The following is a 536,234-nucleotide window of genomic DNA, read 5'->3' on the forward strand; positions in this document are numbered from 1 at the left end:
AGATAGATAGATAGATAGATAGATAGATAGATAGATACATGCTGGGGTTTAATTACCCCCTTAACTCCGTATTTATCTAACTAAATATTTTGTACTTTAAATTTTGTTTCCTCTTTGAACTATACATTACTTAAGAATTTTCCAAGTATGGGTGCTTCAACATATCATACTAAGCCTTGATCTGAGATGCCAGCATCCATATGGACACCAGCTCAAGTCCTAGGTACTCCACTTCCAATCCAGCTCCCTGCTAATGTGCCTTGGAAAGCAACAGGGTCCTAAGGCTTTGGGCCATCCTCCACTGCTTTCCAAGCCACAAGCAGGGAGCTGGATGGGAAGTGGAGCAGTCAGGACATGAACCAGTGCCCGTATCGGATCTTAGCACTTGCTAGGGGAGGATTAACCAATTGAGCCATCATGCCGGGCCCTGATTAAAGCTTGCAAATAAGCAACTGTGAGGAGCTACAATTGGACACCCAGCAAGGTCTGCTGGACTCCCTGAGCAGCCTGCCCTCCTCCCAGGAATGGGCAGGGATGGGCAGGGATGCGACAGGCCCCTTTGTAAATGAAGGTCTCGTGACCCACTCTCAGACAAGGTGGGTCTGAGGCTACTTTGTGGCCAGTTCCAAGACAGAAACCTCCCAGTTTCTACAACTGGCTGAGCCAGGAATTGTAGCTGAAAACCATAACCTATAGATCATTTCACAGTTGGTTTGTGTTATTTTTACAGTATTTTAAATCACTTAAAATTGAATTACAGTGTGGCCAGGGAAAATGGTGTGTAGAATATCCATTTTTTGAAATTCATTTTAAATGATTCTTATGCTTTTGAAAATGTGCGTTCCCTTTTTGTTTGACGCAGGCTTCTAGATGTATCTGTAGGACCCAGCCCGTTGGTTTACTTGGTCATCAGTATCCAGGAGGTATGTTCAAGTCTGCCCAGACAACAAGAGTTTCACCGGTTCTTCCTTACGATTCTGTTGGTGTTTGATACATTTTGATTGTGTTGCAAGATGCATGCCATGTGAAGCTCAAACCTGTGGGCTTTTTTTGCAGTATGTGGTGTCCCTCTTACTCTGTATTAACAACACAGTATTAAAATCTACTTTGGGACTGCAGTTGTGGCATAGCCATCGCCCACAATGCCACCACCCCACATGGGTAACCTGGCTGCTCCATTTCTAATCCAGCTCCCTGCTGATGTGCCTGGGAAAGCAGTGGACAATGGACCAAGTGCTTGGAGTCCTGCTCTCACATGAGAGACCTGGAAGAAGCTCCAGTGTTCTGGCTTCGACCTGGCCCAGGTCTGGCCACTGTGGCCATTTGGAGAATGAACCAGTAGATGAAAGATCTCTCTGTGTGTCTGTCTTTCCCTGCCTGTCTCTACTGGTGGATGCAGGTGCCTGGTCAGCACTGCCTCGACTTACTTATTTGTTTTTTTAAAAAATTTATTTGATAGAGAGACACAAGCCTTCAGTGGCTGCAGCAGGGCAGGGCAAAGTCAGAAGCCAGGAATACTGCATCTGGGTTTCTTGTGTGAACTGCAGGAAAAAGCACTTGAGCCTGAGCTACTGTGTTCCAGGGCGCCTCAGCAGGAAGCTGGATGGGAGGAGGAGCGCAGTCAGGGTTTGAACCAGGGACTTCAGCATGCAAAGCGGCAGCTTAGCCTGATTCATCACAACACTTGCCCCTTCTTTACGTTGTAAATGCTCATGTTTAGCCATAAATTGTTCTGACAATGCAAAAAAAATAGTATTTGTACTCTTTCCACAAATAAATTCCTTAATTTGTTTTTAACTGCCTATTAAACAACACCCCTCATATTTCCATTATCTTGTCAGAGTTTCCATTTCAGCTTCTCTCAAGTCATAGAAACTTTCTCTTTAAAGGCAAAGAGACTGAACCTGCTAACTTCCCTGTCTGTGCTCTCTATTGGCTGTCCCATCCTACCCCCTCCTTCTGGGCCTGTGTCGCTGCTTGCTGAATGACTTTTCCTTACACTGAACATCTGGGGGTGAGAAATTCTCTTAGTCTTTGCATGTCTGAAAATACTCTCAGCTTGTCTTTGTTCCTGAGTGATCATTGAGCTACATACTCAGGGCTTGATGGATGTTACTCCATTGTGTTCTGACATCCATTGTTGCTTACAGGAGATGGGTTGACAGTCTAACAGGTGTGTCTTCAATTGGATCTTCTCTTTTCTTATGGAAGCTTTTCTGAACATCTTGTTATCTTCCATGGTCTACAGTTTCAGAACAATGTGTCTAGCTGCTGACTTTTTTCCAACTTTTCTGGGAATATTGAATGCACTTATAATAATATAATTCTCACGCTATTAATTCAGGAAATTCTCAGCTTTATTAAAAATATTACTTCTAAGAAAAAAAAATACTACTTCTCTGGCCCAGGCTAAATCCTCACCTTGCAAGCACTGAGATCCCATACACCTGCTGGTTTGTGTCCAGGCTTCTCCACTTCCCCTCCAGTTCCCTGCCTATGACCTTGGAAAGCAGTAGAGGAGGGCCCAAAGCCTTCCCTGGAAGTGGACCTAGACTCACATGGGAGACCCAGAAGAAGCTTCTGGCTTCTGACTTCTGATTAGCTCAGCTCCAGCCCTTGTGGCCACTTGGGGAGTGAACCAACAGATAGAAGATCTTTCTTTTATGCATGTATTTCTCTTTCTTAAGACTAAAAAAAAAAATGTTTTAAGGTCAAGTGACAGAGAGGGAGTGAGAGAAGGAATCTTCTATTTCCTGGCTTCTTCTTCAAATGGCTCCAAAGCCAGAGCTAGGAAAAACTGAAGCCAGAAGACAGAAACTCCATCCAGGTCTCTTCCATTGCATCCAGGGGCCCAATCACCCTGGCCATCTTTTTTTAATTTTATTTTTATTTTGTATTTTTATTAGAAATTCAGATATACAAGCAGCTACAACAGCTAGAGCTGCACCAATCCAAAGCCAGAATCCAGGAGCCAGGAGCCTCTTTCAGGTCTCCCAAGCAGATGCAGGGTCCCAAGGCTTTGGGTCGTCCTCCACTGCTTTCCCAGGCCACAAGCAAGGAGCTGGTTGAGAAGTGGAGTCGCTGGGACATGAACCAGTGCCCATATGGGATCCTGACTCATGCAAGGTGAGGACTTTAGCCGCTAGGCTACTGCACTGGGCCCCACTCTAGCCATCTTTTACTACCATTTTAGGTGCGTTAAGAGGGAGCTGAGCTGCAAGCAAGGAAGCCTGGACTCAAGTCATGTGATACTAAAAATAAAACTCTAGTACTGTAAAGCCCCCCTGGTATCTAGAGAGGATTGGTTCCAGGACCCCTCAAGATACCAAAGCATGCAGGTGCCCAACCCAGTGTCAGCATAGCTGCATAGAGCCTACGGCCATCCATCCACAGATACCTTCAACTTTTCTTTGTTGCATCACTGGGGCTTGTATCTAAAACCACTGCTCTTTTTTTGCGTCAGTGGGTCACGTGATGTCCCAATGCCAGTCCCTCACACATCTGTCTTGATTAGTCCTCATTGCAACTCCTCCATCTCCCAAGGCTGCATTCCAGGCCAATTCTTCACTATCATCAAATCTCTAATATACTCTTTGGTTCAATTTTGGGATTCTTTTCTTTATAACATTTTTTAACAGCTAATTTTTTCTTCATTTCCAAGATAGCTACTTCTAATTCATTTCTGCCTATTTGAATGTCTTGATCTTTTTTATTTAATAGAAATTATTTCCGCAGTCATCTCCTTGAGCTCCTTCAACACATTTATTTTTAAACATTTGTCAAGCTGTTTTATAAAATTAATGTCATCTGCAGCAACTTCATTCCCTGGTTGTAGATTTTGTCATCTTTCTTCATACTGGAGTCCTGTGAGGCTGCAAAGGTTTGCTCGCTATTACTGCCATGTGTAACTCTCTGTGTGGCATTTTCTGGGTTTTATGGTCTCTGCCTGTCACCCCACAGGACCCCCAAGTGTAGAAGTAGAGCTTTTAATCAGGCATTGTCGCTGCCTTTTGGAGCATAAATGCCAACAGGGCAGGCTGAGCAATTAACACATCTGTCTGGTGGGTGATAATAAATACTGCAAAGCAGAACAAGGGGACACAATGCAAAGGGGGAGGGTCCGTTGGAAGTGACAGAGCCACCTGGCCCTCGGTGGAGAGGATGGGCAGCCAGAGGGGAGGGCAAAGAACTTAGGAATTCTTGTGGCCACAGCAGTTAGCACAGGGGCGAGGGGGCAGAAGGGAGTTAAATGCCAGTTGACCAAGGAGTAATTGCTAAATCGTTAAAAGATTATAGGGAAGAAGCTTTTTAGAAACGGATTCTGAATGATGCTCATTCATGGTCAAGTTCATGGGCCGAGGGCTCACAATTCTCCAAAAGGCAGTGAAGGTCCCACCCAGAGTTGGTGCCCACCGCCCAAACAGGGGCCTGCCAACCAACTGAAAAGCAAACCATCATCCCAGCTAATCCTCCTGGGAGGCTCATGCCCCGGCCATTTGGGAGATGGCAGCTCCCAGGTGGAGCCAGGTCAAGCCAACTGCGCCTTTTCCCTCCAGAATTCTCAGGACAGACAAGATGCTCCGCCTTGGAGATGCCTCCCACCCACCCCACCCCCGCCCGTGTGTCTTCTGTTTCCAATTGTTGATCCCGCAGGACACTCCGCTGATAAGGCAAGGGTGTGTCCAGAAGCCAACTGCAAGGTGCTGGCAAGTGGGTTCCCTACCAGGGGACCAAGCCCTGTTCCCATTGCCTCCAACCCCACGCTCAGCCCTCCTACGCTGTCAGGAAACCTCCAGTGTCATGGATGTTCAGAACTCAGAGTTCAGAAAACCGGGTCTCTGAAGAATTCAAGTGCAAGGGGAGGTGGTCAGCCTGAGAATTCAAGTGGGGGTAGGAGTGGCAAAGGTCACCTGCTGGCCCCTTCTGCATGCGGCGACCCCGCAGCTGCTTGCAAACCCGTGGCATGAGAGCCTGGCGGTGGTGGAGAGGCTGCTGACAAGAGGAGGCAAGCCGGACAGCAGGAGGTGACAGAGGCCACTCCTGGGACCGCGGCTGGACACTTCGGGGGTGAACTGCAGCAGGGGAAGCTCTCGGGGCGCTCCTTCCTGTCCGCCCAGCCGGGAGGGGAAAAGCAGTCCCCCTTAGACACCAGCTGAGCCAGGCGCTGGAGGCACACGGTGTCCGCCGAGCAGACCTCTTCCTCTGTCGCCATCCGGGGCAGCCACCGGGGAGACCGCGGGTGTCCCCGTGTAACTGGACGTTGCATTCGCTCGGTGAAGACGTCTTCAGGGCTCGCTGCACTTGCAAGCGGAGGTGTGCTGGGACCCACGCGGCAGAGCCACCCGGTGCTGCACCTGCCGCCGACGCCGGCCTCGCGCGCCCCCTCGTGGCCCCTTGGGGCAGTGACCCACGCTGATCCCACCCGGGACCTCCGCCCGGTGGCCCTTGCTGCGGAAGCCTGGATCCGTGCACCTGCCGCCTTCCTTGACGCCCAGGCTCCTAGCTCACCTTCTCCCGTGCTCCTGCCGCTCCGTGGGAACCGCTCCTGGGCTGCAGTGCATGCAGGAGGGGAGGTGAAGACTGCGCCCCGCTCAGACTGTCCCCCACTTCCCCCAAGCTGAGGAAACATTTCCCAGCCTGGGATGCGGGAGGACACTTGGACTGCCACGGAAGACGGGGGGATTTTTCCACTTAGACACTAAGATGGGGCTCCTCTTCCAGGGTCTTCAATTATTTTTAGCCCCCAACCCCTTCTTCCTCCTTCTCTCTGATGGAGAGGGTAGGCTACTTCCTCAGGGCAGGAGACCTCCCAGGAAAGGCCCTTGGGGACGGTCACCTGCCGCGTTATAAATAGCTCTTCCACCCCTGCCTGTGTCCTCACTCACGCATCCACATCGATGCCGACCACGGATGGAGCTCAGGTCAGCCCCCCGCCCCCCGGAACTGGGGCTGCAGCCCCCCCCCCAGGGGCGCACCTGAGCCTTGGGCTTTTATTTGCCCTCTGGGGTGCCAGGAGCCGCCCTAACCCCAGTCCTTTCTCTGCCTCCGGACCCCCAGCAACCTCCAGTATGTTGGGGGTGTTCTCTGACACCCGAATGCTGCGGGTTCAGCCCTGACAGCCGCTGCCGAACCCTGGCATCTCCAGCAGGGCCGAGGGGACAGTGGCTGGTGTGCGACCACACAGGGCAACACCGTGGCAGAGGGCTGAGGCGGGCCCAGGAGGGGAGTGCCTGAGCCATTCAGGGGCTGTCGGTGGATGCTCATGGGCCACCCTCCCCAGCGAACACAGGGAACTCCTGCCACGCGCGAGATGGAGGTCCAAGTGACAACGTGAGCTCCTTCTGCACTGTTGGGCCCTGGAAAAGCCTCGTTGTTTAACAAGTGGAAGTGTGGGTATTGACAGCAGCTGGGCCGAGTTCAAGTCCTCACTCCGTTCCCAATCCCAGCTTCTTGCTCATGTGCAGCTGAGACGCAGCAGGGGAATGCTCACGTCCCTGGGTCCCTGCCACCTCCGTGGGAAACTCAGACGGAGTTTCAGGGTCCCCACTTGAGTCTGAACGCATCCCAGCTATTGCGCGTATGCGTGGAGTAAACTAATAGCCGAAATATCTCTCTCCGTTTCTGTCTTCTCTTTCTGTCTTTCCAATAAGTAAAAATAAAATGGGTGTCTTTAAGGAAATCAAAGCAGAAGGGAGTTTTCTTTCAATTTGGAGACTAGAGACGCTGGCTTATTCAACAAGTTCACATTAAACTATAATGCCTGTGTGGGAGATCGCCTGACCAGCTTTTTTCCTCTTTTATAATTTAAAAACGCGTTTTAACAGCCGACCAATTCTTGTTAACGCCAAGTGAATTTCCAATCCGATTAGTGAGATCTCAGCATGCATGAAGAATCGCAAGCAGTGAACAAGAGCGCTCAGTGAAGGCAGAGGCGAAGGTGAGCAGGTGCAGCCGCACCGCATTTCAGCAGCAGCCAGGCGTGAAGCCGGAGGGTGTGGACGGCGCAAGCCCTCAAGGACTGGAGACATCCTGGCAACGCCGTGCCCTGCCCAAGAAGCCCTCCCCCGCCCATCCAGCCCAGTAGACCATGTGGGTGCAGGGACCCAAGGCCTTGGACCAACCTCTACTGCTTTCCCAGACACATTAGCAGGGAGCTGCATGGGAAGTGAAGCTTGGGACCAGCCCTCATATGGGATGCTGATACTGCAGGTGGAAGGCTAGCCTAGTACACCATGGTGCTGACCCCTGAAAATGCCGTCTAATAGCTATCAACATTTGTACGTTTGTTTGTTTATTTGGTTGGTTATTATTATTATTATTTTATGTATGTCCAAGTCAGCAGGCAAGAAAATAAAGATACCTAAAGGCATGACCGAGGGTGGGAGAGGGCGTACATCAGCGTCACGGGTGTCTGCCGGAGCGTCACGGGTGTCTGCCGGAGCCCAGGAGTGAGCGGGCCCACGGAAAGCGGCAGGGCTTGGGTCCACACCCATGTTGTTGCCAGCATCCTATGTGAGTGCTAGTTCAAGTCCCTGGAGGGGAGTGCTTGAGCCATTCAGGGACTGTCGGTGGATGCTCATGGGCCACCCTCCCCAGCGAACACAGGGAACTCCTGCCACGGGTGAGATGGAGGCCCAAGTGACGACGTGAGCTCCTTCTGCACTGTTGGGTCCTGGAAAAGCCTCGTTGTCCCTGTTGCTCCACTTCCGATCCAGCTTCCTACTTATGGGATGGGAAAGCAACAGAGGATGGCTCAGGTCCTTGGGGCCTTGCATCTACATAGGAGACCTGGAAGACTCTCCTGGCTCCTGGCTTCAGATCGGCTCAGCTGTGGTCATTGTGACCACTTGTGGAGTGAACCAGCAGATGGAAGATTCTCTTTCTCTTTCTAAACCTGCTTTTCAAATAAAAAGAAATACATCTTTTTTCTTTTTTAAGTATTTATTTGTTTTTATTGGAAAGACAGATATCCAGAGAGAAACATCATCTATCCACTGGCTCACTCCCCAAGCGGCCACAATGGCCAGAGCTGAACCAATCTGAGGCCAGGAGCCAGGAGCTTCTGAGTCTCCCATAGGCTGTTCTCTACTGCTTTCCCAGGCCACAAGCAGGGAGCTAGAAGGGAAATGGAGCTGCCGGGACACAAACTGGCACCCATATGGGATCCCGGCGCATACAAGGCAAGGACTTTAGGCACTAGGCTACTGCACCAGGCCCATATTAAGTAGATCTCGTAAAAAGAAAGAGAGAAGGGACCGAAGGAAGGAAGGAAGCCAGAGAAGACCATACTCTGTATAAGAACAGTAGACTTCCTAGTGGTCACCAGGAAGCAAGAAACAAGGAAAATTGGGCATAATGAACAGGTTCGGCATTGCCTTTGGGGATAATAAAGTGCTCTGTAACTAGATACTGGTGACAGTCACATGACGCTGTGACTGTCCTCATCGCCCCTGACTTGAGCACTGGCATTTGAAGACATTAGAAAGTTCCGACCCTGTGCTGCCAGGTGGGGTTCACTGGTGACTTGCGGCAGGATGAGGTGCCACCAGCTGGCTCTCCAGTGGGAGCTGGGCAGGTGCTTCCATGGGTTTGCGTAGTTGTGGCTTTTCCTCCTGAGTACAGACCCTCCGGCTTGCCCCCAGCCTTGTGTTTCGTTTCTTACTGGCTTTTTATAAACACACTCAAAACAGCTCACTGCTGCCACCCCGAAAAGGTCGCATGTGGGACAGTCACACCGAGCTACTCTGGGCATGCATGCAGGCTGGAGATCCCTAACAGGCACTGGACGGTCATTGGAGCTGCGCCTGGATCCATGCCAGGCCCTGAGAGTTTGATTTCTACCCCAGTCTATTTCTACCATGTCTGCAGCGAGGAAGGGCCGTCTTCACAGCAACAGGGGCACTTAGAAACTCACCATCAGCGGGCGTGGATCCGGGCAAAGCGCAGGCCACAACAGACCACTTGGGGCGGATGTGTTGTGTTCATGGATTAGAGGATGCCGCGTGGCAAAAATGCCAGTTCTTCCCAAATTGATTCACAGGTTTAATGTAATTCCAGTATACATATCCCGCAGACATGGACATAAGACATACACCCTGGAATTTAACCAGAACACATGACTTAGCTGATCTACTTACATTACTTTGAAAAGAATCAAGTGCAAGGAATCCATCTCCCCCAGGAAGGCTTAGTGCACAGCCAAGGAGCTGTGTGTGGTTACCAAGGGACGGACGCCTGGATCGATGGCACAGAATACATCACTCCAAAGGAGATGCTGGACTGAATTTTTTTTGGTAAAAGCACAAAAGCAATTCAATGCAAGAAATGTGGCCTTTCCACACAGGGTGCTGGAGCAGTTGGGCATCTATCCAAAGGGGCTGGCTAAGGCCAGGCACTGCTTCCACAGCTCACTGCCCCTGTCCTCGTGGCTGCTTCCCCCTCTCTTCTCCCACCGCCACTAGCAACGCATGGTCAGTCTCACCTGGCAGATGCCCTGGTGCCACTGCTGCCTGGGAAGCATGGGCAGGAGCAAGGGAGGCTTCCACGCTGCCCCAGCCCCCTCTGCCAAGGCCCTGGCAGTGCCACAGCCTCCTCTCTGCAGAGGAGAGTGTGGTACAATAACCCCAATGCCAGTGACAGGCTGTGCTCTCTCCACCCCTCGTGCCAAACCCACATCCAAAGGAGTCCTAACTGCAGGACACTCAGACACGCCCATGTTGGGAATTTCAAATGCCTTCTCAGCTGGTTTGGGATCTGCAGCCACACCAGATTGTCGTGTCTCTTTAATCAAGGAGTTGGCGTCGTCTGGCAGCAGGGGAAGCCCCTACCTGGGAGGACCTGGTCCTGGTCCTGGCTACTTCACACTGCCCATCCAGCTTCCTGCTAACACATGCCCAGGAAGGATACAGATGGTGACTCAATTAGGTGGGCCCCTGCCCCCCACGCAGACCCGGACAGAGTTCTGATTTCTTAGCTTCAGCCTGGCTTGGCCCTGTCCAGGCTACTGTGGAAATCTGAGAATGACCAGCGGATAGACAATCCTCTCTCTATGTCTTCATCAGTCTTTAAAAACAAATATTGGGGCTGGCTCTGTAGCACAGCAAGCTAAGCCTCCAACTGAGGTGCCAGCAACCCAAACTAGTGCCAGTTCATGTCCCAGCTGCTCCACTTCTGATCCAGCTCCCTGCTTAGGGCCTGGGAAAGCAGTGGAAGGCGGCCCAAAGCCTTGGGACCCTGCACCCGTGTGGGAGACCAGAAAGAAGCTCCTGGCTTCAGAGCAGCCCAGCTCTGGCCATTTCTGTTTGAGGAGTGATTCAGGTGTGTGTTGCTATACAATGCTGTACCATCCGAGCATGCTCACATTGTGCCTTTTCTATAAATGAGGGCATTAACACTGATGCATCAGCCCCTCCATTCATTTGAACACTCCAGCCAAAGTCACCACTTGTCTCTTGGGCGTCTTTTCTGTGCAGAGGACGCAATGTAAGATCATACTGTCTCAAGTAAGTGTTCACACCTAGTCTCCTTCAGTGCAGAACAATTCCTTAGCTTTTTTTTTTAATCTCCAGAAGCTTGAAAAAAAAATTAAAGATCTTCCCAATTTATCTGTAAAGAAGAATGACAGAGAGAGGCTCTTCCATTTCCACACGGCTGTGACAGCGGGCTGGGCCAGGCTGATGCCAGGAGCCAGGACCCCACAAGGGCTCCCACACGGCTGCCACTCGGGCTCTCATCTGCTGCCTTCCCAGGCATGTTAGTAGGGGGCTGGAGCGGAAGCAGAGCAGCTGGAACTCCAATCAGTGCCTGGGATGCTGGCATCAAAATGGCGCCTGACCCAGCTGCACTGGCACGCTGGCAGTTCCCAGATCACAGCCCCGTGACCTTGTGGAGCGCCCCTCCGCCCGGGACCATCTGACATCATCATTAGATCCAGGTTATGCGTCTTCGGCAGGCATATCCCGCAGGGGAGGACATGTTCTTCCCTTTGAGTCTTGGTGGGTGGTGCAAGGTTTCAATTTGTTCCACACTGGTGATGCCAACCTTGGTTACCTGCCTCAGGCTCCGGCTGCCAGCTTTGTCCACCGAAGGTCACTCTTCTGCCCTTGGCAATCAATAAGTATTTTGAAGCTCTGGAATTTTCTCTTACTCTTCATCTTCCACTCACTGGTTTCAGCATGTATTGCTGCTTCCAAGCTGAGTTCACATTACTATGAATCTTGCTGAACTGCCTAATCCGTTGGTAATTCCCGGTCAGCATGCGATCATAAACAAAAGCTTTGCCTCTTCCTCCGTTAGCATAGGCTCATTTCCCACTTCGTTTACCTAGTTGTGATGCGCGGTTACGATCTGATGTGTGGAAGCCCATTCCGACTGGCTTGTCTTGTCCTACACTAGGCCCGTACTTTCTGGTACAAGAACTTTCAGGCTTAGCATGTCATTTCCCTGTCTCTTGGAACCAGCCAATTTTCCATGGAACCTGATTCCTTTTAGGGGAAAATGGTAGTGACAGACCATGATCTGAGAACCACAGACAACTTCATGACCAAGGAGCGAACCTGGGAGGAACAGACTCAGGGACAACTGGCTGGGACTGGCTAAAGCTGTGAAGCTATGAACTTGGGTGCAATGTCGCAAAGCTTTGGGCTGTCCTCGACTGCCTTCCCAGGCCACAGGCAGAGAGCTGGATGGGAAGCGGGGCCGCCAGGATTAGAACTGGTGCCCATATGGGATCCCGGGTGTGCTCAAGGCGAGGACTTTAACTGCTAGGCTGTTGTGCCGGGCCCAAGGCAAGGTTTTAGCCAGTGAGCCATTATGCCAGGCCAAATTTCTTTCTTTTATGAATTTGTTTATTTGTTTTGGAAATGTAGACTTACAGAGAGAAGGAAAAACAGAGAGAAAGATCTTCCATTCACTGATTTACTCCCTAAATAGCTACAACAGCCAGGGCTGAGCTGATCCAAAGCCAAGAACTTCTGGGATTCCCCAATGGACACAGGGTCCCAAGGCCTTGGGCCATTCTCCACTGCTTTCCCAGGCCACAAGCAGGGAGCTGGATGGGAAGTGGAGCTGCCGGGATTAGAACCGGCGCCCATATGGGATCCCGGGGTGCATTCAAGGTGAGGACTTAAGCCACTAGGCCACGCCGCCGGGCCCTGGCAGGAGTTTTTGATGCCAAGAGGCTGGCTTTCCAGAAACTGTGGAGGAGTAGCAAACCTGCAGGGCAGCTGTGATAAAATCAAACACCAGTCAGCCAGGACACCGGCTTGCCACAAAACTGTAACTCAAGCTCTGAGAAGGGCTGTCTTCAGCCAGGAGGCTCTGTGTTGGCTGCCTGCAAGAGAAGCCTGAGTCGGAACGGAAGCATTCCCAGGGTGAGGGTCAAAGACCAAGCCAATGGGTCCAGTGTTAGTTCTTTAAAAAGATGGTAGAGTTCTAGTTCATACGATATTACGATATTATTACGATATTATTAGGCGCAGCAAATTCCCACAACCTGGTTCTTTACCGTGAGCTGAAACACACCAGACGCAACGAGGTATCTTAGGAGGTTTATTCCAACGAGGCAGGAACAGGGTGGAGGGGAAGGGGAAGGGGAGGGGGGAAGGGAGGTCGGAGGAAGATGGGAGAGCAAAGAAAAGCAAGAGAGAGAAGAGAGAGAGCTGCACCTGGGGGAGCTTTTGTCAGCCAGGTGTAGGGGGTGGGGATTGGGAGGGATTGAGGGCAGCCCACCAGGGGATTGGCACCTGCAGGTGAATGCCTAGGGATGATTGGTAAGTGGGCGGAGTTGGGGAGGGGGCTGGAAGATTGGGAGGTGGGATTCAGGTGGAGTGCCAGGTTACATCCGATTGGTGGATAGCTAGGCCGGCGCAAACTTCACGAGCTGTGAGGAAGAAGGAATGGTGCTGGGTCCAGGGAAGGCTATTGGAATAACTCCTTACATCCAGCATGATGGCTCAATGAGTAAATCCTTGCCTTGCAAGTGCCAGAGTCCCAAATGAGCACCTGCTCATGTCCTGGTTGCGCTACTTCCCATCCAGCTTCCTGCTTGTGGCCTGGGGAACCAGTAGATGATAGTCCAAAGCCTTGGGATCCTGCACCTGTGTAGGAGACTCAGAAGTTCCTAGCTCCTGGCTTTGGATTGGCTCAGCTCTAGCCATTCAGGCCACTTGGAGAGTGAACCAGCTGATGGAAGATCTTCCTCTCTGTGTATCTGAATTTCCAATAAAAATAAATAAATCTTTAAAGCAAACAAAAAAATGACCAAGCCAACAATTCAACCTTGGAATGTAACCTAACAGGATGCTTTGCTGTGGTGTCCTAAACACCCTCACTGGCCAGAGCTAGCGGGAGTAAAGCTGTGCCTCACGCGAGTCTGCCCCCTGCAGCTCTTCTTGGAAAGAACCAACTCCTGTAGCTTTCCTGTGACCCTGCTCCCGGGAACCTGAGGACACAGGAAGCATGCGCCATCACAGAGTCACTGGGCCCCACCAGACGCAGAATCCGCAGGTGCCTGGACATTGTCAGCCTCCAGAATGTGGAGTAACAAATCCCTGTTCTCCATAAGTGGCCAAGCTTGTGGTGTTTTGTTGTATGCAGAAGGCAGCAGGCGCTCTTCCGCCCAACATTTAAATTCCCAAACAATAGCTGCTTCATCGCCACTTTCTTCCCTCAGTCTCATTTTCTGAAGATCATAAGAATAGACAAGAAGACTGCCAGCGACAGACCCCTCCCTCCAACACAGACACAAATAGACCCCCTCAACTACCCAGGAGACTTGGCCCATAAGAACATCCAAGAAGAGTTGAATCCATGGGAGCTGGAGCGTGGTCATGGGTGGGGGGTCTGCATCACAGGCCTCGGATACGCTTTATTAAATGTCCTTCAGTGTTCACCTGCTATGCCCAGCCTATCCTTGGGTCCAGGAGCATAAAAGCCACGTAGCAACACATGTAGGGGGAAAGGCCACACGTTCAGTCTCTTGTGAACACTATGGGGTCTTGGCGTTCACTTGGGATTTACTTGTCATGAAAAATGAAAATTTCAGGTGAAGTCACCTCTTGGGGCATTGCATTCTGCAGCTTCCACTGCTGGCCACTGCTGACCATTGCTGACGTGCCTGGGAAGCAGCAGGTGTCCAGGCTTTGGGACCCCATCACTCATGGGGGAGACCTGGATGGAGCTCCTGGCTTCTGGCTTCAGCATGGCCCAGCCCCGGCTGCTGTGCGCACGGGAACCCTAGCTCGCTCTCTTTTCTGTCTGCCTTTCAAGCAAATGAAAATAAATAAGCAGTTAAAAAAAGAGAAAATTACAAACCAACGTTTCTACATCTGCAAATCAACAAGAGAAAAGTGACTCAGCAGGAAGGGATAAGCAAAGTATGCAAGTGTTCAAAGAGAAAATATAAATGGTCAATAAACGTATAAAAAGATGTTCAACCCCAAGAGGCAGCAAAGAAATGCAAATCAAAGCTCCGAGGAGATCCCATTGTCATCACCAGCTTGGCAAGTCTTTTTCTTTTCTTTTTTTTTTTTTTAAATAAAGCGGGCACTGCTGAGGGCTGTGGAAACATGAGGGGACCCCCTGGCACAGCCACACTGGAGAGAGACTGACAGCATCCACCAGTGTGGGAACTGTGCGCCTGCAGTCACCTGCTACCCACGTGCCAGCACTGAACCGGGTGCGCACATGCCCAAGCCCAAGACCCAGAGACATTTTTGAAAAATCAAAATAGTAAGATAGATGAAGAAAACACCATCATTTTTTAGAAGAGTGCCACACTCTAAGAAAAAATAATACTTAAATCTATCAGTGAATGTGTGTTGTTAAAAGCATATGTCCCCAATCATTTGTGTGGATTATAGCTAGTGGATTTTAAGCTTCTTTTAACCGTACGGATTCATACCAAAGTTATAATAATGGTCCCTTCTGGAGTCGGGGAGAGTCATATTAGTTGGATTCACAGAGGAGTTTGTTGTTTTGTTTTGTTTTTTTTTTTTTTATATATATATATTTATTATTTAACTTCAGTAATTACATTGTATTATGTGACACAATTACATAGATACTTGGGTTCTCCCCACCCCTCCCCAAACCCTCCCACCATGGTGGATTCCTCCACCTTGTTGCATAACCACAGCTCAAGTTCAGTTGAGATTCCCCCATTGCAAGCGTATACCAAACATAGAGTCCAGCATCTTATTGTCCAGTCAAGTCCAACGGCTTCTGTTGTTTTGTTTTGTTTTATTTTGTTTTGAACATGTTTATTTGAAAGGCAGAGAGACAAGGAGAGCTCAAGAGGCAGATCTTCATCTGCTAATTTATTCTCCAGTGGATGCAATGGCAGGAGCTGGGAGGTCGGAAGCCAGCAGTCAGGAGCTTCTTCCTCCGTCCCCCAAGCAGTTGAAACAACCTCTGCTGTCTTCCCGGGCCATCAGCAGGAAGCTGGATGGGGACGTGGAGCAGTCAGGACCGCAGGCAGAGGTTTAACCTAAACCCCACTGCACGATGCCAGCCCCTCCGAGCTTAGACGCAGTTTTAATATTTTCAACTAGAGCAGCTTCATGCACTGACATATCGATTTGCAAGGGAAATTAATTCAAATTTCTAATCCTAGAATCTATAAGTGCTGTCAGAGCAGCTTGTGGCATCCTTGGGGTTGTTAACGCCAGGCCACCAGGAGAGCCACCGGTCGCGGTTCCCCCGGGAATCCTGCCTTCGCGAGCAGCCAGAGCCAAGCTGGGAGATCCGTTGACCAGGCCCTGAGGGCCGGCCGGAGTGGGCGCCTCGGGGGCCCAGACACACCTGCCGCCTCGGCTCACCACTTCGCAGGCTGGGGCACCGCGTGAGTCCTCACCGCCCGCCGCCCAGGTGGGTCCCAGGCAGGAGCTGAGCCGGCCCAAGTCCGGCCCAACCGCGAGGCCTCCGGCTCACCTGGCCCACAATCCCCAACCGCATCCCCGCCCCAGCTTCAAGGGAGAGTGCAAGCAGGGAGCCAGCGGTGTGGGTGGGGTGGGGGGTCGGGAAGGCGAACGGTGGGGCTGGAAGCTCTCAGGGTGTGGACCACACCGGAACTCTCCTGTATGCCCCCAGGGCTCGCACCAAGGTTAATTTGTTGGCTTAAGCCGGGGCGCGGGTGCTGGGGCGGACACGGAAAGGGGGGCTCTCCAGGTCTGCTGTGGAGGGAAGCCCGGAGCTGGGAGCCAGGCTTGGGAGCGCCTGTGGGGTGGATCTGGGCCGATCCGTGTCTCTCCCCAGCTCCTCCCAATGCGACCCGGGAGGCAGCAGGTGCTGCTCCAGAGTCCCCGCAGCTGGGTGGGAGATTCGGCTCCCCATCGTCCAGGCTTTGAGTTGCCGAGGTGGAGAGTGAGCCAGGAGAGTGAGGGTGTCATCCACTGGGCGACTGGGCTGCCCTCGAGGTCGGTTCGCTCAGGTCACAGCCCAGCAGGGTCCCCTCACAGCTGGCGTTTAAAGGAGGTGCACCCTACCCCAGCGCCTCCTTCCTCCTTCCTCCTCCTCCTCCCTCCTCCTCCTCTCCCTGCATTGAGCCCGCCCCTGGCAGGCTTAATTAACTTCCAGAGACACTAGATAGCCCTGGGTGACGGCAGTTATAACATTGCAGAGTCTGATTAAAAATAATAATGAGAATGCCTATTGCCTGCGCTGAGACCTTAACGAGGGTTAATTAATTAATCAGCCTCCTGGCAGCTTGGGCAGCGGCGGGGGATGGGCACCCTTTTTCCAAGAGGAGGAGGGGCCAGCGAGGCTGCTCCCCAGAACAGAGCTGGGGTCCTGGCCAAGACACCTGGCAGCGCCACCTCGGGTTCCTCCTCTGTGGGATGCACAGGTGGGAACTGTTAGGTTCGGAGGAGACTGAAAGAGAGGCTTTAGTTCAGACCAAGGGCTTTGCTAATCACAGCAGAGAGTCGGAGATCCCTGGCAGGAGATGGCCCGGGACCACTTCTCCGTGGCGGGGGACTGCGTGAGGGAAATGGCCGCCCAGGCTAGACGGCCCTGGGCTTCACACGCCATAGGCGCGGGGCTTGGGAGAAGGCGGCAGCGCCTTGGTTTCTCCTGGTGCGGGGCACTCATCATGGCGGTGCTGCCCTGCACAGAGACCAGGTCTTTCTGAGATTCCTGGGTGGGGGTGTCCTGTTGGCAAGCAGTGAAGTCACTTCTGCCCTGCCCTGCCCAGCCTCAGGGGAATGAGAACTCCCTGGAGCTCTGTCCAGGTGACGGGAGGACCCCAGACCAGTCTGCAATCACTCCCACATCTGCCGCATCTGCCCTGACTCCTGATGCCCTTGTTCTCATCCTGGTTATTATTATTGTTGTTTTGCTTTTAATGATTTATTTTATTTTTATTTGAAAGGCAGATTTTTACAAAGAGAAGGAGAGAAAAATAAGAGATCTTCCATCTGCTGGTTCACTCCCCAACTGGCCCCAACAGCCAGAGCTGAGCTGATTTGAGGTCCGGAGCCAGGAGCTTCTTCTGGGTCTCCCATGTGAGTGCAGGGTCCCAAGGCTTTGGGCCGTCCTCCACTGCTTTCCCAGGACGGACCAGCTGCCATATGGGATGCTGGTGCTAATAGGCAGGGGATGAACCTTTTATGCCATCATGCCAATCCCTTGTTCTGTTTTTCTTCAATTGTGATTTAAAATAATGGACAGCATGAAATTTGCCATGTTGTACTGGCAAACCAGGGTAGGGGGCGGGCCTGGTGGGGGTTATTGTGGGTCGCTCTGACTAGACTGCAGCTCCCACTGGTTTATGTGAGGGCTGAGCGTGTGCTGGGCAGAACCAGGCTGGACTGCAACACCCACTGGTTCGCATGGAAGACAGGGACGGAAACAGAACCGACCCAGCAATTACAACCACCAGCTGATCGGGGCAATGGACTGTGCCGGGCCCCATACACAAGAATCTGGTCTGGGAACACTTCAGACAAAGTCTCTTTGGGGATCTCCCCAATCGAACTGCTGGGCTCAGAACCCTAACCATGAAAAGACAGAGGACAGAACAGGTCAATCAACCACCTAAGCTATATGTTGGCAGTGAAAAATTGGGCAAACGGAGACTCTAAGATGGACTATGTCAATCAGTGGATTCTTCAACGACCTCATTGTGCTTGGAGTGGCGAGATTGGCAGCGATTCATAACTGGTGAACTATCAAAACCACTGGAGCAAGACCCTCAGAGCATGCCCCACATCCGGGACCTGGGGGGGTGGGAGACTGGGTGGGGCTTCTCCCTCAATATCCCCTTTACCTCAGATACATGAAGGAAGCAATGTGAAAATAATAGTCTTACCCACTTTCCTGTAGCCCTTGAACCTTTTTACCCTAATTAACTATGTATAGATTGTCAAAAATATAATTAAAAATGGAAAAAAAAAGAAAGAATCAGGCTCAAAATGAAGCATCTTACAGAAATAATGCTAGTCTATTGACGTGATTTGCATTTACAGGTCCTTATTTTTAATAAACACTGAATTAATTAAAAAAAAAAAAAGAAATTTGCCATGCTGACCACGGTCAAGTGCACTCAAATTTTGGCAGTGACCAGCACCATCCAGCTGCAGAACCTGTTCAGGATGCAAAAGGAAAATCTGTTTTAGGAAACCCTAGTTCCTCACTCCCTTACCACCCCAGCCCCCCAAACCCCCTTCCTGCTTCCCACAGCCATGGCTCTGAGCATCTCCTGGGAGGCTCTTCTGTGGTTGGCTTCCCCCTCTGGGCCTGATGTGTTCCCAGCACCACGGCTTTGGATTTTTGCTTCTCCCAGGCTTCTGGCGGGGAGCAGCTGGAGCGCAGGTGCAGACAGGCCACAAGGCTGCTTCTCTGGCCAGGGCTGACGGGCCTGAGGGCTCCCAGGGGATCCAGGATAAAAGGGCAGGGCCTTCAGGCGTGTCAGCTTTTCCTTGTTGGTAAACATTGTAAAACACTGCATATTTAAATAAACACAAATGCATTATAGAACAAAATGCAAAATGCACATGAATTTTTCACTCGGAACTGGGACTTGAAAGAATAGCTCTGGTGCTGTGGCACAGTGTCTTCTCCCCCAGGGCCCCAGGGGAATTTGGTGAGACGCTACAGGAGGCCTTGTTCTGCTGGTCTGCTTTGGTCTGCAGAGCAGGCACACAGCCTGGTCGCGGGGGCAGACCTGGGGGCCTGTGCCCTGCAAGGTGGCTAGGACCCCACTCCCCTCTCCCACTGAGGCCCTAGAGTTACCCTTCTCCACTCCTAGTCAAAATTATAACGCCCCTCACAGTGGTGTATGCCCTAAGGCTGCCCAATCCCTGGGACTGCCAATTGTCTGGTGGGGGTAGGGAACGTTGGAGGTGGGGTAGGATCGCAGAAGGCACAGGACAGGCCATCAGAGCCCCCTCCTCCATAGCCAGACGTGCTCCGCCATAATTTGGCCTGAGAGATGAACGCCGGAGAGTTGCCCGTTTAATTTAATTTATCTCAATTATATTTTAATTTAAACTCTTCCACGGCTATATTTTTTCACTCCTGAGATTGTTTAATGATTGCAGCTCAGGAAGATAGAGAACAGCCTGAGGGCCTAGGAGACCAACCCAGCCCCAAGTCCCCCCCACCCATGGGCTCTGTGGTGCCCCACTGGGACTCTGCAAGCTGGACTGGGGTGGCAGATGGGGACTGCCCCCTCTGGGGGGCCTGGGGCCCCTTTACCTTCCGCAGGGCAATGCCTGTGATGGGTGTCTGCTGCCTGCCAAGGTCCTACCTGCTGACCGCTTGCCCCACCAGAGCCCTGCCCTGGTCTCAACTCTCAGAAGGGCATCTGAGGCTCTCAGCTGAGGGTGAGGACAAGGGCCTTGAAAACGGACTTGAAACCTGGCATTGCCTGCGTCCGGCTCTGAGCTCCTCCAGGGCATCCCAAGGCCAGGGGCCTGTGCCAGGCAGAGGCCGGCAGGGCTGGCTGCCTGGGGCCCTGAGATCCCATCCCAGGGTGGTGGGGATCCACAGCAAAAGGACACAGGTTTGCCTAATACCAGCTTTCTGACTGTCTGACTGTGTGTCCCTGGGTGTGGGAATTGCCCCCTCTGAACCTTGGACCCCAGATTGCAAAGTGGGATATAGAAAGCTGGGAGCGGGCTTGGTGGGGGAACTTGGGGAATTTCCCTGGTGGGACATAGTTCCTGCTGGTGAGCATGTGATTCAGGCCTAGGTGTTGGTCAGGTTGGGCAAGGCAGCTCTACCCATTGGCAAGTGTGGGGTTGGTTCTGGTCAGGGGGATGGACCAGGTATGGTGGAGCTGTAGCACCCAACAGTAAGAACCAGAAAGGGTGTGGGCTGGTTGGCCAAGGCACTGTCCTGCCAGGACAGAAGGTAAACCAAGTCAGCCTGGGCCAAAGACCCACTGGTGTGCTCAGGATCTGCCACTGGGAGGAGACCTGATAGAGGAGCTTGGGGAACTCCTCTGTCAGGATGCAGTCCCTGCCAGGTGAGCACGAGAACCAAGGCTGGGAGCAGCCCAGCCCAGGCCAGGTGACACAGTACCCATGGGCTACATGTGGTTCAGGTCTGGGGACAGGCCGTGCTGGGCCAGTTCCTAACACCCACTGGCAGATCTGAGAAGCAGGACAGGCCAAGTCAGGTCTCAACACCAGTTCAGTCCACATTAGGACCGGGACTTGGGCCTGGCTGGGCCAGACTAAGCTCAAGAACCCAACAGCCTGAGCTGGAACTGGGGGCAGGCCAGACCAGGGCCAGGCTACAACACTGCCAGCAAATGCCAAGGTGAGGGAGTCCATGCCAGACTGGGCCACAGCATCCACTAGCACACGCACAACCTGGGGGGAGGGGGAGGTTATGAGCCCAGTAGGAGGGCAGTGTGGGCTCCCCTGCTGGGACACTGCTCCCACTGGCGAGCCTGAGAACCAGGGACTGGAGGCAGACCAGGCCAGGCAGGGTTACAACACCTGTTGGCTTGCAGGTGAACTGGGTTGGGGGAGATCCAGGCAGGGCTAACCCAGTGTATCCACTGGTAGGTAGGTATACGATGCTACAGCATCAGCTAGCAAGTGCTGGGACTAGGGGCAAGTCCTGTCAAGCTAGACTGTAGAACCACCTGAAAAGTGCAAGATCCAGGAATGAGAGTGAGCCCAGTAGGAAATTGTGGGCACGTCTCTGATGGGGGGCAGCTCCCACTAGTGAGCATGAAATGCAGTTGGGTGCTGGGTGCTGCTTCTCCCCTTCTCCTCCTGCTTCCCCCAGATAAAGGAAGAAGGAAAATAAAATTTGGAAACTAGGGTCTCATCAACTTTTCCCTAATTCTCAACCCTTCCCACCATAATCAGTGACCCATATGGGCATACCTCCTTCTCAACTATGTAAACATTATCAATAATAAAATTGGGGGAAAAAAAAAGAACGAAAAAGAAATCAGGGAGAGTGCCTGGGATGAGAGGGGGGGGGTCTTAGCCATCCTTGGCAGGTGCAATCCCCACCCCAGAAATGCCTTCAGAGAAGGCAGGAGACCCCCTCCTTTCATATGCAAATCATCAGGACTTCAGTCCCCAGGTTGCTACCCCAGGGACAATTGTTAGCTGCGCAGCCAGCAGTGAGTCTGCACTTGGGGGTCATTTTGAAACCAAACTCCATAATGTAGAAGCAGAACCCCACCTTTTGTCCTTCATCCTTAGCACAATGTGTGCTTGCCTGCCTTTTAGCAAATGGAATTCACTGACATTAAGGAAGCGATCCAACTGGCCATATGCCAGGATCCCATATGGATGACGGTTCTAATCCCAGTTGCTCCACTTTCCATCCAGCTCCTTGCTTATGGCCTGGAAAAGCAGTCAAGGACAGCCCAAAGCCTTGGGACCCTGCACCAGTGTGGGAGACCTGGAAGAGGCTCCTGGCTCCTGGCTTCTGGCTTCGGATTGGCTCAGCTCTGGCCATTGCGGCCATTTGTTGGAGAGAACCATAAGATGGAAGATCTTTCTCTATGTCCCTCCTGCTCTCTGTGTGACGTCTGCTGAGCATGTTAGGGTCTGGGTGTACGGAAGGCCCCCGGGATACTTGCATTCTCCAGGTTTCTTCCAGCATTCCTGCCTGTCAGTAACAGTCTCATTGTCCTGCTCCTTTTCCTCCCTGTTCAACCTGCACATGTTCTTTTTAGAAGGATGTGCTTGCTTAGAAGTCAGAGTTACCGAGTGGGATAGTGAGAGAGACCAGCCTGTCTGCCGGTTCGCTCTTCAAGTGACTGCAACAGCTAGGGCTGAGCTAGGCCCAAGCCAGGAACCAAGAGTCTCCAGATCTCTCACTGGCCTTCTGGGGGCCTGACCTCTTCGGCTGCTTTCCCAGGCACATCAGCAGGGAGTTGGGCCGGAATTACAGTAGCCAGGACTTACAGGCAACAGCTTTGCTCACCACAGCACAGCACCACCCCCTGGAGTTTAGGGTTTTGTGATAATAGACTGAGCCAACAGGAGACACCCCCGAGTGTACACAGACACACTGGGTCGTAGAAGGCACCTGGTGACCTGGCGGAGGTAGAGGGCAAGGGGTGGGCACTGGAGCTAGAGCTGCCGTGGCAGATTTGCAGGTGGTGCTGAAAGTGACACAATATGGCTCCTGAAGCCAAGTCCACCCCACTAACACACAGCCTCTGCCCAGCTGGCTGCCGTGACCTTCCACTCGGAAGCCTTTAGGACTGTCTAACCTTAGAACCATCTAACTGCTCCAAGACCACCACAGAGTGACAGAGCCACAGGCCCCCGTGTGGGAAATCCTACAAGTCCAGCTGGACGCAAGCGACAGACATGGGCATGAGTCAGCCTCAGAGGGTCTCCATCACCCCTGATATGGTCAACCCAGGTCCTCCTGGCTGCAGGCGGCAGTGGCCCTGGCTAGTCCCTGGCTGAGCCAGCACTCAGGCACGAGACTAGCAGCACACAGCCTTGGCTGACAGCCTCTCCGAGCCAGGAGTCCAGGGGGAGGCCCATGAGAGAGACCACCTTGGACAGCCTCCACTCTGGGAGCTGCTCACTCTCTAAACACTGAAACTCAAAGCCAGTGCCTGAGCTGGGTTTCCCAGCCCTGGTGGAGAAGGTGTTTGGCAGGTGTCTACAGTGAGTGATAGTTCCCCCAATACCTCAGCCCTAGCCAGCCAGCCACAGAGGACATGGTCCTTACGCTCCATCTCCCACAGGCCGCTTCAGAGTCTGGGTGGGGGCCTCCAGGGTTCTTCTCACCTCCCCATCACCGTGATGTTAAAAGGATCATTTTCTGCCACTTAGCCTGGGACTCTTGCTGCTCTTGGCTCCGCGTGCGTCTGTGGGTTTCAGTCCATTTAGTTCGCCGCAGGTGCCTCTCTCTGCATCCCTGCCCCAAGTGTTCGCCCCAAGTCCCTCGCCAGGAGGCTGCCTGTAAACGAGCACTGCACAGAGAAAACCACTTCCCAGGCACCCTCAGGACACCACTCTGTCTTCAAGGCTTGTTTTGCAGGGAGAAGTGGAGACAGCACTCCACTTCTTCACATGGCCTTTGTACCCAGGCTGCTGACCCCTCTGCGGCTGGTGACCCGCCCTGGGAGCAGGGCGTGCTGCCTCCTGCCTCACAGCACGCATTTGAGGCATGCTCAGCTTCCAATGTCTGCTGTGTGATTGCGGTGGTGCCCTGCAGGTGTCTGCGCTCCCAGCACTGGGGGTGAAGATGGAACATCTTGCCTCCCCCTGCCCAGAGGGGCTGGGGGGTCCTGCTACTCTTTCTGGTACAGGAAGGAGGTGCCCGCCTTAACTCCCACCACAACTGTCTCCCCCACTCTACCCCTTACAGTCACATCCCAGCCCCACCTTTCTCTGCCTCTCTGTCCTGGCTCCAGTTGGCTCCAAGTCAACCTTTTCTGCAGCCACAGTGGGGACAAGCGTGCAGGGAGCCAGCCCTGAGTCCACCAACTCCTGCTCGTGGCATTAGGAATGGGAGACTCCAGATCTCCATAGAGAGTTGACTCCTCCTCCTCCTCCTCCCGTTTCTGGATTTGGGATGCTGGAGTTCCGGGATATGGCAGCTGAAGGGGCACACTGACTCAAGCCTTGCAGTTGCCTGGTAGAATCTCCTCTGAGCAAGGGTTGCCCGAGAGCCAGCCAGGGGAGGAAAGCATGGGCAAGAAGAGGGCACCTGAGGCATCCTAAGTCACCTGGGCTCCTGGCTCCACCTGCCCCCGCTGGCCCACCTGCGTGGGGAGCTGAGGCTGTGGCATAGCCAGCAAGCACGACAGCAGGTGTTTTCTCACTAACTGCCCGGCAGCCCCCCAGTGTGCAAAGCTGTGACCTGCCTAGCTACTTCCTGTGTACCCCATGATCCCCACCCTGCCCCCGACAGACCAGAAGCTTCAAGAAGGCAGAACCTGTGCCTCTTCTCCCTCAGCTCCCCCACAGCGCCCACTTCCTGTGGACGTGGGGAGAAGGACCATGTGCTGATGTCAGCAGCAGGGAGGTGACTGAGGATGCTGCATGACACCTGTCTGTCTGCAGAGGAAGAAGAAGCTGTCACCATGGCTGCAGAAGGGTTTGATCAAGCCCTTCCCCTCTGCGATGTGACTCACTCTCCCTGCGCTGGAGCTCAGCGGGGGCCCAGCTCACTTCTTCTAGGGGAAAGACAGCAGCACAGGGTGCCGTCAGTGCCCCAGGAGACGTGAGAGTGGGAGAGGAACCACAGGAAGTGAACAGGGCAGGAAGCATCTGCTGACCTGGGCGGGGCAGGCAGGGGAGCAGGCGATGGCTGTGTAGGTCAGCTTTCAGGCACTACAGCTTTCTGGGAGCAGCTATCCTCCTAGGGTGACGCTCTATTTAGCTCACAGCTCTCAAAGTTCCAAGTTTGAGCTCAGGAGCCCCTTGGCACCTGCTGAGGCATCCCCTTGGGGACCTATTCACCCTGCCCCCACCGGGCCCCACCTCTTCAGCACCAAAATGTGTTCAGTTCAGTTTCCACCCTCTGAATAACATTGACACGTGACTTTGGGGATTAAAGCCCTGTCTGAGTCCAGAGCCCAGGTCAGGTCCCAGCCAGAGCAATAGCCAATTGCAATTCTCCACAGTCACCCAAAGGACGCACTGTGGCACCTTGCCCAGAGCCAGGCAAGAGTCTGGGCCCTCTCTCCCTCATTTCTCACAAGCGTCCTATGAGACAGACTTTCCAGTGATCACCCCCACTGTACAAGTGAGAACAGCAAGACCCTGAGAGACTGAGAAACGTACCCAGGAGCACATGCGCAGAGAGCAGCAAGTACAGACACAGGGCGGAAGCCTGGGCATGGCCTTGTCAGGAGCGGCTATGCTGGCACTCACACCCATGCTCTGCTGCTCGCTGCAGCCACGGAACAGCCTGCTGCCCACGCCGCTGTGCCCTCAGCCTCCACCATCCACACACCCCCGAACTACCTGTCTCAGCCAGTACTGTGCAGAAAGCCACCCTCCAAGCTCTCAGTGCAACAACCTGTGTGTCTCCAGGCTGCAGATCAGAGGCAGGGAGCTGCACATACGGGCCACCCAGGATGTGCTGGTCCCATCCAGCAGGGCAGATATTCCCAGCGCGAGAATGAGCAACACCAATGCTGGGAAGGAGCTGTCCAGAGTGCTAGGGTGGCCCGCACAGAGGCAATGGTCCAGATTTTTTTTTTCCACCTTGAGTTGGACTTTGAAAACTGCATCGGGTCCAAAGAATGAAGCTACAGAATGATGTTACAGAAAATAGGAAGCAGGGGTGCCTGCTTGAGTCCTGGGTGCTCCACTTCCGATCCAACTCCCTGCTTGTGGCCTGGAAAAGCACCAGATGGCTTAAGTCCTTGGGACCCTGCTCCCTCTTGGGAGACCTGGAGGAAGCTTCTGGCTCTGAGCTTCTGACTGGCTCAGCTCTGACTGTTGTGGCCATTTGGGAAGCGAATCAGCGAATGGAGGTTCTCTCTTCCTGTCTCTCCCTCCCTCTCTCTATGTACTCCTGACTTAAAGAAAAAGGGAACCAAGTTGGGCAAAGGCTGAGGGAATAGAGGCAAGGGGCATTCCCAGGGGCAGGCAGCTCAGTTTACTGCTGACGTGTGGGCAGGCAGAGAGGAGGCGGGATGCCACAGATTAGAAGCCCTTAAGCTTAACAGCTGAGTAGTGAATTAATTAGCTTTTCTTTTTGTTTTTCTTTTTTCAAATAAAGATTTTTTTTCTTTTTATTGAAAGATTTATATAGAGAAAAAGAGACAGAGAGAAAGATCTCCCATCTACTGGTTCATTCCCTCAATGGCTGCAATGGCTGGAGCTAAGCCAATCCGAAGCCAGGAGCCTCTTCCAGGTCTCCCCACGCGGGTGCAGGGTCCCAAGGCTCCAGGCCTTCCTTGACGTCTTCCCAGGCCACAAGCAGGGAGCTGGATGGGAAGTGGAGCAGTCAGGATACGAACCGGTGCTCATATAGGATCCTGGTGTGCGCAAGGCCAGGACTTAAGCCACTAGTCTACTGCTGGGCCCTTATTATTATTATTATTTTAAGAACCAGTCCACTCTGAGACTGTGGGAAGAGCCAGAGGCCCCGGTGCAGCCCAGAGAGTGCCATCTGTGGGTCACTGTCCAGGTTCAAAGCCAGCTCCACCAGGGAGTGGGGCTGTGTGTGCATCTGCCTGTGAGTGTGTCCCCCTCCGCCAAGGGCAGACAGATGAGTCCAGGGCGCTCAGCTCCAAGCGGTTGCCCAGTACGTCCTTCAGCAGTGACAATGCATGCTCGGCACAGCCGACAGTGAGTAGCCTGGGGCTGTGTGACCCAGCCAGCTCCCTCCGGGAGCCCCAGGAATCCGAGAGACCGCAATGCCTTTCCCCTCTTCTCCAGCCTCTATTTCCCACCCACCCCCCACACTCAGGCCACCCCAGCCAAGGCCTGAGGTGAGGCCACAGAGCACACACCTGCCTGGGCAGGAGCAGCCCCCCCGCCCCATCCCCGGAAGCGGGAGATGCCCCATGCCCGGGAAAGGAGGGCACAGGCTGGGAGCTGTGGCCTATTTTTAGCACGCTGATTGGCTGGGGCTCTGCAGGCTAGCACACCTGCCATCCTTCTCGCTGAGCTGTTCTTTCTCCCCACCGGGGTTGGGAATTGGTTTCTTGGCCAGGCAGCCCCCGGCAGGCTGCTGTGTGTCTGTTATTCTTGACTGCCCATCTACAGGGCATGAAATCGCCTGGGGTGCTAGGAGGAGCAGGCTTGGCACTGCCCTCGCTGTAACTGCAGCGGGCATGGCCAAGGGGGAGGTGGGGTGGGGAGAGGGTACCAGAGACTGGCCCTCACCAGGAATCCCCAGTACCTCACAGGAGTTTCTGCTCCAGAGCTCCCACCCCCAAAGCAGGCAGGCACCATTTCTGCCCCAGCTGGTGCTGCCCTGGGCTCAGAGCCGTGTACTCAAGCAGTGCTTAGGTGGCCCGGGGCTTTGGTTTCCCTTTTCAGCAGACATCAGCAGAGCTATGTTCCCCTCGTGTGGAAGCTGTGGGGCCATGTTCTCTGCCAGCTGCCTGTGGCCTGGTGGCAGCCGCTTCTCTGTCCCTGTTGTTCTCACCAGGCCTGTCTCAGATCTCTGTTTTCCCCCCAAGGAGACCAGCCGCTCTGGGAGGGTCTACACTGAGGCATTCCACCCCACTCCCTCGACTCCAGGTTTGGGGAGAAGTCAAAACCCTCAGAGATGCCATTATGCCCTTTTGTTTTCCCACGCTTTATCTGAGAGGCATAGAAACAGAGAGCAAGCACTCCTATTTGCAGACTCACACCCAGGTTGCCTCCATTAGCTACCCCTGGGCCGGAGGCGTCCATCGGGGGCGCCCATTGCCTGCTGCCTGCCAGGGTATGTACTGTAGCAGGGAGCGGAGACTTGAAGCCAGGTACTCAGCTTTGGGGATGGGCGTTCACCCCCAGGCTGTCAGCCACGACCCCCAACACCAGCTTCCTGCAAGTGCCCAGCCCTGAGAGTTCATGAATGCCATCTGCCCCATGAGCGTGAGGCGAGAAGGCTCCCAGTGGAGCGCAGTACAGTGGAGGCCCTGTTGCTCACAACCCCCTTGCTGGTTGGTTGGCGATATTTGGCTACGGATGCCCAGATAGACTAGGGCCAGTGCCACTTAACCCCTTTGCCCTGCTCCCAAGTCAGATCCCACTCACAGGTCCCCTGGGACAGGCACCACTTAATCCACTGTGGCCAGGTACTTGGAAAGGGACTGTTTGGCTGTCTACCTTAGTGTGACACAGCCGGAGGGTGGTAAGGCCACCGGAAGCAACTATTTTGCGCCAGGGAGTGGCCACTTCCGTGCAGGGCTGCTCACCCATCCCCAGTGCCGGGGCAGGTGGGGAGTCGGGCCAGCACCCATGCCTCAGGTGCCGGTTCAGCTTTCCCTCCAGCTCTATAATGATATGAAGAGGCAGACAGACGGCGGGGGGGGAGGGGGAGATGCAAGCCACAAAGCCCCCCGCAAGGCTGCCTGGGCTGAGAAAGCAGGGAATGAACAAGGATGGCAAGTGGAAGACCGTCTCTATCTGAACCCCCTGGGTACTCCCGTGCCCACCCCATCCCTGCCTGGCCTGGGCGGGGAGAGCTGGCTTGAGACCTCAGACAAACTCAGATGCTTTCAAACTGGAGGCTCTTCCCTGCACAGCTGGGCCCCCTTAGATTCTCTCTCTCTCTCTCCCCCTCCTCCCAGGCAGGCCCCTATCTCACTCCCTCCGGGCCTATTCTCAGCTTTCTCAGGTGGTAGCGCATCCAGCAGATCCATCCCGGCTTGCGAGTTAATGATGAAGCTGTTAATAACTGCTAACAACCCCGCGGGCTGGTGGGAGGCATATTTTGCATTTCCACGCACAAGAGGCTTCCTGCAGAAACAAGACTCCCCAATGTGGCTCCTTAGCTCCGGCGTGCAGCCACGCTTATTTTGGACTGGAGGGATCTTTGGCAGAGCTGTGACATCACCCCACAAGTGCAGGCCACACGTGCGGCTGCTGCCACCTCCATGCCCCTTACCACAGCGCAGGTGAGTCAGAGGGCTCTATGGATGCCCACGGGGACACTGGCGGCCCAGGCTCAGCACCACAGCCAGGCCTGGGTCTCATGAACACACCTTAGGGTTCCTTCATTTCAATTTCTTCCTATTTTTAAAAATGTCTTATTCATTTATTTGAAAGGCAGTGTGACATAGAGGGAGAGGAGAGAGAGAAATCTCCCATCTCCCGGTTCACTCCCCGGATACCCACAACAAACAGACCTGGGCTGCATGTGGGCCTCCCAAGTGCTTGGCCCTTCCCCGCCGCCTCTCAGGTGTTTGCAGTGGTGGAAAGATGGACCGGAAGCAGAGGCATAGGTGGGAGCCCTTACACACACTCCAGAAAGAGATGCCAGAGCGGCGGCTCAGCCCTCTGTGCCACAGAGCCTGCCTGAGGCCTCCTGTTGTGAAGATGGCACACCGAGGTGGCTGCCTGCCCAGGGCCACACACAGGAAAGCTGCTTTGCTCTAAGCCTAGGCATTCTGTGTTCCTTTTATCCCCTTTAGTGTCACCCTTTATGTACCCTCTGCTCCTAAAAGTCTACCCTTTTGGGACCAGTACAATGGCTCAATTAGCTAATCTTCCATCTGCAAGTGCTGGTATCCCATGAGGGCACTGATTCACGTTTTGGCTGCTCTACTTCCCATCCAGCTCCCTGGATAAATGGGTAAATCTGCCTTTCCAATAAAAATAAATGTTAAGGGCTCGGCGGCGTGGCCTAGTGGCTAAGGTCCTCGCCTTGATCCCATATGGCTGCTGGTTCTAATCCCGGCAGCTCCACTTCCTCTCTATCTCTCCTCCTCTCAGTATATCTGACTTTGTAATAAAAATAAAATAAATCTTTAAAAAAAAAATAAAATAAACATTAAAAAAAGGCCAGCCATTCTTGAGTGTTTGGGTTTATAAGTGTGCTTACAAAATGGTTTTGTGCACACATACACACGCATTCTCTCTCTCTCTCTCTCTCTCTCTCTCTCTCTTTTTTCTCTCAGCAATGCAGAATTGTGTATCAGCTCCCTTCTTACTCTGCTTAACCTCTTCTATTGCACTCCTGTGTCTACGTGAAGAGAACCTTCCTCCCAGACATGGAGGACCCCAGGCCGGCTGGCCCGCCATTGACCCGGCCTGTCCTGAGGGGTGATCCTATTGCCCTGGCTGTCCCCACCTGTGTGTGTTTCCTTGGGGGTAAGCACCGCGAGCAACAGTGTCACACTGCAGGTGGGTGTCCCCTAGCCAGTGTAGGCAGCCGCTGTGGGTGACACGGCCGACTGGTCCAGTCTTATAGCGTACTCTCCTGGCTCCCTGGCAGTGCCATAGAGCATGGCATCCTGTCAGGCTGGCCAGGTTGACAACAAGTGTAAGTCCTGGCGAGGCAAAACCGGGAGAAGAGAAAGTCCAGATACTGGATCATCACCAGTATCTTTTTTAAAAAAAAAAAAAAAAAAAGCTATTTGAATTTTTTTCCCAACAGATTTACGAAAAAATCCTCTCCTGGAGTGCCATGTAGTATATATATATTTATATATTTATATTTATGTGTGTATATGTTGCATGATGGCCAGTCAGGGTAGATATGTGTGTCTTCTCCCGTAGCTAAACATTTATTTATGGTGAAAATATCCAAAATTCTATCTTACAGCTTTTGTGGTTTTTTTGTTTGTTTGTTTTTCTAGAGAGGGAACTACACGGCCCAGTAACGTGATCTACGAAACCCCAGACCCCGTCACACTTGCCTGCCTTAGACCTGTTAACCAGCCTTTGCCCGCCTCTCGCCCCAGCCACCGTTCTGCTGTTAACTTCCACGCTGCTCACCTCTCCTAGACGCGACGTACGCAGGGCTGCGTCTCTCTGTGCTCGGCTTAGTCCCCTTAGGCCCCAGATGAACCAGAATCACAGATGGACTCTTCTGTTTTTCCCAAAGACCAGACAGTCCCGTGACCCCTCTGCCATGCCCCAGCCTGCATCCGTGGGGTTTTCACTCACTCCACCGTCCACCCTGCTTTCTTGCCTCAGGCTGGTTCCCTTCACCTTGGCCTTGTGGGGGGCCTTGGAGATGGAGAGGGGGTGCGAGGAGAGGGGGTGGGGAATGCCTCTCCACTCCTACCACTACTGTTCTCTCATCCAGTTGTGCCTTGTTCCCTTAGGTCTTCTGTTCTCAGCTTTTCCGGTGACACTGGGCCAAGTGTTCCCGTGACCATCCCCTGCCCCGATCCTGGCCCAGGGCTGGGACCACTCGTCTTGCAGGAGGTGGTACACCATCATTTGCTGCTTTCTCTGCCCCCTGCACATATACCTGTGTGTTGACTTCTTGCCTAACCAGCCACCCAGTGTCTGACCCATAAACAAATGGGCCAGAAGGCATAATGCTGGAGGACCATCTCAGCCCTACAGCTCTACACCTGAGGCCAAGCACCACGGCCTCTGCTTGTGTCAGGATCAGCACCTCCATGAGAAATGTCACCATGACCCAAAAGGCTAATCCTCCACCTACAAGTGCCGGCATCCCATATGGATGCCAGTTCCTATCCTGGCTATTCACTACCGATCTAGTTCCCTACTTGTGGCCTGGGAAAGCAGTCAAGGATGGCCCAAAGCCTTGGGACCCTGCACCCATGTGGGTGACCCGGAAGAAGTTCCTGGCTTGGATTGGCTCAGTTCTGGCTGTTGCAGTCATTTGGGGAGTGAACCAGTGGATGGAAGATCATCATCTCTCCTCTCTGTAAATTTGCCTGTCCAAAAGAAGAAAGAGAAGCCAGCTGGGCAGGAGCCTCCCTCTGGGACGCAGGAGTGTTTATCCTTCAGCTTTCTCACTCGCCTCCTCCCGTAAGGTCTCAAGTCAGCACCAACTTGTCCTCCACCCCATGCCATTCCAGGCCCCTCCTTTAGCTCCTTCCACATTTTTGCTGCCATCGCGCACGTTGCCCTGCCTCGGTCATGACTTCACAGGTCAGGGGCTTTGGAGAACAGGCAGTTCCTGGGTCCCTGGTGCGCTGCCTGGCCTGGAGCACACGCCTGGTGTTTGCGGGCCCTTTTCCCTGAGTCCACCAGGAACCTCTCTGGGGCCAGTAGAAACAGTGTCCAGCCTCTGCCGGCCCCTCTTCCATGTTGTGCTCTGGGAGGGAGACATGACAGGCATTGGACAATGTGACTGGGAGAGGGTGGAGGACCAGAGGCTGCCACTTTAATTTGCATCGTTATTTCCACTAGAACGATGGAGCTGTGGATGAGAAGGCCTGCTGCCCACAGGACGGTCGGCATGAGGACGGGTGAGTTATGTTTTCCCAGATAAAAGCACCGATTGCCCATAAACTCTGATTCTGCCTGATGTAAAAGCCATTTTATTGCACATCCAGAAATTACTGCCCATATAAAAGCACATTATTGTGATGTAAAAATAGATTTTTATATAATTTTTTCATGCTGCCACCTTATAATTCCTCATTTCCAAGCACCCCGAGATCGCACCAAGGTTTATTTTTGACTTCCAATTGGTGGCCACGGCATGCCAGCATATGGTGAGGTATTCTTCCGAGCAGACAGATATTAGTAATCATGTCACAGCAGGTGGGGTCCCAAGGGGGTCCCCAAATGCCGTCAAGCAGCATCAGAGCCTGGCTGAGGCCACAACTGGGGTGCGGGGGCTGTGGGTTCATATTCACCTGCCCGAGGAGAGGGCAGGAAAGGGAGGACAAGGGCTGTCTCTGCTCCTGCTCAGCTGCTGCTGTGGAGGGGAGATCTAACCCCAACTCTCTGATCCTCCCTGCCTGCCAGATTGGGAACCCAGAAGGGCTGGCTCGGGGCACCTGGGCTCGGGGCACCCGGCGCACCTGAGCCCATCCCTCGGGCTGACGGGGCCAAGCCTCCCGTGAGGGAAGTCTCTAAGCTTGCTGCCAGAACTGTGAGCTCTACCGCTTGGCACCTCTCCCTGGGTTCCTTCCCTCGCAGGCAGCGTGCAGAAGTCCCGCTTACGACACAGGAATGAGTGTTGCCCCCTGCAGACCGTGCTGCCCGCGGGGACCCACACCCAGGCAGGCTGCCATGTAGGGGTAGGGCAAGCCCCGCTGAGCGTCCTGACCGCCTCAGAGGCTCTATGCCCCCCTGAGGGAGTGCTCCCTACCCTGAGCAGCCTCTGCATCCCAGGGGGCTCTGCCTGCTGCCAAAGGCTACGGAACAAGCACCGTGCGGATGATGGTTCCTAGGACAGCTGCGGGCCACGTGCGCCGGCTGCGTCATGCGCCGAGTCAGGCTGTGGAGGAATGCCGGTGGAGTTAAGCTGCTCCGCGTGCCTCTGCTTCCGCAGATGCGCGGTGGAGTCCGGAGGATCTGCATGGGTTTGCACGTTCCCGCAGCGGTGGACCTAGGACCCCATCCTGAGAAGCCACTTGGATGGGAGAGAAGCGGGTTGCGGCTGCAGCGTGGGGCGAGCTCCCCTCCGCGGCCGGGAGACACCGGGACGGCGCAGAGGCCGGAGCCCGTGATCTTGACGCCTTGCCCTCCTCGCCTCTCCGTTGCTTCCCTTGTCCATTATGGGACCGAGGGCCATTTTTGGTTCTTGCAGATTTTCGATGTGCAAAGCCCGGGGAAGATGCTGCTGACGCCACCCATGGATCCTCACTTGGCTCGCTCAGGGCCTGGACGGCTGGCCGGCACTCAGCCCCACTCTGGTTTCCTGGGGCGCGGTCTCCCAAGCCCCATTGGGGTCCTCGACTTTGCAGCAGGGCATGACCCGGGACCTCAGCAAGGGTGTGTGTCGGGGGTGGGGGCAGCAAAGAGTAGATGTATGCTGTGCTTGTCCGCGCGTGGAGGGGGAGGTCCCATTGATAAGGAAGCTGCCACCTTTAAACTTGGCCACAGGGTTCTGCCCTGCCTACCGACAAACCTGGTATTTCAAAACAAAACAAACCAGGAAAGCATCACCCGGAAGGGATACAGGATTGGGGATTGCTCTTTTCCTGCAGATAAAGGCAGGCCTCAGAAACACCTTGTTCAGATCAGAAACGGGCCAGGAAGAGAATGGGGCGATGGAACCCTGGGGCGCTGGGATGCCCTCTGAGTTTGGTGCCACACGGTGCCCTTAGCCTTTCCTGAGCTGCCCTTTTGGCATTCACTCCTGAATTACTAGACATTCACAGCTGATGTCAGGGATACAGATGGATAAAAAAAACTTGGCCTGTCTTCCAGAGGACAGCTCTAACATGGGGACCTGTCGCTGTCACACACTATGGGCAGATCAGCAGTTCTAGTTTCAACTCCACCGAGTGTGGCTGGAGCGGTAGTAGTGCGGGAGCATAGCCAGTAAAGCCCCATGACTCCACTTAAAATCCAGCTCCCTGCTTAAGTCCCTGGGCCCCTGCACCCATGCGGGAAACCTGGAAAAAGGTCCCAGCTTGGACTGGCTCAGCTCTGGCTGCAGCCATTTGGGGAGTGAGCCAGCTGATGGAAGATTTCTTGTCTCTCCTCTCAATAAATCTGCTCTTTAAATAAAAATAATACATTTTTAAAGAAATGTGCATGTTGGGCCCAGCATGGTAGTCTAGTGGCTAAAGTCCTTGCCTTGCACATGCCAGGATCCCATATGGGCACTGGTTCTAATCCCAGTGGCCCTGTTTCCCTTCGAGCTCCCTGCTTGTGGCCTGGTAAAACAGTTGAGGATGGCTCAAAGCCTTGGGACCCTGCACCCATGTGGGAGACCTGGAAGAAGCTCCTGGCATTGGATCGGCTCAACTCTGGCCATTGCGGCCACTTGGGGAGTCTACCAGCAGACAGAAGATCTCTGTTTCTCCTTCTCTTTGTATATATGACTTTCCAATAAAAAGTAGATCTTTAAAAAAAGAAATATGGATGCTTTAGAACACGGCTTGTTAAGCCACTGTATGTGATGCGTGTATCCCATCTTGGAGCGCCAGTTCAAGTCCCAGCTACTCCGCTGCTGATCCAGCTCCCTGCTAAGACACCAGGGCAGGAAGTGGATATCGGCCAGGTCCTTAGGACTCTGCCACCATGTGCGAGACCAAAATAGAGCCCCTGGCTGTTGAAGCCCTTCCTGAAGTGGGCTAGCAGATGGAATCTCTCTTTCTACCTTAAAGTGGGGGGGGAAAAAACAGGGATACTTGGCTGTGGCCCAGGCTCGCTGAATCAGAGCCCCTGGCACCGCCAGTGTGGCCCTATGTGAGCAGTGCTGTTCCATGACTTGCTACCCTGGAAGGCCTGCCGCCACCAGAGAGCTGCGTGACCACGGCCAAGGCCACCCAGCCCTCTGCATGCTCCAGGGCCTGACCTCTTCCTGCTTCTCAACAATGCCCTGTCCCTGTCTGAAGTGGTCTTTCCCTCCCTCAGCAGCAGCCTTCCTGAGGCTGTCCCTGGGGTATCTGTGGGTGATGTCCCCCATCGAGGGCCGGAGTCCTGCCTAGCTCAGCACATGGATCCAGCACAGAGCCTGTGCTGATCGAATGCGTGTCCATGGACCTGAACGACCTTCCGTGCAGCGGAGGCACAGCAGTAGTCACAGCAGAAGCTACGGCAGGCCTGCTGGCCGGGGAACCAAGGGAGACCCCATTCTTGGAGGCTTCAGTGATGCCCGAAGGCACTGAGACCAAGCTGGCTAACAGAGGGGATGCGTGTGGCCGCCTCCCTCCCCCGGCTCCTGGCAGACATCAATAATTGATGACAGCTGGCTTGCTGGCATGACCTTAGTGTCCTTGTGTACAGCACCCCAGGGAGCCACTATCCACTGATCAGACACAGCACTGTTTGGGATCTGTGCCTGGGGCCTCCCCAGGGAGCTGCCCTCTGAGATCAGGACAACAGACACGGCCCACACACTGGTTGCCAAGGATGCTGCTGCTCCCCCTCCTGCCCACCCCGCCCCTCTCTGCTGCCCTTCAAAGAGTCCCTGTGTAAACTGCATACCCCCTCCCTGCCCGTTCACAGGTGGTAGCCTGGCTTTGGCCTCAGGGCCCCTGTCACTAGGGGTCCAAGAGTATGACCCCAGTGGCTCCCCAAGGCATACCAGTGCAGCTTGCCATGCTCATGCCCTGAAAATCGGGCACTGACCACTCCTGGTGTCTGCCAGTCTGCCAGATGCTGCCCCTAGCTGTGCCCTGTGGCACCTGCCCCAGTGCACCTGAGTACTAGCATTTCCTGCCCGGTGCAGTACCCTCAAGTTGAACCTGGAGGATCCTGGTTTTACTCACAGGAGCCCAGCACCCTGGTTCTCCCCACTTCAGAAGGCCAGCCAGCCTAGAGTGCTGGAGTCCCGTGGGTGGGACTGCAGGGTCCCTCATGCATGCATACTTCCCATGGCAGCACTGAAGCAGGAGTGCAGCCCGATGCTGATGGCTTCCACCGCAGAAGTTCTGCTGACCTCCAGTTTGGGCTTGGGGTGGCACAGATACACCACTGCCTGCTTCTTGGCTGTGGGCCCTCTCCCCCACCTTCTCCTGCCCTATCAGCGGCAGGTTACCGGGTCTGTTCATCAGATCAGCTGCTGCAATCTGCACCCACACAGCCGAGCCCCACTCTTTTCCTCCTGCCTGCTAGGTTGGCCTCTGGGGCCGAGTGAGCTGAGGGAGCACCTACACTCACTGGGCATGTTCAGGACCCTGGCCTTGTCTGCTGCTGTCTCCAGTAGCCAAGCCATGCCTGGCATGACAGGTGCTTGGTACACATGGGCTGATTCCCTCAGCCGCGGGGCTGGTCCTAGGCCAGGTGGGTGGAGGAGACCAGTCCCTGCTCTGGGTGTGCGGGACTCCCAGCTGTCACCACTTCTCAGCTGGGGGCAGCCAGGGACTCAGCCAAGTGACCTCAGCGCCGCTTCCTTCTTCACCCAACATTCTGGCTCCAAGAAGCAACCCTAATCCCGGGATCCATCCAGTCTCATTAGTATTAAGGGAGCTGGCATCTAATCAACTCGGTCTGGGACCAGAGCTGAAGGTTTGCCAATCTTCCCCCATGGCTAAAGGGAGGCTGGAGAGAGGCAGCCTTCGGTGGGAGGATGGGGTTTAGAGGGAGGCTCTGCACCCTGCCCCCTTCCCCATCCCACCACTGCATGGAAGCATCACTCCTTTCCTATGGCCATGGTGAGCTGAAGGTGTGCATCTCCTGGAGCCGGACGCTAAGTCTCACCAGGATTAACGGGAGCAATCGAGAACAGGCAATGTTAGTGCCTGGCATCTGTCCCCAGGCTGTGCTCATCTGGCCTGGATCTGTGGCCTTCGGATTGGTGTGGGAGAAGTCAGCACCTGTCCAAGTGGAGAGGCTGCACAGCTGTGTTCCTGGCCCAGGAAAGTCGGGAAACTCCTACAGATGGTATGAGGCTGCCCCAAACGGAACTGCCTGAGCAGCACCCAGGAGACAGTGCCCAGTGCTCCAGCCCCAGCCCTGGGAAAGTGCCCCAGTCCAGTACCTCCTGGTAGATATGTAGTCCTTTCCCTGCCCTCTTCTTTATTGGAAAAAAAAAATCTTCACAGGCCCTGGCACTGCGGTGGATGATTGGCCCAGCAGTTATGGCACCCTCAGCCCATCTTGGAGTACCTGGGTACAACGTCTCACTGACGCTGGGCTCTGGCTCCCGGCTGCCACTTCCTGCCAAGGCAGACCTTAGGAAGCAGCAGGTGGTGGCTCAAGTACTTGGGTTCCTGCCACCCCATGGGAGGAAGCCTGGATGGAGTTCCTAGCTACTGGCTTCAGCTCCCTGGCTGGTACAGGAATTTGGGGAGTGAACTAGCAGACAGAAGAGTGCTCTGTCTCCAGCTAACCCTCAAATGTTTAATTTTTACTTGGGAGCTTTACAGAGAGCAGGAAAGACAAAGATCTTCCATTTGCTGGTTTACTCCTCAAATGGCCACAAAATGCCAGAGTTGAGCTGATCTGAAGCCAGGAGGCAGGAGCCTCCTCCAGGTCTTCCATGTAGGTACAGAGGCCCAAGGACTTGAGCCATCCTCTGCTGCTTTCCCAGGCCACAAGCCAGATGAGTGCAAGTGGCGGCCCGCAGGTAGCACCCCTGCAGAGGAGGTCTGCCCTGGATATTGCCTTATGTGCTGCCTTCAGCTTCATCCCATGGGAACTCGTGGTCCAGGTCTTGAGATCCGGGACCTCAGTAAGCTCCGAGGGTGATTGTGGTGAGCTCTTAAGTTCACAACGTAGCCACCACTGCCCAGACCCCTTCTGCCAGATGAGAAGGAACACCAGGTGACTTGCTCAAGATCACCTGCTTGAGGATCCATCTTGGTGGGCCTGTCCCATGGGTCCTGCAAAGGAGCTGGGGTCCTAGGCTCAGCTGAGGAAAGCCAAAGTGTCCTTGCCCAGGCACAGGAGATGTGGTGCCACCTGCCACAGGCCCACATCCTGTCTCAGTGCCCTCGAGTTGGGCAGAATCACTGCAGGAGCTGGCGTGTGTCAAAGGGCAGCTGTTCCCACTGCCCTGACAGCAGCAGCAGCAACTTCCCTTAAGTTTGCACTGCTTTTCCCTCCAAGAATAGGAGTGGGTCAGCCCTGCACCAGCCAGCCTGTCCTTCCAAACGTTCGGCCCTTAAGCACTTCCTAAGCAGCTGGGAAAGGGGACAAAGAATCCCGAACCTCCTCAGGAGGCTCACAGGCTACTGAGGACAGAGACTGGCAGCCAAACACCTGCTTAATGGAGTGGGTGGATGTACGGATGCTGTGCCAACAGCTTGGCCAGATGTATGTTCCCTGCTCCAGCAAATCCCTTCTGGTTCTGTGGCCAAGGGCTGCTTGCACACATGTGAGGACACAGCCAGCAGGCGCCATCCAAGCACGGACATTGCGGCTTTATTCCTTCTGCTAAACTAGGAACAGCAGGTGGCTAGGACAGCCACCCAATAGAGAGAACACTGCTCAGCAGTGGATGTGAGATAGAGACATCTTAGGAATCCTGTTGAGTGGGTCAGATGCAGCTCAGAGGACTTCTTGCTTAATACCTTGCTTGTGATGTTCAAGGCCAAGTACTAGATTGCTTAGATACAGTTTTGTGATTCATTGTGTAGATTGGGGTGTGTTTGAGAGCGAAGGAAAGCTGAAGTCCTTACATTTGCACCACCAACCTCAACTGGCACAACCTTGAGTAAGGTGGAACACACACATGCTCTACAGATACAACACAAAGGCATGGAGGCTGGCAGCCACCACACCAGCATCTCATCGTCGGTGCTGCTTTGAGTCCTGGCTGTGCTGCTTCTGATGTGGCTTCCTGCTGAGGTGCAGGTGCTCATGCAGGCACTGCCCACTGCCTTTCTGTTCGACAGGGGAGGATTTGGCTGCCCCACCGTCCCACATAGTTCTGGTGCTATTCCTGGAAGGTATAGTTCGTCAGCATCCCCAGGTGATGCTGATGGAGCGGATCTGAAAGCCACACTTGGAGAAGCCAGTCTTGCTGGCCTGGGGAGACTGCTTGGAACATCTCCTAAGCCCTGGCTCTTCCGTTGGGCTGCTGTCATGCTGGCAACCATGCAGCCCTTGGGTCTGCTGGGCGTGGAAGTGCTCAGCCCTGTCACCTGGCCACCACTTCTCAGAGTCACATTCTGTCCTCCAGCTCCATGATTAGGACGTGTAGATTCCTCTGTTAGGGACTGGCATAGTGCCAGCTCTAGCAGACAATTAAGCACCCCACTGCTTTCTAGCAGGCAGGTGTGGTGTAGCCACACGCTGGGACACCCAGCAGAGAGCAGATGGCCACCAATGGAACCACGTGGGCGAAGTCCACACCCATGCTGACTGCTGGGGGTAGCCACATCAAGTGTGTTGCATTTGCCCTCTCTGTGCAAAACAGAAAGACAAAAGTAAACACATACAAGCCCAAAAAACAAGACCGATCTGCTGGGACAGAGGTCAAGGGAAGCTGATGTGCGGGTGACAGCAGTGGTGTAGCGCACGGGTGTGTGCATGTGTAGGTTGAATTTACATGGCTAAGCTCGCCAAGCAGACCCGAGCCAGGCGCTTCCTCACTGTCCATCTCCTCATGGACGTTGCCTCTCTCCCTTCCCACCAAAGGCAATGAGAAACCACACAGCTCTCCTTCCCTCCGAGAGGCCACTTCAACAAGCCTTGCCTGAACCCAGCTGCGCAGGCCATGACAGAATTACAGCCCTGCTCCGGCCTGTGCTGGAAGCATCTCCCAGCCCCAGCCTGGCACCCCACAGACCCACGTGGTCTGCTGGGTGAGGCAAGTAGCTGGAAATGAGGCCTGGGCCATGTTTCTCAGGAAGGAGGACAAGATCCAAGCACAGAAGACTCAAGCGCTATCTTCCCCACCTGCCAGCAGCCAAGCTGCCTGGGGTGGGGAGGGTGGCATGTGCGCCCCCAGCCCGCCTCCCCAGGCTGCTGGCCAACCTAGTGTAAATATTATTACACTCCCACGCATCTGAAGGACGTTAATTATTAAAACACGTGCCACCCAGGGTAGTGCACTGTAATTAGGTTCAAATTAAATTAGCATCTTCTTGTAATTAGGACATCAATAACCACTCTTGAGGCCCCGATCTTCCAGCCCCTCCCTATTACTTCTCAACATGGACTAATGCAAGGAAAGGGGTCCATCGACTCACTCTGCAGGACGTGCAGATAATCAAACCAATGAATAAAGCATAGGCAGCCTAGAAGCCCTTTCCTCCACTGCCACTCTCCCTGCTGGCCTGGTCTGTGAGCTGAGGGCTGCTGCGGGGACGGGGAGGTTCTTGGGCATCGCAACTTTCCTGTGGTTTGCCCCACGGACTATGCTCAGATGCCCTGGCCCTCAGAGACCTGGAAACTCCCAAATTCTGCCTCGAGATGAGCAATGCTTTCCTGCTCTTCCTAAAGCTGCTAGGCCCAGCCTTTCCCTCTTCCCTTGGGAAACCTCCACACCGGCTAGGCCAGGGCTTCAGCCCCCGTTCACGTTCAAGGGCACTGCCACCAACGCTGCAGCATCTGCTGTTGCCTCTGCAGCAGACCCAAGGCTGCACTCCAGTGTCCCATGGCTCTGAATCCCTTCCTTGCCCTTTTGCGGCAGGGCGGTGCACAGCCAGGGGATAACCGGTGCTGGGGAGATCCTGATGTTCCACTGGGAAGGTGGATGAGGACGCGAAGCCCCAAGTCTTGAGGTCAAGGAGCAAGTTTCATGCCTCAGCGGGGAAGGGGGCTAGTGAAGAGCTCACTGGCTCCATGGGCTGGTGCTGACTGGCCAATGCATGCACTTGCTCTGTGAGTGCCTTACTTCTGCATAGCAGGTGTGTGGTTTGCCCAATGCTGGGTCCGGCCCTGCTCAGGACAAACCATAGGAACTCAAAAACGAAGGCAGGATCAGCATGCTGGAGCCACCATTGCACAAGCAGCAGTGGTGCCCTCCTGCCTGATGAGTTCTCTGACCTTTGTCTAAGCCAGTCTTGGAAGAGAAGGAAAACAAGAAGTGGGGAGACTTGGGCGTGATTTCCATTGGAAAAACTAAGGAGGGTTTATCCTTGGGCACAGATGTAACCAAGGCAACTGGGAAGACAGTGAGATGATTTCAGGCCCTTTTGACAAAAGAGTGAGCTGGCATCTTGCCCCTGTGCTGTGTGCACTTGCTGGGAATACACATCCACCTGCCTCACGGCCTTAGCAAGGAACACGCTGGAGGTAAAGGAATGGGGCACATGGGTGCTCCAGTCTCCACGGATAAAACCACAGTGAGCCCGTGGACACAGTGTGCTGCTCCGGGAGGTGGGATGAAGGAGGGACTCATACCATGTCACTGTCCACATTCCTGCCGCCTTCCGGGCCCTGCTAGCAGCTGCAGCCGCAGACTCCACAGGGGCGGGGGCTGGAGGCAAAGGCTGCAGGCACTGGCTCTGAGCAGTGTAGAGGGGCTGCGGGGAGAAACTGTGAGGCCCCAAAGGAAACAATACACACTGGTTTGTGGAGCTAATGCAACCAGTTCTCCCCATTGTCCCTCCACGGTTCCCTCCCCAACGCCTAAACTAGTGCAACCCGATGCTAAGAAGCACACACCTCACCTGGGCTGAGGCCTAGCTGAAAACTGGCCAGAATCAGCGCGGGGGGGTGGGGGGGGTAGGGCCTAGGTGCTCAGGGACGAGAATGGGAAGCCTCACCCACTTCCTCATGGTCAAGGCCCAAGGGCCAGTCCTGCAGTAGACAGCTTAGGGCTGCCAGGTAGCAGGGCCTGCGGGTCTTAGAGCACATGTCTGGCAGGGACAGCACCATAGGCGGGCAGCTATAGGGGATGTGAGGGGCTGGACACCGTGGTGACCTCCTCATCACACACATGCCCACTCCCCGACACTCCTCCTGTGTGACAGGGCCCCTGCACACCACAGTGGCTCGGCTGGGGTCTCTCTCCTTCCTTGGGAGCTAGGGAGCATTGGCAGAGAGCATGCATTACGACTCTGCTCGCCGGGGATGTGGCTTGCTCTCTGAGCAGCTCGACTCACCAGCCCCGAGCTCCAGCAGAGGACATCCCACGTCTTAGTCCACTTGACGCCAGCCACCAGCAGCTTGAGGGCACTCATCTCCTTTCCCTCAGCGGGTTCCTGCTGGGGAACTGCTGGCCCTCGGGGAGCCCCTTGCAAGGCAGGAGGCGTGCACACACTCAGGGCAGGGCAATGGACCTGGGCACTGCGGGTTTGGCTGATCTCAACCTCCAAGGTCCTCGAGGGCAGCTGTGTGCCACGGGACACCTACCGGACCCTGGAGTTGTTTGGCATTCTGCAGAAGTGCCTGGCTGGCAGTCATTCCAGTGGCCAGGTCTCCTGGCACAAAGGGGTTGCCAAGACCCCAGGTGTGGGCTATACCATAAGCATGAGCAGCAAGGGTTGCAGACAGCATGTGCTACTTTATTGGGCCTTAAAAGCTTTAAATACACAATGGGCTGGTGAGGGGGTAGGAGTGGACACACTGACAGCTGAGAACGGGTATATATCCAAGAAGTCACGAAACCAACAGTTGACAGAGCTGGGAAAGAAGGGGAGCTGGGATAGAGGCAGGGAACGGGACTGGCCCTCACCTAGGACCAAGTCTTCCAGGGTTCTTCCTGATTTGAGGACAATTAAAAAAACAACAACAACAAAAAACCCTACAAGCCCCCAGATAAAAATATGAATCAATTGGGAGGAGGCTGTGCATGACAGTGCACAGAGGACGATGGCCTGTCCTCCAAATGCAGAGGGTCACATCCCTCCCCTGCCAGCCCTGATGCCACCGTAGAAGAAGCAAAGCTAGGACCCATTCTATACCCCCTGGCCCTGGGGTCTGCAGGTACACCCCTCTCCCAGCACAGGAAGAGGGACTGGCGTGGGCAGGGCTGGGGGCCGGCCGTGCCGCCTCGCTCAGCGGCTGTAGCCAAACTCGTCAGCATCGTCAGCTCGGAAGTCCCCGTAGCGCCACAGGTTCAGCTGTGGGACAGAACAGAACATGCACCTTCAGGGATGGGGGGCCACCCACCAGCACCCAGAGGGCCGAGCCCCCTCAACTTGGCAGGCTCTAGGGGCTCCCAAGGCAAAAACTCACCCGGGCGCTCTTGGCCGACTCCTGGGCGTTTAAGTATTCTGTGATCTGAAGGATGAGAGGAGAAAGATTCACATGGGGTTCTGAGACGGCAGCCAGAACCACAGCCTGTGGGAACATGGGCCAGCTTGGCCACACTCACAGGGTGTCCTGGGTGCTCAGAGTCAAGTTCAAGGGATGTAGCTATACCGGCCTCCTTGAGATGCTGTTACCTGCCTCGTGTTGCCCTGGCTACCTTGCCCATCGCCCTAAAGTCTCTGATTAACCTTCACCTCCCAAACAAGGCCTCACCCATGGCCCCTATGTGAAGTTGTAACCACCATCTCCCACACTCCTGCCTCCGTTCACAGCCTGGAAGGCACCCAGGGGTTGGCGCTGGCTGTGTCCTGCCCAAACAGTTGTTGAGTCTTTGGATGCCAGAGTCCCTTCTCAGGGAGTCAGAAAACCTGTTCAAATGGATGATCACACAGGCCAAAACCTGGGAGACGTGCCCTGCTCCACTTCCACTGCGCTTATCTGCGTTCTCTCTACTGGGTCTACAGTCACTTGCATCGTCTGTCTCAGTGTTCGGGCGCAAGCTCCATCGAGATGGATACAGTCTCTTACTGATGGATGTGTGGCAGTTCCTCAATAAATGAGAATGAAGACATGAATCAACATGCTGGGAGTATTTCAGGCAGTGGGGCAAAAGGAATTTTCTAGATGCCAAAGACATTAGGGCACCCTTATCCAAGGGACACCAATATCTCCCTTTCTTCGTGGAGCTTCTAGTCTCTTGGAGCCATCTTGAGACACAGGGGTTCCTCAGCAACGGACAAGGGCTTGGTTCTCCCTAGGACTCAGCAATTCCCATGGAATCATCTCTGTGTATTCACAACCAGGCCACGCATCCACAAAGCAGCCACACATTTTGTGGGGCTGTGGTGTAGCGGGAGGAGCATTTGGCTTTCCCAGACTGCCTTGTCCAGCCCTGTCTAGGAAGAGGAGAGCAGAGAGGAGTAGGGTGCTGCCTTGAAGTAGGCAGTGCAGTGGGGGGCCCGAGCTTCTTGCCAGCCGGTCTGGGGAGGGCTCATGGACGTGGCAAGTGGGGCTGGCTGGTGCTCACTCAAGGGCTAGGCAGGGAGGGGGGTCTGTACGCGGCTGAGCCAGTGGTTGCCTTGACTCCATCGTCCAGCCTGAGCCGTGGATAGCAGAGCAGTGGGGGTGTCTCCTTGGCTCTGGCCGGCACCAATCCTTCAGGAAGAGCAGCAAGGTGAGAAGGGAGAGTCTGGCTTCTGAAGGCTCCACTGGCTGTGGGTTTTCCAGGCAGGGGCATTGTGGCACAGGGCTGTCTGACCCTTTGGTGTGCACGTGTGGCTCCAGGTGGCACTGGAAGTTGGGAGGTGGGTCTGGACGTGGGATGTGTGTGTCAGCATGGGATGAGAGTGGGCAAGGCAAGAAGCCAAGCACTGACCCTCTCCTCAAGCCTGTCACGTGGGGGCACGGGTACTGGGAAACTTTCTGCTCTAGTTTTCAGCTACACTCTTAGCCAAACCTGCAGCCAATTAATTTGGGATGTAATTAGTTTTTTTGTTTGTTTTTCTTTTTTTTAAAAAACAGCAAACCCAAGCTGTTATCTTTCCCCAGCAGGAGCAGCAGGATGATGGGTCCGACTCCCCTCCTCGGTCATGGTGGGGAGTGGAGGTGGCCTGCACCGTACCCCACCTACCACTTTCTGGAACTGCTTCTCCTTGCGCACTTCCACCATGACCAGCCCCTCCTTCACCAGGCCCAGTCCCACGTCGCCCTTGGAGTCAGCAAACTGCAGTGTGACGTGGGGGCAGCTGGCGCTCAGGTGTTCCACGTTGAGCAGGCACTGAGTGTTCTGGATGTCCCGCACCACGCTGTCCACGGCGTCCGTGCGCGCATCCTCCTGGCAGGGGGACATGCCCAGGTCAGGGGGAGGGATGATGCGAACTAAGCAATAGCTACTTGGGCCGGGGTCTGTGGAAACCCAGAAAGTTGGCCCAGTGCTGGGGGAGGGGGATCTGCAACTCTCCTCCTTGGGATCCTCCTGAGGGGAAAAGCTGGGTCCTGGGTGTGAAGGACACTCCCTTCCCTCATTCCAAATCTACTGCATCAGAACAGCTCTCCCCCCTTTCTCTGGCTTCCACGCCCACCTGCCCATCCTGCCAATGGAAAGTGGTTGTTCCTGTCCAGAATAAACCTGCACTTGCTGTCCTGGCCCATCTCGCCTCCTGCCTTTCCCTGGGACTTTGGTTTCTGCCTGTTAACCGGGCCCATCCCCCCAGACTTCTTGGCCCACCGTGTGGTCCTTGCTATCATCATCTCCTGGGCTTCCCCTTCCGCAGCAGGCCCAGTGCTGAGCCCTGCTCCCCCACTGCTGCCTAGCCCCTGCATCTGGGGACAGGCCCCAGGGCATCAGGCACCTCCTCTAAGCTGAAACTCCGGGCGGCTCTACCGGGCCCAGCCTGAGTTCCTGTGGAGCTGGGACCTTGCAAAAGGGCTCTCTCCCTCCTGCTGGCTGAGGAATACCAACAGCCCTGGGCACGGACCCCTTCATTGTGGCTGCTTCCAGGTCTCGGCCTTCTCCTCCCCCTGCATGGTGTGGCACACACTGCACAGTTGGAACGCTCCATGGCTTTAGTCCCTCCTGCTCATCATTCTAGGTCTTACCTCACTTTCAAGCTGGAAACGGGCCTCCCAGCTGGAATCCATCCTCCCCTATCCTGCCTTGGCCAACAGTGCCGTAAGCACACACAGGAAGGCCAGGCTGAGTCCTGTTTCTCTCACTCCGTCCCATGCTGCTGCCACCTGCTTCTGGGAGCTGTGCCTTTCGCCCCATCCCCACGTGGACAGCCCTGCTGTGGCTGCCACAGTTCCTCACTCACACTGCTTCAATCACTCCCAGCCATTCCCGGTCTTCCCCACCTTGCTACCCGGTGCACACGCAGCCAGGTCATGACTTGGGATGGAATTCTGACAGTGTCTTGGGGGCTGGGGCAGATGAAACCGTCCTCCTGGGGTCCTGACATCCCCTTGCCTTGGCATCCTCAGGAGGAGCCTCTGGGCCAGTGGCGGGGGCTTAGCTCTCCTTTTTGCATGAGCACACTTGCTGAGATGTCCTGAAGTTGTACCTGTCTGTGCCCCTGCCCTTAGACTGGCAGGATCCAGGCTTATGTCTCCTGCTGCTGAGTTCATTATCAACAGAACCCTAGGTACTGGCCTCACAGTCACCCAGTGTAGACAGAGGCAGGGGCGTGACAGCTCTACTCACATCCTGGGGCACCTGGATGAAGGCAAAGGCATACTCCGTGGCTTGAGCTGGCAGCGCGCGGGTGCTGAAGGCGGGCGGCAGGGTCCCCAGACGGGAGGGTGGCAGGATCTCTCTCTGTACAGACAACAATGGGTTAGCAGTGTCCTGAGAGGTGGTGAGCTCCCCTCCTTGCCCTAGGACTAGGCTCCACATAGTTAACTGGACTGGATGTCCTTCTCCTGCACATCTGAAACACATGTCTATCCAGGGGCATGCGTCACCCCAACCTGGCAGGGCCTTTGGGTATCCCCAGGTGGCTGACTGGGAGCATGCCCCAGCCCCTGAGGATGAAACAGGATGAAAGCAGATGGCTACAGGCCCAACCCAGGGCATCATCTTCCCAAAGGATACTTCTCTCTCCTCCCGCTGCTCTGTCTACAGAGATTTCCCAGGCCCAGCCTGAGGGACTGTCCTCTGCCAGCAGCGTGGGCTTAGGGGACAAACAGCTGGTGATCATCAGTCACTAGGATATAAAAGCTGTTACAGGAGCCCTCGGCCCATTATTCAGAGATGCTGGGTGGAAAAGGAACCATGGTGTGCTTAAGTGCTCATCCTCCAAGTCCCAGATGCAGGTAGAGTTCACAGACACCTATTCTGTCTGCTCACCCAGGGGTGCAGGCCTGTTTCACAGTATAAATAGCAGAGGTGCCCGGATGCTCATGGTTGTCATGTCAGCTTTGACCTAGGACTTGACCTAGGGACTACTGTGCCCACTGCTCCCACCCTGCGCCCCGACACTCACATTGCCGTAGTCAATGTAGAAGACGTGCACTTTGGTTGGAGACTCGACCTTCTCCACTCGGGCACGGTACCTGTAGGGCCATCACGGGAAGAGCTCAGGTTTCTGGTCTCCCTGGAGCCTTGGCAGTGGTGGGGCAGGGGGCACACTGCTTTACCACCCAGGCTATCAAGCAGCCCTGATTCCATCAAGGCCTGCTTAGGGCGCTGTGGCCACTGTCCAATGGAGTCAGTGCCTCACTGGGAGAGAGGGGTAGAGGAGGAGTAGAGAGCATGTGGAGCAGATTAATGCACCCTTGGGGCATAAAGCAACAAGACTAATGACTAGACTGATGTCTGCTATTTGAACCCAGCACGTTGAGCAGCAGCTGTAATTAGCCAGCAGTTCTGCCTGGGAGGCCGTAGTAGGGACACATCCAAGTCACTTCGTCACCCTGGGAAGCGCCACAGGCCCTACCCGTGATAGACCCCACGGAAGTGACCAGCCTGTGAAGGCTGCTGCTCATGTCCCAGACAACTGGGGCAGAGGGCCAGGCAGCTGGTCTGGGCTTGCTGTGTCCCAGCCACCACTTCACCCACTCAAACAACATCCCTCCTGTGTTGGAGCAGCCCGGTGCAGCCCCTTGGAGTTCCTTAGGGTGGGATGCCACTTTCATACTCTGGAGGTTGCTGAACTGTAAGGGAGGCTCAGGGGCCAATGCATGGACCCCAGACTGCCTGTGTAGAGTGACAAGGGACACCCGAGATCTGGAGCGCTGGGAGGCCACCACCCAGAGGGAAGCAAGGGGAGATGGAGCTGATGGCAGCTTTGTAGGCCTGGACTCCGGTGATGGGGCCTGCTAACCCTTCCCCTTTATGACCCTGACCCCACTGGCCCAAGGGATTTACCATTCTCCATCCACAAACTTGGCAATGCAGAAGTCCCCCCGGCGGGGGGTGTAGGAGCCCTCCACAGGTGGGTGGCTGCTGATGTCACTGCGCATGTTCTCCATCAGCTTCTCCAGCTGGGTGCCTGTCAGGGAGGAGGGCAATGAGACGTGATGGCCTGTGGCCTTGTGTCCACGCAGTTAAGTCCACCCTGGTCCTTCTGAACAGGTTTCCTGCCATCTCTCTGGGTGAGTGGGGCTGGTGGCACCTGCAGGGCTGTGGCGCCCTGGAGAGCATGCCCAAGGCTCTGCTTGTGGTTCAGGAGGTAGAGAACATGGGCTGATGCAGAGCAAGGTCAAGGCCATGTGGCCTGCTCTGGGGGGGAAGCAGTGCCAGCATGTGCCCCAGTCCTACCCAGGCCAAAGAGGATTGACCAAATGGATTCACCACCCAAAGTGTACCAGGAGTGATGGTGGGGGTGAAGGATGAGCCTACTGTGGCCCTGGATGAGGAAAGGGGCCTTAGAACCAGAGCCAGGAGGGCCGCGGTGGGGGCGGGGGGATTCCAGAAGCAAAGCCCACAGGCTTCAGATGTTCCACCTTCGCCACTCTGGCCCTTGCTGCCCTGCAAGATTCGTGCTGACCCTTGGATCGTGACACCTCTACTGTCCCACCCCCTGGTCTAGCACGTCTACCCACCCTTCTCCCTACCTTACCTTTCCCTCATCACTCAGACTTTTGTTCGGCTGGGTTCTTCCTCTGCTTTGGCAACACCTGAGATCTCCCCGGTTCCTCCCCTACCCCCTTCCACCACATCCTCCCTACTCGGCTTGGCAGACTCCTCATTGCGTGGTTTCTTGGGTCCTTTTGGTCCCTTCCCCGCTCAGTGGCGAGGGGGTGAATGTGAACGTGTGCATTCAGAATGGGACTTGTCTATCCTCAGGGATCAATGCCACGAGGTTGTAACAGGTGCAAAACACATGTTTCTTGTCATCCTGGCCACAATCGGCATTTCCATTCCTGGTCTGTGCTTGTTTCTGCCACTACACTGTGGGATCCTCAGGGCACACACGGTGGCCCACTAGCTTCTGCTGAAGAGTGCACAGTCTAGCAGAATCCTGAGTGTGTAAAGCATGCTTAATAATTTAGCCACCCTGAGAATTATCGCTGGGTATGCACACAGGCTGTGTGCCTACTGTCAGGCCACCATGCCAGCATCCAGACTGGGTCGTACAACAGCTGCCCTTGCCCTTGCCCAGTGGTCAACCCTCTGGGATCCTCTTTAGACTCTCTGCCCATGGACGGTGACCTTCAAGGACTAAGCAGCCCTCGACTCCAAGATGGCGTGAGATGATGGAAGCAGGATTTAGTCTCCCATCAGCGACAAGGGCCCAAGGAAGGTCCCTACTGCAGAGTAGGCTTGGACTTTGATCCGAGGTTCCCAAGGGCGGCTTGGACAGGGCCAAGAGAGGACGGCAGGCTTCAGGAGAGCTGTGGCACAGAAGCTCCTCCGGGCAGGGCGCTCTCTCTGAAGCTGACCACCACCCGCTGGGAAGCCTGCCAAAAGTCTCACTCCCCTCTCATCCACCAAGCTCAGAACCAGGTGGCTGTCCCTGTTTCTGCTTTCTCAGCTTCTGCTCTAGATGCCACTCACTCAAGTGCCCTCATTTCCCAGAGTTGCCAGGACAGCATGCTAAGGCACGGCAGTCACCAGAAGTCTGGTGCCCCGAAGCATTGCCTTTGGGGACCCCAGGGCTCTGCTGTTGCTCAAGGCGGAACCCAGTGGCCAGGTGGTGCCTGCCTGGCATTTGCTGTGCTCCGGGCAGGGTCTGTGTTAAAGGGTCATTCTGCTCAAAGAGAAGTTTCATTTTTACCTAGGTCACCACCCACTGAAGGACTGCTTTCTGGGTCACACCATGCAGACCTGGTGGCTGGCTGCCCCCTTTTCTGGGTTCATTTCCACAGCAGTTCCCACTGGGACTGCGGCTGACCTCAAGCGACCCACTCCCACAGCTCCAGCTCTGCAGCTTGCCTTCTTAGGCACAGCCAGCCCAGGGCCACGAACGGTCAAGTTCTTCCTGGTGAGATGACATTGCCACAGGAGCAGCTGCCTGGGAAATATCATTAGAGGGGAAATAGCAGAGACTAGGCTGTCGGCGATCCGGAGTGCAGCTGGGCAGAGCCGCATCCTGCCATTCCTGGGCTGCCGGCCACAGCTTCAGCACTGTAGCCTCCTAACCCACCGCAGCCTCTATAAACACTTTGCACCTCGCACCCAGAGGCGGCTCTAAGAGCGCTCTCCTCTGTTGCCAGCTAAACTGTTTCCCTTAACAGGATAGCAGTGAGCTGAGGAGGGTCACGAAGCAGAGCACGCAGAGGGTGCAGGTGGGAAATTGGGCAGATGCTGCCAAAGCTATCTCACCATCCAGCGGGCCTCAGATGCCTGCCTGGGGGACCTGAGCCTCTGCAGGTTCACAACCCCAAGGGCAGCAGGCAAGAAAGGCTCCTCTAGAAAGACTGCTGGGGACGAATTCCCCTAGAGGGCTGCCTGTTGCCATGGCAACTGGCTACCACTCTGGGCCACGTTAACCTCCAGAGGCGGAGAAGCCCAGGCTCCTGGCTTGGCCTTCCCAGGAAGCTGGGAGGAAGGGGGATGCATTGCAGCTGGCTGCTCTGCCGTCCCATAGTCGGGCTTGTTGGCAGACTGAGGGCTAGGCAGCCCAGTCCCACACAGGTGTCTGGAAGCAAAGCCATTACCTAAGGATGCTGGGGCACAGCCCAGACAAAACATGCTGCCTTTCTGGGCCTCGCAGCTTTGCCTACTAGGCTACACCCGCTCCCATGGGTGTGAGTTGGAGGGAGGAGGGCACAGAGAGCAGGACAGGGGGTGGGCAACAGTATGAGCTCTGCAGACAAAGTTCCCTCACCCCTGGCTAAGAGATGAGCTGGACCACTTGTGGTGACACTCACCAGTCTCCACGTCCTGCACGTAGAAGTGCAGGTCGTCCGTGATCTCGGTGACAAACACGGGCTTGTAGCTGGCGGAACGCTCCTTCTCCTCCAGCACGGGCACCACCTCCTCCGCAGGCTGTTCCTCGTAGTGTGCCCAGACCTGCAGAGCGAGGAGGGAACAAGGAAGGGAAGTCGCAAGGGAGCCTTGGGGGACAGTTAGCCACAGGGTTGCCTCCAGGAGAGTGAGCGAGCACAAGGTGCCCACTGAGTACCTCTGAGTGGGTTCGAGCCCTCCCTGCAGTGCTTCTGATCCAGGGGTTCTCAAAGGCCATGGGTATACAAAGCAATTGGGCCATTCATTTATAATGCAGGTCCCACCCCAGGACCACCAACTTAAGACTCCTTATGAGGGTGCCAGAGACAACAAATAAGACCCCAGCAGGCCCCAGGAATCCTCACACACACCTGGGCATGAGGACCCCACTCTAAAGAACTGCCCTGGCTTTGGACTCCCCGCTCAGGCATCTGCGGTGTCCTAGTTCCCCCCTGTCCTTCCTCACGGTGCCTCGTAGGTTTTCTTGTCAACTCCTCAGGCCACTGGCACTCCTAAGGCACTCGGGGCTGAGGTTCCAGACTGGGGGGTTGGTCAGGACCCAGCTTAGAAGTGGGGTGAGCCCCTCTCCATCCTGTTCTCTCCTTGCCTTCCCAGGCCCTGCACTGTGAGGCTTGCAGTGGCTTGGAAGCTGATGCAACGTGACAGCGCGTCAAGTCCAATCCCGCAGCCAGGAGATTATCCAAGTAGTGAGGCCTGGCAGAGCACGGGGAGGAGGTGGCTCTCCGGCTGAGCAGGCGGAAGTGGAGGGGGTGCAGGCCACCAGATCACACATGGGTCCCACAGACACACACACACGTGCACAAGGAATATGGGGGGTGATAACAGTAGAGCCGGAAACTTACATGCATACTGGTGCCAGATGCTGTTCTAAACATTTTTAAAGCTTAATCCACTTTATGCTCACAACAATCTTTGACTAGCCATTGGCACGATCCCTGACTTACAAACGGCCTTCTAGAATGGACTGGGCTGTGCTGGACAGCGGGAAAGGCTATATGTGGAGAGTTGAGGTGGTCTCTGGTCACTACTGCCCTTCAACTTGCCAACTGCCTTTGGCCAACTGTCTGGGGCTCTGCATGGTTGACCATGGGATGACTATGACGCTACCTCTGAGCTAGCTGGTGGCCTGTACTGTGGGCCGGTCTTGGTCACACTCAGGCTGCACTTCTGCCTTTGTTCTATGGGAACAAGAGGCAAGGCCCGAGAACTGAAAGGAATGCCAACCCAAGGACTCCCTGCGCGCAGGGCGGGCTGCAGGTGCAGGGTTGAGACATCCCTATTAGCCCACTTAGCTCCCAAATTTCTACTCTTCTACCTCCCAGCATCCAGACATTCCACCAGCTGTGCCCATCACCCAGAGACCTCTGAACACACAGCTGCTTCCGCCACCCCCAGGCCTCCTGCCAATAGACTGTGCCCCGATCCCCCCTACGGGAGAGGGCTCTCTAGTTATGATCTCCCCATGAAGGGACAGACGCTTCCAACCCCAAGGCGTGCGTCCCCAGCAGGCTGCGGCTTCCCTCCTGGGCCTGCCCTGCTTGCTGGAAGCTCCCAAGATGAGGGTCTTACTCAGCCAGCCATTCCAGTAAACATCTGGGCTCCAGGCCCTCGGGACTCCTGCCGCTCGGACGATCGATTGATGGGACTTGCCTTGCCTCCGAGAGCCCAAGAGGTCAGAACCACCCAGAGGAGCTGGAGCTGAGCCCAGCACCCTGCTCTGGCAGCCTCCACAAGGCCTCTGTCTCAGAGCTCTGGGAGCCCCGGACCACTGTAGGCCCTTCCGCTGTACCTCACTGTTCCTGCCAGCTCCCCTCCCTGCCAGCACTGGGCTGAGGGCTCCCATCCCATCCTGCTTCCTGTGGCTGTGGGGGAGGGCATCCCCTGTGCTGTGTTGATGAACTGGGAAGGCACTGACAGGGTGCAAGCAGAAACTGCTACCTAGGATGTGATGCCTCAAGTCATCCCCTCGGGCGACAGCGCAGGTTTCCTCCCGGGGGAGGGGCTGAAGCTTCTTTCCTGGCAGGCTCAGGTGGGCAGCTGGCCTGAGGTCAGGGATGCTGCCAATCAAGGCCACTGGGATGGTTCCCCAGCAATAGGGCCAGCTGCTGTCCTCTACAAAGCCCCCCAGCTCCCTGGGCAGGAAGGAGGTAAAGCGTCACCCACAGTGACAAGATGCAGCAAGGTGTCCCGCAGAGGAGCTGTGGAGGAAGTGCCTGTGGGAGGAGGGGGAGCCTCTTGCATCACCAGGCTCTGTCTCAGAACCAGGGATGAAGGGAGAGCCAGAAAGGTCCCTCTTTTCTCACAGGGGATGGCGGTGACCAGCTCTTACTGTGGCTTGGCAGCCAGGCTGACAGGGAGATGTATCCCAGCTGGGTGGCTGCTGGGTGACAGAGGGCCAATGAACTGCGAAGGGTGGGTTGGTCACTGTACTCCCCCAACCCCACAGAACCAGGTCTGTGTTCTGCCTGTGTTGACAGGGCCAGTCCAGGCTCCGAGGAGACAGACATCCACTACCTTTCTACGCCAATCCCAACCTAGGCCCCTCCCAGCTCCTATCCTGGCAAGAAGCTGGTCCTGGGGAATGCCTATGATGGATGCTCCCCTTCGTAAGCTCCTGGGGAGAAGATGAGAGACCCCAAAGCACAGGACCTGAAGAATAGGGACTGCATCCAGATACACAGAGGCAGGCCTGGGGGAAAGCCCTTGCAGCCAAGGTGAGGGCAGAGGCCAGGGGCAGAAGGAGGTGAGCTAGCCTAGGTAGCAGGGCCAGGGCTGCACTGCTGCAGGCCCACCTGGATAGCCACAAGGGGGCTGCTCAGGCCGACTGTGGCAGGGTTTGGGGAGCAGCTGTGGATGAGCATTGCTTTTGTATACAAGCAGAGGCCTGGAGGAAGTGCTGTCCTGAGGCAGGGACATGTCTCCATGAGCCTTCCAAGGCCCTGCCTACTGACCAGGGTCGTGAATGGGCAAGGGAATGGTGTTTGTCCTTGAGGCTGCTGCTGGCTGCCCTGCCAGGCACGCACCAGGCTCGCTCAGGGCCCCCTCTCCATCTGGGCACTCCTTCTGGTCCCCTGCAGCTGCCTCTAGGCCAGGCACAGCACACTTGTCAGGAGTAGGGCCTTCTCTTCTCCTGGCCTTTTCCCTTTTCTCTTTTTCTTCCCTGGGGAGTCCCAGGGCCTCCTCCTGGCAGGAGCTGGGTAGTGTGGGCTGAGGAGACATTGTCTGGAAGCCTTTCTCGCTCCTATTTAATATTGCTGCTCACAAGGCTCCAGAGGCAGGACTGGCATGGGGCCATGGTGGCGGAGGCCTGCAAGGCCACAGCAGGGAAGCCCAGCTCAATAAAAGCTATCAATGGCCGCCAATCCAGCCCTGTCCCTGCTGCACAGAAGTGTGTGTGAGAGAGAGAGAGACAGAGAGAGAGAAGGTCTAGGTGTCTGCCATCTGAGGCTCCCTGCATGGTCCTCTTCAGGGTGCCCAGGCCCCTGAGGAGCAGGTGAGGGGTGCCCCCCATCAGTCTCCTGCAGAGAAAGTGGAGGGCCCTGTCAGAGTACACAGGGCACAGAGAGCAATCAAACCCAGTGGAAAGACAGCTAAGTCCTCCAAGCTGGGAAATCAGCCTTGTCAGGACCCCCAGACACGCAGGCATCATCACCTTCCCCACAAACGTCCACATCCCCCTGGCCTCTCCACCTCTCAGTGTCACGTCTCCTTGGTTAGTGGGTGGGTGTGCTTCCTGTTGCTAACACCACCACTTGCCCTGCTCTAGCGACAGCTAAGGCAGCCTTCGTGGGGCCAGGCTGGGGACCCCTCAGGTCCTCGGGGGACACCTGTCCTGCAGCTGTTGCCACCCCTGAATCCAGCTGACTCTGTGGGCTGCTACAGAGCTCTGCCAGTGCCACTCCCAGAGCACCCCTGCCACCTTTCTTTCCAGGAGAAGCAAATCTAGCTCAGGTCCCCCACGACCACTGAGGAAGATAGGGATTTGCAGGAGAGGGACCCTGGAGGTGGGCAAGTCTTGCCTTGAGAGGTGTGCACTGCATTTTAATTGCAATGGCATAAAAACATGCAGCCTGGGTAAGCAATTAATCTCTCGTAATTACTCCTCAGCATCATCAACTGGCATCAGTGAAAGGATGAGCTGAGTTCCCCATCAAACCCACACTGGAGTACTAATGCCAGGAATACAGTGCACTCTCTCTGGCCAGACTCCCCTCCTTGCCCTAGTGGGGACCCTTCTGGCAGTTTCTGAACTCAGCAGAGCAAAGGAGACAGCTTCAAGCCTCACTTGCTGGGTGGCAGCACAAAGACCAGCAAAGAATTTTCCGGAAAGGCGGTCTCGCATTTTGGTGCTGCCACACTGACCCCAGCGGCCAGCTGATCTGTGAAGCTTCAGCCCTTTCACAGGAAGCCCCGGTATGGCCTCTCCCTCAGCTCCCAGCAGCAGCAGGGGACACAGTGGCAGTAGTCTTAAGTTCAGCTGTCATTAGCAGGAAATCCAAGAGGAAGCACATGACCCCTTCCCGCAGGAGCGGAGGGAAGCCAGGGTGTGACATGAGCAGGTCCAGGGTCAGAACCGGCTTCCCCAGAGTTTAGGCCACATCTCCCTGGAGTCCTTCCAACCTGATGGGATGGCCACCTGCCCTAGCCCCCAGGCCACTCCCAGGGCTCAGCCCTTGGGGGAGAAGAGCTTAGGGAGGGGATAGTGTGGCTTCTCTGGGCTGGGGAGAAGGTTCCAGCAGGTGTCTGGGCCTCGGCTCTGGGAGCAGAGCTTCAAGCCAGATGGCTGCCTCATGGGAAAGGCAACGCTTATTCCTGGAACAAATTTATAGCTCAGCAAGGCTGTCCCACAAAATCCCCCTCAAGCTCAGAGAAGCCCTGACAAATTGGTGGCCGGCTGATTTATCCCCATTATCAGGCTGGGCCATAAGTCAATGGAGACAGGCCAGTGTCGGGGGTGCTGAGCCCAGCTCCCACCCCAAACCACCGGGTTCCTTAATCGTCAATTTGTTTCCCAAAGCTGCTTCTGGCCCACCCCCCTTGTTGCTTCCATGCAGTGTCTGTGGAGACGGATGGCCTATAAATCTGCCGGCCTAACAGCTTTACGCATCTCCTGGGGCTACTTCCCTGCAGGGCCATGGGAGGAAAATTCCACCCAGGGCTCTTGGCGGCATCGATGGAGAAGGGTCTGGCTTGGGGGAGACATGCTAAGGGCCCCCTTACTGGACCCCCAGCTACTGCTGCCACTGCTCCAAGGTCACCTTCTGGGTGGCTTCCTGCTCCAGGTCCACTTGAGCAGGCCTGACAGTCAGGGCACCTGGGCTGGCAGTCCTGCCCTTGTCCCTACTCTGGTGTGGGATTTGAGCTCCCTGGCATGAGGTCTGAGAGCAACACCACCCAGAGCAGCACACGGGCAGTGCTGGAGAGCGTGCTGCAGGGCCTGAGCCTGCACACTCCTTCCTACCTTTTCTCTCTTCTGTTTGGCGGCCTCCTCAGCAGACAGCAGCGACTTGTAGTAGGAGCTGCGCTCAGCAGTGAAATGGACCTTGGACAGCGCATGCTCCACCAGCAAGACGGACAGGTTCGCGCCGTCCATGTGCAGCCACCCGATGAAGTTGCCCGCCTTGTCCATGCTCTCCACCTCCACCTCCACCTGGAGACAGAGACAGGCTGTCAGCTGGGGAGCGGCAGGCCTGTGTGTGCAGACGCTCAGTGTTGCCAGGGAGGAAGAGTGGCACCGAGGGCTCCCGGGCCATGGGCGGCTGCTGCCACTGAATCGGGTGTGCAGTACAAGCTGGAACTCAGCAACTTCACTTCCTTCTAGATCTCTTCATGTGAGCACTGTAAGGAAGCCAAACTGTTCGGAGCCTCTTACATTCAGAAGTAGGCAGGTTTAAAAAAAATTTTTTTAATGTGTGTTTAGAAAGCAGAGCCACAGGGAGTGCATGAAAAAGTTTGATATCTTCCATCCACTGGTTCCCTGCCAGTATGCAACAGCTGCTGTTGATGCCATCCAGGCTGCCCATGTGGTGGCAGGACCCATTATCTGCCACCTGCCAGCATGCATTAGCAGGAAGCTGGATTATGAGTGGAGTGGAGACTTGAATTTGTACTTTGGAAATAGGATGCTGTTGTGCCAAGCAGTGGTTTAACCTGCTGTACCACAAGCCTGCCCCCAGAATCCTCCTTGATAGATAATGCCACTGACAAAGCAATTTGAAACTCTCTACTCTTCTCAGCTCCTCTTCCCTTCACTTGAATAGAACTGCTGGAGGTAATACACCTGACTCTGGCGAGGAGCCTACGCCACTTGAGGCTATCTGTGCGCATGTGTGCACAGGTGCGGTGGGGTTTGGGTGACAGAAGAAGCAGCCAGAATGGTGGGTGCATCCCACCCTCCTTCAGCACCCATCTCCAACTCCACTCTGAGAAATCAGGCATGCCTTTGGGCAGCAAGACAATCCCCGGGGAGAAGGGAGACTATTCTCTTCATGAAGAGCCGGATGAATGAATGTTTAATGAAGGCAATTAAAGCAGCAGTGTGAAAGTTGGGAGGGGAGGAAAGTTGAGGTGAGGGAGACCAAGGTGGGCGGGGACTGCACTGACGCTGAGGGGCATGGGGGTGACCCTGGCAGGAAGCAGCACCTGAGGGGTCTGATCGACCCAGGGACCATGGGCTGCAGCTGGATCCCAGAACCTGCTGGCATGCCCACCGTGCACCCCGGCTCCGGGGTCACCCCTGCTTAGGACCTCAGCCCCAGACCCGGTATGACCAGGCCTCTGCCAGGCCAGCTTTAGGGCCGAGGCTCTAGTCGGGCTGGATCTCTCCTGCAACACAAGGCAACGGCCCAAGCTAAGTCCTTTGGTTTTCTCCTGACTGTCTCCTTCCCCTGCTAAAGGGGCCTGTATTAGCCTTTGCTGCCAAATGTAAAAATGTGTATTAATTTAAATGGCTTCAAGCTCGATTAAGCAATAAAATGAATGTCTAAATACGTGGGAATTCTTGAAGCCTTGGGGTGGAGCCTGTGTGAAGGTTAGAAGGGATGAGGGTGGGGTATGTCACACAACTCCCCAGATCTACAGAGATGCCAGAGTGGCAAAGGAAGTAGTGAGCAAGGAGAAAGTGGCCGACCACAGCTTCTTCCCACCTTATTCCTAACCTTTCAAGTGGAAACACAAGCTCAATGACATCTGAAGGTGAAGTATGGACCAGAGGGAGTATGCGAAGTCCAAAGAGGTTAGAAGAAAGATGCTCAGGGCTGCTGCCAAGGTTTGATGGGCTAATTTTCCAACTGCATCCCATGTGGTCGCAGGTTTGTGTCCCGGCTGCTCCCACTACCCTTCTAGCTCCCTGCTTGTGATCTGAGAAATGGCCTAAAACATTTGGACCCTGCACCTGGGTGGGAGCTCTGGTGGGAACCCCTGGCTCCTGGCTTTGGATCAGCTCAGCCCTGGCTGTTGTGGTCACTTAGGAGAGATGGAAGATCATTCTCTCTTTCTCTCCTCCTCTCTGTATATCTGCCTTTCCAGTAAAAATACATAAATCTTAAAAAAAAAAAAAAAAAAAAAAGAGGCACCAGCAGCCAGTGCTAGTAGATAATAACACAAGCCTCTCCTTCCTTCTCTTGACAACAAGCTGAACACCTCCACGAATTGGAGGAGTAAGTCGGACAGAGCACAGTGTCTGTATCCCCCAGTTTGGATGCACCTGGCTAAGGCCCAGGATGTAGGTAAAGCAGGGGAAGGGGCTCCAGAGCCTGCAGTGGATGGACAAGAACTGCCACAGGCAACATGATCCAAGGAAAGATCATCTTATGTGTGTCTAATTGTCCAAGGTTTCTGTAACATGCAAAGGCTAAGCAACAGCAGGTCCCCGCGGGATTCTGGAGGCAGCAGGAAGAAGACGGGCTGCTGGCCCAGTGCTGGGAGGTCATGAGACCTGGATGCAGACAAAAGCCAATGAGTTCACAGCCCAGGCCCAGATCAGTCTCCCTATCCTGTGACCTCTCACCTTCCCCAGCTTCAAGTTGCCAAGTGTCCCTCCTCACAGGCTGAGGAGCTGGCCAATCCTAGGGGTGCCACTGGTGGGTCAGCCTGGCTCTTGGCCACGGGTTGTTGAGACTAATGTAGGAACTTTCCAGCGGGGTTTCAGAGTCAAGCAGGCAGCACACTCTTTCGGCCTGTAGGATGCTCAAACTCAGACCTCACAGCACGCATCAAATCCCTAGTTCGCTCCTCTCTCTAGAAGGCCTGAATCCAGATGCTCCCCATATCTCCAGGGCTCACCTTAAAGACTGCGCAGTCACGAGCGGCCACACCTGTGGCCAGCACGGCCAGGGAGCCGCCAGGCTCCTACTGCCAGCTAAGCCTGCGATCGATGCGCTAACTTGGGCTTGACAAGTCCCTGGGCCTGGCCAGCAACAGAAGGAAGACATCTCTGGCCTTGGGCTCTGTGCTGCCACCGAATCCATCCATCGCAGGTTGTAGAGGGAGACAAAGCCATTGCCTGTGGGGCTCTGCTTTCCCTTTATTAGAGCTGCCGCAGCCACGGCAACTTCTCAAACAGAGGTTCTCAGGGGGAGGTGGGCTGCGCCGCTGGGCCTGTGGGCTCCTGGCAGGCAGCCTAAACCAAACCCCTTCAGGAAACACCTCAGCCTGGGGGTGGGGGTACAGAGCGGCCCTCCGGCGCACAGTGAGAACGGTGGGAGCTGTAGGCTGAGTGTTCAAGCAGGGAGCCGAGGCTGGCTGGGAGTGCAGCCCTCCTCATGGTTCTTTCCCACAGAGGCTGCAGGGATATATGGCTCAAAGATAAGGTGACGTGGGCTCATATCTGCATGAGCTCTAGTCTGCTGTTGAAGACACACACGGGGATATAATCTGCTCTTCATGTTCGCAGTAGTTACAAAATGACCATGAACACTTGAATTACTGGAACACTGAATCACTGGGAAAGAGTCTGGCGCTGTGTAAGCCTGTGGTCATAATATTTTTGGACAAGTAACCAGCATACACCTATGTTTCTGTATAAAGATACCTTATTTCACACTTTTTAAAAATTCATCAGCACGGAACTCACTGCCAGTAACATGGGAACTCCGGCTGAGTGCACACATGCACTTCCTCCATGAGGCACATCCAGTCTTCCCGAGTTTGGAACACTAGACAGCTGGGCCTGCAGCAGTGGCCTAGCGGCTAAAGTTCTTACCTTGAACGCGCCGGGATCCCATATGGGCGCCGGTTCTAATCCCAGCAGCTCCACTTCCCATCCAGCTCCCTGCTTGTGGCCTGGGAAAGTAGTCAGGGACGGCCCAAAGCCTTGGGACCCTGCACCCGTGTGGGAGACCTGGAGGAAGTTCCTGGCTCCTGGCTCTGGATTGGCACAGCACTGGCCGTTGCAGTCACCTCTGTCTCTCCTCTCTGTAGATCTGACTTTGTAATAAAATAAATAAATCTTTTAAAAAAACCAGACAGTCCCTTAGGATGTCTGCATAGGAACCATTTTAAATTCCAGAACCTCTAACAAGAAGTGTGTGCGTATAATGCAAAAACACAAAACAACAAAACCAAACCCATGGCCACGAATGGACTGCATGCAGGACACTGGTTCATAGTCAGAGGAGAACTGGGAGGACATCGTTTCCTCATTCGTGTGAAGATGGGACATGCTAACCAGTTCATCTGGGCACATCTGAAATCAACTGAAAGCACTATGGATGTTGGTTCCAGAGTTACAAATTTCAGCAAGTGAATTTGCAAATGAGAAGTGTGACTAATGAGAACTGACAATCTACAGAGAGCCTATTTCCCAGTCGCTGCCTGTCTCCAAGTGAAGATGGAAGGGGTTCTTTCCTGCCAAACACACAAGATACCGCCTATCCTATTAGCAATTGTCAGCATTAACTGAGATACTATTGTGACGGGGGTGGTGAGGGGAATAGGGGGACAGTGTTGTGGTGCAGTGGGTTAACCTGTGGTTTGTGACACACACCCCAAGTGGGTAGAAGCTCAAGTTCAGGCTACACCACTTCCCGTACAGCTCTCTGCAGGTACACCTGGGAAAATAGCGGAGGATGGTCTGAGCTTTTGGACCCTGGCCATTCCCATGGGAGGCCCCGATGGAATTCCCCACTTGTGGCCATTTGAGGAGTGATAAGCTATATTTAAAAAAAGAAAAAAACATGAGATACTATCGATGGGATGTACTGTAAATTGCAAAGTACTATACACAGGAAGAGACTGGGACTGCTCAGCTTCCATAGAGATCTCCCAAAACAGCAGGTGGCACCAGGAGTTTGGACCTTGGGTGATGAGCACAGGCTGCCAGAAGGTTGAGAGCAGACTTCAACCTGTGCACAGGAATTTGCTGTGTACGCATGTTTGGGTAGATATGGCCTGGAGGGTACCAGAGGATGTGTGTGCCTGAACACAGGCAGCATCACCAAGGGCCAGGGCACAAACTGAGAGCAGAAGGCAGAAGGCACTGGGGGATAGGAGTGACTCCCACGAGGCTGGGGGAAGGAGCAGAATGGTGTTGGTTAAGATGGGGGTGGGCACTCTGGGGGCTTATAGGTCAGCCACGGGTCTCAGGTGCTGAAGGACATTGTGGTGCTTGCCTGCCAGCCACTCTTGCCTCATGCTCTTGAAGCTGCCTGAGCAGGTAGGACTTCTGCAGTTCTCAACACTTAGGCTATACTAGTCTGAGCTGTGCCCTCCTGGCTTTGAGGCCACTCTTAATGAAGCCTTCCATGACTGTGAACCTGCAGTGGAAACCACTTTCTCTTGGCACTTAGGGGGCAGTGGGCAGCAGACAGCACCAAAGAGCATGGAGCCACATGGTCAGAGTTCAGATCCAGCTATATTCTCCTGACCTTCTGGAATACAACCTTGAGGGACTTGGTAAGATGGCTGAAGGAGCTTACCGCTTGACAGATGAATGCTACATCATGGCAAGCATTAGCAGCAGCAGCAGCCATTATTGCCATTCTTGTAGCGGTAGCGATTTTACTGCCATTATCTCCCTGGAGGAAGAAGCTTGTTTTGTCCTCCATTTCTCACACTGACTCGGGTCCAGCCCCAGCTGAGAACCCTGGGGCGGCTCTGCCACACCGTATCCTTGGCTGTCAAATGGAGAAGGTCCTATGCCCCAGATGAAGTAGCAGAAAGTGTCTTCCTTGACCCTTTGACCAATGCCTGCAGCTTGCAGGATGGCCTTAGGTCCATGGGACACCATGTCCAGCAGCGGTCCAGCAGCCGTCCAGCATGGCTGTGCCCCATAAACTTCTCATCAGAACCCAACAATCCCTGCTTACTGAGCCCTTTACTCTTCCCCCACCTCAAGACTTATTTACTTGAAAGGCAGGGTTACAGAGAGAAAGACACACAGGGAAAAAGTGTGAGGGAGAAAGGTAAAGAAAGAGATCTTCTATCTGTTGGTTTACACCCCCAAAGGTTCCAATAACTATGGTTTTAGCAGGGCCAGGTCAAAGCCAGAGCTGGAAGCTTCATCCAGACATCCCCCATGGGTGCAGGAACCAAGGACTTGGGCCATCCTCCACCGTTTTCCCAGGTATATTACTGGAGAGCTGGGTTGGGAGTGGAACTAGAACTAGCACCCCAATGGGATACCAGAGCTGCAGGTACCAGCTTAACCCGTCGCCTCTCAAAGCAACAGCCCCATAACTGCCTTCAATCTGTCACACCAGGAAAAGCTTAACTTGAAGTGCTCACACAAACTTCAAGGAGCAGAGGTAAGGCAAGGCATGGCAGCTGCCAGGAAGACAAGCTCAGGTGTGTGGCTGGTGCCCACACCCACGGGAACAGAAAGACATGTCTGCTCAATGCTGGGGTCATTCCTCACCACAGACTCAGGAGAGTAAGTGCCACTGGGTGGCCATGCCCAGGAGAATGACTGCTGGCCCGTCTATGGGCCCTTCCACTGCATGGTGGGATGTGTCCTCTTGCTCCCAAGCACATTCATGTGCCACTAATGAAATTGTTCTGGCTTATTTACCAAATTAATACAAATGGCACAGACTGTTAATTTGCATGTCTCCTAATTACTGAGGCCCTGTGCCCAGACTGCATACACCTCAGTGCCCACTTAGCCGGGAGGGAGAAGGAGAGAAGGCAGGAGCAAAAAGGAAGGGCAGCAGCCCTCAGCTCCATGCTGGGAGCAGGAGGGGAGAGGGGGGCCAGGAACCTGGTGACCTCAGAACCCCAACCTCAGCCCCTGTCTCACTTCCACCTCTCACCTAGACTTGGTCCCATTCCTGACAAAGGAACAGAGAGGCTGTTCACGGTCCTCCTGCAGACTAGCAGGTAGGTGGGCAGGCCGGCCTGGAGTGTTCTGCAGGGTTGGGGGCTGTGGAGCAGTGATGAGAAAGCAGGAGTGACTGTGCAAGGGCTGATGGCTTTACAAATGCTGAGGCACTCGAGGCTTCCCCAGGCTCACCACTGCCAATTAGCCTCGCCATTCTGAAATCTGAGGGAGGGGAAGAAAGGGAGGGAGAAGAGAGAGAGAGAGAGGGAATGACACAGAGAGAGAGAGAGAGTGTCAGTCTGCCTGTGTGTTTAGAGAGCTTGTGAGTATTTAAAACCACAGCTATCAAATGCGCTGGGAATTCCCACTGCCCTGGGGGGAGGGGGAGGGTCATTTCCTCACTGCTCCTCCCAGGAGCCCAGGTGAATGCTCCAGGAATCTGAATAAACGGATTACCCACATCCCAGAGCCTTCTCAGATCCCGGTAAGCTGGTGAGGACAGAGCGAGAACCTGCACTAAAGCTGCCTCCACTCAAAGCCTGGTGTATTTAAGGCAGCCAGGGGCACAGAGAACAAACAAATGAAAGACATGCTGAACAAGGGAACACACCGTGGGAATGTGCACAGGCAGGTCCTCCTCATGCCCCCCAGCCGCAGCCTTTCCCTTGGATTTGCAAGGACGGAGAAGAGGCGGCTGTGTCCTCTCCTGCCAAACATGCTGGTCTCCATGCGCAGTGCCTGAGGCAGCACAGCAAATTACTGAGCCTCGACCAGTCTCAGCCCCAGGGACTGGGAGGCTGCAGAGAGCCTGGAGAGCTGCGGCGCGGGGAATGAGCCCTGCCCAAGGGGGCTGGCCACCACAGGCAGGGCAGGCAAGGCGGAAGCAGCCCAGGACCCTGGAGCGTCAGCTTGAAGCAGGGGTACTGCCTACAGGTTTCTCCTGCGGGCAGAGTGGGAGTACTTGGGCCCACCACTGGGGAGGTGACCTTAGCTGCCCCATGGGATTTCACAGGGAGAGGGCTGAATGCTTAACTCAGGGCTGTCTGGCCATATTCCTGTTTCCAAAACCCCCAAAGGCGTTGGCAGCAAGCAGGAGGCCCAGAGGAACAGAGAACTACGACCAGGCCCTCAATCCACCTCTTACACAAGTGTGTGTGTTTCACACCCGTCCCCCCATGCCAGGTTCCTAAGTCTCCTGAGGGGGAGGCAGGGAGCTGTAGGTGTCAGCACTGCGCCTGGGGCTGAGAGTTAAGACAGGACAAGTCCCAAGGGGCAGAAGGGTAAGCAGGGGTAGTTTCCTTGTTAATCAGCTCCACTGGAACCTGGGCAGAGGGCAAGGTAGCAAATGCAGAACACAGGAAATGACTCAAGCCAGTCCACGCCCCTTTGCAACACGCCCATCCCACCCACAGCTTTTTTTCAAGGTTTTGAGTAGGGGATCCTGAGCGCACACTGAGGCTATGGTGACGCCTGAGCAGTGAACTTGCGGAGACAGTCCGCCTTAACAAAGCAGCAGTTTAACACCATCAATTTGTCCCCTCCAGTCCTGGCCATGCACAGACAGACCAACTTCCTTCAGGGCCAATGAACATTAACACAAAGCAATTAATAATGCAATGCCAGGGAGCTGAAGAGCAGTGTCTACGAAATGCCTCCTGGGTCTCTTTCCCATCAGGAGTGGGGTGGGGAGTGAGCAGGCAGCAGCATCTGGAGCGACAGGGATGCCAGCGCCGCCAGCGCCCCCGCTGCGAATTCCCCATCACCTCCAGACCAGATGACTCTTTCAGCTCCAGCCCATGGAGCGACAAGCTTTCCAGAAAATCTATGTTTCTCACATCTGAGCACCAGTCCATGGCCCGGAAGTCAGGCCCAGGTTGGAGCAGGTAAGAGGCGCCAAGAAGCTCCTGGAAAAGGAGGAAAGGTGGACCATAGGCAGGGTGGCTTGGATAGGAATTCAGGGCTTCTCTCTCTCTGGTTCTGGCTCTCCTGGAATGCCTTCTCTCTACCTTAGGGATGCAGGGTGGGATAACGGGCGTGGGGCCGAGGGGTGGCTTCTGGTCCTGCACGAGGCATCAGCCAAGGCGATTGGCAGTGTTGAAGTCTGCCGGGAAACACAAACCTGCTGACTCTAGGCCTTTGCAAGCGGTAACACAGTTTACAAACTGACGCAATCTGTTCCTTTGGTGCAGACAATAAGGAAGGCAGACTGTTCATCTTCCCAGGAAAACCCCAGGCTGGAGGTTGGAGAGAGAGTTAACTCTCTCTTCCCTGAGGTTGGCAGGGCATTGAGGGCCCGTGTTCTGCCCCAGTCCTTGTCTAGGGCACAGCTCTTGGAACCCTTTCCCAAAGGTTTGCTAGGCATCTCAGGCAGGTGCTGGAAGAACTCCTGAAAGCGAGGTACACCTAAGTGGCCCAACACCTCTGCAGGCTCCTTGGCTGATGTGGCAATCAGTCCTAGACAAAACAGGCGTCTGCATCCCACAACCCTTCCCCAGCCCTGGGCATGTGCCAGGATCTCTGTCAAGGTGGTGTTCTCCCAAGCCCTGCAGGGCCTCCGTCAACCTCAGTGCTACCCTTAGGCTGCAGGGGACTGTGGGGTGATCAGTGGGTGGAGGAGCTGCAAGGTAACTGGACGAGGTTATTAATTCACAGGCCAGGTCTGCAAGTAACCAAATCACTCTCCAGCTGAGACGAGTTCAAATGCCACTTCCCCTTGCAAGTACCTGTCCCTCTAATAAAGACCCCAAGGCCTGCCCTGAAAACCAGAGCAGATCCTTTTCTGTGCGCTCTGCTTACCTGACCCCCAATTCTCAGGCTTGTTTACCTGACTCACTGTGGGGTACCCACACTTTGCTGTTGGTAAGCATTTACTTAGCACCACGATTGCCTCTTTCTTTTCCCGCCATCATGGTGAGGAAAAAAAACAACAAACTGGCTCCAGCTCTGCCCATGTGCTTCCTCGGGCACCTGTGGCAGTGACTTCCATCCCTACCTTCCCAATTCCCTTTCCTATCAGTGCTCAGCGCTCAGCCTACAAACATCTTTGCTATCCTAGAAAATCTTGCCAAGATACTCCGTGTCGTTAAGCCCACCTCTGTCCTTCACCTGAAGAGCATTTTGCACTTGTCCAGCCCTCCTCCGTCCTCCAGCAACACCACGGTCACCACACTCAGGGCTCCAAGGTCACTACACGGCAAAAGTCACTCGGGAGCTCTTAACTGCCATTTTGATGATTTCCTCACAGATTTCATCATTTTTGACTTTTTTGACCTTTCAAATGATCTCACAAAGCTAAGCACCCTTTTACTTTTTTCCCCCTAAAATTTTTCTTTTCTGAGACCAGTTTTGGCTTTGTTTTCCCCCTGCTTTTCTGTAGTCTCAGTTGTTAATTCTTCCCCCACAGTGTGGCTTTGACTAGGGATAAGCCAGGATGTAATTTTCAGCTCCAAGACAGCCCCTGCACGCTGCCACGGACTCACAGGACACTGGACTGACTCCAGGCCCGACCTCCCTTCTAGATTCAACACCATCAGCTAAGTCTCAGCCGTGGCCAGCCCTGTGCTAAATCTCTTCCCGTGCTTTCTACCTGCCAGGTTTCCACTGCAAGGCAGCCACATGGGAATGATCCGGGCTCCTGGGCGTTGAGTCACAGCCAATCCCCAGCTCAGAGATGCCGCTTCAGAAACCGCTTTTGGATTCTTCCTCCTCCTTCTCTCCTTAATGCTACTCCTTCAATTTAGGACCTAGCTTTGGATAACAGGCCCCACTGGTATCCCAGGTACCTTGCCTCTTTCTAATGCCTCTGCACCATCCTGGAGGGTGTGGCTTACCCAAGGGCAGTGCAGCACAGTGGTTAGAGGCAGGCACAAGCTAGAATACCTGCTTCTGGTCTTCTTCCATTTATCGTGTGACCAAAAATGCATTATCTAACCTCTCTGGGTTTAGGTTATCCCTATATTTTCCCAATGGGTACAATACTGAATGGTGCCCACACCTCAAAGGGCACAGAAGAAGTAACTGAATGGATTCAAATTCAGCACTTAAGAAGAGACAGGCAGATAGCAAGTTCTCAATAAATTAAATAACAATGAATCCCAATCAGACTACTCTTCTGCTGAAATCCTTTGTTGTCTGACAAAGGTCAAACTGCCTTCTAACTGCTTCTACTGGTCTCAACTTCTGTCAACCTGGATCTTAGTCATCCCAACGCCCTCCAGCTCCACACATGATGTACTGTCCCAGTCTTGCTACATGCTCTTCCCTTTGGCTAGATGGAAGGTCCATTCCTGTGGCTTCCCTGCTTCCAGTCCGCTGGAGACATGGGGTGGCGTGAGCTGGAGCCATTCTACCTGGGCAGGCAAGGTTCTTCCCATAACACCACTTGCTGCCAGGAGCAGTCACTTATGCCAGCTGACTGGCACTCACTGTACAGACAATGGCAACTGCAATCTCTTTGCTTCTCCAGATCACGTGCTGTGGCCTTGCTGCAGGAGGAGTTCCTGAGACAGAACTCAGACTGTGGGCTCATGGAGGAACAGCAGCTCCCTGAGGTGAGAGGACTGTCCCACTCTGCCCCTGTTGCTGCAGGCCTGCTCGTAGGAGCCCTGAGGGACAGGAACTGGCTTTGGTCAGTGCAGCCAGCACTGATGACTCAGAGAGGCAGCCCAGACATGGTGAGCAGAAGGGGCTGTTTTGCACTTGGCTTTGCCTTACTGACTATAACTGGGCGAGGGTAGATTCCTCTAGTTATTGAGGCATGAGTGCAGGCAACAGCTGTGGCTGCCTCTCTCAGGTCTCCTACACACCTACTGCCTCCTGGGCACTGATCCCTTGACAAGGAAGGGGTGAAGAATGAGAGCTGATGAGAGACAGCAAGAGAAGGACAGGAGGCCAGGCCTGTGGCCAGCAGGACTGATCAGAGATGCCTTAAGGCCTGCATCTCCAGAGAGTGGACCACTGGACAGGCCATAGGGGTCTCGTGTAATATCCGAACACAAAGCCTGAGAAAGCCTAAAGGTGTAAGTCATTTGCTAGGTGTTGGATGGTCTTAGGCCTTCTAAAAGAACCTGGACACCTGGAGGCAAAGGCAATGCTATTGGGTTCCCCTGATTCCAGGCCTTGCTTTGGGAAGTCAAGCCCGGGGCTGGTTTACTTTATGGAGCTTTCAAGACTGGATGTGGCCACGGAGACCACAGATGCTGTTAGGATAGGCGAGGAGGGTCCCATGTAGGAAGAAAAGGGATATAGAGCTTCCAAGAAGGAAGAAAACAAGAAGTTTTCTGACCATCGGGTTGACTTCTTGACAAAAGGGACAGAATCCCTCTTGCAGGCCAGAAAAAGGTATCAGAGAGAAAAGCATCAACAAACATTTGACACGTGCGATTAACTTCTTTTGCTGAATCAAACTAAGAAAAGGCAAACTAGGCAAAATGCTGCAACACAAATTCATGAGAGCAGGACAGCTGGAGGCACTGAGGGGAGGGTGGGCTGTCCCCACAGCAGACCCCCTCACCCCTTCCTTCCAGCCTTCTTGTGCCTCCCTCACCACATGCCCACAAAGGTGCCATCCTACGGGGAAGGCCCTGCCTCTGCTGTGCACTCCTTCCTGCCCTTCCTTAAGTCCATCTTGCCTCCACATGCCCAGTGGGCAGCCTGACACAGGCCTGCTCACCTCACCAAGCCCTGGATGGAGTAGACAGGTTATAACTGACCAGAGAAGGCAGCCTGTACTGATCTGCACAAGGGCACTATGATGGGTTTAGACAGCTGGGCAAACTGTATCTCAGGACAGGAAACAGGGCCAGAGAGAACAGCCTCTTGTCTACTCTCACTAATGATTTGTTCTCAGACACAGGAGAAGAGACCTGAGCATTCTGGAGGACCAGGCCCATGTCTGATGCATGTGCCCAAACAGTTGTAAACCCATTAAAACACAGCACAAAGCACAAGAAATCTACTGAGATGACACTGGGTCTGAGACTTTCGGGGGGCTGGGCAGTGCCAGGGCATCCTGTCTGCTGCACACAGAACAGTCACAGTCTGGCTCTGTGTGGCCTGGAGGGCCCATCTGTGATCTCCCTGGCCTCTCAGTAATGCAGAGAGCAGCCCATGGGAAAAAGCCATCCATTATAAGGCTTGAGCATGTACACACGAAATAAGGATCAATGCAGCCTGCCAGAGCACAGCCTGGCCCCTGCCCAATACTGTGTGGACAGGCTGGGCTTCCTTTCGGCTGATAGATATTTTTAAATTGCTAATGACAATTAAAACATGGCCTCGCCTACATTCTTGGAGTGGTACTCTCATAGGCCATAAACCCTTCCTAATGTCCCAGTGCCTGGCTGGAGTTGGCACCCAGAGGCTTCTGGGTTACAGCTAGCAGCCCTGCCCAAGGGGTCCTCACTGGCAGGGAGAGGAACAGTGAGCAGAACACTGCACTCCTGCCTCCTCCGCTGTACCCTCTGCTCTGCAGAGTCACCTGTGCCTCTCTTGGGGGCCTTGGGACAAGCTCTGGAACCCTCACAAAGCACCTCCATGGGGTCAGAGGCAAGCCTGGAAGAAATAGTAGTGACAGGAGAGCACCGAAGGTAAGATGGGTCAGCATACTGGATGCCAGTGGCTGTGATGGCAATATCCCAGAAGTCGCAATTAAACTTTCGGAGAGAGCCCCTTCGACTCTATAGAGGAAGAACGGTGACCTACCTTAGTGCAAGCCTTACTCACTTCTTCCCAGACAGGTCACACGGCTACGGCTATGGCTACTGCTGTCAGTGCAGCGTCTCCCACTGGGAACTTGCTGCCACTGTGCCCTTGGCAAAGGCTCTGACACTCCTGCCCCCACCCCACCTCGCAGTGTAAATACCATTTAAGCAACCTGATTTCTTTTAATGCTGCCTGGGGGTGTTCTCAATTGCTCACTGCTCCTGAGCTGCTGCCTGGAGCTAGAGGGGAATAAAACAAAAACAAAACAAAAATGCAGCATGGGAAAGCTGGAGTCACCAGTGGGAAGGGAAAGGCCAGTCCCGACCAGGACCCTGAGCAGGTGCTCACAGAGATGTCACAGGGAGCATAGGGCAGGAAGGGACAGGGACATCATTTCCAAGGGGAAGCGCACCAGGGGGTACTTGCATTGGCCCCACCCTATTACCCCATTCCACCGAGGCTCTGGCCTGGCTCTGCTCAATTGCAAGCTGTGTGTTCCGCCCAAACCAGCCCCTACAGGCCTGTCAGTCCGATACCCTGAACCTTGCTGTTGAAGCCAGACCAGCAGCAGTTTCCTTGTGTTGCTGAGGGAGGAAGCAGTGCTCAGAGATTTGTCCATGTTCAATAAAGGCACACAAAGGCAAGGCTAAACGGGAGCACAGAGCAGGCGCAGCTGTCGGCAAAGGGCACCCCACACCGGGTCTATGTTCCAAGAAGCCTTCCCGATGCACTCTTTCTAACCAGTAACTTGCGTGCTGTCCCCAGCAGCTTCCTTTATAATTTACCTGCTAAGCCCCCCTCAGTGAGGCTGTTGGACTCTTTCTGGTAAACCCATGCCCAGTTCCCACACCCTGGGTACATGATATAGCAGGTGCATGATGGAGGGGGTCTTGGTAAGGTTCCTTTGCTTCTGGACAGCACCTTCCTCACTGCTGTCCAGAGTTCCCTAGCAAAGCCTGCTGCCAAGGCCAGGCAAGTGGCAGAAAATGCAGGCTCAAGTTGGAAGAGTGCAGTGCACATTGTGAGGAAAGATGGCTAGGGTTTAGTGTTACACATCTCTAGAAAGATACAGCAGGGCTGCAGATGGGTCGGGGATGCCCAGTTGAGCTAAGGAAAGAGATGAAAACATTCAAAAATGATTAGGATTCTTCAAAATGGGAAGAGCAATGCTGAGGCAACTGAAATGTATAAAAATCATTAAGGGTCTGTAAAGAGACCAAGGACTCATTGTACTCAACCAACCAAGAAATGGTTATGTGGCATCCACTAAGTAAAAAACCATTGCGTTCGGGCCCGGCGGCGTGGCCTAGCGGCTTAAGTCCTCGCCTTGAACGCCCCGGGATCCCATATGGGCACCGGTTCTAATCCCGGCAGCTCCACTTCCCATCCAGCTCCCTGCTTGTGGCCTGGGAAGGCAGTCGAGGACGGCCCAAGGCTTTGAGACCCGGCACCCGTGTGGGAGACCCGGAGGAGGTTCCTGGTTCCCGGCTTCGGATCGGCGCGCACCGGCCCGTTGCGGCTCACTTGGGGAATGAATCATCGGACGAAGGATCTTCCTCTCTGTCTCTCCGCCTCTGTATATCTGACTTCGCAATAAAATAAATAAATCTTTAAAAAAAAAAAAAAACATTGCGTTCTAGGCACTACAGTGGATCTAAAAGCAGGAAAAAACAAAAACAAAACTCAACTCTTGTCTGCAGAGAGTCCAAGATTTACTAGAGAAAACACGATGAAACTACATCATGTCAATCGTGTCTTCTCTGAATCATCTTAGGAAGGCAGGGCAGGGACGTGGACCAGACTCCCTGCCATCCTGGTCCAGTCTTGGCTGGGGGAGAGGGATGGGAAGAAGACACACAGTGACAGCCTGAACTCTTTCTGTGTCTCTCCCTTTGTCTGTCTGCCCTTTAAATAAAGGAAACGTTTCACAAAAAAGAAAGAGAAAGGGGGTGGAAGGGGAAATTCTTGGAAGAGGGACCAGGCCTGGGAAAGGTAGAGCAGCAGGGTGGCCCTATTTCTGCTGGCCTTCCTGCCCTGCAGCCCCCAGGGCCCCTACTGGGTATCTTTTTGTATTTGTGGACCAGAACTAGATCTGGTTTCCCCTACTGAAAGAGACAATGGAAAAGGCAGCAGAATCTATTGCCAAGGAGATGTGGAAATTTAAACTTCATAAGCAGCCTGCAGGCAGCTGGACAAGGCAGATATCCATCCGACTGGAGTCACTCTGTAAGGCGATATCCATCTTACTACACTAAACGGTTAAGAAAGGCCCCACACCACAGAGCAGCTGCCCGTGGCTTTCTGCTCACCTTCCTGAGCACATTCATCAGCCCATTTTGTTTCCTCTGTAGAGATCAGCCCCAGAATTACAAACTGCTGAGAGGCAGCAGAAGTTTTAAATTAAGCATTCATGGGCGTAGGTGAGCTCGGGAAATGATGGTGGGTCGCAAGGCAGGCAGACAAGATTTAGTGCTTCATGTGCAGGAGGGAAAGCTGAGCCTCATCAACAAGTCTGGATCAAGCCTGAGGCCAGGCAGAAAGAGGGACTAAGGGGGGGGGGGGATATGGAGGGAGGGAGGGAGGGAGAGAGACAGAGAGACAGAGAGAGAGAGCGAACGCGCGCGCCAGGGAGGAGAATTTAAAAGCTCTTTGGTCAAGGGGTCAGGCATTCTGCATGAAAAAGCGAAAATGATTGGAGACTTTGAACCAGTGCTAATGCCAACCTCCGTGCAAGGCATAACTATGTGCTGCGCAGAACGTGTGTGGGAGGCGGGGACCTGGGCAGGGCCAGGAGCCGGGGCTCCTGCTTCCCTCCAGGCACATCCCGACCTGCCAGGGAGCCCTAGGTCACCAACACTCTCAGAGAACATTGCCCTGCTGCCCTGCATCCCTGTTCCTCCACTAGCAGGACTTTCTCTGCCACTCTGGCTTGCACTTGGAGGGTGAGGTCCCAGCCTTTCTGGGGACTGGAGGGATTGCCCTGAGTAAGGCATTAATTAAGGCTGAGGTCAGAGGAGGAGCTCAGCTTGAGCCTGCCTGTGCCCTGGCTGCTGCAGCTACTCCTGGCCACAGCCTGGGAGCCTCTGGGTACTGAGACAGCTGCCTTAGTGCTGACTGGCGGCATGGGAAGGTAGACAAGAGCATGGCCAGTGCTCGGGGTGCTGGAGATGCTGCCCTTTGTACCAGCAGTTCCCATGACCATGTTTTACTTTCTCTCCTTGTACAGACATTCTGGGATGGGGGCAATAAAGTTCTGACTGCTGTAGGAGACCTCAGCTCGCTCAAGCAGGGCATTGTGCAGTGCTGGGGAGGGTCTGACCCCAAGCATGGGCACTGCTGGAGGACCAGCGGAGGAGGAGCCACTGTGCACCCAGAACCCTCCCAGGGAGAGCAAACCTCGCTTCTCTTGCTCCTGGCTGGACCTCTTTCCCCACTGCGCCGGCATCTGACCTTCGTCTTTAGAACAACAATGTTTTCTATACTCCTTTAGGTACTGGGGGAGAAAACCTTCTAACAGATCTGGTTTCCTAGAACAGTCTCCTATGAACCTTGGGTGTTGTTCAGGGCCCTGGTGGGAAGGCAGGCAAGAGACGGCAGTCACCTGCCCAGGCTGACAGGCGGGAGCAGGGCAGAGCTCCTTGCTTTGGAGCCGGCAGCCTTGGGGCACACAGGGCTGCAGTGGCTGCTGGCTGCCGAGTGGGTTCTTGAAGGTCAGGTAAGGGCTTGTATAGGATAAAAGAGACTTTTGGGAGAGGAAAGAGAGGCAGTGAACTGGCTTCCTGCCAAGACACGGGGTGAGAGTTTCATACAGCCCAGCGGTTTACAAACATGGAACCTCTGCCAACGTATCTCCTTGTCAGTTATGGAAGCCTTAAAACTCCCTAACAAAACCTTCCAAGCCCACCGGATTGTCTACAACACTCTCACTCCAGCTGCTACGCTCGACTCACTGTCCACTGCAGACAGTTTTATTAAATCCATCTTATTTGTGCTTAATTTTAAAGCAATCAACTCCAGGAAATTAGTTGTCAGTTCTGAATGCTTTAGGCAGCACCGGCTACACAACAGGCATGTGCACAATGTTGGAAGAAGCCTCAAAGGTCAGGGCTGCCTGTTGACCTCTTCAGATAATGTTATAGACTGTAGCTCTGTCCCAAGGGATCCATTCATGCTATGGACTCCCCAGGGCAATGATGTACAGGGCATGGAAGGAGGGTGGGACACAAGACTGGCATTCCAGGCGCAGCCCACGGAGCCAGGCTGTGGACAAGGAGATGGATACGGTCTGATCTCCCTTGACGGACGAGCTGTGTTCAGCAAACAGCACGGCATGCAGCTGTCACTCCGATGCTGTGCTCTGACAGGCATCGATCAGGCTGCGGTGTGAGCATGCAGATCCACTCGCGGGCCTCGGCAACATCGCTGGCGCGGAGGCCAGTGCTGGCTGCATGCCCCCAGCGGAGGCTGCTGAGCGCAAGACAGCACCGACGGGGAACGTGAGGCCTTTTCAAGAGACCCATTCCTGGGTGGAATTCAAAGCTGGGGCCTGAAGTGGATTCAAACAGCAGAGATAGACAGGCCCAGCAGCCTTGACAGGACAAGCTGCCAGGATGGGAGATGGTTCAGACAGCTCAGTTGTACACACAGGGCGCCGGGCTAAAGCCCAGCATAAGTGGCCTGTAATTTGTAAGCCCGAGTGGAAGACACAGCCTGCCGGCAGCTCAGCTCTGTTTTCCCAGTCTCATAGCCCGCTGTGCTTCCTGCTGCCCTCAGAAAGCCCCAGGGAATTCCATAACACTTTCCCCACCAGCCAAGGTCGTCTGCCTCTCCTTCCCCACTGTGGATGTCCTCCCTGACACCTGCCAGAAGAGCTTCAGGCAGCTTCTCTTCCGGGAGGAGCCTGTTCTGCTGCTGGGGGGCGTCTAGTGGAAACCTCCTCACCTAAGCCATCTCCTGCCTGGCCCAAGACTGGGGCTCTGGAGCAATTTGGAAACAACACGATCTCCGTTTTTCTCATTAACCAGAATGTAACTCAGGGGGCTGCTTCAAACACTAAATGAGAAAAGACTCCCTCATCAAATGAGCAGTCCCAGCGTTCAGCAGAGGCGAGGACACGGGAAGGTTCCCCGTCTGCCTTCTTCCACCTAACGGGGACCCCACTTTCTGCACCAGTCTCCCAGCAGTACACCTCCATTCATCCAGAGCCCACATGAGGGGATGTCACCCCAGGGGCTGCTCACGCAGTGAACACTGTTTACCTGCTCCCATGAATCCTGCTCTTTGCTAACACAGTCTCTGCCAGCTGCTCCACCCTGCTGGCGGCACCATGTGCAGTAAGCCCCGGCCTCCGGGCGCCATCTTGCGATGAGATGCCCTTGAGTTGGGTCACTTCCATCTTGTGATGGCACGGCTGGTTTCTGAACATGGGCCTTGGGATTTTCTGGGATGGGGGAAATGGTTTTCTGCGTTGTGAGCGACAGGCATTTCTCCCCTTGCTTGGGAGCCGGTGACAAGCCGACTATTCATAGTAATAGGCAGTGGGTGCGTTCTGCTCAGAGGACCTCCCTGGCAGAAGGCAGCCCAAGGGAAGACACATAAATCTGCCTTGCCAGGAGGGACTAGGTATGTTTTGTGGAGATGAGACAGCTCCCCATGCCAGGGCTAAGGGAGCCCTATAGGCACAGCACACAGGTAGGTCCCCAAAAGAGCAGGCCTGGCGCTACCCCTGCAAACTCTGATCTGTATCTCCACTGACCTTAGGCACACATGCCTTGAAATGAGCACAGTTCAAACAGGTCCAGACAGGGACACGCAAAATGGAGAGGAGGCAGAGCAGAAGGCGGAAGGACCCAGGACAGGATGTTCTTCCTCAGCCTGGAAATGCAGAGAAGGAGTTGGGCCGAAGCCCCGCGAGTGAATCAACAGGCCACAAGCACCACGGAAGAGGAATCTGAGCCCAAAGACCAGGGGAAGAGGGTGTGAGGGATCACGGACATGACAGCCTGCAACTTGAGGCTAAAGACTGTCTTCTTTGGATTGTTCCAGGGACAAAACTGTGGGACTGTGGGGCTGTGAGGCTGCTGAGGGACAGACACGCGCGTCTCACTGGAGATCCGGCTCCCATGGCTTCACACTCCCATGGAATACGAGGGCCTTTCTGGATGGTTTGCCAGCCAAGAAATTTCAAGTGAGTTGCTGAGAGCAGTGAAGGCAAGGCTTGCAAAGCTGTTCTTTTGTTCATGTGTCCAAGTGTAAGTGTAAGGTGGGCTATCTGGGAAAAAGGGTGAGTGAAGGAATCAAGGGAGATGGAACTCTACAGATCCTATTGGAAGAACTCAATTTTCTATCAAGGATATAAAAACGAAGGTAAAATTGTCAGAGAACAATGGTCTTGTAAATATCCTGTCTTGGGGCCAGTGACGTGGCATACCAAGTTAAGCCTGATACCTGTGGCACCAGCATTCCATATGAGCGCTGTTCTGTTCATGCGCTCCACTTCCAACCCAGCTCCCTGCAAATGCACCCGGGAAGACAGTGGAGCCTGGCCTGAGTGTTTGGGCTCCTGCACCTGAGAAACATCTGGCTCTTGCCTTTGGCCTGGCCCAGCCCTAGCCACTCAGCCTTTTGGGGAGTAAACAGCAAGCAGAAAATGCTCCCCTCTCTGTTTCAATTAAATAAAACAAATCTTACTCCCCCCACAAAAAAACGCAAAATAACAACAACAAAACCAAAACAAAAAAGGCACTTTGTCCGTTGTTGATTATGGAAACTTCAGAAAAGAAGGTGGTAAGCTGAGTACTCTCCCTTGTTCTATTAACTCCTTTCCTCTAAACACACACACACACTACACATGCCCTAGCATGAGGTCTGCAGGTCTGCTCCTATAAGGGGGTCAAAGAAAGAGGGGCGCAAGGCAAGAGTGGGGAGCGAGCGGACTTGGAAGGGTAGCGGCTCTGGTTGCAGCTCCCAGCAATGCCTAACAGGGCCAGCACACCTGAGGTTGGTTATTTGGAGTTTGGCTAGGCTTGTATGCCTGCTGCCAACTCCGCCCTCCCACCCCACAAGGATCTGCTCTTTTGCAAGATGGACAGCCTGGGGAACAGCTGGAAGGGGCCGCACATCAGGGACGGTGTTCTCTTGACTGTCACTATGCGGTTCTGAGGCAAAAAGGCAGAGGAGGGTGGGCAGGGACGAGGGGCACAGGCAGCCCGGGCCCCCACCTCACGCCTCCCACACCTTCCCCAAGGCACACACTGCTCCTGGCAGTGTTCATGCTCCGCCATGCAGCTGGCCAGGCCACAGCCGAGCAGCTGTCTTCCGGGGACCCCCTTCGGTTCCCTCCCTGCCTCATTCCCTAGGCTCCTACCATACCGGCTGTGCCCCCCCGCCCCCGTTCATCCCCCTCTTTTACAATCAGTGCTAATTGAAGCACTTAACCTACAGACAACAACATTTGTCTTTGGAAACCATTAAGGAAAGTGTCTCAGCTGAGGCGGCAGGCAGGAGGCCTGCTCTGGGACAGTGCGGTAGGCTCTCACACACAGGCAGCACCACGCAACACAGAAACACGCATACCACAGAGAGCTCCAGGAGCTCGGCAGAAGCCTCCAGCAAGTGTCACAGACTCTCCTCAACAGAGCTTCCTGAGTTAAGGGCAGAAAGTGCTGCCAATCCTACCTTGGGGCCTGGAAATTGCAGCTGTGGTCCACCCTTTCTGAGCTTCTGCCGCACATTCCCCCGGGTCCAGAGAGAATGGGGAAGAGAGCCCACAGCACTGGTGAGAGCATCTTCAGGACAGAAGGAAGCGTTTGCTGCATCCCATTCCCCGTCCCGACTCTACAGGGCTGTGCTTTTTCTCATCCCTGGTGCTGTAAGCAAAAGCGCCACTACCAAAATGGGCATCTCCCCTTCTACCACGAGTTGGGACACAAAGGTTCTACAAGGGCCAGGAAGCAGGGGTGAGGACTCAGTCTCCTCTAACAGGGGGCTAGAAATGTGCAGCTGCTCTGGCCCGGCCAGCTCTGGAGAGGTGAAATGAGATGAAGAACAGGAAGGCGAGGAGAAAGAAGGATCAGAAGGGTGTGCCGGAAGGGAGCCTGGATGTTCTGGCGGGCAGCAGGAGAGAAGGCTGCGAACGAACGAACGTCCGAGGCCCATGCCATACAGGGGAGAGGAGACAAGCTGCGGGCTTCTTTGGCTTTGCGTCCTCATCTCGCCACGGGGATGGGCTAAGATCTCTACGCCTCAGCTCTCAGAACCCTCATTCTAATCCTTGGCTCTGCGGTGCTAGTTACACACTCAGGTCCTCTCCCCCCACAGGGTATGTTCCTCGCCTCCCAGCAAGGAGCAAGGCCAGATGAATACCGGAACAGGTCTCTGGGAAACTAGGAAACTTACCTAATTTCCATCCTTTTGAGCTCTGAGGCTGTGTCAGGGGCTTCTCCTGACCAATGCCTGGGCACGTTCAGGGATCAGAGATCAACTGATGGTCATAGGATGGAGACAGGCCAAGGCAAGTCTACCCTTTCTAAAAGTGGACTTGAAAGGGGGTTGGGGGAGAGAGAAGGCAGAAAGCCCGCAGCCTGCCCCAGCCCAACGTGCTGTATGAAGCACAGGAGCTGTTCCAGGCTAAGTGTTAATAACAAATGCAAGGCACCCTGACCTCACGTCCTCTGTGGGCAGGGCCACCAGCGTACAGAAGGAGTCGACCGTGAAGCTGTTTCCCTATAGGAATGGAATTATTTCCGTGATGGTGCAAAATAAAAACAAAACTCTGAGGAGTTATTCCCTTTTCAATGACCTCTCCACTCCGATTTTACTAAAGACAGTCCCAGTTTGGTGCTAATCTGTCTTCACTATCTCTTTAACCAGAGACAGGGTCTTGCTGGCAAGTGAGATTTAGCCAGAATTCAGCGACACCCCTCTGAATTCTATGCATTCATTTTTAAGGGTTCCTTTCCTTTACTGCAAGAGGTACTTTTCCATTCAAGGTGGTCTCTCAAACACTTTGTATCTGAAAAGCCAGGGTGAAAGACATAATGACGTGACAGGCCAGGTGGTACCTGCACTGGTAAAAGCGCACAGGCTGGTGAGGAGAACTGGGCAGAGCAGGGATGGCACTGTGCGGCAGCACTCCGGCTGCCTCCGTCTCTGGTGCTCGCTGCGGCAAGGGGCACAGGTCGCCCTTCGAGCGCCACTTCCGCCTCTCCTTGCTAGCAGGACCCCATCGTTTCCCCTTGTTTGTGACTCAAGAAAACGCTGCCTGGCAGGAGTTACTTTATGTGCCATTCATAAGACAGTATCTTCAAATACATTAAGTAAAATATGTAAGATTGCAGAGGGAAACTAATTATACTAAAACACAGCTAGGAAAAGGAAAATACTTCTTAAAGCCTACTAGAATCAAAATATAGTATATACATGTGCTTTTTATATTAATATACTACATAACAAGATCTAGCAGATCTCAAAATTACTATAATTTTCAAGCACTGATAAGAATAAAGAGTATTCTGAGGTTCCTGCAATTATTGTGATGTAAAAATATCTGACTTTTCTGGGAGATAAAAATCACAGACATATGACTTTTTCCAGGATCTGCTCCCTACCTTCATACTCAAAGGAAATGTTAATGTTGTTAGAGGCTAACAAACACCAAGGTGTTACTGTTCCTTTCCAAACTCACAGGCCCTACCAATCTTTGGTATACAGTCAATCATCTCGGTGGCAGTGGTGGTGTTGTGGTCTTAAGCAGGTAGTTCAGGGTCAGGAGCTTGGAAGCCACGCCTCCCCCACCCACATACTCCTTTCTGCCCACCTGTGAGTCAGGAACTCACCTATCACCTGGAACCCGAGAGGGGCCGGTATTGCCTTGCTGTGTAACCACGCCCCCCTCCACCCCCTCCTGCAAACCCCCATAGAGGCCCATGACAGGGAGGGGCTCGCTCTCTTGGCTTCCGTCACTCTGGCACTCCAATTTGGCCTCCCCAGTACCCGCTTGCTCTCTGACTTCCTGCAGACAGACTCCAAGGACAGGTAGCCCCTGAGCATGGTCCTGGTGTGTCTGTATTCCTCACCCTCTGTTCACTGCTTGGGTGGGACAGTGAGGAGGCAAATGCTAAGACACCCAGGAAAGGTGAGGCCTAGCAGCAATGGAGTGTGGACAGAGAAGCCAGGAAAAGGTGAGTATCTGTAGCATTGTAAGTGTGTCTAGGTTATTCACTGCATGTCTCTTAGGAAAACTTACATTGCTAGGGAAGCTGGAAGATAGGTCTTCAGTTTAATGGATGGGCATTATGGTAAATGACCATTTATTTCTCAGGGTTTTAATTCAGACTGGATTGCTACATGAACTTGTCATTTGCTAATTTCTAGTGGGCACTGCCATCACCAAGCTTAGTTCAGAAAGACTCCTTAGTACATGCTAGACCTGTCCAGCATCAGCTCTCTTGCACCCCACAACAAAGCGGTGATGAGGCTCCTGCGTCATGATCCCAAGTCACTAGTTTAGGAGCGGTCACAACATCTATATACAGATAAAGTCAGCTGACAGCCCTGCAGGGGAAAATTCTTTGGTTGTGAAAAGGCCATAAAGTAAGAGTTGTTGTGAAAAAGCCGTAAAATATCACGTATGAGCACATGATACCTGGAGCTCCAGCAGCCGTCTTGTAACCACCAAAGGCAGGTGTGGCAGCAGGCAGACAATGGCAGAGAACCTGGGGCCACATTTCAGTTAAACCAACCCCCTGCAGCTTGCCCTACTTTTGCATAGACAATTTGTGGAGATGACACATCTTCTCATTATTTAAGCTGCTTGGATGTTCTACACTTGCAGAGCATAAAACACCTAGGGTCTAAAGTGACCCACGACTCTTTACCACAGTGCAAAACAAAACAAGGTGTCTGGATCCATTAATACAAGGCGCGGCAGGGGTTGCTCTGGCCCCAAGCCCATCGCCGTCCCCTTTGGCAGCCTCTTGGGCCCCTCACTGTACAACAGGAGAGCTCTGTGATGAGAAGTGACAAGATGGGGACCACAGGACTGCTGATGGCAGGAGAGCGCTCCTGGCAAAGCGTGCCATCGGGAGGGCGGGAGCCTGGCCCAGGGCTTCCTTCTGGGTGCAGCTGTCAGGGTGGCAGAAGGGCAGGCTCTGTGGGAAGCTGATCTGGCAGAGAGAGGGCAGGCAGTTCACAGCTGGAGAGTCCACAGACAGAGTCAAGGTTTGTAGGTTCTTAACTGGTTCTGAGTCAGACATCAAAGCTGACAGTGTGATGTTTCACCAGCACTCCTTTTCCCACTTTGTCCAGCAGCCTACACCTCCAGTCTCCATTCTATCAGTATACACATTTCTCAATTCATAGCTGTAAATCTGATACAAAGCTTGGAGAAGACATCAGACAGGGCCCTATAATCTTTGCTAATCCTGTAATCGGGAGCTAAACCTACGACACAAATGGATTTACAAAATAAGGATTTTAGGCACTCAAATGGCATTAACAGGCAACAGAGACAAATGTATACACCAGCCGGACAAGATCCATCAATAGGACCACAGTTCATTTCCTCTGCTTGATCCACACTATCTGGAAAAATACAGGACCTGAAGAAGTAAGCTTGCTCTGCCTCTGAGCAAGAGGGTGATGTCATCTCCACAAGCCCCTTCTGGAAGCTTCTCTTTAATTATTTGGGAGCATGAAGGAGGGGAGGGATAAATGGGGAAAGGGAAGACGGAAAGAATAACAGCTTTCCTTTTATCCTGAACTTTTTATTATTTGGTGTTTAAAAAAGAAAAAAGAATGGCTTCAGCAAAGTAAAAGCATGGGAGAACAAGAAGGAAAACAAAAATAAAACCAAGGGCCTGGTACAATGGTTAAGTGGCTAAATCCTCGCCTTGCTTGTGCTGGGATCCCACATGAGCATCAGTTCTTGTCCTGGATGCTCCACTTCCCATCCAGCTCCCTGTGGCCTGGGACCCTGTGCCTGCAAAACTAGCGCTCTAGTCTGCGATGCTGGTGACCCAAACACCATCACACTTGTTATAATAGCAACAGCCTGATAATGTTTGAAAAGATGTATTTGTACTTGAAATGCAGATTTAATGAAGAGAGAATAAAAGCCAGAGAGAGAGAGGTGTTCCATCTGAGGCTCAACTCCCTAAATGGCTGCAACTACAACAGCTGACCCAATCCAAAATCATGAGCCAGGAGCCCCCCCTGTATCTTCCACATGTGTGTAGGGGCCCAAGGACTTGAGCCAGCCTCTAGCCAGCCTCTGTTTTTTTCCAAGTCACAAAGAGTGTGGAGCAGCCGGGGCACAAATGCCATGGCACCCACCTGGGATGGCAGAGCCACATGCGGAGAACTAGCCTGCTATGCCACTGCGCTGGTGCTGATAAACAATATCTTTAAAGAGACAGACACAGGAATGAGCATTCTGGCAGACTGGGTTAAGCCCTGCTTGGAACACTCACACCCCCTATCACAGTACCAGTGTGCATCCCAGCTCCTCCACTTGCGGTCCAGTTTCCCATCAGCACATCCTGGGAGGCAGCAGGGGATGGGCAGGTGACTGAGCCATCCATGTAGCACACAGGTGGGAGACGCAGAGGGAGCTCCTGGAGATCGGCTGCGGCCTGGCCCAGCCCTGGCTGTTGCAGCCATCTTGAGACTAAACCTGCAGATAAGATCTCTCTCTTTCTGCCTTTTAGGCAAACACACCTTAGAAGAAAGAGACAGAACAGACTAAGATAACAGCAGCAGAAGCCAGCTCCTGAAGCGGCATTACCAATGATGAGGCAGGGGTGGTGGTGCTACCCAGGGCCAGAGGTGGGTTGCCAGGCCTCCTATCACAGAGGACATGCCTCTTGGCCTCAACTGGATCAAGAATTTCACACTGAAGCTGCCAACTGCACAGGAGGAGAGGGACTCATTTCTGTCTCTTTTCAGACAACAGGAGCCCAAGATGACTTTAATTGGTTAGGAAATCAGAACAGCTCAGGCCCACCCAGGTCCTGGTGGGTGACCGAGATGGGGTGCTCCAGCAGGATGGGCAGCATGGCAGACGCCAGACTGCATCCTGCTGACTAGGGCTCCGAGAGGTGGATGGGCTGGCCTTACTCACATTCTTTCTTCCTCTCTGCGGTGCACACATGCAGCCTGGGAGGATCCCACTGACCGGCATCTAAAGGCAGACTGCCAGCGGCCAGGGCAGGAAGGACAGCGCTCAAGCTGCCCCACGTGCCCAGGATCCCAAGATGGTGATCTCTTGGGGCGGGATCCCCAAGGGCATGGTGCCAGCAGGAAGGCACCACTGAGTTGCTGGGCCGGAGCGGACACTGGCTGGTGGGGGAGGGGGGACCTTGTGGGACGCAGGCACTGCTCACTTACACAAAAGATCCTTTCAGAGGTAATGGCTGGCAGGGCTCCTCACGGGCTTTTCTTGCGGCTTGTGCATGGAATACCAATGAAGCAGCCTTGCTGGGCTGCCACACAAACTGGCCACAGTCACTGCAAACATGATCCGGAACCAGGACCTCCCCCTAGCCAGGGACCCCCAAGTCCCGGGCTGGCTGCCCACGATGGCTGGGGCCTCAGCAGCTTGCTTGGAGAAAGTCATCTCAATCTAGGGTCTGTTAAGACCTGGTTTACAGGAGCCCAGGATGAAAGCTTCCCAGCAGTGCCCTGCAAGCACCTGCGAGCCACAGTGAGGCAGAAACTCAAAGATGGAGGCTGCTGGGCTATGGGAGGAGAGGCTCACAGTGGCTGTGTCACCCGTGTTACCCGTGGTTGAAAAGAAATAAACGTGTCCATTCTGGCTACATTCTGACCTCCATGTGAGAAAGACAGCAAGTAAAAGACAGAGGAAATGCATAGCAAGAAGCCAACTAACCAATCAATGAATTAGGGACATTCTAATTCTTCTTTCTAAATCTGACAGAGGAGTCCAAGGCCCTAGATTCTTTATTTCACACATACTCGGCCCCCAATCCTCTAGATACCTGGCGATTCCCACTGGAGTCAGAGTTGCAGCTGAGAGCACGAAGCCAGAGCAGGGTAGCGGCTGGCAGATCCAACTCCTGAAGAAACTCCTCTATCATAATGAACAAGGAATGCAGCATCCAGGAAGCTGGGTGCCAGCCAACCCAGCCAGCGGCTCTTTGATGACTCACGGGGAAGCCCAGAGAGTGAGCTCAGGGCCGGTCTCCTGGTGTCCCAATGCTGCATCCCACCACTGGGGTAAAGAATTTTCTGTTTGTCCTTTGGCTTACGACACCAGATGGGATGGGACGGTCATACTAGCACAACTGAGACAAAATCTGAGCCCACCTTTCTATCTTGGATTCTTAAGAACTCTCCCCCTAAAATGCTTCAGAAAGACCAATGAATCCAAGGAGGAACCCAGTTACTTGGATGGTAAACTGAGGTCATACCAGCGGGAACCAGGAATACTCCACTCAGAGCTGGAGCTGCAGCACAAAATGGAAAACAATCAACTAATTATGCAAGGCAGCTTGATGGCCACAGATGCTGATCCAGAAGGCAAATGACCACACGGAGAAGGCTGAGGAATTGACACAGCACTGCGCTATAAACTGACACCTTCCAACAGTGAGGGGACCATGGGAAAGATGTGAGGAGAACTCACAGCAAAGAGCACACATATCCCAATCTAAGGTTAACAGCAAAAACACAAAGAAAATTCTATATGAAGGACAGGACTTAAATCCAGTTAGAAATTCTGTTGGGTGCACATGTTTTGGTTACACTTTTTGGATGCTTAGCTTTCTCTTTGGAAGCATTGAGTTGGTCAGTCAAGACCCTAGAATAGTACTAAACAGTGACTTTTTCTTTTAAAACAGAAAAAAAATCACTAAGACACACTCATGTGGGAGAAAACTGAGTTACAGCATGAAAAACCATGTCATGGGGCAGTGCTGGTGCACAGCGGGTTAGGCTGCTGTGGGTTTGGGGTGTCTTCATCCCCTCTGAGTGTCTGGATCAAGTCCAGCATGATCCGGCTTCCTGCTGATGCACCTGGGAGGCAGCAGGTGATGGCCCACGTACGTGGGTCCCTGCCACCCACCTGGACTTTGTTCCTAGGTCTTGCTGGGACTTAAGAAGTAAACAGCAGGGCTCGGCAGCGTGGCCTAGTGGCTGAGGTCTTCGCCTTGATCCCATATGGCCGCTGGTTCTGGTCCTGGCAGCTCCACTTCCTCTCTGTCTCTCCTCCTCTCAGTATATCTGACTTTGTAATAAAAATAAAATAAATCTTAAAAAAAAAAAAAAAAGGAAGTGAACAGCAAATGGAAGCCCCCTTTCTGTCTCTCCCATCTATTCTTTCTTTCTTTTTTTTTTTTTTTAAAGATTTTATTATTATTGGAAAGCCGGATATACAGAGAGGAGGAGAGACAGAGAGGAAGATCTTCCGTCCGATGATTCACTCCCCAAGTGAGCCGCAACGGACAGGTACGCGCCAATCCGATGCCGGGACCAGGAACCTCTTCCGGGTCTCCCACGCGGGTGCAGGGTCCCAAAGCTTTGGGCCGTCCTCTCCTGCTTTCCCAGGCCACAAGCAGGGAGCTGGATGGGAAGTGGAGCTGCCAGGATTAGAACCGGCGCCCATATGGGATCCCGGGGCTTTCAAGGCGAGGACTTTAGCCGCTAGGCCACGCCGCCGGGCCCCCATCTATTCTTTCAAATGAATAAATCAACTTAAAAAAAGAAGAATGTGGAAGGCAAAAGGACAAGGACGTGAGTGTCAGTCTGGAGAAGCAAGCCCAGTGAGAGTCACACGTGGCTCCTTGTCTCTCACTTTCAATGGAGAGTTTGGATGGAAGTGTTCATTATCCAGTTACTGTGATGAGGACCCAGGCCAGAGAGGTGGACTGAAGCTGTGGCCTGCCCACCTACTCCAGCTGAGGGCTGCAGCTCAGGCTCTCAGGGGGACATTAATAGTCGCCTTTAAATTCACCCAGGTCTCCGTGAGGCAAGGGAATGGGGCATCTTTAACTGCTGCTAGTGGTGACTGGTCTAGCATTCTTTAATTAGCAAAAAGCATTGGTGCAGTCATGTTTAAAGCATTTGATCGCACTGTCCTGGTGTTCCCTACTTCAGGCTCAACAGTCTCCACTCCCTTTGGAGAAAGTGCACTTTAGCAAAATTAAACAAGTTGCAAGACATGGATAGGGGCAGGCCCAGGTGTGTGCCCCCAAATAGCTAAGCTTCTCCTCCATCCACAGGCTTTGTGACTCTACCCAGTGGCAGCATGGGAGTGATTCTAAGGCACGGAGGGCCACGAAAATACCAAGATCTACCTTTCCATTTCCTAGTTTCTTTTCCTTCTTCCCTCCCTCATTTCTTTAATACTTATTATTTTTTTTAATTTGAAGGGCATATTGTTAGAGAGATTGACCTTCCATCTGCTGGTTTGTTCCCCTACTGGCCGCAATGGCTGATTCAAAGAGCAAGCAGCTTCTTCCGGGTCTCTGACATGGATGGGTACAGGGACCCAAGGACCTGAGTTTATCCTCCACTGTTTCCCCAGGCCACAAGTGGGGAGCTGGACTGAAAGTGAAATAATTGGGACTAGAACAGGCACCCATATGGGATAGCAGTGCTACAAGGCAGAGGATCAGCCTGTTGAGCCTTTGCACTGGTTCCTCCCAGTATCTTTTCAAACAACATAAACAGAGAAGGTCCAGGTCCAAGCACATGTCATCAGGGAGATCTGAGCTCCTGTCAAGAATGAACTCATTCCTGTCACCCTGGTGTTGGAAACAAGGCAGGATGGAGGCTCTGTCTTTATGACATGTGAAATAAACGTGCAAACAAGTATGAGCTTAAACATGGTAACTTCAGATAATGTTGAATGCTGCCAGGTGATGTGATCACACTTGCTGGGGCTGCTTGAGAACACGTAGTCATGGAAAGTCTCTCTGTAAAAGCTGCTCAAGAAGAAGCTAGCTGGGTAAAGCCCGAAGGGATGTGGGGGAATATTCGAGGTAGAGGGATCAAAAGGCCTCATGAGAAGAATCAGCTTAAGAGTACCCTGCAAGGGCCCGGCACAGTAGACTGGTGGCTAAAGTCCTCACTTTGCATGTGCCAGGATCCCATATGGGCACCGGTTCCAATCCTGGTGGCCCCACTTCCCATCCAGCTCCCTGCTTGTGGCCTGGGAAAGCAGTGGAAGACGGCCCAAAGCCTTGGGACCCTGCACCTGTGTGGGAGACCTAGAGGAGGCTCCTGGCTCCTGATCAGCTCAGCACCAGCCATTGCAGCTACTTGGGGAGTGAATCAATGGATGGAAGATCTTCCTCTCTGTATATCTGACTTTCCATAAAGAAATAAAACCTTAAAAAAAGAAAGAAAGAAAGAGCATCCTGCGAAGAGAAAGCTGATTAGTACAGCTGATGTGCCAAAGCCAAAAGGAGGATGATGATGCTTCACAGGCCGGGGAGGAAGGCTTAGCCTGTGGGCAATGTCAAGCCGTCGTCGGGTGTTGCTGCAACCATACAGGCAAGGATGGAGCATTTCAAGCAGACCAGTCACATAATCTGATATAACGTCATCAAGAATCCCTCGGTTGCTATGGAGAAAAGCCTGGAGGGGGCAAGAGTAAAAACTTGTCTCCTGAATAGATTTGGTTTTGAATAAATGTTCAATGGTTAGCAGGAGGCTAGCGTCAGCCGGAGCTGGGTGAGGGACAATGCATGACACCTGGGTACTATTTCAGACCTGTCTGCAAGCCTAAAAATTGCCGCCCAATTTTTAAAAAATGAAAAACAGTAACTCCTTATGAAGGACTATACTACTGTAACAGTATGGAGAAATTCAGTCAGGGGGGTGGGAATTTAGCGGAGAGGGAATCACAGACTTTACGGAATTGTGCCATAAAACTCAAAATCCAAAATAAAAATTAAAGAAATGAAAAACAATGACGAAAAACATCTTCTGCCTAAATGAAGAACTAGAGGTTCTCTTGCTCTGTCACTCTTTCAAATAAACAAATCTTTAAAGAGATCTTTAGAGTTAGGCGAAGTGTCAAGATCAAGTGGGCTTAGGGCACGATTGGTAGGGAGATTCTACGACTGAGCAAAACAGCCCCTGCTCTCCTTCACACGCTGCAAAGGCAAAGGTGCTGCTACTCTAACGACTTGTGGAGATTGACTGTGGTTTCTCTTTCTTGCTTTAACTCTAGTAACACTCTGATACAAGCCGAGTTCTTTCTGAATCCTAGTTTTCTGAGCTCTAAAGAACTAACCTGTAAAACAGAGTCTGCAAACAGGTGGAGCTGTGATGTGGACCTTTTTGTCTTGATGCCTCATACTTGCCAATATGTGTGTGCACACACACACTCAAATACCACGGCATACTCATGCATTCTATAAAACTCAATTTTGGGAAGCTTAAGTATTGTTCACAAACGAAACACGAATAAATTTATGTACACATTGTATGTGTCCGTGAAAACACTAATTACAACTGTAGGCATGGATTCTTGATTAACACTATTAGTTTATGTTTGAGATACTGAAAAGCTATGTTATTCAAAACGCTCAGTTGTACACCTCTACCTGCTGGCTCTGAACACAAAGCTCAACATTTCCGCGCTTAGTTACACAATAGTCATTGGTCACAACGCCAAAACGCACTTGGGTATTACTGGCAAAAGCTTCCATGTTCAAGATCTCCTTGGGCTCCAATCCTAGAGATCATGTAAAGAGAGAGACATGAAATCAAGAAAAACAGAAAATAACGGGAAGCCAACTTCCTCAGTTTCTCTTGTCAGTCAGAGCAAGAGAGAGAGGCAGAGGGAAACAAAGAGAAATCTTCTTCCATCTGCTGCTTCACTCCCCAGATGGCCACAGTGGCCAGTGCTGGGCCAGCTCAGAGCCAGGAGTCAGGAGCTTCATCGGAGTCCAGCACACGGGGGCAGGGAACTTCAGCCAGCTTCTGTCGCTTCCTCAGGCCTCTAGCAGGGAGCCAGATCGGAAGTGGAGTGGTTGGGACATGAACCAGCCCCTAAGTGGGATGCTGGCATCTAATGTGCTGTACTACAACACCTGCACCAGGCGAGCGGTGCAGGTGTGTGAGCACCACCTTCTATGGACATCAACCCTCCGTGCTGCAATGCCAGCCCCTGCCCGCTTTTTTTGAGTCACTCAAAGTGTCTCCTCCCCTCGCCCACTGTTACTATTAATTCACCTGTGAGGTGGAAATGGAGGTAACTGCCTTAATGCCTAGGATGAAACTAGGAGTCAGGAACTTCACTTAGGTCTTCCACTTGGGACACAAGAACTTTGATCTGCTTTCCAGGGTCTGCATAAGCAAGACTCAGGAGTCCAGGGGGGAGTTCAACAGAGGAACCAGGTACTGCAGGGAAAAGCAGGAGCAAGGACACTCTTCCCCTCCCAGCCGAAGAGCTGTGTGGTCACACGGTTCACACTTGGCTCTTCTGCCCTTCCTAAGTATAGGTGTGTGAAGAGCTATCTGCTGCTTGGCAGACACACCCTCTCGTTTCTCTTATGTGCTTCTAGATACTCAAGACTAGAACCTTGGTCTGTCACAGTAACCATGTGTGAGCACCAGCCTCTGTGACAAACCCCTATTTGGAAAATGAGTCTTTGAAGACATAAAGAACAGCTAAGCTAAAGATATTGAAAAAGCTTTCTATGTGTCCTAGTAGATTGGGCTTCCACCTGCAACACATGTATTCCATCAGGTGCTAGTTTGTGCTCTGACTGCTCTACTTTTAGTTCAGCTCTCTGATTATGGTCTGGAAAAGCGGCAGAGGATGGTTCAGGTCCTTGGGTCTCTGCACCCACATGGGACAAATGAAGAAGCTCCTGGCTTTGGATGGACCCAGCTCTGGCTGTTGTGGCCATTTAGGGAGTGAACAGGCAGTGGATGGAAGCTATCTGTTTCCACTCCTTTCTCTCCTTCAACCGTGCCCTTCAAATAAAAATAAATCTTTTTTTAAAAAAGATTTATTTATTTTTATTGCAAAGTCAGATATACAGAGATGAGGAGAGACAGAGAGGAAGATCTTCCATCCAATGATGCACTCCCCAAGTGACTGCAACGGCTGGTGCTGATCCGATCCAAAGCCAGGAGCCTTGAACTTCCTCCGGGTCTCCCACATGGGCGCAGGGTCCCAAGGCTTTGGGTTGTCTCCGACTGCTTTCCCAGGCCACAAGCAGGGAGCTAGATGGGAAGTGGAGCTGCCGGGATTAGAACCGGAGCCCATATGGGATCCCAGAGCATGCAAGGTGAGGACTTTAGCTGCTAGGCCACCTCGCCAGGCCCCAAAATAGTTTTTTTTTTAAAAGGTACTGAAATGAGGTAATCGTGCTGGATTATACCAGGAGGACATAGCCCAAATGATGAGTGAATGTCTATGTCTCAAAGAGGAAAGAGTTGGAAGAGAACCACGGAGGCTGAGCTTGAAATGGTGTGGCTGTGAGTCCAAGGGCGCCACCAGCAGCTGGGACGGAAGAGAGGGAAGGCTGGTCCTCCCCAGAGGGGCCCTGGGTACGACACACACCCTCTGACATCTTTCCTTCTCTTTGAGTACACTTTCCCGACTCTTGTTTTTCTTTCCTCTTGTTTGTCAAATCTCCCTTTTGTTGTTTTGGCTCGGGTTCTGTTCCTGCCATTGACAGACCTCACTTTAGGGACCCTAAAACCTACCGGAGGCAAGATGGTACCCTGCTACTTGCATGGAGCCCTGTGAGACGTTACGGACATCTAGTGGATGTTTGGGATAATGCCTCAGGGACAGAAAACTGATTCAACGGGGAGTGGTCCAGCCCAAGGTCCCCAGTGGTCCAGGCTGGGGGTGCAGACCCCATCCTCCAGCAGTCTCTCAGAGGGCCATTTCTTCCATTTCCTAGTAGGGCTGGGAACAGCCAACCAGCTCTACCCATTAACTCCACCCAGCACTGGTACGTTAGACCAGAGAAGACAGGCATTTGGAATTATCTTCATGAAAGCCCCAAGGTTTAAATGCCAATTACTCATACGATGTCATGTTGACGGAGGGGCGGGGCTCAGAGGGACAAACTCTGATTTTAATTAGCCATGTGTCTGTAGGTAACTCCTTTCACCTCTCGGAGCTTCATTAATGACATCTGTGAGATACGAAGTTAAGCCCTGATCATCTCCGAGGCCTCTGAGTTTTAACCTTCTGTGATGTAGGCGGCTTTTCAGCGGCTGGGAAAACAGCTTGATCTGCTTTGGGCTGGCACTGTGGATCCCTAGACTCAACTGAAAGAAGCATTCGCTCCTCAACTTCGTGGCCAGTTTCCAAGACTTGGCTCCAATCCAGAAGTATCAACTTTCATCACCAAGCCTTGTGTCTGAGGGGCAGAAATCGGGTTCCATGAGAGCTGCGACTCTGGAGGCCATTTCCTTGATCTTTTAAACCTGGAACCCAGGTTTAAGGGTATCTTAGGGTCTATCATATGGCTAATCTGTGGCAGGAACAGGACTGGGACTCAGCAATCCCAATCCCGAAACAGGGCTGGATCTCTTCCCCTGTACCCCTGATGCAAACCTGACCCCAGTCTGGCTGCTCTCAGCTTCATCTGAGGCACACGGAAAGCCTTCATCTTCCCATCTTATAGGCGGGACGATACATGGAAACAGTTGAAATGAAGAAGTGGTCAGATCCAGGGGCTGTGGGAATCAGCAGGGCCCAGCTAGCTAGGACTTGGGTTACCACGCACAGAGATGGCAACTCACAGCCTCCCATGGAGTGCATGTTTCCAGGTGCCTCCCTGACCCAGTTGGCTTACACAGGGCAAAGCAGTTGCATCCACAGACTGGGCATATCCGCCCTCATTAACAGAGATCTCAAGAATGTGCTGTGAGGTCACCTGATCGCTAAAGTGCTGGTTTGATTCACATCGGCCCAAACTTCCTGCACCTGGTGGGTTGTGCAGCTGATGGAGCTGCCCAGAGCCCAAGCTCCACAGCGGCTGTGGTGAGCAGGGGAGCTGCTCCCTAGCAGGTGCCGTCAACCTGGCTGGGGTCTCCAGGAGTGCGGTTGTGAGCAGCCGGAGCTGGAGTGTGGAGCACACAGCGCTGCCGGCAGCCTCCTGGCCCCAGGGCCCCACGCACCTCCATTCCTTTTCCCTGCCCACTCCTCAGAAAAGAACAGACGCACTTTCTCAGCCCTTCTTACACCTTGCAACGCTCCTCACCTTGCTTCCACCATTTATGCTAAGCAGACGCAGCAGATATTCTTGTCGACAGAAAAAAAAATACTGGGTTCAGGACTTGAAATGAAGACTGGATTGAAACTCTGGCTCCAAGACCTTCTGGTTGCATGACCTTCAGCAAGCAACCAGCCTGCCTCAGTTAAGGACCTTCATCTGTGAAATGGAGACAATCCTGGCACGCCAGCCCCTGAGTGGACTACAGATGGACGACTGCAAATCCTCAGGAAGTTCTCCCTGAAGTGGATGGATGAAATCCAAGTTCTTGACTTTTGGGGGGGAATTCCTTAAGGGATCGCTTCCATATACAAGCTGCTTGATAAATGAGACCTGCCAGGACTCACTCTTCCATTTACAATGGTACCAGCCTGCAGCCTATCTGACCCATTCATGAACCAGGTGACAGCTTGGGCTCCATAAACGTTAATGACTGGTCTACAGATACAAGCAGCCAAGATCTTAGAAAAAAACAAACAAAACAGGGAATCCACTGCCCACAATGGCACGGTTTTATGACTGTGAGAACCCCATACACGTTGAATGAGGCTCAGGTGACTGGGCAGTGCAGGGTACTGAGGGTTGGGTGTGGTAGAATCCAGAGAATTGGGGAAGCCAAGACCTCCTTCTACACAGGCAAGTGTGTCAGAACTACTCCACCCCAGGGGAGAGGGTTCGGGACAGAGGAGTCTGGAGGCAGACTTCCGAAGAAGGCACGGTGAGCCATGCGGTCCCACCCCACTCAGCGGAGAAAGGTGGGGAAAGGCGGCCCCAATTCCTTCTCAGATGCCCTGGGCTCTGCCATGGCTAGAAGCATGGGCAAGAACCCTAATCTTAGGCTGCGACCTGGCTCTGCTCAGGCAGTCCCAGGAAGAGAGGGGCTGGTGAAGCTTGCGGGCGCCCCCTCCCCCCTCCATCGGGAGAGAGTCAAAGCGCCACACAGAAAGCCAGGATGCGGCTCCGTGAATGAACAGGTCGCGCCACAGGTTCTGGGACTTCACCCAATCCTTCCCAGGCTGTCATCCCCTCCCTCAGCTCCTTGCATTTGGGTCTTTCCTGTCACTGTTTCCCGCCTCCGCAACCCTCATTAAGAAAACTATCAGTAAAAGCCCTAGCTAGAGCCTGGGAGGTGAGGAAGAGCGCGAGGGAGGCAGGCAGGGAGCAGTACAGCAGCCAAGCCCTGGCGCTCCGTCTCCGCCCCCGAGGTCCGAGTTGGAGCGCCTCGCCCGCGCCGCGAGGCCACGCGCCCCGACAGCATTCGGCGGGGTGAGGATGCTGCGGTTCCAACAGCAAGCAGGGCAAGTGCCGCAGCTCCGCCACGGGCTGGCCAGCCGACCCGAGCCCACCGCCCCGGAGCCAGGGGGCGCTGGGCGGCCGGGAGCCGGCCCGAGGGCGCGCTCTCTCGCCGCAGCCCCACGCCCGCCCAGCCTATCAGCGGCCGCTCAGCCGCTCGCTCCGGCTGGCCCAAAATAGCTGCGAACGCCTGCAACTCGCGCGGGCCCGCACTTGACGCTCACTCCGACTCGCCCGCTCGCCCAGCCCGCTCCGTGCGTCCAGCGGGGGTGGGGAGGCAGCGGACCCGGGCTGGGGGAGGGAAAGGGAGCGGGAGGAGGGGAGAACGGAGGCAGCGGGCAGCGCGAGCGGGCGCGGGGCGCAGTGCTGGAAGGCGTCGCGTTAACCCCTCGCGGGCAGGCGGCGGCGGAGGGAGCGGTGTTCATGCACAGAGCTCCGCATCACGCTGATCCTCTCCCCAGAACAGTATGCGTCAGCAGTACATTCACGTTCTGACTGAAGGACAAAAGGATGAGAGAGCAGTCTGCGTGGCTGCCGCCTGCGACACCGCGAGCCCGGCGCGAGGAGAAGACGGTGGGCGCCCAGCGCGGGGATCCCGCTGCCGCCGCCGCTAGCCAGCGGGGACCATGTTCCCGGGCCCGGGAGCGCTTCCCGCAGCCGCGACCCCCGCTGCTCACGCCGCCGCAGCAGAGCGCGGACGGCGCAGCCACTGAAGGCGCCGGGAGCCCGCGCCGCCAACTCGTCCCCTCTGCACAAAGCCCGAGCCGGCGGCGCGCCGGGGGCTCGGCAGCGGCGGGCGTTTGCGCGCCGCCGGGGGCTGCGGCGGCCGTCGCCGCCGCCGGACTCGCGCCCGCCCCCGGACTCTCCGAAGGGGCCTGCAGAGCGGGCACGACCGCGGGCGCCCAGCTCTTCGCCGGCCCGCGGACCTGGTCCCAGCGCAGCCTCCTCGCCGCTGCCCCTCGGGTGCTGGACGGATTACTGCTCCTCGCGCCAGCAGACGGCGGACTGGAGAACTCAGCCCAGTTTTTGTCTTTTTAACCCTTCGCAGAAGGCCAGGAGAAAGGGGGTGTGTGTCTGGGGAGAGAGAAGGCGCCGCGAACACCTCCTCTTAACTCTCGCCGCCCCGCGAGCTCACGACTGCAATCAGCTGCCGCCGACCTGGGCGGCCGCCGACGAAGAGCGGAGCGCAGCAGCAGCAGCAGTGCTAGCGGTAGCGGCGGCGGCGGCAGCAGCGAGCGCGGCCTGGGCGGCGTTGGGCGCCCCCGCACCCCTCCGGCGGCGGCCCACGGCGCGGGCTGGGGGCGCTGGAGGCATACTTTGGCGATGAAGCGTCTTTCCCCGTGGATGGAGAGAGCTGGTGCCAGGGTCCAAGGACAAAGCAGGGAAGTGCTAGCGGCGCCGCTTCCCCGGCCGAAGGGGGGGCATGCACCTGCATAGCCCGCCGGGCCTGGGTTCTCCCTGGCGCGCCTCAACTCCGCAGCTTTGCCGTCTCTGGCTCTGGATTTACTAGAAGCCATTTTGTCTCCCCCACCCCTCCCTTCCCCTCCCCTGTGCCCTCCCCGCCCCCACTACTTCCCCCTTTTGTTAATTAAAACTAAGAAGTCGGAATGGGAACCAGGTGCCCGGCTCCCGTGGAGAAAGCTTAAGGACTGCACGCCACTTCTCTCCTGCCTTCCGAGGTAGGTTGCCGGCGTTCAGGGTGGGGATGGTGGCAATGTGGGGGACAAAGTCTTAGCGTCTAGCGGGCTGGCCTCGAGGGTGGGCTGCCCGAGGAGGGGCCGCTCTTCAGTTTTGGCAGGGTTTTGCCGCCGCCGATCCGCTCCATCTCTAATCGCCCCCTCCCCACCTCCTTCTCCAGATGGAAAGAGGAGCTCCTAGCTCACTTAAGCCGGGGTAGGGCTGGTTCTCCTTTCCGAGCCAAAATCCCAGGCGATGGTGAATTATGAACGTGCCACACCATGAAGCTCTTGTGGCAGGTAACTGTGCACCACACCTGGAATGCCGTCCTGCTCCCCGTCTACCTCACGGCGCAAGTGTGGATTCTGTGTGCAGCCAGCGCTGCTGCCGCCTCGGCTGGGCCCCAGAACTGCCCCTCCGTCTGCTCGTGCAGTAACCAGTTCAGCAAGGTGGTGTGCACCCGCCGGGGCCTCTCCGAGGTCCCTCAGGGCATCCCCTCCAACACCCGGTACCTCAACCTCATGGAAAACAACATCCAGATGATCCAGGCCGACACCTTCCGGCACCTGCACCACCTGGAGGTCCTGCAGCTGGGCAGGAACTCCATCCGGCAGATCGAGGTGGGGGCCTTCAACGGCCTGGCCAGCCTCAACACCTTGGAGCTGTTTGACAACTGGCTGACAGTGATCCCAAGTGGGGCCTTCGAATACCTGTCCAAACTGCGGGAGCTCTGGCTTCGCAACAACCCTATAGAGAGTATCCCCTCCTATGCCTTCAACCGAGTGCCCTCCCTCATGCGCCTGGACCTGGGGGAGCTGAAGAAGCTGGAGTATATCTCCGAGGGCGCCTTCGAGGGGCTCTTCAACCTCAAGTACCTGAACTTGGGGATGTGTAACATTAAGGCTATGCCCAACCTCGCCCCGCTCGTGGGGCTGGAGGAGCTGGAGATGTCGGGGAACCACTTTCCTGAGATCAGGCCGGGGTCCTTCCATGGCCTCAGCTCCCTCAAGAAGCTGTGGGTCATGAACTCGCAGGTGAGCCTGATTGAGCGGAATGCTTTCGATGGGCTGGCCTCGCTCGTGGAACTCAACCTGGCCCACAACAACCTCTCGTCTTTGCCCCACGACCTCTTCAGTCCCCTGAGGTACTTGGTGGAGTTGCACTTGCACCACAATCCTTGGAACTGTGATTGTGACATTCTGTGGCTGGCCTGGTGGCTCCGGGAGTACATACCCACCAACTCCACCTGCTGTGGCCGCTGCCACGCTCCCATGCACATGCGAGGCCGCTACCTGGTGGAGGTGGACCAGGCCTCCTTCCAGTGCTCCGCCCCTTTCATCATGGATGCGCCTCGGGACCTCAACATCTCTGAGAGTCGGATGGCGGAACTCAAGTGTCGGACTCCCCCTATGTCCTCAGTCAAGTGGTTGCTGCCCAACGGGACAGTGCTCAGCCACGCCTCCCGCCACCCGCGGATCTCTGTCCTCAACGATGGCACCTTGAACTTCTCCCATGTGCTGCTCTCAGACACCGGGGTCTACACGTGCATGGTGACCAACGTGGCGGGCAACTCCAATGCCTCGGCCTACCTCAACGTGAGCACGGCCGAGCTCAACACGTCCAACTACAGCTTCTTCACCACGGTGACAGTGGAGACGACGGAGATCTCACCTGAGGACACCACGCGGAAGTACAAGCCTGTCCCCACCACCTCCACTGGTTACCAGCCAGCATATACCACCTCTACCACGGTGCTCATTCAGACCACCCGTGTGCCCAAGCAGGTGGTGGTACCCGCGACAGACACCACTGACAAGATGCAGACGAGCCTGGATGAAGTCATGAAGACCACCAAGATCATCATTGGTTGCTTTGTGGCCGTGACGCTGCTGGCCGCCGCCATGTTGATTGTCTTTTATAAGCTTCGGAAGCGGCACCAGCAGCGGAGTACAGTCAGTGCCGCCCGGACAGTGGAGATTATCCAGGTGGACGAAGACATCCCCGCGGCGACGGCAGCGCCAGCCAGTGCATCAGGTGAGGGGGCGGTAGTGCTGCCCGCAATTCATGACCATATTAACTACAACACCTACAAACCAGCACATGGGGCTCACTGGACAGAAAACAGCTTGGGGAACTCTCTGCACCCCACAGTCACCACCATCTCTGAACCTTATATAATTCAGACCCATACCAAGGACAAGGTACAGGAAACTCAGATTTGACGCCCCTCCCCTCAAAAACTTAAACGCAATAGAATGCACACACAGACACACACACACGACAGCAACTTTTGTACAGAGTGGGGAGAGACTTTTTCTTGTATATGCTTATATATTAAATCTATGGGCTGGTAAAAAAAAACAGATTATATTAAAATTTAAAAAGAAAAATCAAAACAAAACTATTTTCTAACTTGTAAGTTCTATTTAAAGGGGGAGGGTGGGGAATCTTGGGAATGTGGTGGGGTTCAAGCCAAAAGTAACTTTGCTATACTGTCAGAGGGGATTCTGGTATGAGGGCTGAAACTGCTAAGCCACAAGCGTCCCTACAGAGACCGCGGGAGAGCAGGCTGCGGAGGGGCGGGCAGGAGAGATGGAGTCTGTTGTTTAGAAGATGCTCCATAGGATACAGGAATACCCATTTCTACAGACATCTTTCTTAAGCCAAGAGCTGTCTTTGCAGATTATATTAAAAAAAAAAAAAAGACAAAAAAAATTCTGGGGTGGGGGAAGCACCATGAATTTGCACTCTGCCAAAATGTTGAGAGGCAATAATACTTTTTCCCCCCTTCAGAGGCAAAGGGGTAGATAGATCTGCAGATGAATTTTAAACCAGAAAACCACCAAATTTTTCCAATGAATCCGTTGAGGGACTGGGCTCTGGGCCGTGTGCACGCCAGGTGTCCAGGGGCCATGCACTGGGACACAGGTGCCTGACGGCGTGCTGCCTGCCTGGCAGAGGCCGAAGGGAGCTGGCCGAGCTTTCACACTGCACCAGATTCCCGCAGTTGGGCTGAAAGCGGCTCTGCCAGGCTGGTATCTATTCAGGGTTCCCCAGGAGGCGGCCCCTGCGGGGGAGTGGGGGCGGTGGTGGTGGTGGTGGTGGTGGTGGTGGTGGTGGTGTGTTCAGCGCCAGGGGGTGGGGAAGAGGTTGGGGAAGGGGAACAGCAGGGAGAAGGGACTCACCGAGGCTCTGAGTGAGCACCGTGCTCTGTCCACCTGTTGTTCCAGCTATCTCTGACAGACGACAGTGGACACTGATGGCATTGACGATTTTTTCCAATAGATTTTGTTTGAAGATGGTGAGGGAGGAGAGAGGCTGGAAGTGGGGAGCCTGGGGGACTGCAAGCTCTTCTCATGCTTGGGATTTGGTAACTATTCTAAATGCTGATTCATTAGGGATTATTACAGCTGACGCCAACCGGCAGTGGTGATGGGCTGGGGGCAGAACATGAATAGAACAGGAAAAGGCAAGAGAAGAAGGGCAAGGCTGATTATAGGAGGGGGAAGCCCTGTCCAACCAGGATGGGTCATACACACACAAATACATGCAATCCACAGTTGAAACACAAGTGATGCTGGTGCAGTTGTGTGTGAATTCTGCATGGACCCCTGTTGCAAGGGGCCCCTGGGGGAAGCTTCCGTCCCCCAGGCCCAGCTGAGGAGGCTGTGGGCGGGGAAGGCAAAGATCTTTGTTATTCTGGTCCATGTAATGTTAACTTCTGTCAGTCATTCTAGCTTTAAAAGGAGTTCAAGGGTTCAGATTTGAAAGGGGGTGGCGGGGCTTGAGGGGAATGCCAACAAAAAGAACGCTGATTGTAATGTGAGAAAAGTGTATTTTTGTATTTTAATAAATATTGTTCGATTTTTAATTCCATGTCCCCAAAGGGTTAAACTTAATCAGACCCCGAGTCTATAGATGCTTAGGCACATTAACCAAGTTATTTCTACTTAAGAGGAAAAAAGAGAGGGGGTGTTGGGATGGGGTGAGATATGATGTGGGGGTGGGCGGAAGACACAAATGTTTTATATTTTTTAAAAGTATGAGGAAATGCAGCTGTCACCAATCTTTCCTGAGTTGATGAATGTACCCTGACTCCAGTGTACCCTCCACAAGCTAAGCGTGTTAGTGGCTGGCATTGTTGGGGTATAACCAAATTCCTCATGCCCCGGGCCAAGCGGGGGAAATGGGTCAGCCTCGGCTCTGGAGACCTGGCCACAGGGCAAGTGCCGCCTCAGACAGGCAGCTCACACGGCTGCTTGGGCTGTTGGGGTTTCAAGGAGCCCAACACACCTCTGTGTGCTAGGCGTCTGTTGGCTGCTGCTTGCCGAGTAATGCCGTTCAGGGAGGCTGCGTGGACTGCCCTCCCACCCCTGCCAGCCTCATGTTTCTTCCGTGCTAGTACTTGTACTAATGCAGGGAGCGAGCTGAGTGGGTGTGATTTGCTCTGGCACCGCAAAGAAAGAGAGGCAGGCAGCACTTTGCAGCAGCTGGCAAAGAAATGGCCAATCCGAATCCTCCCGGGCATACAGATCCTTTCTGGGTATCAGTGTGTGTGTGTTGGGGGGTGGGAACACAAGCAAGCATGGGCATATTCTTCGCAACAGTCACACCCCAAATATGTTCCCTTAGCCTTTCCTTTACCATTCCACTCCCAAAGAGAAATGAACTGCAGCAGTGCAAAGGGTGGAACTTGGCAAGCACCAGCTGAAAGAGCAAGAACTTGCTGCCTCTTCTCGAGCCAGAAGACAGACAGGCTCTTTAGAACAGCTTCCTGGGGACATACTCATAAGACTGTGGAACAAGCCGCTACCCTCAAAACAGGAGAGGCAGGAACCCCGGTGTGTGGGACAGCAAGCCTAGAGAGAGAGGGCTCAGGAGCCTGAAACAGCCCTGGACAAGGTCCTCAGAGCAGGTGCCTTCGGTTTGGGGATGGACGTGTTCAGCTCTGGAAATCTGAAAGAGAAGCACTTTCTAGAAGGAAACATGGGGAGGTGGGCAGGCAGAAAAAAGGGTTCCTGGGTGTAAGGTTCTTTGCCACTCCAAGGGTAACTCCTTGGATCTGGGCCCCGCCTTGGATCTGGGCATGGTTGCAGCTCTGACAAGCAGTTAACCTTTCTCAACCGTGATGCTGGGTATCTCCTCCTGTGAGAGGAGTCCAGGGAGTACCCAGTCCAGCCTTGCCTGCCATGCTAGAGACTCATTCCTCAGGCCTGGCCAAGCTGGAAGGGAGGACACCCGCCCATGGAACATGGCTTGGTGGCTCTTCAGGGGGTTCCACAGAGGTAAAGACCGCTGCTGATTCTATGGAGGCGGGGAATTTCCATTGTCAGATTGTTTTACGGCCAGGGAAAATCACTTGCTCTGATCCCTTCACAGGCTGTGGCCAAGGAACTTGAACCTCAGAGAAACAGAAATACATATCCAAGGTCATGCTGCTAGTTAGTGGAGGAGGTGGGCCCAGAGCCCAGGCCGCCTGACGTCCAAGTCAAATGTGCTTTCTTGCTTAGGACCTTATTGGTTATCCAGAATGCATTTCTTTCCTTCCCTGCCAATGCTCAGTAAGCATGGAACCTTCCTACAGATAGCTCTGTGTTCTCTTCTTCCCGTCAGAGCAGGCTGTTCAGTCTCTCTCAGCACCAGCTCTACTGGCCCGCAAGGCCAGCTGGCCCGAGAGCGCCCTGCACTCACGGGGGCCTGCAACCCCTCAGCTGCAGGATTTTTTTTTTTTTTTTTTTTTTTTTTGGTGCAATGGCAGACAAGCTGCAGGATCTATATGAGGGGGAAGGACCGGGGAGGAAGGGGGACGTGGTTAAGATGGGGTGTTTGCAGTGAGGAAGCTCTTTTGGCTTCCTCCCAAATCAGCCCTGGCAGCTCTGCAGAGTGAGGCTGACGGACTCTCAGAGTACACACGGAAGTCCCCGCGTGCAATGGTTCTGCTGCTTTGGTTCAACAATAGATGAGGGTGGTGGCAGTAAGGTCCCTCACCGCTCCCCTCTATTGCGTCTGCCCTCGCCCTTGGCTCTCTAAGCTACTCAGTAGGTGCTGCCTCCACAGTCTGCACCGGAGCTTCTGAGCACTGTGCGGTACAACACTATACTCTCTTACTAGTGAAGGGAGAAGCAGACAGGCTAGTTTGAGTTTCTAAGACCTAGTGACATTTAACTTTTTCATGGCTATTTAACATGGACCAAGGTCAGCTACCAGGTAGAGCAACATGCATGAGTTCCTTGCAAGACAGTTCCTACTGTTGGCAGGGGCAAGGGTCAAGCCCAGAGCCCCTGGCTTCCTTCTGTGGTGATGGGGTAGGGACTGGGAGGACACGGAGCTGGCGATCCTCACGCCAAGCTTCTACATTGGGGGGGCACGGCCCACAGTGAAAGCACCACTTCACTGCAACAACACAGCAGGGGCTAAAAATTAGAGGAAAGAAAAGACAGAGGCAGAGAAAGAACATTTATATCCAAACATGTCTAATTTTATCTCCTCCACCAGCATTCAGCACTCCATGCCATCGGCTAATGCAACCACTGTTCACACCATTTGTAAATCCCACCTCAGATAAACTGCAAGGAGGCTCTGGCTTAAAGCAGCTCTCTAGGTCTTCATCCATTCAGAAAGTACCCTTTTCCCTCCGGGGAAAGAAGAGTTTGGGCAGTGGATTAACACTGTTTTCATCTCTGCTTTAAATTAAAATGAAGCAAATGACTTCTTGGAGCAGGGATAAGGGGTTCAGGAATTAGATCAGTGGAACGTGTATAATATATACAAAGCAACATAGAACAGTGCTTGCAAGCATGGGCCACGGAGCCAGTCCTGGGCTGAACTGCAGCTCCACTCCACTATTTGCTAGTTGTGTTGTTCTGGGCACATACTCAGTTTTTGTTGGCCTTTTTTTTTTTTAATCTGTAAAATGCAAAAATTAGCATCTAAATTCACATGCTCTAACTTACACTCAGAATGATGCTGGGCGTCAAATAACAGATACTGTGTTAATAGTAGTCATTTGATCATGTGCACTAGCAGCCTCAGCATGCCTATTCTTGAAACTTACCCTTGTCTAAAGAAAGAACCGGTCCGCTGAGCTGACCCAGAGGAGAAGGCTGTTCTGTCTGCAAGGTGGGGACAGCGTCACCTGGAGATCCAAGCATTGTGGGCGAGATGCTGGCAGACCTTTGTGGAGAAACTGTCCCGTGCTCAATTCCCGAATCGACTCTATGGCTGGCCTAAGGCACTGTCAGTTCAGGATTGCATTACCCTTCACTGTGTTGGGCCGCAGAAAGGAAACATCTGCCTGGGAAGCTCTGGTCCTTTCCCAGGTTATCTACCCACCCAGCTTCTCAGCCAGGGTAGCAGTATTATCCAGAGGTTAAAGATAAAATTTTCCTAGACCAGGACTATAGGGGTCTGGCAGTTGTGGGGAGGGGTGTAGCAGAAGAAAGTGGCAGAGGGAGGATTGCTGCGGCTTCCCAGCAGGACTGGGGGATTTGGAAAAAAGAAACGGGGGAAAAAAAGGAAAGAAGCCAGCACAATCATCTGAGCAAGTGAGAGGAGGAGGAAGAGCTATACAGCAGATGCCCAGGCCAGGGTCTGGATGCAGCCAAGGAGCAAAGCCAGGGAGACTCCTGTGTCTTAGCAAGCACGAGGCTGGCCAGACCCCGGGTGGGGGAGGACTGTTAGTGGCACGGCATTCATGGCACAGAATGGAGAGGAAAAGCATGGGGATGAACTTTCCAAGAGAGCCCAAGAAAACAATGCATTCTGGTTTCCTAATGAGAGGCTAGAATTAGATTTTAGGATGATCACAGGTTTTTATCCTCTGCTCCATGCCAACTCCGCTGTCAAGTACTTGGGCCAAACCAGCTATGCCTAACAGTCCTGTTCTACAACCTGGCGGATGTCCACTGGGTGGAGAAGCAACCAGCCCTCAGGCTGTAATCGAATCCTGACCCTGGGCAGGCTCTCAGGGGCCTGCTCTGAGCCTCCTCCTTCATTTCTATTAATGCATTGTCATGGGGCAGGGGGAGAGGCGAGGCGAGCAGAGACTCACCATTTATCCAGAGTCTCGTTCCAGAAGCTGGCTGTTACATAAACTGCATTTCCCCTAACAGTAATGGCTTTGAGTTAGTGCGCATGGACACTTGCAGTGACTCAGAGATTAGGCCTAGGACCGTGAGGGCAAGATTCCTGAGAAAGGAAGTTGGCATTAAAGAGGACGGCTTATGCCATGAAGAAGTCTGATCCTATGTCAGGGGAGTGTAGAGGGTAGAGGCAGCTCCAATGCCAAGTATGGGAGCTGGATGAACCAAAGTAGGACTCAGACTTGAGGTTCATCCATTCTGTGCACCAGAAGACAATCTTAGAGCAGTTACTAAAGTTGAGATCACCTGTAGGAAACCCAAGAACAGTCCATGATATACTTGTCTTTGTTCACATCCACCTGTCCTGTTACAGCCCCACTGATAAATGTGACAGAGCCCAGGAAACCCTGCATGATTTCTCTGTCCTTGTAACAGTTCTGCTGTTTCCTCTCTGAGCCAGCTCCCTAAGCTGTGGTCGCAGTTTTTACAGTCCCTTTATGGTCACCAGCTTGGCCCCCGTGTCTGAGCTGGTGCTGACTTAGTCACTACCTGCTCGGTGAGTCAGCAAGGATGGCTGAGAGGTGCTGTCGCACACTGTTCCCTGAGCAAAGTTCTGTTTACTGGCTTCAGGCTACTTCTTTGGGGTCTGCAAGGCCCTTGCTTCTCTTTACCCTACTCTCATCCAGATTCATTAAGACCAACCAGACAGTGTCTCCCCCTAAGGCCCTCTTCCAGAGATGTGCTTATGGAGCACGGGCAGCCATCTATAGAGCCAGTTCCAGCCAGAAACCAAGAGCCTGCCAGCCAGCCAGCCCCAGGAATGGCGCTAAGGCCTCAGCCACTGACACTTGCCACAGTGGTTACAAGTTATGGTCTATTACAATTGCAATTAAGTCCGATAATACTTTCTCCTATTAGTGTCTGCCTATGTGACTTGACAATGGCTTCCTTCTGACATGACAGCTCACCTTCCAATTCATCCCCTTGTGGCTGGGGAGGGGGAGTCTGGAGTAAGAAAGGAGGGAGGAAGAGAGAAACAAGCCTGAAGAGGGGACTGATGAAGACCCCAAGCCAAGGGGAAGGCTGTGCTTTCTCTTGGGGAGTGAGCTCAGAGACAAGGTAGGGCTGGGCTGCAGTCTGTTGTGGGTTTGGTTTTCTCTCCGTGAGGAAGGGGTCGGAAGCACCAGGGGCACAGTGTTCTTGTGTGTCATACGGGCTGGGTAGCTGTCCCTTTGCTGAATCCGGCTCCTTCCCGGCCTGACATGTGATGCCATCACAGCCAGCTGGCCCTGGGGTGGCAACAGACAGACACAGCATCCCTGGCTTCTACCATCAGTATGTGGAGTTGGGGAAGAGAACTTCTAAGTTAGCTCAGAAAATTGAGTTGAGCCCTGGCATTTTATTTATGAAGTCCAGATGTGACTAGTCCAATAGCACAGAGCCGGTGGAGCACACAGCTGATCCCTGGGTCTCAGCCCAGCGCTGTTAGGGACACCAGGAGGGCTGTTATGACTCACAACCCTAGGGGGCGCCATTTACAGAAATGGAAAAGTGATTGGTGCCCCCTGGAGCTTGTAATTCAGTGCAATCCCTCCCAGCTCCCTTCCATCAGGGAGGGAAGAAAGGGGCCTTCCCCACTAGTGCATTCTCTGTGCTTAATGCTCTGAGACAGATGGTGCCCACTCATGATTTCATTCAAACAGCGAGAGCGGAGAAATCAGGCAACCTTTCCTTTTTCTTCAACCATAACTGTTCCAGGACATGTGGATTTGACGGCAGCTTAAAGAGCTAATCAATCAAAAGGGGCCTTTATTGCTTGCGTGGCCTTCTCCTGCCTGGGAGAGGTTGGGGCCTTCAGGTGAAGAGCACGCATCCTCACGTACGGAATGTGCACAGTGCTCTGGCACCTCAGAGGTCTGGTCAAGGAAGGACCACTGGGGAAGAGGCAGATCTGGAGCGCCCCTGTCCCTGGGGAGGGACCAGGAGGCTAGCCAGTTGCCTTCCCTTCCTCATATCTCAACTAAGCCTTCCGTTGTAATGGAGTAGCCCTTGCTATTGTTTTATCACTTGTATTTAATTAGAATCTGGGGGAGTCCAAGACAGTTTCGGGTAGAGTCCCAATAGGACTATTCTAAAAGCAGAGCCGCTTTCAGCCAAGGATCTCTTTTAACCAAGGTAACAGCAGAGATCTGCCCTCTTGGATTGGGTGGCAGTACACCTTGCTTTTCAATTTCAAAGCTGGAAGAGAAGGGAGGTGGGGGAATGCAGACATAAAGAGGTGGCAGGGGCTTTGAGCAAATGAGTTTGCACCTGTTAATCTCTGTGGGTGCCCCTGGAGACCTGCCCCCCCAAAAACAGCCTGACTCTAAGGATTCCTGGGCCTAAGCAACAGCCTGTGTTATGCTGGTGTTGAGATGAGCTGTGCCAGAGAATTCCCTTTCTCTCTGAGGACATGCTATTGGGTGCAGGAGAGTGGAGCCAGCCGGGAGGATGTGCTACCCCTGGGGGCAGAGCAAGAGAAGCAAGCCAAGGTTCTTCTCAGGCAGGCTGGGTAGAACTGCCCCAGGACAGCAGAGGCTGAGCACGCTGAGGTTTGCAAGGAGGAAGGACTACCTACTGTGGGAAGATCTTCAGGGCAAGGAGGAGACAAGAAAAGGAGGTCTGGGTACCTCCTGATGAGCTAACAGGACTGGCTGGGAGATGGGCTCAGGGTGTGGATGAAGTTGATGCTTCATGGGCAAGGACCTGTAGAGAGCCAGAATTCTGACATGCGGTCAGCATAAACTCAATGAAAAGCATGGGGAGGGAAATCCTTTTCAGGTCCTTAAATACCAGCACTTCCGGGGCAGAAATCTGGGGATGCAGCCCAACGTCTCCTAACTTAGGGTGTGAGCTATTACTGGAGCTACGGCATCGGTGGCGGGCTGTGGGCTCGTCCCATGCTGCCCCTCTTGATTCTCACACGCTGAACTCCAGGGTGAGAGCCAGTGCTGTGACTCATTGCTGAAGCTGATGCCAGCAGGTCTTGAGCCGGGGGTAGGTAGGGATTCTCTTCTTTTGCCATCGGTGGCTTCACTGTAGTGGAGACGGACTGCTTCCAGAGTGTGTCTGGCCAGATGTGCCAGCAGGCAGCCTGGCCAGAGAGCGTGTGGTGCAGACAGATGCCCTGGGCTGTACTCAGGGTGGCAAGACCCTTTATGGTAATGCAGCTCAGCTCTGGGGCTGTGCCAGAGCGGCAGGGTTATGTAGCTCAGCCAGATTCATTTTCCCCCAAACCTTTTCAGATATGTGGGCCATGGAGGGAGGCAAATTTAATTAAATTACTAAGTTGTGAACTGCCTGTCCTGGGCGAAGGCTAAAAGTGGGCTCATGCTGACATGCCAGCCCATCTGTGTACACAAAGCATGTGTTACTTTGTGCTGGGCCATCCGCAACTGGATGGAAATGGCAATGCCCAGGGCATTTGCCATGGCAAGCCACAGCCAAATATAATCCAACCTGGTCCCCGCATGGCTCCAATGACCTTTCCCTTTCCACTTAAGAGATGATGGAGTGGCCTCATCCTGTTCCGACACTTGTCTGTTTATTCTCAAATGTCTCTCTGGTTGCTGCCCAGTGCTTTCCCACAAGGAGGGGAAGGAGAAATGAAGTTGCAGTGAAGGTTGCAAGCAGGGTTGGTGTTGCCTGGCTGGAAAGGGAGGGATCTCCCTGGGCCTCACAAGGTGTTACTTTCAGAGATCCTTGCTGGCAGTGCCATGCTGGGTAGGGGTGCCCGTGCAATGTGAGAGTAGAGCAGGAGCCTACATGAACTGCCACAAGTGGATATAGGTCCTCGCCAACAAACAGGTGCAGGGAAGGTCAGGGCAAGCAGGAGCACTGAACAGCAATCAGAGTCAATGCTGCCTGTGCTGCAGCTGTCAGCCCCACAAGGTCAATGTGTCCTCCTGGAACAGCAGGCCTCCCTGGCTCCCTCTGACAAATACCACAAGGGTAAAGACTTTGCCCCCAAGTAGTGCTGCTGCTGGGGCTGGAAGACAGCTTTCTTCCACTGGGGTAACATGGGCTGGCATCACGTGTGGAACAGGGCACTGCAGACACTGAGGGTCCCACAGTGAGCTTTTCCATTAGAAAATGAGACAGGGAGTCAGTTGGGGGAATCTTTTCCAACCTTTTACCTAGAAACAGTAAGGCTGTTTTTCATGTCTAAAACTTGAGTGGAGCTGTGGGCCTTGTGACATGGTGGCTTAAGTTCTGGCTGCGGGCCTCTGCATCCCACATGCAAGTGACTGGAATGGAGTCCTGCGTTTGCTTCTGACACAACTTTTGGCTCACCCTTGGAGGCAGCAGGTGGCGGTTCAAGCACTTGGATCCCTACCTCATGGGGGTGACCTGGGTGGAGTTGAAAGCTCCTGCTTTAGCCTCACCCAACCCAAGCTGTGTTGAGAATTTGGGGAATGAACCCATAATTGGATAACCAATTTATCTTCCCTTCTGTTGCTCTGCCTTTCAGAAACATACTTACACACACACACACACCCTTTGGTAGATACACCAGAAGGAGCCAGAGAGCAACCACGTACGGGACACTAGGGCCTATCTTTCTGGATGATGGGTAGTTGTGCTTGCAAGCCCCTCAATGTCTAGATTTCATGGTAGGAAGCAGACACCTAGGTCACTTAGGAAGGGATTCTGGGAATGATGGCAGTGGCCTGTAAGGCAGGCTTTACCTAGGCTAGTGTACAAGCAGTGCTACATGAGAAGAGAAGGGATAACGGCCTGAATCCCACCCCCAAGCCTCTCGCTGCTCTGGGCTAGAGCTCTACCTTACTGCTGACCTCACGGAGCAGCTCCAGGGCTCGTCTAACACAGAACGGACTGGGGTGACAGGGAGCATTCTGCCACATGCTACTGCCAGCGGAAGGTCCTGCCTAGAAATTCCATGGTTACTTTACAGACAAAGAGGAACATTGTCAGTTCAGGCCCTGGGGACCCAGGTCAAGAGCCTGGCCTGTGCCTGCAAGTCACTCAGTCTAGCACTTCCAAATGACTACAATGTCTGAATGAAAAACAGGAGCAGGCAAGTTACTAATGCAAGAGAATTTCTGGTGAAGGGGCAAGGTCCCTTTGCGATGGGAAGATAACATACTAACTACATACAGAGAGCAGGGAATGCCATGAGCACGACACTGTCCGTATGGCTGAGAACTGCCTTCCTGGGCTCAGGGCAGGATGGCACGGGAGCCCTAGTCTAATGAAGGATGTTTCTTCCTTACCCAATCACATAGCAGAGAGCACACCTGGGCTCTTGGCTGTTGGTGCGCGATTGTTTCAAGCTAAGGTCTGTGCCCACTCAGACCTGGGGAAAGCTCACCAAGTAACCTATTTCAAACTCAATCCTCTGTTTTCTTCAGGAGGTTATTGGACCTTGAGTGATAACATTTTATCATTACCGATCATTAGAAACATCCTTATCCCAAAGAAAACAAATCAAGTTGTGTAGAGAGTGGATAACATATCTGATTCCTGATAATCCCTCTATTAAAAAAGGGGGACATTTGTTTTGGGGATTTATGTCTTCTTTATGTAAGCAGCCTAGGACTACAAGAGTTTTCTCCATAAGAGGTGGCAAGGCTTGAAATAATTCTTAATAGCTAAGTGAGCATCAGGGTGAACGATGTAAATGTTTGTAATGCTGCACAGATGAACCAAACAGGCCAGTGTACGATGTTGTGTGGTCCATACTGATAGTGTGTTTGACTGCTAGCTTTGGTCCACCCCCTCCTGTCCAGCTGTGGCAACTGGATGGCTGTTCCTTAGGAGGCTCTGCAGGGAGCCAGCCTGGGGTGGGGAGGGAAGCCGAGGGTGCCCTAGGGTTGCTGTGGCCAGTCATTCTGTTGTAAAAGGTCACCCTTGGCCTCTGCTCACACATTTGTTATCAGTCACTTCATTTCTGTTGGATAACAATGGTGTATTATAGTACCCTGAACTGGTCTGGAAAAAAAAAAATGAGGGCAGCGCTTTGAGAAGTCTGTGTTAAAAGGAGGGAAGGGAAGGGAAGCAAGGTGATTTCTGATACCTGTGCCTTCCTCCGATTCAGCTCGCAGGAATGCTTATGTAGCAAACTGGGCAGTACTACAGCCATTTGCAAAAACGAATTAGCTCTGATGCCAGCTGGAAATTGTTTTCTACACAATATGACCTTAAACCTTACATTAGCCTTCTCTCATAATTTTCACATAACAAAAAAATGTAAAAGCTTAAACATGCCAAAACATGAGAGTTAGCCCCAGGTTGACCTGCAGGCCAGCACTGGTCTAGCCCCTTCATCTTGGCAAAGCAGGGCAAGAGAGAGGTGGGAGTGGCAGACGTCGCTGGGTACAACTGGGGCCATCTGCACTACTGTGAATCAAGGTTAGCTTTGACAGAAGGCGCGAGGGAGGAGGTGCAGCTGCTGATGGCTCCGACAGCTTGGACCTGTCCAGGCAAACAAGCCTCTCAAGTGCAAGAACAGTCAACCAAGTAAGCAGAGCACAGATAAGGACTTTAAAGCTTGGAATATCAGATGGGCTATAGAGGGAGGGCAGGGGAAGGCTAAGGGTGACAGTTCCCTGGGTTTACACTGCAGGGGCAGCTTTGGAGTATTGTCCCTCTCTAATGCTCTCCAAATGCCAAATGAACCTGTCTCCTGTCTCTACAGGGCTCAGCGTCTCCCTGCATTTATGTGTGTGTGTGTGTGTGTGTGTGTGTTGGGAGACATACCACAAACAACACAGTCTGGGAGCTGACTCAGAACCAGCTAAGGAGGGTGACCCAGCATGTGCTGTGTTTTCTAGCCCTCCTTGGAGAACAGCAGTGGGCTGCTCAGAGATGACAAGTACCACTCCAGCTCCTTGGGGGAGCCCCCTGAGACAGGCTTGTCTGGCCCTAGCTGTAACTAGCTGGCGGGCTGTTACAGAGTGCCAGTGTTCACCTCAGGTGCATCCCAGGGCTGATGGGTGCTGAGAGGCGCCTCGAGCATACACCGGGGGGAGGTGTTCTCTGCTGTAAACCCGAGAGGCAGGCAGGGAAAAGCTGCTTGTTAGTCTGTTTTTGTCATGGCTAGGACAGTCCTGTAACCAATTCCAGAAACATTGTCTGCACTTGGTTTTGGGTTGAATTCCCCAGAGTTGGCCAGGGGCCACCTTCCTCAGAGCCACAGACAATGTGGGAGGGGGCATGGACTGTCAGAGACTGCTGAACATCAAATGGGAGAAACTGAGGCAGACAGCGATGACCCTTTATTCCAAAGGCAAAAAGAGGAAGTGGACCAATGGCATATTTGATGCTACCCCATTACCAGCCATAAAAACTCCCTTCCCAAATTAGCCAGAGGTTGTTCTACAAGCTCAGCTGAGCAGAGCTCTGGATTGTCACACAGGCTCAGGTTTGTAAGCCCAAACAAATGAGACACTAACATGAGATTTACATGTTACATGTGCCATGATGACTCTGCCAGCCACAGCTCTTCCTTGGTTCATGCATTCATGTGAGCCAGTAAGGGGACCAGAGATCAGTGCTCTGCCAGGTCCTGGGTCAGGGGTTCCCTGTTCTTGGCACTCAGCACTGTCAGGGCAGCAGCACCATGACTGCCTAGGAGTAGTGTAGGTCAGGTTCAGGAATAGTGCCCTGGGGGAGCAAGGCAGAGCCAGGGCAAGTCTTTGCCTCCTCCTGTACAGCGTCCCTGAAGAAACGCAGAGAATGGGCCATGAACTTGGAATTTGACATCGTGTTGTCTCAGAGCCTACTTGAACATAGCAGTGGGCTAAGTCTGGATTACTTTCCTATAGATATGTGCCCCCCCAAAGTGAGAAAGAGGGCAGCTGTGCTCCCAGGGAATGCAAGGGTATCCCACCTTTGGGCTGCTTGAGGGACCTGGGCAACTGATTCGGCACAGTGTCCATAGTGATACTTAGCTAGCTGAATGTCTAGATAGAGATCACAAAGCCCTGCGAAGGAAGAAAAGCTAACACTTTGCCCCTGAAGAAAGAAGTGCTAAGCCAGGCTGTGCTGTGGGACTGCGGCACAGAAGCTTCTAGCCTTAGCTCAAAGCTCCATTTAGTTTGGCTGCAGCAAGGTGCTGTTTATGCCACCTGCTGAGCAACCAGAACAGAACAGTGCCTGGAAGATGGACTAGGCCCTGAGGATGCAACACAGCCCTCACACACAGGCACATAACCTGAGAGCTCCTAGACATGAGGGCATGCGGAGAGGTACAACTTCCAGCCACCTTGCGCTAGACTTAGCTGGATCTTATTTGGCGGAATGCTGAACAATCTGAGGCGATGAAGGCTCTTGTGTGTGTCACATGCTCTGTGCCAGGTACGTGTGACAAGGCAAGCAAACCCCAGGAATTCACACGTCAGGGTCAGCCATAATTAAGTCATTTAGCAGAAGAGAAAGCATCTAGTTCCTGAAATATGAGTTTCGATGGAGGTCAAATTTGTTGTGCTGTGTTCTTCGTCTCCCACCTATAACAGTTGGGATTGCTCATGGGAACTTACCCCGAATGATAAAGCTTAGGTTACACAGAGTTTTAAGTCAAAACAGATCTTTCTGAGGTGTGGGGATCTAAGTTTAATCTCCTGAATCAATGGTTCACAGCCTCAAGTGCACACTGGACTCTTGGGAAACAAACATATTTCAAGGAATGAAAATTTTGAAACCCTGAAAACAGATTAGTAGTAATGAGTTCCCATATACCTGTCATCCACAGTCAACATTATGTGAGTTTTTAAACTTACTATTTTTATTTATTTTTAAAGATTGATTTTATTTAAGGATTTATTTTATTTGAGAGGCAGAGTTATAAAAACATATATAGAGGGAGACACACACACACAGAAATATCCGCTGGTTCACTCCCCAAATGCCATATCAGCTGGACTGGGCCTGGTTGAAGGCAGGAGCCTGGGACTCCATCTGGGTCTCCCATGCGGGTAGCAGAGCCCAAGTACGTGGGCCACCTTCCATGACCTTCCTGGGCACAGTGGCAGGGAGCTGGATTAGAGGTGGAGCACTCAGGACTCAAACTTGGACCTACATGGGATGTCAGCATCATAGGTGGTAACCCAACCACTGAGTCACAACAATGGACATGAAATGAAGTAGCTTTAAATTCTAAAAACATATTGGAAAGACAGAGGGACAGAAAGAGAGAGATCAAGCTTCTGTAATATGGCTCACTTCTCAACTGTTTGCAACAGCAGGGACTGGGTCAGGCAGAAGCTAGGAGTCAAGAATTTGATGTGGGTTTTCCTTGTGGGTGTCAAGGAGTCAAGTCTTTGAGCTATCACCTGCTCACTCATTCAGTGCACATGGGCAGGAAGTGGAAATGGGAAGAAGGCGGGAGACTTCCAACACAGGCACTTGGATATGGGATATGGGCTTTCCAAGCAGCAGCATCAACCACGTACCAAGTGCCAACTCATCTTTGCTGAAGCATTTTCAAGTCTATCCCAGAAATAATGCCATCTCAGCCTTATACACTTCAGTAGGTAGCTCTAAAATATATGGCCATTTTCTTACATAAGCACAAGGCCATTATTATCACACCTAACCAAAATTAACAAAGTTATTTCTTGGTATCAGCTAATATACTGAGGGAGCTTAAAATAAAAAGCTGGTGCTTGATGAAGCCAAAAACCTTGGAGAGAGGCCCAGGCATTAGTTAGCTTCCTAAGCCTCCCCACCTGGTGATTCCAATGTGCAGCCAGGGCCGAGAACCCATTCAGGATCAGCTTCGAGACCTGGAGCCAGTTCTGTGAAATATTGTCTGGCGCCAGAGCACAAGAGACTTGATTGGGGTAGGGTGGGGAAAAGCGCCACAAAAAAGTATGAAAAGGACAAGGCGACATGACAAAGTGAGGCACAGGGCTGGCCCCCCTGTGTGTGTCAAGGCTGCTCAGTTCAGGAGTGAGGCCTTGCCCTGGCACAGCCGCAGAATCTTCAGTGCCTCACCACGAGCCTGCACTTTCCTTCCTGGTACCTCTTCTGAACACGCTGCTTCTCTGGCCTAATCTTCTGGCACTCACAGCCTTGGCACCTGGGTCTTGTAGAGGACTAACTCCACAGGCTTGTGTGAGGGGCATGCATCTCAAAATCTCTTGGGTGTAGATGCTGTGGTATGTAAGTACTTCAGTATTTATTTTACTTGAAAAACGAAAACAAACTGAACAGAACATCCTGCAGGAAGATGAGGCTGTATCACAGCAGAGGGTGTCCGCTCGCCAGCTCCTCAAGTGGAGAAGCTCCAGGGCCCTTTGTGAGCGGTGTGCAATGTTGGCAGCTCTGCAGAGGCTCTGGGCAACTGGGGACAATCCCTGGAGCAGGGATTAGCCGGGTGGAGGAGGGCACTGACCCAAACCAAGAAGCTTTGTGCCTTCTTCTACAGCAGGCCACATGGCATCCATGAAGCTAACCTACAGTAGTCAGGTACCGTGCTTGACTTCCCCAGGGCTCACCTGCTGTGGCTCAAGGTGTGTGGTTGTGTGCTGCACAGTTTAAGGTGTGGGATACTGGCCAGCAGGTGGGTGGAGTCCAACTGGTCTCAAGACAGGACTGCTTGCCATCCAGGCTGACTGCTGAATGCGGAGATGGCAGGGAGGCCCAGAACCTGAGAACTGGAATGACTCCTTCTCTGGACCGTGCGTTCCCCAGCCTCTGAAGCTATCACATCTAGCACACTCATTTTAACTGGAAAGAGTGAACTATCTACGAAGGGAAGAGATTTTGGGTCAAGATCACAGTAAACAGACGAGTTGGGATATACACACAAGCTTTCCTTGTGCTTTGTTCCGCTCCACTAGGCCATCTAGACAAACGGCATTATTCTGAGCATTCAACAATTGTTGAAAGAGCTATGGTAAACAATATTTTCATCTCAGGTGTCAAAGACAGCCAAGAATGTTAGGAAAGTGTTGCGGGCATGACCTGGGGATTTTGCAGTGCCTGCAGCTTTCTCAGGAACTCAGGGGTCAGACTTGGCAACTGAATCAGAGGTTCAGTAGGAACAGTGATGGCTTTGCAGATCTGTGATCTCTGGCAGAGACCTCAAGCCATCCCCTTCTGATGTCTGGTGGAGCAGGCAACCTGGTATTAGAACTATCGAGAGAAGTCAGGGCCAGTATAATGTCAAGGCACTGACATCCTTTCCCATACACAGATAAAGCACAGTGAGCTGGGGAAGGGTGCAGAGCTTTCAGGAAAAAGCAGGTAATGTAAACCTATTTCCAGAGTGGTGAATATGACAGCTTATGATCTTTGTTCAAAATGGTGGCCACCAGCCACATGTACCCATCTAAACTAAAGTTATGTAATTTGTACCGAAGATTTTATTCCGCAGTAATAATAACTACATTTCATGGCTCCATAACTGTATGTGGCTAGTGGAAAACAAGGAAAAAAACACACTCAACTACACAGAAAGTTCCATTCCACAGTACTCATCCTGTGTGGCTGTAACAAGTACTTTCTGCAACCCTAGGAAGAACTGACCTGGGGAAAGCTACAATATAGCAGAATTCACATTTCTAAAAAAGCGTACTTATTTATTTGAAAGGCAGAGTGAGACAGAATCAGAGACAGAGATATCCTCCTTTTGCTGGTCTACTCTTGAAATGGCTGCAATGGTAAGGTTGAGCCAGGCCTAGAATTTCTTCCAGGTTTCACCCATAGGTGTCAGGAACCCAAGAACTTTCTGCTGCCTTCCCAGATGCATAGCGAGGGGCTGGATTGGAAGTGGAGCAGCACGGACTCACATTAGCACCCATAAGGAATGCTGGGGTTGCAGGAGCTTGCCTAAGGTGTGGCACTGCAACATGAGGCCCCATACTCCACGAGAAGCCAGAGGCACTGATCCACATTAATCTACCTTGGAGAGGCTCACAAGGTCCCAGCTGATCTGTCCCTAACACCATCTATGCATGTTTACAGCCACTGTGACCTTTGCATATTTTATTCAGATTCTATTTTACATGTTTTAATTGATGTTTAATATAGCTTAATGCTGTGTGCTGTTCCAAGCCCCTCACCAGGGGGCCGCTCATAGGCAGAAGCACAATTAATAGCAATCCCCAGAAAATTATGCCCTGTATCGAAGTTGTCACTGCACCATATAAATGCTTATTATTACTATTGAATTCTCCAGCCCTGACACCTCCCTATGTTTACTAGGTAGCAGATAAACCTCTATTTGTGCCGACCCTACTCTACCACACCATCAGAACTAAATATAGCCCTTGTGTGTGTTTAGCTCCATTTAGCTGTGCCTTAAGAAAGGGGGGAAATGTGGGCAGAGTCCAGGTAAGTCTGCTCAGAGGTGCGGGTGTCTGAATCTCCAGCCATGTGGCTGTGCCTGGGAGAACCCATGCAGGGTGAGGCTTCCTGCTGGGGATCCTAGCTCCCGGTCCACAACTGCCAAGGGGTAGCAAATCCTGGGCTTGTGGGCGGCCAGAGCGACAACAAAGCTGGATTTCACCTGCTGACTGCCCAGCAAGCTCTGGGGTCTTGGGGGTCTGGAATTACTGTCTAGGGACATCCATGGATAAGGCCACAGTACATGTAGGTGAGGTCTGAGGGACAATGACAGGGCCACTGTACTTACAGGTTAAGTGAGGGGACTGAGACCTGGAAGATCCATATGGGTCAGACTCATACACCAGCCCACATGGGAATCCGGAGTTGGGTTTGTTAGCATGGAACATTGCTGTCCACCATATGCCAGGCCATGTGAAAGCTAAGGCTGGGGGCCTGTCTAGCAGGACTATATTCCAGTACCTAACTGAATGTGGGAACAGGGGACGGGTCACATTAGGCAGGGTCATGATACTAACCAGCATGCATGAGAACCAGATCCGGGCATAGATTCTGTAGGGGATATGTGGGCCAAACCCTGTAGAAATTCAAGTCCCACTGATTAGCTCAAGAGCTGGGGTGGTGAACATGGAACCTGCCAACACACTCATGGGTACAGGGACAGAGGATAATCTGAGCAGGTCCAGGCTACAGCACCCGCATGTGCATCCTAACAGGATATGGGGCGGACCAGCTCACACTAGGCCAAGATGGAGGAGCAGACTAGCTGGGCAAGGGCTTAGCACCTCCTGGCATGCGTGAGATCTGGGTCTGGTAGTGGGCTGAGTGGGAGAACTTGGGAAACTCCCCTAGTGGGTCATAGCTCCGGCTGATTCAGTCCTGGGAGTTGGGCATGCTGGGCAAGGTAGCTCCAACTATCGGCTAATGTGTGGGTTGGTTTTAGAAGGGGGTGGACCGGGAAGGGTCAAGAAAACCTTAGCTCACTGGCAAGTACAGAAACCAGGCTGGAGCACAGGTGTGCTGGGCTTGGATGCCACACCTACAGGTTTACATGAGCCAGGAATAGGAGCAGACTGAGCAGGGACAAGTTCCAGCACCTGCCAGTGAGAGTTGGGACTTGGATCAGGCTGAGTCAGGTCAAGCTACAGCATCCAAAGGCAAAGACCAAGACATGTGAGGGGCTATGCCAAGCTCAGTCAGAGCAACCACTGGCACATGTGAGATCTGTGGCTGGGAACAGGCCTGGTTGGGGAGCAAAGGCAATGCTCTGGCTCGGTTCTGGTTCTCAATGGTGAGTGCAAAGGCCAGAGGGGACGCTGCTGTCCAGTCTAGGCATGGCTGCAATGTCCCTTGGCAAAAGTGTGGACTGGGTCTGGGGTGTGCCAGTCTGGGTTAGACTCCAGCACACACTGGTGTAGGATGGACTATGCTCTGCCCCTGCTGAGCCATGTGTGTGCTGTGTCTGGGTGTGGACCTGGCTTGGCTAGGTGAAGGCCAGTCAGGAAAGGCCACTGTTCCTGCTAGGACAGGAGGTGAACTAAATAGGACTGGCCCATGGACCTACCGATGTGCTTGAGATCTGGCATTGGGAGAGCTTCTGATGGAGGAGTTGGGGAACTCCTCTGTTGGGACACAGTCCCTGCTGGTGAGCACAAGAACCAAGATAGGGAGCAGCCCAGACCAGATCAGGGAACGGTACCCACCAGCCTACATTTGGCGCAAATTGGGGGCAAACTAGGCTGGGCCAGTTCATGTCAGCTGCTGGGGAATCCGAGCACCAAAATGGTGTGTGGGTCGGGCCGAGTTGGGTTCACAACACAAGCCAGTTCACATGAGGGTCAGGACTGGGGACCGGCCGGGCTGGGCTAGGCTGTAGCCTCCAACAGCATGAGTTGGAATTGGGAGTGAGCTGGGCCCAGTCAGGGTACAGCACCCACCGGCAAATGTTGAGGAGAGGTGGGCCATGCCAGACTGGGCCTCAAAATCCAACCAGCAGGGGAGGGGGTAAAGCCAGTAGCGGGGATGTGGAGGGCTCTCCTGCTGGACCACCACAGCCACTGGAGAGCATGAGTTGGGATGGGGGCAGACCAGGCCAGGCAGAGCTACACCACCTGTGGGCTTCATATGGGCTGAAACGGGGGAAAGTCAGGCTGCGTTGACTGTTCCTACTGGTGCATGTGTAAGTCAGAGTGAGTGTGGGTTGGCTGGGTTTTGCCGTAGCATTAGCTGGCAGATGCTGGCACTGGTGGCTAATTCTGTCAAGTTAAACTGCAGAACCACCTGGAGGGTGCAAGATCCAGGGGTGGGAGTGGACACAATAGGGAAACAGCGGGCGCCTCTTTCATGGGTTGCCACTCCCACTGGTGAGCAGGAGAAGCAGGATTGGGGCAGGCTAGACTAGAGAGAGATTGGCACCTGCCAGCACATGTGTGGACTGGATAGTGGGGCTGGTTGGGTAGAACTGGGCTTCAATGCCCACTGACATGTATGAGAGCTGAAAGGGATGTGTGGGACAGACTGGGCCAGTCTGCTGCTGTACACACTGGCAAGCATGGGAGCCAGGGCAAGGGGTGGGCCTGCTGGGGGTTACTGTGGGTCGCCCTGACGAGGCTGCTGCTCCCACTAGTGTACGTGCAGGCTGAGTGTGTAGTGGGCAGCATCAGGCTGAACTGCAACACCCATTGGTTTGTGTAAAAGACAGGGATGGAGACAGAACTGACCCAGCAATTGCAACCACCAGCATGTGCATAAGTTGATTGGGATGACGGGCTGTGCTGGACCCTGTATTGGCATGCACACAGAAGAATCAAGTCTGGGATCACCTCAGATGAAGTTTCTATGGGGATCACCCCAGCTGAATTGCTGGACTCAGAACTCCAACCATGAAGAGAAGTGCAGGTTCCATGGTCTGACCTAGGCCTCCTCAGTGGCTTGGACGGAGCAGTGAATAGCATATCCTGGTGCACATGCAGGATATGGCAGTCCATTGGAACCTACACAGGACACCTGGTACTATAACAGAAGACGGAGGACAGAACAATTCATTCATCAAGCACAGCCATGTGTTCGCAGTGAATAGCTGGGCATTCAGAGACTCTAAGGTGGACTATGTCAACCACTGGATTCTGGAGAGATTGCATTGTGCTTGGGGTGGCGAGACTGGCAGTAATTTCGAACTACTGAATTACTGAAACCTCATGAACAGGACCCTCGGAGCATGCCCCACATCAGGTGGCTGTTCTGCATCCCAGGGTGCAGAGGCATTTGGGAGGCTGGGTGTGGCTTCTGCCCTTATCTCCTCCCTTCCTCCAAATACAGGAAGGAAAAAAAGAGAATGTGGAAATGGTGATCTCACCCACCTTCCTGTGCCCTTGACCCTAATCAACTATGTAAAAATCATAAATAAAAATAATTAATAATTTTTTAAAAGGGGGAATCAGTCTGAATTAATAAAATTCAACTGCTGGAAAAATATGCCCTCCCTCCCCCACTTCAGAGCCCCTGAAAAGACAGACATCACCTCTAGAAAGACAGGTGTTCTGTCTTGGCTAAGGTGTGGGAGACACCCCTACACCCCGAGGACAGAGCCTGACTCTGAGTATATAGGACACAGGTGGAAAGAGATGGCGGTGCGGGTCCACCTGTGTCCCGCTGGGATCTCAGCCGACCAGGGATCTGCAGCTGGATTCCTGCCCAGGGCGGGGGAGGGCACTCCAGGCCATGCAATATGACAACACCCCAGCTCCGACTCTCAATAAAGCTCCTAAACCAAGCATTGTAACAGCTGTCCAAAAGAGAAGAAAAGAAAAGAAAAACCGTTAAACTAAATCGCAGTTTAGCACTCATTTGGTTGTACTCTTTGTCTGAAGGCTTGATTTTGGCATGAACAGGCAGCAGGCTTCCCACAACTGCTCACCAGGAAGAGCAATGGAAAATTCCAGGTCTTTCAGCTGCCTGTACTCACCCCGTGCCTTCTCATCCGGGCGCAGTCATCCCTGTCCCCGTCCGTCACCCTTCCTCCCTGTCCCCGTCCACCACCCTTCCTCCCTGTCCCCGTCCACCACCCTTCCTCCCTGTCCCCGTCCGTCACCCTTCCTCCCTGTCCCCGTCCGTCACCCTTCCTCCCTGTCCCCGTCCGTCACCCTTCCTCCCTGCTCCCCGTCCGTCACCCTTCCCTACAGAATGCTGGGGTTCCGGGCAACAACCTCTGATTCCTCTCCTGGCCTTCACTGAGCAAAGTGTTCACTTGTTTCTGTCTGCCTCAGTCACACACACCTACTCCTTTTTTATATGCCACCGTAATATTTCCAAATTATTGTTTCTCCTTCAAGTGGATGAGGCGGTGGTGGTACTGTTGTCTGGTGACCACTGTGGGAAGGCGAAGACAGGGCTACGAGGAGTTTCCGGTGTCAGGGTGCCCGAGGAGCAGCACCTTCATGCCTCAGTTTTCCCAACCACTGTGAGACGTTTGCCTCCAACTACGTTAGGCTCCAGACCCCCTGCGGCTGTGAAATGCTCTAATCCAGAATTAGGAAGCCACAGAGGCTCAAGTCCTTGCAAACTGAATGGGTCATACTTATTGCTATTTATAATCTTTTTTTTTTTCTAACTCAGTGCTCTAAGGAGAAATGCAGATTTCTAAATTCTCTGGCCAACGAAAGCAAGGCTCTATTTTGGTACGACAGGGAAATGTTTATAACTGGATTGGTTATAACTATAGCCATTTTATATTTGCTTTGCCTTCTTCCATTTTTGCCTTAAAAAAGGAGTTGGTAAAAAACCAGAACTGCTTGCTGAATTCAGGCATAGCAGGAATGAGGCTGCCTTGGCTAAAGGAGGAAGATGGTGCGGATCTTGAGCCCCAGTGGAGCAGGACTATTTGCCATCTGCTGCGCTAGTTGCCTTGTCTCCAGCAGGCCCAGTCTATAGTCTGCTGCAAATAGTACAGGCTGAGCCACCAGCACTTCCCCCATGGCAAGCCTTGAACCCCTTGTCCTCTGTGGCCAATACGATCTATGAGCAGGGGGTTGTTTGCTGTTGCACTCCCATCATCCACAGCTACTTTCAAAGCTTTAGGCTAAAATGGAGAAGACCTATTGGACCAGGCTGAGGGAAGATGATGGAATTGTCAGAGCCACCCTCTGTCCCACCTAGCAGGGCAGCAGTTTGTTAATGATCCATGGGAAAAGAACAATCATCCTGTTGGCAACATCACATGTAATTAACCCACGTCACAGAGAGCTGGCTGCCTTCTCCAGGTCTGGCAGCTGCAGACCACAGAGCTACCTGACACAGTGAAACTGGGTTGCTGCTGAAGTCACCCTACTGGGAAAGGGACATCCAAAAACGTGGCTTCACCTTCCTGGCCATACGGCAAAGAGGACCAGCATTGCAGTGCTCCTCGGGAGAAGCCTGGATGGATGCTTGGCTTGACTTGAGCAACTAGGAGCTCTGTGATGGCAGCAACCAGAGGTGGAGGACCACCTTTCCCAAAGGCCCCACAGGTAAGGCCAAGCAGGGTTACCCTCCAAGTAACTCTACAAATTCTCTGCTAGACTCTGCACCAGCAGAGCTTCCTGGGAATTGGCTTACTTGGCACCACAGCAGCAAACCTCAGTGCTGATGGAGGGTGGTGAAAGCTTAAGGATCACGCTGGGCAAGGGCGGCAACAGTGGCTTCTGTGTAAGACACACCAAATCCAAAATATGATGCAAAAAAGACCAGCAGCACCTGGCTTAGCCACGCTGTGGTTTTGAAGAGTCCCGGGACTCAAAGAACCTTGTTCTTCCCCACCAGGTGACAAACGAAGAAGTATTTGGCATTTGTAATGCAAAACTTTAAAGGCAAGCACTTTGGCGTGTGGTGGCACAGATGGTATATTCTGGGGGCTCTCTGGCATCACCTTTTTCAAGTGAGAACCAAGGGGGAACAAAACACAACACACATCCTTCCTGTGTGTGTTTCTAAAGTTGAGAGGGAAACTGGTAGGAACTCTCTTCAGTCTCTGAGTGGGTAAAAGAACCCTCTACGCACAGGAAGCCGGCTGCCCAGCCTAGCCCCAGCCAGGCTTGGCCATGGGCATTACACTACACACTTCCTCGGGGACAGCTGCATCTTTCACTCGAAAGCTTGGGAGAGATGGACAAAGCTTTGCATCTTCAGCAAAAACAGAACTGGCTCACCGGGGTCATGGGCCTCTTACCTGCCCAGCTCACATTCTCTGGGGATCAAGCAGGCAACCAAGGGCAGGCAATGCCCACTGACTGATGGGGTATTGTCTGCTCTGGAAATAAAGCACAGAACCAAAGTGTGGGCTCCATTGCCATTTGCTTGTTCGCTTCCTGCAGTCTCCTGCTTCACCCAGCTTTCACTACAGGAGCCGAAGCCAGTGCTCTCTCATTTCAATGGAAGCAGCCTGGACGCGGGACTCATTCTAACTGCAGATCGGCAACCTAACCAGCAGAGGGAGAGGCCATGGCAGTGTGGTAGGAAATGGATAGCTCATGATAAATGAATGGGCATTGTCTGCCATTTTTCCTTGCTGTCACTTTAATCGATAAGGGAAAAGGTGAATTGCTATTGATCTCTTCAACACCTCTCAACGATACTGTACAAATTATAGAAACACAGGGGGTGGGTGAAAGAGAGGAAGAGGAAGGACGGAAGAAGGTCTGGGAGCTCGAGCCTTCTGTGCGAGGGAGGTGTGTAGTCGTTGGGGGCTCTGTGTGCTTGGGTTGGTGTGTGAATAGATCAGCCAGAGCCTGTCAAGCTGCCTCGGTGACTCCCCCTGCAGCTCACGCACTGGCAAAGCTTTCACTGGCCCAAGGTGAGGCACATATATATCAAGAGCAGCCAGAGGTTTGAAGGCCTCTTGGGTACCTGAATTTGCCATACTTTGTGTGTTGGGCTGGGTCATCTCAAGCACTGACTGTAAGACATGATGAGCAAGTGAAAATTGTAACCTAGGGCCATGTCCAGTGACACTACTCTTGGTTACATGCCAAGAAAAGAAAAACAGGAGCAAACGGTAATGTTGTCTTGCAACATACTTAATCATAAGTGTCATGGCTTCCAGTCTCAGGCCTCTTCTTTGAAATACTCTAGGCTGAAAGACATGGTCTGGCAATTGCAGGCCTGGGTTGAAATGTTATTAGTTGAAACTTATTAGTCTGCTCTTAATCTAAGCACACACAGACGGGCAAGAGGAAGACTGCATATGTAAATCCAGTATTGCCCAGATGAGCAGGAAACAGGACACAGCATTACCAGAGATGGACATAACCACCATGAACAGGAAGACAAAACGTTTAGGTCCGATTTTTATTGCAGAGCTGAATCCCAACCAAAGAAGACTGAGAGGACACCCTGAATTCTCTGGGACCGATTCTGTTTAAAAAATCCTGCTTCCCAGAAAGCAAAGTCAGCACTCTGTTAATGTCAAGAAAGAAACAATGCCAAAGTCAGACTTTATGGCAGAGAGAAGGAGACGTGCCTGAAGCTCAGGCCCCGGACCTCCACGTTTCTTTGTCCATCAGTTGCATCTACTTATTTAGATGATGGTGAGAAACAAAACAAACTATGACCAGAGTTCCCTGTTCCTGTCCCACAGTCCTCTCCCCATATCAGCCAGGGTCTGGAACCCCAGGCACAGCCCCATCATGCCTAAATGCTCCCCTGCCACATACGCAAGGCAGAAGAGGGCTTGGTAGTCCTCGCTCTGCAAATGGTGACACCAAAGTGAACACACACAGACCAAGTAAGAAACAAAATCCACTCTGAAAAACTGAAAATGGCAAGAGCCCTTCAGGATTCCCCTGGCACCATTACTGCTTAAATGATTCTCCAGAGACGGTGACTCAGGCTGAATTGTGTAATTGTGAAGTCAGTGATAGCACAGTTCCCTGTGGTCTCCTCACCTTCCTCCCACAAATATCCAAAGGGCCAAACCGAGAGCAAAATAAAAGGCAAGTTACAAAGCTGCTGATGTGCCATGAGTGGAAGTGCTGAGATTAGAAGGAGGAAGTGGTTAAGTGCACCCTGGGCAATTGGAAATGGCCGAGTCTGCAGCCCTGGAGGCAGCTGGAGAAGCTTGGCCCTCCTCTGGCTCTGAGAGTGCATGATGATAAGACAACAACTATTTCACACACCCCCAGTCTCCTCCTGTAAGGAATCTTCTAATTCCAAAAGTGACCCTATTCTAAAAATTACCAAGTGGCAGGTAGCCAGGCCAAAAATCCATACACAATCAGTGCTAATGGAATAGTTGTTGCATTTCCTTGCATGAGGTTGCAGCATTGCTATAAAAACTTTGGGTCAGTGGTTCTAGATGTATTTAACTGGTGAAGCAGCGGCACCCACTTTACAAAAGACTTATGGGTGATTCGGCACACACTGACTTCTGGTAGGGGCTAGAGGAAACTATGGTCTTATCTGAATGATCTTCTTCCTCTATTAGCACTTCCAATGCCAAGATCCTTTGTGGGTAAATATGCATAACTGCTGATAAATATGTACAATTTGTTATGTGCCAGTTTTAAAAAAAAGATTTCATTGCATAAATAGAAGGGAAAGAGATAAAGGCGGCAATATGCTAACATGGGAAGAAACCTGAACTGTGACAAAGATCCGCCTAGTCATTCCCAGCTCAACAGTTGCCTGTTACACTACACTGACATGACTCGCTCTGCCTGTCCCCTGACTAGTTAATGTTTGTAAACTTCTCCATTGAGCTCCCTTGGGCACTCTGCTACCTTCCACATCTCTAGTTTAATCCAGGTCAAGGAGAAAACTATTGCACTCTTAGATTGCTGTGGTCATGCTAGCAGGGGACGTAAAAGCAGTACTGTACTCTGTCACAGGATAAGGATATCTGGGCCAGCCAGGAGCAAGACTGACGGATCCTGCGTAAAATGAGAACAAGCACAGTGGGCCCTCTACGGTGGCAGGTCATCCTCCAGTGCATGGCTAGGAGATTCAAGCTCTGACTTCCTAGACACCCATGAGGCATTGGTAGAGCACAGCTTCTCACTTCTCTGGGTGTTAGTTGACCTTATCAGTCTACGGTCAAATCTAGAAAAGGTTTCTTGCAAAGGTCAGGACTCCCTGGCATCACCTCCAGCCCTCTGCTTTTCCAGAGAACGTGATGCTGCATGGGTGGATGGGATTCCAACGTGGGGCACCAGGTAGAACAAGAGGCAGAGACCCCGTCTCGTCTTACATAGTTAAAAAAAAAAAGATTGGCTGATCACAGAAGGCACTTAAAGAGATGCTCTTTTGAGAATTAAGGCCAAGGATGGCAAACAGGTTTCCACTCAAGTACCAAATCTCTAACTGGTGGTAGCTCTGAGGAAGGTCTGAGCCCCAAGCTAGCAAAGTGGATGATTCACTGACTGCTGATGTCTACCCTGGGCACAAGATTTCTAAGAGTCTCAAACATGATCTGCTTTCATGGGCTCTTGGAAAGGGCTAAGTACTGATCTCTGTTGGCATTTATTGGTAAGAAAACTGGTCAGGACACACCTAACTACAGGCAGCCTTCCACCCTACTCTGGATATAGGGCCATGTCCATGATGAGAGGTTCAATTTCAAGATTTTAGTAAAACCTGAAAGCATTTCGGTTAATAACAATGATGCTGCAAGTTACTGTTCACAAGTGCTTACCAGATTCTGTGATCTGTGTTTGACACATATGTATGATTTTCACCATATACTCACAGAGAGGGGACCACCACCTTGTACACAGGCGAAGAGCTTAGGTTCAGCAGTAGAGTTGCATTGTACTGCACAATGCTACAGACATCAAAGTGAAATTCCAGAATATGCCAAGATGCCTTTAGGTTTAGAGATATAAGGTAAAGCCCAAGGTCACACAGAAAGTAATAAAGCTGGAATGGGAATCCAGAATTGACATTTCATGTTACTAACATCTTTTGTTAAGCAACCAAGAAGGGAAAGATGCCCTTAAATGTTATAAAGACGAGTCCACAAATGAGCTCTTCCTGACTATGGGACACATGTTGTTTGGGCCAGGGCAGAGTATCTCTGCTGTTAATTCTCAAGCTTGCTCATAATCTTATTTCATGCACCACAGCATTTCATAACAGACCACTGGTCACTTTCATTTTCAAAATCCACTTAACTTCAGCTGGCCAGAAACTGTCACGGGTGGAGCAGCAAGTAGGAAGTTCATTAATAATGCCAGGTTTGGAACACAGGTTTTTTCTCAAGTGCTTGACAACAGACACATGAAGCGGGCACAGGAATGGTAAGAAGCAGGCAGGGTTAAGGTCAGCTCATTCCAGTGTCCTTGGGAGATTCATGTTTGAAACACCAGAATGCTGATATTACCTGGAGAGCAAATGCAATCTCCAATCTGCTTATTCGGCTCAGGCAACCTTGCTATTGTGTAAGAACTGTGCTGCAGAAAGCTATCAGCTGAATGCTGTAATTCCAAGGGGGAATTCAGACCATGGGCGTGGCCAGGAAGAGACCATCTCCCTTATTTTGGCATGCAAGCATGAAAGCTCGTATCCACGTCTACATGGGCATTGGCCCAGGTGGTGGGCTCCTGTGTGGAGCTCTTCTAAAAGCACATAGCGTGAGCCCGGCGGCGTGGCCTAGCGGCTAAAGTCCTCGCCTTGAACGCCCCGGGATCCCATATGGACGCCGGTTCTAATCCCGGCAGCTCCACTTCCCATCCAGCTCCCTGCTTGTGGCCTGGGAGGGCAGTCGAGGATGGCCCAAAGCCTTGGGACCCTGCACTCATGTGGGAGACCCGGAAGAGGTTCCTGGTTCCTCCTTCGGATCAGCGCAGCACCGGCCGTTGCGGCTCACTTGGGGAGTGAACCATCGGACAGAAGATCTTCCTCTCTGTCTCTCCTCCTCTCTGTATATCTGACTTTGTAATAAAATAAATAAATCTTAAAAAAAAAAAAAGAATTCTAAAAGCACATAGCGGACAGGTGAGTGTGAGGTCATCTTCTGCCTCCTGAGGACCTGACATGAATGAAAGGTATTCATTCCAAATAAGGCTTCTCAGAAGCAACAGACACATAGTACAATCAGGGGTTTTCATTTGAAAATCAAACATTCTGCGTTCTTTCTCTTCAATGCTTTAAGGATGTTATGTACCATTTTTTTTTTTCTTAAAGAGAACCCTTAGCCAAAGCCCAAGAATATCCAGAATGATCAAAGAGGTAAGAAACACCAGGAATTGTGACTAGGGACACCTGTTGCATCTAGATGGACATCATCGTTGTTCAGCTCTTCCCTACTCATCATGGGTCGTAAGTCCTCCCTGACTCTAAGAGTTGCCAACCAGGACACTGGATGGGCCCGAAAACAGCTATCTTCAACAGAACTGGCTCAGAAAGAACACTATTTCGCATCAGATAGGTAGACAATATCCAATTCTGCGAGTGGCAGTGAGCCAGAATGCATTCCTCAATGGCAAACACTGCACCCTGCCCTTACCCCAGGCCTCAACTTAGGCATGCCTAAGCCTTTCCCAGCTTTACTCTGGGGCTGAGCTGGGTCAGAAGTAAAGATGGAGAGGAAAAATAAGTGCAGGACTGTTTCAGCACTGCTAAGATTTCTACTGCTTCTACTTGGAGGAAGAAAGGGAAACTGTTGGGTCCAAATAATAGATTTCTGATTTTCTGTCTGTTTTTGATAGAAAGAACAGTGAGGAAAACAAGTGTGACCTGGCAGAGAACGCAACAGTAGGGACCAGTACACTAGGGGCAGGAAGAAATGCTTCTGCTGAAAAGAGCTTGCCTACCAGGGACAGAATGACATGCTCGATGTCATCTGAAGAAAACAAACTCCCCCAAGGTCCCCTATACCCCACCTCATTCTGCTCCCCATCCCAGAAGCCAGCCTGGAAGGTCAACACTGGTTTCCAGAGGGTTAGTGAGGCATCTCAGAGCTACAGCAGTCAGCCTGTATGACATGACTACAGGTAACAGGATCATGGCCAAGTCAATGATAATCAGGCCCAGCAGCTATTTCAGAAGAATGGCCGCAATTCCATGCTTGACTGGCTATGAAAGTTCTAAGCAGAACAGGGAAACAGCGAAGCTGAGCCAGCTTCTTTGCAGACAGGAATCCCACTGGAGCCAGCACACTGTTGGCACCCATCAGCACGTGCTGCTGAGCTTGCATGGGGAGGGCGACTGTGGACTGGAGCCAGCGCCATCCTGTGGATTGAAAAGCTGACAGAAGAGCCCTAGTAGCCGAAGAAGGGCTGAAAAGGCAGTGCGACAGCATCCCCTCCTAATCTTCAAGCCCACCTCTACTTGTTCTAAAGTCATTTTCACTTACTGCTGGAGAGGGATTTGAGGGCCCTGCTTCCAGGTACTTGGAGCCAAGGTCTGAAGGGCTGTGAGAGGAAAGATAATAGCCTGGTAGCCAAAGAGTATTTACAAACCAGCTCAGAATGGAAATCTGTTGGTCCAAACTTCAAAACAAATTCCTTAGTTCATTTAATAGTCTAATTCATGAACGCAGAGGATGGAAACCAGAGCTGGGGCAGGGGGGATATGAGTTACCTCTATGAGCAAAGTGATGGGACACCAACTGCTTCTGTTTCAACACCGAATCTTTGAAAACACACACCTATTTCACTACTACTAAGGATAATGGTTGGACAGCCAGGAAGACCCGGTTCCCATAGAAAGTACACAATCCAGTGTTGGTTATGGAGTTGTTCAGTGACAAATTCTTGAATCAGCAGGAACAAGTCCAGCTTCCAGACTCCAAAGACTTCCCTGCGCCCCTGCCCCCACACTGACGCTGAGCTTCGAGAGATTTGCCAAAGAACTATAACATACAATAACAACAAAGAGCTTCTCCACAGTCTCCAGAATTAGGTCACAGGGAACCAACTGGTAGACTTAACAAAGGCCTCCCATTATGACAAAGCATGGTTTCTGTCCTTGTAGAGCTTACAATCTGCTGGGGAAGAAAACCACAAAGACAGATCCCTTCTATAAAGTTGGTGAGTTCATGACAGATATTTGCAAGGGCAGCCATGGGGGCTCAGGGAAAGACATCTTACCCAGCTGAGGCAAGCAGGGCAAGGCTACCCACCAAAGTGTGTATACCTTAAAAGACAGGTAGAACAGAACAGCATGGGAAGGCGGTAACTCATATACCAAGTGAGCCGCATAAGACTACCTAACTGTTGAGAGAAAGAAATATGATATGTAAGGTAACTGACTATAATGGGTCTCCTCTGATAAAGAGACAAATGACGAAGGGAGTGGTGGTAACAAATGAGGCTCAAAGTCATGAAGGACATGTATAGACTAAAGAATCGGGGAGGCCTTTTCAAGGTCTGCATGACAAATCCTAGCAAAGCAATCTGTGAGAACTGTGACAACGGCGGGGCAGACATTTAGGAATGGTCACAGCAGATCCCTTCACACCACTCAGCATTTTGTAAGTACCCAGAATTGGAATCTGTAGTTGGTTCCTCACAGAACACTGACCCTTCTCAGTCAACGATGGACAAGTCGGAGTCCTTTAGCCAGTCTCTAGTATCCCAGGGCTGAAAGATAAAATATGACCTGACCACAACAATGAGCATTTCCCAAAACTGAAAAAGCCTAGGGAGAAAAGTTGTGTGGTTTGGAGTGTAAAACTGAGTTTTGGCATTTGTCTCATAAGCCTTCTGTAAATACAGGCAGGTTACTGTGAAGCGCAATGACATTGTTATAGGTTAATTTTGAGATTAAAATGTTGGACACAGAAGCACTTTCAAGTTAAAAACAAAACAAAACAAAACAAACATGGCCATGTAAAATTAAATTCTGATCAGTAAATACTGAGACAGTATTAAATATATATACCATTATTATATATCATTAAATACTGAGACAGTATTCTTTAACCAATCTGTCTAAACTTAAATGTCAACTGGTGGGTGGTGAACTGCAAAGGGTGTGTAGAGAAGTAAAAAAGCCTTAATCCTACACCCTCTAATTCTTCAGAAATCCTGTGGCATGAGAAAGCTGTTTAGGAAGCTGACCACAATGATGAGGTTTTGTCCTGGGCAGTAGTTGACATTGTCAAGAATGGAGTGTCTGTGCAAATATGTGCCAACCCTGCTGGAGGGCCCACTTGCTCCCCAGCAGGTAGCTGTGATGGCTCCGGCCAGATTCCCAGAGGACACAACAATCAGGGAGTACCAGAGAGCAGCTTTCGCTGGTGTCCCCTCTCATGTTAGCATTCACCGTGGACTTCCTTGTGGCTGGAATGGTCTCCAGCACTTTGATCCAGGAGGAGCATGTTGTTGACTGCCCTCATCCCACCAGGGGCTAATCCTGACTGCAGGAAGGGAAGGGCTGGAAGCAAATCTTCCTAAGCCAGGGTGGCAAGAAGACAGACCTAGGTCAACTTTCACCTGCTGACACCAGGTTATTCTGTTCAGACAAGATCCAGCACACCAGGAGAGGAAATGAAGGAGATGGAACCACCTTTTCTTCCAGGCTAAGTTGCTCTCCCGGACATAGAGCTCTCCATAAATATATACTGATCTTGATGGTGGGCCCTCTTTACCCAGAAATGTAAATACATTTTCTTCAAATAACAACAATTGCCTTGTGGTGCTTTTATGGATCTTTGTATTTAAAAAACAAAACCAGAAATGAGTAGAGGAGGAAGAGGAAAGCCAAGGCTGCTCTGGGCCACTGCATCCTGCAGAGTGAACTCCCCAGGGGGACGTCTTCCCTTGGATGCCAGTGGGAGAAAGGGAAATAGGCCAGGGCAGCGGCCAGCGTTTTCAGCTGGGACTGGCCAGCGTAGAGCTGTCATCTTCCAGACAGCAGCAAAGGGCAATTGCGAAGGTCTCAGAGAGGCAAAAGGGGTTATCGAGTAAGACCTTGGAAATGATCACCAAATGCCTATACAGCCTTTACTGCCAGCAAGCTGCCTCTTCTCTGGCCTGGAAATATCAAACAGTAGACTGGGACATGGATCTGTTCAATAATACCCAAAAGCCCATTCTCAGACTGTTCAGGCTTCCCTAACACAGCAGCAACCACAGAGCCGTACGTGTGGCTGACTGGTCAGTAACTGTGCCTAAATGGGAAACTTTTTTTGGATAGGTGACCTTCTGGGAGAAGGTCAAGAGATCGCAAATGATTGTTATTCGCAGTGAGGGTCCAAAGAGAGAAGCACGGCTAGGTCAATGTCTGAGCAGCACCAAGGCTGAAGAGTCGTGTACCGCAGAGCACAAGCTAAGCGGCGTGTGAAAAGCTAGGAGTCTGCACTTCTTGGCTAGTTATCTACCCTTGAGCTCCTGCTGTCTCCCATCAGTACTTGTGGGAAGATGCTAGCAATGGGCACAATTCCCCATCTGGGGAATTACACCAGATATTCCTGTCATGGCAGTGTGGCAGGGCATTGCCTTCAAGAGGCAGCTATGTTGGGGGATGGGGTGGAGGCAGACCCATGCTGTCCAAGCGGACATAGCACTCATGGCTCAAAATCATGGCTACCGTGACACACACTACTGTCTCGTGTTGTGCGGTCCAGATGCAGCCTGGCCTCAACGGCCCAGGACAAAAGAGCCAATTTACACTTGTAGGATTATAAGAAGCCATCGAAACCCCAAAGAACTAGTATGGTTGCTGCTTAACAAAACTTGATTTGTAAAAATGGGCAGTGGGCCAGATATCTGCCCAATGCTGCTACGTATCAACAGAGGACAGTAAGGCTGGGCAGCAGAAGTCCTTGGCTGCTTTGGGCTTCAAGGTCAAACACAAAATCAGGTGTCTAATTTACTATTCTCTCTGTCCTGGGGCTGGCAGCACTATCAGAATGCCCAGACCACTGAAGGAGAACACTCCTTTCAGATCTTCACGTGAGGGACAAGAACAAAAGCCAATGGGAACCACTGCCAAGGATAACCACCACATAGAAAGAGAGAAAGCAATGCAGTGAAAGGTAGCAAGACAGACATTAAGGAAAATAAAGCTGATCGGGGGCTACAAGTGTGGGAAGTTCCGGGCCGAGCAACATCACTGTCTAACGGTTCAGGGAAAGCACGATTATTGGGCCTTAACATAATGGGGGCCATTTCAGAATGTACAGGACTGGTCTGACACCTGAAGCTTCACACAAAGATATGGGAAGGAAAGACCACACTCCATTAACTCAAAATCAAAGGAAAGGGCAGGAATTCCTGTCATGTCCAGACTAATCCGGAACAATGTGCTTAATAAACATGGGACTGTTTTTGCCGTCCCAGGTACTTTGCATGCCAGTTGAATGAACTCTCCTTGGCTTGGGGATGGGATGGCTTCATGGTTCCATAGATGGGAGTCCAACTTCACACCCAATAGACCTGGTGTTTCAAAATCAAGCAAGCTGTGTGCGCCAACATTCCTATAGTAACTCAGACTGCCAGGAGCTGGGGACAGCCTGATGGGGATGGGGAAACCCTGGCCAAAAATAAGACAAAGAAAATATTTACAAGGAAGGGATGGGTCAAGGCCAAGGACATTTACATCTGTAAAATATCTAGCTCTCTAAGCTAGATATGACTATCAAGGGCATAGGAACAAGTTCAAAAGCAACCAGTTCAACTGTGACCATCACAACACTGCCTCAACGCCAGAGGAGCTCCTGGAGCAAAACTTGGCACAAAGGAGACTGCGTGACAGGTAAGAGATACGTTAGTTGGTGGCTGTGCCACCACATGCAGTAAGTGCCAATGCAACAGACATCTCTCCTTCAGGAAAGCCTGCACAGTGTGGGGGACGAGAGCAGAGAAAAATGCTCCCCAAGACAATTTATGGGATCAAAAAGGTGTTATTACACAGATGAAAGCAATTTAATAAATCTGTAACAAAGTGAAAGCCTCTTCATTCCTGGGTTGTTCAGAAAACAATTTTCACACATTAGATGAGAACTGCCGAGGGAAGCAGTCGACAACTCGTGCTTTCAGCTGAAATCTTGAATTCTGGATAGTTTAAGCCATACTCGTATTTTCTCAGGGAAAAAACCTTCCAGGAGCTGGCACTGTGGTGTAGCAGTGAAGCCACACGGAATGCCGGCAGCGCTTGGGAGCGAGGCTGGCATCCCCGCTGCTCCATCTCCGATCCAGCTTCCTGTTACTGTGCCTGGGAAGAATGCCCAAGTGCTGGGGCCCTTGCTGCCCACGTGGGAGACCCAGATGGAGTTCTAGGCTCCTACCTTTGTTTTGGCCCAGCCTCAGCTGATACAGCCAATTGGGGAATAAACCAGCAATTTCTCCCTTGGTCTGCAATTATTAAAAAAAATTTTTTTAAAAAAGAAAAAAATATAAAGACCTTTCCAAAGGCTAGATCAGGTCATTGTATGAACTGCTCAAAAAGACAGAAAGGTTTATTATCATGAGCTATCTTCCCATTGTTGAAGCCTCAGCAGAGGTCACAATCAGTGTGAGACACTAAGGCTCTGTCACTGCTTTTAGTCAGTTTTCTTTTTGACCTACAACATTCTGGGATCTCATCACTGCATCAAAATCATGATCAGGAATTGCCTGAGAAAGCAAGGGCTGAGACAGAAGGGGAAAGAAACTGAAGGAAACATGGAACAAAAAGACGACTGCAGCGAGATACGTGATTCAGACAGTAACGGAGAACACTCCCGCCGCAAGCCAGCAAATACCCGCCGAAATCCAACAGTGAGAGCTCCTCCCTCACGCTGCTTCTGTCACGGTGGGAGCTGTAGTGGACTCACCTGCCTTGCCATTACAGAGCCTCTGTGTGCTGCACAGCCAGAAAGTCCCGAGCCAGGGGAAAGTGTGCACCATTTGCCTTTTCCACATATCCCTGCATCACTTGAAAAGCTGCACAGGGTACTGACAGACACTGAGTGTAGAGACTCCAGAAACACTTCTATGACACAGGGCTATCTGAAGCAACAGAAATTCAAGTGACATTGTAGACTCACAAAACAGAAGGAGGGGGAGGGGAAAGGGCACCCTGTATGCCAATACAAGGATTTCTCCTTGACAAAGCAAACAGGCACCTTCATAAAACCCAAAATGCAGGCAAAGTGATCTGATGTTACAATCAAGTCATACAGCCACCGACTGATGTTCAAGGCCAAGGGAGCAGATAGCATTTGCAGCTGGTATTTAGGAACCGAACCCCTAGCTCCCAAATTGAGAAAATAGTATTTGTTTCACCACATTTGTTTCTTTCACAAAATGAGAAGGCAAATGTGAGGGAATCCCACAGAGAAAGCAACCAGAGTAATACTACCACTAAGGCGGAAGAAAAAACGGTGATTATCTCAAGGCCCCGGAAGTGCAAAGTGAGCATCATGGGCTGCATTGTTCTCCTGTGCCTCTCTCCCACACAATGCACTGGCTGGTGATTCACATCAAACACAGACAAGGTGGACCCCATACCTGAAGCCTGAACCCACTTCCCCACTGTTCCTTTCTTGTGCCCACCTAGCAGGATGAATCGCCGGCATGCTCCTAAAAAGAAGATGGAGCTGCTGACCAAGACTTGCCTCAAATTAGCAGGTAGAAGGGTACACCATAGCAGCTGAGAGTCTAACTCTCGCCTACAAAGCCAGCTCAACAGGCAGAACCAGAAATACAATTAAATTAAGTCAGAAAACCCGCTACAGAAAATGCAATTACTCAAAGATACAAATAAACGTTCAAAGAAAATTGGCCCCTGACAGGGTTAGTCAAGCTTCTAAATCCAGCTGGAGGCAGGCCGCTCAGGCTAATTCACCAAGGACTGCAGAGCTATCCACTTTCTGCATTAGGACCCTGGCTGGGCTGGCCTGGGCTTCATGCATTCCAGTCACCAGGAGGGGCTGCAACAGTTTGCAGGTGAGTGGCCAACAATAAAGGGTCCGCGCAAATATGACGCAGGTAAATACAACACGGCAGTCGGGATGTGCAAGGCCAGGCAGTGGACGAAGAACCTGACACACAGCGCACAACAGAAAGGTGTCAGACGAAGAGACAATTATTTCCTTCTGCTTCCCCACAGAAGAAGCTCCTGGAAGATGTTCCTACCTCTCGTTGCAACACCAGCTCCTTGGTGAACAGTGTGGCTTCCTCACTGAAGGGTTCTCCTTCTTGCACCAGGCCTGGCAGGTTGCGGGCTCCCCTGGGGCACTCGATCCCTGTGACAGGACAAAACAACTCACAGTGAGAAGGGGCCCTTGCCTGGGACTCCGAGTCAGCTGCCACTTGTCAGCCCAAAATTCCATTCTGACACTGGAGGGGCCAGGAAAAGTGGAGGGAGGGATTCACTTTCTCCCCAGATGCAAAAATGCAACAGCGTTACAAGAGGAACAACAGAGCAGGGCTCTCTTGCACAGCACGTGGGAATAGGAAGAAAGCTGCCAAAAGGAATGTCCTGAAAGAGCTGTGCAGGTTGGGAGAATCAGCATCCTGTACTCTGCTCCCTACCTGACTGCGGCCTCACAGCTTTACTACCTAAACTACGCTTTCACCTAACTGCTCTGCTGGCCCAGCCACGTGGTCCTGAGAGCATTCCCGCGGCCTCCTTGATGCTTCCTCCTTACCCTCTAGCTGTCACAGCGCATTCAGAAGTGTTAATTCAGTGTCATTTTCCTCTTCAAGTAAGTTTCCCCCACTGTCCTTGGCTGTATGTTGGACAACAGTGCCATCCGATTTGCATTCAGAATAAGATATAGGAATAAACAAGACTGATGAAGGAGAAGATATCCAGAATTGGAGGAACCTGAATTTATATCCAAATTCTATCACTTAATTAGCAACGTGGCCTTGGCCAAATTAACGAACAAACCTCAATTTTCCTGTTTGTAAAACAAAACAGTAATACATATCTTCTTCATAAGGTTGCTATGTGAATTAGCAGAAATTATGTATTTAAAATATTTTGCTGTGAGGGGGGCCTGGTATGGTGGCTCAACTGATTAATCCCCCACCTCTAAGGGGCAGCATCCCGTACAGGTGTCAGTTTGTGCCCAGCTGCTCCAGTTCCAGTCCAGCTTCCTGCTTGTGGACTGAGGAAGCAGTGAAGGATGGCCCAAGTCCTTGGGTCTCTGCGCCCATGTAGAAGACCCAGAAGAAGCTCCTAGATTTTGTTTTTTGATTGGCTCAGTTCTGGCATTGTGGCCATTTGGGGAGAGAACCAACAGGTTGAAGAAGATCTTTCTGTCTCTCTTTTTCTCTGTAAATATACCTTTCCAATAAAAATAATAATAATGCTAATAACAAATAAATAAATCTAAAAAAATACTTTGTTTGGGCCCGGCACAGTAGCCTAATGGCTAAAGTCCTTGCCTTGCATGTGCTGGGATCCCATATGGTCACCGGTTCTAATCCCGGCGACCCCACTTTCCATCCAGCTCCCTGCTTGTGGCCAGGGAAAGCAGTCAAGGGACAGCTGAAAGTCTTGGGACCCTGCACCCACATGGGAGACCAGGAAGAGTTTCCTGGCTCCTGGGTTTGGACTGATGCAGCTCCGGCCATTGTGGCCACTTGGGGAGTGAATCATCGCACGGAAGCTCTTCCTCTCTGTCTCCTCTCATTTCTATATATCTGCCTTTCCAATACAAATAAATAAATCTTAAAAAAAGAAAAGAAAAGAAAAACAACAACAAAAAACCCACACCTGTGGTATGGCGGGTGGGGCCTGGCACTGCCGCCTGGTGGCTTAGGCTGCTGCCTGTGGCTCCAGGGTTACATACAAGCATTGGTTTTAGCACAAGCTGCTCCACTGTCATGCCAGCATCCTGCCACTTTGCCTGGGAACGTGGTGTAAGATGACCAAGCAAGCAGTGGCGTCCCTGCCACGTGTGGGCGATGCTGAGGGAGATGTAGGGTCCTGGCTGCAAGCTAGTCCAGTTCCACCTCTAGCCTCTGCCAACATCTGGGGAGCAAACCAGTGGATGGAAGATCTTTTTCTCTCCTCTGTTAACTCTTTCAAATAAGCAAAATGAATCTTAGAAAAAAATTATTATGCTTTGCTTAAAGATCTTTCCATCTATCTGTTCTTTCTCCAAAAGGCCAGGCCACACTGGGAGCTGGAAACCTACCCTGATTCTTCCTGTGGGTGGCAGGGACCAAGTACCTGGACCACAAATGGGCAGGTTGGGAATTTCATCAGAACTCAGAGATGCGGTGTTGGCAGGGCATGTGACAGTTTAAGCTGCTTCACTACACTGTTGGCCCCTCGAACAACCATCTTATGACGAAACCCGCCTCATGGAAAAGCAGAAGACACGTCAGATGCTACTAACAATCCCATCTCCGTTTTCAGCGGTATCATCACTGCTAGGTTCAAACATCTCTGTTTCCTTCGACCATAACAGGCCTGTGAGATCCCTGAGGACAGAATGTCATGCTTCAGAGCTCTCTGAATCCAATGACCCTATTCCACTGCTAAAGAACTACTCAAGACTAAACAGGCAGGTTCTCTCTTTGCAAGTAACAGTAGACATTTGTGACAGACCATGAAAAATGTTACATTTTTTTTTTGTATATAGTGAAGACCAAGATGGTACAAGTAACCAAAAAAATTCTTGCTGGGGCTGTAATTATGAAGCAGACAGTTGAACTAGAGCAGAGACAAGGAAATTCAGGACAGGATGCATGAATCAACGTCTTAAGGACTGGGAGGTGCTGCCCAGTGCACGAGAGGCCTGGAATGAAGGCACAGGGCATTTGCCATGGCACGTCGGAAGGCATCTGGGCTCCACTTAGACACCAGCCCCACTTAGGCCCCACCGCTGCCCATGCAAGCAGCACCTCTCAGTACGGATAAATGCTGAGTGTCTGCTCCTGTTCCTGGCCAGGCGGCCTGCACTTGGAATTTAAGGCCTCTGGGAGTCAAGGCCTCATAGGTGGACTACGTGACAGGAAGTGAAGTGACAGGTGGGGCAGGGCTGCAGCAGGAGGGTGGAGAGAGCTGGAGGCAGTGCCCACCTCCCACCCTCACGATGACCAGGCGGCTGAAGGGTCCCCCACAAGTGTCAACTGGGGAAGAAGGCCACAAGGAATGTAAAGGAGGGTGAGAAGTTACTTTTGCAAAAGACAGCTTTAAGTCAAAGAGCCTGAAATGAACGATGGAGGGAGAGATGAGATAGGAGCAAAATGGAAACAAAGACAGCCTGTGTTTCCCACAATCTCAATAGCCAAAAAGCACTTTCCATTTTATATCTGCAAACTAAGCAAAAGTGGAATTGCCAGACAGAAAAATAAACAATTCCATTGAACTATTTTGCCATATACCAAGAGATGACGCATGGCTGCAGAAACAAGAATAAAGCTGAAACAAGCACTCAGTTTGTTTCTGACCCTTGGCAGCCATTTGGGTGGGGCAGACTGGGGTGCTTCTGGTGGCACATTCTGAGCGAGAGGCCAGAGGGACGGAGTTTTCAAGCTCTGTGGGTCTCCTCCGCAGGGTCCTCCACTCCGTCCGTGACTTTCTTGGTGTTCTCAAAGAGCCCAGCAGCTTGCTCCGCGTCCTGCAGAGCAGCAGGTGACTGAGTGGAGAAAGCAGGATGGTTCAACAGGCCTGGGGAGTTAAGCAAGTAATGCAGCAATGCATTCCAAACATTTTTCAGCAGAGTCCTGTGGACTGGTGGAAACCAGCTCTAAGTAGATGAAAAGGTGAAGGAAAGCCTTTGTTCCAAGGCTGCTCCTCTTTGGCAGCTGGGGCAAAGCGGGTCAAGATCAGACACTGAAGCAGGCTCCTTCCCCACCCACTTTCACATGCTGTGGGGCAGGTGGGGTAGTCCTAGCCGCAGTACCTGTCCTTCCCAGGAATGGGGTGAGGAGGCTAGGCAGGATGCCAACCCAGGGACGGGGAGAGGCAGCATCTGTCACAGGAGCAGGTTTAAAGGTACCGTAAGGAGAGCAGGAAGGGGCTTGCTATCGCTGAATGCCTGAGCCACACTAGAGCTAGCGTAGATGAGCCGTTTTTGAACTTTGCAAAAATTTTTGCCAAAATTAAAAAGCAAGTTTATCTGTGGCCTCAAATTTTGAAATCCAAACCTATTTTTCATAATACCTAAAATATACTTTATATACATTATATAGTATTTTTCACAAGACTTCATGTTTAACAAAACTTCCAAATTTTTTTTATCATCTGTGTGATGCACACAGTAGCTTTCTGCATTTAATTGTAAAAAAGAGAAAAGCACAATGACTTTGATCCTGAGTCAATTTAAGATTTCCAGCAGGGCACAACACAGTGTATAGACTGAGCTGTAAGGAGGGGGCAGGCGGCACATGTAATCTGCTTCAGACTCAGCTTCCTGCTAACATGCCTTGGAAAGCAACAGAGGGTGGTCCACGTGCGTGGGATCCTGAAATGCCTGTGGGTGACAAGACAGAGCCCCTGGGCTCGTGGCATCTGGCTGCAGCAGCTCTGGCCTTGGTGGGCACTAGGGAGTCAATCAGTGGAGGGCAGATCAAGAGATCAACTTCAAACAAATAAGTAAATCATTAAAAAAGAGAAAATGTGTCCAGTGACGGGGAGGACATAAGAATGTTAACAGCTGAAACCCAAGACAGCTGCGCTTGCTGATGACAACCCAGTGGCAACATCAGGGTGACCTCGCCTCTCAGGAGACAGAAGTAAGGGCACCCAGTTCCTGTGGCACCTTCACTCAAGCAAAGCCTGCCATCTAAGGCTCCTGTGCCTGCCCTGCTGCCTTCCTCAAACACACACAGAAGGGCAAGAAAAACAAAACTGGGCTCTCAGGCAACGGCTCAGGTGCTGCAGGCAGCCATGGAGGGCTCTGTAGTCAGGGAGAGCCGGAAGGGCAGTGCTGGAGGGAGAGGTCCCCCGTGCTCCAGACGCTCTCCCCAGCCCCGCAGGAGGGTCTGTAACTTGGGATCCTGTACATGACCACGGATAGCTGTCATTTTTCACAGTGCAATAGTGCAGTGCTGCCTGCTAAGGCCACATTAACTCAGCTGGGCTTTGCACAACACAGGTGCAAGTTAACAGCCAAATTTATCCTGGACACCCACAAGCCAAACAAGAAATAAAATATTCTCTGTTCATTTTAGACAAAATTACATCTTTATAAATCTCAGATATTCTAGGGACCCGTGCAATGGCTGGTATGATGGCTCAATGGGCTAAGCATCAGCCTGCAAGGACCAGGATCCCATATGGGCACCAGTTCATGTCCTGGCTGCTCCACTTCCCATCCAGCTCCCTGCTTGTGGCCTGGGAACAGTGGAGGATGGCCCAAATCCTTGGAACCCTGCACAGAGATCCTGAAGAAGCTCCTGGCTCCTGGCTCCTGATTAGCTCAGCTCTGGCCACGTGGCCACCTTGGGAGTAAATCAGTAGATAGAAGATCTTTCTGTCTCATCTCCGTAAACCTACCTTTCACATTAAAATAAATCTTAAAAAAAAAATTCCCAGATAGTCTAGAGAGCATTTTCTATCCTACACAGAAAGTGCCAGAATGAAGAGATTTCCCGAAGAGCAGTCACAGGGAGCAAAGGCAAGGCCCATGCCCTGCCAGCAAGCTCTAGACACATCCTCTCCAGCCCCAACTGCTGCTGGTAAAAAAGCGTCATTCATCACACCTTGTCTAGCCTTAATGGGATGAGAGTGACTGACCAGGATTATTCAAAACAAATAAAAAATAAACCTTTTTAAAAGGATTTTTGCCTTATTATGTACAGTTTAGGAAGAGAAATTTTATGAGTGCTGTCAGCACACTGTGGCGTAGGGTCCGGCTGTGCTGTTGAGAAAGGGCTGCACTCTCCAGGCTCGCTCAGCCTGGGTCTCGGCCATGGAAGCTCTGCCGAGTCTCATCTGGCTGAAAAGTCCTGCCATTTGGTTAGGACCTTTTGTGAGTCTCACCCAAGGCTTACTCACGGCATGTGAGGTGCCTCTTTAGTAGGAGCAATCATCATATTAAAAGAAATTATACTTAGAGACATTGACTAACTAGGTCAATTAACACAAACATTTGGCCAGTCAGCTTCGGAACAAGAAGTAAGAAGTACAAATTCTTGTTAATGACAAGACATATAAGAGATTCTATTGATGGCTATGTGAGAATAATAAATTGTTCTGAATATTTTATACTGTATATTGAGTCTTATGATAATTAAGTCTCAGGACTCAAAGTGTGTTTGCTTTCTCCACGACTGGGCAGTGCAGCAACTCTGCCAAGGCTGCAAGTGACAGCTTCCCAGGAGCACCTGGTCCAGTTCACAGATCAGGCCTTCTCCTAAGGAAGGAAATCAAACTAGTTGGGGCGGGGTGGGGGAAAACAACGCGCAGGGATAGCCAGTGGCGTTCCCAGACCTCATCAAGGGAAAGGCGTGCAAGGCACGCAAAGGCACTTGGCCTTCTTCACGTGTAAGAATCTCAAAGCTCTCCAAGGACCTGCTCTCCCTCCAAGCCAGTGTCCTTGTGCTAGGCATTGTGTCGGAAGGTAAGGATCCAATGATGAAAAATAAAGATTTTGTGTTCATGCAGCTTAATTATCAGTTTAAATTTTTTTTCCTCTACCACTGTATAAAGTGTTTTACTGGTGGCCTATTCTTGCCTATAAGTTGCAGAACGTTAGGAACTACTGAAATGTGTGAGGCAAGTGGTTTCTGCTCTATGTTGGGAACTGCTGAAAGAATGCAGACTGAGGAGACAACCTTGGTTTCCAGCACATGACCCTGGCCTCTGTTCTATCCTCTAACACCTGCAAGCTGGGAACAGGAAGTCAGAGCAGAAGTACAAAATGGCAGGAAGGGGAGGGAGAGGTGCTACAGCACGGGATGCAGAAGAAGAGACCTGTCCAAACACAGGAGGCCAATGTCGGGGAGCCAATCAGATATACAGAGAGAAGGAGAGACAGAGAGGAATATCTTCTGTCCAACGATGCACTCCCCAAGTGGCTGCAACGGCCAGAGCTGAGCTGATCTGAAGCCAGGAGACTCTTCCTGGTCTCCCACGTGGGTGGCAGGGTCCCAAGGTTTTGGGCTGTCCTTGACTACCTTCCCAGGCCACAAGCAGGGACCTGGATGGGAAGCAGGGCCGCTTGGATTAGAACTGGCATCCATATGGGATGAGGATTTTAGCCATTAGGCTACTGTGTCAGGCTCAAGATACCCTTTTTAAAATGTGAACCACACAGGAGCCCAGTGCAATGGCTCAGTGGCTCAATCCTCGCCTTGTAAGCATCAGCTGATTCCTATCCCAGCTCCATTTCCCATCCAACTCACTGCTTGTGACCTGGGAAGGCAGTGCAGAGTGCCCCAAGTGCCTGGCTCCTGGCTTCGGATCGGTTCTGTTCTGGCCAATGTGGCCACTTGAGCAGTGAACTAGCAAACGGAGCTTTCTCTCTGTATATCTGCTTTTCCAATTTAAAAATCAAAAACAGTGAAGTGTACAGTGTGCACACATCAGCCCTCGAAGGCGCGGGGGCGGAGAGCGCAGAGGGGACTGCGTGCATTAGCACTGGGGTTCCTAGCAGCAATCTCAGGAAGAACCATGCTTGTGGTCCAAATCTGTGAAACACGAACTGACCTGGGATCCTGCAAGCTTTTCTTAAATGTTTCCAGAAATATGCATTTCCCCCTCATATTTTCAAGCAAAACAAAATTAAAATATTAACTGCTTCTAAGAGTGGGTTCTGGGTAATGACCACATCTTATTCCTTCCAGTATTCAATTCCCTCTCCAGCATTTTTCATTCTCAGTACATCCTGAATGAAGAACATCTGTGAAAAATACTTTTAACAGGGAAAGACACAAAAACCAGGTTACTGAGTCTCTAGGCTGCACAACAGTCTGATCCACTTGCAAAACAGAGAAGTTTACTGCAAATACCTAGAGGGGGCAGTCTGAATCCCTAACTATATACATCCAGCTTTTCCATGGTTATGTAGCACTTTAAAGATAAAAAAAAAAAAAACAGTAGGCCTAAACCCATTTACCCCAGTGGTGCTGAAATCGGCACGCCTGGATGGCAAGGTCTAAGTCCCGAACGAGGCAGCCATGCACAGCATGTCACAGAGCCCGGATGTTGGCCACGGGCAGGGAGGTTCAGTTTCCAACACACCAGAGGACAAAAACAATTCTGCTGGTGGCCCATGTTCCACTTCAGGAACCTGGGTGCCAACATGGAAACCCCAAAAATTGGAGCACACTCAAAGACAGCAACAGAAAGTGACTTGGGTGGGTAGGTCTCCCTCCAAGGGGGAGATAAAAGGTGCTAATTGGTGTAGCTCAGCCAGGCAGTGACTAAGAGGGCATCATGATAACAATCTGCAAATGTCTGAGAGGTGTCAGTGCAGGAAGGGAGGGGAAGCGCCTGGAAACAAGGGATGTAATAGGGGCAGGAGACTCTGGACAAACTACTGAAAACACTTGAGCCCGTGCATGACAACTGGGCTAAAGGCAAGAAGACATTGTTCCTCAGTCCCAGATCTGCAAAGCAGTTACTAAGCCTGCCCCTCTGCTTATAGAGACAACAGCCCAGGCTGGGGCCTGGGGCTGCTCTATGTATGCAAAGAACTTGTTAATAATTCAAATCTAAACACTTTGATTTTAACTACTTCCTGGGGAAATGCTAACAGAACTCTGGCTAAGCAAGTCATCAAGGACACACATGACAGTCGAAGTAGGACCTTCAGAACAGAAGCGCCTGGCTAGCAGGTCAAAGTGGGGCACAGTGTAAATGCTGTGGGCGCTGAGAGCTGAGAAACGGCCAGGAAGGAGACCAGTAGCGGGGCTCTCCAGGCTAGGCAGGAATCTGGGGGAAAGTTTCCAGATGGGAAGCCAGGTATGTCTGTGCCTTCCCCCTGATGTCATTGTCAAGGACATGGGAAGGTACAGAAACAACACCAAAATAAACTTCCTGTCACAATGACTGCACTCCAATACCTTTGCCTGAGTTCCTGCTGTTGCAGCCTTCTCAATTTATAATCCACAAGCTCTCAGTTGTTTTTTTTTAAGCCAACACTGAGGCATAGCAGATAAAGCCATTGCCTGTGATGCTGGCATCCCATATGGCTGCCAGTTTGTGTCCTGGTTGCTTCACTTCTGATCCCATTCAGTCTCCTGCTACCCGCACGGGAGATCCAGCAGCAGCACCTGACTCCTAGCTTTAGCTTGGCTCAGATCCAGCCATTTCAGCCATCTGGGGAGCGAACCGGTGGATGAAGATCTCTCGGCCCCATCCCTCTCTGTAACTCTGACTTTCAAGTAAGTAGATAAACAAGTAAATCTTTATTTTTCAAAAAGCCCTATACATACACAGAATGCAATATGTTAACAATCTGTCCTAGTCAATTTCCTTGTTGTTGATATAGTTGTTCTCTCCCCAAGGGTCAAAAACAAACACTTTTTTGTTGCTTTATTTCTTTTTTTTAATTAAAAAAAATGTATCTGCAAGATAGAGAGAGCTCTTACTTGCTGGATCTCTCCCCAAGCCTGGCAAAATAATCCAGCCTTCAATGTGAGTGGCAGGAACCCAGTTACTTGAGCCATCACTGCACTCTCCCAGGTCTGCAGTAACAGGAAGCTGAACAGAAGAGCCCAGAGTTGAACCTAGGCACCGTGGATGTGGAATGGGGGTTCTTAACATGAACAAAAACTCAGTCATCAAGCTGGAATGAGACGCCCAGGGCTGGGGCTGAGGTGCCGGCTTGGGGAGTGCTGACTCAAGTCCTGGCAGCTCCGCTTACAGTCTAGCTCACTGCTACTGCACCAGGGAAAGCAGTACTCGGGTCCCTTGGAGAATGGGATGGAGTTCCTGGCTCCTGGCTCCAGCCTTGCCTAGCTTGACTCCTGCAGCCCTGTGAGGAGTAAAGATCCCATGCTCTATTTGTTACCTTCTTTCTGTCTTGGCTTTACAGATCTATAAAAAAATCAATTTGCAATTTTTGTTTTTTTAAAAAAAGGCAGGGGCAGCTAATTTTAAGTGATATGGTTATCAACTGTTCAAAGGTTTTAAGAAAGAAAAAAAATTTGAAAGTCTCCATTTACAAATATTGTTAATGAAAACAGTGAACATAATTTTGATCCTTTCACTGTTCCTGTGCCACTCTGATTTAGGTTAAACTCAAAAACATGTTAGCTTGGGAGGGAAAAAAAAAAGGTTTATAGCAACCAGTTGTGTATATACCAAAATTGAATTGTCAAGGAAGTAGTTACAGGTGTGGTTAAGAACTTTCATTTTCTAACATATTGGTCACTCAATACCGTGTTAATTAGCTTCATAATGTTGTAAATTTCCATGTTTCGTCTTGTTGAAGTTGTATAGTGGCTTTTCATTGGAGAAGATGATATTCTGCCAGGTCTACTTTCAGACCAAGGATGGTCTCCCAATGAAACTATTCAATTTATCTGGACAATAAGATGCTGGACTCTCTGCATGGCCCATGCCCACAATGAAGGAATCATGACTGGTTATGAACTGTAGTACTGTAACAATATGGAGGAATTCAATATGGGGGGAGGGGCTGGGGGAATGCCAGAGCATATGAAACTGTGTCATAAAATGATATAAAAATAAATAAATAAACAAATAAAACAGTGAACAACTGACTCCCCAAATGGTCACACCAGTAGGGTCTGAAATGGGAACCAAGGTAGGAAGGACAAACATCTGGGCCAACAGTCACTGCTTTCCAGGTGACTTAGCAGGGAGGCTTCTCAAAAGCAGAGGAGCAGCTAGGACTTGACTGGACATTCCAACATGGGATGCTGGAGCTGAAAGAGGTGGCTTAACCGATGGTGCCACCACACCAGCCTCCAATAAATTATTAAGAATTAGTTCTACAAATCGATCAACTACCCCAGCCAAGTGTTGGCAGTGAAAATTGGGCAATCAGAAACACTAAGGTAGACTATGTCAACCAATGGATTCTGGAGAGATTTCATCGTGCTTGGAATGGCGAGATTAGCAGCAATTCATAACTGTTGAACTATCAAAACCACTTGAGCAGGGTTCTTGGAGCATGCCCCATGTAGGGGACCCTGCGTGGAACTTCTCCTGTTTTCTTCCCCCTTACCCCAGATACAGAAAGATAGATAACAGAGAGAGAGAGAAAGAGAGACAGACAATGTGGAAAAAAGATCATAAAAAAAAAAATCCTGGAAAAAAAAAAGAGTTAGTTCTACATGGTATGAGACCTTAGTTTGTTACTGAAAGGTGCAGAACTAAACTAAAGATTCAGCATTGCTCAAATTTTTGGTTCTTTAAACCTCTACTTTGTTATCTCGGGGGAGGTAGCATCTTGAGGGCCAATTTTGGAACATGTCGCTACTAAAGCTCTTTCAATGATCAGAAAAAAGGGGATAAAAGAATGAAGGGATCCTAATTAAAGGGATCAAGCATTTCAGGTAATTATAGTCAGGGGAGTCAGACTGGGTAGACGCTGAGACCAGAGCTGTTTTGAGTTCACAGAAGCCTGTTTCTTTAGGATAGACCTTTATTAGGTTGCTCTGATTTTGTCCAGTTTGATGCATTTGCTGAAGGCCCAGGAACTGAAGTTAATTGGTGAGAGGAACAATAACAGGGAGTCTTCCCATTGCAATGGGAACAGCAGCTCCCTTCGACAAAAGGGGGTAAAGGACTGGGCTGGAGAGGGGGCAGTTACAGAAAGGAAAGGCAGAGATTCCTAATAAACATGCGCTGAGCGGCTGGTACAAGTCGTTAACAGCTGTCAATATAGATGCCCGTTAGCAGTTGTTTCAGGGAAGGGCGGCGCCAGCTCCTCGGTTCCCCAGTACCTGGCACAAGGCAGACGCTTCAGAACTGTTTGCTACATGAATGTCAGGGAGGAGAAAACCTAGCAAAAACAGACAAAATGATCCTGTTATGACAATCTCCTGTCCCAATTCTATGCATCTAAGTCAACACTTTGATGATTGGAGGAGTTCTAGGAACGCTTACTTCCAGCGGTTTACAGTGAGTGTTCGTCAAATGTTAAATTACTGACCCTGCTAAGTGGAAGGGACAAGCAAAGGATGGTTTAGAAGTCCTATGCTGGATTTCCTGCTCAGGATCAAGCTGGGAAATGCACAGAAATGGCTTAATCAAACTTGATTTAGTGTTAGCTTCAGAAACCAAACAATCATTCCCAGTGAAGGGTAGCTTTGCAGCTACACTGGAAAAACCTCTTACAATTCTCCTCATTGCAAAGCAATCTGAAAACAACGATACTTCTAGAAAACTCTCATTGACTAATGAGGCCTTCCTCTTTCTGTGGCAACCCTAGAGCATGGCAATAAACCGCCCAGCCAGGCTGTTTCGGGGATGAGCTGGGCAAGGGGCCTGGGGAAGTTCACCTCCCGATGTACTTGCCTGCTTTGGGGAGTTGCTACAAGCAGCAGCTGCAATACGAGCACCATCAACCAGCACACGAGCAAAAACAAGTACGCGCAGGAATCTCTCTGCCCTCCGACCATTTTCCCCTTGGAGTTTCTTCATGATACGCATCAAAATGGCAATATCATGTCATTATTAATGCAATGACAGGAAGCCAAGAATTTGAGGTCAAAAGCTGGGACTGTAATGGCTTTTCCAATGACAAGAAGTCTCCTACATGGCGTAAGCTTTTATGTAATGCAGAGGCAGTGCAGAGACGGTGCCTGCCGAGCACAAACTCCGTGTCTGAGCGAGGAGGGGGAGTTGGTTTCTATGAGAACCTCATGTCTTGCATTTTCTGACTTATTTTAAACGTGGAACTTTATCTCTGAATAAAATAAAACTTAGATGTATCCCCCACGCCCTTCATTTTTGGCACTTAATCTTTGTCCTTTATTTTCCACAGTTTAATAAAGAGAAAAACTTAAATCTAGTGTCCAAGCTTGTGGAGAAGTGAGGAAGAGGCTGGCAGGGAGAAAGCCGCAGGAAGTGATCCTGCGGACCTTGTAAGCACAAGCTTCCAGAAGGTGTTCTGGCACACACCTGGCAGCCAAATGTAAAATCCACTAACTTGCATAAATTTAGAGTGACTTTTCTCAACCAAGCTGTGTTGTGTTATTGGAACAGAATGGTTTCAGCATGTGTGGAGGGTATTTATTCCGAACTAATGCCTTGAGCTTTCACTCCACGATAATTGCTCTGAGCTGCTTGTGAGGCAAGTTCCAAAGGCAGAGAGAGAGAGTATTGGACGGAACTGGGTAAGACAGCAACAGCGTCAGGAAGATCCAGAGACAGTCAGAGAGCGCAGAATCTTCCAGTTAGAACTCCTTGCTTCATTAACTTTACTTGGGTGGGGGCGGGGGGAGGGTGGAGGAAAAAGATGGAAGAGAAGCAAAAAGGGAAAGAGGTTCTAGAAACCCAAGGTTCCTAAGAGCACAGGCTGAGGCTGAGAGAGAGAGACACCCTTTCCTGGAGAGTCTGGACTCTGGACCACAGTAGAATAATGGAGTTCCTTTATTCTTTCGGTTGCTAGACCCTCAAGCACGAACCTCACAACTTCCTGCGGACTAAATTTGTCTGCTAAGTCTGTACAACCCAGGAGCTAGGAGTTTTTACATTTCTGAAAGGTTGAAAAAAAATCAAAACAAGATTACTATTTTATGGCATGTGACAACTGCATGAAATTCAATCTTCAGTCTACGAATGAAACTTTATGGGAACACAGCTGCACTTATATGCTGTGTATGGCTGCTTTCAATGTACAAGGGCATAACTGATTACTTGTGACAGAGAACCTCAGACCCACAAAACCTGAAGAATCTGGCCTCTTAGTGAAAAAGTTGGTCAATTTTTGTTCTAAACTTCTAAAGGATGCTGTTTAATGGATTAAATACAAACAAAAACGGTAGACACAGCAACTGATTTCTAAGAACTAGAGTATCACTACAGATGACAACACATGGCTGAAAAAACAACAACAAAATACTAAGAAAGCTTACATTCGGATAACCTGGAAAATAAAAGGAAAGGAAATATGGCTCACGGGAAACTGAGGCAGTCATGTTAACTGTAGTAATGTCTCCTCTGTCTTTCTCTCCTGGGACTCTACTATCAATGTCTTGATTATTTCGTTCTCACCACTGACTCATTTTGCTTTGGAAACACCAGAGAGAGGCGCAAACTTATCTCACATTCTCTGACACTGTCCACTCACTTCTTGTGGCGAGGTCCTTTGCTGCCAAAATTTTGCAGCCACACACTTTATCTTTCCACTAAGTAAGAATACTCCTAAGTTGCAGTAAATTGCTCCATGGCATGCAACACTGTGCACCAATGCCCAACAAGACATCCCCACGTGATCTCCATCACATCTGCCACTGCACTCCGGGAGGTTCCCTGGCTCTTCAGCATCGTGCCCTCTCTTCTGAAAGGCCCAGCCATCCTCACACCTCCATCAGTGTGCTCACCATCTGTCTACAGACTTGCAACTCTCCGCTACCTTCAAAACCCAATTTCCAAATGTTTGACAAAGATCTTCCCTCTGATGCCCTGCCGACACTGCAAATTCAACGTCTCTCAGACACTCAGGGTCGGAGTGATGCGGCAAGCTGGGCTGCCCAATGCAACGCTGCTTCAGGACCCGGCTGCTCTGCTTCTGAAGCAGCCCCCTGCTGATGCACCGGGAAAGCAGAGGAAGGCAGCTACCGTCCATGCAGGGGACCTAGATGGAGTCCAGCCTGGCTAGCACCGACCACTGCGGTCACCTGGACAGTGAACCAGCAGTTGGCAGATCTTTCTGTCTCTTCCTCTTTCATCCTTTTAAAAACTTTCAAAGACATTTACAAAATAATTTTCTTCTTCCTGTATCTGTTCCTCCTCCTCTTCCTTGTCCCCCTTTCTGGAATTGACACCATTATCTTTTAAAGCAGAAAATCTCGATCTTTGAATCTACCTGATTCTACAGCCACTGAGACCCTTGTCACTTGTGACCAACACTCTTCTGACATACACGCTTGCCATCTTTCCACCCCCAACAATTCTGCAAAGACACACAGCCCCAGGCTGTTCTTCCGACAGGAGCACAAGGTTGCAAACAACAGCAGCTTACGAAATGAAATCAAAACCGTGTTCTAGGCCCTTGAAGATCTAGTCCAATTCCTTGGCAACAAATAAAACATCAATTGCCCACCTGACAGCCTTTCAACTATCCTAAGACAGTTACAACATCTATTTCTGCCTCATCCTCATGTCCTCTTTTCCCTAGGCTAAACATTCCCACAGTCCTCAGGAGACAGGAGTTTGATTTCCTACAACTCCACTCCTTTTCTCCTGAAATCTAGAAAACATGAAGGGAATCCTAACACTGGAAATAACTTTCTAGTTGATTTAATTAAAATGTCTGCTGAGGGTGGTGGAGTGAGCGATGGGGAGCGTCTCTGCGTGAGAGCTGCACCAACAAGCTTCCGAGACCCGGGCAGTGAGACCTGCCCCCTTTGTGGGGTGACTGGGGCAGGGTGGAGAGCAATCGCACATCCATCCAGTTCCTGGAACTGGGCGCAGTCGGGCTGAGACTGCAGTACCAGCTCCAGGGCAGGAGGATCCTCATGTGGGGACTGAAAGAAGTCTTCAGAGACTGTAGGAAGGTGGGCCCACTCTGCCACAGGCTTCGCGCTTCCACGGGCCTTGGCAGCCCCTTTCCTTTTCTGTCACTCAGCAGCAGTCCCAAACGCCGTGGAGACCCTGGGGGGTGTTGTGACAATCTATTCATTTCCTTCTCTCAGTGGCAGGGCTCGTGGGATAAAAGGGAAGAGAAGAGCAAAGCACTGCCCGGGATGCATGGTGCAGGACCCAGGGTGAAATGCTGCTACTGAAATGAGTGCGCCCTGCTGGGAAGAACGGGGCGGGGGAGGCTCGGGGCAACTGTACTTTGCACACACGTGACAATGCAGAAGCAGAAACAGCTCTTTCAAGTCATCCTAGTGGGCAAGGGAAGGCACAGTGCAGAGCAGCGAGCACCAAAAGCACCAGGACAGGAAAAGAGCCCTGGGACACAGCGTCACGGGAGGGGAGGCCAGCCCAGGGAAAGGGAAGTGCCTGACAGAGCAGCTCCCAGGTTTGCTCTGCAGCTGCAGGGAGAGACTGACCTCCTCCTGGCACAGGAAGGCTGTTCTTACAGAACACCAGGATGGGGAGCCTGCCCCAGCTGTGATTCCCTCTAAGGGTGGGGCAGGGAAGGACATGATGATGGAGGGAGGGACGAACTTCTTGCACACATATCTCACTCAGGTACCACCAGCAAGACGAGTCCAGGGCTTGTGACAAGCACAGGGTGTCGGGGGAACTGAGGAAAGGAGGAGGACAGAGCTTGTCCAGGGAAAAGGATCTGGGGGCAAAGTGGAAAGGCATGGCACAGGCAGCCTGCATTTCCAATGGCCAAATGGGACAGGAGACAGCAGTTGCCAGTTAGGAAAAGACCCTGGGAAACAATGTAGGTAGAGTGATCCTGGGGCCATGATTCTAGGCACACACTAGGTCAGCAGGGGCACGTGCTGCGCAGTGTGTGTGACTCAGCCAGCAGCCGCACCAAGAACGGATGTACTCAGTGCAGCTGGCGGGAGAAGGAATGCCACCTTCTGCGAGGGACCCTTCCACCTGACACCGCTCCCATCTGTTCCGCGCCTGCTCCCTGCTCCCACCCTGTACATGCGCTTGCTTGCGATTTCTCCCTGATCGTCTGTAGCTCCTTGTCCTCTTGCCAACATGCCTAAGCTCTGCTTGCTGCCAGGCCTTTCTTGCCCAGCCATTAGACTGGGGTCACTGGCAATTTCTCTTTCTCTGTGTCTCACATGCACAACTGAGCAGTGCTCTTCCTGAAGTGTGCCCTCTTTCACACTCAGTGTCAGGGTCAGGGGAGACCGGGCCGTGACAGGCACATAATCTAAAAGAAAAGTGCAGGGAACTTTAGGCAATCAGGGAAGCTGTAAGCCTTGTGGGTGCTTATCTGATGGAGTGATGTATTTGTTTCGGAAACCGCAGCCGGTTTCCGAGGTGCTTCTTCCCTTCTGAGCTCTCCCTCTACAACCCCTCAAGTGCCTGGACACCCTCTGGCTCAGAAGGCAGTTAGATGCCCGACACAAGACACTGTTGGACCACCCACCTGGGACCCACGATGCGGCTGCAGGGGTGGGAGGGGGACTCTCCCCCGAGCAGCCATCCTCCGAAGACGGCAGCTCCTGAATGGCAAAGAGGACAGCTGTCAGCAATCAGCAAGAGGGCGGGGGAGCGCGAGGCAAATTTCATAGCATAACAGCCAAGAGGAAAACAGAAACAAGAGAGAAACATTTCATATGGCGCCTGTCTGCCTTAATGTCACTAAAGGAGAAATTCCTCTCTCCTGGAACTCTCCCGCTCCCCGAGGACCGGGCGTTGGGTCAGGAGGGAAAGGTGAGCACATTGCAAGTGCATTTCTGTTAGCCAGCCTGAGATTTCCAGGCGCGCAAGCACTTAAAAAAGGTCAACATTTTGGGCTGCTACAAGCAGTGGGTTCCTGCCAGGAAAGCTCCTTGCTCCCAAGCGAGTGCACGAGAGGGGAGGGCAGGCAAATGACACCGCCAGAGGGAGCCTAGGGGAGACGGGGGTCCCAGGAGGCACCCTCAGGGCACACAGGTGCAGGACAAGGGTTGGGGAGCATCCTAAAGTGCCAAGTGTGATGCACCCCACTGAAGTGACCTTGTGGGGGTCGAGGCAGCTGGCATTCATCATTTGCTGGGGTGCTACCATTCTTATTTTCCTTTTCCCTGTGTTCTGGCTGTGATGCTGAAACATATTCATCTTTGTAGATGAGTGATGCGGTTTAAAATACTGCAGGGTTTGGCTCCCATTCCCTCCCCTGGGGTCTCAAAATAACTCCACACAAATCATTTTTGCTAAGCACTCAGGCAGGCGGCTCTTCACTGCCAGAACACACGCATCTTATGTAAGCGAGGACGCCATCTAGCTTGCAAGGAGCCACTGGCCATCCTGGAGAGGTGCTGTGGCTGGTCCCCCGGACGCTGCATCCCATCCCTGACTCCTGCTGAAAGGCAGGCGCACGGCCTGATGCACCTGCACAGCATCCTTGGCAAGAGTGCCCCCGAGAAGGCAGCAAAGTCAGCCAATTCAGGGCTGCCCCAGAAAACAACTGCACATGGGACACGATGTGACCACTTCCTGTGGAAAAGGTCCACCCTGCTAGCTTTCTGAAGCTGAAGGGGAGAGAAAATAACTGAGCCTCTCTAAGAGTTCAGTGTGGGAGACAGGTACATAAATAGACAGACACAGCCCAGAGAATCCCGTCGGAACCAGGGGCAGCGTGTGGGGTGGGAGGAGGGAGCCTTCGTGACAGTCCGCACCTCAGGAGCTCTGGCACACTGCCCCGCCCCTGGATCCTCAGGTCTCTGCTTGTTTATTCCCAGTGCGAACTCCACGTCTAGGCAATGCTAATCGCTCCTTGTGCTTCACACTGGACTCTCAGCTGATGCTTTTCACAGTTTTAATCTGTGGCATGCCTGCAAACATCTACAAGGAATCTAGCATTGAAAGCATCACAACTGACCTCACCAATTCTGGCACTGTTTACAAGAGAAATCTGACTTCCTCTTTATGATTCCCTACTGTCAAATGAACAACAAATTTCCTCAGATTCAAACTCCCCCAAGCCCAATTCCCAGGACTGTTCTTTCTTCTCCATTCTCAAGTCAGTGTCAACTACCGCCTGGCTATACTTCTGCACAAGAATTTGGGCCTGCCAAATCTAATCCCACCTTGTGATCAAAGTGTCCTTTTAAAAATATACCAATGCAATAGAACAGGAGTATTTTCCCGCTATACCCAATAACATCATGAACCTCACAGATGAAAAGTTGGATAATAAACCGATTTCATGATTTGATTTTAAGGGTTCAAAAATAGGCAAAAATAACATATGGTGACAAAGGACAGAACACTGGTTTGCTCTGCAGGGAGGATCCTAGGGTGCTAGATACACTTTACACACCCACATGGGTGGGGACCTTACGGGGGAGGTACACACAAAAGTTCATGCAGGTGTATGTGTCATTCGGAAATCTTACCTGATTTAGAAAAAAACAATCTATTAAGCTAGGTCATTGCTTGTAAAATTTTACATTAGGAGTACCTAATCTAGATTGGGACAGGGCTTGGTACAATATATAACTGTGTGTGTGTTCGGAAGAAGAGGCAGCTGGCTTCTGCCTTCAGATTCACCCGCCAAAGACAATGTCCACGGCACTAGCCTCCACACGCACCAGGCCCTGACAGAGAGAAGGCAGTAACAACCTACTTATTGTACACATCTCACATGCCAGTAAACACAGAAAGACTCAAAAGTAAATATTACAGTTTATAAAGGGTTAACAGCAAATGTTCAATAGAATGGTTGCTGACAGGAATCGATGCAAGTTCATGTATAAGGACCTGGAAAATACACATCATTGATTATAACTGTCATGCACAAAATCTAACAAAGCTGGATTGCTGATCTCCCCTAGATTGCTCATTCACAAATCACAAAATTTCCCAAAGGTAGAACTTTAAAAATCACTGAACCCCAACACAGAACATCTGCAGAGGCAACTAGACGTCACAGCTGTTCAGTGGCCTCTACGAGCACTGGCACCTGGAAACAAGGTACCCATCACAGGACCTATCCTTGGGGTCGGCGCAGGTTACACCTCCGCCCAGGCGCTAACATGCCATATAGGTGGTTAAAACCCTGCCTGCTCTACTCCTGCTCCAGCTTCTTGCTAATGTGCCTGAGAAAGCTGTAGAAAGTGGCTTAAGTGGCCCCTGCATCCACATGGGAGACATGGAAGAAGTTCCTGACTTCAGACTGGTCCAGCTTGGGCCACTGTGGCCATGTGGGGAGTGAATCAGCACACAGATTTCTCCCTCCCTCCCTTCCTCCCTCCCTCTCTCGCTCTCTAACTCTGCCTTTTGAATAAAACAAAAAACCAAAAACCTCTCTTGACAAACAGGTATTTTCCACTGTCAGTTCAGGGTGAACGCAGTTCAACTCGCTAGGTTCCCAGAGTACTGATTTGGCCTATGGCACTCTAGTTTTGGATGTCTTTTCCTAATAAACTTGCAAGAAGGGTTATAAAACTAGGCTCAATGTGATACAAAAGATATATAAAAGAAAGTTCTTTGCTTTTGTTTCTTGCCATTTTTTTTTGAAAGGGCTACAGAAAGATCCTCTATCCACTGGTTCATCTCCAGATGGCTCCAACAGCCAATACTGAGCCATCCCGAAGCCAGGAACTAGGAGTTTCATTTAGGTTTCTCACTTGGGTGGCAGTGACCCAAATATTTGGGTCATATTCCACTGCTTTTTTAGGCTATTTGCAGCCAGGATTCAAACTGGAGCCTCTATGAGATTGCTGGCATTAGTCAATGGCTTTGCTTGCTAAACCACATCAGCCTTGGTCAAAAGATGTTTGAAGTGTTTCAAGAAACTAAACAATGACCGTCTCCAAGCTGCAAAAGTGCCAATGTGATATGCACTCAGTAGAAAACATACTCTGAGTCTGGACCTTCCAGTGAGCTAGCAGAGCGGCAGGATGCTGGGCAGCTGAGCAGTATGGCTCCCAGTCAGTCCTGTGTTCCCAAGGGAAAAACCACCAAGACTGGTGTGTGGGCTGCCTCGGTGCCTGGTAGGTTAGGAGGATTCAATGCATTTTTCACTCATGATATTTTCAAATTCTGGTAATTTCTGTAACGAATATACTAAAGTGCTTTCTTCCAAAGCAGATGCATTGACTGACTTAGTAATCCCTGATTACCTTTGTGCAACTGTCTTACTTTACAAATGAGGGAGTAGGGCCTGCATGAGAACCCAAGCTTCAACTCTTCAATCACTTACTTCTCCCTTTAAAACAGATAAAGGGGATGCAAAGCAAGTTAGCTGGTGCTGCATGATTTTGAGGAGAAAAACTCAACTCGGCACATCTTTCTGCTAAGGCACTGCCAGTGTTGGACTAGAGAACGTCTTGGTAGTCGGGTAGGCTGATCAACAAATGGATCAGCAACTCACTGATCCAGTTTGTCATTAAAAAGTCTATGCCATGTCTCAGGTGCCAGTCCCAAACCAGTGGGTTTATGCATGAGAGGTGGCGAAGGCAGGCACCACATGAACACACGGAGGCAGAGACCAGCTCGGTGGCGGCTCATCAAGGAGGGAGCAGAGGCCAGGGCAACATGCCTCGGGCACAGCTGTGGATGGCTGACTGATCCGGAGAGGATGTGATGGCATTTCAGAGGAGGAGGAGCAAAGGCAAGGCACCCTGCAGTGCCCTGGCAGGACAGACCTGGGCAGGACTGAGATTGTGAGGGCAGGAGGCCAAGCCTTTCCTTCACTCTCTCACTTCCAATCCAGCACACACCTGCATCTTTCCCCTGAAATTTTTATTATAATTTCATAGTCATTAAAAAGGTACTGTTTAATAGAGCTATCTGAACATAGCTTTTCATGGTATCACTGATATGGGAGTAGCTTTAATTAAAACTGTAATCGATCGGGAACTATTATCACAGTTTTCTTCTTTATATCAATGTCTAATCATCAGACATTTTGAGTGGGAAACTTAAAGGAGCCAAATCAGCCCAAAGTGGACTATTTCATGATTCACCCCCCACTTTACAAAAATCTAACCCTCCAGGTATGACCAAAAGGGTTTTTCTCAGCATTTCATGATTCTTCTCTCAGAAAGCATAGACTGCAGGTTTTTCTATTACAGAGACAACTTTCACGTTCAAGAGTAGAGTGAATTAAAGGGGAAAAGAAATATTTGATTGACAAGAGGTCACAATTCGCTGGCAGAAGAATAAAGAGTGCGTTTCAAAGCAAGATTGGAATTGAAAACTTAAAATATTCCTTTAAAAAAAGAAACATTGTTCTGACACCCAAAGAGGACAAATCAAATTGGTCTCCTCCTCCCTGAGTCCCTGAAAGAAGAGGGAGGAAACGCTGAGTACTTAGTGCCAGTTGCATCCTGAGCGGAGCTCAGTGACCTAGGCCAAGTAACCATTTTGCTGAGCCTCACTGTTTCCACTGACAATCGCCATCCCTAACTCACAGCATCATAACAAGCAGGTAGAAGGAAAAACACACAAGGAAACACCCTCAGAAGGGTATTCTCTTGGAGAAGGAAAGGGCCCAAGCTCCCAGATCCCAGCATGCGGCTCGAGCTGAGGTTTGGGAAGCATGAAGAAGACAACAGCTGGGAATCAGAAAGAGAGTAAATCAAGTTGCTCATGCTTCCGGAAAGATACAGCCCGATGTCAACAAGAGATTGTCACGTGAAAGCAGAAACAACACTCCTTGCTGACTTTCTCCTCCACGACTTCAGCATCGTCCTCCCCGCCACTAACGTGTGCATGAGGTATCAGTGTGGCCTGGGAGGCCACTGCCACCAGACAGAGCCTGCTGACAAGGGGACTGCGACCTCCTAAATAAGATCTACTTTCCAGGGTTGCCTGGCTTTCTACCTACTTCCTTCTCAAACACTCCTAACCAAGAGAAAAACCCAGCTGTGCAAGGCTGCCTGGGGGAGGGGGTACAGCTGGAAAACATGTCAGGTACATTGAGGCCCCAGAGGTTTCTGATGGCAGAACGGTGCCATGGCACCCAGGAAGGCGATATAAGATGTTAGCTATTCAGCAACTCATGAGACCATCCCCAGAAGGTGGGAATGTTCTGTTCAAAATGCCACGAGGAGAGCCTGGTGAGAAATACGCAACCCCACTCTTATACTTAGCTACCATCTGCACTCCTCCAGAGTGAACAACTTGCTGCACACTGGCCACGAGGAGAGCCTGGTGAGAAATACGCAACTCCACTCTTCTACTTGGCTACCGTCTGCACTCCTCCAGAGTGAACAACTTGCACACCGGCCACGTTTTGCATTTTCACGCAGCCTGGAATCGCGCTGCTCCGATCTCGTCATTGAGGTCAGCATATAATGATTTTGGTCTCAAATTGTTTAACAAGTTAGAGAAAAACAGATCAAATAGAACGCAATAATCAGAATGAACTAAAAGGTAATTGCTAGTTTGACTTCAGGTTCTAAGAAGGAAGAAAATATGTTTCATTCCTAAGTTTTCTATATCTGCGAGATATAACAGAGTTCTCTGAACTGATACTTAGAGCCACCTGCTTTAAGCAGACAAGTGAAGGGGCAGCATTGCTACACAGTGGGTTAAGCCACAGCCTGCAATACTGTCACCCCACTTAGGTGCTGGCTGCTCCATAGACGATCTAGCTCCCTGTTGAAAGCCTTGGAAAGCACTGGACAAACAGTCCATGTGCCTGGACACCCATCATCCGTATGTCAGACCCACAGGAAGCTTCTGGCTCTTGGCTTTGGCCCGATGGTTGCGGCCACTTGGGGAGGGAATCAGTGAAGAGAGAAATCTCTGTGAGTGTGTCTCTCCCTCTTGCTCCTTGACTCAGACTTACAAATCCTCACCTACAATACAAGATGGTTTCAAAGCTTTCAACATTTGCTACATAGAGGCCAACAGAGCTCCCTGTGGGGTAGGGCTGGAGTGAAAGGAGACAGAATACTTAGAAAACTACCAGACCCAAACCAGGACAATGTGAACAAACAAAATTCAAGCAAATAAATAAGTAAAACGGAACAAGAAATATGGTGATGCTTAAAGACAGAAAACAGTACGCACCAAGCCTTCTGATGAAAAATGCTCGTCTCCACTTGACAAGCGCCCCCTATGGCCACGCTGCGGAAATGGGCCTGTCTGCCCTCTTACCCTTGGATAATGATACTTTTTACTAAAGTCTGAGATCATGACACAGGAAGTGGACAACTCTGTTCCTGGCAAGGAAAATGCACACTTATATACATAGAATCTGCTTTTGCTCAGCTTCCACTAAGATCATGTATTCTTCAGCAAACACTTCTCTGTTTGGCTTGTAGTCGGCTCGCTTACACAGGGCTATCTGGGTTTCATGGCTTAATTTATTTGACTATATTCATTCTCCTTCCCCAACTTCCTTCCAGTACAGCAATTCCAAGTAGCTAGAGAATCTACCATACTTCCTAATACAAAGAGTTCTGTATTAGAAGTTTTTGGAAGAACTATTTCTTTTTAGTTGATGCTACCGGTAAATGCTTTCCCTCATTCTGTAACTCACGCAATAGGATGGTGATAGGCTTACAGGATCAGTTCCTCACAACTGAAAGCCTAGGGGTCGAGAAGGATCAGACTGATCGGCACTCGATCAACTGGGAAGCTCAAAGAAGCCTCCATTCCCCTTTGCATCCAAAGAGGTCTAATTGCTTACATTTAAGTTGATTTATTCTGCTTGAAAAAGGACACAAAGGAAATGGCAGAGAAGCTTGTTTCAACCCAGGCAATCTTCTTGCTTTCATAAGCGCAAGAAGATACTAAAAATGAATCACAGAACAAGCAGAAGCTGATGATGACAACAGAAGAAAAGGAGGCTGATTAGACAATTTCACATGGCAAAAGTAGTACTTACATTTTGGTTGTTTTGGTTTTAGGTTTTGCTTTCCTTTCTTCTTTTGCACGTGTTTTTTTTTAAAGTGGCAAACACTCAATCAAAGTGTTTAATCTTGTTTGTTTTGCCATCCTCCAGTGATTTTTCTGATCTCAAGTTTCAGCTACCTGGTCAAATAGCTCACAATGAGGATGCCTGAACCTAGACCTCCCTCAGCGGCCATAAGGCTCCAAGTGTGAGGAACAAGAAAGACAGCTGTAAACAAACATCACTGCTACTCACCACGCAGCACACAGGGAGCGTCCAGGACGGGCTCCCCTCTCCCACACACTGGGAGCGTCCAGGACGGGCTCCCCTCTCCCACACACTGGGAGCGTCCAGGAGGGACTCCCCTCTCCCACAGCACACAGGGAGCGTCCAGGAGGGACTCCCCTCTCCCACACATAGGGAGCGTCCAGGAGGGACTCCCCTCTCCCACTGCACACAGGGAGCGTCCAGGACGGACTCCCCTCTCCCACTGCACAGGGAGCGTCCAGGAGGGACTCCCCTCTCCCACTGCACACAGGGAGCGTCCAGGAGGGACTCCCCTCTCCCACTGCACACAGGGAGCGTCCAGGAGGGACTCCCCTCTCCCACTGCACACAGGGAGCGTCCAGGAGGGACTCCCCTCTCCCACTGCACACAGGGAGCGTCCAGGAGGGACTCCCCTCTCCCACTACACACAGGGAGCGTCCAGGACGGGCTCCCCTCTCCCACACACAGGGAGCGTCCAGGACGGGCTCCCCTCTTGCACATCTTCACTTCTGTGGCCTCCATGACTCATGGTCATCTCTGCTCTGAAAAGATTAAATGGAGAAGTTGAAGCATACATCTACTGGGAGAGGGAAGCTTGTACCGGTCGCCCAACTTTGCTGGCCACATACATCCTGCCTGCGTCCAGCACGTGCATGTCATGAATCCTCGCTGCCTGCAGGTCACTCTGCAGTCACCTCAGCAGTCAGACTGACTCACAGTCCCGCACTGCATGGGCTCAAACACTCAGTGTAACTAATAATTGCCCCAAAGCACAAAAATAGTGATGCTGACCATCTGTATTTGCGAAAGAGAAGCTGTGAAGTGCTTCCTTTAAGTGAAAGCACTAAGATATTCTGGGAGAGAGATGTCACATGCACATAGCTTGCATTGCAGCATATTGTAAGAATTCATTAAATGGTACACATTCTATTTTAATACTAATTATGGCAGTTACTGGGCCTAATTTATAACTGGAAATGGACAAAGGTGTGCATATATGTATACATGGGCACAACTAGGTTTGGAACAATCCACACTTTCAGGCATTTAGGGGCCTTGGAATATATCCCACGCACATGAGGGGCACTGCCCACTTAGCCTTCCTAAGTCAAGCATGTAGTTATGTATGTATCGCCTATAGCTACAGCTGGAGGACAGGCACGCACTTCATTAACATTCTCTCTTGCAGGAGAAATCAAAGTTGACTTCCTGCGGTTTGGGGAACCATCTGCCAAAAACCTGTCCCTGCCTCTTAAGCTCATCTGGTAAGGAAAGGACATGCGAGACACTAGCAAACTCTTCTCCCAAAACTTAGCTTCTTTTGGGATTCCCCTAAGCTTCATCCAGGGATGTTCCAGGGCAGCTGGTAGGCCAGGATTGAATCTCAAAGAGGTGAAGTTCTCTTTCCAATTTCACTGTAACACTGTAGCATCTGATAGAATCCCTTCTAGGCTCTCAGAGCCTGGCCCTAATCTCCCTCCTAAAATGTAAGTCAGAGCAGATGTGAATATAGATGACAATCCTATCCACTTTCTTCTTCAGAGATCAACACAGAAGGATCACGGTACATACAGATTTAATGTCTATTTTGCAGCAATCATAACCCAACTGATCCCCTGGGGCCGCAGGTCACAGCTGAATGGGCAAAGGCATACAAACAGGCTCACTGGGCTTCATCACTAATTTGTCTTTATTTGGATTCAGTTGGGAGCCTCAATGCACCTCTGCAAAATTTCCACATCCAACTCTTGTGGCCAGTGGTGAGTGCAGGAGGACAAGGATCTAGACTGCAAAACTCACCGATGACAAACTGTAACCAATCGTGACCTTGTACAAAAGCTCCAGGGACTCAGGGCAAAAGTCCCGAAGCACGGGTCTAGGGAAACCGCCGGAAGACACTGATGAGGAGAGGGTAAAGGGTGGTGGTGGGGTCTGTAAACCAGCTGAAAGCCTGTGAGAAAGCGCCAGGGACTCAGGGCAAAGGTGCTAAGGCAGCTGGAATGCAAGAGCATAGGCACTGGATGCCCTAATCCTCAAGCTCTGAGAACACATGAGAGATGCTGCTTCTCCCTGTGCTGCTAGAACACATCGTTTAGTGACCGACTCCCCTCTGCATGCTTGCACGTAGACCAGATCCTCCTTCCTTGCCTACCTGACCTTCAGCCTTAACAAAACCTCGCTACTGACCATCACTCAGTAGTACACGTGTGTGACTGTCAGTTCCATGGACCCTTTGCTGCTGGACAGCAAACAGGTGATAAAAGGTTTCATTCCTTCATCTTCAGTTCAGTGGCTAGGAAGGAGGAACAGTATCAGTAGGCGAAGGGTGTCATCAGTTCTCTGGGTTGAAATAACTGACCCCGAAGTGGGGCCAGGCTACATCTGACAGCACTCGGTGAACAACCTAGCTGTGTGCACCCTAAGTACAACCAGAAAAACAGTAACAAGAATCCATTCCAGAAGCCTGAGAAATGCAGGGTGTTTACAAAAACAGCTACAATCTTGGCCCACATGTTGTCAAGTGGATCTGGCAAACAAGTGACAAGAGTGCAGACTAGCTGTCCCTTAGCTTTCTAGTTAGTTCCGGAGGATCAAGGGAAACACCTGAGAGAGATCTCTTTCAACTTCCTCCCAAGCTGACTGAGAAGAGATGGACTAGGGAGTGGCAGCTGAGACTGGCGATCTGATGGGGAAGGACGGAGAACGTGAACCAAGCACCTACTAACTGCAGAGTATTTACACACAGAGAAGGAAAGATCGTTTGCTGGTTCACTCCCCAAGTGGCTGCAATGGCCAGAGCTGAGCCAATCTGAAACTAGGAGCCAGGAGTTTCATCCAAGTCTCCCACGCAGGTGCAGGGTCCCAAGGCCTCCCTCTACTGCTTTCCCAGCCCACAAGCAAGGAGCTGGATAGAAGTGGAGCAGCCAGGATACAAACCAGTGCTTATATGGGGTCCCGGAGAATGCAAGGTGATGATTTAGGCACTAGGCTACTGCACCAGGCTCTTTAATTATACTTTGAAATGAATTGTTTATTTACTTGGAAGGTAGTTACACACACACACACACACACACACACACAGAAAGTGATTTTCTACCCACTAGGCCAGCCAACTCCACGAGTCTAAACCTCCATCATTTGCTTGCTTCCCAGGCTCAAAAGCAGCAAGCTGAATCAGACAGAAGTGGAACAGCTGGGACTCAAACTGACATTTATTTGGATGCAGTGTTGTGGGTAGTGACTTCACGTGCAGCATCACACTGGCCCTGGTGTCATGTCAGTAAAGGACTGGAGAAGCAGAATGAGCCATGGGGTGACGGGAGAGAATGCACAGAGTCTGACAGGAGAAGAACCGGCGCTGGGGCAGGAGGAGGGCTGTTCAGACTGAGCAATCACTGGCCAACAGGCTGTGGGGAAAGGCCTTCCTAGCAACCAGGAGAGGGCTTTGAGGGACATGGAAAAAACCGTCATCAGAGTGGCACCCAGGGATGAATACACACACCAAGAGCCCCATGGGTGGGTAAGTAGACAGAAAACTGACTGCAATGTGGTCTGCAGAGAAAACTCGAAGAGAGTAGCCCCAGGCTCCATGCAGAGCTGAGGCGGCCACTGCAGGCTCCAGAGAGCTGCTGTGGGTGGATGTCCACCCATCGTCTACCTGTGCCTGCTTCCTCACAGAGTAAAGACACAGGGCTGCCAGTGATGCCTGACGAGGTGCCGCCGAAGGACTCACCCCCCTTTCCCCTGGGCCCGTGGGCGGATGCTATTACAATACATCACTACCATTGTAGGATGGTGTTAAATTAGCCAATTTAACACAACAACAACAAGCTCACACAAATATAGCTTCCAGTGGCATATTCGTTTTTATTAATTGGCTGATTTAACACTGCCTCTTAGAACTGTAATAAGAGCCACCATCGGTGACCATGCCGGGGCGCCGCATGCTCTCTCACCACCCGTCTCCGTACTTCTCACCTCTCTGCTTCATTTACCAAGCGTGCAAAGACATCAGGAAGAGAAACCACTGCTTCACAGCCCTATTGCCTCTATCACGGTGCCTTCCTTTCGGGCAGAGAGCTCTTCCTGTTGAGGCACTGAAGCCAGAGGGAAGGGGTCAGAGGCAGCTGCTGGCACCGGGAGGGCCCCACCACAAGTCTTTGCAATTGGAGGAAGCTGATTTCCAGAGGGAAGGGGTCAGAGGCAACTGCTGGCACCGGGAGGGCCCCACCACAAGTCTTTGCAATTGGAGGAAGCCGATTTCCAGAGGGGAAAAGAACAGGCACTTGGAATACATTAGCACGGATGAAAAAGTGTTAACCAAAGGCAACATGTCACATTAATCCAGGGCCTTCATGTAATTCACATGGAACTTTGAACTTTTAGGGGAGGGGTGGGGAACATCTTGGCCCTCGGGCTGTGTGAGGCCCCTGAAATCATTTGGTCTGGTCTTGACAAGGCAATAGCAGGTGGAATTAAAGAGTCAGGAAATCCACATCCAGAGATTAATTTTTAAGCTAATTTTGTGAGGTTCACAAACGTTGTAAACATCCAACATGGCCTTAGGCAGACACAAGGCCCCACCCCTGCTCTGTGGTGAGTGTGCACACCACTTTCCAGGGTGCTTCTCCACATTCCTGCCCAGCCTGACATTCAAAGACGCAGGCAAGTGTGTCAGGGTCAGTCCTAGCCCTGCATCCCGGGGCCGCGGGGTCCAGGGCCATGTACACAGACAGCTGGGCTCATTCAGTCACTATGAAACACAGGACAAGGTAATTCAGAGATGTTTGTTCTAAATTGCTGGGCCAATATAACTTCATAAGGAACAAAGAAGCATCAACTAGGTGACCTGGATTGCAGATCTGTGTCGACCTCGGAGTACTGGTCATACAGCAGTACGACTGCTGAGGCCTCTATGGAAATACTAGCTCACCTTGTAGCATGATGCCCTCAGCTTTCAACACAACACCACACAAACCAGTTGAGGAAAAACTTGCTGATCACAACACACTTAACTGCAGCCAACATCTTCACCATCACGCTCCTGCTCTGGAAGACCAGAATAGCTAATGCTGGCAAGGGGCAGGTGGAACAGAAATACTGCCCTCTCCCCCCCAGGCGAGTCAATGGTCACAAGCCAACATGCCATATTCTCAGCCCTTACACAGGACGGCAGTTGTGGCATCAGAAGGACAAGATAAGGGAACAAGCTACCATTCACCCAAGGCCTCCTTAAGACAAAATGCTCCGCCTATCTTTTTTTTTTTTTTTAGATTTATTCATTTTATTACAGCCAGATATACAGAGAGGAGGAGAGACAGAGAGGAACATCTTCCATCCGATGTTTCACTCCCCAAGTGAGCCGCAACGGGCCGATGCGTGCCGATCCGAAGCCGGGAACCTGGAACCTCTTCTGGGTCTCCCACGCGGGTGCAGTGTCCCAATGCATTGGGCCGTCCTCAACTGCTTTCCCAGGCCACAAGCAGGGAGCTGGATGGGAAGTGGAGCTGCTGGGACTAGAACCGGCGCCCATATGGGATCCCGGGGCTTTCAAGGCGAGGACTTTAGCCGCTAGGCCACGCCACCGGGCCCAGCTCCGCCTATCTTGCTTGGACTATCATACAGTCAGATTTGCATCAGGTTCCCAGGACAGGCTGGTGACTCCTTTAGCAGGTTGCTTTGATGCTTCCCAATGAGGCCAACACTGCCATGCCTCTGTTGCCAGGGTCAGAAGCAGCAGGGAAAACATGGCTAGGTATTGCTGGAGAAAAACTGTACTTGTGTTTATTTTCATGAGGACTATAGAATCATGTGGCCAGCTGTCTGCTGTCCCACACTGAATTGGCCTGAGAACACACAACAGTAGACATAAATGCTAGGTTTCTATGAGCTCTATCCAGATTTCTTTGTTTAGGGAAATGGTCATTATGGATAAAAAGCTCACTATAAATAACGTGATGGTCTAGGTGCTGAACACAAGCCTAGGAATGAAGCAGACCCGAATCTCTGCCTCCAGGGACCTTCACTCTCAGGCAATAAAATAAACAAGCAAATCACAGAATGTGATAAGAGGTGCATGAGTGATATGCAAGGAAGGGAGGGAGATACTGTCAGGAGGAGGCCAGGAGGCGTGCACATGCATGTGTGTTACGCACCGAGGCGCTCATGTCTGGATGATAAGGAGATAATTTGCACTAAATTGTGTCCTGCTCCTTTCCTGGGCACTCAGCAGTAGGCCTGCAACAGCTTACCAGAGCAGAAAACAGTCCTCAGGGCTCTGCTGTGGCCGTAGACCTCTGGCAGCTGGGTTACCAATGCCGCATAACTATCTCTCACATTAACTTGCAGAGTCCTTCTGGAACCTCCCCCTCTCCTTCACTGAGAGGCTCACAGCCTTGACTGGTGAACATGAGCTAACCAGCACACCACCCTCCCCAACATGGACCTGTGTCTTCTGATAAGGTTTGCATTCAATCCATCTGATGCATCCTCCACCATCAATCAGAGCCAAGCAGGTGCTGGGCCTGAGGGAGCACATGAAGTCTCTAAGGGGAGAGAAAGGAAACCCCCTACCAAGTCTGAAAATCCTGGTTTGTTCTGAATTCATGTTAGGGACAAGGAATCCAGAGAGGACAGAAGGAACACCGGACTCTGCAGACAGACAGCACATGCGCAAGAAATGGAACACCAGAATGGGGAGTGGAAACGGTCACAGTGTAAGGAAGCAGACCCAGTGGGGGGGACACAAGAATTTAAACGATGAAAAGGGGGTCAAAGCCCGAGGCGGGGGTGGAGGGAACCCACAAATGGCTTATTTTGAAGGCAGATGAGTCACTGAGAGGTTCTCAGCAGGGCAACATGAGCAGTTGTGCTTTCTGAAATGATCTCCGTTTTACCCGAGGGGTCACAGGAGTAAAAGCAGGAAGACTGCTCAGGAGGCAGAATTCCGTCTCAAAGGGAGACTGTAATAAGCCGACTCTAAACACAACAGATTCCTAACAATATGCCAGAGAAGGGTGGAGTGGTGGGGGATGCCAGGAAACAGGTCAAAATATTGTCTCCCTTGTATGTGTAACCATGTGTCAGCACCTCCCCACGCCGCTCCTCGGGATACAGTGTGAAGTGCCTTCCCACACTGCAAGTGCCTGTGCCGCTGCAAGATGAGTTACGGGACCGCTCTCATCACGCCCTCTCGAGATAAGGTGCAGCTCTCCACTGGCGTTGCAGGCAGATATATATCAGTGTCCTAACCAACACAGATAAATGTCATAACTCCAGCCCCTGTCCATAAATACACAGCAGTGGGAACAACCTGAAACAACCCACTGTGCCCAGAAGAGCAGGATTTAGTGGGCTTGGATCCTCGCGCATGTGCTGCAAAGCACTTTTAGGAGGTAAGTGTTAAATAGGCATATTACGCAAGCTCATGGACCCAAAATAAATAAGGCATTCTCCTTATGTGCTTGTCGCCCACACGGAGAGGCTACATGTGCCTGGCTCAGCAAGAAGGGAGAGGGAGAGACCTTCCAGAGCTTCCAGCTTCTGCTCTAAAGCCAGGATCCTTCACACAGCTCGAGTGCTGGCAGCCAGAGAGCAGGGCAGCGGAGTTCCTGAGGGAGCCACGGCGAAGAGGCATGTACTAGGAGCACGGAGCCCCTCTAACCCTGCTGCCCGTTACCTCCTAGAGATCTGCCACTTTGTCATGCGCATCCAGAGCGATCCTTCGGGGCAGCCCTGTGATGATGGCAGCTCTGCATTTACTTCCTATCACCTGCTCTCTGCCTTGCCCACAAGGCTCTGCTCTGAAGCATGCAACTGGCTCATGTCTCCAAATCCATGAGGCACCCGAGCTCCCTGGAGAGGGATATGTAAGCATCAATCACATATACTATTTTACAATAAAATTGCTTTGACAATTAATTCACAGGAAATATCGCTCTTCAGACCCTAACCTCCAACACCAATAGGATGTTCATACAGAGTGGTCACAAGGCTGCCCTATGTGAGACACTGTATGACAACCCACCCAGAGCCATCTCCAACCCCACATCAACGGACCAGCAGAGTCAACCTTTCAACAGAGAGACACAAGGTTGAGAAGGCAGTTGGCCATGGGATCTAAGCAGGTCAGCAAGGACTTCTGCTCTGAAAGGAGCCAGCTTACATGTCCAGCCAGGACAGTACTACACAAAAACCCACCATGCCTTTGGTAGTGTACGTTCCATAAAACCTGCGGAAGGAAGTAAAAGCAGCCCAGCCAGACTCATGAAGAAATCCTCACCAGGAGCCCTAGGTGGCTCCTAGTTCACATTAACCAGGCAGTTCATCTCGGACCACAACAGCAGGAGGGAGTCACAACGGCAGGGGATTAAAAAAAGGGAAAAGTCAATTCCATTTCCCTAATCTAAGCCTTGTCCATTCCAAATCTATATTTCCTCACAGTAACCGCATGGTCAACTGAAAAATTAAGTAGCAAAATGTATGGTTTAAATGTTGTTGCCTTCCCTGTGGTGGAGGAGGAACAGTGAAAAGGCTAAAAGATAAGAGTAGCAGCAGGAGAGACCAGAGAAGGAAGTGGTAACTGCCAAATTGGATAAGCAGCCGCTGAATACATGAAAATTAACAAGGCATGTTTTCCAATAGCTTCCAAGCTTAGTGAAAAGGATCCACTGATGGAATATACAAGGAGAAAAACCCACGTTGCCAGAGCTCTTTCCTTTTTCCTGACATTTCTCTCGCTGCCCCTAACAGTATCATTATGCCAATAAATTAAATAAAAGGCAGAATGTGGGAGTTAAGGGGATGAATGAGTAAGGTCCGTCCACAGTCCGCGCCCCTGCTACCTGCCCTCCTCTAGCCGGAGGGTACAGGAGCAGGAGCACGAACAAGCGGGGCAGGGGAACAGGCTTGGAAGAATAAACAGAAGTGGGTTGAAATGAAGAAAAGATTAGCAGTAAGCTATGAAAAACCAGCCTGGATGGGTCTGAGGGGAGGGGAGCAAAAGGCAGGAAGCAGCCAGGGCCCTGCTCTCCTGGCTGAACAGGGTGGAACACTTCATCACAGACTCTTTTTCTTCGATTTGTGCTATACTCACCCATACATGAAAAACGATCAACATTACTGCTGAAGAATATGTTTACAACCATCTGTATAAGTACAAATGTTCTAGTTAATTACTGGCCTCCAAATACTGGGTATCTGACACTTTCAATTTTGATAAACAACGTCAGAAAAAAAGTTGAGAGTGTTGTGAGCTGTCATGTCACAAATGAGTTAGTAGCACCGAGAGCTGAAGCAAACAGCCAGAAAATGTAACCAAGCAGTCGTCCTCGTGGGCTGATGGCACCCACTCGGGAATCTCCAGGCTGCCGAGGCCACCGCCATGACAATATGCAAGAAAGCAAAGAATCATGACTTTGCACCCTCTTACTGCTGCTGCCTGCCAATTGGGAGCAAAAGATGATCTCTTGGGCCCGGAGGCGTGGCCTAGTGGCGAAAGTCCTCGCCTTGAACGCCCCGGGATCCCATATGGGCGCCGGTTCTAATCCCGGCAGCTCCACTTCCCATCCAGCTCCCTGCTTGTGGCCTGGGAAAGCAGTCCAGGACGGCCCAAAGCCTTGGGACCCTGCACCCGCGTGGGAGACCCGGAAGAGGTTCCTGGTTCCCAGCTTCGGATCGGCACGCGCCGGCCCGTTGCGGCTCACTTGGGGAGTGAATCATCGGATGGAAGATCTTCCTCTCTGTCTCTCCTCCTCTCTGTATATCCAGCTTTCCAATAATAATGAAAATCTTTTTTTTTTTTTTTTTAAAAAGATGATCTCTATTTGGGGACAGTCTTCATTCCTAGAGGTAGAAGAATGTCTCCAAGGACTGAGCAATGCCTGTTGGTGGGTGGGGCCAGGGCTAAGCTGTCCATATGAACTCTCTACTTTCTACCTTTCTACTAATAATGTGCTGGGGCCACAGCCACTCATGTGGGAGACCTTGATGGACACTCCATGCTTCTGGCCAGCCCAGTCCTAGGCCCCGTTGTGTCCTTCTAGGGAGTGAACCATTTGGGGATGGAACGTTTCTGGTTTCTTTCTCTAGTTCAGTCTTTACATTAAATAAACCTTCAAAAATAAATTGTGTGTTGATGTCACTAGTATATTTACTGAAAAAAAAAAAACCCTTGAGCATCTTGGAAATGATATACAACAGAAATCTAGAGCATAAGTACCGAACTTGCAGCTAATAAGATATGTAACTTTCACAGCCCCTATTTGTACCAAAGCATGCCCAACTTCAAAGGCTAATGAAACTCCAATGTATTTTGACAGACATTTAATTTAACGTGCCTACTATGTACTACGTGCTGTGGGCTCAAGAGAGGCAAACGACAAAAAGATCTCAGCGAGTTTAAATTCAATGAGAGAAGGCAGATGTTCAGTAAGAACTCAAAATAAAGTAGGGGGCCTCTAGAGAAATGTGGGATCACATACACTCAGAGGAGGGATCACGAGGCCCAAGGGCCAGCAAAATTCCACAAGGCAAAGTGTTTAAGCAGTGAGGAGCAAGCAGGAGCCAGTTCATTTAATGTCCAAATGGGGCGCTTCCAACCTGCAATCATTTCCCTTGTGCAAAAGTGAACCCAGGACCAGTGAGCACCTCTGCCTGCTTCCTCCTCCTACACCCCAGCCCTTGGCAACCACCATGCTTCTAGTGACCCACCTGCTCCCATGAACCACAACTTCAGCCAACTCAAAAGCAGACTCATGCAGAATTGGATCAGGGTCGCCCATGCTGTCGCAATAACAGGATTTTCTTTTTCAAAGCTAAATAACAATCAAATCTATAACATATTTTCTTTCTCCATCACTGAATGGATGTTTTCACTTACTTCTTCTATAGCCTGGTTACTGGAAATGGTGAGAATGCAGCTTTCTTGTATGCTGACTTCACTTCCTTTGGATGGATACCCAGCAGCAGAATTGCTGGATCATATGGCAATTCTATTTTAAAGCTCGAGGACCCTCCGTGCTGTTTTCCATAGCAGCTGCACTATTTTATAATCCTGTCAACAGTGCATAAGAGTTCCAGTTTCTCTATATCCTTGCCAACATTTGCTATCTTTTTTCATCTCTCTTTTATTTTTTTGGAGGGGAAAGAGGATAATGTCCATTCCAACAGTGGTGACATTCACAAATATTTTACGGGTCTATAATCTTACATATGCATCTGACATGTAGTCAATAACAACACTGGAAATGCAGCCTGTTCCTCGTCTCAGTGTCAGGATAACTGGCCCATTCTGCTATGCCCCACCAGGGACACGATTATAGAACTGGATGCAGCAAGTGTGAATCACAGCAGACTAGCCTGGCATGTTCCAGCAACAGCCCAGCACCTCGGAACAACAAGGGCTAGCTACCCTGGGCACGAGGATGTGAAACGTTAACACAAAGGCCATACTTGATCTCACAGATGGCAGGGACAGTCAAGGACAATACTGGGTCAAGGATATACTCTAAAACATCTTAATAGAGGCTCTTTCAGACAACACCATTGATATGGACAGGATTCAAGTCACGCCTGAAGTTTTGGCTCAGGAAGGCCAATACAGGTTTTTGCCTGTATCAAACCAATGCCCTGATGCCAAGTAAGAGGCACCTCACGGCGATGATTTGCGGCTCACAATTACACCATCTCATCTTCACTTGTGTAATTAGCAAACTAAGAGTTTCCCATAGCTAGCAACTGGGGGAAGCCTAATCATAGAGTAAGAGGGGGTGGGGGGTGGAACCTGGCTCCAAAACCTGCTCTATTAACCATTAAGGCATTGTGGGTGCAACGGACATTTCAAAATTTCAGAACCTATTAACCAAACAGAAAATGGTTTGTATTTGCTGGTGGTGGAAGAGGGGATAGCGGAGTCCTTCTTGTTATTAACCCGAACATCTCTGGCCCTATTCTAGCCTAACTAGACAAGTTTTAGGAGAGAAGACTTCCTTGAGCAGTGTAGGATCCTCGTGGCCACAGTTCTACTCCAGAACACAAGGAGATTCAGAATGGACGATGCAATTACCCTTCAAACACAGCAGCAGCAGGGTGGCGGGGTGAGGAGCAAGGTCACTGACAGGGAGGGAAGGGAACTAGCGCTCTTCTCGCACTATTTTTCATAAAGCTTGGCCACTCTACAGTTAGAAAGATAAAAACACAGTGCCTGTACACTCTCACTCTTAGCCCAGACAGCCAGGCTGATAAAGGCTGAAGGAAGGACCAAGCTCACAATTAACCCTGCACTGGGGCCACAGCTTGAGAGATACACAGAAAGATAAGCCTTCTGAGATGCTGAGCGAAAGGTAATTTTGGAAATTCAAGATATACACGTACGCACTGTGGATGCATTTTGCCCCCAAAACTGAAACCACACAAATGAAACCCACGCACAAATGAAACCCCGCCACAAATGAAACCCACGCACTGTTTGGTTGTTCTTACGTGCCACTGGGCAATTTTATTTTGAATATAATCATGAAGGCCATAAACCTAGCCTCCCACTATGTATGCACATCTCATCTCCCAAACATTAAGAGATTAAAATCCAGCTCCTCTAAACTTGGCTCATTAAAGGCAATCTTCCTGCTAAGTATTGAACTTGAACTGCTTTTAAATTTGTTGCAAATAAAGGTCAAGCTATTTCACTCCCTACTTACAATGTGGGGCAAACAAACTTGCATGAGGGCATGAAGTAGAAAAACTGAATGAGCAGAGAACCTACCATTCAAAGCGATCTGAGAGGGAACTGGGTGAGTTTCATTTCATGCAGGCACCCAGTTTTTGTGCCCCTCCTCTCCCAATCCCTTCACATTTGCAACGCTGGTTTTTGGAAAATGAGTCAGAGAATGCAAAAGTTAAGCTTCTCCTAGCAACTGCCAGCAATTCCAGCACACACAGAGGAATATTGGCAATTACTAATTGGGCTGGTGCTAAAGGTGAACCTTTAATATGCCTTACGTGTGAAGTGGGTGAACCAGCATTCCAACAGAAATTCAAACTTCAGGATTTCTAGGCTTATGTGCCTGAATCCGGACCCTGAAAAATGGATCCATGACAAAGAAAAAAAAAATTCAAATCCTAGACAACACCAAAAATTTAGTGCAAGCAATCTATTATCTCAAAAAGAAACAACAATATGTGTTTGTGTAGGGGGGCCCAAGTTCTGCACAAATGTTTGGTAGAAACTTGGAGAAAAAAAAAAAGCGTGCCCACAAAAAGCAGCTTGCCTCAAAGATGCTGCCCTAACTGTGAAGTGCAGCTGCCCCTTTCCCTGGGGTGCAGTTCAGGATCCAAGGGCCTCATCCCACCAGGACCCTAACTGCTCTTCTAGTAACTGCATCGATGGCCTTACCATCAGCTCTCAGCTAGCTCACTTCTGGGCTCAGGACCCTTTAAAACTGACTCTGCCATCTCGTTAGTCTGTTTACCTGCTGACCTGAGGGAAGATTCAGGACTGCTCTTCAATGGCCACTGCCCCTGCACACAGATTCCATTTATAACTTTCATCAACTCAACTTACTGATCAGCTGACTTGATTTGAAACTCAAAATGTAAGAGAAGAGGTTAGGAGATCACGGCGAGTCCGTGAAAGAAGGTCAGCTGCCCTTAAGTATAATCCAAGGCCACACAACTCAGTGACCCGCAGTTCTCCACAGTGGGGAAGAGCCAGCAGGACAGAGAATGAGAAGCAGAAGAGTGGGGACAGACACTTGGGAGCGGTGTCCAAGGACATACAGAAAGCAGCCAAGTCTGGATGAGAAACAAGATCTTCCAATTTCCTGGCCAATGAACTGAGCCCCAGCGCTGGGATCTTGTTCATTCCTGTGGTGTCCCATCAGCTTTAGCAGGTTAGAATTCAGCCAATATGTATAACTCACCAAGGAGTCACTGATATTCTCAGAGCGCTGTTGAGTAACAGAATTCAAACACGCTTGGAAGTAAACAAACCACTGGTCATACTACAAGCCACTATTTGCTGATATCTGAAACATAATTAAAACTATGACACTCCTAACCAATGGAGGAAAAGTTGGCCAGCAAACATGCAGATAATCTAGCAAACATGTGAACGCTTCCAGGAGCTTCCAGAAGAGGCTTTAATCTACTCACTTCTAGGTTCTCTCAGCTCAAAATATCTGGTTCTGACTAAAGCAACGAAGTGGTGAAACACACACACACGGTGGCCTCAACACGGGCAAAAAGGTGAACACCCAGCCAAGGGACCTTGGAAGTATGTCCTTATCGTCAATAGCATTGCAGAACTATCACAACCACTTGAGCAGAACCCTCACTTTCTAGGCTCACAGTTAGCAATTATTCTTTCATACGTTGTTATGTCATCCAAGTTATGTAATAAATTATTAATCCTTTCTAACCTATAAAGGTTGTCCTATATGGGACGGACAAAATATTTGCTTTCTCTATGAGAGGCAACTAAATTGAAATCTCCTGAATCTAAAAAGGATCAATTAGAATATGTTACTAGGGCAATAGAAGGGCAAATGGAAGGCCTTTGTACAACTCTTTTGTAAATCTCTTCTGTAAATCTAAAATTACCTCAAAATAAGACGCATGGTAATGTGTAAAGTATCAAAAGTCTTCAGATGTTTAACTGTTGGATCTCCTGGAACACATCATGCATTCTGCAAAAGATACACTTGCTACAGATGCAGAAGCCCTCAGCAGGCATCTCCTGAGGGAAGCCCAGATGGGTAACATTCACACACTCCTTCTCAACAACTCCGCACACCCAAGGAAGCACAGTTAACCCACTCAGCTCCACCAGGAGGGCGGTAGATAATCTGTCCCCCTGACCTGTTCGCCTTAGCTCTGAGGCAAGCTGCTTGGCCTTTTATTCGTAAAGAATCTGAATAATTTATAGGGTTGCATAGGGACCATTAGGCGTGCCAGAGCAGTAATAACTGACTTAGGACTTTGCTTACTCAGGGCTAAACTTTAATTTGTCCAAAACTGCCCAGCTCATAAACCCATCCCACAGGTCTGACCCACTGTCTCCCAGCACCGCATGTCTTAGCCATGACTGCATCTGAGATGTGCTCCTGCTGGCATCACTTCTGAGGCAATAAACAGATATGAACCCTGAAACAGTGAGTAGAAATTCATAACTCTCTCACTAAATTTCCTGAACAGAGACTTTGCCTTTAGCCATCTCTTCAAGGCAGTGGCAGCTGAGTTCCCAGCCAATAGGAATACAGGTAGATGCAGTGAATGAAAAGCTTGGGAAGGCCCGTGCCATCAGGCAAAGCCTTGCTCATGGCAGAGTCACATTCTAAATGACAGCAAACACCACACAAGCTAATTAACTTTGCCAAGTCTCAGTTTTCTCATCAGCAAAATGGGAATTATAACATTACCAAATTTGTAAGGCTCTGCTACAGATGGCATTCACAGCATAGAGTAAGTTTTCAGTGTTAATATTCAGACTAGGAATAAATCCTACAAAAACCCAACCCCACTCTGTCATTTTAGAAAACCCAGGTCCCAGAGACGATGTGACTTTCTGAAGGCAGACCCTGACACTGTCCCCGTCCACAGAGACACCCAGGCCGGTGCTGCCCTGTGGTTTCTGTGGCTCTAGGACACTTCCTTTCTGGGAACAGAGGGCTTATTCTAGTTCCTGAGTCCTCTACAATAAGGAACACAGGACCATGCAGTCATGCTCCTTTTCACCCATGGCTGTATCAGCACTGTTATGGCGGGTTCAGGGGGACAGGATGGAGAGGCCCCTGCCCTTTGACATCTTCCACACTAGAGACAGACGCAGTGAAGGAAGGTGGGGGGGCTGCTAACTCCTGCCTTTCTGCACTTTATTTGGTAGGAAGATGCCATTGTGAAACTGGCTTTGGCAGATGCACATATGCGCCGTAAATGTAATTAGAAAAAATTACACCCACTGGGAGCATCATCTTAAATATTTCACTTGAGGGCAACCGTATCACAAATAAACAACTATTCCTAACGACTGGGCTGGAGCAGGCCTTTCTGGGTCTTTTGATCTTCCCTCGGTGGCTATTCTGGGGCAGAGAGGGCAGGGTAGGGCAGAGAGGGCAGGGTAGGGCAGAGAGGGCAGGTTAAGGCAGAAGGGCAGCAGAAGAATCAAAGCGTTCATTTCACTCTCTTTCAGGTGAAGTTCATTTCTCTGCCCTTTCAAGGTTGGATTCTTCTCCCCTGGCATCTGTGCTACGTGTCATGCAATTCCTGCCCCCCGAAACCGGTTCAGGGGATCAAAGAGCTATTATTGAAGTCGCGGTGTAGGCCAGTCGAGGGAGGGAATGGCAGGAGAGCCAGGCCACTCAGCCCTCCTCCACAACAGGGCCATTGAGCAGGCGCCACAGTGGAGGGCTGAGAAGAAAAGGCCGAGGGAGAGCGCCCGGAGAGCGGCGCACAGACTCGGCCATTCATTGCCGGGCAAGTGCCCGTATCTGAGAACAGCAATCTCAATTTCTGCAAATCCTCCAACCTGCAACAGCTGCTAGTGACTCCGGTGGGCGGCTTTGCGGCTTATGTGAGTTTCCAATACCAAGCCCTGGCCTGAGGCCAAGTAGACATTGCTTAGGTTAGAGACACCGGCTGCTGAGAGTGGCAACAATGGACTTCACTGCTTATAAAGCGGCTTACAAAGGGCTCCCCATGTATTTCAAAAAGCACTTCAGATAGCCGGTGAGAGAAGCTATCTGCACAAACCCATTGAAGCAGTTTATTCCAACACACTTAATTCAAAGTTTCTGTTCAGGAGCCAATCATATAGTGGATGGGGTGCAAAGAACAGCAGGAGGGTTGGATGTCTCAGCAGCCGGAGGATGGAACTGAGGTATCCTCCCCTTCTTGGGGGGACTGGCCAAGGGACATACAGCAGTTGGCCCTTGCCTGGATGGTCCGTGCAGCTCTAGTTTTGTGTGAGCTGTTGGCCTCACTCATGCTGGTTGGTGTCAGCAAGCACCATTTAGAGGTTACTGAAAGAACAGGGCATCTAGGCGCCTGCTGCCACACCCACCCCAGGTGAGATCTGCCAAGCGCGGCCTGACAGACGCCGTTACCAGTTTCAGGGGAATAGGTTCACCAGATAACAGGCACGAAGCCCTGCAGATTTGGGAGTTAATGAAGGCATGACAAACACGGCTCCAGAGAAGAAGCAAGCACGGGGCAAGTGACAACTATGAATCGTTTTGGCAGTCCATCCATTTTCTTCCAGAGGAGCACGACTGCTAAGAAACCCGAGTATGTGAAGTGGGAACCGGCACTGCCAACATGCTCATTTCTCTTCCATTTTTCCCCATCCTCAGAGAGCAGCGGCCCTGACTTGAGGATTTAGGTCCACACTCTAGTTGAGTGGCTGATATGAAGTTCTTGGAGAACTCCACACCGAGAGATTCTACGACAAGGAATTAGTGCAAGAATAATAACATAAAACAAAAATTCCGAGTGCGAAGGAGCACACGCAAGAGCTTCTATGATGAGTGCCACCCATCCTGACAGCTAAGTCCCCCCGTGCAGAGGCCCAAGAGATGGGCATGATACAGCCAGCAGGGGTGCCAGAGTATACAACAGGCTCTGCGAGTTACTATCCTGTATCTGTAAATTACCCTTATTAGATATGGCATGTGCAGCTGAGCTACCCAAAGTGGATCAGATTATGGATGAAGACCGCATCTGTGCGCAGAGCATCGGCAAACCCTCATGCCTTGGGTGTCCCAGCAGCTATTCAGCAGAAAGAGGATAACAGGGAGAAAAATCTTCAAGGGCGGGTGGGGAAGCAAATAGTTCCTATCAAATTTTTTTTTTAAAGATTTATTCAGTTTATTACAGCCAGATATACACAGAGGAGGAGAGACAGAGAGGAAGATCTTCCATCCGATGATTCACTCCCCAAGTGAGCCGCAACGGGCCGATCCGAAGCCAGGAATCTGGAACCTCCTCCGGGTCTCCCACACAGGTGCAGGGTCCCAATGCATTGGGCCGTCCTCAACTGCTTTCCCAGGCCACAAGCAGGGAGCTGGATGGGAAGTGGAGCTGCCAGGATTAGAACTGGCGCCCAAATGGGATGCCGGGGCTTTCAAGGCGAGGACTTTCGCCGCTAGGCCACACCTCCGGGCCCAGTTCCTATCAAATTGTAGAATTTCTGTCTGCCTACCTATTTCTAGTGTGATTTCTTTGGATTTTTCACATTAGCCCCAAAGTAAAAAACTGTGAAAACGGCATATCACCAACGGTAAGAATGCCAGCCCACCCACCTGGGCTTGCCTCCTGCCCTCCACCCCATCTGGTACCTGCCAAAGATGAGGGGAGGTGGCGTCTGGGCAGCGCAGAGACTCTGACCCTCACAGGCCTACCATCCAGAACTGCACAGACACGGTTCACTCCTGGTGATGAAGCTACTGAAGATGCCATCTGCCAAGAGCAGCTGTTACTCCAAGAGGACTTGCCACTTAAAAAAGCTTACTGTTGACCTGTACTTTGTACTGGAATCTTTAAGTATACACTATACTACAGAACAATCTAAACACGGCTGATAAAAAAAAAACCCTCACTGGAGGCATTTTCCACAAGCTTTCTGATGTCCACTTGTATGCATGGATGTTAAAACTGCTTTTGTCCCCAAATGAGCTGCTTTTAATCTCATGCTTCTCCAATTTTTTGAGGATTTTACAAATTTCCCTTTTTCCTCCGTATATACTAAGCAGTAACAGGTATTAATAAATAACTAGTGACTAATCAAATATAAAAAGGAAATCATGGGAGCCAGGATTGTGGTACAGTGGGTTAAGCTACGACTCGGAATGCCTGCATTCCACATCCCAGTGACCGATCGAGTCCTGCTCCTTTGCTTCTGACCCAGTTCCCCTTCGCCAGCAGCAGTTGATGGCCCAAGCACGTGGGTCCCTGACAGTCACCCGGGGGACTGAGACAGAGTGCCAATTTCCTGTGTTCAGACAGGCCCGACCCTGGCCGTTGTAGGCCTTTGTGGAGGAAACACACATACAGAAGACCTGTCATTCTTTCAAGAAAGAAAAAAAATTTGCTTTTGTCTTTTTTTTTTTTTTTTTAGATTTATTTATTATCATTGGAAAGCCGGATATACAGAAAGGAGGAGAGACAGAGAGGAAGATCCTCCATCCGATGATTCACTCCCCAAGTGAGCTGCAACAGGCCAGTGCGCGCCGATCCGAAGCTGGGAACCAGGAACCTCTTCCGGGTCTCCCACGCGGGCGCAGGGTCCCAAAGCATTGGGCCGTCCTCGACTGCTTTCCCAGGCCACAAGCAGGGAGCTGGATGGGAAGTGGAGCTGCCGGGATTAGAACTGGCGCCCATATGGGATGCCGGGGCTTTTAAGGCGAGGACTTTCGCCACTAGGCCACGTCGCCGGGCACTTTTGTGCTGGTTTTAAGGGATGTGCGCATGATTACAAGCAAGATTAAGTAGCCATTCCCAAGTCTTCCTATCCATGAAACTGTAGAGGAGAAAGAATTCTCAAGTCAACGCAGGCTGCCTACAAGGAGCAGCACGTGAAAAGGCAGCATGGCACGCTACACAACAGGCCTATTTTGATATGAAGGCTCAGTCTGTTGCTAGCACTTCCCAATCAGTAGCACTCAGAAATAGGTCTAAACTTAGAAAAGAATTAAAAAAAAACCCTATCAAACAATAAGACTCAAGAGTAAAGAAGAAATAGCAGTTTGCTGAAAAGGAGACCAAAATACATCCAGGCCTTAGAAGAGTTATTTCTGCATTCCCTGCACATACGACATCATTCATGAAGAAGGCAACAGTACAAATATAGCATAAATGTTGTCTGCTCTAGCTGGTAATTTAAAATGCAAATGCTAATGAGTGAACTGGTATATCAGAGGAGTTAATAACCGCAGGCCTAGCACAGGGGCTGCATCCAAAACACACAGAAGAGACAGACACCATGTTCCAATTTAAAAATAAAAACACCCAAATTAACCCTCAAAAACTCACTAGCAGATGCACGCACGAGCTCAGGAAAAGGAGGCACCCAAGGGCAGGGAACCGGGAGCTTCTCTACCAGTTGCACACGATGTGGTCCTTTTAAATATCCTCCCACATACAGTAAAGGTAGGTATGGGAATTAGGATTTATCCAAGAATGCGACCAGAAAGCATTACCAAACATAATAAGCATAACAAGCAAAAATTCCAAGAACCCAGGACCCCAGAACAGAAAGTGATCTTCAAAACTCAATGCAGAAGCCCATCAGGCACCCTTGCAGGAAGCCTTGGATACAGATTTCATTCATTTTTATCACAGGCCAAGCATGAACAAAGTTCGGGTTTTAAAAACCCTAAAAGTTACAAGCTCTGGATTGGATTAAATGGGTAATTCAAACAAATGGGCTACAGTTCTCGTGACCAAACAACACAGCTGAGAGCATGTAGCTGTGCTCAGAACCTCTCTGAATGCAAAAGAAACCTCTGTGAACTGTCCTGGCCCCTTCGTGTGTGAGTTTGGGCAGGTGCATACTGTGACCCTGCCTGGCAAGAGCAGTGACTTGGTGACACCCTCTCAAGACCACCAGGAAGATGTTCTTGGACTCACGGTCCAGACGAGGCGTGCAGAGTGCACCAATCCCAGGGGAAGCACTACTCACCCAAACTGCACACAGTGGCCAAGCACACACTACAGCCTATTCAGGCCCATGGGTGGAATTCTCAGAAAAAACCCTTTAAAGAGAAATTCAAAGTGAAAGCCAGTGTGCTTCAAGGGAAGGGGACCAATGGCTTTCCCCATGATGAGGCCTGGTTTTAACAAGAAAGGGGTGAGAGATAGTTCCCATAGCAACCACTGTCTAGGAAGCAGTGTGCACATTTCACCCTGAAACTGTCCATTACCAGATTTTAAAGCCTTTGCCTTTCTCCCCTTCATCCAGGTTCTGCCACTGTAACGGTTGGTTTGCCCAATGACATGCACCCACAAGGCTGGCAGGTGGCATAGTAGGGTCCGGCCAGGATACTGCCTCGTTAGCATTACTACCAAGGAGATGGCGAGAGCTGAGAAATGTCCAGAAGTTGACAAGATGGTGCTGAAAAGCCCACACTGAGGTGAACTATTGGAAAACCACAAGAATGAAGAAAGAACGGGAATGGTGCTAACCGAAACACACTCCAGTGGAGAAGAGCTAGCAAACTTATCTAACTTTCCCTCTCCATTGCTTCACACCCAGCCACAGGAAGGAAGCCCAGACAACCCTGAGATTCAGAAGGAACCTTCGAGTAGGAGAGAGGGGACTCCTATCTAGGGTGATTTTGCTTTGTTTTCTCCTGTGTATCACATACATTAAAACTCAAAACTGGTGACAGCAAAAGATATTGGTAAAGCAAATTAGACTACAAGAGGAAAAGCACTAGGCAGAAATTCTCAAGGAGCTTTCTCACGGACGTGTTCATCCAGACATCACGCCTGTCAAGACATCACGGAGGGTTAAGTCTGCTCCTAACTTCCCTGACACACAACACCTGAGGTGGCTTTGGATGGATACTCCAGTCACGAAGTAGTCAGCCGGACTCTACAGCAGCTGATACTGCTAGGACTAGCTTCCTCTGGACAAGCTGGCAAAGAGGTGCCATCCAGGGTACCAACAATGCATCAAAGAAAGCAGGAGACCAAAAATTTGTCTTTAAGCAAACAGCCACTGAACCAACCTTAGTTTTTTTGGCTACCATAATTATTACTCTGCCCCAAGACAAAACAAACAACAACCCTGAAACAAGTTTAGTCCCTATCTGTGGTAGCTACAAACAATACACTCTGTCCTGAAGCCCCCACCACTGGTCTTCATCCACGGCCCTTTTTAGGCTCTTGCTAAGCTGATAGTCATTCTCTGTTCTGATCAATCTGCATTTGTTGATACCCTTGCTAAGGATGCGCCCCAGATGGAGTCCTCTACACATGCACCTGCCTGGGCCACACCAGGGCTCATCCACACCTGCCTGGATCCCATATTTCTGAATCATGGACTGACAGGTTTCATATATTCCTGTTCCATGGTTTCTGGATTTTCTTCCTATCTTTGCATCCTTTACTTCAGTAGACACAACTACTTGGCTTGAAGGTTGCACGGATCAGGGATTTCTCTATTTCCAGCATTGTGCCCATGGATAGAAATGAAATAAAATATTTCATTTCAATGGAATGACTGACAAGTTTGATGAGGCTCATTCTGGAGATGATTCATGGTCTAAAGATGGAAGATAATGATGCTGTAATAGGAGGTCTGCTCTTTTATCCACATGACCAGTGCGTAATGGGATGCGGAGATTGGGATCTGATGGCAGAAGAGTGAACACTCCATGGAGAGAGCGCCTAGGAAGATTTACATACAAACACAAAAGCAAGGAGAAACATGACTGATGGGTACAGCCATTTCTCGTAGGAAACTCCTCCTGAGAGCTGATAGAGACAAAAAGTATTCTGCTTAGATGAATCACACCCAGCCTGCCAAAAGAAAATGTCCCAGATCTTCACAGATGTTGAAATGCCATCTCCCTTGGGAAGGTGTTCGAGTTGTTATTTTCTCTGCCCTTTTCCTGAGGCTTGCTCTCCTCAGAAACTCCTATTGAAATCTGATAGCCACTGTGGAAGGGTGGGCAGGAAAGGCCTTTAAGAAGTAATTAGGTTCTTACAAGGGATGAATGTCTTTTGGGGACTGGATTAGCTACCAAGAGTGGGCAGTCCTCTAGTTTCATCTCCTGAGTAGGTCGTGTCATTCCACACTTCTGCCACGAGATGAGCAGGAGGAGGAACCCCCACTAGAGACCATGCTCTTGGCCTTTCCAAGAACTTGTGATCCCTTCCCCAAATTCCTTGCTTTCTACATTACTCAATCTCAGGAATTTGATTAGAACAACACAGATGGGCTCAGACAACTACCTCCTCTCCTATTTCTTACTGCTTACATTTCTCATGATGACAAGTCCAGAAGAGATCTTGTCCACTTATAGGTCACTTACAATCTATGTAGTAAATTCCACCTTTCTCATGGTGTGCTACTGCAAATGCTGGACTCCATACAAAGAATCTAATCACTGTGCTAATTATGTCCTATACATGAAACTTCATGGTCCCCTGGCAAGAAGGTAAGTCTTACAATTCCTGTGTTATCTTTAAAAGTAAAACAGCCCCTGGAGAGTCTCATGTCGAGCTGCCCATTTCCAATAATGGGACCACAGTGAAAGCAAGTAGGCAGCGGAGGCAGGAGCAAACTGGGAAGTCCCAAGAGAGAGAATACCCCACTTCACAAATATCCATTAAGTTGCAATTCAATTAAAGCATCTGAAAGGAATTCATAAGTATCAGCAGACCCTGTAATTGCTTAATTAAGGATAGAGGCCCAGCAATCACCACCACAATAACGGCCTGATTCATTAGCACCTCTCTGATAGCAGAATGGGATTTCTCACTTTAACATACACTGGCTTTAATTGTGTAATTTGGTTAGGCACTGGTAATCAGTTGGGGATCCGCCACTCCTGGGCCCATAGAGGAGGATACTCCGGCTCACCTTCCTTCCCCTTCTCTCACCGGAAGTCTTTTCTCTACTGAAACAGGAAGTTGATATTCCAATTAGGACTGACTAGAGAAGAGACAATAAAGCAGAAAAAAGGAAATGCTAACACTTGTTCCACCCTGTCCATGCAGGGTAGAGGACACACAGTCAAGCCAGGCCAGGTTCACCAACACAAATGTACCACCATTTCATGAATCCCAGACACCCAGAACCCTGCTTGCCGCTGGCAGTAAAAAAGGATTGGGAATGTTGCTGTTTCAGCAAAAGAGTATTCTGTGCTCTGAGGGTGGCCTTTGGGATAGGCTCCTCCACCCCCAAAAGAATACAGTAGCATAGGCCTGGTGCAGTAGCACAGTGGCTAAAGTCCTCACCTTGCACGTACTGGGATCCCATATGAGTGTCAGCTCATGTTCCAGCCACTCTGCTTCCCATCCAGCTCCCTGTTTGTGGCCTGGGAAAGCAGTCGAGGACGGCCCAAAGCCTTGGGACCCGTGTGGAAGACAGGGAGGAAGCCCCTGGTTTTCTACCTTCAGATCGGCACAGCTCCAGCCGTTGCGGTCACTTGGGGAGTGAACTATCTGACGGAAGATCTTCCTATCTGTCTCTCCTCTTCTCTGCGTATCTGCCTTCCCATAAAAAATAAATAAATCTTGAAAAAAAAAAAAAAAGAGAAGATGACTCTAGCAGGGAGGACCAATGTCAGCCTGATACAGCTTGCACAACACTGGTGAATGTGCATGGCTCTCTTGACCGTGAACCGATTGTGCTTCTACTGCTCGTGTGCTGTTGAATACTGCACACTTTGTCCTGGGAGTGTGGATGACTGATGGACTGGATGCCATCAGTCAGTCCTGGATCAGATTCTGCGGATTCTTTGGAATATAATGAATGCCCTCTGACCTTGGGGTCCCCTGAGTGTGACACCTGACCTGGGGGAGTATTGCTCCCAGTCATCACAGAGAAAGGAAGAAAGGGAGGGAGGGGGAGAGAGGGAAAGAGAGAGAGAAAGAAAGGAAGGTAGAAAGAAAGCAAAAGAAAGAAGGAAGGAAGGAAGGAAGGCGACAAATTCGGAAGGCCACAGGGAAGTCAATTTTTCCAGTCATGCGTCATGTGACTAGGTAACTGGTTAACTGTAAGTGACCTGCTGGGATCCAAGTGGGAAACTCCTGCTAAGTGGCTGCCACACTCAGGCAGTCTGAACCTTAAGTTCCACACCAGCTGTCTGACACGCCTATGTACCACCTGACCTGCAAGAACACACAAGTAAAGGCAGAGTGAGCTTGCTCAGGTAGCTGCCAGAAAACTCTAAGCCCCGACTATGACTCTCAATGAAGCCTCAGTCTTCCTCTCCTGTTTGGAAGAAAGCCTCTGGCTTACAGGTGCCACCCTGACAGCTGCACTGCCCGGCCAACGGGACACATACACAGCCGAGCCCTCAGCACGACTCCAACACTCCAGAGCAGGTGAACGTGAAACTCCACACACAACATCAAGGTCACTCTACAGGAACACTAGGCCCACTCCTGCTGGTAAACACAAATACAAACGAAGGCCAAGGGATCTGCAGGGCAGTGCCTCTGTCTCCCTTTAGATAAAGCCCCCCAAGAAGCTGTGACACATGTGACCAAGTAGAAATAAATTAAAAACAAACACTGAGCTAAATTGCTTTTGTGCTAACAGGAGGCAATGTATAGGGCTCAGCAGACACAGCAGGGGAAGAAAGGATGCTTTCAAACACATGTAGGCTGCCTGGGGATCTTGGCTTCCTCACTACCTCAGGACAAGAAGTGGCTATGACTGCCTCCGAGACCTCAGTGAGTATGCATGGGAGGCCGCCACAGCAGGGACCTTGAACAGTCTCCGCGTGCTGCTGGAAGGTCACCTCCCGGTGACCAAACCCAAACAGGGCGTTCCAAGACTGCAGTGCAAGAGCTTGCAGGAGGCGCTGACCTGTTGGCTGCAGCTGACTGCCCAGCCCCACCTGCCAGCCCATCTGATCAGGCGATCACTCCACATACAGGGGTGCAGGAACCGTGACAGAGAAGCCAGCTGGCTCAGGCCAAATGCCACTCCCTATCAAGCTGTGGGGCCGTCTGCCCAAAAACAGGCCACACAAAAATGGAAAGTGTCCACCCCACCTTGAACACGCACGGCTCCAAAAGGCGAGGATTAATGAGAGCAGCACACAGCTACTGCTCTCACAATTTTGATTTTCCCCTTGAGAATCACAACCCAAACTCGCACTCCGCCACACAGACATTCCCAGCGGAGTGCCGGGCTCCAGGGCGGGCAGGGCGAAGCACTCCCGCAGCAGGAATATCGGAATATCGGGTCTGCTGCTCTCACTGCTCCGCTCCCAGGTTCTCATTCCTCGCCTGCCCAGGTCACTGCTCCGTGAACTATCTGCCCACAGCCACTCTGCATTTTTCCCATCAGAACTGACACACACGCGCTGTAGCATTTTAAAACGCATGTTCCTTGTAACACTCTCTTGCTCCTCCTTTTTTCATCTCCTCACTTGCCAAGGAGATTTTGTTGAGTTTTACATTCTGCCGCTGGTATGATGACAACAGCGGGTACACCAAATAGCTCTCTCAAGTGTCCATGCCCTCTTCTCGAGTCTTGGGTGAGTTTCACAGCTCTACAAAGAGACAAGACACTGACATTCGGAGTGTTAACTTGACCCTTCAGCCTTCACTGTCCACTGCTCTCCTGGCTCTCTGCTACATTCTGTGACAAATAATGTATATTTCATAAGCCTGTTCCTTTCCTCCTACGTCGACACTCATATCACCTTAATCTGCCTTTATTTCACTCAACTCTAAATGAAACTGGACTGAAAAAGGTCACTCGTGGTTTGCTAATTGATAGTAAAGTAATGTCACAATGCAGGTTTGATGAATTTGCTCTTTTATATACAAGCAGAGGTGGTTGACACAGTCTTTGCTTGCTTGGTTCTGACCACTTCCTTCTCTTCCTCTGACCACTGCCTTCCCAGCCCATATTAACCCTTAGCATCATCCTCACAGTGGCATTTGCACGGTGCTCACTCTTCCTAACCCCGTACCTCACGTCCTGACGTCCTTCAACTACGCACTATCTTCCGGTGACTCCCTTGCTGAGCCTCACCATGCCCACATACCCAATGACTGAAGCCCAGGGAGTGTCACTGTGGCCTCATTGTGCAACATCATTTCCAGATCCCAACGAGGGCACACCTGGCAGCCCCGCAATCCTGCAGGGACGGACCTGAATCCTCTGCCTTGCTGGCTCTGAACTGTGCTCCCTGGCGCTTGCTCCTTCATTCCAACACTGTCACCAAAAGGAACTCTGAGAATGTCACCACTTGCCTCCAGACCTCTTGATGACCCGAGTGTCCAGAGTGTAGCCCAAAGGACAGACAGGTAGTTTCTTCGCCTCATCCTCTACCTCTAATCCCCACCAATATCAAACAGGTGTGTGTGGGTTGGTCCCTCCCGCCCCTGCAAAAGCAGACACCTCATCCCTCCACAATCCAACCATAGACTATAACTCTCAACCTAGTCCTTTCCTGAACAATAGCAAACTCTTACTTGTCCTTCAAAACACAGCTCAGACAGCAGTTCCTCGGAGAGGCATTTCCTGATTTTCACCTCGAGAATGAATCATCCCCTCCTCAGAGCCAGTTTCCTACCACGCCTCTATTCTCTCATCCAGCATTCATGTTTGGCTTCCAGAGACCAACTGTCCTGCCAGTTTATTCTTTGTGACAAGGTTTTAGGATTTCACAGTTCTTTGTCCTAAAGCCTCAGAGGGAAAAGCCAGGGACATTTCTTTCAGAGTCTGGCAGGACAAGGCCAACATAGCTCCTTTTTCTTAGTTTATTTCTCTTAAGCACTAGATGAGAGTCACCTCAGTACAGTCACAGCTGTGGGCACACACACTGAACAGCAGGGTACCTATTCCATGAGAGTTAAGGCAGGATCTAGTTACAACCACGGTTCTCTGCAAGGGGACAGAAACACATCCCCCTATGACCTGGTTTATGATGAGCTTGTTCTAGACTCACTTTGTTAAGCCCTCCCAGCAATCCTAAGGAGCAGGAAGCAATCTTTAGCTATCACGAATATTCAAACACAGGTGTGAAGAGGAAAAACAGCTCTTCAAAGTCACCTGTTTCTGCACTATGGAGCCAGAATTCAAACTGCTATCTGCTTTCTCTTCACACAATGCTCTGTTTCCTTGCCAGGTTTCAGAAGAAATGGAAAAACGCAGAATATAGTAGAATATACCATGACAGCAGAAAAATGGGAAAGCTTATAATTTTATCATGTACTTGCTTCTGTGTAATTTATCTTACGGAATGTAAGTTAGCCCAGGCAATGCCCTTTGAATTGCTAACATCAGAACAATGTCAAGTACACAAAGAAGCTGGCTGATGCAATAGCTGAGTGATCAGATTCCTAGTGGCTAGGCTAGGGAAAACCAGGCCTCCACAGGATGACAACAGCCACACAGGTTTGTGATCTGAGCTTGATCCATTCAGAGTATTTTGCGCTTGGAAGCCAGAACGTCATTGTTTTTACGTCCCTGTGGCCAAATATCCCAGAAGGAATAATGCAGTTTCTCTCCTTGCGGGTAAAGCTTTATGCTACCCAAAGGGATGCTTTTCGCTTTTCAAGTAGACAGCGGAGGATGAGAAGATAACATGTCAAACTAAAGCAAAGAGTGGCAGAGCTAAGCACCTGTTGAGGGACAGGAATATGAAGGACGTGACACTGCTTTGTCAAGCTTCAGACTGTGACAAGTCACCTTTGCAGGAACGAGAACAGAGCCCTCTAGTCACTGGACTGCCTGTGGCCCTGCCTTCCCACAGAGGTCCCTGAGCCTGCTGTCCTCAGTTCCATAAGAAAGGCTGAGAGGTGATCATCTGGTGTCCCGGAGCATGGGCGTGACAATCACATGTGCAGGACTGAGTCTTCTCCCCTGACTCACTCCTCCCAGCCAGACAGGGACGCACATCTGCACAGGAATCCCTGCTCCATCAAGGAAGGACAGCTGTGAAAATCAGGTGGAACGGAGCGAGCCAGGGGACCCCTGCCTCTCTGGCCACAGACCCCCGCAGGTGACAGCATGCACTGGGGAGCACCCTGCCATCTCTCCTTTGTGATTTTACGTATGCTTCTCTGTGGAAGGGTAGCTGTTGGAGGCAATAAAAGGACATCTTTCCCCCAAGAACTGTAGCGTCTGAGGAGGGATATGAGGAAGTAAAGAACTGTAATATCCCAAGTCTCAGGAAGAGCACCGGCTGGCCAACAAGGCCTATGCACATCACAGAGGAAAGAGGGAATGTGACTTGTGAGGCTGGCCACTGTACGCTAGGCAGAACGGGCAAACAAGCCCACCGCCAGGACTTACCCGCAAGCAAGAATGTGATAAGGCACGTTTCCTTTGGCAAGTAGAGTTTGAGACGGGAACCACTGAAGACGTACTCCACCACGGCTTCAGAGCGGCCTGCTCGCTGCAGGAAGGGCAGGAACTGCCTTGCTTTTTGCGTATCCTGAAGAAGAACACAGAAAACAATTTATTGGAAAGCAATAAAGCCCAGATAACAGTTTCTATCTTTTCCAGTATAAAAAAACTTGCCAGCGCATACAGTAAGTTCAGCACTAAACCAATGATATCAGACACCTCTGAAAGTCAGACATACACAAGATAACCTTGGAAATGCAACAGGAGAGAGAGATTAAACAGGTTGCAGGATATTCTCATTGACTCGATGCTTCCTTCTGTTCAGACACTGAGCATTGGGCAGCTAGATAAGCTAGGAAGGTGCTTGGAAAATGAGACTCACTGCACTGGGACAGGAAGAGTCTATCTTCCTTTAAGATAAAATTGAGGTCAAAGGTCAAATAGTTACCCACCAGGGAGGTGAATTCAGTCTTTAATTTCTATTTAAAAAAGAGTGATGTCTGGACTGCATTATATCATACAGAGCCATAAAACCCTTCCGCAGGAAACAAATGTAGTTCATCTCCAATCTTAAATAGGTTATGTAAGATTCCAGGCTCATGGTGTCTTAACCTTGAGAAAAGCACAGCCTTCCTTGGGCACCAGCGTAGCAACCCCTGCTCTGCATGCATGCTCAGGCAGGGCTGGTACCTGGGGCATGCTCTGGCTACCTGGAGACACCTGTAACAGCAGGACATGCTCCAAGGAAACAAACACCACATCATGTCAGCAAAATCAACTATAGACAATGCAAACACATTAGTCGCGCAGCACTCTTTAAAGCCTTTTCCATGCATCGATACGAAAGGCATGAATTCCCCCTTCAGGAGGACCACGCTGGGGGCTCTGAAAGCACAAGGTCCTGACCCTGTCCACATGAGAGCTGAGGGTCGCAAACCTTCCCCTTCTCTCTGGCTAACTCAACAGACGACTGAGAATGCTAGCATCAAAGGAGCACCCGGCACAGCATGCCAGGGTGTCCGAACTGCAGAGGGTCCAGGCCCACCAGGAGAACAGGAAACTAACACTGAAGATGACATGTCCTGAACACCTTCCTGACACAAGCAGTGGGCACCCAGCTAAGCTCTTCTTTCTGACATTTCTCCTAGCAACAGAGCTATTGTATTGAAGTTTAATGCACATTAGATAACAAAAACCTAACAACCCATCGAGCATCTCAGAGTTGTCACAGCAACCAATGGGGATCCTCTCATTCAGGAACAGTAACGTATGCTGGGATGAAGACAGTATCGAGATTCCCTTTTTCCTTAAAGTAGACGCTCACCGAAGAGCAGTGATCCATTCTCAGCGCTGCTAATGGTGTGATGGCAAAGGGCGCGGCAACCATGAGACACAGGGGGCTGGAAACTCCCCCACCGAACACTGGAGCAACACATCTTCTACACAAACGCAAGAGGAAGGAGGATTTTCAGGTAGCTGGCTGCAGTCCAGAACAGTCAGGCAAGACAAATGCTCCAAGGGGATGAAAGCACTACCTGATGAAAATCCTTTTGCCACACTGGTCCAAATCTGGGACATTATTCATGAGCTGAGCCAGGAAGTCAACAACAATTATCAAATTGATTATCACAAATCATGAAGCAGCCTAATGGGGCTGAAGACAGGACCACTTCCCTCAAGAATAGAAGGAAATGCAGATACAAGGCTTTTGCTCATCCTTGTAGTTTGGATGTGTTTATTTGGGGGAAAAGAGATGTCTGTAGGAATGACACTGTAGGCAGCCACAGGAAGAAGCAAGTGGCAAGCGCTCCTCCTTTAACTACTGTATGCAAAGAGACTGCAACAGAACCAACATGGCCAAGCAAAGGGGTTTTACTACAGCATAAAATCAGCAGATGCTCCTCATTTCGAAGCCTCAACTCCTAGCCCAGTGAATCTATCTCAGAAGACAACTAATATGACAATCTGCCATTGACTACGGCACAGATAAGAAGTGACGGCAAACTAAGAAAATTGAAGGCATGAAAGCAAGTTTTTTAAAGCCTACATGAGATTGTCTGCATTTATTTCAAGACACAAAATTACAGGATTCAACACGGATGGCTCAATCTTCTGGAGGAAGCATTCAAAGGCTTAGATGAGACGACTCGCGTATGCACTCGCCCTGGAAAGACGGCATTTAATCCAAGCTCTTAAAAAGTCAACTAAATTGACTGTAATAACCACGAGAGATGCCATATCTATCAAACCTCAACTTGTCTCAAGTACTTTGTTCTGGGCATGTTTCAAAGCAAAAATTCATCAGAACTTTGGCATTTGTTTCAGTGGCTTAAGTGAAAAGAAAGGCAGAGCAAAGGGTATGTTTTACCGAGTGATTTAACAAGTCATTCTCTACAAATTCAGTACAGAAATTATTTTTGAAATTCGGATAATATTACCATATAATGATCAGCATATAATTAAGTAGTTATACCATCAAAAGAGCTGTGCAAGGCACAAGAGACATGATGGTCAGCTCATCTAGGCTAGCAGGGGACAACTGCCTCATCAGAGGTTGGACAGTTCTCCTGGCCAAGCTGGCAGCATGGGTCTGTGGATATACTAAGGTGGACTTTGTCAGCTAATAAACCTTGGAAAGATCTTCTCAAGTTGGGTACAATAAAACCAGAAAGTTTTCAGAACTATCAAAACCACTCAAGTTAACACTCTTGGAACGCTCTTGCCCACACTGGGGTCTTTAGAGCGTCATCAAAGGACTGTCCCTTATCTCAGAGAGCTGCTATAGTTTGACAAGCAAGGAGTAGTGCCCTTCCACTTCTCCCTTGTGGATACAGGAGAAAAAAAATCGAAATATTTGTCCCACCTACCTTCCTCCACACTTGACCCTCCTCACCCTAATCAGAGAACCACATGAGGGTGCATAACTCTCAATTATGTAAAAAATATTAAAAATTAAAACAAATTTAATTTTAAGAGCTGTGCAAGCGCTAGTGTGATGGCTAAATTGGTTCATCTTCCATTAGCAGGCTTCAGTATCTCACATGCTTACTGGGTTGTGTTCTGGCTGCTCCATTTCTCGTCTAGCTCCTTGCTTATGGCCTAAGAAAGCAAAGGAGGATGGCCCAAAGTCTTGGGACCCTGAACTTGCATGGAAACATGGAAGAAGTTCTTGGCTTGTGGCTTTGGATAGACTCGGCTTTGGCTATTGTGGTCATCTGGGGAATGAACCTGTGGATGGAAGATCTGTCTTTGCTTCTCTCTGTAAATTTGTCTTTCCAATAAGAAAAATAAACCTACATATACATAAAAAGCTGTGCAAGTATAGTTCTGTACATTAGTCTTTTATATTCATGTCTAGGGTTATTAAGTAAAAGGTAAGTAAGTTGGGGACTGTTATCTCATATGGATACAAGTTTAAGTCTTGTGGCTTCACTTTTGAGCCAGCTGCCTTCTAAAGGCCCACACCAAATGAGGAGGTTCCTGGATCCCAGCTTTGGATCAGCCCAGTTCTGGATCCTTGTGGCAACTTGGGGAGTGAAGCAAAGAATGGAAGATTTCTCCTCTAAGTAACTCTCTCAAATAAAAATACATTTTAAAAGACAAAAAGGTAGAAAAAAGTTAAGTAAAGGGTAAGGACGAGAAAACTTACTATGGGGAACAAAGCATAACAGATCAGTTTAGTGTGAAGATGGATCTGAAGAGAAGGTCCAGCGATTAACTTCAAAAGATGGCATTAACACAACATTTCAATACTCCTCCAATCATCCTGAAGTTTTAGCGAAATGTTAAAGAACATATAACCCCAATATGTATTCTTATCAATAAAGATTAAAGACCTCCTCTACTGAGTTCACAATATTGGAATTTGTTGCAACAAATCTTGTTTTAAGGAAACAGCAATTTTTCTGCTTGGGAATCTCTCTGCAGACCCTCACCCTGGGGTTTTCTGCACTGCAGCTTATTGAAGAACTGGCAATCTAGGAGATTCCTGCTAGTGTAGAAGTTCACAGCGCTGCAAAACCTAAACAGATAATTTAGGGATGCATTTCTGGCACATATGTATATTCCCCTTTCAATCAAGAAACAAATATATTTCTGAATAGAGAAGTCTTCCTATTATTGCACTAGTAGTTTTTACATTACCCATGCTCTATAACAAACCACACTGGTACTTAAGTATTTTCTTGTACATTCTTAGAAAAGGTAATTTAAAGTTGTATTAGCTACATTTAACCTGCTATTGTGGATGGCATCTCTTTAAGAAATGTTTCTGCCTCCTCAATGCACCTTGAAATTGAGAAAGTAATGATGCAACAAATGTGCCCGGGGTGACTTCATTTCAAAGGATGTTAATATCTATATTTCAAACTTAGAGAACAGGGTTTTGAATGACCACCCTCAAGAAAGGCAGGATAATCCTTACAGAGAAGCAAAGGTTATAAAGATATCTTAATTATAAACTCCCACTCAAACCATACTTCTGGCTTGTCAGGCCAAAACGATTCCAAATGGGAATACATATATCTATGGCTATAAAAATGCCCCTTAGGCCTGGGTCTCCACGTGATGGTCAAGGAGCCCACCTGTGTCGTGGGTGCCAGGTCCATGAGCCCCAGGGGTGAGGGATCCAGCAGGTCCTGGGTCACATGGTCTGGGACCATGGGCCTGCCTGTGAGGTGGTTGCTGGATGCGTGAGCCCCGGGGTTGAGGGGTCCAGCTTGGCCCAGGTCCGTGAGTCCACCTAGGAAATTTTCCTCCTCGTTGTAGAGGATGGAGTGCTGCATAACAGACCATGATGAACATGGAGGACATGGTAGCTCATTGGGACCTGCAGAGGACATCTGGTAACAGCAGAGAATGGAGAACAGAACATATGGACAACTGCCCAAGCCAAACGATGACAGCAAATATCTGGGTGATTAGAGAGTATAAGGTTGACTGTGTCAGCCAACGGACATTGGAAGGGATTCTTCATCCACTGATCATTGGGATTGACAAACTTTTCAAATTATCACATCTTCCTGGGGCAGAACCTTCTGAACATGTGCCACATTGTGAACCTAGGTTGATATCTGGAGGCCTTTCCCCATCCTCAGGCACTCAGATGGCTGGGAGGCTGGCTATGGCCAAAGCCCCTATTTCCCCACTTCCCCCATAAATGGGAAGATGAAATAGAAAGCTTGGAAACAATGATCACACCTACTTCTCCCTAGATCGTTCCCACCCTGATCAACTATGTCAACATCACCATCCACTTATCTCTTACTAAATATACAAAAGCGTGTTTAAAATAATTTAATGAATTACCAGCTTTGGGAAAGTATGGGAATTTGGCAGTTCAGAAAAGAGTATCACAGCACCAGTGGCCGTGTCTGCTGCACAAGTCCAACGTCTGTGAAGCACCAGTGGCCGTGTCTGCTGCACAAGTCCAATGTCTGTGAAGCCATCACAGAGTTTCAGACTATCACCAATCCCCATGGAATGAAATGCAGGGTTTATATTAACATGGACGTCTTACTTAGAGGTCCTGTGGGAGCTGTCCCCAGTGCTCCTGCAGCCCTTCCGCTGACCTTGATACACTCCCTGGCTCATACCTCCCCCCACCCCTGCCACAGCCACTGGGATCACCTCCCAGACAATCCCTGCCACTCACTCTCTACTTTGCTCTGCTTTGCGTGTTTAAAAAAAAAAAATCATCCTACTCTTAATTCATAGAGAAAATGTTTTATCTCTTTGAGGTCAGGTACACAGATATAGAACTGCTTTTGTGGTTTTATGCTACCCATGAGGACTTGGATTCAACAGATAAATTCTTATTATTCATTAGCATAGCAATATACTCCTTTTGATAACAAATAATGCTTAAGTATAATATAAAGAAAACTTATGAAAAGTAATTGCAACTGCTAAAGGTTATACACCTAAGAGATTCTGGTGCCAAAATAGCAACTTGTAAGGACAAAATGTTTATAATGAGGTTAACTAATTTGTCCTATCATCTTACATATAGGAGCCCATACCAGCATAAATTTAGCAACAAATACACCACTTATACTCAGTCTGCATCTGTCACCTATGTCAGTTTCGTTGACATACTCAGAATTTAAAGTTGTGGACTTGATGGCTAAACATACTGGGAGTATAGATACTTTCCAATTACCTGGAAATGAACTATAGTTTAAAACCATATGCTTTATTCAAGCTGTAAGCATCCAGCTTACACTGAATAAGTTTATAAGAAAGCTGTTAAAAAGAACTCTGAAATTCTGTTAGAGAAGATGTCAGAAAAAGGTAATTTTGACTCTTCAAAAACCCTACTTTTTCAATAATCCATGACTGTATTTATATAAATACAATAACAACATTTTCAGTATCAAGACATGAAGATATCTCAAAACCAATTTACATGTGACTGTGGCATTGAGACTAGAATCTATATGATGGATGTCAATTACCAGGCAAGGATTAACTTTCAGGTTTGATATACTAAACTTTCTTTAAAAATGCTAGATCAATTCTTAATACTTCCAAAGTCTATATAGGCACAAGACAAGATTTTATTATAGAACCAGAAAATGGTTTGAGATGTAATTAAAATGAAATGTGTGGAGTAGCGAATTTAAATGACGAAGCACAAATTTTCATTTCATGGGCAAATCAAGAACTCAGGGGCAAGAAAACTGATGTCATGCAAAACTGCCCACCTCAGACAAGAATACAACTGCAAGAAAGGACAGAAAACCGCTAGCAGTAAACTGTGGTATTAATAGGGAAAAAGAAAATAAAAGCCAACAGCAGAGGAGATCCAAGAAACGTCAAGTTAAAAGTTATTATGCCTTACTCTTTTTAAAGCTGTACATTTTAAAAACTACTGAGAGAAACAGAAATGGACAGAGCACCTATTCAATCATTCACTTTTCGAATGCCAAAATGACTTGGAGCAATGCTAGGAGACAGGAAATCCATCTAGGTGTCCCAGATCCAACGTCTTGCCTCTCAGGGTTCACCTCAAAGGAAGCTGGAACCTGGAGGCAGAGACAGGATTGGAACCCAGGGACTCACACACAGCATTCAGGTGCTTTACCTGGTGTCAACAATGCTACACCAAATGCCTGCATTTGTTAAGTGTTACCAAAAAAAAGATACTTCAACAACTTGGAAGGGAAAGTTCTAGTTTTGCCACATAGAGAAAAATAATAACCTTTACAACAGAAAACGATTATTAATAAAATTAAAGGCAGTGTTTTGAAAGACAACAAATAAATAAAATGAAAAAAACAAACAAACAATAATTTCACCCACTGAGGATTTATTAAAATGATGCTACCCCAAAACCCAGGCCAGGGCACCACTGCGTGCTCGTGACTCCGACACCCGGTGCTGGAGGGCCAGTTCGAGTCTCAACTGCTCTGCATCAATGCAGCTATCTGCCTACATGCCTGGGAAGGCAAGTGGGTGATGGGACAACCCCTCTGCGGACCTATCGATCATTTGGGAAACCTGTCTTTGGTTTCTGGCTTCGGTTTCGGTGTGGAAATTGTGGCCATTTGGGGAATGATCAGTGGACAGATTTCTTTCTTTTCCACTCTGTCAAATATGTAAATAAACAAATCACTAAAAGACAAAGACTGTGGGACCTAGCTGCTTGGGAAGGCCAATGTTGTGCAGCCCACTGACATTCTGAGCCCTGGTTCCTCTGTGTTCTGATTCAGCTTGTTGCTACTCCTGGTCCCAGCACCTGGTTTCCTGTCACTGAGGTGGGAGACCTGTCGGCGCTTCAGGATGCTCTGGGCATTGGAGGAGTAAACTACCAGAGGGAAGATAGAGCACTCGCCCTTCCTCCTACGTGTCTTTCAAATAAATATTTAAAAATTACTCTATATATGAAAATGCTATCTAAATTTGCCATACAAATAACCATGCTGCAACCCAACAACTCCAATAGCCAAAAAAAGTTGGATAAGGCAATTAAAAAAATATTTACTTGTTTTGAAAGCCTAAGTAAAAGAGAAAGAGGCAGAGTAAATGAGAAAAGGGCAGAAAGAAGGAGAGAGAGAGAGAGAGATACTCCAGCCACCCGTTCACTCCAAGAGCCTGGAACTCCATCAGGGTCTCCATGTGGGAGGCAGTAGACCAAGTACCCAGCCCTTTGTCACTTAACTACGCATGAGCAAGGCAGGAAGCTTAACTGAGAGTGGCACAGCCAGGATAGGAGCCAAACTGGTACTCTGAGGCAGAATGCCACATAGAAAGCCAGTGCTTAATCTACTCTGCACCAAAAGTCAACCTTGGGCAAAGTGATTTTAACATTGCACCTGATTTTTTAAAAAGATTTATTTTTATTTTTATAATTCACTTTTATTAGAAAGTCAGATATACAGAGAAGAGGAGAGACAGAGATGAATGTCTTTCTTCTGATGATTCACTCCCCAAGTGGCCACAACGGCCAGAGCTGAGCCAATCTGAAGCCAGGAGCCAGGAGCTTCTTCCAGTTCTCCCATGTGGTTGCATCCTCCACTGCTTTCCAAGGCCACAGGCAGGGAGCTGGATGGGAAGCGGGGCAGCTGGGATTAGGACCAGCGCCCATATGGGATCCTGGCACATTCAGCGTTCAAGTTGAGGACTTCAGCTGCTAGGCCATCACACCGGGCCCGGGAAATCTTTTTTTTTTTTTTTTTTTTAATTGGAAAGTAAGGTATACAGAGAGGAGGAGAGACAAAGAGGGAGATCTTCTGTCTATTGATTCACTCCTCAAGTGGCGGCAATGGCCAGTGCTGCACCGATCTGAAGCCGGGAACCAGGAATCTCCTCCAGGTCTCCCACGCAGGTGCAGAGTCCCAAGGCTTTGGGCCGTCCTCCACTGTTTTCCCAGGCCACAAGCAGGGAGCTGGAATGGGAAGCGGGGCTGCTGGGATTAGAACCGGGACTCAACAGGATCTGTTGTGTGCAATGCAAGGACCTTAGGTGCTAGGCTACCACTCTGGACCCCATAGCAGTTGATTGTATTCATCAAATATTGGATAAGCATTTCCCACCTCCCAGACACTGTCCTGGGCACTAACTGAAAAGTTAGGAATAAAATACAGAAGATTCTTACACTGAAAAGAGCTTAAAATACTTTACAAAAAGAAGAAAAACAGAAAGACATAAAAAGGAAAAAAGGTTGTCAAATACTTGTGAACAAATGCATGAGATCAGTACAGAAATATTTCTAGTAACAGTAAAATGCATTGTTTTCTTCTGATACATTTAATAACACAAATGAAAATTTATGTCCGTGAACTATTAAATTGCTGTTTTTAGTAAAATACATGAACATATTATTAGGCTGAGTCAGCTTTGCCAACGTTGACTGTTATTTAGGTAAAACTGCTCCTTCCATGTTGAGAGTCAGCTTCTAACACCCTCTACACTGAATTAGCTCTTCATAATTCTTCCATATATTTTGCGACAAATAAACATTATCAACACTGTAATGGTGTCTGAACACTGACGTGGAAAATACCCTGAATCAGAGCTCTATCTGAAAAGGCCCCAGGATTCCACTGAAAATCCATCTAACCACGGAGTTTTTTAAAGGTGTTTCTGACACCACACTAAGTAGCCCTTTAGAATAACTAGCAGATCACTGCAATTCAGAAGCCCAAGTGTGTAGACAATAGGGAGAAAACAAACCAACCAAAACTCACATTAGCATGATAATAGGCTTAAGCAATAATAAAACTACTCTAAAGATACTTTTTTTCAGTAAGAGTATTCAGAAATACAGTGTGTTGGATACACTGGAAATTCTAATTCTTCCTAGAGCAAAGCACAAACTTACACCGAAGTCTCTCCTTGACTATATAATGTTGTAGGATACAACCAAGAATGGCTGTTGTACTGGGGTGTTAGGACAAGATAATGTGAATGTGGGGAAGGCCACAGTCAGCAGGCAATGGGAACAATCTCAGCACCATGATTGTGCCCGTGTTAATATAACTGCTGTGTGTGTAAGTTATTGAATACTATGCTCAGTGCTTTTCTATGCTAGTTCCTACACTCCAAAGACTCTTTAAAAACAAACTGTTGGGGCAGACATCTTAGAACAACCAGTTCAGCTTCTGCCTGGGGTGCACGCATTCCCATGGGGTGCCAGCAAGCCCACCGGCTTCTACTTCTGCCCCAGCTACCTCCTGACGGCCAAAGAAAGCAGCAGAGGGTGGCTCGTGCCCGTAGGCACGCACCCACGGGAGACACCAAAGGATGCAAACATGGCGTTTTGCAGCCATCTGGGGGAGGAAACCAGGGAATGGAAGATTCTCTTTCCTTCCTCCCTTCCTTCCTTTCTCTGTACCTCTGCCTTTCAAATAAACTAAATCTTACAACAACAACAACAACAACAAAACCACCCTCTAACCACAGTGTCTAGTTCAGGCATGATCTGTCTAGCTGAGACAAATAGGGCCTGATGCCTAGAAAAACACAGGCTAGATGTAGTGGAAGGCTTTGTCAAGAAAGGAGATGATGGCTTTCAAACTGCTAACTAACAAAGGCATGAGAAGTTACTTTTCTGTGAAAATACTTGAATGGATGAGTATGATAAAAAGAAAATAAATAGGTTGCATTAATGCATAATCAACAAAAACAAATCTTTAGGGCCTGGCGCAGTAGCCTAGCGACTAAAGTTCTAGCCTTGCATGCTCTAGGTGCCATTTCTAGTCCCGGCAGCTCCTCTTCCCATCCAGCTCCCTGCTTGTGGCCTGGGAAAGCAGTGCAGGACGGCCCAAAGCCTTCTGACCTTGTACCCACTTGGGAACCCAGAAGAGGCTCCTGGCTTTGGATCAGCTCAGTTCTGGCTGTTGCGGCTGCTTGGATAGAAGATCTTCCTCTCTGTCTTTCCTCCTCTCTGTATACATGACTTTCCAATAAAAATACATAAATCTTTAAAAATAAGTGAATGAATAAACAAGTAAACAAATAGATAAATAAATCTTCCTCCCAAATAAAAATACTGGTAATATTCTTGGGCACTTACAAATCCTATATGTTCATCAAAAATTTTTGAAATTTTGGGCTTGGTGTAATAGCCTTGCGGCTGAAGTCCTCGCTTTGCACACATGAGGATCCCATGTGGGCACTGGTTCTAATCCTGGCGGCATCTTTTCCCATCCAGCTCCCTGCTTTGGCTTGGGAAAGTAGTCAAGGATGGTCCTAAGCTTTGGGACCCTGCACCTGCGTGAGAGACCCAGAGGAGGCTCCTGGCTCCTGGCTTCGGATTGGTGCAGCTTCGGCCATTGTGGCCTCTTAGAGAGTGAATCATTGGATGGAAGATCTTCCTTTCCCGCTTTCTTCCTCTCTGTAAATCTGACTTTCAAAAAAAAAAAAACTAAATACATGCAATAAATCTAAAAAAAATGTTTTTTAAGATCTTGCTAAGAACATAACTTCCCAAAGTGCTTAGGGCTTTCAAAGCAGCCCTGAGTCCCAACTCGAGAATATTCAGACGTCAACTCCACAAGCAGTGCTCCACATTTCACATAAAATATTCTGTAGGGAATATTTCAGAAACATGCTAAAAAAGACTTAAAATACAAGTAAGCTGAATGTCTATGCTAGTAAAATGATTTGCACTGAGATGTTTACATAAGCAATAGCCACCGGACAAAACCAGTTCCGCTGAGGGCTAAGTCGCTTCATGAGGGTGCAGTGCAGACAGCAGCGGACAATGAGCAGGAACACTTCACATTTTATCACATCACTCTGCAAGCACGGAGGCAGATCAGACAACCCGACCAGACGCCTCAACCTGGCATCACTAACTGCCTTGAACACACCCCTTGCATTCATTGGGCTAACCCCTTCACGGTACACTTAATCAATTTGGAACTAAGAAGCAGGATCACAAGGAAACACACACACACTCCAGGAAAACGGGAAAGAGAACAGACGAGCCAAAGCCAACTGCAGCAGAATCCATGCTCAGGAGGCTCTGAGAAAAGAGGATTATTTGGTTAAAAAAACATGCAGGCTCGTGGTCTCCTCCAGTCTCTCCCTCTTCTTTCCACAAAGCAGCAGGGTTTTGCTCAGTCCACCCACAGGAAAGCTGGGACCCTGTTGCTAAGGACAGCTCATTTGCATGCACTGCTATATGTGAAGTCCTAGTTCAACAAGGAATTAGAAGGGAATGAGAAAAAACCTGCAGAATCCATAGCAGTGACAATTCAAGGCTTTCTCCTTCTGTAACTGTTTCTACTATTCACACTGATTACGAAAAGATAAAAGTCATGATTCTTACATAAATCCAAAATTAATGTGTGAGAAATTTTACTGTAATTCACTAACTGGTGGGAGAACCAGAAAGATGCCAAGCAGACTGAAGAACAGACATATATAGGTCATGAGGAATGACGTGAATTTGCACAAGACACTAACTACTGGAGTAAAACTGTCAAATCAGAACTAATTTCCCTCCCAGGGTGGGAAATCAATGGGATCTCCAGAGGACCACCCCTGTCTGAGGCCTCTGCAAAGCACCAGCTCTGCCCAACTGCAAAGCAACCAAGCATTCCCACCCCAAAGGGGACAGCGCACCTATGGGATCACAACCCCAAAGGGTTTCCAGTGCCAACCCAGAATTTTATTGAAAGTAATGTTCTTGTATGCTTCAGCTTCTGAATTTTTTTTCCTAATACTGCCACCTAAAGTGAGAGACTAGGACCTAAATTTAATGCCCTGTAAGTTTACACTAAGAACAACTCGGGTAAAACAGCATTACCATCCATAAAAGGTGGCACTCATACACAGCTAGCACTAACTGCGGTAGACAGAAAAAATGTAGTCTTGTGGTGGGTGTGGTTAAGCTGCCCCCTGGAACACGTGCATCCCAGATTCAGCTCCCTGCTCGTGGGACTGGGAAAGTAGCGGCAGATGGTCCAAGCCCTTGGGTTCCTGCCACTTGTGTGGGAGACCTGGATGGAACGCGTAGCTCCTGACTTAAGCCTAGTCCATGCTTGACCATTGAGGCCATTTGAGAAATGAACTAGTGAATGAAAGAGTCTCAACCTCTCCCTCCTCTGTTAACGCTGCCCTTCAAATAAAGAGAACATATTAAAAAAAAAAGTCATCTTGAAAAATGCACGATGCACATCATAAATGTTTTCCCATTTACTGAAAAAGCAAGCAAGACAGATGCCTCTGCAGGGTTGGGGAGTCTGAATAGGAGAACTTGCAAAAAGCAAGCATTGGTAACAGTAGCTAAAAGGGACTACAGGAATAAAACTAATAATGTGCTGCCTTTCTCCATGAGGGTGAGAGCAATACGATGCAGCAGACTGGCCTCTTGCAAAGACTGGTTTTTTTTTTTATATGATTTTTTTTTTAGATTTATTTTTATTACAAAGTCAGATATACAGAGAGGAGGAGAGACAGAGAGGAAGATCTTCTGTCCGATGATTCACTCCCCAAGTGAGCCGCAACGGCCGGTGCACGCTGATCCGAAGCCGGGAACCTGGAACCTCTTCCAGGTCTCCCACGCAGGTGCAGGGTCCCAATGCACTGGGCCGTCCTCCACTGCTTTCCCAGGCCACAGGCAGGGAGCTGGACGGGAAGTGCAGCTGCCGGGATTAGAACCGGCGCCCATATGAGATCCCGGGGTGTTCAAGGAGAGGACTTTAACCGCTAGGCCACGCCGCTGGGCCCGCAAAGACTGGCTTTAAGAGGAATTGGAGGGCCAGGCACAGTAGCCTAGTGGCTAAAGTCCTCGCTTTGCATGTGCCGGGATCCCATATGGGTGTCAATTCTAATTTCGGTGGTTCCACTTCCCATCTAGATCCCTGTTTATGGATTGGGAAAACAGTGCAGGATGGCCCAGAGCCTTGGGACCCTGCAACCACAGAAGACCTAGAAAAGGCTCCTGGCTTCGGATTGGTGCAGCTCTGGCCGTTGTGACCATTTGGGGAGTGAATCAACAGACCGAAGATCTTCTGTATCTTCTCCTCTGTATATATAACTTTCCAACTTAAAAAATAAAAAAAAGAATTGGAGTGGTAGGTGGGAGGAGAGTGAGAGAGAGTGCAGGAGCAAGCATCCCTAGGTCCTCCAGAGTCAGGAGACCTTGCCAGCGGAGCTGTGATTCTGGCACCAGAAGTGCTGCCCAGCTGCAGCAGTGTTTCTGTGCAGTGAGGATGTAAGTAAAGTACAGGCATGACCCAGTGCAAATGGAGCACAAGAAACTTTGGTTGAGGGAAGGACATGGGAAAAGACAAAGCAATTCCTCCTGGTAAATGCACTAACTTGAGCTTGTCATAGCTGCACAGATGGGTAAAAAAAAAAAAAAAAAACCCAAACCCCAACAAGCCTTGACTCATCAAGCAGGACTTTCCTACAAGAGGCAATGCTAGGAAGCGAGCAGGCAATGCTTGGACTACAAAACACAATCAGGGGAAGGCAAGCCAGACCTGCTAAGTGTCCTGTGATCCTCCTAGAGCAGCAGATGCCGAGTTGAATGGCTAGTATGTGAATGAATGACTCTGCAATGCTAAGCCATCTCAGCCTGTCACAGAAACCAGGGTGCTGGTCTTGGGCCAGGCGGACCATAAATCAGACCACAGTTAGCAACCCAAAGGCATTCCAATATGATGCAGGGCTATAGGAGACTAAGAAAAGGAAGGGCTATCAGAAAAACAAAAGCCAAGGAGTATCTGTGCCACCAAACACAAGCCAATGGAAAGAACAGAAAGAAAGGCAAGTGCAAGGTGCTACAGTGATATGAGAAGAAAAAGAACAGAGGACATTCAAGGGAAACTGCAATGCAACACGGACCTCATTTCCAAGGCCGGGATGAGTCTGTTAACTCTATCTTCTGAGGACTAATCCCGAGAGAGAAACTTTTAATATTATTCTCTCCTCCAACTCCCTCAATAGAGACCCAATTGAAGGAAAGGTCCTTAGGCCTTTTAGACAGCAGGGCACTGCTTGCTATACCTCCAGGGAGAAGGATGGTGCTATTATCTGCTTAGGAAGGCAATGCAAAACCAGAAGCTGAAGGGGAATGTTAGCAGAAGCAAGAAAATCCTCTTCCCTGTCCCTGCCTTTTTTACCCACATATCCATGTAAAGGAACACATGTACCTCTCATATTTGAAAGAAATCGCTGTTCACTCTAACTCTTCATACCAAGGGTCAACAACAAGGAAGGTCAGGACTAAACACCATGACAACAAGACAGAAGATGTGCAGACACACACTGTGGTAATCTACCCTGCCGACCAGAGAGGATGCTGATCAAAGCTCCACCCACCCACCATGCTGTCAAAAAACAAGCAACCTAACTTACACATCAGAAAAGACGGGAAGGAGAGGATGCAGAAAGGCCTGCACACACACAGAGGAGCAGCAAGAGAGGAAGGCAGCAGAGCTTGCAGGGCTGGCTCCCCGCAGGGGGGGGAGGCGTGGGCTCACCTCAGAGCCATAGCTGATTTGTCCAATCGCCAGGGCAGCAGTTAGCCCCGCACCAGCCTCATTTTATTGCCTGTTTTACACTCTGAATCTGCAGATCATCGCATTTATTACAGAGCAGGCGACAGCAAAAACAATACTAAACCCAAGAGAAAGAACAGTCTTACACGCCACTGTCACCCACACGCCAGCAATTCCTTCACCGGCACTGGGGATAGGCGAGCTGAGGCAAAGAGAAAATGACAATGTAGAAAGTAGAGAAGTTACCCCATCAGATCGGATCTAGCATTAAGTGAGGCAAATTCCTGGTTGGTTTCACATGCATAGGAAAATACTGGCCAGAAAGGAAATCAGACTATTCTAAGAAACAACAAGCAATAACCAGGTTTTCTGATAGCAGACTTTCTATACTTAAAAATTGTATGGTAACACTAAAGTAGGAACTGCTTCCAGACCTATGCTAGCAGCACAGACATATGACTTTTCTTCCTTAGTGTTCACCGAGAGAACAGGTACAGGGACACATACTGGTTAAATTCTCAACAAAGCCCTGGTCAATCAGGGTTTCCTTCAGCCCTTCCTCCATGCAGATTCTCTATCCAATACTCCAGATCATCTGGGGTAGGGTTAGGGATTAGGGGTTAGGGATTAGGGTTAGGATTAGGGCACAGTTAGGGTTGGGGGTAGGGTAAGGTTAGAGTTTGGGTTAGGGTAGGCATTTTGCAGGGCAGTTTAGGTTCTGGGTATCCTGTATCCTGTATCAGATTATGGTGGCTCAAATCCTGGCTCTAGAAGCTAGCTTCTCCCTAAAGCAGGGGGCTGGGGTGCTAGCTGAGGAGCTTGGCCTCTGTTGCTCACACAGGATACCCAGATCTAGTTCCTGCTTCCCAGCTCTGCCCAGGGATATTATGGACATTTGGTAATGGAACCATAGCATTAGAACTTTCTCTCTGTGTGCCTGTTTGCCTCTCAAAAGAAAGAAATAAGCACATTATCAAATCATCTGTATTAACTAACAAAAAGGTCTTTGCTGGATGGGCAGAATAACTATTAAAGCTCTATAACACAGCAGGGTAAATATGATTGACAAGAATTTAATGTTTTTACTTTATTTGGTAATCATTTCTAAGGACTGTATTAACATGAGATTCTCAGGGTCACAGCAAAAGCCATGATAATTACTACAACCCAACTCTCATGCTAATGCGGCATTAATGCAAAGAGGGCAGATCCAGCACTGTCCGTAGATATAATTCTAACAATATGATGCTTCCCTCCCTCCTTAATTTTTGATAGAATTTCATATTTCAAAAAGTCAGGCAAACAGATGTTCATGGTTGCCACAAAGACACAGGAGAGGTCTCCGGTGACCCATGTCAGTCACAGTATGTACATGTACTGAAATGTCACACAATACCCCACAAACATCGATTATACCAATTATATACATACAGACTTCTCTCTCTGCCACTCCCACATAGATACAAGATGCTTGCTAGACCACTTCAGGGGTCAGCATCAAACCTGACTGGGATTACCGATTTCCTATAATACACACTAAGCCAAGCAGGTCTTCAACTCGCTAAGTTCCCATATGAAAGTATTTTAATGTATTCCGACCCTTACACCCTGTGAAATAATTTTTCAAAAACAGGTAAAAACTTAACCCCTGATGTTAACAGAAGAACAAAAATACACACATGCCTCATAATCATGATAGAATCTCTTCCACATAGCACATTTCTTCAAAGTATTTAGAAGAAATGTACATTTAGGCACATCTATAATTTCTCAGAACAAGTACTGGGGTGGGGAAAAGGATGATGAAAGTATTATGCACAAATACCAGTTCACGGTAATTATTTTGGCATAATATTTCATACATTGTCATCTCAACCAAACCCTCCATTTATCACGATCTACCACTAACAGGGGCAGAATCAAGCTAGGACAGTAGGGGAACACAAAGATTTCACAAAATCTAGCAAATCTTTATGATGAAACACCAAAGCAGGAGCCAGTCTTGGGGCATAGCAGGCAAAGCCACTGCCAGTGATGCCATCATCCCATGTGGGTGCTGGTTTGAGTCCCTGCTGTAGTCCTTGTGATCACATGCCCTGATAACGGCCTGAAAAAAGCTGTGGAAGAAAGACGGTCCTAATGCCTGGGCCCCTGGCACTCCTGTGGAAAATCCAGATGAAGTTCCTGGCTCCTGGCTCTAGCTTGGCTCAGCCCTGGCCATCGCAGTCATCTGGGGAGTGAACCAGAAGATGGAAGATGCCCTTGTCTCTCCTGTCTGTAATTCTGACTTTCAAGATAAACCTTTAAGTGCACACACCCAAGTGCGCACACACATACACACCCCTGCCTGTCTAACCCCAAAAACCTAACAGTGCAATAGATAGTTGAATCACAGCATGCTTCAAATGATAAAAAAACAAACAAAAAAATCCCACATATTTCATTTAGATGGTACAAGGGCACCCAAAATGCTCTTTCTCTGAACTCTACAGTGGAAAGAAGGGAAGGTGAAAAGGGGAAACATACAACCCCCTCAATGCCAGAGGAAACCAAACCAAAACAAAACCCACTCTCAACTGAAAAATCCATGATGGAGTCAGACAAGGTCGTACCCGACATGAGTCTTTCATTTGTTTAAGCATTCCTCTTATGCAGTGAATGGGGGAAATGTTAATCGTACTTATTTTTAACTAATATAAGAGCATAACATTTCCTCAGTATACAAATAGAGAAGACAGTAAATATAGAAACAAACCATAACTATAATTTAAGGAGGGGGGAGCTGGTAAAACAGAAACAAGAAAAAATAGGCACTTTTTAAAAAACCTTCAGACATGTACAACAAAAACAAGAAATAAGGAAGAAATGGGAATTACTAAGTGAGGGGACAGCATATGACCACATACTTTGATAAAAAACTGCAAGACACTATGTGGAAGGCAGTACAAAGAACAGGAACCTGAATGGCTAAAACAGAACACCTATCCCCAAGATGTAATTTAGTGTGTAGAAGAGTCGGGGCCTTGTGTAACTTTGGGAAGGACATATTGGACCCTTACGTAGTGGAACTTGCAGTGTGTTTACAATACGAGTGTTAATAACGTCTGCCCCTGCAGCTGATCCCTGAAAACACTGTGTGATGACTGCAACATCTTCACCTCAAGAACAGTAAGGAAGGGCTTGGCAGCGTGGCCTAGTGGCTAAGGTCCTTGCCTTGATCCCATATGGCTGCTGGTTCTAATCCTGGCAGCTCCACTTCCTCTCTATCTCTCCTCCTCTCAGTATATCTGACTTTGTAATAAAAATAAAATAAATCTTGAAAAAAAAAAAAAAGAACAGTAAGGAAAATAGTATTTAGAATGTCACAACATACATGCACAGAAAGCCTACTGGCAAGGGACAATGCGGCAGGGCAATCCAGAGGAAACAGCCAGAAGTGTGTGTGTCTAAGTAAACAATGAGACTCTGCGCACCCCACAGACACCTGGGGTGAAGGCCACAAACAACAGGTGCAACAGGGCTCTGCCGCGAAGCACCTTCCACGCAGGGCAGCTTCTTTTCCTCACCAGAGTTCCCGTGCTTAAAATGAAGAGAGCACCACAACATCTAGGCAAGGGGAGTTGCTAGACACATTGGAAATAACCCATCACTAGACACCACCAAAAGATTCAGTCAGGCCTCCGACACACCAGCACTGGAAGATAATGCACTCCAATTCATCATCTTCAGGATAGGCTGAGCTCAAGAAGCCTTTGTTTATACTAGCCTTTGTTTATACCTCAGACAGGTAAATTCCCTGAGTGTCCAAGATAAGATTCATTCTCCCTTCCTCCTTCATCACAGCAGGTTATGCGGTCCTGTGAAACACAGCACCCAACTGTGCCCTTCCTTACCCAGCAACTTATCTCAGTAGGGTGCCTTCCCTGACCACCTAGTCAAAATCCAACACCTAACCAGCCTTCTCATGGGAGCTGCTGCACCTGACACTCCCTGTCTCTTTTCCCCACTCAGTTTTCTTCATTGTTATATTCTCAATGCCTAAAACAGTTCCTGGCACTTGGCTAAGTACTTATTAACACACGCAGAATAAATAAGCTCATTTAACAAAGTGATCCACTTGACCAAAAAAAGAGCCGTAAGTCTTGCCAATAGAGAATTTTGAGAGCTCAAAAGTATTAGCATCATCAATTCTTCTGGTATTTTCTGTTATCTCAGAATATGTTCACACATTCCTTCATTCTCTCCCAATTAAAAACAAGCAAGCAGAAGAAAAACAACCCTTTTGGAAATCATGATTAATTTGTGCAGACTTTAGGAAAAGCGTTAGACTTTCTATCACTCCAATGTTCTGTTCATACTGAAAACAGATTTTTTAACAGGTAATTCTGGGCCCTGTGCAGTGGCCTAGAAAAGCAGTCGGGAATGGCCCAAAGCCTTGGGACCCTGCACCCGTGTGGGAGACCCAGAAGAGCTCCTGGCTCCTGGCGCAGCACTGGCCGTTGCTGTCACTTGGGGAGTGAATCATCGGACGGAAGCTCTTCTTCTCTGTCTCTCCTCCTCTCTGCATATCTGACTTTGTAATAAAAATAAATAAATCTTTAAAAAAACCCATGTAATTCCATGCAGAAATATTCTAAGATCATAAAAATTAATAATGGGAAAGCAACTCAGAGACAGTTTAGGAAAAGAAAAAAAAAGCAGAATGAATTTTTGAACTCTGCTTTTCCCAAATATAAAACAGGATGCATTAGGAGAAGCCATGGAAAAATCCACATTCAGTGCCTGAAAAGCAGCAAGATACAGAAAATCCACGTGCCCCACCTGCTCCCCTTCAGAGAGTAAGCAAGCAGATCTGTGCAAGGTGTGTGAGTCGCACTACTCACCCCGGATATGTCTGCCACGCGGTGGATAGGCACTTCCTTCTTGCTATGCAATCCTTTGCCATTCTTAATAGCTCTGAAAAGTAAGAGGAAAGAAACTAATCAAAAGGAATGAAATACACCAAGAGACGGATAGGTGGGAAAATGAGGAGAAAAGCAGCAGTGCCGGTGAGGGCGGCATCGCATCAGCCACGTGTCCACTGTCGAGCAGCCAGGCGAACCAGAGGGGGAGAACGCAGAGCTACATCTCTCCCAAGCCCAGGGACCAGCACCGCTGCCAGGAGGCCTGGGCATCAGACAGCTTTCTTCCCTAGTTCCCAACTTAAAGGCACTGTACCAGGCACAAAAGAAGAATCAGTCTGAAGGGCACAACCCTAAGAAACAGAAGTAATAATGTTTCTTTCAGCTTTTAATCACATGAAGCATTTCAAATGCAAAATATGTAGCTAGTGTTCCAATTCTAATGGTAATAAGTTCCTCCCAGGTAAAAAGGTAAGTTGCACTGAATGAAGCAATATTGCATAGAGAAGTCATTTAACAGAACACTACAGAACCAACGTTAAGTCTCATTTTCAATCAGTCTCAGGTGGTAATACCTGGGATTTACCAGGGCTCTGAGAAGCTGCCACACATCTGACCAGAGGTTGAGTTCCTCGGATCTCCCATCTTTTATCTCCTAATTCTTTGAGTGGTACCTTCAGAGGCAGAAACCTGAGCACCACTGGGTTGTGATCCAGAACTGCTATCAAGAGCTTCAGCTTTAGGAATTGCAAATAGTTCCCAATACTTCTCACTGGTGCAGCCATTAGTCATCTGGGGGTCCTACCTTGGGCCATGAGGGAGCACTGACAACTCCAGGCGTGCCAAGGTGGGTTGTCATTTGCACAGTAACAGTAGAGGACTAGGGGCTGGAGTATTGGAAGCTGAGGCAGGACCCAGTCCTCCGGGCTCAAGTCTCTCTTGCCATCAGCAGGCATGGCAGGATTAGGAGCCTCCTGCATACTACAACCTGTGGAAGGCAGGGCAAGCTCACTTCCGCCCTGACTGCAGCTCATCCCCTTCCAGGGGAAGTCCCCTTGGGGGGACCGAGGATAGTATTACACTACACACCAAGGACAATCAAAACAAACAGATCCGTCCTGTGAGCACACAGCTCCGTGGCAGCACTGATGAGCACACAGCCCTCCCTGGGGCTCAGGAACACTTCAAACTCCTGGAGGAGAAGGCCTGAGCAGGAAGTGAGAAGGCCAAGGCCGCGGGCTGGTAGACAAATTCTACTTTGTTTCAAGCAGTTTCATGCCACAACCTAAAACCCAGGTTTTAGCCAACATTGAACATGATATTGAGGCAGGTTGAGGATGACAGCCAAAGCTGAAAAACACGAAAAACGTGAAGAACATCACATAACATTTAAATTGACACAACTAAAAAAAAAAAATTGACACAACTTCCCAACACGAAGTCAATCTTAAGGGGAAACAACCCAAAAGAACAAAAACCTTGATTTATGCTCTACCTGGTTCTTCTAAAGCATATCATGAAGTTACTCACACTCAGGCATTTCTTCTGGAAAAGCCTTCCTCAAAGACTTAATCATTTTCACACTTCAACGTATGGGTTGTTAAATTAGATCAATTTCTGGCACACTCAGAAGCCAGCATGAAAGCAGCATTGTACCATCACACAGAAACTGAGAACCAGTTCTTATTTTGTTGATTTTTACAAGAGAGAATCAAAATTAAAGAGTAGAGAGCTAATCAGGAAGTTGCAATGACACCCAGCTAGGAAGCCTCGCAGGTCAAGGCGCTCACCAGAGCAGCCTACCAAGCCGTGTGAGGGGTAGCCAGGGAGCCAGCCCAGTGGGCTATGCCAGGTGTGCTGCCTTCCACCTGCTGAGCTTTACGGGTGCTTGAACCCGTGGTGCTGCGGACATAATTGGGTAACCCACCTCCAGGAAATCTCTGACCACCTGATACGAGGCTGATGTCACAGCAAGAGCACATGCCTCAGAGAGCAAAGGAGCAAAGCCATGAGCCAGGGTCTTGCCACAGCTTGTCCCATTAAGGGAGCACAGCTTTCTACGCCTTGACCACAAGAACCTGATGTGTCAGCTCGGGAACAGGTGTAAACAGACTGTGGAAATCCAGGCTGTGCTGTAAGCAAGCTCTGCTGCCATGCGTCCACTTGGCAGTGGCCTCTGTCACACTTCAGGGAACAGCTGGTTGGGAGGTATTCGTGAAACTGGCCTGCAGTGTCAGAGGGTAGGCATGTAGAGGTTTGCTTCCTCTCACACGTACTCCATGGGGCCAACATACAGCTCTGCCCGCACTGCCTCGCTCTGAGGATCCGAAAGAGCTCTATACGCCCTTTCATTAAGAAAGGCAGCAAGCTGTCAACTTCGCCCCTTTGTCTGCTCCATTGCCACTAAGTCACAAAGCAGGAAAATGAGGCAATGGGGCAAGACACAGGCTGCTCCTTTCAGAGCACAGCTGGCACAGCGGGACAGACTGCAGCCAGCAGCAGTGTCCACTAGGAACAAAAGCGTCACCACCAAGCAGGAAGTCAGGCTGAGTCTCCAGACACGTAAAGTGAACTGAGTACAGTTTTCAAGGGCACAGGGCTGTCAGAGGTGACAGTGTGGAGACGGTCTCCATTGACGTCACAGGAAAACAAATTCCTATGTCCCAAGTGCTGCTACTTTCCCTCTAGGGTAGGGTTGGGGGAATACCTGGACCCTGTAAGCCTGGAGAAATCATTTCAACTAGCCCAGCCAAGACAACCACAGATGGGATTCAAAATTCAGTAACTCCACAGCAACTAACTATAAGTCCATAATTTTGTAAGGCCCACCAATGACACTTGGCGGATAGGACTTCCTTACAGCACAACTGGCCCAAGGCCTCAGCACAACAGGATTAGACTTTCCACATCCATCCGCATGTGGGACCAGAATTTGTTTGGAGGACTCGTGGCTCCAAGCCTACACAGTCAATCATCTCCAAGATGGAAGTCTCAGCATGGTGCTAGCAGCCCCTTCAGTGCCAACATGCAAGCCACAATCTTATCACCACTTCAAAGAAGGCATAGCATTCTTTCCATTCATAATATTTACTTTACCCAATCCCTTCATATCGAGGGTGGCTCACACACATTCCCTGAATATGCCTCTGCCTCTGAGGTTTACATTTTGCAATGCTGACTGGTACCTATAGATAGAAGGATTTCCTAGTTCAGGCATCATAATGCACAGCTAGGCCCTTTGCAATTCCTTTGGTCTAGAGCCTCACCAACTGAACTTCAAGAGAACAAGATAACTCATTCAATCTCTCTGATAACCATATACCATTTTGATTTCACACTAGACATCATTCTAACATGAATTCACAAAACAAAAATCTTTAGAGGCAGGCATTTACGAAAGAAGCATGTAGCTCTGACTCCTTACTCTAGCTTGCTGCCAATGAAGAAACTGAGAGGTAGTCATGATGGCTGCACTCAAGTGAACTGGGCTCCTGCTACCCACGTGAGAGGCCTGGCCCAAGCCCAGGAACTGTAGGCAACTGGGCAGTGAGGCAGTACATGGGAGCTCCTTGTGTTTCTCCCCACCCCCGAAAAAGGGGGATAGTGGTAAAGAGGAAGGTGGGCTATAGTAATTTGAACAAACCAGTTATAGAAAACTTACTGTGGTTTATAGTAAGTGGTTTCCAATGTGAGCTTCATTTATTCAGACTTAAGAAACTAACAAAGTTACATTTTTTGGGAATAAAAAAAATCACTGCTGCATGCAAGATGTAGGCGTGTCTTATCCTGGGATAAAAGGAACGGAAGCAATCCTTCACAATTCCTAGGTCAGAAAGTGAGGTGGGGATGTAGAGGGAGCTAAGCTCCCTACAGGTGTACAGGAAGCAGGTATGCACAAAGGAGTTAGCAACAAATGTAGACGTGGGGTCCACACTGTGGGACTGTGGGTTAAACCACCACCTGCAAGTGCTGGGCCAACTTGTGCCTGCTCTGCTTCTGAATCTTCTAATCTAGCTGCCTGCTCGTCTGCCTAGCAAGGTAACCAAATGTGGCCCAAGGGTCTGGACTTCTGCCACCCGCGTGGGAGACCCAGATGGGGTTCCTGCTCCTGGCTTTCACAGTCAAGGTCCACTATTGCTGTCATTTGGAGAACAAATCAGTAGATTGAAGATCTCTATCTCTCCCTTTCTCTATGTAACTATTTCCAATAATGAATCTTGGAAAGGAAAAGTAGAAATTCTAGATGCAAAGTATCCTGCAAATAAAGAAAGCTATGAAGCTGATTTCCTCTTCACACTCAGCTACAAAATCCTCTGAAGTGATAATTATTAAAATTATCATCTTCCTAAGAAATTCCCAAAGGATTAGAGCAAAAGTAAGATGGGGATGTACCATATATGAGCAGAGTCAACTCTCAAACATACCCAGCCACCTGATGTGGCAAAGGAGCCAAACCAGGCAAGTACCGGTGACGTTCAAGATGATTTCATATTCAATTAGCCAAGAGCTGGTAGAGACTACTCAGCAGGAATCGCAGGAGAGCCACGAATGCAGAGTGCATGAAAAGGGAGAGACAGGAGTCACGAGCAATACAGACTAGGACATCACAAACCCAAGCTTGCGCCTTGCACACCTCATTCTCCATCACTTACGGACACCACAGTTCCAGTTCTAATGAAGAAGAAATGACCAATCTGAACACAAACAGAAAACACACACTCATTTGACAGTGGTCAGTGGCTGTCACATGCTACTGTGCGTTAAAAGTAGCAGAAGAACATCTTCAAAAAGAAATTGCTGGGCCTTAGAGTTGGCTGAGAGTTCACATTTGACAAGCTTTCAAGCGATAAAGATACTGCTGGTCTGAGAATGACTGGTGTAGGAAGACAAGGGATAAAATTCAAGAAAGTCAAGGGTCAACTGTTATCACTTTCTTGTTATGACTTTGTTGAGGACTGAAATGATATATTCAGGATTATAGTGTTTAACTGTATGCAATGTTTTGGGGGTTGTCTGAGGGAGCAAGAACTTCTTAGCTAAGAGAACAGTGGCATGGGAGAGAACGGACAAAGGGTCAGAGATGATGACACAGGGATGGGGGTGGGCGTGTGCATGTGGCAAACATGACCATATCTTCTAGAAAGGTTAGCCTGGGACTACTCCAGTGAGCATGCACTAATGACCACAGAAAGATCTAGCAAGGAGGATTTCTCACTACCAGCTCATCATTTGACCATGACCTGCACAATCAACTACAGTCTGGTATACAAAGAGAGCAGATGAAGCTAAGAATCTGCACCTTAGGCCCCTTACTCTAGTCATCAAAAAGTGCCTTATACTGGGAGGTATATCAGAAGCAACTGGGGTGGGTAGGAAGGAGATGGATAGGAAGAAAGGAGTGAACACATCCTCTTAATATCGTGAAGGAGAAAATGATTTGAAATGGAGGCATTATGCATCTTGTTAGAAGTGGCCATTTGTGCCGCCTTAAATGCAAATTGATTACTGCTATTTGGATGTTGAGTGCATCATCTTTTTTGAAGAAAGGGAAAAGCTAAATTTCCCCACATGCAGCTGTATCGTCAAATCATTTCCCCAGCCCAGCTCTTTCGCTGCATTTTCTTGTTATCACATGCACTTGCAATAGCTGATCTATCCAACTTTCCACCAGTGAATGCCCCTCCCCACAGCATATCACAACACGTGCTAACTCCACTCAGAAACCTCTGACTGTGACTCCTGATTGAAAGCCCCCTCCAAAAAGGCGGGGATCGAGGGAGAAAGCCATGAGGATTATTATTTAAGAGAAGACCAGTTTCCTACCTCTGACAGTTTCCAACCTGTTCTGGAATAATGTAATGTAGCTAGGTGAGGAGGGCAGCACATAACTCAACTGATGCCTGTTTTTGATGGGGCTTGAGTCCTAAAACACCAGGGAGTTAGTCTATGAAGGGTAGAGTGGAACTGCAAGACAGAGTTCTGTTTTCACTACTGTGTGGTGTGGGCTCTGCTATTATTCAAAGACAATTTTTGACTTGTTGAGGTCATCACATTGAAAGTGAGAAATCCTGACTTATTTAAGGCTGTACCATTAAAACCACGAGAAGATAAGGGAGGCTGAACAGAACAGATGAATTATAGGGAGAGAATCGCATGAAAAAATTTAATAGAAATCAGAGACGGAATAAAAGAAAAAAGATGTAATGCAGCAGTATTAATCGTAGAGAAAGAAGAGAAGAAGGCCAAAGGAAACTGGAAAGAAAAGAGAAGGACTAGGGAACATAGCAATATTCAGACACCATTGAAATTATTTAATGTCTGTCCCTCTGAGATTCTATGCTTTGCAACTGGTTAAGTCTATTAACATTTTTTGCTCACTACTATTATCCCCAAAGCCTTGGACCCAGGAAACATTCAAGGAAATGAGCATACAGATACGAAATGAACACAAAACCATCATGTGCAAGAAAAAACAGCTCTGAACACCAGTTCCTGAGAGAAAACAGGTGTGTTTTCTTGGAGAATGGATTAACCCATCTAATCTACGCTCTGTAGCAGGATACGTTAAGGTTAAAATTTCAAGGCACAGCTTCAACTGATTTTCCCAATGGACTGGTACAGAAATGAAATGTGCTGCTTATCAGGAGCTGGAACAGTCAGCTATACCCTAAAGGTGCAGTTGTAAAGCTGTATCCTGTAGGTTAGCAATAGAAAGTGCTAGCAAGTTAAGTTTTCACATTCTCTTCATAACCACTAAGAGTGCTAATAAAACTGAAAATACACATATATAGAATCTATAAAAAGTTTTTTTCTTTTAAGACACAAGTTTAAGACACAAGTCATTTAACAGAAAACGAAGATGGAATGGGCTTAGTATGATGCCTCAATTGGCTAATCCTCCACTTACAAGAGCCAGGATCCCACAAAGGCACTGGAACATGTCCCGGCTGCTACACTTCCCATCCAGCTCCCTGTCTGTGCCCTGGAAAAGTAGTGGAGCGTAATAGAAAACCTTGGTGCCCTGCACCCATATGGTAGACATGCAGAAAGTTCCTGGCTTTGAATTGGCTTTGTTCCAGCTGCAGTGATGTTTTAGATCTTTATCTTTCTCTTTAAACTTGCCTTTCCAATAAAGATAAATAATAAATCTTAAAACAGACGCACACACAACAATCCACTAACTACCTTACACATCAGAAAAAAAGTGGTGCCGCTCTAGCTAAGATCAACATAGACGACTGAGAGTACCTGCTTCCCAGAGGCAAGGTACTTATAAAGCCATGAAATACACTCAACCATCACTACACAAAACCATGTAGAAACTGGTAAGCTCACTATGGCCCCAGCAGCTGTATCACCAAGAAAGAAACTCAACCACAACTCTATCCTTAATAATGACCTTGGTGTAGGAAGCAAAGCTATCAACAAGTGGATACAGCCATTGCTGCAAAAGCCAGAGAAAAGCCTACTATCAGAGGGCAGTGTCAATCACACTGTCAGGGTAGGGAACACAACACTAGTGGCTATGGGGTTTGAAGCCTGCTTTTTCCAGAAGGCTTGGGAAGCGGCTCCCCAGGCAACACTGACAGGCAGACAGGCTCACGCCTACCTCTCGAGACAAACGGCAGTGCCACAGTTCTGACTGCACATTGTGCCAGGCAAGAATCAGAATATACATGAAAAGATAAGAGATGGCCTGCCCTTTATCCTCTCCAGAGATAACCCTAGCCTCATTATGTATGTCCAGAATGAATCTAAATTCATTTGAATCTGCTCAGACGCTAGATTGTTCAATACAACTGCTATCCAACAGTCAAGCTGGGGCATCAATTTCTTTTCTGAATATGTATACATGTTGAAATCACTAAATCTTGGAATTAAAAGGTGCCTCACAGGAATAAAGTCCCAACTTTGGGATGAACAAAACACCTGTGTCTTCTGGTAATATGTCAAAGAGCTTAAGAATTTCTAGGCTATTTTAAATATTACATTTTAAAGCAAAGCTATTAGTCCCTTTAAGAGAATGTCCAGCAATGAGTCTCCCACCTTGCCCCATGCCCGGACACCATAATAAACAGTGACACACAGCCAGGCTGTGCTCTGACTGTAGGTCTCACCCGTTCTTGAGTGTCCACAGCATGTCAAAGAACAGACGGACAGTGCCATGAGGAGAAAGGTCCCACTGCAGCCTCTCCGGGATTGCACCGAGACAGGATGTCAAGCATACGGCTGAGGGTGGCGCCGAGTGACCCCTCTATTCTACGAGATCCCAGGGAGGGTCCCCATCATGGACAACCCACAAACCTGGACACACACAAGAAGGGTCAGGAGCCATTAGTTCAAGCTCTACCTATGACTTAGGGCTCACCCACACACAGCAGGCAGCCGGCCAGCTCCCTGAGACACAGCAATAGAAAAAGAATCGGAAAGGTTGGAATACCAGAATCGGTGATACAACATCAGAACCATACATAAAAGAAAAAAATGAGGCCTGTGGAACCCCTGCCAAGCACAGTGGTGAGGGAGAGGTGGGCAGGATCAGGGTTGTCAGGGACACAGGGGTCAAGCAGCACCCAAGTTCCTTGTGTAAAAAATAGAGGACATGCAACCTGGAGCTCTTGGAATCCACACACAAAAAAATGAAAGGCTCTAAATGGGGCCCATGAGAGAAAGAAGGCTGTGAGTACAGCAGGACCTGTCACAGCCTTCCTGATCTTGCTAGGACACAAGGTAATGGGTGAGGAAGCAGCTGATGACAAACAACTGAGTTGAAAAGGAAGGCCACCTTTGGAGAATGGGAAGTTGATTTACCCTCTAAACAAGAAAGAGGCAGCTTCCTTTGTGTTTGTGACACAGTGAGAGTGCCCCTAAAGCAGACAGACTTCTGAAGCAAGGAACCTGGAGGGGGCCTGCAAACTAAGCACGGCTGTGGGGTGGGGCAGCTGGTGTCTCGCAGGCAACGGGCAAACAGTAAACTGGTGTCTTCCCCAGCCCTGCCCCATCACTTGGACTCCCCATGAGCCCTGAACACAGCACTCCCCAAGTGCCCAACAGACGATGTGAGCACGGTGGGCCGGTCCCAGCCCCTTGCAGAGGAAGCACTGGCTGCACAGCCATAGCAAAGCTCATCAACTCCTAGGCAGGCAGCTGCACTGACCTGAGAAGTCGCACAAGTTAACAGGCTGCCCTTCTTCTCCAAATGTACAAGGCTTCTCACAAAGGATTAATGCCTGAGTAGTGTGCTGGAAGGCAGACTGAACGGAAGAGCACCGTGTGCTGCTGCTGAGCCCTCTGGCAACACTCGAAGCATAGTCAGGACCAGAGAAACCCGCAGGCAGGACACCCTCGTGGGGAGACACCAACTGCCACGATGGCCTTGCAATGCTAGTTTGCCCACCTTGCTTTACCTGAAGACTTTCATAATGAGTGACTAATAGGAATGCAGCAGATGTTGCAAATTTGGCCTTTGCCAAAGTATTAGATACAGTACCTCAAGAAATGTACTTGGGAAATTAGTTGAAATTGGCTTGGTGCAATACATAATCACTGAAGAGTAAAAAGTGGCTGAAGGATGACAAACAAAAGGCAGTTAAGTGACAGTCCATGCAGCAAGAGACCTGGGGTCAACACAAAGCCACACTTGTGCAGGGGTTCTATTCAGGGCCTGGAGAAGGAGTAAAGAACTCACTAATGAGATCTGTAGAGGACATCGAGCTGGGAGGTAAAGAAACTGGATCGACAGGGGCATAAAACCACAAAGCAGAGTTCAACTGGAAAAAAATACAGCTCATCTACCTGGGGGAAAACAACCCTAAGCTCAGACAACAGTCAACAGCCAGGCAGGGCTGCAGAACATGCTAGAGTGTAACAGACACGAGGCGGAATGCTACGAGAACCAGGGGATGATGCTGGGGGAAATGAGGGCCTGGCACTACCGAGTGCCATTAAGACAGGTGGTCTGTAAACGAGGCTAACATCACCAAGTTCAAAACTCAGGGCTTCCTGTGCTGAAAATATCTTTTCATGACCACTGCTGTCTAGTGGGCCATTCTGTTCTTTCTTGGAGCTTTCTTTACCTCACTGGGAGTGAACTACAAGGTGGTACTGGGCCGCCACCCTGGGGCAGGCTGACACCACCATTCCCAATGATCACCCAGTCACAGTTCATACGGGTCCTTTCTCCTACTAGCTTGCGAGAATTGTACTGCCTCAGGACCATGCCCAACTGGCTTGCAGAAGTGGCTAATTTCTCTCCGTTTACTCAACCTGCAACAAGTGCAATGACCTTGAAGCCAATTTTTCCACCATCAGTCTGAATGCAATGGCTCAACACAATTATCTCTAGGCAGCTCACCGCTTTAGCAAGCAAGCGTCTTATTACATTACTTGAGCGTAGAATAAGCACCGGACCAAAGAAGCTGTTTTCTCCTAAAACCTAAAAATTTCACTGTCTCTGCATACCCACGAAACATTAGAGCACAACATAACTATTTCTTACTGCATAATAAGAGAGTTTATTCTGGTCTCACTTTCCAAAGCAGCTTTTATGTCCATGCTTACCCGGCTGCTGGAATTAAATATTCACTAGTGGCAGAGTAAGCCCAGGGTAGAAAACAAGACTCTATATCCCATTGTACTGCTAAGTACTCCTGAGGCTCTGGGAGTGCACAATACATTCTTCAACACACCCTGAAAGTCGACCAGGCATGGCTCCCCATAGACCTACCCTGCAATCCCATGTATGCTTCTGTCATTTTCCATTTTCCTGAGGAGCTCGAGGATTACATGGTACGAAGGCATGTGAAATCACATTTCCTATTGTGGGTCCCAGGGCCCACCTGTCTTACCCGTAACGACAGTCAGGAGAGAAGGGGAAGTGGGAAGGCTAGGCGGAACGCCAGCTACAAACTATATTTCATCACTGCTTTTAAATGGCTATTAAGGAGCCCCAAACAACCAAAGATATGGGTATTTTTCACTGGGCTTTTGGTATTTAAGAATCAGGCCCTACTGGGAAAAAGCCACCAGGATGAATCCGAAAAGCCACAAGAGCTTCCCAGGCTGACCAGTTAGCTGACACTCTGTGTGACACTGCTGACGCTCTATCCATCACCATGCCAAACATGGCTGCTGAAGGGAAATGCTACAAAGCAGGGCAATATGCCGGGCCAAAGGGCAAGAAAAGTGATCACACTGACAAAGCTGAAGCTGGATTTACCCCCTTTCCGACTGCAGAGCATAAACTGACAACTACCAAGGAAGTTGGTCTAAACGGGTCCTAGAATCCATGGCAAAACTGTAGACAGGCTCAGCCCCCTGTGAATTACTGTGACCCACCTAGATGATTGTCAGCCAACAACCAGTTGGGGATACTGTTCTAGCCAGGTCAGCAACTGATATAGTTCAGTTTCCAGTGCCTCCCCCAGCAGCAGCACCCAGTGACCAAAGCAGCCCTGAGTGAGCCTTGGGGACTGTCAACGGCAAGAAACTGCTGAACGGGACGCATGTTCTCGGTGCAGCCAGCCACGTAAAATGTCACAGGGCTTCTCAAATGCACTCTTGCCAGCTGTCACAAGCATTTGAAAACAAAAACTCATTTCCTAGTAAATATTTTCATCTCTTCTGTCGTGACAAAGGTTCTAGAGGTGATAAATGGGGGGGGGGGGCTGGAAGCAGAGGTCGCCGGAGGGGAGAAACAGTGGCAAATATACGGCACACTCCAGCAGGGGCAGACTGTGAGTGCCCAGAATGCTGACGAAAATACAGCTACACAGACAGATCATATCTAATCAGAAATGGGGGTGCATGTATTAAAAATGGAGGTTCAGGTACACCAACTCAAGGTCAGACAGCAAGTTCAAGGTGTGCCTTCCTTCTTCTCATGGGAAAACCAGGAACAATTAAAACGAAACAAGTTTTCTGAGCTTATTACGTTCCAGCCCCTTCTGCTCAGGTTGAGGCACAGCCGTGAGAAACGGACGAGTGGGGCTGTGGTGCCAACGTGTCTGGAGACGTGTCGTCTTACCTGGCCTCGGCGGCAAGCAGCTCATCATAGTGTGAGGATCGCTGGTCGTCATCTTGCCGGTATCTGATCACGGTCGCGAGGCCTTTGCTGACAAGAGCCTCGGCAATGTTGCTGTAACAGAAAAGATGGGTCAGTGAGCAGTGCAGGTGCACATGGGGCTCAGTCAACAGAAATGATAATGGTTAGCACCTGGAGGTCTTAATGCACTCAGGCAGAGGGAGGGAGAAGCTGAGGACTTCAAGACCAATGAGCTGCTCAGTGAGAAATCCAAAGAAAAGGTTGAATAACAAAGTTCCCTAGCTCAGCACTTTTCTGGTTAGTACGGTCAGATGCTATATCAATCCACACATAAAACTAGCAGAAAATATCTGTAAAAAGCCCACATTAGGCCAGGCTATTTGCAGAATGTTATAAACAAACCACTACCCGCAAGAAAGTCTGCTCTCAAGTACCAGGCACAGAGTCAAAAAAAACCAAGCACATAAAAGCGTGACCTAAATTTTTCAAAATCTCCTTCTCTAGCCTCATCTATAACCAGAAAATGTCGCTTCAGTTTCGCAATGTTAGCAGCACTGGCCAACAGAGGATTTCTCATCAGAACTCCTCAGAGTGACCTCCCACCTAGGAGGGTTTGCAGAAGGGATGAATCATGAATGAAATGGGCGGGGGGGAGAGGAAGTTTGGTAGGACTAAGTGAGATGAAGTAATAAAAAAATTAAATCTCAGATGAGCAATTTCAGTGAAATACTCCAAGGGGAATGGGGAAGGTGGAATGTGCCTTCTTGGCTTCTTTTCATGGGAATGAGAAAACTGTTCCCAGCTTGGAATCAGAGATGGTACCAAGTGACCTATAGCTGCCAACTAGACACGCAAACTTGGGACATGACCTTCAGAGAAGCGATGCAGTGCACTCCCCCTGGTTCCGCCCCAACTTGGAAAGGAAACTTTAATGGGAACCATCCAACTGCAGAAGCAAATCAACTTCAAACACCGGAGAGCAAGAAGAATGATATTACAGAGGCTGAGTGGTGGGGATGTCTTTTTCTGTGTCTGGCAGAATTACACCAAAGGCCCCGATCACACCATCTGGCTCGCTGCCCTTTAGGGAGAGGGTATGGTGAGCAATAGGCTACTGTGCCATATGCTACGATTTAGTGCTATTTGAAAATGTAGTTAACTCAAAACATACTAGTGGTCCTTAAGATGTCACACTGGCGGGATGCTGGGAGCTGAACTAACCAGCATTTCCACACAGTTAAGCCACTGACGGGTTCTTTCATCAAAGCCTAGGAGAACATACTTCTTTTAAAAATGAGGAAAGAAAAAAATTGTGCCAGTGGAGAAAAGATGCTGTGTTGCTTCTCATTATATGTCCCTCTGCCGCCTGTTTATCTACTGCAGCATGATATTAATATCTCAAACCCGCCATGGAATTAGCACTTCTCAAAATCCACTCCCACAAAGAGGCTGCTTGCTGGCCACCCTGTCTCCTGAGTCACCACATCAGTGTGCTACTGGCAAACGCTGGCATTATCCCAGAGTTGTGTTTGGCACCATGGAGAAGGCAACAGCCCCAACCCAGCAGATGCAGATGCTGAGGAGTTAACTCTGACATCCAGGAGCCTCACCAGGGCAGGAAGGAGTTCCACCCAGCAGAGAACTATCAAGAAGGTGGGGGAGGAGGTGATGGAGGTGGGATGTGGGATGTGTGTGTGTGTGTGTCAGGGGGAACAACTCCACTTGGCAGGCTGCACGATGTCTTGATGATTTTAAATGCCAACAGAACAAAGAAATATTTGTTATTGCATTTCAAATTACCGAGCATTGACATTTTACAGTCAATACATGGGGTCTGCAGGAGAAAGCTGGAATAGCAGGAGCAGGTGAGCAAAACTCACACAATTAAGTTCCTATGTGAAAAGCCAGAGACTACAAAGTTAAACGGCACAAATGTTTAATGATCTACTCCTGCTAATGCTGCTCAAATCAATGCACCAAATTACTGAGCACCTGCCTGGCCCAAAAAATGAACAAAGGGCACGATTCTGCCTGACCCTTCCAAATCCTTGCCTCTTTATCCTATCAACAAACGTCTACAATCCAATTCTGACCTGCTTGTGGAGCTTCTAAGGCCTTGGATTCTCAAATCATTCCACAACCAGCCCTCTACTTTCCTCTGCCTTTTCTCTGAGGCTTAGCATCTAAGCCACGTTCCCTCAGAGACAGTTGTGGAGGAAGTAGAGTAAAACTACATGAACTAATAACAACTGTCCACATTGGCCATTTTGTACACGCTATACAAACGAGAATCTGCTGGGCGTGTTCTCAGCCCCATTATAAAATGTTCGTGACAACGTTAGGCAGTGCAAGGTGTACAGGGTGGGCTTTGGGCTTTCTACCACAGTTCTGACTACAGCTCTTTGTAACAAGTAAGACAATAAACATTTTCAGAATTACTGAACTCAGAATAAGTATAGCGTGGCAATAACAAACAAATCTTTTAAAGTATTTATTGGTTTTCATGTATTTGAAACATGGAGAGGCAAAGAAAGAAAGCTGTGGAGCCATATTGTGACAAATTTAGCCACAACTTGCATCCCATAAAGCAGTGCTGGTTCAGTTCCATTTCCGATCCAACCCTCTGCTAATACACCTGGGGAAGCCCCAGATGATGGTGTTTGGACTCCTGCCACCCATGAGTGACCTGGATGGAGTTCCCGGGTCCAGCTTTGGCTATTGTGGCCATGTGGGGGGGGGGGGGAGAAAAAAAAAACTGAGAGTGCAAGATGTCTCTTTGTTGCTGACACTCTGCCTTTCAAATAGTAAAAGAAAGCTATGAAAGAAAGATTGACAATGGATTGTTTCCACCTGCTGGTTCATGCCCTAAAAGCTCTGAGAAGCACAGAGATCCACAGGAGACGCCCACGTGGGCAACAAGGGCCCAGGCACGTGAGCTCCCTCTCAGTCTGCATCAGCAAGAAGGGGGATGGGAAGCAGGGAATGGCTGGGACTTGAGCTTGGCCCTCTGATCGGGACACAGGCATCCCCAGAGGCAGTTTACCTTGCTGCGCCTCAGTGCCCACCTCTTGCAAAATTCTTTGAATACTGTTTTAAGACATCCATAACAAATTTTGAAATATTGTTTAAAGTGTAAGAAAAACACCAACCATTTTGAAAATATAAGAGAACATTACTTATTTCCTGAGCCAAGTTTGCCTAGCACAGAATCAAAGAACAGTAACTTTCTGCACGCCTTCCCAGCTTTTGTCTTTCTTTCCCATTATCTGAGACTGCAATTTCCAAAGAGAATGAAGTGAGAGGGAGAAAATGGAATTAGCCTAGATCCATGTACTTGATTGTCTCATTCATTTCTTTTGGCTGCTAATAGAAAGGTCAGGAGATTTTCCCCTGGCTAAAGATGGCTCAAAAGCCGCCACCAGAGCCTTGATCAGCTGCCTGGTAAGAAGAGAGAACATTAAATTGTGTGCCATGACATTATGATGCTTTAGACAAATTTTAAGTCCTGCCTTCTTGAGTGTATCAGTAATTCTATTCCAATTACACATGCCCAGTGTGAAAGGATAATTCACAATCAGAATATAAAAAAGGGCTTGATAGCCTTGGAGGTCCAACAGTAAGTCATCTCTGTGCATCAGTTAAAAACACAGCAAAAAGTAGTTCTAGACAGAAGCGCTTCTCCAAACCAAACAAGAAATCTGGGGTTCTATTACAGTGAACATGTTCTATCAGGGATGATCAGGTGTTCCTGATAGAAGCACAAGTCACATGTGTCTGACACACAGGCTTTCTGGAACCACCTTCACTTCCATTCTCTTGCTTAGCAAGGAGGCAGTAATAAGTGCATACTCACACTAATAGATAGCTTCGCACCCATGGGACACTATACTTTGGCAACGTGCAGAAAACACATCCAAACAGAAACACAGAAATCTTGAAGAACCAGTAGCAGTTATAGTAGGTCTCCTGACATCTCTCCCTATCACAGTGCTGACACCAAGAGATGACTTGCTATTAAATCCCCAAGGCTATCAAGGCCTTTTGATGGGATTTTTTTCACTGTGTGTCAGGTTTATCTTAACTACACAATCAACATGCCCCTCCTTCTTTGAACCATTTGAGAATAAGGGGCCAACCAGTTTTACATATTAGTAAGTATTTCCCAGAAGCTAGGACATTTTCATACAAAGCAAATATAGCAGAACCAGAACATTAATGCAGACATATTACTGCCATCTAATCTACACACACAGAAGTCAAAGACTGTCAACTGATCTAATGGAATACTTTAAATAATAACAATAAAAGAATCTATAAGATGCATCCTTTATCTGACTGGAGCACATCCAATGACCCCCAATGGAGGCCTGAAACTAAGGACAGTCCTAAACTGTCTATGAGTGTACAATCAACAGATTAAGCCAAAAATGAATGCAAAATACTGGGGGAAACAACATCAGTATTTTATTACCACTCCCTAAGTAACACATTAAAAATTATATAAACAGCATTTATACTGCATTAGGTATTCTAATCTATAGATGATTAAAGAACATAGGAGAACATAAATTACATGAAAATCCTATCCTGTTCTATCTAAGGGGCCTGAGTAGCTATCAAGTCTGTGGTAGGTTCTGGAGCCAAACCTCCTAAGGACACAGAGGGACAACTGTACTATGTTGTTCTTCACACTTACATGCACGGCTATGATAAAGTTTCAGTTGTAAGTTAGGCATGGCAAGAAATTAAACATCAGTAAGAATAATAAAACAGAAATAGTAACAAACTGTTCTGAGTGTTACTTGATTGCGATGTGACCTCTCTCATAGTAGTTTCTTGTACTTTGACTTTTTCACTTAAAACAATCATGCTGCGTTCTTCTCTTTGGCAAATCCAAACTGCCAACATCACTCCACTTGTGCCTTGGGATGGATAGTCCAATAAGGGTTATCTGCATACTGGGATAGCTTATCTGATGATCAAACTGGCTTGTAAGTGGCCACAAAGATGGACAAAGGAATCAATCATATCACAGACAAGGCAGCAGGGTAGTGTCAGATTTCAAGATGTTACTCAGAACTGTCCACAGTTTAAGAGGTACCACTGCTTATGCCTTGAATTTCCCATTTGGGGGCTGGGGTTTACCATGGGTAGTGACGCTGAAGATAAATGATTACTGGAGACAGTGTTGCAGTGCAGTGGGTAAACAAACGGGGACTACTTCCAGATTCAGTGCTAAGTTCAGCTGTCACTTTTCTAAGCCTGGAATAATTTCTCTGCCTTTGTATGGTCTTGACACCATTGAAAAGCATGACCCATTACAGTTCTACTGTTTCTCAGAGAAACACTCCAGTTATGTATTGCTGCATGTTCATTTCATTATGGTGATGTCTACCAGGCTTCACTACAAAGTGACTCTCATATTCTTCATAATTAATAAGTATTTTGTGAGAAGAAACAGGTGAGAAGATGTGAGAGAGAGATCTTCTATCTCCTGGTTCAATCCCCAACTAGACGCTATAGTCAAAGGTTGGCCAGGCCACACCCAGGAGCCAAGCACTCCACCCAAATCTCCCACGGGGGTGGCAGAGGCCCAATACCTTGGGTATGAGCAAGGAAATGCATCAAATTTCAATTGCTTTTCTGATATGGGATACTGGCATTGCAAGTGGCAACATAACGTACAGTACTACAATGGCAGCATTGCGCCTTGAACTCACCAAACTCCCCAGTTATTCATTTATTTACTAATACTGGGGACTCAAGGGGTCTCAATTAATTCACAGGGTTATAATCCACTAAGAATGCTCTTTATTCTAATGAGCTCTATTTAGCCACTGAGATTCGGAACAAGCTGGCTTCACTGTCCTTTGAACATGTTCCTCCTTACTATTTCAGCCCTTCCTGGGGTTTCTGGGAAGACAATACAATCCGGGTTTGTCATCTACTTTCACTCCTGGCTCAGGAACAAGCAATTTAACTAAGAAGCCAGAGTTTACATCTATATTTCTGTCTCTCTCTAACTCCTGAACCATGTGTGGCAGTCAGGACCATGTGTCTCTTGGATCCCCAATTGCAAGAAACACAACTGCTGATTTCTGAAATGTATCACTACTATTTCAGCCAAGGCTGGAATTCCCAAGCTGCTCCAAGCCAATAACTGGGCTCAGCAGAAACACTAGTAATGCTGAGACACAGGACTCCTCTGATGGCCAACTGTGATTTGAAGACTCTCCATCACGAGAAAGGAACTCTACTGAGAATTTCCCCAGAGCTCACACTTTTTTTCAACTCTTCCTCATTCCCTCCATTCTCCACAGGGATTTGGACTAATGACAGTCTGGCGGCTTTTCTAGTCTGCCCATTTTCCCCCTGGTACGTTTACTTACAAGGTCAATCAACAGCCCTGTACGTAACCAATCCTGCATTGCTCCTGTCAGCCCCTTCCTGACTCAGATGCCAGCGCCCTGCCACTGAGCTTTGGAGACAGAATGGACTCCATCCAGATCATCTCTCAGATTAGATAAACATGCCTGCTTTGATTTACCTTAAAACAGCTGTTTATGTTCTTCCCCAAACACCAATCATGAATAACTTGCCATAGGAAAAAAAGCAAGAAAAGGCAGAAAGAGATGCTCCAAGCTGATTTTGCATACTCAGGACAGAACCAGACTATCTGTCATGTATTTCCCTATCTGGTAATCCTTGGAGCTAAAGGGAATCCATATTTAAACAAGGAAAAAAATCAACATAACAACTTCTTTATGTACATATACAGTCTGACATTCTGTGACTTCAACTATTTTGTACTTTTAACTTAAAGGGAATATAGCACTTGATAAAACATAATTTAGGTAAAATGGAGATAAAGACGTCAAGAGTGTGTATACGGAATAATATTTAACACCGTCCATACTCACACACACATCCCTAACATAAAAAGGATTCTCTAACATAAAAAGGATAACAGATGACTCAGTGGCTCAGGCTCAGATCTTAATCTAACTCTCTGAGCTTGACAATTTCCACTTAAAACCCATCTACATTTTATCAGTCACTGGGGTATCCAGGGAGATTACAAATGCAGAATATTCTCTGTAAGGCAAATATGTGTGCGCACACATGCCAAATAAACTCAAGAAGAAATGCTTTTGCAATGCATTTCAGTCAAAGCTGAGAAAAAGATAACCAACAGCTATATATGCATTTAGAACAGTCATTTCATCCATAGAAATGCCCATACCTCATACACATGCACACAATAACACATCTAAAGTTCAGAATTCCTTTCTGATAACTTCAGGGCCTGGGGACTCTAGCTCGCAAAATCAACACCCCGCCCCCCATTTCCTATGGCTAAGTACTAAAGGAGAGCAGGCCTGCTTCCTGGACCTCTGTCACTTCTACCTTTAGGGTGCCACTGTCCTCATGACAGATAAATGCCTCCATTCCTTTAGCAATATTGGCTGTAAGTGTTCTCACACACACTGCTTTGGACCTCACACTAATTTCTGATATAGAACATGGCTGTTTTGATTCCTTGTCCACCACTCCAAGCAGATTCCACTGTGGAACTGTTGTAGAAAAGAACAGGTTATTCTTTGTAGGTTATTTTTTTGTGTAGGGTTATTTCTTTGCAGCTAGGTCACCATGGGATTCAGCAAAAACACAGAAAACTCAAAAACTTGAAAAACGTTTCCTTAGAGCATGAGTTGTGCACTTACTTATATGCCTCTCTGGAGAATGTGGCTTCCCTGGGCCAGAAGATGCCAAACAACTGAGGGAAATACTCAACAGCTAACAGGTCTAACCCAGGCTCCCTTCAATTTCCCATGTACATTCATCTTAAGAACTCTGACATCCATGCTGCTATACGGGGGGTCATGGCAACTGCAGACTTGAGAATTACATTTTATAAGGATTCTTCAGGTGAAACTGCACTCGCCAACACCAGCTGGTTCTCCCGGCTGCTCAACTGCTGACCAGTTCTGTGCAAACGCGCCTGGCCAGGCAGCAGGAGATTCCCCACATACCTGGGCTCCCATACACATATGGGAGACCCGGATAAAACTCCAGGCTCCGACATCAGCCTGGTGCAGCCTCAGCTCCAGCCACTGTGGTCATTTGCGGAGTGAGCCAGGAGTTGGAACATCTCTATCTCTGCATTGCTGCCCTTCAAAATAAATAAGTAAAAATAACCAAACACTGAAAAAACTTAAAAATAAATTTCATTACAGTGCAAATTTTTTTAATTCATGCATGTTTTTCATAATGTACTTTTTCTATCAACTTTACGAAGGACCCTCATAAGATAACATAAGTCTGCCAAGATTAAGAAAAAGAGGTAAAAGAGCTAAGAGACAATGGGTGATGGAAAAATCTCTTACTAAATTAAGATATTCCAATCAAGACTCAAGGAGAATGTCCGACAAACGAACAGAACAATCCAAATACAAACTGTAAGGAACCTATCTCCAGGGGGAACACTAAAGCCCTTGACCCATCCTTATTTACTTATTTTTTTAAATATCTCAACCTCTCCAAGCTGATGTAGATCACTGAGTTTTGTGTATGTGCATTTTCATTTTCTTACCTCTGCCTATACACCCAGAAGGCACCTTTGCACACAGCTCAGCAGCATCTGCAGATGGGAGATTTGGTTTTGGAAACATCACTAAATGGAAACAGGTGAGGTGGCACCATATATCCTTTCTAGATCTACAAAATATCACTCTTACCATCGTCCCTATTTTTCCACTTTCGTTTAGATTTATGTGGTTCCAAAATTGACTCAAATTGAGTTTTAAATTTTTTTTACACCGAATAACTTCTTTTTCCATTCAACTAGTTCTGTCACTAGGATAGCCACCAGAGGATCCAACGAGCAGCTACCATCTCAGCATTCAACACAGTCAGAAAAGAGAGAAAGATTCAAAGGCTCCTAAATCCCGAGACACACTTCAGCTCCAAGGGTGAAGTGGTGGTGGTGGTGGTGGTGTGTGCGTGTGTGTGCGTGTGTGACCGAGGGCACAGAAGACCTCCTCTGGGCTCAGGTGCTCATGTGGCCTAGACAACCTACAAGTTCATTACTCTTAGCCTTCTAAGATCAAAAGACAATCTATCAGTCCAACTCTGATTTCATGGAAAGCCTCACCCAAAACCCTGCACGCATGAATGGCTGCATAGGGAGCAAACCTTCACAGTGAATCAGGGGGGAGGGGAGAACCGCTCTAGACCAATCTCATCAGTCAATATTAATTTAGATTTAATGAGCATTTGGATGCCACACAAGTCTGTGAGTTTCCACAGAACATAGGGTTAAGAGCACTTCGTACACTAGAAAGGAGCTGTGAGCACGAGGAACTCCTGGGTACAGTGACCAGGTTTTAATGAATCCTAATCACTCTTCTTTATGGAGAGCGGAAATGAGAACAATAGAGATTCATATGTGTGCATTCCAATAAGAATTCAACAGCAGACATGATTAGAAACCATAAGGGAAGCAGTACAGGAAGGCAGGAGGGAAGAAAAGAGGGAAGCAGGTAGAGTAAGAAAGGAGAAAATGGCATTCTTTCACACTACTTTCTAAAATCCCCTAGTATACAGCAGTTCAAACTTCGCTGACCCACACTTGAGCACTAACAAAATGCTGTCTGGCTTCAGAGTCCATATCCCAGCACCAACAGCACCTGCAGAATGAAAACAACACCAAAACTAAGTGGGAAGTTGGGTGTAAAAGAGAGTGAAAAGAAATAGCATGTCATATTCACAACGCCAGAATAGCTAGTTCTCTGTTGCAAGGTATATCTGAGCCATATCATACTCGCTGTTTTTCACACAGTTACAGCCTCCCTAGGTAAACTAGCACTCAGAGGAAAACAAGATACGGACAGACTAGAGAATAATAGAATTAGAGATCTAAGCGACTCCACAAACTTGGCCAGTGCAGGGAACAGTGCTGGGAATACAGGTCACAGAGATTTGGAAAAAAAAAAAAAAAGGAACATCAAATAGCTTGATCGAATAGGCGTGCTTAGTAAACAGGCATTTATTCTGCCCCCTGGGTCTCTGCATACTGTCATCCTCCTGCCCCTCTTATTGGGCGGTTTCATTTATTCAGCAGTTCCGTGCTCACATCTTTCTAAGTGCAGCAAGACTCTGGCATATTCCATGATGCCAATTCCTCTGAGAGTACCACTGTACTCCAAGTCAGCAAAATATCTGGAGAAGGCAGGACAATGATGAATCCTGGCGGAATCACGTGGACATATCAGCATCAAAGCCCACTTGCACACATCTGCACTATCAACCTGACCCCCAATCACCAAACCCCAGAGAGGCAACAGCTCAGAAATACGAAGCCTGCTTCACTAGAGGAGACTGGACGGACTCCTATCTGAATTTCCTAATGACGTACCATGGCACAATGTCCTCAAAGTGACCTGAGTGAGGAGGACAAACACACTTAGAGAAACCAATTCTTCCAAAAAAAATAACATTACCACTAAGCTACTACATCATGCTGGAAGAAAGTAAATGGGACAATAAAAATGTCCTTCCAATTCAACCAAACTGGTCCACTCCCTGCTAAATGTGCTGTGCATTCACATGTCCAACTATTTGCAGGACATGTGAATTTATATGATTCATCATGTAAATCCTGGCATTTCAAGAATAACACTCACTTCCCTACATTCAATCTTTCCCAGATCCAAACAGATCAGTGCATCCTCCTAAAAGCTTTAGCTGTGTGGGACATGCAGGCTTCCATGCTCCCAAAGCTCGTGTCCCTTCCATTCACACAGCAAACCTTCCATGTCAAGTCAATAATGGTTCCTCCCATTAACGTGTTCTTTTCCATTGTTTCTTTCTGTTTTAGCTGAAAACATCACTGCCTTTTCTCTGAACTCCCAGTCTTCTGGCAATGCTGATGGATCACGGATACTCTCAGTTTACCGCTGCAAGAAAAGAGCTGGGCTGGCCAAGACACTGCAGATAACACTGATGTTCAAGTTGCTAATCCTAAATGGCCCATGAATGACACTACAAATATTTAAATGGTCCCCTGGCAGAAAAGAGGTTCTGCATCCCTGTAAAAGTATCCGGCTGCTGAGGAATCCCTCTCAACACACTCACAGAGGGCAGGCCCGGAAGTAGTCAACATGAAGGCTATTCTTGAAGGACAGTGGTGGGGAGGGGGGAAGAGGAGGAGGCAGAATGGGCGAGGAAGGTGATGGAGGGCAGGACTGAGCAGAGAAAAGTGGCGTGAGAAAATGGTGGAGGAAAGGACAGGAAGAGTAATACTTGTTGCGCACTATTCTCAATGCACCGCACTTATTAACTCATTTAATCTTCATGAAATACCAATGAGATAGGGACTGTAATCATTCTTGTTTTGCAAATGAGAAACCTGCAGCACAGAAAGGTTACCAAGCTTGTAAGTGACAGAGCTGTAACCAACCAGAACAGCTACAACCAGGCTGCGAGCACAAACACACGGTTCCAGTGATGAAAGGAATGTGTCCAACCCCTAACCTGTCAACAACTGATGACATAATTCCTTCATTTAATTCCACTCAAAAGGTAATTTCAGATTTAATGAGCAACTCCTGAACGTCTACTAAAGGGCAGTATTTTAGCCCACATTAGCCTTATCTTTCCAGCAACACGGAGCTAGTTAATGTACAATATATTACTTCTCAAATACAATAAAACAAGAGGTAGGTGTTTGGCACAGTGGTTAAACTGCTACCTGGGATGCTGCCATCCCATAATAATGCACCTGTGTTTAACTTCTAGCTCTACCTCTGACTGCGGCTTCCTGCTAATGAGGCAGACGGTGATGGGGCAGGAATCTAGTTCCTGACATCTATATGGGAGAATGAGAATGAGTTCCTGATTTTCAGCATCAGCCTGAACCAGTCCTGGCTGTTGTGGGCATTTGGGGATTAATGGATGTCTGCTTTTGTAGTTCAGTAAATAAAAGCTTTAAAATAAAATTTTTATCTGTCTTACAAATTAATAAAGACTGAAAACATCTTCCTCTCTGTCTCTACTCCTCACCATATATCTGACTTCCCAATAAAAATAAATGAATCTTTAAAAAACTTTTTGGGATTTTCTAGAAGTAATACTGTTGAAAACTTTTAGAAGTAAGGTTTCTCTCAGCTCAACCACGGCACAGTGGTAGGCCAAGAGATCACTGAAGTTCTCAAAGCAGCCCTCACAGGACTCACTTGCCCTGGTCCGCCTGCCCAGGACTTTATCGCTGCAATCCCGGCCTGGATCTCGCCATAGGCCTTCGCCTCTGGCTGTGTGCTCATCGGGCACTTCTCTATAGCTCTGTACTGCAGCTTCTTCTGTGCGCTTATCTTGTCTTCTCACCTGGTTCACATTCCCCTCTGGTCCAAGAAGAGCGAGACACATAGTAGGCACTCAATATTTACAGCAAGCTCGCCGATCTCGCAGCTCACAGAGCTCTCAAGGGATTCTGTGAGCTGCTGGATGAAAACAAAGTAATAACAGACCGAGTCACGGAATTTTTGAACAAAGATTCCACCGAGATAAACTCATCCAAATTTCTCCTTCCAGAGATGAACTCAGATCCAGAGAGACACCCAGAAAGTTGTTAAATGAGTTGTCGAAGAGAAAAACAGAAAGCAACGCCATCACAATGGGCATCTAAGAACTTTCTCATTCCCAGCCTGTTTTCCTTTATTGCCCTGCAGTCCTTTGAACATTCTGTAAAACAAGAATAAATATATTGTGCACATGAATTAATACATGTCCTTAATACATTAAAGATGTGTCAGCACATTAGAAATAATCTGTCCACATAAAATACATATTAAACATTTAATTACAATAATTTTCCCGCCTTGTGGGGATTGAGAGGACTTTTTATGACTGCAAGGGAGACTCACTGGGAAATGTCTGATGACTTCTGTTTTTTTTCTCAATTATATCTTCAACACAAGGTCAAAATGCTCACTGTAGACACAGCCGTGTTTGCCTCATCCATTACTAGCTCTGCTGCTCTTTCCCTGAGGAATAAAATTGTATGAGCCAACAGGAGGGGAACTGTAGGTGAAAGGCACCATTTTCTCCATGGTGCAGGGACAGGCTCGGTCACTCCAGGGCTTGCTCTTCCCGCTCGGAGCGCTCCACACGCCTGAATCAAGTCACCTGACTTACACAAGGACTACTAATAAAAAACCCGCAATCACTGCATGCTTTGGTACATAAGCTGATCTTCAGATATGCTCTTAAAAGCCAAATACTCATATGTCAAATAAAGGATATAACAAGCAGCTGGCAGCCCATGTGTGTCCTACTTCATGTTCTCAGTCCCAATGGGATGCAGTGCTAAGCAGTACACCACAAAAGACTAGCATCACCAAATGATCACCCTTGCCCCTCTCCAAAGTATGTGACGCATGACCACACGGCAGAGGCTCCTTCTGTAACGAAGAGGGTACAGTCAAAATTCACAGACAAGAGTGTTTTGCCCCTGCAGCAGCACCAGTGAGGATGGACAGGGCACCCTAAGCAGGTTCCTCCAGCTACACAACAGCCCTGCTTCCTGCTTTTCAGCTCTTGGCTCAGCGTTATCGGCTACTCCTAACTCCCTCTTGCTTTTCTGAAAATACAAATATCCAAGAGTATAAAGTAAAAGGTCCTGCAGTATGGGTTAATCAGTAAACATGAGGAGCCAAAACCCAGGATCAGAGCGGTCAGGCAGGACGCGGCAGATGCCTTTCAGGGTTCTTGCTCCCTGGGGGGAACAATTCCCATCCCACCTGCAGGGCCTCAGGTGGGTGGGTGGGTCCCACCTTCACTTCTTCATGTGGGTACTTGGAACAGAGTGAGCGGGAAGAACTCTGCCATCCCCTGGCATCTCATTACTGGTTGAATAACAACTAAATGCTGTGCTCTCTACCTGAACACTTCAATCTCTGAGGTTCCCAATATGCAAGTAACAAAAATCAATACCCTAGGAAGTCATTTTCTTAATGGAAAAAGCAAATCACAGTCAGTAAAATGCTTATGAGCTAAAACAATTTCACATCTACAAGTACAAAAACATATTTGATTTCAGCTAAGCTTATTTTATTTTCAAAATTCACAGTGTGGGTCGAATCAAAAGGCAGGGTCATACTAACACTAATACAGATAACAATTCTCATCTAAATTATAAGTAGTAACAGGGAATAAGACAGCAGAATAAAGGCACAAAATAAAATAAGAATGTAAAGATTAAAGAAATAGAGCCAGCCGTGACACAATGGGCGAGTTCGAGGCCCAGCTGCTCTGCTTTCAATCCAGCTCCTCTACTAAGTGCACCTTGGAAACAGTGGAAGATGGCCCAAGGCCCAAGGGCCCAAAGTTTGGGTCTCTGCCATACTCATGATGGGAGTTCCAGGCACTGGCTCACAGCGCTATTTGGGGAATTATTCAGTGAATGGAGACTTTGTAACTTTGCCTTTCAAATACATTTTTAAAAATGAAAACAACAACAAAACAGCCAACACCACAACAAAACACAACATAGAACAAACATAAATTTTCATTTATCCATATCAACAATAGAGGAATTCTAAATGGCATCATTGGTAATTACTGCGCATAGTGAAAGCCATATCCCACTCCCCACCAGCCCAGCCCTTTGTTGGCAGACAGAGTGAATCTGGACTTATTTCTCAAAGCCTAGGTGGCAGGAGAAGTGATGCAGGGCAGAGGACGTGAGCTCTCATCCTGGCTCTTGCCCTGGCTGTTTGACTTCACATAATTAATGTGTTAGACAAGCGTAAGTGTTCTTTTTATGGTATTCCCACAGGGACTCAGGATTGTCTGTGTATATATCCAGAGGTGATTAAAAGGTGGGAGGGTAGTGTGGCAAATTTATGACAAGACACTTCTTCTCATAAACTATGTAGTATCCACCACTTCCATCTAACATCAAAATACATGAAAATGGTAAAACGGTCTGCAACAACAACAACAACAAAAGGAGAGTAATGCAAACGAGATTTTTGTTTCTTCACAGGCAAATTCCTCCTACTCTAATAACTCTGTTCATCTGCAGTAAACTGACAGAATACATTTCATTAGCAGAAATGTGTTCAAAGAATTGACTGAAGAATTAAGAACTGATACAGGGACAGAAGTGACATCCAACAGGACTTAGCACATTTCCTGTACTACTGGGCTCATTCAGGAAGCTTCGACCAGCTTCTTACCACTGCAAACAGTGAAAATCAAAGCTGCATCTTCAAATTTACCTAGTTGTGAATTACTGTTTTGAAGTATCAAACATTTATTTGAAGAATTTAAGTAGCAGCAATATGCCAGGAAAACTACATTGAGAGGATTTTTAAGTGATCAACTTTGACCTTGAGAATACACTAAGACTACTGGCAATGACTGCACAAACAAGCAATAAGCAGGCAGGTGGACTTCGTTACCAAAGCGGTGGGTGGGTGCGTGGGTGGGTGGGTGCTTTCTTAATAATGTGGTCTTAGGTGTTACACTCAAGTCATAAGCAGGGATCAAGGGAAATGAACTCTTCTTTAGTGATGCCTTGGACCAGGCTTGAGTTTCCTGCATTCTTTTTCCATGGCAACCTGACTGCTATTTGACATCTACAAGTCAGAAAGTCAACAGGAACAAACTGTTGATACGTGCAATAACTTTGTCTTGATTGTAGTGGACAATGAATTTAATGCATAATAAAGTAGAATATAACTATTCATGGACATTGTATCAATGTCAAATCCCTAATGCTGGTGCTATCCTGTTATAACTATGTAAGATATAACCACTGGTGGAAACTGTACTTGGGAGATATAGGTGAGCATCTCTCCACTATATTTGCAACATCTGTGAATCTGTATTTACTTCAAGATAAAAACCTTCTCTCTCTTTTTTTAAATAAAGCATCAATAGAATTTGACCTTACTAACAGGGCAGAAGAAATGCACTTGAAAACTATTCTCAACCACACTAATTCTCAGCCTCATCAAATCCTTCAGGACTGTAATAAAAATGTCCTCCCTTTTAATACTAGATCACTTCAGCTACCCACTAGGCAAAAGAAGGTACTATAAGCCAAAAAAATTCCATCTGAGTATTGCACCAATGTTTGAAGGAGAAATCACAAGTTCTTTTTTAGCCATAATGAAGTTAAGCATCTAAGGGATGATGAGTAGCCAAAATTAAATAAGTGGGTGGAAACCTGATCCAGGAATTAGCAGCTTGTGACATGCAAACTAAACACACTCCACAAAGACAGTGGAAAGGGGAGGACACTCAACATCAAGATCAAAGTCAGTGAGTGGCAGAAGGAAATCCAGGAAAATGTGTACTGAGAACGACCAAGTAATGCCAATGATTGATGGAACAAAAATCACCAGAATGAAACAAAATCAAACCCCAGAGGAATACAGAACAAACTAGGAAGGAAGTAAAACGTACAAACTGGCAGGCTGGAGGTAAGACATCAAACATGAGCAATCAGAACTGAGACGGAGAGTACAAAAAGTTGAAACAATTTCCTGAGAAGCATGGACTTTCTCCAGAAAGTGAAAATTAGGGTGAGGAAATATTAACAAAGGAGGTGCCTAATGATGCAGACAGCTGTGAAAGTACGAAAATAAAAACAGCATTTACGGAAAAGTAACCCAGCAACTTTTTGCAGAAATACTTGGAGAAGGCACAGCCTCCATCTAGCAATGGCTTTTTGGAAGGGATGCTACATTGAGACCCGACTTGCTGAACATACAGAGTGATAGCAGGCATTACAAGGAAAGAATTGAGAAGGGAACCCAAGCAGGAGCAAACATGCTGCCACTGAAGTTCCCGTTCAAAGTCACAAAGAGGCAGTCTAACACATAATGCTCAAGTTGTTCTTGAACCACAGCTCCTAATGCAACTAACCAACCCATTAAACCTGAATCATCATGCCCATTAAAAGTACATCTGGAACTATTCTCTTTCCAGGCAGTGATCAATTCTGATAGCTGTCCAATAAACCTGGACAATGCTTCAAAATGACCCCTATCCAGATTGTTGGCATCTGTCCAGGAAGAGTAAAACAGTGACTGATCTGAAACGGAATTGAATTGGATGAGAAGAGCATAATTTATTGACTACTACAAAAACTGAATGAATAGACCAGTGTCACGGTTCAATGAGATAAGCTGCTACTTGCAACACAGATGTAGTGCCTGTTCCAGAACCAGTGGTTTCATTTGCAAGCTAGCTTCTTGCTGATGTGCCTGGGATGCAGCAAGAGATGGTCCAGCACTCGGGGCAAAGACACACATGTGTGGAACCCTGACAGTTTGTGGTTACTGGCCCAAACGGCTGTCAGATAACGGAGGAGGAATCAGTGGAGGAACGCTCTCTCACCATCTCCTAGGCACTTGTCTTTCAAATAAAAACAAGGGTACATCTTAAAAAGTTAGTTAAAGCCCAGTGCAGACACATATTTTAATAAGCTGTACAGGCAATTCTGGAGCATATTTTGAAACAAGAGTAGGATAAACAAATGGAAATGAACAGCAAGTCTGAAATAGGCTGGGACTAGAGACAGGCAAAGAGAAATAAAATGCATATCATTAAGATAGATGAGCTATAATATAACAAAATAACAAAAGGAATCATTGGTAGAGGAAAAACATTACAAAACCAAGACTGACCATCAGATACTGGAAGGAGAAAATATGGCACTTGGCACACTAGCCTGGCTTTGTCTCTGCTTTCACCTCTGAAGTTAATTTCTAATGAGCAACCATTAACAATGTCTCTGACAACAGTAGAACATTTTCCTCAAGTCTATGATACAGTAACACTTTCAGCCAATTTACCTTACCCACCCCCAATGGCGGCCTTCCTGAATCAATGAAACAGACAATTCACCTCCAATTATTTATGGATCAGAGGAATTTAGAAAAATGGAAAGGCCAAGAATGCATAAAATCCAGAGATATTCCAAACCACCGCATATGTGTAGACATCATGAGAGACACACTAACGCACCCAGGGGTACTTCTCTCCATGGAATTGGTGCCTGGCTGCAGCTCGGGCTGCCAGCTAATTTCCTGCATGGTGAATGCTGCTGTGGAGAAGCTGAACTCCACCATCTGTTACCAGAATTAGCATAATGACAGATTATTGAATCCCTTACACGGAATGGATACAACTGGAGCTCCTCTACCACCACTCACTCAGGTCCTCACTCACAAGGTCTCCCCCACCCCATCAAAACTGTACTTCCCACCTTGCTGGAGAGGGACCTGCAGTGGATCCACCCCTCACCTTGCCAAGGGAAGCAGGTGTAAAAACCTAAGAAACTTTCTTTCCTGTCTTCTCCAGATGCATCTGTAAAGGGGCATGTTGACATTTTTTTGCTTTAATTGCCTGCTGTAGGTCAGCAAAAATTATTGTGCAGGGCATCACCTTCAACTACACCAGACTGACATCCTCACCAGAGTAGATACAGTACTGAATGCATTAAGATTGTAAATTGGGAAATACACAGAAAGAAAGCAGAAAGCTAAATGAGTAATAAAGTCATGAAATCCTAAGAGGAGACACTGCTGTTTTACGCATGCGAACATGTTCTCGAGGGGCCGCAGCTGCTCAGTGCTACTGCTTCTTCACATGGGCAGCTGAGTCCAGGAATTCCATCCAGTCTCCCAAGTGCACGGCAAGTACCATCTTCTGCAGCTTTTTCACAGGCCAGCAGGAGACCCAGACTGGAAGTGGAACAGCTGGGACAAGAACCTGCACCCTCAGGGAATGCCACTGCAGGTGGTGGCTTAACCCACTGTACCTTCCTGAAATGTGTAATCAAGCTAAGCTATATAAGGCTATACTTGCAGCTGGAGTATGCACAATCATTGGGCTCGTTTTCTGCGACAGCTTTCCTTACCTTTGGCACCTCACACTGTGATCCTGTGTTGTGCAAATACATCTATTCAGGAATACCTCGACCCCCGAGACCTTAGCACAGCCTCTGCTGACAAACTGCCTGCTTCAGGGATTCCAGTTATCTGCAACCAGGTCACACCCAAGTGCTGACACAGTATTCGGCTGCCTTGGTACTACAGAGGCGGGACCTGAAGAGATAACATGGAGACCTTCTTTAAAAAAAAAAAAAAAGAATTTATTATTTTTATTACAAAGTCAGATATACAGAGAGGAGGAGAAATAGAGAGGAACAGCTTCTGTCCGATGAATCACTCCCCAAGTGACTGCAATGCCCGGTGCTGCGTCAATCCAAAGCCAGGAGCCAGGAGACTCTTCCAGATCTCCCATGCAGGAGCAGGTTCGCAAGGCTCTGAACTGTCCTGGACTGCTTTCCCAGGCCACAGCAGGGAGCTGGATGGGAAGTGGGGCCGCCGGGATTAGAACCGGCACCCACAAAGGATCCCATAGCATACTAGGCGAGGACTTCAACCACTAAGCTATCGCGCCAGGCCCAATTAGTATTATCTTTAAAATGTTCTTTTCTACCAAGCATTGGCAGATGCTGTATCAGGTTGTTTTATGCATTCAAAATAAAGTAACTGGTGCAATGCTCTGTAAAAAGTCTCTGGGAAAATAAAGCATAACGTGACTTCCTCTTTCCACAGCACCCCCCTTTTGAGACCAGAAAGAACCTGGCATTTGTTCAGGGTATTAACACACTGGCCAGGGCCTACAGTAAACAGGCTGGCACCTCTCCTCCAGAGAGCATGCCTGACACTCCCCTTAACAGCAAAGACAGCTACTCTTCGTCTGTGTTGAAGAGTAGCGGGAAGCACAGAGAGACGCTACATGGAACGCTGGGCTTGCTGCGCTCGGTTACCACAGGCAGCTTATGTGAGGGAATAAAATGAATTACTATATTTAGATACTGCCAGGCTCATAGTAAGCATTAGCTATGCCAGCAATCATGGCTGCTGCTAATTTTCTTTAACGTTAACACTGGCCTCATTGTATCACCCTGCTGGACTCAGCTGCCTCAAAAAAATAGGGCCAGGGAAGTACATCAGGTTATCTTAATGATGTCGTCCTAGCGTAAAATTATTGGGCTTAGTTAGGGAAAAAAAAAGTTACAAGACCAGGAAATGCCGCAAAAGGGGATCCGTCCCTTGGCTAGGACTGTCAGTGTAGATTCTGGTTTCAGATCCAGCCGTCCTAAACAGAGGTCACCCTGAGCTGATAAAGACGTCGTGGTCACGTCTTTCCCAGCCTGGGAGAGCACCCATCCAACCGCAGCGCTCCCAATCAGCCGTGCCTGTGCAGAGTCAAGATTCATGGCTCCGGCAACAGTCCAGTATAATCCAATATGCATGAAATCAAAGTTTCCATCATTTCCAGTGGTCAAAGGCCAGTGAGTGTTAGATCCCAGAATACCAGGATTAATGAAGCAGCCATTAAAAACCAGCATTAAATCACTTCTGTAGCCAGGGCAGGAGTGATGTCTGTGATACATTACAAGGCTGATTAAAAAGAAACAAGTTCCAATTTAGAAATGAATTACCTGATTTTTTTTTAAAGCTGGTTGGATGGCCATCACAGCAATTTTGTTATTACAAGGGAAAGAGAATTGGTAATACACAACTTATGTTGTGAGTGTAAAATGATCACCCTTTTAGCACAGGACATTAGACTCCCCAACTTACAGACTTTGTGGAGACACTGCAAAGCAGGAAGTCTGGCTGTCAGGCCACAGTGCATCTCATTAGTACTTGCATGTTTGTTTTGGAGGCAGGGGGCTACCAATATTTGATGCTTAGAAACTATGGTCTTTCTAGAACAGTTTCAGAATAACTACCATCTTATTACAGCTTAACAATCTTTGTCTGTAGTAAACTCTAAGAAAACTGAAAGCAATTCTGAGTGGACACATGTGGAGCTACCAGGTAATAGAGAAGTATATTAGTACACTGGGAAATGAATGGCATCGTGTACTTATTCTTATGAACTACCTGTAACTCACAGTGAAACACTGCTCCATTGCTAGAAATAATTAGCAAAGGTGAAAAGCCACTTGCCCCATTGGGCACAGCCATGCTCCGGCAACACCCCACTGCTGCCCAAGTTTTTGGATGTGAGAATGACAATCTGTGGTGAATTCTGTTTTAGCTACTGTTCCAAGTTCTATTCTGGAACAGCGCACTCTTTAGAAAAACATGTTACCAAGTACATGGTCAAGTCAGGAAAACTGCTTTAGGAGCTGCCTATCAACAGTTCAGGGCAAGGCACAGGACAGAGTCCCAAGTTAAAGGATCTGAACTTGCTCAGGCCCACGTTTTCTGGAACAGTCCATCTGAAGCCGAGACTTACACCTCACCTTACAGAGCTGCATTGACAGGCTCCCTCCCATCGGCTGATGGAACTCTTAAGCTCGAAACACGAATGACACTTAAAATATTTAACATTATGGCACTGGTTGCCTTCTTATCACTGGGTATAGTGGCTGGATAAAATCCTTATTTACAAATAGGCAGGGAGACCTGAAAGTAAACAAGGGATGGAAATGGGATTCTATCTAGAAGGGCATCAATAAAAACAGTAAATCACTCCAGGATATTAGTTTGGATTAAAGGCTGCCAAATAATTAGGCTTCAGTCATCAAAACACACATTAATCTCTGAAACATCAATCCAGTCCACAAAACAGAACATAATAAACTCCAGTGCTGTGCGGATATTTAAATATTGGCTTAAGCCTTTCATAAAATCCACAACTGGCATTTACTGAGTTTTATAAATGAATAAAATGCACTTATATCTCCTTTGTCTCCAAAAGTATCTATTACTTAGAGATACAGCTTTGGTTGCTTAGCGACAATAGTGAAAACAAGAATGCAACACCTTATACCACCTGTGAGTATTTCTTTAGGAGGAATTCTAAAACAAGAATAATATAATTGTTACTTAGCACACATGAATTTCATAATTAGTTAAAAGGAAAGTTGTCCACTACCCCCCTACCTCTCATGCAAGTGATTTAGACACAATCAAGTCTGCAGTATATGGCGAGAAAGACAGAGTCCCTTTAGTAAATTCAGAGATTTCCAAGTCAACCCATTTCACATAACCATCAAGAGGCCCAGAAAAAACAGCGCCGTGAAGTGCCATGTGGTGTCATTGCTAGCACTTCTCTTAGCACCAGACACCCAAAATCAGGTTAAGAATCTGAGCTTTAAAGGAATTTCGATCACCAAGAAGAGATATGTTAACAAATCATCATATAAGCAGTGCTATTCGAGACAGATTAAAAAAAAAAAAGTCAGAAAACCAACTTTGGAAAAGAGAGTAATAAATGATCTGCCAAGGTCAGACTTGAAGCTGGAGGCAGAGCTAGAAATAACCAGCAGCCCCTTGGCCCCTACAGAGCTCTGTCATTGTGGGCATTTTGTAAGCACAGATGGTAGGGCAAAAGCAGCAGAGCTGTAAAAGGCCTCACATAGGAGCTGTAAGTGATCTGCAAAGGTAGTAACACACTTCAATATTAGTCAGGTATTTTATTCTACCCGTAGCCTACATCCGCACTGCAGACTTAATCTGAAAGCAGCATACTTGTTTCAGAATATCCTGTTACATCAGGACTTCATTTCTCAGTGGTTATCAATACTGGCTTCATGTTTGAATCACTACTCAAAAACCACCAGCAGTATCTCACTACCCTCACTCACAAATTAACACAAGAACCTCTAGGAGTTAAGATCAAAAGACCTTTGGAGAAGGTATCATGCTAGATATCACCTAGGGAGAAACTGCCCAGAAAGAACTTTAACCAATATCATCTCCCTCTTATTACATCAAGTGCCAAGAACAATCAGTCACAACCTAGGGCCCGCAGAATCACATGTGTGAACAATCACATGGCCTTCCCAAAGAATCAGGGCCTTGAAAATTGTGGGTAGCAATCATTCAAACCTGTCTGCTTCAGAATAGCAACTTCATTTCCAATGGTTTAACTTGAATGGCCAAGAAACTGGTTGTGGAAACAACCAGCAAGTACTCCTCATAGTAGTCTCCTCTATATACCAGGACCAGCTTCTGCGTTGCATTTCCTAGGCAGCTGTGATGACAAGGGGATTGTCCAAAATGCAGACATCCCTTGGGGGTGGGGGTGGAGGAGGGTGGCTCTCTGCTATTTGAAGAAGAGGGACAAATAAGGTAACTTGTGGTCATTATGACAAAACCAGTTTATTATTAGCCTGACATTAAATACTACTTCAAAAAAAACCACCCAAAATCACCCACCCACACTAATGCATACCCCAAGACAGAAAATTATATAATGGCATCTGGAATGATCTGCTCTGACATTGAAGGTGGAACCAGCCAAACTAAAAAGTCTACTGAAGTCCTAAACAGGGTTGGGACAATGGCAGCGGCTCATTGGCTCCATCCTCTATTGTTTTCATGTCAACAATACAGGAACAATGCTTTATTTGCAGGGAAAATGTTAAGAGTTTAAGTTACACAAGGCTGTCAATGCTGCCCAGAAAAATAACAAGTGCCTACTAATCAGAAGTATAAATCTCTGCTCTTCTACCAAGAACAGTCAATCTGGGTAGACTGAAAGAGAACTGGTGTTTGACCGGGCTGTTTCTTAGGGTGGAAGCTCAAGGTGAAGTTTTGTCTTGTGTGGGTCAAAATGGGCTCCGTAAGAGGAATTCTACAACCTACCCCTCTATCAGCGATGGCTTGCAACCACTACAGTGCCCAACACAGCAACGGAGGGTGGTGTTTTCATTTCCCAGAGTCCATTAGCAACTGGACCACATCCAACGTCAGTGCTGGTAAGGTCTACAATGGGGTAGCTACTTTAGATTTCTGCCTCATAACTCAGGATAGGAAATCTGCAGGTAAAAGCTCTAGAAATAAAATGAAGCAAAAATCTTGAAAAAAAAAAACTGTCAACATTTTGCCCAACAATCAGAAATCTGCATATTTTCCTACTTACTGATTCACAAACTATTGGCAGCAGAAGAGATCGATAAAAGAATAAGCGGCTTTGAAATTTCCTGTCTTCCGTTTAGTGAAGGAGAGGCTGCTTGGGTTCCTTGTTTTGAAATACAATGAGGCGCTGCAGAGACTCCACGGTTAACGTGCACTCAATATTCTGTTATTTCCACAGCCACAGACACTAGCAAGTGCACAATCAGGTACACAAACATTTCAGGGGAAGGTTGCTGAAAAGATGATGCCAGGAATAAATTCACTGCACAGCTGCTTCTTGGTTGAAAGTAATTTTGGAGGTCAATGTCAGGAAGAATTTGTTTTATTTATTTTTTTTTAAAGAAGGATCTTGTTAACAAACTACTATGCAAAGGTTTATATATTCCAACGTGAACACAACACAAACTCCCAGGGAAACAAGAGTGTGCTGAATCACAGTTTGCACGTAGGCAGATCAAGCAGGAAGCCAAGGTTCCATCTAAAATCACCACTGCAAATCTAATAACCGACAGATGCCAAGGCCCTAACGAAGCTCGTGGGCTTAAACAGCTCCAGGTTTTTGACCATAAAAAAAACTTTACCCGCCAAGTACTCATATATGAGAATTTCTCCAAGCTCCAGTTTCTCTGTGATCTTAAATGCATTTTCATTGAGGCCACGATGGCTTCACACCAGAGAAGTACATTGCAAAAGCTCCCTCTAACCTGATGTTCAGTAAACCTTTAGGGAAGAGATCTTAGAAAAACAACCCCAGAGCATAGTTTGGTACTTCCCTGCCTTTTCACTATGGCAAACATATAGGAGCAACACAAACAAAGGAAGGTTACCAGCTGGCTAAAGCAGCAACACCAAAGCAGGTAGCTGGATGGCTCGCCCATTCAGTTACGGATACATCAAGGACACATGCCATACCTACTACATGGTATTTACAGTTCGTGAAATAGAAATACTCATGAATATCAATCAATTCTATCTTTACAAAAATATTTACCATACACAATTTACAAGGAAAACAAATACAATTTAGATGTCATGGGGGAAAAAAAAAGAAAAAGGAATGAAAGTCCAAACCCAATGCTTGCCAATGGAAGAAGATGGACTAGTACAACACCATAATCCCACAGAACATTAATTTTTAGAATGCAACAGGATCCAATTCCCACCTGCTGAATTCTATCTTTGAGCAATGTGTGAAGGCAGCAGTATTACTAGTGGATGAGCTGGGCTAGAGGGAGTCTGAAGAATAATAAGACAAAGGAATATAAGAGCACACAGGAAAAGAAAAATCCCTATAAATGGAAAAACCTTGAGTGGGAAGAGAAAAACAGCCTGAGACGTAGGAGAGAAATGGGGAGGTAAGGAAAGTGGCAGAGGGCCCCTGCTCTTCAGAAGCCTCAGATTTCAAATACCCAAGAGGCCAAGGGGTTTTTTTATGTACAATTAAATTCTTAAACAGTAATCTGAAAAAGTAGCATTGAGATGGAGTAACTATAACATTAGCAGAATGAAACAATAGCAACTTCCTACTTTCCCTTCCTTTATACTTTCTACTGTGAACACAGAAATTGGAAAGAGAAAGGGGTTGAAAATGGCATCTAAAAGGCCCCAAAGCTTTGCTTATTGGTAACCCTTCCAGTGTCTCCACTCCTTATCTGATCAACTGCAATGTTCCCGAAAGAATGCCTGTGGGAGGTCAGAAGAGCAGCCTGCGAGTTTCCGAACAGACAGCGTCAGGACACAGAAAATGGAGAAAAGACAGACACAGAAAGTGAAACTCCCATTGTGCTTAGACACACACACACACACACACACACACACACACAGAGAGAGAGAGAGAGAGAGAGAGAGAGCGCGAACATTAGAATGTCATATAAGATCATGCAGTTCTTGAAAGGCAGGAAGCATATGCGATCACATTTGTGGAGAAAATGGCAGCATAAACATTTAAATTGGAGTGTTCCAAGGTCCTGTCTCAACAACCACCTCTGTAAGCAGCTAAGCAGGCACCTGAGCAGTAACTTAGGGACCACAGTCAGACTGGAACTGGCCAGCCAGTTTCTTCCCAATCCTGGTAACTACAGAGAGAGGAGGAGCCTTGGCAAGAACCAAAGAAATACAGACACGCCAGATAAAACGTTAGTACACACATTCCTGAACAACTGGTTCCACAAAACACCGAGGAGAATCCTAAACAAAAACTGATGTGGGTAGACCAGAGCCTGAGATGCTGCAGTTCAAACACTTGGAAAAACTATCCGAGCTGATATACATGCACAGTCAGATCTATCAGCAGAGTGTTTTAAAACTCCTAGGTGACAACGTGGCGAGCTTTGCTTCTAAGACACAGCTTTAATCAGCACACAGAATCTCAGCAAGGCTCGAGCTTGGGCATTAGCTCACTGGGCCGCAACTGCAGCTTGTCTGCGTCAGACCACAAACAAGGCTCCTTGAAGCTGCTTGCTACAGGCTTCACGATGGAAGTTACTGCTGTAAATGTCCCACCTTCACATTTCCAGACTCTTCTCCTCTCTAGGTCTTTGTATATCAATAAAGCTTACTATACCCAAGATTCATTTTTCTATCAATTTTCTATCAATCCATCTTGATATTACTGATGTCTTGGTAGATGACTCACTTCAAAGCAATGTTATGCTTTGGTAGAGTACACAGCAACAGAGGGAACTTTGGAAATACTTCTGTACGTGGAACGCCCTTTGCCTTGGCCATTTTAGTGGGGCTTGCAATCCTGTTGCTTTCCGTATGCTCCAGGCCCAGACATGTGCAACCACACTTCAAGCAAGCCTGAGTACGAGCCAGCTGCCCACTCAGGATTTACATTATGGCAATGGCCAGAAGAAAACTCACGCATCTGTTCGTGCCAATCCACACGGGGCTTAGTGTGTTCCAAGCATTTTTTTTTTTAAAGATTTATTCATTTTATTACAGCCAGATATACAGAGAGGAGGAGAGACAGAGAGGAAGATCTTCCGTCCGATGTTTTCACTCCCCAAGTGAGCCGCAACGGGCCGGTGCACGCCGATCCGAAGGCAGAAACCAGGAACCTCCTCCGGGTCTCCCACGCAGGTGCAGGGTCCTAAAGCATTGGGCCGTCCTCGACTGCTTTCCCAGGCCACAAGCAGGGAACTGGATGGGAAGTGGAGCTGCCGGGATTAGAACCGGCGCCCATATGGGATCCCGGGGCGTTCAAGGTGAGGACTTTAGCCGCTAGGCCACGCCGCCGGGCCTGTTCCAAGCATTTTACAAACACAGTATCACAAATGAACTAGTAAACGAGCAGATGAATGAGATGAACAAATGTTCAAAAGTGGGAATTAATGAACACAAATAGGAAAAAAATTCAGTACCACTCCTTAAAGTGGAGAAAAGACAAAGAAGGTATGAAAAAAACTTAGAGAAACCTATCAGAGACATGAAGCCAATGCTAACAGGATTTCAGGAAGACTAAAAATAAAGGCAGAAAAGATAAAATAATCCAAAAAGTGTGAGGGAAAAACAAATCACAAACTGAGTTATATCAAAATTAAAAATTAGAATATCGTATAGAGTATGACACTATCTATAGTAGACAGTGACTTCAGGTTCCCAACGGGAAAAACAGCCCACTAAATTCAAAGTAGAATTTCATACAAAACTAGGAATGAAGAGTTTAGACAAAATTAAGGGATTTTTCAGACACACAGGAATTCAACAAGTTTACCACCCACACATGAAAAATCAAGGATCTTCAGTAAAATTAAAAGAAAAATATATTTAAAAAACGAATGGCCTGAAATATGTAGAAGCCGCACCAGAAAGAAAACACCAACAGAATGAAACCTGATATTTCTTGGGTATTTAACAACCCAAGATCATTTCATTTTGTATAGACCTAATCATACAACCATAGTTGCTCCAACATCACATAACTGTATCATGAGGCCTAACTGAGTTACATACAATGGGTGGGCACGTGGTTAAATCATTAATATAAACAATAAACAAAGTTTAGAAGACAACTACACCAACAGAAGAGGAGCAAGACATTAAATGGTATAAACCTTGATGGCAGGGAGAAAATGAAGGTTTTCCAAGGACAGAGCAGAGGAGCTGGTGTACGGTACAGTGAATTAATGCACCGCCTGCAATGCTGGCATTCCACGAGTGCCAGTCAGAGTCCTGGCTGCTCTGCTTGTGACTCAGCTCCCTCCGCATGCACCTGGAGAGCAGAGGAAGATGGCATCCCAGGTGGCATACCTGTGGGAGACCTGGAAGAAGCTCCTGGCTTCAGGTTGGTCTAGCTCTTACTATTGTACAAATTTGGGTAGTGAATCCTCTAACTAACCTTTCAAATGGATAAGTAAGCTATTAAAAAGAAAAGTTAAAGTAGAGGTGATGTGAAAGAAAAATGTTTGAGTGCTCTAATTTCCCTGTCTTACGTAATGGCATATGCACAAATTCTACGTGGGTTAAAAGCATCTTATTTGAACAGTATGCACAAAAGTATTCATCTTTTTCATATTATGAAGTAAACAGTTTAAAGATGAAAAACTGTTAAATATAGTATCAATTCATAGTTATAAGAAAACCACCCCAAAAAAGTAAAACCCAGAAACTATTAAGTGGATATCCATCCCTCTAAGAGGCAACGGGGAGAGAAACAGTCTTTGAGGTTTGAGGCTCATACAAGCATTTGCAGTTCTTTGGGAGCAGCAACAATTTTGCAGGGACTCATGGAACTTCTCCAATGCTAACTTCACCACCCACAGGGCCATGTTCACGCAGATTTTAAATCTTGAAACACAAGTAATATTACTTATTTATCAGCATATAACATTGTTTTCTGCTTAAGTTTTGCCAGGGATTTCCCTACACCCTCCCCCCACGCAGACTGTATCATTTAAAAAACAGGTTAAGATATAAATGCAAAATCATTCCCCCTCCAATTTCATTTCGGATAAGTCAATGATGTAGAAGACATGGAATCCTTAGAGGACTGCTTATTGAAGTCCTGGATACCCAGGATCCCAGCATGCAGAATTCCAGAAGTCCTGGATACCCAGGATCCCAGCATGCAGAATTCCAGAAGTCCTGGATACCCAGGATCCCAGCATGCAGAATTCCAGAGAAGAGACGACCGCCTGTCCGACCCTCAGCACATGGAACGGGCTATGGAATCTGCCGCATTCCTGTGACCAGCGCTAACCTACTGCTTCTTAGGACACAGCTGCCAAAGCAACAAGCTGTCCCTCACTGATTCACTCTGACAATTCACAGAGCATGGAACCAGCACTGCTCCTCCCCTTTCCCTCAGGGCCTTTTGGATAAGCCTATCAGCTTCTTCCAATATTGGAGGAAGTTTCTGCCCTTATTTGGAGAAAGACTGCTCTCACAGTCTCCAGGAACCTGACATTGGGGGTGTCCCAGCGACCTAGCAACTAGCCAGTACACGTGCAAGCCCTTCCAAAACCTGGCACTCTACTCAACTGATACTGTCCAAAGAGAAGTGGAAGAGCTGAAACAAAAGATTCTGCCAATCTGTAAGCTTTCAATCAAGGATGCTATTATGAAAAGCCAGCTTGAATGTTCATACACAGATGACAGAAATAATGTAATCTGAAACTGGTAGCTTTAAGAATATGATGAGAAACATTCAAACAGGGACAAATTTCTCTTTTTTTGAAACTGAACAATTTTTGCCAGAAACCAAAGTTAAGTATAAGTAAAAAGAAAAGAGTGCTTATACAAGTATATGTGAGGTTTAAATCCAATTATATTTATAGGTGCCCCATTCTAAATGTGAACAAATTTTTTTCTTCTAACACTTTCTGTTGAAAATGTGATAAGCAGCAAGACATGAGCAATGAGTTACTAGATTATATGGCTTGCCAAATTGGAATTCAAAGTAACTGGGAAGTCCAGCAGCAGGAAAGGTCATTCCAGAAAAATCTAATTCGTCAAGAAGGCTCTGGCAAGAATGAGAGAATGAGATTTTAATCATCACAGCTAATTACATAGAAGACTAAATCACAGGAAGAGTTATTTAAGTGTCTTAAATACAATAAAAAGTAATTAACAGGAAGCGCCATCTTGACAGCTTCATGTCACAAACTAGCCCTAAAAGGATCAGCTAATTCCCAACTAGGGAGTCAGAGGATGAGGAACAACTTACAGTTTGATCTTTTTATTTTTAAAATTTAAACTGTTTTGAATAGCAGATAGCAACTCTTGCCAACTCCTCTGCGAAGCTAATCAAGACAAGAATTTTAATCCATTACAGGAATGATGAACTTGGTTTCCATTGATTCCTCAGAAGGCTGGAGGGAGACCTGAAGCCCAAGTCCCACCCACACTGGCTAACCAGGGCTCTGAGCACAACCACCTGTCCAATCATCCAGGACAGACTAAAGATGACGGAGAGCCCTGCTAAGGAGCTAGAAAACTCCACGCTTGCATGTGAAACACATCTGAGAAACTGGGTCAGAAAATAACCCTTCAAGAGACCTTATATCATTTACTTCTGTCTATTGTACAAATTATTAAAAGGTGAGCCAAGAAAGCATGTGTATTTAGGAAAGCAATTGTGTTTTCAATAATACAGAATGGCAATAACATGACCCACAAGTGGGATAAATATAATAGCTGCGGGGAGTGGTTTAAGCATCAACAGTCAAGAATGTAAGGCCACATATAAATCAGTATAATATCAAAGAGACGAACTCTGGGCTAATTGGCTGAATCCTCACCTTTCAAGGGCTGGGATCCCATGCGGGCACCGGTTCTGTCCTGCTGCTCCACTTCCCATCCAACTCCCTACTTGTCTGGGAAAGCAATAAAGAATGGCCTAAAACCTTGGGATCCTTCACCCACCTGGGAGACCTGGAAGAAGCTCCTGGCTTCCAATTAGTTCAGCTCTAGATGTTGTGGCCCCATTCGAAGTGAAATAGTAGATGGAAGATCTTTCTCTCTGTGTCTTTCTCTCTGTGTCTCCTTCTTTCTGTAAATCTGCCTTTCCAATAACTAAATAAATCTTTAAAAAAAATTTACTCTGCTGCCAGTCACATAGACAGCTTTAAGTTTACTCAATTCTCAATATTATATGGACACTTACTTTTTACAAGTCCACAAGATTCTGGAAAAAAGGCAAAGATAAAACAAAGTAAACAAAGAAACAAACAAATACCCCAAATCAAGATGAAGGGAAAATAAACACCAGCTCTTAGCAGGGGCAGCACACAGAGGAACTGATGCTAGACTCATCTGCCAAAAGTGGCCTGTTGATGCACTAAGCTTCTAATAATAACATAAAAAGGGAAAACAATCAGTTACAAGCTTTATAGTGTTGCTTTGATAAAAATGGACCTGTAACCAACCCAGATGAGATATCCAAGTACTCCTTGTTATGCTTCATAAAGGGACACGTAAAAATGCATTTAACAGATCACTGACAAATTTACAGAGCTTCTAACATCTGTTGGATACGGGATACATAAGGTAGGAAAGAGACAAAATTCCCAATTCACAGGAAAGCCTCAGTAAGATCAGTAAGTTGTTCACCATTTTTTTTCATTACAGCCCCAAAGATAAACAACAAAGCGTTTCAGTACAAACAAATCTATCATGAAATTCATGTTTCAGGCCCGGCAGCGTGGCCTAGCGGCTAAAGTCCTCACCTTGAACGCCCCGGGATCCCATATGGGCGCCGGTTCTAATCCCGGCAGCTCCACTTCCCATCCAGCTCCCTGCTGGAGGGCTGGGAAAGCAGTCGAGGACAGCCCAATGCTTTGGGACACTGCACCCGTGTGGGAGACCCGGAGGAGGTTCCTGGTTTCTGCCTTCGGATCGGCGCGTACCAGCTGTTGTGGCTCACTTGGGGAGTGAATCATTGGATGGAAGATGTTCCTCTCTGTCTCTCCTCCTCTCTGTATATCTGACTTTGTAATAAAATAAATAAATCTTTAAAAAAAAAGAGAAATTCATGTTTCCAAGTACCTTCTAGGCTAGCCTAATCCAAGGAGCAAAGTACCTAGTACCTAGAAGAGTATCTTTTTGTTTTATTAGTATTGATTTTATTTATTTGAAGGCAGAGTTACTGGAGGGGGAAATAGGGCAGAGAATTTCTGTCCATTAGTTCACTCCACAAATGCCGGCAATGGCTGGAGCTGGGCCAGGCCATGGTTCAGAGCCAGCAGCTTCTTCCAAGTCTCCCAGGTAGGAGCAAGGGCCCAAGCACTTGGGTCACTCTCTGCTGCTTTCCTGAGTGCATTGGCAGGAAGCTGGATTAGAAGCGGAGCAGCAGAGATGTGAAAGGGTATCCACACAGAAAATTGGCAGTGCAGGGAGCTACTTCATGCCAGCCCTGGAAGAATGCTTGTAAACTCCTGAATAATCCCCTGAAAATACTGCTTCATTCAATCTATGACATGAACGGAAAAGCACAGTGCTCCATCTTCTCATCCTGAGCTCAACCCTGGCAGACAAATATCCTCTATCCATTCAGACAAAGTGGTCCTGTCAAACAACAAAAGGAACACCGGCCAGGAACACACTTATATCCAGCACGGAAACAGCCACCAGGGCTCGGGAGAGAAGGCACAAGGCGTACCCTCCGCCAGAACTACAGGCAACAGAACAAGCGACAGCTTCTGTGAGGTGGGAAGAGGACAGGAAACCGTGGGAGAAATTTCTCGGCATCACCTGAATTTATTTTTAAAATATTGCACTAAGTAAACAGTCCACTGTAAGAGCGTGTTGGATACAAGCTGGTGGAGGGCATGTGCACCAGGCAGCAGGCTGATGCTTTGTTTCCGACGCAGTAAACATGCTAAGATAGGGAACACTAATGACCCAGCCCTCCAAAGCAGGAAGGTACACATCGAATTCCTTCAGAGATGGCAATACGCCATCAGGTGAGGCTGCACGGGTAGAAAAATGACTCAGAATGTTCTAGTTTTTGCATTTCAGAAATGTGATCCGAGTTGTCGAGATCCCGCTCCTAGCAAACCCTGATGCTTCAAGTGGTGGGAAGATAAATGACCCTAAATGCCTGGATTTAGCTTGTCCTGCCGCAAGGGAAACCTCCAGTTGTTGCATGAACATTACCACTATTCATAAATTAGGAACGGTGACAGAGGATAAAACAAGAGTTTCCAAATTTGAACTCAAGAATGAGAGGAAAAGGGCTCCTGGTGGATAGGTGAGATCCTGGAAGCTCACCAGCTCCCAGGTCCCGATTCCCTTCTGAGGCACACAGTAGTTTGCATGCATTTTGCCTAATGGTCTTCATTGGACTTTCAATAAGGCCATGTTTACTTCGATGAGAAACCTGTTCTTTTCTTCCCCTCCACTATGCCCCATTTAAAGAAAAGAAAAATAACAGTTTGGTAGCAAACAGCATTTACGGCAGTTAAACAGAGAAGGAAACAATTACCGTGCTGGTATATTTTATGCAAAGTAAGAACTGCTACTAGGGACTGACTGATTGTTTTAATATTTATTGTGGATGCAGGGCCCAGCAGGCTTCTTCCTTCCCCTGTAAGATACCTCTGTTTATCACCCAGACTACCCAGAGAACTTGGAACACAAGCAGGGTACAGCTAACACAATAGAAAAGGAAAACTCCATCATATCCCAAAGACACAGCACTAGGCAAAGAAAATGCCCAGTTAGCCCCCTCCTCCTTATTCAATCCTCTTTTCCTCTGGCGGGGTGGAGTCTGACAGGGCAATCTATAATCGGACTTCTGAAATCAGTATACAGAAGGATTCCTTTAACTAATTTTTTATAACACCTACAGCATGCTTAGTTTTCAATAGATGACATTATTAATGGTAATAATGTGCACTTTGTACAGTCAAGCCCACAGAGGGCAATAACTCTACAACAACAACAATGAAAGTGTATGATTAGCTAATGAGTGATTATTAAATACTTGCCAAATATAAAGTGCTAGACAAGAACATGATGAGGACCCACTGGGTTAAGTGCATGAGAAAACAGAGCAGGAGATCAAGGAGAGACCTTTCTGAGAAACCTGAGATGCCAGTTGAGTTCCTGCCACCCCACACACTCACATTCCTCCAATGGTGACAGTGGCACAGGTACGCTCTGAAAAGGCAGGGACAGTCTCTGTGGCAGGGCTGGCCGGCCGAATGTAGTCCACCGTCACATTGACCTAGAATTAAAGAATGCAGGGAGTTAGGCTTTGGCGTTCACAACACAGCATACAAGCAGCCACATATCTCTGCAAAATTATTCTGGAATTAATAGTTCAAAACTCCATAGCAGGGTAAGAAACAGACTGTGAAAACTATCTGTAAAAGACATGTGATAAAGAATTAATATACAAAATAGATAGAGTTCAATGATAAGAAACAATCAACCTGTTCGACAATTGTGAAAGAATTACATGGGGGGACTTTGAAGACAGTTCAATGGAAACATCCTCTTATTATCTATCACAGTAAGGCTATTGCTCTTTTGATTTTACCTGGAGGAGCTGAGAACTGGTACCATACCAAAACACACACGACTGTCTATAACATTCTTGTACACTCTTGTCAAAACACGGATACTGAATCAAAAAGTGCTATGTAGGTGACTGGATAAAGTGGGATATTTTCAGTGACCTAAAGAATCACCTATCACACTACACAAGACGATCCTTTGATACCTAATAATCAGTGATAGAAGCTAAAGGGAAAAGGTTACACCTTCCATGATTACAACTTTTTTGATGTTCTGGAAAGGCAAAATTATATAAAGATATTAAGAAAAAGCAGAGGTAGGAGGGAAGGATGAGACAGCAAAGCACGCAAGATTTTGATGGCGATGCAATTACGTTGTGACAATAATGGGGCGCCGATGCCATTACCCATTTGCCAAAACCCACAAAAGAGAAACTACCAAGTGTGAATTCTATGGCTTTTACTTGACAATGATGAACCACTCTGCTGTGGAAATCTCCATGTTTTCTGCTCAATTTTGCTGTTTGCCTAAAATTGTGCTAAATAAAACTCTTTAAAAAAACAAGAAATGAAAAAGCTTTTAATCAATAGAGAGGAAGTTTGGAAGAGGCATGCAGGTCTGTTAGACATTATGTTATAGAGTTCTTTCAGCATAATCAAACTACTTAATATTCTTTTTAAAAATATAAATTTTGTCGACAGTAAAACTGCATACATTTTAGCCTGTGGTACTTCCTCAAGGATCCAAGTAAGAAGCATTCAGAGGAAGGACCATGACGACAGAGACGAGCATGCTAAACAGCTCCTTTCACAGTATGTGAATCAGAACAACGGACTTAACTAAGGGCAGTATAAACAGTTGATATGAGGACATTTTTCAGAAAACGTATCACTAAAATAAACAAAAAATAATGAAATGAAATAAAATAGGGGGACTGGTGCCCTGACTCAGCTTCAACTGCTAACATCGCATGCAGGTGCTGGTTTATATTTTGGTTGCTGTACTTTCAATCCAGCACCGTTTGTGGCCTACGAAAGCAGTCGAGGACAGCCCAAAGCCTTGGGACCCTGTATTCATATGGAAGACCCAGAACAAGCACTTGGCTCCCAGCTTTGAATTAGCTCAGCTCTGGCTGTTGCGGCCATTTTGGGAATGAACCAGCGGATGAAAGATCTTTCCCTTTTTATCTCTCCTCTGACTTTAAATCTGTAAATCTAATTTTTCAATAGTTAATAAATAAATCTTTTTCAAAAATGGATAGAAAAATCCTTACTGCTGTATTAACTGGCTATGTATCCTGATCGTGAATTACGAACATTACATGTGAATGCTTCTATGTGTACTACATAAACAGATGTGATTAGAGCAAGTGACAATTTTCTTTGGGAAACTGCTTAAAACAAACACCGCCATGTGCCAAAAGGATCAAGATCTCCTAGCAAACATATACAGCATGTCTGTATTAGCCTGAAAGTGTGCGACCGGTTTGGGTTATAGCCAAGGCTTACTAATCCACTAAGGAGATGAAGTGTAGCAAGGAGCATGGAGCCAGCCAGCATAGTCCAGAATCCCATTTCTAATTGGACCTTCAGCAATTCCCGATCAGTTTAAAGACAGCACACTATGAAAGCATCAAGTTCATCAACACTGCTTGTGAGCAGTATGAAAATCCTTTCAAACTGTGTGCTCTTCAAAAACTCACTTGAAAAATGAAATGGAAATTTTAAAAAGGAGAGATGCCTCAAAATTCAAACTGTCAATGTTACTCACTTGAATTCTCCACAGAGTCACGTTTAGAAGTAATTAAACAGCAATACTGAGACATGGCCATTAGGGGCTGAGGTTAGGGTAAATCTATCACAAGAGGTGCTGCCACAACACAGCCGCACAGAAAGATTTAAACAGGACTCCTTTGAAGTTATTCTTGTCACTTTTTCTACATCTAAGGAGTTGAGGAAAAGCAGAATATGATCAAACAAGGGGATTAGACCTCCATAGAAACACTGCTTCAACAGTTCACACATGAACAATTAATACAGGCCAATGACAGGAACATGAGTGTGGAGGCTGCATGTCGACTCGGGTTAACGCAGACACACCACGGGGCATAGCAAGTGTGGAGCAGTGAGTCGTCGAGGGCACACTGTGGGAGGCGCATCCCAGGCCACCACAGGGCACAGTCTCAGGGCACGGCTCGGTGTGGGACATTCAATGGGGAAGCTGATCAATATAGTCACATCACTGTACTGATGTATAGCTAATTCATCCAGCTGGAGGGGGATGATCTAAGAGAATCTCAAGGTTACCTAATAATGCCAATGACATTGACAATGTCACGGAGATGAAGGCACAGCAACAGCTTTGCAGCACACAGTCACTGCACGCGGGAACACCCAGCAATAAGAGAACTTTTTCCATCACGAGTGTCGTGTGAGCAGTGGTAATGGCAGAAGTAGCCATAACACAAGCGAACCCCACAGTCTCGAGCCCAGAAGGCCACACCGAGGTGCCAACCCAAACTGTCTGCCTGGGAAATCAATGAGAATGACTGCTGCCTCCCACCTCCAGTCCCAGAAATAAAAACCATTCATCTTCAATAACCAAGAGAAACAATTACACTCATCTGCCAATTAATTGCTTCCTATCCAGAGAAAGAGAACTGCAAATAAGTCAGAGATTAAAGACCTCTTTGTGGAAGTGACATTATGGAACAAAACCTCAAATACAAACGAGGCCCCGAGAACAGCTCACAGTCCAGGAACAGCCCTGCAGGCAACGAGAAACCAGAAATTAGCCAATGCATAACAGCATTTTATCCCTCTTCTAAGACTGGTTGCTCTACCTCAGGATTTTTCATCTTCAGATATTCATCAGTGATCTGTCAATCACCTGAAAAAGAGCTGCAGTTCAAACAGTTTCATTTAAAACTGCACAGCTTAGCAATGTTTTTATCTGAATAAATAGTGACCTGAATTTGGGGCTAGCAGGCAGATAAACATGGAACGGCATGAGCTGAAGAAGAATGATACAGGCATCTTCCTTCTCTCTAAGAAAATGCTCCTGAATGTCGGCGACTCCAGTGTATCAGTCACGGATGACAACAGGATGACAACAGGACTAGCAGACCCAGGCCTGGGCCCTGATTAGAGCAGGGAGGAGCAGAGCCCACAGCAGCCCAACAGCAGCCCTGGCTTCCTGCTTAGTTCCACATGTCACTTTGTTACAAATGAATCACAGGACACCTTGGATACCAAGTTCCTTTCTGGAAAACAGGAGCACTATATCAGATTTCAGAGCATCATTCAGAGCTAGAATTCTTTTCATGGATGAGCTTATAGTGCTTATTCCAAATTCTTTAAAATTCCTACCTTAAGTTACTAAAATCAGCTGGAATGAACAGACTGGAAACTGCCTGAAAGAGCAAAGACCAAGTGGTTTTTCAAGGAAAGCGCTAGCCCGGGCCCGGCAAGTAGAAAAGGCCAGGAAGTAGATTCAGCACATGAATGAATACGCAAAATGAGGAACACTTGGAGAAGAAAACGCTCAAGGTTTCATTGAGGTTTTGCATTACGAGATCTATTTTGTCAATCTGCCGACCATTCAGCTGCTACATAACAAAACCACAAAAGCCATGAAGGATGTCTTGGGGACTTTTGGGTGAATGGTTGGGTAGGAGGAATATTTAGAAATCATGACAAAGCTCTGACACTTTAATCAGAGCAAATCCCTTGAGTGACTATGCAAGCAAAAGTTATGAAATTCCTCATGCTATCTGTTTTTCAAAAAGGTTCTCAAGAGGTAACATACGGCAGCAGTCAATCTGATTAAACCTTAGCCTGCTGCAGTGCAGAACTGGCACTGAAGAAATATTAGGGAATATTCACAAGAAATAAGATTAAAATTGAAGATCAAATTGACAGCTCAATCTCCTGTGAAGTCCAAAATAAAGTTTCCACTGTATAGCAGCGTGGGCCACACCTCGGGGGTGCTGAGAATCTGTGGACATGATCTAGTGACTAGCATCACTCAACTAGACAACTTTGCAGACTCTGACGCCACTGATGATAACATGAAGCACGGGAGCATAAAAGATGAGAACGCAGAAAGCAGCTGCACGTCCACAGCCAAGCTGCAGCCTGAATGTGTGGAAACACAGGAGGCAATTACAGCAGGGCTTGTCGCATGGTAACTCTGGGGGTGAGCCTCAGCTCTGCTTAGAGAAGCTGGTACTGCTTGTGGCAAGTGGTTGGCAAAGGAAGTACACACGAGCACACACAGGTATATGCACAAGATCCAGGCTGGCTTACGTAAGCAGACTCCCCAAACCATGAGGCAGAAAGACTCAATGACAAATACTCCTCTCCTGCAGGAGCTGCAGCAAATAAGAACGCATAGCTCGGACATATGCACTGCAATGTACAGGGCAGGAGGCTTAAAGAACGATATAATATTCAGCATTGATTAAGGTTATTTAAAGGTTAATTTTGTTGGCATTTTGTTAGATATTTTATTTACCAAACTTGACTGAAGTGTTATGAGCCATCTCAACTGACAGGTTAACAAGAGATATTTTGGGCGAAACATGTCTTACCAAACCAGGAACACAACAAAAGTAAGACAAAACATTTACATATATTTTGGATTTAAGAAACTTCAATTCATAACACACTTCATTATGTAAACTATGTAGCCTTGACCCTTTTCCTCTGTGAAGCCTACCTTATACAATACAATTATTCTAACAGGAGTAAAGTGATTTGTATCTTAAAATTTTTGCACTGTCCATCATTCATCAATTAATCTTCCTATTCCTTCTTGCATGAGAAATTTTCACAATGAGGTTCTGACAGTCTCCTGACTCGGCCTTCGGGACTACCTCAGTTCCAGGATACCAGTTAGGTATACTATTAATAACCTACACACGGGCAGGTGCTTACCCCCAACAGGGAAAGCAAGTTCAAGCCCCTTTTAATCCAGCTTCCTGCTAACATGGACCCTGCCAGGAACCAGGCGATGGGTCAGTGTCTGTTACCCATCTGAACTGGTATCCTGACTTAACTCTCATCCAACCCTGGTTCGGGGACATCTGGATCAAAAATTATTTTTGAAATGATAATTTTTAGAAGGACATATACATTAAAAAATCTGTTGTCTCTTCTATACTGAACAAATTAGGGAACTTGGACTGATGCTGTACGTCTAGAGCCCAGGCTCAATGTATTCTCTGGCACCCCTTCCTAATCAGTATCATTAGGCACTGAGGGCGGTTGCTTATTCACGTGCATCTGTGCTTCACTTTAGCATCGATAATCACCTGTCATGCTCGCCCCATACACTCCGGCCTATTTTCAGTGTATTTCGTATTCATCAATAGGATGCTGACCGACAAGTGCACATAGTCTTTTACAAGCCCAGAGCCAAGCAACTTTCTTCTGTGAGGCCTGCTGACTGTGTGAACCTCTAATCTTCACAACTACCCCTACCACACAAACCACTTCACCAGGTTTCACTTGATTCAGGAGCAATGGAGCCCCCATCTGACACTAGGCATTCACTTAAGTAAACATCACTCACTACTCAGGGACAAATCTCCAGTTGGAGAACTCTTCCATAAAAGCGTATCCATAAATATGCGATACAATACTTCCTGCAAGGAAGCATTTTCAGATAGGCAAAGATTTCAAAGCAGTGATAACCTGACAACAAACAGCATATTAAAATGATCAGAAAATACGGGCCCGGCGTGGTAGCCGAGTGGCTAGAATCCTTGCCTTGCAAGGGCTGGGATCCCATATGGGTGCCGATTCGTGTCCTGGTGTCCCCACTTCCCTGCTTGTGGTGTGGGAAAGCACTTGAGGATGGCCCAACGCCTTGGGACCCCGCACCCTCGTGGGAGACCTGGAAGAAACTCGGGGCTCCTAGCTTCAGATCAGCTAAGCTCCAGCCATTGCGGCCACTTGGGGAGTAAATCAATGGACAGAAGATCTTCCTCTCTGTCTCTCCTCCTCTCCATATATCTGACATTTCAATAAAAATAAAATAAATCCTTAAAAACATCATCTGAAAATACACTGAATACTTTGTGCATGAAGGTCAACGATAAAAAAATCTTGACAACTGAAAACATTTCAAACCAGTCTGAGATAGCACAGAAAAACAGAGAAACTAGTGTTTGAAAATGAACTCAGAACTGCCAATATTTTCGTTAACTTGCCAAATTAACATAATCCTGCACACACAGTTCGTAGGCATAAGCTGCAATTTTGTGCTAATGGCTTGACCATTTCGTTACAACTACTTCATTTTAACGCCACACTACTTGTGCTAAGGTAGAAGGCCAGAAGCCCTCAGAGGTGTGACTGTCCTCTCGCATCGTCTGTGTGGCAGCCCATATCCCTCAGAGCTGTCAGCTCCAGTTGCCTTTCTCTAGAGTCAAGCGGAGTGTGGGCATTTTCGCTTCTCTACAGAAATATCAATCAGTCATCAGTGACCAAAATTTCCAAGGTCACCATCAGTCAGAGGAAATTAAATCACTTGGTCCAGAAATCTCCCTGGAGGAATGCCAGCCCCACAAGCGCACAGACACAGGGAAATGCTTACGCTTTTGTGCAAAACACACACAATGTCACTCAGCCTTTAAGCAGGAATAAACCAGAAAGGCTTGGGGATATAAACACAGGAGATTTGTCTAATGGCTTCGAAAACTCAGTTAAAACCAAAAGTTACGTTAGATTTTCTGTTAGTATTTGGCATTTTATGAAGATCTGGAATGTTTCCACTTGCCAAAAGGCTAAACTGGGAAATCTAGGCAATAAAAAACGTGGACTAAAGTATTCACCCTGCCAAGAGTTCTAACAGATTCCTATTGCTCTAGGGCCTAGGCAGGCCTCAGGTGTGCAAAGCCTCTATACAAAAGCCTTAGTAAATGCACAGCAGATCAGAGCACTGCCATTTTTCCAACATGCCCATGAGCTGGCATTGAGAAGTTAACGAAAGGCCAACATTAGACCACTGAATTGGGTTCAAAGAACTGTATCATGACCTCAAACAAGAATAACAAAGAGAAAATATAATAAATCTCCAGGAACGACCACCGATGTTACAAAGAAAAACAACTCAACAATAAGTCATTTATAAATACATATATTTTCAGCTTTCTAGTAACTAAACTTCCAAAATAACCACAGTCAGCACCATATGCCTATATGGTCGAGTTAGTATTACAGACTTATCATAATCTCCCTCCATTTTGCACTTTCATAGTGCTACTAAAAAAGTAAAGCTCATTGATCAAAGGTACAGCGTGAATAGAGAAATAAAACTTAAGGCCAATGTGCAAAGCTCACATACATTAAATGATAAATATCCCAAACGGCACTTGTGTCTACCACCAATTTGTGGTCTCTTGATTTGTGCCCACTGTTTTCGCACAAGCGCTTCTGTGTACAGTTAACTCCTCAGCCACTACCATGCACACACTCTGAAATCAGATGGTTAGCACTGAAATATAAGCCGAAGTGATACACAGCCTTTGCATCCCAGCAGTTCTGGGCATCTGCACAGACAACCAATCCTCTAAATCCAAGAGTGCTCTAATTTCTACTTCTGAACCATTACAGAAACAAAGCAATAATAGAGCTTAATTTCCTCAAAAAAAAAAAAAAAAAAAAAGAATTAACATATGATCCAACATTTCCATTTCTGAATATGTATCAAGAATATGAAAAGAATCAGGTATTATGGTATAGCCTCTGTCTGCAGTACAGTTATCCCACATGGGCACTGGTTCAAGGGTCGGTGGTTCCATTTCCAACCAAGCACCCAGCTAATTAGCCTGGAAAAGCAACAGAAGATGGTGCAAGAGTTGGGGTACCTGCATCCAGGAGATACATTCAGAAGAAGCTCCAGTGTGAGGCTTTAGCCTGCTCCAACCTCGGCTGCTGGGGCACTGGGGAGTGAACCAACGTAGGCAAGGTCCTTCCTCTACCCTCTGGTTTCTTCCTTTCTCTGCGTAACTCTTTCAAATAATTATTAAAGATTTTTTTTTTAATTTTTATTGCAAAGTCAGATATAAAGAGAGGAGGACAGACAGAGAGGAAGATCTTCCGTCAAATGATTCACTCCTCAAGTGACTACGATGGAAGCCAGGAGCCCAGTCTTCCACATAGGTGCAGGGTCCCAAGGCTTTAGGCTGTCTTGACTGCTTTCCCAGGCCACAAGCAGGGAGCCAGATGGGAAGTGGAGCTGCCGGGATTAGAACCGGCCCCATATGGAATCCCGGGACGTTCAAGGCGAGGACTTCAGCTGCTAGGCCACCATGCCGGGCCCGACTTTCAAATAATTAAGTAAGTATCTTTTTTTTAATAATTTTTTTTAAAGATTTATTTATTTTTTACAAAGTCAGATATACAGAGAGGAAGATCTTCCATCCAATGATTCTCTCCCCACGTGAGCGCAACGGGCCGGTGCACGCCAATCCAAAGCCAGGAACCTGGAACCTCTTCCAGGTCTCCCACATGGGTGCAGTGTCCCAAAGCTTTGGGCCATCCTCGACTGCTTTCCCAGGCCACAGGCAGGGAGCTGGATGGGAAGTGGAGCTGCCAGGATTAGAACCGGTGCCCATATGGGATCCCGGGGCGTTCAAGGCGAGGACTTTAGCCACTAGGCCATGCAGCCGGGCCCAAGAAATGATCTTAAACACACTGCTCTGCCAAACGATGGTTTCTGAGTTGTTAATGCTAAGAGCTGGTGGGATCTGCAGCGTGTTGCCCACCCACACTTGTGGAATAGTTTCACATTAGTAAGAAAAGAAACCATGACAGAGTCAACAGAAGAAAAAGTCTGATGTCATCCCTTCATCATAAAGAAGTGCAATATGTGATGCTGAAATCCTGTCTCCAGGCAGCAGACAATCCAGAGGAAGCAAGAGAATATAAAATGGAAAAGTATGGTTGATGTTCCAACAAATTGCCTCAGTTTGCCCCTTTTAGTAGAACTTCCACATTCATAACTGTATCTAAGATTAAAATCTCACGGTCCCAGTACAAAACCTGGTATTTACTCCTGGAAATGGACAGCCTGGAATACAGAGAGGAAATTTTCAACGGACTTTGGGTAAAAAAACACAGAACATAAATGAGACCATGAGCTAGGATTAAAAACAAAGCACATTAACCCATAATCTGAATTCCTGCTGCCTAAAATGTAACATTCATTATATAGAAACACATTCCATCAACTAGGAAATCACTGGACAAACAACACATTTCTTCCTATATTTTAAAAGATTTACTTTTTGTTGTTGTTGTTGGAAAGCTAGACTCACAAAGGGAGCAAGAGCTCCTGCGTCTGCTGGTTCCCCCGCTAAACAGCAAGCACAGGCAGAGCTGGGGAAATATGAAGCCAGCAACCAGAAGCCAGGAGTCCCCTCGGCGTCTCCTAAGTGGGTACAGGGACCCAAGGACTTGGGCCATCCTCCATTGTCTTCCTGGGTACAGCAGCACGGAGCCTGATCGGGGAAGTAGAGCAGCCAGGAGACTCGACCTATTACACCATGGTGCCAGAACTATTCCCTCGCCCTTATTTTAAGATTTATTTATTTTTATTTGAAAAGTATCATTGAGAGAAGAGAAGGAGAGACAGAGATGCAGAGAAAGACCTTCCCTCTCCATCTGCTATTTACTCCCCAAATGGCAGCCATGGTCAGTCCACCTACATTTTAATTGTGAATCTAAATCCCCTTGTCCCCTAGACACACTAGATAAAGAAGCCTGAGCACCAAGAAGTGCTTCTCCACGACACACCACTCACTGCACTAACATGTTTCTGCGAGTACAACATCAAACTGACCACAGAACCATTTTACGGTATGTTAATGGGCAGCAGTGAGAGGACAGACAACATCTGTGACTATCACCCTTATCCAATTCCAGAATACTTATGTTGCTCTGCAAAGCAGCCCCGCATGCTTAAGAAGGCAATCACTTATCCCAACCTCCCGTCCCCGGCAGCCATAAAGCTAGCCATGTCCCGTGGGGTCTGATGGTTTGGAACGTTTCTTATGAATGAACTCAAACCACTAGCAGTCTTTGGGATCTAGCGTCAGACCCAACTGTCGAGGATTACATTCCATCTTAAGACAAAAACAGAGTGTGAGAACATGTTTGTGCCTACAGCACTGCAGCCACCAGGGAGACCCTAGCGTCATTAACAAACACAAGCGAGGCCACTGGAGTCGATCCACAGAGAGCCTCAACCAAACCCAGAGGAGATCTGAGAGACCAGGCTCAGGGTTCTCGGAGTGAAGAAGCAGCATTTCATAAGAGGTAATCCAAATAACCAACACCCTCCACTTCGGAGGCTGGGAAGCTTCCACCGAGCAGAACATTTGCTGGAGACAAACAGAACTGCCACTGTGTAGGCTGTAACTGGGAGGCAGACATGAGAAAATGGAAGGGCAGTCTCTACAGCCTCCCTTACAGTCGGCTTCCACCGTGGGTCCGTTCTCGGACTCTCCTATTCTGGAAGTTTAACCTGTGCGGAGATCCCTGGTCTACACAGCAACGACTCTTCCCCTGAGGCAAAGCTTGTGGCAGTTTCTACAGGGTGCTCGGCACATCCTCCAACCCGACTCCTCTCATCTTCCTACCTCTAGTGGTTTACAGGGGAAAAAAAAAACAAAAACTAAGGCTAAATTCTACAGCACAAATAGTAACGGGATTAACAGAAATGACCCAAGGAGCTTTGTCCTATAATCTAATAAGGAAAGAATTTTTAATCTTGTTCTATTGAAAAAAGAGTCTCTATGTCTTTTAGCCCAGGAAATAAGTAAATTTCTGAAGAATAGGAGTTGGTTTACTCTTGAGGTAATGTTTTCAGCTATAAATTTATTATCCCAGCTGTCACCAAAAAATAGCCTAAAGAGCTAGTGATGCTATTTAATAATGTCCTGCCACTATAGAAATGCCAGAGGATTTCAGGAGACTCTGTGGGAAAGAATAATAAAGCCAAACTTCTCATAGCTAAGGGAAAAGTGCCCTGAAAGTGAGAACGGCACACTCGTCAAACAAAATGATTCCACAAAAGTGCCAACTGCCCCCACCCCCACACCAGAATGATCTAGAACACAATCACTGAAAGAGGTGTGGACATAGAAAGAGGAAGCAAAAATGTAATTTCTATTTATTAAACAAATCAAACTGAACAGTAATGCAAATAAATGCATTAAGGAAGAACAACTAAATTTCAGGTTAATTATCTGCTGAAGTAGAACAAAACAGGCTTATAATAAATATGCTCTCCTTTATTTTCTCTATAACAGACAGAAGATGAATGGAAGTGCTTAAATCAAATAACAGAATCAGGATAATAAGCACCTACAATTGACAGAACGTTATAAACTGAAATTCTGTATCTGAACTAGGAAGCTGAACATCCTTCAGTGACATCTGCCAAGTCCTATGAACAATCATTAGCATAAAAGAAAGACTGTAACAATGTGATACGCTAAAATGTCTAGGAAAATATCCCACAGTTTATAGCAGCTAGTGGGCCTGCTGGAGACAGGCTATGACCTGCACAAGAACAGAGGAAAATCAACTGTTCATAACCATACAAAGATCAATCCGGCGCCTTTGTGAGGAAGGAGGTAACGCAGTGTGTGTTGGGCTGAGCACACCTGCCCTATAACAACTGGGTGAATACTGCTTTACCTGCATGCGGGTGACTGAACATGGGGCCAAGGGAAGGTGACTCAAGTTGGAGAGTTCCAGAGACTCTTGGGGTACCAAAACTAACACTGGGACACAAGTAAATTCCACTGAGATATTCTCCCAGTAGCCAAGATACCTCTCTTGGGCTGCAGAACATGGTTAAGAAATGCAAAACTACAAGGAAACAAGATGGTCAGAGGTCTCTCTCCCTCAGAATGCACTACACCTTCTTGTGGGATTCAGGAGATTCTAGGGTGGGCACCACGCATCTGGAAATCCCCAGGGCTTCCTAGAGGAAGCAAAGCAGTAACATGAGGGGATCCTGGTAAACTGTTTCATCCAGCCAGGGGCCCAAGAAAAAACCGACCACCATCCCCAGCCCCTGCCAAGAATTCACTTCTTATTCTTGTCTCTGCCCACTGCCCATCTGCAAAAGAATAGAACTCATTCATTTAATCTGTCACATTATAAACTGCTCCCCATTCTGAACTTTCCCTAAGCCCTGACTCAACAGTTTGTTCATACTGATTTAGCTTTTACGATGTGCCAAGCATCGCACTGAATGCTTAACATATATTTCCTCACTTAACACTCATGACAAGCCTGAGTTAGGTGACTGCCCCAGAGATTCAAACTCGTTTCCTAAACCACTACAAATGATCAACAACAGGTTATTGATTGAACATGCAGTCCATATGAAATGATACAGATCGTCCATCCGCTGGTTCACTCCTCAAATGGCCAAAATATTTTAAAAAAATAAACAAGTGCAGTTAGTACTGTAGTTGAGAGGGTAAAGCTGCTGCATTTGATGCCAGCTTCCCATATAAGTGCTGGTTCAAGTCTTGGCTGCTCCACTTCTAATCCAGCTCATTAGTAATAGCTTAAGAAAGCTGCAGAAGATGGCTCAAGTGCTTGGTTCCTCAGCCCATGCGATAGACCTGAAAAAGCTCCTGGCTCCGGCCTTTGCCCTGGCACTGCTCTGACTATACAGCCAGCTGAGGAGTGAACTAGTGGGTGGAAGGTTCATTCTCTCCCCCCCCTTCCTATCTCTCCCCTGCATCTGTAACTCTGCCTTTCCAACGAATAAATAAATTTCAAATAAATAAACAAGCGCTACTATTGTGATCCATAAAGTGGACTTAAATGTTATTCATAATGATACATCGAAAAGTAAACATTATTATCAGAAACAAGGACAAAATGGACAATATTGACAGTATCAAAATTTATAATTGCACTTTCTAGTATTATGGCATTAGAGAAGACTAAGCTAAAATTTTGTAGGGAAATTGCAATCTTGCCCTAAAAAACTGAAACACATGAGCACTTTCAGATATTCTAAGCACACGGAAAAAAAACTGACATGCAAAGACAGTGTACTTCTAACACCAGCACTCACTTTCAAACACACTCACCCGCAAAGCTCACTGGGGACTGGTGATACTGGTAGCATCTGAGATTCCTGAACAGAGCAGCAGGCGGGCCAAAGCAGGCTTGTGCTTTCCAACTCTGTATTACCATTTTACTTCTGAGATAAATGAATTGATGGCTTACTCAAAATAATTACCAAGACACCTGAAAAAACGTTACTGGTTTTCAACTAAATAAACAACTAAGAGATAAAATGTATGCTTTGTATAATAGATCGCCCCAAAGACCCATGTTTACATATCATCAGCATTTGTGCCAAGAAAATTTCAATTGTCCATTTCAGCAAATAAAGTAACAAAAGTAATCTGCTTTCTTGATCTGACTTTGAAAAACTTTAGAAGAAAATTTTAACAGAATCATTGCTTTTTATCCATTTCTGTGCTTTCTACCCATCTATTTTTTCTTCACATCCTTTCTACATCTATTTTTAAAATCTAAAGAACAAGTTATGTTATATAAAATAAGTTTTTTTAAATTATCTCTTCTTCATTTAAAAAGAAGTTCTGTAAAGAAAAATTATCCTTGCCTATTCTGCATGATCATAACATGGAAAAACACAGCACAGCAAGCAAAGTAGGAGACGAAGACACTGCTGCGCTGCCCACCCACCCAGGAGCCCAGGGCCGAGGACCACAGCGACGGCATGGAGCAGCCGGAAGCTTACGCTGGTGAATTACAGGATGCTGGCTCACTCAAGGAAGTCTCCACAGGTCCAAATAGCTCACAAAGTCACTGTGAAGTTATTCTCCCATCATCTGACACAAGATCCAGGACCACCACGCCAGCTGCACATGGTGTAGCACTGAACTGATGCAAGAGGAGTTACACAGTGATGACAATTCACCTGGCCCTGGCCTTCAACTAGGATCCTGAACACAATGCATTATGGACTATGTAAACTCCAAACACGTCTTCCTCCCTCCATATGAAGCTAAAAATGACAGGTGACACAGGCAGTTTTTAATACATCACAATATCACCTACTAGGAACTTCCAAGAGTTCACCCAAGAGGAGTAAAGCAGCAACAAAAACTGAGACCACATCAGGGTTAGGAAATGTCTGACCTGTGAAATCATTTCCCTAGACGTTGCTAAGGCAATCACAGGTGAGACTTGAGATTCAATCTGTATAAGGATAATTTTAAGCTGTATGGCTCGGAAATGATCTTATAAAAATCTAATGTCCCTTGGCAGAAATAAAGATTTCTCAACACTGCCACAGAACAACTAAATGGACTTTATGCAGAGCGAAGCTATTGTTATCAACTATGGTACTGACTGAGTTCAGCTGCATGTTCATGGGAAGATAGATGGCATTTAGCTAATCACTTTTTTCTTCTTTAGCTCAGAAACGTTCGAGAGCCGCAGTGCAACAGCCCCAACAGCGGATGATGTGGATGCATTGGGAAATGAATGATAGATATGACAAGTCTACAAATTCATTGTCCATGCGGAATGCCTGAGACCTTTGACAAATGCTATGGAAAATGGAGACCATGGGAAAAGCAAGGGGAAATAAATAAACAAAAAGGGCACAAAAAGAAAGTGGTCAAATAGAAGCTAGGGGGAATGTGTGACTGTGAGTGCCTGAATGGAAAACAGACATAACAAATCTAGGGCCCGGTGCAATAGCCTAGCAGATAAGGTCCAAGCCTTGCACACATCAGGATCCTATGGGTCGCTGGTTCTAATTCCGGCAGCCCCGCTTCCCATCCAGCTCCCTGCTTGTGGCCTGAGAAAGTAGTCGAGCATGGCGCAAAGCCTTGGGACCCCGCACCCACGTGGGAGACTCGGAAGAGATTTTGGGCTCCTGGCTTCAGATCGGCTGAGTTCCAGCTGTTGCAGCCACTTGGGGAGTGAATCAATGGACAAAAGATCTTCCTCTCTAAATATCTGACTTTCCAATAAAAAAAATAATAAATAACAAATCTACTGAGACTTAGTGGTTTTTTATTACCGTTTTTCTCTTGGAAAGCTAAGATTACCACCTAACCAGAAATACTAAGAGAGCAGCAACAAGAGTCATCTTTTTCTTTCATCTTCAAAAACTCTCCCATGCTGTGGAGCTCACTGCATGCTGCTTTTCTTCCCTGGCACCAGCCGCAAGCAAACACACAACTAACAGACCAGAGGAACTGGCCAACAGGAAGACGCCAAGCACGCAGGTGAACTGAGATTCCTAAAGCCATTTTTATTGTCAAAATTTCATGAACTGAAAAATGATAGTGGGAAACAAACATTAGGCCTCAAATAACAGAAAACCTCTGAGGGCCTCGTAGCCCACGGAAGGAGCAAAGTGGTGCTTGCTCCAACACTGAACTGGGCCTGTGACCCCAGCCGGAATCACTTCCAGGAACCGTGTTGTGACCGTTAGCTCTGTAATACACCCAGAAGGTGGGCAAGGAGCTGTCCTGCCTCCCGTGCGCAAGGACAGAGCTGGGGGAAGATGATGAAACTGCTCGCTAGAAGCAGCGCAAATCTGCAAGCTCTGTATGACAGCATCTCCCACACCCAGGCCGGGGCTGTCCTCACAGCACATCACCTGACCGTCACGCGGCCGAGCAGTGAATGACACGTAAGGAAACATGTACAAATCAAATGAGTGCCTGGCGATAGCAAGGTCAACTATGGAGGATCACCTGAGTACATCTATGTGAAAAGCAGCTGTGGATCTTCACAACACTTCAGGAGGAAACTGCTGGGCACGGCCAATCGCTCTCCCTTTAGAAACGGGTTTACAAAATGGTCAATACCAAAGTGGCATCTGGAAACCAGGTGTATTTTGGGCTCATGGCTCCAGCATGCCATGGCAAGGGGTGGGAAGCAGAGTCTCCGACCCTGGAAATGGGCATGCCAACTGAAGCAGCCACTGTCAGCAGAGCTTCGTAAGGAAGTGTTGAGCTCTCAGAACCTGACTGGAGAAGCTCAGAAGGCTAACTGAGCCTTTCAGGATCACCTTTCTGATTTCAGAGAAAGAAACACATTTTACAACAAACACAATCATTGCTTTCTGCCACAGGCCTTAGGTCACAGAAACGTACTACGACTTTAACGGAGCTTGACAGACTATGGACAAGGTGCAGGTCTGCGCTGGAGCTGTCGGCTTCTATCTCAGTCCTGGCCCAAACGCATTCTTCAAGCAGTGGCCACATTCGATTTAATTCCCACACTATCGAGCCCACGGAATCACAACTGTCAAAGCACTGTGGCCAGCTGACAAGTGCACAGAGAGGCACCATGAACACACAACCACGCACAGCACATTTTCTCTCCCAGTCACTGACATTCGACCAGAAAGCTACCAAGCTTTCCCAGACCTGGAGCTGCCTGCAAAACAATGCTTCTCACTAAAACCTCCTTCTACCAATGCTTCGCCACCTCTTCTGTTCTTCCCTGTTCCCCTCCTTCTTTTCCTGAGCTTGCAATAAAACTGGGTGAAAGACCTAGAGGTGGTGAAAACAGGCCAAGCCATACCCAGCACTCAGCTGCATCCCCGAGCGCACTGCCATGGGCTCTGCGCCACAGGGCTCGGCAGCACCGGCCAGGCAGAGCGGCAAGCGGGAGCTAGTCACTGTCTTCCTTCCTTCCAAAACCATTTGGACTACAATGAGGCAGCAGAACATTGTGAGCGCGGAGCGGGGGAGGGGAAGGGCAGCGGAGCAGCACAGTCAGGAGCCATCAAGTTCTGTCACTCAGAGTTCCAAAATAATGAGGAACGGAAGCCGAAAATATCAACTTGTTGTCTACTAGTTGAGTAAAGTCCTCTGTCATTCTTAAAGGGAACAAATTACAAATGCTAAACATTCTCACTTAGGAAGACGAGACACAGAAATAGTCCTAATCGTCAATACCAAGTGACTGCTAGGCTGTCTCCTCAAGACTTCAAACACCGGCCAAACTGCATCAGTCAACAACCACGCTGCCAAATAGATGGAAATATCAGCTAATAATTCGAGATCACAAGTGAGAAGCCTATTTGTTCTAGCAAATTTGAAGGACCATGGTTACAAGATGGCACTGTGGCAGGCAGGTAAAGCCACTCTCTGTCAACACCAGCATCTCATATGGGCACCAGCTCGGGTTCCGGCTGTTCCACTCTTGACTCAGCTCCCTGCTAGGGTACCTTGGAAAGTTAGCAGAAGATGGACCCAGGGCTTGGGTCCCTCTCAATCGTATGGGAAGTCAGGAAGAGACTCCCGTCTCCTAGCTTCGGCCTAGGTCTGCCCTGGGAGATGTGGCCATCCACGTAGTTTTTTCATCTTCCATGTATCAAGTGAAACAGTTATTCTACACCAAAATACCTTTTTTACATCAAAATTAACTCATCAATTAAACAGAATATCTCCATAAATTTGTGATGCATCCTTCTATTATCAGTGACCAGCACTATACCTCAAGTCGGCCTGACATGATTCCCAACATTAGGCATCCAGCTGATGAAACATAAAACAGGCTGGATTTCCTGTAATGGTGGCAAGCAGGTTAGAGCCAGGAAGTCCCATTACAGGAATGAGCACAAATGCATTAGGGGGCAGAGAGCCTCTGCTGTTAAATGAGAAGCCAGGAACACAGGACAGGACAAAGATCCTTGACAGGAAAACACATGTGAGGGCAAGAAAGTAGGAAAAGGTTTCCCACGACTAGGGAACAAGCGAAACATTCCTTGTACAGTATCAAGAGGAGGGTCGAGGAGGAAGATGAAGTTGGAAACAGAGACAAGATTCGCCTTCGAAATTTGGGTCTTGTGTGAAGATAGTTGCTTTTCCACCAACGTTTTTCGTTCATTTAGAGATTTTGTTTGTGGGAGGAAGCAGACATCATCAGAAGTAGTGACATATCAGAAACCCGTGACAGCAATGTGAAAGCCGGCAGAAATCAGAGGGAGCAGCATTTACTAGGGAAGGATGAATGAATTAGATCAGGCAAACCAGGTTGGGGAGGAGACGGAAACAGGGGGTCAGGAAGCTGCCAACTAAAGTCTGAGCCAATGTGTAGTTGATGGCATTCAGAAATGGCAACAAGGCCCCACTCGACGGCCTAGTGGCTGATCCTCCCTTTACATACGCCAGGATCTCAAATGGGCACCAGTTCATATCCCAGCGGTCGCGCTTCCCATCCAGGTCCCTGCTTGTGGCCTGGCAAAGCAGAAGATGCCCCAAGGCCTTGGGAGACCATGAAGCAGCCCCTGCCTTCTGGCTTTGGATAGGCTAAATTTCCGTCATTGTAAGCATTTAGGAGTGAGCCATAGGAAGAACTTTCTCTTATCTCTGTAAATCTGACTTGCCAATAAAAACAAATAAATCTTTCTTTTTTAAAAAGCCAACAACAAAACCTAGGTGGTTTTTTAATACAAAAAAATCCTATAAAACAAAAATATTTACTTCTGGCCTAATGAGTAAGCAGCTGGAAACAGAGACTATGGTATAGAAAGCCAGCAGTGTAAGCACACAGCAGTCAGTGAGAGCAGTATAGCAGCGGCCACGGCCAAGAAGCACACAGACACCCAGCAGAAGACACCTCTGTGAGACACCTAGGACTTGCACAGCACACATTAATCCCGTCATTCATTCACAGCTGTTCTTAGTCAACAGCTCGTATGACAATGCCATCTTATTCCCATTAATTTGCAAGCCATTTGAGACACAGGTGGCAATAAATTCAGGTGGAAATGATTACAATTATAAAGACCTTTTCTAAAATAAATGAGTATTTGTAAGGTTCTTTCTCAAATCTTAGAACAAAGATTGGCACACAGTAGTTGCCCAACAAACACCTGCTGAATGAATCATACAAATGCATTCATTCCAGCAAGCTGTCTGCCCACATTAATGCTGTTTTTACCTAATGAATGACTAGGCATGACCAAGAGCTTCCTGTCTAAGCCCCAGAACACACTAACAATTGACCTTTATTTTCACAAGACCAACCACACTCAGTTACACAAACAACACAGCTCACATCTGAGCCAACTTCTTAAAGAAAGAAAAGGTGAAAAGGCAAAGCAGAGGAAAACAACAGGTCCAAAAACGCAAGACTGAAGACAGCCTGGGATTCAAGGTCCAGAAGGGAGAGCCACCACAGCTTTGCAGGAGGCTCCCTCACACAAGGCAAACTGTGCCAGAGCCTTTGAAGACAGCCTGGGATTCAAGGTCCAGAAGGGAGAGCCACCGCAGCTTTGCAGGATGCTCACACAAGGCAAACTGTGCCAGAGCCTTTGAAGACAGCCTGGGATTCAAGGTTCAGAAGGGAGAGCTACCACAGCTTTGCAGGATGCTCACTCACAAAGGGCAAACTGTGCCAGAGAGCCTTTGAGAGCCTGGGGGGCGGGGGTGATGATCCTTAATGTTCTATTCATCAACCTTGAATGCACTGAGCACAGCTCATCAAGAGCTCCTGGAAGGAATGTGTTTTTTTTTTTTTTTCTGAGCTGTGTCATGTTTTCCAAATGCTGCTAATTATCAAAGGAGAAGTGGGGAAGGTCCTGTGATGAGGACGCTATGGCACACAGTGACCTTCTAAACTGGACATCAGCACTCTGTCAGAGAAAAGAAATTGAACAACTTGTGGGGATAAACCTACCAAGGGAACAGGACATACGCTCAAGCCTAGCCATGTCTCTAATGCTGTCAGCTGGCCTGCAGGAAGGATGGTTTTACCACCCAGAAGGAGTAATAACAGCAACAATGAACACATATAAAGGAAGAAGGATGGGCAGGGGCCAGAGGTGAAAACACTGACATTGTCAAAACCTACCCCACAGACTGCCATGGCAAAAGACACACTGTGCATTACCGGTACACAGGCTAAGAATGGTCAAATGACCAGCTATTAGAAGCATCGTCACAGCCTTCCTACTTCTCCTAGGGCAGCCATATTAAAGTACAACCAACTAGCTGGCATAAAACTAGAGCATCTAAGTACCAAATCAAGGGGCTGATGGGTTAATGTAACAAGCTAATCCTCCTCCTGAGGTGCCAGGATCCCATATGAGTACCAATTCTAGTCTCAGCTGCTCCACTTTACATCATGGCCTGGGAAGGTAGTGGAGAAAGGCTGCAGTTTTTAAGCCTGGAAGACATGAAAGAAGCTCCTGGTTCCCAGTTTCAACCTGCATAGCTTTGGTCATCGCAACCATTTGGAGAGTGATCCAGAGAAAATCTCAAATCAAGGTGTATTCAGGCTCATTATGCCTCTGAAGACCCTATGCAAGAATTGTCCTTGTTTCTAGAGCCTCCCACCAATCAATAGCATTCCTTGATTGCCAATCACTCCTCATTGCCATACAGCCTTCATTTCTCTGTGAACTACTGACATCTTAGGAAAACCTCAGTCATTGATCTCTAATCCAATACGACTTCATTACATATGGAGACTCTTTCCAATTATGTCATGTTCTAAAGGTCCAGATTTTTGGAGGAGACAATCCAATCCATTCTACAGATGATGAAAACTGAAAGGTCTGTGAGCAAACCTAGACAGAATTACTGCATTTTAAGAACTGAAAAATTGCAAGAAATAGCTGCATAAGTGATGTAATGAAGGTTGTTCCACATCAATAAAAGATGAGAGCAGAAAGCACTAAGATTACATACATTACAACAAGGAGCCTGTACTAACATCTAACTTCATCGCACCACATACGAAGATGTAGCTCTAAAATACCACTTCTGTCACCCAGGTATGGAGTCAACAGAACCTCAGCTTTAAAACAAACACATACTCATTCAGGCTACATTCCCACTCACAAATTATTCATATCCTTGGGAAATATGGACTCAGCAATGTGAACTATTAGCCTAACTTTACCAGGCAAAGAAGAAAAAGAGGCCACAGAGAAAGAAATGATGGAAGGTTAGTGCTCACAAATAATTTATCTTATCCCTTATCAGCAAATCAAGCTGTTGGGAAGACACAGTAAGAACTCGGCACTGTTCTCAAATGCACACATCTGCAACCCAGTCTTTCTATGCACTCTCCTTCAGTGTGAACAAGACACTGTGTACACTATCACTGAGATCAAGCTCAGAAGAATGTTCTCTATGAACCAAGAGGTACAGAACTTTGAAGATTTGCAATTCAGCACAATTTAGAGGGCTTTTGGCACATATGGGATATTTTTAAAGTGGGGGAAGAAAAAAGCCTGTCCTCTCCCTACCCCCAAACACAGCTGAGCTGATTCAGCACAAATCTCCCCCTAAAATAAAAACTCAGTTTGCAGGGTTTAACTGTGGAAACTTCCAGTCCCAATGACAACATTTCAGAAATGCAGCTGAAGAGATCACAAAGAGTGGCTTAAGACAAGAAAAGGTTTGTTACAAATGTATGGACTTTCAACAGAAAGATGTAAGCAAGTTGGGAGTTTGGGAAGCAACTCTTTTAATAACAAAGTAATACAAGAGAATTACCTAGAGATATGAGAAACTTGAGGATTCTGGTAGCTAATAAATCATTTCCCACAGGTGAACATGTTGAAACACAGTTGAAATTTTTAGTTTACACATTTAACTTTTTGAAGAGGATATTACAATATACATTACACAAACAATGCACTTCACCAAAGAGTGGATGTTCAGCTGAACACCTTGACAGCCCCCAGGTACCAAGGTGTTTTTCAATCTGCATACTGAGAGGAACAAAAGCATTAAGGTGGCAAGAAGAACAAATCTTGCTGAGTTTCCAGAAACAAGCACTCCACAGTCATTTCTGCTTTTCTGCTACTATTCCTTCAGCACAAGAGACAGCCAACAGTCCAAGGGGTAAGAGACAGGATTACTCCCCAAATACTAAGGGCAAAGGTCAGCCAGCCCCAAACACAATCTCATCACATCCAAGCAAGAAGGACTACAGCCAAAAATGTCTGTTGCATGCAAAACCCCCAATTTCAAGAATAGCTTCAGTTATTCAAAAAATTTACAGCCACACCGATGGTAACAGCTGGCTCTGAGAAGGCAAGGACTAGCAACCTCATATAAGCCTGTCAATTTAAATCACAATGCATTCACAACCTCAGGGCCTGTTTGATCATTAATGTAAAGGGAAAAATGTGGAGGTGACAAAAGAAACATTTATAAAAGTTGAGCTAAAATTCAGAGGTAATTAAAGCAAGAATCCCCAAAATGCCAGCTTTACAGAGCCGATTAGGTAACACAGCAACAGAAAGAGCCTCTATGTGTGGGTTTCAAAAACAACAACTGGGGGTGGCATGGCGGCAGGCTAATCCTCTGTATACAGTGCTAACACCACAGAAGGGCACCAGCTCATGTCCCAGCTACTCCACTTCTGATCCAGCTCCCTGCTTCAGACATGAAAAAGCAGCAAAGGATGGCCCAACTCCTTGGGCCTCCAGCACCCACATGAGAATCCAGAAAAAAGCTCCAGGAGTCAGACCAGCTCAAACTCCAGCCATTGCAGCATTATGGGAATGATCAAAGATGTATCTTGCTATCCTTCTCTCTCTGTAAATCTGCTTTTCCAACTAAAAATAAATCTTTAAAAAAAACCAACAAGACCCTCCACATTTTATCCACTTTTCCCCACTCCCATAGTGCCTGGTCCAGTCAGGATGCTGCCAGAAGCTAGGATATCCCTGCTGGTCTCCCACATGTCCTTAGGGCAGCCTTGTGGAAGCAGAGCAGGAGGGACTTAAACCTAAACTCTTAACCAAGTTGTCAGTGTCACAAGTGTTGTAAGTCACAGCATGAGACTCTCCTGTGCTTTTGGGTGCAAGAACAACCCTGTTCAGTGGTCTGCCAGAGGGGGGGATTTTGCCTGGGGAAGCTTTGCCCTTGAACATCTCCTGGGAAGGAACTCATCCCACGCACCCTATCCTTTCACAATGACCAACTTTACCCTAACCCAGGCAGAGGTAGTAAAAAAAAGCAACACCCTTTCCCATCCGACCTTTCTCTCCCAAAGTCCCAGCTGTGCCAAGGGAGTGTGGGTGAGGAAATGGTCTCCAGTGCTGGCTTAGTAAGGTTGCCTTTGCCCCCACTGTCTGTCTAACTAGAAGCAGCACTTGTAGCCTGACACAGGTTTCTCTGCAGAACAATTTGATGAAACACACCTCATGCGGACGTCTCAAAGACTAATGAGATAATGTCTAGAGGGTGGACAGTGCTCTGAAGGCTGATGTACGGTGCTATCACCACCTCCTGAGAGCAAGAGATTTGGACAAGGCTGCAGCATGGGAAGATAGTACTACATAAAGGAACCGTAGCTAGAAAAGTGCCAGAATCCTCACCTACAACAAAGTACACACCACTGACAGGCACCTACACCTTTCATGATGGTCCTCAGTTCAGGACACCAACACAACAGAGGTATCAGCATAACGTACTGAATTTCTATGGGTTTAAGTGCAGAAACACAAATCCCTTGTATGCCTTCCATGGTCAAAGCGTAGAGTAAAAGTGCTTACACAATAAAGAACCCAAGGAATGGCAAGCCTATCCTTCAAGTTGAAGCACTATAAGATACTACATAAGTGACCTACACTTTGAATGCTATGAACTGCATGTAAAGGACTAGACCTTTGAAATTCAGATTAGGCTATGAACAGCAGTAGGGGTGCCCATGTTAACAGAAACATGTTAACCAAGAAGTGGGACTCACTGCACACAGTACTAGCCACTTCTACATTGGGCAGGGCTTCCTGAAAAAGCAGCAGCCCCACTTTCCAGACTCTTGCATATATGGCTAACCCTGAACAAGTCAAATGAGTCCTATGTTCACCTCCCTTTGTATAATCTTACATGACTATGCAAACATTTCCATAGCCTCCAGCCTCCTAGAGTTAACTACTTCATTAAGTACCTATTTACCAAAAGGGGCATTGGGAAGAAGAAAACAGACACTAGACCCTAACTGACATCAACAAAAAATACTGCTTCTTTAAAATATAACCCACTGAATACATCATTGCTAACTGATATATATATATATATATATATATATATGCACATATATACATATGATACAAAATGGAGACAGTCCAATACAACTTCAAGGACTAAAGGATCAACTTCCTCTGCTGTTAGGAAAGAGGAATGACAGTGACAGGAGGACATGCATGCTCAAGCACTGTTGGTTGAGGGGACAGAAGGCACTCCAGAACCTCAAGGAAGGGAGCAGAAAAAGATGAGAAAGGGAAGGTGGTTTGACTAACATACTCTACTGGACCTTCCAGGCCAGGGAAAAGAAGATCACAATGTGAAGGGCCTCCACGGTGCCCAACTCCCCACAGGAGGAGAGAGGAACAGCCCCTGGTGAGAACAAGAGGGTGCAGGAAACACGCAGGAAGGCAGCCAGAGGGCACTCAACGAGGAGGAGACATTTGACACCAAACTGGCCCTTCACACAGAGTGCATCACGGAAGTCAATGATCCCGGGACTGGAAACCTGCTGTCTGACGAAGGACCGTGAGCATCCTTGGAGTCTGTTAGCCATGGGTGCCTGGATCACAACACACGTAGCCATGTGGAACGTGACTTCCTGCACAGCAAGGCGTGGTGAAGGAGCGTGAGCAACTATGAAGTCTGTTAGCAACGGGGGCCTGGATGAAAACACATGTGGCCATGTGAAAGGCGACTGTCTGCTCAGCAAGGCATGGTGAAGAAGCAGCCTGAGACAGTGCCAGAGACCGCCAAGAATCAGAATGCCGATTTTGCCTATTTTGCATCAAAGTCTGGCACGGGGCAGATGGCTCCTAACTACACATTCCAAGAAAACACCTCTGGAAATACATGATTTTGAACAGAAATCTAAAACAACAAATTTTTAAGTGACCAAAAAGAACCAGGCTACTTAGCAGACCAAACAGTCTAACAAATTGCAACTTGAACACAACGGTTACCAAGGCAATGGAAATTCTGTACTTAGGGAACATAAGTTATGGGAATGAGTCATATGTCATTTGTAAATGCTGTACTAAATGATTAAAAATATTGAGATTTGACTATAGATTCTGTCTCTCAGATGGCTAGGAGGAAATCCCAAGGAAATGCTCAGTTAACACCCTATTTTAATGAAAGGACAATGACTAGGCCATGTAAACTACTGCAATGCAAGCATTAAGGGATGTGTGTGTGTGTGTGTGTGTGCACGCAGACACACAGAAAGAGGCTACAACAAGAAAAGAATGTCACTGATTCTTTTAGGATATCAGTCACACCCTGTTACCACATCGAAGGTATCAGACTTGATTCAATGTACTCTCATGAATGCTCCTTAGTAAAAAGATTAGAGATGGCAGGTAGTAAACAGCAGGCAGTGAGGAGAACTCGCAACCAGGAAGCTGGTGATTCAGACACTTCAAGGACCAACACAGACTCTGCTGCTACTCCCTCAATGTGAAATCACCAGGGCCATGGACTCACATGTGTCACAACTCACACCATCCCTAGAAGTGAGCACTGCATTGAGAAGGCAGTGACACTGGCAGGAATCACACACAGCGTGGTTACAAAACCAAGCCAATCAGATCCATGCTGATTCACTTCTGCTGATCTCCTCAGATGAGGAGCTCTGCTAGACTACATGCAAACACAGTAGTGAGCAAGCATGAGCTGCTACTACTACTAGCATCCTGGATTCAAGACACAGCTCCAGAGGGAACAAAAGAAATGGCTAGGCCAAAAATGAACAGGGAAAAAATTAAAACCTCTAGGCTCCAAAAGCATGGTGGTTACTTCAACTAAGGGAGTATTCACAGTGGGACAGCAGATATCCCCACACCTGAGATGGAGGCCACCAAATCTACCAACACAGTCCAGCAGCTTCCCTCCAATGCTCCATCTCCACATTCCAGACCCCACACAGTCATGTCTGGGACTCTGGCAGGAAAGATTTCTCCGACCATGACTCTGGTGCCCTAATCTAGGCTGCCCTAACCAGCTTGCATGTGCACAGGCACACACACTCCCTTGCGGTGGCTCTTCATTACCAGCAGCCATGCTTAACGGCTGCAGAGGACTGAAGGGAATTGGCAGAGTGTGCAGTTATATGCTAGTCAGCCCCCAGAGGCAAACACTGTCCAGCACGTCTCAACTCATAGGCCAATGCTTTCAGGTGGTGGGGCAGGAAAAGCAGTTTACATCTGGGATACTCCAGCCTGATGGAGCTGAGCTGCATCCTAGCCCCTACACAGAGATACAGTATTCATCATTTGTAGGATGTCAGTACAGGGGACAAAACCTAGGCACAAATACAACCAGGGATCGAGGATTTCTCCTATTAAAAAGGAACCTAATTATTTAAGAAGGGGCACCATATCTGACACCTAAGGTCACTCCTCTTCTACAGTAGAGGCAGGCACAGGAGTCCTTGAGAGCAGACCCGTGGGCTAACGTTTCTGGACAATTCAGGGGCTTGCAGAATAAGCTCTGATCTATGTTCCCAGAGCCCAAGCAGAACCAGGGGTGGACAATCTCCAAGAGAGCAGGTGGATATCATAATATGTGCCTGACTACTGGCTGTACATGAATCAAACATGCATGTTCACCCCTGCCTATGTCGTTTGGATGGATTTCAGAAGAAAGGTGTAGGAGGACATTGTGACCCGAAAAGGTCAGTGAGCACAGGACTACAGTTGGTTGGATAATATTTGGAGAATAACCAAATGGCTACCTTTTGTATACCTTATTGGATATCATCTGCATATGTATATGAGAACACCTGGTGGAATATACAAGACAAAAGGAGTTCCAAACAAGCATTAATGGTTTTGTTGATAAGCTCAGCACTTCCTCCCTTTTCCTATATGACCCTCAGAGTATAAAGTCTGATGCTACTAATAAACCTCGGCTTTTGACCATCAGTCAGGGTCCACGCGTGTTATTATCGGCTCCGTGCACCAAGTCCATCGCTGCGGGACAGCGACAGAAAGGCATACTTGGGAGGGAAGTTTTCAGCTGCCTATATGCAACTGTTTATGAGCCAATAAGTGAGTGATGTCATATCAACTTGGTGAAATTGAGATGTTAGACATTAGATCAGATAACATGAGGTCTACAAATTGAAAGAGACTTAAAGCTACCATTTGCGCTGTACTTCATGAATGAATACAGCATCCTGTCAAGCTTTATAGAATGACAAATGAGCCTGTTCTCTGAGGAGACTTAACAGTCATTTTTAGGAGATTTTCTTTGGTTCTTCTACTTACTTAGCAATTTAATCTTATCTCCGACTTCAAAATCTCTTAATACAATTTATCATCCTACTGATAACAGTATATGTAACAACATGGCTAACAGTTATGTCTAAGAAACACAATTTTGGCATTAGTTCAAAGACCAGAGCTCTTACTATACCTGTCAAAAACATTAATACTTTAGGTAAAAGATGTTAATGTGACTTTAAAAAGAACCCACAAAACAAACAAAAAAAAACAGGATGGCTTTACTTTTGTGAAGATACAATAAAAATGACCCAAAATAAGGCATTTCTCCTAGAATAACAACTGAAGCTAGCTAAGCAAAAGATGAATCACAGTCCTTCCCCAAATTACCATCAAAGAACAATTCTTTAGTTGTTGTTGTTCATCATGCGACAGAACTTCCCAGAATCTGCAGTACAGGGATATCAGGGAAGGGAAGGCAAAGCTACAAGGTAAACAACCAGCTCCCAAGAGCGGCGAATTCTGATCCTAAAGCATCATCATTACCTGTTCATCTAACCAAGAACACCAGGAAATGCAGTGCCAAGCTACTGAGCTGGATTACAAGGCCCGTGTGCCGCAAGGCCTACATGGGCACTACCAACAAGCCCACATCCCTTTTTCATAAAAAAATGCTCCCACAACACCTTCTGCGGAGGCTGTCAGAAATCCTACCAGCCTTAGCAGCACATGGTGCAGTCACAGCACACAATGCCCCAGCAAACATGCACCAGCCCAGAAGACCCACCCTCCCACCTCCACAGCCAACCCACACTCTCCACCAATAAAGTCCCCAGCATCAGACATTTAATGGAGGTAGCTGAACAGAACAGAAAGCCAAGTGAATAGAGCTCAGGGCAATATGCAATTATTGAAACTGGAATTGAGCCTGGAATTTACCGTGAGAGTATTGGCAATCAAACTGTGGTCAGGGCCCCAATTTTAAACCTTTCCCAAGGGGCACCACTCCTGACACAAAGACAAGTCTCTCTTCATATCAAAGTGATTCTACTTGACTAGGTGAAGGATTGTCATTTGCTGGTAAAAGGCCCAGTTTAGAATAAGAGCCTCCAAACGATTAGAATAAATGCAACATCCCAACTAGGCTTCTTTCATGACTTACCTTCTTTCCAATAAGCTTTTTTCGAAGAAACTCCCGAGCCTCAAACATGTAAGGAATATCATACAGAGGGCGTAGCTTCTTGTTTTTATCCTAAAAACAAAATGAATTGCCACATCAGAAATGAAAAAGACGAAAGAATCACAGCTAAAGCAAACACCAGAGCGTATTTGAAATCATAATCATAACAAATGACTAATAAATACTTCCCAGAAATAAATAATTGCAAATTCATTTGTCGGCCTCATGGCGGGCTAAAAATAAACAATGGAAGTTTGTAGTAACCCAAAATGGTGACATAAAGGTTAGTAATTAAGGAAAGTAACATACAAGGATGAATTTAAATACACTACAAACCTAATTCTACTACTCCAGACAGCTTTAATAGGCATCAACCAACACTCAACTTCGTAAAGTAAATCTCTAATATGTAATACTGGATTAAAAAAATTTAGAGTCTAAGGGAGTAACAGAAGAACTATTACAAAGATGAAATGCAAGACTATTGCAAACTCTTCACAAATGGGGCAGGCTTTCAGACAGTGAATACTAACAGCAGATCTATCTCCTTGCCTTGCCTTTGCGGTGTGGTAGGTTAATCTGCCATTTTTGACTCCCACATCTCACGTCAGAGTTCTTGTTGCAGTCCCAGTATCTCTGCTTCCGATACTGTTTGCTGCTAATGAGCCTGGCAAGACGGGGGTGAGGCCCTATCAACCACACAGGTCATCTGGATAACACTGGCTCTGGCTTCCGTCTAGCTCAGTTCCAGCTATTGTGGGCATTTGGGGAGTAAACCAGCAAGTCTACCTTTACAGTGAAATAATCATTAAATAATTACAATGTAAGTTTATTTTGATACAAGGAATTTTGAAATACATACATGGATTTTTTTTCCCATCATACACATTTCCCATGAATATTGTGTTACCAGGAAAGCTCTGAGGTGTTCTTTCATCAGCTTAGAATAGAAATAAGACCCCAGAAGTTAGTTGCAGAGCAACCAGGGAATGAGGAGAAGCAGCTCTCAGGGAGAGCCGGGAGATGGAACACCTCACGAACAGAGAGAGGGAGATGCCGAAGGTTTTCAGAAGGGTCTTGGGGTTTAATCACCCCTGACTGCTCCATGTCTGGGCCGGAGTCAGCGTGGAAGACATTCCCACTGTGCTTCTCTCAAGCCTCACTCAAGGAAATGGCTGCAAAATTCTCCTGCCACTCACCTAAATATGGGGATGGTCTCAATTTAAAGCCTCCTCCTACAAACATCACCAAGTTTTCATTTACAGATTAGAGACTAAATAGCTTTAAGAATTCAAGCAAATGCAAAGTTTCAGTAATCAACAAACATTTCTATTTAATTTGAGTTTGAGGATAGGCATGAACCAGGAATAAAATAAGTACTGGAAGGGAAAAAAAATTAGAAAAAGTAGTAAGAGAGAAGCAGGAAGACATGAATACTCCTACACAATTACTTTTTTATCTCACCTACATATTGTAGGTGATGGAAATTGAAATAGATACAAATTTAAATGGGAACCACTTTAAGACAATAATTGAAAGGAACAAGCAATGGAGCGAATGGAGAGAATCAAGGAGCAGGAGTCCAACACCGAGTTGTGAGTAGTGCAAACAAGAGACATTTGCCTTGGGTGAGGTGTACAAGATGAAGACTGTTTCGAAGAACAAGATCTTGTCTGCGCATGTATAATTAGTCCCCCAACAGCCTGAGAGTTTCAAAAAGAGACCCTATCCATCTGGTTTTCTGTACCTTTCCAGAACCAAGCACAGTTTCTGCCTCACTATAAAAGAATTAAAATTGGATTAAATAGCTATAAAAGAATGATATGCAAAGTTCAGGTACTACAGTAACAGGGAATCTTCAAGATCCCCAAAAGTTTTTACATTTGCAGTTTATTATTATGAATGTAAAAAGAACATGCTACTTCTGAAATCTTTCTATACACAATCACCTTCCTAATTTTAATGACCCTATTTTAAATACATGTTAATTTCAATAGATGCTAGATAGCTAAGTTTCAGTGTTACTAAAATATATCCTGAACATTTCAATTCACTAGTATGAACAGAATACAAATCATTATTTGTATTCTGAATACAAATCACTATTTCTGCCATCAGAGCTTCACACTCATCCTTGGCTTGCACACTGCATCCTTTCAGTATTCTGTTTGGAAGGAAAGACATGTCCTTCTCCCAAATAAGGTTGGAACTTCCAGATAGAAACTATGGAAAATGTGATGTATGAGACTTTCCAAGTACAGGGAAATGCTAGTAACACAAGGACAGATGTATAGGATTATGAATACAAGCCGGAAATGAAATGAAAATAATGGGTCACGGGGTAAAGAAATTTATGCAGCCACCAAGTTGAATATGCAGGGTCAACCAGAGTTGATGATGACACCCATTTATAGTGTCTGAATTAACGCTGGATGGTTAGAATATGTCAGATAATAGGATTTTTAACAATACAATTTTTAATGAAGACAAAATCAATGATTATAAGAATACTCCCTCAGGAAAAGGAAATGCCAATGTACTCATATTCAACAAGCAACAAAAGAAAATATTTTTTGAAGTAAACTAGGAAACAAAAACCACATTTACCATAAATAGCCTTATGATTTGCCAGAGAACTTGAACTTCCACACTTAACGCTCATTTTCTGAAATCCTACACAGGTAAAATGGAAGACCATTTGACCGGAGATCCCAGATCAGGAATGCATAGGCAAGAAAAGCGGTTCAAACAAGGAGCCGAGGACGAGGCACCCCAATGTGTGGAAATGGCTGCCTATGTAACAACGTCATTTTTTAAACACACTAACGGTCTGGGCTAGTCAAAAAACCCTCAAAAGAAAAAAAGGAGAATAAATGGTTAGCTCAAAACACTCCAATACAAAACAGGGCAACCCAAGAATGTTATAATACACCTCTCACGAATTACCAGCTAAAGCAGAAAGATACCACAAGTTAGACCAGAATGATCTTGCTACTCTAACCCTTCAGAGCCAGGAGCCATTGACATCTGCAAACATCTTACAAGAGAGATATTAGCAGTCCCAAAGAAACCACAAAATAAAAGCAATTCTTCCAAATTACCAGGTACATAAAAGCCTTTGAAACCTCTAAGAGGCAATTGAGGCATGGAATATATTCTGAGAAACAGAACTTTTAGCTGAATCTTGCCTGCTTTTAAAATGGGATGTCTAGATTCTAATTTACATGGAAATTTTTCCTTCCAAAGTAAAAGCAGACAAGAATGCTTGCTTGATCTGGTGGGTGGGTAATATAAAAACCAGTATGTGCTGTAATCACTGTTCATCTTCAAAAATGACATTGCATGTAGGCTCCACTATGACTCACGTTAGCAAAGGAAGAGACAGCAGCCATCACCTCTGTTCACCAGAAGGAAAGGGAGGCCCAACACCCACATCCAGCATGTGAGACACATTTGGCAAGCTTACAGAAAGCTACGCTTGGCTACTTGCCAAAAATGGGGGAGGGCAGGTGTGTGCTTGATCAATGTTCATTTCAAGAGCATGAAAGGAACCTCCAAATCAAGCCGGTATTCTCAACCACTGTTTAGGTCTAATTTTCCTTAGGCTAACTTTAAAAATTGTTGTCATAAAACTTAATGGTCTTGAGATAATGCAGGATTTTATAAAGCTGAATAGAAACAAATTTTAGGGAAAGAGGAAAAAATACGTAAGTATATTAACGCACCCAAAATTTTTGAAAAGACTTCATAAACACAGGGAAAGGTCAAAGCAAAGATAATGGAAATAGGGGATTGTCCAGTCATCTGCAAAAAGGCAATGCGAACAGTCAATGCAAATTAGGAGCATGCCTGCTGGGTTCAATCAACAGCAAGGATGCCAATAGTTACTGCACAACGCAGGACAAGAGTTCATAGAAGAAGGCGACACATTTGTGACAGTAGCAAGAATTACTTTGCCCTTTGGTTTGAGAACACAAGACATCCTAACAAGGCAAAAGGTTGGACAGTGGTAACATGGAAAGGAAAACTGGCAGGATATATCAAAGTGGAAACAGAGAGGGAGTTATGAAGAGAGAAATATTTTGTGTTAGAGGAAGTGGCAAGTGCAAAAGAAGAGGTAGAATCCAGGATGACTCGCGGATTTTGATGAGCAAACAATCAGACATGAAAAGACACAAGCAGAGCAGACCACAGGACAGGGGTAGGAACAAGACTTAGGGTAAGCTAGCAAGGCCAACCTTCATCTAGCAGTTAGGTGTCCAACCAAAGAGCCTGAGAGACTCTGCCATTGAAATGAAGAAAACAAGGAAGTCAGACACACAAATATGAATTGGGAGAATGATTTGCACTGCTGAGATCACACGAATCAATGGTGTTTGCATAAAGAGGTTCTGTAAACTTCAAAGATTGAAAAGGACCCTAAGGAAGCTCTCAAGCATTCTAACATCAAAGGGAAATTATCACATTGTCTTGATCTGAAAGACAACAAGGAAGCAAAGTGTGGGCTCTGTGACAACCTGACAAGGGTACACCAGGATAGAGTGGAACATGCTTGGTGTGACTCTTTCTATATCCACCCCCAGCCAAACATGGCCCTAACCTCACTCTGTGTACGTGTGTGTGTGTGTGTGTGTGTGCGCGTGCACACCACTTAACCTTTCTTTTTTATTTTGATGATCTTTACATAGCTGATTAGGGCTCAAAGGGCCAAAGGCTACAGGAAAGAGAATAAGACCACTGTTTCAATATTCTCCTTGTCCCTTCCTATACCTGGGGGATACTGTGCTAAATATATGCCGGTGGGTACCATTCCTTAGCCTGGTCTGGGTTGCTCCCTAACATGGTTTTTGTGTTTACCTGCAGGGTAAGTTCTCCAGGCTCCTCCATCAGAACCCATGTCTTTGCCAAATCTTGTGCCCATCAGTGGATGCATGGGTCAGCCCTAATCAGTCCACCTCCTGTCCTAGCAGGAACAGTGGCCTTTCCTGACTGGCCATCACCCATTCCAGTTTTTACTGTTGGGTGTAACAGCCCAGCCAACCCTGGTCCATATGCAAACACAGCCCACACCTGGCTCAGCAGGGGCAGAGATCTAGCCTATCCCATCCTACACCTACCCTGGTTCTCACAAACACCAGTGTGTGCTGGAGTCTAGCCCAGTCCAGCGCACTCAGTCCCAATACATACTTGTGCCAAGGGAAACTGCAGCCATGTCCAGACCAGAACACAGCTCCCATTCCAGCCCCCACACTCACCAGTGAGAACCACAACCCAGTCAGCGTATCCCTTTAGCTCCCCAACCAGGTCTGTTCCTAGCTATACATCTTGCACGTGCCAATGGTTGCTGACCCAGCTTGGCATAGCTCCTCACCTGTCATGAACTTTGGCTTTATCTGCTTTATCCTGGCCTGACCCAGTCTGCACCAAGTCCCAACACTCGCTGGTGGTTGCTGCAACCGGTCTCTGCTCAGTCTGCTCCCATCCCTGGCTCATGAAAAACAGTAGGTGTAAGACCTAGCTGAGCATGACCTGTGCTCCAGTCTGGTTTCTGCACTTGCAGGTGAGCTAAGGTTTGCTTGGCCCTTCCTGGTCTGCTCCCTCCAAAACCAAAGCCATATTAGCCAACAGTTGGAGTTATCTTGCCCAGCCTGCCCAACACCTAGGCCTGGACCACTTGGTCACCAGCAGGAGCTATGATCCCATAGGGGAGTTTCCCAGGTACCCATGTTAGGCCCACTCCCTGACCCAGATTTCACACGTTCCAGCAGATGCTAGGTCCTTGCCCAGCATAGCCTGGCCTTCCATCTTGGCCTTTATATGAGCTGGAGCAAATTATGGCCCAGCCTGCCCAACACCCTGTTTTAGGATGCACATGCAAGTGCTACAGCTTGGACCTGCCCAGCCTATTCTCGGCCTATGAGTGTTTGCAGGTTCCATGTTCACATCTAGTTCAGCCCATTTCCACCCCAACTCTGGAGCTAACCAATGGAACTTACATTTCCACAGGGTTTGGCCCACTTATCCCCAACAAAATCTACACCCAGACCTGGTTCTCTCGTGTGCTGGTTAGTGTCATGACCCTGCCTAATGTGACCCGTCTCCTGTTGCAATACTAGTCAGGTACTGGGATCTAGTCCTGCCAGACAGGACACTAGCCACAGCTTTCGTGCGGGCTGGTATGTGGCAGTCAGCGATGTTCTGCACTAACAGCCCATCTCAGTACTCCCATGTGGGCTGGTGAATCCATCTGACCCATACAAATCTTCCAGTCTCTCCTCTCCAAACCACCAGGTCTCAGTCCCCTCGGTTACCTGCAAGTACAGTGACCTGTTCATTGGGAGTAACACAGGATTCATTCCTCACTTATACTCACAGTGGCCTTATCCATGGATGTCCCTAGGCAGCAATTACATATCCCCAAGATCCTAGAGCTTGCCACCAGGTGGCCAGCGAGTGGAGGCTGGTGCCACTTGGCATGCTGGCCACCCAAAGCCTAGGACTAGCTCACCGTTTGCAGTGGTGGTCGTGGCCAGGGTCCCAAGCATTTGAGTCCAATCTGGCCCAGGTACCGTGAGCAGCTGCCACGCTGCCGGAAGCTCCCACAAGCCACACCCCGCAGCCAAATTCACCGCTTTCTCTTTCAAATATATATATCTCCTAGAAAACTGTCATGTCCAAGAATAAACAATGTCTGCACTAAAAGAGTGTATGGCATTGTCAAGCAATGGAATCCACAACAGTACAAACGAATTAGAACATCCTTAACAATAAACAACTTTGGTGAAAACATGAACAGAAAAACCAACAGAATGATACAATAAAACTCTAAACAAACACATACCCAAAACAGACAAATAACATACTGCTACTCACAGACCTATGGAAGCAGAAAAAAAGTATGAGAGTGCACAGAAATGGAAAAAAAAACATGCATTCCTGATACTGGCAATGTAGGCGGAGAAAAGGAACGGGGTTGAGGACAAGAACAGAGCGGAGTGGGGGGGACTGAAATAACTAGGGGACAAAGTCAAAGCTGAAAAAGGAACCTGGAAGCTTTTTATAAAATTCTATAAATATGTAGAAATGTTTTGGGTGAAGCAGTCTCCAACTTCATTTCTACACTTCATCCCACTCTTCACAAAGTCCCACTTTTACTCCTTTGTGCAGCATAATAATTGGCCAGTCTTTTTCCCTTAAGAAACACAGCATATTTCATTTTTCAATAAAAAATGAAAGATGTATTTCCAATAAAGCATCCTTCCATGAGGCAGAGGGAATGATTTAGCTGCAAACATGACGATACAAGGTCAAAAACAAGTGTGACCGTTTGAAAAGACAGACTCCAACAATAATACATTAATTGACGCAGTCAAGCAGAATTATAATCCATGAAGATCTTAAAACTGACAGCTGAATTAGAGTAAAAGCAACTGACATGAGCAGATTAATATGGATAAACTTTCAGGCAGTAAATAATGGACTCATCCCAGTTGCCCTTTCATTCATGAGATTTTAATAAATAAACAAAGGCTGCAATTTCCATTTGAATTAGCCGTAAAATAGGAAAAGTGCCACGTGTCCTGGATATATTTATAATCAAGAACCTTTCAATTTCCTTGACAGCCAGGAAACAAGACCTTTGAGGATAAGAGATCTTTCCCCCTTGGTCTTGAAGACATACATTTATACGCTCAAGGCGGGGCTGCTGACTAGGAAGCAACAAGTCACAGCCGAGTGAAGCTCTAACAATGGCAGCTACTGTGTCTGTTTCTAAGATACCATCGATGGTGCATCCAGGGATCACAGACATAGGTTGCACATTTTCAAATACATCCTCAGATGCTGCTTAACAACAACAACAAAAAAGCTATTTTCCAATTACCTCTATTTTATACTCCCCACTCAAAATACCTCTTAAAAGCAAACAGTCTATTTCAAAGACACACATGATCTTGATAATAAAAAATTTGCAGCAATCCAATACATTTCAACACTTTACTGGATGCAAAGAATAAATACAAAATCTATCTGAAAAATATGGAAGTACGGTATTAAAAGGGGCTCATTTTACACAGTGTTTGTTCTTTGATAAATAAAACAGCACATGAAGGACCTAATTCTCCCTATTTGAGCCCCAATGTAAGGGTCAACTAGTGTGTGCAAAATTCACCAACAATTTCAGCCATTATAATAGTAGCTATTTATAACAATCCTAATAAGCAGGCTTAATGCTGATGGCAATCCTATAAGAATACTTAATGCTTGTGCTGATACCATAATCCCCGTTTCACAACAAGAACAATGAGGCTTACAATACTGCTGTCAGAGAACCAGTAACAGAGGAGTTGGAATCTGGTGCCTATCCCAGAGCCTGGGTGCTGCTGCACGAGCACTACCACCAAAGGACAAAAACAACCCAGCAGGGACTGTCAGGCCCCAGTGTACCCGACGTCACCTAGGAGCTTTGCAACATGCAGACTCCCAGGCCCACACAGGATGCTTCAATGTAGCAGGTCCACAGTGAAGGCCAAGATGTACGTTTTCCAATAAACAACAAGGAATTTGGGGGTCACACTTATAAAAGATGCTTTCTTTTGTTGTTGTTGTTATGCATGTAGCCAATGGGCAGAAAAAAAAATCAGAGGTTTAGAAAGGCCAGACCAGCATAATGAGGAGCTTGAAAAATGTCCAAATGTTTAAGTAAAAATAAATGGCTATAGGAGGGCTGTTAGGGTAGTGTAACAGGTTAAGCTGCAGGCACTTCTGAAGCTGGCATTCCAAACCCTGATGTGAATACAAATTCAGCTGTTCACTTCTGATCCTGCTTGCTGCTGCTGTATCTGGGAAGGTTGTCAAGGATAGCCCAGGGCCACATGGGAGACCAGGGTGGAGTTCCTGCTACAGGCTTTGCTTTGCCTGGCCTTAACTGCTGCAGTCATTTAGGGAGAAAACAGTGGAGGAAAATCCCTCTTAATCTCTTCTCTCTTTCTCTTTACCTCACTCCCTCTCTTTTGTTCTGCCTTTCAAATAAATAAGTGAATCTTTAATGAATACATAATTAACAAATGATGGATTCAGTATCTGCTAAGCCTTGAAGATGACGGGAAGCATCGCACTAACGGGCAGTGGGGGTGGTGAAAGCTTCTCAGATACTTCTTACTTCTGACTGAAGAATGAATGTGGAATGCAAAATTTTGCAAGAACAAACTTCCCTCATGCGCTACATCCCTACTGCCAAAGAGACCACGGGAAATGGAGTGCCTTCGGAGACCAAGAACTCTGAGGTCACCCACCCCCAACTGGATCTACCACATGGGATGGAAGAAGCCCAAATCCTGCCTTGCAGGATCCAAGGTCATTGGAACAACAACCAGGATCCCTGAGCGGTCCGAAGAAACAGAAGAACAATAAACTTCCTTCAGGACTAGGGAGAGGAGCTTTCTCTGGTCCTTGTCTGCTTCCAATTTTGGGTCCCCACCCCCTCTCGTAATAACCATCAGGAGCGCTCCAGAAACCCCTCAAAACAAACAAGCAAACAAAACTAGAATAGATAGACAGAGAACAACAAGGAAAGCTTAGAAACAGACAGGAAACAGTCAGCGGGGATGCACTTATAACTCACTGGGTGGGACACAAAGATTAGTTACTCCTCACTGGGGTATGGAAGATTTCTCTGCACACCCCTCCTAAACATGCTCACCTAAACTGTTGACATATCCTGTTAGAATTACAGAGTTAGACCACCTGAAAAACAGCCATGTTCAGCGAAAACGTGCTTCAATGTTATAAACTGCTAAATACTAAAATTAAAATAGGCATGAGACAGCTGAATAGCAATCTAAGCCATTTTAAGGTGTATAGAACACGGTTGAATGTAAACCAAAATTGAAATGTCTATGAAGAAGTCACAGGTTGTGGTTGAGAACCTGCATTTTCCTATTAACATATTGGTTAATCAATACCATGTCAATTAATGCCACAATGTTGTAAATGGTTGGAAATATTATATTGGGGCTTTTAATTGATTGGGATGATACTCTGCCGGCTGTACCTTCAGACCAGAGATGGTCTCACCAAGAAACCATTGAACTTACCAGGACAATAAGATGCTGGACTTTATGCTTGGTAAATACCTCCAATGAAAGAATGTCAACTGAATTTGAACTATGGAAATGCAACAAGGTGGAGCAATCCGCCGTGGAGGGAGGGTGTGGGGAGGGGTGGGGGGAATCCCAGTGCATAAAAAATGTATCACATAATGCAATGTAATTAATTAAAAAAATGAAATGCAATAAAAATAGATAGATAGATAGATAGATAGATAGATAGATAGATAGATAGATAGAAACTTCCCTCATGCTCCCAGAGAATGGCCAGAGTACACACCTCTCTCCTTCCCTAACTAGTCTACCCAACAGACTGCCTGCATAAAAGAGGAAGTAGCAGTCCAAAGAAACAGGCCAAGTTGCAAACTTGTCCTGGCAACCTGCCAGGAGAAGAGATTCACACTATAAAAAGGACAGGAGTATATTAGGCAGCTTTCAGTCCTTGCAGCGCCTGATCCATTATCTCCCATGCACAGTATGTGTTATTATATCACCCAGGAATGGGAACATGCCAATGTGAAAGAGCCACTTTCAAGACCAACACAGGGGACTGCTCTCTCCAGTGGCACAGCCAGCCAACAGCTGGTTCAACAGCTCTTGCTCAGACACAATGAAGGCAGGAAAGGAAGGGCGAGAACGGGGAGAGGTGGGAAAGACACGTAAGGAACCCAGCTGCAGGGCCTTTTCCTCCGGCTTAGAACCTGCAAGCCCCTGAGAATAAACAGCGCCTGATCTCCAAGGGATCCAGAGCCATCATCTAGGCAGCAAACCCTGGGCATCCTTCACAGAGTGTGTGTAATCAGAGCTCCGCCTGTCATAGCCCCAAGTGCCAAGGGATGCAAAGGCTCACGAGAAACCGCAACCAGCAGCCAAGCAGCTCCCAGGCTCCAGAGGCAAGCCTCAGCTAAAGACACCGCTGCAGTGGGATTCCCAGGGACACTTAGAAATTGCCTTTCCGCTAGGAAACTATGTAGTATACTTTTCCTATCCTTACCATGCCATGATACATTCATAGATCAGACACTGAAGTATGAACTGAGTGGCTGTGCCTTTGTGGGAGGGAGTCAGAGAGGAAGAGGAGGGGGAGGGATGAAGCTCTATGCTGGAAGAAATTCTGGAGCCCTATGGCTGCTTCCTTTCCCTGCACAGACATGGCTTCCAACACATAACTGAGCAAAAAGTTTTTGCTGTTGTCAGATGGCTTTACACAAGAACAACCTGCTGCACATGGGAAGTCAGCACAGTCTTTCTGATAAGGATCCCAAAGAGTCAGTCTGTAAGACTGAGATAATGAGACAGGAAGGACAGGAGATCCATGAGAACAACATTCAAGTTCAAAGTCAAAGACCTGATAGGGACCTCAAATATTTCTAGGCAGCAAATGATGAAAAGTAAGTGGCAGCTTGCTGTTGATCTACAGAATACAAGCCTGGGCTCAAAAGAGTAAAGTGAGAAAAGACAGCATGTCTGTGCCGCTTTGTATTTTGGTTGTTTTCTAGACTACTTACGTGAAAAACAGAATGGACACACACACAAACACAGAAGGAGAAATCATTTTCTGTCTGCTGCTTTACTCCCTAAATAGCCCTAACACATAGGGTCGGACCAGGCCAAAGCCAGGAGCCAGGAGGAATGCCATCTGATTCTTCAGTGTTGAGTGACAGTGGCCCAAGTACGCAAGCCATCTTTCTAACTTTTCCAGGCACGTTGCCAGGGAGCTGGATTGGAATGGACTGTTGAGATTCTACATAGCACTCCACCATGAGCTACTGATGTGTAGCAAAGCGGCTTAACCCACTGCACTCCACCAGCCCTTAAGGTTCTTCTTAACAATTACCTGAGTACAGGCCCGAAAGGTAGCCTAGCGGTTAAAGTCCTCACCTTGCATATGCCAGGATCCCATATGGGTGCCAGTTCTAATCCCAGCAGCCCTGCTTCCCATCCAGCTCCCCGCTTGTGGCTTGGGAAAGCAGTACATGACATCCCAAAGCTTTTGGACCCTGCACCCATGTGGGAGACCAAAGAAGAAGCTCCTGGCTTTGGGTAAGCTCAGCTCTGGCTATTGCAACCACTTGGGCAGTGAATTAACAGATGGAAAATCTTTGTCTCTCCTCCCATCTGTATATATGACTTTCCAATAAAAATTAATAAATCTTAAAAACAGCAACAACAAATTATCTGCTTGGGAGAGTTGATCAGGGAATCCCTGAGCCTAAGAAACTGTGTCACAAAAAATAGAAAAAAGTCTGTTTCTTTTCTTTTCTTTTCTTTTTAAGAAAGACAACTCTTGTCTTCTATTTAAAGGCTGGCTCACACTCCTTCTCCCTTTGCTTTTCAAATATAACTTGTGATTATTTGAATAAAGTCCATTAAATTTTATGGGGGGAAAAATTACCTGGGCAGTAAAAATGACTTTGCATTCAAAATGCAGCAAAACCTTCCAAAAATCTGAAAAGAGGTGGGAATATTAACGCAAATTAAGGAACACTTGGGCAACATTTCAGTGAATATAAACTGCACAAGGGGGGGAAACAAATCAAATGTGAAATGTTAGTGTTATTAAGAGAAAAAAAACCTACTTAGACTGCTGGTAAGTTTTACAACATCTAACACGGATGTTAACAAGGGCTAAAATGTCAAGAGAGAGTTGAGATAAGCCTAAGTTACAGCACTAATTACTTTCTCTCTTCTATCACTAATATAATTACTGCCTACAGGTCTTATCTTCATTTGCAGACCTCATGCAGAGACCCCGAGTCCCCGCAAAGTGCCCAGCAAAGTGCCACATGCCAGAAAATGCTAATGCATCAACAGAATAAAATGGGACAACGCAGGCATGCCTGTCCAGATGACTCAGTTCCTGACATTTCCAACTCCAGCTCTTTATGGCAGTAAATGGAGCTGGTTAACAAATCCTGGTGACTTTTCTCCACAGCAGGAGAGAAGGGAGCGCCTCTCGAGGAAACCTGGCTGCACTATACTCGCTGGACGCAAAGGATTCCCCTCAACAGGAAGTGTGAAGCTGCGCAACTTACAGCTGCTAAGGGACATCAGAGAGACATGTAGACATCCCGTTAGTGCTGGTCCAAACTAGCCGCCTTGGGGAGCCTGTGTGTCATGTTCAAGAAAATTCGAATACTTACTATGTTTCCCCTTGCTTGCAACAAATATAAATTTGAAATAATGTATTTTTGATACTTACAATCTTTGAAAACCAAGACTCAAAGTATCCATAGCTAGTACTCATCAGTAATATTTAGAGAAAAATCTTATACTATTCTGAGTTCAAGCAAAGCTGAGGTAAGATCTAAAAAAATAATCTCATATTGACAGCTCTGTATGAAAATCTTAACACGTGAAAGGAAGTGAGAATTTCCACGCTGTAGAATCCAAAACATGCGTGCACGCATACACATACACACACACCCTCCCAAATTTGAGACTAAACAGCCTAAGTAACACCATTTAAGAAAAATATTTTGGCGGCTAAGATGGAAAAAAAGAAGAAAATACACAAGCACTGATGGGGCGGGTCCAGGTCACCAGGCTCGTGTCCTCGGGCTAACCTCCTCAGTGGAGAAGACAGAGTAGTGGCTGGCTGGCCCAGATCCCATAGAGGACATGGCAGCCCAAGGGGACCTTCAGAAGACATCTGTAGCCACAGCAGGGGGAGGAGAACAGAACAGAATGGACAACTACCCAAGCCCAAATAAGACAGCAAATACCTGTGCAAATGGAGACTCTCAGGTGGACTTCTCATTTAAGGGGATGTGCAGTAACTGTACAATGGAGACTATCACATTCAGACGTGAGGATCCAATACAGTGTGCCTGCCTACTTCCAGATCAAAGATGGACTCCCAATGAAACTGTAAAATATATCCGGACGACAGGATGCTGGACTCTTCACCACTGTCCATATGCACAATGATGGACTTATGATTGCTTATGAAGAACTATACTATTGTAATAACACAGGGGAAGTTGGGGGGCATAAGGAAAATCCCAGGCCATACGAAACTGTATCATAAAAATAATAATAACGATAATAATTGTTAAAAATTACAAAAATAGTGTTCCCTCTACTTTGGATCAGCAAGATCGACAACATTTCAAAACTATCAAAACCACCTGGGCAGAACCCTTGGAGTATATATCACATCACGCCCTGGGTCGATACTGGGTGGCCGTGCCCCATCCCCGGGTGCTGGGATGATGGGAGCCTGGTTTCCTTGCTCCTCCCAGATACAGGAAGAAGAAATGGAAAACTTGGAGACAATGATCACACCCACTAGTTTGCGGGAGGGCCGAGTATGAAGTGGAAAGGATCAGACTGGACGGCAACAGCCATCAGTTCATGTGGAAGATAGGTCTGGAAACAGAAATGACCCAGCAAATGCAACCACCAGCATGTGCATAAGCTGATTGGGGCGACGGACGGTGCCAGACCCTGTAAGGGAAAGCACACACAAGAATCAGGTCTGCGATTACCTCAGACAAAGTTTCTCTGGGGATCCCTCCAACTGAACTGCTGTTCTCAGAACCCCAACCATGAAGAACTATGTCAGCCAGTGGATTCTGAATAGATTTCTTTGTGCTTGGAACAGTAAGATTGGCAGCAACTCAGAACTGTTGAATTATCAAAACTGCTTGAGCAAGACCCTTGGAGTATGCCCCACATCGGGGACCTGGGATAGGAGGGAGACTGGGTGTGGCTTCTCCCTTTGTTTCTCCCCTTACCCCAGATACAGGGAAAAAAAATAATGTGTGTGTGTGTGTGTGTGTGTGTGTGTGTGTGTGTGTGTGTGTGTGTATTAGTGTGGAAACAATGGTATTACTCACTTTCTTGTAGCCCTTGACCCTTTATGCCCTAATCAACTATGTAAGATTTCAAAATAAAAAATACATGGAAAATTTTTTAAAAATGGAAAACTTGGAGACAATGATCACACCCACTTTTCCCTGACTCTGGATCCTTCCTACCTTGACACCCTGATCAGCCATGTACGTATCATCTAAAATGAAATTTGAAACAAAATTAAATTAAAAAATTTTTAAAAGCGTACTGAAGGACCACAGAGTCCTTTCTTTGTTCTATGAAGAACAGCCTTCAGGGATACCACAAATACGAAGCTGACTGAATTGAATGATGAACTCTTACGCTAGTCAAACGGGTAAGGGGCTGACCCTTTCTACCTAGCCAACAGAGCTGCAGACTGACATAGATTCAATGTTAAGAGACAAAACTGCTTTATTGCAAAGGACGCTGAAAATTTGCAAATAAAATGCCAGAGATTAAAAGTAGTTGAGAAACAGGAAAGGAAAGGGGAAATAAATCCTTTGAAGCTTACTACAGTAGGTGTGGACAAGTTCAGAGGCAGCAGAAACAGCAGGCTCACCAAAAGCTTCACGGGACAGTTCACCACAAAGTGCCTGAGCCTCTGGCACCAGTTTCCTCCTCCCTGAGAGCTGGTAATTAACCATTTGGCCCCAAATCATGTTTTCTAGCAATGGAGAACTCTCCCACATTTCTTACTCTTCAAACTCAGGTTAACCATGGTGGGAGAGTGCCCTCAGAAGAGACAAGCCCATTCCTTACAGCACAGGCTTGGTGCCAGTTGACCCTCGCCCTGCACTGTGATCTGCCATGAACTCTCCCAAGGCTCCAGAGAGCATAGAGAGCAGGAGGAAGCGGAAAACAGCGCTGACAATAGGAAACCAATTGTCTTGGTCAAAGACATCAGGATCAGGGAGCCCATTCAGAGGATAATATAATTTTGTTAGAGAAATGCTTCTTTGTGAATGACTTCTTTCTTCCCCACACCAGAAATAATAATTATTATTAAGCTTTCTTCCTGGAACAACACAGAAGGCAAAATAATGCTGGGTATGACACCATTATCTAGCTGATGCCAAAGAAACCATCAGTTGAAATTTCCCAAATTTCTCCACTGTCTGTTTCTGAAAATGCTCCTGAATTCTGGAAGCACACAAGAGAAAGGATGCATCCTTGCTTCAGTCTAACTCAGACTGCCACTTATGATGCTAATATTACAGTTTCAAATCTGGTCTTTTTGCCAGGGCAGGGAACCTACAGACCACACTGCTTTGCCTGCTGCTTCCAGTTACGCCCTCATAGTAGGGGTTGACAGAGGCAGGCTGCAGGTAAATACAGGGCACGCTCTGGGTTCTGTCAGTGTCTCCATGGCTCCCAGGCAAAAATGCCCTCCACCCAGAAGCAATATTTCAACTCAGTTTACAATGGCTGCAGCACTCTAGGGAAAGTTGACCACACCTCTTCCGCTTCTACAAAACCAATCACCTGGCAGTCCCTCCAAGGAACCCACTGAACAGAGGTTTGAGTCTCTACTGTAAGAAGCCTGTCTACAAATTCCTAAATCTTCATTTTTCCAATATCTTTTTCCCCCAAATCCAGGGGTGAGAACTATGTCTTTTAGTTATTAGATACCTAGGTCTCTCTATTTTTGGATTTAGTTTATATTCCCACAACAGGTCACTGTTGTGTTTTGTCACCTTAGTGTATCCTTAAACACCAGCCAAGGACACTCTCCCTGAACTTCTAGACAATGAAAATTGACCACAGGACAGTAGCAGTCCAAGTCTCTTGATCAACAATGCTGCCTGGAGATAAATTACTCTGCCCTAGTTCACACCACCGTCAGCTCCACCTGGCCTGCTGTCACACAACGGAACCACCCACACCAAGCACATCCACAAAGAAAAAGTACAAATGAAGAAATGCCATATTTAAGACAGGAAACACAAAAAAAAAAATTTAAAAAAAGACACAACCGCTTGAAAAGTTTAATAATTGCTAACACAAAGGGGAACACTTCTCAAATAACTATGAGTTTAATCCAAGCATTCTGTGAGACTGATAACATTTCAGAGCAATATAGCCTATAGTTTTTTCCTGCCTGATAATGGAGCACGCTCATAAGTGCTGAATCATTTTTTGGCTTTAAAGCCCAACCACAAGGAGGCCACATTCATGGCTGTGTAAAGCACAAACATGGGGGGGGGGGGGGGGGAGAAAAAGGTAAAGACAGCTGGCACTGTGGTACAATGGGACGAGTGTCCCATGTAATAGTGTTTCTAGTCTGGATTACTGTGCTTTCCATGCAACTTGCACCCTGGAAGGCAAGGCAGCCCAAGCACTGGGGGCCTTGCCACCCATGTAGGAAACCAGCCCCTTGGCTTGGCCTGGTTCAGGCATCTGAGCCTGGCTCAGTCTATGTGGTCATTTAAGGAGTGAGGTGCTGCAAGGGAAATCTCTCTGTGTCACTGGTTTTCAAAATACATAATATATACATACCTACATGCATGCATACATACACAATCACCCAACATGATCACAAAATATATACCTTTTTTAAAAGCAGAATGTATGTAAATAAAATATGGGCGGAGAAACAGGGTGGCCTCAAAGGACACCCAAATATCAACAAAATATATTTAGTATCCAGACAGAAAAATTAGCCCCGATTTGCTACCACATATCTTATCACTCAATGTTACTAGAGGGACAGTATAAATGTCTGTGAAGTGCAGTGGTCCACAGGTACAGGAGAAGGTAAATGAAGGGTATTATTTAATACTGACAGAGTTTCAGTTTTACAGGATAAAACACTTCTGTCATTTACAAATGGTTAAGATGTTAGATTTTATGCTGCATGTTTTATCACATTTCTGAAAGTGACTTAATTCAAGATGTTATTTATTTAAACTGTCGATGATATCAAATTCAATTTCCAGGTTAATATGACAACCCTTGGATGTGGATTCTGATTTTGGTTGACTGCAGCAGAGATTACTGAGTTACTATTATGGACATAATCAAGATGCTGACCCAGATCTGCTCCAAGTAACTTTATCCAAGCAGTTTATTGCCTGAATAAACCCCACGAATAAATCTAGCTTTCTTTTTTATACTGCTTTTTCTGCCTGGATGTGACTGCTATTCCAGTGCTAAAGATTTTGTCAGCTAAAAAAGCCAAATGTCCAGTAAGGCTGAGTTCAAACGCAGCCTGCTGCCTTCAGAACGCCTGGCAAATTCTTCAAATAGCCTCCCTTCTCTCACAGGATGACTGACCCAAGTCAGTGTATGTGTCTCTTACATATCATAAGAGACAAGATACTACTAAGGTTAGAAAGGTTCAGGATTGATGCCACCAGATTCATTTAATCCTCAAAGCAATTTTAAAAATCAGCCAATTTTTATTTTTACCAATACAAAGGCTCAAAGAAAGATGCAAAAGATGAGTCCTAATGTAGCTAATACCAAAAGCCAAAGGCCACAAGACTCCAGCACTACGAAATCTCTAAATCAGGTTAGACCAAGAGTCAAACGCTCGTTTTCATTCTTCCTAGCACTAAGCTCCTTATTCTATTTTTTTTTATTGATTACATTGCATTATGTGACACAGTTTTATAGGCACTGGGATTCCCCCCACCTCTCCCCAAACTCCCCCATGGTGGATTCCTCCACCTTGCTGCATTACCAAGGTGGTAATTCAGTTGAGATTCTTTCATTGCAAGCATCTACCAAGCATAAACTCCAGCATCTTATTGTCCAGATAAGTTGAACGGTTTCTTGGGGAGACCATCTCTGGTCTGAAGGTAGAGCTGGCAGAGTATCATTCCGATCAATTAAATAAGCCCCTTATTCTAAAAGAACAGTTCTCATCTATACAAGGCAAAAAGGACCTACTGTGGCCTGAGCAGGCTCTCCTCTGTATATCTTCCTCCCGACCACCACCTCTACACACAAATGATGACCTCTGTCCCATGAACCTGAGACTGGCCTCACCAACAAATGAAAACAGTGCTGGGCAGCTCTAGGAAATGTTGTTGAATGTGAGCAAACAATGCAGAGTCACCACTAATGAGAAGCCAGAACATCCTGCCACCTAGCTACAAAATGTTCACCTAACAAATCTTGCAGATTGGAACACAACTGAAGATGACAAGGTTAAAATAAAACACAAATGTGAGAAAAACCAGTACAAACATCTACATTATACTCATCAACTCTATACTCCTTTTAATAAGTATAACACACGAATTCTGCTATTAGAACTATCAGAAAATAAAAAAGTTGGAATTCTTAAAATGAGAATCTAATGGTGAAAACCGGGTCAGTATTGAGGATATTGTACTTTTGACCTTGATTTGTCTTCATCGATCTAAGTTTGAGCAAGAAGAGGCGTACAGCGAAAGACAAAGTCTCAATAACACAAACAAAACCAGGCATGAGCATTTCAGCTCAGAAAAATGGATCAACACATGCAGGACCCAATAGAAGCATCAAGGCCATATAAAAATTAGACGGACACTGGAGAAAAGCACCCTGCCTGTCTTTTCCATTACAGTGTACTGGATTTCCTTACAGCAGAGAGCACATCTAACCTGCATCATGATGATGATGATGACTAAATGTTTAGAGAAGAATTAAGTATGGAAACAGCGCCATTATATAGTACATTCTCGCAAACCTGGAGTATAAAATCCCTTATTTTAGCTGTAAAAACTTCAATTATTTGCATCACACTTCATTATGAACTCAGATTTAATGAGGTAGGGCAAGGCTCAAGTTTGTGCATGTATAATTTATGAATATGAAAAATTTGCCAATTGATTTGAGTATAACAAAGGGTTATCTTTAAGCTTCTTACCTGAATTAAGCTACTGCCAGACGATTGATAGAACTATAAATCTACCATTAACTGCAAATCATCACAGGATATATCTCGGCAGCAAAATGTGGGCCGAGCTTACAGGAGCCAGCAGGTGTGGAGAGTGGGCAGGAGGGATACAGAGGGGAGAGGTTGCTATGGGTCTGTGTAAGCACCAGGATGCAGGATTCCAGCATTATAGCTAGGAATGCACAGAGTAGAACATGACCAGATCCGTGATGGGACAGATGGCAACTGAGGCAGTCTGGATGGGAGAATGACCAGTCATTACAAAGATAACACACATGGGTTTCCGTAGTGTAGTGGTTATCACGTTCGCCTGACAAAGATAACACACAACAGTCTGGTCCATATCAGGGGAAGACTTGTGCAAAGTAATTCAATTGAAAAATAAAACAAAACAGAAAAGAGGCTGGAGAAACAGGATACCAGTGATCCAAGCGAGATTCAGGTTTGAAGAAGGAATGTCAACAGAGTCACCTATTCCAAGATGCCACAATAAGGACTGAAACATGAAAGTGGGGCAACAGGAAGTCCAACGAGAAGTTTGGAACAGATGACAGAGTAAATCAGCAGAGCACATTCTACTTTCAAAATGAGCAACAGCGAGAATAGGAATGAGAATCGGGGTACAGCAGTAGAATATTTTTCTAAATAAGGCAGATTCATCTTTATTGAGTGATTAAATAATTTCAAAGGTAGGGGAAAGGGAAGATGGTTGAGATACTGTCTGTCATATCAATAGGAAAAGAGACGATCATGAATGATTCATAAATATTCTATTCCCTGATCTGCTAATTATCAACTGTATGATCTACGAGCTACAGGTTTGTCTCCAGTGGAGACTTGAATCCATTCATCTCTGTAGCCCCCAGCACCTAACACTGAGCTTGACACATGGTACACACTCAATTAATGTTTGTTGAATAAAATTATTCAATCTCTCCAGATTTTAATTTCCTCTGCTGCTAAAAAAAAAAAAAAGCTAGATCTAAGTTTTGTTCCTTCAAGCTCTAAATGCCTCTCAGCCAACAAATGTTACATAAATGGGGCAATTCCCTATGATTTCTAAGAGAAAATGGCCCATGTTGCAGTGTTCACATTCAACAAAGGGCTAAAGAACATCAAAGATGCATTTGTTTGCTTAATAGTGAAAATCAATGCACTCCTAAGATCTTCCTTTGAGGCACAGATGTCTTAACTCAATCAAACCACAGAGAGGAAACACAAGTTAGGTCCTCCACCAAATGCTGGGACCAGAGGCTAGCGTTCATGCCTCCCTCTTCCTAGTGCCAACTGCCATTCTGGACAGACACGGGCTCTATACCTTTAGAAGTTTATTTTCTGCAATCCAAAGGTAGTAAGTCTATGGTTGTACAAGTATCTTAAGTCTTCCAACGTTACACTGCTTTAAATTTTAATCCAAAATGGGAGCTGGGAAGGAATCAAAGGAATAACCAAGAAGGAAAAGGAACTGTCAGCCAACAGAAAGGAGATAACTTGAGATACATTCCAGTACTTTCTCAGTGCAGCGGGAAGAACAAAGTGCCATTATTTCACAAAAACTACCAGTTCTTAAATTCAAAAGGATTTACAACTTTGCAGTCTTTTCCAGAACCTGCATTCAACATGCATAATGAAAATGTAAATATAAAATGCTTTGAGTACATGAAAAGGGATTCTGAACAAAAGTGAGAGGTAACAATAATTCAACCTCATTTAATCCACAGGAATCATCTAAATTAAACAGTTCTTACTACAAAGATTCTGCCTGGGATAATTTTCTATGAACATAATTTCTCACATGATTATGGGTTCACAATTAATAAATTATATCTTTTCTTCTTCAGATTTATTTTTATTGGAAAAGCAGATTTTCAGAGAGAACTGTCTTCCTCCTTCTGATCCACTTCCATGAGGGTGCAGGTTCTCAAGGCTTGGGGCATCCTCCGCTGTCTTCCCAGTCCACAAGCAGCGAGCAGGATGGGAGATGGAGCAGCCAGGACCTAACCCAATGCTCATTTGGGATGCTGATGATTGCAGGTGAAGGACTAGCCCTTCGAGCTATAGCTCCTAGCCCCAAATTACATCGTTTCTCTCTATTTTCTATATTGTTCAGGGAACAGTTAGTTGACCATTATTCCAATCAGGAAACAGAAATCATACTGCACAATTTAAAACTTAACAAAGGGAAAAAATTCCAGCCAGTGGTTATCTGGTGAACACAGAGAAACTGAACAAGTGCTTTTTGATGTGGATAGCCACTGTACTTGTAAAACACAAACTGATGTACCAAGTTAATTTTCTTTGCAGCTTTCCAGGAACACTATTAGTCCTTTAAGATTTTGAGAGAGAGAGAGAGAACGAGAGAGAGAAAGAGAAAAAACGAGCTTCCTCCAGAGCCATCTGCTGACTACAGCCTGCTCGTTCCAAAACACCACAAGTGGAGTGAGGGGGGTTGGTGTGTGGGGAGAGAACACGTATAGGGGCCGGGGCTGGTTTTTGCACTCCAAATCTTCATCTCCATGGTTCACATTAACTCTTGTGAAAAATCAAAGTACTGCAAGCTCATCCAAATATATGACTTAACAAAGGGTGGGCAGAGAAATAACTCCAAGTAAATTTTTTTAATGAGTCATGCTTAGAATTCAATTTTACTTAGTTATCTAGCTGAAATATATATTTTATCCAAGACATCATTAAGATGACATCGCATAGGCCTAAAATACAGTGATCAATTAAAATGAAATTCAAGTGCAGATGATATAGGTGTGAAACAGCCCATCCTATGCAAAACTCTATACTTAGCAAATTAGCTCTCAAATGGTAAGGAGTACATTACAGCAATCAAAGAGGGCAGGGATTAGTAAAGGGAAAGGAAGAGAGAACAAACACAGTGCTGTCAACACATCACGTTCAAGGTAGGCTACTTTTCATAGCGCTGCCTGAGGCTACACAGAGTGTTCTGAAAAAGGCTGTCATATTTTTTTAAAGACATTTTTCCTAATGCAAGCAGATGTGAAGGTAGAAAGCAAAAGTGTTTTCTTCTGCACATGCTTAGAAAGCAGAATGGCCCAGAAGGTCCTGAGACTAAATAAACATGCAGCATGGCCAAGGTTATTAAGGCAGCCAGATCTTCCATAAGCTCAATACAGCTTAAATTCAATGATCTGTGCTGCGAGTCAAATAGAAACATTTAAGTATCCAATACATATTGTCCTTAAACACTACCCTGTCAGCCTTCATTAAATACCATTTTACTAATCTGTAAAGTTGATATTTCCTATCTAGAGAGTGAACAATGGATAGCACTGAAAAAGCATTTTACACACATATTTGAGGTCTTACAAATAAACGCTAAGAATCTATTCAGCAGTAAGAATGGTAACTAAATTTCAAGATTATCCAGCATTTAGCAATTACTATCATCACGAAACACACTGAACTGTTAAATTACTCTGAGGCCAAAGGGCTTTAATGGCTCAAGTTCCCCAATGGCCATCATGGATGACATTTTTTGAAGAATGTCATCGCACCGCTAATAGATGCATAGAAGAACTGACTTTCCTTGCTTCTTTGTACCGCAGGCATCAGAACCCACAAGAGGATCAATATCCTTGAGGTCATGGAATAATCAGGAGAAGGACTTCAGTGCTGGCCCTTGATTCTTTCTGCTGTCCACCTTTCAATTAATTTCTACTCAGACTTGCTTTCCTTCCTTCCAACAGTGAACCACAATGTATTATTTTGTGCCACTTTCCCTTTCATGATAACAGGTTTCTTTAGGCCTTTCTGTTCTCATACTGCTCTTGGCTTCCTCCACAAACTCTTCTCTTTCAATATATTCAATATAGCATAAATATTTTTTCCTGTTTTATTCACACTCTCACATACGCAAGCCCTTTGCCAATGTTACTAACTACACAAGAAGCAGGCCTGTGAACCAGGCACAGGGCAATGCATAGGCCAGGCTTATGTGAATTCAAGGAAGGGCTGTTCATTCGCTTGAAATTAATACTTTCAAATCTTTGGGGGGATTATCTATTCACTCTTTGAGCTACATTAGGAGAAGGGAGAGTTTTGATTTTAGCAGCGATGGGGAAGAAAGGCAGTAAGAAAGACTGGAGAATTTGAGGTGATGAAGGAACCAGAGGACAGATCATCAGTGGCCTACCCGCGCCTGCCCAGGAGAGATGTTAAGCTGTGGAAGGAGGGTGACATGACTGAATTTCACGGAGACCAAGTGAGCAGCCCTTTAGGATGACAGAGTGGATCACTGCTTGGAACAAGACACTCGTGCACATGTACAGGGAAGAGAAGAGATGACGGCTTCAACATTGCAGGGAGGAAGGAACTGGACATGCTATTCAGACATTTTTATCAGCAAATATGTATAAAATCTCGTATTATGCTGTGATAGGTCCCATATGCAAAACTCCAGAATTTGGTGCCTTTTGATCTATTTGGTTTTTCTTATATCCCATACTATCTTTCTAGAAAGGGCAACATGAAGCCATTAAGTATCTGAGAACCCAAAAATTTCTAGTTAAGGTGTTTCCTATCTATTCAACTAAAATGTATATTCACATTAAGTATCTCCATATATAATCACTCAAGCCCAAGCCATAATCAGTTTATGGCACAACTGAAACCAGCATCAAGCCAGTGGAAGCTCTGGATATCTTCTAAACAGACCATTAAAATATGTGGGTGAGGAATCACTAAATACATACATGATATGCTGCCAAATTTAATGAATGTGCATACTCAGTCTAAGTACCAAGTATATCTGGAACAGGATGCCAGGAATCTGCGACTGTGCTTGGCTGCAACCAATTCCCTCACCTTTGATGACCTTAGTTACCAATGTGGTCAAAGCAAAAAGGAGGTATATGTTGTGGCATCGCAACTTTAATTTTTTGGTAGGGATGTCCCATGACATATCAGAATGTCAGCCACACCCCTCAAATACACTACTTCTCCTCCAGCTCCCTCCTAACGGGCCTAGGAAACTGCAGACAAGGGTCCCAGTTACCCCTGAGGGAGACACAAACTGAGTTTCTAGGACCTTCAGCCTGGCCCATCCCAGATGTGTGGCAATGTGAGGAAGTTAATGCATAGACAGAAAAATCTCTCTCACACTCTCATAAATGAGTCTCAAAAATATGACAGCTAAAAATGGAAGAGAATTTGTCTTTCTATGATATCAAATGACTGTGCCGTACAACAAACCTGATGATAGTCTGTTAACAAGACATTCATCAGAGGACTTCGTGGATCACAGCATTCTGTTAATCATTGTCTACTGACCAGGGACTTGTCAATCACAAAAGACAAGAAACCAGTTCCCTATGGGCAAAAATTGGTCGTATCTAATCAGGCTACAAAAACCCAAAAAAGATTGAAGTAGATGAAATAGAGATATGAAAGAGTTCAAGTAACAGCTGTCAGACATCACGTCTGCGGTAGGAAGCACATCTGGTTCAACATCTGCTGCAGCAGCAACCACAGCTCTACACGTCGAACTGAAGAGAGGAGCCACACTGGGAGGCGACTCATGCCCGCCTAGCAAGGTCTCTTTCCTATGGAATGAGCTGAAGAGCAAGCCAATGCTTCAGCTGCCAGAGGTTCTGGCCATCGGCACACAACAGCATAGCACCTGAGAAACTTTGGAACGGACACATCATTGGCCGAGCAAGGAGTCCTTGTATCCCTCCCACACCTCCATCAGTTGACCACAATGACCTTTCCCAGGAGCAAACCACACTCCCACCGCAGGGCTCTGCAGGGCTTCAGCCCTGATCCGTGGAGGTCCCACTCACTGTAACTTCCAAAAGTCCCAGCAGCCTGATGGAATCAAGACTCTGGCCAAATTGAAAATCATTACTCTGTACAGTAGCCAATTAAATTCTGTTTTCAGCAAACTAACAACTGGTACCTTTCCCCCAAAGTACTGTAACCTATGAAAGACTGAGGTTTAAGAAAAAAAAAAAACCCACCAGGTTGTTTCACGAAATCTTCGCCTCAAAGGCACCACACATTTCATCTGGAAGCTAGTTTCTTACACGAGTCCTTCACAAAAGGCAGTGCTGCTCAGGAGGGGAGGGCAGGACCCCAGGCGTGCTCTGAAGACTCACACACATGCCACAGAAACCACCACTGCCAATGCACAGACCTTTCTCACAATCACCTCCAACAACCACATACCACCCTTCATGCAAACACTACGCTTCATCTCCCTTACTTGGGAGAGGATATCAAGAATGTGGGAAATTGGACAGCAAATAAGGAGCAGGACTGCGAACTGCTTTGGAGGATTTGCCAGTCTGGACAACAGATGTCTCTGCCTCCCCTAGACACACAGGCCATTGCCGGCACTGTGCTGCAGTACGGCACAGAGCCACCGACACCCTATGCGGGCAGTGTTTCATGTCTCTGCTGCTCTACTTCCTATCCAGCGTCCCAGTAATGGCCTGGGAAATTAGCAGAGGATGGTCCATGTGTCTATACCTCTGCATTCACGTGGCAAATTCAGATGAAGCTCCTGGCTCCAGCTTGGCTCAGCCATTGGGGCCATTTGAGGAGTGAGTCAGTGAACAGAAGATCTCTTTAACTCTGCCTTTCAAATAAATACAACTTTTAAAAAATCAGCAGGCCAAAGAAGGAATATACATACTTCAGTTTGATGATAAAGGCATTAAAATAGAACTCCTCCCCCACCCTTAGTTGCACAGTGTATAATCCAGGCAAGTATCCTAAGACGGTCCCTGGACTGTGTTCTGTAAATATCTAGTTTTGCCCATTTAGAGTATTACCATGAGTAAACCAACTTAATTATTCTTTTATGTTTTATGATATCATAAATCTGAACATTGGAATAACATACATCATTCTCTCTTTTTTTTTAACTATTAGTAAACAAAACGGAAAGCTACAACAAATATGTAAGCACCTGGGCAATTTGCGCCAAAAAACAGTCATTGAATTCTTTTGAACTACAAATCAAAACATAAAGTAAGATTTCTATTTCAACTGAAAAACTCAAAGAACAAAAGTCTCTTACTTTCAACCTTATGAAGCCAAAAAGCTGCTAATCCCTCAGTCCCAGCATCTTAGCATAACTGCAATGTCTTCTCAGCAGAATGAATTTGGGGACTAGAGGCAGGATTTTTTATATGGGCTAGTCAACTTCAACTAGAACCAGAAAAGTCATTTGTAAAAACGCATAGGGGAAATGCATGGAAGACTAACAATGGACCATTATTTCCACAATGAACTAATTCGCTCCTGATTTACAGGCATTAAAAAATAAAGAATGAAATATTACAGAATAGCAGGGTTTTGTGGGTTGGAAAGGAATTCCATAGTCACTTAATTCTACCCTCCGGTGAGCCATCAAACTCTGTATATGTCTACCACATTCAGCCCACAACTAAACACCTACAATGAATGGAAATTGTGTCTCATACAAGAGTCCACTGCATATGTTTCTTCCAAATTTTTGCGAAACATTAAGTGGAAATATGTTCACTTATAACTGATCCTGTTGTTACTATTTGATGCCCTGCAGAACAAAGCCAGTCATCTTTCTCACTGACCAGCCGTGAGGCCTAAAAATGAAACCATAAAAATTGAGTTGTCTGAACCTCAGTAGGATTCTAAATGTTGCCAGAATCATAAAGAATTCACTTCCCAGGCACCGGACACCTTAGGCAACTAAATCAAAAGGGAATGGCAAAACTTCTATGGGGCAACCTGTTACAGTAATCTACAAAATGTCCAATTCAGATTAAAAATTCAGGAACTGAAACAATTCTATCAAAACAAATTTCAAAAAAAATAATAACAATGGTGAAGTGATAATCAGTGAGAACACTGGGAAACATGTTCATTACGTTAAGAAGAAAAATTACACAGGAAGTGATCTCTAAAGAGCCAGTCAGCTCTAAGTCCAAATCCGAGAGGTCAAGGAAAACAGCAATGCAAAAGTGCTTCAATTGTTTCTGCCGTGATTCTCAGTGTTCCCCTGACAAGTTCGTCTCACCTGATACCTACAGCAGCAGGAGACAAGCCTTGGTCATTCTCATACTCCATTATCTTGTCTGCTGAAAGAACACCTCTCGGAGACACACACTGTGGACTTCTCCAAACAGTATGATCCCACTAACCAGCATTCTAACTGCTTCCCATGTAGGCTGAATTTCCTATTATCAGTTATCATGTTTTAGTGTGAGAGGAGAGTAATTGTAAGATACATAAAACTTAGGAGAAACCAAAACTATCATAAAATGGCTCACTCAGCCAGCTCTGTAGGGGTTTCCAAGTAACACAATTCCTGGACCTGCCGTTGCTTCCAGCAGAAGCAGACCTCCTCAGCCATCCAAATAAAACAACTGTTTATGGCCTGCACGGCATCACGTTGCATGCTGGGGATACAAAAATGAATCAAACATGACTGCTGCCTTCAAAGGAGCTAGGAGTCTTGTAACGGAGAGGAGACAGGTGCTTCCAATGCAAACTAGAAAAAGGCAGCATAAAACGAGCGGGGATACAGTCCTGCAGAGCTCAGCAGGATGAGTACTTCTGACATAAAGGGTCTGAAGAAGCTTCACCAAGATGGCCCTGCCGACCTCCATACTGAAATATGAAGAGGACATGATGCAAACCAGGCGGAAGACAAGCTAGAAAACAAAGATGGTATGCAACAAGGCCAAAGCACAAACTACCTGGCAAAATCATACAGCATAGTTGCAACAGGTGTACCACTCTAAGCCTCCACTGACACACACTAAAAATGTATATATATAAATTCCCATGCTTTGGACATAAAAGCATTTTTTAAAAATTAACTATTAGTTATCTCAGAAGCAGGAGCACACACACAGTGCCCGTCCATCCACTCCTTCATAAATATCTATACAAAAATCAGGGCCAGGCTGGGCCAATGCCAGATACCTGGAAGCCAATGCCCAATCCGCATATGACCCCAACCACTTCATCACCTATGGCTTCCCAAGGTATTCATCAGCAGGAAGCTGGAATTGGAAGAGCTGAGCTGCAAATCTCGGCAATCCAGCATGGGACACAGACCAAACGTCCAACCCTTGCATCGTATTCTAATAGAACACCAAATGCAGAAAGCACAAAGGAGAAAAATGGATGCAGAGACAGTCTAGAAGCCATCCAACTGTTCCTCCTCGGTGTGATCCAATTACTAAACCACACGCTGTTTAGACAACAACCAGAAAGCACAGGGGTCCACACAACTGCTCACAATGGAAATGTTCAGAATACCAACCAATGAACAAGCAACATGAGCACCAACAGGTAAGGGGAGCAATTAAACATGAAAGTGACATAGATACATCTCTAATTCTCATGCTGACTGAAAAATGCCAAGTTTGAAGGAAAGAGGATAAATTATGGGGGCATGAAAACTTACCTAATGTACTCCAACATACACCAATGGCAAGTAAATCAGACATTAGAAAACGGACAGTGAGACAGAAGTGCAGCAGCCAAGAAAATGTCCTTAGAAATAATGATCACCTTCACTATCTCATTTCTAGTAACGGTATCTGCATAATGTGCCTTTCTCAAAATTTGTGTAATCCTAAACTTTGAATAGGTATAGCTTTCTTGCTTACAAGCCACTTTTAGAAATAGATGATAAACAGTTTACAGCAGAAAGGAAAGTGCCTGTGTGTGTGTGCGCGCGCGCGCGTGCACAGTCTACAACATTAGAAGTTTAAAGGCAAAGCTGGTGGAGCCTTTGAATCGGGCTTAGTCTGACACCCTTGGGGATCAAGCCATGATCACACAAAAAGGAATCTGAGAGAAATAGAAATGGTACAATTCTGGCAGTATTGACCTCTGTTGTATATTCATCACTCTCAAGCAAAAGGTTCACAGCCAGGAACAGGAGGAATCACACTTAGAATAACAATAAGGGAAGCAGGCTTAGGAAATTTCACCTGATTTCATTAAGGTAACCAGGCTTCCCGCAGGGCACAAACACGAAACCCTGACACTGTTTAGAAATTATCCCAGTCTGCCAATTTGCAGAAAGTCAATTTTTTTATGATCAACTGAAATGCCCAAATCATATTTTGAAAATCCAAGTAAACACCCTTGCCACTCACAATGTGCACTCAAAAACCCAGTGATTCTTCTGTTTGTTGTTCTACTAATAAGGAGAAGAGTGACTGTTCATCACAAAATGTCAAGGAAAGATTAGCTTTGGAAGGCTACAAAACCAGAGCTGTTTATTCTTTCCTAGCTCAGAACTAAGTATCAGAAACCAAAGTGCTGACTACTGTAGCCTGAAGAACAATCCTTCCTTGCCTCCCAGAGCCTCTGGTGGCTGCCAGCAACCCAAGTACCCTAGAGCCTGTAGCTGCATCACTCGGATTGTCCAGTGGAATTCCTTTACATGGTTTTCTTCCCTGTGGGTCTCTGCGGCCCCAACCACGTTGAGGAAAACACGGCATTTTCAAGTTGTGCTTCCAACACATCTTTATCACATCCCAATTTCTTCTTAACATACAGTTTCATTTCCAAGGTCACTGCTAGTGTTTGGGAAATAACACACACTTTATTAACAAGAAAGGAAGATATAACGCTGCCTTATGCTTAAAGTCAGAAAAAAGTTCTTCCTAATGCAGTGTGGTCAGGTCATTCGATTGTCTGAAAGACAGACTGAAAGGGTGGCCATCGTGACACAGCACATGAAGCGCTCGCTTGGGATGCTGAGAGCCCATAGCATACTGCATATACTGCCTGGCTCCACTTTGGTTCCAGTTTCCTGCAGGTGCCTGAATTCTGAATTTTGAATAGATGGAGAAAAAGTTTTAAAAATGGTATTTTTTATGTACTCATTTAGAAATATGGACAACAGTCCTTTAATATCACACTCTTGACTCAAAGCTAAAGTAAATAAAGTCACCAGTAGCTAATTTTTTTCAGACTACATCCAGCAGAGCCTGTGGGATCCTGCTGAGAAGAGGCTCCAGGAAAGAGGCGGCTAACAGCCTTTCGGCCAGAGCACACTTTTGCCCCTTAGTGAGTTCTTGGATGTGCTTTCGTGCTCTCCTTGATGATGGCTGAACATCTGTGCTCTGTCTAGTCACCCAAGGACGGACAGTACTCTTTATCTATTCCCCATTTCAATAATGCTCTGACCAGGTCGCCTTGTTAGCCTCCTTGAACTCTCTGCTCCCAGACATGATCTAATTCTGAGTTGTGTCTGAACGATTGTTTTACTAAATGTATAAGAACTGGAACCCTGGAAATAAACTTTGTCAGTTGCCAAAAGAGCACCCCATTTCCTTTCAGTTGCATCTCCTAACCAGGAAGCCACAGGTAAACTTGCACTCATCCACTCTCAATTTTCAGGAACCAGTTGGGTCAGGACTGCGTTAGTAAGAAATTTAGAACTTCATTTTTCATTGCTAAATAATAAAAAACACAGTGAGTGAAAGTAAATGAATATATGCCCTATATTTTTATATTTTAAAAATTGAAGATGAATAGATACCACCTGAGATTGCAAAAATCTCAGAGAGTAATAACTTGATGACAGGTGAAAAATGTATCAAACAAGTTTGTCTTGTCACAAGTTCAGTTTGTCACAATCCTTGACAAATTGTTAGCAAGATAAACCTGTTAGGCATATTCCATGATCAGTTCAAAAAACAAAAACAAGAAAACAATATCTACATGTTTCATAATGGTTTTTTTTAAAGACTTATTTATTTTTATTGGAAAGTCAGATACACAGAGAGGAGGAGAGACAGAGAGGAAGATCTTCTAACTGCTGGTTCACTCCCCAAGTGGCTGCAACAGCCAGGGCTGCACTGATCCGAAGCCAGGAGCCTCTTCCAGGTGTCCCACGTGGGTGCAGGATCCCAAGTTATTGGGCCGTACTTGACTGCTCTCCCAGGCCACAAGCAGGGAGCTGGTATTAGAACCGGCGTCCATAAGGAATCCCAGGCGTTCAAGGTGAGGACTTGAGCCACAAGGCCCCCCCATGTTTCATAATGTTAAGGCAGTACGTAGATACAGCTGACAAAATCACTCTGTAATTTATTCATTTTACATTCAGCATTTGTGGCAGCACAGATGAGAGGCGGAGAACATTTTTTTATGATGATTTCTGATAGTGAGCAAAATATGGTCATGTTTTAGGAGTCAATCTAGATCTGCTACAAACACCAGATCTAATATCCTCCCATCTTGACACCATGAATAAGAGAGTGGGGGAGGGGGAGAAAGGATTGAAACTAAGGGGTAAGCCCTGAGTAAGGCACACATTACAGCAGTGTGTAAAAGTGAGAGTAATAGAGGGGGAAGAAGCATCTCTAGCAGGGAAGGTAAAAGCCCAGGAACCACAGAAAAGGTCTCAGTGAGTACAGAGAATTCTTTTTTTTTTTTTAAGGTTTCTTTATCTTTATTGCAAAGTCAGATAAACAGAGAGAAGGAGAGACAGAGGAAGATCTTCTGTCCATTGATTCACTCCCCAAGCGACCACTACTGCTGGAGCTGAGCCAATCCGAAGGCCAGGAGCCAGGAGCCTCATCTGGGTCTCCCATGTGGGTACAGGGTCCCAAGGCTTTGGGCCGTCCTCCTCTGCTTTCCCAGGCCGCAAGCAGGGAGCTGGAGGGGAAGCAGGGCTACCAGGATCAGCACTAGCACCTATATGGGATCCTGGCATGTTCAGGGTGAGAACTGTAGCTGCTAGCGATTGCACCGGGCCCTGGAATTCTTAAGAGAACAAGTGAGGAAATACTGAATTGCTACATGCTGCTTACACGCACAGGGACCATTCATCACAAATGCTTACCTCAAAACTTAACCAGTGAACTGGAGGGTTCTGTGCCATGGCACGATAGGTTAAGCCTCCACCTGAAGCACTGACATCCTATGTAGGAGCCAATTCAACTCCAGGCTGCTCCACTTTTCATCCAGTTCCCTCCCAATGTGCCCAGGAAAGCAGCAGAAGATGGTCCAATTCCTTGGGCTCCTGCACCTGCATGGGATTCCTGAAGAAGCTACGGGCTTCTGGCTTCAGGTGGGTTCAGCTCCAGCCATTGAGGCCATTGTGGAGAATGGACCAACACACAAAGATATCTCTCTAATATCTCCTTTTTCTTCTCGCTCTGTAACTGCCTTTCAAGTAAAATCTTTTTTTTTTTTCATAAAAAATCTTAGCTAGTGAGAACAGACACATTCTCTTAAGAGTCTGCAGCAGGTCTGAGCCTCTGACATTCAAGGAAGGGAGACAGCATTAAACCTGAATGAGTTTTTGCTGAAAGAAACACTTCCCTCCTCCACTGTCCTACTGCACAGCTCGGTTGAAGCAGACTGCTTCCGGTCAAGTGCTGACATAAATTATCATATGGCAGGAGGACGCCGATAGGAATACAGAGCATGCATCTTTTTAAGCAGATGGTCAGGCCAGGCCCAAAAACTCTCAGGAGTTCCAAATTTGCTGAACACACTGCAAAGGTTTTATTTAATTAACTTAAAATTTATCTAATTGAAAGATGTCATGTTATATTTATATCTCACAGGAAATTCCAAGTTTACATTTCATCCCAAATTTAGATATGCTAAGTTGGCTAGGTGGGGAAGAACAGAAGAGGGTGTGAACGCAAGGTAACCTTTGGTGGCACAGCGAGCTAAGGCGCTGCTTGCAATGCCTGCATCCCACCTACGTTTCTTTTTCTTTTATTTTTTAGTAAAATGGTTGACTCATTTTGAAAATCGGTCATATACAGACAGAGTGACACAGATCTGCCATCTACTGGCTCACACCCCACATGTATGCAATGGCTGGTCTAGGCCAAAGCGTGCAGCCATAGCTTTACTGCATCTCTCCTGGTGGTGCAGCGGTTCCAGCGCCTGGGTCACCTTCCGCTGTCTTCCCTGGTACACAGCAGGGAGCTAGATCACAAGTGGAGCAGCTGGGACAGGAAGCAGTGCCCACAGCCCCTCCTCACCATGCTGGCCCTCGAGCTGACCCTGCATCCTGCCAACATGCCTTTGAGGCCCTACTCCTGTCAGCCATGCTGGAGACCTAAGCACTTTCTGCACCACCACCCTCCGCCTCCATCAGCCAAGCAGCAACTGTGCTGGTGCCTGTGTTGGAGGGAAATCAGTAGATGGACAATCTCTCTGTGTCTCCCTCCCTACTCCTGCCACAGGTTCTTTTCAAAAACAAAAAAGAAAGAAAAAGAAAAAGAAGAAAAGTAATAGAGCATATTTCTATAAACATTGAAAAATCTTGTTACTTCACAGGTATTCGCACCTATGGTGCTGTATCACGTGCTTGGAAACACATGAGCGTGCAAGGCAGCTAACTAGTTCACAGCTCTGACCAAACATCACCCGCTCAGGTCACTCTCACCAACTGAGGGATCATCAGGAATAAATAAATAATAAATAAATAAATGACGCTTACATTTGGCCCTCTGGGAAACCAACAGTATTTCCGGGCCAAGATGAAGCCTGTGGCCCCGAAGCAGATTGTTTTGTTTGCATTAACTGGGGGTGAATAATGACAGGAAGACAACTGGCAGCGACACAGCCCCCAGCTCTGAAGAATGATCTGTGACAGCCTGATTAGCAAGGACCATTTATTTCTCTTACAGCCAAATACTGAGTCCAGCTGTCCCCCTGGTGCCCGGAAAAGATACTGCATGGTGACAGCTGTTGGACACTTCCATGCTCAGTACTTGCCTTTTGACCAATAAGATACTGCTACGCTCACAACAAAAACATTACACAGAACTCCAGGCTCCACAAATAAAGATTAGCACACTCTCTCGCTTTTTGGTCTCCTTTAGTCATAGTAAATAAGGGACAGTCTTGCAGAATGATGATAAAGGGACTACTGCAACTTATATAATTAAGCAATAAGCATCAGAAGCAATTAGGTGTATAGCAGGAAATGGCAACACATTCAGCACAACAAATTACTCAGAGCATCCATTCACCACATCTTTTTAACTGAAAGAACTAGTGACCCAGACAAAGCAGTGACTTGAAACTTCAGAGAACTTAAAAAGCAAGGTGCACTGCTCACAAACACAGCCTTGACCAGACCACGTTCTGTTCCCAAAGCTTCCACTTAGCAGCTCTTTGGCCTTGTGCAAGGATCTTAAGCTTTCAAAGTCTCAATTTCCTAACATGCAGAATAAAGATAACATAATACTCACCTCTGATTCTGTACCAATCAAGCCGGTACTGTGGGTAAAGCTAAGTGCCTGGCAGAGGGACACATGCATAATGGCTTGCTATTTACTTCATAGACCATACCAAGCTATGCCATTTCTCAACCCTCCAACTTTTTTCCTCTGAATTGCCTCAGTAATATTCTTTTTTTGTCAACATCTCCCAAAGCACTTTCATTCTCCCTTCAAGGTATCTATTTGTATTTTACTCTGACTCACCCACCCTCCTCTCCCCACTCCTTTCAGACGCCTCTCTGTACTTCCTCTCTGCAAGCATGCCACTACAAACTATCAGGATTCTATAGAGATTCCAAGCAAGGAATCGATGAAGCGTGAAGGAAACTCATTGTGTGGGTTTTAGCCCTTCAGGGAGTGGTCTGTGCTTCCTGCCACAGTGCACACTGGTGGAGGGGAGCGGCACAGGGCGAGAGGCTGGCGAGCCGTGGGACGAGGACCCAAGCATCCCCGTGCGCCTCCATTCAGCAAGGCGCTTCCACATAAACGCTTAACTGGCAGGAGGCAGAAGTGTACTTCATTGGAACCCTGCCAGCCGGATCCATAAACATCCTTATCAGGGAGAGTTAAAAATTACTTAATTCATTACAGGCTGAGAATTTAAAAAGCGAGAGAGGATTGAGCAGGGCATATCCCGTAGTGGCTACAAAAGCACACTGTTCCAGTTACTAAGGCTGCCTCTGCAGTGGAAAAGCAAGAGGCGACTTGAGGAGACACCCAGATGTGGGATTCCATAATCAATACAGGCATGCACACCAAAACACCCTGAAGTTAAAAATAATTATCCTATGGATGGCCGGAAGCAAAAGAGAAGACTCAGAAGAAAGAAGATTTAGGAAAGTGCAGTGGTGACAAGATACATTGAATAGATCGACCTGGTCAAGGGGAGGGTAAGCTGGTCAAGACAAACCTAACAGACACCAGGGAAGCACTGCCAGAAAATGAGGTCAGCAGAATTGACAGGTCGCTCTACATAGAAACCAGAACAATCATCTGAATGCAACACCAACTCAAAACTCTGGGCACAGGAAGTCACCAGAAAATGGCACAAGGAAGTCAACAGAGCTGGATAACAAAGTTTGCTTCCTGCCCTGTGGCCATGATGAATGGCTGCCTCCCTGATCTCTGCAACCCTAACCAGACACAGACACACACACACACACCCTCTGCCACCAGCCAAGGTTCTTCCCCACTCACAGCCTTAGCCTTGGCCTTGGCTGTGTGTCCTGGCTGGTTCTGATCTGCATTCTGTCTCATGTTCCAGCCTACAGGGGACAGACCTGAGTATTCTGTCAGCTCCTCTGAATTCTGTGCCTGAAGCTGCCATCTTTTCACCAACGGGGTACCCAGGCCTCGTCTGTCCACATGACTCACATGGTGTTGTCTATTTCAGGGAGAAGTCAGAGGGCAATCCAGAGATGTGACAAAGGACTTCCCAAGCATGTCTATTTAACTATTTGGTATATGAATTCATTTCATTCTTTTTTTTAAGATTTATTTATTTTTATTACAAAGTCGGATATGAGAGACAGAGAGGAAGATGATTCACTCCCCAAGTAAGCGCAATGGCCAGTGCTGTGCTGATCCGAAGCCAGGAGCCAGGAGCTTCTTCCAGGTCTCCCACGCAGTTTCAGAGTCCCAAGGTTTTGGGCCATCCCATACTGCTTGGGAGACCGAGAAGAGGCTCCTGGCTTCAGATCGGCTGACCTCCAGCCATTGCCAGGAGTGAAAGATCTTCTTCTCTGTATGTCTGACTTTGTAGTAAAATAAATAAATAAATAAATAAATAAATAAATAAATAAATCTTTAAAAAAAAAGTCAAGGCTGGTGTTGTGACCCACCATGTTAAGTGTTCATTTGGGGAATGAGCTGTGGCTGGAAGCCTCTATCCATACCCCTCCTCGTCCTCCCACCTTCCCTCAATAACCAAACAAGGACGGGACGGGGTTGTAAAACCACATGCTGTGAGATAATTGTGACAGCCCATCCTAGACCGGTATTTTAGCTCAATACATCCTCCCAGTGAAGAGAGGTGAAGCATTACAGCATGTTCAACTTACAAGACCAGTTTTGTCAGAAATTCTGCTAGTATGTTGGTTCCTGGGACTCTCAGACTCATAAAAAACGCGTATGAACAAACCTCACAAATTTGTTTTATTAAAAATTAATGAATTTGAAAGGCAGAGAGAGAAACAATGCCTAGCCTGTGTTTATCTTGTGGAAGCTTATTCTGTACCGCCCCTTTAATACCAAAACCAAGGTGCTAACATTGGTTACAATGTGCACATGTTGATGATCATCAAAAGGAAAACAGACAAACCAGTCATAAGGTGAAAATATATTAAATAATTAAAGAAAACCAATGGTCTTATGTGGAACTGACATCCAGAAACGTATGCTGTCCCCAGCATTGATCACTGAAGAGAACTGATAGGTTTGTTAGAAACATTATTAGAAGCTAAGAGTTATTAGAATCTCATTAGCAAAGTCCAATTACAGACAGAAACCCAAGCTATTTTAGCTGAGCATTCATACCATTGGAAAAAAATAGAGCCTTCTTAATCACTTTCATTATCAAAACAGACTCCCTGCTGGAGCCTCTTAATTGGAAGTCTACCATTTTAAAGGCATTTGCATTTTATCAAACTATATTGACAAGGCTAATAGAAATAGCTTGCAGCTCCAAGCTCCACATCTCCCAACTACAAGAAGTCAGATTTAATGATCATGGAAACAAAACAGGAAGAGCAGGCCAGCAGGCTGCCCTTGCGGCATGCGTGGGGCTGCAGGGAAATCTCACCACACTGTGAAGCAGCAGGCTCTGTCCTCTTCATCTCTGAGAATATTAACACTGCCAAGTACACAACACCACACCTTCGTTCTAGTATAAAATAGGCCAAAACCAGAGGGCGTCATCTAATGACAAACGGATAAAAATCAGAAGCGCAGAAATGAGTATGTGCTTCCAGTCTTGAAGGCTAGACAATTTGTACCCTGGATTTATGTCTCCCTCAATCTTTCTCTTTAACACGCTCATCCCTAAATATGTAAGAGTGTTACTGCCATGAGCTGTATTTTGTTATTTATAGATACTATAAAAGTACACAGCACTCTACAAACCACAGAACTCAGGCAAGAGTGCCTGGAGGAACACCGACTAAATTAGACATGGACAGAGCAGTGGGGAGAACAGGAAAATATTTGGTTGCACTAAATTCTTGGCAGCAACAGTTCTAGGAGACAGTAAGAAAAAAAAAAAACAACAACTACTTATTGGCTTGTGCAGAGTTCACACAAACCAAAATCAAGCTATTATTAATCTGAAGCCCTAATTCGGGAAAGGAAAGAGTGGATATCATAGGAAATCCACAGCAAACTCTGCTATACTGATTCTGATCTGTTGGTGTTATTAGGACAGACTAGCTGAGAGAGGGTGATAAACCAAGAATATAAATTTATGGGGCTGGTGCTGTGACAATGGGTAAAGACACAGCACACAACCACAGTATTCCACGTCGGACTGCCCTACAGTTCTGCCTTCAGTCCAGATCCTTGGTAAGACAGTGGAAAACAAGGCTAAGTATTGGGGTTCCAAGTAAGAGATCAGAAAGAAGTTCTGGCTCCCAATCTCAGCCTAATTCGGGTCATTTAGAGAACAAACCATTGGTCAGAACTCACTCAGCTTCTCTCTCATCTTTCCTAAATGAATCTTTGATTTAAAAAAAAAAAAAAAGAAAAAAGAGGAAAGAAGAAAGAAGAAGAATATTTCTCACATTCCTGGGAATTGAGAGTCCAAGATCAGGATACTAGCGGGTTCCATGTCTGATACAACCATCACGACATTAGGATGGCACCTCACCATATCCTCCAGAGAGAAGGAGACCATGTCCTCATGTGGCGGGGCAAAGAAAGCTATGAAAAAAGGACCCAACGCCTTCAAGACTTCTTGAATGTTCATTATATGTGGCAGGGTCCTCATGACCTGAACACTGAATTCTACTCCAGATTTTCAGTTGGGGACTGAAGCATGCAACACAAAGTTCTGGCAATGTATTCAGATGGAAGCAGGTTTTCTAAGCATGTATCAAGTTCCTCCAACTAATTTCAAAATGTGGATGCCGACCAAGCCTTCAAATGCTTATAATGCAGAAAGAAATAAAGGAAAGGGCACAGCACGGTAGTCTAATGGCTAAAGTCCTCGCTTGCATGCACAGGGATCCAATACGCCTGCCATTTCTTCTCTCCGCTGCCCCACTTCCCAACCAGCTCCTTGCTTGTGGCCTGGGAAAGCAGGAGAGGATGGCCCAAAGCCTTGGACCCTGCACCCCCACATGGGAGACCCGGAGGAGGCTCCTGGCTTCAGATCGGCTCAGGTCCAGCTGTTGCAGCCACCTGGGGAGTGAACCAGCAAATCTTTCGTCTCTCCTTCTCTCTATAAATCTGACTTTCCAATAAAAGTAAATATATCCTTAAAAAAAAAAACTAAAGAAAATGGTTCAGATTAAGATATTATAAGAGGCCTGGAAGAGCCACAAATCTGTTTATTATTTTACTAAGTTCAACCAATACAAGTGATGGCTGCTCTTCTAAAATGTCTAGAAAGTCACTCAGAGCTAAAGAATCTCCATAGTCAACACCCTCAAAAACACAAACTGCAGGATTAATATTTGGTCCATAATTTAGTTGCCTCTGCACTTACAATACCAGTTATCAAGGATTCAATGCAACCACCATAAACCTGTAATCCATTATTCTTTCCTTTTTCCCAGACTTTAACAGATACCCACAAATAAGTAGATAGCTATGTGAGACATACTCATATTACCAGAACACAAATATTTGCTTATTGAGCTCTGTTATAACACAATACGACAAATGCACTCAGTAACCGATTGCCCCAGCTGATATCTGACCTATCCAAGCAGCTCTTCAACCCTGTGCCTCGCTGAAGGTGGGCATCATGAAAGGTCTCTCAGCACCACTGCTTCAACAAAGTCACTAGACAGTTCAGTGATATTGGGGTGCATTCTCAGGTGTCATTTGTAAACAATGTGGAAAATACATCATCTAATGGATTCTGAGGGTCTTAAATTTCTCTTCTCTCTTCCAATGAGCATGGTGTCAATTCATGGCAAAAATCAGACTTTAATCTCCTCCCATTCATCAGCAGTGACACCAAGCCCCTTCTCTATGAAGGAGGGAAGCCATCTGCAGGAGTTCTGCCCGATTTCCCCTGGAATTTTAGCTTCAACTGCTTGGTTTCTGAACTCTCAGCAATGGGAGCCATTTACCTCGATCGACTTCGCCAGTCACTGTTGCAATTTAGCTAAGACATTTCCCAGGGGCCTATTAGAAAAGGTTCCAGTTTAAAAAACCCACATCTGATCCACCAACTAGTCCCGGAAACATCATTTGGTACCAACTTGCAAATTATTCTTTTTTTCTAATTCCAAACCCTTCTCTTTGATATAGAAATGCAAGGATTTCTGAAAGCCAGCTAAAGGAAAGCTTTAAGATACAAACATTAAAAGAAATTCTAACAAGTTACTTGCCCCATATGCTTCCACATCTGATTTGGTGTGGTTTGGTTATTCAACTCTGCACCAAGCTAACTGAAGATGGTAGCCCAAGGCAGACGGAAGCCTTCAGCACCAATGCATTCTAGCAGCAGCAGAAAACTAATGAGTATGTGCAGTTTCTTCCAGAATTAAGGACCATGAAAACCCAAATTGTACTATTAAAATACTTCACACACACACACATACACACTCACACACACACACACACTGCACCTACTCAATGAAGCTAACCCAAAGAAAAGTGCAAGGATAAGAAAAAAGGAAAAAGGGGATAGTAAAAAAAGGGAAAGGGGACATGGAATAGATCCTACGCAAAGGAAATGCGTAACGTTTATAGTCAATGGGTTAAAAAAAGTAACAGCCTTTAGATCATCATTATGAAATCTTAGCATTCAATTTATAATTATGCTTCCCATAATTATATCATTGGTGGAAACCACACTTCTTTCAGGAGCCCTCAATCTACACTATCCTAAAGTACTTGTCATTCCAAAACATAATAACGGCAACAAAAATTAATTTACTAAATAGAAGAGTATTCATGCAGGACTTCTGTCCACAATTCAAAAAAGAAAAAAAAAAACTTTTGCCATCAACAATAAATCAATGAACAAACAAAACTACTGTTAACAGAAATAAGTTGAAACAATAAATCAAGCTTACTTTGACTGACTGAATAGAAGGGTATTTGGTGTATACACACCTCATTTGTGATTAGTAAGCTTCTATGCTAAGGCACACTGCCCATGATTTCAAGGAAGCATTCCGTGTACCATGAATGCTGACAGGTTGCCACCTGAACAGGTCTGGACTGATGGTAATAGAGTTCCAAATGTTCAGAAAAACAGCTCCTGGCAGACACTATACAAAGGACTCATCAGATACACAATCACATGCATTTCAGTTCTCTGATAACTAGAGTCACTAAAAATTCATTTCTTATCCTACCTCAGTCTAATTAGAGAACGTATTTGCTCTTACAGAAGGGATCTTTACATAAGTTTCACTTGTAAGCAACAAATATTGGTGGAACCACAGAAGATACCAATACCTTTTTGCTAGGGAAAAATACCACCAACAATCTATACCACAAAGATTTCCTTAGGGTGCAGACAGTAAGTTAAATAAGCTTCATCCTAAATAATGTATTGTTTAATAGAAAATTGGCACAGGTGTTTATACACCCAAGCAGTCCATGGACACACACACACGCAACCTTAGGTACTTGAATTGTGTGTAAAGCAATGTTCACACCCATGATGACTGCACTGTAGAGAAGCAACCACTGGCTCACTCCACAATGCCAGGACTGCACCAGGGCCAAGGCACCAGGAACACAATCTGATCTCCCACACAGACTCCAGGGACCCTGTTAACACGAGTCACCACTGCCACCTCCTACAATTCACCTGAGCCAGGATGCCAGAGCCTGAACCTGAACCCAGAACAACCTTTGGAGACTTCAATGATGATAATCTACTATACCCAACATCTGTCTTCAAAGAAAACATGAAACAACACAATTTAAAAAGAAAGAGGAATAAATCAGTGAGAAGCAGTGCTGTTATCTTAAACAGGGATGAAACTAGTTTCAAAACCTTCAAGGTAAGGTGGTAGAACAATGAGACCATGCTAACTCTGAACTGCAGATGGTGAACCACCTTTATAATGCTAAACAGAGACAAATTCTACAAATGCCATGTTAAGTGTATGTTTTGGTTTTCATTGGACTTATCTACCTTGACATTTTCTCAACTTACCAAGATAAAATAACCCAACATACATGATAAGGGAATAACCAAATCTTATCCATCTTCAAATTCTAAAAAGAATCCACCAAACTGACACAATGATAAGCAGGGAGGTATTAGACGCTCTGATCCATATAATCTCTGTTCCCTCAAGAATGCTGAACCCCCAAAATCCTCCCACTAAAAGAAACTTGGTTAGATATGGAAATTTTGAGCTGAAGTCAAAGAACGTGAAGAGCAAATAGATTCAAAATTCTTAAGCATGCTAACCTTGTATTTGATGGCCCAAGAGATAGAGGTAGGTGGCCTAGAAAACCATATGGAGATGTGATGAAAACTGATTTCCAGAAGTCCTAGTTAAGGTATATATGGAGAGCTATATACTACTTGAATTCTATTTCAGAAATCTTCTTGCACTTTTTAAATGTTCTGCCTAAAATATTTTTAAAGCCAGATATTGAATTCTGGCTATCCACAGATTTGCTCAGAATATAGTTTGCAATCACATGTGGCCTCAAGTTCACCAAGAACCACATCCTTGATACGGTAAATATTAGCAAATGCCTATATACATAGTAGGATCTTCACTCTTGGTGATATCACAAACAACCAAAGAGAGAAGCTACCAAACAGCTCAAATGACTATTCATACACAGAGAGATAATTAGGTTAAAAAGTTTTCTGATGCTTTTCATTTAATGATAGTGAAGAGCAGATACAAAGACAAAGCATACGGCACAGAAACTCCACTGTAAAGTTACACATTCACTTCACAACTAATTCTCCCTATTGTCATCGAGGCATGTAATGGCTTTCGTGAGCAAAGCTATGAGTTTGAAATAAGCCATTATTAAAGCTAAACCACCTACTTGCTTTTAAATGGCGATAAGCAAATGATCAAATCCCTATAAAAAGAACCCAGAAAAGAATATTTAATGTCTCCTGTGTATTATCTCATATTCAACTTCATTTACTAAGTAATACTTTCTCAACATCTCAAAACCAGTGTTCAGACATACACAACCCCATTGTTTTGAAGTCCATTCCTCTACATTTCTCACCCAGTCTCTCAAATAAAAGAGTAGAATAAATTAACGGGACACACTAATGATTAATAAATCGAACAGGCCAAAGCAGCCCACATGACAACCGCTGAGTAAACTAGGCTGGCATTTCTAGTCTGTGTCTGCCATGTTGGTCCCAGTGTCCAAGTAGGCTGGGAGGAATGCAGAGCGAGAGCTGCCAGTAAGGCGCTGTCAGAACCCACCCAGGGCCAGGGGGGCCAGGAGGGCCAGGAGGGGCAGGAAGGTCCAGGAGGGGCAGGGACGTACTGTGCACATGGAAGCCAGCAGCATCTTCACTTCCAATGGCGCGGGATGCTCACGCAGCAGAAACGGGCAGAGCAGTTATACAAAATAAAAGCTCTGCCCATGTTAAGGGTTAAAAATATATGCACACCTTCTGTCTGCTGGAGAAGGGGCTTTCAGATACTAGAAGACAGAAAAGCAAAGGGAGCCTGTGGTGCTAGCCTGGAATCAGAAGTGTGGGTGTGAATAAATGCTGTTCAACACAAATGTGTGGCTATCCCCATCAATACAGATTTAACATGAGTATACTACAGACTTGTGTATTCGTGAGTGTCCTTGCATCCCAGTGAGAAGGGCATGTGAGTAACAACAGTCCTGCAACAGGGATCACTGTTAATGCCCACAGTAAAGAATTTTTCCAATATAATGAAACTAAATTGGAGACACAGCTAGCTGCCTCTTGGGCTGACATGGAGACAACTTAAAATAAGCCTCCTCCAGAGAGCAAGGAAGTGATCACATAACGATGGGACACGTCAAAAGGACACGGCAGCAAGCTCATTAGGAGCCTTCCGGGCCAGATCAAGAATAATTTGAAAATCAAAACAAAAACTATTATCTTATTTCAATGAAAAATATGAAGCTGGGAGTCTGTGCTCTATACATAGTTTCAAAGCATCATCCCTTAAAAGACATACAAATTGCAAAGGGGGAGGGGTACTTTACAGCAGAAAAGCCTATAGAGCCCACCATGTCATATCCAAATGATTCCTATTTATTCATTAAATGGGTTCGACAAGGTATGGAACAGGCAATTTGCAATCATATTTTGAAATCTGAAACTAACTGCATCTCCTTTTGAAAATCGCTTGTTTCAATGTTTTACTAAATCAAAATACATTACATATTAATTGGAATAAGTAAGATTTAACTATCAAATTTACATTTCAAACTACATGATCAGGTAGCAATTAACATGGAAACCAAACTGAAGTTTCAAGCTTACCACATGCAATTTTTATCACTAAAAAAATTTTTTTTTAAAAAAAAAGAAAGAGCGAGCATCCCAATCGCACATGGAAGTGCTTAACTCAGCCATTTGCACCAATCCGTTGGCTTACCACCTCCTTCCTCCTGACTACATGCATCACTGCACAGACGCGGCACGCAGTGTCCAGGAGAACCCGCACGTTTCTAGTACAAATAAACCCAATTTTAAAATGTAAAGCTGCTCAGTGATTCTGCGACTCCACAGAAATGCACTGAAGGAAACATCTTTCCCTCTCACCACTGTGCATGCAACCTGAGCCTATTCTGAGGGACTACACACAGCCTTCTGACTTCTTAGCAAAGACATGAAGCCTTTCTGAGTATAGTGTAAATTATAAATGATAAAGATAAAAAAGAAACAATTAAAACCTCTCAAAGTCCCAATAGCTATTTCACAAGAGATATTCAAACACCTGATAACCTTCAGCTGAACAAATTATTCATAGAAATGCAAATTATGACAAAATGAAGTCACACTACAAACACGTCAGAACTAATTTTTACTAAATTAAAACTATGAAAACACCAGGTGTTGGCACAAATGTGAAACAACTTTCATGTAGTGCCCACTGGAAAAATCTTTGCCAGTGTTAACTAAAGCTGAAACTTCACTTATAAGATGCCCAGTAATATACTATCTAGGTGTTCAGCCATAGAAATGTCTTCCAAATGACATTCATGAAGCTACAACCTAATGATCACTAACAAGATTATCCAAACAAATGTTAGTTAATATATTCAAAGGAATATCATACAGAAGAAAACTACTACAGTTAAATCTCACAGCCACCATACTGTATGAAAAAAGTTAGACATTGGGCCCGGCGGCGTGGCCTAGTGGCTAAAGTCCTCGCCTTGAACGCCCCGGGATCCCATATGGGCACCGGTTCTAATCCCAGCAGCTCCACTTCCCATCCAGCTCCCTGCTTGTGGCCTGGGAAAGCAGTTGAGGACGGCCCAATGCATTGGGACACTGCACCCGCGTGGGAGACCCGGAGCAGGTTCCAGGTTCCCAGCTTCGGATCGGCGTGCACCGGCCCGTTGTGGCTCACTTGGGGAGTGAATCATCGGACGGAAGATCTTCCTCTCTGTCTCTCCTCCTCTGTGTATATGTAATAAAATGAATAAATCTTTTTAAAAAAAAAGTTAGACATTAAAGAGTACATACTGTATGATTCTATTTAGTGAAGTTGGAGAATAGGTACAGCCAACTGATAAGGACAAACACAAATATACAAAAGCAAAGGTTCCTTCAAGGCCTAAGAAATTCAGCTAAAGAAGAGGATGCTAAAAATATCCTATATATTGATCTGAGCAGTAAACACACTGCCTCATCCATATCCATAAACCCATCACATTCCACACTCATGATCGCTCCTAACATCATTTGAAAAGCAAGTTTTCAAAAACTGAGGAAGACAGGTGGAGCAATACCGTTTACAATTAAATAAAGACTTACTTCTATTAGAAATGAAAATATACTGTTCAAATGACTGAAATTTGTGCTATCATGCAATTATCCCTGATAGCAGCTGGCAATCTCACCTCTTGAAAAATGAGGACACAGGGAGTGGGCACTGAGCACAATACCGAAGACACTGCTCAGGATGCCCACAGCCCAAAGCCGAGTGCTGGACTGGAGTCCCACCTCCTCTTCCGACACCAGCTCCCTGCTAAAGCACAAACACTCTCGGAGACAGCAGAGCAAAGCTCAGGTAACTGGGTCAGAAGTTGAGTTCTGTGCTCTGTGGAATCTCACCTGGCCAGCCCTGGATGCTGTGAGCACTTGAGGAGTAAATACTTCCCATCTCTGTAACTCTGCTTCTTACTCCCCCGACAAGTAAAAATCAACTTCTTACAGAAATGAAGCAACTCAATGAGGGGAATCCAAATAGCTCGTGGAAATTCCACACTGTCTTTACCCGTATTCCCATGAAACTTTCTGAAGTATTCTCATACATTTTCCAGGAGGGATAGGTGAGGCAAGTATATGCTTTGGAAACTTGCCAATCCTAGCAGAAGATAATACTCAGAGACAAAAATCCCAGAGAAATGTCAACAGCTGGTGCTAAGAAGGAATCCAAAACACACAGAAAGGAACAAGTGGCAGGGGTCAGGACGGAGGAGGACTCCAAGGTCGACATTCTATAACAGGGTGTCCGATGAATGCATTGTTCTCTCGCTTATGACTTCTCCCTACTAACAGCAAAGGCATGTAGAAAGCTTACCTTTCCTCCCCTCCTCCCTTTGCTCCATATGCTTTAGAACAGATGGGGTCAGGGAGGTACTGGGAGAGCAAAGAAAAGGCCAGCGAGCATCACCTGCATAATCTTTGGTGAACAAATAACGACGACACCACTGAAACTGCGGCCTCACTCACTTGGGACCTTAGATTTACTACGATTAATAAAGTGCCTTTTTTAATACCAGTGACCTAAATTCTTGATGCCTGCTGCATTAACTTGGCTTACAGCCAACCTCCTGCATGTCGGTGTGCCTCAGAAGGGACAACAGCCTGCTTTTCTGCCCAGTCCGCCAGGGTCCTAGGAGGAGGACCCTACAGTGGCAATCTATGAAGGTCTGAAATAGAATCACTCTTACTGAAAGCAACCCAACTTCTGTGGGTCCTGCAGGTTCACAAGCCCCCTGGTGCTCACGCTGGGAAAACATCTCTCACATCCAGAGTCTGGCTTCCACAAAATTCATAGGACGCCTATTTCTTATCAGTCTGGTGTAGCCCAGTTCCTCTTGAGTGACAAATTCTTTTCACAAATGTAACTGATCGGCCCCAGTCAACATCCAAATATTTCAGAACTTGTGGGAATTTGAAATTAAAATATTGCAGATTATAAGGTCACAGACTGAAAACACAATCCATCACCCTGCAGACTCTAGCACTCTCCTACCTGAAGGCCATAGTCTAGACACTTAAGACAAAAGCTCCTTTAGAGGTAATTGGTTTGTGAAAGCCAAAAGTTTATCTGCTGCCCACTGGCATTTACCAGCTCTAATAGTGGCAAGGCTGGTATTACGGCTCACTTTATTTGAGCTCCAAAAACCTGCAAACATGCATAAGTATATTCCATTCAAATTCAGCTGGATTTTATTGAACACAAATGGAAACAATAAACATTGTTTGAAAAAATTAATAGACTACTCGTATTACCAAAGCCAGACTACAAGTATCTGTGGAGTAGGATACTCTTGTATTTGTGTGTAATACTCCTACACTCTTACAGCCTTGCAATCCCATTAGCAGCAGGCTTAAATTAATAAAATTGTTTGTCTTGTCAGCTTGTGTTACACGTTGTACAAACTTGTTAGATAATCAGCAGAGGCATGACAATTCATTATCCTACAGGGAGCCAGTCTGAAACTAGCAGCTTCCGCTTTCAAACGGAGCCACCACATCAAATTAGACCTTCATTTGCAGCCGGCTGCTGCTTCTTCTGAAGGGCACGGGCAGAGAGACGCTGCATACATCCCACTGTTCACCGGCAGCAAGGGATTCGAATCTCACTCCCAAACGCAAAGGACCTATGGCTGCACATCATCAATAGGATGGCAATTTGTAAAGTGCCCTAAACAGCAGAAATTTAACTTTTTAAAGTCCTCAGCCCAGCTGGCAAAGGCCAAGGATGCAGACTGCTATTTCGTTGGATTTTTAGCATCAGTGCTTTGCTCTTATCAAACCACTAAATGTTATTCTACAGTCAAGAAGTAGCAAGGAAGAGAGACTATCTTTGCTTGAGTGGTACTTCTTTTTCGGTTCAGATTCAAACAGATGCCTTCAACACTGACTGCACAAAGGGCACGTGGCTTGGTTCCACTGCCAAGGAAGGAAGATGTCACTCTCCTCCCGAGCCCTTGCTGCCTAATACACACAATGGATTAAGTTAGCATGAATCTACACAAGCATTTTGGGTAACAGGAAATAGGTATCAGCTACAATACATACTTCCTGGTATCAACCCCTGAATTGGAGGTAGGTGGAAGACCTTGTGCCAAGTATTTCTGTAGATTCTGCAATGTGGCCTGAAATGCTAAATGTCTGAGCAGGTCCACAGACCCAAAGGAATGCATTAACCTAAAGAAATGAAGCTTTGAGACATTACAATTGAAAATAAAACGAGATCCACAATTTGACTGGGCTTTTAGTGCCATGATTACAGATCCATCAGCTGAGTGGAATTTTGGTAGGCCGAAAGGAAGTGTCAACCTTTTCTCCCCAAGTGGCACAACATGCTTTCCTCAGTAAAGCCTGAGGAAATATGGCCAATCATCAAGTCCGTGCCACTGCATCGAACCTACACCTGTCTCTCCTTGGCAGAGGGTTAACCCCCATCACACTGCTGGGGTTGACCATGCGACGTGCGCACCGGCCTGAGGAAGGACTAACCACACCACCACCTGAGCCAGACCTTGGATGCCATCTCCCCCCTCCGTAAGACAGGGCGAAAACACCCCTTAAAACTCAGCTGTCGGTCTACTCCCCAAGGGAAAATAAGTTCAGGTCGAGTCACACCTTAAGCGTGACAGGCACATGGCTGCAAAAGCAGCTTCCGTGTGATGAGGTCCTGGGCTTCCCTTCCTCAAGCAGGGACTGAATACAGGCTGCAGGAGCTGTGGGCCCACAACGGACGGTGACGCTGAAGTGAAAAGCAACAGAATGCCCCATCATGGCAGCTCAACAGCCAGCAGCTTGCGAAGCGCACGAGCCCTTTCAGGAGGAAAATGAATGTGACTCTATCTGACCTCCTCAGTCGGAGGCCCATTTCCCCTCAAGAAGATAATCTATACAATTCCAAGAGACAAACTGTTTCCTATTCTCCAAAGAGAAAATGCTGTGAAATACAATGACGCCTCTCATGCAGAGACTCTAATATCTGTTGCTGTCTTCTCTGTTTCCCCTCTCACTACCAGACTACTAGTTCCAATCCACTTCTAATTGATATTCTATATCTGGAAAAATATACTACAGAAAATACTAATAAATAGGTTTAAACATTCAAAGGGGCTCTAATAGAAACTTTGCTCTCACCCCTGTGATATTTACACATGAAGCACTAACAAAGAGAGGCAAAATTTCTAGCTTACTTATCACAATTTTTTAAAATATTTATTTATTTTTATTACAAAGTCAGATATACAGAGAGGAGAGACAGAGAGGAAGATCTTCCATCTGATGATTCACTCCCCAAGCAGCCGCAATGGCCGGCGCTGAGCCGATCCAAAGCCAGGAGTCAGGGGCTCTTCCGGGTCTCCCACGTGGGTGGCGGGGCCCCAAGTCTTTGGGCCGTCCTTGACTGCTTTCCCAGGCCACAAGCAGGGAGCTGGATGGGAAGTGGAGCTGCCGGAATTAGAACCAGCGCCAATATGGGATCTCAGGCATTCAAGGCAGAGGACTCTAGCTGCTAGGCTCTCACACCAGGCCCAAATATTTTAATATCCAGGCAGAGCTCAAAAGAGATACAATAAAATAAGTACAGCCCTAACACTGCAAAATGATAGATAGTTTTTCAAGGAAAACATAGTAGAAAGGAAAGAAAATGTCCAAGACCAGGCCATTCCACCTTACTTTGTCTAAGTATTCTGGGCTTTCTGCCAAAGCACCCAAAGGTGCCTCTCCCCTTCCTTTGTCCTGGCCCTAAGAGGCAACTACCAACACTGTAACAGGGACATGGGGTGAGGAGTGGAGAATGGGGGTGGGGTGAGGAGTGGAGCTTGCACGTCCAGTAACACGCAAAAGAACAGACTTTTCAAAAAGAGGGGTGAAAGTACAGGAAAAGGCAAAACTCTTTTCAACAAAACACCTACAAACATCTGGTTTTCACATTCGAGGCTCCTCTGGGCCTGCTCTGTACCACTTCTGCCTCTCAGAGATGAAAGCACCTTGTTTCCCATACCATTCTAGTCATTGGCAAAAAACCTTCCATGGCACCTTCTTCCCCAAAGCACAAAGTAGCAATTTAAAACGTCTCTGTCTGAACTGACTCTCTTCTACATCAACCTCCGAGTCAAGAGACTCGACAGGAATTCATTAGCCAAGAGAAAGGACTGACTTTCCGCACTCAGCAGCTCTGCACGCTGATGCTACCTGCTCCTTAAGTTAAGCTCACTGGGTCAATACCGTGTTTATCTCCATGCTACTAAACCACACAAACAAGAGTTCAGGGAAAAACAGCACCTGATCAATGCTAAGCCAGCTGCCTTCCCGCACACACTCCTGCGACAACAGTGGCAGCAAAGGAGGCAAAGTCAGACAGAGAGGGCAGAGGTATAAGAGATCTTACACCAGGGGGCATAAACTGCCCTCTCTTACACCAGGCGGCATAAACATCGCCTGCAGGAGGCAACAGACCTTCTGTGCTGCTTCTTGAATTCAAAACGACAGGAAAATATCAAAGGAAAAATATTTAAAAGATGTAAAAGTTTAACTGAATTCAGAATTCACCATTCAAAGCTAAAGTTTGCTTAGAACATCGGCAGTTAATGTACATGGCTGATGTAGTTATAATGGCGACAATATAGCCATGATGGATACTGAATGGCCCATATAGTTCAACATTTACCTAAAGGTTTACTATTTGATCTTTCACTGGTGGGGAAAAAATGCCAGTGTCCAGCCTATATTCTCTAGACCGCCCCCCCCCCCCCCCGTACTTACGCAAGGGAAAACAGTATAGAATCTCAGAGCTCATCATTACAACACCCAAGAATCATCAGATCAGCCTGTCTGGCAGTGAGAAGCTAGCTGTGTATCCAAAGGAAAAGAGACCTATTCCTGTTTCTATTTATCATGACTGGCACACAGCAGGTACATAAAATAGGTGCTGTAGAAAAACTGAATAAAAGCAATGAGCTATTCTCAAAACAATACTCACTACACAGAACACCCCCAATACCCCCAACCCATGAAAATTTCTGAACATTTATTTTTAAAAATGTTTAAGACAACAGTGCAGAACAAACTCAGACCATGCTTTGTATATGGAAACCACCATGGCAGCACCTGCTGGAGCGAACTCTTAAGCTTCTATTAGGAGGATGATTTCCTAGAGATACTGACAAAAACGAAAAGCTAAGAAGGGGGAGGCTGAACTGTTACATCTAACAACATGCCTGACCTAGCTGGATCCCAGCCAACACCTGGTCCTATGGATCAGAGACTAGAAAGGACGGTGAGTAGCCAGGCACCAGCTTTACAGTACAAGTTGCTTAAGATGCAGGCAACAGCTGCACACACTGGGTAACGCTCCCTTGAGCAGTCAGCTAGGGAAGCGCTGTACCGCATCCTCACTAAGAGATCCCACTGTAAACCCACACACACTATTTGGACAACCAATTTCCCGTGACTAGCCCAGGGTCCAGAGGTTGATGTGTAACAATCGAATGCAACAGGGTCATTTGTTCACAACAACAAAACCTGAAACCTCCAAAGTCTCCCCTTTGTAAAGTCCTATCCTTTCCACAGAGTTGCTATATAGGGACAAGGTTGGTAGTCACAAAGAACCCCACACTGTTACCATGTTAAAGCCCGGGAGGACCCTGAGATCTAACTCTGGAAAGAGTGCCCCCAGGTCAAAGCAAGGCTATTAACTTTTAGGTTCCATTCAGTCAGCTTTCTTTTAATGGGCTGGGTAATCCGCTTTGGAAATTCTTCCCCATTCTAAATCCATTTAATCCTTGCACGTAAAACCAGAGAAACTAGTGGGAATAGTCTGGGGAATATGGCTCCAGCAATGCTCCAGCAGAAAGATACCTTCCACTCCTTGTGTGACACTGGAAACAAAACCTATAGGACCAGGACAAGGAAAGAGCCAGACCCCAGGCTAGTCCCGCAGGGGTGGGGCTCTAAAACCATCCCCTGACGGGAACTGATCCACTGAAAACCAGCCCGGTTCTTTTTCTGCTTTCCATCTGCAGTCTGTGCAAACCTTTACTGGATTAACAATAAAACTTTATGCTGCCAGATCACACTTTTTGCAGCCACATAAAACTTGAACAATTTCACTTACTTCCAACATCTGCTAGAATATTCCTCCTTACATGATGGGTCCCCAATGTAACACATGTGAACTTCTTGTCCTTATCCAGTTTCACAAACTAGCTCTAACATTTAGCTGGATTTCATGTTGGGTGCCGTGGCTTACTGGATTAGGCCCATATGGTGCCAGTGTGAGTCCCAGATATTCTACTTAGGAATCAGCTCCAGGCTAACATACCGGGGAAAGCAGCAAAAGACAGCCCAAGTGCTTGGGCCCCTGCACCCACAAGGAAGACCTCGCAAGGGCTCCTGCTTCCAGGCTTTGGCTCGGCCCAGCACCAGCCACTGCAAACACTTGGCAAGTGAACCAGTGGAAGGAAGACCTTCTCTGCTTTACCTCCACCTCCTCCTCTATCTGTAATTCTGCCTTTCCAGTAAATAAAAAAAATAAATTGTTAAGAAATTGAAAATTAAAACAAAAATGGATTTCTTATTCCTGTATCAAAATATTAAGTATCTACTAAGTTCACAGCTCCAGCTTGACCACCTTTTTCTATCACCTGTATCAAAAGGAATTAGTCAAGATGGCCGAGTCATCTTGCTATGAATATTTCTGCTCCAGTCCTTCCTCACCATGTCCAGTGGGAATTCACACTCTGCATCTTATCACTGAAATGACAAAAAGCTTTCTCCTGACAATATGAACACTCCTAACACCATCTCAGCAAAATCTTGCATAAATACTCAGACCTCAAAATGTTGCAGCGAGGTTTAAGCCAACCCCCCTCTCCCAATGCCAACATCCTGTGAGCGCTACTGCGAATCAGCTCCCTGCTATGTGACTAGCCAAGCACTGGAGGATGGTCCAAGTGCTACAGCCCCCACAGCCACATTAAAGACCCTGTTAGATTCCAAGGCTCCTGGGTTTGGACTGGCCCAACTTCAGCAGGTGCAACCATTTGCAGATGAATCAAGGATCTGTTTATGGGTGCAGGTCTGTGTGCCATTCTCCCTTTTTAAGAAATACAGTAAAGGAGGGAAGGGAGAAAAAAAGAAACAAACTTTGCCCTCCCCTCCCCCACTGGCTTCTATAGTCTGTTTCTACAGTCATTAAACGAAAAGCAAAAAAGAAAAAAAACAAAAAACAAACAAACAAAAAAAGCTGACAGCAACAATACAACACAATTACACTGATATTGCAAGTCCTCTTTGGCATCCTTTGAAAATTATTGTAGCAGCATATCCTGAAAATACCACACTCTGGGTCTACTATACAAACAAGCATCACCTCCTCAAAGCACTGATGTTCAGTATTTTCGAATATGTCACAATCAGACTCTTAACTGCTATCAATAAGAACGAAATGTTTACTAAGCAATCCTCAACACTGGACATGATACTTTTACATTATCTGACTAAAATTTTCTTCAACAAATAGTTACAGAAAAAATTTGTAAGTAAGAGAAATAATTCTCATATGTCATTCAATAAATATCCAATACTAATTTTTTATAGTACTATCTGAGTATAAAATGTAAAGACTTGGCATTTTGTTAAGCTACATGCTAGTGCAACTATTGGTGATCTATGTGAATAAAAAAACCGAACAGAAGAATGTCAGGCCATGATTCCCCAGAGACTGCATGTGCTACTGAAGTATACGAGCCAAAGCCATGACAACCCATCGAATGGCAGGGCAATACCAACACATCCGTGATTCTCAAAAGGAACAGTGATGCCTACACTTGGAAGAACACAGCCATGCTGCAAACAAGCCCTATAAATCCTATTTTCCTTTTCATTTCTGCATACAACTCTAAAAAGCACAGCAACTTTCAGCACATACACTAAAAACACACAGTCTTAGTGTACAGAATGCAGTCGTTCATGATGTGAACTGCACAATAATGCAATTATTCCAACTTGCTTTAGCAACAATAGAGAAACGAAATGTGCTAGCTCGTAAGTACTTAACACCGTGCCTCTCAGTGTACTGGTAACGGCTGACCACTCAAAGATAGCTAAAACTGCATATCACTGCCCACGGGTTCACAGTGTCCTGAGGTTGCTAAGTGCTCCGGGCCACAGGTCAGGCACCAACAAAGTCGCATTAGCCAGAGCAGAAACAGATATTTTTGATACTGCAAAAGACAGGCATCAGTTTTGTAATCGAAGACAACATGTTCCAATGATGAATGTTTACTGGTAATAGAAAACCAGCTAAAAAAGTACATCCTAAATGTCCCCCAGTGAAATCAGTCCCAGAAAATGGGCAAAGAGGAAGACTTCTACTCCACCAGCAGTTTCCACTCTCCATCTCACATGCCCTCCTCTGATGAGTATGTGACATTACAAACTGATTTCTCATTTAAGCATCCATTGGTTCCTGCTATTCATTCTCATCTCTAATCATAAGCCCTGGAGACAGAAGCACAACAACCCGTTGTTATGGAAATGAGTATAAGACCAAATAGGAAAGGGGCTCAGAAAGCTGGTTCAGCTGGCAAGAAAGAGGTGAATGAAATTTTTAACCTTGCTTTGTAAGAGAAATAAATTAAGACAACTCCCTGCTTCTGTAAGACAATGATATAATCAAACCTACAGTGAACATTTTTTCAAAGTCTTTATATAATTACAGTGCACCATAAAAGTAGGCTCACCCTGTTTTCATATAATGTGGAAAAAAGAGCCTTAAAGAGGCACAATTCCCTACCACGATCATTCCCAGCAGAAACTCAGCAGCTTCCTCTCAAGGTAACGGCTAACAGACAACACTGAAACAGGTGCTCACACAATCACAGCTTCCTCGGCAGCTCAAAGAGCCAACCGTGCCCAAAAATGGCCTCCAGGCCTTCATAACCAGCACTACAGGCTGCAGCTGGGGTCTTTTCCGGAGGCCGGGGGAAATGATTCCTTGCTTTGACACCCAGATCCTTACAGAACCCAGGCCACGCAGAGTGATCGATCGGCGAGAGTCAGCCTTACTTCAGCTGACTGCACAAGGTGTGGAAGGTGGGAAGGGATTTAGGAATTTACTGTGTCCATGATGGTAAGACAGCGACAGTAGGGCACTTCCATAAATTGTAAACTTAACAGTAACACACCTTGTGCCGGCAAGATGTCTCCCCTGCACTTCGGCAAGTCGCAGAGCACATTATGGGTAAAGCCACTACTCAGAGAAGATTTTGGTAACCTAGGCAATAGCATTTTGAAAATAAGACATAGCAACATCCTACAGCTGTCTACAGACAACAAAAGAAAGCCCCCCCCCAAAAAAAATTAGAATGTAGCCCCTTGCTTCAATTTCCAAAAGGTCACACAACTGAAAACCATATCACATGAGTGTTGCCCTATTCATATAGACATTATATAGTTCAAAGTTCTCAGAATTAATCCTCAAACTAGTTTACAACTTTAACAAGCTTTAAAAAGGTGTCACAAAATTTGCCAGATACAAGATTATCCTTGGAACACAGCAATCAACGCATTGCAGGTACGGTCACTGTATTCCACAGGTTGGGGTAGGAGGGTCTTTATATAAAATATAGATTCTCTCTTCCAGCTATTTACTTCATGTTGCTCAAAAACCATTTCCCCTTCTGCATCTGCACTTCTGAATTTAGGGTAACAGAAGCAAGACTAAAGGTCACCATCTGACAGGGGACTTCAGGAAGTACATCATTTTTCCTGGACACAAGAAGGGGAAAAGATGACTACACACGAGTGATTCCTTTGAAAGAAAGCACAGGGCAGCCAAGGGCAAATACGCACACCATCACCTCATCCTGGCCCAGCTCGGATGCTTCTTGTGCAGGGTAAGAAAAAAGGCAAAGAGAAGTGCCCAGTAAGGAGCAGCATTTCCTTCCTGCCCCTGTCTAAGCTACAACTTGAACTTTGGCAATGTGGATAACTGAGGATTAAAATGATGACTTGCTTAACAGTGATATATTCGTAATAGAACCACTAACTTTCTTTAAATTCACAATGGATACAAATAAAGGAAAGCAATATAAACAAAGACTAATTGTAAATCCACTTAAAAAGGAAATGAAAGATCATAGAAGCAGAAAATATAGGAGCCTAAATATATTTAGCACACCTTCAATATCTATTAATTGTAAATATAGAGCTGCTGTAAATCAGTGTTAATTGGAAACAGAATATTCATGATCACTTTGCTAAATAAACAGCTGTTTGACTAAACTTACAACTTAATCACCATCATGAAAGCTATATTATAATCTACCATCATTAAAAATCAACACATATAAATGTAACAGGTTTTTATGGCAACTCAAATTCTTCATTGGAATGAGCATCATTATACATTTGAAAAATATTTGTATCTACATGTAATTTCCATACTGGTGAATAAAAGACAGGTGCAAGGCTTGGGAAACAAACTGGGAACCTGACACAAAGCAAAAGTATCTGTCCAGCGTTGTGGCACAGCCCGGTAAGCCATCGCTTATAAAAGCAAAATCTTAGAGAAGTGCTGGTTCAAGTTCTGGCTGCTCCACTTCAAATCCCACTCTATTGAGGCACCTGGGAAGGCAGCAGCTGACCCACGTGTCCGTGGCAGACCCAGCTGGATTGCTGCCTTCTGGCTTCAGGATGTTTTCCAGTGCTTACTACGGCTGTCTGCAGAGTTAGGCAGCAAATGGATGAACTAGCTCTTTCTCTCTAAATTTTTCAAGCAAGTAACGTTAAGTTTTAGCAAAAAAAAAAAAAAAAAAAAAAAAAAAAAAAAAAAAAAAAAAAAAAAAAAAAAATTCTACCCCTGGGGCTAGTGCAGTGGCAAAGTTGAGGCTTGGGTCAGCCGTATCACATAGCAGAGTGTCCAGATTTGAGCCCCATCTCTGTTCCCAGGATCGACTTCCTGCAGAAAAGGAACCTGGAGGCTCAGTTAACTGGGTCACTGACAACCATCTTAGAGACCTTGGACTTTCTGACTTACTTCCTCACTCTCAAGTGTATGTGTGTATGTGTTTCGCTAACTCTGCCTCTCAAAAATAAATAAATAAATCTTAAGCAGGGGACCCAAAACCTACAATTGCCCTAGCCAACTTCAATAACAAAATCATTCAAAATTACAGTATACTCAAGCTGTGAAGTATCCCAAGAATGATAACCAGACATTGTTTAAGCAAAATACATCACCCTTTCAAAAAAAAAAAAAAACCAAAAACATATCATTAGCCTCTTTGTACAGCACAAGGAAGCCACTTCAAATTCACCAACAGCACCTTGAAACTTGTTAAAAGCCCCTCAAAAATATGGCTCCAATGCCTGCTGCAAAAAGTGCTACCAGGGGAAAAAACCAGGCCATGGAGATGACAGAGAGGACGGGCAGAAGGACAGAGGGGGACTGACCTTTAAATGCAGCACTACCAAAAGGCCAGGGGCTACTTTGCTAGAAAGTAAAGGCAGCACCTTCCTCCCCAGCATCAGAGTGACAGTAAATGCGTGCTGACATTCAGCAAAAGGACAAGGGTTGCCTTCATACGGTGTCTGGGTAAAAAGCAAAAAAGCTTCAAGAGAAATCACCTTGCACGTTGATCTTCCCGTATACTGCAAAGGAATTTCTTCAGTTCAAAACACTCAAACATTACCAAATGGACAACACCTGACACGGTCAAGGCATGTGTAGCAGCTCACAATCAATGCCTTCCTTAGTATCAAGTTTATGAGGTCGGCTCCTCCAGCACTGGGGATGGCAAGAGTTTAAAGGGGAAAAAAAGAAGAAGAAATTTCTGAAAGTGAGAACAAAATAGAACGAGAGGCCTAACACATGGAACATCAACCCTACCCAGTGCCTTCCCCTAATGCCCTGGGTTTTGCTTTCTACCACAACATCCAAGCAGTAAGGGACAGCAAACCAAAGGCGATTTCTTACTGATTCCATCTCGCTGCCAGTATCACACCGTGCCTCAATGAAGGTGTACTTGAGTTATTACTCCCGCTACCGCCTAACCCTTTGACAAGGGGAGCGCTACCTTGCATGTCTTTGTACATCACATCCACATCAAAATACAATGTGCAGAGTCAAGACTAAGCAACCAGCTTGATGAGCGGAACTGCTGGAAAATGACTGGAGAATCAGCTGTTCCTGAGTGCACTCCTTGCAGAGTGCCTTCACACATGAAGAGGTGTATGATCTTCGTCAAGCTCCCTCCACGGAGCAGTTACTTCCACCCTATGAAGCATGACACGGATGACTGGGAACTTCTTTCTCCAGATCTCTTTAGAAAGTATTGCGGATGTTTTTTCAGAAAGTTTTTAGAAAGGAGGGAGGAGGGAAGGTTTAGCAAGCCCGGATGGTAACTCACTTAATAGGTCCTCCATCAAAGCGGTGAACATGAAACAGTCACGGAATTACCAGCCCTAGTGACCCTCAGGCAGAGTGACAGTTCCAGAAACTCAAACTTGTTGAAAATGACACTAATTCTGCCCTTTGGTGACACCTCAGTGGAGAATGAGAAATACCCTTTAATTTGATGCAATTTAAACATCAACCAAAGAGTGTCTTGGTGGCACATGTTAGCCTCTGGTCTCACTTATTCCGCCTTGCATCAGTCCAGCTTCCACGCCCACTCTCAGAGTCCTTTCTCCAACATCACCCATGTCCTGCCATAAACTGGCCTATATGGATCAGAAAAGAAACCTTTCTGATGAGTGACAAAGGCACGTAAGTGAGAAATCTAAGTGTAGAGGTTAGCAAAAGGTATTGTGGGGATAGCTCTGATCCCACGGGAGAACACCCAAGTTGAGAGCAAGAAAACAGAGCCCAGCAAGTTCAGGGTACTAAATCTAACACTTAAAAATGCTTCCCTGACTCTGAGAAACCACTGCAGATTGATAATGATGAGGCTCCTAACAAGATCCGACTTCCTCTTCCCCCACGCCCTGAAATCCTGCATAAGCACATTGTTGTCCTTTACCAAAAGCCAAATTCAGAAAGTAAAGGAATCCACTGGGTGCCCTTCCAGGTGCCAGAGAAGAGAAATGATCAGTGCTCTCTCAGCATCCTGAAGGCCCACAGACAGGCCAAGTATATCAAACACGCCTGCAACCCAAGGACACCTGAGAGTCAGAACCAAAGGCCCTAAGACGGGGTCTGGGCTCCACGCCCAGAGATTCGTTTTAACTTTTCTAGTTGAGGCCTGGGCACTGGTTTTTCTCTTTCTCCCTTTCCATTCATTTTTCAAACCTCCCAGGTGATTATAAGATACTGCTCCAAGAGTGAGATAATATCTTCACAACAACAGCAGCAGAACACACACCACAACCAGGTACAGGTGAAGGACAAAGAGGAAGGGGGTGCTTCACATGGTCATATGATAAAATACCACAAAGAAACAGAATGATTCAATATTTAAAAGGGTCATTTTCTTTTTCATTTCATCTGAAAGCTAAAGAGGAAAAAAAAAAATCCCACCTGGGACGAAGCCCTTTGCCTGAATCTCCTGGCTGTGTTACAGGGAGAAGAGCAGCATCCCAGACACAGCTCATAAAACAAGAGCTAAAGTGACTGTTTAGGACACCACTGGCAGGAACTGCAGGACAGAACAGAGAAGTCAGAACATGTTACTGAGTGAATGATTTTCTCTCCCTACTCACAGCAACATTATGACACATAACAATGCATTATAAGGGAAGTTTCCATAAAAGACAGTTTAAGTCACTGGTTCAGAAATGGGCGATGGGGTTATCTTTATTATCAATTAAGGAGAAATTCCCTGCTCCAATGTATAGAAAATATGACTATTCCATTCATAAGGCAAGCTAAAATGCCATCACTCCCACTTCTCTGATTAACCCCACCCCAACCGCCCCACAGATCTCCCATTTCTTCCAGAGCCACACAAAGCAGCAAGGTAAGTGATTCTTAGCCTAGCTGGGGCATCACAATCATCGAAGCAAGTCGAGGGGCTCTGAGAGGAAGCTATTGGAGACCCACTCTTAGGGGCAAAGCATTAACTGTGAACTCCCTAGGCGGTTGTGATGCCCAGCCAAGGCCTGAGGAACTCTACATTTAAACCATGACTACTTCACACTGCCCTGCTGCGTGCTATGGACTGAGACCCGGAACAGACAGGAAGGGCTTCTGACCCATGACACATGCATGAGTTACTGTGTACCATTCCATGACTGCAAATCAACACACACAAAGCCAGCTGCTGAAAAAAAGTGTCATCTTAAAAAAGAGATGTTTCCATTTCATAGATGATTGAAATAAGTAAGGACATGCAGCAAACATACACACTGTGTGGTGCAAACACAACCAGTTACCCCTGGAGGAGGAAGAATTACATCACACCTGCTTTGTCCTGACCGTTATAATAACACCCAAGTTAGTGTAGGCAAGGAGAACTGAATTGTGGAGCGCAGCCTGAGCATGGGCTCAGCAACTTTGAATCTGCCAGCCCAAGTGTAGCTGCTTTGTACTGACAAAGCAAGGGCCGATGGGAAGGAGGCTGTCTTCACTCAGAGGCTCTCTGCTGAGCATCCTTTGCTGCCGCACCTGTAAGATCTACAACAAAAGACCTGCTACCTGCTTCCCCACTCAGCTCTCAGGAACCACGCTCATCCACACGTGACTGGCTATGGCCCCGACAGGCAGACAGTGATGATTAGCAATTCCAGAAGCACCCTGACCAGCAAATTAACCAGGCAGAAAATGCTTACACAAGAAAAGAAGCTTCCAGAGCAAGGGAATGAAGTCCATTCTGACCCACGAAATCTTCATCTCATCTACTCTTCCATTTCCATACATCCTCATCTGAGTTACACTGTCACTGGGTGGGGCCTCTGCCACCCAGGAGGCAGCAAGAGACTTCCGTAAGGATGGGAAAACCAGCAACAGTCCCTTCAAGAGGCAGAACAGAGGAAGACAGGCGATTAACACCCAAGAAACCCTAACACCGTCCCGGGCATCAAACAGCACCCAGCACTGGGGCGGGGGGAGCAAGTTATTATAACAGACAATAAAATAAGTAAATCAGCCTTCTGGGCACACATAAATATTTTGTTAATCAGGAAAAGGACAGTAAAGGAAATGCAAAAAGGGATTTGGGTAAAATATTACATTTTCCGAAAGTTACTCAAGTGTGTGATGGAGTCTAAAATGAAAATTACTTCTTTCAAGTGAGCAACATATTAATTTCTTCAGAGCCACAGAAGAGAGCCCATCCACACGACACAGCGTCAGCAAATGATTCTCGGCGCTGAACCCATCCTTGCCCTCCCTGAAACTGCAGCCACACGTCGGCACAAATCCACGGCTTAGCTTCATCAGAATCGAACAAGAGGGAGCCAATGTTGCTTCAAGCTACACACCTGTGCGCAAATAAAAATATCTCCACACACTCACTTCTTGTGTTTCAAACACAACTGCTCCTGCAAGTGACCTTGCAAAGTCCTCTCTCGGCTCCTACAGACAGCTCTGCAGAACAGTAACAGTGGAAAGGGTCATGGCTCAACTGGCTAATGCTCTACTTCCAAACACTGGCATCCCAATAGGATGCTGGTTTGTGTCTCAGCTTCTCCGCTTCCCATCCAACTCCCGGCTTGGGGCCTGGGAAAGCAGTAGAGATGGCCCAAAGCCTTGGGACCCTGCACCTCTGTAGGACAGCCAGAAGAAGCTCCTACTTTTGACTCCGAATCAGCTCAGCTCTGGCCTTTGCAGACATTTGGGTAGTGAATCAGCGCTTGGAAGATCTTTCTGTCCCTCTCTCTGTAAATCTGCATTTCCAGTGAAAATAAAATAATGTGGAAGGAAGGAAGAAAACATTGTCAGGTAGAGGAAGGAAGGTGGGAAGGGAAGAGAGAGATCTCCATGGAGTCCTACAATGTGACTTTCTGCAGGGACCCAGCAACTGGTAACTTGGCACTCATCCCTCGCTCCTCCATTGGCCTTCCAAGTTCCCTGGAACATGTTTACCCAAAGGGATGATTAACCCTAACTGGGAATAAAAAGCTAAAACCTCATTTAGGGCCGACTCCTCTCCTGCTACAGGACTTCAATCAAATAAATAGCAGATTCTAAAGGAAACAGCTTTTAGTAAAGCCAAAGTTACAGACTGACAGTGGCTGAGAAGCTGTGGAAGTAATCCATGTGCCCATTCTTTAGCCACGGGTGATGCGGCCACTCACAGTACAGCCCCTAGAGAAATGACACAAAGAATATGATCACAGACAAGAACACACAACTGAGTCCGCATGCTTGGTAGAGAATCTGAGTGGCATCTAATAAAGACATACAGATGACAGCCATATGGAGTGCGCTGGTACCTTTTTGGTTGTGCAGTTACACTAACCTCCATAATCTCAAGGCATGGGACACAGATTGCACATTGAGCCTGGGCCTGCATTTGTCAATGGCTGCCTTTTTGCTTTAAGTTTTATTTGCGGACTCAAGGTTACGGAATACTCAACAACCTGGGCCATAACTCCATGTAAATATCACACCACTCCTTGAAGTTGACAGTGCTCAGGTTTCCCACACAGATAGACAAAAGGGCTGTGCAGAACCTTAGGTCTCATTTCCTGCCCAGCCTGACAGGCAATTTCCTCCGATCTGCTACATTCCTTCCAGCCAGCAATGCTGATTTTAATTACCTACTGGTCACTAATGCTACTATATTTTAATTAAATATAATTGCTTTACATATACCTTTACTTGGGACAATTGTTTCCATCACGATAGGGTGCAATTTAATGGCCCGCAATGTAATTGTGCAAAGACTCCCAAGCACACAGTACCACGGCAGTTCCTGACAGGGTAGCACGTAGGCCAACATGGGGAAATACTGCGGGCCGCGAGCATGCAGCATGCAGCATGCAACTGTCGTGCAACTGTCCCAGGGGCCATTGTGTTCCCATTAAAGTGTCACACTGACTCCCAGCCACAGCAACAGAAAAGAGGACTGGACCCTGGGAAAAGATTTACCATCTACTCTCCCCTTTATTTCAAAAGCAGAAAGCTTGGCTGTACAGCAACTGTGAAGGGGGTGAGGCGGCCAGTGGGGAACCAATCACAAGGAGCCTGCATCACAGCTTGCCTCTCAACCCAGCAGGTAAGGAGTAGGGCGATTAGCACCAGTGCGCTGCCAGGGGGACTCAGTATCAGCACCCTTTGGGAACATGCATCTGTGGAAAAATTTTCCCAAGGTGCCACAGCACAAGTTCCCAAGAGAGCTGGCTCAACTGAAGGGTTCCTGCTCTCATCCTCAAGGCAAATTTTCATTTTAAAATGAAGACATTCTCATCCTAATAGGAAATAATTTAAACATCAAAAAATAGGCTAAATAAATTATGGTTACTTCACATTACTTAGAACTACATAGCCATTAAACATTGTGGCTTACAAAATCATTTAAAGACCAGGAAAGTGCTCATTTACAAAACCTGAACAGAGAAGTCCGTAAGACATTAACAATGATGACGTGTTTCCGGGCAGTGAAATCCAACTAATTTATATTAACTTCATCTTTTCTCCAATTTATAAAATGATTATTGTGTATTTATGATTAGGAGAAATGTATATGGTAAAGAATTGTGCAAAGGTGAGAGCAGAAGGGCAACCAATCTAGCAGTTTAATGTATGAAGCCAGCATCCGACATGGGTGCCAGTTCGAGTCCCAGCTGCTTCACTTCCAATCCAGCTCCCTAATAATGCACCTGGCAAAACAGCAGCAGACGGCCCAAGGAGCTGGGCTCCTGCACCTGCAGGGAGACCCGACTTCGGCCTGGCCCAGCCCTGGTCGTTGTGCTATTGGGGGAGGCAGGAGGAGAAGCCAACAGATGAAAGAGCCCGCACATTTCATGTGTGCTTTTTCTCTCTCTGCCTTTCCCTCCCTGGTGACTCTGCCTTTCACATAAATAAATCCTTCTTTAGAAATAAAAAAAATTAAATTGATAGCAAGCTCTCAGGTACTCACAGGTCTCAAAAATGTGCACAAAAATGGCGAGTAATGGGACTACTAAAGGACTGGAGCCTTCCTACGGCTGGTCTGACTGTTCTACACGGGGTGGTCACTGCCAAGGAGACTTGAGAGAGACTGTTAAGGAGATTCAGATCACTAACTTCACTGGCATTAAACATCCAGTTGAAAAGATCTTAGAATTGCTCTTGATATAAATCACATAAATCTTGATATAAGCCAAAAATGGTTGCAGGAAACCTTTATGGGGAAACGCCGAGACAGGAAAGCACGTATTACAGTATCAGGCAGTTGGCTGTAGTCACCACTCGCCACTAGCACCCAAGTGGCACTTGGAGAAGCACTCACAGCCCTGCTTCCTCCACTTAGCAGAAAAGGAACCTTATTCAGCTGGTTTGGTTTTCATGCCCTCCAAGTCCAAGAGGGCAGGGATAGAAAGCAAAGAGCTCAAGCGCCTTGCAGCCTGCCTGGCCGAGCAGGTGCCCAGCACCACCTCACACCTCAGCATCCAGCCAACTCCTCTATTCAGAATCTGCAAACAGCAAACTTGCTTCTCCAGCAATGGAACGCTCTTAGTGCCTGAAAACATTTGGCTCAGATTGACAGTTGAAATTCACATCATAAATTAATAAATTCACAGAATTTTAAATCACATCTTGGTGTACTTATTTAGCATAAATCAGTTCATCAGTCTTACAAACGGCATTTCTCAGCCTCCTGGAGCACTCAGGGCTGAGTCCTGAGAAGTGGAGAAGACCCAGTGTCGAGGCCCGCTTCCCTGCTCACGCTCGGCAGAGTCGCCTGCTGACACGAGGCCAGCAAGCGGAATAGGAGGGCTCCGGTCACAATGTGGAAGGTGCCTATGTGGAAGGTGCCTACGGATGCTTCCACACTCTGCGTTCCTCTGCGTGTGCCATAACACATCTGCATTTCTTCCATCTCTGTGAGCGCTGCCAGAGGCAAGCAAAGTTTTTCACTTGCACCCTTTCCCAGCCTTATCAAGTTCAGCTAATATAATCTCAACACTGGTGTGAACCCCCATCTAACAAGGAGCCACTTCATAAACCTTTTCTCTTTTTATCTTGGGAAATTGGACCCAAAACAGTAAATAACAAGCAGCTGCTAAGCATCAGCTCAAATAGTGTGTTATCTACCCAAGAAACACTCCTGTTCCCCAGAGAGCTCTGATCTCTCATGAAAAGTCCCCGGAGAGGTCCGGAGCCAAGAAGGACATGTCTGGTTAGCAGCTGGTTCCGAGACCAGGATAAAGAGGAAGATGTTCACAGAGGAAACCGCCTGTCTGTCTAGCTCAGTCAGGGGAAAAGGCGTTGTCAGTGGCCAAAATCCCGGACAGCCAGCTTTAGTAAGCTGTCACTCTCCCACTGCTAACAGAAGCAATGGAGAGCACAGGCCTTGTGCAGCTCGAGGGCAACGGAGCAACTGTGCAAAATACATATCCTCCATCCCAGACACAGGGGCCTGAGCACGAGCCGCTGACGATGCATGCCTCAGGAAAAACTGACTTCCCCACACTGTACAGGGAAAGCTCAGCTGGTTCACCATGAAGAGCGGAGAGGACAGAGGGTGTCTCCCACCTTGAGCTTAGAGCCAAAGGAGAGGAGCCACATCAGGAAGGGCCGGGCCAGTCCCTGGAACACACACAGCCAGAACGCTGTTCACTCAAGTACATGGCATCGACACAGACCCACTTGATCTTTGCTCTCAGGGCAGACCTGTGCACACTCAGAAGGCTTGGAGTTTACTGCCCAGAAATGAGAAGCAAGAATGTTGGGTAGCCATATTTGCAATGAATTCAACAGTTAGCAATCGGATGATTTGCCTTTAGAGAACTTCCCATCAGGGGATACCTCAGATCGCACAAACAAGAACCATCTTCCTGGAGGAGAAGGGGACTGAGGCAGAGAGAAGCACCAAGGTAAAGACCAGCCACAAACAAACCAGCCCCTGCACCCAAAGCACCCAGCATGGGCTTTAGAAGGGTTAAGAGTGGGGCATCCAGAGGGACAGCACAGAATTTCTTAGGGAGGTCTGCAGTAACAAACAATGCCAACTGCCCCCAGTGTATTGCCCCTCTCCCCACTGACCTCATTGTTCAAATCCAAGTTTAGATGATTGTAGAAGAGAAAAGGTAACTAAAAGACATCAGAAGGGAGGGAAAGCAGCAGTAGCACATGTCTGTGCCTATCACTCAGACATCTCTAAGGAAAGTATCTGCAAGTCAAAATACAAAAGCAATCTGAGAGCCCAGGGGTGAGAGGTGCTCCGATCTGGGCACCAGCAAAACAGGGCACATTTAGTTATCTTCCTGGAGGGAGGAGAGGCAGATTAACCACTGTCAGCTTCTGCCCAAAAACTCCTTCCTCACTGCGTGATGTGGGCGCAAGATGAAAGCCTCCAGGATTTTATTCCAGTGAGGGCTTGGTCTATCACATTCAATCCAGTGTCAGCCTGACACTCATTTGGTATCTTTCAGGGTTGAGACACAGCTTTCCAGCAGAGCCCCTGCTGTACTTCCCAGATATCTAAGACCAACAATGGGCCGAAATGGGCTGCTACTCACTGAAGTAACCTAATGGCTTTTTCAATTGACGCGACTACATTTTCCTGAACTCTGGTATTTCTGAGTCCAGGTATCTGGGTGAGAGCTATCACTTGGTATGCCAACAGGAGTATCCAAGCTGAGCCAACCTCTCACTCCTGACAGACCGGGGCCAGGAGGAGGTGAAGGAGAGAAGGGTAAAGCCTAGGAGCTCTAAGAACAGGCACCACGCAATCCACGAGAGAAGAAAGCCTGGCTCGGATGGCGCACAGGAATTCTGGCTGCTTTCCTGTGGAAATAATGAGCTGCTGGTTTCGTGCACATGGAAATGAAAGAGGCAGGGAAAACTCCTTTCCCCTCCATACTAAATAAAATAAGCTGTCCTGAGTAATGTCAGGTCTCCCTAGTCTCTCTTCAAGTATGAACTGGCCTAACAAACCTGGATGTCCAAATGGCCAAAGCCAGCACGTGCAGCTGCCTGCCAGTGTTCCCAGGCCGAACACAGTGCCTCACTCACACAGCAGCTGCAGTGCGGAGGACAAAGCAAAGAGGATGCAATCAGAAGAGGGCAGGAGGGCAGTGCAGTCAGCACCCCATCCACAGAGGCCAGGCTTCAGGTCAGAACCTGCAGGCGCCAGAAGGCTGCAAAAGGAGCCCTGGGCAGGCGGCACATCCAGCAGTCCCTCCCCAAAGCTCCACCCACAGCTTCAGCAAGGCTGTTGTTCTAAAACAAGCCCCTCCAGCTGGAGAAGCAGATGCCACAGACAGCTCCCTCTGAGTAAGAAGGAGGCTTCCTCCTAATTGCTGCCCACCTTACAAAAGACAGCAGCATCCCTCCTACTGGTAAAGAAAATGGCCTAGGGACAGTGGAGTGACAGAATCTAGAGTCCAGGGTCAGTGCCTGCTGCCTAGCCCCAAATTCTGAAACATGGTGAGTCAGGAAGGCCACTGAGGATGTGATCAGACATTATGTAACAAATACTTCAGGATGAGCCACGAGCTAGGCAGTAAGCTAGTAACAGATCTGAGAAAGTGAGAAATCTACTTGACCCAGAAAACCCAACTGAGTAAAGAGGTAGGACGGGGCAGAAAAGTAAAAAGAGAAGTATCCAAAAGGAGCAAGATAGCAGAGCAACCAAAGTCTGGAAACCGGAGTCTCAGCTACCAAGGCGCAGCGGATGTTGCAGATGCCCCCACACAAAAGGCGCAGCCTCACTCAGACCCAGGGAAGTGGGCAAAAGATGAAGACTGCTTCAGCCACCTTGAAGAGAAGTGAAAAGGCAAGCGACAGAGTCTTCAGAGCGAAACTGAATAGAGATCCAAGTGTGGAACAGTAATCTACCAAGGTGGCCACTGACACAACAGTGAACCCAGCAACAGCATCTGAGCCAGCCAGACACAAATCATGGTGAAGGCTGAGAGTAAGGATCACACAATGTGGGCAACGCACAGAATGATTGTAGATTTTCAAAGGAAAGCTAAAATAAAAAGTGACATCAAAAATATACCTAGGGCCCAGCGCGGTAGCTCAGTGGCTAAAGCCCTCACCTTGAACTCACTAGGATCCCATACGGGTGCTGGTTCTAATCCCAGCAGCCCTGCTTCCCATCAAGCTCCCTGCTTCCCTGTTTGTGGCCTGGGAAAGCAGTGGACAGCCCAAAGCCTTGGGATCCTGCACCCGCATGGAAGACCTAGAAGAGGTTCTGGGCTCCTGGCTTCAGACGGTTGTAGCTCCAGCCGTTGTGGCTGCCTGGGGAGTTAATCAACGGATGGAAGATCTTCCTCTCTGCCTCTCTGCCTCTCTTCCTCTCTGTGTACCTGACTCTGCAATAATGAATGAATGAATGAATGAATGAATGAATCTTTAAAAATATATATGTGCTTGGGCCCGGCGGCGTGGCCTAGTGGCTAAAGTCCTCGCCTTGAAAGCCTGAGATCCCATATGGGCACCGGTTCTAATCCCGGCAGCTCCACTTCCCATCCAGCTCCCTGCTTGTGGCCTGGGAAAGCAGTTGAGGACGGCCCAATGCTTTGGGACCCTGCACCTGTGTGGGAGACCCGGAAGAGGTTCCAGGTACCCGGCTTCGGATCGGCGCAGCACCGGCCCGTTGCGGCTCACTTGGGGAGTGAATCATCGGATGGAAGATCTTCCTCTCTGTCTCTCATCCTCTCTGTATATCCGGCTTTCCAATAATAATAATAAAAAAAATCTTAAAAAAAATATATATGTGCCTGAGCAACAGGTTTGTCATTCGCTAGGGGGAATAAAAGCAAGCAATTGTGTCCTTCTGCCTCCCCTCCAGTCTCAGTTCTGAAACGTCTTTGCTCAAATACTGACACGGACTGAAGCAGCACCATTGACATCGCCAACTCTAGTCTAGAGTCCATGCTAACCAAAGCACACAAACTGGCTTCAAGGCAGGATTACAGACTCGAGGGCTAAAATTATAAACCCCATACTAATAAAAAATTATTTCCTGGAACCTCACAGATAATATACAAGGAACATGAATGTTTGGGTTCCGAATGGAACATTACTTTCCTAACAAAAAGCTAATTTAATTAGCCCACCAAGGAATGAAACGTATAATCCTGGCCTGCAAAAATGCAAAACCCTGGCTGACTGCACTAAATTTGCCTTGAATATAAATGTTATGTTAAAAAAAAGTGATTTATCTAAACACAGTGTAGATAGCTCTGCAATCAGTGTCTCATAAATAAAGAGAGATAGATGAAGAGAAAGCTCTCTAATTGATTTTAAAATTAGTTCCAAGCAAAGAAATAATCTGACAACCAACAAGGTCGACAACAGTAGGAAAAAATACAGCCCTCAGTAAAAAGTGCACCTAAAACTTCAGTGAATCAAAACACCTCAACTCTTTTGAAAGGAACGTGTTTGGGAAAACCAGAGTGAGAATAGAGGTGTTAAAATAAAGCAAATTGGGGACCAATCTTCAAAACCAGTTAATATTCTGAAATTAACCCCTGTGGTGGACTGAACTCAATCTGCTCAGCACTAATGGAATACACATTGTGAGGGAAACCACTACCATTGGGAACCAGGCACCATCACTCCAATGGCGGCAACCAGATTGAAACTGGAATTAGGGGAGAGAAAGTGCCCAGAGAAAACTAAGCTGTGTGTGACCTAGCCAGTACAAGAAGCAATCCAATTAAGAAGACAGAAAACTATAGGATAGTGGAAGCTCCCTCCTGGGATCCTTGGACCGCCCCCCCCCAGCCCCAACAGTGGCTCAAGCTGGAATCTAATCAGAGCAGTCCAGATGAGCAGTGGAAGGTGGGTGTAAGGGTGATGCCCAATCAAGAGTGACGTGTGAAATTAAGTCTAATGCTTCAGCAGGTATTTTTATTTAAACGCGTATTAAGTGTCTATTGAGTCGACAATACCAAGTAAGACTCTGAGAGAAGAGCTATGAAGCTGAGCAACAATGCCATCTGAGGCCTTCAGTGCAGGATGGTACAGAGGAAAGACTGTCCTAAAGGGGTCTTCAAGAGGGCGTACCTCAGCACAGCCCTACATTAAATGGCCACAGGATGCTAAACGCAATGGTGCTGTCGACACTGGAAACAACAGAGAATTACTGCACTTCAAAGGACAGGAAGAGGCAAGAAATATGAACATACAAGTACCAAGGGGATTCAGATAACCTGAGAATGCAGAGCCATGTAATAGTGATGATTAAAGGAAGACACACTAAGTGGGTAGAAAGAGATCAGTGTGAAAGGTTCAGAGAATTAGCCACCAGGACACACTAGATTGTTAAAATGCCACAGAAATCACCTGAAGGACAAAAGCAAGATCATGAGAATAGGACACATCACTAAAGGGACTAAAAGGATATAATTCAGAATGAGAAGAAAGCGACTCAAAGGGCAACAAGATGGGCATACATTGTCTTCCTTCATTTAAAACTCACTTAGATCAGGGGGAACACATAGCTTGGAAAGTCTACCACCAACCTAGATAGGAATGTCCTGACACCACAAGGAGCCAGGCTTGTCCCACAGTGACCATGCCAGCAGAAAAGCAGACCACGTCAGTGTTTTAAGTGGTCGTACCCAGGCACTAATCTTACAAAACTGGACATAGGCATTCAGTGAACTAAGACCAGCCAAACTCTTCTAATAGTAATTTTCTTCAGTCTTTTAACATTGGTGGTTTTTCAAATGTTCTCAAAAATGCATGGATCAAACAAATCCAAAGCTGGCGCAGAATCCCTTGCCAGTGCTGACACAGTCTACATCTTTTGATCGCAGTGCTGCCGTCCGCAGATCTCTCCACTGGAATCCACTGAAACGCTCTATCCATTTCAAACAGCTTTTGCTTTTCTCCAAGGTCCTTACTGGCAAGCTGGAGTCTCTCTCTAATTTGCTATTTGCTCCCAGTCACCAGTGCAAGATCACAGTCTGTGGGTTTATTGGCATGCCCCCACTTCACTTCGACTCCAATCCCACAGCTTTCTGTTGCTGTGCCACTCATCTTGTTTCCAGAAATCTGAACTAGAGGGAACAGGTTGGGGACTGCTTTTAATCGTGTGTAAATGGCAAAGCCCCTAGGGGCCCTGTACAAAGGGGTTATCAGCTCTGGAAAGAGCCCTGCCTCTGACAAACAGCCCTTCAGGACACCAAAGCTTACCTAATAACCCACATACCAGCAGCTCAGGTCCCACAGGAGACCCAGAACACCAGGCCTGGAGGAGGCTCCAGGCGAGGAAGACGGGCAGGACACAGAGAAGAAGCAGACAGCAGCTTTAACAAATGGGATCTTCCTGTGGCCAGGTCGCAACAGTCAGAGGCCCTGGTGGGAAGGAACCTGCGTGTGGTAATTGAGTTCCAGAGGATGGCTGGGGCTGCCAGCTCCAGGGAACGGCTCCATCTTCTGCTTTCTATACTTGCCAAATACCAAGCACTCTGTGTGGGAGGCAAGGGGAAGCCCACGGATGAGTGACAGATGAGCTCAGGAAAGTGGCTGGGGGAAAAGCCTGGCAATGAAAGCCCACCCTCTCCACTGAACACTGGGGGCTGGATACACTATGTACCTGTTTTCAAGGTAGATTTTCAGCTCTGGTACCTTTTACCAACAATAGCACAGCCAGAACAGACTTCATGGGGGAATAAGTCAGTCCCTTCATCAGATGCCTGGGGGCTGATTCTTTTGTCATTAACACTCCAGAGTGTAACACAAAGCCCATAGCAGCCCTGAGCAATAGAGCACTGGGCTCTTGTGGCTCACATCAAAGCCCAGCACTCCCTGGGAAGTCCTGAGATCGAACAATGTGTTATCTCCTTTAAGGCAGCAGCTCAGGAAATCCACAGCCTTTCCCCAAGACTTAGCACTAACTTCTCTATGGCAAGCAACTGGATAAAACAAACCATGCCTTCAGAGAAGCCCTGATCCATGCTCAGGTTCACAAGAGCCTCATGACTCAGGATTCTAAACGTACTCTCAGCATGAGGGAGCTAACACCGCTCAACAGAGGACAGTGGACTGCCCCTGAATAACACACTCAACAGCAGACACATCCAGCTGGAACCCTTCCGAGGTGAGTATTCCATGCCTTTGCTTTGAACCCTTCCATCAACCTTTGGAGCAACAAATCAAGCTCTAACCAAAACCCAGCATCAGAGGCTGGCCATGAATTCCTGGGCAGTATTGGCAAGCAGCCACCCAGGGTGAAAGCAGTTGCTTTGATCACCACTTCTCATACAAGCGCTTCCTCTGGCTCCAATTAGAAAGCAACCAAAATCAGGGAGTGGAGGTATACAGCTAGCCTAGGGCAAAACCTTGTCTTCTTGTATAATTTATGAGAAATGAACTGGTCTCTGCATGCAAGAAAGAGAAATCCAATTTGCCACATTATGCCCCAAATTTATAGATGGCTCAGCAGATCTGTATTAGCTGATAACACACTGGAGCATGAAGAGGAAAACCACTTAAAGAAGTCTGTTCGTGTCTCCTGGAAAGCAAAAGCCCAGTGGGTCCTCACAGTGAGGCCAATGAGCCACAGCCAACCCCCACAAAACATCTTCCCACTGAAGCCTCTCCTTTCTCAACTACTCCTCCCACTCCCTCTCCTTCATTCTCTCTCACTTTGCATAAACTATCAACTTATCTGATTCTCCTCTCTGAAGCGAAGATAGTTAATGTCCATCCAGAGCACATCGTTCAAGGTCCTCCGCAATCCAGAGATCATGGAGCTCCACCTCCCAACAACCCCACGCACCCTGTTTCTCCGTCTATAAGCCCACTCTCCAAATCCTATTCTTAACATTTTCCTTAAAAGCTCTACCAGCCCTTTTCTAACAACGGCAAACACAAATTTCTGTACACACTGTGCCTTACTGAAGCGTAGCTCACCAAAGGCAACAAAAGAAGAGGAGCTGAAATCCACTCTCTGTTCTGCTTGCCAAGTCTGACACCTGACTGCCTGGAGAAATGGGATGTCCTTTCTACATTTGCAGAAAATTGTCATGTGTACTTACAGAGGTCACAGTCCCAACATGTGTATCTTGAGCCTTGACTGGTTTTCCCCCATAGCTCTAGACACAGGTGTTACAGTAGCGCAGGCAAGTCTGTGGTTCGAGTTCTACATACACCTAATTCTACGCCACCCTGGGAAGCCAAGGTGATTGGTCATGCCTGTACCCTTACTGTAAATCTCTGTTAACATTGCCAATAATAAAGAGTTGATCCTTACACTCTTTACAACAGTTACGGGGGTGCCTTCAGTGGAAAGGTAACTATTCTGAACCCTCCAGGATACAAATGAACTGCTGGAAAAACCAGCACACCAGGCACCCAGGACCCGGGCAGCAGACGCTGCCGAGCCGCCGGACAGAGGATGACGTTCTGTTATAAGGGCAGATGGCAATATGTTCTATCTTGACAATTTAAACAAGTAACACAAAAGTACTTCAATAAAAATGTGCTTTCCCTTGTTAAAATCCTACAAGTTAAAACCCCAAATCATGACATACAAGTTTTCAACAAATGGGCTCTTGTCTGACTCTCAAACCTACTTCTAACCACTCCCTGGCACTGTACAGCCTCTACTCCAGTCACACAAAATGACTTGCAGGCCACCGGAGGCCCCATGTTCTCTCTTGGTGAATCTCCAGGGTGCTGGCAGAGTATGTTTGCTGTGGTCCGATCAAATGTCCCTAGACTCACGCATGCGCTAGCCACCACTCCAGCCCCAAACACTCTCCAAATTTTTGTCACTATGGTTTGGCATGTCAAAAACTCTTCTTTTTTCATCAGGCTATGACCTAGTTAATTATTGTTTGGGTTTTAAATGTTGCTACCTCCGTGAAGCCTCCCCAGATTCTAAGTGCTCCTAAATCCTAGAAGTTTTCTTCATAGCACTTAACATAAATGAAATGACTTGTGCATCTCGCCTAACATAGATCCAAACAGGGTAGAATCACAACAGTATCTGTTAATTTTGATATTTATTTCCATCTGCCTCCCTTTCACGAGCCCTGCAATAGAAAACCATGCAGTAAACATTGATTTGCGCAAATGCTGACATCAGTAACCCATTTCCTCAAGTGGCCACTGACTCCTTCAGCATGGTGGAGTAAACTAAAACATACTTCAAACATGAAACACATAACCAGATTTCAAGGACTGGAAGAGGATGGACAGAAAGGGTATCTCCATTTTTTTAATAAACATTCATCTTCTTGTAAGTGCTCAAAAGCTACGATTGTGGAGTGGGCACTGTGACATTGTGGGTAAAGCCACTACTTGTCACACTCACATCCTGTATGGGTGCCAGGTTGCATCCTGGCTGCTTCCTGTCTGATCCCACTCCCTGCCAGCGGCCTGGGAAAAGCAACAGAGGATGTCTGGATGCAGGGGCCCCTGCCAGCCGCGGGGGTCCCACTCCTGTCCCACCCCTAGCTGCTGTAGTCACAAGGGAGTGAGCAGGCAAATGGAAAATTCTGTCTATCCCTCTGTAATTCTGGATACATTGTCAAATAAAATATATTGCAATTAATTTTAAGAAAAAAATATTTATTTATTTAAAAATCAGAGTTAGAGAGAGATCCTGGAACACCATGAAGTTCTCCCACATGGGCGCAGGCACCAAAGGATTTGAGTCATCTTCTGCTTTTGTAGGCAGGAAACTGGAACACAGGTAGAGCAGCGTCCTTGAACCAGAGTCCACAGGGGTACCAGCAGTGTAGGCAGTGGCTTTCCCTACTGTGCCACAATGCTTTCGAGTCTTATTTCTTATTGGTACTCACTTGCAAATCTGAAATAGCAAGTGTAACAGGCCCATCTGCTGGCATGACTGAACCACTGGACAGCGCTGGGCTAGCACTCCCGAAGTCTTGAAAGCTAATTGTGTTTTCTTGAGCTCCCGTAATGAGCACCAATTGTGCTGGAAAGCCTTCAGGGTGCCCTTCTCCACTGTATTCAAAGTGTGTTATAGCATCTTATTTCCTATGCGATCCTTCTGCAAACTCTTCCTGAGGAATTTAACAATAATGGAAATCATCCCTTATTTCCCTCAGAAGCCATATGTTGTAGGCTGTTATAGCTAAGCCTTACTTAGAACTTTCTTAAAATGGAATAAGCTCTCAGAAGTAAACTACCAAGGAGAGAGAGAAGAAAAGAGATAACCCACCTTGATAAGGAAAAGCAAATATCATTAGAATCCTACCCAACTTCTCATCAAAGAGAAACACGTTATTCCCATTGAACAATTCCAAAGGATTCTTAAAAAAATCAAAATTCTCTGTAGTAAACTGTTACTTCAGAAAACCTGCTATGAGCCTACCTAAAACATGCCATTTCTCTAAAAACTGCTTAACATGCATCCACATATCCCATAATGCTTTGGCTGATAATGTGGGCACAAGCGTCAACGTTCCGGAATTGCACAAGCTGTGGTTGCTGTGGGAACCTTACTGAGACGGCAGAGCACACTGGTGGACTCCCCTCAGTCCTGACTCAACGGAGGAAGCAGATTTACTCTGCTCAATAACACACAGCTACAGCTACTGAGAGAAACTAATTTTGGCATTTCTAGGCTTTCATGCATTTACATTCTCAACCTTACACAATACACTATATTGTCTGCTGCACTGAATTGTCCCCTCCATAGGGAGGAACAGGCAGAAAAAGACTGATTGGATAGACATTCAAATCACACATCCTGTGTATTTTTGATGCATGAACTGATTCAAAAAGCGACAATCATGATATTTTTATTTCACTCTACGGAGAGCTGTAACCTCTCACACAAATGAACAGGGCATGAATTTCAACTTCTGAATGTGTCAAGATGTGAGTGTGCGCAGCACTGGAAAGGCAATTTCTCAACTCCAGATAAAGGTATAAGAAAGGGAGACAGTATACAGAACTAACATCAACTACAATGTTTCATTTCTGAAATCTATGCAAACACGTGTCATTAACTCTGAGGACCTGGTTACAACCAATCAACAGAGGCACTCCACTTATAAGAGGGCAATACAAACAGCAGGAAGGGTATTCATAAAAACAAGACACTTAGCAGGCTAATCCTCCTCCGATAGCACTGACACCCCACATGGACACCAGCATGAGTCTCGTGGGTTCCACTGCCAATCCAGCTCCCTGCTACGGCCTGGGAGAGCAGCAGAGGGCGGCTCAAGCCCTTCGCCTACTGCATCCATGAGGGAGCGCTGGAAGGGGCTCCTGGCTTTTGGATTGGTTCAGATTTAGCCACTGCAACCATTGGAGGAGTGAACCAATAGATGAAAGCTCACTTTCTTTTTGTCTCCTTCTCTCCGTAAGTGTGCCTTTCAAATAAAAATAAATCTTCATTTAAAAAAAAAAAGATGGGCCCAGCGGCGTGGCCTAGCGGCTAAAGTCCTCGCCTTGAAAGCCGCGGAATCCCATATGGGCGCCGGTTCTAATCCCGGCAACACCACTTCCCATCCAGCTCCCTGCTTGTGGCCTGGGAAAGCAGTCGAGGACGGCCCAAAGCTTTGGGACACTGCACCCACGTGGGAGACCCGGAAGAGGTTCCTGGTTCCCGGCATCAGATCGGCGCGTACCGGCCCGTTGCGGCTCACTTGGGGAGTGAAACATCGGATGGAAGATCTTCCTGTCTGTCTCTCCTCCTCTCTGTATATCCGGCTTTCCAATAGTAAGAAAAAATCTTTAAAAAAAAAAAAAAAAAAGATGCAACCTGTAATGCCAGCTAACTGGAATCCCATATGCTACACTTCTGATATAGCTCCCTGCTAATGTGTCTGGGAAAGCAGCAGAACATGACTTAAGTACCTGGGCCATTCCCACCTATGTGGAGGTTTCAATTCCTGGCTTTGGTCTAGACTAGCCCTGACTGTGGCAGCCACCAGACAGCTAAGCCACTGCACCAAAGACATCACTTGATCCCTCTGTCACTCTACCCTTTAAATAAATATTAAAAAAAAAAGACTATCAACATAAAACTATCAAACTTATTACTGAGGGCCCGGCGGAGTGGCCCAGCGGCTAAAGTCCTCGCCTTCAACGCCCCAGAATCCCATATGGGAGCCGGTTCTAATCTCGGCAGCTCCACTTCCCATCCAGCTCCCTGCTTGTGGCCTGGGAAAGCAGCCGAGGACGGCCCAAAGCCTTGGGACCCTGCACCCGCGTGAGAGACCTGGAGGAGGTTCCTGGTTCCCAGCTTCGGATTGGCGCAGCACCGGCCGTTGCAGCTGCTTGGGGAGTGAATCATCAGACGGAAGATCTTCCTCTCTGTCTCTCCTCTCTATATCTGACTTTGTAATAAAAATAAATAAATCTTTAAAACAAACAAACAAACTTGCTACTGAAAATAACCTCCAAAAAAAGAGAACAAGAGTTCCAAATCCTTACCCCTAATGTTAAATAACACAGAAAGGCAGAAAGAAAACGACCATAAAATCTGAAACAAAATTGTATATTCATATACTTAACACCAACTCTAGACGTTTTCACACAAAGCATAATTTATCAAAACTGACTTACCCGTAACTGAGGCAAGCACCTATGTGGCCAAAAGACCCAACAAACAGCACAGCCAGTACTGTCAACAGTGATTGCTAGCACTTGCAAAAGATGAGTGACAGCCTCCAAGGAGAAGCATAGGGGGAATCAAATCAGAATCATCAGGGAAACTCACCCAGTTATCCCACACGTGAGACACGGAGCTTCTTGTCTTCTTATTCACAGACAAGTAAAACCTTGCTAATAAAAGAAAAAGCTCATCCAGCCTCACACATATGCCAACCCTGACTGCTCAAGGCCCCTGGAGGATGACAATGGTGCCATCTGAAATGGAGTGGACAGTGCCTGTGAATCGGAGGACTTGAAGCCAGCTCATAGTAACCAGGCTAGAAATTTTAGAAATCACCACTTTGGAGATTAAAATCTCTGTCCTTTTGTACTCCCACATACATGCCACACTTAACTAATACCTACTCTTCGCTCCGCTTTCCATGAGCAGGCCGGAGGCTGCCCTGGTCTTACCTGCGTGTTCTCGCCCTCCAGCCGTGGTGGTCGTATGCTAGACAGGTGGATGGTCTTGTAGTCTCCGGAGCTCAGTTTCACAACAATGGCATCTGCATTCAGAACTTGCATCACCTATGAGCAAGAAGAAAGACTGCTGGAATGTGCTTCACAGCCCTGCAGGTCCCCAGCTCACACCCGTCACTCAGCACAGTAAGACCAACAGCCCCGTGAGGTAGATATAACTTGATCCTTCACAAGGCAGCAATGGCATAGAACACTATGCCATAATTATCAGTCCCCAGGGACCCTGTTAGCGTCCTGACAAGAAAGCATCCATAGCATTCCTATCTGTTGCCCAGACTAAGCAATGTGGTTAACCACAAAGCCTATTAAAACCTGGAAACCCAGTCTATGGGTTATTGAAGGTTTTCCTTGAAACGGGCTCTACACTAAAATCAAAAACCCTACCTCTATGTGAACTAGAAAAAGAGGAAAGCTTGGATTAGAAGAAGGGACCAGAACTGGACGAGAAAGAAGTAAAATAGGATGCCCCAACAGAGAGCAGATTTCCAAGGCAAGTGAAGGGCGAAGGGACCATCAGCTCAGCATGGCAGGGGGAGGGGCGGCAAGGAACCTCACGTGCAGAAACATTCCAACTACTAAGTTCCCACCTCAGCTACTCTGAAAGACAGGGTTCTTTTCAGAATGCGAAGTATGGACATGTCCTTGTTTGGTGACCCAGAAGCAGAAACATGGGACTAACCCCACTCTCAGTTTCAAAACACTAACTTCCAGCATAGAGCGAAAAAAAATTGCAACTCAAAGGGCAAAAGCAAAAAAATTCTTCTGCAGAGATTATTAGAGCATTCCCCTTATGACTACAGTACGAAACCCCATTCAGCCCAGACTGGTGCCACATCAAGGCTATAACTCGACACCATAATGCAGTCTACAATTCACCCAATTGTACGTGCAGCCTGCTGTGCCAAGGCTTTTTGGTTTTATTTACTTATTTGTTTATTTGCCAGCAACACTTGCTAGGCACTAGTTACTGACTACAAAACAGCATCACCACGCATTCCACCTGCACAACCAAAATCAAACCATCCGAGGATTCAATCAGGTTCATCAGGGTTCTGAGGCAATGCAATAATCCAGAGGGTCAACAGCCAGGCAAAGACAGACTGGGAAGGTTCCCTTCCTCTTCAATGCACGATACAAATGGATGAGCTAGACCCACTTATTTCATAGATACATTTTTTTCTAAAGATTTATTTATTTTTATTGGAAAGACAGATATACAGGAGAGGAAGAGAGACAGAGAGGAAGATCTCACTCCCCAAGTGGCTGCAACAGCTGGAGTTGAGTCAATCCTAAGCCAGGAGCCAGGAGCTTCTTCTGGGTCTCCCACATGGGTGCAGGGTCCTGAGGCTTTGGTCCATCCTCCACCACTTTCCCAGGTCAGAAGCAGGGAGCAGGACCGGAAGCAGGGCCGCCAAGACACCAACCGGTGTTCATAAGGGATCCTGACGCTCTCAAGCGGAGGATTTAACCACTAGCCTATTGTGCCAGGTCCTACTCCATAGATACTACACAAACTCGCTAATTTTCTTCCAGAGGGTTTTCGATCTTTTAGCACAAGAAGTACCATTTAGTAGCACACTTTCTTTTTTTCCATCTTATATTTTTATTGGAAAGGCAGATATACAAAGAGGACCAGAGACAGAGGGGAAGAGATTCTGTCTGTTGATTCACTACCCAAGTGGCCGCAACGGCCACACCTGAACCGATCCGAAGCCAGGAGCTAGGAGCTTCTTCCGGGTCTCCTGGTGCCCATAGGGGATCCCGGCGTGTGCAATATGAGGACTTTAGCCACTAAGCTACTGCACTGGGCCATGGCACACTTCCAAAATTGATCACTCTCCCTTTTCCAGAGCCAAGACAACCACATTCCCAAAAGAGTTAATGGCTTAAGGTACAATCTGAAGCAAGCAAAAGGCAAAAAACAAGTGAGAAAGAATATAGGCCAGGAAATAGCAGAGCTCAATGCCATCAGGAAGAATGACTGAAAGACAAGGGCAAGCAATGTGTAGCTCAACGGAAGGCTGGAGAGAGCGGGGTGGGGATGAGAAGCTAGGCCTGGGCTTGCAAGCAACAGGAGGCTGGAGGGAGAGGGGTGGGGATGAGAAGCTAGGCCTGGGCTTGCAAGCAACAGGAGGCTGGAGGGAGCGGGGTGGGGATGAGAAGCTAGGCCTGGGCTTGCAAGCAACAGGAGGCTGGAGAGAGCGGGGTGGGGATGAGAAGCTAGGCCTGGGCTTGCAAGCAACAGGAGGCTGGAGAGAGCGGGGTGGGGATGAGAAGCTAGGCCTGGGCTTGCAAGCAACAGGAGGCTGGAGAGAGCGGGGTGGGGATGAGAAGCTAGGCCTGGGCTTGCAAGCAACAGGAGGCTGGAGAGAGCGGGGTGGGGATGAGAAGCTAGGCCTGGGCTTGCAAGCAACAGGAGGCTGGAGAGAGCGGGGTGGGGATGAGAAGCTAGGCCTGGGCTTGCAAGCAACAGGAGGCTGGAGGGAGAGGGGTGGGGATGAGAAGCTAGGCCTGGGCTTGCAAGCAACAGGAGGCTGGAGAGAGCGGGGTGGGGATGAGAAGCTAGGCCTGGGTTTGCAAGCAACAGGAGGCTGGAGGGAGCAGGGGATGAGAAGCTAGGCCTGGGCTTGCAAGCAACAGGAGGCTGGAGAGAGCGGGGTGGGGATGAGAAGCTAGGCCTGGGCTTGCAAGCAACAGCACAAGTGTGAAGAACAGCCCAGTAATCAGCGAAGTCACGGGGGTCTGAACAAGAGGAGATCGAGACAGTACGACTTTTCATTTTCCGTTATAGAAGACTGATGTGCAACCCTTGACATAACAAAATGACAGCCTCACGGAATCATAATTATCCTTCTAGAACCCTCTTACAGACCTGATAATCATGAAGATTAATCACTAAAACTCAGAGAGCATGAACCCAATTGTGAAGACCAAGAGTGATCGTGGGCAGTCACACCAGGACCAAGGTCAGGGCTAATTGCCTAGGTATGGGTCTTACCAAGCAGCACTAAGACATGCACAGTATATGAGCACACTTACAAAAACTTTTAAATTGCCTGGAATGTACAACCAAAAACACAGATTCAGTAACTCAAAATTTTTTTTAAAAAAGCAACAGATTTCCATTACCATCTAGACAATTACAGCCCGGTAAACGCAGAGAATGGAATCCCCTCAGGGGAAAATACACCAAAACATTAAAACTCCCAGAGAATGATTTCCCTGTCCTTCAAAGCCCCACATCTGGGTAACAGAACGTATTATGCAATGGGTGTCAGATCATTTAGAGGGTGAAATCTCCATGACATTTGCTTATTCTGCAATTCTAAGCCCCAACCAAACGGAAGACAAAAATTCCACAAAGTCAAGCCAAGCAAAGTTAACTGGTATAGTAAATCAATACAGCTCTACAATGAAAGGATACCCAAAGGATAAGAGGATAGTCACCAAGCATCTCAAACACACATGCCAGCATGGCAAGATTCCCTGTGCTGGACAAAACACAGATAAGAGATATCAAGGCATTCTCTGCTCTCTAGCCAAGCTCGGAATGGAACAAAACCAAGAAAAGTATCACAGTGCTCACACCTTCAGCCCCTGATTCCGGACTGTGAGCTCTAAGCAGACCCTGGGACAAGGGCCTGGGACTCATCCCCCCTCCTAATGAACGTGTTGGCAGAAGCGACGCATGGCTCCCTGGAGCTGTAAATTTCTCCTCAGCAGCAGCCTCTCTGCTCTGCAGCTCCCTGATTAGAAACCTCCTCTTCAGGAACTGCGCCCTCTTGACGCTGCCAGCTAAGCATGCTTTAGCGTTTGGGTGAAGTGGGAGGGTGAGCGCATGTGTGTGTGTCCACGTGCTTGCATCTAAGTGGGGTCTGTGCCTTTCGATTCCTCAGTAAATTGTGTCATTGCCATCCAGAGACTAAGCAGCTCCCAAGCAGACATGGAATAAGCCGTAAAACCCCAATGACAGTTACACACTGTACAGTATGTAAAAGGCGGACTCGCTTGCTTGCCCCAGCCCGCTCCTCAGCACTGCTACAACTGTGTGCTCACAGGGCTGATTCTCGCGTGCTGCTCAGCACGATGGCGGTGTGCCCACACTGCTCCCTCTCTCCTCACACCAACTCATGCACACGTGCCACGAGATGCCTGTGGCACAGGAACGAGCCAGTAGTTGGACTCCAGACACGTGCAGCCAACTCAATTCCCTCCACTTCTCTTGATGCCAATTATGCAAAGTAAAATGATCTAGTGATGACAGTGTATAGGCTAACAGCTACCACAGTCGACAGAACAACAGGGCTGTGTCAGGGCAGGGACCCTGCCTCTCTCCAGCCTTCTGCCATGCTCCCAAGCTACAGAGCTCAATCAGTGCTCACAGGGAAACCATCAGCTGCTATTTCCCAACCAGCTAAAACACTGTAGCATGCACAGAAGCAGCAACAAAGCCTTCCAACAGCCTTCTGAGTGCCAGTGTCCAACAGAACACCTCCCAGACACACCCCATATCCTTCCTCTGCAGTGAAATTATGACATCTAGCCACCTTCACTGTCCCTGAGGTCATATGCTATCTATACTCCTCATTGTGTCTACTCCCCAGTGTGACCCCACTGTCACACTCGTCCTTGACCACACACACAGGCAGCGAGCTGGCCTCACAGTTAGGATGCCTGCATCTCACAGCAGAGTGCCTGGGATCAGCACCCTCCCCCCATGCCGCTCTGACTCCTGATGCATTTGCTGCTGCTGCTGAAGGCTCCTGGGAAGCAACAATGGCAGTGACTTGAGCTGAATCCTGTCACTCATGTGGGACACCGAGACGGAGTTCCCAGCTTCCCGCTTCAATGCCTGGTCACTGGGACCCGTGCAGTAGCCTAGTGGCTGAAGTCCTCATCTTGCATGCACCAGCATCTCATATGGGGAAAGGTTCTAATCCCAGCAGCCCGCTTCCCATCTAGCTCCCTGCCTGTGGCCTGGGAAGGAGGATGGCCCAAAGCCTTGAAATCCTGCACCCACATGGGAGACCAGAAAGAAGTTCCTGGCTTCTGGTTTCAGGTCAGCTCAGCACAGGCCGTTGCGGTCACTTGGGGAGTAAACTAGCCGACAAAATATCTTTATTTCTGTCTCTCCTCCTCTCTGTAAAAGGCTGTGTCTTTCTCTGCTTTTCAAGTAAAATAAACTGTAAAATAATCATGGTAATGTCCGATGAAAGCATGTCTTGGCGCCCAAACATAACTACATCAGATGCTATAATATCTTCTTTTTTTTTTTTCAAAGATTTATTCATTTTATTACAGCCAGATATACACAGAGGAGGAGAGACAGAGAGGAAGATCTTCCGTCCGATGCTTCACTCCCCAAGTGAGCTGCAACGGGCCAGTGCTGCGCCAATCCAATGCCGGGAACCAGGAACCTCTTCCAGGTCTCCCACGCGGGTGCAGGGTCCCAAAGCATTGGGCCGTCCTCAACTGCTTTCCCAGGCCACAAGCAGGGAGCTGGATGGGAAGTGGAGCTGCCGGGATTAGAACCGGCGCCCATATGGGATTCCGCAGCTTTCAAGGCGAGGACTTTAGCCACTAGGCCACGCCGCCGGGCCCCAGATGCTATAATATCTTCTTAAAGAGGGATCAAGATTCAGCAAAAATTCAACCAGGGGACATTTCACAAATACCTCATTAATACTTCCCCTCAAAACACCAGACATCAAAAACTAGTCTTAAGAACTGTCCTATCCCAGAGGAGCCTAAGGAAAAAGCCCAGGAAAACTGGATCTAGTGTCCGGGGACACAAACAGCACACTGGGAAGAAGGAAGAAAACCTGACCAAACAAAGCACCTCAGACAATATCCTCCACGTTAGTAAATTAATTAGAACACATCATGTAAGAGAGTACCAACAGGGCACTGTGAAGCTGAATACCACCAGCTCAACTGCCCTGAATTGCCCTAAAAAATCAAGTGTCTACCCCAAATGGTAAAGTTTTCTCTAAGTGAATCAACTTCCTATTTTCTTATCAGCAAATCCATTTGTTAACCTTAGCTGCAACCCAATGTTGCTGTTTCTTCCTCGCAGCATAGACCACTCCTCCCGGCCTTCCCCAGGGCTTCCTGTTCAGCTACAAGTCATGCCCCAAGTCAAGGGCCTGGCTAGCATTTGCATCTTCCTCCACTCAACAAAACAAGGATACACTGTTAACATCTACCCAATGGCAAAAATATGAATGCATTTGATTAACAATCATCTAAGACACCCACTTTTATACAGCACAAGCTCAAAGTCCAACTCAGAGAAAACAGACAAGAAATAAAAAGGTATCCAAGTACACAAACACTTCTAATGATTGAAAAAAATAAGTTTAAGCCAACAAGTTCACAGCAAAGTAGGATATAAACACCTAAGAATCAGTATAAATGCGAACACATTTCCTGTGCATGTATTTGAAGACATTATCAAGATGTCAATATTATCCAAAGTGATTCACAGATTCAATTCAATCGCAAAAGTCTCAAGGATAATTTTTACAAAAATAGGTTCCCACCTTTAAATCTGTATGCAATCTCAAGAGAATCTAACAGCCAATCAATTCAGAAAAAGCAGAGAGGTGGAAGATGCATGTATTTAGATTTGAAAACTTCCTACAAACGTAGAGGAACCAAAACAGCATGCCACAAGCATATAAGCATCTATGCACCTAAGCATATAGACAAACCAAAGAAATATAATACAGGGGCCTGGTGCAGTAGCCTAGCGGCTAAAGTCCTCGCCTTGAACACACCTGGATCCCATATGGGCACGGGTTCTAATCCCGGCAGCCCCGCTTCCCATCCAGCTCCCTGCTTGTGGCCTGGGAAAGCAGTCGAGGACGGCCCAAAGCCTTGGAATCCTGCACCCATGTGCAAGACAGACCAGGAAGAAACTCCTGGCTCCTGGCTTCAGAATGGCTCAGTACCGGCTGTTGTGGTCACTTGGGGAGTGAATCATCGGACACAAGATCTTCCTCTTTTCTCCTTCTCTCTCTATATGTGACTTTGTATTAAAAATAAAATCTTAAAAAAAAAAAAAGAAACAGAATCCAGACATAATCCCTTGCATTCATGATTATTCATAATGTAAATTACATGAATTATTCAACAAGGCTGAGAGGCTTGGCTGATGAAGAAAGGACAACGTTTACAACGTAAGGTGCTGGGTAATTTGCATGACCACATAAGAACGGTGATCTAGACCCTCATCTAGCACTATATACAAACAGGAGTCCATGATTTAAATTTTTAAGGCTTAAAGCTATTAGAAGAAAACAGCGCACAAAAACTTCCAATCTTTAGATTGGGCAAATGATCTTGGACATGAGCATAAAAACCACAGCAGCAACAACAAACACACACGTTCCAGGACGAGCATGTGCGGATTAGGAGCACCCTGGGCTGCACTGTGGCGCCACCGCCTGCGGTGCCAGGCCACACTTGTCAGAGAATGTTCAATGTTCACATTCTACCTACTCGGCCTCCTGCTACTCAGCCTGGGAGGCAGCAGAGAGGGGCCCGAGCCTCCAGCTCGCTCGGCCACTGCAGCTAGCTGGGGAGTGGACTGGCGGGGCCCTGCTCTTCCTTCCCATTCTGGGAAGTGAACCAACGGAAGAGCTCTTCCTTCCCGTCCTCACAAGCCTCTGTCACTCGGCCTTCCAAACCCATAAATAAGCCAGTCTTTAATATTACGTGCATCCGGACAATCTCAAAGTGGGAAGCACGTTGGCACAACGCTGGAGTTCCAGGTTTTGACTCCTGCCTCTGCGTCCAATCCAGCTTCCTGCGCAGACACCTGGGCGCAGCCAACGGTTCTGGTTCAAGTCCTTTACATGGGAGACCTGCGTTCAGTGTTGGATTCCCAGGTGCAGCCTGGCCCAGTCCAACCACTGTTGGCGTGGGGGAATAAGGGACGGAGGAGATTTCCTTCTTTCTCTGCCTTTCAAAAAAATTTAAAATAACCAACTTTTAAAAGTGAAATAAAGTGCATCCAAAGCACTGCCAGTAGATTAGAAGGCAACCACACAGTGGGAGAAAATATTTGCAACTACTACATCTGATATGGTACTAATAACCAGAATATACACAGAAGTCCCAAAACTAAACAACAGCAACAACAAAATACTCAAAAATGGGGCATGAATCTGAACAGACCTAAAAAGTGCCCAGCAAAGACATGAAAATGTGCTCAACATCACTAAAGATTACAGAAATGAAAACTAAATACTACATAATACTACCACCTGACACTATCATATTTTATTACATGAAATTTATCAGTTTTTAATAATGGGAAAAAGCAATCTCAAAGACCTAATAATGAACTCTATCTGGACCTGTGACTGGAAGCACACAAAAAAAGGAGGGGGTGGGGAAGCAAATACTTTTAAAATATATAGCTTATAACCTGATTTGCGAAGCTGGCTATTGATGCCTGAGAACTGCAGGGGGCTCCCAGGGAAAGCTGCTTGGAGGCAAGAATTATGTTGGTTTCTTACAGCCTTCAAATGCCCCCGGCTCAGGTGCCTGCTCGTGGAAACTCCCACTGGGCACAGAAAGGAGTTCTTGACCCCACAGAGCAGAAAACAGCCGCCCCATGAGGACATGCTTCTCCGCCCGCCTCCCCCAAACCATGCTATTCAGGTCTCTAAAATCTGCAACGCCCAAGATTCCAGCAGCAGAGCCAGGGATGCCAAGCCACGTGCTCAGGGGACCATATGGCTACAAACAGCACAGATCAGCTAAAACGCCACGGGGAAGGCAGGCAGGGAACTGGCAGGCCACGACAGGCACCAAAGTCTCAGGCAGACTCAGCTAATCGCTGTGAAGCGAGCATGCTTCTCTACTAACCTGGAGGGACAGGAAGCGCCCTCCGTTGCATTTCATGCCCTAAGAAGTAACTGCTTCAACCAGTCTCTCAAAAAACTACACAGAACCAGAAGACATTTTGTTGGGTTTCAAATTTCTAAGTATAAGCCTCTTGGCTGAAGTGTCAGACACAGCTAAGTATCCGCTCCAGAAATCAGCTCTGTGCCCCGCAAGCATGCAGATCCAGAGGTCACGGGTTATGTTGTGCGGGCTTCTCTGCACCCCATACAACTGCTTCCTTGAAAAAAAAAAAAAAAAACTGCTGAAGAGAATCACCACTTCACCCCACAGAAAAACTGGCAGAGACGCGCAGGACTTCTGACTAGGGGTATTCTGGGCCTGGTTAAGGGCAATCTGTGTTACCTATACCAGTGTACCAATGTGCCAAGGCACCTGCCCACATGGCAGACTTGAGTTGGGCTAAGTAGCAACACCCACTGCACACTGCCCACATAAAAACTGGGGCTGGGGGGCATGCCTGGCTGAGCTAGGCCACGGTACCGACCTATAAGTGTCAGGGCAGTGGAGGGACCCTGTTCATGTGGAGCTACAGCACTCACGGAAACAAGAGAGCTAGATCTGGGGGCAGACTCCATAGGGGACTTGTGGGCTCGTTTCCATGCTACTCTAACACCCGCCCGTTTGCTCAACAGCTGGCGGAGGTGATAGGCCAAGGCAGGCCGGACTGTGGAAATCATCTGACGCTCGCAGGAGCCCAGCCAGGCTAGCACCTGCCAGCACATGCAAAGGCCACTACTGGGAGCAAACCCTGCAAAGCAGGGCTACGGCACCCATCAGCCAGAGCTGGAGCATTCCTGGAAGGAGAACTTGGAGAGCTCTTCTGCTGGGCTACAGCCCCACAGGGCAGCAGAAGATCCAGGGCTGGGGGCAGGCTAGGAGAGGTAAGGCTGCAGTAGTCCTCAGCATGTGTATGGGACAGGCTGAGCCAGGACACAGTGCCCACTGGCACACACAGAGCCAAGACAGGGTGTGGATCACGCCAACCTGGGCTAGGCTGCAACATCTGCCAGCAAGAGCTGACAGCTGGGTCAAAACATCCACTGGCACATGCAAGATCCCCTAACTAGGACCAGGCCTTGTAGGGGAACTACGGGCATACTCCTGCTAGGCTTTGACTTCCACTAATGACTGCAAGAGATGGAACCGGGTTGGACGAGGCTGGGCAAGGTTGCAGCAGCCATCCACATATGTGGGCTAGGTCTTGGGGCATGCCAGACTGGGCAAGGCCCAAGCACCTGCTGCAACTCACAAAAGCTAGAATGGAGGCAGGACAGGCTGGGTTAGACTGTAGCACCCGCTGGCAAGAGCCAGAATGGGTACAGGCCATGTCAGGCTGGGCCATAGCACCCACAGGCACACTCAAAACCTGGGGCTGGGAATGGGCCTGGCAGTGGAACTTGGGGAAATCCCCTGCTAGGCCACAGCTCCCACTGCTAAGTATAAAAGCCGGGGCTGAGGGCAAGCCAGAACAGAAAGACTGCAGCATTTGCCAGCTTGTGGTCTAGGTCTGGGGTAGACCAAGCGGTGCCAATTCACAGCATACATTGACACAAGCATGAGTCAGGAAAGAGTGCAGAGCAGGTCAGATTGGGTCACAAAACCTGCCAGTTCCCACAAGGGCCAGAGCTGGCGCTGGGTCAGCCTGGGGTAGGCTGCTGCACCTGCCAGCAAGAGCTGGGACTGGGGGAGTGGGCAGGGCAGGACAGACTGGGCTCCAGAAACTGTTGGCATGTACAAAACCCAGGGGTGGGAACAAACCTGGTAGGGGAACTTCAGGGATGCCCTCAGGCCACTGTTTCCACTGTTAAAGTGTGAGAGCTGGGTCTGAGGGTGGGCTGACCCAAGCAGGTCTGGGGGTGGGCTAAGATGGCTGTTGCCCACTGGTCATACGAGACCCAAAGTAGGTGTAGGCTGGCTAGATTAGGCAACAGCATCTACTGTAATGTGCCGGGACTAGATGTGAGTCATGTCAGGCTGGACTGCAGTCCCCATTGGCAGGGGAAGATCCAGAGATAGGAGCAGGCCTGGTAGGAGAACTGTGGGCACTCCTCTGCTAGACTGTGGCTTCTGCTGATGAGCACAAGAGCCAGGCTTAGGGGCGGTGGGGATGGACAAGGAGGTAACATCTGTCAGTATATGTGTGGGCTGAGCTAAGCCACCGAGGATAGACATGAGAACCAGAGGGGATGTGGGACAGTCTGGGCTAGGCCACAGCACACACTAACGTGTGCAAACACCGGGAACAGGGCACGCCCAGCTGAGGTTATTTGGGGGTCATCCCAACTAGGGCACAGCACCCACTGGTGTGTATGAGAAATGGGCCAATGGCAACCTGGGCTGGACTAGGCCACTGCACCCATGGCTTTGCCCAAGATACGGTTCTGGAGTTGGAAGTGACCAGGCAGCATATGAATGAGTGCGTTGGTTGGTGCAGGTGATGGAATGTGTTATAACACCAACTGCAGATCACCAAATACAAGAGGAAAGCCTCTAAAATAAAAAAAATGCAATGGATATAACAAAGAAAATACTCCAAAACTATGAAAACTATTCACTCCGTGAACTACAACAGGATATTCACACCTGGAAGAGGTATTAGAAGGGCAAGTGTTCGGCACAGCAGTGCAGACTTCACTGGGAATGTCTACATTGCGTGTCACATGCCTGGCTGGAGTCCTGGTTCCACTCTGGCTTCACCGTCCTGGTGCAGCGGACCATGACTCCAGCAGGCGGGCAGCTCCGCTGGATGTGCAAGACGCACACGGAATTCCAGGCTCCTGGCCTCAGACACTTGAAAAGTGAACCATCTGTCTCTCTCTCATTCTCTGCCTTTCAAATAAATAATAAAAGGGTCATTTTTAAAATGTTAAAACATAGGAAATGGAAACATTATGGGGAAAAAGCCACTGGAAATGGAACCAATATCATAAATGAAATGCCCCCACTAAAGCAAAAAGTCAGAGGATAGACACGAAGAAATCTAAAAAGTCTCAAGAAGAGGTTAAGCACTGGCACATACTACGCGCAGATATGTACAGACAAAACACATTATTGTGAAATCAGAACTCTTGGCTTAGAAAGAATTAGCCAGATCTTTCCAGCAAGAAAATCATGTAAAAATGAAGAAATAAAACGATTTAAAACTCCCACCACTCCCCCCAAAAAATCAAGGTAAGTGAAAAACACCCTCTAATATCCAAATGCAGCAATATCTTCGCAATTTTAACAGTAAACAACTTCTAAAATGCTTATTCCATAGCCAGCTGAACTATCATGTACATATAATATACAAAATGGGGTCAGAAATTTACCTCCCACGTACTATTGGCATAACCTTAGAGAATGTGTCCCAGAAGAATGAAGCAGTGAATGACACGAGACAAAACAATATTCCAGCCCAGGTGTTCAGGCAAAGAAACTTTCCAAGATGGTGGCCAGCACTTTAAGGGGTAAATTAGTACAAGTCACAAGGTTCCAAGAAAGCATTATTAAAGGTAAAATCAGGGCCCGGCGGCGTGGCCTAGCGGCTAAAGTCCTCGCCTTGAAAGCCCCGGGATCCCATATGGGCGCTGGTTCTAATCCCGGCAGCTCCACTTCCCATCCAGCTCCCTGCTTGTGGCCTGGGAGAGCAGTTGAGGACGGCCCAATGCATTGGGACACTGCACCCGCGTGGGAGACCCGGAAGAGGTTCCTGGTTCCCAGCTTCGGATCGGCGCGCATCGGCCCGTTGCGGCTCACTTGGGGAGTGAAACATCGGATGGAAGATCTTCCTCTCTGTCTCTCCTCCTCTGTATATATCTGGCTGTAATAAAAATGAATAAATCTTTAAAAAAAAATTTAAAAAAAAAAAAAGGTAAAATCAGCAGAATGAATTTAGATAGCTGAATTAATAACTCCATACAAAAGAAATATGAATTTCAAAAATTGCTAACTTCAGGGAAAATACAAACTAGTGTAGGAAATGAAAAAATAATATTCATATGTCATATACTCCAGTGGGGATTAGTATTCACAAGGAAAATAACTAATTTATGGTATGACTGCCTAGCAGGATTCAGAGAAAGTACATGCACACAGCATATCACTATGTGTGCTTGTGTGAGAACACCAAATCTTTACTTTCCACAAAATGAAGAAAAGGGATTATGAACATAATCGAAAATTTAAGAAACAGGAACATAAATCTTTTATTCACATATATGAATCAGCTAAGACTGAAAGAGTCTGTCCCAAGGGAAATGAACTAGCATATTTCTTCAGCAGCCTATAGTAATTTTGAACTTGTTTTGATTTGAAAACACAAAAACTAAAGAATTATATACAGGGGGTTGGTGCTGTGGCATAATGAGCTAAGCTTCTGCTACAAAACTGGCAGCCATATGGGCGCCGGTTCAAGTCCTGGCTGCTCCGTTTCCAATCCAGGTCTCTGCTTTTGGCCTGAAAAAGCAGCACAAGATGCTTCCCGCTCTTGGGCCCTGCACCAGATCAAAAAGGCTCCTGGCTCCTGGCTTCAGCTCAGCTCAGCGCTGGCCCCTGCCGCCATCTGGGAGTGACCCAGCAGATGGAAGCTCTCTCTGTCTCGGAGGAGAGAGCAATGCTTGTAAAGCGGCTGCCCGTCTGCACGCAGCTTGGGCAGCATGCACCTGAACATCACTGCTCCCATCCTGAGACAGCACTGACGTCCGAGCACCGAGCCCCCCGCACAGGAAGCAGCAGTGCCTCCATGTACACAGGAATCCATCCTGCCACTGTAATGAATGAAACTTCACTGGAGTGATCAAAGATTAACCTCACTTACAAAGCAAACAGGTCAGGAGACACGGGCATCTCAAAAATGGAAGAAACACTCCTTTCTGTCCAAGTCTAGTTGTGGCAGTAAGTCTAATTCTCTAGTTACCATCAAAGTTAACTTAAAAAACGCAAAAATCATGGGCCTTAGCTCCCCAACCAGCAAAGATCTTCTAGATGTTTCTGCAAAGTCAATTTCAACTGAGGAGAGATCGGCAGGGATAGGGCTGAGCAGTGGGGCCCTGCCAAGCCTCACCCACATCCTGAAGACCTGATTCCCACGTTCACTCAGCAGTCACCCTTTGGTTGTGCAGCCACATCCTTCCAGCACAAGAGCACAGCATGCGAGAGTCACCCATGCACAGCAGCCCACGCCTGAGCCTTCACACCAGTACCCTGCTACCCCCAGAGGAAGCAGATGGCATTCTGGTAGGCATCCAAACCAGAGATACATAGGGAGTACCCCACCACGAGACGTCTCCCATTGGCGTCATCTAAACAGGGCTATTCTCAATGCTGTTTTGACACCACCAACAGAAGGAGAGGAAAGGTCACTTGAGCACCCATCATCTACGACTCTGGACGTCACTGAACCCGTGAAGCAATTCGGCCAATTCCTTGGAGACTGCAAAATTTCAAGTTTCCAGGTTTTTCGGGTTTACAGTGCCCCCTAGTGGCTTCTCTGCCTAAACACAGGTGACTGTTTCAGTCAAAACTAGCATCTCTTGGCAAAAGCAAGATTAATTAGGAAGGAACAACAACAGGTGTGTCATTCAAGATATCAAAACCAAAGCCTGCAACTACAAAAGCAGTTTTGCAGCATTCCTGATATAATGAAGGGATTTCAGAAAGTATAGCTGCCCTCAAAGAAATCCATTTCAAAACACCATTAGTGAAAGAGAAGTCCCTAAAGACAGTACAGGGGAAAGCGCGTGCGCGCGCGCACACACGCACACACACACACACACACACACAGAAACGTGTACACTCACACACAGGGAGTTTGCTGAGAAAGAGCCAAGAGCTGCAGCATTTCCAATGCTTCAGGCCATGGCCTCTTCATCGCAGCTCAATGTCCGCTCTCCATGTCAAGAAGCATTTTGAGAAGCAGGATATCACTGACCTTGGCAACAAACTGCTTATCCTTCTGGTCCAAATTAGCAGTGGGCGCTACGTAGTCTCTCCATATTCTCAGCCTGCGTTCCTTGGCAAACCTGGCAACAAACCAGAGGTGCGAGATCAGACCAAAGCCATGCCATCTGCAGCCACCGCCAGCAGGAAGCACAGCCCGACTCCTACGTGCACCTGCACACACACCCAGGAGAAAAACCAGACCAGAGACCCACAGAGCCTGGACAGCACAAATCCGATCATTAGCCTCTGATTTAACCAGTATTATCTGAATTACCGATCAATTCAAAATTAATATTCTCTTTGGCAGAGAAGATCAAGTAAGAACATATAACTAGACAAAAAATTTTTAAAAGGCGCAAGTCTGCAATTTCCATTTCAATTATAAGACTGTTTTCTGCGGCCACATCCTACAAACAAGCATCTACAGGATAATTGCAAAACGCACTAAATCCTTTTAGAAGTTCATCAACTAAAATAAACAACTATGCTTCCAGAAACGCATTTTAACGCACTAAGTAGATACTTGCTACTTCCGTTGAGAATAATGTAGACTGTGTATAGATTAACAAACAAAAAAACTTAGAATACTGAGAAATAAGTAGATACGTGAGCAGGAGCTAATGTTTCTAAAAAAAACTGTACTGGAACTTTTTGTTTTGTTAATACAGAAGCATTAAAATGAGTTAAAAAAAAAAAAAGGGCAGGATGTAGCAGTCCTAAGATACACAAACACTTCAATACAGGTGACTCAAACACAGCACGCACAACAGCAGGCGACTCACACACCACTGTGACGGGGTCAGCATTCCCTGATCTAAGCCCGGTTTTATTATTATTATTGTTATTATTATTTTATTTTGGTAATCTTTACATAGTTGATTAGGGCACAAAGGGTCAAGGGCTACAGGAAAGTGGGTAAGACCATTGTTTCCACATTAATATTATTTTTTTTTCTGTATCCGGGGTAAGGGGGGAGATAAAGGGAGAAGCCCCACGCAGCCTCCCACCCATCCCGGGTCCCCGACGTGGGGCATGCTCCGAGGGTCCTGCTCATGCAGTTTTGATAGTTCAACAGTTCCGAATTGCTGCCAATCTCACCTATTTCAATAAGTACTCTCCAAAGAATGCATAAAATCTGCTACAGGTGTTAGAAAACATGGAAATAACACTTGAATTGTACTTACTTTCTTCAGACACAGGCAGGAACTTAAAGAATGCAGGAAAATAGTATCAACAAAAATAATTTCGAATATTAAGGAACTCAACAGGACTTCCTGAACTTTAAAAAGCAGAACCAAAACACCACATAATAATTGAAAGTATTGGTAACATTGCATCTCTTAAGAGTGCTATTACTTTCTAGTTTAAAATGGTTTTAAAAAATAAATACACAACCACAGTGGTTTGGAAAAACAGACAATGTACTTCTCGATCATGGCAAAGCAAATGACCCTGGTTAAAGATCCAGTTCTATAAAAACTGGGAGTGTTTCTGCTTACATGTACATAGGCTTGCAAAAGGAGCAAGCACTAGTTATCCCATTTCGGTTGCTATTTTCTACGTGGCTGTGAAGACACGGACATGACAGGCTTGAGGCTGCAAGGAGCCCCACGGCAGTGGCCCCTCTGCGGCAGCTGACCTCCGGGGACTCAGCCTTCCAAGTTCCCCCACTTTCACTGCCCAAGGTGTTGTGTTCCGGCAACCCTGCTCAAGGAAGGAGCTTTACCTACACCTAAAATCACCCTACCTGAATACCTCAGACAGCGCCGGGTCACTGCGATGCTTGCGGTCACTTTTTTATTTTTAGATTTGTTTATTTTTATTGGAAAGTCAGATATACAGAGAGGAGGAGGAGACAGAGAGGAAGATCCTCCGTCTGATGATTCACTCCTCAAGTGACTGCAACGGCCGGCGCTGCGCCAATCCAAAGCCAGGAGCCAGGAGCTCCTCCGGGTCTCCCATGCCGGTGCAGGGTCCCACGGCTTTGGGCCGTCCTCGACTGCTTTCCCAGGCCACAAGCAAGGAGCTGGATGGGAAGTGGAGCAGCCGGGATTAGAACCGGTGCCCATATGGGATCCCGGGGCGTTCAAGGAGAGGACTTTAGCCGCTAGGCCACGCTGCCGGGCCCTCACATTCACTTTTGTGGAAAACCACTACTTTATTGTTTATCAAGCCATAAACATCACAAGAAAGTCAAAAATACAAACAGTAAATCTCATGTTGGTCAAACTACATGTACATATTTATCATTACAGGAATGATTCTGATTCCATATGTGTGAAAGAGTGAGAGAAGGAACAAAAATTTGGGGAAGAAAAGACTATTTTGTGTCAGGCCTAGACCATCAGGTTGGTTTAGCATCTGCAAGCTCTTGCCTTACTACCACACTCTCGCATGCCTGTTTATGAGTAATGATTAGAATCTTGTCCTTCTGAAATGATTCTCATGCTTATTTCATTCCATACAAACTTAAAAGAAGGGCTTGAAAAATCACAGCAGGAGCAGGTGTTGAGATGTTTCTTGGGGGATCTATACCGAGCACCCAAGTCCCTGGGTTTGACTTCTAGCACCACTCCCTAGCTCCGGCCTCCTGCAGACCCCAGAAGCCAAGCCCAGGCAGGGACCTGGCTCCTGGATCCAGGAGGGCCTAGTGTACTTGAAGCCCTGGGGGAGAAGCCAGCACACGGAGAGTCCTCTCTAGCTCTCCCTGCCTGCCTTTCAAATAGAAATCCAAAAAACATTCAATCAATCAATGAATACTGTCTCAATGCAAATGTCAGCCCTTCGTACCCAGCGCTGAGTGAGCCTGAGCCTAAGGACAAAGCTACTGCTGTATGACACCGTCACTTCTGCAATTTCCTCAGTCTTTCACGAGGAGGAAAAAAACAGATACTGACTGCGTTGGGCGAGATCAGATTTCCTTCTCTTCACAAGATTTTTCTGCTGGAAATCTGCTGAAGGAGCTTACCTCTCAGCTGCCCTCAGCTTTTCTGCACCTCGAGTGTAAACTGCAATCGACCAATCCACACAGCGGGCAAAACCTTCCTTCAGGAGCAGCTCCGTGATGTTGCCGTTCTGAAAGCCGAGGGATAAGAGCCAACAGGCATGGATGAGAAGCTTGGCTGGAGACCCCATTCTCCTGAACGTGACACAATTAATACTGCTAGACAGCTCATTCTTGTTATGTAGAATTATTTTATTTGAAGAGTAGGCACAGGGCTGGCATTATGCCGCAACAGGATATGCCACCATGAGGATTGGGTCAAGGTCTGCCTTCAAGGAGTTACAGAGTCAGGGAGAAACAGAGAGAAAAGCCTTCTGCCCCTGGTTCATTCCCCAGTGGCCTCCACGGCCTGTGCTGGCAGCCAGGAACTTCCCTGGGGCTCCATGTACACGCAGGAGCCCTCTGCTCCTTCTCAGGCCACTACCAGGGAGCTGGATCAGAAGTGGGCTGCTCTACTTTTGATCCAGCGTCCCACTAAGATGATAGTGTCACTACTTAGGCTGCTGCGACCCCGTGAGACCCATGTGAGTTCCAGGCTCCTGACTCTGGCACGGCCCAGCCTCAATCCGTGCAGCCACTTGGAGAATGAACCACCAGGGGGGAAATCAATCTCTCTTTCTCTCTCTCTTTCTCTCTCTCTCTCTCTCTCTCTCTCTCTGCCTTCCAGATAGAGAAGGAGAAGGAAGGAAAAGTAAAAGAAAAGGGAAAAGGACACAGAGAGGGAGATCTTCTTTTCACTGGCTCACTCCCCACACGGCTACAATCAGCCGGATCTGGAAGCAGCACCCACTGGGGCTGGGCCAGGCTAAAAGCAGGGGCAGGAGCCTCTTCCAAGTCTCCCATGGGAGTGCAGACACACCAAATCTCTGGGCCGTTTTCCACAGCTGTCCAAGGTGAATCAGTAGGGAACAGGATCATGGAAGCTCCAATATGGGACTTGGGCATGACAAACAGTGGCTTAAGCTGCAGCTCTACAACACCATTCATTTTTGAGAATGGCACTTTCTGTCATTAAGGAACCACTGCCATGCTGGGAGGGGTCCGGCAGCCTGGGCTTCCCCTCCCCACAACACCCAGCACGGCATCTCTCCTTAGCAGCAGGACACATATTAGTGGCACTGAATGCAATTGGCATTTCAATAGCTCTTCCTGTGGACACAGAAGGATGTTAATCTTCGGTAGAGATTACACCTCTTTCTTCCCTTCCCTGAGATCAGCACTTCCTAGCCGTTTCATGCGTGGAAAGCTGAGTTGGGAATTACAGGAGCTATATTTTGTCCAATGAATGACAATTCATACTCCACTGTGACACAGCCATTGGCAGAGCATGGCCAGACAGTACTCCTAAAAAACAGACATGACCTTGGCACACTCCAAACCGAGTTTCCCAGCCCTGCACAACTGCCAGCAAGGAAAAATTAGCAGCTCAATAAGTAACAGTAGTTTAACTCTGTATCGATGTAGATTACAGTAATGGAAATCCATTTAAACTAAAGGGCCACAATACAATGCTATTTCTGACTGAAGTTTAACTGTAACGGTACAATACGGCAAAACTCCCATCTAGTCAAATTGTGAGAAATCAATTTCCAATTGAAATCAGAGTTAGGACACAACCAGTTAAGGCCTGAAATATACTAAATAATTTTTCCATATAGATCTTTTGTCAGGGAGCAGGTGCTGTGGCGCAGTGTGTTAAACCTCTGCCTGTGATGCTGCCACGCCATGATGGTTACCAGTTCAAGTCCTGGCTGTTCTACCTTTGATTCAGCTCCCTGTGAAGGTGCCTCGCAAAGCAGAAGAGGATGGGCGAAGCATCTCTGCCCAAGTCCCTACGCACGTGCAAGACCAAGCAGAAATTCTTAGTTCCTGGCTTTAGCTTAGCATAGTCCCAGCCACTGCAGTCATTTGGGGAGCAAATCCACCCGTGAAAGGTCTGTCTCTCCCTCTCTATAGAACTACCTTTCTTTCTCTCTCTCTCTCTCTCTCTTTTTCAGATTTAGTACTGAAAGGCAAACTTTATAGAGAGAGAGATCTGCATCCGCTGGCTCACTCCCCAGCTGGCTGCAGCAGGTGAAGCCAGAAGCTTCTTCTGGGTCTGCCACGCAGGTTCAGGGTGCCAAGGCTTCGGACTAGTCTCCCCTGCTTTCCCAGGCACCGAGCGGGGAGCTGGATGGGACATGGAGTGGCTGAAGGACAAGTCAGGAGCCATCTGAGATGCAGGTGCCACAGGCTAGAGGACCTCACTGACCCATATAACCAGCTTTTCAAACAAATTAAAAATCTTTTAAAGAAGGAAAAAAACTTTGTCCTTACTAATGCTCCAATATTCAGGCTAGCGAACACCCAGATTAACTCACAAACCTCCACAACCTGCTCTGAAGTTGCACTTTGAGGAAGCTGCAGACCATGATCTATGGGCAGCCTCCAGGACCCCACACTTGGAAACCCAAGTTCCTCTTTCTCTTAGCAGCCCAATTACATTTGTGACTAATTTCCTAAAGGTGACAAGTTGCACTGGTCTGTCCAGTTCTGTAATATAAATTCCTTCTCTTACTCCCCTCCCCACCCCACCCCCTGTCATGCAGGTGCCCAGGCATGCGGGTGCCCAGGCATGCAGGTGTCCAGGCACACTCACCGGGTGAAGGATGGTACCCAGAATGTTCTGGTTGTGGCAGCTCTCCAGAATGATCTGAACGTCTCTCTGAAGCAGTCGCGACTCTGTAAAGAATTTGGCTTCCGCAGCAAAGGGCTCCGGGGTCTCGCTGCCATCTGCTTCCCGCCGAAACGTTGGGCACTGAAGCACAATGAAGCAGGTGAGTGAGAGGCTGCGGAGGCTGGGCGTTTGCAGCGAGACTGAGCCTTCTAAATGCACACCACCACGCAGCCAGACTCAAGGCCTATTCTAGAAACACTAACAAAACTGAACTATCACCTGAGCCTTCCTGGTAACAACAAATACAATTCGCCTCATTGTGGGGAAAACGACTTAATAATATAGTTGAACCTGCCCAATTACTAACAGCAAGAATAGATTTTCTCGTAGTTAGCTTTTAATTTCTACTTTTAAAATATATGTGTATTTTAAACATCATATGTACGTATAAGTAACTACATTACAAGAAGGCACATTCAGAGTTGCTCAACTCCCTTCTTCCAGGGGAAACATCCTCAAGATGGTCCATTCTAGACAATAGTGTTTTAAAAGCAAAAACAGAAAGTCAAAGCTCTCTGATCCAATTAGAATTGTCCCGCTGAAAGTTTTTAGTCAAAATGAGTATAAATTCCTCTGTTCTGTGTCAATAGCTCACAATAGGTACAGACAGCTCTCATGTCCCCAAGCAGTAGCCACCCAACACTGAACTTTCATAACCCTCCACCCCGCCCACAGCCCAGGCCGTGATCTGACCTTGATCCCCGACAGCATGACTGTGACCAGGTAGTAATCTGGCAGGAGCAGGGCCCTGACCACACTGCCATCCCGCACATGCTCGATGATAGCTGTGGGACAGAACAAACAACCTGAGTCATTAGCAGAGGTCTCACCAGGGATAAACAATGCCCAGTGAAGCTTCATTCAACACACTACCTTTCCCCAAAACCCTGAGAAAGCTCTCTTGGGGAAATGCGGAAACTCTGGCAGACCACGAGTACTGACAGAATAGTTTCTTGCACAGACAACCATAACACAAATCGGTCCTGCTTCGCTGACTTCTGCTCCTGCGGGGACCTCATTCACTTCAAAGCTCTGCTCTTAGGCTGGGATGTGTATCTGCATACAAGGAGCCCAGCAAAAGTCAGCAGGAACACAGCAATGGAAAGGATTATATGTAATATGTAAGCTTTTAAAGCAGGGGCAGAAACGCTTCAGATACAAACAGAATATAAGTTTCCACCTCTAACTCCCGCTTTTAGAAAACAGACACTCCCCAGGAGTGAAGTAGCAGCCATTTTACTCACCGTGACAGCACGGCACGCCTCTACAAAGGGCGTCTTACAGAGTGGATGTGAACTGAATCCAAATATACTTCCAAAGCAACAGGGTGCTGTCTTTTTACCCCCCATTCCCCAGGTGCAAAATAAGTTTTACAAAGACAGAAAGAAACAAAAAAACAATAGTCCACCAGATTCGACAGATCTTCAGAAGCCCAGAGAACAAACAGAAATGCCTGGAACCAGAGCCGTGTCTAACTGCGGGTCTCACCGTTGACAGGTTTCTGGTGGTGGGCATCCACAAAGTGCCTCGGGTTCTCGATGGTGTACTTGAGGTCCCGGATGGTGTGGGCACCACTGCCCTCACTCCACATCCCTTTCTTAGCCGCCTTGGCTTGTTCCTCACATTCTGCAAGCCGGCTCTGCTCAGGACTGGAATGTGAAAAAGAAACAGGTGTGTCCGGTGTGTACGCAAAATCACCTGAGGCTTGTAGTGTTTTTAAAGATGTATTTATTTATTTGAAACAGAGTCACACTGAAAGTGAGGGTGAGAGACAGAAATAGTGAGAGAGCTATCAGCTGATTCACTCCCTCCATTGCTCCAACAGCAGAATGGAGACCAGGATGAAGCCAAGAGCTAGAAACTTCCACGTCCGAGCACACAGGCAGAAGGCGGTTCAGCACTTGAGCCACCTTCTGCTGTTTGTCCAGCCCCACTAGCAGGGAACCTGAGCACAAGTGGGGTGTCTACCCCAGCCTGGAACTGGCATTCAGGATGGACTCCCACTCAGTGGCCTAACCCGCAGGGCCATGTTACGGACCTCTGGCATGAGACTCTTGCACACTGTCCTCAGCTTCATCTCCCCATGCAGGGATAAAAACTTGTGCTGTCATACTAAGGCCAAGACCCAACTCTGTAACCAATCAACACACATCCAATTTCTGGTTTCCAGACTTACTCCTTCAACCAACAGATTAAATTTTTTTTTTAAAGATTTATTTTATTTTTATTACAAAGTCAGGCCTACTGAGAGGGGAGAGACAGAGAGGAAGTGGAGCTGCCGGGATTAGAACCAGCAGCCACATGGGATCAAGGTGAGGACCTTAGCCACTAGGCCACGCTGCCAAACCCAACAGATTAAATTTTAAGAGCATTAAGTTGGACGATCTAGGGAGCACACATCTAGCTACTGCTATTATCAGTGATTAGAAGAGAAGAGCTTAGTGACTCAGAGGGGAGCCGCCCCAGGCAGTGACACTTCATGTAACCAGCTCACATTCGTAACTGGCACCTAGGCACAGCTCAGCTGCGCACCGTGTGGGACAGAGTGGCCTATGGGTCCCCTTATTCTCTCTGTCTATGAAGCAAGGCTAGGAAACACAGAATGCACACTGCCATCACAGCTAATGTCAACCCAAACTACTTCTATGTTCAGGACAAATAAGGCCAAGTAATCACAGGCCAAGCTGAAAACAGAAGCCTCCTCCTTCAAACAGAAAACCAAGCCACACACTAGAGCACCCAAAAAGCCATAAACCAGAACAAGTTTTACTTTTGAAAGGCTGGAAATAGCTCCTTTCTCTTGTATCTGAGCTAAAGGGAGCAATGAACTAGCTGCAAAACCCTTCTGTTGTACAGTCTCTAACAGCTGGTGCCGTCAATGGCTGATCGCATAAGCTGCTTCCCTCTTATCTTTTCTTAAAGATACATTTTGTTCATCTGAAACAGTCACAGAATCAGAGGAGTCCTCTATCTGCTGCTTCACTCCCCATGGCCTCCAAGCCAGGATGGGGCCAGGTTGGGGCCAGGCTGGGGCCAGGGTGGGGCCAGGCTGGGGCCAGGCTGAAGCCAAGACCCCAGAGCTTCTTCTAGATCTCCCACATGGTGCAGGGCCCCAGCACCTGGACCGTCCTCCACTGCTTTCCCAGGCACTGCAGGGGGAGCCGGATCACAGGTGCAACACCCAACCATCTCACCGGTTGGGCTTTCCAGCGGGGATGGCCTACACTTCTTTTTCTCTTTTTTTAAAAATGTATTTATTTTTACTGGAAAAAGTTCTGGAGAGAGAGAGAGGGAAAAACAGAGAAAGATCTTCCATCCGCTCCTTCACTCTCCAAATGGCTGCAATGGCCAGAGCTGGGCCAGACTAAGCCAGGAGTCAGAAGCTTCTCCAGGGTCTCCCACATGGGTGCAGGGACCCAAGCACTTGGGCCTTGGTCCATTGCTTTCCCAGGCCAATAGAAGAAAGCTGGATTGGAAGTGGAACAGCGAGGACTTGAACTGATGCCCATACAGAATGCAGTGCCATAGGCACAGGATTAGCCTGATCACCTGCCTGGGCCCATGACCTATACTTTTTATGTCAAAAATGTTCAGTACCTGTCCTGAAGACAAGCCCATTCTCAGAAATCCAAATTCAAGACCAGAACTAACTGAAGAATGTAGCATAAGAGATAGAAGCAAAATACAAAACTGACAAAAGTCAGAGCAGCTTGGAAGAAAAGAGATACTGAATCCCCAGGGGAGATATTGCAGTTGAGATAGTCCATACAATATTGCTGTGGTATTTTGTTTTTTTCTTTAACTATGATTGTTCATTCTGTTTGCAAAATGCATTCCCAGAAAGCACTACAACAGTAATCATACCAGTAACTGTCCTTAAAGTAGAACTTTGACATGCCTCCAAATAGACTACATAAAACAATTAGCTTCAATCAACATAACTGCACACCCTCAATTATAGCATCGGGCAATGGTCTACGTGCAGTCAGAAAGGTTGTGGGAAGTAGGTGGCGAGACCCAGCGCCCCAGTCTGTGATCGCAGAAAAACAACAGGTGTATTTTTTTTCTTTACTCACGCTCTTCATTGGTGTAGCTCATGTAAACATTTATCTCAAGCTTTTTCAACAACAGTCAGATAACCTAACAAGGATGTAATGATTTAAACCGTATAGTTATGGCCTCTAAATTACTAACATAGCAAATCACTTATCAGAGGTTAAACTGTTGCAGTCAGCTATGGCCTCTAAATTACTAACACAGTACATCACTTCTCGGATAGCTGCAAGCCATCCTACTGAGACTCAATTCTTGTAAGCTTGAGCATGCTGTATGTGTCAGTGGCACAAAGAGTAACGGGTACTCACGTGTTAGCTCTCACGCCTTCTCTGCGGGCAGCCAAGCCATCTGCAACTAGCGACTCGGCAATGTTCTCCCCGTTGGTGTCTAAGGAGAATAAAAAGGGAATTCCATGCATTAAAACTCCAATGGAACCACTTTTCACACTTAGCTCTTGAAGGAGAGTGAGAACACCGGGGAAACGGAGAGCATGGCAGCGGGCGCAGCACGCATTCGAAAGCCTCTTCTCCCGCACCACAGAGCTCTCGGCCTCGTCAGTCCATCAGCCTTCTCAGGCCTTCACAATTTCCCGAATGTCTCAGGCTGAAGGCAATCCCAGGGACCAAGGGAGACTGACCAGCAAGACAAACTCCAGAGGTAGGCAGCAGAGGGCAGCGGGCAGCAGCTACCACAGGAGGAGAGGCCTGGAGCTGAGATCCAACTTGGCTTCTGGAACAGCTCTGACAAAATCTCCCAGTGCTCTAGGCTACCTCACCTTTAGAGTGGGGAGAGCGCTTATCTGATGGGTTCTGGTGAGAACACAACAGCTCGTGCAAATCACCAACTCCCCGTGTAGCCTGGCAGGCACATTGTCTCTCATGGGTCACACCACCAAGCCCACCTCTTGTCCACGCTGGCCTGAGCGCTGCTACAGTTCTGAGACATGGGGAGCCCAGTGTCCAGGTCTCTAATCCCTCATGCAGCAGCCATTCAAGGCCACAAAATCGAGTGTAAAGGTGAAACCTCATTCTGATGCAGGTTCTAGCCAAGCACTTCAATCACTAATTGCACATCCACGCTACCTAAAAGGCTTCCAGGCTCCGTGCAGGCTCTGAAATCTATACTTGTCAGCCCAAACGGCAAAGTAAGGCATCTATGAGGGAATCACCGTACAAAAATCTTTAAAATGGCACAGAACAAGCTCTTCGAGAAACAGAAACACAGCAGAAGCTGATAGGCACTGTCAACACAGAATAAATTCCCTAAGATTTATATTCAGCACACTGCACAGTGACTTCTGCAGGCAGCAGCAGGTACAGAAACCACTCCCAGGCTCAATTCGTCTGCCTCCCCACTAGCACAGGTCATTTCCGCAGGGGCCAATTAGAAGATGCAAAGAGCAGTCCAATTCTGAGGCTCTGGACATTTCACACTGAAGGCACTGCTCAGGTCAGCAAGATCACATTAGTAAATGCAGCATTGATAGTTTCGTAGCAACAGGAACCCAAAGAGTGGCAAATCAAAAGCAAGGATTCAAAACCAAAGGACAAGATGACCGATGATGTACCAAGAGGTCAAGCAGTGACAAGAATGAAATTCAGGTTCAAACTGGTGAGTAGCCACAGAAACCAGCCAAGCAACAGTGTGCCCAAAAGCTCTCAATGCTTTCTTGGCACAGAGGACTCAGAAATGGCTCAATTGTAGAAAGTGAGTTCTGAATGAATGTTCCTTCAGAAGGAGACAACAAAGTTAAAGTTAGTGGAGAAGATATTAGTGGACAGAATCTGAAGGTCAAGGTTCTCATTATGTTTGAGCCACAATTTGAAAACAGTCTTTATGGCAATTAATTTTGAAAACCTCAGAAAATGGGTCACAATTTCTATCACTCCCACCAATATAAAGATAGCAATAAAATAAAATAAATGCATGCATACTAATTATCTAAACCACTGTTGTTTGAACTGGCAATCAGGGACGTTTAAGTAAAATAAAAATTTAAAAACTCAAGTAACATCCTTCCATCACACACACATTTGGTTAGGATGCTTGGAGTGGGGGCCAGCATGGTGGCATAGCGAGCTAAGCCTCCATCTGCGGGCCAGATCTCATCTGGATGCCAGTGCTAGTCCCAGCTGCTCCACTTCCAATTCAGCTCCCTGCTAATGTTCCCAGGAAAGCTGCAAAGGGCCCAACTGCTTGGGCCCCTGCAACCATTTGAGGCCCAGCTTCTGGCTTCAGCCTGGCAAGCCCTGGCTGTTGTAGCAATCTGGGAAGTGAAACAGTGGGCAGAAGATTTTCTATCTTTACCTCTCATTCTCTATCTGTATAGATACTTGGAGTGAAAACATTCAACAGCAGGTAATTTCAATCTTTCTTTCAGTAGGTATTTATTGATTAAACTGTGGCAATTTTTATTTTGGCATATTAGTGTTAACAGATTAAACTGTATCAGTTTGTAATTTGAGTCTGTTTAAGAAACAGATGTCTTATACAACATCTTTAAGGATAATTTAAAATGTCAGCTTCCCTTATCAGCAAGTTGGCTATTTTGGCTAAAGACAAAATGAACTCCTAGAGATGGTCTCTTCATACAGATACCTGTATCTGCAATCATTCGTGCTCTGCAATTACCTCTTGTGGGGAACAGAAGATTAACTAGTGCTGATGGAATTGAAATGCTTTAGGTAATGAAATGCTTTAGCACCTGTATTTTTAAGACAGTATAATAACTGGTTACACTCAATAATAATGTTTAAGTACTTATTTCCTACTACATGACAGGTCTTCAGAAAGTTCATGGAAATGGGTAATATCAAAAACCTAGGCGTGGATTTCATGATTTCCATGAAAATACATTAACACGGGGGAGCTGACAGTGTGACACAGAGGGCTAAGCTGCTGCTTAAAGCATCAGCACCCCATGCGGGAACTGGTTCGAGTTCTAGCTGGTCCACTTGTCAATCCAGCAGAGAATGACCCAACGTAATTATAACTGTGCATGAACACACACACACACACACACACACACACACACATTTAGCACAAAGTCTACGCCAGAACTAGGTGTTTTGCATATACTATCTTTCTAAACTGTCCAACAACTCAAAAATGAAAAACCCAGGGCTTAGAGGAATACAGAATACAATAAAGGTAGAAAACAGGAATGCCCAATTTTTAACCAGCATCTACCTCACTTCAAAGACAATGTTGCTTCCATTCTAATACAAAACACGGAGCTGGGAAAAAAACAAATCTTCCTTAAAGAGTCCCTAGAAGGAGAAGAAAGGCAGCAAGATAAATAAGGGGAAGAGAAGATGTAATAGGAAATCTATAGGAATTCAATTAGCACTCTGACCTAGAAACACAGAGCCATTGCGTTTCACAAGCTGATGGCCTCAATACGAGGCCTATGCTACACTGGACTATGTACACCTACAGCAAGCAAAGAGAGGGGCACGCAAGTGAATGCACAGGGGTCTGGGTGCATTCCTAGGCAACGAGGTAGCCAAAGTGCTTCTAGCTTCATACACAGCGAGTGCTCCAGACATGCCTCAACCAGGGCCCGCAATGGTCTTCTAGCACATGAAAGCTGATCTCAGAAGGAACTTGTGAGACTCAATCCTCCTTGTAGCTCACCTTTCCCAAGGTAGATCATGCCATACTCGCGGCCCTGAGGAGTCTTGTTTTCTATCGTGAAACAGACTTCCTTTCCAATCAGCTTCTTCCGCAGAAACTCTCGGGCAGGAAAAGCCCAGGGCTGAAAGACAAAAGGCCAAATGACCACATGAGAACTGCCTGCTCCCCAACCCCACGCAGCTTGCAAGCAACTTCACACTATTGATAATGTGAACTACTTACCAACACCAACCTTAAGCTTCAGGGGCTTAGTCAAAACCAAGCAAAAAGGAGCCTCTGTCACCTGATTAAACAAGCACAAGCCCCCAAAAATATGCCCCAGAATTATCCAGACACTGGAATTAGTGCTTCCTCCATCAGTGTCTGTCCTGAGGTAGAGCTTACTTGGTTAATAATGTTTGCTAACACTTTGATAGTATTTACCATGAGCCAGTTCCTACTCTAAGTGCCATCTATGTATCAACCCACTTCCTGCTACGGGAAGTGAAGTGCAGAGGGAAGGCATCAATCAGTAACACTTAGCACCTCTATTTGTTTGCCACTTTCAGTTTACTTTCACTGAATGGTAAGCTAGAAGCATTAGAGTAAGTTTTGGTATTATTACTACCTGAGTGAATGCCCAGTCTTACTTCACTCCTACCACCTTTCCAGCACAGCTAGAGATAAAAAGGCATTCCCACAGTATCTCCTGCTGCTGCTCTAGCTTGAAGACTTTCTTAGACCGCACAGTTACAGCCCCTGAAAATACATGGCCTTGACAAAGGATTCTTTTCACCAATTCAAGCCATAGGCACAGGGAGGAGTTACACTTTTCCACCCCACCACTTCCTAGGATGCTTTGGACAAAGCAGCTCCATCACAGTGCCATTTGTATTTATAAATCTGGAGCTGGCTCAGCACCCCAAGTTTCCTTGGAACAACAACAGGAAGGGGTAAGAGTTCAAGCAACATAAATTCAATAGGAGCTCATGTGCCAAGAGAGAATGCAAGCACACAAGGTGCACCCCTCTCACTAAACAAGCACACCTGACCGTCGGGGTCTCTTCAAGTTCTGAACTAAGGATGTGTATGGGGAAGCCAAAATAGTAAGCCAGAAACACGAAAAGGAAGCCCCTGCTAACTTTTTCCAGTTATGAAACGATTCCCGGGGGCTACCAACAAGCTTTCTAGGAGAAAAATAACCCCACGATTTCCCAGAAAACAGCAGTCAAAAGGAGGCAAGTCCACCAACAACTCTGAACGGCAGCTGCCCTGTGACACCTAGGAGCAGGTAGGTCAGGGCTCGCACTCTCGGCCTCCCCTGATGTCTCATCCTCTCTGCAAAGCATTCACATTCCAAAAAGCCCATTATCCAGTGACACAGAAGTTCATCTTATTGTTGTGACTCATTTCTACCCCCTCGCTTGCTGCTTAAAACCAAGTTCTCAATCACCAAAGAATCTAATGACTGATAAATGACCTCAATGATCAGGGCGGGCCTAGTGGCTCAACACATCATACCACAGCTTGCAAGGCCAGCTGGTTCAAGTCCCAGCTACTTCACTTGCAGTCCAGACCCCAGCGAATACACCAGGCAGGCAGTGGATGATGAGTTCAGTCCCCGCGCAGAGTTCTCAGCTCAAGACTTTGACCTGCACCAGCCCAGGTTGTTAAGGGTGAGTTGGGGAGTGAGTTAGCACATAGAGCATCAATCTCTCTCCCTAAAGAAAAAGAAAAACCTCAATTACCAGCCACATAAGGGAGACAGTGCTGAACCAATGAACGTAATCTCCCACTTTTATTACCTTAGTGATCCAACTATTCCAAAAATACGACTGTAGTGATGTTTATGATTTAGTCCTGATTGTGCTAATGGCTGAAATTCAGTTCAGTCTTTCTAAACACTTGAACAAGCTCTGACAAGACAGTCGCGCTCAAGGACATCAAGTGGTGAGCACTCACTTATCAAGGATGAGATCACAAGGAAACACCTAGTCATTCAGTGAAAATCTTCAAACCTGCCAGCAAGTCAGAAGCCCTCCAGACACCGTCTAAGCTTGCTGAAGGAGCACCCTCTTGGAAATACTTTTTTTTAACAGCTGCTCAGCCCATGAACACTAGCTGAAAGCCACACTGAAGGCCTTAAGAGACATATACCCAGCCTCGTCAGAATGAATAATCTTCTTTTCCTGAACTACCCCTCTCAATCAGTGTTCTATTCAGTGCTGCCAAACCCAGGAAGTGGACAAGATGCTAGCTAAGAAGAGGGGCAATCAGACTCCCAGGCTAAGCAGGAGAGGACCGCCTGCATCACTGCCCACGGGGCAGGAGGGCACTGTGGAGGAGCCTGTGGCAGCATGCACACACAGCAGCCAGGAGGGAGGCCGTCAGTGCCAGCACAGCTTCCAAGAACAGTCAGACCAGAGCACAAGGCATTCCAGGAAGGAACAGGCCAGCCGAACTGCAAGAACAACTGTGGCCTTTTCAAATGAGTCCCCACAGCTTCAAGGAGAGACTCAAAATGACCTCTCCCCTTCAGAAGGCTCCCGAGCAGGAATCCTGGCAGCTCTCTCCCAGTTCAGACCTGGGCAAGGCTGTTTTCACCTGCACCAATGAAACAGAACTCTTTGATTATATTCTTTTGCTTGGTCAGACAGACTCCTGAAACTCTTAGCATAAAACTGGGCTCCAGCACACACGCAAAACCTTAAAGCCCGCTGCTTTTGTACTTGTGTGCAATACCTCTTGCTCGTCTAATCGTGCATGCCACTGTACCACCCAAGACTCCGGCTGTACCACCCCCTACAACAATCCTCAAAAGCTCCAATGACTGCGGTACTGTGACGTTCATTTCAGTTATTTCTGATGAAACCTACACACACAGCAAGAGTTCAATACATCCGTGGGAAATAAATATATAATTTCCACAGTGCCCATCAGTGCAGTATCCAGGAGCCTGGAGTAACTAGGCAACCGTGGGGATTAGGCTGCAACAGGACAGTGACGGCTGGAGACACAGGAGCTGTTTTCACTGCCCAGGACTTTAGGACAAAGCGAAGTATCTCTTGAAGGGAGATACCATGTGAGAAGGCAAAGAGTAATGAAGTGAATGATATTTGGAACAGCGATACAAAGGGAAACAAATGAACAATTCCATCCTTGATTCATTGTGAATGTCAGAACACCTGACATGCTCCAAAACAATGGACTGGCAGCTAGAAAGGGCAGTGCCACAGTGCATGATCCACTGGGACCTGTGGCTCACCTCTAAGCTTCACTGTGTACCAGCTTTAGGTCAGGCACACACCAGACACAGGCACACGGCAGTGCGGGGGGGACGGAAACGGGGGGTCTTTCCTTTGAAGAGCATATAAGCTAGAAGAGAAAAACCTATCTACAGAGAATGAAATGTTGTGACAGCTATGACAGCACAAAGATGGGAGGGCAAAGAAAGGAAATGTCAGGCGTGGCTTCGCAAGAGACAGGGCTCCAAGGCCACCCAAGGAAGGAAGAAACCCGGAGTGAGAGGGGGCGCCGCGAGACAGGGGCACTTCAGCCCGGCCGTGGCTCACATCCCAGAGGCATTCTGCATTCCAAGGGCTTATTTTCCAGCCTAAGGAGTTCAGACTGGTGACAGAGGTAGTAAGAAAACACTGAGCAAGGGAAGAAGAGAAATTATGTTTCCAAAGGATCCGGGAGGATATGGAGAACATCAGAGAGAAGCAAGGCGAACAGACCATCACTTAGCATTCCAAGCACAACGTCTCAGTTGGACGAAGAACAACGGCACAGAAATGTCAAGGACAGACAAGAGAGACTTTAAGGAGGCACAATCTTGAGGTTTTGATAAAGGCCCGAGTGGGAGGCCAGAACCAGCCTGAGAAAAATGTCCAGTTTCTGGGTGGCATCACGAGTTGGCATCACCAGGAGCCTCAGATACAGCAGCTCTGAAGGTACAGCACAGTAGGAGGAAAAAAGCAAATCCCCAGCACGCTGCAGAGAAAATGGACTATAAATGAAATGAGAAATGGCTGTGGAAAAGGTGAAATCTTCAGCCAGCAAACACCTCATGGGATTCTTTGAAGAGCAACCAGGAGAAACAGGGACCCAGGCGCCCTGGGAGAGAATAGCCTGACCATAACAGTGAACGGAACTACACTGCGGTGCAGGCAAGACGACATGGTACCGTCCAGGCCAGAGAGTTCTGGGAAGGTTACATTGTCCTCTTCCAGGTGATGTATTAGAACAAGTCCCAATCGGCCTTGTGTTTCTCTGCCCTAGATTCTCACCCACAAACAGGAAATTAACACCCAACTCATCCTTGTTAGAGGTTATACTGTTTCTTCCTTCAGGGGAAAGGAACTAACTCACCACCAGAAAGGATCAACACCCTTGCCTCTCAGAAACAGTCAAGTTATGCAAAACACAAAACCTGGTAAGTTCAATGGTTTCTTGGTGAAACCATCTCTGGTCTGAAGGTAGAGCCGGCAGAGTATCTTCCCAATCAATTAAAAGCCCCAACATAATATTTCCAACCATTTACAACATTATGGCATTAATTGACATGGTATTGATTAACCAATATGTTAATAGGAAAATGCAGGTTCTCAACCACAACCTTCAATTTTGGTTTACATTCAACCGTATTCTATACACCTTAAAATGGCTTAGATTGCTATTCAGCTGTCTCATGCCAATAAGATTCTGGACTTTATGCTTGGTAAATACCTCCAATGAAAGAATGTCAACTGAATTTGAACTATGGAAATGCAACAAGGTGGAGCAATCCACCATGGGGGGAGAGTTTTGGGAGGGGCGGGGGGGAATCCCAGTGCAAAAAAAAAATGTATCACATCATGCAATGTAATTAGTTTTAAAAAAAGGAAATGCAATAAAAATATATGTAAAAAAAAACCCACAAAACCAAGAAGAGGGGGGAAAAAAAGAAAACCCTTCAGGTTGCTGATTGGTCCATTTAGTTAGCTAGCAAATGCAATGCAGCATGTGGTCAAACATTCCTAGGCACATTTGTAACAACAAATTACTAAGGAACCATAGCGATTTCCAAAAGTAACAATGGTCAAGTACTTTAGATGTGCGCACTAAAGCACTGAGGTACACGCTATTATCCTACTTCCAAAACTTGGGGTCATTGATGCCGGATCAAAGAAATTATTTTAACCTAGTCTGTCATTATTCCTAGAATCTAACTGAGGGCTACTGGCAGAAATAAAGCTAAATTTTTCTCTACCTCTATTATCTAATACTGCTTCGGTCTTTTTTGTTTGTTTGCTTATTGTTTAAAAAAAAAAAAAAAGGTGTACTTGCTTACTTGAAAGCTGAAACCAGAGCAAGAGAGCCTAAAAAAATTAAACAAACAAATAAAACAAAAACAAAAACAAACAAAAAACACAAGAGTGAGAGCCAGAGGCGTCTTCCATCTGCTGGCCCCACCCCCGCCACCGTGGGCAAGGCTGGGCCGGGCTGAAGCAAAAGCCAGGAGTCTCCTTCGAACAGGAATTGCAGTATGAGAGCCATCACCTGCAGGCTTTCCCGGCACTGGACTAAAGAGCAGTGGCCAGGACTTTAAACTGGCACTCCAACAGAGGAAGCATCGCTGGTCAACCTGTTGTGCCAAAACACCAGGCCTGGATGTCTGTGTTGTAGATGTAAAAACTAAACACTTTCCTTGATAAGATAGCTCTAGCAGCTCACGTTTCCCCTCCCTCCCTCCCTGGCAAGGAACAGCAGACAAGAGCTGCAGGCCAACTTGCCCAACTGTCTCCAACTTTGAGCAGAGGACCAACATCCCAGAATAAAGACACTTTCCCTGATGGCCACAGCATGACCACAGGAAAGCCTCACACCAGGACCCCCAAGTGTAGAAGCCACAGGTGTCAAGCAGACTAAAGCCACAGTTTTCTTGACACCCCCAGAACGGCGTTGCTGTGCGGGAGCAGTGGCCCCACGCAGAACCTTTCATTCAAGGATGCATCACGCCGGTCAACAATTACTGCTTGCGGGCCGGCAAGGTAAGGAAGAGCTGGTGGAACAGGAGTGTAAAGGCACTTCCACATGTCACTGGAACAGGAAGTAGCAAGACACAAGTCACCTGAGAATCTCATAAAAACTTGCTTCTGTAAAGAATCCTGGCAGTGCACAAAGCTCCTACGTCATGGGGTTCACAGACGCCTTTAGGGGTCACGGATCCCAGATGAAAACTCGTCAACCAAGTGCAGGCCTAGCATTTATGGAATGCCACCACTGATGAAAATGAACCCATCTGCTCACACAGGCATTACAAATCTCCAGGAGGACACTCAAGAGATGAGCTGGGGAGAGAACATCACATTTCACTTACATCCAAGGTTCCAAGGAACTAAAACATAAAGCAGTAAAGGAGCTCTGCCACAACCAATAGCAACGGCAGCCGCTGGCACTGCCTAACAAGGCACGCACCTACTTCCTGTGACGCAGCAGTGCCAGGACCCATGAGCCAAGGGCATGGCTACAGGCCCTGCCACAACATAACAAACACACAAGCAGATGCAAGCCAAAGTGGAGAAACAGAGTCATCAGTCCTACAACATGTTTGGAAAAAATAACAGAAAAGACCACGTCACAGTTGCATCAGGCAAGGAACAGACGGGTCTGCGACGTTGTCCGCAGCCTCTAAAAGGCTCCAGACGCGCCTTACCTCATCCGGGGTGTCTTTTCCGTCGGGCTGTGTGGCGGCTGCCCGACGGGCGAGGTTTCCAGCACGAATGTTGCTGAGGTTGATCTGCCTCTCGGGAGGTGGCCCACCACGTGGCTGCCCTCGAACGATGATCGCACACCCGGAGAGAACCTAGGCAAGGGAAAACCGGAGAAAATGAGTAGTCCTAACAGAATACCAGCAAAATGTAGTTCGTTCCCATCCGTACCCCAGCATCTCAAACATTCCCTGGCACCTCAGAGACACTCATTTTGCTGAAAGACTAAAAAGAAACAAAACCGTTCTTACGCCAGATCTGGCACCAGTCAGCAGGTATATGGGCTGGACAGTGGGGCTGGTTGGGTTGAACTAGGCTTCAAAGCCCATCGACAAGCATGAGAGCTGAATGGGATGTGGGACAGACTGGATCGTTCTGCTATACATACATACTGGCAAGCATGGGAACCAGGGCAGGGGGCAGGCCTGCTGAGGAATACTGAGAGTTGCCCCAACTAGGCTGCGGCTCCCACTGGTTTACATGGCCAAGAGTATGTATGGTGGGCAGGATCGGGCTGGACCGCAACACTCATTGGTTTGTGTAGAAGATGGGGCTGGAAACAGAACTGACCCAGCAATTGCAACCACCAGTATGTGCACAGGCTGACAGGGGCAACAGACTATGCCAGACCCTGACTGGCATGCACACACAAGAATAAGGTCTGGGATCACTTCAGATGAAGTTTCTTTGGGGATCCCCCCAATTGAACTGCTGGGCTCAGAACCCCAACCATGAAGAGAAGTGCAGGTTCCACGGTCTGACTGTGGAGTGCCTGTGTCACAGTCAACCCTCCTCAGAGGCTCAGACGGAGCAGTGGACAGCATATCCAGGTGCACATGGAGGATATGGCAGTCCATCGGAACCTGCAGAGGACACCTGCTACCACAGCAGAGGACGGAGGACAGAACAAATCAATCATCTACCCCAGCCATGTGTTGCCAGTGAGTCTTCTGGACAGACGGAGACTCGAAGGTGGACCATGTCAGCCAGCATATACTGAAGAGATTTCATCATGACTGGAATGGCAAGATTGGCAACAATTCAGAACTACTGAATTCTCAAAACCACTTGAGCAGTGCCCTTGGAGCATGCCCCACATGGGGGACCCTGGGATGGTTGGGAGGGTGGGTGTGGCTTCTCCCTTTGTCTCTCCCATTCCCCCAGTTACAGAAAGGAAAAAAGAGAATGTGGAAACAATGGTCTTAACCACTTTCCTGTAGCCCTTGACCCTTTGAGCCCTAAACAACTATGTAAAGATCACACACACAAAAAAAACCCTTAGGCCAGATTCTGAAATGATAAACATAGAAATACAAGTAAGAATTAACCCAACAAAAACACTGACATGAATAGTCTGTGGTGGAAAGGCATCCAAGCCTGACAGATTGTTCCAGCACACCACTGCTGCTTCACTGTTAGGACAACACTCCCTAAACACTTTCCAACCCAAGACGAAACACAAGAATGGGCAACTTTGAGAGCAGGCAGCAGGAAGTACTGAGCAGAAAATGACATGCCACTAGGGTCGTGCTGTATGATTACAACAGAAGATTCTAAGCACCCTAAGGTTCCTCAGCGATTCTAAACCAAGAGACCAGGCCAGTGGCAACAGTGAAAAGAGTTCCTAAATTCACTGACTTTGACATGTCTGCAAGTGAGAAGGGATTCCAAACAGAAAAAAGCAACGCAAGTTACTCTAACAGACCCTGGTCACTGAGGAAGCAAGTGGGCTCAGCGGTGAGCTCACTCCATGTGACTCAACACGGCCACTCCACGGCTAGTAGGCAGGAAGTTAGGGGTTCAGTCAGTGCAGAATACTACAGGACAAACAGCAGGGGGTATGGACTGGCTAATCCTCCCCTTTAGGTGCCAGGATCCCTTTTGGGCACCTGTTTGTGTGCCAGTTGCTCCACTTCCCTTCCAGCTCCCTGCTTGTGGCCTGGGAAGGTAGTGGAAGATGACCCAAAGCCTTGGGACCCTGCACCCGTGTGGGAGACCCAGAAGAGGCTCCTGGCTTTGGATCAGCTCAGTTCCAGTTTCACTTGGAGAGTGAACCAGTGGATAGAAGATGTTTCTGTCTCTCCTCTCTGTAAATCTGCCCTCCCAATAAAAATAAACACACACAATCTTAAAAATTAAAAAAAAAAAAAAAGTTTAAGGGCCCAGCATGGTAGCCTAGTGGTTAAAGTCCTCGCCTTGCATGTGCCCATATCCCATATGAGCTCCAGTTCTAATCCCAGCGGCCCCGCTCCCCATCCAGCTTCCTGCTTGTGGCCTGGGAAAGTAGTTAAGGACAGCCGAAAGCCTTGGGACCCTGTACCCACATGGGGAGACCCAGAAGAGGCTCCGGGCTCTTGGCTTCAGATCGCCTCAGCTCCAGCCATGAGGTCACTGGAGAGTGAATCAGCACACGGAAGATCCTCTCTGTCTCTCCTCCTCTCTGTATATCTGACTTTCCAATAAAAATTTTAAAAATTAAAAATAAATACATAAATAAAATCTCAGTAAAAGAAAACACCACAGGGTTCTCTGGAATCGAAAGGAACAGCTTTAAAAGGAAGACAGGAGGGCTAATCAGGCAATCAAATTCCTATATACAATTTCATAGGTGACATTTGTCCTGAAGTGATCTACCTTCATTTACACTTTAAACTGTGAACTCAGAAATCCATTTAAATCTGAACCACAAAGAGAGGTATCTGGCATGGTGGTTAAGGTGCTGCTTAGACCACCAGTAGCCCAGCTCAGTGCACCTGGCTCAGGATGCAGCTTCCTCCACCGTACACCCTGGGAAGCAGCAAACGCTGCTCAAGTGCTTGGGTCCCCGCCACCCAAACGGGAGACTCAGATAAGGTCCCTGACTGCCACCTCTGGTCTAGCTTACCGTGAGCTTTGGGTATTTGGGCAGTAAACCAGGAGATTGGAGTTCTCCCTCCAAGTGCATGTCTGTCTCTCTACCCTTCAAATAAAGATGAAAATAATTAAAAAAAAAAATCTCAAAATGAAGAAGTTCAGGGAGCCAATACTAGCATTCCACAAGAGTACTGGTTAGAATCCGGGCTACTCCCCTCCGTACGGCTTCCTGCTAACACACCTAGGAATCCCGGCGCCGTGGCCCAGCGGCTAAAGTCCTCGCCGTGAAAGCCCCGGGATCCCATATGGGCGCCGGTTCTAGTCCCGGCAGCTCCACTTCCCATCCAGCTCCCTGCTTGTGGCCTGGGAAAGCAGTTGAGGACGGCTCAATGCATTGGGACGCTGCACCCACGTGGGAGACTGGGAAGAGGTTCCTGGTTTCCGGCATCGGATCGGCGCGCACTGGCCATTGTGGCTCACTTGGGGAGTGAATCATCGGACGGAAGACCGTCCTCTCTGTCTCTCCACCTCTCTGTGTATCTGACTTTGTAATAAAATAAATAAAATATTAAAAAATAAATAAATAAAATAAAATAAAATACCTAGGAATGCAATGGAAGATCAACCAAGGGCTGAGGCCCCTGCCCCCGTGGGAGACTCAGCATCACCCAGCCCCTTTTGCAGTCATCTGGGCAGTGAACTCGCTAGTGAAAGACGCCTCTCTGCTAACTCTACCTTCCAGATAAATAAGTAAAATTTAAATAAATAAATAAAATCCAAGGAGAAACACCTTATAGGGGAAAAATACTGAATATATCCAAGTGAGACATAAAAAAGACAAAGGGCTTATATAATCAGACACCTTACATCTCCCATGGCACCCAAGGAAGTCATTTTCTGCTTCTAAAAGATAAGACATCTGAAGACATCTGGCACAACAGGCTCCCGGGGAATGAAGCAGTAGATGCAGGAGATTTTCTCTCTGTCTCTCTCTTTCGAATTACGTGGAAAATTAAGGAACATGTCATCTAACTTGACTAGCAATAACTATCAGTTGACTCATTCAATTATTAATTCAGCAATTAATAAAAAAGAAAACCAACAACACAGTAAAACTCCTCTCAGGAAACTTACTCCAGTGAAGGATAACAAACTCAGTAACATACCATTTATCAGAATTTTAACTTCAAAATATCAAGACTGATGAGTATTATGGATAATTGCTCTGTCAGGGCTGTACTGATTCCTGTTGCAAGTTTTCACAGATGCAGTCATGATCCCTACCTACTAATTTAATGGACACAGAAAGCAAATCATGTTTACTGCTTTACTCAATGAGATTAATAAAAAGACAGAATCTTGGACAACCACCTCAGACTATCTGATGCAGCAGCAGGTTTGTGAGACCAGCTGTTACAGTGTGTCTGAGGTTATGGATTAATGTTTTCAGCTCTGCCAACTGAGGCTGCAGAAGCATGGCATGTGATGCCAAGGCCCCAACTGCAGGGCACAGGCACAAGTCAGATGAACACAGAAGCGAAAACAGCGCAGTTGCAAAGAAAATGGAGACTGCAGCTGTTCCTCCCAGTCACAGCTCTACCAGGACGCGGACCTGCAGTGAAACACCATACAGGCAGCACTGAAACGTTGCCCAGCAACAGGAACACCACATTCACTCTTCCCTAGATTCTAGAAAATGACTTGCTATGTTTAACTCTTTTAGTCCCTAGACCACTGAAAAAGGACAGAAAACTTGGGACCAAATTTGGTTAAGCCACCCAAACTGCCCACTTCCATCCAATTCCTGCTAACGCTCCTTGGACGGCAGTGGAGGGTGACTAACTGCTTGGGGGCCTTACCACCCCTGCTGGAGACAAGGATGGAGTCAGAGGCTACTTGCTTCAGCCAGACCCAACCTTAGCAGGAGGAAAGACCTCGCCCCCTCTCCCTTTCTGAATACCTCTGCCTCCAATAAATAAATGTTTTAAAAATAAAACTTCTTACATAAAAACAGAGTCACACAATACTTAGGACAAGGTGACAGTATGGAAATTTATAAGTTTATCCAAAAAGCCAGTATTTTTTTCCCAGCCCAACAACAAAAATCTCATAATTTAAGAATGAACACCATTGGGCCCAGCACAGTAGCCTAATGGCTAAAGTCCTCGCCTTGCACGTGCTGGGATCCCATACGGGCACCGGTCCATGTCCCAGCTGCTCCACTTCCATCCAGCTTTCTGCTTGCGGTCTGGGAAGGTAGTGGAGGACGGCCCAAAGCCTTGGGACCCCGTATCCGCATGGGAGACCTGGAAGAAGTTCCTGGATCTTGGCTTCAGATCGGCAGTTGTGGCCACTTGGATAGTGAACCGACAGACAGAGGACCTTTCTATGTCTCCTTCTAGGTATGTCTGCCTTTCCAATGAAAATAATGAATAAAACTTTAAAAAAAAGATCTCACCTGCAATTTCTGCGTTCTAAATCAGTACATGTTCCCACTCCTCACCTACCACCCCTAGCTGCTCCACTTCTGATCAACTTCCTGTTAATGCACCCAAGAGGGAACAGAAATGGGCATTTGGTTGTGCCCACGTTCAATTAATTCTCTTCTCTGGCCCCAGACACCAGCTTCCCAGTGGGGCAGCTCCCAGGAGGCATCTGTTATGGCCCGAGCACGTGGTCCCTGCCACCAGTCTGGAGGATCTGCACTGAGTTCTCAGCACCTTGCTTCAGCACCACCCCACCCCACCTACTGTGCACGCATTCGGGGAGTGAATCAAGCAATGAATTCTCTCAAAAAAACAAACATTTTTATTTCCCAGGAGGATAGCTACCAGAGCTCAAATCATTAAACATGTAAGGCTTTCCTGAGCCAACTTTTTCCTTGAATCAAATCAACATTGACCAAAAAAGAGGGGGAAAAAAAACTACAAAATTCAAAGTAAACACAGGCTTAATGAGAGCCCATCTTAACCAAAGATCACCCAAAAAGAAGGAAAAAAGGGACAAAACCTTTATATATTATTAAAAGTATGAAATTCTCAGCAATGTCGGGACACACTTAAATAATAGACTGATGCAATTATGATCCTTATGAAGAACTATGCTATTGTAGCAACATGGGGAAAATCTGTCTGAGTGCGAGTTTGGGGGGAAATCCCAGTCTATACGAAATTGTGCAACAAAATTCAAAAATTCAAAATCAAGATTTAACAACAAAAAAAGGATGAAATTCAAATTTCATTTTTCAAAAATAACATTTTATTGGGACATACCAAGTTTGCTCACTTACACAGCGTCTAAGGTTGCTTTTGCACAAGCTGCCAGAGTTGGATTAGTTAGGACAGCTGGCACACAGCTTGCAAGGCCTAACATATTCACTACCTGGTCCTTTACAGGATGAATCTGTAAAACTTTACACGGAGCATTCTGACATGGGAGTGGAATGACTACTAAACGGAAGGTGGTCTGAACAGAAAGTACACAGAAAAGGTCTGGACCATTTCCACTCTGCAAATGCTCATCTGGCAAGAGAAATGGTATATAACAATAAGAAGTACTTTCAGATTCAAGTCATGTCAGCAGTGACCTGTTAATAGCTTGTTTGATCACTTTCAAAATGGGTGTGAAAAATACATAAGAAACATTGTGAAACTTCCACAAGACAGCATCTTAACACAGAACCAACCTAAAAATTCAATTGTTATGATATGGAATACCTAAATATCAGCTGAAGATTCCTAGGATATGTGGGACAGGTGGGTATTTCCTCTGGGAAAATAAAACTAAAAACAAAAAATAATTGGAAATCCCCCCAACCCTGACTTCATGGAGAAGCTTCCTGATTTATCAGTTACGATTCCCACCCTCAAAGCAGCAGCTGCTCTGGCTGCAGCCCCACTAGCCTGCTACATACACCAGCATCTAGCACCGAGCGCCTCTACCGGGAGATGGAGCGCATGGGCTCGGCCCCACCCAGAACCAGGCACTACAGCCACTTGGGTGTGCCAGATGAAAGCTAACTAACTAACTAACTAACTAACTAACTCTCTCTCTGGCAGATGGAAGATAACTGCCCCTCTCTCTCTACCCTTTTCTCTGTAAATCTGCCTTTCAAATAAAAATAAGTAATTCTTAAAAAAAGACCCGAAGCCAAAACACCTCTGACTCATACAGGAGAACACCACACAGGGCAGGCATTGGCCTGGCGTTAAACCCTGCTTCAGACACTGCATCCCACATTACAGCGCCTGGACCCAGCTCTGCCTCCACTTCCAATCCAACTCCCTGTCAACGAGCACCACAGAGGGCATTGGGTACTGGCTCAGGGCTGGAGCCCCTCAGCATCCCTGCTAACGAGCTGCAGCAGCAGCAGAGGGCAGACAGGACTTCGGGCTCCTGACTTCAGCCTGCGCCAGCTCTGGCTGTTGTGAGCACTGGGGGAACCAGCAGGCAGACCTTCTCTCCTTCCCACCCACTCCCTGCCTCTCAAAAGAAATCAAAGAATACTAACAATAATCTCTCCAAAAACAAAAACCTAACTTCTGCCCAGCTGCTCTTCCAGCTCCTTGGATCTCCGGTGATTCTCTGCATATTCCACCATCCACTACGGGGACCGGGCAAGAAAGCCTGTATCAGGCTGTCTGGACTTCCCACCTCCCAAACTGTGAGCTAAATGAATCTTTTTTTCTTTATACATTAGCTGCCTCAGGCATTTCTGTGTAGTAATGATAAAGCTGACTAAGACATATGTGTTCATGATCTATTCAATGGCACATTTTTGCATTTCCATGCATTTTCTTGATTGCAGCATTTAAAACAACCCCAGGGGCATATTCCTGACTAGCTGTCTACTATTTCTAAAAGCAAGAAAGTGACTGTGATGTACCTGGAGAAATCACATGTATTGGATGAAATGCATTCAAGCATGAGTTATAGTGCTGTTCGCTCTAAGTTCAGCGTGAGTGAATCAATAATATGGATTAAATAAGCTGTCCTTCAACCAAAGCACACATAGAACAAGGTTATTTATTGATCAACTAATGAAAATACTGGGACCAGAGGCCCCAAGGGACCTAACCTCACATAATGGGAAGCAGCAACAATTCATTATTCACTAAATCTGTGTTTGCACTCCTATAGTACAGAACTTCTATGAGTAAGGATCACATGTAATAACACCAAGATGGTCTTAATTTAATTACAAAGGGCAAAGGGCAAAGAAGAGACCAGGGCAGTTAACCAGTTATCAGCTATGGCCAAGCGAGCAGAGTGCATGCGGAAACCCTGATGTCAAACTCACAGCGGTGGGCCCCCAGCCCTGACACCGCCTCCTTTCCGGCAAACCCAGAAACAATTACACCCGAGAACCGCAGGGACCGTCTGATCCCAAAGCGGCCCACAGCTTTCTCCTTGCCCTGTCTCTCTTACCAAGAGCCAAGGGAAGTTAGTGCAAACACTTGGCTGGCACCTTCCCACCCAAAATTCTTAGTAAAAGGTTCCTGACTCTTAGGGCAACTGTATCTGGCCCTAAGTGATCCAGAAAACTGCGCCAGGAGCTGTTCTTTTCTGAGTGGTACCTGCAACACCTCTCATCTCATTATTGTTATTACAATAATAAACAAGCAATGAATGATAAACAGCTGGAGACTGTCTGAGAGGGGACACAGGAATTACCAGTACTATTATTGGCAAAGTTTGAAATTATTTCAAAATAAATGTTTTAAACATAAGCTCACAGTGGTTAAACATGCTTTAGGCTGTTTCAGAGCCTCAGTGGTAAATACATCACCAGCAGATCTCATGATGGTTATGAAACCCTCAACCCCACGGCACACACACCTTCCAAACAAACCCAAGCTCCTTTTGTACCTCACAGGCTATTAACTTTTCAATGACATTTAACAACCTTCTTCAAAATGAAGTTAAAAGTTACATGCTTTCAAATCACAGAATTCAACCTTTCTCTAAGTGCACTACTTCAGAAGATCTTGGGGACAATACGCACATCAAGAGATTATAAGTCTCGGCGCAGCACTATAGCCTAGTGGCTAAAGTCCTCTTGCCTTCTATGCACCAGGATCCCATTGGGGCACTGGTTCTAATCCTGGCTGTTCTGCTTCCCATCCAGCTCCCTGCTTGGTCCAAAGCCTTGGGATCCTACACCCATGTGGGAGATCCGGAGGAGGCTCCTGGCTCCTGCCTTTGGATTGGCCATTGCAACCACCTGGGAAATGTACCAGTGGATGGAAGATCTTTGCCTCTCCTTCTCTCTATAAATCTGACTTTCCAATAAAAACAAACAAATCATTTTTAAAAAGAGAGATTATAAGTCTCTGTTTCATGGCCATTTTTGTTTGTAAATTCCTTTCTTTATCCTCTATCAGTGAAGTAACCACCTTGCTGCACAGTGCATACCTTTTCACTTTTCCCTCTCACGTTTCTCAGCGGTGAATCAGAGCTATCTGCATCCATTTCCCCAGCTGCAATTCCTGCGCTCCTAATACAGAGCTCTGTTCACTTTTGGATCTGGACTGATTGACATACTAGAAACCAAAGAAGTGAGAGGCACACAGCAGGCCTCTGACGGAAGAGAAGTAGGAATGCAGACCTCACACCCCACCTCAAACCTACACGATTACCTGCACGCTAACAAGAGTCCACGCAGGTGATAGGTACAATGAAGCTGTTTCCACCCTGGCCGACATGCTGAGATGCCTTCCCACTCTGCACACGTGGTCAGTTGTTCTGCTTGCCTCCTCTCAGAGTCCAGCGCAACATTAAAACTGAACACAACTGATCACTACCAGGCTTTCCTATGCCAGGACAAGAACTGTGTCTCTTCGCTCACCATAGTAGGTCCAGGTCCGAGAACAAGACCAGAAACAAGCTATTTTCCTAAATAAATACTGTCCTACTGTGTGTGACATGCGGTGTTAGACTCTAAGGACAAATTTTCACATGTTCTTCATCCTTAAACAGGAAGCCAGCTACTGCTCCCTCATTTGGACTCCACACCCAGCGCAGAGTGGGCCACCTCTTCTCTCCACCACCTTTAATGCATCTAGCAAGTTCACGTTACTACTGCAATCTACCTCCTTCATGAATCCTCTTATGACATGTCAAATTTCCCTTGCTGCCTTTTCAAGAGCAGGTACCTCATCTCCAACCACGACACTGATTATTTCCTGTGAGCTGTCAAGGTTACTCTATTCTTACAAGAAACCACTCAAATCCACATCCCTGACCACTCAGGAGACTCTCACAATTAGCTGTTCAAGATTCAATTGTCTTCTCACTTTCCTCACTTAGCTCCCACATTCCCCAAAGGGATACTTGGTGTCTGAGGAAATGCTATTATCTACCCAATGATTGTACTTGCCACTGGCTTTGGCATCCACTGTTGCTATCAGACAAGGCTCTCTCCATAGATTTACATTAGGGTATCACAGTAACAAAAACATGGATCAAAACTAGCAGCAATGAGAGTAAAATGATTTCCTTTCACATTTGGGGAAAACTCAAAAGAAAAAGTGGATTAACAAATAACAATGTGAAAGGGATGGTAGCGCTTAGCACAAGTCACAATCAAACTTAAGCTAGTACCATCAAATCAGATCAGGGTCTAACAGGTTCCAGATCCAACCCTACAACAGACGACAACTATAAAAAATTAACACATCATTTAACATAATGGGAAATGACGTGTCACCACTAAAACCATCAAAGTTTAAACTGATGTGGATGTCAGTGTCTATTCTAAGCAAAGTGGGTCTCATGCCTAACAGTGGCATGGCTAATCGTTCCAGGGCCAGGCCGTCTGCATATTTCCTAATCACTGCAATACTATTTACCTGACACTGACGGACCCTAGTCCATACTCCAAGGGCATGGTATAATATGAAATATGCTCCATCTCTTGCTCTCAGTCTGAGAGTTTAAGGCTTCTGAAATTTCAACAAAACCATCTTTTGTTATTCATAATGAGTCCCTTAGAGCCTCCTGAGTTTGTTATTGAGTTTATTACTATATGAGTAGGGTCCTCAGATAGCATTAGGACAGGACAGAATCACCCTAAAGACAGACCAAAGATTAGAGGCCGGAGGGAGGCCAACATCTAACACAAAGACTGGGCTTCCTGGTTACTGGACCACGTGTCATGTTCAGAGGGCAAGAGGGCCCTGCATGTCCACACATGCCCCATCTCTTTATCTAGCCGTCCATCTCTAGCCTTTATGTATTTTAAAATTTTCTTTTTATTTGACAAGCAAATAAAGAGGAGAAACAGAGAGAAAAGGGGAGAGAGGTCTTCTATCTGACAGTTCACTCCCACATGGGCACAAAGGCCAACACCAAGCCAATCCACAGCCAGGAACCAGGAGCTTCCTTGAGATCTCCCAACTGGATATAGAGGCCCTAGGACTTCAGCCCATCCTCCACTGATTTCCCAGGCCATAAGCAAGGAGCTGGATCAGAAATGGAACATCCAGGATATCAACGGGCACCCATATGGGAAGCCATAGCCACAGGCGGAGACTTAACCTACCAAACAGCACACACAGCCCCTTTTACGTACTTCGTAATACATATGTAAATGGTAAGTAGTTTCCTTGCCTTCTGTATGCAATTCTAGCAAATTTCTGAATACAAAGTCGTGGCAGTGGCAGTCTGAAGGAAAGCTCACTGTGACTTGTGTCTGCAGTGTCCCGAGACTGGGCTCTTCTGATGGACAGCAACACAACTGATCTGACATCCAGTTAATACCGCCTGGAAAAATTCTTCTCATTGGGGGAAATCCCACACACATTCGGTCATAGAAGTGTTCTGAGCTGAATGGGACAATACAGTTGAGAAAAAGCTCTGGGTCCACTCTTGCAGCATAGTGCGTTAGGTTGCTACTCGAGGCACCAGCATCTCATACTACTGTGCCGGTTTGAATCCCAGCTATCCCATTAAAGACCCAGCTCTCTGTTGCTGTTCCTGGGAAAGCAATACAAGTTGGCGCCAAGTTCCGGGGTCCCTGGCACCCACATGCGAGACCCAGACAGAACTCCTCTGGCTCCAGGCTTCAGCCTGACCAGGTGGAGGCTGCGTGGTCATCTGAAAAGTGAACCAAGCCTCGGCAGCTCTCTGCAATCCCCCTCCCTGGGTCAATGTTTTCCCTCTTTTACCAAGAACCTGGCTTCAGCCTACTTTGTGAGTTTTCTTAGCCACATGTATTTTGCACATGTCATTGCTTCAGAACCAATTACAAGTGGACACACATGTGAGCGTGACAGCGCACACTCCTCCGGACGATATGCGAACTCTGCAGTATAAAAGGCAACTCCCCACAAACAGCTTTGCCTCTGTTGAGGAAACCCCAAGAGTCCTGGCTCTGGGGACAGAGGCGAGAGCTGAGGGAGCAAGACAGAATGCAGAAGCCTAGGATGTCATGCCAGGGCTACTCAGTTAATCAGATCTGTCAGTCCCGCCCCTCTTCCTCAATTCTGACTCCCCAACTCCAACGCCCAGAGAAAGCAGAGCAGCGTAGCTACTGTTCCCTTTCCAGACCCAGAACAGGCAGAGAGCAGGTGTTACACTACTAGTAGTCTAAGAAGGCCACGGTGCTGGCACCTCATTCCTCCTCCTCACAGCACTATAAAACATGATGTCAACCTCACGGGGCAGGGTGAGGTGGGAGAGCTTTCTACCAGATAGAGCTAAATGAAAGAACAAACCTCAAAATATCTTACTGAAATGAAATTTTTGCATTTACTGTTTATGAGGTTTTGTTCTTGCAAAGTCACAGCCATTTTTTCCCCAATGACATATTGAAATATGGATGCGACAGTATCGAGCATAATACCAATATTGTTCACAGTGAATCATCTCTAAAGCCCATTTAATATATTTGTTTTGGTCTCTATGAAGAATTAACAACTGGATTAGAGGAGGCAGGTTAACTTCAGTGTTACTCATAAAAAAAAAGAACTGATTTTTCCTATTTATGTCAAACTTGTTGGGCGACTGCTCCTATTTGAAATGCTGACAGTTGATTTTAGATGTCAAAATAAAATCTACATGACAAATCTGCCTTGGCCATTTTAGAGTCCTTGATTGCTGAGTTAAGGCAGCATCCCAGGAGGCTTCTCACCATCTAAAGCTGAGCGAGACTGAAACACTGAGATTAAAGCCCAAGTGACAAGGCCTGGTCCCGCTTTCCCTGCCAGCACTCCAGGACACACACACAAACACACACACACACACTGTCCCTGCCTGTCTCCTCTGCAGGAAGTTAAACAAGGACACTGAGCATGCGTCTTATTGGAAATACTCTTCCCCAGCCTATGATAACAAGAAAGCCCAACTCTGGGGTTCCAACCATCACCTACTTTTTTTTCCCCCAGTGGAAAATTCTCTCCAATAAATAAGAAATTAGATTTGCATAAACACAGAAATTTCAAATGGAAGTTTATGGACAGCTCACACTTTGTGCCATCAATCACTTCCAATCATCAATTCTGAGTTCCTGTCCCTCAGTTAATCTGACTGCTGACTATTCATTCTACATTGCCTTTCAGCTTATCCAGTTGAAAACTGAAATACGTTTTCTCCAGACATGAGAATAAGACAGGCACTTGCATTAAGAGCACTGCAAGCAGAACTCCTAGGAACTAAATGGAAACAAGCAGCCCTACAAGAGCTTGCTGTGTAATTCCTCCAGTGCTAGAACCCTGATGACTGAGACAGGAGCAGGGCAGGCGTAGCCTCAAGCTGGGCCTGTGCCCTGCAGAGAGCCTGTGGGAGGTCCCTGGAGAGTCTAAAGCTCTCACCAGAGAGGAGTTAAACAAGATAACTCAGCTTTTAAGTAATGGAGGCAGCCTCCTGGCCTCTAGGCTGTGAAAGGGCTCACCTGCCAAGAGCAAGAACACAAGTAATTACCCCTTGGTGAATAACAGCTCTCTGTGGGATTCCAGGACTCAGACTTGTGGAGTTACCCCACTACCTGGGAAGGCACTGCTGTCCTCATTAAGCCCTGCGATGGAACCCTAATAGGCAAGCGGGACGAATTTCCCTTAGCACAGGGATCTCTGTTTAGGGCTATTGGCAAAAATAAAGAGGTGCCTGGTACTAAAAGCTATCAACCAATGGCTTTTCCTTCTGCCAGAGAAATCACAAGGTTGAAAAGTTCGCTAATATCACATTAGCGTGTTTCAGAGCTGGAAGTAATAACTTGAAAGCTCCTCTCTTCCTGCAGCTCCCAGGCACAGTGGAGTGACCTTGCACACGAAGCCACATTGCTGGTGGCTGCTCTGAGTATGCCATTTCTCCTGCCCTCTATCTTACCCGCTTTATTCTGCTGCCTGTCAAGACATCCGTCACTTTCACCAGCTCCCCGAAAAGGTTTTCACAACCAACTCATCTAAAAATATCACGATTTCACCAACCCATCCACTCTAAAAAGTCTAGAAGACAGGAGACAAAGTGTGGTTTTCTGTCCCACCCTTCTCCTAGCACCTTGTCAAGTCTCCTAACTCAAAGGAGAACTCAACACAACTTGAAGTTAATATGTCCAGAACAAAATCCATCAGTATTTAAATTCACCATGATCTCCCTCTCCACTTTAAAACATAGCTACCTCCCTCTGTTTACCAGCAAGTCAAACCTCATGAGCCCAATGCGTTATCCAAAAGCAAACAGAGCTGGGAGCCCTCCCTGCAGTGATGTGCACCCACAGAAGGCTCTTCTAGCCCCAAAACGTCCCTCTTCTCAGGCCGTCCTAGAGACACACACACCACCCACCTTCACTCTCCATCTGTCTGGGAGCTGGGTGGCCTCAAGCCCTTTCTTATGAAGCTTTGTGTTCTCCCAAATCCACGAGGCACACCCTTGATCCCTTAGATGACTCCCTGGTGAGGGCATGTGGGTGTCACTGACACTCGGGGACAAGGCTGTGAACCCCAACCAGCAGGGGCAGCCTGAGATGTCTGTGAACTTGTTCTCAGCCTGGTGCTAAAGACAAGCTCTGGGTTCTTACAAAGAATACATTCTGGCTGACTCAACCATCTTCCCAAGAAAACAAGGAAGTTTTGGGAGTTGGCCAGTTTTGAGAGAAGTTTTGGGAGAGACCAGAAACCTCTCAAACAAACCTGAATTAGCTAGTTCCCCCTGGGAGCAAAGAAAACGTTCAATGTTTTACACTGTAGAGAAAGCTTTAGTCTCCTGTCTTCTTCTAGACCGTTAAGATTCACAATCCACTCACACAAACTGAATTGCTCAACATCTAAACAATGCAGGCATAAACTACAAATTCTTTTTCATGTCTGTGCTGGGCCAAATGGAAACCAGGATCTTGGGGCTTCACCCAGGACTCCCATGTGGGTGGGAGGGGCCTAAGCACTTCAGCCATCCTCCACTGCTTTCCCAGGCACATCAGCAGGGAGCTGTATGAGAAAGGGAGTAGTCAAGATTCAAACCTCCGAAGATGCCAGCATTGTAGAAAGCAGCTTAATCCATGTGTCACAATGTCAGCCCCTGAATTAAAAATTCTGATGCAGCTGGGGAAAAAAAAAACCTCACAAGCCAGTAGTCACCTCTACCTCCAAAAATCAGAGGATTCCTTCCTTGTTTTTTGTTTTTCCCAGAAATTTTTTTTTAAGATTTATTTATTTTTATTGGAAAGTCAAATATACAGGAAAAGAGGAGACGGGAAGATCTTCCGTCCGATGACTCACTCCCAAACGGCTGCAACAGTTGGAGCCAAAACTGAAGCCAGGAGCCGGGAGCCTCTTCCAGGTCTCCCATGTGAGTGCAGGGTCCCCAGGGCCATTCTCAACTGCTTTCCCAGGCCACAAGCAGGGAAATGGAAGTGCAGTGGGACCACTGGGATTAGAACTGGCACCCATATGAGGTCCTGGCACATGCAAGGCAAGGACTTTAGCTGCTAGGCTACCGTGCCAGGCCCCTGGCAGAGACTTTCAACAGGAAGGATATTAGCCGTCTCCACATCCTCCACAAGATAGGACTAGGCCCAGTGAGATAGCCCAGTGGCTAAATCCTCACCTTGCACGCCCGGGATCCCATGCGGGATTGCATTTGTGTCCCAGCTACTACACCTCCCATCCAGCTCCCTGCTTGTGGCCTGGGACAGGAGTAGAGGATGGTCTAAGGCCTTGGGACCCAGCACTCGCACAGAAGTCCTGGAGGAAACTCCTGGCTCCTGGCTTCAGATTAGCTCAGTACCAGCCATTGTGGCCACTTGGACAGTGAACCAGCAGACAAGGATCTTTCTGTGTCTCCTTCTCTCTGTAAAGCTGCCTTTCCAATAAAATATGAGATTGTTTTATTATTTAAAAAAGTAGAAATTAACAAACTCAAAAGTGGAGTCAGTCGTTCAAATTGAATTAATGAAACAAAAACTTACTATGTATTCTTGCTGCGATTTCTATCCCCAGCTGACTTGAGTGCTCTAAAATCTACAGGTGTACTGACACCAGCTAATGGCTACGAACCATCTGCCATGCCAGGCACAGCTCCAGGCACACTACACGCAGCCTCTCACCTCACTTGCAACAGACCCACCAGGCGAGTCCTGTCATTATGCCCACTTTCCAGGCAAAGCTGGCACTTTCAGCAGCAAAATCACTTGCCCAAGGTTATAGTCAATCGTTAGTAAGCTAATGATTTAAACCACAGCCAGAAAATCAGTTCAGTCCTGCCTCAAGACAGGATGTCTGTTTCCCAATGTGTGAACTGGTATAAAAGACAGAGAGGCCGATGGATTCGATGTATACACACACAGTTTTAGGGGCACTGATTCGTGTCCTGGCTGCTCCACTTCTAATCCTGCTCCCTGATAATGGTCTGGGAAAGCAGCGGAGGGTGGCCAAAGGTCCCTGTACCCAAATGGGAGTCTCAGAAGCTCCTGGCTCTTAACTTCAGATCAGCTCAGCTAAGACCATGGCAGCGATTTGTGGAGTAAACCAGCAGATGGAAGATCTCTGTTTATGCCTCTCCTCTCTCTGTGGAAATCTGCCTTTTAATTAAGAATAAATAAATCATTTTAAAAACGAGATAAAAGCAACTACAGGTCAGAGCCCTCTCCAAAACAACACAGAGGTAGCACACGACAGTATGTTGCTTTCCTTATGGTGTTATTCATAGGGAACTGACTGTGTCAAGGAACACTGCTGAGAAAGGCTCCTCACCCCACAACTTCAGCCAGGTGCCTTTCTGAGTCCTCAGTGCTCCCCCCCTGTCCTGTCCTGGCAGAAGCCAGTGTGCACCAGAGCTTTGCCAGCCCCTTCTGCCCCAACTGCCAAGCCACACACCTGCCTCAGTAACACCCCATCAAGCCAGTTCAATCAGGAGCTCCTCATCCCTCCGACAACCCCGGCCCCAAGCCCAGCCTCCACTTGCATCCTGTCTCTTCATCACAGAGACCCTGTTGCCCGTCCTTGAAAGAAGTCTCCTGCCCCATGTTCAAACGGAGTGAATATCTTTAAGTGTGTTTTATTTGCACACACTCGGAAGGTAAAGGACCAGAGCAGGCAAGAAATCTGCCATCTGCTGGTTCACTCCCCAGATCCCCACAACGGTCAAGGCCAAGCTCAAAGTCACGAGCTCAGAACTACATCCGAGCCTCCCACACGGGTGACAGGGACCCACTGTCCCGGGACCATCATCTCCTGCCTCCCAGGAGAGGCACCATGCAGCAGCAACTCGAGCTGGTACTCCTGTGGGATGCACAGCCCTTGGCCTGCATTCCCTGGCCCCAGGTCCCCACCGAGTCACTTTTACTTCGCCACTCTTGATAATGAAATTTGTAGAAAAATATTTATTTATTAGAAAGGCAGAATTACAGAGAGAGAGGAAAAATCTCCCATCTGCTGGTTTAATTCCCAAACAGCCACATAGAGTAGAGGTGGGCCAGGCAGAAGCCAGGAGCCTAGCTCCAAGCTTTGCACCAGCTCAACTCCTGCCACTACAGTCACTGTAAAAGTGAACCAGTGGGGCCCGGCGGCGTGGCCTAGCGGCTAAAGTCCTCGCCTTGAATGCCCCGGGATCCCATATGGGCGCCGGTTTTAATCCCGGCAGCTCCACTTCCCATCCAGCTCCCTGCTTGTGGTCTGGGAAAGCAGTCGAGGACGGCCCAATGCATTGGGACACTGCACCCGCGTGGGAGACCCGGAAGAGGTTCCAGGTTCCCGGCTTTGGATCGGCGCACACCGGCCCGTTGCGGCTCACTTGGGGAGTGAATCATCGGACAGAAGATCTTCCTCTCTGTCTCTCCTCCTCTGTGTATATCTGGCTGTAATAAAATGAATAAATCTTTTAAAAAAAAAAAGTGAACCAGTGGATGGAAGACCTTCTCTCTAAATTCGCCTTTCAAATAACAAAAAGAAATAGTAAAAATTAAAAATTCTCAGCAGTGCATTATTGTAGGCCAGGCAGGTAATTCATAAGGACAAGCGGCTAAGGAATGCTAACAGCCAAGCCATGCGCACTAACCCCATGACCTCCCAGGCCAACCAGCGGGCTAAAGGCTCAGCACTCGCCCCTCCGGAGGCCACTGAGCTCACCTCCCATCAGCAGCAGCTGTCATGACTCCTTCTGGGAAACCACGGGTCTCCTGCGGCCCCAGCCCACTCCCTTACCTGCACAAGCAAGGCCCACAGGGGCTGCTGCCCATCATGAGGTTCCCCGGCCTTCCAACACGCGCTGCTGTTCACAGCTGCCTCTGTGTCTTTCAGCTGTATCTTTACACGGAGGAAGACTGACAAGAAGCTGCACTAAATGGAGCTGGGGATTCTTCGAGCCCAGCCAAGGCTCTTCATTCCAACATTGTTTAGGGGTTCCCCTTTCCTCACAAACAGCACGACCTAGATCTTTTTAAGGAAAGAAAAGGATATGACTCAAAAAAGTATGGACCCAAACACTGTCAAGGTTTGCTTAGAGGTTAGTAACGAATGAAGAATGGAGGGTAGAGTGGGGAGGGCAGGGTAGCACAGCATACAGAAAAGCATTTTGTATTTTGGGCCCAATGTGATAGCCTAGTAGCTAAAGTCCTCACCCTGCATACGTGCCAGGATCCTATATGGTCTCCGGTTTGTGTCCCGGCTCCACTTCCCATCCAGCTTCCTGCTTATGGCTTGGGAAAGCAGTCAAGGACGGCCCAAAGCCTTGGGACTCTGCACCCGTATGGCAGACCTGGAAGAAGTTCCTGGCTTCGGATCGGCTCAGCTCTGGCTGTTGCAGCCACTTGGGGAGTGAATCAGTGGATAGAAGATATTTCTCTCTCAGTCTCTCATTCTCTCTGTAAATCTGCCTTTCCAATAAAAAAATAAATCTTAAAAAAAAATTGTAATTAACTTTAAAATACTTATATGTTGTTAGAAGCTGTGAGGACAAGACCATAATTTAAATGCCGATTATTAACTTAAAAACTAATTCTGGACAGCATCCACCCCGGCATTTTGAAGGAATTCCAGGATTAATTGGAAAACTGGGCAGCGTGACAGAACATCATCAAGAAAATTACAAATATGATCCCAATCATAAAGACATCACAAGACTAAAATCCTTGCAAGAAAATTGTATTTCTATTTTAAACAAACTAGCGGAATAAAAAGTAAAAAACTAAGCCACTGACTCAATCCTTTCCAGCTGTCCACTGCTGTGGGGAACTCATAAGAAATAACAGGACCAGGGCCCGGCGGCGTGGCCTAGTGGCAAAAGTCCTCACCCTGAACGCACTGGGATTCCATATGGGCACTGGTTCTAATCCCGGCAGCTCCACTTCCCATCCAGCTCCCTACTTGTGGCCTGGGAAAGCAGTCTAGGACGGCCCAAAGCCTTGGGACTCTGCACCCGCGTGGGGGACCCAGAAGAAAGTTTCTGGCTCCTGGCTTTGGATCGGCACGCACCAGCCATTGCGCTCACTTGGGGAGTGAATCATCAGAAGAAAGATCTTCCTCTCTGTCTCTCCTCCTCTATGTACATCTGCCTTTCCAATAAAATAAACAAATCTTTAAAAAAAACAAGTACATACCCTAGGTCAGGCACACAGAACACCAACTCCTCGGCTGTCAGTTGTGACCGTGGGTAGGGTCCTCCGCATCACTGTCGCTGTACGCTAAGGACCAGCCCCAGAAGAGGTAGGCATTGAAAGCAACACAAAACGCCCTGGGATCTGGGACACCACCCTGCTCCGTACGCCTGCATCCCATCATCAGAGCACTGATCTGAGGCCCAGCTACTCCTGTTCTGATCCAGCTAACAAGGAGGCAACAAGCGGCAACAAGTGATGGCTTAACCACTTGGATTCCAGCCACCTGCAAGGGAGATGTGCACAACATCAACTGGCTCCTGGCCTTGCGCGGCCCAGCCGCTGCAGAGCCAACCAGCAGATGGGAAATCACATTTTCTGTGATACTGCCTTTCACATCATAAACAAATCCTTAAAAAAAAAAAACGTGCCCTGAGGGACAAAATCTTCACCTTGTATGCACCAGGATTCCATATGGGCACTGGTTCGCATCCCAGCTGCTCCACTTCCCATCTAGCTCCCTGCGTGTGGCCCGGGACAGGAGTAGAGGATAGTCTAAGGCCTTGGGACCCTGCACCCACTTGGGAGATCTGGAAAAAGTTCCTGGCTCCTGGCCTTAAATCAGCTCAGCTCTTTGCAGTCACTCAAGGAGTAACCAGTGGACAGATCTTACTCTCTGTATTTCCTTGTCTCTGTAAATCTAACTTTTTCCAATAAAAGATAAATAAATCTTTTAAAAATGCCCCGGGAGTAATCGAAATGAGAGAGGCCACTCCTCTGGTCATCAAAAGTGGGTGCACCTGCTCCCCATCACACACGTCATTCATCATGTGTCCTTTGACACATACAGTAGAGAAGCTAAACCAGCTCACCGGGTCTCAAAGCCCCAAGACCAATAATATCAAAACCAGGCTTACTCTTTCAGAACTGCCTATGAAGGGCTTGCTAAAAATACAGATTCCCAGGCCACTGGCAGATTCTAACTCAGTACCTTTCAAGGTCTCCACTTAGATGGCACCAATGCAAGAGATCTGTTTCAGGAAAATCACTGGGCTCCCTTCTCACTCAAACCCTACCCTCAGGGAGAATCTATGACTAAGAAATAAGCCCAGCGCTAAAAGTCCTCGCCTTGAACGCCCCGGGATCCCATATGGGAGCCGGTTCTAATCCCGGCAGCTCCACTTCCCATCCAGCTTCCTGCTTGTAGCCTGGGAAAGCAGTCTAGGACGGCCCAAAGCCTTGGGACCCTGCACCCGCGTGGGAGACCTAGAAGAGCTCTGGGATCCTGGCTTCGGATCAGCACAGCACCAGCCGTTGCGCTCACTTGGGGAGTGAATCATTGGACGGAAGATCTTCCTCTCTGTCTCTCCTCCTCTCTATATATCTGACTTTTTAATGAAAATAAAAATAAATCTTAAAAAAAAAAAAAAAGGAAGAAGCCTAAAGGAAGGAAACCATGTGAGCAAATAACAAGAATAAATCAAGATGATTCTTACACTTGCAAAGAAAATTACAGTATAGAGGATTCAAAAGCAGAAACAAGAATCCAGACGCCTCCCAAGAGCAGGGTCAAAACCCAGCAGACCCCCAACTCCCACCACAGCGCCTCCACCAGGAGTGGGGCAAAAGCTGGCTCTCTCCATGACCTAGAAGCTGACTTCCCTCCCTCACTCCCACCCTTCTCAAGTCAAGTCCTGCTGCTCTAGGAAAACACTGCAGTGTTCCGAAGGACCGGTGAGCCAGGGCGGCTCAGCCCATGGCGCCAGGCTCCGCTGGTCTCGGGCTATCATGCGAAACCACTAGTTGATCCTGACTCCACTCCAGAAAAGCCAAGAGCCTCCCTTTACTCTATCCACCTTCCACTCACTCCACTATTCAATCACATGAGACTTAACTCAAACTCTGTATGTGTAGTCTCGTGCAACTAAGCCATCTCCTCCAAAAAACAGCAAACAAGGAATGAGAACAGAAAACAGGCTTCCTGCAGGATAGGCAGTATTTCAAAGTCAAGCCTGCCATAAGGAATAAGCGATTTCTCTGCTGTGCTTCAACAAGCCTAAAAAAAATATAGGGTTGCTTACATAATCACAGCCTTAGGGGACCAGAAGATGCTTAGAGACACTTCACACAGCCACCTCACTCCAGTGTTGAGTCTGAGCCAGAATATGTCCCTAACCACCCCAGACCGAGTAGGCAGCACCCAGGCCAGAACTTCAACCCAACTCAAAGGCCAATAATCTCTCCCTCTGTCATACTGCATCCAAGGGACAATGCAAATATTTTGATTAATTTTAAGCAAAGCTTCCTCAAATCTCCTTAGTTGCTTAGTGTGGTACATGAGGTTGATTATTACAAGCACATTCCAGGCAGATCACTCCCCTCACAGAGACACCTTAAAGCATCTCACTTCAATCTTTATTAAGGCAAAGAGACGTGATGGCACTACAAGCAAATAAATGGACAAAAGGTGCCAGGCGAGGCCCACTGCATTGATCAAGCATTTCAAAATGGCATGTCAAAGCAACACCAGCATTTTCATTAATTGTACTGTTCCTGTTTAAGTTGCTTAACTTCTTACAGTTTAAAAAATGCCAACTGAAACTACTGTTCATTTTTTTTCTGAAACATTAGAGCCAAGTGAGAAAAAACATAACATTAATTTATCTTATTGCGTCTGAGAGTAAATGAAATCCCTCAACACTCCATCTGTATCAAATATTCACAACCTGTGCCTCTGCATCAGTTTCTGCCATAAACATAAAAAGCATATGTCAGTCTCCCAGGAGAGGAAATGGGAGCAGACACTGTGCGTGCAGCCCTGCCCCGGGAAGCAAGGTGAGCAGAGAGCGCTCAACAGGTCCACGGAGCTCCTTACCTGGATTCAAACACCTGGCCGCCTTTCTCTTTTGAACCCACAAACACATTTCCCCAATCCCACACTCCAAGTAAACTGGGACATACCCTTTACCAACTCATTGCCCACTCATTCCCGGCGCTGCTTACAGCCTTGACAGACCCCTCCCAAGCTCACGACCCACCCAGTGCAGGAGCCAGTGCCTCCCTGCCGATCAGCCTGAACCCTATGTGTGCGATTTGCCTCTACGAACACTGGCCACTGGAGCTTGCTAGGCTAGAGAGCACTGCCCCAGGCCAGAACTGCAATAGATTTCATGCAGCAGCACAATGCTAAGAGAAGTATCAACATGGCCACATTGAAGATTCTGTTCAACTCTTCCTGAGCCTGCTTTTGACCTTGGCTCACCTCTTTCACCCACATCCCTCCCATTCCTGGGAAGAGAGTGACTTTGGAAATACACAGGACCAGCTGAAAAGAAGTTACACACTCTTAGTCATAGTTTCCATAAGAAACAAGCATCCAAGTAAAAGCAAGTTTTTTTGAATTAGTCTCCCATTCTAGTCAGTGGGCTTTCTGTCAGCTACTGACCTCTAGGGTTCTAGAACAATAACCACTCCACCGCCTCTCTTCCTTCTGTCACCTGGAACACACGTACCACCCAGTCACTTGACTTAGAGCATTTATGTGGGACCTGAACTTTATGAAACTGAAGAGCTACTGCAACAACACTTAGGAATAATCACCCCAGCAAACCGCATGGACTTTGCACTTGCTGATCCCCGCTGGGCACAACTTCCCCTGTGGCTGCCTCCTGGATGCCCACCATGTCTCCTGCAGGCACTGTCCCGTGCTGGACGGCACGCTCTGCTCGTTCACTCCTGTATCGTCTGTCCAGCCCATAAATCACAAAGGCAGGGGTCAAATCTAGTTATTTTTTTTTAAAGATTTTTTTTTTATTATTGGAAAGCTGGATATACAGACAGGAGGAGAGACAGAGAGGAAGATCTTCCATCCGATGTTTCACTCCCCAAGTGAGCCGCAACGGGCCGGTGCGCGCCGATCCAATGCCGGGAACCAGGAACCTCTTCCAGGTCTCCCACGCGGGTGCAGGGTCCCAAAGCTTTGGGCTGTCCTCGACTGCTTTCCCAGGCCACAAGCAGGGAGCTGGATGGGAAGTGGAGCTGCCGGGATTAGAACCGGCGCCCCTATGGGATCCCGGGGCTTTCAAGGCGAGGACTTTAGCCGCTAGGCCACGCCACCGGGCCCTAAAAATCTATTTTATTTTTACTTTTATTTCTTTAATAACCAGACAGCACATGATGATCAATAAATTTTTTTTATTTGTGCAGGAAAGGATGGAAACAGGACTGCTGATGCTCTTTCGCAGCAGTCCTTACTGTTGCCATAACTAGAGCTACTTGGGTTTCTGGTTCACAAATGAGATAGGTTTGAATAAAAACTTACTGCTCCTTTAGTTACAATCCTGACTATAAGCTACCATGCCGACCTGATGGGACATGAGCATTCATTCAAAGCTACCACGAGACACTTTCACCCTCCTATTTGACTTACTCCTTTGAAAACAACCCTTCTAAAATATTATCATTCAATTGCATTATTATCCTTTTGAGTAGTAGAATACTGCCAGGAGCCAGGAGCTTCTCCTGGGTCTCCCACTTGGGTGCAGAGGCCCCAGGACCCTCTCAGTCCATGGACAGGGATCTGGATGGGAAGCAGAGCGGCTAGGATTTGCACCGAGGTCCGTGTGGTATGCCAGCGCCAAAGGCAAGGCTCAGTCTTCCATGCCACTGCCCTAGCCAAGGTGCTTTTTTGTTAAAAGAAAATCCTACATTAGCTGAGTACACATACAAGGGAGCAGGTCAACTGACTGCTCTGCCCCACTCAACCCTGGAAAGACACACCCCTCCTCTGAGATTACAGAACATTCAGCTATAGTGAGCAAAATCACAAGAAGTATTCCTACAGGCTGTACACCAAAGAAAGTTCCACTAAGACACTCAGCAAGAAGCAAAAACTACGGCTCTCTCCTCTTTTGGGTGACCTTAGCCACTTAGCCAGGGAGAATCATGGCTCTTAGTACAAAAGCCAAGAATGGCACAGCAATCCCCTTTACCTTGGGAGGCAATCAAGGGCCGGGGTCGAGGCTGTGGTGACACAGCAGCCACCCGGGCTGTCACTCTGCTCCCTGCTGCCTGCCCGTCAGCAGCTGGATACCCATGCACTTGCACGGCTTCTTCTGAGGAATCAGCAGATCCACTCTAACACAGGCAAACAGACTCAATGAGGAGGGAAAAGGGAAGAGACAGAAGAGGGCTCAGGTCAAAACGATGGAAGCAGGTCAGGAAAGCCAGAGAAAGTCGTGTTCGGAGTAGCTGCCAAGCAGGACAACTGAACCTTATACTTCAGTACTAAGATTTCTAACAAACAACATTTGCTGATAATATTCCGTAGCAGCTAAATTATTCAAAGAAACTTGGAGTTAGAATCCATCTGGGTTTTAAGAAAGTAAGATCTGCACTGACAAAGACATTTACTTACCACGTTACATTTCCTCTACCCACACGCTTGCTGCTCGCCTAAAGCTCAAAACACAAATCCATCTTCAGTTTTTCCACCAGCCTCGGTGACTGTTTCAGTAACAGAACAGCTCCGAAATACTTGTGTGTCAGTTTACTGCCCACTTCCTCTTCACACACATTCCAGAAGCAACCCTGCCCCTTCGCCCTCACTCACAACGGCAAACCACAATCATCAACATGAGAAACAAACAAAACTAGTGGATGATTTCTACAATTTATTTGACAAGTTCTTTCTCCAGCCTTAGAAAAGAAACAAACCCAGGCGTTCATTAGGAAGGCACGGCAGACACCACAGAAACTTGAACCATCACAGTCCTGCGACACTTTAGCCAGAAAAGAGGAAGGCTCGTTCCTCTGGACTACAGCCAACGGCCACCCAGGCCAAGCAGCTGGCTCAGCAGCACACCCCCACCTGGTCAGGGTGCCACTTCAGCCCCTGCCAGGCAGGAGAGCAGTGTCCCTCGCTTCGGACACATGCTCCTTCTTATTTGACTGTGACACAAAGCTTCATCTTTCTTTGTAGTGTTCTTAAAAAGCAGTTCGTAGGACCCACTGGAAGCCATTACTCTCCAAGACAATCCACGTTTTTTTGCAGAAGAGCTTCCCACAGTGCAATCTCCAGACAGGGCTCCCAAGCCCGGCACAGCCCTGCCTCTGGCTCTGCAGGTCACCTAGCTTCCCTCCTTGACCCCTGCCTGTAACCTGCAGTATGGTCTCTGTGCACAGTGCAGTGTGTACACAGCAAAAACCACGCCAGTCACAGAATTGCAAATGCCACCACCCAGACTCAAGCATCTTTTATACCACACTTCTGTGCACACAAATGCCTTAAGGTGTGAAATGAAGTCACTGTGACAGCAGCTCTGGGACAAGACAAGGACTAACATCTAATCGTTTTTCAAGTAAATTACAGTCAGCTCCACTTTGCTGCAATTTGTGGCCAGGCATCACTGGCCCCACCCAGAGGTCCTGAAGCCAGAGGCTTAGGTCTCAGCAATGAGAACCAATAAAAGGACTATGCTTTCTAAACCATACATCATACACCTGCAGGATGTAGTCCATCATCTTACCTCAATCTGAAATCTTACTACCCAGACGACACAGAGCACTCAGCCCAAGATACCGGAGGGTAACCGACAAGCAGGCAGTCACCTCACTGACTCTTGATGCCCTGGAAGCTTCTAGCCTCGGTGGGAACACTCCACCAGAAAGGACAGTCTTTAAGACAAATTCCAGCCACATCAAGGCAAAATTCAAAGATCCCAATGCAAGATAGCCAAGCCCTGCCTTGTCCCTAAGGCAAAGATCAGAGGAAATGGCTCAGGTGAATATTTCAAAGAGGAATATATGGGCCTTGCAAATTCCCATCTCCTTCAGTTTCTGGTAAATTCTGATGCTCCGTTATGTATGAATAAAGAGAAAAAGACAAAATCCAGAGACCCTCAGCTGGTGACAGATTACTAACTTACAGATGCAAAGGAAATTTCAAACGAAATTCACACGCATAAGCTGCTGACTAGTTTAAACCTGGTAACAATGGGTCCACATCACAGGGGTTAGTAAAACCTTTTACAACAAAGCTGTGAGGATTTGGGAGAAACTATCGGAGGTCTTTGCTGTTCCATATGGAAGAGTCAGACTGCAATATGAAATGAATCTAGACGTTATGGTCACTGTAACTACAACACACGTAACAAAGCCCCCCCACCGCACCCCCAAAACTGCCCGGTTCCAGGATCTGAGAAGGCTAGGAGCTGGATCATGGCACAGGGGGGAATCCGACAAATTGTTACACGATCATGGAGCCACAGCTCCATTTTTAAAATAAGCTTCCTGGGTTACATTCAGAAAGTGAAGAGTCACAAAATGGGCCAGATCCGCTCTAAGTGTTAGGAGCACCGGGTCTGAGGGTCAGATCCTGCGGGCGCCAGCCCTGGCTCCAACCCAAACCGCCATGTGCCCTGAGGCAAGCCACTTGCACTCCCCAGGCGGTAAGCGGTGGAGTAACCACAGGGCGCTCCAGCATTCCTGCCGGCCTCACATTTTTGGAGTCTAAAGGACACCACCCAGCTCTTGGGCCTAGAAAACCAGACACAGACATACGAGGTGCGGGGCCAAGAAGACTACAGGACCAAGAGAGAGAAAAAGCCTGGACTCAGGAACTGAATGTCAGGGAAACAAGATCTTCAGGACTGGCCAGGTCTCTCCGGGTTCCAGAGAACAGATGTCAGAATCTCGAAAACCTGCAAACTTTTAGCACGTGTCAGTAGGGACAGAAAGAGTGGGGTGCGGGTGAGCCGGGGCTCCGTCCTGCCCACAGCCAGGAGATCTAAGTAAACCTCTGGGACCCCGCACGCCTGGGTGTCCGGAAGGCACGGACTCGGTGGCCGTCCAGCGAGGACAACTGGAGGGGAGGGTGAGAAGCGAGGCAGGGGATGGAGGGAAAGGAGGATCTGGCGGCAGGGCAAGCGGAGACCACGCCTGCCTCGAGCTCCCGGGCCCCGCTCTCACCATCTTGACGATGCCCCGCTGCACGGTGGGGACGGCGGGTCCCCCGGAGGAGCCGCCGCTCTGCGCGGAGGAGGCCATGTGTGCAGAAGGCAAGGCTGCGAGTGCTACGAGACGGCGGACTGGAGCCACCAACGCGGGTGTCGGCGCTGGCGAGGGGCTGCCGAGGCGAGGCGAGGCGCGGGGGGTCGAGCTGCTGCGGGCAGTGCACCGCTCCGGCTAGCTGGACGAGCACAGCGGCCACAGCGGGACTCGGGGACCCGGAGGAGACGCGATCGCCACCGCCGCCGCCACACGTTCTACTCGCCGCGCAAGCGTGCCGGAGCGCCACCACCCTCCAGCCAATGAGCTCCCAGAACCCGCCGGAGCCCGAGCCAATAGGAGCCCTGCCCTTGCAGCTCCGCCCCTTAACTCCAAAACCAGGGCCGAGTACCAGGAAGCGCTGAAAAAGCTGATTTGCGGGGACGGGACGGGAATGGGGCGGGACTTCCGGGGCAGACGGGAGGGGGCGGTGTCGGGAGGTGTGGTGGGAAGGAAAGGACACGTCAGCATCTGGCCGAGGGGCGCGAGGGGCCATGGGAGCCCCAGGGGGCGGGGCCACACCCTGGGGCGGGGCCGGCCGCGTGCTGGTCGTGGTCCCGCCCCGGCCCCGCCCCCGGGAGCGGCGCCCACGTGGCCGGGCGCTGGTGAACTGGTGGCAGCTCCCGCTGGGGCTGTGGAGGGAGCCGGGCAGGCCACGTTGGGAGGGCTGTCGCTACGGGCCACTAAGCAGACTTCCGACACAGCCTCTAAGTGGAGTGTGGGGAAAACTTGCGAAAGTTAGAGCCCTGAGGGAACTCCCGCGGAAGCCGAGTGCCGCGCTCGGGCCCGCGTCGCTGTGAAGTGTTTGTGAATGGAAGGAAGAAATGTCTCTGAGAGGCAAGGCCTGAGCCTCGTTTTCCTCAGCGCCTCACCAAATGCTCCTGAGAACTTGGCAAAAGCCTCGGCGCGCTCTCTCGGCCGGGAGGTGAGAGCCACTGAAGGAGTGTAATGAGCGCCTCCAACTTCCTGTCCCCCTCATCCTCAGCTCTTTTCGTTCACGAACCTCTGAATATTCCTGGAGAACTGCTCGCCCCCTGCCCGTTCTGTGGACCTAGGTACCTTACATGTGAGTGGTGCGTCATAGAATTGTCGAGTCTGCCTCCACACACAAGGCTGCTTACCGTGTGGCTCTAGTAGAGTGGAAGTTGCTTGCTTTTCCTCCCATCCTTGACGTACTCCAGGGCCAGATGTGGGTCTCTTACCTTACCTGATGCCAACGCCTCACCTCTTCCATACACTGATTTAGCGTGCCTCATTCCATCTGGCTGGTTGAGGCTGCATCTGCCCACCTCAACTCCCACCCTTTTACTCGCTGAAATGGTTGACACTTTTCCATCACCCAGTGCTCCTGGATGATTTCAACATTCATGAGCATGACTGAGCAGTATCCTGGCATGTCAAAGCTTTGATTTCATTCACAAAGAACTTGACCCAGATGGGTGAACTTCACAACTGAAATGATAAATAATCTGTTCTCTAACCCAGTTAACTATCTTAAATTTTGGGTAAATTACCAATTGTTGCATTACAATTTATCCAAAATTTATTCCCGGCGTGGTGGCCTAGCGGCTAAAGTCCTCGCCTTGAACGCCAGGATCCCATATGGACACCAGTTCTAATTCTGGTGCCCCCCCCCCATCCCATCCAGCTCCCTGCTGTGGCCTGGGCAAGCAGTTGAGGACAGCCCAAAGCCTGGGACCCTGCACCCTTGTGGGAGACCCGGATGAAGCTCCTGGCTCCTGGCTTTTGACCGGCGCAGTTCCGGCTGTTGCGCTCACTTGGGGACTGAATCATCAAACAGAAGATTTTTCTCTCTGTCTCTCCTCCTCTCTGTATATCTGACTTTGCAATAAAAAAAAAAATCTTAAAAAAAATTTTGTCCAAAATTTAGTAAGTACTAAAACAGTGAGCGTTTATCTCAGATTCTGTGGTCAAGGAAACAGGGTGGCTTGGCTGAGTACCTTTTTATAAAGATAGTTATTTTATTTTATCTTTATTTTAAGGCAGTTACAGAGAGAAGAGAACAGATCTTCCATCCACTCGTTTACTCCCAAAATGGCCACAACAGCTGGAACTGGGCTGATTGGAAGAATCTGGAAATCCGGAGCAGGTAGGTGCAGAGGCCAGGGACTTGAGCCATCCTCTGCTGTTTTCCCAGGCCATGAGCAGTGGGCTGGATCAGAAGTGAAGTGTCTGTGAGATGAATCGGTACCCATATGGGATGCGGTGCTACAGAGCGGAGGTTTAGCCTGCTGTATGATGGCACTGGCATGCTGTGTAACGTTTGCCTTCTGCCCTCTCACAAAGCTGCAGCCCGGGCATAGGGGGAGGAGGGAAACAATGGCCTCCTGCCTTCCAAGGTCCTGCCTCAGACTAACGGCGGATCTGTGTCACTCCCCTGGTTTCTTGCAGGATTGAGTTCTCAGGGATGCCCGACTGAGAGCTGCAGGTCCTGTCAGCCTCTCCTGTCAGCCTTTCCTGCAATCCCCATAGTCTCACTGGACCTCAGAGTCAAGAGCTCTGTTTTCTCTGGACCTACGATTCAGAGAAACCATCTACCCTGCACACTGGTGTCCTAAGGAGCTTAAAGGTCCTCACACATTTCCTAGGATTTCTTCTGTTCCCGCAGTTCAGTCTCCAACTGCATTGTGTCTGTTTTCCTCACTCCTATCCCACTGTCGCCTGAGTTTCAAAATACTAATAAGGTCTATTGTGGGAGCGAAAAAGTTAGGAAGAACTCCCTCCAGAGTCTGACATTGTAGCACAGTGGGTTAGCCTTCCCCTGCAACAGCATTCTATCACATGGAAGCGCTGATTCAAGGCCCAAAGCCTCTGCTTCCAGTCAAGCTCCCTGTAAGGCACCTGGGAAAGCAGCAAAAAACTGCCTGATGAACCTGGGCTCCTGAGGTCCAACTGACCTGGTCCAGCTGTGGCCATTGCGAATAAAACAAGCAAATAAAACTCCCTTTAGAGGTTGGTGCAACAGGCTAACCCCACCCCAAATCCCCATGCAACATCATCATCCCATATGTTACACTTTTAATCTTGCATCCAGCTCATGGACTAGAGCACTCCTCCACTGCTTTCCAAAATCATAAGAAGGAAGCTGGAGCAGAAGTGGAGCAGCCAGGACTAGAACTGGTATCCATATTGGATGCTAGTACTACAGAAGAGGCTTACCCTGATATGCCACCAAAACACTCCCTAAATTTTTAAAAATTAATAGTAGAGAGAGATTTGACCCTAGGCTGTTAGGACAAAAAAAAGATCCCTATTTTTCCCTATCTTTCCACTATACTTTTTTTTTTTTTTAAAGATTTTATTATTATTGGAAAGCCGGATATACAGAGAGAAGGAGAGACAGAGAGGAAGATCTTCCATCCGATGATTTACTCCCCAAGTGAGCCACAACGGGCCGGTACGCGCCAATCCGATGCCGGGACCAGGAACCTCTTCCGGGTCTCCCACGCGGGTGCAGGGTCCCAAAGCTTTGGGAGCTTGTGGCCTGGGAAAGCAGGAGAGGACGGAAGAGGAAGATCTTCCTCTCTGTCTCTTCTCCTCTCTGTATATCCGGCTTTCCAATAATAATAAAATCTTTAAAAAAAAAAAAAAGAGTAAGGAACAGCATGCTTCCATCCAGTGGTTGCCTCCCTAAACGGCTGCAGGAACAGGGGTTGGGTCAGGCCAAAACCCAGGATCCTGGAACTCCACCTCGTCTCCCACGTGGGTGGAAGTGGCCCAGAAACTCAGACCATCATCTGCTACCTTCCCAGGCACACTGGCAGGGACTGTGCAGGAAGTGGAGCAGCCAAGACTTGAAACAGTGCTGGTATACAATGCTGTCACTGCACATACTGGCTTAACCCACCTGTCACGATGGCAGCCCTACAAGGCTGGTAAATGTGTAAGACAATGTTTCAATCTGAATTATACAAAAGTAAAGAGGCCTGACAATTAAATACAACATGTCATCTTTTCATACAAAATAGCAGATTGGGACTCTACCATGGCACAGCATTCTAAGCCTTCGCCTATGTCACTGGCATCCCATATGGGCACCAACTTACCTCATGGCTGCCCCCACTTCTGGTCTAGCTGCTTGTCAGTAATCTGGGAAAGTGGTGGGAGCCCCTGCACCCACATGGGAGACCCAGAAGAAGCCCCTTCTGGCTTTGGGCCTGCCCAGCTGCAGCCAATGCAGCCATTTGGGGAATGAACCAGTTGATGTAAGATCTCTCTCCCTCCTCCCCTACCTTTCTTTTTTTATTTTAATGATTTATCCATTTTTATTGGAAAGTCAGATGTACAGAAAGGAGGAGAGACAGAGAGGAAGATCTTCCATCCGATGATTCACTCCCCAAGTGGCCACAATGGCCGGAGCTGCACTGATCCAAAACCTGGAGCCAGGAGCATCTTCCAGGTCGCCCATGTGGGCGCAGGGTCCCAAGGCTTTGGGCCGTCCTTGACTGCTTTCCCAGACTACAAGTAGGGGGCTGGATGGGAAGTGGAGCAGCCAACGTCTCTCAGGTGGGCGCAGGCGACTACACTGAGGCCATTTCCTACTGCTTTTCCAGGCGCATTAGTAGAGTATAATGACTCAGACTCAGGACTTGAACCACTGTTGGCATTACAGGTGGTGGCTTAGCCCACTGTACCATAAAGCTGACCTTGGATGTTGTTGCTGATAACTTCTTAGTAGAAAAAAGTGTATCAGCCTAAGAGAAGAGGTATGTGCTCTTCCTGACCTGTCCTAGCTGTGCACTAACTCCATGTAGAAGATTTATGTAGGCGCAATATGTAGGTGTACAATTACATGATTTGAGTAATGGTTACGAAATTTTAGTTAACAGATCATCTCTGTCCCCTGTTCTATTATCGTTTAAGAGCAAAGCCAACTCTCATTCCATTCCTTAAATTGCCATTAATCAATGCCTCTGTGTTCCCAAGAGCCTCGGATAATTGAGTATTGATTTGCTCATGCTGCAGCCATCGGCTTTGACCTCTGTTGAGTTTCATCTTTTCAGACCTCGCCTGCCACATAAATCCTAAGAAAGAATGCTTAAGGAAACTTCCAGCCAGCGGACTCATCCCTATCCTGGGGTTCTCTGCTGTTCTGTCTCTGTAAACTGAGATCCTCAGGCTGGGAAGAAACCTAAATATACTTTTTTTTTATCATCAGAATCCGGAAGCAGGAGGCTGACAAACTCACAGTTAGGGAAGTTTCAGCAAATAACAATAAGCCAGGCTAATTAGGGAATAAAGGAATATTTCTCTTTCATGAATCCAGAGGTTGGAAATAAATGCCTAAGGGCTCAACCACTTCAGTGCCCGAAACTTGGCCTCTCCTTTACACTTACAAAACCAATGCCTCGTCTCCAGACACTGGAAGAAGAAAAGGAGCAGGAGCAAGTGGAAAAGACCAGTGCCAGAAATAGCTGGCCTTGTAAAATTATTTAGTTAGTTTATTTCATTTTATTTGGAAGACAGATTTTCCATCTGCTGGCTTAATCCCTAAAAGGCCTACGATAGCCAGTGCTGGGCCAGGCCCAAGCCAGGAGCCGAAACCCTGTACGGTTCCCTTGCATCCTCCTCACCCGCTGCCCCCCAGGGTATTCTGAGCAAGGAGCTGCAACCAGAAGCCCAGCACACACACACACACACACACACACACACACACACACACACACACCGTGCTGAGCAGGGAGCTGCAACCTGAAGCTCACCCCCCCAGGGTATGCTAAGCAGGGAGCTGCAACCAGAAGCCCAGCACACACACACACACACACACACACACACACACACACACACACACCATGCTGAGCAAGGAGCTGCAACCTGAAGCCCAGCACACACACACACACACACACACACACACACACACACACACACCGTGCTGAGCAGGGAGCTGCAACCTGAAGCTCACCCCCCCAGGGTATGCTAAGCAGGGAGCTGCAAACAGAAGCTGAGCCGGGTTTGAACGTAGGCACTCCATTATGGGATAGTGGCATCTGAAGCAACATCTGAACTGCCGAGACAAATGCCTGCCCCATCCCTGTGCCCCCGTGCTCCCCCTTCCCTCTCAAATAAAGAATAAAACAGTAATACTCTTGAAAAGAAATGGGGGGTCCGTTCACTGCAAAAGTGGGTGAAATCTGAATTGCCAGGGCGGAGGGAATCAGGAAGAGCTATAGCAGATCCCCACGTTGCCTCTGGCCGCCTCCTGCCCTTTGGGAACTCTGCTCAAACCCCTGCTCTGGTTCAGGGCAGCAGCCTTGCCCTGCCTTCTCTCCAGACCACAAAGTCAGGCAAAGGAGCCAGGATGGCAGGTCAGCGGGTGAGGTGATCTGGGGTGGGGCGGCTAGGGCATGAGAGCAAATGGAGGATCTCTCTTTCCATCTCTGTAAGTCTGACTTTGCAATAAGTCACTGTAATCTTGGAAAGGAAAAGAAAGGAAAGGAGAGGAGAGGAGAGGAGAGGAGAGGAGAGGAAGAAAGAAGAAAGAAGGAAGGAAGGAAGGAAGAAAGGAAGAAAGGAAGAAAAAGAAAAGCCCATGAAAGCAGTAAACTTGTGTGTCATGCATCCTGTCCCTGGGCCAGGCCCCTGCCACCCACCCCACCCCGACGCCACTGCAAATAGCCTTCAGGGAACATGGGCTCGCTGCGCATCACCACCTGCCCCTCCTTGCGAAAGCCCCCGTTCACTGAAGGACCTATGTCTGTGCTACCCTCACCATTGCAGCCATTTGGGAGGGAAGCAGCAGGTAAACGATTTAATCTCCTTTCTCTCTCTCTCTCTCTCTCTCTCTCTCTCTCGTACTCTGCATTCCAAACAAAATAAATGCTTAAAATTTTAAATTAAAAAAAAATAAGCACTCAATAGCTGTGGTCTAACTCTTGAGATGACTTACTTCTTTTTGTGTTTCGTTTATATATCACGTATCCTTTGTGTTTTCTGGAAATTCAAGCTGGACTGTTTGGCAGGGGCTAGATATTATAGTGATCAGTGGTCAGGCCCTGACAGAGGAAAGGTCCTAGTGATAAACTGTATTTAACTCCTACCAGCAGGCCACCTGCAGAGCTCTGAGAACCAACAGTTACCTAGTGAATTAACTACTAGAGAGGTGCATACATATTTATCTCTAATGTGATAGCCCAGAGTTATAACTTTCTTCATCTAATCTCCCAGCAACCAAGGCTGGTGGCAACTCTCCCATCTATAATCTCAAAGGAAGACAGTTGTCATTGAAAGTCAAGAGCAAAGAAAAGGAATGAGGCAGAGCCATCTTGAGATGAAGGATGCAGAGATGATTGCACTGCGTGCTTCTCAGTCCTCTGAATGAAGCAGGTGGTGCTGAAGTTCAGAAGGCAGCACGGGTTCCTGTGGAAGTGGTGACACCAAGACTGGAAAGGACACCCTACCCAGGAAGGCTGTGCCCTGAAGTCCCTCGAAGGTGAGCCAAGTGACAGAAGGACTTCAAAGGGTGGGTGAGCATCGTTCCCACCAAGGCGCTAGGGTCTCAGCTCTGGGAACCTAAGGATCGGCACAATGAACAAGAAGACAAGCAAGAGATTATCGTCTGGGTAAATGGTGAGGGTCAGAAGAGGGCCAAGCTAAGCAGTGGGGAATGGACCTATGGTTTTATGAATAGACAAGGTTGCTTGAATGTGGGCGGGGGCAGACATGTTCTTGCTGGGAAGTCCGAGTGGAGCTGAGGCTGGAGGCCAGGGTTCAGGAGGCAGCTTGAAGGGTCGCTTTCTCCATCGACTGAGGACTTCAGGCTGGGCTGATTCACACTGCTAAAGGACCCCGTCTCGTGCAGTAAACCCCTAGTTAAGCCACAGCCCACACTCAGACCACAGAGATCCCAGAAAGCAGCAAATCCTCTCCCCGATCCTTTACCCCAAGTCCTTCTTCCATGCATTTGAGAAGCAAACATTGTAACGAATACTTTTATGAAACAGTAAGATTCTAAAATGATGCTATACCCCGTTGTTCAGTGGTAAACACTTAATAGAGTCTGCTCTCCTAAGAGTGCTTGAGAGGATAGGATGTCGCTTTATGCTGCAATCAAAACAGGCTAAGCAGCCATAGAGTTATATGATGCTTATGTTCTTTCTTTAAAAAAAGAAAATGAAAGCTTTTTCCCTAAAGAAGGCTGCTGAGCCACTTCCCTTTGCCCAGAGCTCTGTCCCTGGGACAGGGAATGAAAAATGGATAAGATAGCTGTCTTCTGAGAGAGCCTATGCTAAGATCAGAAATTCAGGATGGGGTCCTTATTTGGGGTACACTCTAAATTTGGACTCGAAGTTCTTACAACTAAGACAATTTTAAAAGGCACATTTAGATTATATAATTCTCACTGATCAAAAGAAGCGTATTATTTCATGGGAAGAAACTAACATTTCCTTTGACATTGAATTCCAGAAGGCTCTCATTACATGACTATCTAAAGAACCATGACTAATATAATAGGCAGTGTTTGGGAACCATGTTTTTATAAGAGATGCAGAAATGTGGCTACTCTGTTCATAAAGCTCACATGAAATCTAAAAGAATATAAGTGGCTTGCGACTCGGGGAGTCCATGGTAACAGAGAATAATCAGCACAAAACAATAAGCAAAAAATCTGCTTAAGAAAAGAAAACCAAGTAGAAAAATCTCTCCTTCTAGATACTGACAGTCAACTAAAACATTCAGGAAAGGGCATACAAGAGCTAAAATATTCTTGATGAGTCAAGTGAAGGTAACATTTAGGCATTCACCAGAACTCACCATTTTGGTGAGGAAAGTTTCACAGAACATTTCTAAAACTGGATTCCCTAAGCTTTTTTTTTTTTTTTTTTTTAAACAAGATGTGTGCATTTGGAAAGCACAGTAACAGAGAGGGAGGGGGATAGAGAGAGGGAGGCACTTCTATCTGCTGGTTTATTCCTTAAATGGCCACACAACAGCCCCGATAGACTCAGGCCAAAGCCAGAAGCCTGGAACTCCATCTGGGTCACCCATGTGGGTGCAGGATCCTCCTCTGCTTTCTCAAGCACAGTATCAGCAAACTGGATTGGAAGTGGATTATCAGGGACTTGATGCTCATATGGAATGTTAGCATCATAGTAAGGATCTTAACCCACTGCACCACAACACCAGCTCCAGGATCCCCTAAACTTGACAAGACTCTGACCTTCCACTTAAACCTGTTGATACTGTAAACTGATCCAGAATGAGTGGGGAAAATCCTGGACTATACGTAAGAATTTTCAAAACTCATTCAAAGCTTTTAACCCAACTATTGGGACGTTTTGGAAAACCAAAGGGGGGAAAATGTCCAGGGCAGAGTGGCACGAGTTTGTTAAATATTGTGACATGAGCGTTGAGAGTAAAGTCATTGGGATGTGATTATCAGGATGAGAATTACTTATGAAACTTATTCTTTGTTTAATTTTCAATTTACTTACCTTCTCTAAATACCAATTTCTTTATCTGTAAAATGGGAGTGAAGGAGACACCTGCCTCGCTGGGTTATTGTGATATCAGGTGAGATAATAAAAAGCTGTTAGAGTGCCTAATACCTAGAAGATTTTTTTTAAGGCTTATTTATTTATTTCAAAGGCAGAGTTACATGGAGGAAGAGGGAGACAAGGTAAGAGGGGGGAGAGAGGCAGAGAGAGAGAGAGATCTCATCCATTCGTTCACTCCCCAGATAGCTTCAATGGCCAGAGCTGCGCCAGGCTGAAACCAGGAACCATGAACCTTTTTTTCTTTTTTCATTTTTTATTTTATTTTTGACTATCTTTACATAGTTAATTAGGGCACAAAGGTTCAAGGGCTACAGGAAAGTGGGTAAGACTATCATTTCCACGTATTTTTTTTCCTATATCTGGAGTAAAGGGGAAGGTAAAGGGAGAAGCCCCCCCAGTCTCCCACCCATCCCAAGTGCCTGATGTGGGGCATGCTCCGAGGGTCTTGCTCAAGTGGTTTTGATAGTTCAACAGTTATGAATTGCTGCTAACCTCACCATTCCAAGCACAATGAAGTCGCTGAGGATTCCTCTGATTGACATAGTCCACCTTAGAGTCTCTGTTTGCCCAGTTTTTCATTGCCAACATATAGCCTAGGTGGTTGATCGATTTGTTCTGTCCTCTTTCTTTTCATGGTTAGGGATCTGAGTCCAGCAGTTCGATTAGGGTGATCCCTAAAGAAACTTTGTCTGAGGTGAACCCAGACCAGGTTCTTGTGTATACTTGCAAGTACGGGGCCCAGTACTGTCCATCGCCCCAATCAGCTGGTGGTTGCAATTGCTGGGTTGGTTCTGTTTCCAGCCCTGTCTTGGACTGGAACCAGTGGGTGTTGCAGTCCAGCCTGATTCTGCCCAGCACACACTCGGTCCTCACATAAACCCGTGGGAGCTGCAGCCTAGTAGGAACAACCCACAATAACCCTCACCTGGCCCGCCCCCATCCTGGTTCCTGTGCTTGCCATTATGTACAGCAGACTAGTCTAGTCTGTCCCACATCCCATTCAGCTCTCATACATGTCAATGGGCATTGAGGCCTACTTCAACCCAACCAGCTCCACTATCCAGCCCACACACTTGCTGTTGTGTGCCCTTTTGTCCAGCCACCCCTGCCCCTGTCCTGGTTTTTGTGCCCTCTAGTAGGAATGCTATCCCAAGAGGGAGGAGCCCACTATTTCCCTTCTAGGCTACTCCCACTCCCAGATTATGCACTCTCCAGGTGGTTCTGCAGTTTAACTTGACAGAATTAGCCCCCGGTGCCAGCTTCTGCCACCTGATGTTGCAGCAATGCCCAAGCAACCCTCACCCACTCTAATTTATGCTTGCATCAGGAGGAACAATCAGCCCAGCCTGGCTTTTCCCTGATCTAGCGCACATGAGGCCCACAGGTGTTGTAGCCCTGCCTAGTCTGTCCGGCCCCCATCCCAGCTCACGCTCTCCAGTGGGAGTAGCTGTCCATCAGGGGAGCCCCTGCCACATTCTCCCTGCTGGCTCCACTCCCTCCCTCTTTGGTTCTCATGTGTGCTGTTGGGCACTGCGGCCACATCCAGTACAGGACACCTCATCTTGGCATTCCATAATATGCACTGGTTTTTGTCGTGACTGAACCTGGCCCAACCCATACTCTGTTCTGGTGCTCGGATTCACCAGCGGCTGATGTGAACTGGTTCAGCCTGGTCTGCCCCCGGCCCATGCCAAATGTATTCCAGTGGGATACTTTCTATGGCCTGTTTGGGGCTGTTCAATATCATGCTTCTTGCGCTTACCTGCCGGGTCTGTGTCATGCTAGAGGAGTTGCCCAGGCTCCTCCATCAGAACCTCTCCCAATGCCAGATTTCGCGCATACCAGCAGTTCCATGAGCCAACCCTACTCAGTTCACCTCCTGTCCTAGTAGGAACAGTGACCTTTCCTGACTGGCCTTCAACCCAGTCTGATTCTTGCTGTTGGATGTTTCAGCCCAGCCACGGCTCGTCCATACCCAAACACAGCTCATACATGGCTCAGTAGGGTCTGAGACCTCACCTAGTCCGTCCCACATCTACCCTGGTCCTCCAGAGCACCAGATGGTGCTGGAGTCTAGCCTGGCTTGGTGCATCCAGTCCTAGTCCACACTTGTGCCAAGGGAGACTACAAGGGTATCCTGATCAGAATGCAGTCCCCATTCCAGCCCACGTACTCCTTGGTGGAAACCTCAACCCAGCTAGGGTGTCCCCTTAGCTCCCCAACCAGGCCTGTTCCCAGGCATAGATTGCACACATGCCAGTGGTTGCTCTGACTCCGTTTGGCACAGTCCCTCACCTGTCCCCGCCCCTGCCCTAGATGCTGTGGCCTAGCACCCCTGGCTCATGCAGACCAGTAGGTGCAAGGACCTAGCTCGGCATGACCTGTGCTCCATCCTGATTTCTAATTTTGCTTGTGAGCTAAGGTTGCTCAGTCCTGCCCAGTTCCATTACCAACCCACACGTTAGCCAGCCATTGAAACTACTTTGCCCAGCTTGTCTGACCCCCATGTCTGGACCATGTATTCACCAGTGGGAGTTATGACCCACCAGAGGAGTTTCCCAAGTTCTTCCACTTGACCCACTCCCAGACCCAGTTCTCGTACATGCCAGTGGATGTTAGGCCAGTGTCCGGCATAGTCTGGCCTTCCATTTGGCCTCGTATGAGCTGGTGAACATTGCAGCCTGGCCCACCCCACACCCCACTCAGGATGTACTTTCGGGTGCTACTGCCTTTACCAGTCCAGACTGTTGTTGGTACCTTTACCGGTAAGTGATGGCAGGCTCCTTGGTCACACCTAGCTTAGTCCATCACCACCCCAACCCTTGAGCTAACCAGTGGGGCTAGTATTTCCACAGGGTTTGGCCCACATATCCCCCACAGAATCTACCCCCGGATATGGTTCTCTCATGTGCTAGTTAATGTCATGGCCCTGCCTGATGTGACCCATCTCCTGATCCATCATCAACCACGAACCCTTTTTAATGTGAATTTCTAAAAAGACTTATTTGTTTTTATCAGAAAGGCAGATCAGATTTACAGAGAGAAGAAGACAGAAAGAATGATCTTCCATCCATTGGTGCACTCCCCATTGGTTGCAACAGCTGGAGATAGACCTATCTGAAGATAGCAGACAGGAACTTCTTCTGGATCTTCCAGCTGGGTGCAGGGTCCCAGGGGTTCAGGCCATCCTCTGCTGCTTTCCCAGACCACAGGCAGGGAGCTGGGTGGGAAGTTGGGCTCCCTACCCACTTCCATAGGGGATGGGATCCCAATCCTTGCAAGCTGAGATTTAGCCATTGAGCCATCGCACTGGGCTCTTAATGTGAATTTCGAGATGACCCATTTCAGCCAGAACAGGAATGTTTTCGTTGCTTTAATGATCACTTGTATATAATTCCTTAGCACTGGGGAGAGATAGTCAGGTCCCTCCAAGTCACATCCCCAAGAACAGAGCCTTTCCTATCCTGTTTAGTCCCAATGATGAGGAACTAATCTGTCTCTTAGCTGTCACCAGCATGCCACTTTTCCTTCCATCTTACTGCAGACTCTTGGTTGAGAATCTCCCCACAGGACCAGTCCCACTTTGTAAAGGGCTCATTGCCTTCATATCACTGCTCTGAGGCCTCACCGCACTGCTTAGGGGGAGTACAAGGCAGCCTGAAGAGGGGACAGGAGCTGTCCAGGGTCCTTCTCCTGCTTATGGCCCTCAAGTGTTAACCACCAGGTTGTAGGAGAGGTGGCACAGAGAAAGCAACCATGGGCCAGAGCCCTGGGGACACGCGGCCAACAAGTCTGCGAGGCAGCCTGGGGCAACATTAGTTGTTGCTGGGGAACTTGGAGAAGAAGCCTCCATAACAGGATGAAACCCCTGAAAATGGGAATGGGACTAAAGCAAGAACAGTTAGACTGAATCTCCTTAGAAACTATTCCTGGCCAGGTGCTATGACTCAGTGGCTCGGTCCTCGTCTTGCAGGCACAGTGATCCTACATGGGTGCTTGTTTGTGTTCCAGCTGCTCCTCTTCCCATACAGCTCCTTCTCTCTATAAATCTGCCTTTCCAATAAAAATGAATCTTTTTAATAAAAAGTAGCTATTTCTAGTGTAAGAGGATGGAATCCCAAATTATGTTGTGGGAGTTGAAAGCCCTGGCTGCTCTTGGAGAGACCTGCAGCTAGGTGTTGTGTGTATCTTCTGGCTGCCTCTAAGGACACAGTCAGAAGAGGTAGACAGGAGAGCTGAGAGGCACAGGGATAGCACACACTTAGGCATGAATGAGAACAACCTCACGGGAGCAGTGCACCTGCCCAGCTGAGGTCATCCATGCACAGGGTGGAGTGGTGCCCAGAGCAGGGCCTGGGCGAGCTCAGGATGTCTGTACCAGGGCAGCAAGGGCCTTCCTGCATAGCGCCTGGTTGCTCTTTGCTCCTGATCGCTTTGGAGCTGGAGCTGCTTCTGTGTCAGGTCGGGAGGGGCTGATGGGGAGACAGCTTCTAGCACATCTCACCTGCGTCTGTGCTTGACATGACCAGTTCTGGAAAATCCTCACTGATTTTAGCTTTTTTTTTTTTTTAAGGCTTATTGGTTTATTTATTTGAAAGGCAGAATGACAGAGAGTGAGGCAGAGCTGCACAGAGAGCATGCTTTTATCCTCTGGTTCAGTCCCCAAATGGCTGCAACAGCCAGGGCTATGCCAAGCCCAAGTGAGGGACCACAGACTTTATGCGTGTCTCACATGAGGGTGGTGGGACCCAGCTCTAGGGCTGCCTGCTGCTACCTGCTGCCTTTCCCAGGTCACTGGCATGGAGCTAGATCCTACGTGGGACAGCCGGGACATGAACCAGAATCCCTAAGGATGATGGCGCCACGGATGGCGGCTTAAGCTGTCACACCACAATGTCACCCTTGCCAATTTCTGCTTTAACTAGTTCTCCTGCTTCGTTCTTTCCCTTGTGCTTCTTGTATCCTCATTACCCATCTGTTAGGCTTTTTGTAACTGTCCCATGATTATGGAATACCCTGATCATATTTCTCATTCTTTTTTTTTTTCATTTTATTTTTCACTCTAGGGGGTTTGGTTAACAGTTAAGACTTCCCTTGGGTTGCCCACACGCCCTATCAGAGTGCTTGGAGTCAATGCGTGGCTCCAGCTCCTGATTCCTGCAGAGCACACTCAGGGGAGGGGGCAGTAGGGAAGCCATTACCTGGGGCAATGCCTCTGAGGCCCAGTTAAGTGTCTACCCTACCCCAACCCTAACGCTCTTTCTTTCTGAGAACAGCATGTGGGTTCAAAAGATCCCCCTGCTGCAAACCCCTCGGCACCAGATGGACCCTACAGGACTGCCTGAACAGCCTCAGGAAGACGTCAAACCTCACTGTAATCTAATTTTGTGTTAAATGACTTGCTGAATAATTAATGTTTCTTGCTTTTTTTTACGTCATGCTTTCCCAGTACACAAGATGTGTGAATAGAAGCTGGCAATGTAGCATAGCACATGAAGCTGCTGACTGCCATAGATGTAATTTCAAGTCCTGGCTGCTCTACTTCGGATCCAGCTCCATGGTTATGTACCTAGGAAATCAGCCCACGATAGTTCAAGTGCTATGGCCCCTGGACCCATGTGGGACATCAGGATGGAATTTCAGGCTCCTTATATTGGCTTTGACCTGGTCTACCCCTGCCACTGCAGCTGTTTGGGAGTGAACCAGCAGGTGGAAACTCTGTCTCTCCCTCTCCCTGCCTTTCAAATACACAAAACAAATATTTACAATCTTTTCTTTCAAAAAGAAAATCCCAGAGGAAAGATCAATATTATTTACTAATGATCTTTTCCAAATCATTAAGGTATGGACTTTCAGGGAATCTCAAGGGACCTTCAAAAAGTTTGCCCCCTGTGTTTTTTTTTTTTTTTTTTTGCACCAAAATAAACTTATCTTTTAATGTTATTTTCCACAAACTTTTTGAAGTATGCACATATGTTAGGTTAATCTTTTTATTGGTTTGTTTCTGTTAAATTCCTTGTTCTTTCAAGAAGTAGGAATTTCATTCCACTCCTAACCTTAGCTTCCTGGAACAGTCTGGGTTTCAGAGCAGAGAGTGGGTGTTGAGGGAGGCTGCAGGGCACGGGCGCTTCACTGTCCTCACTGCGCTTTGCTTCTGTCCTTTCCGCAGGATGCGGGTTCTCCTTCCAGGCACACTTCCCAGGCTCTCCGGAGAGATGGGGCGGCCTGGGGAGGCGAGCTGCCTCCAGCCACCCTCGGGCAGAGTTCCAGGGCAGTGCAGAGCACCGAGCTGGCTGCAGGGGGAGCCCCCTCACTCTGCGAGGCTACCCGAGGACTGAGCTGAAATCCAGGAGCTTGGTGAGTTTTCTCTCCCAGGTGGTTTGCTTGGAGCAACTGCATTGACGCAAACGTTTATGAGAATTATAAACTAAGAGAACATAAGAGAGAGTCCGAAGTTCCAGAAGAAGGCAGAGAAATTGGGAAAAAAAGAGGGGAGCTGTGGAAAGTCTACATGAAGGAAAGCAAAAGATCTATGATCGTAGGAGCTCCGTCCCAGCAACCCAGTGATCTCCAGTCACGTTCCAGACGCCATGCTTGGATTAAGTTCCAACCTTAGTACATGAACAAGACCTCTGGTACTCTCTGATGAAGGAGACAAATGATATCCAGCGGGTTCTGGTTTAGAACCCAGAGGTGAAGCCAAGACCTGTGAAACGGGATCAAGTGAACTGAGGATTAGCGAGGAAGGGTTTGTCAGCCGAGCTGCTCATGAAATCCGGGACAACTGATCCTTGAAAGTCTCATTGTTGTGTTTAATGGGGCCACATGGAAGATACTTATGAGACTTTATAATAACCTACCCTTGAGTAGCTTGTTCTCCAGGGAGAGCAGTTTTTGTGTGGGGCTGAGCAGGTGCTGTGCAGGGCTCTTGGCACATGGGTAGGGTCCTTTCCGGTTTCCTCTGCATCTTGCTACTCAGTGGAAAGTTATCCAGGGTACTGAGCTTTGCTATGTGGGGGTCTGTCCCAGGTTTAGTTTCAGTAAATGCTTCAGAAAAATGAAGGCAGACCCCCCTCTTCCCCAGGCTAAGTGCACACTCCACAAACTTCAGACAGCACGTAAAGCACCTCAGTGCCTTACACAACTCTTCTTTCCTTTAAAAAATGCCAGAGTGCTAGTGTATTTCGAAGGCAGCAGGAAGATAATCTGCAATACTCCCCTAGACAAGGTACATTTACGTCAGAGAAGAAATTGTGTTTTATTTTTAAGGATTTATTTTAGGGCCCAGTGCGGCAGCCTAGTGGCTAAAGTCCTCACCTTACACAGGCCAGGATCCCATATGGACACTGGTTCTAATCACGGCAGCCCCACTTCCCATCCAGCTCCCTGCTTGTGGCGGGAAAGCAATTCAGGACAGCCCAAAGCCTTGGGACTCTGCACCCGCGTGGGAGACCCAGAAGTTCCTGGCTCCTGACTTCAGATGGGATCAGCTCAGCTCCAGCTGTTGCGGCCACTTGGAGAGTGAATCATGGGACGGAAGATCTTTCTTTCTGTCTCTTCTCCTCTCTGTATATCTGACTTTACAATAAAAATAAATGAATCTTTAAAAATTTATTTTAGCTATTTGAAAATCAGAGCTACGAAGGGGTCAGGCTGGAAGGCAAAGGGATCTTCCATCTGCTGGTGTTCTCCCCGAATGGCCACAAGAGCCAGGCCCGGGCAAGGCCAAAGCCAAGAGCCTCGAGCTTGGCACTCCACCAGACTGCTGGGCCAAGTAGCTGCTCTGCTTCTGATCCCATGCACCCAAGAAAGCAGCAGAAGACAACCAACCAGTTGGTGCACACCCTGGCTGCTGGCTCCGCACAGGCCCAGCCCTGCAGTCGCAGCCATGTGTGCGAAGAACCAGTGGCTCGAAGGGCCTCGCTTTGTCTCTCTTCCTCTCTCTTTCTCTCTCCCTTCTACCTTTCTGCATAAATAAACAAATATCTAAGGAAAAAATGTATTTTGACTTGGATAGGAAGACTTATAAGGATGTCAATTCTCCCTAAACTAATTATTATACATTAAATGCTTTTTTTTTTTTTTAGTTTAGATTTATAGAGAAAAAGAGAGAGAAGATCTTCTATCTGCTGGTTCAGTCCCCAAATGGCTGTAAAGGTTGGAGTTGAGGCCAAAGCCAGGAGGCCAGACCTTTCTCCTGGGTGTAGGGGCCCAAGGACTTGGGCCCAAGGACTTGGGTCTTCCTCTGTTGCCTTCCCACTCCATAAGCAAGGGGTTGGATTGGTAGTAGAGCGGCTGGGACTAGAACTAGTGCCCAGTGGGATGTCGGCATCAGTAGGCAGAGGATTAGCTTGCTGAGTCACTGTGCCAGCCCTTCACTGAATTTTTTTATATAATTTGTTTTTATTGGAATGTGAAATTTAGCGAGAGAAGGAAAGACAGAGAAAAAGATCCTCCATCTGCTGGCTCACTTCCCAAGTGGCTGCAACAGCCATAGCTGAACCAATCCCATCCTAACCCAGGAGCCAGGAGCCTCTTCCTGGTCTCTCACACGGATATAGGGTCCCAAGACCCTGGGGCATCCTCTACTATTTTCCCAGGCCACAAACAGGGAGCTAGATGGGAAGTGGAGCAGCCAGGACACAAAATGGTGACTATATGGGATGCTGGTACCTGTAAGGTGAGGACTCCATTCACTAGGCTACTGCACTGGGACCCTCATTGACTATTTTGAACTTGACAAAATGATACCAATACTGCGCAAGTGAAAAACAAAGTTAAGCAGGAAATACAAGAATAATTCTTTTTTTTAAAGATTTATTTATTTATTGGAAAGGCAGATATACAGAGAGGAGAAGAGACAGAGAGGAAGATCTGTCCAATGATTCACTCCCCAAGCTCCCGGTGGTGGTAGGTCTAGTTCTCCTCTCTGCCTGATTTTTTAAAAAAGATTTATTATTATTTTTTTGAGATTCAGATATATATAGAGGAGGAGAGACAGAGAGGAAGGTCTTCCGTCCGATGATCCACTCCCCAGGTGAGCCGCAACGGCCAGTGCTGTGCCGATTCGAAGCCAGGAACCAGGAACTTTCTCCAGGTCTCCCATGCAGGTACAGGGTCCCAAGGCTTTGGGCCGTCCTCAACTACTTTCCCAAACACAAGCAGGGAGCTAGATGGGAAGCGGGGCCGCCGGGATTAGAACCAGCGCCCATAAGGGATCCCGGTGCTTTAAAGGCCAGAACTTTAGCCTCTTGGCCACTGCACCAAGCCCATAAATACAAGAATAATTCTGAAGAAGAGTAATGAAGAGGAGACCAGCTGTTACATCTATTTAAATGTATCATAATACAGCAATAAATTTGAAAGGATATTTAGACACGCAAAAATAAATATGTGGAAATATGCAGAAAAAAATTCAAAAGGTTTGAAGTAAAAGTATAGCTTACATTGTGCTTAATTATAGCAAACTGAACACTTTGCCAAGATCAAGGCCAACTGTGTTCACTGCATCTGTTACCATCATAGTGGGGAATCTAAGTAGTACCATACACAAAAAACAAATACAAGATACATGTGTCAGAAAAGAATGAGAAAAATGCCCTTATGCTCAGAAGACATGACTACCTGTATCAAACCCCAAAGAATAAAATAAATATCTTCTGAAATCAGTGAATATAGCCAGGTCTTAGGTTACATGGATAACATAAAAGATGAAATTTTTTTCCCTAAATCAGCAACAAACAATTGGAATTTGAACTTTAAAATTATACCATTTAGCAAAAGAAGCACCCCCCCAAAATAAAGCATTGAAGAACGAACTTAATAAAATATGCACAGGATATGGTAAATTACAAAACACCAATGAAGAAATCAAAAATCTAAATAAATGAAGAGGCTATGCAAGTTCATGTCCTGGAAAAGTCAACCCTGTTAAAATATTTATTCTTTCCTATTTGCTCTATACATTCAATGGCATTTTTTTTTCAAAGATTTATTCATTTTATTACAGCCAGATATACAGAGGAGGAGAGACAGAGAGGAAAATCTTCCGTCCGATGTTTCACTCCCCAAGTGAGCCGCAACGGGCCGGTGTGCGCCGATCCAAAGCCGGGAACCTGGAAGCTCTTCCGGGTCTCCCACGCGGGTGCAGTGTCCCAATGCATTGGGCCGTCCTCAACTGCTTTCCCAGGCCACAAGCAGGGAGCTGGATGGGAAGTGGAGCTGCTGGGATTAGAACCGGCGCCCATATGGGATCCCGGGGCGTTGAAGGCGAGGACTTTAGCCGCTAGGCCACGCCGCCAGGCCCATTCAATGGCATTTTAATCAAAATCCTGGTAGGCTGTTTTAAGTAGCAAGATGATTCTAAAGTTTGTATGAAAAGACAGAAGAACATAGCTTCAGCCACACAGCACTGAAGAAGAACCAAGCGTGTAGCTCACAGTGTGCTGCAAAGCTACGCAGCCATGACAGCCTTCCATCCGGGAGAGGATGGACAAACAGGAAATGGGACATAACACAGGTCCCAAATTATCTACGCAAATATAGTCAGTTGGTCACCGGGGAAAGAGTAAAGGCAATTCAGTAGAGAAAGAGTCTTCTTTCTAGTATCTTCTGCCCGCTGATTTGCTCCCCAAGTGGCAGCAACAGTTGGAGCTGAGCTGATCTAAAGCCAGGAGCCAGGAGCTTCACCCAGGTCTCCCCTGTGGGTACAGGGTCCCAAGGATTTGGGCCATCCTCGACTGCTTTCCCAGGCCACATGCCGGGAGCTAGATGGGAAGTGGAGTTGCTGGGACATGAACCGGTGCCCATATGGGATCCTGGAACATGCAAGGAGAGGACTTTAGCTGCTAGCTACCGTTGGGCCCTAATTCTCCACTTTTAAGAGCCAGTATCCAATATAGACACCAGTTTGGATCCTGGCAACTCCACTTGTCATCCAGCTGTAGCCATATAACCTGGGAAAGCAGCAGAGAATGACACAAGTGCTTGGGACCCTGCACCCATGTGGGAGACCCAGAGAACGCTCTTGGCTCTTGGCTTCAGATTGGCTCAGTTCTGAGTTTGTGGCTGTGGGGGAGTGAACCAGCAGACTGGAGATTTTTCCTCTCTCTCTGTCTCTCTTTTTCTCTCTGTAAATCTACCTATCGAATAAAATAAATAAATATATTTTAAAAGATATGCATGCATATATGCACATATATAATTGAAAAGCAGAGTAATAGAGAAAACCCATTCACCCATTGGTTTCCTCACCAAATGGCTGCAATGGAGCTTCCGCTGCTTTCCCAGGCATGCTAGGTGCTTGGGCTCTCACACCCACATAGGAGATCCTCAGGAGTTCTTGGTTCCTGACTCTTGGCTCTTACCTTCAGCCTGGCTCAGACCAGGCTGTTGCAGCCTTCCAGGAAGTAAGCCATCAAATGAAAGATCTCTCTCTGGAACTATTCATTTCAATAAATCTTAAAAACAAAACAAAACAAAAAACAAGCACAATCTCCACCCTGGTATTGCACATGGTGGCAGAAGTCCATCCACTTGGGCCATCGCCTTCCTCCTTTGCAGGCATGTTAGCTGGAAGCTGGATCTGAAGCAGAGCAGCCAAGACTTGGCATTCTAGTGTAGGATTCTGATATGGAATGCTATTATTGCAGACAGTGATTAAACCTGCTGTATAACAGTGTTGGGCTTAAAAAAAATAATAAACAGTTTGTATTTCTTTGAAAGGCAGAGTGTCAAAGAGAGAGAAAAGAGAGGGAGAGAGAGGAGAGAGAGAGAGATCTTCTTATTTGTCGGTCCCCCCCACCACTACCACCACCAATAGCTCGAACAGCTAGGGCTGGGCCAGGCCAGAGCCAGGAGCCTGGAATTCTCGCCAGTTCTCACACCTGGGCAGCAAGGGTACAGGTGATTCTATGGTTGGCAAGTGAACTATCAGGCAGCTGGATCAGAAGTGGAGGAGTCGGGACTTGATTGGTCACTTGGATATGGGATGTAGGTGCCTCAAGTAGTGGTTTGACCTAATCCATCTGCCCACTGATGCCTCTATGCAGGCAGCAGATGACCCAAGTGCTTGGGCCCCTAACACTTATGTGGGAGGCCACTATAGAGTGCCCAGCGCCTGGCTTGGCCTGGTCCAGCCCCAACTGTTGTGCATGTTGTTGCCATTTTTGAGGTGACCAGTCAGTGGATGAAAGATCTCTCTCCTCTCTCCATCACTTTATCTACCAAATAAATAATTTGTTTAAAGAGAGACAAACAGCAGAATTAGAGAAAAGATTCTTTAGAAAGAGATTTGTTTATCTGGAAAGCAGTGTGAGAGAGAGAAAGAAGGTGGGACAGGAAGACAGAGGTCTCCCATTGGCTGGTTCATTCCCCGGATGACAGCAGCAGCGGAGGCTGGGCCAGGCTGAAGCCAAGGGCGCAGAGCATTTTCACCCAGGTTCTCCCGTGGGTTTTGGGGACCCCGGCATGTGATCCATCGTCTGCTGCTTCCCGGGATGTACTAGCTGGAAACTCAGTTGAAAGAGGAGTGCCCAGGACTTAAACTGGTGTTGCAAAAATGTGATGCTGCCGCAACGATGTTTGCCCGGATGCTCTACAGGATCTGTTCCTGGCAGTTGTTTACAAAGGGTAACACTGTCTTAGCATAGGACACAGCAATTGTGAGATTTGCTGTAGAGGAAGGTACTTGCCCAAATGGATTGAAAATTTGTATTTACACACAAATCTACACATAGGAGTTGGCCTTGTGGTGTGATGGGTATAACTGCACACTGTAACACCAAAGTCCCATACAGACACTGGTTCATGTCCTGGCTGCTCCTTTTCTTATCCAGTTCCCTTCTAAAGGCCTAGAAAAACCAGAATAGGGGATAAGTGCTTGGACCCATCCCATCCACATGCAGCTTCTACCTTCTGGCTTAAGTCTGGTCCAGCCCTGGCTATTGAGGCCATTTGGGGAGTGAACCAACTGACGGAAGACTTCTTTCTCTCTCTTCTCTTCTTTCTTCATAACTCTTTCATTTTTAAAGATTTGATTATTTTTGTTGCAAAGTCAGATATACAGAGAGGAGGAGAGACAGAGAGGAAGATCTTCCTTCCACTGATTCTCTTCCCAAGTGGCCACAATGGTTGGAGCTGAACTGATCCAAAGCCAGGAGCCAGGAGCTTCATCCGGGTCTCCTACACAGGTGAAAGTTCCCAGATTCTATAAGGGCACTGGTTCTAATCCCAGCGGCCCCAGTTCCCATCCAGCTCCCTGCTTGTAGCCTGAGAAAGCCGTCAAGGATGGCCCAAAGCCTTGGGACCCTGCATCCACATGGGAGACCTGGAAGAAGCTCCTGGCTCCTGGCTTTGGATCAGTGCAGCTCTGGCTGTTGCAGCCACTTGGGGACTGAATCATCGGATGGAAGATCTTCCTCTCTATCTCTCCTCCTCTCTATATATCTGACTTTCCCCCTCCCCCCAAAAAAAACTCAAAAGAAAAAAAAAAGAGAAAAAAGAAAGAAAAGAAAAGAAGGCAGAGAGGAGAACCAGACCCACCACCCTCGGGTGCAAAGCAGCGGAGCGGAGTCCAGGAACAGCCTGAACTTTGGGTTTCCAGGGAGACGTGCACCCCAATCCTGCTGGTCCCTTTGTCTCGCTGGTGGAGGCATGGAGCACACAAACCCAAGGACGCCTCTTCCAGGACAGCTGGCTTGGTCCGCTTGTGACGGGTTCTGTCACAGTGGCCACGGTCTGGACCCTTCTTCATTAGCCTTTGGGCTTCCTTGCGTGGCCTCCAGAAGACCCTGGCTCTCGCCGCCGCGCTCCCCAGCTCTGCTGGGAGTTAGTCTAGCGGAGCGCGCACTCACCACCTTACCCAGCCTCCCTAATCACAAAGGAAATCCTAGACGGGGTTTTGCTGCTCACTGCGCGAAAGAGGGCAAAGGGGAGGCCTTTTCCTGGTCCCCAGTTCAAAGACCGGTGAACGAGGGGGCGGTGGGTACGTCAATCCCGCCGCTGGCATTCAGAAGGAGGGAGCGGGGTGCCCACTTTGGAGTCTGAGCTACAAGCCCGTGGGGTTTGCAAGCGGAGAAGATTTGGCGGCTAGAGCCGGATCCGCGCTGTGGGAACGTGACTGCACACAACTGTGGGAAGGGTTGCAACTTGAGATTTAGGGTCCCAGACTCCGGGCCAGTCTGGAATACTGAAGAGCTCCCAGTTTCTGCAGCAGATGATCCACTGTGACTTTAAAGCTGGAGGCTCCCGTGGCCGCCAGCAGTTTTAACAGCTGAGGCGGCGCGTGCGCCCTAGGATGCTGAGCGTGGCCGTGACAGGACTGGAAGGAGAGGGTGAAGTCGGAGGCCTGGTCCCCCCATTCTTCCGACAGGCGCCGTAGAGAGGGCCGAGAATGCTTCAGGAGTGCTGTCTTCTCGCCCAGTGGGTGCCTAGAGCCGGTGGCAAGGTGTCAGACTTGAGCCAGCGGTTCTCCTCGCCAGCCGCGCCCAGCCCTCTCCAGCTTTACGCACGGACTTAGCTCGCCCCCTGGCCCCGTGAGGAAGACAGGGACACACCAGTCACGTCTCCTAAGGACTGGACATCTCCCACAATCGTGGGACCTTGTACTAGGGGCTTCCAAGGGCAGAAGAAGTCAGCGGTCAGGACGCTAACGTCGGGGGCCACGGCCTGGCTGGAATGGCCGCAGTTGGCTAGGAGAGGGGCGCACAGCCCGGCTGGCGGGTGGCTAGACTTCTGAGTTAATGTATAATTGGGAGCAGATGGCGGGGGCTGGCGGCAGCTTGGGGCCCGGGCCCAGCTAATGAGGGACAATTAGCCCCAAACCTGGTGGGGGCGGTGAGAGTGTCAGAGAGTGATGGCAGATATTTGCTCCTCAAACAGTCTGGCGCTGGGCGGAGGGCGGAGGGCAGAGTGGCTGAGCCTTTGGGCTTGTTGGGCCCTTCTGCCAGGGCCATTTCCCCCTTCTCCCTCCCTCCCATCACCTCTGGGTCGAAAGCCTCTGTTTGTTCAGACCCGAGAGCCCAGTTGTAAAGGAGGAGGGAGAGGGTAGTTTATGGGGGAAATCGCTGCCACCACCATCTGCCAGAGCTTGTTCCTTCTCCCTTCCCAGCCCCTCCCCGCAGCACCCCTATCTCTGCCCTCAAGCAGCTGTCTGTGGGACCAACCTGATCAGGGCATGCGCATTGGGCCCCCAGATGCTGGGGCCGTTGAAGAGGGTGAGGAGAGAGGGGGCAGGACAGGCGGACCAGCAGCAGGGCTACCCCAGCCTTCCGGGGCAGTCCTCTCACACAGGCATGACCAAGCGGTCCCCAGTAGCCCTGGGTGGGCTGTGTGCACACTGGGACAGGGGCCTTCCTGCCCAGGGTGCTGAAACCTCCTGCTGCAGTCCGCCCTCTGCCTCAGGGCTCTGGGGCAGTCTGAGGATGCGGGAGAAGGCTGTCAGAGGAGGAGAGCCTGTGATGGAGTGAGCTGGAAAGCCTACTTCTGAGATATATTTGGCTTTCGAGAGCAAGAGTTCCCAAACCTAAGATCAAGTAAAGTACACAACACCCACTCCCGTCACCGCCCCACACCCAAAGCATTTACCGAAGAAATCCATGCTTTCCTTCTCTGATTTCAGAGTCTTGTCTTATTGCTCTATACCTTGCATTCTTCCAGATTGATGGCTGTGAAGTTTTCACAGAACCTGGGTTCTGGGCTGGACCCACAGAACTTTCCATGTTGGCTCCTTCACCCTTCTCCCTGCTCAGGGCTCTGCCCTTGACCATGATGGTATCAGAGCTCGCAGGCGCTGCAGTCTGCTTTACTCCCAGCATCCTGCTCTGCGGGAGCACCCAACCTGGCCCCTGGTGCCCCTCATTCCTTCAGTGATCCAGGAAATCCATGGTGTCTTTTGGGAGAACAGAAGTTGCATTACTTACTTGCACTCTCACAGCCCTAAATCCCTGGCAGAACAGAACTTGACAGTGTCTAGGACAGAAGGTGGCAAAGGCTCACTCAGCACAATTGCCACAGACATTTCTGACCCTCCACCAGGGCCATTGGCAGGGTTCTGAAGCCCAGGAACTCCATTTCTCTTGGGGTCATGTCTAGACTGAGATGCCAGCTGGAGAACTGGTGAGGAACAGTCTCTGGAGGGCGGGCAATACAACCCCTTCTTAGTCACTGTTTTGTCATGATGAAGCTTGAGAAGTCAGTACAGTAATTCACCTAGAGTTGGCCCAAAAGTTTAGGTATGTGTGTTCTGGCTGGGAAGCTGTATCCATGACTCTGGAAGTTTCCTTAATGTTTGTGGGGTAGGCACTGAAAGTCTTGGGGCCATGGTTTGAGGTTCCCTTTCTTCAACATTCCTCATGTCCTCCAGGAGCACTGGTCCCTGAGTGGGAGCACTCTGTCCACAGAGCTGGTACAGTGGTTCTGTACTTACTCCAGGGGGCTACCCATACTGACACAAAATGGGTTTTGAGGACTCCTGGAGGACACAGGGCATCATTGGCTGTGGTTTGCCCTGCCTGAGGGCTGGTTCAGTCAGCCCATGCACACTTCCCTCCTCCTCTCTGCTTTGCTCTTGGCCCGTGACATCACTGGCTGCTCCCAGAAGGCTGCCCTCTGCTCCCAGCACGGGCTTTCTAGAGCTCTGGACCCCCCCAGGAGGACGGCAGTAGGAGCCGAGAGGAGGCTGCCACCAGGACCTCACCACCATCACCCCAGAGCCTGCAGGGGTCCCAGGAGCTCAGCCAAGGAGCCTGAGCCGGCCCCCTCCCTGGAGCTGCCAGCTCATCTCCTTACAGGTAGCTGCCCTGCAGGAGCATTGTCTGCTCTGCCGCCCTTGCGCTCTCCACTCCTTTGTGTGGCCAAGCCCAACTCCTCTATCTTTGTCGCTGCCCCATTCCCGCCCACCCATGGGCTCCCTGTCCTGCCTTCCCACCTAGGGAGCAGCTGTAGCTTTTCCGGGCAAGTTAATACAATGTTGGGATCATGTGGTGTGTCTATAAGGAATGAGGTTTTGGCTGGTGACTTGGGACCTGATGATTTTAGGTGTGGAGACATTGTTCAGGCTTGAACAGTGAACCTGCATCCACACCTCTCCTTGAGCTTCACTGTCTTAGGACAGAGTCCTGTCAAGGGGTGTGGGTTTAGTGGACATACCTCTCTCCTACTCTTGTGTTAACACAGCCTTTTACCTGGCCAGTCTGTCTCTTTTTCTATTCCTTTGGTGGCATTTACACAAATAGGAAGTAGAGGTGGAGGCATACAAAGAGATGCCATTATAAGCTTGATATTTTGGCTTCAGGAGAGGAACTGGCTTCTGAACCTTAAGTATTACTCTTGGAGTGGCTCATAATTTGTGGGAGCCCCAGTTGGTCCCCTGACTTTCTCTTTGGATAAATTTCTGCCTTCATTCATTTCCTGTAGATCTGAGAGCTTGAGGGTAAATGTGGTTCCACCTGGCCAGAAAGGAGTCAAGGCCAGTTAGCTGCTGGATCGGAACTGCAAGCTCCGAGTTCGTGCTTTTTGTGCTGTGTTGTCTCACCTGGCTGCTCTTCTCTCCTCAGTTGCATTATAATCTCTTGGACAGCAAGGATTTTATTCTCTTCCTTTTCACTATTTCCATACCTAAAAACCAGCAGTGTGCTCAAGTTCAGTATCCTTTTCAGTAATTACCTGGGCAAACAAGATACCTGAGCCAAGATGGCATGGTTATTGCAGGAAAGTTCTCCGCACAGGCAACTTCCTGGGGTGACCTTAAATAATGCAAGTGTCCCAGGCATCAAGGAGGCAGCTTTCACTAATATTAATTAATAACGTAATCAGGAACTAGGTGGTGGCTCCTGCTTGTGTCCCTTTCGTATCAGACTTGCCTGTGTCTATTAGTCCACCTCTTCCCCTTTCCTTCTTCCCCTCCCTGGATTTCTTTTTTTTTTTTTTTTAAGATGTATTTATTTTTATTACAAAGTCAGATATACAGAGAGGAGGAGAAACAGAGAGGAAGATCTTCCGTCTGATGATTCACTCCCCAAGTGACCACAACGGCAGGCCTTGAGCCGTCCTTGACTGCTTTCCCAAGCCACAAGCAGGGAGCTGGAAGGGAAGTGGAGCTGCCGGGATTAGAACCGGCACCCATATGGGATCGCAGCACGTTCAAGGCGAGGACTTTAGCTGCTAGGCCACGGCGCCAGGCCCCTCCTCCCTGGATTTCAACATTCCTGCAGCAAAAGCCAGTTGAATGAGTGAGTGTCTGATCGCACTAAGCTGGTCTCTGAGAGAAAAGCTGCGCTGTAACATCCCTAAATCTTCAGCCCTGACAGCGGCCAGCCATGGCCACAGGTTAGAAGCTGCCAAGAGATGTGCCTTTTAGAAGCTGACAATGAGCATCGGTCGTCTCCGCCTTCCAGGAGTGGGTCAGAACTAGGTGCGGGAGGGTGGAGCTGAACCCTGGTTTCCCAGAGCTTCCTGGAGAATAGAAGCAGCTGCAAATAAAGTGCTCCGAAGGAAACATTCCAGCTGTGGTTGGGAGAACCTCTCCTGGCACTGAGTGGTTGTAAAGGCAGAACCCTGAACCTAGCGACTGTTAGCGCGGGCAGGAATGGCTGAGCCACCAGAGACCAGAGCTGCTCAATTGGAAAGGGTGGCATGAGCGTTTGAGAGCAACATCCCTTAATAGTTATTTATATGAAAGTCAGAGTTACAGAGAGAGACATAAACAGATCCTCCTTCCACCTGCTGGTTCACACACCAAATGGCTGCAATAGCCAGAGCCGGGCCAGGCTGAAAGCAGGAGCCAGGGTTTTCCTCTGTGTTTTCCATGTGAGTCCAGGGACCCAATATTTGGACCATTTTCTGCTGCTCTCCCAGACCATTAACAGGGAGCAGCTGGGACTTGAACCAGTGTCCCTGCAGAATGCTGGCAAAGCAGGTGGTGGCTCAGCATGCTGTGCCACAACACTGGTCCTCCTCTGACCTCTCTTAACGGTTGTGTGAGGAATGACAACCCCCTCATCCATCCTTATCAAGGACCTCCTAAGAGATCCAGTCCTCAGATGGACCTGTGATGTTCAATACACAAGGATTTCTCTAGAGAAAGTTCTATGTTTCTAATCTCAGTGGTGTCCTGGCATATTTTAGGAACTTGGTGCTTTGTCACAAAACACTGCCAACAAAGGCCATCCGAAGCAAGAGACCTCACTCCAGGAATCCCCTGTTGTTGCAGACCCCTCTCTCCAGACCGGAAAAGGAGCTTCTGCAACAAACTCCCTTCCTGGTCTTCTCAGTGGGCTGCCTGTTCTGTGAAGAGGCTCAGCCTGGAGCATGCAGCAGGATGGTAAGAAGCTGGACGGGGGGAGGAGGAGTGAGAAGAACAGGTGATTGGAGAGTGCAGGGTCTCAAGCTTTTCCCAGCCACTCCTTACCCACTCCACACTGCTGCCTTGCAATCACGAGAGGTGACATGCACTGTCCAGAATCAAGACTTACTCTGGGCAGAGGGAGGGAGAAACCAGGCTACCAGGAGTGGCCTCTGCGCAGAAGGTGGGGGAAGGTGGTGAAGAGGTGTGTGGGTGCCTCCTTCTCCCTTGCAGGGATCAGAAGTGTCAATCAGCTTGGAGGGCTATTTGTGAATGGCCGGCCCCTGCCTCTGCACATCCGGCAGCAGATCGTGAGGCTGGCGGTCAGCGGGATGCGGCCCTGTGACATCTCACGGAGCCTGAAGGTAATGATGAAGGCAGGGGGCAGGCAGATGGGGCCACTCTGAAGCCATGAGTCTGTGCCTGCTGCAGACTCATGGGGGCTACTTCCTGGAAGACCTTGCAAGTTGGGAAACAGAGGTGGACTGGGCTCTCGGCTCCGTGGCTGAGCCCATTTAAAGCCTCACTTTGCCTTGTAGTATCCTTCTACCCGTGCCTTGTCTGTTCCTGCTTCTCACCTGACTCAGGTATCTAATGGCTGTGTAAGCAAGATCCTAGGACGTTACTACCGCACAGGGGTCTTGGAGCCCAAAGGGATTGGGGGCAGCAAGCCCCGTCTGGCCACACCCCCTGTGGTGGCTCGAATTGCTCAGCTCAAGGGAGAATGTCCAGCTCTCTTTGCCTGGGAGATCCAACGCCAGCTTTGTGCTGAAGGGCTTTGCACACAGGACAAGACTCCCAGTGTAAGTGCCCTGCCCGCCCTGATCCTGGGCTGGCAAACTGGCTGTTTGGGGAGATGGAGAATCCTGTCACATGGTAGTGTGGGCAGCCAAGGCTGGGTGGTGACGGGCTGGGCTTCTCTGACCCCTCAGTTTCCCTTCGGATAAGTGTTGGAGTGAGAAAAGAGAGGTTAAAAAAGTAAAAATGTAAGGATAGAAACAGGGCTGCCCCTGGGATTGATGTGTGGGTGAAGGAAGAAGGGAAGGAAGGATTTTAGGGGGGTGGTCCTGATACTATGACCCTTGGTCTGTGTACCCTCCCCTGACTCAACACCTTAATACCTGCCCAGGTCTCCTCCATCAATCGAGTTCTACGGGCACTGCAGGAGGATCAGCGAATTCCCTGGGCACAGCTCAGGTCACCAGGTGGGTCTTAGAGCTGCCTGTGGCCATGGTCAAAGCCAAATCCTCAACACTGTCAAAGCCCTATCTGTTTTGTTTGTTTGTTGTCTTTTGATCACTCTGTTTACAGTCTACTAAGGATGGCCTGCCAGGAAGGCCAGTTCTTTCCTGGTGGAAGAGAATAAAGTTTGGGGAAATGAAGCAATATCCCCAAAGCTACCAGCTAATTGTTGGCTGGTCTGGGAACAGAACCCAGGCCCCTAAGCCCCTAAGTTTATGGAACACACTGAGGAAGAGGCAGGACTGGATCCCTTTTCTCCCTCTTCTCCCTTAATGGCTTTCCCAGAGAACCCTCATGTTCTATGTGAACCTGCACGTGTGGGCCAACGCTACTCCTGCTTTCCCTGAAAGCACTAAGCAGGTTCACCATCATGATATTAAAGTTAAGCACTGTGCTACTCAGTGTCCCTGCAGTGACTGCCCCGCAAGCACCGCTCTGCTCTTACACCTTTGCCATCTCTCACTGCTACCCCAGGGACTCAGAACCCCAACCTAACCAGAGAAATCTCCAGCACAAACAACCGCAAGACCTTGTCCTCCTTTGCAGCTGACTTGGCTCCAGTTCCTCCCAGTCTCCACAGTGGCTCTGAGACTCCCCAGGGTCCCCATCCAGGGACTGGTCACCGGAATCGGACTATCTTCTCCCCAGGACAAGCTGAAGCACTGGAGAAAGGTGCTGAGTGGGGTGTGCAGTGGGACAGGAGGTCTTTGGTACGACCGGGGGCAGTGGTCCTGAGGCCAAGGTTGAGGGGTGTAGGCTGTGGGTAACCCTGTCTGGGGAGGAAGGGAATTGAGGGTTGTAGCAGGTAGCCAGCCAGAGCTGAGAGGGAGACCCATGCCCTGCTCCTCTGCTTTTGCCTAACCATGTGAGTCTCCATCCTTACAGAGTTCCAGCGTGGACAGTATCCTGATTCAGAGGCCCGTGGAAAGCTGGCTGCTGCTACCTCTCTGCCTGAGGACACAGTGAGGGTGAGTGAGCCCTGGGACACAGTGTGTCAAACCTTCGGGAGGAAGGGTCCATAGCAGCCGGGGCTTTGAGTTCTGACTAAAGGGAGACAGGAGGATGAAAAGGTGGAAAGAAACCTGCCTGAGCAAAATTTGGGGACAAGCCCTTCCTTGCCATCTTTTGTGGATTGCTCTGCTTTCGTACCCCACCTTGTTACGTTGGAGTTGAGGTGGGGGACAGAAAGTAAAGGCCAGGTGAAGGAAGGAGGATATTAGAGAGAGGACCTTCATTCTGAGGCCAGACCAGGAACATGAAATGAGAGCAGTAAGTGCAGGCATCAGGAAACACAGCCAGGGACATGATCCCCATCCTCCCTCAGGTCTGGTTTTCCAACCGAAGAGCCAAATGGCGACGGCAAGAGAAGCTCAAGTGGGAAATGCAGCTCCCAGGTGACTTTTTCTGCGTCGCTATTCCATCTGTCCATCCACTTATCCACCTGCCCATTCTGTCTGTCCATCCACTCATCCACCTGTCCATTCCAACTGTCCATCTGCTCAACTATTCATGCATCAACCAACCCATCCATTTTGGAGTACATTTACTCACCTACCTTCCACTCATTTGCCCATCCATTGACCATCCTTCTGTCCATCCATCAATCAACTCATCCTCTCAAATGTACCATTCAGTCAAACATCCATCCACTCATTCATCTATCCATCCCACCCAATCTACCCACCCATCTGATTATTCAGCCATCCATCCATCTATCCACAGATCAATCAACCCATTCACTCACATATCCATCCATACATACACTCATCTATCCATAAATCACCCAACCTATTCACTCACAAGTACATTCACTCACACATTCATGTACTCATTCATTTACTCACCTACTCACTAATCCGCTTATCCATTCACCTATCCACTTCTACATAGCACATCTCATGGGACGGATCTTGTGTCACATATTGGGCTCACATGTAGTGCCAGATACCAGTAGCCCTTCTTTCTCAACACCTAAAAGACCTACCTGGACTGAGCTGGAGATGTTAGGATTGTAATATCCATTTTTTTCCTATCCACCCCCCCCCCCATCACTGCTTTTCTTAAACTCTTCCTGCATCTCACTTCCCTGTATGTTATCATGCTCCCATCACTCCTAATCCCAATCCTCTAATTGAATCATTTCTTACCTGGCAGCTGTTTCCCAGGGTCTGACTATACCAAGGGTTTCCCCAGCAGTGATTTCTGCACAGGTACTTGGTTGAAGTGGGAAGTTGGTCTGTTTTCATTGTCTGATATGGGAATGGCACCCTCTAGAGTCCTGCGGGAGACAGTCAGGGTGGCAGGTAGCTCTGGGGTCCTGGGTCTTCTAAGTAGGAGTCATAACTGGTAGCTGGGGGCGGGGGGATCCTGCTCTTGTTTTTTTTTTTTCCCCAACAGTCACCTGGGAATGTGCCAGTAGCACCCTTGCCTGCCCTGGAGACGCTGGGTCCCTCCTGCTACCAGCTGTGCAGCAGGACAGCACCAGACACGTGTCTGAGTGACACTTCACCCCAAGTCTGTCTCAAGTCCTGCTGGGGTAAGAATTCAGATCAAGCCTCATTCCAGCAGGAATGAGGGGGCCATCAAAGGATCTTCATGCACCTGTTCTTTTCCTTTGACCCATAAGCTGGGGAGACCGGTGCTCCCTGAGTCTGTGGTGGAGATCACCGAGAGCCATAGCAGATACAAGAGGTCTGAGTGTGTGTTCAGGGTAGAGGATTGCTATCACAGCCCCTTCCGTGACGAGGGGCGAGGTGGGGGGCAGCAGCCTTGCTAGCCTGCTCCTTGTAGTGTGCTGCTGCACCAGCTCTGCCCTCCGTGCCCTGCCCTTCATTCCTCTGTCTGTAGTCCTGACGCCGCTCAGGCGCTGGGTTGGCTCCCCACTACTGATTGGCTTGGAGTGAGGCCAGAGGGCTGGACTGGGATGGAGAGGGCAGAGCAGAGAGGACACCATTGTGCCTATTGTCCTTGTCCTGCCACGCAGAATGTTGCCCCTTCCTCCTGCCTGCGGCCCCTCCCTCATCTGTGACTCTTGCCTGGCCCTGACTCAGCGCCTTTCCTGTGCGTCACCTGGTTGGAGGGACAGGAGAAGCGACACTAAATTCTGACCTTGGCCTCAAGAAGCCTCCATTCAGCAGTAATAAAAACATTTTTGTATCAGCAGTTATTCCTGTAGTCCATTATTTTCCCCAGATGACCATCTTCATATTTTTTTAAAAGATTTACTGTTTTTGGAAAGTCAGATTTACAGAGAGAGAGAGAGACAGAGTAAAGATCTTCCATCTGCTGGTTCACACCCCAAGTGGTCACAACAACCGGAGCCGAGCTGATCCAAAGCCAGGAGTCTGCACCACCCTCATGTTTAAGGTCTAGTTTATCCTATCCTATATCTTCAATCATCTGTCTAATTTATGTATTTTCTTATCTGTATGTCTATTTCATCAAAGCAAGCATTTATCTCTACATTCTTTACATGTACCATTATATATGTATATATTAGTCTATTTCTCATTACTGTAACAAAATAGCTGAAAGTAGGCATATATAAAGAAAAGAGGTGGGGCTGTTGTGATAGTTCTTCTGGCTAATCCGCTGCCTGTAAGCACCAGCATCCCATATAGGCACTGGATTTTCTCCTGGCTGCTCTGCTTCCCTATGGTTCCTGCTGGCCTGCGAAAGCAGTGGAGGACGGGCCAAATTCTTGGGACACTGCTCTCACGTGGGAGAACTGGAAGAAGCTCCTGGCCTCTGACATTGGATCGGCTCAATTCTGGCCGAGTTGAGTGAAGCAGAGGTCAGATCTTTCTCTGTCTCCTTTCTGTGAATCTGTCTTTCCAATAAACACAAATAAATCTTAAAAAAAAAAATAAGATAAAAAGACCTGGCACAGTAGCCTAGCGGCTAAAGTCCTCACCTCGCACACGCTGGGATCCCATGTGGGTTGCTGGTTTGTTTCCCTGTGGCCCTGTTTCCCATCCAGCTCCGTGCTTGTGACCTGGGAAAGCAGTGGAGGACGGCCTAAAGCCTTGGGCTCCTGCACACACGTGGGCGACCTGGAGGAGGTTCCTGGCTCCTGGCTTCGGATCAGCTCAGCTCTGGTTGCTGCAGCTACTTGGGGATTGAACCAGAGGAAGGAAGATCTTCCTCTCTGTCTCTCCTCCTCTCAGTATATCTGACTTTCCAATTAAAAAAAAAAAAAAGAAAAAGAGAGAGAAAGGGAATTTCAGGCTTTGAGTTTTGGACAAGTAGGGAATTCCAGGGTTTGGCAATCTCACTGTGTTCCAGTGAATTTGTTTTTATAGTCACTTTCTTTTATGGTTAATGATTTTATTTTTCATTTTATGATAGTGATAAAAATATTTCTTTTAATGTAATTGTCTACAGAAATCTGTATCAATAAAAACATGAGTAGAGCAGATAGCAAGCAGAAAAATGACTGAAATCCTGAAGACAGTGCATGAATTACATTTTGGAAGTCATGCTTTAAAAAAAGAAAAGATTTACTGGAAAGCAGAATGAGAGCAAGAGCGAGCAAGCTTTCATCAGATTCACTGAATGGCTGTACCAGCCAAGTCTGGCCAGGCTGAAGCCAGGAGCCTGAACCCCACCTGGGTGTCCTCTGTGGCTGGCAGGGGCTCAAGTACCTGGGCCATCTCCCACTGCATTCTCAGACGCATTAGCAAGGAGCTGAATTAGAAGCAGGAGCTCTGATAGGGGATGCTGGCATCGCAGACAGCGACTTGACCCATTTCACCACACACTGGCCCTGACCACCGTGCTCTGATGGGAAGTCAAAGGATGTGAGGCATTGGCTAGCTCTGTGGGATGCTGGGCAGATCAATTGCAGCTCTTGCAAAATGGCAAGAAACGGTGGAGGAAGCAGTATCATGCCCACTTCACTGGCTCAAAGGAACTGATGGAGGAGGTGAGAGGGTGGGCCCCACAGGAATAAGGTATTATTACTCTTACTCTATACCCACAGGGTTACCAATATGTCATTTGTTCTAAACTCAAAACATACATAAAGTCACATCCAAATTGTGAGACCTTGAGGGTGAGGCTGGCTCCGTGGGAAAGGCCCAGAGGCTCTGGGTGGGAGGGAAGGTCAGCAGAACTGGGGCTCCGCTCATGTCCCTTCTCCCGGCTGGCATTCAGGGAGCCTGCAGCCTCTTGTCCACTCTCAAGCAGACCCCTTTTGTTTTCTGAGTCAGATATTCACAAGCACTTTGGGTGGCCCATTACGTTATATTTTTGCTTGAAACAGGTGTTTTGCTATACCGGGTAGGAAAAGCTGTGTAACAGATACTCTCTTGGTTCTTGACTCCAGGGCTCCCATTCCATTTAGGGCAGTAGTCATTTTTGGAAGATTTGTAATTTGGAAGGTGACACTCCATGGACCTGTGGAGGGAAGAGGGACAGAAACTTTCAGCAATCAACTGAGGCCACGGGCTAATTCCGGCTTTCAGAACACCCGGAAGCACCCTACAGGGAGAGGCAGAATAAGGTGCTTTTTCCCACACTTGCTAAGGATTAGTACTGCTCCTATGTGCAGTTAACTTAAAAGAATAAGCAGGAAATAAAATTAATGATGCAAAAAAGTCCGTTGCAGTCCCAAGAGAGAATGTGGTATGCAGGAAAGTTGACCTAGATCTGGGGCTGGGTCGGGGACGACTCCTGAGACGTGTGTGTGTGTGTGTGTGTGTGTGTGTGTGTGTGTGTGTGTGTGTGTTCACAAAGCATCGCATGCCAATTATCTCAGCACGCTCCACCACAATCCTGTGAGATCAATACTAGATTCCCACTCCCTCACAAGAAGCAGGCTTTGAGTTCACTCGGCTAAGGTCAAACAAGCGGAACACTCTGAGCATTGAAAGGAGTTCTTACCTGCTCCCAGGCACTGCCTGTAGGATGTCAGGCTCTGAAGGGAACCTGAGAAATTTAGATTTAGGCAAGCTCTTCATGGGATAAGAAAATGGAGGTTTTTGTTTTAGTTTGGCTCATGTAAGAAAACTGAAAGTGGGGAAACAGCATACACGTGTCAAACGCCTATATTGAGCTTGAGATTGTCATTTAAACTTTGAAATTCCCACTGGGTAGCTAGTATTCCTATTTTACAGATGAGAAAACTGAGGCCTTGAACAGCAATTTCCCTAAGTTTCGGCAACTGGGGAAGACTGAAGCTGATTAGTTCTTGAATCCACATCTGTCAGAGATCTACAACATCTTTGTGATCTAACCTAGCAAATCAAGGACAACCATAGGGACAGAACCCCCGCTGGGGCAGGATGGAGGAAGCCGCAAATTAGCAAAGCAAAGAGGATGTCAGGAGGAGATCGGATTGGGGTTGGGTCTGGCTGCAGGAGGCACAGTGCTGCTGAATGCTGGGAGACAGGCAAGCTCTTGGTGATACACTTTGGACCAGAGGAAGCCATGGGTACGGTGAAAGAGCAAGCACTCAAGAAGTGTTTTTCAGGAGCATCCAGGAATTGGCAGAGTTTGAGGAAGGGAGTTAATTGGAGAATGGAGAGGTGGCGCTGAAGGTTGGAGCTGAGCTCGGGACGGTGGTGCCTGAGACAGCTTGGGGAAGCAGGCTGCTTACAGCTCTGAAGACCAAGTCATAGAGACTGCCCTTTGAGAAGTGTGAGACAGAAGTAGTCAAAATTCAGGAGAAACACTGGGGCTGGACGGGAGAATCCAAGAACCCAGGGAGGTAGAGATTCAAAGTAGAAAATAGAAAGCATGTGTTTCCCCAGTTTCACACCCTCAAAGCAACCCGTCTTACTTAGGAGCAAGGTAAAATTCTGCAGCAATGGCGAGCAATTCCCCAGAACACCTCCCCGCCTCCCACGTGCTCACTCGCAATCACACACACCAGCGTGGCAACAGTCAGAAACCTAGACCTACTATCTTCTGTCTGATGCTGGCCCCGCTCAGGTGCCCGCCAAGAACTCCACAGACCTGGGATGATCCAGTGGTGAGGCAGCAGGAGTTGACGAGGCAGTAAAACAGAAGTTAGTCTGGAGTACTTTGGGATCTCCCTGCTTCAGGGCCGTCATCTCTCTCCTCTCAGTCCCCAGTTCCTGTTCCTGTCCCCTCCCGCACCTCCACAGGTCCTTCCCCACATCCCTTTACCTAAAATTCCCAGACACAGTCTCTGGTGATGTCTTCGCTGTCTGCCAGGAGGGTGCCGCTCCGATCCGCTCGCATGTAGAAGCCATTGGGCGCCAGGACAGTGAGCAAGTTGCTCCCGACAAGCTCTATGCAGAAGTTGAGGGCAAACTTTCCCCAGGGGCGAAAGGTGCCAAAGGACGTTATTGACCAAAAGGAGCCACCCTGTGCTGGGGAGGGATGAGAGCAGGTTGGTGGGCTGCTTGGAGGGGGTGTCCTCCAGCAGACCCACTTCGAAGGGGAGCCTCCTGGAGCCACACCACCCTGCATGGCTCCCAACCCTGCCAGTGCTGGCCGAACCCTCTAGGGAGCTGCAGGGAGGCCTGAAGCGATCCCACTAGCTTCTATCCTATAGATTCTAACAAACAGAAACCTCGGTTTGTACAGTGTGTGATGAGCAGACCTCTTCCAGGGCTGCACTGGGAACCCTGGGGTGGGGAAGGGGAGCCACTCACCCTGGAAGTGGTAGATGCCCTGGCGGCAGGGAAGCAGGTGGATGCAGTCGGGCTGGTCCAGATTGCACTGCAGGAGGTCGTGTTCTGTGGAGCAGCCCACGTACCCGTATCGACCTCTCAACACCACGAAAGGCCGGTTGGTAAATCGGAATGCCAGTTCCTCGTTTGGGCCTGAGCGAAACAGGAAGGGGTTATCATGGTGTTTTCCAGAAGGAAACAGAAGGAACAAAACTAACTGCAGGAGGATGTTGTCAAAATTTTAACTTTCTTTACTGAGTTCTTTAGCGAGAGAGAGAGATCTCGAGGGAGAGAGAAAGAAAGGAAGATTTCATCTTCTGGTTCACTGTGCAAATGCTTGCAGCGACTGGGGTAGGACTAGTGGGCGAGGAGCTCAATCCAGGTCCGCCCAAACGCTGGCGGCAGGAACACAATGACCGCAGCCATGACCACGCCCCCCGGGGCCTGCCTTAGCTGGAAGCTAAGGCATGGAATCCAGGGATGGCAATGTGGGATCTTAACCATTAGACCCAAGATGCACACTGCCATTTTAACATTCATGAGCATCTGCCATGTTCTAGGTCTCACACTAAGTGCTTGTAAAACATCTAGATGTGTGAGCATCTAAATCAGTGAGGAGTGAAGAAATTTTACTTAATGATCTCTAATCCTTCGTGACGTGTTAATCTAGGTAATCCTCACGGCAACGCTCGAAGGCTGCCTAACGGATGACGTCTCTGGTTTGCAGCCAATGAAACTGAGGTTTACAGAGGTGGTCCGCCCGTTGGTGAAGCAAGTACACAGACTCAAATCTCCGACGCCGACTCTTCCACTTCTTTTTAGAGAGCCCTTATTTCAGTCCCCTTTCAAAGCACCTCTGGCCTCGGCTCACCTGGGATGGTGGCATTGGCCATCAGAAGGCCGTTGGCTGCGATGCCCAGGAAGCGCCCATTGGAGGACTGCAGGAGGATCTTGCCGCAGTTCCAGTGCACACAGAAGAAGGTGTCCGACTCCATTGGGTGCCCGTCAGCCATCACTGTCCTGTGGCGCCTCTGGGGAATGTACCGGAAGTCTTCGTTTTCACTACTAGGTCCTTTCCCCACATCCCACCCCGACCTTCTTCATTTCTCAGGCTTGTGCTTCATGATTTCTAAAAGGATGCTGTGGCTTCAGCTCTCCTTCTCACCCTAGTCAGGAGCCAGGTTATCAAACGGGCAGGAATGAACCTCATCCCTGACTAGACACAAAAGTACACACTAAATTGTTAGCCAGAAATTCTTCGCAATATTGTGGTAGGAAATGATTTCTTTGGACAAGAAAAAAACAATAACCGCTTTAAAAAACTGACAAATTGGACTCCATTAAAGCCAAGAAGTTGCTTTTTGAAAGACATCATTAAGCAAATGAAACTCCTACAAATCAATGATAAGACAAACAACTCAATGACAAATGGGTAAAAGATTTCACAGGCATTTCACAAGAGAAAATATACAAAGAGCCAGTAGGTACATGAAGCGGTGCTAAATATGCCCAAAGACAAGATAAATGTGAATCAAAGTTACAATAAGATGCTATATTCATCCACTGGAATGACTAAAAGTACACAAATCAGCAAATGTGGGTGAAGACATGGAACAATTAGAACCCTCGTATTTACTGGCAATAACATAAAATTGCACAGTCACTTTAGAAAATGGACGTTGTCTCATAAAGTTAAACTTGCATCTACCATATGACCTAGGAACTCTATCCCGAGATGTTTGTCCAAGGCAAATGAAAATGTAGACCAACAGAAAGACTTGTACCTGAATGTTCATAGCAAAATTATTCATAGTCTCCGAAACTGGAACAAACTCAGGTATGCTTCCATAAGTGAGTGGAGAAGTAAATTCTGTTCATGTTAGGAAAAATATTATAGTATTGCAGTTACATATAATTCTAACACTTCTCATCCATGCAAAGGAATGAACCCTGATATATACAGTGTCATGGGTGCATCTTAAACTCATTGTCCCATGCCAAAGAAGCATAATACTGTCTGCAGGAAACTCTAGGGTTAGCTGATCGAATCCATCAGAATGAACACAGGTCAGTGACAGCAGGGGACCATAGACAAAGGAAAAGTGATTATGAAGGGGCAAGAGAACATTTCTGCAGTGAGGGAGACATTCTGTAAGTGTGGTCTACTTGTGGCATGGCTGAATGGGTACACACATTTGTCAAAGCACACTGAATTTCACTTGATCTTAGCCAAAAGGCCGAGAAGCGATGCAGCACACTGAATTTCACATGTAAAAGTGTGCATTTTGTTCACAAGCATACACGTCACATGTGGTATCTTCATATATTGAATATTCAGTCATCCCTTGGGCTACATGAAAGAGTGGTTCCAGCCCCATCCCCCACCACCCATGGCTATCAAAATCCACGGATGCTCAGCCCCTTTCTATAAGAAATGGAATCGTATTTGCTCCTTCACTCTGCTTCATCATCTTATATTCATGATGCCACACGAAGTGAATGCTATGTAAATGTGGCTCTCCTGACTGCATTGCTTAGGGAATCATGACAGAATAAATGCCGGTCAATGTTCAGAATGGACTGATCACCAGAGCCTAACCACATGTTTGAGCCACAATAGGTTGAATCCACTGACCGAGCCCACAAACACAGAGGCCTATTGTATATAATTAGCATACAATATACATCAGACAACTACCTACATTATGCTTCAATAGATTTTTTTTTTTTAAGTAGAAGGCCATTGGGTGTCAGTGGGTCTTTCTGGTCGAGGTCCTCCACAGCTCGCCTAAGTATCCAGCCATCTACCTTGAAGAAGGAGAAAGCAAATCCCGAACAGCGAGAACTCTGTGCTGAAGGCTGCTTTCACACAGAAAGCCGAAGGCTTACCTGGGCTAGGTAGTAGCCATTGGCTGAACGCAGCTGCAAGGTGGGGCTCTCGCTGTCACATTCAAACTGGAACAAGGACATGGAGGTCAAGCGCTCGGAGGCAGCACACACCTCGGCGTCTGCAGAGGAAGCCCTTGTCAGAGTCTGACCTCCCCTCAGCCGCAGCGTGTCAGAGCCAGCCTGACCCGCTCAGCCGCTCAGCCCCAGCTCGCCCGCTTCTTCGCGCGGGAATCCTTCTACTCTCCTTTCTAACTTCCTTCCTCTTATGTAGGAGTCTGGGGAAGAACCAGGTCACTTTACCTTCCAGCTCAAATCCCCACTTTTCTACTGTTCTCCATTGCGCAGGAGATTCCTTTGGGTTGCCTGGATTTCCCTTATTTCTAGGTTTAGAAACCCTGGCTGATCCCAAACACATCTTTCTCCTCTGTGCCGCTTGCCCTCCCTCCACAGCTGTGGTGGACCCAGGACTTGCCGTAGATGACTGAGATGAACCTCCGAGTCCTTGATCTGAGGCTGACCCAGGCTGGGCAGCGCTGCAGGATGAACCACTCCTCGCCCCTCAGGGGATTAGAGCCCAAGCCTAGAAGCAGATGTGTGCCCTGCGGGTACAATGTGCCTCCTTCTCCATCACACAGGGCCACCAGGCCTCCAGGCCGCACTTGCATGTGAAAAGCTGTCTGGGACGAGGGCTGGGTGACTAGCCGGTCCACATGGGACAAGAAGTGGTGTGTTGAGGTCTCCAAGTGATAACATCCATCTTGGAAATGCAAGAGGAAACCACATTCCTCCAGGCATGGGATTGCTGCATCCACCCAGACGCGACCCACCGTGGGGTCAGCCCGGGCGTAGGTGTGGCTGGTGGGATTGTACAGGATAACGTGGACATGCAGGGCTGGCCGAGGCGTCCACATATGGTACGCTGAGAGAACCCGGGAGTTGCAGAACACGTCCTCGCCGTTGGACTCCAGGTACCGGCCAGAGGTGATGCACTGGAGGGTCCACTTGCCATTCCGGTGGAAGCGGAGCAGGAAGCAGCCGTGGTGGCTGCTCCTGGGCCGCCCGTAGCACACGCTGCCATCTGCCTCACAAAGAAGGTAGAAACCCTGCCAGCTCTTCAGTCGTACCACGGCCTGGGTCTCATGTTCATTGCTCACCAGCAGCTCCCAGGTCTGGGGTCATCACGGGGAGAAGGGGAAAAAATAAGTTCTGCCCAGAGACTCTATGGATGGACCCTGCCACCCTCACCCAGTGTCGTCACCAGACCAATCTCCTCCTCCGCGTCAGCCTTGGGCTCTCCCAGCTGAGACAGAGCAAAGCGTCTCTGGGAGTCTCCACTGCTGGAGCCACAGGGTCCTCAACACCCCCCTGTGAAGTTGAAAGTACCCAGTTCCTCCAGCTTACAGAAGGTCAGCTTCTGTCCTCATCTTTGGTACCTGGGTTTTCTAAGAAATGCATTGGCTTAAGTCCTATTTCACCCCCGCTGTTGCCCTTGGATAGTGCACTCAGTCAGCAATTCCATTGCCAAGTGTTACCGATCCAACATGGCTGGAGAAGGGCTAAGCTTCACAGGCAGGCCCCCGGCTCCAGGCACGAAGGTGGGCGCACCAGACCATCCAGATGCCATTGTCTGGTTTAGCTGTGATCAACCTTGTTAGAATGAGAGGACTTAACTCCTACCTTACACTGGGCCCATTCCAGGGGGTGCCTACACTCTCCTCTAAAATATAGAACCCTGTCCCCACTGGAGACTCATCCTCCTCCAGCACTGGCCTCACAGTGACGCCACTGGCCTGACTTTCGCTGGATGCCCACAGTTCTGCCTTTCAGCCTCAGCTCCCCATCTTTCTGTGATGGTAAAATCCACCCTGTCCTGGGGTGGAGAGACAGGAGCAGCTGCAGTGGGACAAGGCGGCAAGGCCAAGGTTGAAGCTTTAGTTTGTGGAGAAGATTCAGGGAGGGCAGTTCGAGCAATGGAGAACTCTTGAGCAAATGCCTGGAGCAGAAGAATCTTGGGGCGATTGTGGTAAAGGCAAAGAAATGATCTGGTTGTAAGTTAATCCCCAATGCTACCCCCCCCACACACACAGCACGGTCACTCCGAAAATTGGTTCCAGTTACGGGTTTGCCTTGTTACCTGTCGCTTGCCCAACGTCTTCGCGGTAGCAGTGACTGAATTCTTACATGTCTCACAGGTGAGGTAGGTTCCTGCCCAGGTGATAAGCCCGACTCTTAGGTCCTCAGCCTTGGGGTGTCGGTGTATCCACTCCACCTTATCCATGGGGCCAGCCCCACGGGTGATGACTCTGTCCAGCCCAGCCTTCCCCCCAGTGTTGAGGTCTCACAGGCCATAGGGCCTGGAATAAGGCCTTGTGTACCCACAAGAAGACGGCCCCAAAGGGACCTTCCCAAGTAGAGGCTGGCCTGGGGCCTAGCCCCTCTGTGACCCGGAGGCATTGTGACTGTGAGGGCTGCCTCTTATCCCCAGAAAGGGCACTTTCTGGCTCAGAAAAAGTGGGTCCAGAACCACCAGTGTCTGCCTCCCTATGCCACACTGAACACCAAGGTAAGCTGAGTTAAGAGGGTGAATTAGAAGTGCAACCCATGACACTAGGTAAGTCCCTACCTTTTGTTATTTCTTTCTGGTGTTGACAGCAAGATAGAAACCAACCTTCCCCTTCCCCCCCCCCCCCCCGCTCTTGCCTAGGATGTGGGTTCTATGGGCTTCCAGCTCTAGTATCTTTAAAAAGTCAAGATATCCGAGAAATATCTGTCAGCTTTTATTGCCCTCGGGAGGTAAGGTAAAAAAAAAAGTCTCAAAAGTTGTTTTTCGGAGAGTTGGGGAAACCCCAGCTGGCTAAACAACAGGGATCCAGCTGCTGGCTCTGAGGACAAGCTGTCTCAGCATCAGAGCAGAGGCCTTGGAGAGAATACCCTCTTCCCTGGGAGAGGTACTGCTGCTGGACAGAACAGGGCTGGTGGGACAACTAGTGCCACCAACCTTCCCTCGCCTCAGTCTGTGTCATTGTCCCCTTCTCCCCACCCTTCCTGGGAAACACAACCCGGAACCAAGAGAAACTGACAGCATGAAGGTAGAAAGGACAAAGACAAAAAGCAATGATGGAGGCAGTGACGGATACAAGTTGGCTGAAACTCAAAGCAGAGTGGATGGAGCCAACCCCACTTGGAGAACAGCCACAACCCTGGTTCCTTATACCTGCGCTCCCTTCCCATAGATGGGAGTCTTCCCAGGTAGAAAAAGTCTCAGGGATGTGTGCCAGGGACTTAAATTCCCAGATGCCACCAACTAGTAGTGCAAGAATTACCAGGGTAATTAAATTTTTTTTGTTTGTTATCAAAATAGTTAGCATGAGCCTTTCTCAAAGTGTGTTTGTTTATTTGAAAGGTAGAATAGCAGATAGGGAGAGATAATGAGAGATCTTCCATCTCTGGTTCATTGTTTAAATGCCTGTAATAGCTGGGGTTGGACCAGCCTGAAGCCACGAATCTAAAACTCCACCCAGGACTCCCATGTCTATGACAGGAACCCAAGTACTTTGGGCAGCATCTGTTGCCTTCCTAGACATTGGCAGGAAGCTGGGTGGAGAGCAGAGTAACCAGGGCTCAAACAGCACTCTCATGTGTGATTCAGAACTCCTGTCTCCACCTTTGATTGATTTGAGAGGGAGGGAAAGGGAGACAGGGAAGCACACTCTGCTGCTGGTTCACTCTCCACATGTTCACAACAGCCAGGGCAGGGTCAGGCTGAAGCCAGAAACAGGGAACTCATTTCACATCTGCCACATGGGTGGCATGGACTCACTTGGAGCTATCACTATTGCTTCCCAGTGTGTGTATTAGCAGGACGCAGGAATTGGGAGCACATAATCCCCTTCCTTGGGTATTTTTTTTTTTTTTAAGAATTTGATTTAAAAAGCAGAGTTATAGTGAGAAAGGGACATACACACATATGTATCTTCTATCCATTGATTCATTCCCCAAATGGCTACAACAGCAGGGCTGGGCCAGGGTGTGCCAAACTCCATCTGTAACTCCCATGTGGGTGGTAGTGGCCCAAGCTCTTGGGCCATTTTCCATTCCCTTTCCCAGGTATACTGTACAGGGAGCTGGATTGGAAGTGCAGAAGCTAGGACTGGAGCAGGTGCTCACATGAATGCTGTTATTGTGCGTGATGGTTTAACCTGCTGTGCCACAATGTAAGCTCCTCCTTGAATAATGTTTAAGATTTGCATATTTGTTGGGTCTCACACCAGCTCTGACAAAGCCCATTTTCTGAAATGTGCTTCAGGACGTGCATCTTTCTATTATTAGTAGTAGTAGTATTTTAAATTTTATTTTTGATGATGTTTACATAGTTGATTAATGTGGGAAGGCCAAGGGTGGGGGAAAGTGGGTGAGATTGTTGTTTCCACATTTTCTTTTTTCTTCTTCCTGTATCTGGGGGAAAGGGGAAGAAGCCACACCTAGCCTCAGTACCCAGGGATGGGGGAAAGCCACCCAATATTATCTTAGGGTTCCTGATGTGGCGCATGCTCCGAGGGTCCTGCTTCAACGGTTTTGATAGCTTGATGGTTATGAAATGCTGTTGATCTCACTGCTCCAAGGACGATGAAATCCCTCCAAGGTCCACTGGCTGATGTAGTCCACCTTAGAGACTCCATTCACCCAGATGTTTGCTGCCACTGCTTGGCTGGGTAGTTGATCAACTTGTTCTGCCCTTCTTCCTCTGTTATGGTACCAGATGTCCTCCATAGGTGCCAATAGATTGCCATATCCTCCATGTACATCTGAGTGTGCTGTCCACTGCTCCATCTAAGTCACCAAGGAGGCTCAGCTCTGGTACATGCCCCCCACGATCAGACCACAGATACTGCAATTCTCCCCACAGTTGGAGTTCTGAATCCAGTGGTGCAGTTGGGGACTCCCCAAAGAAACCTCATATGAAGTGATCCCAGACCTGACTCTTGTGTGCGCTTGCTGGTATGGGATCTGGCTCTGTCCTTCACCCATATCAGCCTACACACACACTGGTAGTTGCAATTACTGGGTCAGTTCTGTTTCTAGCCCTGTCTCCTACGTAAACCAATGGGTGCTACAGCCCAGCCCAACCTGGTGCACCATACACTTGGCCCTCATGTACACCAGCAGGAGTTGTGACCTCGTCAGAATGACCCTAATAGTCCCCACTAGGCCCTGCCCCATCGCTGGTTCCTGTGTTTGTCAGCATGTGCAGTAGAATGGTTCAGTCTGTCCCATATCCCATTCAGCTCTTGTACAAATCAATGGGCACTGAAGCTTGGTGCAACCCAACTGACCCCACTATCCAGCCCACACTCATGCCTGTCTAGCCAGGTCTGCTCCCAGCCCTGGTTCTCATGCTCACCAGTGAGAACTGCAACCCATCAGAGAAGTGCTCACAGTTTCCCTACTGGGCCCACTTCCATTCCTGGATCTTGTACTTTCCAGGTAGTTCTGCAGTCTCTTGACAGGATTTGACCGAAGTACCAGAACGTGCCAAGGCAAAGCCTGACCAGCCTGCACCCACTCTGACTTATGCATACACCAGTGGGTAGTGGGTTAGCCCAGTCTTGCTCTCCCCACTAACCCATACAGGCCAACAGGTGTTGTAGCCCTGCCCAGACTGGTTTGTCCCCTTCCCAGCTCTCACACTTGCCAGTGGGGGCAGTGGCTCAGCAGGAAAGCCACCCACTGGGCTTGCACCCTGTCCCCTCACATTTCACAGGATTTTCACAGCTTGCCTCACCTTGGCATTTGCTGGTGGTTGCCGTAGCTTGGCCTGGCATACCCTTAGTTCCAGCTCATGTTCGTGGGTGCTGCAGCCTAGTCCAACTCAGCCAGCGGCCCCACCCCCAATGTGAACCGGCTGGTGTTGTGGTCTGACCTGACCTATCCTGCATCCTTTCTTGGTTCTCAGATCTGCTAGTGGGTGTTATTAACTGGCCCACTCCCATCCCTGACCCACATGTACACCAGTGAGTGCTGTAACCTGTCCTGGCCTGACTGCCCCCAGCCTTGGTTCCTGTGCCCACCTGCAGGGACTGCATCCTGACAGAGTTCCCCAAGCTCCTCCAGCAAGCCTCCTCCCAGTGGCAGATCTCGCACACACTGGTGGAAGACCTACACTGCAAAAAAGTATTATTTTGTTTTTATTGCAAAGTCAAATATACAGACAGAGGAGAGACAGAGAGGAAGATCTTCCATGTGATGATTCACTCCCCAAGTAACCGCAATGGCCGGAGCTGATCTGGTCCGAAGCCAGGAGCTTCTTCTGGGTCTCCCATGTAGGTGCAGGGTCCCAAGGCTTTGGGCCGTCCTCGACTGCTTTCCCAGGCCACAAGCAGGGAGCTGGATGGGAAGTGGGCCAGAACCAGTGCCCATATGGGATCCCGGTGTGTTCAAGGCGAGGACTTTAGCCACTAGGCTACTGTGCTGGGCCCAGACCTGCATTTCAATGCACGTTTCTTACCCTTCAAGTCTAAAGTACAAAAAAAATCAATCATTAAGGGCTATCATCCGAGGTAGTTAGCAGAGGGATTGGAAGTAGAGTTATGTGTTTTAAGCAAGCATGTACGTACAGCTTAGTACCTTGAGCAAAGTCTCCTTGGAAAGGAGAAGGAATGAGATTTCGTCACTTGAAACTCCATGGTAATATACATATAAAGAAACCCTATGGCACTCCTGGGAAGAAGGGCCAAGCCAGACAAAGATGTGTGGGTGCAGGGAGGGTGAGGCTGCTCCAAGGCTCCTGTGAGGCTAAAAGCACCCAGGAACGTTGACCCCGCTGTACACACACCACGTACAAACCACAGCAAATTTATTACCCAGTATCCAGTGCCACATCATAGCACCACCCGGGGCCCTCACCTGCCCCCCCACCCCAAGCTGACCCCAAGGGTACCCCCAAAACAGGAAAAAAAAGGTCAACCCAGATCCCTGCTCCTCCCTCCTCTGGAAGACGGGAGCCTCGGTCAGGAAGCTCCTCCCTGGGGGAACCCCAGCAGGCAGGAGAGGGGACCCCTCTGTGGCCAGAGAGCAAGGCTCCAGGCTCCAACGACAGAGAACATGCAGGCAGGAGCAAGGGCCTGTGTGGGGGCGAGGGGCAGGGAAGCCAGGGCACCGCCTGAGCAGCCCAGGAGATGGGACTCCAGGGACACACGTAGGAGCTTCCGGGAAGCAGGGGCCGGCTCCTGGCTGGTTAGCGCTTCGACAGCTCGTGAGACAGCCAGTCCAGCCCATCGTACAGGCCCGTGCCCTGTGTGGCACAGGTGGCCTGCACATACCACTGTGGGAAGAAGAGGAGAAGGAGGTCAGCGGCCGTGGGGAAGGGGACGAGGGCGTGGAGCTGGGGTGCAGGTGGGTCCTCACCGTGCGGCTGCGCAGGTGCTGGAGGCCAAGCTTCTCTGTGAGCTCGCTCACGGGCATGGCGTTGGGCATGTCCTGCTTGTTGGCGAACACCAGCAGCACTGCGTCCCGCAGCTCATCTTCCTGCAGCTGAGGAGGCAAGGGGCTGTGAGCCTGCGGGCCCAGGGGGCCCCAAGCTTCCTCTTCCCCGCTGTGTTGCAGAAGCACCCCTGCCCCTCTCCCCACAACCCTCTGCCCTCTTTGTAGAAGAAAGGGTAGTTTCACGTGGTCCTGTGGCTGAACACAAGTCACAGAGTTGACAATGAGCTTAAGGTCACCCGTGACTGAGGTCCAGAAAAGAAGCCCTTTTGGTTCTAATTTGTGCAAAATGAGAATATTTTCAAATGGAAAGAACAAGAATATAAGGTGACATTAGCCTTATCCCACACAGTACATCTGAACCCACAGAAAGAAGTTTGCGAGCCTAGCCACAGGCACCTCCGACCCCCGCAGGATTAACACCCCCAGCCTGGTGCTAACAGCTCAGGCCCCGGGCAGTCACCATCTTGTGCAGCTCATCGGCCGATTCCTGCACTCGCTCACGGTCATTGCTGTCCACCACGAAAATGAGGCCCTGTGGGGTCGGGAGAGGGCAGGAGGCCACAGAGAGGCAGAGAAGACCAGTCATTCTCACTGGGCACACCTCGCCCCAGCCCTGCCTGTCCTCCCCTTTGCGCCAACCCTTCTCGTCCAGCACCTTCCACCCCACTGAAGGCCTGACCCATGCCAGAGGCAGCATTGCTAAGGCTACAGCAAGGCATGGCAGCAGGAGGCTGGGCAGGGGCACCGGGAGGGGCACGTGCCTATTTGGGGCGACATCAGGCAAGGTGGCCCACGAGGAACCCTGCCTCTCTAGAGAAGCCTAGGCGTGAGCTGGCAAACGCAGCTGTGTCTAGTCCACCAGGGCGCACGCGATGGGGGAAGGGTCTTGGCCTCGCTTGCCAGCCTTGCCCGCAGGCCCAGCCGGGTCCCCCCTGTCCTCCCAGCTCTCACAGTTCTCAGAATTCTTGCCCATATCGCAGCAGCCCCCACCCACTCCACCTGAGTGTTCTGGAAGTAGTGCCGCCACAGCGGTCGGATCTTGTCCTGGCCTCCCACGTCCCAGACGGTGAAACAGATGTTCTTGTACTCTACCGTTTCCACGTTGAAGCCTGCAGGCGATTGGACCACAGATATGAAAGGAAAAAAGTTCTGAGAGGAGGAAACTCAGGGCGACTCCTGGGCTCTTAGCGGGGACACTACAACAGGGCCGCAGGGAACCGGACCGGGGAGCCCAGGGCAGTCCGCAAGCGGGGCGGGGCGAGGAGACACCTTGACCCATTTCTCAGGTAGCCGTATTGGTTTCAGGGTCAGCTCCAGATAAGGGCCCAGGGCAGGAGAGCGAGCGGACACCGGGAAGGTCCCCCCACCCCTTCCCTCCGCGCTCACCTATAGTGGGGATGGTGGTGACGATCTCCCCCAACTTGAGTTTGTACAGGATTGTGGTCTTGCCGGCTGCATCCAAGCCAACTGCAACGGAGAGGAGCCAGCATGGAGAAGGGAGCGAGGGAGCCCTCTACAGACCAGGGACAGGCAGAGGCCGGGGCGCAGGGAGGGCAGGAGCGCCTCCAGGTGCGCGAGCTCGCTGCCCCGGGGCCTGGAGGGCAGCGGGGTGCGTGTGCCCACTCCTGCCCCCCATGTGAACTAAGAACGGGAGAGGCCGGAGGCGCCAGCGGCCAAGCGAGAAAGGCCGCGCTCCTTTTAAAAGTCGTCTCCAAGGGCGGATTCCTCCCTTCTCGCCCGAGCCAGGCTGGGGCGGAGGGAGCTGCACCCTGCCCCAGGCCCCCGCAGCTCCGAGGCTCAGGCCTCGGGGCCGGCGCTTGCAAGGCCAAGGCCCCGCGCTCGAGAGCAGGGGCACCCCGGTGGGTTAGGAGGTGGGTGAGCCCGGGTCCGAGACCCAGGTGGGGCCCGGCTGGAAGGGACCGCGGGGGCGGGAGGGCTGCGCCGCGGCCGGCGCCCAGGTCCCGGCCGCGGCTCCATCTGCCTCACCCATGAGGATCCGCATCTGCTTCTTCCCGAAGATCCGCGAAAAGAGCGCGGACACGGTGAGGCCCATGGCGGGGCCCCGGGGCGGGGAAGGGGGGCGCGGGCACGGACGCGGGGTGCGGGCTGGAACCGGCCGGCCGCGGGGGGGGATGGGGCGCAACAGCAGCGGGAGGAGGAGGCGCTGCCGCCGCCGCCTCCGCGCGTCCCGGCCCGCGCGACGTCACCTCGGCCCCGCCCCATCGGGCCAGGCCCCGCCCTCCGGGCCCGCCCCCGGCTCCGCCCAGCCCACGCCTCCAGCCGCCGGCCCCAGGCTCCGCCCAGTACACGCCCCGCCCTCAGTCCGTCCCCAGCCGCCGGCCCCGCCCCAACAGGTCGCCAGCTCCAAGTCCCGCCCCGGCCCCGCCCACCGGGGGGCGCGTTTCCTCCCCGTCAGCGTGACGCGGCCGCGCGCGGCTGGATGAGCGAACGAGTGCGGACCGCTCGCGTTTCCCGCGTCCCGGCAGGCGTGTGGCGCGGGTCCCGGAAGAAAGGCTTCGTCGCTGCCCAGCGGTCCCGCCCCATCCTCGGGGACCGGCTGCTGGGCTCAGAATGGCGGCGGGCAGCCCGCTCCGCTCTCGGTGTGGCCCGTGGCCACCGACGGCATCGACCGCATGTGCCGGGCCCGCCACTGCCTGCAGCGAGCGCCCTTGTAAGGCTGAGGCCTCCTGGGCTCAGGGAGCGACTTCGGGGAAGAGCGCCAGGCGTCAGCATCAGCCTCACACCTCCCGCAGTCCGCAGAGTCCTGGAAAGGCGGCCCAGGACCGCCCCAGCCCTGCCCCAGCCCTGCCCCAGCCTCTCCCCATCAGCCCCAGCCCTGCCCCAGCCTCTCCCGATCTGCCCCAGCCCTGCCCCAGCCCTGTCCTAGCCCTGTCCCAGCCTCTCCCGATCTGCCCCAGCCCTGCCCCAGCCCTGTCCTAGCCCTGTCCCAGCCCTGTCCCAGCCTCGCCCCATCAGCCCCAGCCCTGCCCCAGCCCTGCCCCAGCCTCGCCCCATCAGCCCCAGCCCTGCCCCAGCCTCTCCCCATCAGCCCCAGCCCTGCCCCAGCCCTGCCCCAGCCTCGCCCCAGCCTCGCCCCAGCCCTGCCCCAGCCCTGCCCCAGCCTCGCCCCAGCCCTGCCCCAGCCCTGCCCCAGCCCTGCCCCAGCCCTGCCCTGGCTGGCTCCGGGTGGCGTGGCCCGCACATGTGGCCATCCACGCGGGGCTGTGTGGAAGGCTGTCACAGCTTCCTCCGTAATTTTCCCTCTCATTGTCACATCTGAAGAAACCAGCGACCTAGGAGTGACTTTCTTTTGTGGTACCGACCAGGTCGATGCCAGAAACCCAGTGCAAGCATCCCAAGCGCTTGGGTTGAGCTGGGCGGCTAGGTTGCCGACGCGACGCGGTGCCCTCCCCTCAGGCCACGCCCGCCGGCCCCGCCCGCCGGCGGCGGCCCCGCCCCGCGCCGCGGTGGGGAGGAGCTTACGGCACCGCGCTGGCGTCACTTCCAGCGGACCCGGAAGTTTTGTGCTGCCGGCAGTAGTTGGGAAGTGGGCACGGGGCAGCTGCCAGCCTCGTAAGCCTTTGCCAAGCGCGGGCCGAGGTAGGCAGGTCTGGCAGGGCCGGGGTGGCCTGGAAGGAGCTGGGAGGACCCTGGCCGTGAGCTCCCGGCGCGTCTCCTTCCCGGTCCGCCCCCCCACCCCCCGGCTGCCTTTGCCAGGCCGCCCTGGCACCGTGCAGCAGAGCGGGCGTGCGGCCACGGCGGGACAACCCTCGGCCCGGCCCTGACAGGCCCCGGGCTGCCGGACAGCGCTGACGTGGAGCAGCTTGATCGCAGCCCCCATGGAGAAGTTCGGGATGAATTTTGGGGGCGGCCCTAGCAAGAAAGACCTGCTGGAAACCATTGAGTCTCAGAAGAAGCAGCTGGTCCAGTACCAGACACGGCTCAAGGACGTGGTCCGCGCCTACAAAAGCTTGCTGAAGGAGAAGGAGGCGCTCGAGGCCAGCATCAAAGTGCTGTCGATATCGCACGAGGCCGATGTGGGGCTCGCAGGTGTGCAGGGCGTGCAGGCCACAGGTCTCGGCCTTCCTGACCCCGTGGATGACCGGTGCTCCACTCACAGCGAGGACAGCACCGGCACCGCCGCCAGCCTGGACACGGCGGCCAGCCTCCCCAGCGCCAAGGGTGAGGGTGGGGTGCAAGACGACAGGCCGGCCGCTGGAGCGCCCCCGGCCAAGGCGGAAGAAGCCAGTGGGTCGGAGAGTGGCGTTAGCAGTAGCAGTGGGGACGGGCCACCGGCAGGAGGAGAGGTGGACAAGCGCTTGCACCAGCTGAAGGCCCAGTTGGCCACTCTGACCAGCTCCTTGGCCACGGTCACCCAGGAGAAGTCGCGCATGGAAGCCTCGTACCTGGCTGACAAGAAGAAAATGAAGCAGGACTTAGAGGAGGCCCAGCAGAGGGCAGAGGAGGAGCGAGGCCGTCTGGAGGGGGAATTGAAGGCACTACAGGAGCAGGTGGCGGAGACCAAGGCCCGGCTGATCACGCAGCAGCACGACCGGGCCCAGGAGCAGAGCGACCACGCCCTGATGCTGCGGGAGCTGCAGAAGCTGCTGCAGGAGGAGCGGAGTCAGAGGCAGGACTTGGAGCTCCGCTTGGAGGAGACCCGAGAGGCCCTGGCTGGCCGGGCCTACACCGCGGACCAGATGGAAGGCTTCGAGCTGCAGACCAAGCAGCTCAGCCGGCAGGTGGAGGAGCTGAAAGGCGAGCTGCAGGCTATCCGAGAGGAGAAGAGCCAGCCTGACCCCCGGCTGCAAGAGCTGCAGGAGGAGGCCTTGCGCCTCAAGAGCCACTTCCAGGCGCAGCTGCAGCAGGAGATGAGAAAGGTAGGGACGCCCCGGCTCAGAGCCAGATGTGGGGCGGTGTGCGGCGTTGGCAGTGTTCCAGGAGGGTGCTTCCAGCAGGATGTGGAGTTTGTGAGTGTGGGCTGGGACCAGGCCGGGCACCTCCAGGCATGGGCATTGTGCCAAGCTGTGCGCTACGTGGCAGTGGGTGACGGCTGTGCCTGTAGGTGGGGTAGTGGAAGGAGGCAGAAGGGCTTTCCTCAGAAGAAACAGCTCCTTGTCATTGCTGTCTGTCAAGATGGGGCTCTCACTAGAAAGTACTGCTTGGCAGCGTCTCCAGCTGGAGAGAGTTCAACTCTGTACGTCCAGGAATTTAGAAAGGAAAAGAATGTCCTGTTACTTCCTAGTGGGCTCCTGGTCCACCTCTGTGCTTTCCGTGTGAGCTGGGGGACGACAAGAGAACGCACAAACACTGAAGCGATAGACAAAGGTGTCATTTATGGGGTGTGTGTCTGGGGGCCCAGCCCAGCAGGCTGCAGGCCTCTCTGTTGGATTCTGAGTGAGCGGAGAGATGCCTGGTCCCTGTTCTCAGGAGCCCACCCCCATGGATGCCCTCTCCAGCCCCCTGGCCCGGCGCATGCGTGAGCGCACACATGCACACGGCCGGGCCTTGGGAGCTGCCTGGCTGCATTCTGGTCTTCTCTTGCAGACAGCCCTCGCGGAGGATCAGCTGCGCCAGCAGTCGCAGGTGGAGGAGCAGAGGGTGGCATTGCTGGAGCATCAGATCTCGGAGGTGTCGGAACTGCTGGGCACATACGAGAAAGCCAAGCAGAAGGACCAGTTGGCCATCCAGAAGCTGAAGGAGCGCATCCTGCAGCTGGACCTGGAGAACAAGACGCTGGCCCTCGCGGCCTCCAGCCGCTCCCCTCTGGACAGCCACGGCGAGGAATCCAGGCTCGACATCAACGTGCTGAGGGACAAGATGGAGAAGCTGAAGAGCCTGCTGCAGGTGGCAGCCCGCAAGAGCCAGGTGAGCGTGGACGTGGAGAAGCTCTGTGACCTGGAGATCATGCCCAGCTCCGAAACCGCCGATGGGGAGAAGGCCACGGCCCTTTACTACCAGCAGGAGCTGAAGCAGTTGAAGGAAGAATTCGAACGCTATAAGACCAGGGCCCAGGTGGGCCTCAAGACCAAGAACGCCAAGGATGGCAGCCTGGCCAGGGAGCTGGAGGCCGCCCAGGAGCAGCTGGCGGAGCTCAAGGACAAGTACATCTCGCTGCGGCTGTCGTGTGAGGAGCTGGAGCACCAGCACCTGCAGGCGGCGGAGCACTGGCAGCAGGAGCGGGTGCGGCTGCAGCAGCTGCACCGGCAGGAGCTGGAGCGCGGCCAGCTGGACTTCAGGGACCGCACGCTGCAGCTGGAGGAGGAGCTGCGCAAGCAGCGGGACCGCGCGCTGGCCGTGCTGGCTGAGAAGGACCTGGAGCTGGAGCAGCTGCGTTCCGTGGCCTTGGCGGCGGCGCTGCCAGCTCGCAGAAGCCCGGCAGGGGCCGGGGGCCCCGAGGACCCGGCCGACCCGTCTTCCGCGGACAGCCTGACCCAAGGCCTGCAGCTTGCCGCGGCCAGTGAGCCCACGTTCTTCCTGTACGCTGAGCAGCTGGCCCGCAAGGAGGTGGAGATGACATCGCTGAAGAGGCAGAAGCACAGGCTGGAGGTGGAGGTGCGGCAGCTGCAGGACCGGCTGCTACAGGAGGGGGAGCAGCACCGGGAGGAGGTCGCAGCCCTGCAGACCCACATCGAAAAGAACTTCCGGGACCAGAGCAGGGAGGGAGCCAACCTGGAGTACCTCAAGAACATCGTCTACCGCTTCCTGACCTTGTCCGACAGCCTGGGCCGGCAGCAGACGCTCAGGGCCATCCTGACCATCCTGCACTTCAGCCCTGAGGAGGAACAAGCCGTCCTGCGGCTCCCAGCCAGCGGCAGCTGGTGGCCTGGCAAGCGGTGATAACCGCTGCTGCTGACGTGTGACAATTTCTGTGCCTCTTTTACGTGGGAAGGGCAGGCTCTGGTTTCTGCTGCTTCCCTTCCTTTACCATTTATTTTTTCACTGTATTGTACCTGGAGGAGTCTGCAGGTGGGACGAGATTTTCTGCCAAATGCCATTAGTGCTGCTTTACCCTTGGGCCCCAGAGAGCCTGCACATGTTGAGTTGGGAACTCCCATTGGTGTGTGCAGTGGGGAACAGATGTTGAGGTTAGAACTGGGAGACGCAGAATCGGGGATGGGTGAGAATGTTTTCAAGTGAGGTGTTTTTTAAAATGCTAGCCTCCAGGTCCAGAGCCTAGAGTCACTGTGACTCCAAAGGGAGGTCAGTGCGTTTCTAAACCCGCACAACTATCAGCTGTTTCTCCCCATCTCACCACCTCCGTTATCCGGCTCACTGCTGCCCCTTCCTCTGGGCACCTGAAGCCAGTCTGGAAAGGGGTCAGGAGATTAGAAGTAGCAACACACGTTGTGTGGCAGTCCAAAGGGCCAGTGGTGATTTCGTCTTGAAGCGTGGAAGCTCGGTTTAGTAAGGGTCTAGGGACTGCTTGGCATTCAGCACAAAGCACATCGTTTGTGACCATCCTGATGTCACACGAGAGGTTGACTGGCCAGGAGAGGGTTAAGATAGAGCTCCCTTGCTTGACCCAAGATTGCAGGGAAATAACTTCACTACGATGTTGAACTTCGATGAAGAAATAAAGTCCTAGCTTCTTTTAATATGGAGGGCATCCACGTGGTAAGCTCTGATCCTGCCGGAATGCAAGGAATTCACACTGAGGTTCTGCCTCTGGAGATGGTAAAGGGCTGCTGAGACTCTAAAGGAAGTGGTTGAAGTTCAGTTGGAGCTGGGCTGCCAAGAGGGACCTGTTATTCCCAGTGAGGGAGTTGCACGCTGCTCTTTAAGGAAAGGTAACTTGTTTAGGCAGCTTGACAGGAACTTCTCAGAAAACTTGATTCCAATGATACCAATTCTCCCATTATTCCCTTCCCTCCCTGACCCACTCTCATTGGTTACATTGATGTTTGGCCAATAACTGGACTAATAAAGTACACTTCCTGTTATTTTGTTGCTGTGGTCTGTGTGTGGGCTCAGTGTTGTGAATGAAAGGCTAGGTGAGCTCGAGTGTCAGCGAAGAGAATCCTTTATGGAGCAGCGGGGATGTATGGCGAGCACAGGAACAAACCCTGGGGTCCTTAAACTTGAGTGACTGCACTTCCTGATACTAGCTGTGTATCTGGACAGAGTGTGAGCATAATGAAATGCTTCCTTATCTTAACCCATGAACTTAAACACAAGCAGGACTACTTCACAGCTTTAGCGGCTTCAGATGTAACACGATGGCATCCTGGAGTGTGTGTGTGTGTGTGTATGGATGTGTGTGGGGGGAGTGTGGGTGAGTCTGTGGTGTGTATATGAGTGTGTGTGTGTGTGTGTGTGTGTGTAAGACCAGCTGCACTGGAAGAAGCTTCCTCATGGGCCTCAAAGTCTGAAAGTCATCTGTCTATGAATGCATTGAAGTCAAGATTCGGGCATCCTGGAACAGTGTCATAGGCTACCACCTGAACCCCAAGTGTAATAATAGGGTTTTATGTTACCCTCTCCAAAGGTAGGACATCTTAGGATTGTTGTTATTTCTAGGTGTTGTGGCCAAGATAGGAAGGTCCGGGCCCGGCACCGTGGCCTAGCAGCTAAAGTCCTCGTCCTGAATGTGCCGGGATCTCATATGGGTGCCGGTTCTAATCCCGGCAGCTCCACTTCCCATCCAGCTCCCTGCTTGTGGCCTGGGAAAGCAGTCAAGGACGGCCCAAAGCTTTGGGACCCTGCACCCACGTGGGAGACCCGGAAAAGGTTCCAGGTTCCCGGCTTCGGATCTGCACAGCACCGGCCGTTGTGGTCACTTGGGGAGTGAATCATCGGACGGAAGATCTTCCTCTCTGTCTCTCCTCTCTGTATATCTGACTTTGTAATAAAAAGTAAATAAATCTTTTTTTTTAAAGATAGGAATGTCCACAGTTAGCGTCCCAGTTTTATTAATTCCCATGCTTTGGACTTTTGAGAAGATATTGAACAGGTAAAGAAGCAAGTCAATTTCTGATTAATTTTGAATATCTGGGTACACAATAAAGGTATAAATGGTCCTGAGGAAAGCAGAAAGGCTTGTTCCCTTTCTACCAACACTTGGAATGTAGAAATGGAACTTTAAATGCAAACATACTAATTTAAAATTCTTGGTCTCCTCGCCCTGTTCCCTGAGATGAGTTTTCCAGGGCCTGTGTCGTTTAGCTGTGACTAAACTAGGCCCTCCAGGGGAGAAAGGGAGCAGGAAGGATTGCAGTCAGGCAGTCACTTGTCCCTCGTGCCACACATGAAGTGTGTCAACCAACACTGTCAACTATTTCTGTGCAAGTCAGAGGACAGTCCAGGGTTTAATCACAAATGATGCAAACAAAAGGAAAAAAATGATGACCTTATCAAATGCCTGCTACAAGGCCGACTTCTAGCCTTTTCCGTGCATTCTTTGACTTTGCCCAACGACGTCGTGAAGGGTTACCTGCTTTGCAGGTGAATGCGTGTTGGCAAGATGAACTGGTCAAGGTGCAGAATGGCAGAATTTGGTCTTCAAACTGTTGCTGACCCAAATGGGCTCTTACTGCTGTCTTGTGTCTCCCAGCAGAGGGCGACACAGAATACTGAAAGAGCGCTATTCCTAGGGAAATGGAGGGGTCTGTGTCTGGCCTGGGCTGGGGAAGAAAGGGCCTTGTCCGGGTTGTTGCAGGCCGTAACCAGCCACCTCATACTTCCTCAGAAACTGTTTATGTTTCTTGCAGTGGAGCTATTCTGTGCCAAAAATTGCAAAATGACCTTTTGTTGTAAGTTAGTTTGAGCAGTTGATAACTTGTTTTTCCTGGTACCCAGTTCTGAATAGTCTGTAAATATTTAAAGTTTTGACAGAACTGCAGTGTAGGAAACCCAGGGCAAAAACAGGCCAGTGACTCTCCTAAGAAGGAAAGCGGTGTTCATTGGTTTTAGAAAGATCCTCTCTAGTGTAAGGTGTCTGTGTGAAGTCAAGGTGTGTGTTGCATATATGGGAGAATATGAACATTAGTACAGCTAATACATATGTTTTTTTAAGATTTGTTTTATTTTTATTGGGAAGTCTGATTTATAGAGAGAAGAAGAGATAAAAAGATCCTTCATCCGCTGGTTCACTCCTCAAGTGGCCGCAATGGCCGGAGCTGAGCCAATCTAATCCGAAGCCAGGAGCCTCCCCAGGTCTCCCATGTGGGTGCAGGGTGCCAAGGCACTGGGCCATCCTCGACTGCTTTCCCAGGCCAACAAGCAGGGAGCTGGATGGGATGCGGGGCCACCGGGATTAGAACTGGCACCCATATGGGATCCCGGGGCATATTCAAGGCGAGGACTTCAGCTGCTAGGCCACTCTGCTGGGCCCTGTACTTTCATTTTTAAATTTACTTCTGTGTCTCTGTGACTACCCTATGAAGCTGTTGAGATAGTGTCCCGTGCCCCACTCATCTTTTTTTTAAGATATTTCATAGAACCTGCACATAGTAAGTGCTCAATGAATAGCTGGATGGATGGTGAGTGAAAAAGACAGCTTGTCGCTTCACAGCAAGGAACTTGGTGTTTGCCTGTGTTACTGTCTCGCCGTCTGGCTGGTTTTCTCTGTAGTCATGGATGGATGAGCTTGGTTTCTCTCTTGAAATGTTGGAGTTGACTTCAGGTAAATAGCTTCCTTTGGTTGGTAGAGGAATTGGGGGAACTACAGCTGTCAGCATCAGAAGGGTTCAGGATGCCCCTCCATTGCAGGAGTAGGTGGGCCTCTTGATGAGGACGCATACAGTAAGCTTCCTGTTGGGGTACGCCTATACTCTGGGGTCCCTCTCCCCGAGGGCGCTAGGAGATGAGGTGTCTCCGTGATTTCATCTTGCGCAGGGATGGGGAGTCTTGCATGGTCCTCATGTCCCTCTGTGGCTGTGGGAAAGGGTTTGTCAAGTGGAATTCTCCCCCTGATGCCTAAGCTTGGTCATACACAGAAAAGTTGATTTTTTTTTCCTATGGTGTAGACCTTCAGAGTGGCACCTGACTCCCAGGGAGCTACTAGCCGTGAGGTGCTTGCCTGTCAGAGGTGCGGACGGGAGTGGCACAGCCGTTGTCCGTGTTCCCAGTGAGCCTTCAGGGGACTGCGTGTGGGTGGTGGGTGCTCAGCGTGTCCCGTGGAAGTCGAAGTGCCTTGTCAGTGCCTTCACTGACTAGTAGCCATACTTGTGAGACACCTTACAGCACTTGTGTCAGGAGTAATTCAGCCATCATAATGACTCGGGTTGGCTCTGGATACTGTGCAAGCCAGAGAGGTGACCCCAGGCATCCTGAAAGTTAGAGTCACCAACTTGTCCAAGAGGTGCAGCGAGTGAGAGCCTGATGAATCAGCCAGAGTGAATTCACTAGCCTGGTGTGAGTGAAGCCGCCAGTAAACCTTCCCTCTCCCTGAGTCAGGGGAACCCCTTCCCAAAGCTGCGTCTAGTCTGTTGGGGCTCTCGTGGTACGCTCATCCCAGCTGCGCCTTCAGGAGGGCTGTGCATCGGGACTGGGCTGCTCAGTGAGTCGTACGAGGACGAGGAGACAGAGATGGATCCGGGGTGATGACAGACTCTGGATTGGAGCCTGATGATGAGTGCTCATCTGGCCATCATGGCGGAGGGGAAGAAGAGGAAGAGTGCAGGCTACCTGGAGTGTGCCTGCTTCCGGCTGAGCAAGGTGTGTTAATGGAATCACAGGACGTGAGATATTAGAGTCTGGTCATGCTCCCACCTTCGCTGAAGAGGAACCCTAGACCCGCAAAGGGCAGAGTGGCTCTATCACAAATGGGGCTTATGAGAGTAATAGTGGTGATAGGCAGCGTGGGGCAGCAGGTGCATGGTGTGTGTGTGGCTTGAGGCCTGGACCATCAGAGCTGTGCTGGCCCCAAGGACTGTGACTGCAGACAGTGGCTCCACTAGTGGGTGTCTTCTCACCCCTGGACTGCCATGGCACTTGGATCTCTTAAACAGACTGGAAGGATGGCGCTACTGCCTCAAGCACTTAGGGATAACTTGCCCAGAAACTCTCGCCTAGATGTGCTAATGTTCCTGACTATAATTTTAACCCAGCTTAGGTGAAGCCTGAAACATAAGAGCCATATGAGGATCCTTGAAACAGGCATGGAAAAAATGTCATTAAAAGTATTTATTTTAGTGCAAAAAATTGGAAATCCTACATATTGAGGGGGACTTCAAAAAGGTCATAGTTAACATGCATTATGGGCCCTGGCGCGGTGGCCTATCAGCTAAAAGTCCTCACCTTGAACATGCCTGGATCCCATATGGGCGCTGGTTCTAATCCCTGCAGCTCCACTTCCCAACCAGCACCCTGCTTGTGGCCTGGGAAAGCAGTCGGGGACGGCCCAAAGCCTTCGGACCCTGCACCCGTGTGGGAGACCTAGAGGAAGTTCCTGGCTCCTGGCTTCAGATTAGCTCAACTCTGGTCATTGCGGCTACTTGGGGATTGAATCATTGGACGGAAGAGCTTCCTCTCTATATATCTGACTTTTCACAAAAACAAATCTTTTTTTTTTTTTTTAAGACAGTGATCAACACTCACAGACTACTGAATAATGCACGTGGTGTGGCTGGTGTCAACCTATGATGACAGAAATTTCTTTAGGATTTTTCAAGCCCAGCTGCAAAGTTACATCTGGAATGGGGGCTCTCCAAACATTCTTGGGGAATGTGTATTATCTGAAGTTTGTGCATGGACTTCAGAACATTTTTGCATCAAAATAAGCTATTTTTGTGAAAGATTGGATTTCATTTTCTTGAGAGGCAGGGAGAGAGAGAATCTTTTGGTGGTTCACTACCCAAGTGGTCGTAGTGAGTGAGCCAGGCCGAAGCCCGAAGCTTGGCCGTCTGTCCATGTCTCCCACTGTATGGGTGTCAAGGATGCAAGCATTCGGCCCGTCTTCCACTACCTCCCCAGATGTGTTGGCAGGTAGCTGGGTTGCTAATTGAATAGCTGGAATTAGGAATGATGCTCTGAAATGAGATGCTGGTGTTGCAGGCAGCTGCTTAACTTGCTCCACCACAGCACTAGCCCCAAGTTTCTCTCTTAACTCCATTTTCTGTGAAATTGCTGTAGTGTCTTGCTGCATCAGACCTGCCTGCCTAGCAGACTTCAGGTCACCTGTCTAGAACTTCGATGGTAGAACCTGCGTGAGTGATGTCTTGGAGCCCTGTCCGTGAGCACCATGCCTACAGATGCACACGTGTCCTCAGGAAAGCAGGCTTTTAGCATCTGCCCTCTGGGACTCATGCTCTTGGAAAGAATAAGACATGAAAGACGAGGGCGGCTCCTGAGGGAGATGAGAGTGATTGATTTTGTCATTTCTTGCCTCAGGGATCTATCTCCTTTATTATGATTCATTGTTTTTCATTTCCCAAAAGGGAGGCCACGAGTTTCCCTTCTTAACGTTACTGGGATGATTTCTTCAAACCCAGTACTGCAAATCCTTGGGACAGTGTGAGGCACTGTGTAACTTAGTTACTCTTAAGGCCCTTTATCATACATGTTAGACAACATGGTCAATGGGCATTTGTCACCTAACCTCTCCCCCGCTCCTCCAGCCTGTTTTTTTTCCTAGGCAAATAGGCTCACACTTTCAAAACAAAGTGAGGAAAAACAGTGTTAGCATATGTATGGATTTTGTATTGCCGCCATAAGAAACACAGTGTACTTGTAGTAATTCACAGCAACATAGATGTATTAGCTGATGGTTCTAGAAGTCGGAAGTGTGAAGGGGGTCTCGGGGGCTAGCGTGGAAGTGGGGGCCGATGTTTGTGTTCTGTGATGGGAGCTCTGGGGAGCCTGCTCCCCTGCCCTCCGCAGGGACCACTCTCCTCTCTTGGCCCTCTGCCTCCCTCTCCGCCAGGCCCCAGGGCTGCCTTTCTTTGTGCCTCTCTTTGTTGTTTTTATTGGAAAGTCAGACATACAGAGAAGAGAGAAAAAGATCTTCTACCCACTGGTTTACTCCTCAAGTGGCCGCAGTGGCCAAAGCTGAGCTGAGCTGAAACCAGGAGCCAGGAGCTTCTTCTGGGTCTCCCACGCAGGTGCAGGGTCCCAAGGCTTTGGGCCATTCTTTACTTCTTTCCCAGGCCTCAAGCAGGGAGCTGGAAGGGAAGTGGAGCTGCCGGGATACGAACTGGCACCCATATGGGATCCTGGCATGAGCAAGGTGAGGAGTTTACCTTCTAGGTTACCACACCGGGCCCTGTGCCTCTCTTTGAGAGTCACTTCTTCCTCATTCTTTTGCCTTTCTCTTCCACTGTAAAGAATGCCTAAGGATACATGAATGATCTGGAATCCTCTCCTTATTTGAAAAGCAGCCTTAGCAGCCTCCATTTCCTTGGTACTGTAACTCAACATGCTTGTATATTTCTGTGACTAGGATGTGGACACAATTGGGGGTCATTGTTCTGCCTACCACAGTATACATATTTTGGAAATTTTCTGTCTGTAAAAAATTTTGGTAAAAACAGAAATGGAAAACCAGAATTCTACCTAGCTTGTTCCCAGCGACACCGAATGAGCCCTAGCAATTCTTCTTTGGCGTGGGAAACCAGCAACACCTAGTGTCTCTTCACGTACATTTCAACAGCAAACTCCAAGTGTTTGTAATGAGGCTCAGTGACTGAGCTGTGCGGGTGGGAGACGCTGGCTGCTCCTGCTCAGTGACTGACTGTGGGGAGATGCTCACTGCTCCCGGAGGGAGACGCTGGCTGCTCCTGCGTGCTCCTGCTCAGTGACTGACTGTGGGGAGGCGCTCACTGCTCCTGGAGGGAGACGCTGGCTGCTCCTGCTCAGTGACTGACAATGGGGAGGCGCTCACTGCTCCTGGAGGGAGACGCTGGCGTGGCTGCTCCTGCACGCTCCTCATTCAGCCTCAGCCCCCACCACTATGCGTTCAGCCAGAAGTACGTAAATTACCTGAACAGTGATCTGCTAGACCAGAAAAGTAAGAACATGAATTCTTTCCTCAGATTGCTTCTGGTTTTGCTGGGCCAACCACGCACACTCTGGCAATGGAAACACTTGTGCCCATTGCAGAGCACTGCAGGGTTCAAAGCCAGGTGCGCAGCTGTAATCGGCTTGCTTGCACTTACATCACAACCCCCAAAGAACAGTGACTTAAACAGCAGAGGTTACTTATTTTAGTATTTCTTTGAAAGGCAGAGTTACCAAGAGAGGGAGAGTCACAGAGGGGCTCGCTCCCCCAAACAGCCGCAATAGCTCAGCAATTGCCCAGCTGTGCCAGGCTGCCGCCAGGAACTGGGACTCCATCCCACATAGGAGGGCAAGGACCAAGCACTTGAATCAGCTGCTGCTGCTTTCCAGGCATATTAACGGGGAGCTGGATATGAAGTGTAACAGCTGGGACTTGAATGACAGGCAATAGGTGATGCTGATCCCTAGCAGAAATTTATTATTATTTTGAAAGAGCTGGTGCTGCTGGGAGCAGTTAAAACAATTTTCAGTTCTTTGAAAAGTTGTAGTAATTCCATAACTACCAATTCCTCAAAAAGTTATAGTTATGCCATGACTAAGAAACTCTATTCCTATGTCTGTATAGGCTTATATTCGACAGAATTAAAAAAATATGTCCACATAAAATCTTATATGTAAGTAGCAGCATTATTTATTTATTTAAAATAATTACTTATTTTTATTGGGAAGGCAAGTTTACAGAGAGAAGAGACAGACAGAAAGATCTTCCTCCTGCTGGTTCACTCCCCAAGTGACCACAATGACCGGAGCTGAGCCAATCTGAAGCCAGGAGCCAGGGGGTTCTTCCAGGTCTCCCATATGGGTGCAGGGTCCCAAGGTCCTGCTTTCCCAGGCCCCAAGCAGGGAGCTGATGGAAAGTGGAGCAGCTAGGGCTCAAAGCAGTGCCCATATGGGATCCTGGCACTTGCAAGGCGAGGATTCAGTCACTGAGGCATTGTGCTGGGTGCAGCGCATTATTTATTTTATTTATTTATTTTTTTTAAAGATTTATTCATTTTTTATTACAGCCAGATATACAGAGAGGAGGAGAGACAGAGAGGAAGATCTTCCATCCGATGATTCACTCCCCAAGTGAGCCGCAACAGGCCAATGCGCGCCGATCCGAAGCCGGGAACCAGGAACCTCTTCTGGGTCTCCCACAGGAGTACAGGGTCCCAAAGCTTTGGGCTGTCCTCAACTGCTCTCCCAGGCCACAAGCAGGGAGCTGGATGGGAAGTGGAGCTGCCGGGATTAGAACCGGCGCCCATATGGGATCCCAGTGGTGCTTGCGAGTGGAGGATTTAGCCGCTGAGCTATCACACCAGGTGCTGCCATCACTCCTGATGCGATGTAGAGGATTGCGATTGCTATTTTTAGACAGGGAGAACGAAGGGGAAGATCTTCTACTCACTGCAATGGCTGCAGCTGGGCCATACCAACGCGGGAACCTGAGTCTAACCATGCCTCCCATGTAGATGGCAGAGGCCCGAGAAGTGGGCTGCCGTCCTGTGCTGATTCCCCAAGCACATTAGCAGGATGATGAATGGAAGCTGAGAAGCCAGGACTCAAACCTGTGCTTTAATACAGGATGGAAAGTCAGATATACAGAGGAGAGACAGAGAGGAAGATGTTATGATGGTTGGTTTACTCCCCAAGTGACTGCAATGGGCAGAGCTACGCTGATCCGAAGCCAGAAGCCAGGAACCTCTTCCCCAGGTCTCCCACACAGGCGCAGGGTCCCAAGGCTTTGGGTCGTCCTTGACTGCTTTCCCAGGCCACACGCAGGGAACTGGATGAGAAGTGGGCCCGCCAAGATTAGAATCAGTGCCCTTATGTGATCCCAGTGTGTTCAAGGTCAGGACTTTAGCTGCTAGGCTACCGTGCTGGGCCCACACCACCATGCCAGCCCCACAAGGGGCTTCTAGGATTCTAGGAAATAAGTAAAGCAGTGGGAATTATAGATGAAAATGTAATGCATTCAGAAATTCCTTCTGGATCATTCCTTCTCTCCTTCTCAGTCCCCAAGTCTGACATAGAGGCCAGTGTTCCTGGCCACCTTGTTTCCTCGCAGGCCAGCCTGAGTCCTTCACGTGTCCCCGGCGCCCTTGCCCAAGCCTCAAGATGTGCTGTCCATGCCCTGCAACGATGCAGCCAAGTCCTTGCTCTCGGTGCATTCCACACAGATGGTGAGCCTGGCACCATGTGCCTGCCCCGTAGGTCCTGAGCCCCCATAAGGACAGCAGCTTTTCATCTGTAACCCCTTGGGTTAGAGTCCTCACCAGCAAGCACAACCATGGAATCATCAGGAAGCTACAACATTTGCAATGGTCTTTGAACCACTTTTTATTTTTCAAACTGGAGGGCCTGGTGTGGTAGTTAGTGGATCCCATATGGACACTGGTGCATGTCCCAACTGCCCACTTCCCATCCAGCTCCCTGCTTGTGGCTTGGGAAAGCAGTTAAGGACAGCCCAAAGCCTCAGGTCTTGTACTTGCCTGGGAGACCTAGAACAAGCACCTGGTTGCTGGGTTTGGATTGGCTCAGTTTCGGCCATTGTGGCCACTTGGGGAGTAAATTGGCAGATGAAAGATCTTTCTCTCTGTCTCTCCTCTCTGTAAATCTGAGTCTCCAATAAAAATAAATAAACCTTAAAGTCAAACTTGAAAGTGGCTAAGGATCTGGAAGTGAGACCAGCAGTTTAGCGGTGGGATGAAAAATCACAACAGAATCATTTCCCAATTCGATGGCCAGAGATGCTGCAATTCTGACACCTGAGGCTCAGCAGTGTGCTGAGGAAGACGCCTGCTGGGTAATGCTGGCTGTTCCCTCTGGTGCTCTAATGCACGGTTTGTTTTTGAGACATGCAGTAATGATTAGAAGTGTGCCCCTGTGCAGCTCTGGGCTCACTGGAGGCACTCATGTCTTAATTATGTGGGATTTGACGTATTATGATTTAGTTACCCATTTTTTCCTTAACAGAGACTTTAGTTGCTTTATGCAATTAGAAGGAGCAGGCTCACAACTCATTACATTACAGAAGAGATATGACAGAAAAAGACCATTAGCTCTCCCGAACAGTACAAACCCCAGCAGTAATTAGGGACTTAGGTAAACAGCACAGTTTAAATTATTCAGTTGACAATCTCTAATAACACCACCAGCAGCACACTGCACTCTATGCTTCATAAAAGCAAGAGTGATTAGTTTGCTATAGAATCTAATCATCTGAAAAATGGAATTCTCATAACGACATTTGTTATTACTGCCTTGTAAAAGGGCAGATTAAAGATAAAATTTTGACACATCAAATCGTACTCTGGCACAAAAGCCTAAATTATTGTTTCCTCCACTTAAAGCCTGGTGCCTTTGCCGCCTTGGAAGAGTCCTTCTGCACGGCAACAGGTCGGCAGTTAATCTTCAGCAAATTCATATTTTTCACGGCTGAATGAATCCTAGGGTTATAAGTGTTGTAGAAACATTCTTTTGAAAGAGTTTTGAGGTTCATAGGAGTCGGGAAGTGGGGCTGCCCGGATTAGAACCGGCGATATATGGGATCCTGGGTGCATTCAAGGCAAGGACTTTAGGTGCTAGACTACCCCGCTGGACCTGATTTATCTTATTTTTGTTGGAAAGGCAGATTACAGAGGGAAGGAGAGACAGAGAGATATTGCATGTGCTGGTTCACTCCACACATGACCGCAACGCCAGAGCTGAGTTGATCTGAAGCCAGGAGCCAGCAGCTTCTGGGTCTCCCATGTGGGTGCAGGGACCAAGGACTTGGGCCATCCTTTGCTGCCTTCCCAGTTCATAAGCAGGGAGCTGGATGGTAAGTGGAGCAGGCAGAACACAAAGTGACATCCATATGGGATCCTGATGCTTGGACGTAGGCCTGTTGAGCCACTGTGCCAGCCCCCTACTTTGATTTTTTTTTTTTTTTTAATCAAGGCAGTCCGTAGGGAGGTGATAAGAAGAAGACTTTGTCAGTTTCTATCTTGCTTCACTGACAGAGTCACACCAGGAGGCATCAAGTGCCTTCATTTCCCACTGGGAGCTGAGCAGGTGCGCCCCAATTGGGACACCTTCAGTGTCAGCAGGGAGGATCCGGAGGAAGCTGTTAGCTCCTGGCTTTGACCTGTCCCAGCTGTTGCTGTTGTGGCCATCTGGGAAGTGAACCAGCAGATGGAAGATCTCTCTCCTTGTCTCACCCTCTCTCTGTTACTGAGCCTTTCAAACAAACAGAATCTTTAAAGAAATGCTAAATACCCAGGAGATATATTATTATTTGTTTGAAATGACATTCTGCTTTCCCATTTGATTGAAGAAAACAGAGAATAAATGTAGACTTTCTTATGGAGGGTGTGGCATTTGGATCAACTGGCTCGGTTAATCATGAGTGACATGGCTGAGCATGTGATGGGGACTGTGTTGGGACTGGTTCACTGGTGCAGCATGGCCATGGGGCTACCACCTCCAGGAAACACTTCACACACTTATCTGGTGCCAGGAGAGCCTCCCATTATGTCGCAACCTTCCAGTGTAAGACATTTCTCTTAGAAGTATTATGTAACTTCTGTATGCAGTGTCCAGAGAAATGGGCTCCATAGTAGCCCAAGGCCAAGTCATTCTCTTACTTAGGTGCCAAGCCAGGATCAAAACTCAACCATTCTGGACATTTGCAATAAAGGGGCTCCCTTCCTTTATGCCCCCACTCCTTAAAAATACCCACAATAAACCAAACATACTTGGATTGACCTTAAAGCAGTGTCCTCAGGGGGCCTGGAGGGATCGCTGTGGGTCCCTGAACACTGATGCGGTGGAAACAGTGACGAAGCAGCTGATCTGTCATGTGAGGCTCCCTCGTGGGAGGCAGGGACCTAAACACCTGGAGGGTGCTTTGTCTGCCACCTCCCAGAGTGCTTTGGCAGGATGCTGGATTGAAAGTAGAGTAGCTAGGATTTGAACCAGGCATTCCAGCTATGAATCCCACAGTCCTAAGCGGTAGTTTATCTTGCTGTGCCACAATGCCCAATAAGAGTACTTCTTTTCCTGTTTTCTTGACTTCAGCTGGTGTGTGGGGGGGAGGGATTTGGAGTGGAGGGGTTTGGGGTGGGGACAGGGGTCACGTATGACATTGCACTTGGGGTGCTTTTTCTTTCCCTCCTTGTGCCCTAGTCGTTTTGTAGGTAATCCTCCTGAGGCTGGGGGTTGGGCGTGGTGGGCACAGGCGCGATGCAAGTGACTTATTAGCCCTTGCAGTTTCTTTTCTTTCTTTCTTTTTTTTTTTAAGATTTATTTATTTTTATTACAAAGTCAGATATACAGAGAGGAGAGACAGAGAGGAAGATCTTCCGTTCAATGATTCACTCCCCAAGTGAGTGCAATGGCCGGTGCTGTGCCGTTGCGATGCCGGGAACCTGGAACCTCCTCCAGGTCTCCCACACAGGTGCAGGGTCCCAAAGCTTTGGGCCATCCTGGACTGCTTTCCCAGGCCACAAGCAGGGAGCTGGATGGGAAGTGGAGCTGCCAGGATTAGAACCGGCGCCCATATGGGATCCCGGGGCGTTGAAGGCGAGTACTTAAGCCGCTAGGCCACGGTGCCGGGCCCAGCCCTTGCCGTTTCGAGGTAAGCACATGAGCATAAAGTCCAGGAGCCACCTGCCATGTGGGCTCTTGCTAAACATTTTAGGTGATGTGATTAGAGCTCCATGTTTGCCTTTTATTTCCAGGGTAGGTTTAGGACACAGCAGACAGCCTGGGATTTGGAGTTCCTCATTCTTGCAGCCAAACATGGAGCCAAACAGCTAAAATCACCCTCATGGCTTCCTCCTGCCTCTCATATTGTCGGCAGCTGCTGGTTTTCACAAGCCCTGCTTAGTCCCTGAAGAGGCAGTTGCACATCTTGCCCTACCTTTGTGCAGCTGTTCCCTCCTTAGTGACATGTTCTCCGTGCACAAAAGCAGCCGCTGAAGGGGAGCGTCTGGGCTGGAGGGTAGGGGGGCTTGCCAGCTGCAGCTCCTCCCCACTGCTGCCCCCTCTCGCTGGCCACAGCTGTTGTTAACCCTGCCTGGGATAATGGAGCGTCCTACGAAACCCCAAGCTCCAGCTAGGCTCACCCCAGTTCTCTCCCCAACCCACAGACCCCCAGGTGAGACTAAAACCAACTGAGCAGCCTGGCAGCAAATGCCCAGGCAGCCTGCCTGCCCTCCAGGGCGCCAGCTCGCTTGCCTTCTCCAGGTTTGCCTGAGGCATCCGCCTGATGTGTTGCATGGAAAAAAAATGCCATCTTCCTCATTTCCCTTTATTTTTTAGTGCTTTATTTTCTGGTGGTATCGTAAAACATTTTCTCTGGGGTGAGGTAGCAAAATGTAAGATAAGATTATTTTTATATCCCAAGTGCGTTGGCTTAATTCAGCACAGGAGACTTCAGAGCTGTCTCTGACTAGGCAAGCTATCCTTGCAAATCTTCAAACTGCTTCCCAAGAACTGTGGCTAAAAGCCAAGGATGCTGCAGTTTGGGGGAGGGAGCAGTCTGTTTCAGCTTTTGTATTTAAATACATTGCCCAATGAAGAATTTTTAATTGGAGATTTCACCTGGAGATGCTCAAATAAATCAGGTAGGGAGCTAAACCTAGTTATTTTGCTTTGTGACCAAGCTTTATTTGGGGGCTTTTCTCTCCTCACTGCGGTTCGCCCTGAAGCGATCTGTAAAGCGAACCCACTCTCATACAGTTTGAAAAGTGCATTTTGTACTTGGCTCTTTCTTTGATCGAATTAATCTGGGCTTTTTTGTAGTTCTAAATGAGGCCTATGGGTTGACAATGTAGCTGTTTAAAGGGGATTTTAGGGGATAATAGCCAATGCAAATAGTGCCTTGAGAAAGGCAACTTGCTTTTGCACTTTCAATCACATAATAACAGCAGAGAAAGCTTTTAAAATGAATTGAAATTTTGTGGCATGCCATCTGGGATTATTTGGGGGAAATAGCTCTGAATACTGTGGTTGGGCAAAAAGAATGGGGGATGGTTTGCCCCCAAGCTGACATGTTTCAGATGGTAACCTTATGCTAACTGCTACAAAGTTGGCTAGCAGATTTTTTTTTTAAATTTTCTTTCGGATTATCTGCAAAAATTCTCTTTGATTGCTGGTATTTGGGTCTGAAAACCTTTCCTATTGTTGAAGAATTCAATTCAGCCCTTGCAGCTGCTGATCTCCTATTGTCCCCCTGGTTATGTGTGTATGCCTCTGAGATGAATGTCGCCAAGCTTTCAGCGCTTTAATAGTTGTCTACATAAAGGTCATTTATCCTTCCCGTACTTGCTTTAACAAAAGTTTATACACAAACAGCAATCACAGCTAAAACATTCACCTTCATCAATTTCCCCCTGAGGCACAAACTGCCTCAAGCCACAGCTGAGGCATGGAAAGTATTTTCTGGGTATGATGTCGTCAGGGAGAAAGTAGTTTAAGCAGCTTCATTAAGGGCAAGGCGTCTTTGTCTCAGCCCAGTTGCCCGCCGAAGCTGCCTGGTCTGCTGCTGCTGCTGCTGCGTGGGCGCAGGCTTCTCCGGTGAGGGATGGGGCCAGGGGGCGCTTCTCATCGCGCCGGTTGAGGTTTGAGCTCATTCTTTGATGCGTATCCTGTCTCGGAGTGGGTCTCTGAGACTCTGTGGGTGTCAGCAATGCAGGTTTATCCCAGACTCTGCAGAAGATCACCTGAGGGGGCAGGATCAGATGGCGAGACTGTGCAAAAAACAATTTCTCTGCAGCAGTTGGAGTTCCCTGATTACACAAAAGAAAACAAAAACAAGCGACCACAGGCATTGCACTCCTTCTCCGAGCCCGTCAGCTGCGCTTAGAGGGAAATGATGAAAGCAACAGCCAGCTTTCAACAAGGACGCAAACCCACTGAAACACCAGGGATGAGCAAGGGTTTCTGAGGGCTCCTGGTGCTGGGAGGGGATGGCCCAGCACTGCGGACGTCAAGTGGGAATTACTACAGAACTCTGGCCTCCCTTCCGCCTCCCCTACAGTAACCAGGGAAGAGCTTGCCTCAGCTCCACGATTCAGACAAGGCCATGTTGTCCAGTGCACCTCAGGGTGGTACATAGTGCCGGTGCATGGCCCTGTCTTGACGCAGATCCCTCAGCGGTGAGGGCACGCGTGTTCTGACTTCTGTAAGGTCTTGGTCCTCTGCTGCATCCCGCTGCTCGCTCTTCTAAGATCAAGCCTTTCCCTTGAGAAGTGAAGCGGGGAGAACTCCGGGTTGGCCGTTGTGTGCGGCTGCAGCCTTTCCCAGCAACACGTGGGAGCCTCTCCCCTTCACACACTTGGTTGGGCCTGCGCTGGGGCGGAGCCCGGCTCTCCCCGCTGTGGGGGAGCCTGTTGGTAGAGACACGTGATTCTCTGCCACTTGGCTTGGATGCTTCTGTGCCTTTCCTGAGTACGTGGACAACCCGGCATCTTCTTCAAGCACAGGGCCGGCTTCAGGGGTCGAGAAATCTGCGTGTCGCACCAGCTCCCGGTGGGCTGGGAGTGCCAGGGGCTCTAGGGTCTGGAATTAAAGGGCACATTTATTTTGTGGAGAAATGTTTTTAGAGATTTTTTTTTTATTTGAAAGGCAGAGTTTCAAAGGGAAAGAGAGAGAAAGAGAGAGAGACAGATAACTTCCATCCGGTGATTCACTCCCCAAATGGCCACAATGTCTGGGCTAGGCTGGACAGAAGCCATTTCTGCCAGGAGCCAGGAACTTCTTGCAAGTCTCCCATGCAGGTGCAGTGCCCCACAGCTTTGGGCCGCCCTCCATTGCTTTCCTAGGCCATAAGGAGAAAGCTGACTGGGTGGAGCAGCCAAGACTCAAACCAGTGCCCATATGGGATGCTAGCACTGAAGGCAGAGGCTTAACCTACTATGTCACAGTGCTGATCTCTGAAAAAATGTTTGAAATTCATGACTAGATTTCTCATAATGCATAATTCCATGGTTTATGTAAACTCCTTGTGTGCATGGGTTTCAAAGTTTTTTGCACCAAAAATAAATGTAATTTTAATTCTATTCTCCATGAACTTTTTTTTAAAGATTTATTTATTTATTACAAAGTCAGATATACAGAGAGGAGGAGAGACAGAGAGGAAAATCTTCCGTCCGATGATTCACTCCCCAAGTGAGCCGCAACGGGCCAGTGCGCGCCGATCCGAAGCTGGAAACCTGGAACCTCTTCCGGGTCTCCCACGCGGGTGCAGGATCCCAATGCATTGGGCTGTCCTCGACTGCTTTCCCAGGCCACAAGCAGGGAGCTGGATGGGAAGTGGAGCTGCCGGGATTAGAACCGGTGCCCATATGGGATCCCGAGGCGTTCAAGGCGAGGACTTTAGCCGCTAGGCCACGCCACCGGGCCCATCCATGAACTTTTAAAATATGCTCTAAGATATGGACTTGGATAGGTCGTTTATTTGAATGCCAAATATTTAGCTTGGTGTGCTGTGCCAGTATCCTTCCCCAGAATACTGAGTGCGTGTGTGCGTGTGTGCTCATGTGCATGTGTGCACACGTGTATGTGCAGGTGTGTATATGTGTGCATCCATGTGAGCATGTTGTGCGTGTGACTGCATGCATGCTCATTGACTTTGAGGGTCTTGAATGACTGCTTAATCACAGGTGGCTGTTCCTCAGCACAGCACGTATTTAAAAAGCAAACGAGGCCGAGTGATTTCGCAGCTGGGTCTAAGGGAGCTTTCTTGCAGGATTGTATTGTCTGTAATTGGCGTTGCGATCACTGTTCCACTCTCCTGCAGCCTTACTTCTGCTGCTCTGATTGCTGGAGCACAAGGTACTGCCTCAAGGGTTAGTGATGCAATTTCCCTTTCCCTGGCGCTCAGCTTAGACTGCCTGGCTAGCTCTGTGGGAGACCTGGTGGTTGGTAATTAACCTGCTGAGGAAAGGGGAGGCACCTTGAAGGCTGCAGGTCTCTCTGTCACAGGAGTAGTGGAGGCTTCCCTGTAATTTTGTTATTTTGCAAATCATGCTGGTGATGTATGCTTGGTGACCTAGGAAACAACCTCAGAAGGTGCAGCGTGGAAGGGAGCTGGGGCCCTCCCTGCACCCCACCCACAAAGGCCTGCCCTCCTCCCTTCCTCCCTCCCTCTTGCTCCCTCCCTTCCTCCCACCTTTCTTTTTTTCTTGATTTATCTATTTTGATTGGGAAAGCAGATTTACAGAGAGAAGGAGACACAGAGAGAAAGATCTTCCATCCATTGGTTCACTCTCCAAGTAGCCACGAAGGCTGGAGCTGAGCTGATCCGAAGCTAGGACTCAGGAGCTTCTTCCAGGTCTCCTACATGGGCGCAGGGTCCCAAGGCCCTGGGCCGTCCTTGCTGCTTTCCCAGGCCATAAGCAGGGAGCTGGATGGGAAGTGGAGCTGCCGGGACATGAACCCGTGTCCACATGGGATCCCAGCATTTAGAGGTGGAGCATTAGCCGATTGAGTCATTGCACCAGACCCTCACAGTGTCTTCTTTCTGGCTTGGAACACTGGGGGGACAGAGAAGAGCATTTGCTGCTGTGGCTGACCATGGACTTGAACAGACATGCCCACCAATTTCATGATTTACCAGAACAATGTGAAGTTTGATAAGAAAGTCTTAGCCCTGAATCTAGTTATATCATGCAAAGAAAATATTTGTATGTCTAGGACCAGCTGAGCCCCTATATTAAATCTCATGGTGGGGATGCGGTGGGGGTAGGGAGTAGGGGTACTCTATTTTAGCTGAGAAATCAGAAAATAGAAGACAGAAAAAGTGTTTGAGTCCATTGGGGTACTTGTCTGTGTGTAATAACCAGAGAAGTTTTTTATTTTTATTTTTTATTTTTTTTTAGGAATCATTCTATTCCAGGCACTTTATTTATTTATTGGGGGGGGATAGAGCGAGGGGGAGAGAGTGAGCAAGCAATGACCAGGCTCAGACAGGCCAAAACCAGGAGCCAGGAACTCCATCTTAGTCTCCTACGTGAGAGGTCGGGACTCTAGCAGGCAGTTAGCAGGCAGCTGGATCCGAAGTGGAGCAGCTGGGACTCGAACTGACAATCACGTGCATGCTGGCATTGTAGGCAGCAGCAGCTTAACCAGCTTTCTTTCTTTCTTTTTTTTTTTCCTCTCAGTTTTCTTACTATTTTAAACTCCGTGTCATGTCAACTTTGGCTATTATTCTATGTTCATTAGAATATACTTAAAATATACTTCTGTTAAATGTCTCAGAATGTTGGAACTGGAGGAAAACTTTGAGATAAAAACACTGTAATTCAGTGTTTACTCCCCATCAGAGACCCTAAGAAGTTGGGTATAAATACCTCTTACCCCTTTACACTGAGGATCAGTGAGGCTCAGCAAAGTTGAGTAACAAGAGTTTAGTTTATCAGCTAGAGCTGGGATGAAAATAGTAGTCTTGCTGACCCCAGTGTGTGGGCTTAATGGCCACGTTATGACTCCCTTGGGTGAATCCTTAGAGCAGAAAACATATCAGGAGAGGCTAATTTACCTAAAGGAACAGCGTGAGCTGCTGCTCGCCCAGATCAAGAAGGGAAAGTGGGAAGGCAGGGTGAGGAGCTCAAGTCGCTCCCAGCCTTGGGACCTCTCCTACTCTGCTTCTGGAAACTGCTTCACTCACTTGAGCACAAGGTTCTTCCTAGCAATAAACATTTACCAAGAAATAATAGCTTTTCTGAGGTATAGTGAACATACTGTATTTTTACCCCTTCAAAGTATAAAAGTCAGTTGATTTTAGTATATTCCAAAATGGTTCAATTGTGGCTTTCCTTCCTTCTGTCCTTCGTTCCAAGATTTATTAATTTGAAAAGACAATTGATAGTTCCAGAGAGAAAGAGCAAGAGAGAGCTAGAGAGAGCGAGAACATGCTAGAACAGCAGAGAGAGAGAGATCCTCCATTTGTTGGTTTATTCCTCAAATGGGCCATAATGGGTGGGCCTGGGCCAAGCTGAAGTCAGGAATCAGGACCCATCCAGTATCCCACGTGGAACATAGGCACTCACACACTCGGGCCATCCTCCACTGCTCTCCCGGTGCATTAGCAGGGAGCTGGACCAGAAGTGAAGCAGCCAGGAGTCAAACTAGCACTCCTATATGGAATGCTGGTGTCATGGGCAAAAGCTCAATGCACTGTACCATAATACCAATGCCTTAATATTACTTTCTAATTTCAGAAAATCTTTTGTTTTTTAACAGGAAAAAAAGGGTACAAGGTATATTTTTATTGGGTGGGGAAATTTATAGTCCTAAGTTAAAAAAAAAAATCCTTTGTTCTGTGTGAGAAAAAATTCATCAAACTGAAAATGGATGAATAATTTTAGTTTTCAGAAACAAAGGGCGGTTACTTGCGTCAGTTATATTCAGGCAGCAATGTTTAATTGGGTTTGGCTTTTTAGACTTGGGTGCAGAAGCTCTGCTCAGACCTGTGGAGATGTTTTGGCAGCCAGTGTGCTGCAGTTCTGTGGTGAGCGGAGGCTTGTTGGGGTACTGAGCACTGAAGTTCATTGTTTCTAATTCCGGAAAATCCTAATCATTGTCACACCTGTTAGCCATCACATTCCACTCCCCACCTCCCACTCCCCATCCCCCACCCCATCCCCCACCCCTACCCCCCACTCCCCATCCCCCACCCCCATCCTCCCCCCCACCCCCCACTCCCCACCCCCTGGCAGCAACTAGTTTACCCTATGTTTATTAGTTTGCTTTTTCTGGGCATTTTATCGAAGCAGAATCATGTATTATGTGACTGTGTATCTGGCATCTTTCACTTAGCATAATATTTTCAAATTTCATACATGCTGTAGCATGAATCCATTTTCTGAATGTGTTGCATTTTGTCCACTCATTGGCTACCAGTGAACATCTGGGCGATTTCCGCATTATGACTTCGAAAAAATGCGGCTATGAACATTCATCTGTAAGCTTTTATGGGGATTTTTCAAAATTTGGGTATGTATACCTAGGATTGAAATGACTAGGTCATATGCTAATTCTTTTTGAGGAATTGTCAAGCTGTTTTCCAGAGTGGCTATACCACTTTGTAGTCACACTGTGGGGATTTAAAATTTTCCACATCCTTGCTAACACTTGTTATTGTCAATTTTTTTGGACTACAGTTGCTACTGGGCGTGAAATAATATCTCATGATGGTTTTAATTTGCATTTCTCTAATCACTAATAATGTTGCAAATCTTTTCATGTGCTACTTGGTCATTTGTATGTGATCTTTGGAGAGATATATATTCATATCACTTGCTGTTGTATAAGTTCTTTATTTTGCATGCTAGATCCTTAATAGATACATGATTTGCAAATATATTTCCTGTTCTATAGTTGTTTTTTCAATTTCTTTCTTCTTAAAGGTTTATTTATTTGAAAGGCAGAATTAGAGAGAGAGAGAGAGAGAATCTTCCATCCACGGGTTCTCTTCCTTGATGAACCCCGCAGCCATGGCTTGGCCAGGAGGGAGCCAGGAGCCTAGAGCTCTGTCACGGCTCAGCCGTTTAGGTCACCTGCTTTCCCAAGAACATCAGCCAGGAGCCAGACCAGGAGAGGAACAGCTAGGACTCAGACTGACACCCACATGGGGCACTGGCGTTGCAGATTGAAGTTTTACCTGTGCTTTGCAATTTCTTGACAGTTTACTTCAGACCACAACATTTTTAACATATTGATGTTCAATTTCTTCTTTGTTGTTTGCACTCACACTTTATATGTCATCAGAGAAAACATCACTTAGTCCAGGGGCCAGTGCTGTGGCATGTTAAGCCTCCATCTGTAACACTGACATCCCATATGGGTGGAGTTCCAGCTGATCCACTTGCAATCCAGCTCCCTGTTAATGAGTCTCGGAAAGCAGAAGACAGCCTAAGTGCTTGGGTCCCTGCATCCATGTGGGAGACCTGGCAGAAGCTCCAGGCATTTGGCTTTGGTCTGGCCCAGCCCTGGATGTTGCAAGCCATTTGGAGAGTGAACCAGGAGATGGAAGACTCAGTTTCTCTTCCTCTCTCTATAACTCTTTCAAATAAATATAAATATTTTTATCATATATATATAAGATTTATTTGTTTTTATTGAAAAGTCAGATATACAGCGAGGAGGAGAGACAGAGAGGAAGATCTTCCATCCAATGATTCAATCCCCAAGCAGCCACAACAGCCGGAGGTTAGCCTAGCCAATCTGAAGCCAGGAGCCTGGAGTCTCCTCCAGGTCTCCCACGCGGGTGCATGGTCCCAAGGCCTTGGGTCATCCTCAACTGCTTTCCTAGGCCATAAGCAGGGAGCTGGATGGGAAGTGGAGCTGCCGGGATTAGAACCGGTGCCCATATGGGATCCTGGCATGTTCAAGGTGAGGACTCTAGCAGCTAGACTACCACACCAGGTCCAATAAATATAAATCTTAAAGAAAAATACCTAATCCCAAATCTACAAAGATTATTTTCTTTTATGAGTTTTGTTATTTTAGTTCTTATATTCAGATCTTTAATCCATTTGAGTTAATTCTTATTTATGGTATAGGAAAATATGTGTTTTTCTATGCAAATTTATGAGACTTAATCAAGTTTGCAGATATCACTGATTACTAAATGATGTCTATTAAGCAATATAGTCAATTACTTGTAATTACAATAACCTATTATCTGATTGTAAACATATATTGGATTTTAGCTCGAAGTTTAATATTTATTCTAGTCCTGTCTTTTCTAATCTTAATTTTATCTAATATGATAATATTCTGTGATTTTGAGTCACAGCTATTAAGCTGTAATAATGGGGCATGAAATAATTTTCTAAAAAGAGCAGTTTGCTAATTCACAAGAGAAAAAATCCAAAAGCCATGGGACTAAAACACAATTTAATGATCATTTTAAAGAAAATAATAAGATTAAAAAAGAGTACTAATCTAGTTCTTATTTAGGAATAAGCAACAAATCACTAATTCGTCCTAATCATTATATATTTAGGTAGGCTTAAGATATGTGCATTGACCAACTGCTGAGCAAAGGAAAGGGTGGTGACGACTGGAAGGGATGGATGGGGTAAAGCGAAGACAAAAGAGAGAAAGTGTGCAAAGTTGTGCTCAGATGGCTACCAGGGCCCCGCAGGTCACATGGTTTGGGAGGCAGGGGCAGTGGACACTGGGCAGTAGAGGATTGGGACTGCATGGAGAAGACCCAAACTGATAGATGGTACTTAATTTCAGACACTGTACCACTCCTGCACCAGTAAAGGTAGAGGAAAGACAGAATAGAAGTGGAAAGGATGAGGGGCTGGCATTGTGATCCAGTGGGTTGGAGTCCTGGCTGCTTTGCTGCTAATCCAGGTTCTTGTTAATGTGCCTGGAAGGCAGCAATGGATAGCCCATGTCCTCAGGCCCCTGTCACCCAAGTAGAAGACCAGGATGGAGTGCCTGACTCAGGTCTGGCTATTGTGACCATTTGGGGCATGAACCAATGGATATAGGTTCTCTTGTTCTCTTTCCCTTGCTCTCTTACACACAACAATGACAAGAAAGCCAAGTCTTATGAAATAGTAAGTATTGGAGGAGACTGTGGTTAGGTCATTCTAAAAGTGAGTGTCTTCTATACAATCAAACATACACTTCAAGATATTCCATCTTTGTTGCCCTGGGTAGGAGGACATTAGGTTAACAGCTGGAGTCTGTCTGTGTTGTGCCTTGACCTACCTGCTGTACAACCAGACCACAGTACAAAGAAGAGAGAACTCCTCCTAGTGGGTTTTTGGCATCACTGCTGTGCATTGTTTATTTAATACCCTGCATGCATCCATGGCACATTGGTATCTATTGGTCTCTATTCCTCACATTGCTATCTATTGGTATTATTATGTAATAAATACCTCCTTCCTTCTTAGGCATTCAAGAAACTTGCGTCTGTAATGTAGGTCTGTAGGTGAAAGATTCCAGACTTCACTCCAGCATTAAACATATCGTATTTCTATTGCAAACACTAATTCAGATGGCAAATGTGCTAAAATTCAGTTGTACTGGATTGGCATGGGTTATAGGCTCTGCGACTTGATAAAGAGGTTTGAAATGTTGATAAATACTCAACAATGTGAGACTCTATCAGTGTGCTACAAGTCTTTAATTTAAGAACATTACATTCTTTTGTATCAAGTCCTTCGATAATATTAATTTTCAAGAACATTAAATTCTGTCTAGTGTACTGAGGCTGGTAATTATAATGCATAAAAATAGCTGAATAACCAGGGTAGTACCAATTACCCTGTCACTCATGAATAATCAGTTATTTTTGCGCAGCACAATATAGATGATCTCTGCACACTGAGTAATAATGTACAGTGTATAAATGAAAATGAATTTTGCTAAAGCAGAGTGAGGCATGACTGCAAGCTTTAACAAACTGACTTAGAAGCTGGGCTGTCTCTTTGAGGAGAGCTCAGTGGAGTGGTTTGAAGGAATGTTGGCCATGGGCTTGCCATGTGTCAGTATTCCAGGAAGGGGAGATGCCCAGCTTCTGAGCAGCTGAGATGACACTTGGGGGGAGTCCCAATGTTGAGTACCGATATGCAGACGGTGTGATAAAGTGAGTGTGTGCAGTAGGTTACCGTTTTGCTGCAGTTGTATTGGGAATAGACTTTGACATTTTGGGGTTTCCCAGCAGGTTTCCAGAGCCACACTATGTAGATAGCAAAGTCTTTGGAAACATGAGCGAACCCCTTGCCCCTGGAAGCCTTTGGTGTGAAGCCTTCTGACGTGTCAAGCAGCCTCGTTTCAGTCATGGGCTCCTTCTAGAAAGGTTATTCAGAAAGCAGCTTACACAACCGCAAGAAGACAGCTTTAGAGGGCTGTTGGGAGATCTACTTCTTGGGGCCAGCACCATGTGTGGTATGCTAAGCCTCTCCCTGTGGTGCCAGCACTATATATGGGTGCCAATTCCTTGGGCCCTGCACCTATGAGGGATATGGGAATAAGCTCCTGGCTTTGGATCAACATAGCTCTAGTTGCAGCTACTGGGGAGTGAACTACTGAGTGGAAGATCTCTCTCTCTAACTTTCAAATAAAATCTTTTTGTTTTGAAAAAAAGAACTGTTTCTCTTTTTTAAAGAAATTTTTTTAAATTGGAAAAGCAGACTTTACAGAGAAGGAGAGACAGAGAAAGAGGCCTACCACCTGTTGGTTCAGTTCCCAAATGGCTGCAATGTCCAGAACTGAGCTGTTCTGAAACCAGGAGCTTCTTCCAAGCCTCCCACGTGGGTGCAGGATCCCAAGGCTTTGGCCCATCCTCCACTGCTTTCCCAGACCACAAGCAGGGAGCTGAATGGGAAGCGGGGCCGCCGGGATTAGATCCAGTGTCCAGATGGGATCCTGGAATGTTCAAGGTGAGGACTTGAGCTGCTAGGCCAGCATGCCAAGCCCTAAAAATATTTATTTATTTTTGTTGGAGATAGCCGGTGTTCCTGAGCATTCATGAAAGAGCTCTATGAAAGAGTGAACCACAATTCTTCCGCAGGGAGCTTCTCCTACAGTGGGAGGAGAAAGATGTGTACCGGACACAGGATTGAGCACAAATACAAGTAGAAGGCTAGGACCAGGCTGTAAAGCAATGGGCTAACCAAGTGTTGGGGTGGTCCTTCTTCACTGAAGTCAGGTGGAACAGCCACAGCAGCTCTTGTGTGAGCAACTTGAAGACTGGCAGTAAGCACTGGGGTGGATATAGGGGAACTGTTGGCACTGCAGACTGGAAGGACTTGAGTCAGTCTTTTATGAATGTGTATGTGTTTGTGGGAAGGGGCTAAGAAGTAGGGAGCAAAGCATTAAGTAAAAAGAGCCAAAAGTGGGCCTGGGAGAATCACACTGTGGTGAGTGGGAATAGAGGAGCTTGGAAGGGATGGTGATTCATGCAACAGAGAACCAGTCCTTCCGTTTTTAGAAGGTTAGAGCAATAGATACGGAGAGGGCGTAAAACCACAGCATCTTATTTTAAGTCATTGAAACCTCATACATATCGACAAGAGGAGGAAAAGTCAGGGCTGAAGGTTTTGGTGTGTGTGTTCTTACTATATGGCAAATTAAATCACGTACTTAGGTGCGGAGCCCTAGACAATACATGTGAGAAGACAACCTCTGTGGGGGCTGCCTAGGGAGACGTTGTGGACCCCATTAGCTAGCGGGCAGACGAAGCAGAGGAGTTGGGATCCAGGGCAGAGTGTTAACAAGCAGCAAGGCTGGTGTCAGAAAGCAGAGAAGGGGAGGCGTGGGAATGGCAAGCAGTGCTGGCACTGGGGCGGCGTGCCACCTGTCAGGAAATGTCTGTGTGTAGCCTTGTAACGGACACATCAAAACTATCTGTAAAACAGCAATTTTCAGCTGTGTAGTCTGGATCTAGAATGATGGGACTGTTGCACAAATGGGTGTTTGATTTTGGTGCAGAAAAGGGCTAAAATGACACAAAATCCTCTTTCATAAGAGTAAGGGGCTAGGGCCCGGCGGCGTGGCCTAGCGGCTAAAGTCCCCACCTTCAATGCCCTGGGATCCCATATGGGTGCCGGTTCTAATCCCGGCAGCTCCACTTCCCATCCAGCTCCCTGCTTGTGGCCTGAGAAAGCAGTCGAGGACGGCCCAATGCATTGGGACCCTGCACCCGCGTGGGAGACCCGAAAGAGGTTCCTGGTTCCCGGCTTCGGATCGGCGCACATCGGCCCGTTGCAGCTCACTTGGGGAGTGAATCATAGGACGGAAGATCTTCATGTCTGTCTCTCCTCCTCTCTGTATATCTGGCTGTAATAAAATGAATAAATCTTTAAAAAAAAAAAGAGTGAGGGGCTAACGTGACAATTCACGCACAGAAGCTTGCCATGTATTGTGATTGAAGGACATGGCATACCCTTCCTTGGTTCAGGATCAATAAGCGACTTGATTTAGAAAAAGCTGCTGCAGAGGAAAGGGGCTGGACCAGACGAGCAGGATCCAGCACCGTGCAGCCAACAGATGTCAGTGTTGGGATACAGACACAGCACGATTTGGGAGTCTCTCAGATCCTTTTGCAGGCTTTGATTCAATGTAGGAATTTTGTCATCTATCTCCCCGCTTACAAAAGATCAACATTAGTACATTAGAATGAAAGCCTTTCGGGGTACAAAGAATAGCTTCTTCCACTCTAAAAGTATCATCTGCTCAAGGGAATGGAGGAGAACTGATGTCATTTCGATGTATTTTTTGCAACAAATTATGAAATGATAGTACGTGAATGAAATTTGCTTTGCCAGCATCACAGGCTGTGGTGTAACCTGCCATGCCAATCATCTCTGGCCCCCGCAAGTGGTTTCTTTTAGGTTTTGAGCCTATGCACCTGACAGAGTTGCTGAGATGAGGGGAATAGTCTGATGAAGGCCTAAATAAGGGGAGGATGGCATGGGGTCAAGGTCAGGAAAGAGAAATTACATCTCTGAGAAACTGCAGCTGTCCCGCCACTGGGATCCTCAAGTCTCCTCAGAGCTTTGGCCTTTTTGTTGACCTGGCTTCCTGACCAAATGACTCACTGTTCAACAATCAAGTTCTATCTGAAAGGAAGGGAACTTGGAATCCAGCTGTTAGTACTAGAGAAAACCTCCAGGCCTCAGTTTACCACCCTTTTTTTATTTGAGAGGGAGGAAGGCAGAAAATGAGCTATCATCCACTGATTCACTCTCCACATAACGACTACAGCTGTGCTGAAGCTGAGATCCAGGAACTCAATCCAAGCTTCCTGGATGGGGGACAGAGATCCAACCACTGGAGCCACACCTGCTGCTTCCAGGATGCTCACAGGCAGGAAGGTAGGGTCAGGGACTGGTGCTGAGCCTAGGCACTCTAATATGGGACATGGGCATCTTGCCAACTAGGCCAATTGCCTGTCCATCAGGTTACCTAATTTTCTTTTTTAAAAAGTGTTTATGATATTGTTCCATGGGCACGGGGATTCCCCCTTGCACTCCCATCGTCCCCCCTACTGTTTCTCCCATTTTATTATGTTAGTCCTTCAGCGGCAGGCACATTCTCCCGTTTCCACATAAAGATCACTTTTGTATCCTTAGTGGGTGGAAGGATTTGCACACGGTTGTGACTCAGCCAAGATAGCTATAAAACTGTATGTATGGTAGGAGAATCCAAACCTGAAGTGTTACAGAAACTAATTCATTAGCATATAAAGTGTGACAGTGTAGTGCATTCTGAGATGTTTTAGTGGGTGTGACTTTGGATCACTCGGTGTCATGCTCCTGGTTACTCACTAAGCCTGAGACAGAAGCCAAGAACCTGATAGGTAGACACTGAAGATAGATCTTAATGTTATTCAAGTGCGTTATTTGGCACCAGTGTTTCTGCTGGGCTAGTTCTGGAAAATGCCGCAATTCACCAGATCTGGTTATGACTCAGAAAGCCAACACTGGGAGACATACAGTCAAAGAAGTTCTAGCCAGATTCCAGCAGTCAAAGGCCGCTGTGCATGGTAAAACAAGCATTCCCTGCTTCCCTTTGAGTACTGGCCCACCAGGATGGGAGCTGCTGCAGGGAATGGCAGTGGAGTTGTCCACTTGGGAGTAGGTTTTGCTCTTGGACTTGCCAGTGTCTTGTCCAGCTTTGGGTCATGGTTGGTGGCTACATGGCTGCTTGAGCACCACAGTCACTGATTCCACCCAGGAACTTTGTGCTGATCTAAGATCAGGATCACTGGGTGGAGAGGACTGATGGGTGGTGTCAGGAATTCCAGCCATGGGAAGCAGCACGACTGAACGTGGCTCTTTGAAGCACTTGACCTCTAGGTGAGAGAGAGGCTGCCTAGCCTGTGAAAAGTATATTGAAGGTCAGAGTAGGAGGTGTGGCAGAACAGACAAGGGTCTCCGACAGCCTGGATGTTTGCGCTAAGGAATCTGGGTTTCACCAGGTGGGTGGTAGGAAGTCAGAGGAGTGTTTCTGGTGAGACAAAGATGTGAACAGACCGGTCTTCTGGAATGATAAGGCAGGCAGCCGAAGGCAAGAGGTAGGAGCTCCAGTTTAGAATGTAGTCGTGGTAATGCAGGCAGGAGCCTGGGCAGCAGTGGTCACAGGGAGAATAACGGTGAGACATGGAAGGCATTGAATGGAGGACAGGGCGCATTTGACAGCTTAGTGATCTTGAGTTCTCTGGCGAATGAAGTGCTCCACGGCTCCCAAGCTTTAAATAAAACAAAGAGCTAGTTGTAGAAGACTTGTAACAAAGCCCGGTACATTTTCAGTTTTTCCCATAATTACTTTGATATTTTTATGAAAACATCTAATACATCTTTCAAATTTTGTTTTCATGCTTTTAGAGCCATTCCTCCACTCTTGTCCTATCATATATACGTAGGTATTAAACATTTGTTTATTTATTTGAATGTCACAATTACAGAGAGGAAGAATGACAGAGAGAGAGAGAGAGAGAGAGAGAGAGAGAGAGAGAGAAATATCTTATATTTGCTGCTTTACTCCTCAAATGGCTGCAGTTGCCAGGCCTGGGCCAGGCCAAAGTCAGAGGCCAAGAACTTCCTCCAAGTCTCTCACCTGTTAGCGGGGGTCCAAACCCTTGGGCTACCTTCTGCTGCTTTCCCAGGCACATTAGTAGGGTGGGTTGAAAGTGGAACAGCCAGGATACAAACCTGAACCCATCTGGGATGCCAGCATTGTAGCATTACTGGCAATGCTACAAAGCTGGCCCCATTCATTCTTGTCCTATGAAGGTGACTCGTCTTCTTATAAGATGCTCCTGCCAGGGATAAAGTGGATAGTACTTGGAGGAAACTGGTTGGAAATGATAGGTGAGGAAGATAGTGGAGTTCCTGGCTTGACCAATAGAAACGAGAATGAGGACACTGACAAGGAGCATAGTATGGGTCCTGGGTATAAACTACTAGCAAAGTGCTGTGGGTCACCAAGGTGGATGATCAGACACTGCCTCCCAAAGTCGCTGAAGCTGCTGATGTGGGCTGTTGGACTATCTCTCAAACCATACTGTGAATATTAATATATCAAAATATTTTAAAATTAAAGTATAATTAAAATTCTGGAAGACACATAATATAATTTCTATCTTCTAAGGTACAGAATATCATCAAGACTTCCTATAACTCAACAAAAATCAAGTAACTCAATTAAAAATTGATAAAGTACTTGAAAAATAGACACTTCTCCAAAGATGATATACAAGTATCCAATTAACAGATGAGAAGATGTGCAATAGCACTGATAATTAGGGAAAAGGAAATCAAAACTCCACTGAGGGAGTGTTTGCTGTAGCGATGAAGACGTTGCTTGGAATGTCTCGTATCCTTATTCCTGGGTTTGAGTCCTGCTCCATCTCTGAGTACAACTTCCTGTTAATGTCTACCCTGGAAGGCAGCTGCACTTGCTGTACTTGACTTACATGGGTTGTGTTCCTGGGTGTGGCCTGGCTGCTGCTGGCATTTGGGGAATGGGCTGGAAGATGGAAGAGCTCTCTGTACATACTGCTATTTCTCTGTCTCTCTCTGTTTCAAATAAAATAAACTGAAAAATAAAACCAAACCTCCTTACACACCAGGAGGATGACTGTGTCTGCTTATCCATTTTTCTAACTCACACAAGGTAACAAGTGTTAGTGAGAATGTAGAGAAATTGAAACCTTTGTGTACTGTGGGAATGCAGAACTCTAATACAAAGTGACAATCATGATAGTGACACTGATATGACCTCTCTTCCTTCATATTCTCTGTTTATTTGTGCTTACTGGTGTGTGTATGTGTCTACATACTCACCATCCACACAGGCTCCTGTGTTCACCGCAGGAAGACAAGATCCAGGACAACGTTATCCCTATTTCCTCGTGGCCCTTTTATGACCTCCCTCCTTCCTGCCACACTTTTCTGTCCTTCATCTCTTGACTTCTTCTGTAATTTCAAGATCGATAAACAGAACACTTTAGTCTATAACCTTTGTTGCTGTTTTCTTTTTCGCTTGGCAAGATTCCTTTGAGATTCATTCAAGTTGTTGAAAGTACCAATAATTCATTCCTTTTTATTGCTGAGTACTGTTCTGGGGTGTGTGTGTGTGTGTGTGTGTGTGTACTGGTGTTGCTGTAACTCACCTGTAGCTATCTGGATTGTTTTCAGGTTTTCACAAACAAGGCTGCTGTGCCGATTGGTGTGCAGGATTTTGTTAACATCAGCGTTTTCATTGCTCTGGGGTAAATGCCAGGAGTATGATTGCCGTGCTGCACAGTAGTTATATATTTAGTTTCACAGGAAGCTGCTTGTGCTAGTTTCCTGTGCACTGTAAGTTGAATGGCTTGAAACAACATGAGCTGATTCTTTCACAGACCTGGAGTGGGTCTGAGATTGGCTGCGACTGAAGTCTTCCCTCCTTCACTTCCACAGTCTGCTTGGGTTCCCTTCCTTTGTGGCACCTACTGTTATCATTTTTTTTTTTAAAGATTCATGTATTTGAAAGGCACAGCAGCAGAGTGGGAAACACAGAACTTCCACCCCTGGCTCAGCCCACAGAGAACTGCAGGAGCTGGGACAGGGTCACAGCCAGGAGCCTGGAGCTGTCTGGGTCTTCCAGGTGAACAAAGGAACCCAGGTGTTTGGACCACCTGCTGTTGCTTTCCCTTTCACTTAGGTTGGATCTAGTTTGGAAGTGAAGCCACCAGGACTTAAACTGGTGCTCAGCTGGGATGCTGGCATCACAAGTGGTGGCTTAACCCTCTGGCCCACAATGCCAACCTCCATTTTCTACTTTCCTTGCCGCGTGCTCTTGCGATGATGCATGTGACCCTGTCTGCCTGCCTAAATGAGAATCCATCTCAAGAGCTGGCTTGGTCATGTACACGGCATCTTGTTTGCCATGAAAGGGAACATTTCGGAAGGCCCCAGAGGTCTGGGCGTGAGCATCTTCTGGGAGCCCTCGTCCAGCCAGCCTCGCTGCTGGACTGCTTTCCTTCAACAGCCCTGCAAACAAGGCCCGTAGGATCCCTGTCCGCTCGGTGTCCTCACCAGTGCTTGATGGTGCCCGTCTTTTTCATCACAGCCATTCTGATTAAGAGTGTAGTGGCAGCTCCCTGTGCTTGATTCTGACTGGTGTTTCCCTGACTGTGAAGATGTTGAACATCCTTCTGGGCATATATATCCTTTCCATTGCAGTATCTGCTTTGGCGCTTGCCTGTTTCCTGCTGGATTGTTCAGTTTTTTAAACTGTTACAGAATTCTTTATATGATTTTCAACTTTAAAAATTTTTTTAAAAGATTTATTTTATTTTTATTGGAAAGGTGGATATACAGAGGAGAGACAGAGAGGAAGATCTTCTGTCCAATGGTTCACTCTCCAAGCGGCCGCAACGGCTGGAGCTGAGCCAGTCTGAAGCAAGGAGCCAGGAACTTCCTCCAGGTCTCCCACGGGGTGCAGGGTCCCAGGGATTTGGGCCGTCCTCCACTGCTTCCCCAGGCCACAGGCAGGGAGCTGGCTGGGAAGTGCAGCAGCCAGGACAGAACCAGTGTCATATGGGATCCTGGCAAATGCCGAGGGAGGATTAGCCAGTTGAGTTGCACCAGCCCCGCAGGGCTCAGCCTGGCAGGACCAGCTCACACCTGACGAGCCCAGAGCGTACGAGGCCTCACGTAAATGTCATGTGTGAGGCTAACCAGCCAGCACAGGGCTTCGCTTTTGTCTTTCTGAGTCACTGGATCTTGTTTTCTGACCTCATGTCACCATCTTCAGAGTCTAGATGTCGCCCTGCCAGTTATACGTGAACTATTTTATTTTTATGTAGTTGTGCAGATGGAGACAATGCTGCTGAAGTGGGACTGCCAAGTGACTGGTGTGGCAAATGTCCACCTTCACCTCGGGGACCTTCTTGGTCTGTCACTTCCACGGTTCTCTAAGGCCCTGGTTGAGGGTGTTCCTGACTTCCCCCGCGTCTCCTGATGGAAGGGATGGCTCTCGTCTGCAGATGTCCGCAGCCCTTGGACAGCTGCTCAGGGACTTTAGGACGTTTCACTCTAATAAAATCCTCACCTTGGACCAGGCATCTCTCCACACACTGAGCACCTGCACGCTTCATTGTCGCTACTTCTGCATCTTCTCAAGGTGCTGTGCTGTGGCTGGGGTACCCTGGGAAGGGAGAGTGGGCAGTGCGGTGCACTGGGGCTGAGTGAGGCACGTCACAGTGCTTAGCTGAGCTGCGATCTTGGAGCATTTCAACTGGAATGCAGTTTTCATGTCAATGGTTCTACCATCCTGATCAAACCTTCTGCTTTTAAGCCTTCAAAAAAAAAAAAGTAGCTCTCTTCTCTCTGCTCCCTGTTTTTCTCTCTCAGGACACGGAGCATGCTTAGACACGCACTTCTTGCTAATCACGGTGTTGTGACTGATCATCAGAGAACTTAAATTTGGAAGAAAACGTGAAAGTTCATGCTCTGAATTTATTTTGGGGGAGTCACTTGGGTCTTTTCCTGGAATAAGACAATCACAGTCTTAATCTTCTTAGTATTAGATGATCTGCAGAGCCAACACCACACAGCAGCGCAGAGCAACGGCTCAGGAGTGGTAGGGAGGAACCCTCTCCATAGGGAAAGCCTCCAGTTTCCACACAGAAGTATTGCATACAACCAGATTTTATGATTCCTATTATTTTGTGCTGTTAATTATTATTAAAAGTGGATTTATAAAATCGGGAAGATTTATATGCTTTTTGAGGAAGCAGAAAGCAAATTTGGTTTTTTTCATAGTCATATCTTCTTTAAAAAGCTATTAATTTTCTTTTAAGAATAAAATAGAATTGCAAGTAGTAGTTTAAAAGTGCATTAACACGGCAATGGCAGTGTGCACATAATTTTGGTGAGCCAGGAGTTGCTAATTATTCTGGCATGCATTCAGTTACTCTTGTACTATTTCCCCTGTGAGGTAAACATATCTCCTAATTGCTCAAAATGACTTTCAGTAGTTATTGCTTTTTTCCCCCATTTTAAATAATACTTCTACAGTTTGCAAATGTAAGAACTAGACACAAAGTGTGGTTCTTTAGAATTTTTTTTCCTAAGAAGAAAATACTATTAGTTACTTTTTTTTCAGCTTTTAAAATCAAATTAAGGTGCTAGCTAAGCTATTCATTTACTAGACCGGAAAATAATTCTACAATGCGCATCTGGGCAATCAAACGGCCTCATGTGCATCCCAATGAGGCAGCAGTGAGCTCAGAGAACACCAGGTCCTTCTCTGCACAGTGTGTGAGGGTAGGTTCCAGACATGATGCTGGTTTATGGGTGTAGCAATGTGGTCTCACCGCTCAGGGTCTTCAGCATGACTAGATAAATACTTCAACCTCATTTTAAATCATGTTATCAGCTATCTGAGAGATGTAAAGGAGTTAACTCACATTAGGTTTGTTAGAACAGGCTTCTGCTTTCTTCAGTTTGCTGATCTGCACGTGTGGTTGGAGTTTGGAAAAATAAAACAAGCCAAGGACATCAGACTGAAATCCTACCCTGAGGTTTTTTTATTTGTTTATTTGAGAGGCAAACTGTCAGACATATGCAAGCGCACACACACACACACGCAGATGAGAAAGAAAGAGAAAGAACAACATTCCACCTGCTGCTTCATTTCCCACTGGCTGCAGCAGCCAGGATTGTCCCAGGCTGAAATCAGGAGCCATGCACTCTCTTCTGGTCTGTCCTGTGACTAGCAGGACCCCAGATGCCATCAGGAGACTAAGCTTGGGTTCAATGCAAGCAGATAAATGGAGCCTGATAGGAGGACGAGGCAGCTCCAGGTCCATACCCCCGGCCTCAGCAGATGCCTGGTTGTGGCGGTGGCAACCTCAGCCAGTCCCAGACTTCCTGAGAGGAAGATGCCCAAAACACAAAACCCCAGGAGCATCACACACAGAAGAAAAGCCCCGACCCCAAGTGCACATGTGCACGCACACACACACAGAGACACAGACACACACATACACACACACAGACACACACAGCTTACCAAGGGTTTGGAGCACTAATGAATTCAGATTTTGGAATTTTCAATTGTAGACTTACAAATGATAATCTCTGAAACAATCAAGAAAATATTCCTATTATCCCACATATCCTTTCATAGCTTGAAAAAGAAAAAGAAAGAAAATGCATCTTGAACTTTAATTGTCCTCGGCAGCAGAGAAGGGTCAATTCTGAAGTCCATGGGACTCAGATCGCCCATAGTGGAGGACAAAAGTTGTCCCCAGAGGTAGAAGAGCTTTAGTCTTGCACCTTGCAGGAGGTGTTGCAGGCACGGTGCACTCAAGTGACCAGCAGGGAGAAGCACAATGGACCAACTTTCTTGTTGGCGGGAAGTCAGCTGTCATTCAGTGCTGGCTCTGGGGAAGAGACAACCCGTTCTCTTTGGGGTCACATTGCCACAGGATGGTGTTGGGAACTCTCAGCTGGGCCACCCAGAACCCTCTTCTCTCTGCTCCCCACATCCTGTCCCTCCTGGGTGGCAGCTCGCTCTATGCTTTGGCCTGGTGTTTAGTTTTGAGACAAGAATGTGGAACAAGTCAGGATCTTGTGGCTGGGCGTCTGCACTCTCCTTTGCCTTGGGACACTACTGCTTCCATGTTCCTAGTCTTCGCAGCCTTCCTTTTCGTCCCTTCCTTTGTTTTCTTGTGTTTCTCTTGACATTCTCTTGACAGAGCTGCTGCTTTCTTCACCAGAGCTCAATCTTTCAGGGACTGTTTGAACAGATGTGTCCCTGCCTGGTTTTCATGTCTTTTATTTTCCTGTAGAGTGTCTATGTGGGCTCTTCATAAATAAATTAATTAACCAAATCTTAGAACTTCAACAATTACATTTTTTAAAAATATTGGCTTTATGAGTGTTCTAGGTCTCTCAAACACTGACACAAAAATTACATTCATTGACACCACTTCTAAGTGAAGCTCAGTTAGAGGGGAGCTGTCAGTCTCACATTGGCAACTACAAGTGCTCTGAAATTTTGGTTTCTGATGAAAAACTTGAGTTTTATTACTGGCAACACATTCTGTAGTTGTTTTCCTTTGGAGTAACAGACTGGTTCGATTGGCTTGATCTTGAATAAATGTCTGCCAGTTTTCTAACTCCGAAAAGCCACAGTTCGTCTGTCAGTCATTCTTTCAAGTAAAGATGGTGTCCCGTGAGAAAACCACTCATGTCAGCTCCCATCTCAGTCACACAGTTTTCAAGCTGACCCAAGAGTCTGGGCACTCGCACCTGCCTGGGAGACTGGGCTGAGTCATCTGGCTCTGGCTTCATCCGGCTCAGGGCTGGCTGCCGTGGCCAGCTGAGGAGTGAACCCTGGGAGGTGGAAGATAGCTTTCTCTCCACCTCTTTCTATGTATTACTGACTTTCAAATAGAGAAGTTAAGTTTTATAATTTTATTTAAAAAAGTCTTATTTGTGGAGACTTAAAAATTAGCTAAGTGGTGGCAATAGTAGCACATAAATTGCAAAATATGAACACAGCATGTAAGTTGCAGAAAATTATTCAGGAGGGGAAGATTGTAGGATGATCAACTTTAGTATTTAAAATAGGAGGTCAGTACCGTGGCATGGTAGGGTAAACCTCCACCTGTAGTTCCACCTGGTGGATGCAGTTTGAGTCCTGGCTACTCCACTTCCAGTCCAGTTCCCTTATAATACACCTGGGAAAGCCATGAAGTACGACTCAGGTCCTTAGGCCCTGTGTCCAGGTGAGAGACCCAGAACAAGCTTCTGGCTTCAGTGCAGCTGAGCTTGGGCCATGTGACTATGTTGGGAGTGAGCCAGAGAGTGGAAGATCTCTCTCTCTCTGTCTTTCTCTTTATTTCTCCATAAATCTGCCTTTCAAATAAAAATAAAACCTTTTTTAAGAATAATTTTAAATAGTCTTTCTTTCATTTTTATGTTATTTATTTTCTATTCATTTGAAAGGGACTGTTGGAGATAGGTGGAGACGAGGAGAGAGGTCTTTCATCTGTGGGCTCACTCCCCAAATGGCCACAATGACCACGGCTGGGCCAAAGCAAGGTCAGGAGCTTATTCTAAGTCTCCCATGTTGGTGGCAGGATCCCAAGGAATTGGGCCATATTTGCTATATTCCCAGGAACATTAGCAGGGAGCAGCTGGGTTTCAAACCAATAACCATATGGGATACTGTTGCTGTAAGCAGTGGTTTTACATGCTGTGCCACATGTCAGCCTTGAAAAAAGATTTTAATAATGGAAAATATCCAGGTAAAGATTATGTATTACATTTATGTATTTCCACATCCTCTGCAGAAGTACACATGACAACAAATGAACATATTTTCAAAGACATAAATCTATAAGAATAAGTGAGGTGATGATAGTAGCCAAAACCAGAGAAGCAGAAACAAGGAGGAGAACAGTAAGTTACTTAGGCAACCTGGGAAAATCAAGCCCAAGTGTCCATGGAAAGGCATCAGACAGTGTGGCTGCCGTAAGTGATAGAAAGGTGCAGTGGGCACTCGCAAACTGGAGGACAAGGTCTACGTGGAAAACATGAAAATGTGGGGTGTCAGCTGCTGGCAAGTGGTAGGTTACCAGACAGAGTGCTTCGAGAACAAGGAGAACTGAGGGTCTTGCTCTGCAGGCAGAAGTGGAGGCAGATTTCTCAGAGAAAGTATCCTTTCTGCTTGGTCTTGGCTGCTGGTGGTGTTGGTGGAGGAGACAGCAAAGGCAGGTGTCACAGAGGTATAAATACAGAGACATGAGGGTTTTCCCAACCCTCAGCCTCCAAGGACCATTTGTTTATAAATTTTAAGTTTCTGTTTCTTTCCTACTTTGTTTTCGAGTAATTAATAGCCAGACAACCAAAATTTGGACCCTATTAGAGAGGACAGAGGTCTCCAGTAACAGGCTGGCTCCTGGAAGTGGGGTAAAGAAGAGTCCAGTGTTGCAACTCCATCGACTTGGCCAATGCAAATGTGTGGCAATGCGATGATTTTTCTAATTCTGTTCCACCTGTTAGTATTAGGCTTCCTTCTGAAACTCTGTGACTCCAGTAAATGTCAAGGCACAGCAGGCTGAACATTACTACAAATTTTGCAAGTGACCTTTTGTGAAATCTGCTCTGGTTGGCGTAGTTTTTCTTATCTGATCACACAGCTGACAGAGTAGAACTCTGAGACAGAACAAGTGGATTACACAGAGATCCACAGTGCTGTCATCAGAGAATCCCACAGCTAAAGGTAGACTCCAGCCATTTCTGGGAGGGGCTGCTTTTACCGGGACTGTTATGTGACTCCTGCAGGCTGGGAAACAGGCTCTGCACCTGGAAACCCTGGATCGTGTCCACAGGAAGCGCTGTGTTGATGGCCAAGGGTTGAGAACCCAGTGGAGAAAATCTCTCCTCCTAGTTGTCTAGTCCATAAAACCCGGCGTGTTTCTCTAAGACACAGTCCTTCCACTTGCATTGCAGAGTACCGTGGACCCCAACATGATGGATGACAGGGGCAAAATGCTAAAGCTTTAGATTGTGCAGGGCTTCATCGGAGTTTCCCTACAGGTGTAGTCTACAAAGGTCAGACACTCTTCAAAGCTGTACAGTTCATGCCTGAAGACCAGAACACGTGTGATATTTCCTTTACTCAGGACACAGTTGCTTGATTAACTATGGCTTGGTTCAGGCAGACATATTTGATTCAAAACCTGTGATAGTTTTTTTTTTGTTCTGAGTGATAATTTCATGTCCTGGAGTTAAAGGGAGAAATGTAAACCAAATGAGAATAAGTAGAAAAATTGAACTGAAAGAACTATGAATTTGCAAATCTTTACGAAAGTTGCTCGCATATTTTAAAATTTTCCACATCATTAATGTATAATCTCCCCGACATGCATAGTGATGATCAATAGATTCTTCATAATCTATATGTTACGTTAAACACATTCCTACATCTCTTGTCCTAATTTCTTATATTCTTTGCATACCAGATTCTGGATCTCTAAAGAATTTAGTATGCTATTAAAAGATGAATGAGTTACATTGCATTTTCCCATAGAAGTCACCTGCAGATCCAGCCCATTGTGGTACTCTGAACTGTGTATTTTCCTGGTGGTTCTCCTCCTAGGATTGCTTTAACTGCTGTTGCAGCCAGTAGCCACTTGTAGGTATTTGAGTTAACTGAAATCAACACAATTAGAATTTCTGTTTCTGAGCAACCCAAGTCACATTTTGAATGTTCGAAGCAACATGTGGCTAGTTGCCACTAAATTAGATAGAAATTTTCCATCACTGGAGAAAGTTCTATTATTTCTCATCACTGTCTTGATGATCCTTTTTCCTGTCAATAAACTTGAGCAGTTCTACAATGTGCCTAAACATTTGCAAGGAGCATTGTAGGGTCTTTTCTCTCTGACTTCTCAGTCCTTGCCATGTACTTCCATGAGCAAGCTTGGGCTTGCTATCACTCACAGTCCCTCTGTCCCCGACACCAAGCTCTGACAGCAGTCTTGGCTGCCTTCCTCTGTAATACTAAACACACCCGCTGTTTTGCACTAAAACCCCCAGGTCCTGGAGCTCTCCGTTTGTTCTCATCTGACCACTGTCTCTCCTCTGCAGCCTAGAATTCGTCTTTGTACCACTCTTGCTGTTGTCCTAGAACATACTGCCCCTTACCCTTCTAGTGCATCCCCTTAACTGCTCTGCTCTCAGGTAAGTGGATCAGGAAATGCACAGAATTCTATCCAACCGTAGTTAAATGTTCTATTCCAGTGGTTCTTGGACATTAGATCACAACCCTTTGAAATGTCATAAACAATATGGTAGAATTGAGAAATAATTGCAATATACAGTTTTGGTGTAAACATTGGATGTTTTGATATATGTATAAATGTAAAATGATTAAATTAAGATGCTTAGGATAATTGTATCTGTCACCTTACTTATTTTTATACAGAGACATTTGACATTTATTCTTAGTTATTTCAAAACAGAATACATTATTTTTAATTGTAGTAACTGTGATATGTAATAGATCTCATAATTATTCCTCTGGCCTTCCTAAAATTTTGTTCCCTTGGATCCAAAGTTTTCCATTTACTTCCTCCTCATGCCCTCATCCTCTGGTCCCATCATTCTACTCTCTGATTGTAAGGGTTCAGCTTTTTAAGTTTTCCACATGTAACTGAGACTGAATGTGTTTGTCTTCTCATGCCTGGTTTATTTCACTTAAGGTAATGTCCCCCAAGTTGATCCATGTTGCCAGAAATAAAGGAATTTTCTTCATTGGATAGATGTTTTACTTTGTAAACTAATTGTTTTCAAAAATAAAGGGATAAAATATTTAAAAATATTATCTGTATTTGAAAGTCAGAGGTAGAAAGAGATCTTCTACCTGCTGGTTTTTAAAAGATACTTATTTGTTTTTATTAGAAGGGCAGATTTTATGGAGAGAAGGAAAAACAGAAAGATCTTCCATCCACTGGTTCACTCCCCAAGTGGCCACAGCAGCTGGAGCTGAGTCGATCCAAAACCAGGAGCCAGGAGTTTCCTCCAGGTCTCCCATTCGGGTCTGTACTCCACTGCTTTCCCAGGTCACAAGCAGGGAGCTGGATGGGAAGTGAGAATGCCGGGATTGGAACTGGTGCTTATATGGGATCCCGGTGCGTGCAAGGTGAGGCCTTTAGCCACCAGGCTACTGTGCCAGGCACATGTGCATCTTCTTTTGAGAGGTGCCTGCTTAAGTCCTTTGTCCACTTTCTTTTCAAAAATTACTTTAATTATATGTGTTGGTGGGGTCCTATGTTACAAGTCAACATATGTGTTCAATGCGTGAAACTCAAATAAGGTTAACATTTGCATCTATTTAAACATCAAAAAAATTTTTAATGATAACAGCGCTTATCTATGGGGTATAGTGTGATGTTTCAATGCATGTGTACGATGACTACCAATCAAATCAATGTAGTCAATGTTTCCTTCTCCTTGTAATTACTTTATGATTGGGACCTTGGAACTTTGTATTTACTGAAGAAATATGTAATAGGCTATTGTCAACTGCGGACTCCCCTCCCCCACTGTGCTGTGCAGTGCTGGGAACTTATTCCTCATATGTGTGATTTTTGGTGCCCATTATCCAACTTGCTCTGACTCTCCTCCACATCCTTCCCAGCTTCCTTGCTTGCTTTCTCTTCCTCCCTCCCTTCCTCCCACCTTCCTTCCCTCTCTCTCTCTCTCTCTTTTTCTTTCCTTCTTTCTTTCTTTCTTCCTGGGACATTAATCCCTGCTTGCAAATTCGATTTCCCTAGCAACAGATGATTAGCAAAGAAGGAAGTTCATATAGCCTTTAGTTTGAATAACTAGAAAGAGAGGGATTCTGAGAAGAAAACTTCTAATTGCACCATTGTAAACAGAATGAATGAATCCAACAGAGGGAAGCAGTTAGTACAGAAAAGCATAAATCATTTCTAACAGTGTTAATAGCACTTTTGTACCTGCAGATGATTTAACTAGCCAGCCGGGCCCAGAACCTCAAACATTAGTAATGTGATAAAATTCGGGGGCTGAAGGCAGAAAAGCGCTGGGTCAGTCCCAGAGGCCCTTGCTAGCCTCACGGCAGGGCCTTCTGACGGTGGAGCTGGAATAGAGAAGTTAGACTGCTTAACGATCTGCAGGTCATCAAGTCCAGTAAGCCTGTATTTGAGAGTCGCCTGAGGTGGCTTTCTCTTTAATTTGCAGAAAGTGTTCAATATTCAAATAGTGACCCATTGAGTATAGCACATAAAGAGGAGAGAAAATGATGCTACATAAAGCAGGTTTCTGTTTGGAAAGCAAGAGGAAAGAGTGGACAAACCTCAGTGGCTGGAATGCTGGGTATTTCTTTAGGTGCTACGTGACTAGGTGCTTGGAAATAGACTGGCCTCTCGTCAAGGAGTAGCCTGCATCTGTCTGAGGCTGAGGGGCTTGGGCAGGATAAAGTGGTCCTGAGGGAGCAGCCCATCCAGAACCCCCAGGCTGACCCAGGTTGGGGGCGTGGAGCTTCAGTGGAGGAAGCCATGTGGTGAGGGCTGACCCAGGTTGGGGGCGTGGAGCTTCAGTGGAGGAAGCCATGTGGTGAGGGCTGACCCAGGTTGGGGGTGTGGAGCTTCAGTGGAGGAAGCCATGTGGTGAGGTGTGGTGGGGTGCTGCACACCCTGTATAGCCCACCCTGGGATCCCTGGGCCTTGGTGTTGCTAACAGGTAGAACAGGGGGTCCCACAGGTAGAATGATGACCTTTGGGGAACACTGGATTTCTTTTTATTACTAAGTTTGGAAGTTGCTGATTTTCTTCAGGCTTGGGGATCCGTCCCATTAGCTATGAAAAGTCCTCAATCATCATTGATTCAAATATTCTTTTTTTCTTACTCTTTTTATCTCTTGTGTCTTTATAGTCTGATTGAACCTAGCTTTTGATCTTTCTTTCACGGTTTCTATAATAATCTCTCTGTGCTGCCCTCTTGATGACTTATTTGATCTAACCAATAGACACTTTAGCTTTCTCTACTGTGTATTTTCAACCTTAAATTTTACTGTATTCTTTTGCCTATGTTATAGCTATTTTTCAAAATCTGCTTTATCATTGCTATTATCTTTCTCTTCCCTCGTATTAAAAAAAAATTATTTGTTTATTTGTTTGAAAGGTAGAGTGTCAGAGAGAGAGAGAAACTTTCCAACTCACTCTAAATGATCACAATAGCTGGTGCAGGGCCAGACAAGCTAGGGACTCCAGCTGGGACTCCAGAGTGCCTGGCAGGAACCCAGCTGTGTGAGCATCTCCCACTGTTCTCCCCGCCATTAGCAGGGTACTGGATTCACGTGAACAGCAGGACTAGAACCTGTGTTCTGTTAGGGGATGCCGGGAACACAAGTGGAGACTTCACCGACTGCTGCTTCACAGCGCCAGCCTCTTCTCCCATATTTTAAACCAGTTTTAAATTTATTTTAACATAAAGTCTTTTATATATATTTTTCTAAAGTATCCTGTTGGTTTTGCTTATGATATATTTTGTGTGTGGTGGGGTGGGGTTTGATATTTCTGGAAACATTTTTACCTAAAGTCTTTTGACATGGTAATACAGCTAACACTCCAGCAAGCATTTGAAGGCGTCTGCGGAGACCCTGGGGCGTCACCAGCTCGGGGCACTTTTACATTGGCTTCCTGGCTTGGGATTGACTGGCCATTCAGCTAGTATGAATCTGGCGTGCAAAGCCATGTGAAGACTGGCTTGTGGACAAACATGTTGAGGAGAGAGTCTCATCTTCTCTAATGCCATGTTTCCAGATGCGCTATTTCACTTTTGCTTCCTTAGGAGGCAGAATATTTTCTTCTTGGGCTCTTACACTAGAGGTGTGGTCTGTTGCACTCTCAGCTTCGTGATAGATTACTAGATCCCACATCCTCTATCTTCTCCACCTCCGTTCTGTTGCTTTTTAGGGCAGGGCAAAACAAAGAGCAAGCCCTATGGCTTCAGCAAAAATTCCCCTAAGAGAAAAAGTAATTTCATTTCTCTCTCTCAGGGCTCCTACTTTCCTTCAATAATTATCCAGTAAATACATCCAAAAACATTTTTTGTTTTATTTTATCCAGCCTTTTGTTTCTGTAGGAGTGCCAAGCAGGGATACTCTGTTCACCATGCTGAATGATATTTGATAATCGCCAAGTGAAATGTTTGACTGTGCTTTTTGTAGAAGCTAATAACTACAGCAAGCAAAAGTATGATTAATGTGTAAGTAATAAAACAAGGCAGTGTTTGAACTGAACCTTCTGAAAACATACAGATTTGATTTTATTATATTATTCCTCATTTGTGATGATTGAGTGAGAAAAAGCTGGGGTTGGAAGGAGGTGAAGCATTTTCCTGCTTTTTACTGTTCAAAAATCCTTCAACATACTGAATCCCAGGCTGGCCGTCGAGGGCCTTCAACGTCAGGAGAGTTGAGGTTAAGTGTCTCCACCGTTTCCGTAATAGAAAGAGCACCGGGGCCCTCACCTCTACTTCAGGACCTTTGCACCTACCATGTCCTTGTCTTGAGACATCTTTGCTCCTCCTCCTACCTAGGCCTTGAGTATTTTTGCAAATGACACAGTCTTGGAACTAATGTATCTTCACCATATTGACTTCCAACTTCAAGATCTCTTTAGAAGAGATCCCTTTGGAGCCTCACATGCATCCCTTTGTTTGCGACCCAGAGCCTTCCAAAGCATTCTATTCTGCCTTGCATTTTCCTACTCCATTTCTTTATCTTCTATGTTAGAAGGTACGTTTTCTGGATGCAGACTCTTCTTCCTAAGTATTTTCCCCCATCCCATGCCAAAACCAGTGTTAAAAGCCTGGAATGTTGGTGCAGGAAAAACATAATGCATAATATATTAATAACCACCCTGTATTTAATGGAATGAAACACACTAACTTTAATGTAGCATACTCTTCTGTTAGTGGATATGAAATAAAATGTGGGGATAATAAAAGTGCATGGGGAAAATGTCGTAGGGCCCGTACATAAACAGACACTGCAAGCCTTGTGTTAGGCAGAAGGAAGAGAAAGTAGGTGGTGGGGTGGGGGGAGACTGGCTCATTATTGTTAACCTTTTGTGTGGGTCTTTGTAAATGGGATAACGTTAAATTTTGTGAGGTTATTATGAAAGAGAATTAAAGGAAATTCTTCCAAGATATAATTAAGCACGAGCTAAATGCAAATTGCCTAGCTTGAAGTCACCCATGAGTAGGTTAATTTTAACATGACAATTTTTCAAAATATTATTTTCTTGTGTGAGGACCCCAGAGTATGCACGATCATTTGGAAAATGACATGTCTTTTCTGCTCCCTGTTAAGGCTTTTGTGTCTTAGATGCCTTTGCTTTCTGAGACACTCCCCATGGTCTCACGGCTGGGTGTTACAGCCTCTGCGGTTTTGCCATTTTGTGCTTTTTAGCAGATAGAATGTCTCCTGCATTGGCACTGAATTTTTTAACTTCTTCAAAGTCTATTTACATCGTTTATGCTTAAAACCCTGTGAAGTAGGAAACATGGGGCTTTTTGCTCCTCTTTTACAGACAGTACAGAGTCCCAGGAAGGTTAAGTGATGGTTAAAGGCAGCGGTGTGACCCTGCTGGACCCCGTTGCTTTCCTTTCCAGAGTGAATTCTGTAAGCAAATTCTGCTGGAACAAAAATGGAGCAAGGCTGGGTAGTGCTGCCTGATGCACCTGTGTGACGGCTGCCTTTGCTATGTGAGCAGTGGGCTGCAGGGACTGTCACAGTGGGTGTAGGGGACCCCACTAACTGAGCCATCGAATATGGCCTCCCAGAATGCACATTAGCAGGAAGGGAAAATCGGGAGCCGACCACAACTCTAATTCACTCGCTCCAACATGACATGTGGTTGTCTCAACCCGTTTTTGTTTTTAATTTTTATTTTTGATGGTTTTTACATAGTTTATTAGGGTGATTAGGTCAAAGGCTACAGGAAGGTGGGTGAGATCACAATTTCCATGTTCTCTCTTTTTTTTTCCCTTCCTGTATCTGAGGGATGTCTCAATCTGTTTTAACAGCAGCTCAAATGCTTATCCTATATGTTACTATTTAAATTTAAGCTAGTTAAGATTAAATAAGCTAAAAATGTTAGCTACTTGTCTACATACATACTGCTAGTTACATACTGCTAGTTCGTGCTCAATAGCCAAATGCAACTAGTGATTACAATGTTGAACAATGCAGAATTAGAACATTGTTATCATTGCAGAAGGTTCTATTGAACAGTGCTGACTATACTGTTTATTCAGTACTTTCTTCTCCTTGAACCACATTTGGTTCTGTTAGGTCTTCCTGGTTTCATACTTCCATCCCAGGTTTGTAACCATATTTTCCATTTCCCAGAGAAGCAGCCCATGGACTGCATCATGATTCAGGACCATGGACAACGGCTATCCATCCCCTCAAAGTTTTAGTCATGTTGTACTTATGTCTAGGCAAGCAAGAAAGCAAGAATAATTGATGCCAGTGAGAAAGTCAAAGTGGCAAACAATATTGGCACAAGAAATTCTTACTTGTACTGAAAACTTCTCTCTATAATCCTGTAGTTCAATTGTATTGACTTCGACCTCTACCCACCTCAACTTTGTCCTCAATGAAAAAATATAGGGGCCCAGCAGTGTGATGGCTTGACTGGCTAATTCTCCATCTTCAAACACTGGCCTCCCATGTGTGCACCATTTTGAGTCCCGGATTTCATGCATGCTGGCAGGTGCTGTGACCATGCTTGGCATGGGTGTCCTCAGTCCTGGCCTGTGCATGTGTCCGCAGGGACTGCAGCGGGGCCCAGTCTGGTCTCCTTTCAGCCCTGGCTCCCACAAGTGTCAGGTGAGTTCCATGGTCCAACCTGGCTCAGCTTATCACCACCCTCAGCTTTCCATGCAAACTGGTGGCCACTGCAGTCCCACTGAGGTGACCCTACAAATCTCTCACAGACTCTCTCCCTCACATCTGGTCTCATGTTCCGGTTGGCGCTGTGGCTCAGCATGGTGTGGCCCACCACCTGCTCCAACACCTGTGGTGGATACCATGGCCTAGCCCAGGTGGGCATGCCCCGAGCCCTGGCTTTCGCTGTGCCAGTGAGCAGCCAGCCCAGGTCTCTGACGTTGTCCCAGTCTTGCCCTTAGGTTTCACCTCCCTCTAAACCTCTCTGCCTCAGCTCCCTTGCCTACCTGTGAGTGTAGTGGTCTGGTCTGTGGAATACCCCAGAAGTCACTCCTCCCCTGTCAAACATGCCTCAGCCCCTCCCACTCCAATACGTCCCCAGACTCCCTTCCCTGGGCAATCTGCAGCCACCCCCGACACACCACCTAGGGGCTGAGGTGGCACATTCTAGCCTAGTCTTCCCTGCTTACCCACACATGTTTAAAAAAAGAAAAACATATAGAATGGGCAACAATGCTGGCATGCTGGTACAGGTAACACAGGTTTGGCATTAGCCAGGCCCAGAATGCCTGCTAGATATTGGCGGCTTTTCTCTCAGCAGTGTAACACTTGGCTGGGGAACTTTTTTTCAAAAAAGATATATCTATATCTATCTATCTATCTACACTCACATATATATTTCACATATATGTGTGTTTTATATATATACATATATTATATGTGTATTTATATATATAATTTGCTTGAAAGGTAAAGTGCAAGACAGAGAGAGGGAGAGAGAGGTTATCTATCTGTCTTGCATGTCTGGTTCACTCCCCAAATAGCAACAATGGCCAGGAGCCAGGAGCCAGGAGCTTCTTCGCATCTCTCACATGGGTGTAATTTTGTGTGATGTGAGCCTTGCATGCCTTTAAGTCACTTCCAGATTTACAAGCCTAGATCACTTCACACGTTGTTAAAAATCTACAAGAAACCATTCCAACAACTCTGAGATACTCTATCAAAAAGCAAAAAGGAAAAAAAGAAAGGAACTGAAAACAATTCAAAATAGCCTTGATGATCTGAGGTAAAAATCAGCACTTGGCTAAGGTAAAAAATAGATAAATTATGGTGCAATTAGTCTAAACTCTTGCTTTGCACCGATAGAACTGAGGAAGAACATGCTTCTGTTTTCAGCACATGGGCAGTTAGTCCTTCAACAGTTCATCGAGGGATCCCAGCACGTCGAACCTCTGCTACTGGTTTCCAGTTTCTGTTTCCTGATTGTCGGCTCTCCTAGCTTTTGTTGTTTCCCTGCAGTACCAGAGAAAATCTGTGATCTGACTGTGCTGTTACTGCAGTGTTCCTTAGAATCCTGTTATCCCAGGAATTCTGTGGTCATTTGCCTTGGCACACTCTGTCAGCAGTGCCCAGACTTGGCCACACATTGCGTGTTGGATGTACCTGCTGGTCTTAAACATCGACTCCGAGTCACCTCCTCCTCCAAGGTTTTTTCTTTGAATGAGTATGAGATGTGACATAACCACGGGGAGTGAAGAGATTCCCCAGTTGGTTCTCACGTGTAAAAAATGTGGGCATCATGTGCCACACTAAAATGTGAGGAATGTCAGTAGCCTGTGACCACTCCCTGATTGTAAGGAAAGAGCGTTCACCCGTGTGAGTCACTAGGGCAGAGAGAATGTGACACTTAATTCACACACTAGCATGGAAAGGCAAGTAGGAAAAGATGTGCCCAGGATGCCATTCAAGTACTTTTTACTGCACTTTTTCATTTTTCCATTTGCTTAATCCCATTAACCTTAGCTCTAGGCTGTTTCTTCTCAGCATTAATACCGTTTCACATATTTTTATATCTTTATCTCTTCACTCTGTCGTCGGCAGTCTGCAGATGCATTAATTTATTGCCCCTTTTTAATTGAATGAGTCCTCTAGGCCTACTGTTTAGGAGTTTCTTGTGTCCCCGACTTGAACACCACACGGGACTTGGTGGTTACAGCAGGCGCCACGGACAGGCAGCCTTGCTGGATTCCCATCTTAATCAGTGCTGACATCACTGGAAGCTAATCTCCTTCCGAGATCTCTCCCCATTTCCTTACTGCCATTCCTCTGTGCCATTCATGGCTTTCCAGGCTTCTCAATGATTGAATAACTGAATAGAAAAGAATTTCCCCAGAGGTCCTGGATTGCGTTTTTTCAAGATTTAAAAATGTCCCTGTTTATGAAAGAACTCTATGGGTTTTGTGTCCAGGATAGCCTGTTTTTGCTGTACTCCCTATTGCCTGGCCAAGATACCGTTTAAATATGCCTTACACTTCCTTGTGCAGAGTATTAGTAACTTCACTAACGTCAGAAACAAAGCAATAGGAATCCATGTCACAATTGCCTTGAATGAATAGGCTTAAGGCCCGATACATAGATATTCATACATAGATCAACCTATAGCCTGAATTTCTTTTCTTTTTAAAAAATTTTTTTGTGGTGTTTACATAGTTGATTAGGGTGGGAAGGATCAAGGGTTAGGGGAGCATGGGTGAGACCATTGTTTCCAAATTTTTTCTTCCTCTTGTATCTGGGGGAAGGGAAGAGATAAGGACAGAAGCCACACCCAGCCTCCCAATTGCCTCATTTCCCCAGGGATGGGGAACAGCCACCAGATATCATCCCAGAGTCCCTGATGTGGAACATGCTCTGAGAGTTCAGTGTAAGTAGTTAAAATAGTTTTGAAATGCTGTCAATTTTTACCAATCCAATGATGGAGAAATCTTTCCAAGGTCCATTGGCTGACATAGTCCACCTTAGAGTCCAACAAATATTCGCTACCAATGCTTGGCTAGTGTAGATGACCAATTTTTTCTGCCCTCCTTCCTCTGCTGTGGTACTAGATGTCCTCTGCAGGCACCATTGAACTAACATATCCTCCGTGTGCATCTGGGTGTGCCGTCCACTGCTCCACCTTAACCACTGAGGATGCCCAGTTCTGACACATGTACCCCACAGTCAGTCCACAGATACTGCAATTCTTTCCATGCTTGGAATTTCAAGTTCAGTGACTCAGTTGGGGGGATCCCAAGAGACCTCTCTGAGGGGTTCCCAGACCTACTCTTACGTGTGCCAGCCAGTATAGAGTCTGGCTCAGTCTGTGACTCACATCAGCCTACACGCACACTGTTAGTTGCAGTTGCTGGGTCAGTTCTGTCTTTAGCCCCACCCTTACACAAACCAATGGATGCTGTGGCCCACTACATCCCTGCCCACCACATACTTGGACCCCATGCACAATGTGGGAAATTCAGCCTAGTCAGAGTGACCCCCAGTAACTCCCAGCATGCAGGGGAGCCTCCGACCCAGGCCAGGCGACCTGGGACCCACCAGATCCCCTGTCCCTGGGGCTCACAGACTGGCACCTCCCACGTATCTTTAGAAAAAAAAGTAGACTAGGGGCTGCGGGAGAGGACGTCTAGCTCGGATCCCGAACCCAGTCCGCCATGTGCCCATGGCTCATGGCGGGCTGGGCCCGGACATGCCTGGGTGCGGCCTGCTTCCTTCTGGGGTGAGTACGCCGAGGGGGGAGGCCTCCGTGACTGGGCATGTCCGGGACCCACCCAACACCCTCATTGGGTGGTGGGTGAACGGGATTGGGGAGGGGCGCGACCTCGGGCCTGCAGGATTTAACCTCCGGCTGCCAGAGGCGAGCCGAGGGCTGCGGGAGAGGACGTCTAGCTCGGATCCCGAACCCAGTCCGCCATGTGCCCATGGCTCATGGCGGGCTGGGCCCGGACATGCCTGGGTGCGGCCTGCTTCCTTCTGGGGTGAGTACGCCGAGGGGGGAGGCCTCCGTGACTGGGCATGTCCGGGACCCACCCAACACCCTCATTGGGTGGTGGGTGAACGGGATTGGGGAGGGGCGCAACCTCGGGCCTGCAGGATTTAACCTCCGGCTGCCAGAGGCGAGCCGAGGGCTGCGGGAGAGGACGTCTAGCTCGGATCCCGAACCCAGTCCGCCATGTGCCCATGGCTCATGGCGGGCTGGGCCAGGGCGGCCAGTGCGCCATTTGGCGCCAGGCTGAGCCTGCTGGCCGCCCGGCCGGGGAGCTCTGGGGTATTGGACGTCTGAATCGCTGCTGAGATAGCTCTAGAGTGACCCCACTGTTTCTGGGATCTGAGTCAATCCTAAAGATTTCCAATGCCAGTAACTCTTCCTTTGAAGAACTTCCAATCCCTTAATAATGCTGAGCTTTGAACACCTATCAAGTAAAAGATAAGCTCCGGCTTGTGTAGCAGGCTGGCACCTAATGGTCCTCGGAGTAACCACGTGCAGGTGCGTGATTTACAGCTAGGAACGGTCCCAATCTGGGATGCCACAGCTGGGATGAGGTTCCCACCAAGGGGTGTATGTGCTGGAATGGGGGCTGCGTTCTATCTAGGAAACAGTTGCAGTCACCCGAGGCACTAGTGTGGGCTGGGATTGGATGCACCAGGCCGGTTCAGATCCCAGCACCATCTGGTGTTATGGAGAAACAGGGTAGATGTGGGACTGACTAGGCTGGGTCTCAATCCCCTTCTGAGCCATGTGTGAGCTGTATGTGGGTATGGACGAGCCATGGCTGGGCTGAAACATCCAACAACAAGAGTCAGAATGGGGTGAAAGCCAGCCAGGAAAAGCCACTGTTCCTGCTAGGACAGGAGGTGAACTGAGTAGGGTTGGCTCAAGAACCCCCTGGCAAGCGCAAAATCTGGCATTGGGAGGGGTTCTGATGGAGGAGCCTGGGCAACTCCTCTGGCAGGACACAGTCCCTGCAGGTAAGCGCGAGAAGCATGATTGGAAACAGCCCAGAATAGGCCATGGAAAGTTTCCCACTGGCATGCATTCGGCATGGGTCAGGAGCAGGCCAGGCTGAATCAGTTCATGTCATCCTCTGGCAAATCCGATCACCAGAACAGAGTGTGGAATGGGCCGGGTTTGGTTGCGACAAAACCAGTACACATTCTGGAACGCCAGGGCGTGGTTGCCTGTACTGGATATGAATGCAGCACCCATCCAGCACACGTGAGATCCAGGAAGGGAGGGGCAGAGCTGGCGGGGGGGTTAAGGGGCTGGTCCCCTCGCTGGACAACCACTCCCACTGGAGAGTGTTGGCTGGGATAGAGACAGACACGACTAAGCAAGGCTACAACACCTGTGCGCTGCATGTGGACAAGATCAGGGCCACAGCATCAGCTGGCAGAAGCTGGCACTGGGGACTAATTCTGTCGAGTCAAATCACAGGACCACCTAAAGAGTGCATAAACCGGGACAGAGAGACCTGGGAGGGAAAAAGTGGGTTCCCCCTTCTTGGGTCACTATTCCCGTGGGAGGGCATGAAAACTAGGACGGGGGCTGGGATGGCTAGACAGAGGCACTCAACAACATCTGTGAGGGCTGGATGGTTGAGTCGATTAGATAGAACTAAGCTTTAATACCCATTGACAAGTACCAGAGCCAAATGGGATGGGGGACAGACTGGTCTTCTGCTACACAAATTGGCAAACCAGGGTAGGGGGCAGGCTTGGTGGGGGTTATTGTGGGTCGCCCCGACTAGGCTGCAGCTCCCACTGGTTGATGTAAGGGCCGAACCAGACTGGACTGCAACACCCATTGGTTCCAGTGCAACTCGGGACTGAAAACAGAACCAACACAGCAATTGCAACCACCAGCTGATCAGGGTGATGGACTGTGCCGGGCCCTGTGCTTGCTAGAACATACAAGAATCTGGTCTGGGAATACCTCAAAGTATCTTTGGAGATCTCCCCACTTGAACTGCTGGACTCAGAATTCTAACCAAGAAAAGACAGAAGACAGAATAGGACAATCATTCATCTCAGCTACATGTTGGCAGCGAAATATGGGACAAATGGAGACTTCATGATGGACCATATCAATCAGTGGACCACCTCATCGAGCGAAACTGGCAGTGACTCATAACTGGAGAACTATTAACTCCACTTGAGCACATATCTCAGAGCATGCCCCACATCCGGGACTTGGGGTGGGCGGGAAACCGGGTGGGGCTTCTCCCTCAATATCCCCTTTTACCTCAGATACATGATGGAAACAATATGGACATAATAGCATTGCCCACCTCCCTATCCCCCTGAACCTTTTTTTTTTCTTCTCTTTCTTGATTTTCCTTCAACTATAGTTAACTATGTAAAGATTGTCAACAACAATACAATAAAATGGATTATAAAAAAAAAAAAAAAAAGAAAAAAAAGTAGACTAGGCTAGGCAACTATGCTGGCATATCAATATGGTTAACAGATTGGCATTTACCATTGTCCAGGATGCCCGCCAGCTATTAGCTGCTTTTCTCCCAGCAGTGTAACACTTGCCTAGGTACAATGCAACCTACACCATTGTCCACAGCTGGCGGACTTTATCCATACTGAAGGTAGAGACATCTTATCAAAAACAACATTCTCCAACTCAGTCTCCAATAAATGTTTCTGGAGTCAACGAATGAAGTTTTACTTGCTGCTGGTGGCAGAGCCTAATTAAGGACCAAACATTTGGTTAGCCTGTGAAAAATGTAAATGCCGCCTTAGAACAGACAGTAGTAATACAGTCTTCTAAGTTAAAGAAGCTGTTTAATCTGTCTTTTTGGACCAAAAAAAAAAAAAAAAGTGGACATTGCCACTTTCTAAGGTGAGAAATGTTCACAACCTACCCTCTCTCTCTCATAGACATACACACACACACACACACACACACACACACACACACACACACACACCATTGATGAAAAAAAAAAACCAGAACCAATTAGCCAAGAGCAGTCACATTTCTAGGGTGTTATTACCTTCAGTAGCCACCATAAGCTGCTTGGACAGTAAGCATTATTATCTTCTGTGTGTGGGTAGATAAACTGAGGGGTTGCGTCTCAACAAGAATGTGTTGAGAGATTTAGTGTCATAATGTTTCTTATCCTCATATTAGCTCCATAGAATCCATACATACATTTGATAGAATACCATTTTCCATTTTTATTAACTGGTTTAGTATAAATCAGTGCCTTATTCCGTGAAATACCAAACAGATCTTTTTGAGGGAATAGGAGGTGAATCAAATGTCCTGTAACCTTAATCAGCCAACACACAGCTGGTAGATGCACCTGCTCAGTCACCTCTGCCCCGGCCCCACCACTCCCACAACCTGATGGGTGCTACGGCGCAGCCAGCCAAGACTGCCACAGGTCCAGTCTGCATGCACACCATCTGGTGTCCTGGTCTAGTTGGGGTGGCCTTCAGTAACCCCTGCCAGCATCCTCTCTCCGAGCCCCTGTCTGTGTGTACCGGCATGTGCTGTGTATAGGCCTGGACTATTCCACGTTCCAAGTGTCTCATGCACACCCATGCGTGCTCCAGCTTAGCTCAGCCCAAGCCAACACATATGACGACTGCTACTGCTGTCTTACCAGTCAGACCCACGTCCAGTTCTGGCAAACAGCTAAAAACCAAATCCCCTTTCATTACAACGTACCTGCCAGTTAACCAAAGAGAGCTGCATCCCGTGGAACTAAGGCCGTTCAGCACAAGGGCTCATGCACAGAGGCTCCACAGATTATAGAGTCCGGAGTGCACTCTTCACTTCATGTAGACAACATCGCAATACCGAAAACACTGTTCTAAAAATAAATAAACTTGGATATCTTTCTTGGAATACCTCCCGTTGAATTCCCATTTAATGTGATCAGCCCGTTTATCATATAGGAGAAGGCAAGGAAAAAGATCATGGCAGGATGCCTGTGTCCAATCTTGTTTATTAAAACATTCCTCTTCTCAATTTTTGAAAAATCTTCCTTCTTTTGTTAATAGTGGATCAGCCTTTGTGAATGAGAGCTTTCCATTCAGTTTTGTAGAACCTCATATGCTTATTTAACTTTCCCATTAAAAAAAAGATTTATTTTATTTATTTGAAAGGCAGAGAGTTAGAGAGAGAGAGCTTTTGCATCCACTGGTAACTTTCTGAATGACTACAATGGCTGGGATGAGGCCAGGAGCTGGAAAGCTGCTTCCTGATGACAGGAGTTCACTTCTTCCAGGTCTCCCACGTGGGTACAGGGGCCCAGGGATTTGCCTGTGCCCATACAGGAGACCAAGAAGAAACTCCTGGCTCCTGACCCGAAACTACCCAACTCTGACCTTTGTGGCCATTTAGGGAGTGAACCAGCTGATCTCTCTGTGTTGTTCCTTTCTTTAACTCTGACTTTCCAATAGAAAAAGAAATGGGGCCCAGTGTGACGGCTCAGCGGCTAAATCCTCACCTTGCATGTGCTGGGATCCCATGCGGGTTCTGGTTTGTGTCCCGCTGCTCCACTTCCCATCCAGCTCCCTACCTGTGGCCTGGGAAAGCAGTAGAGGATGGCCCAAAGCCTTGGGACCCTGCAGCCGTGTAGGAGACCCCAAAGAAGCTCCTGGTTCCTGGTTCCTGGTTCCTGGCTCATATTTTCTGTTTTGACACAGTTAATAGTGAAAGGAAATGCTACTCATGTAAAAGATCACTAATAAAAATTGATTTTTCTCATCTACATCACAGATGTCCTGAATCCTAAATCTTGAATCCTTAGGGGCTCCTTGTGCTCCTGGTTAAGAATTTCTATATCCAGGTCCTTGTCATCTACAAAGATCTACAAAGCCATGGAGGGCTGGTGACAGGACAGTGTGCAAGGCTTGACCTGTGGTGGCCCGCGTCACTTGTATCCCAGTTCTGCTAGAGAGAACTTAGTCTTAGGGCTCCACCTATCTGTAAGACAGACTAGGGAACCCTTCATTGCCTGATAGGATGCTGTCATAGAAGGATCAAAGCACGGTTTTGAATGTTTAGTGATGATATTAAGTAAGTCAAACTCAGGA

General features: G+C 48.0%; 6 protein-coding genes and 1 long non-coding RNA gene across 10 annotated transcripts; 3 read left to right on the forward strand and 4 right to left on the reverse strand.

The window, feature by feature from the left end:
* Positions 1-42,820: 42,820 nt before the first annotated feature.
* Positions 42,821-426,035, reverse strand: SND1 (staphylococcal nuclease and tudor domain containing 1). The gene is made up of 24 exons (XM_004592504.4): positions 425,725-426,035; positions 397,823-397,972; positions 391,147-391,267; positions 387,819-387,897; positions 384,943-385,103; positions 384,148-384,239; positions 383,377-383,535; positions 380,703-380,809; positions 377,724-377,814; positions 362,831-362,944; positions 284,050-284,139; positions 255,236-255,336; positions 221,182-221,292; positions 209,139-209,211; positions 188,744-188,885; positions 135,104-135,213; positions 56,960-57,148; positions 51,402-51,543; positions 48,454-48,577; positions 47,570-47,639; positions 46,789-46,902; positions 45,220-45,423; positions 43,515-43,559; positions 42,821-43,399 (listed from the first exon to the last, which is right to left on the reverse strand). The coding sequence occupies exons 1-24, from the start codon at positions 425,800-425,802 to the stop codon at positions 43,334-43,336; spliced, it is 2,733 nt and encodes a 910-aa protein (XP_004592561.2). The 5' UTR covers positions 425,803-426,035; the 3' UTR covers positions 42,821-43,333.
* LRRC4 (leucine rich repeat containing 4) lies at positions 95,517-98,725 on the forward strand. The gene is made up of 2 exons (XM_058681469.1): positions 95,517-95,646; positions 95,822-98,725. Exon 2 carries the CDS (start codon positions 95,922-95,924, stop codon positions 97,860-97,862), a length of 1,941 nt encoding a protein of 646 aa, XP_058537452.1. The 5' UTR covers positions 95,517-95,646; positions 95,822-95,921; the 3' UTR covers positions 97,863-98,725.
* Positions 173,561-173,993, reverse strand: LOC131483396 (uncharacterized). The gene is made up of 2 exons (XR_009247636.1): positions 173,911-173,993; positions 173,561-173,705 (listed from the first exon to the last, which is right to left on the reverse strand). It is a non-coding gene; the product is annotated as an uncharacterized LOC131483396 (long non-coding RNA).
* Positions 426,036-454,732: 28,697 nt separating the features above from the next.
* Positions 454,733-458,129, forward strand: PAX4 (paired box 4). 2 transcript variants are annotated; one of them, XM_058681472.1, is made up of 7 exons: positions 454,733-455,024; positions 455,247-455,462; positions 455,789-455,864; positions 456,448-456,573; positions 456,787-456,869; positions 457,226-457,295; positions 458,056-458,129. In XM_058681472.1, exons 1-7 carry the CDS (start codon positions 454,764-454,766, stop codon positions 458,121-458,123), a joined length of 900 nt encoding a protein of 299 aa, XP_058537455.1. In that variant the 5' UTR covers positions 454,733-454,763; the 3' UTR covers positions 458,124-458,129. The 2 variants fall into 2 exon arrangements, with proteins under 2 accessions (XP_058537455.1, XP_058537456.1); XM_058681473.1 differs by having other exon boundaries at positions 456,787-456,863.
* A 2,996-nt stretch (positions 458,130-461,125) lies between these two features.
* On the reverse strand, positions 461,126-468,853 carry FSCN3 (fascin actin-bundling protein 3). Of its 2 annotated transcripts, none has more exons than XM_058654938.1 (7): positions 468,565-468,853; positions 466,903-467,599; positions 466,431-466,549; positions 464,413-464,572; positions 463,524-463,694; positions 463,033-463,233; positions 461,126-461,298 (listed from the first exon to the last, which is right to left on the reverse strand). In XM_058654938.1, exons 1-7 carry the CDS (start codon positions 468,706-468,708, stop codon positions 461,144-461,146), a joined length of 1,647 nt encoding a protein of 548 aa, XP_058510921.1. In that variant the 5' UTR covers positions 468,709-468,853; the 3' UTR covers positions 461,126-461,143. The 2 variants fall into 2 exon arrangements, with proteins under 2 accessions (XP_058510921.1, XP_004592559.2); XM_004592502.3 differs by having other exon boundaries at positions 463,033-463,238.
* Positions 468,854-473,266: 4,413 nt separating this feature from the next.
* On the reverse strand, positions 473,267-476,056 carry ARF5 (ADP ribosylation factor 5). Its single transcript, XM_004592501.4, has 6 exons — positions 475,899-476,056; positions 475,299-475,379; positions 474,912-475,021; positions 474,373-474,444; positions 473,835-473,960; positions 473,267-473,751 (listed from the first exon to the last, which is right to left on the reverse strand). The coding sequence occupies exons 1-6, from the start codon at positions 475,963-475,965 to the stop codon at positions 473,665-473,667; spliced, it is 543 nt and encodes a 180-aa protein (XP_004592558.1). The 5' UTR covers positions 475,966-476,056; the 3' UTR covers positions 473,267-473,664.
* A 1,332-nt stretch (positions 476,057-477,388) lies between these two features.
* GCC1 (GRIP and coiled-coil domain containing 1) lies at positions 477,389-481,641 on the forward strand. 2 transcript variants are annotated; one of them, XM_058654919.1, is made up of 3 exons: positions 477,964-478,094; positions 478,292-478,792; positions 479,460-481,641. In XM_058654919.1, the coding sequence occupies exons 1-3, from the start codon at positions 478,011-478,013 to the stop codon at positions 480,750-480,752; spliced, it is 1,878 nt and encodes a 625-aa protein (XP_058510902.1). In that variant the 5' UTR covers positions 477,964-478,010; the 3' UTR covers positions 480,753-481,641. The 2 variants fall into 2 exon arrangements, with proteins under 2 accessions (XP_004592557.2, XP_058510902.1); XM_004592500.2 differs by having other exon boundaries at positions 477,389-478,792.
* Positions 481,642-536,234: the final 54,593 nt, after the last annotated feature.

Source organism: Ochotona princeps, chromosome 25, assembly GCF_030435755.1.
Source record: "Ochotona princeps isolate mOchPri1 chromosome 25, mOchPri1.hap1, whole genome shotgun sequence".
NCBI classification, from domain to species: domain Eukaryota; kingdom Metazoa; phylum Chordata; class Mammalia; order Lagomorpha; family Ochotonidae; genus Ochotona; species Ochotona princeps.

Bases quoted from the DNA above. Each gene is read 5' to 3' on its own strand.
- LRRC4 (XM_058681469.1), top strand. From the start codon at position 95,922: ATGAAGCTCTTGTGGCAGGTAACTGTGCACCACACCTGGAATGCCGTC.
- SND1 (XM_004592504.4), bottom strand. From the start codon at position 425,802: ATGGCCTCCTCCGCGCAGAGCGGCGGCTCCTCCGGGGGACCCGCCGTC. The intron at 284,140-362,830 runs GTAAGACCAGGG...TTTTGTTTTTAG, and splicing joins TGGAGGGCGAGAACACGCAG to GATAAAAACAAGAAGCTACG. The intron at 51,544-56,959 runs GTAGGAAGGAGT...CTCGCTCTGCAG, and splicing joins CCAAACAGAAGAGAGAAAAG to GTCTGGGCACACTACGAGGA.
- PAX4 (XM_058681472.1), top strand. From the start codon at position 454,764: ATGCACTGTCCAGAATCAAGACTTACTCTGGGCAGAGGGAGGGAGAAA. The intron at 455,865-456,447 runs GTGGGTCTTAGA...CCTCCTTTGCAG, and splicing joins GGCACAGCTCAGGTCACCAG to CTGACTTGGCTCCAGTTCCT. The intron at 456,574-456,786 runs GTGCTGAGTGGG...CCATCCTTACAG, and splicing joins AGCTGAAGCACTGGAGAAAG to AGTTCCAGCGTGGACAGTAT.
- FSCN3 (XM_058654938.1), bottom strand. From the start codon at position 468,708: ATGGATAAGGTGGAGTGGATACACCGACACCCCAAGGCTGAGGACCTA. The intron at 467,600-468,564 runs GTAACAAGGCAA...TGATGACCCCAG, and splicing joins AGACGTTGGGCAAGCGACAG to ACCTGGGAGCTGCTGGTGAG. The intron at 464,573-466,430 runs GTAAGCCTTCGG...TACATTCCCCAG, and splicing joins ATGGCTACTACCTAGCCCAG to AGGCGCCACAGGACAGTGAT.
- ARF5 (XM_004592501.4), bottom strand. From the start codon at position 475,965: ATGGGCCTCACCGTGTCCGCGCTCTTTTCGCGGATCTTCGGGAAGAAG. The intron at 474,445-474,911 runs GTGGAGTGGGTG...CCGACCCCACAG, and splicing joins ACTACTTCCAGAACACTCAG to GGCCTCATTTTCGTGGTGGA. The intron at 473,961-474,372 runs GTGACTGCCCGG...TTGCCTCCTCAG, and splicing joins CCGATGAGCTGCACAAGATG to CTGCAGGAAGATGAGCTGCG.
- GCC1 (XM_004592500.2), top strand. From the start codon at position 477,752: ATGGAGAAGTTCGGGATGAATTTTGGGGGCGGCCCTAGCAAGAAAGAC. The intron at 478,793-479,459 runs GTAGGGACGCCC...CTTCTCTTGCAG, and splicing joins TGCAGCAGGAGATGAGAAAG to ACAGCCCTCGCGGAGGATCA.